The 526,938-nt window shown below is 49.3% G+C and overlaps 3 protein-coding genes across 10 annotated transcripts; 2 read left to right on the top strand and 1 right to left on the bottom strand.

Moving 5' to 3' along the window:
* Nucleotides 1–39,644: 39,644 nt before the first annotated feature.
* Nucleotides 39,645–68,740, top strand: SLC48A1 (solute carrier family 48 member 1). 2 transcript variants are annotated; one of them, XM_030546187.1, is made up of 3 exons: nucleotides 39,645–39,783; nucleotides 62,911–63,078; nucleotides 65,342–68,740. In XM_030546187.1, exons 1-3 carry the CDS (start codon nucleotides 39,645–39,647, stop codon nucleotides 65,476–65,478), a joined length of 444 nt encoding a protein of 147 aa, XP_030402047.1. In that variant the 3' UTR covers nucleotides 65,479–68,740. The 2 variants fall into 2 exon arrangements, with proteins under 2 accessions (XP_030402047.1, XP_030402048.1); XM_030546188.1 differs by lacking the exon at nucleotides 39,645–39,783 and adding an exon at nucleotides 42,741–42,873.
* Nucleotides 68,741–186,384: 117,644 nt separating this feature from the next.
* Nucleotides 186,385–186,873, top strand: LOC115642590 (twist-related protein 2-like). Its single transcript, XM_030546232.1, has one exon. The coding sequence runs from the start codon at nucleotides 186,388–186,390 to the stop codon at nucleotides 186,871–186,873; it is 486 nt and encodes a 161-aa protein (XP_030402092.1). The 5' UTR covers nucleotides 186,385–186,387.
* Nucleotides 186,874–234,042: 47,169 nt separating this feature from the next.
* On the bottom strand, nucleotides 234,043–489,777 carry HDAC7 (histone deacetylase 7). Of its 7 annotated transcripts, none has more exons than XM_030546206.1 (26): nucleotides 489,611–489,777; nucleotides 378,729–378,791; nucleotides 287,853–288,049; nucleotides 285,153–285,243; nucleotides 273,042–273,153; nucleotides 271,307–271,422; nucleotides 270,883–271,005; nucleotides 269,846–269,955; nucleotides 269,219–269,335; nucleotides 268,700–268,898; nucleotides 266,867–267,075; nucleotides 262,661–262,870; nucleotides 260,979–261,207; nucleotides 258,885–259,018; nucleotides 251,869–251,989; nucleotides 250,553–250,602; nucleotides 249,057–249,164; nucleotides 248,224–248,279; nucleotides 247,537–247,624; nucleotides 246,151–246,270; nucleotides 243,473–243,570; nucleotides 240,409–240,527; nucleotides 239,641–239,774; nucleotides 238,444–238,528; nucleotides 237,795–237,933; nucleotides 234,043–236,576 (listed from the first exon to the last, which is right to left on the bottom strand). In XM_030546206.1, exons 1-26 carry the CDS (start codon nucleotides 489,627–489,629, stop codon nucleotides 236,531–236,533), a joined length of 3,093 nt encoding a protein of 1,030 aa, XP_030402066.1. In that variant the 5' UTR covers nucleotides 489,630–489,777; the 3' UTR covers nucleotides 234,043–236,530. The 7 variants fall into 7 exon arrangements, with proteins under 7 accessions (XP_030402066.1, XP_030402067.1, XP_030402064.1 ...); XM_030546207.1 differs by lacking the exon at nucleotides 489,611–489,777 and adding an exon at nucleotides 432,162–432,339; XM_030546204.1 differs by lacking the exon at nucleotides 489,611–489,777 and adding an exon at nucleotides 404,670–404,735.
* Nucleotides 489,778–526,938: the final 37,161 nt, after the last annotated feature.

Genomic DNA, 526,938 nt, shown 5'->3' with positions numbered 1-526,938 from the left:
AAAGGAAAAGTGGCCGCTGGGCTAGTGCCTGAGCGCTCCCCGGGCTGACAGGGACAAGTCACTATTGTAGTCCAGCCATGGCTGTGAATTAAACACCTGGACTCACCAGAGTGCTCTCATCGCTGGCTGGCTGCCCTTTATCCGGGTGGGCCTGTACCAATGACAACAAATGGGAGTGCGGAGCTAACCATTCACATGATAAAATAGCCAAGCAACATTAAGACCCAGATTCTCAGCTGTGGGAGCAAAGGCTCTCGTCTGTGTCTCTAATCCTGGAGGGAGCCAGTTCTGTGAGATTCTTCCATCGTGTCCCCTTGCTCCTGGTAACAACCCCAGAGTGCCCTTTAAGCCCAAGGCTAGGAGCATAGCAGCCAGCAGCCCTGCCTCCTTGCCACGCAGGAACCCCATCTATGGTGTTGAGCCGGCCCCCATCACTGCAGTATCTAGAACCCTGTGCTAAGATGCTTTTCACTGGTTCTTGGTCTCTTAACAACCAGACACAGATGCTTGGTCTCCCTGACCGGAACAGACAGATGCTGGCTTTGGCCTCCTGCCAAGTGAGTGCAAGGCACATGCCAAGGACCTACTTCTGATCTCACTCACACCCGTTTTACATCAGAATCACTCAGTGACATCACTGCTGCCAGTCCCGCCGGACACCAGTGGGTGTGGGAGAAGGCTGGGCCCTGAGAGTGCAGCAGAACTAATCACTGAGCTGAGGGAAGGGCCAGCACGTGGGGCAATGGGCTGGCGCTGATGCCTCGTTAATCTCTGGCTGTGTGATGAGGCTGGACTTTTGGACTGTCTCTACTCCTCCCCTGGGCAGACACCAGCTCATACAGCCCCAAACACGCCGTCTGGGTGACAGCTGCCATAGTTCACTTCTTCCTGTTGTTCCTGCTGTGCCCTTCTGTTTCCCTGCCAGCTGATTTATGGTCATTTTGCATGTCTCTGGCACATTACTCTGCTTTGCTGCTTACAGCCCTTCCCTGCCCAGTTTACACGAGACGTTGGGCTCAGGAGAGTTGGGTTCAATTCCGAGTTCTGCCACAGACTCCCTGTGTGCCCTGGACCAGTCCCTGCATGGCTCTGACCTTCCTGCTTCCACCCTCGGTCTTGTCTAGTGAGAGTGTGAGTGTGCTCTTTGGGACAGCGACTGCCTCTCGCTGTCTGTGCTGCACCTGACACCAGGGAGTCCCCATCTTGCTTGCAGACTCTAAGTACTGCTACAATACAAAGTAACAACTACCACTATCAATGCTGTCAATTACGCCTCTGCATAACCTTGACCTGAGATGCTGCACCTTCTTACACCAGGCCTGGAGTCTGCCCTTGAGTGCTGTCAGTGTGTCTGGAACATCTGAGTCAAAAGTCCAAGGCTTCTGTGTAAGTTTCTTCACTGTGCATCCCTTTAAGGAGCAAATCCATACAGATTCCTGGCACCCTTCAGGTCCTGAAGGCTTCTTGGATCTCAGATCACTTCCTATCCAAGCATATCTATCACTCACCCACCACTCCCTTGCAGCAATATCTGGGCACAATTTGGCCGCTACTCTGGGTGGGTCATGACAGAGCCAAGGGGTGCAGTGGGGCTGGAATCTGAACACTGACTCGGGCGCCTGCTGGAGGCAGCTAACAATTTGTTTCATAGTTAAGTATGAACCTTGTTGGCATTTAGGCTCTGAGGTGAAAGCAGAGCAGCTCACACAGGTCACGATGCTGTTATTTCAGTGTCCCTGGCTGAAGTCCCAGGAGGGACACAGGGAATGTGGGTTAAACTGAAGCCCCTGCAGCAAAAGGTGGAGAGTGGAGGACAGTGTAGGAATTGGCACAGAAGTCCCAATTTCTCGGTGCTGCAGTTGTATCTTGGCTCGTGGACCCTTGGGATGCGCACACATGTGCACACACACACACACACACACATGCACTGGGTACCCCCCAGAGATCCAGCTGATCCCCCAGCAGTGTGTGTGGGTGGTGGCAGTCCCCCTCCCATCTGTGGACTGTAACTCCTGTTTTCCCCCAATGTTATATTTGGCATTAAACACCATTATTAACCACACAAAATGTTCCTCTTTCCCTGAACTCTCTGGCCCCTGAAACTTGCCAACTCTGAAAATCTCCCCACAACCTCTCTGCTCCCACCCCAGGCCAAGAGCAGCGTGAGCACTGGTTTAGCTCTGATCAGGAGGCGCAAGCGATAGTGAAGGTGGGAAATTCCCCCAGTATGGATTCTCATCTTAGCAACAGTGCTAAGGGCAGGATTTGGGGAGGGCCTTGGGCTGAGACAGGAATGGGGGAGGGGAGTCCAAGGTGGCACCAACTCTGCAAATCTGGATGATGGGAAGGATGTTCTGGTGGACAAGGTGCTGGGCTAGGCAAGTCAGTGCATCTCTCTGAGCCTCAGTGTCCAGCTGCGTCATGGGCATGATACTTCCCTGCTTCACAGGGTCTGGTAAGCACAAATCCCTTAGTGCCTGTGCAGCACGTGAATTCTGCAGCCATGTGGCCAGAGGGTCCCTGTGACAGGGAGTTGCTGCAGGGCTGCACTCAAAAAGCCTGATTCACTTTTGACCTACTCTGGTGTAAATCAGGAGTGATTTTGTTGACATCAAGGGTCCTAATTGTCCCAGAGTAAATTGAGAATAACTTCATTCATAATAGCCCACCCTAAATGATTAGTCTTGTTATAGTTGGTATGGCAACACCCATTTTTTCATGTTCTCTTCATACATATATCTTCCTACTGTATTTCCCACTCCATGCATCCGAAGAACTGGGTTTTAGCCCACGAAAGCTTATGCCCAAATACATTTGTTAATCTCTAAGGTGCTACAAATACTCCTTGTTGTTTTTAGTCAAACTACTGTTACCCCTGTAAAACTGGAAAGAAGAATCAGACCCGGCAACACTCATATTAAATAGAAAATGACACTATGGCAGTCCTGACAGCACAAAAAGCAAGGTTTACATAGGGCCTCCATAAAAACAGTGCTGTAACTGCTGCGTGTGCCCCTGCTGACTCAGAAGCTGCACCGAGGGTTATTCTCAGCACTGCATGCTCCAGCCGTCTCTGGAGGTTCACTGCTTTTGTGACACCTGTCACAAAGGCTGGGCACAAAAAGATGTTTTTCTCTCTCTTCCCTGGGCACAGAGAGGGAATTCTTTGTAGGGAGGGCAGGGTGTTTTGCAGGTTTTAAGAACATCATCGCTGGGGGCATCTGGTTTGTGGCTCTGCCAGTTGACTGCCCCCAGGAATCCAGCTCTGTGGGGAGGCAGGCAGGGAGAGGGGGCCTGTTTGCCAAGTGGGGAAACCAAACCGGCAAAGAAATGTCACTTCCAGCTTTCACAAGAGTCTGACAAAGAGGCAAAGGGGATAAAGTCACCCAAACCAGCTCCCAAGCGCAGCCCCAGGCTCAGCTGAGCCATTCCACCAGCAGGGGGGTTGGAAGAGGGTCCGGACTCCAGGTGAGCAGGACACAATGACACTCACACTAGAGAGATGCAGTATTCAGAGCCCAGCCCTACAGTCCTGCTGTGAACAGAGCCTACATCCCTGACCTAGCTGGGGTGAGGATAGGCCCTCCACCTGCAAGTGGACAGCTCAGCCATCACAAACTGCAGCACCACGGGGGCCTTGGAGAAGGACTGCTGCTGGGACTGAGCCCTGTGGGCAGGACTGCACTAGAGGGAGTCCTTCTACGGACTGAAGGGGAGGTGGCTGCGGCACCAGCAGGCCTGGGATGCAGCAGGACACCAGGCTTTTCCCCTGCAGGTCATCATCATCGGCAGGTGGCTCTGAAAAGATGTGCTTTCTGCCCCAGTGACTCAGCACAGTATGGGATGGCCCCTGGCATTGCCATCCTTGAGAGCCCTTCAGATGCCAGGTGCAGAAAGCAAGACTCTAAATCCAGCCTGTTTAATATGGGCTTCCCTGCCCCAACCCCAGCAATTTGGCAAACCTTTACCCTCTCTGCTTCGGCCCAATACCAGTAACAATGGGCCTGAGTCCCCCTACCTGGCACCTGCTGTGTTATTGACACCAGTGAAGTGCACGCCATAGGTGAATCCAGCATGCACATGGACAGGTGTGAGGGAAGAATTCTGATTGGGTTGTGTTTTGCACCCACTGTAAACTGGTGTAAATTACACATGAGGTGCAGGGCTGGGAAGGGCCAACATTGCCTCACAGCTCTTTTGTGCCACGAAGGTTGGTGACTCGGGTGCGTAGGCCAGGCCTCAGGGAATACCTCCAGCCCTCCAAGCTAGGCCCTCTATGCCACGCAAAGAACTGGCTCTGCCTACGTCCACAGCTTCCCCAGGTGCAGGGTATGTTCTGTGGGTGGGCATGGAGCAGGGGCGTGGCCAGGATTTTCTTGCAGGCTGGTAACTCTGTGCCCTGAAATGGTCCATAGGGCCTGCATAGGGTGACCAGATGTCCCAATTTTATAGCCCAGTCCCGATATTTGGGGCTTTGTCTTATATAGGTGCCTATTACCCTCCACTCCCATCCCAATTTTTCACACTTGCTGTCTGGTCATCCTAGGCCTGCACCAGGAGTCACGTTGGTTCCCTAGGAGCCCATGAGTAAGGGAAGCACAAACCTCCTTCCCTTCTCCCTGTGCTGGCATTAGCATCTTTCCTGGATGGATCCAACTGAGTGTAAATCACTGTCATGCCAGTGGTGCTGTGAGTGCTCCAGCAGGAGATCTCTCCACTAGGCATCAAGCAAACGCATGTCCTAGCAGAGTCTTGGTTTTCTTCACCACCCACCTTCTCTCTATTTAAATCTCTTCAGAATCCTTCCCCACCCCAGCACCGCCAGCATAACCCTGCAGCAGCTGGGAGGGATTCGTAATGCCTGACTCAGCCATTAGTACAGAAATACACTAAAGCATTCATTAACTGATTATTGTTTATTCAGTTCCTATTATCTGTGGTGTCAGGTGTGCGACAGCCCCAAACATTGCACTGAACTAGCTGCACCGTCCGGCCCCAGCCAGGCCCCCCTGCCCCTAATGCAGCCCTCATCCATTGTACAGGAAACCTTTAATGCTGTTCTTCTCCCGGCTCTGCTTCCGCCTCAAAGGCGCAGGCACGCTGAGGGAAGGTTCTGCAGCAACCAACAGCAGCCGTATTTGTTGCAACATGAAAGACATGGCGAGGGGGCCTCCTCCCGTGGTGTGTTTGCCATGTCAGAAAGCCCTGCCTCCAGCCTGCACCATGGCCGGACCTTAGAAAATAGCCGCGCAGCACTGTCTCCAGCAGAGCCCCTTCACTGAGTGAGCCCCCACAGGGGAACAGGGGGAACCCTGCCCACCTATGCTGATGCCTCGCTGTTCAGTAGGAGCTGTCACCTGCGCAACGTTAGTGACTCATGTTTGCAAGGCCTATCATTAGCCTGCCCTGAAGGAGGATGCTGCACAGATAGTGCTGGGGATGACCCCTCTGGAAAACTCCCCATCCCTGAAAGTAAATACCCTTGGCTGTATAATGCATGTGGATGTGCCAAGTTCACACATAAAGAGCTCTCCTACCTTAGCCAGGCACCTGGCTATTGTTGATATGTGCCTAAGATCACTGAAATGCACAGATCCACACCCATGCATCTGACAGTAATTTCAAACACATACTGAAAGAGGAAAAAGTAGAAAGAAGCTAACCTATTGTGAGGTAACTCAGAAAAACACTTGCCCTTGGGAGATCTAGCCTGAAGGCTGAGGTCAACTGCAACATGCTAAGGAAGCCCTGACACTGAGGCCTGGCTGCACTGGGGATTACAGGCATCCCATCCCCTTGGACAGCTCTCTCTCCCCAAGCTAGCAAACATGAGAGCAGGACTGGCCGCTGGCAGCTGGTGCTTTTACCTTGACATCATCTGGATCTGCTCTGAGCAGGGATACAAAATACCTGAATCCTCTGCCATTGCCTGCACCAGTGGGGAATCACCACTCCTGAATTCTCTGATGTCAACACAGCCAAAGAGAAGAACCTAATTTACCAAGCCCCACTCCGCCCTACCTCATGCATTCCTGGGCATTTCTCTGAGAACAGAGCAGGCCTGAGCCCTACTTAGCTTGTAAACATTTCCAAGGTCATGGCCTGGGCTGGTGCAGCTGTGCTGGTGAAGAGGGAGCCCGTGAAACACACATAAAACAGCATGGCCATGTCCTCTTGGCAGCTAGGCTATTCCAAATGTCTGGGCAGCCAGGACAGAATTCTCCTCAGACCCACAGTCAGCACCAGATTTGCCAGAGCTCAGAGTGCTGAGACCGAGTGCTGGGTGCTGGGCTGTTTGGAACACCTGCCCATAAACAGCCTAGCCGGAGCTGCTGGGGGCTGCATACTTCTGATCTCCATGGACCGAACTGGTTTGAAAATCCAGCCCTTGGCCTCCCTAGCAGTTAAGTGCCAGGTGTGAGGTGGCACAATACGCAGCATTACCACGATCATAACATCTGCAAGCCTACCTTAGGTGTTGGACGGGGCAGCCTGTGATGGTGTCAGGGCCCAGACACTGCACTGAGGCCACTGCAGCTCACCTTATGCTCAGGTTGTCGCTAATTCAGGTTTCATACACTCAGTTCTAAAAAGGCTAAGAGTATGAACAGCTGCACAAGCTGGTTACTTCTAGGCACCCCATTAAGCAGAGCTCCTGCTTTGCCTGCTTTATCTAAATCTTTATCTCCATATTTAACTTGCTCATTTTATCTGCACCTGACTAATAATTAATCTCCTGAAACAGCCGGGCCTGGCCCCAGACTAATCTGCCTTTTGTCTGAAGTACATATTGGAATTTATCTCCCTCTTCTGGGGCCTGCTGCTTGGGAACTCTCCATCCTGCAGGGCTGTGAACTGAGGGAAATGAGTTGTTGCTGCACCCCACTCCCCAAAAAATGAAAAGCTTTACTGCTCCGTGGAATAGTTCCAATGCCTCTGGATTGCCAAAGTGTGACGGTCTGGCAATGGTTCTGGGACAAAATGATTTTCATTGAAAAATGGCCACGTTTTTAAAAAAGAAACTTTTCCATGAGGGATTGTTGATATTTTACATGAAATATGTCACACTTCTGAGATTCCCCCCACAATATTATCCAAATTATTATCCAAATGCTTTCTGAACTCTACACAACTCAAAAAGTGCCTGAAAAATGTTGACTAAACAGAAAATAGTTCTGATTTGAACCTTTGGTAACAACTTCCAAATTTCCAATTTATTTTATTTTTTTTTTTTTTGTGAAAATAGGTTTGCATTTTCTGATCTGTTCTGGACTGAGCTATTTCTCTGTCCTTTCTTCACCCCCCATCAGCCCATGCCATCTCACCCCGCCCCCGCCCTCAGCCTTCCCTTGGCTCACAGTAATTTGTGCAGCACGCCAAGGGTTCCAGAGTCTGCCACGGCAGAGTCATTCACAGCACACTGAAGGGGCACAAATGAGTAGTTTCAGGGCTTCTCCAAATTGAGCCTGGCTGTGTCAGTCCCTAAGGGCTTTTCTGGCGACAGTGCCAGACAGCGCTGGCACTCCTGCCACACCCCTCTCCCTGACTAGACCCCCAACTCATCTGCAGTGCTAGGGGCTAGGAGCAGAGCTCTGCAGTACCAGGGCTTGTGCGGCCCGAGCAATGCAAAGGGCAGCCTCAGGGCTGAGGTAAGAAGAGTGTATTAGCACAAGGCATGAGAAGCCTTACACAGGGCTGTTTCCAGAGGCTATAACCCTGCTGGTTGCTGGTCTTTATTTCTTGCAAGCATTAGTGGGGAAACATTGCAGGCTGGATTCTCAGCTGGTGTGAATCCACACCACTGCATTCATTCAGCATAAATGAGAGAGAGAGCTGGAGGCAACTCACATTGGAGTGGGGAGCTCATCAGTTTGGTAACTCACTGCCCCCAGCGTCACATGAGCCCTGATTTCTTACCTTCAAGCTCATCTTTCCCTTGGGTGAGGCTGCTGAAGAGCATGTGGACGGGGCAGTACCTGTGGTCAGTCCTTACAGTGTGACCTGAGAGGGATGGAACTGGTGCCCACGCATTGGATGGCACCTAGAGGGGTGTTTGGAAAATGCAAATAACTAAGGCAGCAAAGCAGTCAATACTGAAACCAGCCAAGCTAGTGCAGGGGAGCCAGGCAGTGATTTCCCTACACCTCCCCCAGGGGGGTGTACACCTCCCCTGAATTTCCCCAACATCCCACCCCCAGTTTTGTGTGCTAGTTACACACCAATTTAGTGACTGTTTGGAAATCTGAATTTAAACTGAAACATTAATACACACTTTAAAAGCTTATACAGTGTATGATAAAATGTGTGTATCTGAAAAAGTATAATAGATTTGAAAAGTATGAACATAGACTAGCGTCCTTGCTTCCTTATACAGCTGTTGTTTTTTATGATGTCGGTGCATTCATTTCGGTGATGTTGACCAACCTAATAATTTCAAATGATGATCTGTAAGCAAAGTCTAAATGAGCTCTCCCTGACAGCTAGTGATGAGCTGGGGCTGCGGGGAAAGGCTTCAGGGCCAGATTATATTTACATTCACACCTAATCTACCTAGGTATCCAGCAAACAGAGCTGTGTTGTCCAAGTGATAGATTTTGGCTGGTGTTGGGTTACAAACCACTTGAATGTGGGGAGAAGGGGGGATGAACTGTTGTTCTTATTGTATGAGTAAAGGGCAGTAGCCCAGACTGCACGAGCAGTGAAGTTCCCACACTGAGAGCTCAGCTGAAATCACTGAGAGCTGGTGGAACCTCAAGAGATCAACTCGCAGAGGTCACAGTGGCAGGTGGCAGCAGAAGGTGACTGCACAGGGCCATTGGCAACAGAGTGGTGGAGTGAATGGTGGCCCAAAGAACAGCCGTGGCCAGAGCGAACAGTGAGCAGCTGGAGGAACAAGCAAGGTGCCTTCTTGTCCCCCACCTGGAAGGTGTACTCACGTGAAAGCATCTCTGAACTCTGAGTTTCCACTGACCAAGGACAACACCGGTGAGTGGAGTGCGGTGGAGGGAAAAGTGAGGGACACGTTTAACATTTGTTTGTTGGACTATATTTTAGTCACTTTGCTCCAGATTGCTAGATTTGTGACTGGGAATGGAAACTTTAATAAATATGTTTCCTATCAGGCCAAGATTTTTAAAATGCATTATTTGCCAAAGTTGTTATCTCACATTGTTGCTATCTTGGGAGGTCATTATGTTTCTGTACTAAACATTTTTATTATTATAATTAATTTTTACATAAGAATGGTCATACTGGATCAGACCAATGGTCCATATAGCCCAATACCCTGTCTTACAATAGTGGTCAATGCCAGATGCTTCAGAGTAAATGAACAGAACAGGTAATCAAGTGACCATCCCATTGCCCATTCCCAGCTTCTGGCAAACAGGCTAGGGACACTCAGAGCATGGTGTTGTATCCCTCCCCATCCTGGCTAATAGCCACTGATGGACCTATTCTCCAGGAATGTATCTAGTTCTTTTTATAATCCTGTTATAGTTTTGGTCTTCACAGCATCCCCTGGCAAAGAGTTCCCAGGGTTGACTTTATATTGTGTGAAGAAGTACTTCCTTTTGTTTTTTTAAAACCTGTTGCCTATTAATTTCATTGGGTGACTGATAGTTCTTCTGTTATGTGAAGGATTAAATAAAATTTCCTTATTCACTTTCTTCACACCAGTCAAGGTTTTGTAGACTTCTATCATATCCCCATTAGTCATCTCTTTTCTAAGCTGAAAATTCCCAGTCATATTAATCTCTCCTCCTGTTTCATACCCCTGATCATTTTAGTTGCCCATTTCTGTACCTTTTGCATTTCCAGTATGTCTTTTTTAGGATGGGTGACCAGATCTGCACACACTATTCAAGGTGTGGGCGTACCATGGATTTATATAGAGGCAATATGATATTTTCTGTCTTGTTACCTATCCCTTTCTTAATGATTCCCAACATTCTGTTTGCTTTTGTGACTGCTGCTGCACATTGAGTGGATGTTTTCAGAGAACTATCCACAATGACTCCAAGATCTCTTTCTTGAGTGGTGACAGCTAATTCAGATGCCATCATTTTGTATGTACAGTTGAGATTGCTTTCCAATGTGCATTACTTTGTATTTATAAACATTGAATTTCATTTGCCATTTTGTTGTCCAGTCACCCAGTTTTGTGAGATCCCTTTGTAGCTCTTCACAGTCTGCCTGGGACTTAACTATCTTGAACAGTTTTGTATCATCTGCAAATTTTCCCACCTCATTGTTTACCCATTTTTCCAGATGAATATGTTGAACAGTACTGGTCCCAGTACTGACCCCTCAAGGATACCACTATTTATCCCTCTCCATTCTGAAAACTGAAGATTTATTCCTACCCTTTGTTTCCCATCTTTTAACCAGTTACTGATCCATGAGAGGACTGCCCTCTTATTCCATGATGGCTTACTTTTCAAAAGTCAATTTAAATTAAATACTTTTTTTAAAATGTATATGTTTTTAGAAATCTAGACCTGTTATGTGATTTGGTGTAACTTGCATTATTCTTATGTTAAATTTGCATAATCCTAACAAAACATTTACTTTATTCATATCTCTTTTATTTATCTCATTGGTCCTGACACCCCCCCTGTAAATTCAAACACTCCCCCCTAATTTCAATTCCTGAGGAAACCACTGGAGCCAGGACTATCTGAGCACGCGGCGGATCATAGCTACCCCAGCTGCTAATCTCTGAAGAAGCCCTGGGATCAGCACCGAAGGGTAGGTAACCAAGCTAGGCCTGCATGGCTGAAAGTCGCACACTCTCATTGCTCATCGTGAGCAACAGGCACTCTGATCTGAGGCTCTCATCTAAACATACCTTGTGTTTCCTTTGGGGAGATTATGCTGCTGGGCAGGCACCTCCCCAGCCACTGCTGGCAGCGGTAGGGAGGTGGGATGGAACAGCAGTGGGCTGGGGGCTGGCTGGGCAGTAACAGAGAGACGGCCAAAACAGAAAGGGAATACATGGGTTCAAGGAAGCAGCTCCCAAGGTGAGGATGGGGAATGCGTGACTTGCTGTTCCTGGATGTGTGAGACACTAGCAGGACTAGCAGCTCCTCCCTCTGTTCCCAACCGTGTCTGGACTCTCCTGACCCCCTTGCATGACTGCCCATGAGGTCACACTCAATCCATTCACAGTAGGCGCCAGTTACAAAGCAGCAGTCAGCAATGAGCCGGCTCACGCCATGGGGAGCACCAGTTGTTACACTCCAGCATGAGGATTTCATGGGCACAGGTTCCTGGCCCCATCATGCTCAGCGCTGCACTGATGCACAGCTCAAAATCTAGGGTCATGGCAGCCGATGAACATCTCCAACCTGAGCAGGGAGCATCTGAGCCTCCTGCCGACCAGCCTCGTCACCTTATACATAGGCAGGGCACGCAAGGGATGGGTAGTGGGCATGACCAAGGAGATATGGTCCAGTGAACCTCCTCACCCTAAGGACAAGGCTGGAAGCTGCTAGCCTGGCTCCTGGGCCCAGGAAGCAGTACCCCAGACCCAGAGTCTGCTCAGGCCCTGCCTGCAAGGCAGTTTTATTCTTCAAATACAAACTCACCAAGTAACACAAAGTGCAGGCGCAGGGGCCTCTACCCTCATATCCCTCCCCCTGCTTCAGGGGTCAGTCATAGGTGAGGCAGGTCTAACATCCCTCAAAGGGCAGCTACCCAGTGACAAAGGCACTCAGCTAGGTGCTCTCTGGGGCTTCGCTAACCATTCACCAGTATCTCAGTAATAGAGGCTGTAGGTTCCCTGTGGGTTCCCTGCATCCAGCCGCCTTGTGCACAGCTCTGTGCTAAGCAGGATCCTCCTTCGGGGCTGATGACTGATCAGTTCACTCCTATTAACAGCACAGAGTGGGGATAAGGAAATGTTCTTCAGAGACGAGGTGCCTCCTCCTCCTTGTGGGATCCTGTTCCAGCGAGTGACTCACACCAGCCCACTCGGACTGTTGCATCTGGCTGATCATGGCTTTCACAGCCATAAACCAGCAAACGTCCTGACTGCATGGAAGCAGCACCTCCATCTCACTGGGGCACAGAAAAGTCTTCTGGGCCCTTCTGGGCCAGGGCAGCTGGATCCAGGCCTGTCTGGCTCTAACCAGCCCTCCCACAAGCTGTTGAGCAGCCCTTGGAAGAGGGAGAAATTCCTCCTCAGCTTTGAAAGGATCACGGGGCGATAGCCCCAGCACCCACTGACATGTCAAGGCAAACTCATCATCAGCACCAACCCCAGAGGCCTCTGGGAAGGGACTTTGATCCACAGGGGCAGCTGATCTCTAGGAGAGGAAACAATCACAGGGGAGCACGTGGGGTGGCTGGGTCAGTGAATAGGCAGAGATGCTGTATAAACGCCACCCCATCCCCCTCCCCACCAGCCAGCCCATAGCTGTAACCTGTGCTCTTCCCTGCCATCTCCTCATCCCAGCTGGGGATGTCTTCTGGGTCGCAGACTGCCCTTGTCTCGGAGCCTGACAGAGCATGGTGATGGTGCACTGACCGGCAGGTGGTAACACAGATTTGCAATGGGGAAGCAGGGACCCGTTCCTGTGGACCAGAGCTCCTGGAAAACTTAGGGGATTGTGGATATCAGCCTTGCTGGCTCAGAGCTGCTGACCTGAGTCCAGACACAGTTGCAGCCACTGCCCGAGTTGAGATTCGAAGATAAGGGATCAATTTTCTCCCAGAGAAAAGTTTGAAATTCTTGCCCCCAACCTAAGAATCTCGCACAGAATAGGGCTTCTCATGCGGCTCCAGTCCGGCCCTAAAGCTGCTGGTCTCTTCCTCCCACAGGAGCGGGAGAAGGAAGCCTGTGTCCAGCAGGGGCCTTTGTTGGACTGCATAACGAGCTCCCCAGATGGCCAGGTAGACACAATGCCCTGGCACTCGCCCCTGGAACACAGGCGTTGCCGTAGCAAATCAGAGCAACGTCCCTCTAGTCCAGCTCCTATCTTGGACACCAGCCAGGACTGACTGCTTCAGAGGAAGCTGAAGGAAACCCTCTAGCAGGCAATTCTGGAATAACCTGTCCATGGCTCCCTAACCCCCTTCATAGTGACTGGATCATGCCATGAGGATTTATAGCCCTTGTACCCTTTCTACCCTCGCCAATGTAACAGGGATACAAACATCTGTTCTTCTTTTAACCCTGTTGAGCTCGTATCCGCAATGACATCTGGTGATAGGGAGTCCCACAGGCTAATTGTGTGACATGAAAAGTACAGTATTTCCTTTGATCAGTTTTAAAGGTGTTCCCCTCTGATGTCACGGGATGATGCAAAGGCACATGTGTGTGTGGGGTGGTGGTGCAGGGCAGTTGGGGGAAAGCTGGTGTGAGGGTTTGATGATATTGAGGACACAGCCCTGAGCAGGGGGTGCTGCAGGGAAAGCCAGTACTGGGATAATCCCCAGCCTGCCAGCACTTCTCTGGGATTGTCCCAGGAACCCCGTGAAAGGGCCTGTCTCAGTCTGAGTCTTGTATGCCTCATTAATGAGATAGGCCAGGGGAAAGCTGCAGGGGTGCCCCAGGCTGCACCTTTTCCCCATCTGATTGCCACTCCTCTTCCATCACTGACATTGTTCCTAGGGCTGGCCCAGTCTGGGGCAGAGCCCTCCCATCTGCCACCAGAACAGTGCCACAGGGGGTGGGGTTTTCACACGGGTGACCTCCTTTGTCCCCGACAGGTGCTAAGGTGAGTGGGAGCCATCCTCGGGCTGAGCCCTGCCTGGATCACCCTCCTGGTGACAAACCAGCCTCAGCCTCCTCTGGCCCAGCCATGCCCAGAGCTTTCTGCACCAGAGGAGCGAGATGGGAGATAGCCGGGCTCTGACGCAGGGCAGGCCATTCAGCACCCACCGGGGGGTCCGATAAGGAGGCCATTCCTTCCCTGCAGAGGATGATATGCTCCCTGGTGACTGCACCTGTGGCCTGTGCCTGATCCCATCTGTCCTGGTCCAGCCCAGCGCCGTGGGCTGCCTGGTCCTCGGGAAGGGGAGCTGCTGGCTCCACAGGGGTGGGATGCTGAACACTGCCCATGAGTGACTTCAGCACAAGGGCACAAACCAACCTTGGAAAGTCTCTTGTCTGTGACTTGTGTCCATGTGGCCCAAAGCCTGGCCCTCATGGTCACCCCTGCAGTGCCCCTTGCCCAGCACATGCCCTCCCACACCGCCCCTCTCCCGGCAACTCTCACTACCCCAGCACATGTACCCCCCACTGCCCCTCTCCCAGGACAAGTACCCTCACTTCCCCTCCCCAGCACATGCCCCCCGCCTTTCCCCCACAACCCCCCCCGCTGCCTCTTGCCCAGCACATACACCCTCCATGCTGCCTGTCTCCCAGCACACATACCCCGCATTGTCCCTCCCCTAGCGCAGAAACCCCACACTCCTACTCCAGTGAATGCGCTGCCCCTCCCCCAGACTGCCATACAGACTGGGGAGGGGGGCATGAGCCCAGGGCACATTCTCAGGCCTGTGCAAGGCCATGTAAGTCTCAACAGCAGCCTGACGCAGCGAGGTCTGAACCACCAGGGCCCTGTCTTCCCCCGCCAGGTTCTCTTCCCTCCAAGCCAAAGTGATGCTGCCAATTCACCTCACTGCAGCTGCACCAGAATAGTGGGACCAGGAGTGGCCTTTCTTATAGGGTATGTGTACACTGGAATTAGAGCTAAGGGGCTGTTTAATTGCAGTGTAGATGTTCAGGCTCAGGCTGGTGCCCAGGGTCTAGGACCATGCAAGGTGGGAGGTTTCAGAGCTTGGGTTAAATATGTGTCATTATTAAGATATCTTAAGATAAAAGATATTACCTCGCCTACCTGGTCTCTCTAAGGGCATGTCTACACTACAAAGTTAAGTTGATTTAAGTTAATTGGATGTACAACCCGCGCAGTAATTAAAGTGCTGTATCACATCCACACTACACCCCCTCTCTGTGTTGCACGACATTACCAGGAGCTTCCACTGACTTAGCTCTGTGGGGCCTTGTGGGGCTCTGACAGCTGGAACTCTGCCACCGGGAGCTGACAGGCTGAACTGTGAGCCCTGTGTGAGGCTGACAGCTCGGGCTGTCAGCCCCAGAGCTGGGGGGGCTCCAGCTGTGAGCCCTGAGCAGGGGCGACAGTGAACAGGCGATGTAAGTAGCACAACGCCTACACGGACACTGTGTCAGCCTGAGCACTACGCCTCTCACGAAGGTGGAGTTATTAGGTCAGGGTAGTGGGTGACTTTCATCGGTAGGGGAGCTACATTTTAGGGTTGATGCTTACGGAGTTTGGTCGACGTACTAATGCTGTAGTGTAGACCAGACCTAATATCCTGGGACTGACCATGGCTGCTACACCACTGCATAATTGCAGTGTACATGTACCCATAGAGTTGCTTGCTACGGCTAGCAGAGATCATTGGGGTCCCCTGGTGGGAACATTGCAGAATTGCCTGCACCCAGGAGCATTTTCCAAAGCTGAGAGTCAGGTTTGTTTCCAAGTTTTTGGTCCAATAAATTGGCACCAGCACAAATGATCAGGTGAAAGTTCACCTGAGTGTTATCCATCTGCAACCCTTCTCCTACATAGCCCAGGTAAGGCCTCTGGGCTCCAGCTGCCATCAGTTCCCTTCTAACACCTCAGAATCTAGCCCCCAGAATGTCTGGTGCTGTCATGTGCACTCCTGGGTGGCATCCTGCTGCTCCCTGGCTCTAAGACCCCTGAAGTTTCATTGTCTCTGGAACAGCACATCCCCTCTGTCCCAGGAGCTTCCATGCACCCAAATAAGCCCTGCATAAGGACAGCAGGTGGCTCTTTCTGGGGGTGTGAGGAGTGATGGGGTGATCCTCTGGTTACTGGGAAGAACTGGGAAATGGGGGCAGCATAAGGGATTGAGGGGGGACTGTGGCTGCTCCAGAGCAGCGCATGCCTGCAGATCTCAAGCCCTTCAAGCACAGGCCCCCTGGGGGAAAACCAGTGGCTGGAAGTTGAAGCCAGACAAAGTCAGACTGGAAATAAGGCACAAGTTTTTAACCTTTGGACCAAGTTACCAAGGGGCGTTCTGGCTTCTCCATCACTGGCACCTTTTTAATCTAGTTCAGAGGCTTTTTACAATACAAGCTTTCGCTCAAGCAGGAATTAACTCAGGTAAGTCATATGGCCTGAGGACTACATGGCCCCCTCTGGCCTTGGGATCTATGAAGACGTGTCTCTGTCTCTTACTCTATTTGTATTTAGGAGGAAACGTGTACGTCCATGAGAGGAGTCTAACTCAGGACTCCACAATGCCATGTGGGGCCCGTTCTCAGCTCAGGCAGTGCCAGCTGAGTGCCCTCCCAAAAGAAGCAGACAATAATGCAGCATCCAGCTCTGTGGGGAGGCAGGCAGGGAGAGGGGGCCTGTTTGCCAAGTGGGGAAACCAAACCAGGGAAGAAATGTCACTTCCAGCTTTCACAAGAGTCTGACAAAGAGGCAAAGGGGATAAAGTCACCCAAACCAGCTCCCAAGCGCAGCTCCAGGCTCAGCTGAGCCATTCCACCAGCAGGGGGGTTGCAAGAGGGTCCGGACTCCAGGTGAGCAGGACACACTGACACTCACACGAGAGAGATGCAGTATTCAGAGCCCAGCCCTACAGTCCTGCTGTGAACAGAGCCTACATCCCTGACCTAGCTGGGGTGAGGATAGGCCCTCCACCTGCAAGCCAGGAATCCTCCCTGTTCTTCACACTAGAAACTCCAACACACAGAATGGCCGGCACTGAACGGTATGTATCACCTCGGTGTTCCTCTCCAGAGAAACAAGGAGCTCTGCAGGGATGGGACACCAGCAGCTTGCCACAGGATTGCAGTAGCTGACCAGAGGGGGGTTCCCAGGACAGCTAAGTACTTTTCAAGCTGCCACAGAGAGAAACACTGGGTATATCTGCACTGCAATTAGAAACCCGCAGCTGGTCCACGGCAGCTGATTTGGGCTAAGGGGTGGGGGTGACACTTGGGCTGCAGCAGGGATGTTTAATTGCAGTGTAGAGGTTTGGGCTCGGGCTGCAGCCCAAGCTCTGGGACCCTCTCACCTCACAGGATCCTACAGCTCTGGCTCCAACATCTAAGCTGGATGAATAACTGGCTGGAAAACCATTCCCAGAGAGTAGTTATCAGTGGTTCACGGTCAAGCTGGAAGAGCATATCAAATGGTGTCCTCCGGGGATCAATTCTGGGTCTGGTTCTCTTCAATGATTTAGATAAAGGCATAGAGAGGACACTCATAAAGTCTGCAGACAATATGAAGCTGGGAGGGTTTGCAAGTGCTTTGGAGGATAGGATTAAATTCAAAATGATCTGGACAAACTAGAGAAATGGTCTGAAGTAAATAGGATGAAATTCAATAAGGGCAAATACAAAGTGCTCCACTTAGGAAGGAACCATCAGTTGCACACATACAAACTGGGAAATGACTGCCTAGGAAGGAGAACTGCGGAAAGGGGTCTGGGTGTCATAGTGGATCACAAGCTATTAGCAGAATGTTGTAAGCAAGACATGAGAAGTCATTCTTCCACTCTACTAAGTGCTGATTAGGGCTCAGCTGGAGTATTGTGTCCAGTTCTGGGCACCGCATTTCAGGAAAGATGTGGACAAATTGGAGAAAGTCCAGAGAAGAGCAACATGGAACATGACCTATGAGGGAAGATTGAAAAAATTGGATTTCTTTAGTCTGGAAAAGAGAAGACTAAGAGGGGACATGATAACAGTTTTCAAGCACATAAAAAGGTCGTTACAAGGAAGAGGGAGGAAAAAAATTTCTTCTTAACCTCTGAGGATAGGACAAGAAGCAATAGGCTTAAATTACAGCAAGGGCAGTGTAGGTTGGACATTAGGAAAAATTTCCTAACTGTCAGGGTGGTTAAGCACTGGAATAAATTGCCTAGGGAGGTTGTAGAATCTCCATCATTGAAGATTTTTAAGAGCAGGTTAGACAAACACCTGTCAGGGATGGTCTAGATAATATAGTCCTGCCATGAGTGTAGGGGACTGGATTAGATGACTTCTCAAGGTCCCCTTGTGACGAAGTGGGGCTATTCTTAATGTTTCCTCTGAATACTGTGTGGGTGCCTTAGTTTCTGGCCAACAATCTGTCTCTGTGGCAACTAATGACCTGGGCCCTTCCCCCCTGCAAGGGGATGCTAAAGGTGTGGGAGAACAAAGAGCTCAGGTGACCTCCTGGCCTGGGGAAAGAGAGAAAGGCCAGAAAGGAGGGGCTGGAGGAGGTTTCAGTTTGGAGCTGGCTGGGGATGGGAAGTGAGGGCAGACAGGGTTGTCTGCCTCGCTGCGCCCCAGAATGGAGCCAGCTGAGGGGTCCAGTTTTCTGTACCTACAAGCTCTGTTTTAGACCATGTTCCTGTCATCTGTTTTACTGGCTGGCTAAGAGACACGTCTGACTGCAAAGCGAAGTGTATGCGGGGGGGAGTGGGGTGCAGGACCCTCTGGCTTCCCCAGGACCCGGCCTGGGCAGACTCGCTGTGGGAAGCGCACAGAGGGGCATATGCTGAATGCTCCAAGGAGGGACCCAGAAGGTGAAGCCGTGTGAGCTTCTTGCCCTGAAGACAGTCTGCTCCAAGGGAAAGGAGGCGTCCCAAAGTCCTGACTGGCTTTGTGGGGAGCAGTTCCAGAACATCGCCCGGGGACTCCATGACACCCCTCCAGTCCTATAATCTACATCACAATTAAACAGCCCCTTTAATTGCAGTGTAGACATACCCACTGAGCCTGAATCCCATCTCACTTGCACCAATCTTACACCAGGGTGACTCCACAGATAGCGGGGGAGTTACTTCTTGTTGATGCTGGGGTGGCAGAGAGAAGAACCTCTTGCCCTTTCTGAGATTCCAGATTCATTGCTGTCAGCAGGACTGTTCCGCCTAGCCAGTTCACATAGCAGTCCCAAACTCTCTTGCCTTTGCAGGGGAGTGCACATGACCTGAACCCTGACTTCACACAGGTTTTGGGTGCTGCCCTTTGCCAGCCCCTAAGACCTAAGCAAACTCTGGGTTTGTTTCATGCTGGGAGCACTGAAGAGGCAATTTGGCAGGAAGTGAGTGCTCTTCTGAGCCCACAAGAGAGAAGCCAGACCATCCTTTCTGGAGCGTTTGTCCAGCCCCTCCCCTGTGTTTCACCCTCTGAACGGCAAGATCTCTGAATCTAGTTTTAAAGCCCTCTAGCTTTCTCTTGGGCCCTTTCATAAATCAAGTCCAGGATAAAATAACCTCCCAGGAACACAGCAGGCTGGCCCCAGCTTTCTGTGGGAAACACAGCAAACAAGCATTGTCAGCACTGAATAAAGCCTGTGACATGTCAGAGTGAATTCTCTTTATAGCTCCGGACCTGGCCTTTCCCACAACCAGGAGCTGGTACTAGCCCTAGCTAGCAGCTCCCAGGGGACCCATTCCACTTGCAAATGGATTGATGCCATCAGGACTACGTCTTGTGCCATAATAGTGTTTCGTGTACTGTGGAGAGTGCTGTCCGTTGTGTGGCTGTCAAGGTTTGCCCTGACTAGCGGTAGGAAGGGTTAGTACCACACTCAAACTGCCCTGTTCTGAAGGTCTAGTAGAAACAAGACAGCAGAGACTTTAACATGGGTTACCTGAGTGAGCTGGAGCAAGATGTGGGAATCTAGCCTTCAGCTTGTCCAGCTAGCATGAGTCGAAAGTCTCTGTCTCGCCCTCCCTCGTTTAAGGAGGTGTTAGAAGGCAGTAGCTGCTACCTCATTCTGACATCCCCCTGCACATCCGAGGCCAGACAAATCTCTGACGTGTGGCCTACTCATTTTTTATGAATCCGTCCTTCTTTAGAGGGACAATTACAGAACTGGTGGAGGAGCTGTTAGTGGCAGGACAGAGTCCCACAGCAGAAAGAATGGGGCCATGCACAAACTGATCCAGCCATGCTGGCTGTGCTCACATGAGCCCTCATTTCAGTCTGGTCTGTTCAGGAAACTGCTAGTCCCCCCCCCCCCGCCCCCTCGAGCATTCAGACCAGGGCACTTTGGCTTCTGGGTCACACATGCCATATAACTAAAATGGAAACACCATGTGACAACAAGTGACCAATCATGAGCTCCCCAGTGACCATTAAAAACAATGAGCAAATGAAAAAAACCAGTCTGTGAAACAACCACTAGGCTGGAATTTTCATATAAAGTTTTCAGCAAAAAAATGGCAAAAAAACAAAAAATCTCGTAAATGCCACCAGAAGCAGTAACATGAGCCCATGCTGTACTGAGACACTGTGGGCCCCTCGAGCTGTCCATGTGGGTACTTCATGCTCCAACACTGCCAAGGCAGGTGAGGCCATCTTCCTTTTCTAGGCAAACCCAAGTTAGTGCTTTCACTGCAAAAGTAACTATGCTATCCAGATCTGAATAGATGATCTGATGGTCCCTTTTGGCCTTACACTGTGTAAGTCCCTCTCAGACATTGATGACTGGACCCTCACAACTTTCTTATGAGACTGGAAGGCATGATCCCCATTTTACAAATGGGGAAACTGAGGGACCTGGCGGCATCTAAGGCAGAACCAGAAATTTAACCTAGATTTCCAGAGTCTCATTCCAGAGTCCAAGATCATCCTCCTTGTCTTATTATCCCATCCTTGTCCTTTCTCTATCCATCACTCTTGCCTATTTATGGTCCTTGCTAGTTGTGTCAGGTCAGACAGATTAGTTCTTGTGATGAAGAGTTGCTAAGTCTTCAACTTGTTTTTGTGATGCACTTGGTACATTTTTAGATGTTTGAAAGATTATCAATAAGCCATCAATCTAAGGGACTTCTCAGGCCCCCATCACTACAGTGGCTGGGCACTTCTCAATATTTAATGCATTTGTCCTCCCACCTCCTGTAAGGCAGGACATCCCATTGCACAGATGGGGAGCAGAGGCCCAGGTCACGGAGGGAGTCTGTGCTGGAGCCAGGAACAGAACCCTGCTCTCCCAAGTCAGCCCATCCTTCCTCTCAAATCATCCATAATTGCTGAATAATGAAAAGCGTATCCACAAAGCCTGCTGAAAATCACCGAGGCTTTGTGACTCCTGGTTGAGTGCAGTGCCGGACAGGGAGCGTGTGCCCTGCTGGAGAGAGTAAGTGGGACCAGGCAGATCCTCCCCACATTGAGTTTGTTCAGGGAAATTCCACTGTTGATCTCAATAGCCTGCCTTGCTTTTCTCATCCCCTGTTTTTCACAGCAACTGCTCCAAAGGCAGGAATGCATTCCCCAGAGCTCTTTGACCAGGATGAGGGCAGCGAGATAGTCAGGATTCCCTGGCACAGCCCCCGCCACTAGCTGCAGAGTGTTCAGGGCAGAGGGATGGTTCCCAGGTGTCGTGTGTGTCCCTCTGCAGTGTGTGCGCCTAGTACTGAGGGGAGCCACTGGTGCATCAGCTCCTGTCTTGACCCCTGAGTCAAGCTTAGAACTCTGGCAGTTTCTATTCACAGTTTGCAACCCCCCAAGCGAACCCAACGTACCTGCTGGTTGTTCCCGAGAGCCATGGGGGCCCTGTGGGCCTGGCCAGGACCCCTGAAAATGCTGGCAGCCTCCCCTTCTCTTGCTCTGTCTCTCTCTCTTGCTGCAGGCTCTCTGAAGCAGGAAAACCTGCAACTCTTGCTTTGATGTGGCCCCTCTCGCAGGCAGAGCACTCACAGGCTGTCCCTGCTTTGAGGGTGAGAGAGAGACATGGGGGGAGGGGGCAGGAGAGGAGGAGAGCGGCTTTGTATTTCTTATCGCATCTCTGTTAGCTAAGAAAAGCAACAGCCTCCACTTTGACCAATGAATGGCTGCACACTGTTCAGGCTGGGTCCTTTCCTCTCGCTCCAGACAGCCCCTCTGCCTGGGCTGCCCTTGCGGACCAGAAGAAACAGGATTCTCCTGGGGTTCTTTATGGAGGCCTCTGGAAACCATCCAGAGCCTGGGTCCTCCCTGGCACTCACACACTCTTCCACAATGGACAGGGGCCTAGAAGCCACCTTGCTCGAGCGATGGAGGGGCGTGGGACCTAAAACCTTCTTTGGATTCTTCAGACATGGTCCTTCATGCCCCAAATGAAGAAACTAACCTGCCAGGAGTAGCTCCAGAAGGGCACCCAGGCCAACTGCTCAGCCACAGCCCTCATTTTAAGTGTTGTTGCTGCAGCGACTGAAAGGGCTCTGTGTCAGCAAACCCTGAAGTCTCTCTGGCCCTGTACTAATCAAAACCAATCTCTGAACCAGTTATTGGGGGGAAGCCACGTGCTGGTGGAATGGGGCCAACCCCAGCTTCTTTACAGCCTTTTCAAGGAGGGGACTTGGAGGTGGGTAAGTTACTCAGGGAGCAGTTGCTTCCCAGCATTTCACAGAGAACGATAGCCCTCAGTGGCTACTAGTCCCTCTTCACAGGAAAAGAGCAGTAATAATAAAAGCACTCTTGTACCCCTCATCACCATTTCTGTGCATCTCCCCTAGCACTGTTGTTTGCTAGCTGCGAGCCTGGGAAAGTCAATTGTCACAGTGGACATTCGCAGCAAGGTACTAGTCCTAAAGAAATCCAGGGAAGGGCAATGAAGAAGATGCAAGGGTAAGAGCTGCCTTTCCCAAACTTTTGGAAGCTGATCTCCCCTCAACAGGAAAATGAAACAATGAAGCCCCCATCTGGCCTGCTGTGAATTGTTAAAGGGTTGAATAAATGAGCGCTCCTTCAGAGCAGAGTGTGCAAATCTCACCCTCGCTCTTCTTTCTCACATGCTTTGAAGAGTCATGAAATAATTAACTATGTTAAAATTTAAATATCATCTTTAGCATCTTGAGTTAGTTCCCCATTGAAATGAATGTGACAAGTCCCACCTCAAAGTATTATTTCAGGCTTTCTGCAAACTCAGGCAGCCATCACTGCATCCTTTAAGACTTGGCTCATGTTCTCAAGGTTTCTCTGTGACCAGACCAGCTAGAGTGTGATTGTAAAAATGAGAATGGACCCTCTGGAGAGTAACTGAGGGGCCTGTCCAATGCCCAGTTAGTCCTTTGCACCCCCTAAGGGCAGCATTTGGGAAATCTCTGTGTACAGTATATGAATGCTGGTTGATATTATGAAGTTGTTACTATAACAGTTGCTGTATCAACTCTCTCTCTCTATGTGAATATGGAATCAACTCCAGGGCTTGTAAGCACATACCCACCAGACTAGGGACAATGCAGAGAATTAACTCTAACCACACAATGGGTGTGCTAAGGAGGTTGGCTGAAACCAGGAGAAATAATTTTACCCTACCGCTCAGCAGGGGCTGGCATTTGGGGAGTGGAAAATTACCAACAGCAGGACAGAGAAAGCAAGGTGTTGATGCTAGCCTTAAATACCACAGAAGCGGGATGGGTCAGATGAAGACTCAGAGCCACACAGGAAGTTTTAGGCAGGAGAGGAGAAGAGACAGAGGTGGATTAAGCTTTTGTGGGGCCCTGGGCCAGAGCAAGTGGGGGGCCACCTCCACCCCTCCCTGCACTCCTGCCAGGAAAATGGAGTTAGGGTCTGGGAGCTTGCTCTGCCCCCACCAGGCACTCCTACCAGGGAGCAGGGTCAGGGCACCGGGCAGGTGGAGAGGGGCAAGCCCCCGTGCCCCAACCCTACTCCACAGCAGGAACCTCGAGCAGGTGGAGTGGGTTGGGGAGTGGGAGCACCCATTTTTCCAGGCCCCCCAATTGATCGGGGGGTCTGGTCACAGGCCCCGTTGTCCCAGTGGCCAATCCACTGACAGACGTGTTTTTTTTTAACAGGAGGCCTAGTTTAGCTGCGAGACCAACCAAGGTCAAAGCCAGCAACCTGGAGAGAGAGGAGAGGCTCCATGATTGGGAAGATAAGCCATGAGCTGCAACAGAAGGGCCCTGGATGCCCCAGAGGACCCTGGCTCTAGCCCAAAGAATGCTCTGGAATGGTGAAGAAACTTAACCAGGGGAAACACATGCAGGGTTTGTTATTTTTGTCAAGGTCTGTATATTTCTTGTGTCATTAAGTAAAGAGCAATGTTGTTAGTTATGTGCAAAGTGTCTGTGCATTTTATGTGCTATGTCTATCACACATCCTTGAAGAGTTAGTTTGTGGATGCAAAACATCCTCATGTCTGGAGTTCTAGGAGAGCATGTGTTTAAGCTATGGGGAATCTGAAAGGTCAGCATTAGTCCCGAGTACTCGGAAGTTGGACCGTAGGGTCTAAGTTCTCAAGAGGGTGGTAGGTAGAGGGTCTACACCCCAAGAGTGTGCCTAAGGACCCCAAGTGCCTGGACCCCAAGTGCATGCACTCTTCAGATTCTGGATGCTTAAAGCACCTCTGGTGCCCACACAGAAGTCTGGTGGGTGCTCAAGAGAGAGCATTGGATTAGCTCTGTGAGCACTCCACGTCTTGGAAATGCTGGATTAGAGGTAGAGTGACCAGATAGCAAGCGTCAATAATCACGGCAGGGGATGGGGGGGTAATAGAAACCTATATAAGAAAAAGCCCCAAATATCAGGACTATCCCTATAAAATCAGAACATCTGGTCACCCTAATTAGAGGGTCAGGCATGTGGGCAGAGACAAAGAGAAAGCTCCAGAGGGTGAGAAAGTGAAGATAATACTTAGTCATGCCATGAGTGCAGGGGACCGGACTAGATGATCTCTCAAGGTCCCTTCCAATCCTACGATTCTAAGTCTATTAGAAAACTGAACAGCACTGGCTTTGCTCTAGAGGCAGCAAAACACTCAGGGCCTGGTCCCGCTCTCGCTTACACTGATGTGAGGCAGGATAAGTTCAGTGATGTGACAGGAGCTAGAGAGTGAGTGGGACCAGAATCAGAGAGAGGACTTGTCTATCTGTCGCACAACAGCAATCTATTGCTCGGAAAAACCCGTGGGTGGGACTGAGGGTGACAAGGGGCTAACTGTGAATTCCTGCTGACGGGCCCCATTTCCTAACACCTCTGGGCTTCTCTTTGAAGCCTCCACACTCTCCATGGCAAGACATCTCATCTCTTAGCAGAGTGTGGTGAGGACCTGCATGTACCTCTGCTGTGGCTGGGTGTGCACAGGAGGTGCTACTGCGAGCGCAGCTCAGAAGCCAATGTGGAGCATCTGAGTAACAGGCATCATGTGTAACCAAAAAGCCACAAGAGTGAGACTTGAACTAGTTCCCTTGCTCTGCTGAGGCCTCCTTCTGTAGTAACTTGTCCCCACAATCATGAACTCTGGAACAATGAGGTGTCATTTCAGCCTATGTGGGACCAGACTAGTTTTCCAGTTACAGCTGCTCGACATTTTTCAAATGGACATTTTTTTCCACTGAGAAATGGCCTTTTTCCAAATACATTTTCATAAAACTTTAATTTTTTAATTTTTTTGGCCCAAATCAGAAACCATGCAGCCTTTTTCTTGATTTTTGACTGTTCCTTTTTTTCTGTTTTCTTTTGGCTTTTTCCTCTCCAAAGTAGCTGACATCCTATTTTCCTTTCCTATCATTTCTGAAAATTGAAAACTTTTGAAAACTAGATAAACGTTTAAAATAGTTCACAGAAATTGATAAAGCCAAATATTGATTCATTTTCAGCATTGTGAAACAAAACTGAGGAAGTGGGGTTTTTGTTTGTTTGGTTCTTTTGTTTTTAACCATTTTTAGTTATAATATGGCTTTGCCAGATAGTTTGTATGGGGCAGAGTTAAAAAAGCATACACTAAGACACAGGCTACAGAGGCCATTGCCCAGCTAATGCTGTTATGTCATATTTTTTAGCTTTTGAACCATGAGTTGTTGGGCTGAATTCTCTGGCTTAGTTATGCAGGAGGCTGGACTGGATGGTCAGATTTTAAGGCCCTTCTGGCCTTAAAATCTATGAATATTGGATGTCAAGCATCATTATTGGATCCACAATGAAAATCCTGGGACAGAAATCAACAACCCCCAAATTCCTCCACCTTGCACTATGGAAAAGTCCATAGATCTTCATCCCTGGGGAAATAGGTCCTGAAAATCTGGAACATGGGGGCCAGAGAAAGACTTTAGGAACCTGATGAACATCCCCCACATTCAGACTGAGTCAAATTCCACATTTTTACTACGTCCTAATGGAACAAAAGTCCTCAAGTCCTCTTGAGCTTAATGAATCGGGTCTTCCTCAGCTGTGTCCTCTAGGTCCAACATCTCTCAGCCCACAGCCCATTCAGCAAGTCTGAAAGGTATTAAACATTCTCAACTCCCATGGACATAATGAGGAAGAGCCCTCGATGCTACTCAGAAAGTGCTCCACACCTTGCAGAAGTGGGCCCAAGGAGTGTAACTGGTAAAGGACTTGTGTCACACGTAGGAAGCCCACAGTTTTGGGAAATTAAACCTTCTTGGTTTCACCTATCACAAAAGTAGATGAGTACTGTCTGGTCCTGCTAACATACTGCTCTTTAATTTGTTTCAAAACCTCCTCTATTGACACCTCAGTCTGGGACAGTTCCTCAGATTTGTCACCTACAAATAATGGCTTGGGTGTGTGAATCTCCTTCATATCTTTTGCAGTTTCATTCTGAAACTAACTCCAGAAGCTGCCAAGGCCTGTGAGACAACATCTCATCATCATGGAATTGTGACACAGTAAAATGCAGACTAATGAGTAGCTGTGTCACCCCTGCCATCCAACCCAAAGGGCTCTTTATAATGCTTTGATGCTATAGCTCCAGCATGGACTACTCACAGCAAGCAAGTTACTCCCACCTATGTCTGTGTTTGTATGCTGCAGGCAGCCAGCCACACTTTGGCTCTTACCAGCCTGAATTATACTGCAGGGTGACCCCAACACACTCCTAGTCCCAGATTTCCTCCCTCACTTCACTCCCCCAGAAATGTATGCCTTGTATTGTCCAGCCCTCTCCTGGGCAATACAAACTTATCTAGATCCGTTATTTCATCAATGGAAATAATAAGCACACATTTTGTTATCCCACATGGAGTTTCTCAAACAAACACACTGGATTAGATAAAACAAGTTTATTAACTACAAAGAGAGAGTTTTTAAGAGAATAGAAGTAATGAGGCAGTCGTGGGGCAACTATGCCCCACTCCCTTTTGGGCAGGGCAAAGGCATTGCAAAGCTGCGGCTAAGTCCACCTGACCAACCTTAACCTCAGGGCAGTCTTGTCTAGTGGCCAGAGTCGATACAGATGTCCTTTCCCTTAGGGCTATGTTTCCCAATGGTCAGAGACAATATAGCTACCATCTCCCTCAAGGCAGCAGGCCTAATGGTCAAAGTCAGTATGGGTGCCCTCTTCTTCAGGGCCACGTTGCCTGATGGCTAGAGTCAGTATAGAGACCTTCCCTCACAGGGTTATATGGTCTAGCAGCCAGAGTCAATATAGATGTCCTCTTCTTCAGGGCTATGTGGCCTAATGGCCAGATTCACTATAGGTGTGGTTTAATGGTTGTAGAAGGGATGGACCACCACCCAGGGTGGGTGGGTGGAGGGGCAGAGGGACCCAGACCTTCTCTATCCCACTGGGTCCCAACCCAAGGCCCTGTCAGAGGCTAGTGTACTCATCACTGGGTCAGAAGGAATCCTACAACCGGTTCTAAAACCAGACCAATGTAAAGTCCCCTACTTCCTACCCTGTCTCCTGACATGGTGGTCTGGGTGTCTCCAGGTCCCTCAGCCTATGCAGCTCCACTCTCTCTTGGGTGTCCTCAGGTAGCCAAGTATCACCCTGGATCTCAACAGCTCGCAGACTGGAGCTGGCAAGGTGCATCCTCCTGCCTTGGCAGTCAGCCCCAACTGAGCTGACCTGCTCCCTTTTCTACTGGCGTTCCTGTTGGAGCATACCCAGCAGAGGTGAGGGGGCATGGCTTCCTCAGAGCACAGTGCAGGGTTAACCCTTCCCTGTCCAGTGTGGGGCGAATATACTCCATTGCACAGACAATGATTACAAGTGTAACCCTTCTTCCCCTCTGAGTTGGTAGCAACAAGGGCCAGGGTCAGTATCCAGGGGTTCCGTTTCAATAACGCAAATGCAAAACTGGCTCGAGCCCCCACCCAGTGACCTGGGACAATTACATACCACCCCCCGGGCGCCTCTAGGAGGCAATACTTCCCCTCTCACAAGCACAGAGTCTGAGTGTAGCAAAATCCTTTTAATAAAGGAGGGAAACAATGTGGCATCATATTGGGGAAACACCACAAACACGATTCATAACGTAAATCATGAGCAAAAGACCCACCAAGTAAGTTTTGGCAATGTCCTTTTCCCCTTAGGGTCTTAAGTCCTATCACCCCAAAGTCCAACAACCCAAAAATCTCTGTCTCTGGTCAGTGCCACCCCAGAGTTCAGAAGTTTATCTGCAGAGTTTTACCCCCCCAGCCTGGGTGGAAATGGGGGGGGCACACAAAGGGTGTTAAGGGGCACCTTACGTGGGCCAGGGCTGACTGCTCCGCCTCTCTGTGGAGTTCTGCTACAGCCTTCACCAGGACCAGCTCCACTCCAACAGCTGTGCCGCTTCTCCAGCCGACCCGTGAGCCGCTCCACTCACTGTTCCATGGGCTGCTCCAATGTGCCTCAAACTGCTCCGCTCTGCTCTGCCAGCCGCTTAGCGATAGATCTTCAGGCTCCCCCACTAGTTAACACAGCATTCAGTGATCTCAGCTCAGTAAGCTTAGCTCTTTTAGTGATTTCAGCTTGTAGTAGAGGAGCCCCAGTGCTGATGCACTATTAGCCCAAATTGAATTCAGCTCAGCAGCCTCTAGATGGACTCCTAATGGAATCAAAATTAGCTCTGCTCTTCAACAGTGGAGAGAGAGAGAGAGAAGGCTGTGCAATTGGCGTTCCAGGCCCTCAAAAGGGGCCCATACCATCAAGTACACACACCAGCCCCCAACCTCTCTCAATTTACTGGGTTTTGGCAACCATGTCCCTTGTCTAGCGAGTGCTACTTAAGTGAAGGTGAGACTTTCCGTCATAAAGCAGTCTCATAGTTCCTCATTCACACAATCAAGGTAACAACACTTTATTCCTCCTGTCCCAATAACAAAGAAATTGGGGATCCCAGAGCTTTCAAAATAACCATCCCAGGCTGCCATGGGCTATGCTATGTGGAGTGGGTGTGCCAACACAAATACCTGAAATTCCTTTCCACACTCCCAATAATTCACCACCAGATGTCAGGGTAGAGCTCATCCTGACTGCTTACACAAAAAAAGTAAAGATAAAATGCAATTAATGCCTAACTTAACAAACTGTTTTAAATTCAAAGTAGGGCTGTCCGTTAATCGCACTTGATTAACTCAAAATAAATTACAGTAACTCCTCACTTCAAGTCCTGGTTAACATTGTTTCGTTGTTAAGTTTCTGATCAATTAGGGAACATGCTCGTTTAAAGTTGCATAATGCTCCCTTATAACGTTGTTTGGCAGCCACCTGCTTTGTCCACTGCTTGAAGAAAGAGCAGCCCATTGGAGCTAGCTGGTGGGGACTTGGAACCAGGGCGGGCTGATAGCCCCCCATCAGCTCCCCTAAATTCCCTATGCCCAGCAGGCTATGCCCAGCAGGCTATCAATTGTTGAACAGTTCACGTGTCCCTCCCCCCACTGTCGTGTGCTGCTCCTGCCCTCTGCCTTGGAGCTGCTCCCAGGAGCCTCCTGCTTGCTGTGCAAGGGGGGTGGAAAGAGGGGTGCTTAATATCAGGGTGTCCCCTTCCCCTCTGCTCCTGCCCCCCTGCTTCTTTACCCCATCAGGCCATCTCCACAGAGTGGGGGCGGGGGAGACACGACAGGACTCAGGACAGAGGGAGCTTGCTGGCATCAGCTACTGTCTCAAGTTGCTGAGCTACTTAAAAAGGCAGTGTACTTAGAGTGGTGTCAGCGTACTGAAAAGGGGCAATACACGTCTCTCTCAGACACACACACACACACGGTGTGTGTCTATGTCTCTCTCTACCATGCTGTCTCCCCTCCCTCCATTCGTGCTGCCTTGTAGAGTGTGAGGCTACATTAACAACATTGTGTTAATCCTTGAGGGCTCAGTGGAGTGCTAGTTCATTATTTAGCAGTAAGGCATTCCCTGGGAAATATCCCACCCTCCTACTTCATCACCTCAACCAAGCTTCACAATCATCATTCCTGTGTACAGTATTAAATTGTTTAAAACTTATACTGTGCATATATATATAAATAATATATGGAGATATACCTATCTCATAGAGCTGGAAGGGACCCCAAAAGGTCATTGAGTCCAGCCCCCTGCCATCACTAGCAGGACCAAGTACTGATTTTGCCCCAGATCCCTAAGTGCTCCCCTTAAAGTTTGAGCTCACAACCCTGAGTTTGGCAGGTCCATACTCAAACCACTGAACTATCTCTCCCCCCCCAGATATATATCAAATATAGCCTTTTGTCTGGTGAAAAAAAATTCCCTGGAAGCTGACCTCCCAATTTACATTAATTCTTATGGGGAAATTGGATTCGCTTAACATCATTTCACTTAAAGTAGCATTTTTCAGGAACATAACTACAACATTAAGTGAGGAGTTACTGTAATTCAATGAAAAAAATAATCATGCTTAATTAGTTTTAATCACACTGTTAAACAATAATAGAATACCAATTGAAATTTATTATAAACATTTTTGGATGTTTTTCTACATATTCAAATATGTTTATTTTAGTAACAACATGGAATACAAAGTATTTTTTATTATAAATATTTGCACTGTAAAAAACTAAAAAAAGAAATAGTATTTTTCAATTCACCTCATACAAGTACTTTAGTGCAATCTCTTTATCCTGGAAATGCAACTTACAAATGTAGAATTTTTTTGCTATATAACTGCACTCAAAAACAAAACTATGTAAAATTTAGTACACCTAAAGTCCACTCAGTCCTACTTCTTGTTCAGCCAATCACTTAGACAAACAAATTTATTTACATTTACTGGAGATAATGCTGCCCACTTTTTATTTACAATGTCACCTCAAAGTAAGAACAGGTGTTTGCATGGCACTTTTATAGCTGGCGTTGCAAGGTATTTATGTGCCAGTTACACTAAACATTTGTATGCCCCTTCATGCTTCAGAGTTTTAGGGCATCTGCCCTTTCTTTTTATAGTCCTGTCCCCTCTCTGAGAAGCATTTCCAGCTGGGAGCATGGCAACAGGGAACTCCATGCTGTTTCTTTGCTAAGATATAGATTTTTCACCCATGCCCCTTTTTCTGCCAAAGAATGACCATTTAGCAGGTGATGGTCTATTGGCCTTGTTCACATCTGCCTGGGGGGTCAGCTTGCCCTTTGTCTCTGAGGAACTGGTTTGGTCACTCCTGAGGCTTGGAACATGTGTTAGTAACACCACACAGTGGAAACTTATAACTTTCCATACACAGTTATATTTTACCAGGACAATAATGACCAGAAATTATGAGTTTTCAAATGATACCTTACGAGGCATGCTTGTACAAAGATTATCACAACAGTGGACACGGGTATATTCTGTCATAGGGATGACCTGCCAATGCCATGTGTTAGTGCTACAGCATGACAGTGTGGCAGCAGGGAATGGCTCTCAGTGAGATATATAAGAACTGACAATGGTGGTGCAGAGGCAAAGAGAGTCTCCAATCACTGGGACACCTTAGCAGGGTTCAGACAAGGTTGGACATTTGGATGGATGACAGTCAATATTGAAATAAACAAGAGCTTTGCCAGAGGCAGCAACCTCCTGCTTCAGGGCATGAGTAGACTGCTAGCTAATGGGGACTGCGAAGGAACTGTCCCAGAACATAAGAACAGCCATACTGGGTCAGACCAATGGTCCATCAAGCCCAGCATCCTGTTTTCCAACAGTGTCCAGTGCCATATGCTTCAGAAGGGAATGAACAGAACAGGGCAATTATCGAGTGATCCATCCCGTTGCCTACTAGTTTCTGGCAGTCAGAGGTTTAGGGACACTTGAGCATGGGTGGCACGTATAAGAGGCTTGGGGAGGCTAAGCCTCCCCCAAAAAGGCTGGCCATGCAGGGGGCAAGAAATACTGGATGCAGGTGCAGGTCACCTCCGGCCTGCCACCCTTGGAACGCCGCCACTGGAAGATCCCTAGAAGCAGAGGGGCCATGACACCTGGACTGTTGCTCTGCCCGTGCTAACCCCCCCAAGACCCTGCCCTTGCTCTGCCTCTTTCCCTGAGTCCCTCCTCCATAGGTGCTGGAACTAGGGATGCTGGGAGTGCGGGAGCACCCGCTGGCCTGAAATGGTTTATATTATATACAGGGTTTAGAGTTTGGTTCAATGGCTCTCAGCACCCGCACTATACAAATTGTACCAGCACCCCTGCCCCCTTCTGCAGGGTGACCAGATGTCCCGATCAAATCAGGACTGTCCCGATATTTAACCCTTTGTCCCACATCCCAATCAATGTCTGATCGAGATGCCACTTGTCCCAATATTCAGGTAAGGAGGCGAGTGGGAGGGAGGTGCTGACTCTGTGGGTGCTCCAGTGTTGGAGCACCCATGGGGAAAAACTGCAGCCAAGCTCCTCCCTCCTCACCTCCTTCTTCTCCCCTGCTCCCAGTGTGCTGCGTCCCCACTCCCCCCCCCAGTGCTTCCCAATGCTAACAGCTGTTTGGCTGTGCTTAGCGCTTTCCAGGAGGGAGGGTAGAGGAGCAGGGATGTGGTGCACTCAGAGGAGGAGGTAGAGAAGAGGCAGGGCAGGGGTGGGGACCTGGGGGAACAGGGTGGAATTGGGGCAGAGTGAGGGAGGATGCTTGGGAGGGAAGAGGCAAAGGTGTGCGAGCACCCACCTGGCAGAGGGGCAGTCAGCGTCATAGGGGTGAGTGGCGGGCGAGGGTGTGAAGAGGTGAGCAGCAGGAGAGGACGGTGAAGAGGCCACCGGCGGGTGTGGGACTGAGGAGGGATGCAGCAAGCCAGCAAGGGGCTGGGGGGTAAGGAAGGGCACAGTGGAGGGGGGGCTGAGTGGGGAGGGGGCAGGACCTGGGGAGGAGTGGGGGCAGAGCCTGGGAGAAGTCAGGGTGGACTGTGGGTGAGGCTGACGGCACCCCAATATATTTTAGTGTTGTGATCTGGTCACCCTATCTGCCGGCCACTTGCTCCTCTCCGTCCCTCCCCCTGTCATTCTCCCTTAAGGCTGTAAAAAAGTGATGGGCCCACGGCCCCTTGGCTCCCCCTGTTCTGGCATCCCTTAGCTGAGTTGCTTTACCGTCAGCTGGCACAGCAGGAGGAGAAGTCCCACAGCTGGGCCAGCAGGGAGAGGCTGTGCGTGCTGTTGCTGGAGGAACTCAGCTAAGTGGTGCCAGGACTGGGGAGGCAGGTGTCCGGGAGCCATGGCCCCATCACTTTTTTCCTGCCTTAGGGGCGAGCGACGGGGGGGGGAGTAGAGATGAGTGAGCGGCGGGCAGGGGTGGCTGCAGTAGACAGGGTTGGAGCAGGAAGAGGTCGAATGAGGGCGGGGCTTCAGGGGAAGAAGCCAGCAGGGACGTAAAGAGGTGGAGCAAGGGCAGGGCCTTGGGGCAGAGTGGGGGGGCTGGGGCCAAGGACACCAGTAGGCCCCCCCTCAACACACACACCTTTTAGGGAGCTTCTGGCACTTGCATAAGCCTCCCCAAATGAAAGAGTCCTGCACCACCTATGACCTAGAGCATGGGACTGCATCCCTGACCATCTCGGCTAACAGGCATTGATGGACCTATCCTCCATGGACTTATCTAACTCTTTTTTTAACCCAATTACACTTTCAGCCCTCACAACATCCCCTGGTAATGAAGAAGTACTTCCTTATGTTTGTTTTAATTAATTTCACTGAGTGACCACTTCTTGTTTTATGTGAAGGGGCTAAGAACTGGAGTTGCCAGTTTTGTTTGGATGTATTCCTGGAAGTTTCATCTCATGATATAATCTTTAATTAAAGGCAATCCTGGAAGATTGGCAATCCTATTCATAATACTTCTCTATAACTGTCCCTAGGGGCTGCTGATCCCATACCTGTTGTTGCAGTGTTCTCTCACCTTCTCCTGAATCATCGAGCGCCGGCCACTGCCAGAGTCACGATACCGGACTAACTGGAACATTTCTCTGATCCAGTCTGGCAATTCTGGTCCTTTATTCCTGTGAATGAACCTTTCACATCAGCCAGGTTTCAAGCCCCTGATTTAGTAAAAATATCTTAGACTGTAAGCAGGGCAGGGACTCCTCTGTCTTCGTGTGTGTTTGGATAGTGCCTGGCACAAATCATCATTATTATTAATATTAATAATAACAATAAATAATAGCATAAAAGTCAGAAAGATGTTTCTGTTTGTATCCAGTATAGTAACCATAGGAGGATGCTGCCACCTAGAGCTGAAATTTGTTCATGGTTATAGACAGGGACACACAGATGCACCAAAAACCCTGTATCAACCATAGAATCATAGAATATCCGGGTTGGAAGGGACCTCAGGAGGTCATCTAGTCCAACCCCCTGCTCAAAGCAGGACCAATTCCCAGCTAAATCATCTCAGCCAGGGCTTTGTCAAGCCTGACCTTAAAAACCTCTAAGGAAGGAGATTCCACCATCTCCCTAGGTAACCCATTCCAGTGCTTCACCGCCCTCCTCGTGAAAAAGTTTTTCCTAAGATCCAACCTAAACCTCCCCCAATGCAACTTGAGACCATTACTCCTTGTTCTGTCATATGATACCACTGAGAACAGTCTAGATCCATCCTCTTTGGAACCCCCTTTCAGGTAGTTGAAGGCTGCTATCAATGCCTCCTCATTCTTCTCTTCTGCAAACTAAACCATCCCAGTTCCCTCAGTCTCTCCTCATAAGTCATGTGCTCCAGCCCCCTAATCATTTTTGTTGCCCTCTGCTGGACTCTTTCCAATTTTTCCACATCCTTCTTGTAGTGTGGGGCTCAATGTAGTGTAGATAGCAGGTATCAGTTTCTTGTGTCTGTAAACATCATTTTGGCAAATGAAGCAAAATTTGGAATTTAAGGAAAAAATCTGAATTTTTGAGAAAGGCAAAAATAACTAAGGCCTTGGCTACACTGGCGCTTTACAGCGCTGCAACTTTCTCGCTCAGGGGTGTGAAAAAAACACCCCCCTGAGCGCTGCAAGATACAGCACTGTAAAGCGCCAGTGTAAACAGTGCCGCAGCGCTGGCAGCGTGGCTCCCAGCGCTGCAAGCTAATCCCCATGAGGAGGTGGAGTACGTGCAGTTTTCTCCCAGCGCTGGCGCTGCGACCACACTCACACTTCAAACTGCTGCTGTGGTAGTGCTCCCGCGGCAGCGCTTTGAAGTTTCATGTGTAGCCAAGCCCTCTTTCTTGAGCTTCAGAGTGTTCACCCTATACTGCCCCTTAGGATCCCCATGGGCAGTAGGCAACCCTGGGAAAGTTGTTCCAATAGTTAATTACGCTAACATTGTTTGGGGTTACCTGAGGTGTCTGGAATGCACCACTATCACCTGCTTATCATCAAAGCTCTGTCTGTGTGCACCAGGGGAAACGCTCCCCAGCCACCGGCTACTGGCAACACAGTTGCAGGAGTAACACTAGATATAGATCCTATCCTCTGCTTTGTAAAGTGCTGAGACCAATGGCTGCAAGGTGCTAGATAACACCTATTTATGAATTATAATAATAATAACTATATTATTATTAATTTTCCTAATTGTTCTGTCTCAATTGTTTCTTTCTTTGGAAAATCCCAAATTACATTCCCAGCAGTTGGGAGGGGGTTAAATATGCAGTTTACCCTGGCAACTCTCTCAGCATAGAAATCTTGTGTAAATATAATCATTACTATCGCCAATTTATCTGGAAAAATCTGACTTTGTGGTACACGTATCACATGTGGCCATGTGTTGCATACATGTTGCAGACATGATCAAGTGTCGTATGTGTGATGGTGCCTCATGTACATTGTGCCCATGGCTATGCTGCATACATGTTGCAGACATGATTGTCACCTGGAATGTGTGTCATGTATGTTGCACCTGTGACTATGCGGCACACATGTTGAATGTGAGGCTGTGTTGTATGTATGTTGCATATATCCCTATGTCCAATGTATGTTGCATGTGAGATCGTGTGTCATATGCATGTTGCACGTGTCCATATGTTGCACATGTTGCATGACTGCCATGTGTGACTGTTGCATATACAACCCTGTGTCACACACACAACTAGGTGCAGCAGGCATGCTACACCTGTGACTGTGTGTTGCATGCTGCATACATGACCATGTGTAGGTGCAGGTTGCATGTGTGAATGTGCATTGAGTACGTGTGCATATAGTGTGTTGTGTGCATGTGTGACTGCATTAAATGTCTTTTGATTGTGTGTTATATGTCTAAGGCTTTTATGATGCCATGCTGCATGTATGCTACACGTTATGTATTGTTTGTAATGTTCCTGTAGCCATGTAGGTTCCAGAGTATGAAAGACAAAAGGTGGGTGAGGCAATATCTTTTATTGGACCAACTTCTGCTGAGGGAAGAGACAAACTTTCCAGCTTTGCAGAGCCCCAGCCCTAAAAAAGAGTTCTGTGAAGGTGGAAGTTTGTCCCTTCCACCCAGAGTAGGTGGTCCAATAGAAGACACAGCTCCCATGTGGCATCTGACACACGTCACCCATATGTTGCGCACAGATTGTTTGTATGACTGTGTCGTATATGTAGTAGGAAGAGGGCCTGAAACATAAGGCATTGTATCAGAGGCCTGATATGAGGCCTAAGTCCTGGGCTAAAATAATGGTCAAAGCTTTGCTGATATAAAGCAAAATCAGGCTGTGAGATAGAGACAGGCCCTGCTCACAGAATCTGGCAAGAACAGGGTTGATATTGCAAAAACACACATTCCTAAGAGGTAGGGTTACCAGATAGCAACCGTGAAAACATGGGACAGGGAGTGGGAGGTAATAGGTGCCTATATAAGAAGAAGTCCCAAAAAATGGGACTGTCCCTTTAAAAATGGGACATCTGGTCACCCTACTAAGGGGTGCTAAGCACAGAGCACTCACGCAAACACATTTCCAGAAGAGTGGTACCAGAACACCTTGATACCAACACATTCCCTAAAGAGAAAAGGAACATGCTGACCCATCCCAAAGATAAGGTCAGGATGACAGTGTGATGGATAGAGATGTACAAGGTGATGGGTGGTAACTGGCTACGTCAGAGAGTGTCAGCTAACTAACTAACTATGTCAGAGGGGCAATACCTAACTTCTTTGCATTTCTGTATAAAATGGAATATCAGTGTCTTTGGCCAGCCGAGGGGGAAATGGAAAATCCCGCCATTCACTGAGTTGCATCTATTGTCACAGGCATCCATGTCTTAGTATCCTCATAGAGTCTGCTAGGTGCTATTATCTTGCTTCGTCAACAATAAACCTGGCCGGGCACTTCTGCACATTAATGGATCTTGTGGTAATTGGGTGATTCACTTGAGGTCTGCTGTGCCAGCTCTCTGGGACAGCACATAGGGAGAACACACACATGCAGCCAAACATCTGATGACAGCACACATTTTTCATGTGTTGCATGAGTGTTCATTAATACGCTCTGCACCCATATCTGTATGCTGCATATGTTGCATGAGTATCCATGGGCACAGACTGTACCAGTGTCCATGCTTCACATGTGTTGCATGAGTGTCCAGTGCACAAACTGTACCCATGTCCATGCTGCAGGCATGTTACATGAGTGTCTGTGGGCACAGACCATACCCATGTCCATGCTGCACACGTGTTACATGAGTGTCTGTGGGCACAGACTGGACCCCATGTCCTCGCTACCCCTGCGTTACATGTGTCCATGGGCACAGATCACATTCGTGTCTGCGTTGCACGTGTGTTACATGAGTGTCTGTGGGCACAGACAGTACCAGTGTTGTTGCTGCACATGTGACATGAGTGTCTGTGGGCACAGACCATATCCGTGTCCGCGCTGCACGCATGTTACATGGGTGTCCGTTGGCACAGACGGTACCAGTGTCCGTGCTGCACGCGTGTTACATGGGTGTCCGTTGGCACAGACCGGATCCATGTCCGCGCTGCACGCGTGTTACATGAGTGTCCGTGGGCACAGACCGGATCCGTGTCCGCGCTGCACGCGTGTTACATGGGTGTCCGTTGGCACAGACTGGATCCATGTCCGCGCTGCACGCGTGTTACTTGAGTGTCCGTTGGCACAGACCAGATCCGTGTCTGCGCTGCACGCGTGTTACATGGGTGTCCATTGGCACAGACCGGATCCGTGTCCACGCTGCACGCGTGTTACATGGGTGTCTGTTGGCACAGACCGGATCCATGTCCGCGCTGCACGCGTGTTACATGGGTGTCCGTGGGCACAGGCCGGATCCGTGTCCGCGCTGCACGCGTGTTACATGGGTGTCCGTGGGCACAGACCGGATCCGTGTCCGCGCTGCACGCGTGTTACATGGGTGTCCATTGGCACAGACCGGATCCGTGTCTGCGCTGCACACGTGTTACATGGGTGTCCGTGGGCACAGACCGGATCCGTGTCCGTGCTGCACGCGTGTTACATGGGTGTCCATTGGCACAGACCGGATCCGTGTCTGCGCTGCACGCGTGTTACATGGGTGTCCATGGGCACAGACCGGATCCGTGTCCGCGCTGCACGCGTGTTACATGGGTGTCCGTTGGCACAGACCGGATCCATGTCCGCGCTGCACGCGTGTTACCTGAGTGTCCGTTGGCACAGACCGGATCCGTGTCTGCGCTGCACGCGTGTTACATGGGTGTCCGTGGGCACAGACCGGATCCGTGTCCGCGCTGCACGCGTGTTACATGGGTGTCCGTGGGCACAGGCCGAATCCGTGTCCGCGCTGCACACGTGTTACATGGGTGTCCGTGGGCACAGACCGGATCCGTGTCCGTGCTGCACGCGTGTTACATGGGTGTCCATTGGCACAGACCGGATCCGTGTCCGCGCTGCACGCGTGTTACATGGGTGTCCATTGGCACAGACCGGATCCGTGTCCGCGCTGCACGCGTGTTACATGGGTGTCCGTGGGCACAGACCAGATCCGTGTCCGCGCTGCACACGTGTTACATGGGTGTCCGTTGGCACAGACCGGATCCGTGTCTGCGCTGCACGCGTGTTACATGGGTGTCCGTGGGCACAGACCGGATCCGTGTCCGCGCTGCACGCGTGTTACCTGAGTGTCCGTTGGCACAGACCGGATCCGTGTCTGCGCTGCACGCGTGTTACATGGGTGTCCGTTGGCACAGACCGGATCCGTGTCTGCGCTGCACGCGTGTTACCTGAGTGTCCGTGGGCACAGACCGGATCCGTGTCCGCGCTGCACGCGTGTTACATGAGTGTCCGTGGGCACAGACCGGATCCGTGTCCGCGCTGCACGCGTGTTACATGGGTGTCCGTGGGCACAGACCGGACCCGTGTCCGCGCTGCACGCGTGTTACATGGGTGTCCGTGGGCACAGACCGGACCCGTGTCCGCGCTGCACGCGTGTTACCTGAGTGTCCGCGCCCCCGACCCCGGCTCGCTGCCCCCGGCCGCCAGGGGCGCTGCGGCCGCTCCGGGCGGGGCGGGGCCGGTCGCTGGGTGAGGCGGGGCGGCCGGGCGCGGCCCGCACAGGCCGGGCTCTCTCATGGCGGTGAGCCGGGCGCTCGGGCTCCGTCTGGCCTACGCGGCGGCAGGCGCCCTCATGGGCCTCTCGGCCTTCCTCACCTGGAGCCTGGCGCCGGCCTTCCGCCAGCCCGCCACGGCTGCCGCGGGGGGGCTCTCCGGTACGGGGGGCCGGGCGCGTGGGGGGGGGTCTCCGGTACGGGGGGGGGTTCCGCTGCGGGGAGCCGGTCTCCGGGGGGGGGGGTTCCGCTGCGGGGGGCCGGGCGCGTGGGAGGGAGCTCCGGTACGGGAGGATCCGCTGCGGGGGGGGGTCTCCGGTACGGGGCGGGGGGATTCCGCTGCGGGGGCCGGTCTCCGGGGGGGGGTTCCGCTGCGGGGGGCCGGGCGCGTGGGGGGGGTCTCCGGTACGGGGGGGGGGTTCCGCTGCGGGGAGCTGGGAGTGTGGGGGGGTCTCCGGTACGGGGGGGTTCCGCTGTGGGGGGGCCGGGCGCGTGCAGGGGGGTTCCGCTGCGGGGAGCTGGGAGTGTGGGGAGGTCTCCGGTACGGGGGGGGTTCCGCTGCGGGGGGGCCTGGCGCGAGCGGGGGGGTTCCGCTGCGGGGAGCTGGGAGTGTGGGGGGGGTCTCCGGTACGGGGGGGGTTCCGCTGCGGGGGGGCCGGGCGCGTGCAGGGGGGTTCCCCTGCGGGGAGCTGGGAGTGTGGGGGGGTCTCCGGTACGGGGGGAGGTTCCATGTGGGGGGGCCGGGCGCGTGCAGGGGGGTTCCGCTGCGGGGAGCTGGGAGTGTGTGGGGGGGTCTCCGGTACGGGGGGGGGTTCCGCTGTGGGGGGCCGGGCGCGTGCAGGGGGGTTCCGCTGCGGGGAGCTGGGAGTGTGGGGAGTCTCCGGTTCGGGAGGGGGTTCCGCTGTGGGGGGGCCGGGCGCGTGCAGGGGGGTTCCGCTGCGGGGAGCTGGGAGTGTGGGGAGTACGGGGACCTGTGGTGGTTGATGTGCGGTGGCCGGGTCTCTCTGTGCGGGGCATGCATGGGGAAGGGGGCTCTTTGGTACGAGGGGGTGGGCATGGGCCTGGGGGGTTGCTGTCTGATAGGGGAGACTAGCGGGTCTCCTCGGTACACGGGGCGGGGGTAGGATGAGCTTCTCTGGTACAGGGCAGGCCAGATTAGGGGAAGGGATGCTCAGTGGTTTGAGCATTGGCCTGCTAAACCCACGGTTGCGAGTTCAATCCTTGAGGGGGAAATTTAGGGAACTGGGGTTAAAATCTGGGGATTGCTCCTGCTTTGAGCAGGGGGTTGGACTAGATGACCTCCTGAGGTCCCTTCCAACCCTGATATTCTACGATTCTATGAGACTGAACGTGGGCACAGGGCTCTGGGTGCTGGCATGGAGTGTGGGGGCTCCCTGATACGGGGCTAGCATGTGGGGCACGAGGGGGCACTCTGGTCTATGGGGGCTGGGCACAGGTAATGAGGGGCTGTCCAGTATGGGAGGTTATGGTGGGTCCCTCTAGTATGGGCGGCTGGCACAGACATGGGTGGGCATCTCTGATATCTGGGAGGGGCAGGTGTAGGCATGAAGAACATTTTCCAATACCTAGGAAGCAGAGGCCTCCCTGGTATTAGTGGGGTCCTCATGCAGCTGGGGCTCCAGGCATACCGTGGTGTTTCCAATTGGGGTTGGGGGGCGAAAGGTTCCAATACTGGGGACACAGTACAGGCAGATGCTAGGGCTTTGTTCTCTGGGATGGGACTTGCAGAGTTTATGGGGGGTCTGGCCTGTAGCTACTGCTCAGGCCAACATATCTGTTGGGTTATGTGTGTGGGACGCAGCACCCTATGGTCAGGGGCCCTTGCATGTTGCACTGCTGGGACCCTGTGCTGAAAAATCTGTTAGCCCAACTGTGCCGGGGGGTTATACTGTAAGTACCCCCCACCTGGCTGGGGACTGGACTAGGTGCACCTCACTGCCTGGCAGGGGATTGGATGGATTCAGGCAGGTCCTCGAAGTGCTTTCATGAGCTAGTAACTCTTTCTCAGTGACCTGGAGCAGTTTCTGATCTTGTGTTTTGGGCTGGCTGCTCTTTGTTGTGGCTTATTTTATTCATCATCTGCGAGGCTTCCTCATGAAGTTTGGCATTTACTTAGGGCTTGTCTACATCAGAAAGTTGCAGCGCTGGTGAGGGAGTTACAGCGCTGCAACTTTGAAGGTGTACACATCTGCAGGGCACCACCAGCGCTGCAACTCCCTGTTTGCAGCGCTGGCCGTACTCCCGTTTTGTCTCGGGTGTAGAGGATCCAGCGCTGGTAATCCAATGTAGACACTTACCAGCGCTTTTCTTGACCTCCGTGGAAGGAGGAAGCCTCTGGTAATCAAGCTGGTCTCCTTTCCCGGTTTGCTCTCTCGTTCCCGGAACCCCGAGCAAGCAGGTCTCCTTCCCTGCGGTTTGCTGGGTGGCTCCGGGAACGCGAGAGCAAACCGCGGCGAAGCTGGTCTCCTTTCCCGGTTTGCTCTCTCGTTCCCGGAACCCCGAGCAAGCAGGTCTCCTTCCCTGCGGTTTGCTGGGTGGCTCCGGGAACGCGAGAGCAAACCGCGGCGAAGCTGGTCTCCTTTCCTGGTTTGTTCTCTCGTTCCCGGAACCCTGAGCAAGCAGGTCTCCTTCCCTGCGGTTTGCTGGGTGGCTCCGGGAACGCGAGAGCAAACCGCGGCGAAGATGGTCTCCTTTCCCGGTTTGCTCTCTCGTTCCCGGAACCCCGAGCAAGCAGGTCTCCTTCCCTGTGGTTTGCTGGGTGGCTCCGGGAACGCGAGAGCAAACCACGGCGAAGCTGGTCTCCTTTCCCGGTTTGCTCTCGCGTTCCCGGAACCCCCCTTGAAGCCGCCCAACAGCGCTGCAGTGTGGCCACATCTAACACCACTTGCAGCGCTGGTTGCTGTAAGTGTGGCCACTCTGCAGCGCTGGCCCTATACAGCTGTACTAATACAGCTGTAACAACCAGCGCTGCAAAATTTTAGATGTAGACATGGCCTTAGTTTGCAGCAGATGAGGCTAAGTATAGCCCACTGCCACTCCCCTCTCTACCCAGGGCTCAGCTTCCAGTATTTTCAAGACTGTTCCTGTCAAGATGGAGGGTTGTATGCTGGGATTTATGCTCCACCAAGTTTGCTATAAACATGGCTGTCCTCTGCTCCACTTCATTCAGCCCTCATACTACTGGGAAGATATTAACGCTGCCCCTTTGGAGGAGATTTGGAGTCCCTGCAGGTGTATACAGGCTATCAGAATAGCCCACTCTGATACTTGTGGGACTAGATTTATAGAAAGCTTTTTGGTTTTGCTCACTTAGGTAATATATTTGCAGCTGCCACTCTCAAGATTGTTAGGGTTTCATAATTATAAGGCAGTTTTAGTAAGCTGCTCATGTTATGGTAGATGGGAGTGGGATCTTAATTCTGCTTCTGTGTGTGTTGATTTGTCTGTGGGAGGATTCATAGATTTGAAGGCCAGAAAGGACCATTATTTTCTAGTCTGACCTCTAGCATAACACAGGCTGTGTAACTTCACTAGTAATTCCTCCTTCAATCCCATAACTTTTGGGTGACCTAAAGTAAATTTTATAAAAATGCCTGGTTGTGATTTAAAGACTTCAGGTAATGGTGAATCTACCAGGCCTCAAGGTATGCTGTTGCAGTGGTTAATTCCCCTCACTGCTAAAAAGGTATGCTTTTATTTCTAGTGTGAATTTTTCTAGCTTCAGTTCCTATTCTGGACCTTATTATAGTGGGTTTTTTTTTATTTTTTTGCTAGACTGGAGAGTCTAATCAATCAGATCAGAAATGTCTTCCTGTGTACCTATTTTTAGCCATTGGTCAAATCACCTCAAGATCAGCAAGTGGCACCATGTAAGAGGGAGACAGTAGGAATAAATGGAATTCTTAAACAGCAAACAGTCTACTTTATATGTAGTCAGGGTAACAGAGATACTTCTAAGGATTTTGTGGGAATGATAGAGGCTCTCTAGGTGTCTGAACCTTAATGTTGCCATTGTTGACTCTTTAAAAGCATGTCAGAGCATTATCTGTAGCTGGTAGTAATCAAAGGCAGTAGGTCAGTGATTTCTGCAAGACGTCTGAGAGAGTGGGGAAGCCCTTATGGCAGGGGTTCTCAAACTGGGGGTCGGGATCCCTCGGGGGTCATGAGGTCTTTAAATGGGGAGTCACGAGCTGTCAACCTCCACCCCAAACCCTGCTTGCCTCCAGCATTTATAATGCTGTTAAATGTATTAAAAAGTATGTTTAATTTATTAGGGGGTCACACTCAGAGGCTTGCTGTGTGAAAGAGGCCACCAGTAAAAAATTTGAGACCCACTGCCTTATGGTTTCAGTGTGCTAGTCAAGAATGGGAGAGGTATGGAAACTTCAAAACAGTCTACATTAAGGACTGTTAAAATTCACCAGTTATATCACACAGGTTGCCAGCTGAGCCAAAGTGGGCTGCACTTCTTGTTAAGTGAACAGCCAGGAAAGGTTATTGGGATCATGAGTGTCTCAACTGAGGCTGAGAAATGAATGTGGGGAGGGAGGGAGGAATAAGTTAGGCCTGTGAGGTAGAGTAGGGTAATGGAGAGGCTACATGGTGGTCTCATTGTATAGGTGATCAGAACTTTCAAAAACTGAAGAACTGCAGCAGATATATAGGGAGTCCCTCCCTGTATTTTTGCACATGGACCTTTAAAACTTTACCTGGTAAGAGTCTGAATTTTCTTTAGTGGTGTCCCTTGAAATCAGGATTTTTAAAGGACTGTAAGTGAGACTTATAACGCACTGTTAATGTCTGATCCAAGTTGGAATTTGCCATTTAAAGTGGTGGTTTCAGGTTTACGTTAACTTCTTACCAAATGTGAAAACTCAGTAAATGAGTAATTTAAGTAAAAAAATAACTTAATTCTTCTCACTTCCTGAACCTCACTGCCAACAGGTTCTGTTTTTTCTCTTGTGTAGCACATCAGTCCCTAGAATGTTGTTGCAGCAGCTCCTAGCTATCTCCTACCAGTGCTGCTGTTTTCTCTGTGAAAGACTGAGGATGAATTGCATATCTAGTTTATGTCTGTGGGGTTTTTTGTTTTTTTTTTTGGTAAATGAGGATTGAAGGCATTTTTTACCACTCAGACTCCAGACACGCTTTTTATGAATATAGTCTCAATTCAGTATCTGACTAGGCTAGCCCAGGTATAGGCAACCTATGGCACACGTGCCAAAGGCAGCACACAAGCTGATTTTCAGTGGCACTCACATTGCCCGGATCCTGACCACTGGTCCAGGGGGCTCTGCATTTTAATTTAATTTTAAATGAAGCTTCTTAAACATTTAAAAAACCTTATTTACACTATATACAACAATAGTTTAGTTATATATTATAGACTAGGGGTAGGCACCTATGGCATGGGTGCCGAAGGCGGCACGCGAACTGATTTTAGTGGCACTCACACTTCCTGGGTCCTGGCTACCGGTCTGGGGGGCTCTGCATTTTAATTTAATTTTAAATGAAGCTTCTTAAACGTTTTTAAAGCCTTATTTACTTTACAAACAACAGTAGTTTAGTTATATATTATAGACTTATAGAAAGAGACCTTCTAAAAATGTTAACATGTATTACCGGCACGCGAAACCTTAAATTAGAGTTAAATGAAGATTCGGCACACCACTTCTGAAAGGTTGCTAATCCCTGGGTTAGCCCAAAATATGGCATTTGGGGATGAGGTAGGGGGATGTAATAAAAGGCTGGATTTTAAACCTTTTATGGCTGCTGTAGTAAACCCAATATTCTGGCTAGTCCTTTCACTGAAAATCTATTCTGTTAGTTCTAGGTTGCGTGTAAGGTGCTGGTGAGTCCAGAATGGCTGCTGTCTGCCTGCACAATCACTGCGTTTTATGAACAACTTAAATCTTAAATTCTCATTTTGTAATGTTATCTATCACATTCACAAAACAAAACTGAATAATTGAAACATGGAATTTAAACTACAAAAAGTCTAGTCTTTCACATTTTCACAGTTTAAAAACAGTGTCCAGAACAATGTGTTCAGAGTATAGTTCTGCAGGATGAACAGTGTTCAACAAACCTGTCCTGATTTGAGAGCTCTGTGTTCTTGGCTGTTGGTTTGACAGCTATCAGCATTCAGGGACTACAAAACCTTTAATTGTGGACCATGGATTACTGTCTCAAAATGACAAGGAAGAATTGAAAGCATCCCTGAGTTTGTTAAAAGTTTTGGATTGGCAGCTTATGTTTTATCAGCTTTTCACTGGAAGCTTTCACAGTTTTAGTCACGACAGGAACTGAAGGGATCCCCATTTCCTGAGACTTCTTTGGTAATATCATCTGCTTTGAGAATTCCCATTGGGCTGTGTAATGCAGGGTGTAGCAAGTATATAAGGGAGGGCATAATTTGAAGATAATGCAGTTCCACAGATGTCTGTACACTTTGAAAATTTTAGGCCCAAATTCAGTGTGACAGATGATTTTGAGTGTTTTAGTTTTTGGAAAAGCAGCAAAGAATCCTGTGGCACCTTATAGACTAACCGACGTGTTGGAGCATGAGCTTTCGTGGGTGAATACCCACTTCTTCAGATGCATATGGTGGAAATATCCAGGGGCAGGTATATATATGCTAGCAAGCAAGCTAGAGATAACGAGGTCAGTTCAACCAGGGAGGATGAGGCCCTATTCTAGTAGTTGAGGTGTGAAAACCAAGAGAGGAGAAACTGGTTCTGTAGTTGGCAAGCCATTCACAGTCTTTGTTCAATCCTGAGCTGATGATGTCAAATTTGCAGATGAACTGAAGCTCAGCAGTTTCTCTTTGAAGTCTGGTCCTGAAGTTTTTTTGCTGCAGGATGGCCATCTTAAGGTCTGCTATAGTGTGGCCAGGGAGGTTGAAGTGCTCTCCTACAGGTTTTCGTATATTGCCATTCCTAATGTCTGATTTGTGTCCATTTATCCTTTTCCGTAGAGACTGTCCAGTTTGGCCGATGTACATAGCAGAGGGGCATTGCTGGCATATGATGGCGTATATTACACTGGTGGATGTGCAGGTGAATGAACCAGTGATGGTGTGGCTGATCTGGTTAGGTCCTGTGATGGTGTCGCTGGTGTAGATATGTGGGCTGAGTTGGCATCGAGGTTTGTTGCATGGATTAGTTCCTGAGCTAGAGTTATTATGGTGCAGCATGCAGTTACTGGCGAGAATATGTTTCAGGTTGGCAGGTTGTCTGTGGGCAAGGACTGGCCTGCCACCCAAGGCCTGTGAAAGTGTGGGATCATTGTCCAGGATGGGTTGTAGATCCTTGATGATGCGTTGGAGGGGTTTTAGCTGGGGGCTGTATGTGATGGCCAGTGGAGTCCTGTTGGTTTCTTTCTTGGGTTTGTCTTGCAGTAGGAGGCTTCTGGGTACACATCTGACTCTGTTGATCTGTTTCCTTATTTCCTCGTGCGGGTATTGTAGTTTTGAGAATGCTTGGTGGAGATTTTGTAGGTGTTGGTCTCTGTCTGAGGGGTTAGAGCAGATGCGGTTGTACCTCAGTGCTTGGCTGTAGACAATGGATCGTGTGATGTGTCCGGGATGGAAGCTGGAGGCATGAAGGTAGGCATAGCGGTCGGTAGGTTTTCGATATAGGGTGGTGTTAATGTGACCATCACTTATTTGCACCGTGGTGTCAAGAAAGTGGACCTCCCGTGTAGATTGGTCCAGGCTGAGGTTGATGGTGGGGTGGAAGCTGTTGAAATCATGGTGGAATTTTTCCAGAGTCTCCTTCCCATGGGTCCAGATGATGAAGATGTCATCAATGTAGCATAGGTAGAGAAGGGGCGTGAGTGGACGAGAGCTGAGGAAGCGTTGTTCCAGGTCTGCCATAAAGATATTGGCATATTGTGGGGCCATGCGGGTGCCCATAGCAGTGCCACTGATCTGGAGATGTATATTGTCATCAAAATATATAGTTTTTGGAGTGCTTTGCATGTAATTCTGTAAAGAGATCTCATTTTCAGAAAGTGTTAAACAGCTGCCTTGTGCAAATCAGACCCCTTTAAACTACTTGGTAATATTGGCTGTAATTAATAACTCTGTTGATATGTGACAAGAGAATTCATATCATTCTTGTCAGCTCTAGGAGTAAAAGCTATCAGCAGACACTTTATTTAGCTATGTCGGAATATTTATTAGTCTCTCTATACAGTTATTTTCAGAGTAGAACTGCATTTTTAAAAGTATATGGATCTCTCATGTATTCTGCTTGAACTCTGGAAAGTCAGCACTCCAGTGTGTTTCTGATGCCCTGTCCAGTGCAGCAGCAAGACGTGGAGCTTCTGAGACACACAGGATACAGATATTCCTATATGCCAATAGTTCATTCCTTCCCAACTGACTTTTCCTCTGTGTGCCCTGCTCATACTGCATACCGAGAGCTTTTGTTCTTTGCTGATTGGAGAATCAGACAGAGGTGCCACCTACCTGCCCTATTCTCCTGGTTCTATAGAACTGTTTGGCATACAATAAATACAAAAGAGGTTACAGAAAAACCTATTTTCTACAGCCTGCACACATAATCCTCCCACTTTGCAATGAGGTTTCCAGAGCCTGCTTCTTGACTGGGTATTAGTGTGAAAGGCAAAAACAATATCAAAGCCATTCCAAACTGTGGGTCTCAGGTTGTCTAGATTGGGATTTGCGGTTCTATTTTAACTCTACTTTGCATCACAGTGCAGACTGCATTCCAGGAATATTGTGAATCTTCAGTTAGTGAAGTTGTTCACTACTCCACTCTTAAGAGGATCCCACTATATTTAGGTAGTAGTGGCCCCTTAAGTCTGAAATAAACAGTGCTATAGTTTAATTTTTGTCTCTGGGATACTTCATTAAATAGATTAGTCTGTTTTTAACTTAACTCATTAATTAGTAATTGTTTCCATTAAGAAGAGATGGAAGGAGAGGAATTGGGCAAGCTTTTCTGAAATTTCTAAAGTTAGGGAACTTTTCAATAAGCTGGTGAGGAAAGTAGGTGCCTTTTTGTGATTTTTTCCGTATTTTTAACAGGATATTAAATACCAAATGACTGCAGGCTAACTAATGTTTGTGACACAGCCCACAAAGGCTGGGAGGCATAGTGTTTGTGCTGGTGCAACCCATGCCGCTGTGAAAATGCAGAACAGCCCGTGCTTCGGATCAGAATATGCTGGCTCTTGGCACAAAGTTTCTTTTAACTTAAATGTACCTGTTGCATTCACAAGCTTCAAAAACTCATCCAGGCACCTGAATGAGAGTTGTAGGTCTGGTATTGTGTATGTGGGAGAAGTTTGTTGAGTATCTTTGGCAGCCTGGCAAGCAGTTCCTCATTAACCTGCCTCTGATTAAGCCAAGAGTTTGCCTACCTGTTTGTTTTATCATTTTGTATTTGTTTGTACATATTTATCTAGCTTTAACATCTTTCCACCTTACCCTCACCTCTTGCATTCTTGTCTTCTTCCATCTCTTGAATGTCCAGATCTGAGAGAGTGCCAGTATCAGGGAAATTAATTGCTTCACTGACTCTAATTTCCTCCTTTCTTGTTTGTTTGTGACATCAACTCATTTTCAGGATCTGTTTAACCTAATGCTTTTTCCTTCTTTCCTTACTGGTTCACTTTTCTTTCTGTCTCTGATTTAAGAATTTGGTAGGCAGTGTCAAGTATTTCTCTCTCTTGTGGAGACTGTTCCTCTATGTTTGTAATCAATTTATTACAGTCTAGACACTGCCTATGTTTTTTGGTTACCTATGATATTTTATTCCCCACTGCTCTATGCCTTCTAATCTGCCTTCCCCTGCTGGTTTTCATTAACCTGCAGTCCTTTTCAGGTGTTCCTGTTCTACACATTTTTATTTTTGGCTGCATGCTATTTATTAAGGTTATATACCATTGCAAAGATGTGGAAATCCGGGTGCTTATAGATGGGGTCCAAAATCCATCTTTTGGTACCTAAAGAACAGCCAGTTTTTCAAAAGTGCCGAGCAGCTACATCTTCCACTGACTTCAGGAACTTCAATATGCACTTAGGCATCCGGACTTGAAAATTGTGATCTGTATCAGCAGTTCTCAAACTGTAGCAATCTGAGGACCCATTGTGATTTAAATTTTTTTGGGGACCCCCAAGTCATGCCACTTAGCCCCAGGCCCCACCTCCATTCCACCCCTTCCCTCAAGGCCCCACCCCACCTCTTCTCACCCCCACTCACTCCACTCCCCTCCTGTCGCTCACTTTCCCCCACCCTCCCTCACTTTCATCAGGCTGGGGCAGGGGGCTGGGGTGCCAGAGGAGGTGCAGGCTCTGAGAGGGAATTTTGGTGTGGGCTCCAGCCAGGCAGCTCTTACTTTGGGTAGCTCCCGAAAGCAACCAGCACATCGCTCTGGCAGCGGCTCCTTGGCGGGGAAGTGGGAGGGCATTTGTATAAATGGATAATTTTTCCATATTTTTAACAGGATATTAAATATTATACATAGAATTATTGACTCTCTGGAGATTTTGCCGACTAACCTAGGGCCTTAAGTATATTGTGCAACTCCATACAGGTGTCTTGATGCCTGCTCAGAATTAAACAGTAGAATAGTCCACAGTTCTCAAACTTGGTCAGGACCCCAAAGTGGGTTGTAACTCCATTAAAATGGGGTCACCAGGGCTGGCGTTAGACTTGCTGGGGCCTGGGGTTGAAGCCGAAGCCCAAAGGCTTCAGCCTTGGGTGGTGGGGCTCAGGTTACAAGCCCCCGCATCTGGGGCTGAAGGCTTTGGCTTTGCCCCCCGCCCCACCCAGGCAGTGTGGCTTGGGTGGACTCAGGCTTCAGTCCTCCCTTGTAGGGTCATGTAGTAATTTTTGTTGTCAGAAGGGGGTCATGGTGCAATGAAGTTTGAATAGATTGTAGAGAAAGGTTGTGTTTATGCATTAGCTAGTCTTTAAATGTTAATAACTCTGGTTTAAATACAAAAAATACCACATATTCACCATCTAGATTTGGGGTGATGGCAGTAGAATGTTATGCTTTAAAATGGAGAAGATAGGCATGAATGGAAAAAAATTGAAGAAAATAGGCAAAGAATGAAAAAATATACACATACACCAAAACAGGAAAATATGAATGGATATTTTTGTCTTGATGCCCCTTTCTCTCTCTTTTCGCTGATGTCTATTTAGACTACGTTTTTAGAGGCCAAGATCTGTTGTATTATGTGTCTATGAAATGCCATGCAAAAATAATAAACAATATTGTTGGTTTAGTTTGAAGTGCTATATTAGATGCATAAAGCATCTGAAATCTGAATCTCATTTCCTGCTACTAAAACTGACTCATCAAACAGACTTAAGAGTTGAACAAAGACTTCACATGCCAAGTGCCTTTCTTCTTGCACATGTGCAGTCCAGCCTACTTTGCTCTGAACCAAAAAGTCAATCCGCTTATGCTGCAAATGCCCAAAGTGCAATGTTGTGGGCTCAGAAGTTGGCCAAATGAAAACCAGTTTTCACTTGAACCCTCAAGAGATTCTTCTCAGAGGACTGTTTCCCTAACAAATTACAGTTTTCAATCACCAGCTGTTTTGGCATAAGAACTGTTCAAACAAAGTCTTAAGAAGATTTTTTTTTTAACTTGTTCCCACAAATGGCTGAAGCTGAACTATTTTGGCTCAGACTTTCAGAAGAAAATGTTTTACACTTTCATAGAAATCTACAGTTCTTCAGCCTGACTGGGCAAGGTCTTGGATAGTTATGACAAAACAGAGTCAGAATGGAAATACCTAGGGTCCCTTCATATAGGTGTCACTAATGCTTGAACTTGAATAACTGCACTTATAAAACAAGAGTCTTATGGATGTTTGATGGAAAATGGCATTCGGATAACGTGTTCTGAAGAAACTACTTTGGGTTAAATATATTGATATAATTCTACCCTGAAATGTTCCAGTGGTTCACAATGGCATTATCCATATTTATTTTAATTTTGCATAGTCATCACAGTTGTCATTGTCAGCAAATTTGGTTGTTTATTTTTTAAACTCCTGTTTAACTGTTTGGTCTTCTGGAACTCACTGTGGGAAGAAGAGCTGTTAGGGTTTTTTATGCTATCTTGTCCTTTGTCAAATTGCCCATGATACCCATTGCTGTGAGGTCACTAATTGTGAAGGGTATTTGTCCCACATCTGATTTGACGGCAGAGGCAGCTTTTATATTGTCTTGGTCAACAATGTAGCTCATTTATCAAGGCTCTGAAAAATTAGTCAAAATGATGAGGAACTGGTTTTTAAAAAAAGTACAACCTGGTGTTCATTTTAATTGTTGCATTTGGAGAAAATGAAACTTGTTTTATGTATCTTGAAGTATGGGAAGCTTTGAAATTGTGTTATTGAAATACTGAGGATAATTATCAGTATTTTTCTCCTTTAAGAATTGTCTACCAAACTTGGTGACATCTTGTTTTGAACTTATTTTTAGGAACTTGCTCATTTACATTTCATTTAAGCTTAGTACCAATGTAGATAAAAGAACGAATGGGTATAAACTGGACACTAGGAAGTTTAGACTTGAAATTAGATGAAGGTTTCTAACCATTAGAGGAGTGAAGTTCTGGAACAGCTTTCCAAGGGGAGTAGTGGGGGCAAAAGACATATCTGGCTTTAAGATTAAGCTTGATACGTTTATGGAAGGGATGGTATGATGGGAGAGCCTAATTTTGGCAATTGATCTTTGATTATCGCCAGATAAGTATGCCCAGTGGTCGGTGATGGGATGTTGGATGGGATGGGATCTGAGTTACTGCAGAGAATTCTTTTCTGAGTGCTGGCTGGTGAGTCTTGCCCACATGCTCAGGGTTTAGCTGATTGCCATATTTGGGGTCGGGAGGGAATTTTCCTCCAGGGCAGATTGGCAGAGGCGCTGGAGGTTTTTCGCCTTCCCCTACAGCGTGGGGCATGGGTCACTTGCTGGTGGATTCTCTGCAGCTTGAGGTCTTCAAACCACAATTTGAAGACTTCAGTAACTCAGGCATAGGTTAGGGGTTTGTTATAGAAGTGGATGGTTAGGGTTCTGTGGCCTGCTTTGTGCAGGGGGTCGGACTAGATGATCACATTGATCCCTTCTGACCCTAGAATCTATGAATCCACACACATTCCAAGTACTCTATAGGGTTTATATTATTAAATCTGGATTTAAGATTTGTCAAAATACCCAAGTTGACTTTTTCTTTAAAGAAATTGTGCTTCTATCCACTCTGTTTCAGATCTATTATGTGCTTTACTTACGTAATCTTTACTTTAGATGTGTCTGTTTTCCATAGCTCTAAGTAAGAAATCCCATAGATTCTGTTTTGCTGAATGGCTATTTTAGCCCAGGACAGTTCCGAGAGCAATTGTCTGAGAGTGGCGGCAACCAAATATTTCCAACTGTGAAGGTTGTAAGATTATATGGGCAGTGTTTGGGCCACTGAGGCAACTTCATCTGACCACCTTCCAAAACTGCTGCTGCGGGGTTACCTCCAGAGGCCCTGATACTGCTTCTGTATGTGACTGTGGTGTGGGGCTTGGATCGAACTATGTGGATGCAGTGTTGGGTAGCAGTAGTTAGATGGAGTATTTCTTGGGAGTAGGATTATGTGAAACAGAAAATTTAAACACTGAAAGTCAACTGAATCCTCTAGAGGTCTTTAAACCTCTCTTCCCCGCTTTAAATGACATCATTTTATTTTATTCCAGTAAAAATTGTTTCTAAAAACAATTTTTTGGAGCAGAACAACTGAATCAGTCAGTTATTGCTTTAGTGTTGGAGCCAGTCCAGTAGAGCTCTCAAAGCCGTATAGTGCTCTCACATTAGATGTGTGCCATATTTCTGCTGGAGGTGTTCTCCTATAGATGATGAGTGTAGTCCTTGTTGAGGGAGCAGAATGGTCTGAGTTCATTCTAACCACAACATGACCATGTAACCCTGTTAATGGGAGTGTACTATGAGACACAAGGATAGGCTATTTGAAATTGGGTCGTTCTGATGTGTCACAATATCATCTTGTCTTATGACCATTGTAAGAACATGCATCAAAATGAAGCCAGGCTCAGGCTTCATAAGATTCATATTAACCAGGAACAGTCATGTATTCTCGTTTAGTTTCCCAAATAGTTGTTATGGCTACTATCAAATTTTTCAAGACCCTTTTACTTTTAATCTGGCAAATTGACCTGGCCCCCTCACCACTTACCCCAGGGAGGTTATGGGATAGAGATGGTTTCCTTTCATAGCTCCACTAAGACAAGTTTGTTTATGTGGCTTTATTTGGTGAAGAGCTTTGCTTCTCTAATCTTCGGTGGTAAAGTCGAAGCCTTGGGGCTTGTCTACATGTGGAGTTATTGAGGAACAGCTATTCCTGAATACCTCCATGTGTGGACATTTTTTTCCTCAATAAAGTGGCCTTGTATCTGTTTAAGCTTAATTCAGTGGGCTAAACAGTGAGTTAAACTAAATATGGATAAGGCACTCTTACTGTGAAATGAAGGTGTCCACAAATGGAGCTGTCATGGGTTGCACAGGCTCCATGCTCTGGAACCACTCTGAATGAAATTCAGACAGAACACACTTGTGTGTGTCCCCTCAGGGCACACTCTCACTAGGGCAAGCCTCCTTGGCTTCAGCTCCTCCTGGGGTCTGCCCTTGGTATGTTCAGCACCCCTCTTCATGCCCTGAGCTCCCCGCAATGAGTCCACTTGGGGAAGCTGTACTTGCTCACCAAAGGGGCCAAGAACCCCCCCAACTTGACTCTCAGCCAGCAGTGTAAAACAGAATGGTTTGTTAATCTTCTACAACAGTGATGAGCTGCCAAAATATTAACAGGTTCCCTCCTCCTCACCCCACGAGGGGGTCGTGGCCGCCCCCTCATCCCCGCCCAGGACTCCTGCCCCATCCAACCCTGCACGTTCCTTGATGCCCCCTGGGACCTCTACCCGATCCACCCCCCTTCCCTGTCCCCTGACTACCCCATGCCGCCCCATCCAACCCCTCCTCTCATTCCTGATTGCCCCCCGGGAGCCCTGCCCCATCCAACAGCTTACCTGGCTGCTGCTTGTTTCACGCTTCCTGTGAACATCTGAGGAGAAGGGGGGCGGAGCATTCAGGAGTGGAGGGGGAAGTGAGCTGGGGCCGGGGTGGAGTGCAGGAGCTTTTGTTAAATAAAGCCCTTATACGACCGGTTGTCCCGGAACAACCGGTTCTAAAAGGCCTTCTAAATTTAACAACCCGTTCCTGCGAACCGGCTCCAGCTCACCACTGATCTAGAACACAATGTAGAACAGATCTTGTTGGCACAGAAAGCAGGAAGTTACAGCAAAGTCCATTTTGGAGGGATCCAGGACCCTGCACTCCCCCCTGAGTCCCAACCCAGGAGTAGCTTTTGTCCAGCAATCTCTTGCTATCTGCTCATGGTTTCAATAAGAATGTTTGCTGAACTATCCATGGAACCCCATTGCCTTCATTACTATATAAAGTGCCTTGGATTCCTGTGGTTTGGAAGGAAATCAAGACTTCAGTTTTCCCAGTGAATACTTACAGTAAATGAGCATGTGAGGGGAAATTACCTTTTGGGCAGAGACTGGTCATAATTCTCCAGGAAGCTAATGCTCTGAATTTCAGAGACACTGTATACGCTGTCCTGAACAGCTTCCCGAAAACTTAGCAATAAATGCTCCAGTTTATCACACACTTCCCTGTTGTTTTTGTTAATTGTGGAGGCTTTAATCTCAGTAATCATATTGTTTTGTGTTTAACAATGTATTGGTCTGGCTTGGAATGATGGGCTATAGCTGTAATGAGCAGCAGAAGGTATCTGCTGGCCTGTGGGGACAATGCTTCAGAATGTGCTGTTCATGAACCATGCAGCCCTTCTAGGTGTGTGTTAATTTTGCAGAGCAGCGAAGAAGGAATGCCTTGTTAGTGTGTGTGAAGTGCACGGGCTTGGGTTGAAAGTCATTTTTGTTTAATATTGCTGCTTCACTCTTAAAGCCCACTTACTTGGGCATTGGTCACTTGCAGTTGGGAGCAGCTGTTGACCAGCCAGTTCGCCTGTGCAGTTATTATGATCTACAGATGTTAAGACCAGAAGGGACCAGTCTAATAATCTGCCTAATGTGCGTAGCCCTGGCCAGAGAGCCTATGGGATATGCCTTCCATCACCCCATCTCAAACAAGGCATCTCGTGTGGCCCAGCAGGTGCACCAAAGATCAGAAATTGCCAAGTGGAGAGGGCGAGAGTCCTTTTGCGTTATGATAGAGCTTGTGTTTCAGGTACAGTAACTCCTCACTTAATGTTGTAGTTATGTTCCTGAAAAATGCGACTTTAAGCAAAACAATGTTAAGCAAATCGAATTTCCCCATAAGAATTAATGTAAATGAGGGGGGTTAGGTTCCAGGGAAATATTTTTCACCAGACAAAAGACTATATTATACACACACGCGCGCTCTCTCTCTCTCTCTCTCTCTCTCTCTAAGTTTTAAACAATTTAATACTGGTACACAGTGATGATGATGCTTGGTTGAGGTGGAGGAGTCAGAGGGTGGGATATTTCCCTTACTGCTAAATGATTAACTAGCAATTGGCGGATGCCTCAAGGGTTAACTCTCTCTTTGCACAAGGCAGCAGGAATGGCGGGAGATGTGCACATTTCCCTTAAGTACACTGCCTTGTTGATAAGATCAGCTTTCTGAGACAGCTGCTGCAAGCTCCCTCCATCCTGAGTCCTGGTCTGTCCCCCCTGCTCTGTGGAAGGTGGGGCAAACCGGGTGCAGGAGCAGGGGGGAGGGGGACACCCTGACAGTCCCCCTCTTCCTTCCCTTCCCCCCCCCCCCCCGCACAGCAAGCAGGAGTCTTGGGGAGCAGCTCCGAGGCAGAGGACAGGAGCAGCACATGGCAGTGTAGGGAGGGACACAGCTGACCTGCACACGGGACTTAGGGGGCTGCCGGTCCACCCTGGTTCCAAGCCTCCACCAGCTTGCTGCTCTTCCTGCAAGCACTAGACAAAGCAGGCGTCTGCCAAATGAGGTTAGAGGGGAGCATTACACAACTTTAAACGAGCATGTTCCCTAATTGATCAGCAATGTAACAATGAAACAACTTAAGCCGTTAACCAGGAAGACTTTAAGTGAGGTGGTATTGTACTGTCAGTAACAGTGGTCACTTAGTTCGGTAGTTTTCAAAACAAAACAGCTCTCTGAAATGAAAGCTGCTTCTCTCTCATATAAGCCCTCCCTATCCTCACTTCCTGTTATGAAACAAGAAGTTCTATGACTTTTGTAGGAGAGAGGGATGTATTCAGTCTCCAGACCCGTTCAGCCATGGACCTGTGGCCAGAACATTAGAATGGGAGTCAATTGGCATGACATGTGGTGACACCTATTCCCTGAGAACTCAGACCAGGAGCAGCTCTCACCACTGGCTTGGCCCCTTTTCAAATCTAGGTTTGGTTCCCTAGAAATGGAATTTTATATATCTCATTACCAGCTACCAGAGCCTCCCAGTTGCCCTGTTGATCAGTCTGGATTTCATTTTGATTGGAGACTATTCTAGGGATCCTGCAAAGATTAGTTAACATTGATGTGTGTTTTTCAGCTACTGTACATATTGAAAAGGAAGGAGCGCCATCGCCTTTTAGATGAACTTTTCTGTTGTGCTTACCTGGCAGTGGCTTTTAGTGCTATTGCTCATACCCAGTATGTGTCAGTTATGCCAAGTCTGAATTAATCTTCTCCAGGTTTGATCACAAATACACTTCTTAAAAATAAAACCAACTGGATGCAGTAGCATTGGAGCCAGTGGCAGGAAAGTGCTCCAAAAAGTTAACTGTACTGGGGAAGGCTTACTTCACCTCAGCACTGATACCCTGTGGATTAGTAATTTAGTAGCTTCTCTCGGATGTTTGAGTCTGTGCAGGTCTTTGGACCTCTTATCCCTTGACATTTGTTTTTTCTTTACCTTAAACTTGTGAGGACACTTCTCAGAGCAGATGTTTCTTTTGTTCAGCCACATAGGACAAGACAAGTGTGATTGGACCTCTGCTGGTTTCTGAAGTTCTGCATGCCTTCGTTGTGTATTTTTGTTGGTTTTGTTTTTTGATGGTTGAGTAAAGTTTCATTAGTGGCCTTGAGTTTGAATTGCATCTAGCTCAGGGGAGTCGTTAACTTGGTTTGGACTTTCATGCGCTACCACCATACAAGTAACTAGGAGCAAGCAATGTTCCTTCTAATTTTTTCCATCTATGTGTGATATGCACCGAGGTATATGTGCAGATGTGCGCCACCAGTAGAAACAAAAAACCTAGCTATGATTATGTATTTTTAAAAAGTTAAATAGGGTTAATTACTCCTGCCAGGACAGATTAGGCATTTTAGAACTCACTGCTCAAAGAATTAAATTTAAGTGTAAGAGAAATAACAATTATTAAATGCAGAGACCAGTCAAAACGCTAAAATAACACTCTCTGAAAGAATAAAATTACAGAGAATATATGTGCATTGCAGGAATTACCAAGAAGTAACAACTACAATAATGCAAGTATGTGTTGGGAGGTGAGCGTGACAGAGACTGTGCGTGTGTTTGACAGTATGTGTGACCCTGTGTGTGTGACACTGAGACTGTTTGTGACAGTGTGATATGACTGTGTGTGTGTGTGTGTGTGTGTGTGTGTGTGTGTGTGTGTGAGAGAGAGAGAGAGAGACAGACAGACAGACAGTGTGTGTGCTGGCTGCTGGGAAAGTTTCTGAGACACCCTGCGCTGTCTCTTCAAGAGACTCACTGAAAGCTCTCCTGCTCTGTCCTGATCCCTGTTGTCTCCCCTTCCCCGCTTGCAGAGATGGGGCCTGCGGGGGAGGGAGTATGTGTGTGAGAGACAGACAGAGACTGTGTGCACTGGCTGCTGGGGCAGTCTCAGAAACAGTGCACTGTCTCTTTAAAAAAGGCACTCAGCCACTCACCCTTCCCCGCAGCAGCTCTGAGCCAGGCTGTGTCCTCTGCCTCTCCCCTGCTCTGCCAAGATGGGATACAGGGGCAAGAGGGGAGGGGTACACCCTGACATCAACACCCAGGAGCAGCTGCAGTATGGAGCACCTGAACACATGCTGCCCTCCTAATCAGCTGGGTAGCAATTAAATCTCTCCTGTGCAGGGCACCTAGCTTACAGGGAACACAGAAGCAGCACTGTCATGGTTAAAAGCAGGCTGTGATTTGGTGCCTGGACTCTCAAACTACTTTTACAGCTTTTCAAGGCAATCAGCTCATCTGATTCTAAGTATGAAAATGTGAACAGCAAGTGGTGTAAGCCATTCCTGACTTATTTGATACTGCAGTAAAATCCTAATTCTCCTCAATGAGAATTCATTTCCCTGCAGTGTAGTTCTTGGATTCTAGACAGCTGTTCTCTAAGTTGGATTCCAACCCTGTGTATAGTCAAAGCATTAGAATGAATTTAAACTTGAATAAATCATAATAAGGTAGCTAGTTTTGTGTCTGTCGCGTCTCGTAATCTTCTAGGTTCTGAACGCAGTGAATGCATTCTTAATTCCCTAGGAATCCAGTTATAATGCATTTATGGAAAACTGTTTTCACTGTGAGCCCTTTACAGTGCTGCATCATTCAGGATTTTTAGTGATCTGACCATCAGTTGTAGAACAGTTCATGAGCTTTATAATAAAGTCCAAAATATAGTAATTTTATGCTGATTTAACAGATGTTGCAATTGCTAAAGACTGCTAGGTTTCTGCACTTGTGAAACTCTATTCCCAGGGATGATGCCTATATGCTGTTTGTGGTTTTGAGCTTCCCAATTCTGAGAGTTTGGAAACAGCATGAACAGAGGGAATTCCAGGCTAACACAAACCTTTTAGATCTTCCATTCAGCATAATGCTGAGGACTGTGCTTTTGCTGACTTGAACCTGTTTGCAAAGTTTGTGTAACAGAACACCATGACCTGTCAGTATCTAAAGGCAGAGGCCTTTCACTTTCAGGAGTAGCAGATGATTTTGGGGAAAGGACCGAGGTGTACTTTGTTCCTTTCAGACCAGGTGAGCTGATTGCTAGGAGTCAGAGCCCTAAACCCAATTTAGAATCATTAAAATTCTAACACTGTTTTTGTCTAAAACTAAACATTGTTTGGGTGCTCTTGGGACCATCCCTAGAGAAAGGGAGGCTGACCCATATCTTCTTTTGCATGTCTGTCACACTTGTCACCAATTTTTTTGCCCCATCATGTCAAATGATTATTCTAGGCTAGGGCTCACAGGTTTAACTGATGATAAATGTTGCTAAGTAATTTTTCATGCAGAAAGTGCTGTGTCAGGCCTTGTATAAGGAGGGAACCAGGTGATTCCCTGTGTGCAGAATCAGTTCCTGTCATGAGAAAACCACACCATCAGCTTCTCCTAAAAACAGCAGCTTCACTGCTGTAACACAAGCACCATGAATCAGCACTTTAACCAAGTAAAATGTGCTTAGTCATTGTGTGAAAGTGCCTCCTCTGCTGCAACAACCATGGGGAAATGTTTACATTCTGCAAACTGTGAACATGGTGCTTCCCATTTTCTGTGTGTTAAATGTGGTTTGAACTTTTAACTACTCACTAGAGAGAGCAAGCTTAGTTAATATGGTGTTCAAGGTTAGTAGCTTAACCTTCTAAGTGCTAGACTCTTCTAACAAGCCTCGCACCATGTTATTAAAAGCTTGCTCACACTGTTGTGATCTTCTGTACGTGTCCACAGAGCAAAAGAGTGCCCTTCTGCTGAACACACCCAGCTCAATTCTGATCTCTGGTATGTGTACACAGAATGCTGTATTAGGTAAAATCAGCTATTCAAAAGCATTAGCAGTAGCTGACATCACAAGATTTGTGGCATTAAGCTTTGGAGTTGCTTTAAGGAGTAGTGCCTCAGTGCTATCGGTCCAACCAGATTAACAGGAGAGAAACAAGAGGCAAGTCCTACCTATCTGTTTATACACTGAGAAAGGATGTAATCCCTGCCCCATTCCCCTCAGCATGAAGTCAGGCTGAGGGCTCTGTGACAGTGAGAATATTCTGTCATTTTTTTAGGAATCCTTTGTTTCAATTTCCCCATTATTTTGAATGCCCACCCAGTGGGAGAAAAAGGACTCAGTTTGCTCTCAGGGCAGGCTGAGACATGAGGGGTGCGTGGGGAGGGGGGGAGTTGCCTAGCTGTCTAAGCCTGAATGGGCCATTAAAAAGGACTGGCCTAGGCTGACACTATATCAGTGGAAAATCTGAGAAAACAATGGAAAATCCAGTCACCAGGAAATTGGCAAATAGCAGCCAAAGACCTAGAGGGAGGTAGATGGAAAGTTCGTTGCAAAAGTTGGAAGGTTTGTATTGAAAGAGGCAGGAGACTGCAGGAAGAGAAAGGACAGTCTCATGGTCAGGGCAGTAGAATGCCATCCAGGAGAACTTCATTCTATCCCTACCTCTGCCACAGAGGTCCTGTGTGATCTTGGCCAAGTCACTTAAACCAAACTCTTCACAGGTCGCTGCAAATTTTGTGTGCCTCATTTGCTGTGTGCCCTATTTCAGACATCTTGGGCCAGATATGCAGAAGTGCTGAGTCTTTATGACTGCAGGTGATACTCCTGGGGGAATTCTGTGCCACACACATATTTAATAGCTTCTGCTGAAAAGTTACTGCAGTTCCACCTTTTGCCTACTGGAGGGCGCTGTGGCACTAGAACAGAGCAGCTGCTCCTGGCAAGCCCCAGCCAGGATAAGGAAGAGAGAGAGCCTGCCTTCTTCACAGCTCCTGTTGGGGCAGGTCGGGAGACAGACAGCATGGGGCTGCTGAGGGGTTCACAGATGGGGGCTCATAATCACTAGTGGGGGAGGACAGTTTGGGGCAAGGGCTGAATGGGAGTGGAGGCGCAGGGCCATGGTGAGGTGGAGGTACAGGGCTACAAGGGGAAGGAGTATGAAAAGGGGTACAGACACATGGGGACAGGAGGTACAGGGGCACATGGAGATGAGTGGAGAGGGCTGGCTGAGGGGATGCAGGGACACGGGCAGAGGGATGCGGAATGCAAAGCTACAGGGGAAAAGGGGGATGGCAGAGTGGGGGCACACAGACACTTGGGGACAGCGGTAGATGTGCCTGACTGAATGGGAGAAGCTAGGGGTCTGCATGGGGGGAGCTCCCTAACAATCCCTCCATGCCCCGCAAAAAAAACCTGTTTCATACTTTTCCCACCCATACCTCAAAACCCTTCACGTTCATACCCAGGCTTCTTTCCAGCAATTATTTCCCTCTCCCTCTTCTCCATTACCCTTGACTCCCCCAAGCCTTTGAACAGCTTCTGAGGAGTGCAGGAAATATGGTTTTGTACTGTAGTTTGAATGAATTATTACTCAGAGTTCTGTATTAATGTGCCTAGTAAGGAATCTATTTGTCAAAACAAGTTTCCTGACTCTCTCTTGTTGTCTATATTGTTAGACATGCTTGCTGACAGGTATTTTGAAACAAATTATCAAAATAATTGAAACTGGTGTGATTATATTGTGTTATTTTGACAAATAAAATATGCAGAATTGTGCAGAAATCTTAAATTTTTGGCACAGAATTCCACTGGAACTGTGCTTTGAACAACTGAAGTGCTATAAAATGCTAAACACTCTGAAAAATCAGCCCTTAAGGTTTTGGCGCCCAAAGTTAGTGGTCATGTGACAATTTTGGCTTTAATCTCTGTGCTTCAATTCCCCAGATGTAAAAAGGGTTGTTAACACCATCTAATCTCTTGAGTGTAGTGACAATAATCATTAATATTTGATGCACTGAACTGCTTATTAAGTATCCGTACTGTGGTAAGAGAACCATAAAAATGCCCAGGAGGAAATTAATCAATGTATTCAGGCCAGGGTTTGAACTAGTGTGTTAAATAAGGCCTGGGGTCATACATTGAATGTGGAGGATAAAAAGTTACTGAATAACTACCTATTCTTGAATGAGGCTGAGTCCTGTGGAAAAAATAGTGTGAGATCCTGTAATTGACCTCTGTTTCATAATGCATACACACAAGGGGGCTGAATTAGGGTTGCATGGCCAACCTTAATTCTAGCATTTCCTAAACTTTGAGCGCTTGACTTCGAAGCCTTAATGTTCTTTTAATGTAGTTTTTGGATGTAATTAGCTGTATATTTGTTTATAGACACCTTTCTGTGTTGCTGTGTGATCCATTATACTGATTCCCCTTGCTGTCTAATTGAGCAGGTGTTCTGGCGCTCTGGGCCCTAATCACGCATGTGATGTATGTGCAGGATTACTGGAGGACCTGGTTAAAAGGGCTGAGGTTCTTCCTCTTCATCGGGATCCTCTTCTCTGCTCTCTCCGTGGTGGCATTTTGCACATTCCTTGTTCTGGCCATCACCAAGCACCAGTGTAAGTATATTGTACCAAGAGTGATTGTGGGGAGGTTATCAGGAAGGCTGGAATTAATGGGATTGTAGAGGGGAGAACAGGCACAAGTTAATGACTTCCCCAAGATATTGAAATTACTTCTAAGCACCTGTCTATTCAGTCTTCGTAAATCAGGTTAGATTGGAATTTTGCCACATAAACCTACAAGTCCCTAAACTCTTTGCATCAGAGTCTGAGGGTTCGTCTATACTCTTTGCCAGATCAGCGTGTGGTGTTCGATGTATCTGGGATCAGTTTATCACGTCTCATCTAGGCGTGATAAATAGATCTCCAAATCGACACCCTTACTCCACCTCGGCAGGAGGAGTAAACGGAGTCAACGGGGGAGCCGCGGTGGTCAACTCGCTGCCGTGAGGACGGCCAGGTAAGTCAAACTGAGATACTTCAACTTCAGCTACACGAATAGCGTAGCTGAAGTTGCGTATCTTAGTTTGAACCCCCCTGCTAGTGTAGCCCAGGCCTGTGCCTGTCAGATCTCCAGCACACCTTGTAAAATTACGGTGCTATAAAATATTTAACAATAAACCAAAGAGGAAGGGTCAGTATTGTTGGACTAACTTTGTCACCCTGGGGATTCATTAACACACATTGGCTGGATGGAACTCACTTTTAAAAAAAATTCACATTTGTGATATTTATGGATAGACAGCCACCCAAACAATCCCATGTGCCAAGGATTGGCAGTGTTCATTGGGAACAGAGCCCCTTAACTTCCCTTCGTTTAGATCCAAATGGAGTTCTGCAGAGATTTGAGGATCTCCTTTCATTGTGACAGTTTCTAACATTTCAGTAGAATGTTAATTGTGCTCAATTAGTCAATTCACACCACAGCAAGATGTGGGCTTGGGCAGGGGAGCAGTGAGGGTTACTGTGACAGTCGGTGTGGCTTTGGGGCTCCTAGGTGTTACTGCTCTAGAAACAACACTACTTAATTTGCATGCTTTTAGTCTGGACTGTACAGCACTTCCCTGTGGCAGAGATGGAGAGACCATTTGCCTATAATATAAGACAGCCGAGGATCTGAGTGTGTGAAAGCCTTATGCTGAACCACCTCTGAGAGGCATGGAGCACTGTATTCCTAGGCAATGGCACTTACCATCTCTAGTGCCCCATTTTATATTAGCTGTTTTCTGATGAATAACCAAAAATGCTTCTTTCCTTTACATCTCCATAAGCTCTGCACAATATGGGCAGTTGATACATGAGCATATACCAGTCGTGTAAGATCCTTCAAACCATGCAGGTTTTTCAGACTCAGTCATGATCATCCCAGTTTACTTTAAGTGACTTGGAATAAGCTTCCAAGCAAGAGTGTTGTAGGGCTCTGTGAGTGAGGCTGAGTCTCCTCTGGAAGACTGGGAGTATAGAGAAGTAACAGCATTCCTCTCGTTTCTCCAGTTAGCATGCCTCTCTCATGCTATCCTGCTCTGCAAATGCTTACAACACTTACGCTATCAGCTGTTCCACTGCATGCAGTCCTGTGCTCCCTTCAGTGTCCCTTCCTGCTGCTGACAGGGAAACATCCTTGCTGTGTGCTGGGATTCATCTCTTCTCCTCAGAACCCCCAAATTAACCGAGTTCCTAGAAAACAGTGGTCTTTTTAAATGGAAAATGGACAGTTGTGTGGAAGCATGATCTGTCATGTAACCACAGCTCTCTACTCTCGGGATCCACTTAGCCATAGTATTGAGCTGGCTGTTGGGTTGGTAGCTGTATGATTGGTGTATTCCTGCAATTGCTGCTTACACACCTGGAGGATCCCTAACGGGAGGCAGGGAATGGTTTCACAGAGTGAAGAAGGGTCACTGTCACTCTTGGTCAGAATAGCATCGTGCATGGAGTGCTGCATCCTTGGATATGGCACAGGTATCCTTTCCATTTGCTTGGAACTGGATTCAGTTTGAGCCTCCAGGTCCCACTGCTTTTAGAGCTACAGAATCCTAAGCAGAACTGGTAAAGTTCGGTGGCACCAGTGAACACAGCACAGCTCGCAAACCTCTGTTACTCCTGGAGGCAGGAGCACAAGTCTTCTGTTGAATGGGAGCTTGGAGAGAGGTTCTTCCTGGGACAATCTTTCATGGGGGCTTGTGTTGATGTTGGTCCTGCCTTGAGCAGGGAGTTGGATTAGATGACCTCCTGAGGTCTCTTCCAACCCTAGTCTTCTGATTCTGTGTGGAAATCTAAAGGGGGATTTTAAATATAACTGGCTCCTTTTCTTTCCTAGCCCTGACTGACCCCAGCAGCTACTACCTGTCGTGTGTCTGGAGTTTCATCTCCCTGAAATGGGCCTTCCTGCTCAGCTTATACTCACACCGGTACAGGAATGAGTTTGCAGACATCAGCATCCTCAGTGACTTCTGAAGCTTGGACTTAATTCTGTCGGAAGCTGCTAATGTTTGACTGGGCTTTTGGAGCCGTGCACTGGAAGGAGGCTGCGAAGAGGCAAAGAGTAGGAGCCAGCCCAGCTCTGCATGACTTGTCTGTCTGCAGTAGGGGTTTTCCCTAATTGCTTTTATTCAACCACTTAATTTGGCTAATTATGTCAATTTAGTGTTTTTGTTACCCTCCAGGAAGTCCGTGTGTCTGGCAATGAGTCAAGAAGTTCCATGCACTCACATGCAGCAGGCCTCAATTTGCTATCTGCATTGCTCTGCTGTTATCGTAGACCAGTGACTTTCAAACAGGAAAGTTGCAGATTAGCCTGTGGATGCAGCACCTGGTTAAGAACTGGGTATCTTTCTCTTAGCCAGTGATTCACCAGCCTGCTCGTGGGGGTGGCCGGGGTTGCTTAGCAGAGGACCATGCCCTGGGAAGGGATGTTTTTATTCTCACAGGGTGGTTTGAGCAGGGGGTGCATGTTCTTTCCCAGCACTAAGGAGGACAAACCCATCAGTACCTCCACGCCAGGCCTCCAAACCTTCAGCATTTCATTGTGCTGCTTCATGTAAACAGTAGGGCTAAGAATAAGCCATGGTGCTGGCTCCACCCTGCTGTTTAGAGCACATGCATCCCCTTGTGCAGGCCAGAAACAAGAAGTCAGCAATGCAGTGTCAGTTGTCTCAAACAGAGGTCACTGATAGGGGAATCCAGTGCTGGAGAGAATCAGTGCTAGCTGAGCATTGCACCCTGTTACATTGTGCTGCCTGTTAATCCAGGATCATTCTCAAAGGAAACCATTTTATTACAGCACTTAAGAGAGAGATGTAGCAAGTGACATCTGACCTGTGGGTAGTGGGTGCCCTGGGCAAGGGTCTGGGCTGTTTGAGTCTCAGAAGGGTTGTGAATGTGTGTGATTCATTGTTTTAAAGCAGTCTATCTCTTAATGGCCGTGAAGCGTTTGGAGGGCATTGTGTGTGCTTCTGTTCCTGTAATGATTTTTGTTCTGTTCCACTGTAAACCTAATTCTGACCTACCACTATGGATCATTAGTGCTGAGTGGCTCCAGCTAGCATGGGGGAGAGACGCAAGAGATCAGCACATCTGTGTGTCCTGCAAAGGCCAGACTAGCTGTAGATTGCTGGCTGCCACTCGGTGGAGGTGGCTTCTTCCTGCTGGAGCCTGATGTGTAGGTCATATAAGTCACTAGCAGTTTGCCTGGGTTACTAAAGTTCTACAAACGTATGCTCTTGAGCATAAGATGGGCCCCCACTCACCTACGGCTGGATGAAATTGCTGATGGCAAATGGGTTGCAGGAGCACAGCAGAGGAGACCAGGTGACGAAGCTACCCTGGCTCTCCTCCAAGTTTGAAAAATACATTGGAATGTACCCAGTAGGCAGCTTGAGCAGATCTCCATGGCAAGTGTCACCAGCGTAATGCACTGAATCGGTGCCCTATGGTAGGTCTGAACTTCACGGGACCTGCTATGGGAGAAGTCACACTGAGTGCTCCTCCCCCTCTGCTCGGGGAAGGCTCTAGCACTGAGATTTTGCAGTGTCAGCTCTTCTCTGACACTTGGACACTCTGAGTAGGTTTAATGCTCTTTCACCCTTGTGTTTGATCCTTGTTAATATTCACCCTGCGAAGCTTCACACTGCAGGCTGTTGCTTTCTTTCCTTCAGTTTCTTATGCATACACTTTCCGTTCAGGGCGGCTCTTGGCATGATTTGCTGGAAGTGTCTCATCAGCAAGGGGCAGTTGGCATTTCTGTTTTAATAAATTAAAAAAGCAGTTGTGTGTGATTTTTCTTTTGTGCAGGTGGATGGGGCAGAGGCAGTAGGAACTCCAGGCCCTGGCAGATTGAGAGGTGTCAGGGAACTGGGCTGGTGGGACTGGACTGCTCCATTACATGTACATGGTCACAGGTCCAGTTGTAAAGTCACTTCTGTATATATACTACTGAAAAAGTCTCCTGAAACATAGGGACAAAGATCTCCTAGGCAATCCATAGAATGTAAAGCACAGAGGAAACTGCATCAGGTGCAGTGACTAGGCAGTGAAGTAGGTGTGCTGGGGCCTAACTGTTTGTGTTGTCAGGCTTCTGTGTCTTAAAGCAGAGTGGAATCTTTGTGCTGACATCTGTGCAGTTGTCCACTGGGGAGTAGCATGCAGTGTTCAGTGTAGGCCTTGAACCTCCCCATCCACAGCCCATGCTGTCCTGTGCTTGGTTTGGAAGATCAGTAATTTGAACACATGGCTGGATTTAATTATTTTTGTTAAAGGGATTTTCAGTCTTTGAGATTCATTAAATATAAACTTCCTTCTGTTTATAGGACAGGGACCCTGACAATTAATATCAGCCCCAGAGCAGCTTCCAGGGAAAAGCAAGGAGTGAAGGCTCAGACTGCAGCCAACACCTCCCAGGGCAGCAAATGCTGGTGAGACAGGGCCACTAGAAATCCTCAGAGACCTGCAGGAATCTCCAGTGCTGAGCAGAAACTGCAGCTCTGATCCATTATAGAGATTAATAGTTAGGCTCAGAATTACTGAAATGCCCCCTAGAGGTGATGTTGGCAGAAGGCAGCGTGAGACCCCTGACTGGGTGAAATGGGTGTCCCTGCCCTCATGAGCAAATCTGTGACAAGGCGGGAAGGAGGCTGCCTGTGGATTTGAGTGTTTTAAACTGTGGTAGCTTTAATCCTTCACCTAAAAGCTCACGTTGTCCTGCTCCTGGGAGGGATCCTGAACAGTAAAAGCTACTGACTCAAACTCAGAGGTTCATCTTGGCCCTAATGTTACTCTAAAGGTGGAACTATGTCTCCATTCGCTTACTAAATTACCTGGGTAGATGGACTCCCCTCAGGTTTATACCCAAAAGGTCCACAGCAGCTCACCCTGGAGGATGTTGGGGGCTTTTTTTGAGTGACAGTAACTTTGCTTACAAACAACCCACTTACTCAACCCCAGTCTTCGCTCCACCACGTTTGCTGTAGAATTTGTAGTCATGTCACAGCTTTTTAAAAAAAAAAAGTGTATGTAAATATATAATATATTTTTACATTATATTCATGCTTTGTTTGCACGCTCAGTAAGAATTGGGTCATGTAGCAGGAGTGTAATTCATGGGGCAGGGTTTACTTCCATGTATCCCAGTGTGTGTCTGACATTGTATTAACCACACTGTAATTTGTGTGTGACACCATAGTAAGAACAGAAATACAGTATTCTTTCTCACCAAACCAGAGCGTCCGGAGTGATTGCCTGTCCTGTAGGAGCAAAGCTCTTCCCTGTTGTAACAGCATGTTTGCAGAAATCATTTTTAAACACGGTTTTAAAATGAATTTTGAACACAGTGGAAACTAGTGTGGATGGGCCTGGGACCAGAAACAGAGAACTCGTTAACTTGCATTCAGCTCCCATCACTCACCAGTCGCAGCAGCAATAACATCCAGACGTGCGTTGTGAACTGTCTTCTGTGAAAACACCAATTCTCCAGCGTGGGTTTGGGTGCACAGCCCAGGGCAGCAAGCCTCCCGGTCTTCCTCAGAATGCTTGCGCTGCTGCTCTAACAGCAGCCTTCTCCCTAGGTTTCAGAGCCTGAGCTCCAGCCAGCGGTTCTACTTCAAAGCGCTGGCTACACAGCTCCTGTTAGGGCCCCGGCACAAGCCCGGCTAAGCCATGTCTGCCAAGCTGGGCTGGCGGACTTGCTCCAAAATGCTATGTGGACATACCCCAGGGCTGTGTCAGATGTTTGAGGAAGGTGTGCGACAAATTGCATTTAGCATGAGTGAGGGTAAGCTGCCCCCTGTGTGATTCACACCCTTCAGCTGTGAGGCTGCATTGCCATGTCTGTTAGTTCAGGGCTGGGCCACTGCTTTTGGGTGTGCATGTTTGGCTGCTACTGTTTCCTCAGCACATAGCCCAGTTTCTAAAACCTCAGCAAACAGCACATCAGTTACGGCACTGTGCCCAACAGCCAGGGGTGGCTCCAGGCACCAGCACGCCAAGCCACTGGTGGGGGCACTCTGCCGGTCACCATGAGTGCAGCAGGCAGGTTGCCTTCAGCGGCATGACTGGGGAGGGTCTGCTGGTCCCACGGCTTCGTTGGACCTCCCTCAAGCGTGCCGCCGAATCAACGGGACCAGGGACCTCCCGCAGGCAAGCTGCCGAAGGCAGCCTGCCTGCTGTGCTTGGGGCGGCAAAATGCCTAGAGCCGCCCCTGCCAACAGCAGTAATGTTGCATGCCCCCTAGGCTTAACCTGCCCCTCCCCCAAGTGCCCACAGAGCAAAGGTGCAGCATGTCCTGACTCTGGTATACCAAGGGGAGGGTATCCCAGCATCAAGGATCTCTCATCTCAGACGTGTTGCCTGCAGCCCCCTTCCATTTAAACTAGCGGAGTTGTAGAGCTTTCATGTCGTTATAACTGCTGCTTTGCATGGGGAAGGGACAGTCGTGGTTAAGAAAGTAACAACAGCCTGGGCCAATTTGTTGCTTATGCTGGATTCCACGCTACTGTCACTGCTACCCCTCTATACAGTCTGGCAGTCAACCTATTGCCTGCAGAATCCAAAGCACAGCGAGCCATTCAGCTCTCTTCACTGAATGTTTAAATCTACCCCACGCTCCCAGAGCCTTTGAGAGGGTGACAAATCCACTGCCACTAAGTGTCCCTTTTTGGAAGGAGACCCACAGTAATGCCCCCTGGATGCTCATCTGGGAGCAGTGCAGCCGCTGTTGCTTTCTTAGACAAGGCCTCATGGCGGCAGTGCATGATCTCATGGGAGAGACTTCTGCACTATTGCACACGCTGCATCACTAGCCCCTGGAACTCTAGGCAGCAGAAAGGCCTCGCAGCAAAGAGGTCAGCAGGATTCCTAAAGGATGAGGCGCTTCTCTGGCGCATGAGACTGTCCAGTTATGTTAGACGGTGAAATGTGTAAGAGAAGCGGTGCTTCAGGCTGTTAGCGGAGTGAGTCTGCCATTGGCTTGGTGCTGTAAGATGATCTAGTGGGAGATTACAGCTTCCTGTGCAACACCAAATGCTGACCTCTTGGAGACAGCACTGGGCTAGATAGTCCCTGCTCTGATCCTCCCTGGCTTTCTGGGACCTGAAACTGCCTCAAGCCCCTTTTATCCCCTTCTAGGCCCTTTTCCCTCTCATCAGCTTGGCCAGAACCTGCTGCCAACCTTTTTTTAACCCATGTCTGTGGCTCCTGATAGCCTGGGCAGCTCTTGTTTCTAGTTTCCCTTGAGCATCATGACCCTTGCACTGAGAAGTGCCCAGGGGAAAACTGGCGCAGCTTGTGGGCAGCTCCCTGCATCTCTGTCCTCCCCAGTTCAATTCATGCACCTCTCAGGTGATCTTAGATCTCCTTGAAAGCCCGACTAACAGCCTTGGGCTTCCTATAGCGACAGCTCTGTTGATGCGTCTCAATCCTGGCCCACAGCTTCCTGCTATCCCAGCCCTGGGCTGCCCCAGTTCTGCTGGTATCCCTCAGTCCTGGCCCACAACCCCCCTGGCTCCCCATGCATGCAGAGCCCTCAGTCCCGGCTGGTTGTGTCGCCTCCATCCCAATGCTTTCAGTACTTTACAGCTTCACCAGTATTTGTGTTGAATTCCCTTTGCTTGTTCGTGACAGCCCCTTTGGAATTTCGGTTGGGTCAGGTTTTCACTTAAAATGGGAATTCACTATCTCTGTTTTATGAGAAGAATCTTCCCAAAATTTAGAGCAAATAATCTGTGGGTAAAGAGTGAATTTTCTAGGGATTTTCAACTAAATCTATTACTTAGCACAGGGATGGGCAACTTTAAGGTGGTAGAAGGGCACAAACTCCACTAAAACCCTTTGGCACACCATACGTGGGCAGGGGGTCAGAGTGGGAATGCAGGGGTGGGTGCTCTGCATGAGGAGCCAGGTGAGTCAGTGACAGCAGGTGGAGAGCTTGGGTGTCAGCGATAAGAGGGGAGTGGGGACAGTCGGTGTCAGAGATGGGGGGACAGAGGGGTGGGTGCTCAATATGGAGAGCAGAGAATAGTGGGGTGTCAGAGATGAGTTAGTATTAATGAGGTATTTTAAATTCCCTGATATCTGTTGGAAGACCGTTACAGCAAAGTGTAATATGTCCAGCAAGTTGTTAGCATGTTTAGGGGTCAACTTTCTGATTCAAAATGGATGACTCCCTAGTTGTTGCTGCTTCAACTTTCTGATCCATTTTGGATCTGGTGTTGACCACCAGAGATGAATTAGTTGAGAACCTGAAGGTGCTCAGAAGCTTGCTTGAGAGGAAGTGACCATGATCTGATAGAATTCAAGATCCTAAGGAAAGGAGGACATGAAAACAGCAAAACAAGGACACTTCTTCAGAAAGGCAGCTTTCAACTAACCCAGAGAAATAGTAGGCAAGGTCCCATCGAAAGATCAATTAAGAAAAGGAGTCAAAGGGGGCTGGCAGTTCCTATAACATGTAAAATATAGGCTCAGCATCAATCTATTCTGACACAGAGGAAAGAGGAGAAGAGCCACAGGAGGCCAATGTGGCTGCACGAGGATCTTACTAGCGGTCTAAAAACCAAAAGGAAATGAAAAGAGGGGCATGTCACCAAGGGCAGTATCCATGGGAATAGCACAAGGTGTAGGGACAAAATCAGAAAAGCCAAGGCAAAGAATGAGTTACAGCTGACAAGGAACGGTAGAGACAACAAGATGGGGTTCTACAAATGTGTCAGGCAAAAAAGAAAGATAACGGTTGTTGCTCACTGGAGAAGGTGAGCTGGGAACAGAAGATGACAAGAAGGCAGAGCTGCTCAATACCTATTTTGCTTTAGTCTTCTCGCAAAAAATAGCATGTGACCTGATGACTAGCAAAGTTCCCATAGAGGATAAAAGGGAAAGAATGCGGATCAGGATAAGTGAAGAACACATCAGAGATCTTCTGACTAATCTGAATGAATTCAAATCTGCGGGGCCAGATGCTATTCAGCCAAGAGTAGTGAAGGAATTAGCTGAAGAAATCTCAGACTACTGCCAATAATATTTGCAAACTCATGGAGGACAGGAGAGATCCCGGAAGACTGGAGAAAGGTTAATGTAGTGCCCATCTTTAAAAATGGGGAAAAGGAAGAGCCAGGGAACTTTAGACCAGTCAGCCTGACCTCGCTACCTGGGAAGCTACTAGAGCACTGTATAAAACATTCAGTTTGCGAATACCTGGAGAATGAAGGGGTGATCACTAGCAGCCAGCATGGATTTACCAAGAACAAATCATGCCAAACCAGATTGATTTCCTTCTTGACAAGGTAACTGGTTCGGTGGATAGGTGGAATGCGGTGGACATAATATATGTAGCATAGGCACCAACATTTTCTGGCCCCCCTGGCCCCACCTTAACTCCACCCTTTCCCCACTCCTGCCATGCCCCCATTCCACTCTCTTCCCCAAAGTCCCTGCCCCAATTCTACTCCTTCCCTGCCCCTGTTGGACCCTGTCCCCAAATTCCTGCCCTGGCCTCACCTCTTCCCCGAGGGCACCGTGTTCCCCCTCCTCCCCCATCCTTCCCAGCACTTGTCGCACAAAACAACTGTTTCACGGCGCAAGCACTGGGAGCTAGGGGGAAAAAGCGGGCATGCAGCGCGCTCAGGGGAGGAGGCGGAGCCCCAGAGCACCCATGGAGTCAGCACCTAATGGGTAGACTGTAGCAAGGCTTTTGACACAGTCTCACTTAACATTTTGATAAGTAAGCTGGAGAAATATGGGCTTGGTGGAACTACCACTAAGTGGATACAGAATTGGTTGAACAACTGCAAACAGAGAGAAGCTATTGATGGAATGATGTCAAATTGGAGAGAGGTCTCAAGTGGGGTTCCACTGAGGGCTATTCTGGGTCCAGTGTTATTTAACATCTTTATTAATGACCTGGGTGTAGGAATAGAGAGCATACTGATCAAATGTGCAGATGATACAAGGCTTGGGGGGAGGGAAGGTGTGCCAATACTTAGGAGGATAGAGTTAAAATTCAGAGGATCTTGATAAATTGGCGAACATGGCTATAGACAACAAAATGAAATGTATCAAAGACAAATGTAAGATGCTACACTTAGGGAAGAAAAACCCAATGAACAAATACAGACTGGGGGATAACTGGCTTGGCAGTAGCACTGCTGAGAAGGATCAGGGAGTAGTAGTGGATCATAACCTCAACGTGAATCAGCAATACGATGCTGTTTGAAAAAAACCCAAATGCAATTTTAGGTTTCATTAACAGAGGAATAGCATGCAAGTCATGGGAGGTGAGAGTACCGCTCTATTCAGCGCTGGTTAGCCTCAGCTGGAGTACTGTGTCCAGTTTTGCTCACCAATGTATAGAAAGGATGTAGTGAAATTGGAAAGGATCCAGAGGAAGGCTACAAAGATAATCAAAGGACTGGGATGCCAGCCATATGAGCAAAGGCTGAAAGAACTGGGCATGTTTAGTTTGGAAAAGAGGAATAAGACCGGGGTCTTAGTGGGGAGCCAGCTGTGGTCACTCAATTAGGGTGAACTGCAAAGAATGGGCAGACAATCTCCAAAAAGCTGATGGATAGTCCAATACTTAAATTCACCAAACCAGCACAAAACAGCTTTTTTGTTACCTCGGAGAATAACATGAAAGGGAAAGGAATCCAAGAGAACTGGCTGTATTTTAAAGAAGCTTTATTGAGGTTGCAGGAGCAAACCATCCCGATGTGTAGAAAGAACAGTAAATATGGCAGGCGACCAGCTTGGCTTAACAGTGAAATCCTTGCTGATCTTAAACACAAAAAAGAAGCTTACAAGAAGTGGAAGCTTGGACAAATGACGAGAGAGGAGTATAAAAATATTGCTCAGGCGTGCAGGAGTGAAATCAGGAAGGCCAAATCACACTTGGAGTTGCAGCTAGCAAGAGATGTTAAGAGTAACAAGAAGGGTTTCTTCAGATACATTAGCAACAAGAAGAAAGTCAAGGAAAGTGTGGGCACCTTACTGAATGAGGGAGGCAACCTAGTGACACAGGATGTGAAAAAAGCTAATGTACTCAATGCTTTTTTTGCTTCCGTCTTCACAAACAAGGTCAGCTCCCAGACTGCTGCACTGGGCAGCACAGTATGGGGAGAAGGTGACCAGCCCTCTGTGGAGAAAGAATTGGTTCAGGACTATTTAGAAAAACTGGATGAGTACAAGTCCATGGGGCTGGATGCACTGCATCCGAGGGTGCTAAAGGAGTTGGCGGTTGTGATTGCAGAACCATTGGCCATTATCTTTGAAAACTGATGGTGAATGGGGGAGGTCCCAGATGACTGGAAAAAGGCTACTGTAGTGCCCATCTTTTAAAAAGGGAAGGAGGAGGATCCACGGAACTACAGGCCAGTCAGCCTCACCTCAGTCCCTGGAAAAATCATGGAGCAGGTCCTCAAGGAATCAATTTTGAAGCGCTTAGAGGAGAGGAAAGTGATCAGGAACAGTCAGCATGGATTCACCAAGGGCAAGTCATGCCTGACTAACCTAATTGCCTTCTATGAGAAGATAACTGGCTCTGTGGATGAGGGGAAAGCAGTGGATGTGTTATTCCTTGACTTCAGCTAAGCTTTTGATATGGTCTCCCACAGTATTCTTGGCAGCAAGTTAAAGTAGTATGGGCTGGATGAATGGACTATAAGGTGGATAGAAAGCTGGCCAGATTGTCGGGCTCAATGGGTAGTGATCAACGGTTCCATGTCTAGTTGGCAACCGGTATCAAGTGTAGTGCCCCAAAGGTTGGTCCTGGGGCTGGTTTTGTTCAATATCTTCATTAATGATCTGGAGGATGGCATGGACAGCACCCTCAGCAAGTTTGCAGATGACACTAAACTGGGAGGAGTGGTAGATATGCTGGAGGGTAGGGATAGGATACAGAGGAACCTAGACAAATTAGGAGATTGGGCCAAAAGAAATCTGATGAGGTTCAGCAAGGACAAGTGCAGAGTCCTGCATTTAGTAAGGAAGAATCCCATGTACTGCTACAGACTAGGAACCGAGTGGCTAGGCAGCAGTTCTGCATAAAAGAACCGAGGGGTTACAGTGGAGGAGAAGCTGGATAGGAATCAACAGTATGCCCTTGTTGCCAAGAAGGCTAATGGCATTTTGGGCTGTATAAGTAGGGGGATTGCCAGCAGATCGAGGGACGTTGGTGAGGCCTCATCTGGAGTACTGTGTCCCATTTTGGGCCCCACCCTACAAGAAGGATGTGGAAAAATTGGAAAGAGCCCAGTGGAGGGAAACAAAAATAATTAGGGGGCTAGAGCACATGACTTATGAGGAGAGGCTGGGGGAACTGGGATTGTTTAATCTGCAGTTGATAGCTGCTTACACCTACCTAAAAGGGGGTTCCAAAGAAGATGGATCTAGACTGTTCTTAGTGGTACCAGATGACAGAACAAGGAGTAATGGTCTCAAATTGCAGTGGGGGAGGTTTAGGTTGGATACTAGGAAGAACTTTTTCACTAGGAGAGTGGTGAAGCACTGGAATGGGTTACCTAGGGAGGTGGCGGAAACCCCTTCCTTAGAGGTTTTTAAGGTCAGGCTTGACAAAGCCCTGGCTGGGATGATTCGTTGGGGACTGGTCCTGCTTTGAGCAGGGGGTTGGACTAGATGACCTCCTGAGGTCCCTTCCAACCCTGATCTTCTGTGATTCTATGATTAACTTACTGGTTACTCAGAAGTTCAAACAACACAGTTCCCTTAAAGTGATCCAGCCTCAGGCCTCCATCCAGGTACCCACATCAAATATGATGAAAATTTCTGTAGATCTTATTTCATCTTATAAAAGAAAAGGTGCTACCAATCCCAAGGGATCGAACACATTACCTCCCAGATTAATGAATGTTTCAGATTTTACCTAAATATACGCTACAACCAATTCTTATTAACTTAAACTAAAATTTATTAAAAAAGAAGAGAGAGAGAGTATGGTTAAAAGATCAATATACATACAGACAGGAGATCAATTCATTGAGGTTCAGATTCATAGCAGAGATGGCGAGCTTTGTAGATGCAAAACGTTCTTTCAAAAATAGTTCATAGGTCAGTGCTCTTCATTATTTTTGAAGTGGGAGCCACTTTGGCAAAAAACCTTCAATGTGAGAGCTACATGGGGTGGGGCTGAGGGGTTCAGAGTGTGGGAGATGGTCCAGGGTAGGGCAGAGGGTGGGCTGCAGTAGTGAGGGCTCTGGCTGGGGATTAGGGCTCTAGGGTGGAGCTGGGAATGAGGGGTTTGGGGTACAGGAGGGAGCTCAAGGCTGGGGCAGACGGCTGGGATGCAGGGGTGAGTGGTTCAGGGTGCAGGAGGGGGCTCAGAACTGATGCAGAGGGTTGGGGTGTGGGGGTGTGTGTGAGGGCTCTGTGTGGGGGTGCAGGCTTGGGGGTGGGGCCGGGGATGAGGAATTTGGGGTGCAGGCAGGCTGCCCCAGGGCTGAAGCCAGAGGACTCCCCCTAGCCCTCTCCCTGCTGCCAGGCAACACAGGAGCTTCAGGGGACGGGGCCCTCTCTTCTTCCTGCCGACAGCAGGGAGCTCTGGGGCCGGGGGAGAGGCCCACAGCAGCCCTGTAAGGCCCAACTTGCTCTCCTCCCCAGTTCCCGCCCATCCCCTACCTCTCTCCTCTCCAGGTCCCTGCTGCATGGCCCTTTAGAGCTGCTGCATGGCTATTTATAGCCTGCTGTGCGGCTGCGCAGCTTAGAGAGAACTTAGGGAGCCGCATTTAGGGTCGATGGGAGCAGCCACTGGCTCGCGGGCCTTGCAATGAAGAACATTGTCATAGGTTATAGTCCAATGTCCAAATCTCATATTCGGGGTGTACCCGCATAACTGGGACCTCAATCTTGTGACTCAAACTTTTCCTGATGAAGCCTAAGCAGATCTGGGATGACAGAATCAGGACCCAAGGATCTTTTATACAATTTCATGTTCTCTTTGACAAGCTGGGGTTTCCTCGGGGAACAAAAGGTAATTAGGATGACTTTGAAGGAGGTCCTTAGCTATACAAATTAACGTAAAGCCATTTTCTTTTTCCTCCACCATTCACAGTATGTTTCAAAGAGAGATGAATACCAAGATATCCCGTGCTTAAAATTCTTTTAAATGATATCAGAATACATCATAGACAGGGATTGTTGATTACATTGTGGACCCTACTCATACATATGTAAATACACAAAAACAGAAACATTATCTCCCCACATGTCTTTTGACGGGTATTTATTTTGCAGGCTGTTTAATCCTTTCTAGCCATGTGTCACAAGGAGATTAAGGGGGGATATGATAGCAGTCTTAAAAGACTGCCCTAAAAAAGATGGAGAAAAGTTGTTCTCTCTTGCCACAGAGAGCAAGACAAGAGGCAATGGGCTCAAACGATAGCACAGCAGATTTAGATTAGCTCCCAGGAAAAGCATCCCAACTTAGAAAATAGGCTAATGGAACAGACGCCTAGGGAGGTTGTGGAAGCTTCTTCACTGGAGGTTTTCAAAAGGAGGCTGGATAGACATCTGTCTGCGATGGTTTAGACACAACAAATCCTGCATCTTGGCAGGGGGTTAGACTAGATGTCTCTTGCTGTCCCTTTGATTCTATGATAATAGGGAAGTGGGGCGGATGCTCTGCATGCAGAGAGGGGGAGAGTTGGGGTGTCAGGGACTGGAGGAGGAGCTTTGAAATAGTTCTGGCTACACCTCAGCAGTGTGAGCTCATTCTCTGAGAGTGCAGCAACGTCAATAGCATTCCTCAGTGACATCTCAATACCAGACATTTGCAAGGCTGCTATATGGTCATGGATGCGGTGATGGTTCGTAAATGTTTGTACCGCATCTTCCAGGACGGATGCAAGTTTTGGTAGGGTAGGGCTGCAATTCTTGTTTAGGTAGCCCTACCTCCTGGGGGGTGGGGTACTGCTTGTGAGTCACCTCAGTGGAATATGTGGCTGTGAATTCTTCTTGAAGAAGAAACAGTTACTTACCGTTAAGTGGTCAGGCAGCATTTCTCAAATGTGGCCACCAGGGGCTTTTCTCATGGCCACAGCCTCCTGGGCTGTGATGGGGGGAGAAGGGGCAAAGTAGTGGACCTTCCCCCCTCCTTGGTGCTCCTGGATGAACTTGGTTTTGGTTGCTGTGACTACCAGCAGGGGTTGGGCCCTGCCCCCACTGCAGACACCTGAGGCGTGATGCTGGAGGAGCAGGCAGTCGGTGGGGCTCAGGCTTTGCACGTCAGCCCCATGCTCTGGCCACATGGCTTCTGGCTCCTTCCCTGGGCCGCATCCTCTGGTCGCAGGGCTTCGGGCTCTGGCCGTGGGGCTTTAGGCTCCAGCCCCCCGCTGCCTCCTCACCCACCCCCATCACCCCTGGCCCCTGCTGCCTCCCCCAACCCTCCATCCAGGGCTTAATTTGTTCCCAGTTTGCCAGGGCTGAATAAGTCTGCTGTGAAAAGTCATACTTGTATGTTTCTTAATGGCACATTTCACAATAGACTTGCTAGCTAGCAATAAATAAATTACAATGATCTAGTGTGTCTGTGTGCACATTTATTTGGTTTTCCTAAAGCTAATTAAGTATTTTAGGAAAAAGTTTGAGAGCGGCCACCAGCAAGAGTGGATAGCCACACTCTGAGGGCATAAAAAAAATTGTCCTAAAAACCTCTATGCCACAACCACCCTCTATCGCCTTGTACTGAAGTCTGCTCCCTGGGCATTCAGTGCCACCAGGGTAGCGTCACGCCATAGAGCCAGAGGAAGGCTCTGAGCACAAGGCCGAGTGCTACCACTATGGTTACTGCTTGGCACAATTCTCCAGTTCCGGGGACTGGGCGCACACGCACCTACATGGCATACACCCTGCAGCACATCTCAAAGAACCAAGTAACCATTTCTCCCCTGCTCTACCGCAGCTCCGTGCGCAGCCTTGGGAAGTCACTTAGGCGCCAGTGAGAGCCTCAGAATCCCAGGCAGCTGCTGTCTGAGGCTGAAGGTTCCCCAAATCCCTCTGCACCTACATGTTTGCTGTAAAAGCTCCCTAGGAGCCTAATTTTGTGTGCACAAAGCCTCACTCTGGGTATCTGGAGGCCTAGTTCACACCTGTGCCCCAACGTGCTCCTCAAGCCAGGGGAAGGTAAGTGCTGTCCTGCCTATCTTGCCAGCAGTGCCTGCTCAGATACACAGTCTCAAAGCACACCTAACAGCTAGCAGGAGGAGGCACAAGCCCCCCTTTGGGCCAGAAGTTAGGGCACTCCCCCAGGACTTGGGAGACCCCAGTTCTACTGCCACCTGCTGAGAAGGGTTTTGAGCAGGGCTTCCCCACCTCTCAGCTGAGTGCCCTAGCTACGGGGCTAGGGGGTGCTCTGAGGGGACTCTCAATCTGTCTTGTTGAAGCTGTTTCATTTTGTGTGAATAATTAAATATGCATCGGGCCAGAGAGAGCATGGGAATGACTATGGTGCAGGGGTCAATCGAGCCAAATGAGTGATGTAATCCCCAGCCTAAAGGGCAGAAAGAAGGCCGCCACCTCCTCCCCCTACCCCATTTTGTATGGTGTTAGGTGTGCAATGCCTAGGTGCCTAACTCCCTGAGCAGGCTGGGGCTGAACGCTGAGCTCCTGTCAGCATCTCCCCCCCGGCTGCCATGTGTGGGGCCCATTCTGAGGGGCTCGTGTTCGCCATGCCTCCTACAGGCAGGCTGTGGATTCCACAGGGCGGGAGGCAACGTCACAGCTGTTAGCTAAGCACCTTTGTGTAGCTGGCCTTAGGCTCACTGCCGTTGCTTTGTTTCCCAGCTGTGTGGGGGAAGAGCCCGGAAAGGGGGGAGAGGATAATGATTAAAGATTGTGAGGCTCACACACTACAATGAGGGGGCAGATCGGTGCCTCAGGTGGATAAAATATATATTGCCTGCAACAGGCTGGCCGCAGGTTACAGCCTCAGGCTATTTTCTCTCTGTGGGAATTAAAGAGGAGGTGTTTTTGAAAGAAAACTGGACAATTCGCACTGAGATCATGGACAGGACTAATGACCCGTCCCATGGGGACCAGCAAGTCATGACCTCCTGACTGCTAGGATGAGTCACAGCAGTACCTGTTACTCCAATATGGAGCAGCTCCCAAAAGGGTCAGAAACATTTATGCTTTCCCAATGGGTTACACAACTATTTGCAGTGTAATGCTGGGAATCAGGACTCCTGGGTTCTATTTCCAGCTCTGGGAGAAGACAGAGTGGGGTCTACTGGGATAGTGCAGGGGGTGGGGGCTGGGAATCAGGACTCCTGGGTTCTGTTTTGAGCTCTGGGAGCGGAGTAGGGTCAATGATTAGAGTTGGGCGGAGGCTGGGAATCAGGAATCCTTGGGTTTTCTCCTGGCTGTGTGAAGGCAATGATGGTCTAGTGGCTTAAGCAGAAACTACAGAAAATGCAGCCAAGCACCTAGAATGGACAGATTGTTGGGAGTGTGGATGCAACTTGGGCTCTGTGATAATACAGACCAAGGGTGCAATCCTGGTGCCTTTAAAGTCAAGAGCCTGAACAATTTTTTCTATTCCAAACCTTTTGCAAAAATTTAATTGAAAATATTTGTTTTAGAAATTTTTTTATTTTCATGTATTTAGTTTTGGTTTTTCAGGATTTTCAGGGTGTGGGTGTGTGGGGCAGGCATATGGAGCATGCACAGGGTGGTGTGCAGGTGTGGGTGTGCTGCGCTGTGTGCAGTGCATATCCTGATCTGGTGGAGGCACATGGAAGTTGTTCACTGGACAATGTAGATAGAGTCTGTCAGTTAGTGGAACATGCTGGCTGGGTGCCTGGGGAATTTCAGAGAAGGTCCCTGACTCCACAGTTCCCTGTGCTGGGGACATCTCCGTTACCCAGCTTGGAGCCCTTTATAACAAAGGTTTTGTTAATGGAATATAAAGAAAGCGAAAGCTGCGGGAGGCTGTAACTGCTGCTTTGTCTGAAGTGGTAAAAGAGGAACATCTGTGGGTGGGAGCCCAGGGCTGAGTTTACATTCACATTGTGCATGCACCTGCTCCTTTGATTGGCCCCTCTCTGAGGCTTTGTCTGCACTTAAAATGTTGCACGCACCTGCGCCACTGCCGTGCTTCAGAGAAGACACTACCTACACTACACCCACGGGAGAGCTTCTCCTGTGGGCCTAGCTACTCCACTTCCCCAAGAGGCAGTAGCAAAGTTGACAGGAGAATTCTGTTGACCCAGTGCTAGCTGCACCGGGGGTTAGGCCAGTTTAGCTGCATTGTTCAGGGGGGTAGATTTTTCACTCCTCTGAGTGACGTAGTTATACTGACCTAATTTCCTAGTGTAGACCAGGCCTCAGTGTTGTACATGATCCCCATGTTGTATTAGAGGAAACTGAGGCACAATGCCCCACAGGGACTTGCGCCAGATCTCACAGGAAGGTAGCACAGGGAATTTGAACCCAGGCCTGGCAGTTGCAGTCAGGAGAAGGACATGACTCTCCCAAATCCTCCAAGCACCTGAATAAAACAAATACCCAGGGCAGAAATGGCTCCAGGTTAGTGGCACATGTGGCAAGGCTCAGAAACCTGGGTGAGTGTGTCACCCCTGTGCCAAAGGCCAGCACAGCCTGCGCCCCACTTACAGCCAGGGCCGTTTTTAGGATTTATGGTGCCCTAGGCGGGATTATTAATCTGGTGCCCCTGTGCCTGTCTTGCTCTTAGCAACACAAACATAAGCTTACACTATTGGAAAACTTGCCATACGCATGTTATTAAAACCAGTTTAACATCGTTAAGAACACTGTAATGCTGATGGACTAGCACTAAAGAAGTAGCACTATAGAAAAAATTCTTATTTGATAGAATGATGCAAATAATATGATTTTTTTAATTTGTCAACATTTTATTGGAAATTTATATGAAGAGGTATTGAAACAAGGATTTGTTTTTAATTAAAAGCAATCTTTCTGGCTTTTTTGGCTGCAAAATCAGTAATAATGTCATCGTATGACAAAGACAAAGTGATGTCTTGTTCGATTGCAAGAATAGCAAGACGAGTCAAGTGTTCCTGACTCCTTGTAGAGCGGAGATAGTTTTTAATGAGTTTTAGTTTTGAGAAACTCCATTCTCCTGATGCTACTGTTACAGGAATTGTCAGTAGAATACGAGTGGCAATGTACACATTAGGATATATGTCAACACATTTGCTGGTATGAGTAAACTGTACAATGTCCATTATCGATTTTGCATGTGGCAACACGGATGACAGTATACTCAATTCTTCATACAGTTCAAGTCCATTTAAATCAAAATGATAGCCATACTTCAGGAGGCTTTCTAGGTCAGGGGTCCCCAACGCGGTGCCCGTGGGAACCATGGCGCCCGCAGGGGCCTCTCAGTGGCCGGCGGACAAGCATCTGCTGAAATGCCAGCGAAATTTGGCGGCATTTAGGCGGCGATGCCTCTGGATGACACCACTTGCTGCCGATAAGCAGTGTCATCCAGAGGCATCACCGCTGAAATGCTGCCGAATTTCGGCAGCATTTTGGTGGATGCTCGTCCACTGCCACGGTCCTTTGTCTGGTAGGCGCCAGACGAAAAAGGTTGGGGACCACTGCTCTAGGTTCTTGCACTTTGTTATTAGTTGCTCTTGTTTTCCTATTTCATTGAATTTAGTCCTGCTCAGCCCACTACCAGCTGAGTGAATGGAACTCCAGGCCGACAATGGGTTGAATGGCTCGGCCAGGGTCTCAGCCCCCGGCCTTCTCGGCCCGCTGCCAGCCTGGGGTTCCTTGGGGGTCCCCAGGCCAGCAGTGGGTGCTGATTGGGGCCAGCGGCCAGGACCCTGGGTGGCAATGGGGCAGCCGCCGGAACCCCAGAGCAGTGGTGGGCTCAGCTGCTCAGCCTGCCGCTGCGTGCCATCAAAAATCAGCTCGCGTGCCACCTTTGGCACGTGTGCCGTAGGTTGCCGAGCCCTTCTCTATACATTAGTAAGGAGATGAGCATATTTACAGTTGTTGGAGGGCTCTATTTAGCAGTAACAGGGCTATAGGAAAGTCAGTCAACATTTTTAGTTTCTCTGATGAAAACTGGCCCACTCCCTTCCCCATACCAAACTTGTCACAAATAATTGTCAACTTAATTTTCTGTTTTTGGCTAAGATATTGATTTAAAAAAATATTGAAATGAATTCAGGATTGTTAGCAAGCATTTTTGGGGACCAAATTTGTTAAATGACAATCTAAATGGAAACACAGTACTGCTTTCATGCTTGGCTCACTCCCCAGCCTGCTGGTCCAACAGCTGCAGTAGAGGAGGAGATAAGTGGAAAACTGCAGGACCCCAAAATCCACCTCTTGGGGTGCAGAGTGGCAACAGCAGCAGCAAACCCTCAGGTCTGATCACATGCCAATGGGCACCACCGCCAGCCCAACTGACCATGGTGAAATTAGCACAGCATCTGATCTCAGGGACAGAGCACCTATGAAGCCACAGCAGCTCATCCTGCCTTGTGCAGCTCCCCCCAGATGAGATGGATCAGATGCTAGCCCGGGGGAGAGACACGCTTTCCAGCTAGGGTGTCCAGATCCAGATGTCCTGATTTTATAGGGCCAGTGCTGATATTTGGGGCTTTGTCTTATATAGGTACCAATTACCACCACTTAGGGTGACCAGACAGCAAGTGTGAAAAACCGGGACGGGGATGGGAGGGAATAGGTGCCTATATAAGAAAAAAAACCCAAAATCGGGACTGTCCCTATACAATTGGGACATCTGGTCACCCTACAGGTGAGTTCCTTCCCTCACCCCTTCCCAGAGACCCCAGCAGCCAATCCCCTCCCTCAGACTGTGCTGCATTCATCTCTCTCTTGGACCCAGCAGCCCTGCTCTTACATGCTCCACTGCTTCCCATCCGTCCAGGCTCCCAGTAGAGCAGTGCCCCCAGACCTAGTGGTGCCCTAGGTGGCTGCCTGTTCTGCCTATGGGTAAGGATGGCTTTGCTTACAGCCTCCTAACCTGGGGAGATGAGGCCTCTCCCTAGCCCAGACTTGGCTCCAAATGATTGCACTGGGTTATGTGACCATTCCCCTCCCATCTCTACCAGCCAGGCCGTGCATCCACCCTGCAGCACAGGCCCATCCGGACCCTGCAGTCAGGCTCCCCGCCCGTGGGCTTTGCTTCCCAACACAGGGAGGCAGAGAAGGAGGGCAGGGTGATGTTTGGCGAAATCCCTGCTCAGGGCTGACTCCTGTGGGTTGGCGCGTTCCAGGAGGAGGGGAGGTCCCCTCATGTTTATGTCTCTTCATCTGTTTTTGGTATCAGAGCCAGAGTGTGAATGCTGGTGGGAGGCCGGGGTAATTAGAACATTTGGAATACATTGGAGGGGAACGCATTGGAACGGTGTCTGTGCTTTGATGCCGTTCCTGCAGCAGGAAAGAGTCCAAGGTTCTGTAATGCTGCGGTTAAAGGCACCAGCCCATATTTTTGCTGCATTGAGCTTCAATCTGGCTCCAATTACAAATGAAATGAGTTTGGTGGGCTCAGCCGAATCCACAGGGGTCACCACCTTGCATCAAAAACACTGCACAATGCAGCACAACTGGCAGCCTTCTCTGAAGAGGCCCAGGATTGAATTAGCAGGGGTCTTATGGGTCAGGATTAATGGGCATTAGTAGAACTCTGTGTGTAGGGAGCCCAAGGCTGGGAGAGCAGGGGGATGTGGGTCAGAACTGAGGGGCACTGGCAGAACTGTTAAGGAAGTAACAGAATGTCTAACAGGCTTTACTAGTCTCCAGTCCAGTGCAGTAAAACTATATTCATCCTTTATAAAAAGGGGAAGAGTTGATACCTGGGGCAAAGCTGCTGGGAGACGCTCCCCCCTCACTGGCTCCATCTCAGTGAGACCCACTGTTGCCTGGGGGCTGAAAGGGGAAGGCTGTAGAGCTGCAATCAGGGAACGCAGGCTGAGAACCCCCTGCACTCTGACTGTGCCTGTCACAGTACTGCTCAGACCCTCCCAGTGCATCTGGCACTCGAGCAGGGCTCTCTGGGCGCTCCCTTGGGCAGGTGGTCAGCACGCTAGGAGCTGGGCTTATTGGACAATCTGCCCGGGGAACTGTGGTAACCTGGCCCTGCAGGGTGTGAGCATCCTGTGTAGCTGCTAGAGGACAGCAGTGACTTTGAGCCCATAGAAGCACAGTTTGAAGGGCCCCGGGCTTGTGGTGAGGCCTGCAGGACAGATGGGCAGAGCAGATAGGATGGGAGTAGGTCCCAACCAAGGGGGTCTGGTTTGCATTCTAGGTTACTGTAGGCTCCAGTCACCCCAACCCTAATGGGTATCAAAGCAGCACCCTGCTGGGGGCAGCACCTACAAAACATGGGCATGTCCCCAGGACCGGCGCTAGGGGTTTGAGTGCCCTAGGCGGACTGCAATTTCACTGCCCCGCGTGCTGGTCCCACAGCTCCGCTGGAGCTGCCGCAGTGGTGCCTGCAGAGGGTCTGGTGCTCTGTGGCTCCGGTGGAGCTGCTGCAGTGATGCCTGCGGGCAGTCCATCGGAGCCGCGCGAGCAGCCAACTGTCCGCAGGCACAACTGCGGCAGCTCCACCGGAGCCGCGGAGCACCGGACCCTCCGCAGGCACCACTGCGGCAGCTCCACTGGAGCCGCCTGTCGCCCCCTCCGGCAAAACGGCACCCACCAATTATTCTGGCGCCCTAGGCGATTGCCTAGGCTGCCTAAATGGTAGTGCCAGCCCTGCATGTCCCCTTCCTGCACAGTCTGTGGTGAAATTCCTGTTATCCCTTTTGGGGTGCTCAGTGTCCCTCCCAGCCAGCTCCTGCCTTGCTCTGCCCTTGGAGGGCGACAAGGCGAGTTTTCACAACCTTTAGGGGTGTCTGGACCTGGGGTTGGGTTTGCCCCATTGTAGAGGCAGGGCAGCTGCAGAGTTTAGCTGCCAGGGTTCCCCCCAGTAGAGGCTGGGCTCAGGGCTGACTCCAGCACTGGTACAAGACACTCCTCCCCTGGGAGATTTTGCTGTCTGGGCTCAGAGCCCCTGCCTAGCTCAGCCCAGGACTGAAATAGCCAGAGGGTTCTGGTAGTGGCAGACCTTGGAGAAGGGTGGTCAGATGAGCCGGGGGGCAGGGTGGACTGAATAACAGAGGAGGCTGTAGGCAGGAGTACTAGCAGACCAAGTGGGGAGGAGATCTAAGGCCTTTACCTGGCCTCCATCACCACAGGATCTAGGTCATTAAGGTATTTACCCTCCTACTCTGCCCCTGTGAGGCAAGGCAGGGCTCTGATCCTTATTGCACAGATGAGGAACCAAGGCTCAGAGAGACTCTACGGAGGCTGTGACAGCACAGGGACTTAAACCTGGGTCTCCCTCCTGCTAGGTCAGTGCAGTAACCACTGGACTATCCTTCCCCTCTAATCCCTCGCCCTATGTCTCTCTGTTGTTCTAATGGCTCCTGCCCTTTCCCGAGCAGTGACTGTCACCCCTCAATGGAATCTTCTCATTATCTGCTGTGAAGTGAGATACAAAGGCAGCTCCGTGCGCACACAGCCGCTGGGCCAGACGCCAGCATTCAGAGATACTGGAGCTGCCTGCTTGAGGAGGGTCATTAGCCTGAGTGAATGTGTCAGCTCTCGGTGCTCCCAGCCCATTCACTCCTGGTATGGGAGTTAGGCTTTTGGCATAAGTCCTGCAGAATTCATGCCTGAGCTCCCAGGCGGTATTGCTCAGCCAAGGCTCATGGGACTGGGGCTGAGAGCACTGGAGCAGCACATAGACTCTTCCCAGCCTTCCTTGTCCTGCTTCCTCAGAGCTCTCCCAGGGCAGGGATGGGCTGCAACCTCTGCCACAGCTCAAGGCTTTGAGCTGAGCCTGTAGGCACTGGGACTCTCTAGCTTCAACCATGCTCCAAGCAGAGCATTAAAGGCCTCTGGTCTGGCCTACTCCATGCTGCAGGCTGCATTAGGATGGGAGCACCCAGAGGCCCTGGCTAGGATCAGGCCCCATTGTGAGGGGCAGTGCATACAGTGAGGGGCAGTTACTTCCCCAGAGAGCTCACAGGCCAAATGCACACACCAGACAAGGGGCAGGGGCGAGATTAGTGTCCCCATGTCACAGATGGGAGCAGGGGCTCAGAAGGACTGAACGCCTCACCCAGGGCAGAGCTGAGGGTCCCAGTCCAGGATCCTGGCCACAAGGGCGGCCTTCCTCTCGCTGCTGAAGCTGAAGGGAGGGACTCTAGCTCCCAGCTTTGCCAATGCAACTGCTGGCTGGGCAGGTGTGCTGGAGTTGGAGTGCTAATTGCTCTGGCATAGGCCAGGCCTCACCGCCACTGTGGCAGGGCCGGGTGCTGGGATCAGGCTCCGTGCAACCTCTGAAGACTAAACTCCCTGGATCTCAAAGCACTTTGCAAATGACAGGGAGGCAGGTGATGCCACTAGCCACAGTTATAGAAACAGATTCAATGGGACAGGCCCCAAGTCACCCAGCAGGTGTGTGGCACAGCTGGGAACAGGGCTCTAGTCTCCTGAATGCTGGCCCCACTGGCCCCAAGTGCCAGGCTGAGGAGCAGGGTTAATGCTGCGCATGGGCAGCCAGTGTCATGGGCCAGAGGAGGCTAAACCTCCCCTAACCCAAGCTATGGCCCAGCCCATGCTCCATCCCGAGGCCCCACCCTCACACCCCCCTCCCCTGAAGCCAGTGGGGACTCAGCTTTAGCCTGTGACCCAGGGTTTGGGCTGGCGGCCAGGGTGGCCAAGGGCAGCTTGGGCCAACCAGTGGCCCAGGGCTCCTCAGGCTTGCCCGGGGATTGGGCCAGTGGCCCAGGTTGGCTAGTGCTTGGGCCAGCTGGTGGCCTGGGGATTGGGCTGGTGCTTGGGCCAGGGGCTCGGGGCGGCTGGAACAGCTGCTGAAGGCTGGCTAGGGACGTGGGGCAGATGGGGTAGGCGGGGTTGCAGGGTCTGGGCCATTCTGTGATGGTGGCGGTGGGATTTTGCAGTTTTTGGTGACATACCTTTCCCCCGCAGCCTGTTGGTGCATTTCCCTTTGCAGTGATGCCATCTCTTATGAAGCTTGTGCAAGACTTGTGATGGGGGAAGCAGGGGGCAATGGCTCTTGAGGGGCTCCTCATGCTGCAGAAAGCTTGTCAACTGTTACCCTTATCCAAGACCTTGTGGGGCTTGATCTTCAGTCAGTTATTGATGCGAGTGTATGTGCACTCGGAAGCCAAATTTGAAGGTGCTTCCCCCCGAAATCCACACATGGTTGACCTCTGCCTCATGACTGGGCATTTAGGATGATGTTTTTACATAATGTGCGTGCAGTTGCATTCACATTCGTGGTGCACTCAGTTGCATAAAGATCTCAGGTGCAGTAGATCAGTGATTTCTGAGGCAGCAGGCGCTTGTCTGGTCCCAATGCCCGGGATATTGTGGAGCTAAAAAAGAGAACACAAACCATTTTTAAGCCATTTTAAAGCCTTGAACATATGCACCCTTCCCCCAAAATAGACCCATAACAATCCAGATAACAACAGTTTGAATTCCAACCAGTGAATTAGCAGCTAGCGCAGAGAGCAGCCATTGGCTGTCCCAGTCCATTCCAGCTTGGCTCAGGGAGGGGCCATAGGCTGCCCACAGGCCACACCAGGTTGGCTCAGAGAGTGGCCATTGGCTGCTCCAGTCCACACCAGGTGGGCTCAGAGTGGCCATTGGCTGCCCCAGTCCACACCAGGTAGGTTCTCCCCTCTCTCACCAGGTTGGCTGAGAGAAAGGAGATTGGCAGCTTGCAGACTACACCAGATCGGCTGCTCCTGGTTCACTCTCCTGGCATGAACATTTCCTGTAAATAGTCAAATCTGTGTTAACAAAAACATGAGAGATTTTTGCATTCAGCAATCTGCTTTCAAGATGTGTGGAAGCCAGAAGCAACTTTTCAAAGCTCTGGAGCAGCGTAGTCCTGACAGAGACAGATGCCTCTCCTGTCACGTCCTGCAGCAGCTGCAGTGGATCATTAGGGAAGTGAATACAGCCAGCATGAGACTGGAGGCAGACGGTTGCCTGGGGGGGAATCTGCTGACCCCAAACTCTCATTGATCTGTCTCCTCTGAGGAGACATGGCGAGTCTCTGTCCAGCTCCTCGTGGCTATGTTTATGGCCCCATGGTGACTGACTGGCAGGAGGTGCCCAGCAAACTTGACTGCAGGCCACCCTGAGCCTGTGCTGGAGAGGCAGCAAGGACTCCCACCCCCAGGGCCCCACCTCCCAACATACCCAAATCCACTCACCTAAGCGATACTAGTGATGCTGTGGGGTTGGTGGAGGCTGTTGGTCTTCAGGCCATGGCTGTGCCACATGAGGGGATGTGGCAGCCACAGTGCGAAGCAGAGCAGGCAGAAGCAGCTCCCCAGTCCCCCATCTGTACAGTGAGGAAAACAGCCTGGCCCTGCTTCCCAGCGTGAGGTGCCCAAACACTATGGTGATGGAAGGCAGATGAATACCACAGACTAATGGTAGGGGTCTGTATGAAGGCGCAGCATGTGAACCAGCCTCCTTGCACACTGCTCATGTGCATGCCCTACCCCCTAGCTCATACCTCTCCCACCATGGGGCAGGGCAGGCCAGGATGTCCAGTGCTGGGCTTGGGTGCCCAGACCTCTCCCTGCATGGGGGGCACAGGCCGGTCTGTCTGGTGCTGGGCTCGGGCATCTAGCTGTTCAAAGGTGAGCCAACATGCTCTGCACACGCTCTCCCATGTAGGCACATGTGCACGGGAAACATGGAGAAGCCCCGCCCGAGGGGGTGGGGGTGTCTCACAGAAGGGGCTGATGCCTGCTCCAAAGGCAGAGGCCCCTGCACCCCTCCATCAGTCCAAGCAAGCGGCTGTGGATAGTTCGGTTTCTGGCTTGGTTCAGCAAAGCCGGGGGAGCCCACAGGCCCAGTGCGTTCGTTTGTTTGTTGGAGGTGCTGCCCTAAGCTCTGCAGCACTGGGGCTGGCCCGCCGGGGAGCGCAGTGCAGAGTCAGCACATAGTTGCTGTTTACTGGCTGATGCTTGTAAAAATCCCCCAAATAGCATTTTAATAGTGTCAGGCAGGCCTTGCACGCCACGTCCCGTGCAAGGCGGAGGGGCTGCAGAGGAGTCAATGTGGCTGCTGGTGCTGGGAGCTCGTAGGGACTTGGGGGCACCAGGTGCACTGTGACTTGGGGACAGGGGCTGACATCACCCTGCCACCACACCCTCCAGGTATTAGTCCGGGGGTCCCACAGCTTGAACAAAGGGGTGGTAGGAGAGGGAAGGCTGTAATCCCCTCAGTCCCAATAAAATGCAGCAGCTTCTCGCTTGGCCCCTGGGGCATTCCACAGCAGGGTTGGAATTCTCTGCGCTAGAGCCCAGGTGCCCACTCCAGCCCCGCCCTGGCAGCCATCAATAGGCCCCTGACAGTTTCCTGGCCATGGACAGCCCATGATGTCCCCTCTGCATTGTCCCCTGGCTGTGGCTTTGTACCCTGCAGGGCTCCAGCCAGTGCGCTGCTGCAGCTGCCGTGGGGATCCAGCTCCGAGGCCCCCCAGCCCTGCTGTACAGAGGGCCCTTTGCAAGGCCATGCCTTCTCCTCTCATCTCCAGCCCCCAGCAGAAGTGTAACCTGGGAGTGCACCACTTGTCTGCACTGACCTGGGCTGGCTACTGGCTCTGTGCCCTTGGGAGCCTCTGCTCAGTCCTTGGCTGCAGGGCTCCTGCCCAGCCCTGTATCCAGCAATCATGTCTGCTCCCACACCCCATCACACCTCCCGGGTGGCTGCTGCCTTCCCAGAGGGAGCACTCAGAGAGGGGCTGGGGCTGCGTTACCATCTTGCAGGATGGCGGGGAGCAGAATCAGTTTCATTACAGCCAATGGCTCCTGAAGCCCAGGGGCACACATGGCGAAAGGCTTCTGGGGCACTCGGCTAGGACCAGCCCTCTGGCCTGGGGCAGGCTGAGGAAACCCCTGACTGAGTGAACTCCATGCCAGAGCCCCTTGGCAGGGCAGCAGAGGGCAAGACCTGCCAGGAATCAGGAGGCAGCAGTGCCCTGGTGGGCCAGGCAGGTAAACAGAGGCTTAACATCGCACCGTGGCAACTCAGGGTGGACTAGCCCAGCTACCCCAAAGAGCCTCTAGTCCGGTGGCAGAAGATGGGGCTGGGCCACAAACTCCCATCGGCTGTTTGGACAATCCCAGCTCCACTCTGACATGCCTTCCCCCCTGCTCCCTGGCTCCCACAAGCACTGCTCCAAATGGGCCATGGCCCCCAAAGCCATGTTGCCACTGTGAGGACGCAGCCCATCCCAGGAGGACAGTTCAAGCTAGCACCTAAAAATAGCAGTGTGGACAGTGTAGCCCATGAGCTCGGACTCCGGGCATTGGAGGGACTTGGCAGGGGCAGCTAGCCTGAGCCTCTGCCAGAGCTGCAATGTCCATGCTGCTAATTGTAGTGCCTCCCAGCTGCAGTGTAGATATACTCCAAGGGCGCACACCCCTCTGCCCCACTGCAGCAGGAGCACCTACCACTTCCCCCCGGGGCTGCCTCGGCCTCCTCCCCCCACCCCCCAACAGACCTGTCCCACAGTGCTCTTTGCTTCTCTGGACTCTTTCAGGATTGTGAAACAACAGGGCAGCTGCATTATCCCCTCTGTGGGGGTGTCACTGCCACAGGCCTCACCCCCAGGCACCTGGTGAATCACACGGGGCACTGCCTGGGTTTTCTCCAGTAACTCAGGGGCTGAGCGAGAGTCTCGGTCTCGCTAACACTCCCTCCAAGCGGCAGAGAGCAGTGCTCCGAACGATCGAGCACCCACCCTCCACTCCCAGAGCAATGCGTTAGCTCCTGTTCACACAGCGCAAACACCCCTCAATCTGCAAACGTGGCAAATGCCCAGGGAATAATGGAGGTTTCAGGGCTGCAGAACGAAGGTCCTGGGACATGATGTGAAAACCTGGTCCGCTCAATACCCTGCCTGTCAAGCCTAGCTGAAGCGAGAGCCTGGGCCTGGCTGGGACCCCCCAAGCCGAGGGTTTAGAGGCTGCAGGATTAGATATAACATGGCAATGGCAAACTGGGCTACTTCTGCCCAGCAGCTGGTGTTGGGAGAAAGCCTGACTAGCCAAAGCCCCGCCTAGGCTGGGGTACAGCCAGAGCTGATGTGGATCTTGTACTGAGCTGGTAACAGCTATTTTTAGGACAACTTTCAATTCTGGAAAAAGACCAAGTGAGTAAACAAAACAACAGGCCCCCTCCCCCCGCCAGCAGATATGGTTCCAATAGTTTCAAAGAAAGGCTGAACCTCCCAGCCTGTAAGCTGAAGGTCTATATTAGGAAAAGCATTTGCGATGGTATTTCTGGAGAGCTGTCAGGGCCCCGCTGGAGATTGCAGTGTACTTGGAAGGGAGGCTATGAGGAAGGGGAGCCATCACACAAAGCCCATCGCCTTTCCATATTGACCGGTTCTGCAGCTAGCTCTTGTCTATTGTGACACAAGGGTTTCCTCTGATGCAGCTGGCACCAGGGTCCGGCTGCTGGGTGCAGGGGCCATTGGGGCACTCCACGATGGTAATTTCCATGTGTTTCTGTCTTTCTCCTAAAACATGGAATGGCGGAGTGGGGTGGGAGAGAAATGAAAAAAGAAAAGGGCTAAAACAAGAACAAAGCTAATATAATCAGAGAAGGGTAAAAGACAACTGAAAACACAGAGATGAACAACTGGGCTTTCCAACCCCCACTCCTTAGAAGGTGAGCTCTGCAGGGCAGGGTTCTGTTTATTACATGTCTGAAAAGCACCTGACATGCTTTGGAGCACTATGCGTGAAATGCACCCCTTGCAGGGAGCCAGCCTGATGCCTGTGTACCACCAAAGCCCCATTTACGACCTTAACGTAAGAATGTCCATACTAGAGCAGACCAATGGGCCATCCAGCCCAGTATCTTGTCGTCTGGCAGTGGCCAATGCCAGGTGCTTCAGAGTGAATTAATAGAACCGGGAATGAACAGAACAATTTTGAGTGATCAGTCCTGTCATCCAACCCATCTTCTGGCAATTGGAGGTTTAGAGACACCCAGAGCATGGGGTTGTGCCCTTGACCATCTTGGCTAATAGCCATTGATGGACCTATTACCCATTAATTTAGGATTTACATGATTTGGAGGCCATATGCTGGACCTCTGCCCAGGGGGGAATTTCACTAGCTGTAAGTACTGACATCCAAAAACAAATAATAAAAAAAACATTATGAGAGTTGCTAAGTCAAGCACTCAAAACTTAGGAAATGCCACCATTAAGGCTGCCCGCACAGTCCTCTTATCCCCATTTTACAGATAGAGAACTGAAGCACAGAAAAATTAAGGCCAGAAATGTCCATTCATTTCGGGTGCCCAATCTGAGCTGCCTAGGACCTGATTTTTTCAGAGAATTTAGCAGACTTGTAGCACGTTATATGTTCACATCACTGCTCTCATTGACCCCAGTTAGCATTCCTGTAACTCATACCCCGTGTCTCAGACCTGGCACCCCAGAAGATGAGGAACATACAATTAATTAGTGGCCACCTGTGAACAGTTGAGTTTCGCTGACTTGCCCATCAAGGAATAGGAGCCAATTCTCCAGCGCCTTAACCATGAGACCATCCTTTCTTCTCCTGCAATCCCCTGCCTTGTTCACACTATGCCTTCCAACTCCTGCAAGAAATGAAAAAAGAGTCTTACCGACAACAGTGTCCTTCACTACACAACTTGATTCATCCCAGAGCAGGGTCCATCCTATATACTAAATGATGCAGGGGTACTGTGGAAAAAATAGTATGTGATAATATAATTGAAGACTGTGTCACATATCATGCACAGACAACCTTAATTCTGTCATTTCCTAACTTTTGCAATATTCATATTCTTTTAATATAGGTTTTTGCATGTAATTTCCTAGATTTTTAACAAGGCAAACTGAAACTCTCCCCAGCAAATTCTACCCTGTGGAATCATACTGACCCCCATTTAGGTCATTGACAGGGTTATGCCCTTGAGCTAACAGAGTAACTGGGAGCAGCAACAGGCTGTTATTCTCTATGCGGACCAGTCACCAGAGGAGGGATGAGCTATATACTTCACCAGTGGGTTCCACAGCTATTTGCAGACATTAGAGGACTACCCATAAGAAATGTTAATAAGCTCCCCCAGAATAATGGTTACGGACCTTTCTGCCGCTGAATCTTCCAGCCTACCCTTCTCCCAGTGTCCCCACCATTCCCTATGAGCTCCACATTGCTGTCCCTCTGCAGCTCCGTGTCCTCCACTCCCACCCTGCCCATGTTTTTGTCCCTGTCCCAGTCTCCCACACAGTCCCCTCTCTAGTTCCTCATCCCAGTCTCTCCCCTCCCCCAGTTCTTTATCCCAATCTGTCTTCCACACACACACACCTACACTCATCCCAGTTCCCCACTCTCCGCGGATCCTTGTTCCAGTCCCTCCTATCCCTCCTTCATCCCAGTCTCCCCCTTTGCCAATCCCTCTGGCCTGGCTCCTCACCCCTCTGCGTTCCAATCAGGCTTCTCCTACTCCTCCATGCTCCCTGGGTACTCTCAGTGGGGGCACTGAGAGCACAGGAGAGATGATCTCCCTGTTCTCAGTTGCAGTGCCCAGCAGCCCCCCACAGCCCTGGGATGGAGCATGGTCTTTCTGTGGGGATGGAGCATGCTCACTGCAGGCAGAATCTTCAGAGAACTCAGCAGCCAGCCCCTAATGAGTCTTTATTGAATACGTGCAAACTGAGATTCTCAGAGGTTCATGCCATGGCAAAATGGGGGTGGATATTCACGGGAATGGCAAAAGGCTCCTTTCCGACCCCAAGCCCACCTCTGTCAGTTTAAAAGTCCCTACTCCAAAGCACAGAGGTCCTAGATTGTCTCAGTGAAACAGTAGAAAGAATTTTTTAGCATGAACAACACAACATAGTTTTTCCCAACCTCGTTCTGAAAAGCAGCTCAACCATTTCTGCTGAGAGTTTTCCAAAAAAAATTCAGCCTGTGGCAGTGTCCCAGTGTCCCAGAGCTAGACCAGTGCTTGTCCCCTACAACATACGCCTTTAATTTCTCCCCGGACACAGGGCAGGGGGTTAATCTCTCTGCAAGCCTGAGCTTCTCTGGCCCAGCCTTCCCCTTCTACTGTGTCTTTCCTGTCTCTCTTTTAACTGTCCCTGCTGCTGAGCTGAATCACCTTGCTAGCTGTTTAATCATCCTGCCCTTAACCAATCAGCTCCTCAGTTTGGCCCATATGGGGAGGCTTGTAAAATGCACAGGAGTGATGAGTCAGCTCTATGCTACTCACCCACTGTCCCACACTGGCCCCCTTCCCCATTTGGGGCCTTTTCTCTCCTTCCCAGGGCTCTGTAGGTTGCCCTCCCCTTTCAGGAGCAAGGTCTCTTTAAACTGGCACTCTATAATGACCATAGGAACCTTCTCCAACCTAACCTAGCAAAAGTTGCTCCTTGACAGAAGAAGTAACCCTGACATCTCTTTTTCTGTCCCCCTGTCCTCAAACCAGGGGTCCCTTTTAGATCACTGGGCTTCTCCCCCATTTTAATATCTCCCCCAGGTTACCCTGTATTTCAATACATGGCTGTCCTGGCTCTGGATCATGCTGGCCCTTGACCTTTTCACATACAATTTTGCCTGCTTTCTCTACAAACTCTTGTTCTGTTTTTTCCCCCTTTTCGTTCCCTTCATTCTTGCCATCTTCGCCAAGGCTTTTGGGTTCTTGGCTTGTCTCCTGTCAAGTCTGTTCTGCTTCTTCCTTCTCTAGCCCCCACTTGGCTTCTTGACCTGTTCCTCAACATCTGCTCCTGCCCTCCTGGGCTTCCCCAACTCCCCCTGGGTGAACACATGACCTGAACAGCCTGAGGCTATGGGCCCTTCCAGTGGCTCCCTACCTCTCCAGAAAAGCTCAGGCTGCTTCCATGGTGCTGAGCGACAGGGAAGCAGCTGGTTAAGATTATGATACTGAGACAGATTGAAGCCCATTTCCTTTCAGGAAGGGGAGAGATGCCCAGAGAACAGAGGGCCGAAGCTCAGCACTGTCACTCACCTTTCTCCTGGGAGGTGGGTGAAGCAAGCCCCTCTTCCTTACGGTACCTGGGGCATTGGGCAGAGTTGTGGGTGGGAGGAGCTATCTGCTCCCAGGGCTTGCAGCGAGGAGCCTTGGCTCTTAAGAATATTCATGTTATTACTTTGGCTGCTGTTAATATTGTCCTGAGGAAACTGAGCACCAGAGGGAAATGGTGATTTTCAGGAATATATATATTTGCCAAAGTGAACAGAATTTCTTGGGACAAAGAAAGGCACTTCTCTAGCCCAAGGCTCCTCTCTGCCCGATTTCAAACAACAGATGGGTCAGTTTCTCAAAAACAGGAAGCATATCTCATTTATAAAGGAAAGGGTTCAACGCCCACTAGCATCACCCCTTATAATACTAACAAAGGGCCTGGCCAAGCCCTGTGGATCTGGGCATGGAAAGGACTCACATGGCAAGGAGGGGCAGTTTCCTCTGTGATGGCATGTTCCCCCGGCTCATTGCAAAGAGTGCTGGGCACATACAGAATTGGCAGGCTACACCCACCAGATCTGTTTGGGAGAACACTCCATGGTGAAACTCCCTGTAATTTCCTCCTCATTTCACCCTGAGTATAGGGCTTGTGGGCAGGACAATCATGCCCCATCATCCAGTGGCCTCAGGCATGAGGTCTGGGGGCTGCATTCTGTCCCACTCAGCAGTGCCACTGTGGAATGTGCAGGCAGGAACCACTATGCTTCTCTGTCACGGCCTTGTCCACACTGGGATTCAATCTATCCACTAAGCTGAACCAGTGCACACCCATAGGGCCAGTACAACTGGCACCAGTGCACACCCCTCAGTCAGTACAGCTGACACAAATCATGTACACACATGCATCCACCCACAGTCGTGCACACAGACAGACACACAATAGCTGTAAGGCCAACGCTGACACATGCATATACGTATACTCTCACATACAGACACAGAGATCCACAGGCACATGTGCCCTTGTTGCCAAGAAGGCTAACAGCATTTTGGGCTGTATAAATAGGGGCATTGCCAGCCAATCGAGGGATGTGATCATTCCCCTCTATTCGACATTGGTGAGGCCTCATCTGGAGTACTGTGTCCAGTTGTGGACCCCACATTACAAGAGGGATGTAGAAAAATTGGAAAGAGTCCTACAGAGGGCAACAAAAATGATTAGGGGGCTGGAGCACATGACTTATGAGGAGGCTGAGGGAACTGGGATTGTTTAGTCTGCAGAAGAGAAGAATGAGGGGGATTTGATAGCTGCTTTCAACTACCTGAAAGGGGGTTCCAAAGAGGATAGATCTAGACTGTTCTTGGTGGTGGCAGATGACAGAACAAGGAGTAATGGTCTCAAGTTGCAATGGGGGAGGTTTAGGTTGGATCTTAGGAAAAACTTTTTCACTAGGAGGGCGGTGAAGCACTGGAATGGGTTACCTAGGAGGTGGTGGAATCTCCTTCCTTAGAGGTTTTTAAGGTCAGGCTTGACAAAGTCCTGGCTGGGATGATTTAGTTGGGGTTGGTCCTGATTTGAGCAGGGAGTTGGACTAGATGACCTCCTGAGGTCACTTCCAACTCTGATATTCTATGATTCTATGTATGTTTACATACTTTCACACAGACACACATGCAAACACATTGTGTTTTCTACCAGAAGAACCAAACTTTTGCATTCCTGTTTCCTCAGTTCTGGTCCTGCAGGACACACTCCTCCCCGTATTTTTTTTAATGCCTGTTCAGGCCCCCACCTGAGCTGGTCACTTGCTGTCTTCTCTGGCCCATCTGGCATGTGTTCTGGCCCTGGCAACCCCTGGGTGGTTCATGGAGGATCATTAAAGTCAGAAGGGACCACTGTGACCATCCAGTTGGGGTTCCTACACCCCCCAATGACTCCTGACTGCAGCCCAGGACTGACAGAGCACAGCTATGTAGCAGGGTGCTGGCGCAAAGGCACCTAATTAGCCCCTGCTCAGCCAGCCCCAATCAGGGGAAATAGATTGGGGCTGGGGAGAAGTCTGGTGCCTGGTCTTTAGAATTGGCTGCAGCTGTGAGCCTGAGGCTTCAAGGGCTATAAAGGCTGGCTGGCAGCTAGGAGAAAGTTAGCCTCCAGGCTGAGGGCAGACTCCATGTAGGAGAGGAGATTGTCAGGCCTGCAAGCTCTGTAAATAGCACCACTGATGGTGGGAACTTGTGTAAATAAAGCCATGGGTGCTGCAGCAAGAGAAGCCTCTCTGTGCTTTATTGGGGAAGCAGAGGGCCCTATTACAAGCTATTACCCAAGACAGAAAACTGACCCCTCCTTTGCAAAGAGGTTTCTAAGGTTAATTCCCCTCCCCTTCATCTCATTTCCAGTCTGAATTTGTCTGGCTTCAGCTGCCACCATTGGATCATTAGACCTTTATCTGAGAGATTACAGAGACCTCCTGTAGGTTCTTATAGACCTTGGTCAAGTCACCTCTTCCCCTGCTTCTTGCTAAGCTAAAGAGAGAGAGCTCCTTCAGCCTCTCCCTGTCAAGCAGCTTTTCTAGACCTCAGATCATCCTTCTAGCTCTTCTAGGAACCTTTTTTAATTTGTCAACATCCTCTCCAAGATGTTGACACCAGAACTGGACACTGTATCCAGGGGTAACACCTGGCCCTACTGGATATTCTCCATTTACTCATTCAAGGATCATGTTAGCCTCTAAAGGTATGTCTACACTGCAGCTGGGAGGAGTGATTCCCAGGGCAAGTAGACAGACCAATGCTAGCTCAGCTCAAGATAGCGCACTAAAAATAGTAGTGTGGTTTTTGTGGTACGGGGAGCAGCGTGAGCTAGCCATCTGCGCTCAGACCTAGGGGGTTGGGTGGGCTTGGCTATAGGTGGCTAGTGTGAATCACTGCCAGTGCCACAGTGTCCAAACTGCTATTTTTAGCACACTAGTGGAACAGATATAGCATAAATCTGTCAACCTGGGCTGGGACTCACACCTCCCAGCTGTAGTGTATACATACCCTAAGCCACACCATGCCACTGGGAGCTTGTGTTCAGTTAGTGTCCACCATGACTCCTAAAACAGAGTCGTGCTTTCCAGGATATGCTCCCGTCCTGTGGATGTGACCTACATTCTTTATTCCAATCTGTGTGTGGCTGTATTAAAATACATGTTTTTTCCAAGAGTCCAGTTTACCAAGGGACTTGATTACCGTTACTCCTGGGGGAATTCTGCACCACTGCCTGTGCACAGAATTCGTGTCCCCCACAGATTTCTTTGCTTCCCTGCAGAAAAATGATTTTCTGACAGGGAAGCAAAGGAAAGCTGCAAGAGCAGTCATGCACCACTCCCTAGCAGCAGAGGTACTACATTTCAGGCACCCAGAGCACCTGGCAGAGACATAAATCACTGTGTGGCTGGGGACACTCCAGGCAGTGGCTCCTACCCTGAGCCAGGATCAGCTGCTAGTCCTGGCTGGGCTGGAGGCAGGAGAGGATGGGACTTCCTCTTCCCCTGCAAGGACTGGCTGGGGCTGTGTCAGACCCTCCCCCAGAACCCACCCTCCACAGCTGCAGGAAGCTCAGCATCCTCCTCTGCTTCCTGCCCCTATCATTCCTAAACTGTGGGGGGAAGGGTCACTGTATGGGGAGCTGCTCTCCCATCCACCCAACCTCTTTGCATCTGGACATCCCATACCCAGACACCCTGCCAAGCCTCACCCGGTACATCCAGAATCACCCTAGCCCTCCATACCTGAACCCCACCCCACTGAACCTCAACCCCTGCATCTGGAGCCTCCCTGCAGCAAGACCCCCTGCCCCTGGACTCCCACCCCTGCATCCAGACCATCCCCCACTGAACTCCCTGCACTCAAACCCCAATCTTGATGCCCCACCCTCTGCATGTCTCTGAGCCCCCACATCCAACCCCCCATGCCACTGACCACTAACTAGCTGCACCCAGGCCCCCACCCTATCAAGCCCCACTCCTCCAGCACCCAGACCCCCTCACCGCTGAGCCCCAACAACTTTCATCTAGAAGCCTCTGCAGAGTCACATTGCCCCTGCACCTGGAACTGCCCCCCAATGAGCCTCTGAGTATCCAGATCCCCCCACACTTAGACCCCCCCAGTGAGCTGCCTGCACCCAGATTGTCCCACACAAAATCCTCTTACCCCACACCTGGATCCCCCCACACTGACCCTTTCTACATTTGGATCCTGCCCGGTTGAGCCTGCCTGCCCCCAACCTGGTGCACCTGGTGCAGAGAAGTAGGGCCCCAGGGTGTTTGTGGGGCAGGCCCAGGCCTTGTGCTATCTTGGGGTTGGGTGCAGCCTCACCACTGAGTCTGTATCCTGGTGGGTGGGGGTGGGAGGGCTGCAGGGTGCTGTGCTCCCCACTGCCATGCTGGAGCCTCTGCATTTATTTATTGACAAATAAAACTTGCAGAATTTTAAAATATTGTGTGCAGAATTTTTAATTTTCTGGTGCAGAAGGCCCTTAGGAGTATACCGTGGATACCTGGTCTGTCTTTTATCTTATTTACCATTCCATCAATTTTGTGTCAGCTGCAAACTTTACCAGCAATGATTTTCTGTTTTCTTCCAGATCATTAATAAAGCTATTGAATAGTAATGGGCCAAAACCCTGCGGGTCTGCACTAGAAACACCCCCCTTGGATAACAATTCCCCATTTACAATGACAGATCTATGAGTTAGCTATTTTTGTTCCACTTAACATGGGATACACTGATTTTGTAAAGTGCTAATTTTTTCATCAGAATGTTGTGTGGGACTAAGTCAAATGCTATATAGAGTCTAAGTATATTCTGCCAATACCGTTACTTAGTCAACCAAACTTGTAATCTCATCAAGAACCAATAGCAAGTTTGTTTGACCACCCCTATTTTCCATAACACCATGTGGATTGGCATTAATTATGCTGCCATCCTTTTGATGCCTCACTGATTGTGTCCAGTTTTGGTTAACCTTCCTGAAGCTGAACTGCAGCCATTGCATTCTCTGCTAGATTGCCGAGTCCCTGGGGAGTGACATGCCCCTGTTGCTTTTTAAATCAAACCTCTTGCTTTTCTGTCTTCTAAGTTGCCATAAAGGGAAGATCCGTTCAGCTGGAGGATGGTTAAGCTCAGCAGACTCCTTGGAAGCAGACAGCAGTTTGCTTTGAATGTGCCCTCTCACCCAGAATTCAGCTGTACAAACGTAACTTCTTGGCTCCTGTTGCCATGGGCCACTGCAACCCCAACATGGCTAGTGAATCAAGGTTGTTTCCCATGGCCACCTGATGGGGAGGTGAAAGGCCAGAGGTCGGGGGTCTCAGGCTCCATGCCTTCCTGGGAGGATTTTTTACCAACCTCTTCTCTTCTCTGAGCTCTCCAGTAATACCTGCAGCACACAGAACACAATGGGGTCCGTTCTCCTCCCAGATGCAGTAACTATAGCATGGCCTTTCTCCTGACTCACATCTCAGTCAATAAGAGAACAAATGAGGCCCTGAATGCCCCATAGCTGAGGCCACAGATTCACAGCTAGGCAATTTACCAGGGCAATGTAGTTTGTGACACAGTTTTCCAATGAACTCTGAGAAAGACCCACATTATAGCCCTATCACCTCCCGTATGCTGTGCTTGCCAGCCCTTGGCTCCCTTCTGTCCTCATGCTGGCTGGCTGGCATGACAGTTTTGTATCCATCAAAGTCTCTAAACCCCCAGTCAACCAGAAATGACTGTTCTTTTTCAAGTGATTGAGATTGTGTATTCCACAATAGGTGTGCGTGATCGCCACATGCACCTGTGCCAGAAGTTTTTCCCCAGCAGTACCCGTAGGGGAGCACCCCTAGCAACTCCTCGAGTGGCGTCTCCATGGCATGGTATAAGGGGCACTGTGGGCTTCCCCCCCTCAGGTCCTTCTTGCCGCCAGTGAAGGTGCTTCAGAACTGCTCTGCTCCAGAACTCTTGTTCCTTCAGTGCTTCTCCAACCGATTGTGTGCTTTTATCCCAGAGTGGTAGTGGCTGACTTCAGACTGTTGGGTCCTCAACACCGTCTCCTGCGGCTACAACCTCCAGTTTACCTCTACCCCACCCAACCACCCTCCGCCCCCATCCCTACTGGGGGACCCTTCTCACGAGCCCTGCTCAAGCAAGAGGTGAGGCGGCTCCTTGGTTTAAGAGCAGTGGAAGTGGTGCCAGCGGAGTTCAAACGCAAGCGGTTCTACTCTCACTATTTCCTTATCCCGAAGGCCAAAGGGGGGCTCAGGCCCATCTTGGACCAGCGAGGCCTGAACCAGTACATGGTAAAGCTCAAGTTTTGCATGGTCTCTCTGGCCTCTGTCATCCACTCCCTGGATCCCAGGGACTGGTACGCCGCCCTCGATCTGCAGGACGCATATTTCCACATTCATATATTTGAGGGGCACAGGAGCTTCCTCCGTTTCATGGTTGGGCAGGAGTACTACCAATTTACAGTCCTCCCGTTTGTTCTGTCCACTGCTCGCAGGGTATTCGCAAAGTGCATGTCTGTGGTGGCAGCCTACCTTAGACGTCGTGGGGTCCAGATCTTCCCCTAGCTGGACGACTGGCTGGTCAAGGGCAGTTCCCGGTCGCAGGTGCAGGATAACGTGGTGCTCCTCCTGTGCATCACCCTGGGCCTGTTGTTAAATGGCACCAAGTCCACATTAGTCCTGGTACAGCGCATAGAGTTTATTGGGGCAGTCCTGGATGCAACATCAGCCAGAGCCTCCCTCCCACTGGACCGATTCGAGTCCCTGAAAGGACTCATTAACACCGTCACAAGGTTTCCCATGAAGACAGCCAGAGTGTGTCTCCAGCTCCTGGCTCATATGTCAGCATGCACATATGTGGTTCGCCACGCCAGACTCAGGATGAGGTCCCTCTAGCTCAGGTTGGCCTCGGTGTTCTCCCAGGCCAGGGACAGGATGGACAAGGTCCTCATGGTGCCCAAGCTGGTGCTCGCCTTCTTACAATGGTGGTCCTCCCCAGGGAACATGCTCCACAAGGTCCCATTCAGGGGCAAGGCCCTGTCAGTGGAGCTGGTGTCCGACACATTGGACCTGGGGTGGGTAGCGTATGTGGGGGACGTTCAGACCCAATGTCTGTGGTCCACACAGGACCTTGCCCTGCATATAAACATCAAGGAACTCAGGGCGGTTCGGATGGCTTGCATGGCCTTCTGCCGACTCCTGAAGGGCAGAGTGGTCAGGGTTCTCACAGACTACACAGCCTCAATGTTTTATATCAACAGGTAAGGCAGGGCCTGCTCTTCGGCCCTTTGCCAAGAATCCCTCAGGCTGTGGGACTTCTGTATAGCCTACAACATTTGCCTACAGGCCTACCACCTACCGGGTACCCAGAACTCTGGGGTGGATCGCCTGAGCCGAGACTTCTTTTCGCAGTATGAGTGGTTTCTACACCCAGAGGTGGTGCACAGGTTTTTCCAAGAGTGGGGAACTCCCCAGGTGGACCTGTTCACAACTTGGCAGAACCACTGGTGCCCTGGCTCTGCTCGGGGTGGAGGGTGGGGGTTGGGAGTGAGTGCTATCTCTTTTGCCTTCCCCCTATCCTGGTCAGGCCAGCTTTTCTATGCCTTCGCCCAGTTTCTGCTGATCATCAAGGAAAAGATAAAGACGGACAGGGTCAGGGTCCTCCTGATTACCCCGGCATGGCCCGGGCAACATTGATATGGGACCCTCACAAGCCTGGTGGTCACCCCACCGTGGCCGTTGCCATCCCACCCAGACCTGCTCTCCCAGGACCAGGGCCGCCTCCTCCACCCCAAACTAGTGGCACTCCACCTCATGACATGGCTGCTCATTGGTTAGGCCAGGAGGAGAGAAAGTACTCGTAAGGGGTTCAGCGCGTCCTCTTGGAAAGCAGGTGACCCTCCACATGTGAAGCCTACTTGGCAAAGTAGTCTCGGTTTTCCCAGTGGACGGCTGAGCGAGGTATTTCCCCCATGGCTGTCCTGATCCAGCTCGTTTTGAACTACCTCCTTCACCTTAGAGCCCAAGGCCTGGTGCCCTCATCCATCAAGGTGCACTAGGCGGCCATATCGGCCTTCCACCTGCCAGTGCAGGGGCACACGGTATTCTCCCATGCTTTGACTGGCCAATTCCTTAAAGGGTTGGAATGTCTCTTCCCGAACATTAGGTCCCCAGTCCCACAGTGGGACCTGAACTTGGTGCTGGCCCGGTTGACAGGTCCCCCCTTTGAGCTGCAAGCTACTTGCTCCTCATCGCACTTCTCATGGAAGGCAGCTTTCCTGGTGGGGATCACATCAGCTAGATGGGTCTTGGAACTCAGGGCCCTGACCTCCAAGCCCCCATACATGGTGTTCCATAAGGATAAGTTCCAGCTCCGCCCACATCCTTCGTTCCTCCCAAAGGTGGCCTCTGCCTACCACATGGGTCAGGACATTTTCCTGCCGAGCCTGTGTCCCAAGCCACATGCATCCAGGTAGGAGTGCCACCTCCACACGCTGGATATGAGGCAGGCTCTGGCCTTTTACTTGGACTGGACTAAGCCATTCTGGAAGTCTTCACAGCTGTTCATCGCCTTGGCCAAATGCATGAGGGGTAGGCTGATCTTCACTCAGCGGCTCTCCAACGGGATCACTTCGTGCATCCGTACCTATTCTGACCTGGTGGGAATCCCTCCATTGCCAATTGTGAGGGCACACTCGACTAGAGTGCAAGCCTTGTAGGCTGCCTTTTTAGTCCATGTCCCCATTCAGGACATTTGCAGGGCTGCCACATGGTCTTCAGTTCACACATTCGCCTCGCATTATGCAATTGTTTCCCAGACCAGGGAGGACGCCGGGTTTGGCAGGGCTGTGCTCCATCCTGAGAATTTGTGAACTCCTACCCACCTCCAACCAATCTAGCTTGGAATCACCTATTGTGGAACACACATGAGCAATTACTCAAAGAAGAAAAGACAATTACCTTTTCCATAACTGGTGTTCTTCGAGATGTGTTGCTCGTGTCCATTCCACATCCCGCCCTCCTTCCCCTCTGTTGGAGTTGTCTGGCGAGAAGGAACTGAGGGTGGGGGGGAGCCTGCAGCTCCCCATATACCGCCATGGAGGCACCACTCCAGGGGTCGCTACGGGCTCTCCCCTACGGGTACTTCTAGGGGAAAAACTTCCGGCACCGGTGCATTTGGCGAGCATTCACACCTATTGTGGAATAGACATGAGCACCACACCTGCAAGAACACCAATTACGGAAAAGGTAACTGTCCTATTCCTGGGTCCGAGGGAGGGTGGAATCTCATGCGAATGACTGACATGGGCAGTAGGAGATTTCAAAGAGGAACTGCATGTTGTAATGCTATGGAGTGTGGTGGTGGGTGATTAAAAGTATTTCCAGAGATAGAGAAAAGCTGGACGTTTCCAAGATGTTAGGTCCATTCTGAGAACATTAGAGGCACCATGGACCAACTGCCCTCCTAATAATACTATTGGTTCCTCCAAGTAACCCCTAGTAACTCCTCCAGTACTATCCCAGCAGCCTCAATGCATCTCCAAATTATATGGAGAGTTGAAAACCAAAAAAGACAAAGAAATTCAATTTTGCACTTAGGCAGTCTGGTGCTAAGGGCCACACAGTTAGATAGATGCACAACTCAGGGTTCCATAGTTAAGTTGCATTAAATTTTGCATTTCAAGCAGGGATTCAACTACTAGGCTATGTATAAAGAATTCAGCACATCTCTCCCAAAATCACAGCAATTACTCTGAGCACAGACTGAATCTGAGAAAATTCACAAAAAAATCAGTTAGTTTTAAAACAGGCGCTTTAAGACATTTAGCCTCAGATGTTGGACCAATTTTTTATCTTAGGAATGGAAAAACATGAGCCCTTCAAACTTTTCTTGTAGTTAAAACACTGAAATCTCAGGCTACATTTGAAGATTTTTTTTATGGTTAAGTTTTTATTTTGCCACTATTCTTCAAAACTAAGTTTTCTTTTTCTGCAGGGTGCTGACAAATAAACTTCTCACCAGAAGTATGGCCAGCCCCATATACTCAAAAATAATGAGTCGAGTCCCCAAAAACATGAGATTTAAAATGAGATTTCTAAAGATAAAAAATAGGTTCTTTTTAGTCACTTTCTGGTTTCTGAGTCTTTAGGCTAGACCTATTTCATGTTTTCAAGCATGTTTCTGTAACCACGAGGGCCAGAAATTTTCCTTAATTTTTTAAATGAAAGCTGATATTCTGTCCTGCAGTGAGGGCTTCAAGAGAAACACTAAGGCTACGTCCAGACTACCTGCCGTATCAGCGGGTTAAAATCGATTGCTCGGGGATCGATATATCGCGTCTAATCTAGACGCGATATATCGATCCCCGAGCGCACTTATATTGATTCCGGAACTCCATCAACCCCAATGGAGTTCCGGAATCGACAGGGAGAGCCGCGAACATCGATCCCGCGCGGTGTGGACGGGTGAGTAATCCGATCTTAGATATTCGACTTCAGCTACGTTATTCACGTAGCTGAAGTTGCGTATCTAAGATCGATTTCCCCCCCGTAGTGTGGACCAGCCCTAAAATAGGAGGATGCAAGGGTTGGCAACACAGAATTACAGAGAGTGCTGCCGCTTTTCAGCATTGCTGCCTTGTTCTATTGTTCTTAATGAGAATGAAGCCATGAGGGTGCCATTAGCAAAATGCCCTTTTTCAAAATGGTCAGAGGAAGTGAGGCCAAGCTGCCCTCAAATGAAAAAAATCTAATTGATCGATCTCTCTATGAGTCAAGGTAGATGAGGTAATATCTACCTATCTAGCTTCGTGTTTTAGCCTGTCACCCATCACCATAGTGTTAGGTAAATAAAGCAAGTCCTCACTCACCTCTCCAGCACCTGAGTTCGTGCGGAGTTGGTATGGGGCACACAATTCTGTCAGAGACCAGACACCAATGCGTTGATCAACGGGCTCACACTATCCTTAGCTCTAAAAGCTTTAGATTAAGTGTGGCGCCTTTATTAGGGGTGAGCATCAGTATTTATACACAGAAGTAAACAAAGTGATTAACAAAAGATAATGGTCATGCATAATCAATTAAGATTTTACAGGAAAAGCAAGTTAACAAGTAAATGCATAGAGATAAAGGCTAATGGCTACTTGAGAAAGGGGGTGTCATGAGTAGTTTGCAGGTCAGTGCTTTGTTCAAAAGGGTTCAGGAAGGATTATGCAGAGACAGCCAGTCTGGGTGTGTTTTGGCTCCCCAAAGTTCACCAAAAGTTTAGACCCAACATTCCTCCATTTGTAGCTTTGGGATAACTATTAATCATAAAGCTACACCCTATTTCAAGATCTCAAGGGCCGCTTGGCAATTTCAGCCTGGGCCAATTCGAAGAGGGTAAGGCTTTTAGCTGAAGTGGGAAAAGAATAAACTGACTTACATGAGTTTATGAGGGAGGGGACACACTGAATACAGTAACACAGTATTATAAGGACTACTATGGCCCCAACAACACCCACCAAGAGTTTTTTAACCCATCCAAATCCGGGCAGCCAATTCCATAAGGCTCCCCACCAATCATAAGGTGGCTGGCCAGAGGAGTAGTTTTTAGCCATTTCCCTTAGGTGTTTGGTACGTTGAAAAGTTTCAGAGTAGGTGTCATTTACAAAAACACAGCATTCTTCATTTATGAGGGCGCAAGTTCCTCCCTGGGCTGCTAACATTATGTCTAAAGCCATTCTGTTTTGCAAAGCTAACTGGCGCAGCTGGGACATTTCCCTGGCCTGATTTTCAAATAGGGTTGCAGTTTCATTGGTCAAAGATTCTAATAGTCCCTGTAGACGGATGATAGCACCCTTCAAGCTAGTGTGACCAGCCCACCGCTGCCAGGACAAACCATCATGGAGATTAATATCTCTGTCAGTTTCACGGATGTTACGAACGTGGGGAAAATGAGGGGGAGTGAGGGAGATGCGAGAAGGTGGTGCTAGCCATGCCAAATAACATGACCCTGCCCAATCAGGGGAGAGAAAATAATAAGCTTTGGGCCCGCACACCCAGTATGTTCCATATAATGCGTTTTGGGTATTCCATTTCTCAAAGTAGGAGGTAACCTACCACCCGTTGTACCACTGTTCCCCTGGTAACGCAGAGGGGTCGTTGTGTGAACTGCAGAGGCATAATTTGGTAGTGTTGTTCTCAAAAGGCAGTGTAGTACTGCTTGAGCAGTTGTAGAAGGCAATTGTGTATCCTTTAACAATTAGTTGGACACCCTTGAGCTCTGAGCAGGGCTTTTTAAAAACTGACTCTGAAAACCTGCCCCTCCATGAAAAAGTTGAAAAGGTTGGATCGGGGTGAGGGATCCACATATGGGATAAGTGGGATGCGCAAGGCTTGAAGCCAAGATTTTTACTAAAGGCGGTGCCATTAAAATATATGTTGCATTTACTTGTTCCCACAAAAGTTGACCCTTTTCCTTTAACAAAACACAGTGATCCTGTTTGATTGGTTACCCTGAGATATTTGTTAATTGGCACTCCTGTTTTGTCCCATGTAAGATTGGGTTGGACTGGATCTTTTATTCTAGTCGGTGGCATCCAAGTCATATTAGCAGTGGTTAGGGGAATGGGTGTGAAGGGGAGTCCCTGTGCTGCATTTACTGGAAATTGAGTACATACCCAGCAATTACTTCTATTTCCTAAAATACGAGTTTTAACCTTGTGGGAATATCTAATAAAAGCATTATCTTCATAAGCAGAAAATAAACTAAAAAAGCATAAAAAAAAACATACAGTTGTCAGAATAAAGGGTCCTCTCATTTTTTTCGAGTCAATTTAAGTCTAATGTCTGAGAGAGGTAAGCTGGTCCACTGGTCAAAGGCAGTGTCCTCAGTGGTGACAAGAGCTGCTGGTCCGTCACTGTGGTCCACTACGGCTGGCTTGACGTGGGAGTGGTGGATCCAAGATTTGCGTCCTTCCAGGAACACTGCAGTCTGGGTTGTCAAAAGAACCTGGTGGGGTCCAGTAAACCTTGGCTGGAGGGTGTCGTCACGAACGAATTTTTTGGCCCAGACGAAGTCCCCTGGTTGGAACGGGTGGATCTGTTCCTCCAGCGACACGGTCTGGGAAAACTGCGAGGCTTTCCAAAGGGTACGGAGGCAAGCCTGTAGGGAGAGAAACTGACACGCGGTCATATGATCCCCTCCCAATAGTGAAACATCAGCACGTGGTAGCGCCCTGCCTTTGAAAGGGGGGTGTCCCTAGAGCAGTTCAAAGGGGGATAATCCCAATGCGCGGGTTGGGCGAGTACGAAGGTGAAACAGGACCAAAGGAAGTACCTGAGGCCACTTTAATTCTGTTTCCTGACAGTATTTAGCCAATGTAAACTTAAGTTCCCTATTCATACGCTCAACTTTCCCGCTAGACTGGGGGTGGTAGGGTGTATGAAAGGAGTGTGAAATGCCCAGTCCTTGTTCTAAATGGCCAAGGACATGACCAGTAAAGTGAGGTCCGCGATCTGAGTCGAGCACAAGAGGGATGCCAAAACGGGGTACAATGTCTTTAAGGAGAATCTTCGCCACTGTGGCAGCAGTACAATTAGCAGTAGGAAAAGCTTCGACCCAGGAAGTCAGAGGGCAAACCAAAACAAGGAGGTGCTTTTTCCCAAAAGCCTTTGGCATATCTGCAAAGTCAATTTGAAGATGTTGAAATGGAGCAGCAGGCGGAGGTCTTCCACCCTTAATTTTGTTAAGAGGCGGAGCAGGTCCATTACGCTGACATGTGCTGCATGCTTTCACTATTGATAGGCAATAGGGTTGAATGCCTGGAGCATACCAAAAGCGAGCGATGGTGTCCATGAGGGCGTGCGTGCCGTAGTGACCCCCTTTATCATGGTGCCAGCGAACTGCCACGGGGTATGTGGAGCGAGGGAGGCAGGCTCGGCCATCTGGCATAAGCCAGGTCCCTTTGACCAGAGTGGCCCCGAGGCTCTCCCACGATTGTAGTTCAGCAGTGGGTACTGGTACGGGGTGCGGTGGAGTAAAGGAGGAGGCTGCAATAGCCAATGTGGGCATGGCTAAAGGTAAGGTGGCAGCCTTCTTGGCGGAGGCGTCAGCCAGGGCATTCCCACGGGTAACGGGGCTACTATCTTTAGTATGGGCCCGGCAGTGAACTACAGCCAGGACTGAGGGTTTTTGGAGGGCGTCCAAAAGCTTGTGGATGAGGGGGAGGTGCTGAATGGTTTTACCGGCAGCTGTCTGGAAACCTCGAAACTTCCAGAGGTGGATATGACAATGCACAACTCCAAAAGCATATTTGCTATCAGTAAAAATGGTAATGGTCTTACCAGCGGCCAACTGGCAAGCTCGGGCCAGGGCATAGAGTTCAGCGGCTTGGGCTCCCCAGTTGCCTGGCAGTGAGGCGGCCTCTTGAATGTCCCATTCAGAGGTGACAGCATAACCTGTGAAACGCTTGCCATCAACATAGAAGGAGCTTCCGTCCGAGAAGAGGATGCAATCGGGATTGTCCAGTGGCACGTCAAACAGGTTGTCTCTTATCTGTAAGATGCTGGAAACTACTTCCACACAGTCGTGTTGATCCTGGAGGACTGGCAGGTCAGGAAGCAAGGTAGCTGGATTAAGGGGTCCACACCTTTCAAAAATTAGGTTAGTGTCTTCTAAGAGTTCGGCCTCTAGCTGTTGCTGACGATGGGCCGAAAAAACTTGGGTTGTGCCCCTACGCAGAAGGGCTGACAAGGCATGAGAGGTCCAAACCGTGGTAAAATGACCCAGGGTTAGGCTCTTTGCCTTTGTGATCAGCAGGGCAGCTGCTGCCAGAGTCCGGGTGCAGGATGGGGTTCCCTGAGCGACAGGGTCGATTTGCTGAGAGTAAAAAGCAAGTGGGAAATGGTGGGGCCCGCTCAGCTGGGTAAGGACACCACTAGCAATTCCGCCCCTCTCGTGGACAAAAAGGTGAAAGGGTTTGCTGTAATTGGGGGGGCGGAGAGACATGGAGGAGGCCACACTGTCTTTGAGTAACTGAAAGGCTTGAATAGTGTCCGGGGACCACTGCAAAGGGTCAGGAGCAAGGTTAGCAGTGAGTCGGTGGAGCGGTTTGCTTAACTCCCCGCAGGACGGCAACCAGGGGCGACAGAAGCCAATTAATCCTAAGAAACCTCGAAGTTGTTTCTTGGTGTTCGGTAGAGGGCAGTTTTGAATAGTCTTTATGCGGGCTGGGTCCATCTGTCTTCCCTCTGGGGTTAACAGGAAGCCCAGATACTGGACCTTCTGTGAGACCCACTGAATCTTTTTAGGGTCTACCTTGTGGCCTCTGGTGTGTAGGTATAATAAAAGTGCCTTACCATCGATGCGGAGGGCAGCTTCTTCGCGATTACCTAATAGGATGTCATCTACGTATAGGACCAATGTGGATCCCTGCGGACTGGTGAAACCTTCCAAGTTGTGGCGGAGGCACTGGCTGAAAATCGTGGGGCTGTCTCTGTAGCCTTGAGGAAGTCGTTGCCAGACATAACTTTGTCCCTCCCAGGTGAAACCAAAGAGATACTGAGAGTCTGGGTGCACAGGAATGCTGAAAAAAGCTGATTTTAAGTCAATAACAGTGAACCACTCAGCATCCCAGGGGATTTGGCTGATGATAGTAGCTGGGTCAGGAACTACTGCATGGAGGGGGACCACATACTGATTAACAACTCGTAGATCCTGTACAAAGCGCCAACGAACAGGGTCTCCGTCCTTTTTAGGAGGCTTTTTGACAGGCAGTATAGGGGTGTTACAGGGAGTGCGCTGAGGGCGGACTAGCTTTTGTGCAATTAATCCCTCGATAATGGGGCGGATGCCCTCCCGGGCTTCCAGCGACAGGGGGTATTGAGGGACTGACGGGGGGGTTAAGGAAGGCTTCACCTGAATCCTTACGGGCTCTGCCGAAAGGAGCAGGCCAACATCAGTGTCAGAAATTCCCCAGAGGGTTGGAGGCAAGTCAGTGAGGTCAGGGGAGAGAGAGGGGGGTGTTTCCCAATTACCCTGAGTAGGGGCCGAATCTCCTAACACTGTCATCAATAATCCTACCCCTTCAGGAGTGCAGGTTAAAGTAGCCTCAAGCTTACAGAGTAAATCCCGGCCCATCAAAGGGATCGAACAAGCTGGGGAAAAAAGAAAACGGTGAGGAAAACATTTATCAGCATAAATAACATTCAAAGGCAAAGTGAGTCCCAGAGACTGTGGGTTGCCCTCCACCCCAGTCGCAGTTTTAATCTCAGAGGATAGCCAGGGAGAGGGGGCATGATTTAAAAGAGAGAAAGTAGCCCCAGTATCAATGAGGAAAGAGACAGGCAGTCCCTGGACTGAAAGGGTTAAACGAGGCTCTTTGCTGGGAGGGGAGAAAGTGAGAAAGGAGCCGGCTAAAGACATTAAGGAAATAAGACCATCACATTGTTTGCCTTCGCCCCCGGGGTACCGTCATTGAGGAGGCTGAGTTTGCTGCGGCTGCTGCTGTTTCCCGTAGTTGATCCAGGCCTGGGGAATGGGCTGAGCTGGTGGTGCAGGGGTGTATTCCTCACTTGTGTAAGCATCTGCGGATGCAACCAGACCCTCTGGGCGTCCCCAGGGGCATTCACGTTTAAAGTGACCGGGCTGTCCGCACTGAAAACAATTTCCTGATGGCTGGGGTCGCCAGGACCCTCTTCCCCGAGCACCCTGGAATCCCCTGCCACGGCCACGGCCTTTGCCTCGAACACCGCCGTGAAAAGCTAAAGCCATCAGCTTATATTCTTCCTTTTTCTCTTTCTTTTTACTACTTTCCCTTTCTTTCTCCCAGGCAAAATCAGCTACTTCCAACACTGAAGTGACTGACTCACCTCCCCAACCAGGGCGGAACTTTAAGAAGTAATCCCTTACAGGGGGCACCAACTGATTCACAAAAAACGAAATAAGAGTAGGGTGGTCTGCTTCTCTCTCAGGATCCATCTGAGTGAACATTCGGGCCCCCTCCAATAGCCTCGACCAGAACTTTCTGGGCGGCTCATCAGATTCCTGCCGAATCTGCATGAACTTAGCCTGATTAGGCGAGCGGCAAGCCATTTCCTTGAGTCTCTCTAACAATCGCTCTCGATCTGTTCGCAGCTGAGTCAGCCTTGGCTGAGTCCAGTCTAGGGGATTCCAGCCAGCGGCCAGATCCCGCCTATCCATCCAAGTAAGATTAACTGCATTGCTATCTCCCCATGTCCTTTCTGCCATCCACAGTCTACTACGTTCCTCTCCGGTCAAAACTCTACTTAACAACTGATCCACATCCGTATAAGTAGGATTATAACTTAAAAACAATCTTTCTAGAAGTTCTATGATCTTTTGGGGATTTTCCCCAAAAGACCCTGACAACCATCCCCACTCTTTCAAATCCCATTCTAGCCATCCTTTATATTCCACAATATTAGCATGTTGTAACCGTCCATCATTGCCCATATAAGGTTGATCGTGCACCTGTAAAGGCATCTCTCTAACTATACCTTTATTACTCGCAAGAGATTTGACGGGGACATCCTCTAGGCTATCCTCGGGGGGGGGGGCATGCGCCCTGCCGTACCTGCTTGGACATTAGCCTAGTAACTACTCCTCCCGAGGTTTGCCCCTCCATTTCCTCCTCATCCTTCTGCAGAAATTCCAATCTGGGATTCTGCAGATTCCCCTCTGCTACATGGAGAGAGTCCCCCGCGGAGGAATAGGGGCAGGTGCAGAGGGGACCAGCTGACGAGTCAAAACACGCCGTGGTCTACACCCTTCATCGAAATAACCTGGAGGGGGTTCACTCTCGGGAGAGTACCTGACTGCCATAATTTTTAAAGATTTCCACAGCTCTGCTGCTGTGTCCCAACAAAACCAGTAACATAACTGTCCCGGATGGTCTTTTTTGATCTGGCTCTTTACTCCTCTTAAGGCAGCCTGTTCGAAAGAGCCATACGAAGGCCACCTCATCTCCGGGTCGGCCAATACCGCAGTATACCCAGTCCAATTCCTTACACATAGTGTGTACAACTTTTTCCTAGACATTCCTGTCTGTACTGGGAGTTTCCCTTCGTTCCATAACTTATTTACAATCCCCAACGGACTCTCAAGAGGCACGCTAGTCCCTTGACCCATGGTGTCTGACAGGAGCCCTCCAACTGGCGTTTACCCTGCTGTCCAACACATGACCCCTCAATATTGAATTGGCTGGGAGAAATCTCCTGTGGCGCCTTGCCAATTCATATATGAGTGGTCTGATCACTGGACAGAGGTACCGCACCAGAAGGAATCCCGGACGAGCCCCCAAATTGTTAGGTAAATAAAGCAAGTCCTCACTCACCTCTCCAGCACCCGAGTTCGTGCGGAGTTGGTATGGGGCACACAATTCTGTCAGAGACCAGACACCAATGCGTTGATCAACGGGCTCACACTATCCTTAGCTCTAAAAGCTTTAGATTAAGTGTGGCGCCTTTATTAGGGGTGAGCATCAGTATTTATACACAGAAGTAAACAAAGTGATTAACAAAAGATAATGGTCATGCATAATCAATTAAGATTTTACAGGAAAAGCAAGTTAACAAGTAAATGCATAGAGATAAAGGCTAATGGCTACTTGAGAAAGGGGGTGTCATGAGTAGTTTGCAGGTCAGTGTTTTGTTCAAAAGGGTTCAGGAAGGATTATGCAGAGACAGCCAGTCTGGGTGTGTTTTGGCTCCCCAAAGTTCACCAAAAGTTTAGACCCAACAATAGCATCCGGGCACCTTCCCTGTAAAATCAATAGCAATAGCCATGCCCCCTCTAGTCAATCTGAGTGACTCTGGCTCCTCTCCCTGTAGGAGACTCTGCTTGGGATAGGGTGTTTTGGGAGTGGGGATTTGTGGTGTTTGGGAATAAAATGTTGTTTGAATTGTGTGTGTCCCACAGGAGCGAAGCTGTTGTAGTGGGCCATAGATCAAAGCTTGACCTATTAGCTGCTGTGCTGATTTGGACCAAAGCTTTAAACCAGCACAGGGAGCTGACGGAGCCAGTGGAGGGACCTGAGCACAGGCCTGATATGCTCCCAGGGGCCTGAGTCATGGAGAAAGCGGGCAGCCACATGTTGAACTAGCTGGAGCCTGCACCTCAATCAGCCTCAGATCCAGTGAGTTAGGATAACCCAGCCCGGAGGTCACAGTGGCCTCATCCCTTTGGCCAGAGCCAGAGGAGGGCAGAGTTTCCCAGCAAGCTGGAGGTGAAAGGCAAGATTATCCTGAGGGCAGCTGGGGGTCCATGCTCAGCGAGGAGTCACACAGCACCCTGAGGCTTCCTTGGTTACCGAGTCTGGCACAGTAGCATTTTGGAGGCTCTGTTCTCTGTCCAGGCAGATTTTTCAAATCACAGAAAATGTTTGGGATTATTGCAGAGCAGACAGTGCAGCTCAGAAAGAGCCCCGATTGGTCCACTTCCCAATCGACCCTTTCCCCTGCAGCCACAGCTGCTGGATCCTGCCCATTCAGGTCCCGGCTCCCAGCTCTGGGGACGGGGTCCCACAGGGAGGTGCTGACTGACGGCTTGCACCAGCCACCCTGCCACCATGACAAGGAGGCCCTGGCAATGGTTTCTCAGCACGCCTTCTGGGACGATGCCCCCCATGGTCACGCAGAGCCGGCTGGCAGGTGCCAGGCACCACTCCATGCACCATCCATTACTTGCTTGCCTACCCCATAAGCTGGAAGCAGCAGTAGGGGGGAGACAATGCCCCAGAGGGATCGGAACCATTTCCCTCACCCAGGAGCCGGGTACCTAGTGCTCTCTGCAAGCCTCACGGCCTGGGGAAGGTGTTGGTTCAAAGACTTGTGCGGCCTGAGGTTGTCCATAAATGCCCACGGAGGTGGGCGGGCAGGGAGGTTCAGGGACCACCGAGGAGGGAAGGACATCTGAGGTCACCCATACCCTGCTTGGTACCCCCACGCCACCCTCCTCACCCTCCTCCCCGGGCCACAGAAGCCCAGGATGGAGCAAGGCTACCCTGCAGCATCCCCAACTGTACCACCCACTCCAGCTACCACCTCGTCCTCCCCCTCTATCTCTCCACCCTTTGACAGTGTCCTCTTTTTGGAAATCTGAAATATGCTCTGACCGGTGAGGGCTGTAGCCTTCAATGGAAGGTGGAGACAATGTCTTGGCCAGTTCTTCAAAGCATTACCCCTTCCTGACCGGCACCACTTCAGTCTTGCCTGGGTTCAGCTGGAGTAGCTGCTGTTTGTCCAAGAACTGATCTCCTGCAGGCATTCTGACATTTCAGCAGTGGTGGTGGCTGCATAAGTTAAGGAGATATAGAGTACATGCTGTGGGAGCTAGGCACACTATGTCTCCCAGTGGACTCTTGTAGGTATTGAAGAGAAGCAGGGATGGTGTGGATCCTGGTGGTACCCTTCTCCTTTGGAGAAGAGGAGCAGTCACCCATCCCTGCTCTCTGAGTTCTGCTGGAAAGGAATGATTGGTGCCACTATCACGCTGGGCCATCTACTGCTGCTGCATCGTGTAGGTGGGACTGCAGTGCCTTGTGGGCCACTGTGCCAAAGGCTGCAGAGAGGCCCAGCAGTGTGAGGATCGAGATCTTGCCTTTGTCCATGACCAGGAGTGGGTCATCTGTTAGTGCTGTGAGACCTATCTCTGTGCTGCCCTGGTCTGAACACATTTGGATGCATCTTTAAAAATCAGTTAGGAGCCTGCAAACACTATTATGCATCAACCATAAGTCTGTGTTTAATGCGTGGTGTCCCTATAGGGCAGAGTTAAGGTCATCTGGAAACCTTAACTCTGCATTTCCATTCCTTAACATAGGAATTTTTTTTAGCTTTAACCTTATTCAGAATTTCTTGGGTTTGTAAAGTTTGTTCTTTGTACCACAACCTTTTAATATTTTCAACCTTGGGTTTCTGATATGAATTCAACCTCAGGTCCAGTTTAAGGTAGTTTTTATCTGGGATTAGATAGATAGATTTGTTATTTACTTATCATGCACAGTGGCTCAGATTCTGACCTCAATTACAGTAGTTTGACAAAGCCTCTCATGTTATCCAGTCTTTGGCTAATTCATATTTTTTAAACTGAGGGACAATAACTAATGTGATGTGACTGTGTGTAACACTATTGCCACAGCCTGAGTGTAGGTGTTGTGCTGCCTTCCTGCAGCCAAGACAAGAGACATCACCTTAAAATGGGACAGGTTTCTGAAGTCAATGGGAAGCTATCCACTGGTGATGGTTCATATTGACTCTAATGACACTACATCATTTGATATCTTACAGATAGTAGATGACTTCAGGAAGCTTGTTGAAGACAAAGAATATCCAAGCAATTGTCTCTGAGATCCTTCCTGTCCCCTGAGCAAAGGAAGACAGAGGGCAGAAGATTCTGGAAGTGAACTGCTGGCTAGGCAAGGGGGAGTAGGGATTTTTATGTGGAACGTTGGCCAACGTTCTATGCCGACAGGGGGCTGTATCGTTTGTACGGTCTTCGCCTCAGTAGAAAAGGGACCAATCTTCTCAGGGACAGTCAGGCTGGGTAGAATATCAGGAGGGCACTAAACTAACTCCAGATCAGGGAAGATATGAGTATTCAGCACAAAATCGAAATGTTGAGAACAAAATTAATCAAGGAAGTAAAGAACACGAATAAAAGAAATTCTTGAATTGCCTATACACCAGTGCTAGGAGCCTGGGCAACAAATGAGAAGAATTGGAATTACTCATTTATGAGCATACATATGATTTAGTTGGTATTACTGAAATCCGGTGGGAGGATTCCCATGACTGGAATGTTAAAACCAATTTAGGGAGGATAAAGTGGGCAAAAGGGCAGTGAGGAGGGCACTCTGTCAAAAATGGCATTACCTGTTTCCAAATCACTGATAACACAGAAGAAAATGATCTTGAATGCTTATTGATCTATGTCCTACCAAACAAAGCACAAGATGGGGTGATATTTGGTGACAGACACCAAATTACACTAGGGAATAGGATGACCACCTCCTGATACACTATCTATAATGTGTAGGGGAAAAGCTGCATCTTCATGGGGGACTTCAATTTGAGTGCCATATCCTGGAGGTCACATGCTGAAAGTACTAAAACATCCTTGAAATGAAGTCCAAACTAGTGATATATATGCTTGGTGTTTTAAAAGGGCCAGTTTCACAAGCTGAAAACAATTATGAGCCAAATCAGTTGGGATGAAGAATTTAATTAGAAAAATGTGAATAATAATTGGAATTGTTTAGGAACACTTCACTAGATACCCCAAAAGCCACAATCCCACAATAAAGAGAAAAGGCCAAATTGGTTAAAAAAACTAACCTGGTTTAGCAGAGAAGTGAAGGCAGTTATAATTAAATATGACTTAAGGACAATAAGAAGGAGGTTTTAAAAGTATATTAGGAACAAAAAGAATCCTGACAATGGCTAGATGGAAATGGTAGAATTATCAATAATGATGCAGAAAAGGCAGATGTGTTCAATAAATATTTCTTTTCTGTGCTAGGGAAAAAAACAGATGATGTACTCATATTATGTGATAATGCTTTTTCCGTTCCACTAATATCTGAGGAGGACGCTAAACAGCAGCTACTAAAGTTAGACATTTTTAAATAAGCAGGTCCAGATAACTTGCACCCAAGAGTTTTAAAAGAGTTGGCTGAGGAGCTCCCTGGAAGGTTAATTTTGATTTTCAATAACTCTTAGAACACTGTGAGAATTCCAAAAGAGAAAACTAATGTACCAATATTTTGAAAAGGTAAATGGAAAGACCCGGAAAATTATAGGCCTGCCAGCCTGACATTGATCCTGGACAAGATAACAGTGTGACTGATACAGGATTTGATTAATAAAGAATTAAAAGGAAGATAATATAATCAATGCCAATCAATATGAGCTTATGGAAAATAGATCCTGTCAAATTAACTTGATAGGTTTTTTATGAGATTCCAAGTCTGGTTGATAAAGTGCTGATGAACTATACTTAGTCTTCTATAAGGTATTTGACTTGGTACTGCATGACATGTTGATTAAAAAACATAACATGGCATCCATTAAATGGATAGGTCTCCAAACATAATTGTAAATAAGGAATCATCATAGAAGAGTTTGTAAAAGCAGCAAAGAGTCCTGTGGCACCTTATAGACTATCAGACGTTTTGGAGCATGAGCTTTCGTGGGTGAATACCCACTTCGTCAGATGCATAGAAGGGTTGTGTTTCTAGTGGGGTTCCTCAGGGATCAGTTCTTGGCACTACATTATTTAACATTTTTATTAATGACTTGGGAGAAAAGATAAAATCATCACTGATAAAGTTTGCAGATGACACAAAAATTGGAGGAGTGATAAATAATGAACTGGGCAGGTCACTGATCTGGATCACTTATTAAACTGGATATAAGCAAACACTATGTATTTTAATATAGCTGAATATAAATGTATACATCTAGGAACAAAGAAAGTCGGCCATACTTACATGATAGGGGACTCAATCCTGGGAAGCAGCGAGTCTGAAAAAGATTTGAGTATTGTAGTGGATAATTAGCTAAGCATGAGTTCCCAGTGTGATACTGTGGCCAAAAGCACTAATGCAATCCTTGAATACATACAAAAGAATATGGTGACTAGGAATACAGAGGTTATTGTGCCTCTGTATTTGGCACTGGTCGGACTGCTGCTTGAATACTGTGTCCAGTTCTAGTGCCCACAGTTCAAGAAGGATGCTAATAAATTGGAGAGGATTCAGAGAAGAACTAAGAGAATGATTAAGATTAGACAACATGGCTTATAGTGAGAGATCCAAGGAGCTTAATTTATTTAGTTTAACGAAGAGAAGGTTAAGAGGTAACTTGATTAAAGTCTGTAAGTACACGTCTACCTCGATATAACGCTGTCCTCAGGAGCCAAAAAATCTTACCATGTTATAGGTGAAACAGCGTTATATCGAGCTTGCTTTGATCCACCGGAGTGTGCAGCCCCGCCCATCCAGAGCACTGCTTTACTGTGTTATATCCAGGGCCGGTGCTTCCATTTAGGCAACCTAGGTGTTCGCCTAGGGCACCAGGATTTGGGAGGGCGGCAGACTGCTCCAGTGGACCTCCCGCAGGCGTGCCTGCGGACGGTCCACTGGTCCCACGGCTTCGGTGAGGCATCCGCAGGCATGCCTGCGGCAGGTCCACCGGAGCCGCGGGACCAGCGGACCATCAGCAGGAACGCCTGTGGGAGGTCCACCGGAGCCCCAGGACCGGCAAGCCGGCCCTGCACCTAGGGCACCAAAAACCCTGGTGCTGCTCCTGGTTATATCCGAATTCGTGTTATATCGGGTCGCATTATATCAAAGTAGTACCTACTTGGGGAACAAATATTTAATAATGGGCTCTTCAATCTGCCAGAGAAAGGTCTAACACAATCCAATGACTGGAAGTTGAAGCTAGACAAAATCAGACTGGGAATAAGGTGTAAATTTTTAACAGTGAGAGTAATTAACCACAGAGTTGTGGTGCATTCTCCATCACTGACAACTTTAAAAACAAGATTGGATGTTTTTCTAGATCTGCTGTAGGAATTATTTTGGGGCAGGTCTCTGGCCTGGGTTACACAGGAGGTCAGATGAGATGATCACAACGGTCCCTTCTGGCCTTGGTATCTATGAACGTCAGCTTGACTAGACCCTGTCCTTGACGTCTGATGAGTGTCAAATTGTCTCACTGGCTGCACCCTCAGTAGATAATGGAATGAGGTAGCCCTGAAACAGCAGGTAAATAGCAGGGCATAGCAGTCATGGTGTTTTGGGAGTAGTCCTGTCCTGCATCCACGTGCAAACTCTAGTCAGCTACTGCAGTTGTCTAGCAACCCAATGAGCTTGGCTGGGCCCAATAACCCCCACCAAGTGGCTGTGCTCTCTGACTGGACAGCAAGGCCAACAGCTCACCATTTAAGCCTTGTAGCAACAGCAACACCATGGCTGCTCAGTGCTTTCCATGACCCACCGCTGAACCAGCCCTGCTTCCTCCACCAGCCCATCTTCCAGCCTGTGCTTGTTCCGCTCTAACCCTTGTCCCTACCTTCCTCAGAACTCCTGGATCCCAGCTCCAAACACTGACTTGGCTCCAGTCCACAACTCTGGCCCTGCCCTTTGGTTCTCTTCTGGCTCCTGACTCTGACCATTAACTTATCCCTTGACCATTCCTCCAGTTCTGCCCTCTGAGTCTGCTCTGACCACTAGGCAAGACTGTTCTGAGCACTAGGTTGCATCACCCACACGCCAGTGTGTGACAACAGCCTCCCAAAGAAGAGGCTTATGGGAGATTTTAAAAAGTCTAAGAGGCTTATGGAAGAAGGAGCCAAGGTGGGGCTTTTCAAGGGACCCAAGGGATTTAGGTGCCCAAATCCCACTGACTCCATTAGGCTCTTTTATAAACATCAGCCTGAATTACCATAACTGCCTGGGAAACACAGAGCCAGCCTTGAATGTCGCTTAGCTCTAGTGTAAAGTTTGGCCTCTCTGGTCCCTTTTGTATCCCTTCCCCCTCTCTCAGGGAAATGCTCCCAGCTGCCCCCAGGATGAGTCTTTCTGAAGCCCCAGCTCCCTTTAGCCTGGAACCCACAGGGAGAGCTCTTCATCAGGGCTTTGGCAGTTCCCAGACAATTTCCTTTGGTCTGAGCCCAAATTTCAGTAGAGTGAAGCACATGCCAAGACTCTCATCTGGCAATGACTAGTGAGGGAAAGGGGGTGGGGGAGGGGAAAGGAAGCATTCGCACTGCAGCCTCAGTGCGTTCTCTCTGCTCTGCACATATCTGAGGTGTGATTTGCAACCTGAGTCACTGGCTTTCCCATGGGGCCTTGCAGCACAGATCCATGATGGACCAGAGGGAGCACCTTTCATCTCCAAGAATCCCCAAACCAGCCCTTATACCAAGGGAGCCCCTGTCCCTTGTATAGTAATGATCAGTGCAGACAGCACTTCCACCAATACCTGGTTCTGTATCTTTATCTACTGTTAAGTTGCTATCTTGTTTTGATGTTGCGTTGTTGTCTGGGTTCAGATGGCAGGGCTAGGAGGAGGTTAAGTCGTGCTTGTGTGTGCTTGAGTTGATACTTTGAAATGTCCCAATAAATCCTTTTATTCTATAAGCAAGTTTTGCAACTAGGGGCAGCAATTTTCAAATGGCAAAAGCACTTATATCTGAGAAAAAATGTACAGGTAATGTGGATGAGAGTGGAATCTGTGAGCACTTGACAGACTTTGAACTGTTGCTCTCGGTGAACGGTGATCTGATTAGAAAGCAGCGCAGTACCAAAGCATTTTACAGCACCTTCCCAATGTGGACTGTGGTTTTTACAGACAATTACACAAACACCTATATGACCACTACGACCGAGATTGGCCCTTCTGAAGTTCTGGAAGGAGTGACAACTAAGGGGTCAGCAGGAAGGGGAACCCCTGTATAGTTGTTTGTGTGCATTGCAGAGACTGTTTGGCAGGGCTTTCCCTGCACCACACTGGCTGGAGGATGCTACAGTGAGACAGAACCTGTTATACTAAATCTGCAGCTGGCAATGCATGGGAAGCCACAAGAGAATGCTGGGTGAAAAGTCAGTTTATGAATGGTTTAACAAGAGAACTTAATGGCTTGTTGGTGAAAGATAACATACTGGATAAACCAAGGGTGGGCAAACTATGGCTCGCAGGCTGAATCTGGCCCACCAGCTGTTTTAAGCTGCCCCTTGAACTCCTGCTAGGGTACAGGGTCTGGGGCTTGCCCCACTCTGGCACTCAAGCTAGGGTGCAGGGTCAGGGCCACTCCATGTGGCTCCTGGAAGCAATGGCATGGCCTCCCTCCGGCACTCCAGTGGGAGCTGCAGGGGCGGTGCCTGTGAACAAGGCAACATGCAGAGCCACCTGGCCGCACGTCTGCATAGGAGCCGGAAAAGGGACATACCTCAAGTGGTTCCCGGAAGCAGCGGCAAGCGTCGCCCACAGCCTGCGCCCCAAGCCTCTCGCCATGCCCCAAATGCCTACTCCAGCCTTGATCCCCCTCCTATCCTCCGAACCCCTCGATCCCAGCCTGGAGTACCCTGCTGCACCCCAAACCCCTCATCCCCAGCCCCATCCGAGAGTCCACGCCCCCAGCCAGAGCCTGCACCCCTTTCCGCACCTCAACCCTCTGCCCCAGCTCTGATCTCCCTCCCGCCCTCCGAACCCCTTGGTCCCAGCCCAGAGCACCATCCTACACCCCAAACTCCTCATCCCCAGCCCCACCCCAGAGCCCGCACCCCCTGCTGGAGCCCTCATCCCTCCCTTGCACTGCACCTCCCCCCCTAGCCTGGAGCCCCCTCCCACACCCTGACCTCCTCATTTCTGGCCCCAGCTTGAAGCCCACAGCCCTCACCCCTCCCACACCCCAACCTCAGTTTTGTGAGCATTCATGGCCCACCATACAATCTCTATTCCCAGATGTGGCCCTTGGGCCAAAAAGTTTGCCCACCTCTGGGATAAAGCTATGGACCAGAATATATACAGAGCTCCAATCGTAGAAGGAGAAATTGGGGTTTCCTTAAAGGGATATGCTCTTAATTCCCAACCTCAGAGTGACTCCTTTATAGCAGAAGAAGCACTTCAAGAAATGATTGCTAGGGAAGTGGCTAAAAAATTGGAGGAAGCCCAACTGCAGCTATTCACAGGCATCCTGTGAGTGAGATGAAGTCTCTCTCCTCCCAAGGGGGTCCCAGGCCAGATCTGCAGGCGATGCAGAGCAAAGGCCATTGGAGACAGAATTGCCCAAGCAAAGGGAAGCCATGCCAGGGAAATTAGAAGTTGCTGATGCAATAGTGCTTGCACAGCCCATAGTGCTAGCACAGCCCCTGTTACTATGTATGGGGACATCAATAGCTAGACAACCACAGTGCTGTTGGACTCAGGATCTGAAATGTCCCATCTATGGCAGGCACCCACTGCTTAAAGGGAAAAAAAATGTGCTGTAGGCATTTAATCATAAGCCGCTGCAGACAAGAGAAATCCAGCTTCCTCTGAACTTGGGGTCTCTGCATACTAAATGGATTGTTGTCGTGGTGACCAATATTTCTAGTTGCTGTCTTACTGGGAGTGGATTTCATCAGCGGTATCACAAGATTCACAGATTCCAAGGTCAGAAAGGACCACTGTGATCAGCTCATCTGACCTCCTGCATAGCATAGGCCAGACAACTCCCCAGCATAATTCCTAGAAAAGAACTTTTAGAAAAACATCCAGTCTTGATTTTAAAATCTCCAGTGATGGAGACTCCACCACAGCCCTTAAGGAAGAGTTCCAATGGCTAATTACCCTCGCTGTTGAAAACTTACCCCTTATTTCCACCTGAATTTGTCTAGCTTCAACGCCCTGCCATCAAATTGTGTTTTTCCTTTCTTTGCTAGGTTGAAGAGACCATTATCAAATATTTGTTCCCCAAACAGGTATTTATAAACTATAATCATGTCACCCCTTATCCTTAGATTAAATGAATAGATTGAGCTCCTTGAGTCTCTCACTATAAGGCAGGTTTTCTAATTTTGTAACCATTCTCCTGTGTCTTTTCTGAACTCTCTCCCATTTATCAACATCCTTCTTGAGTTGTGGGCACCAGAACTGGACACAGGAGTCCAGCAGTGGTCACACCAGTGCCAAATATAGAGATGCAACAACCTCACTACTCAACATTCCCCTTTCTATGTATCCAAGGATCCCATTAGTCCTTTTGGCCACAGCGTGGCACTGGGAGCTCAAGCTCAGTTAATTATCCACCCAGCTCTTATTCAGAGTCTCGGCTTCCCAGGATCAAATCGTACATATGTGTATTGGTAGATATTTACATTTAGCTGTACTAAAATGTATATTGTTTGCTTGAGCCCTGCTTACCAAGAACTCCAGATCCCTCTGTATCAGTCACCTGCCCTCTTCATTATTTACCTTTCCCCTATTTTTGTGTCATGTGCAAACTTTAACAGTGATGATTTTATCTTTTCTCTTAGGTCATTAATAAAATGTTAAATAGTGCAGAGTCAAGAACTGATCCCTGTGGGACCCCCGTGGAAACACACCCACTTGATGATTCTCTGTTTAGAATTACACATTAAGACCTGTCAGTCAGCCAGCTTTTAATCCTCTCAATGTGTGCTATATTCAGTCTATGTTGTTCTAGTGTTTTAATCAACATGTCATGAGGTACTAATTAAAATGCCTTACAGAAGTCTATTACCTTCACAACCAAACTTGTAATCTCATCAAAAAAGATATCAAGGTCATCTGACAGGATCTATTTTCCAAAAACCCATATTGATTGATATTAATTATATTACCCTCCTTTAATTCTTTTATTAGTCAAGTATCACCCACTCTAATATCTTGCCTGGGATCAGTGTCAGGCTGGCAGACCTATAATTACCCAGGTCATCCTATTTACATATACATCCTTTTTAAAATATTGGCACAACATTCAGTCTTCTGGAAATTCCAAGTTTGAAGACTTATTGCAAATAAACATTAATGGTCCAGGGAGCTCATCTTTTAAATCTCTTGGGTGCAAGTTATCTAGACCTGCTTATTTTAAAATGGCTGACTTTATTAGCTGTTGCTTAACATCCTCCTGGGATAATGGAATGCAAAGAATGTTATCATCGTCTGATATGATTACATATGGGTTTTTTTTCAAAATATAGAACAGAAATATTTATTAAACACTTTTGCTTTTTCTGCATTATTATTGATAATTCTACCATTTCCATCTGGTCATTGCTGAATATCAGTGTTAGGATTCTTTTTGTTTCTAACAAACTCTAAAAACTCCTTCTTATTGTCCTTTTTACTCTGCTGGCTACAGGTTTCTCTCTGTTTCCCTTATCAATATTTATACTTCTGATTTATATTCATTTGTTATATTATATATAATTTTGTATAGATGCCTTCACTTTCCCACTAAGCCAGGTTAGATTTTTACCAGTTCTGCCTTCTTCCTCAATTGTGGCTTTTGGGGCATCTACTGAAGTGTTCTTAAACATCCACATTTTTCTGATTAAGTTCTTCCTCCCAGGTGATTTGGCTCATAATTGTTTTCAGCTTTGAACTCCTGGGGTGTTAACAGAATACACTTGTCCCTGGACAATATTCAGATAGCCCTGCTGGATGTGAGTAGGAAGTGTGGTCAGGAACCAGGCTCTGCAGCAAAGCTAGTCTGGAAGCAGGTCCTGCAGTAGAGCCAGTCTCCAGGCTACCTATGTACCAAGTGCAGCAGGGGTGTAGTAGGCTGCCTGATTAGCTACATCCCTGATTGGTTGGAAGAGTCAGCAGACCAGCACTTATGCACAGCAGTTTAGTGGCTGTGCAAAGCATTTGCCCATGGCTGTGATAGTGCCTGTGTCTTCTTGCTCCTAGCTTTGCACCCAGCCTTACTCCTAACCTTACACCTGCCTTTCCTGACTTCAGGTAACCCAGTCCTGGCTGTGGCTCTGCTTCCTGATGCACTGGCATCTGATGTCTGACTCTGGTTCTGATTCCTGACTTCTAACTCCAGGTCTGACCCTTGGCTCCAATTCCTGACTAGTGACTCCTGCTCTAACCACTAGACATGACCACCCATGTCCCTGTAACTGACACTTTGGGACATCTCTTGGGGCTTTAGAGTGCCTACTTTAGAGTACTTTGCCTACACAGTGATGGAGATGAGCTGCTCCCTGGGGTGGCTCAGAATAATGCTGCAGTAATACCCCTAAAGGTAAATAACTGCTGTAGTGAACTTGTAGGAGTGTTTGACGCTACCAGTATCCTGTCAGGGCTGTGTTTTGCAGAACTCTGCTTCAAAGTGCACCAAAGGGTGAGTTCTGGGAAAGAGCAATTCACATGACTGACTAGGAGATGCAGCTAGTGAAAAATCAGACCCTGGGGGCAGCATCCAGTGCAGAGATGGAGAGCTGCAAGGCAGCCCAGTCAGTAACAGAACTAGGGGCTGACCCTACAGAAGCAGCCATAGAAGGAAGTGGTTAGAACAGCTGCTGTTAGGATATGCTTGTGTGTTCTCCAGGAATAATGAAGAGCCTAGGAGATTCCATTGGGTGCCACATTGGATAGTGCTTATGTAACCCACACACCTGCGGGATGTGGTGTTCTGTCCACCTAGAGAGACCACCTAGAGAGATTGAGATTAATGAGTCTGCTCTACAGTCTAGCTAAGAGCCATATAGCTTTTAGCTCATGCGGGAGAGTCTCATTCACTAAGTTTCAGAGGCCCCAGAGGTTCAATTCCCCTGTCTACGACTGGGTCTGTCACTGTTGCACTTAAGCTAGGGAGTGTTACTGTGAGGCAGCCCCTGTCGTGGATTCCCCTGGCGTATCCGGGAGGAGTGAAAGAGAAGCTAAATCATAGGCATGACGATAGCCTGTGTGAACAATCTGCATCACCTTGGACTTCCCCAGTTGTAATTGTGAAAAACCCAGACACTGGGGGATATGTGTTGACTGCAGGAGACTTAATACACGCAGTCCAAGATAGCTGCCCACTCCCCAACTGTGAGACAGTTTGGGGTGTAATCCAGACTAGGGAGGTGTTTTGTCACCACTAGCCCTGCAACCCTGGGTGCCTCACGATGCTTTGCTGCTGTGGCTCCCAAGCTGGGATGCTTACAGCCAGTATCCAGGTCACACCCTGAGTGTCCTTGGGCTGGGTAGTCCTGGTTGAGCAGCTCAGACCCCAGCACAGATTTTAGAGTTCTACTGAACTTCTCCACCAGCCCACTTGTCTTTGGGTGAAATGGGGCAGCTTTTAGCTGTTTCACCCCACACAACTTCCATAATTTACTGACTAGCTGAGGCATGAAATTCGACTCAACATCAGATAAAATCTCTTGAGGGAAACCCACTCGGCTAAAAGTAGTGAAAAGGGCTTTTGACACAGAATCAGCCTTTTTAGTTAGAACAACTGCTTTGGGTTGTCTAGGGGCACAATCCACTACCATCAGGATAGATTTCTTTCCCCTTTGGGGAGGACGTGGCATAGGACTCATAGCGTCCATTGCTACTCTAAATGCCTCTTGAATCACAGGCAAGGATGGAGAGGAAACTTTTGGGGTCCTACAGGTCTTTCTTTTATGACATAATTCACAAGATCTGCTGTGATAAATGAAAGGGGAGGCAGTAGCTCCCCTTTATGGACACCCAGCCAGCCAGTTAACTATAAAACTCCTCTTAGTAGCTGTTCTCAATTTGCTTTGCCTGAAAAGGGTTAACAAGCCCACAGGTAAAAGGAAAGGAGTGAGCACCTGACCAAAATAGCCAATGGGAGGACTAGAACTTTTTAAAATGGGGGAAAAAGTTTTCCCTCTGTGTCTGTTGTTCTCTGGGAAAGAGGGGAACAGGGAAGCAGTTACGCTGTGAGAAGTTTTAAAACCAGGTATGAAAAAGCATCAAATCATAGATTAGGGTTGGAAGAGACCTCAGGAGGTCATCCAGTCCAATCCCCTGGTCAAAGCAAGACCAACACCAACTAAATCATCCCAGCCAAGGCTTTGTCAAGCTGGGCCTTGAAAACCTCTAAGGATCAAGATTCCACCACTTCCCCAGATAACCCATTCCAGTACTTCACTACCCTCCTAGTGAAATAGTGTTTCCAAATATCCACCCTAGACTTCCCCCACTGCAACTTGAGACCTTTGCTTCTTGGTCTGTCATCTGTCATCACTGAGAACAGCCAAGCTCCATCCTCTTTGGAACCCTCCTTCAGGTAGCTGAAGGCTGGTATCAAATCCCCCTCACTCTTCTCTTCTGCAGACTAAACAATCCCAGTTCTCTCAGCCTCTTCTCATAAGTCATGTGTCCCAGCCCCCTAATCATTTTTGGTGCCCTCCACTGGACTCTCTCCAATTCATTCACGTCCCTTCTGTAGTGGAGGGACCAAAACTGGACACAATACTCCTGATGTGGCCTCACCAGTGCTGAATAGAGGGGAATAATCACTTCTCTCGAGCTGCTGGCAATGCTCCTACTAATACAGCCCAATATGCCGTTGGCCTTCTTGGCAACAAGGGCACACTGCTGACTCATATCCAGCTCCTCATCCACTGCAATCCCCAAGTCCTTTTCTGCAGACTTTCTGCCTAGCCTGTAGCAGTGCAAGGGATTCTTCCTTCCTAAGTGCAGGACTCTGCATTTGTCCTTGTCATACCTCAATCCTACTTATCTGAAACTCCAAATATGTAAGTTATCAGGGAATGTCTAGGAAGATGCAATTAGGGTTATTTGCTTGTGGACTCCTCTGTGCTAACCTCAGATGCTTTTGTTTTGCTTGTAACCTTTAAGCTGAACTTCAAGAGAGCTATCTTGATGCTTAATTTTTGTAATTGTTTCTTTTAAGATCTAACAAAAAGCCTACATTCCAAATGTATTTCTTTTCTTTTTGGGTTTAATAAAATATACCTTTTTTAAGAACAGGATTGGATTTTTGTGTCCCTACGAGGTTTGTGCTTATGTTGTTTAATTAGCTGGTGGCAACAGCTGATTTCCTTTGTTTTTTTCTCAGCTCTTCCTGGGAAGGGGGTGAACGGTCTTGAGGGTACCCCACAGGAAGAAATTCCCAAGTGTTCCTTCCTGGGTTCTCAAAAGGGGGGGGGGCAGGGGTTGCACTTGAGTGGTGGCAGCATCTACCCATGTAAGGTCAGAGAGAAACTGTGACCTTGGGAGTTTAATACAAGCCTGGAGTGGTCAGTATTAATTTTTAAAATCCTTGCAGGCCCCCACCTTCTACACTTGAAGTGCCAGAGTGGGGAATCAGCCTTGACACCTGCAATACCCTCCCTCATCATTCTGTATCCCTGGGTGGGGTCTCAAACCAGTTCTGTGTTCTCCTAGATATTGAACCTGGCCCTGGTTGCTGCTGACTCCACCTGGCAGATGGGCTACACCAGGCCAGGGTTGAACATTTCAGAACACATTTCTGGTGAAATTTGGGGCTGCTGGAATCACCTTACTAGCTGCTAACCAAGGCCAGTGGAGACCTGTGGAAGTCTGTGGTATTGGTGTCAGGCTCCAGGATCCACAGCATTGAACCAGGGCTGCCCAGTATATAGATGTGACGAACTGGGAAAGTTCTTAATGTTTTCTCTGAATACTGTATTGGTGCCTCAGTGTCCCTATGGCAGTTCTTAAGTATCTGGCAGAGCCAAGGGCCAGTGCACCTAAATGCCTGACACTCTGTCTCCTAGCAACTGATGGCCTGGGCCCCTCCCCTGCAAAGGTGCCAGCTGAAGGTGTTGGAGACAAAGGGATCAGGTGACCTCCTGGCCCGGGAAAGGGGCTGAGGAGAGAGGAGGGGCTGAGGGAGGGGTTGTTAGTCTGGAGCTGGCTGGGGTTGAGGGTGGAGGGCAGACCTGGGGGTCTGGCTCAGTGCCCCCCAGAATGGACCCAGCCGAGGGGTCCGGTTCGCTGTATCTACAAGCTCTGTTTTAGACCCTGTTCCTGTCATCGAATAAACCTCTGTTTTACTGGCTGGCTGAGAGTCACGTCTGACTGCAAAGTGGGGGGTGCAGAACACGGTGGCTTCCCCAGGACCCCGCTGGGGTGGACTCGCTGTGGGAAGCGCACGGAGGGGCAGAGGATGCTGAATGCTCCAAGGAGAGACCCAGGAGGTGAAGCTGTGTGAGCTTCTTGCCCTGAACAAGTCTGCTCCAAAGGAGAGGAGGCTCCCCAAAGTCCTGCCTGGCTTGGTGGGGAGCAGTTCCAGAGCATCGCCCAGTGACTCCGACAATAGACATAGAGTACATGATTGTTGCTGGGCATCCTAGGCAGAGAGCTACAGTAGCAAGGCATTGTAAGGCCTAGAGGTGACACAACCCCAGACAGTGACAACCACATGGCAGACGCTCTGAATAAAATATCAGGAGCAAAATAGTTTTGATTTGGTATCTGGAAACCAGCAGGTTAAAGTGGCACTCAAGCTTCAAGAAAAACTGCCTTTGGGATCCCCCCCTGGACTTTCTCAATTCCGCAGAATGGCTTTTTCATTCATGAATGTATCCAGGATGTTTTAGAGGATGGTAAATGATCTAACCTAAGTTCTGAGAATTGAAAGCACCCTCACATACTTAGAAGTCTTCATTTGTTTCCATAAAACATGGGAGAGCCATCTGGTGGGAGTGGAAAGGACTATAAAGCTTTTTAAGAAGCCAGGGAACTTGTAGGAAAGAGAGGTCAGTTTACAAGGTGTTGCATCATCATGTTATTCCTTGACTGTAGCAAAGTTTTTGAAACAGTCTCCCACAATATTCTTGCCAGCAAGTTAAAGTAATATGGATTGGATGAATGGACTATAAGGTGGATAGAAAGCTGGCTAGATTGTCGGGCTCAATGGGTAGTGATCAACAGTTCCATGTCTAGTTGGCAACCGGTATCAAGCAGAGTGCTCCAAGGGTCAGTCCTGGGGCTGGTTTTGTTCAATATCTTCATTAATGATTGGGAGGTTGGCATGGATTGCACCCTCAGCAAGTTTGCAGATGACACTAAACTGAGAGGAGTGGTAGATATGCTGGAGGGTAGGGATAGGATACAGAGGGACCTAGACAAATTAGAGGATTGGGACAAAATATATCTGATGAGGTTCAACAAGGACAAGTGCAGAGTCCTGCACTTAGGACGGAAGAATCCCATGTGCTGCTACAGATTAGGGACTGAATGGCTAAGCAGCAGTTCTGCAGAAAAGGACCTAGGGGTTACAGTGGATGAGAAGCTGGATATGAGTCAATAGTGTGCCCTTGTTGCCAAGAAGGCTAACGGCATTGTGGGCTATATAAATAGGGGCATTGCCAGCAGATCGAGGGACGTGATCATTCCCCTCTATTCGACATTGGTGAGGCCTCATCTGTGTATCTGAGTACTCATCTGGAGTACTGTGTCCAGTTTTGGGCCCCATACTACAAGAAAGATGTGGAAAAATTGGAAAGAGTCCAGCAGAGGGCACCAAAAATGATTGGGGGGGGGTGGAGCACATGATTTATGAGGAGAGGCTGAGGGAATTAGGATTTTTAGGAGGGTGGGGATAGCTCAGTGGTTTGAGCATTGGCCTACTAAACCCAGGGTTATGAGTTCAATCCTTGAGGGGGCCATTTAGAGAACTAAGGTTAAAAAAAAAATAATTCAGGAATTTGGCCTGGTTTGAGCAGGGGGTTGGACTAGATGATCTCCTGATGTCCTTTCCAATCCTGATATTCTATTTAGTCTGCAGTAGAAAAGAATGAGGGGGGATTTGATAGCTGCTTTCAACTACCTGAAAGGGGGTTCCAAAGAGGATGGATCTTGACTCTTCTCTGTGGTACCAGATGACAGAAAGGGAGTAATTGACTCAAGTTGCAGTGGGGGAGGTTCAGGTTGGATACTAGGAAAAACTTTTTCACTAGGAGGGTGATGAAGCACTGGGATGGGTTACCTCAGGAGGTGGTGGAATCTCCTTCCTTAGAGGTTTTTAAGGTCAGGCTTGACAAAGCCCTGGCTGGGATGATTTTGTTGAGGATTGGTCCTGCTTTGAGCAGGGGGTTGGACTAGATGACCTCCTGAGATCCCTTCCAACCCTATTATTCTATGATCTTCCTGGCACGCTGTCACGGAGTGTGGGGGAGTCCGGCCCTGCACCCCTCTTCCTGGGACCCACAGTGACTCTCAGCCAGCCAGTAAAACAGAAGGTTTATTGGACAACAGGAACACAGGTTACAGCAGAGCTTGCAGGCACAGTCAGGACCCCTCCACCGAGTCCTTCTGGGCTTTCAGGGTGCTTGGATCCTAGCTAGGATACCCTGAATTCCGCCCACACAGGCCCAAGCCCAAACTCAAACTGCTTCCCTCCTGCCACTCCCTTCCTTTGTCCCCTTCCCGGGCAAAGGTGTTGACCTTTCCCCTCCCTTACCTAGCTCAGGTTACAGGCTCTGGCATCGTCCATCCCCTAAAGTCCTCCCCTGCTCTCCCACCCCCCACACAGACAGTCCCTACTCCATCACATCTCTCCCCCCTTCGAGACTGAACTGAGCGGGGTCACTCTGCCCAGTGACCTGGGGAAGTTCAGGGTCCCCTCTCCGGGACAACGCATCCGCTGTCAGGTTGGCACTTCCCTTCACATGGACCACGTCCATGTCATAGTCCTGCAGGAGCAGGCTCCACCTCAGGAGCTTGGCGTTGGCTCCTTTCATCTGGTGCAGCCAGGTCAGGGGAGAGTGGTCGGTGTACACGGTGAAGTGTCGCCCAAAGAGATATGGCTCTAGCTTCTTAAGGGCCCACACCATGGCCAGGCATTCCTTCTCGATGGCAGCGTAGCTTTGTTCCCGGGGTAGCAGCTTCTTACTCAGGTACACGATGGGGTGTCTCTCCCCCTTTTCATCCTCCTGCATTAACACTGCCCCCAGTCCCGTGTCTGAGGCATCAGTGAACACCATAAAGGGTTTGTCAAAATCTGGGTTTGCCAGAACTGGGCCACTAACCAGAGCCTCCTTCAGTGCCCGGAAAGCCTTCTGGCACTGCTCAGTTCAAATCACCTTGTCTGGCTTCCCCTTTTTGCACAGTTTAGTGATGGGGCCGGCTATGGCACTAAAGTGGGGCACGAACCTTCGATAGTACCCCGCCATCCCAATAAAGGCCTGGACCTGCTTTTTGGTTTGGGGAGCAGGCCAGTCTCTGATCACCTCCACCTTGGCTGGTTCCGGCTTTAGGCAGCCGCTCCCCACCCGATGGCCCAGGTAAGATACTTCAGCCATCCCCACCTTGCACTTCTCCGCCTTTACTGTTAACCCAGCCTTTCGGAGTCGGTTTAGGACTTGTTTAACCTGGGATATGTGGTCCTCCCAGGTCTGGCTGAAGACGCAGATGTCGTCAATATACGCCACGGCAAAACTCTCCATCCCCCTCAGTAGCTGATCCACCAGGCGCTGGAAGGTGGCCGGCGCTCCCTTGAGGCCGAAGGGCAGGGTCAGAAACTCATAGAGCCCCAGAGGGGTGATAAAGGCCGATTTCAGCCTGGCATCTGCGTCCAGCGGCACTTGCCAGTAGCCTTTGGTAAGATCCATAGTGGTGAGGTACCGAGCACCTCCCAGCTTGTCTAGGAGCTCGTCAGGCCTGGGCATAGGGTAGGCATCAGATACGGTGATGGCATTGAGCTTTCGATAGTCCACACAGAACCGGATTGACCCGTCCTTTTTGGGGACTAGCACCACTGGCGAGGCCCAAGGGCTGGAAGACGGCTGGATCACCCCCAAAGCCAGCATGTCCCTGACCTCTCTTTCAAGATCCTGGGCAGTTTTCCCAGTGACCCGAAAAGGGGAGCATTTTATAGGGGGATGTGACCCGGTCTCCACCCGGTGGACAGTCAAATTAGTGCGTCCAGGCTGGTTGGAAAACAGCTGTCGGTACAGATGCAGCACCCCCTTGATCTCAGCGTGCTGGCCCGGGGTCAGTTGATCAGAGAGGGGAATTGCCTCCAGGGGGGAACCAGCCTTTGTCCCAGGGAATAGATCTACTAAGGGGTCATCTTCCTGCCCCTCCCAATGTCCACACACGGCCAACACCACATTCCCCCTGTCATAGTATGGTTTCATCATGTTCACATGGTACACCCGACGGTGATGTGCCCGGTTTGACAGCTCCACCACATAGTTTACCTTATTCAGTTGCTTGATAACCTTGAAGGGCCCTTCCCAGGCAGCCTGGAGTTTGTTTCTCCTCACGGGGATAAGAACCATCACCTGATCCCCGGTGGCGAAGGCACGGGCTCGTGCTGTGCGGTCATACCAGACCTTCTGCCTCCTCTGGGCTCGGGCCAGATTTTCCCTGGCCAGGCCCATGAGCTCGGCCAGTCTTTCCCGGAAGGTCAGGACATACTCCACCACTGACTCTCCCTCGGGAGCGGCCTTCCCCTCCCATTCGTCCCTCATCAGGTCTAGGGGCCCCCTCACCCGCCTTCCATACAACAGTTCGAAAGGTGAAAACCCGGTAGATTCCTGGGGCACCTCCCTGTACGCAAACAGCAGGTGAGGTAAGTACTTGTCCCAATCTTGCGGATGCTGGTTCATAAATGTTTTTAGCATCCTCTTCAGCGTCCCGTTGAACCTTTCTACCAGCCCGTTGGACTGAGGGTGATACGCTGAGGCCCAGTTGTGCTGGACCCCACATTTCTGCCATAAGGACCGGAGCAGGGCCGACATGAAGTTGGACCCCTGGTCCGTTAAGACCTCCTTGGGGAACCCCACCCGGCTGAAAATTGTCAGCAGCGCATCTGCCACTGTGTCTGCTTCGATAGAGGACAAGGCCACCGCCTCGGGGTAGCGAGTGGCAAAATCCACCACCACCAGGATGTATTTCTTCCCTGACCGGGTCGTCTTGCTGAGGGGTCCCACTATGTCCATGGCCACCTTCTGGAAAGGTTCTTCTATGATGGGTAAAGGCCTCAATGCCGCTTTCCCCTTGTCCCGGGCCTTCCCCACCCTCTGGCAGGGGTCACAGGATTGGCAGTACGGTCGGACATGGGTAAAGACCCCAGGCCAGTAAAAGTTCTGTAGCAGCCTCTGCCTGGTGCGCCGGATTTCCTGGTGCCCTGCGAGAGGGATGTCATGAGCAAGGTACAACAGCTTGCGACGGAACTTCTGGGGAACCACCAGCTGCCTCCTGATCCCCCATGACTCTACTTCCCCTGGGGGAGCCCATTCTCGGTACAGGAACCCCTTCTCCCACAGGAACCTCTCCTTGCAACCTCTCCTCATGGTCTGTACCGCACTAAGGTCAGCCCGGTCCCGGTGCTTCCGCAAGGAGGGATCTTTCTGTAACTCGGCCTGGAACTCAGCAGCTGGGACAGGGATGGGGACTGGCTCTCTCTTGCTGGCTGGGTCTGAGGCCGCAGCCTCTCTGCACCGTGCCCCTGGGCGTTCCCCGTTCCCTGAGTTAGGGACCTGCACCTCGGGTCGAGTACCTTCCCCGTTGTCGGGGAGCAGTGCCATTTGCCGACTTTGACTACGAGTCACAACCAGGGCACTCTGGGTGTTACTAGGCCAGTCCTCAAGGTCCCCTCCCATTAACACGTCAGTGGGCAAATATTGGTGTACCCCCACATCCTTGGGGCCCTCCTTGGCCCCCCATTTCAGGTGTACCCTTGCCACGGGTACCTTGAATGGGGTCCCGCCCACGCCCATCAGGGTCAGGTAGGTGTCGGGCACCATCCGATCTGAGGCCACCACCTCGGGCCGGGCCAGCGTCACCTCTGCGCCTGTGTCCCAGTACCCAGTGACCTTCCTCCCATCCACTTCCAGGGAAACAATGCACTCTTTCCGGAGGGGCAGCCCTGCGCCCACCCGGTAAACCAAAAACCCGGAGCCTGGAGCATCCACAGGTGGTATGTTGCCAACCCCCCTTTCCTGGGAATGTAGCCCCTCCTCCAATTGGGTTTTTACCCAGTCCACCCTCTGTGGGTTGGGTCTGCTTGGTCTGTCCCTGAGCTTGGGGCACTGGGCCCGTATGTGACCTCGTTGGCCACAGCGATAGCAGCCCATATCTCGTGGGTCCCCTTGAGTGGGTCGGAGGGACCTGCCGCTGGATGTTCCCCTTTTGGGGGGGTTCTCCATAGGCCCCCTTTGGGAGGTCCCAGGATGACTCTCTCTCTGCGTTGAGGCAGGCCTGCTCCTTCGAGACTCCTCCCTGCCATCCCCTGCCCGACTGTCCACAAATTGGTCAGCCAGCTGGCCTGCGTGCTGTGGGTTCTCCGGCTTTTGGTCCATCAACCACAGCCTCAGGTCGGACGGGCACTGCTCGTACAGGTGCTCCAGTATGAATAGGTCAAGCAGGTCCTCTTTAGTTTGGGCCCCAGCTGTCCACTTGCGGGCATACCCCCTCTGCTTGCATAGCTCCACCAGGTCACACTTGCGCCGCTTGGCATACATCTTCCTGCTGGCCACTCACAGGCCGGGGTGCTCGCCGCTCCCCACGGTTTCCAGGGGGACCCCTAGTGCACCAGCCCTTCGTGAGGTCACCCCCTCTCTGCCAGGGTCGAGCTGCAGACTCCTCTGCCCTGGGACCGCTCGCTGCAATCCCCCGGGGGACCCTGTTACTGCAAAGTCCTTCTCACTGGGCACACACTCCCAGGGGTTAATCACCCCTTCGTTTTACTGCTCCCCAGTCACTTACTGCAGGAAGCGCCGTCCACGGGGTGCAGTACGTCCCGCCGCTGCCACCAGTTGTCACGGAGTGTGGGGGAGTCCGGCCCTGCACCCCTCTTCCTGGGACCCACAGTGACTCTCAGCCAGCCAGTAAAACAGAAGGTTTATTGGACAACAGGAACACAGGTTACAGCAGAGGGCTTTCAGGGTGCTTGGATCCTAGCTAGGATACCCTGAATTCCGCCCACACAGGCCCAAGCCCAAACTCAAACTGCTTCCCTCCTGCCACTCCCTTCCTTTGTCCCCTTCCCGGGCAAAGGTGTTGACCTTTCCCCTCCCTTACCTAGCTCAGGTTACAGGCTCTGGCATCGTCCATCCCCTAAAGTCCTCCCCTGCTCTCCCACCCCCCACACAGACAGTCCCTACTCCATCACACACGCAAGATCAGTGAAGATGAGTTATAAAATTTTGTTTCTGGGACCAGGTTCCAAAGGAATGGAAGTGTTACCCGGGGTTCTTTCAACCCAAAGCTCTTGGTAACTTTACTCTGTGCGAGGATGTGTCGGGAAATAAATGAAGGGAGACGGGGCCATCCAACCAATAGATGGCTGGCACAAACAGGACAACACAAGAGTGCTTGCACTTAAAGTTAAACTTTACTTAGTCTCAAGCACTTACACACATCCACAATAAGTTAGTAAAACACCCCCAACCCTTGATAATTACCAAAGCTGAGTGTGGCTTTCGAGTGATACAGCGGCAGCCCGCCTGCCACTGGGGAACAGAAGATGCATCCAGAGTGAGAGGCTAGTCCCAAAACAACTCCCACTTGTCTCAAGCTTTTTCCCCTTATTTATACATTGGTAATTAAAGAAACCTTGTTAAGTAAGCAGTTTCGATCAAGAGGTTCCTTCTGATTATTGATTAACCAGGTGTGGGTTTTTCCAGAACTTGCAGCCTTAAGACCTCAACAGACATTCTTGGGGCATATCCTACTCTTTGAAAACGCATGTATCAACAATTTTAACTCAATTCTTATCAAGCTGCCCTTTTGGTGGTACCCTAAATCCCCCTCCCCTCTTGCCTTGGTCAAGCTGAGACTTGCTTTTAACAGCTTGCTGACTAGGCTGTCTTTAACAATAAGCCATAGTGGTTTCAGGCACTTTACTGGTTTGCCAAAGTCTCCCTGTAGAGAAGGTTCCTACAAACCTGGAGCAGGTGTAACCCACATACCTAATAGGGAGATATCTCCTTAGGACAGTGGTCCCCAAACTTTTTACCTTGCACCCCCAGCTTACCCCTATCCATGCTCTCCTGGCCACTGGTAGCGGAGGCCATGGACAGGGTAAGGAGCTGAGACTGGAGACAGGTGTGGGGCTGGCAGCCGGGGCTGAGGTCAAGAGTGGAACTGGGTGGTGTACCCTACTTGCCCCTGTGGAGGCTGGCCTGGGCCCCAGCCACGCTTCCCCCTCATGTAGGGCCGGTGCAAGGATGTTTCATGCCCTAGGCGAAACTTCCACCTTGGGCCCTCCCCCCCCACCCAACCTGAGGTGCCCCTTCCATCCCTGCGGCAGCTCCCTCCCTCCGCCCTGAGGTGCCCCTCAGCCCCCCATGGCAGCTCCGCTCTGAGGTTCCCCCCAGCTCACCCCTGCTTCGCGCACGAGCACCCCGAGCACGCCATCGCTGCTTCACTTCTCCTGCCTCCCAGGCTTGCAGCACCTAAGCTGATTGGCGCCACAAACCCAGGAGGTTGGAGAAGTGAAGCAGCTCACCCCTGCCCTGCCTCCTCCCCATCACGCCATTGCTGCTTCACTTCTCCCAACTCCCAGACTTGCGGCACCGATCAGCTTAGGTACCGCAAGCCTGGGAGACGGGAGAAGTGAAGCAGCCATAGCGTGCTTGGGGAGGAGGCAGGGCAGGGGTGAGTGCGGCAGGGAGTTCCCCTGCATGCCGCCCCCCTTACTTGCTGCAGGCAGCCCTCCCCACGCTCCCCTGCCCCAGCTCCCTCCCCCTAAATGTCGGCAGCTACCGGGGTGGCCGAAGATCCTGCCTCCGCGGTGGCTGCCGAAGAAAATGGGGCCCCCCAAATCCTAGCACCCTAGGCGATCCTCCAGGCATGCTCCACATTGTGGGGACCTCTATTTAAAAGATCTACTGAGGGGGTGAGTAGGAGTGAGTTGTATCTGGGTTATTGTTACTGGGCAGATGCACAATTAACACACCATAGCCAGAAGCTTCTGGAAGTGGGTGTGGTAGTTTTGGGCATGCTCAACAGGTTTCCTGTAGGTCAGAGGTTCCCACCCTGGGGGGTGTGCCCCCCAGCAAGGTGTGGAGGAACATTTGGGGAGGTACAACTGGGGCCTGGGCCAGCCCCCATGCGGGGCAAGGAGGGAGTGCAACCCATCTTTGTTCCTGGACCCATGCCCAGGGCCCTGACCACCTGCCTTATGCCCATTCCCACCCCCAGCTGTGGCCCCAGCCATAGGAGCCGACTTGTCTTCTGCCTGGTGGGTGCTCGACCCCTCCCCCCACCTCTTCCCACCCCTGCACCACCTCACCCTGCCCCCATTCCACCCCTTCCCCAAAGTCCCCGCCCCCTTTCATCCCCCCTTCTATTCCCTTCCCCCAAGTCCCCGCCCCGTCCTGCCTTTTCTCCGCCTCCTCCCCTGAGCAGGCCGCATCCCCGTTTATCCCCCTCCCTCCTGGAAAGTCCTAAGCGCTGCTAAACAGCTGATAGCTGGAGCGGGGCAGGAAACTCTAGGAGGGAGGGAGAGGAGCGGGGATGTGGCACGCTCAGGGAGGGAGAAGGAGGTGGGAGCTTGGCCGCAGGTGGGTATGGAGCACCCGCTCATTTTTCCCTGTGGATGCTCCAGCCCCAGAGCATCCACACAGTTAGTGCCTATGGCCCCAGCCTTTGCCCTCTTATTCCTGTCATGTCTTCCCCCCACTCCCTGAGCAGCAGCCCCACTTCCAGCTCTGGGTCCTGGGGTGGGGTTATGGACAGCAGTAAAGGGGTGCAAGGTAAAAAGTTTAGGGACCACTTGCGTAGGTAGACTCAGACTCCATGAGGGTGAGCAGTCAGGGCAGCTGCTTTACAAAGGGCCATGTGCTCTGTGTGGGCTGGGAGAAGCTGAGCCCAGGAATAGAATGCAGGCTGTTGTGCCTAACTCAGAAGCATTTTGCAGCAAGTTAGTGATATCGTTAACCCTCCAACAGGGAAGCCCTGGCAGCACTAATTATAGAAAGAGAAAATTGGGAGGAAAAATAATTCATTTTAATGGTACACTCTTAATGTTTGGTTCTAACCTAACTGTTTTACTTAAGTTGTCTCAGCTAATATGATTCACCAACTTTTCTTTAACTGTGATAATGGGGAAAGAGTAGTTTATTTTGCTATTCTCCATTTTGTATTTTTCTTGTAACAGGTTTTTTTTTTAAGCTATCAATACCAGTACTTAACTGAGTGATTGGTTAATTGGTTAGCTGACTGGCTAACAGTGATTTCAGCAGAGGAAGAGTCTGCATGGATTCCAGCTGAAGATTTCTACAAGCAAGTGGAGGGAAGATGTTTTTGATTCAGCAGATTGTATAGATTTGGTGATCATAGACTCTGAGATTCGACCTAAGGTTTTGGGAACGCTGAGGTTTCCTCACTATGTTTCTGTAGGGGCTGACCTGTTTAGATTTAATTTGTTTTCTTTATGTTTATGTGTATCTGTGAAGATAATGCATGTGGATTATAAAGTAGCTGTGTTATGTTGTAAACATTAAATTTATTATTTTATTTTTCTTAAGATTTTATAAAGTTGGTACTTAAGTTTATTCTTTTTGGGACTTGAATGTGGGGAGGCTGACCCTGTGCAGTCATTGCTGAAAATCCTCAGAAACTGAATTCTGGCTCCCCCGCTGCTTTTCTGTTACCAAAATATTGGGTCTGCCTAGCTGAGAGCCAATAACAGCCTGACAGGGATAAGGAAAAATGCTTTATTCTGCAGAAAAAAAGAGAGCCTTGTACCTTGGTACAAAAAACTCAACTCAATACAAAAATCAAGAATCTTTTATACACACTCACACACAGGCTTTGGTCGTGCTAGCATTTGATTGGTGATTAACAAACCCTGCACTTCTGCAATCTGCTCAGCAAAAACCAGCTAAGAACCAGCTTCAACTGCCTCAAAACTGATAAGGGGAGACAGTTCAAGAGTTCAGGGTACTGTGTCCGTGAGGCTTCTGCTTCTCCCTACTGGCTGCTTGTAAGCTGTTAAGGGGGGCTACCAGTGACTTTCACAGTCCCCCTTCGGGTCTGACAATCTGGGTTGTCAGATCGTCAGGGCCATTATGTAATTTGCGATCAAGCTGGAGGGATAGATAGTGGTCTTCTATATGGGCAGCAGAGGCCCTAGTCACAGCATTGCAGAGACATTTTGCACATTGCAGTATTACCCAAATAATACATAGGAAGAAAAGAGAGAAAATAATCCATTTGACAATTATACAGAAAAGGCCAGTAAACCATGACCCAAGGTCTGGGAAGAGGTCCTCAAAACTAAAGGTGTGATCAAGAGACACAGCATGGAAAACAACAGCAGCATTCTTAACAGCTTGTAAATCCTTTTCAATTAAACCAGAGTGATTAACATAAAAACAGCATTTTTCCCTGATGCGAGCACAAGCCTCCCCTAATTCAGCATTCATGGCATCTAGCACACATCTATTTTGCAAAGTCACTTCTGCTGCTTCATCAATCTCTCGCTGCAACTTTTGGAAAGCATCTATTGATGCATTAGCTGTTTTTTCAAGGTCTGCAGAAATATTTACAATTGCTCTCTTGAGCTTAGCCACCCCCAACCCAGGAATGAGTGCACGGACAAAAGAGTGGAATCTTGTTTGTCTGACAACTAAGGGATTGGGGCACTGACTATAAATCAGTTAGGTATACCAGGTGATCTAATTTCCCAAATGTCTCGGTGAATAATCCAGTCCCACATGCATCATCCCCATGGACCCATCAGGATTCAGGATGTGGGAGCCCACACCCCCCTAACCAGTCCAAATGCTTGGAAGGAGCACTGTGAATGTCCACACTTCCACCCAGAAAGTGTCCAAGTATGTCTCCATGACCACAGATCAGATGGTACTCCTGATGTGTCTGTAAGGGCAGTGGGCCAAGTCTGGCGCTCAAGATCACTCCGAATGGCCATCAGCTGGTCATTCAGGAAATCCTGTATTTCTAAACATACTAGATCCCACTGCAATGCCTTCCCAGCCTCAGTGATATTCAATACCATCTTTCCTTGGTGTAGTACTATATTACATCTGTTATTTAACTATCCTCGATATTTTCAAAAGGCATTAACATTATAGCCTAGGAGGGGGTGTATTACAGGGTAATGGGGGAGATGGCAGGGGCAACAAGGTGCCTTTGGTACCTGTCATTTAAAATCCAATTAGGGAGAGCAATACATGCTGAAGGATTTATCCAGAACACAGGGCGCAGCTTGTAGAACAAACCCCAAAATCCAATCAATACCACATTCCCAGGCATGGGTCCCACAAATTTCTTCCTGCCAGTGTATAATTCTTTGTTTCTTCACCAGGATCAGTTCTTAATATCCTTTCTAGTCAGGAATTCCTGGACTTTGGCAATGTCAGTGGAGTGAGTGTTCCTTCTTCTTCCCCGAAACAATCGTGGTTCAGCATCCTACGGGGGAGAGGTTACCAGCACATCACCCTGTAATGGTTTTGATTCTTCTAGAAAAATCCAAAGGCACAGTAGGTTTGTCAGGGGACAAGGGAGAGGTTACTAGCACTTCACCTTGTCCTTTTTCCCTGCTGTCCAGAAGGTACAGAAGGAGAAATAGGCTAATCATCCGTAGGAGAATCCTCCCAAGGTGGAGGTCTTTTTGCAGTGAGAATCATGGGTCCAAGCAGTCAGTCTTTGGCACCTCACAGCAGTGTTGGTAGTCAGCAGGACTTAATAAGCGCCTGTTCAGCATGGAGCCAAAGCAGTCTTTTGTTGGTGGACCTTTACATAGATCCAGTCTCCTGATTCCAAGGAGTGGCAGGGCTGCAAGGGTCTTTGGGTAGCACTTCTTTACCTGTGAGAAAAGAAACCTAACACATTTCATTAGTGCCTGGCAGTGTTTTGCAGATCTCATAGCTGTTTGGGCACATTCAAGCCCCCCCCTTTTTTTTGGTTGTCAGCCAAGTCTTAGCTGGGAGGAGTGTCCTTGAATGGGGCCAGTCTTATCTTTAGCCTAAGCATGCTAGCTATTTTTTCCAGTTAATTCATTCTGTTCTTTTTTCTTCTTCCCTTCTTGGCTTCTTTTAACCTACAAAGGAAATTTTCACTCTTCACTCATACACCTTTTCCCAACAATGAACACATAAAACATTGCCATTATACAGTATATTAGTCTTATTATTTAATATATGCCACATATACCCTTCCACTAAAATAACTTTTTACAAAGCTTTGAAGCAACAAGCCAGGACAAGCACACCCACTTTGAGGAGTTCATTCAATACAACCTCTAGTCCAATAGCTTCCCACCATCCCTAGCCCTCTGGCTAGAAATCTGAGGTAGCCAGAAGGATCCCAAGTACAATATGGGGAGTGAGTTAACTTTTCGTGTCCTTGCTTCCAAAGATGGTTGGTATGCAAATTTTAATAACAATTTTTTTAATTAACAATCTGACCAATGAAGTTTCTTTTTCTTACTTAAGCAAATGTGTTAGACGTTAGGATATCACATTGTCCTGGTTTATCCAAACACTCTGTATTCCAAGTTGAATAAAACAAGTATCTGCATTTAACCCTTCTGTTTGATTTTAAATTAGACTATCCTATGAAAATATTAAACACAACAATTTTGGCCACAAGACAAACACCACAGAACAGAACATAGAACACAAAACATAATTCCTATTGTGCCAGTAAATGCATGGTACATTAAACGCTGTTCAGCTGGCATCAGTTTTCTCTGATTATCTGAAAGACAAAAAAACAGAGGTCTACCCTCCTGGGCAGTCAATCATCTCTTAAAATATACAAATACCCTTGTTGATTTCAGGCAAAACAGAGGAATTACCCCATATTTTCTTGTATTTGTTTCATAGGCAGCCCAGGTTTCAGTGACTTCTACCTTATCAGTTAGATAATTAGCATTATTACAGATGCTTTCTGGCTTGCTTTTGGATCCAAAGCTATCCACAGCTTAAAGATTCTTACCTTAAAAGGGACATAATTAACTTTACTAGAATTTTGATTGCTTTTTACTTTTAACTCCTGCTTTCAAACACTGAAAGAAAACATCACTACTTATAGTGCCCCTTAGAGCCTAATAAAATTTCAATTACATAGCACTGTATATATTCTTAAGCTAATTCAACTAAATTGTTCATAGCCAAATGATTGCAATCTAATAATTTCTTTGCCTGATTTTATTTACAAACATTTCAAAGACACCAAGAACTTTCCTCTTCGGTATTTTTACAAAGTTCAACTGCTGTTTCCTCCAGCAACTACAGAGTTAACTTCTCACTTCTTCCTTAAATCACTTGCTTGTCTCCCAACAGCCACTTTTATCAACTCAATTCACCATTTCAAGTATGGTCCTGGGTATTTGAAATCCCCATGCTTACACTTACTTACTCCTTCCTTCCACTATGCCCTCAAAATTTTCCAACTTGTTTCCAATCTCTCTGTCTGTTGCGTGCCCGCCTGGGCCTGATCCTGCTTTTCTCGCTGAACCGTCCCTTCCATGGGCACCAACTTGTTCCACTACTAGTTTAGCTAGGAAAGTGGCCTTCTCAACTAGCCCCCACCCTTCCTGGTTTCTTCCCTTAAACATTCCTACTCACAAGACTACCCGAGTCCTCCCTCGTGAGGCTTGCCACCTGCACAAAAACACATGGCCCATTGACGTTTAACTATTCAATTTCCTCTTGACATTCCTTTCTGAACACCGGGTAAAGGCCATTTACTTAACATATAATCCAAAGGACTATCCTTAGAGGGTTTATCCAGAGACCCACCCATCTGTCTTCTGACACTCAGAAAGAGAATTATACAGAGAGCAGAGGGAATTACGGTCTAATCCAGGTTTTTCTACTTTTATACACTGACCGCTACAGGGGATGGGACAGAAGGATCTCAATTCGACCTCAGAGCTTCATCACACGCAATGGCTTCCACCTTGAGGAATTACAAACGAGAGGTTCAGTTCCGCCCACACACCTAATGCCCAAATGAACAGAGCAGAAAAACAACAGTAACCGGTTGAACAGAACAGAACCAGAACCAGATAGCAAACCAGAACCAGATAGTGTTTCCTTATGCTATTAGCAGCAAAGAATCCTGTGGCACCTTATGCTATTAGGGCTCACCTTATCGGAGCACGAACCCCAGGGGCTGCAGTGAAGTGAGGAAGCGGGGCTAAACACCCCAGTGGCACCACTCCTAGTTCGCTGCAGCCGTCCAGAGTCCGATGTCCGAGCTAGGAGAGTCCCATCTGGGGTCGCCAGAAAATGTTACCGAAACATCGGGTCTGCCTAGCTGAAAGCCAATAACAGCCTGACAGGGATAAGGAAAAATGCTTTATTCTGCAGAAAAAAGGAGAGCCTTGTACCTTGGTGCAAAAAACTCAACTCAATACAAAAATCAAGAATCTTTTATACACACTCACACACAGGTTTCGGTCGTGCTAGCATTTGATTGGTGGTTAACAAACCCTGCACTTCTGCAATCTGCTCAGCAAAAACCAGCTAAGAACCAGCTTCAGCTGTCTCAAAACTGATAAGGGGAGACAGTTCAAAAGTTCAGGGTACTGTGTCCGTGAGGCTTCTGCTTCTCCCTACTGGCTGCTTGTAAGCTGTTAAGGGGGGCTACCAGTGACTTTCACATTTCTATGGGAGTTTGATTTGGCAGGGGCACTGGAGAAGACCAATGAAGTGAAATCTAGCCCACTCAAAGGTTACACTTACATTACATGAGAGCCCAAGTCTCCTTTGACTTACAGCAGACCTCGGTGCTTCTGAAAATGCTACCCCGTCCCTAATGACACAGTCACCTCTCTCTGCCCTTAAACGCTTCCATATGAAATGCAGTGTCTTGCATATCCCAGCACGTCTCCTCACCCCCTGCACAAGCCTCATCCTCCGCAAACCACACCAGCGGGAGTGCCCGAGGGCACAGGGGCCCTCTGCACTGACACAGCCTCCCGGCTCCAGTAATTGGGCAGCCAAATGAAGGCAGTTGGTTCAATTATTTCCTTCCTGGCATCAGAGCAGAGCAGGCGGCCAGGCCAGCTCATTAGGGTAAAGGAGCCTCTTTTGCACACACTGTGTATTTTTTCCCTTGAAGACTTTAAAGCCTCATGGCGGGGGAGTCACGGCTCAGGAATCCCTGCTGGGAGTTTCTTCACTGCATGCAGGAGGCTGCAGCAGCGATCACCAAAGAGGCAGCAGCAAAGGAGAGTGACCAGTTGATGATGTGTGCAGGGACGCATCAGGCAGCAGTAAATATACCCCCACAAACACTTCCTCCCTCACCTATGCTGTGGCTCCACACCGCCCCCCCTGAGATGCTACCTCACCAGGTGCTGTATGGGAGCCTGCACTACCAGACATCTGTGCCTTGTGTCCTACCTGGCGGGCAGGAGTTGGACTGTTCTAGTGTCTCCTTCTCAGGTGAGAGGAGTGGAATGCTGAGGAATTAGGGGCTGTGACTGGCTGAAGGGGGGGCTGCCCCTTGGGGAGGGCTAGAAGGTAGCTGTGGTACCCAGCCAGCCACTGCTGTTCCCACCTATAAGTAGATGCCCAAGGTTCTGTCCAGGGGCCCTGGCATGCAAAAGGAAGTCATGCTGGGCCAACAGAGTGAGCGTTGGGTTTGAGGAGGAAACATAGTGACTCAGCAGTCATGCACAGCATCTCTTCCTCTGCCATTTACCTACTGTGTCTGTAGGCAAAAGAAAGGCTGCAGAAAAGGACCATGCCCCAGGTAAGGAGCCGCTACAGCATGCGAGACTTCCGCCCAAGCCAGCACCTCATATAAAATGCAAGACCATGTCAGCAAACAGCAGCCCCTTGCGGCTTGCTTGGGGCATGTAGCTGGAAAGGGCCCCTGACCTTTGCTTCCGCTTCACAAAATGATTTGTGTCAAAAGCAGAGTCTGCTGTGGCTATGCCAGGACAGCAAGCGACAGCGTGAGAGTCAGGGCTGGGTTGCCATTTAGTTCAGGAGGGATGTCACAAGTTGGTGGAGAAGCCAGGACTCCCTTACCCACTCTCCCAGGCTTATGGCTGCCTGACCTCGAGCCCCACATAGGATGCTTGTTGCTGAGACTTGTGGGGCTGCCCGTTGGGTAGATGCTCTGTGCCAGCCCTCCCAAGTACTGTCCAGGCTCTGACAGCCTCCATTCCCTGCCTGCAAAAATGGCTTTACTGGCATGTGTGATTCTGGGGGCTGCTAAGGTGTTTGGGGACAGCAGGGCCTTGTCTTAGGCTCTTTGGAGAGAGCTTGAACATTCCTTCAGCAGTGGCAGTTTGGAGTAGCAGTGGCTGAGCCTTGTCTAGCCTGTAAGGTCACCAACTTTCTAATTGCACAAAACTGAACACCCTAGCCCCACCCCTTCCCTAAGGCCCTACCCCTGCCCCGCCCCGCCTCTTCCTAAGACCCCGCCTCTTCCCTGACCCCCCCCCACTACATTCCCCCTTCATTGGTGGCTCGCTGTTCCCCACCCTCACTCACTTTCACTGGGCTGAGACAGGGGGCTGGAGTGTGGGAGGGGGTGAGGGCTCCAGGGTGGGGCCAGAAATGAGAGGTTTGGGGTGCAGGAGGGGGCTCCAGGCTGGGGGGTGGGCCCGAGGGATTTGGAGTACAGGAGGGGGCTCCATGTTGAGGGAAGGGGGCTGGGGTGCGGGCTCTGGGCTGGGGCCAAGGTGTTCAGAGTGTGTGAGGGGACTCTGGGCTGGGGCAGGGGGTTGGAGTGCAGGAGGTGTGAGGGCTCTGGCTTAGGATGCAGGCTCTGCGGTGGGGCCAGGGATGATAGGTTTGGGCTGCAGGAGGGGGTTGTGGGGGAATCAGGAATGGGATGGGAGTTGGGGTTTGGGATTGGGACATGGGCTTACCTCAGCCAGCTCCCAGTCAGCAGCACAGCGGGGCTAAAGCAGGCTCCCTGCCTGCCTTGGCACCGCACTGCACCCCAGAAGCGGCCAGCAGGTCTGACTCCTAGGCAGGGGGCCGGATGCACCACATGCTGCTCTCGCCCACAAGCACCATCCCCCAGCTCCCATTGGCCGTGGTTCTCGGGAGTCCGGAGCCGGTGCTTGGGGTGGGGGCAGCACGTGGAGCCCCATGGCCCTCCCGCCTAAGAGCTGGACCTGCTGGCTGCTGCCAGGGTGCAGCATGGTGCCAGGACAGGTATGGACTAGCCTGCCTTAGCCCTGCAGCACCGCTGACCGGACTTGTAATGTCCTACCAGCCTGCCCTGGTCCTGTTGGCCCCTGCTGCCAGCCTGGCTAATAAACTCTGATAACCTATGAGTCCTCATGGCCCAGCAGGAAGTGATGCGCTGAGTTCAGTGATGAGGGCCAGATGTGAGCTAACATTAGTCAAGTAATAGGGAGCTCTCCTTTGGAAGGGTTGTGGCTGGGTGTGACTGTGCATGTGAGACTCTGTGGGAACATATGGCTGTGCATGACTATGTATGTGTATGTGCATGCAAGTGAGAGGGAAAGACTCTTGCCTGAGATTATCAATTAAAGTGATCAATGAAACCTAAGGAGGTCTGAGTGACTAACTCCATTATACACTGAAAATCCCAACCCACGTGTGGACCTTGCATGTGTGGGTATGCCTGTGTGCATGTGTCCCTGTGTGGAGGTGCACGTGTGTGTGTCTATATCAGGCATGTGTGTGTGAGCAGATGTCCACGTCCCTCTGTGTGTGCATGCGGGTGTCCCTATGTGCATGGAGGTGTCATGCATACATGTATGTGACTGTGAGCAAATCTGCACACTAAGGTGCTCTGATTTAACTAATAGTGTGAATTTAACCCATCTTAGTTAGCCCAGTGCAATAGGCTGTGTGGATGCTCTGATACTGGTTAAACCACAGGCTGATTTTGGGTTAGCATAAGTCAATTAGGAATCAGTTTAGCTTAAACAGCAATAAGATGGTCTGAAACCCAACTCCATGAGGGGTTTGCACCACTTTGCTAAATTATCATCAAACTGGACCGAAGTGGAAGTAATGTTGCTTTTGGTGCAGGTGAGGCCTTCAGGCCCAGACTAAGCTGAGAGAAACAAGGTTGGAAGTGATATCCTGAGTGGCCGTACTAGAGCTGCTCCTGGTTCAGAACAGTCTGCGTGGGGCTGGTTACACACAGACTCACATCACTTTTGTTCGGCTGGTCCAGTTAAATGAGTGCAAATCTCTGTGGACATTCTTATATCAGCTTAAACCAGGTTATATTAGTTCAGCTGTGCACTATTTCTTTACAGATACCAGCTACACCAATTGAATCCTGTGGTAAAGCAATATGAGTGTGTGCACACAGCTGCTCTGGTTTAGCTAATTTGGTGAAGTTAAGTTTTAGTTAAACTGGGACAATTTTGACTGTAGACCTGCCCTGTGTTGGGGGAGCTTGTAGGTGTGTGTGTGTGCAGGCATGTGTGTGTGGTGGGAGGATGTGTATGCAGGAGTGTGTGTGTGGTGTTTGTGTTCAGGCCTGTTTGTCATTGATAGGTACATGTGCGTACAGGCAAGGTTGTGTGATGGGAGGATGTGTATGCAGGTGTGTTGGTGAGTGAGAACCTGCCCATGAGTGTCAGTGTAGAGTTTGTTTATGAGTGTGTATGGACACAACTATGATGGAAACAATGTGTTTATGTGTGGGTGTGTGAGCATATATAATGTATGTGTAGCTGTATGCGTGTGAAGACATGTAAGGGCATAAGACATCAGATCAGACCATCATCCAACAGTGGCCAGAACCAGCTGATTTAGAGAAAGGTGGTAGAGCCCCTGCAGCAGGGTATTATGGGAACATCTGCCCTGGGAAGTTCCCTCCCAACCCCTGATAGTCAGAGATCAGCTTATGCCCTGAAGCAGGAGGATTTCTCATCCTGCCATAGCTCCTAGATAGTCTCTTAATATTTCCCATTCTAATGCTGGATGGTCTTGATGTCCATGTAAATGTCAAATCCTGCTGAATCTTGCTGATCTCTTGGCCTCAAAAGACATCCTGTAGCAGTGTGTTCCACAAACAAAATGTGTTACGTGTGGAAAAAATGTTTCGTTTTGTCAGCTTTGAATCTGTGGCCTTTAAGTTTCATTGAATGTCCCTTGTTCCTGTGTATGAGTTGAGGAGAACAGAAGCTGTTGGATCACTCTTCTCTAGGCAGGTCATTCTTTCATATATTTTTATCTTATTAATAATCATATTTACTATGGTAGCACCGAAGAGCCTACCAAGAGTGAGGTCCCATTGTTCTAGGCACTGCACAAACACAGAGTAGTAGATGGTCCCTGTTTTCCTAAAGATCTTCTCTAATTGAATCAGGAATTATTTGGGGGAAGTTCTATGGCCTGTGTCAGATGAGATGATCATAGGGCCTTTCTGGCCTTGGAATCTCCGATTCAGAGAACTTACCATCTAAATAGACCAGCAAGACGCAGGACTGGAGAAAGGGAATGAGCAGTTACTCAGGATGAGCAATGTGATGGAACTTTTCTGTCCTGAGTGACCCTTGTCACCTGATGCTGACCCTTTCTGAGAAGCGGTGACCAGAACTGCACCCAGATCTGGGTGAGGGTATCCCATTGATTTATATTGAGGCACGATAACTTCCCTGTGTTATTCTTTGTCTCTTTCCCTTTGCATCCTAACACCTTGTTTGCTTTTCTGACGTTGGCTGCACGTTGAGCAGAGCTCTCCTTGGAGCTGTCCACAGAGATGGCCAAATCTTTATGCTGTTTACTACAGCTAGTTTTGAACCCAGTCACTTGCATGAATAGTCAGTTAGTCTCTCCAATGTGCATCACTTTGCAACTGAATTTTATCTTCAGTTGTTTTGCCCATGCCCTTGGCTTGCTGTGATCTCCTGAAGTTCTTCACAGTCTTCCCTGGACTTGTCTCACACTAATAATTTTGTATCACTACAAATTTTGCTCTTTCCCATCTCCGGGTCCTTAATAAATTCTGTAAACAACATGGGACATAGTGCAGAGACTTGATCCCCCCTGGTTCATCTTTTGCCATGATGAAAATTCACCATTTATTCCTACGTTGTTTTCTGTCTCTTAGCCAGTATCTGATCTATGATAATACTCTCACCCCATGATGATTTGGCTTCTTTAATAGCCTCTTGTGGGGGACCTTGACAAAGGCTTTTTGAAAGTCTAAATCAAGTGCACAGAGTTTCAGAGAGTTTAAGGGTAAAAGGATCCATTAGATCACCTAGCCTAACCTCCTGGGTAGCACAGGTCCTTACATTCCACCCAGTTAGCCCTGTATTAAGAACAAAGACTTTAGTTAGACTAAAGTATTTTAGTCCTTGGAAGACTAAACTGTTGTGAGTCACAAGCAGAGAACAGGTGAAACTGAGGTGCCACCAACCCCTGAAGCCCCTGCAGTGGCAGGGAATTGATTAGGTGGGATATGCCCAAATAATTCTAGCAGGCAAACAATCCCACAGGCAAAACAAACAAACAAATCTGAGGTCCCTGACAAATTTGCCTAGGGGGAAATTCCTGTCTCCGTATCAGTTGTAGACCTGGGATAACTCAGTGGTTTGCGCATTGTCCTGCTAAACCTAGGGTTGTGAGCTCAGTCTTTGAGTGGGGCATTTAGGGATCTGGGGCAAAAATCTGTCAGGGGATTGGTCTTGCTTTGAGCAGGGGGTTGGACTAGATGACCTTCTAACCCTGGTATTCTATGATGTGCATACACTCATCATCTGCATGCTAGGGGTGTGGGTTCATTTGTGAGTATGTGTAAGAGGAGCATGTAAAATGTACGTGCATATGAGTATGTGCTGAGAGATTTTCTGTATGTCCTTCCTGCTACGCATTCTCTCTTTAATAAGTCTGTTGCAGTCATCTCCAGATTTAGCAGCTCATGCCCCTGCCTTCCCCCCTTTAAATCTTATTTGGAAGCTTTTAGCTGATACATTAGCCCAATAAAGCCCAACAATTGGAGAGAAACCCAATACCTCTCCCCGCTCTGCCCCCTTCTTCTCTGAGATCAAACAGGCTTTAATCGGAATAGAATTTCCTCTGAGAAAATGAGTAAAATCTGTGGCTCACATCCGCCAGCCAGCAGCTCCCCACTGTGGGCTCCCCACTTGGAGTATGCTCAGAAGTTTCATTCTCCATATTTCTGGGTGGGGAAAAGGGGCTTTGGTTGTGACACACTTATCCAGGGGCTTTGCCCTTAGTCCCATTGTCCCTACCGCCCTTCCCAGCACAGACCTCAGGCTTGCAGCCAAGAGCCCAGTTCTCCTCTCACTGCACTGAACTCTGGAATGACTCCCCTGAGGTTGGCGGCATTGCACTGGCATGAGTGAAAGGAGCCTCAGCCACTCAGGATATGTCATCACTGCAATTAAAAACCCGTAGCCAGCTCGGGTTAAGGAGCTGTTTAATCGCAGTGTAATCGTACTTCACAAGATCTGCACTTAAATAATCCACACAGCCTGAGTCAGCTGGCCTGGGTCAACCAAGGGCTTTTAATTGCAATGATCTCCAGGCTTCCCCATCTCCGCAGGGTGCCATTGACTGGGCGGGTTTTATGACATGTCACGCGAAATGTCCAGGCCGGTGACACTGTCTCTGGAGTGGCATGGCTGAGTCAGGAACTTTGGCTTGCTACAGCCCAGTAATCCATGGCTAGTTAGCAAAGTTCCGCAGCACATGAAAGATTCTGCTATGGCGCTCAGGAAATGGGCCTCAAACCCGACTCCAAAGCACCAGCAACTCATTCCAGCCGTGGAGGGGATTGTTTCCTTTCATCCTCAGCCAGGAGTTTAACCGACCTTTCGTCTCTTCCCAGACAGGGCTTTGAAGGCTTGCCGGGCCCTCCTACATGTGTTGCTGGGGGTGGGGGCAGTGCCTGCTCTGGGACTGGTGGGGGGGGTGGGCATGGAAAGCAGCCCAGGAGAGAACAATCCCATCCCCAGAAGAGCAGGGACTTTGAAATGGGCAGCGCACAATGTGTGGGGAAGTGATTAGGGGGTTGCAGTGAAGTGTTCCTCTCAGCCTGTGCAGACTTGGTCCCCAAGCCAGGCTCCCTGCTCCATGGAGGGGTGGGTGCAGGCAGCCAGCCAGGGAGAACCCCAGGGTGCCTGGGCCTCATGCAAACTGCCACAAAAGTGACAGTGAGACAGGCAGTGGGTGGGTCGGAGAGGTGCAAAGTGTGTGTGTGGGTTCGATAAGCCAGCTGCCTCTGGGCTGCTGCCTCCAAGGGTAGGTGCATACTGCTGGAATTCACCCTGGGCCGGGCTAGGCACCACATCAATCCCACAGCCTGGGGCTGGGCCCCTACACAAGCCTGCACCGCAGGAGCACTTCACAGCAGGCTGGGGACAGGGCTGCTTCACAGAGCAGTGAGGGGCTTAGAGGGGCATTTATAAAACCAAAGAGCACAGGCTTGTGGCACTGGTGTGTATAGTGGGGGTGGGGTCCATGCTGCACCCATTGTGGGCTCTGGTTGTTTTACACTGCCTTAGTCTCTATGAAGATGGGTTGTTGAGAGTGCAGTGTCCCAGTGTCATTGCTGCATATTTGGGAGTCTAAACTGGTGTAAATAAGGCACCCTGTCAAGGGGCAGCATCACACCAGCGCCTGGCTGGGGGCGCAGAGGGGAGGGATCAGAGGGTTTCTGTAATGTAAACACTGCAGGTTAGTCACCCATAAATGTCTAATCCCTTTTGAATCTTGTCAAGTTTTTTATCTCAGTAACTTCCTGTGGCATGGAGTTCCACAGGCTAATCACAGATTGTGTGAAAAGTGCTTCCATTGATCAATTTTGAATTTGCCATCATTTAGTTTAATTGAATTTATTCATTCATTATTGTACATAATGGATACAGCACTGAGCTGGGACTCAGGAGAGCTGGGTTCTATTTCTGGCTCTGCCCCTGGCCTCCTGGGTGACCCTTCTCCTCTCCATGCCTTAGTTTCCTCATCTGTAAAATGGGAGTAGAGATAGAGACCTCCTTAGCAGAGTGCTTTGAGATCTGCTAATGCAAAGCACTAGGTAACATCTAGGTGTTTACTATTATCATGTTGTTATTATTATATACTTTTATCTTGCATTTCTTTGGCACCTTCTAGCCAAGCAAATCTCAAACCATTTTACAAATTTTACTATTTTTTCCTCATTATGCTGCCAGCTCCATTCATCCAGTATGTGACAGGTGTTGGCCACATTGCTTAAAGCACCTACTCAGAAATCATGACACGAACTCGAACACAGCAGAAATAAATTATACACGTTTCCCCTTCATTGGTGACTAGTTTCCTTTGTCCGCTAGTCAGCCAGCTCCACTGGTGATGCATCATCATCCCATAAGGAACATTCTTCTACACGCCTTAAATAAACAAAACTCCCATTTGAATATTGGGTTTGAGGGAGCAGGGCTCATCCACAAGAGTTTGAACCTTGTGTCAGTTTTGAATCCCTGGTAATGAAGCTGTTCATATAAAAACAACCTACCATTTCTCAGAAGGTACATATGTTATCTATACAGCTTTCATGGTCTCTGAGGCCCTTGGATTGTTTAGGGCGCAGCCAATGGAAAACAATTCTGAACTCTTGGCAATGGTGATCTGTTAACTCCCAAAGTCCCTGGTGTTATGGTGACCACCTTTACAAAATGCAAAAATGGGACACATGCAGGACCCCTGCCCTCACCCCTTGCTCCTCTTCTTCCCCCCAAGGCCCCACCTCCTGGCCAGGCCAGAAGTGGGAGCTGGTCTGTGGTAAGAGCCACCCAGGGAGCCGGGCTCTGTGGGGAGCCCTGGACCCTCCCAGGGCAGCTCTTACCATGGCTCAGCTTTGGACCTGGCTGGGGGCAGAGCCTTGAGGGAAAGAGGAAGAGCAGGGTGCAAGGACCTGTGGCAAGGAGGAGCTAAGGTCCACCTCAGCCCCCCACCCTTCCACCGGGAAGAGGCTGGCATTGCCCCAAGCCTCAGGCAGACCCAGAACGATGCTGCAGGGACTCCAGAACAAATACTGTCACCGAGTCATTCGGCCCAGGACCAGGACTTGAAATGTACATTTCGGGACTGTCCTGCCTATTTAGGGATGAGTGGTCACCCTACCTGGTGTGTGTCTGACTTAGCTTCTATTGTGCTCTCAGCGGAGGAGATACAGCTTCCCCTGCCACTCTCAACCCCTCACAGTTTCTGCTTGAAATGCACTTCCATTCCCATGGAACAGGTACAGGGACACCTGCCCTAAACAACGCAAGGCACCAAATATAGCTGGTTGCTTAGCAGAGATGGGTCTCTAGCTAAACTGTACTACAAAGCGTGGGGACATGGCTGCTTGTCGTGTGTTACACTACTCATTTATTATTTGCATAGCTCAGGGCCCGTTGTGCTGGGCACTGCAAATACACTCAGTCAGCCAGCCCTGGCTCCGAAGGACAGAAGCTGGCAGTAAGGCTGGATTGTCACCCCTGTTTGATAGCAGGGGTGCTTTGCGACAGACTGGTGAAGGAACAGATTTTCCAGAGCGCTCAGTATGCAGCAGCTCCTATTGCTTTCACTTGTGGGGGGGAGAATTCATCTTTCTCAGAGGGAGTTGCTGAGTGCTGAGCTCTTAGGCCAGAATTTCCAAAGTGACGTTTTTAAGGACTGTGCAGCAGAGCCAGGAACTGCGCCCAGGGCATTCCTCACCTCAGCCTCAAGCCCCTCTTCCTTTTTGGGTTTGGCTGTGCCATGTTTCCGACATGTCTGGTGCTCGTACTGTCCAGAGATGCATATTAGACACAGGAGGTTTGGAGGAGAAAGGGAGGGATTTGCGTGTAAAAGGAGTGTCTCTGGTCAATACCAGGTGCAGGTGAAAATTCTGGTGCTCAGCTCCTTCATGGGGAGATGTTTGCAGACCATGTCCTCCCTCCAGGCCAGCTGCACTCTCTGGCCTAGCAGAGCCACAGATACACTGTCAGAAGAGTTGCTTCCCTTTCAGAGAAAGAACATTCCCAGAATCTCTTCTTCACTGCTAACAAGTTTTTGAAGTTTGTGAGCATCCCTCTCCCCCGCATATTTGGACACATTTTCCTGGCATTGTTCACTTTGACTGCATGTTTCTCTGTGAAGGCTACTGTGGTTTGTGGGTGTGTATGCCCGCAGGCATTGCTTTGATACTGTGTGCTGGCAGCCAGGGAACCAGAGATGGCTAGAAGACACAGTATTCTTTTGGGGATGTGCAGAGAGGGATAACGGAGTGCTAAGAAATGCATGTTCTGCTCAAGCCAATTCCTTTAAGAGAGCAGGTCCGAGAGAACCTATTCTGTGCACAGAGGATGGTGCTGATGGAACGTCCCTTTTACAGTGACATCATAACACCGCCTCCCCAAGCAATGCAGAGCCCCAGTCAACCTACTTCCATCAACATAGCAAAAGTGTAGACACTGCATTGCCTGTTTTGACTCTAAGTATGCTCCAGCAGCTGTCCCACAATGCCCCGTCAACAACAGTGGTTGCTGTGGTTACAGTTTTGAACTGCACTGTGCAGGGGTCACAGCCACTGGCAGTATGCCCCTCCCTTTAACCCCTGGTGGGATTGCCTGCCATGGTGAGCATAACTACCAGCCCCACTTTGCAAGCATCCACCCATGCCATCTCCACCTGCCCTCAGAGTTACTAGGAGCAGGAAAGGAGTCTTGGATCCTTGGCCTGGGAAGAGAGGCTGTGCAAGCCCCGCTAAGGAGCAGTCAGAGAACTATAGACATCTATCTACAGAGTGCACAAGGGATGCTAAAACTAGGGCATGGCAAAGATGAGTAGCAGTGCCAGGGGAATGGAACATGGGCAGGCATTTCAGAAGGCAAGGGAGGGCAACAACAAATGTGGAGCCACCCTGCAAACCTGCTGCTTCTACAGCGAACTGCATGTCATACTTGGTGTGGACCCCACTCGCACACCGCATGTGACTGTGGGCACTTGACGAGAGTTTGGTAAGAGCATGCATGCATGTGCGTCTGGGGAGGAGCATGTGACCCTTCTTGTCCCTCCCAGGTGTCACCTTTCCGGTGTCTCAATGAAACACTCATGGAGATACTCTGCAATCTTCTCCCGAATATTTCTAGGGATGGCGACCTTGTTTCTGTCCTGGTGATAGGAGGCATTTCCACACCACTCTGCAGAGAGTTCCACTGGTGCTATTGCAATAAACAGGCTAGGAGCACATGGACCTGGGTAGCTTTGGGACACTGGCAGCACCTGTATTTTCTGAGCCTTTGTCACCCTCGGAAATGAGATGTCAGCCAGAATCACCATGGCCTGCAAAAATAGTGGCAATATTAGCTGAACTTTTCCTGTACTCATACCCAAGGAGCCCATCAGCAATAGCCCCCACCACCGAATAGTAGGTACTCATCATGGCTTGAGCTGCAGAGCGGAACTGTAATGAATTGCTCCAAAGGAAAAGTGACAATCTGCATTTCTTATTAAAGGGTTTTAGGGGAATAATGTAAAGGAGACTTGAGACATGTCTTCCTGTTTTCAATGACACTGTAAATCTAATGCTGTATCTGCCTGTTTTAACCAGCTGCCTCTGATGTGGTGGCCTTGAGAGGTGCCCCAACCCGCCTGCTGAACACTTGACCCAGATCAGGCGAAGAAAGAAACAGACCAGGGAGGATATATTCTGCGAGATTCTCTAATCCACTACAGCTGCTGACTATGAACACAGGGGCTGGAGGGGCCAAATGCCCGAGACCAGGGTGAAGGATCAGGAATGGAGAGATCAATTGGAGAAAGGTAGGCAAAGGAACAGAGAGGTGCACTGGGACATTACAGCTTTGCTCAGGCAACAAAAGTTATTGAGCTGCATACTCTGCTCCTGAGGGCATTCTGTGCCAAAAAATTAAAAATTCAGCTCACAGTAGTTAAACATTCTGCAAAATTCTGCAAGTTTTATTGTCAATAAATAAATGCAGAGGCTCCAGCATAGCAATGGGGAGCACAGGCCACTGGTTGTACAAAGGTGGGAGATCACTCTGCAGCCTCCTCACCCCTAAACCCCGGGACATAGACTCAGTGTTGAGACTGCACCTGACCCTGACACAGCACAAGACCTGAGCCTGCCCCAGAAAAACCTTGGGGCCCTGCCCCTCTGCTCCAGGCGCACCAGGCGTGGGGCAGGAAGGCTCAACGAGGCAAGATTCAAGTGTGGAGGGGCTCAGTGTGGGATGACAGGGTTCTATGTGAGACAATATGGGTGCAGGCAGCCCAATGAGGGGTCTAGGTATGGGGGGCTCTGCATGCACAGAGGCTCATTGGGGGGTTCCAGGTGCAGGGGCAATGGGACTCCGCAGGGGCTGCCAGCTGAAAGTGATGGGGGCTCAGCTGACTGGTCTGGGTATGGAGGTCTCAGCACAGGGGGTGGGGGAATGGGGCTTGGTGGAGTGGGGTCTGGGTGCAGCTAGTTGGGGGTCAGTGGCATGGGGGTCTGGATGTGGGGCCTCAGGGTGTTTCAGGGGGGTGAGGCTCATCAGGGTGGGGATTTGAGTGCAGGGAGCTCAGTGGGGGTCTGGGTGCATGGGTGGGGGTCTGGAGGCAGGGGGTCTGGGTGAAGGGGGGCTCCAGATGCAGGGGTTGAATTTCAGTGGGGTGGAGTTTGGGTATGGTGGGCTAGGGGGGTTCTGGATGTACCAGGTGAGGCTTGGCAGGGGTGTCTGGGTATGGGAGGTCCATATGCATGGGGATTGGGCGGATAGGGAAGCAGCTCCCCGTACAGTAGCCCTTCCTCCCACTTCTGAGGAATGATGGAGGCAGAGGAGGATGCTGACTTTCCTGCAGCTCTGGGGGGGTGGGTTCTGGGGTTGGGTCTGACACAGCCCCAGCCAGTCCTTGCAAGGGAAGAGAGAAGAATTCCCATCCTCTTCTTTCTCCAGCCCAGTCGGGACTAGCAGCTGATCCTGGCTAAGGATAGTAACCTCTGGCTGGGGTGTCCCCACCCTGTGGTGATTTACCTAACTGCATGTGTGTGGAATTCATGTCCCCCACAGATTACTTTGCTTCCCTGCAGAAAAATGACTTTCTGACAGGGAAGCAAAGGGAGGCTGCAAGAGCAGTCACACACCATTCCCTAGCTGCACAGGTACATTGTTTCAGGAACCCAGAGCAGCTGATGGAGAGGGGATTGGTCCTGCTTTGAGCAGGGGGTTGGACTAGAAGATCTCCTGAGGCCCCTTCCAACCCTGATAATCTGTGATTCTATGATTCTATTAATTCCCTCAGGAATAATGCTCAAAGATCCCAGACAGAGAAGCTTTTCCAATCCATGGCAAACTCCATGGTCACTGCTCCCTATACTCTGCAGTATAACAGGTGGCAGCCTGGCCATCCCTTACCTATGCCGCATCATGCCAGGGGAAAACACCTCACTGATCTATGATAACTGGCCACCAACCACAGTACACAACATATTTTGCAACATGAATGAAACATTGTAATATGTTTTGAATATATAAACATGTATGTTTTTATAAGTATAGGTCACCCTCTACAATGCTGATAATGTTTTAACTTGTGTATTTGCACTTTAACTTTTTTCCTGTTGACTTGCACTCAATAGAGTTCTATATTTCGAAGCTCAAGACTATATTTATTATTTTACACCGAGCAAATATGCCACATAGAAATCACAGAAATGTCGGACTGAAAGGGACGTCAATATGTCATCTAGTCCAGTCCCCTGCACTTAGGCAGGACTAAGTATTATCTACACCAGTGGTTCTCCATTTTAATGGGGTCACCAGGGCTGGAATTAGACTTGCTGGGGCCCAGGGCCAAAGCCCCCCTTGGGCTTCAGCTTCAGCCCTGGGCTGTGGGACTGAGGTTACAGGACCCCAGCCTGGGGCTGAATTCCTTGGGCTTCTGCTTTGGCCCCACACCTGGGGCGGTGAGGATCAGGCAGCCTCAGGCTTTGGTTCCCCACCTTGGGGTCATGTAGTAATTTTTGTTCTTAGAAAGGGGTCAGGTGCAATGAAGCTTGAGAACAGCTGAGCCACACCATCCCTGGCAGGTGTTTGTCTAACCTGCTCTTAAAAGCCTCCAGTGATGGAGATTCCACAACCTCATTAGGTAATTCGTTCCAAAGCTTAACTACCCTGAAGGTTAGTCATTAGGAAAAACTTCCTAACCTAAAACTCCCTTGCTGATATTTAAGCCTGTTGCTTCGTGTCCTGTCCTCAGTGGTTAAGGAAAACAATTTGTCACTCTCCTCTTAAAACAACCTTTTACATACTTGAATACTGTTATCCTGGCCCCCATCAGTCTTCTCTTCTCCAGACTAAACAAACCCAACTTTTTCAGTCTTCCCTCATAAGTCACGTTTTCTAGACCTTTAATCATTTTTGTTGCTCTTCTGGACTTTTTCCAATTTGTCCACATCTTTTCCAAAGTGTGGTGCTCAGAACTGGACACACCTGGCTGGTACCCTTTCCCCCTTTGCCTCACAGATCAGAGACAATGCATAACTGTTGATAGTCGGGCGGGGGGCCACAATTTAAAGCAGTGGCTCTCAACCTTTAGAGACTACAGTACCCCTTTCAGGAGTCTTTGTTGTCTTGCGTACCCCCAAGTTTTATCTCACTTAAAAGCCACTTGCTTACAAAATCAGACATAAAAATACAAAAGTGTCACAGCCACTAGTACTGAAAAATTGCTTATTTTCTCATTTTTACTGTATACAATAAATCAGCTGGAATATAAATATTGTACTTACATTTCAGTGTATAGGCTATAAAGCAGTATAAACAGCACTCCCCTGCCCACAGCCGCACCACAACTGCCCAGCACCCCCCACAGAACCCCCACTCCCTATTGCCCCAACACATACATCTTCTCCACCCCCTTGCAGCCCAGCACCCTCACCCCTAGACTCCCCAGAGACCCACTTCCCCACGCCCTACCTCCTGGCCACACTCACTGGCCCTGCTGGGAGGGGACTGTGTCTGCTAGGCTGAGCTGGCAGTCCAGCCAGGGCTGATCCCAGAGCCAGGAATTGCTCTGTCCCTTGAGACGCACTTGCCTGGAGGGGCCCAGCCAAGTCTCCCCCACCCTCCCCAGGCTGAGACTGGCCAGGCTTCTGCACCAGTCCCAGGCAGCTCAGCTCCGGGAATACAGGTGGGGCCCCACAAGCTTGGAGCCAGAGATGCTGCCAGGGAGCAGAGAGGAGCAGGGGGGTGGGGCCAGGGGGCAGAGAGGAGTCCTTGGCCAGCCGGCAGGCAGGCCCAGAGGCAGGGCCGGCTCTAGCAATTTCGCCGCCCCAATCACAGCGGCACTCCGGCGGGGAGTGCTCTGCCGCTCACCGGTCCCTCGGCTCCGGTAGACCTCCTGCAGGCTTCCCTGCGGGGGGGTCCAATGGTCCCGCGGCTCCGGTGGACCTCCCGCAGGTGTGCCTGCAGATGCTCCACCGGAGCCGCGGGACCAACGGACCCTCCCTAGGGATGCCTGCGGGAGGTCCATCGGAGCCGCTTGCCACCCTCCCGGCAACTGGCAGAGCACCCCCCGTGGCATGCAGCCCCAAGCACGCGCTTGGCGCGCTGGGGCCTGGAGCTGGCCCTGCCCAGAGGAGCAAGTGGTGGGCGGAGGGAGGAGCAGGGTCTCAGGTCACAGTGCAAGTGGAGTGGGCCGGGGCCCCTTCTGAGCATGGGCCCAGCTCATGGAGCCACTGGCACCATTGTAAACCTGGCACTGATCCTTTCCCCTGGTGCCGGCTGCCAGTACCTCTCTCTGCCAGAGCTGGGCAGTTCCTGAGTGCTTCTCCAGCTCCAGCACCAACTGCTCTTCCCACCCTCCCAGCGGCGGATTGGAAGCCAATTGCAATTGGTAACTGGACTTTGGTGTCCAGTCAGTGGTACTGACCAAATACTATCAGATCCCCTTTTCGACCAGATTTTCCTGTAAAAAACTGGACACCTGGCATCCCTACACCCAGCATCCAGCCCCTGCCCCCAGCCCCCAATCCTGGGCTGGCACATGTGCCCTCCCTGCAGAGATACTGTGTCCTGTCCAGGGGAGAACAGCTTCCCCAGGGACTGCCCCCTTCAGCATCCAGTTCCCCACTCAGGGACTGCCCCCCATGCACCCAGCCCCCCAGGTAGGGACTGCCCCCCAGCAACTACCCCCACATGCATCTCCCCCAAGGACTACCCCCCACACTCAGCCCACTCATCCAGGATTTGTGCCCTAGTATCTAGCCCCCCATCCAGGGACTGCTTCACCCACATTTCCCCACACCTAGAGTCTGTCCCCCAGGCACCAGCTGCACCCCCTCCCTGTGAGCCCCCTCCGCCCTAGCCCCCTGCTGGCCCCCCTACTTCGGTTGCAGGTACTTCAGCCGTGCAGCCCGCCTTGCCCACCAGCAGCTGTAGTCCTAGTCCCGGGAAGCTTGCTGAAGCCGGGGTCACTGGTCCCACAATCCTGTGGGGTTGGGGGTCACTGAGCACCGTGGCCTCCTGCCAATGCTGCTGGACCTGATCCTGCCGGAGGAAGAGGGCTGACGTCACTGGTCCCGATCTTGAGGGGGGAGACTGACGGTGGGTCTGATCCTGCACAGCCCAATTTTTGTACCTCTCCTGCCAGCTCTGTACCAGGGGCAGGTGCCCCTTCTGCCCCACCATAGTTACGGAACATAAGAACAGCCATATTGGGTCAGACCAAAGGGTCATACTGGGTCAGCACCCTGTCTTCCAACATTGGCCTATACCAGGTGCCCCAGAGGGAATGAACAGAACAGGTAATCATCAAGCGTCCATCCTCTGTTGCCCATTCCCAGCTTCTGGCAAACAGAGGCTAGGGACACCATCCTGCCCATCTTGGCTAATAACTATTGATGGACCTGTCCTCCATGAACTTATCTAGTTCTTTTCTGAACTCTGTTATAGTCTTGGCCTTCACAACATCGTCTGGCAAAGAGTTCCACAGATTGACTGTGTGTTGTGAAGAAATACTTCCTTTTGTTTGTTGTAAACCTGCTGCCTATTAATTTCTTGTGGTGACCCCCTAGTTCTTGTGTTATGAGAAGGAGTAAATAACACTTCCTTATTTACTTTCTCCACACCAGTCATGATTTTATAGATCTCTAACTAGGGTGACCAGATGTCCCATTTTTAAAGGGACAGTCCCATTTTTTTTGGACTTTGTCTTATATAGGCACCTATTATCCTCCACCCCGTCCCGTTTTTTCACAGTTGCTATATGGTAACCCTACCTCTATCATATCTCCCCTTAGTCGTCTCTTTTCCAAGCTGAAAAGTCCCAGTCTTATTAATATCTCCTCATATGGAAGCTGTTCCATACCCCTAATAATTTTTGTTGCCCTTTTCAGAACCTTTTCCAATTCCAGTATATCTTTTTTGAGATGGGGCAACCACATCTGCACACAGTATTCAAGATGTGGGCATATCACAGATTTATGTAGAGGCAATATAATATTTTCTGTCTCATTATCTATTCCTTTCTTAATGATTCCCAACGTTCTCTTCACTTTGTTGACTGCCTCTGCACATTGGGTGGATGTTTTCACAGAAGTATCCACAACGACTGCAAGGTCTCTTTCTTGAGTGGTAACAGCTAATTTAGTCCCCATCATTTTATATGTATACTTGGGATTATGGTTTCCAATGTGCATTACTTTGCCTTTATCAACATTGAATTTCATCTGCCATTTTGTTGCCCAGTCACCCAGTTTAGTGAGATCCCTTTGTAGCTCTTCACTGTCAGCCTTGTACTTAACTATCTCGAGCAGTTTTTTATCATCTGCAAATTTTGTCACTTCACCGTTTACAGCCCTGAGGATGTCACGTGGGTCACAGCTGTGTGCTGATTGGGCGAGCTGAGAACCACTGTGCTAGAGCAATGCCAGACACTGAAAAGTGGCACATGGGAATTTTAAAAACAGCATGAAAATTATGGGATGGAATAAGTACTATGGGATGGAGAAAGTGGCATTCTGAGAACATGACCCCAAGTTCCCAGAAAACTCTGGGCCAAGTGCTGGTATCCCACAAACACTGCAAAAATGTCCCTCACAGCATTGTGTTGAACATGGCACAAGGCACACCGGAGATAGCTACCGCATTTTCCACCACTCCATCCCTTCCACCAAAACCCCTCCCTGGTTCCGCCTCTTCCTGACCCTGCTCTGTTGCCTCCCCTGAGCGCTCCCTGCCCTCACTCTGTCTCTCCCTGCCCCGCCCCTCCCCGCAGTGCCTCTTGCCCACTGCTAAACAGCTGATTGGCAGGTGTCTGGTGGGTGCTGAGCAGCCTCTGTTTTTTTTTCCATTGGTACTCCAGCCCTGGAGCACCCACAGAGTTGGTGCCTATGCCAGAAACTGAACTCAGGCTTTGTGAATCACACTCTGTTCCTGGGATTTTCTAAGTGCCTAAAAGTTAGGCCCTGTGATGTTCAGCAGAGCTGGCAGGTGGCACCAGAAACCCCAAACTAAGATTCACATTAGAGAAGATAGGTAGGGGGTGGAGTCTCCTAGGAGCACCCTCTTACTCTGTTGTTCTCAGACACTACAGAAACGAGGGGCAGAGTTAGACAGATGCTTGTACAGCCCCAGGAGCTTCTCAAACAGTGGAGTCCCAAGTGATCTAACTGGGCTGCCCAAAAACTCTACTGAGAGACCGGGCCCAACAGAGACACAGGAAAATCTGTCCCAAATGACAGCTCTTAAGGAACAACACCAGGCTGCTTTCAGAGCCCACTCCCCACGTGGATGAACCCAGAGTGGAGAGGACAGAGCAAAGGGAGTCCCCTCAATAAAATTATGTAATCATAATAATCATAATAATAATAATTAATAATGAAAGGGTAAGATTATGTTGTGAAGTCACGGATTCCGTGATTCCCAAAGACCTCCATGACATTTCTCCTCATAGGGGAAGTGACACTCCCTGTAGTTGCACAACAACATGTACACATCTGGGTGACACTCACGTGGATCCCCATGCACAGAAAAGCCCGCTGCACCCTAAGCTCCCAGCCGAAAGAATGGGAGAGGTCAGTTGTGTTATGTCTCTCAGATGATGATGACTGGCTGACTCACTGCACACAGTGACAAAAGCACATTTCCCAATAACCCAGCAACAGCTGCCAGGAATTCTGCTACTCCCACCGGTAACTGACCTCTGACCTCTGGTGACTGATTCAAATGCAGGACTAACTGGAATGCTTGGGAAGTGTTCTGACATGATGGAGCTCTCCTGATGCCCCCCTACTCCCTGGTTTCTGCCAATACCTGGCGCCATCCCCCTCTCTCACATAGGATGTGCTCTCAAACCCGTGACACCTTTGTGCCCCCATTAAGCCATACAAAGGTGACAGGACCTCATTCTCCAAAGCACAAGTCTCTGTGGCTAGAGCTAGAGAAAGCCCAAGTGCCCATCAGCTGACACCTGAATTCTGTTGCTACTGAACCATGAGCAGCTGGTTCCAGCTATGTGGGGAGGAAGTCAGTGGCAGTAGCAGGGCAGAAGGGCAGGGATGTGTTTGCACAGAGCCAGGGGTGTATTTGCTCTGGGCTGGGTCAGCGGGAGTACACAGCCAACCCTGGTAAATGGTTTAACGGCTGAGTCCGCACGCTGGAGAAGCAGTGATGAGCAGACATGGGTGTGCTACTTCCTGGCACCCGGCTGCTGCTTCGCTTGGCTTTTAAACCCTGAGCAATAAAATTGGCAGGAGGGATAAGGGAGAGGACAGTAGGGGCTTTTCTTCCACAGTCATTTCAATGGTGATAATAATCTGCCTCATATTGCCTCTCAAAGGTGGTTTAGTATTGTTATAGAGACAGAGAAACTGAGGCGAGGAGCGGCAAGGCCAACATTTCAAACGTGGGTTCCTAAGGAGAGACTATAAATCCATGTCGGTTCAGGGGCCAAAGTATTGATTTAAAAGGCAAACTTTAAACATCCAAGTTTTGCTTGGGTGTTTAAAACAAACTTTTGCAGAAGTCTGTGCTGCAATGTCTGTGCTGCTGTTATTACCTACCCACACTGCAATCACCTCTTGATGTGCTGTGTAGACAGACCCTTAGAAAGACCTAATGAGACAAAGACTTTGACACCTCTGGTTACCGAGTGTTCGCACCTCTGAAAGCTATGTTTCCTCAGGGATGCCTTTGTGAGTGACATAGGAGAGCTTGTCTACACACGCTGAAATATGGACAGCCGCACTGGTCTACACATGGAAGTTGCAGGTTAAGTAAAGATGTGCTGTTGCCCTATTAAAAAATTTGATTTAGGTAACCCTGTTAAATAACAGGGACAAGCTAAACTGATATATGCCAGGTTTAAACCCCTATAGAGTGTCCATACACAAAGCTGCACTAGGCTAGCTAAATATGTGCTCCATTGCCCTTGTACCAGTGTAACCATCGGTTCTTCTTCGAGTGATTGCTCATATCCATTCCAGTTAGGTGTGCGCGCCGCGCGTGCACGTTCGTCGGAAACTTTTTACCCTAGCAACTCCAGTGGGCCTGCAGGTCGCCCCCTAGAGTGGCGCCGCCATGGCGCTCGATATATACCCCTGCCGGCCCACCCGCTCCTCAGTTCCTTCTTACCGCCGTGTCGGTCGTTGGAACTGTGGAGCGCGGCATTGCTGTCCTCCACGTCCCTAGCTCTCCTTGTTGTACTGTTTATAGTTGTAGTTAGTAGTTAAGTGTAGTTAGTTGAGTAGTAATATAGTAAATAGTGTAAATAATATTTGTAAATATTTGTTAGCCGGTTTGGGCCGTAGCCCTTCCCGGCACCCAGCACCGGGCCCATGCCTGGTTCGCTGGGCTTCAAGCAATGTGCGGCCTGTAAGAAGCCGATGCCTACCAGCGAACCCCACGACGCGTGCCTAAAGTGCCTGGGGGAATCGCACATCTCGGACAAGTGCTGCATTTGTAAGGCTTTTAAGCCTAGAACAAAGAAAGAGAGAGACCAGAGACTTAGGACTCTCCTCATGGAAGCGGAACTCGACCCGGCAGCTTCGCAGACCGTCACCTCGACACCGGCACCGGACCACGCCGGCACCGGGAAGACTCCCTGGCACCGACCTTCCCTGGCACCGGGTCCAGAAGCAAGGCCCTCAAAGTCTGCAACTCCATCCAGGCAGACTCAAGTGGAGCGCCTGGCACCTGCATCTGCCGTGGCGCTACCGACAGGGATCCCGTCGACTCCGGGCCCGGAGGGTCCGTCGAGTCCGGTCCCGCCGAGCTCCCCCATAAGATCTGGGGTTGAGCTATTGGTCCCATCGACGCCGGAGACCTTCACCTCAGCACGGGACCTAATTGCCCTGACGGAGCCAACTCAGCCTCCACCCCCGGTACCACCGGTGCGGGTTGTGTCCAGAGGCAAACCGATGATGAGAGCGCCGTCTCGGGACTCACGCTCGCTGTCAAGGTCCCGGCACCGTGGTCGCTCCAGATCCCGCCGCCGCTCGCACTCCCGGCACCGCTCCCCTCAGCTGTACCGGTCGCACTCGCGGCACCGATCGGCCTTCAGACAGTCCCGGTCTGGTTCCAGCCACCGATACCGGCACCGGGACTCTAGGAACCGTTCCCGCCGTCGATCAGCTCCCCGGTCGACCTCCCAGCACCGAGCTGGTGGCAGGTCCCGGTCCCGGTCCCGGTCGACCTCCTGGCACCGCGTCGGTCGCAGGTCCCGGTCCAGATCCCGGCACCAAGTCAGCGGCCGGTACCGGTCCTGATCCCGGCACCGAGTTCAAGACAGACCCCGGTCCCAATCCCGGCACCGGTATGACTCCCGGTACCGGTCCCCGGCACCGAGAACATCTTCGGCACCAGGACGCGGAGATTCTTACCAGCTACGGTCGGCCCCTCCATGGCCTTCCAGACAGCCGTCGGTGTCATCGCAGGCGGACAGTGTGTATGCGCTGGGCACAGACAGGCAGGCGGCCCTTTTCCAAGACCCTCCACAACAGGACCAGGGACCGCAGCAGTGGGGGTTCTGGACACCCTGGGCGTATCACCAAGCCCAGGGCCCCCAACAGCTTCCTCCTAGGCCTGCGACGACGGAGAACAGGGCGCCGGAGGCGTCGTTGTCTCACCCCCCCCTCCCCGGACGGGGAGGACGGGTCAAAACAACAAGACCCTGAGCTCCCTCCGGAGTCAGAGGCGAGGGCTCAGGCAGACCCCCCGCTGGACACTCTCTTGCCAGGGGTCTCCTCATCGTCTTCTCCCGATGAGGCGGTGGCAGGCACCTCTTCCAATAGCCCTGCTCCGCTAGATCTCAGGGCACATCAGGACCTCCTCAAGCGCGTAGTGCAGAACTTGAGCCTGCAAGCTGAGGAGGTCTCCGAGATCGAGGATCCCGTCGTCAGCATCCTCTCCTCTGATGCTCCCACTAGGGTCGCCCTGCCCTTTATTCGGACGATCCTGGCCAACGCCAATACGATCTGGCAATCGCCGGCCTCCATCCCCCCTACTGCACGCAGCGTCGAAAGGAAGTACATGGCCCCCTCCAAGGGCTATGAGTACCTCCATGTTCACCCGACACCGTGCTCCCTCATGGTGCAGTCAGTGAACGAGAGGGAGCGTCATGGACAAGAAGCCCCAGCTCCCAAATCCAAGGAGGCCAGGCATATGGATCTCCTCGGCCGCAAGGTCTATTCGGCGGAGGCCCTTCAGCTCAGGGTGTCCAACCAGCAAGCCCTTCTTAGCCGCTACGCCTTTAACTCTTGGGTGGCAGCGGATAAGTTTAAAGAGCTGTTGCCACAGGAGGCGCATCAAGAATTTGTGGAAATTCTTGATGAGGGCAAGAAGGTCGCAAGAACCTCGTTGCAGGCCTCCTTGGATGCTGCGGACTCGGCTGCCTGTACCCTCGCCTCGGGGGTGACGATGCGCCGCATCTCCTGGCTTCAGGTTTTTGGCCTTCCACCGGAGCTCCAATACACCATCCAGGACCTCCCGTTCGAAGGCCAGGGCCTGTTCTCGGAGAAGACAGACCCCAGACTAAAAAGTCTGAAGGACAATCGGGTCATTATGTGCTCCCTTGGGATGCACATGCCCGGGACGCAACGCAGACCCTTCCGGCCGCAACAACAGTAGCAGCGCTGGCCGTACCCCCAGTTCCACCAGCGGCAGGACCTCAATAGGCTCCGCGGCAGAAATGGCAGGCGCAGGCAGTCGGGGAATCAAGGGGGGCAGAACCGAAGCTCCTCTAAAGCCCCACCTGGACCCAAACCTTCGTTTTGAAGGTGCGCCCGAGGGCGTAATACCAGTGTCCCCCATGGATCCTTCCCCCCCGTTTTCCAACCGCCTTTCGTTTTTCCTCCAGGCGTGGACCCGAATAACATCCGAGCGCTGGGTCTTACGCACGGTTCAGACGGGATACCGTCTGCAGTTTATATCTTTTCCTCCCTCCCGCCCCCCACCCTCGTCCCTCTTCAGGGACCCCTCTCACGAGCAATTCCTCCGCCAGGAGGTGCAGACGCTCCTCGACAAAGGAACTATAGAGGCGGTTCCGGAGAACGAGAAGGGCAAGGGATTTTATTCCCGCTACTTTCTGATCCCCAAGGCCAAGGGAGGCCTCAGACCCATCCTCGACCTGCGAGAGCTCAACAAATATCTAGTGAAGTGGAAGTTCCGCATGGTATCCCTGGGGACCATTATCCCATCTCTGGATCCTGGAGACTGGTATGCTGCCCTCGACATGCAGGATGCTTATTTTCATATTGCCATATGGCCACACCACAGACGTTTCCTTCGGTTCGTGGTCAACCGCCATCACTACCAATTCGCGGTCCTCCCGTTTGGCCTCTCTACGGCCCCGAGGGTATTCACCAAATGCATGGCTGTCATTGTGGCACATCTTCGACGCAGTCGCATTCACATGTTCCCTTACCTCGACGATTGGCTAATTCGGGGCACGTCAGAGCTGCAGGTCCGCAGCCACGTCCGCAGGATCACTGGCCTGTTTGCTACCTTGGGCCTCATGATCAACGTGGACAAGTCCACTCTGCTCCCCTCGCAGAGGGTGGAGTTCATTGAGGCCGTCCTGGACTCCACCTTGGCCAGGGCCCTTCTACCGTTGCCCAGGTTCCAGTCGCTGTCGACGATCGTTCAGCGCTTGCTGGCAGCTCCCCTGACCTCGATAAGGACATGCCTAACCCTGTTAGGTCACATGGCGGCCTGCACTTTTGTGACAGGGTATGCACGGCTCCGCATGAGGCCCCTCCAATCTTGGCTCATCGCACAATACCGGCCGGCCAGACAGTCACTAGACACGCTTGTCACAATCCACCAGGGGGTGTTGGATTCCCTCGGTTGGTGACTAGACCAGTCCGTCGTGTGTGCGGGGCTCCCATTCCACCCACTCCAGCCCTCGGTGTCCCTAACAACGGACGCCTCAGATCTCGGCTGGGGGGCGCACCTGGGAACCATGAGAACACAGAACCTGTGGTCCCCGCAGGAGGTGGAGCTACACATCAACATGTGGGAGCTGAGAGCGGTCCGCCTTGCTTGTCAAACGTTCTGTCACCAGCTTCGAGGTCGTTGTGTCGCGGTATTTACCGACAACACGACGACCATGTACTATATCAACAAGCAGGGTGGCACCAGATCCTCTCCCCTATGTCACGAGGCGATGCGACTCTGGGACTTTTGTATAGCCCACTCCATTCACCTCACGGCTTCCTTCCTCCCCGGAGTACGGAACACGCTGGCGGACCGCCTGAGCAGATCCTTCCTCACGCACGAGTGGTCCCTCCGCCCGGACGTCGCCCTCTCGATCTTCCAGAGGTGGGGTTGTCCCCGCGTGGACCTCTTCGTGTCCAGGGGGAAAAGGAAATGCCAGGTGTTCTGCTCCTTTCAGGGCCGGGAACCTGGGTCTATAGCGGACCCCTTCCTTATTCCGTGGACGACCCACTTGTTCTACACGTTCCCCCCGTTCCCGCTGGTCCACAAGGTCCTTCTGAAGGTGCGCAGGGACAGGGCCCGCATGATCATGGTAGCCCCAGCGTGGCCCAGGCAACATTGGTACCCCATGTTGCTGGACCTGGCCATAGCCAACCCAGTTCCCCTGCCCCTTCACCCGGACCTGATCACCCAGGACCACAGTACTCTCTGTCACCCGGACCTCCAGTCGCTGCACCTAGCAGCGTGGCTCCTGCGTGGCTGACCAGATCCGAGTTACGCTGCTCCACCCCGGTACGTGAGGTACTCTTGGGCAGCAGGAAGCCTTCCACCAGAGCGACATACTCGGCCAAGTGGAAGCGTTTCTCCTGTTGGTGCACAGAGGGGGGTTTCCTCCCGATGGAAGTTTCGGTAGCCAATATTTTGGACTATATTTGGTCCCTCAAGCAACAGGGCCTGGCGATATCATCCCTTCGGGTCCACCTGGCAGCTGTCTCCACCTTTCACCTGGGTGGGGATGGCCGCTCCGTTTTCTCTCACCTGACGGTGACTAGATTCCTTAAGGGGCTGGAACGTCTATACCCTAACGTCCGACCCCCCGCCCCTACCTGGGATCTTAACCTGGTTTTGACTCGGCTCATGGGGCCCCCCTTTGAGCCGTTAGCGACTTGCTCCCTGCTCTATCTTTCTTGGAAGACTGCCTTTTTAGTAGCTATTACCTCAGCTAGACGGGTGTCGGAACTCCGGGCTCTCAGGGTAGATCCCCCGTATACGGTCTTCCATAAAAATAAGGTGCAGCTGAGACCGCACCCTGCTTTTCTCCCCAAGGTGGTCTCAGCCTTTCACGTCAACCAGGAGATCTTCCTCCCAGTTTTTTTCCCGAAACCTCATTCTTCACGCAGGGAGCAACAACTCCACTCGCTTGATGTCCGTCGGGCTCTCGCATTTTATGTGGAGAGGACCAAACCGTTCCGCAAATCCCCCAGCTTTTCGTGGCAGTAGCGGACCGCATTAAGGGGCTTCCCATTTCCTCGCAGAGGTTATCCTCGTGGGTAACGTCCTGTATCAGGACCTGCTATGACTTGGCTCACGTTCCTACGGGCCGTGTGACTGCGCACTCTACCAGGGCGCAGGCGTCGTCGCTGGCTTTCCTCGCCCGTGTGCCCATCCAGGAAATCTGTCGGGGAGCGACCTGGTCATTGGTCCACACCTTTGCTTCCCACTACGCCCTGGTCCAGAAGTCCAGAGAGGACGCGGCCTTCGGATCTGCAGTGCTCCATGCCGCTACTTCTCACTCCGACCCCACCACCTAAGTATGGCTTGGGATTCACCTAACTGGAATGGATATGAGCAATCACTCGAAGAAGAAAAGACGGTTACTCACCTTTGTAACTGTTGTTCTTCGAGATGTGTTGCTCACATCCATTCCACACCCCCCCTCCTTCCCCACTGTCGGAGTAGCCGGCAAGAAGGAACTGAGGAGCGGGTGGGCCAGCAGGGGTATATATCAGGCGCCATGCCGGCGCCACTCTAGGGGGCGACCTGCCGGCCCACTGGAGTTGCTAGGGTAAAAAGTTTCTGACGAACGTGCACGCGGCGCGCGCACACCTAACTGGAATGGATATGAGCAACACATCTCGAAGAACAACAGTTACAAAGGTGAATAACCGTCTTTTTTAATTCAGATCTTTCATTATTTTATGTATAGACCCATTTTGGTTTAAAAGTCCCTTATTTTGGATTAGTTTAAACCAGCTCCTTAATTAACTTAAGATGAACTGAAATTTGTGGACAAATTGGAGAGAGTCCAGCAGAGGGCCACAAAAAAGGTTAGAGGGCTGGGGAACATGCCTTATAAGGAGAGGCTGAGGGAGAGGCTGAGGGAATCCCCCTTCAGCCTATTACCAAATCCCCCCTCACTCTTCTCTTCTGCAGACTAAATAATCCCAGTTATTAATTAATTTTTTTTAAAATTTAATTAATAACTGGGATTATTTAGTCTGCAGAAGAGAAGAATGAGGGGGGATTTGGTAATAGCCTGAAGGGGGATTCCAAAGAGGATGGAGCTCGATTGTTCTCAGTGGTGGCAGATAACAGAACAAGAAGCAATGGTCTCAAGTTGCAGTGGGGGAGGTCTAGATTCGATATTAGGAAACACTATTTCACTAGGAGGATGGTGAAGCACTGGAATGGGTTACCTAGGGAGGTGGTGGAATCTCCATCCTTAGAAGTTTTTAAGGCCAGGCTTGACAAAGTCTTAGCTGGGATGGTGTAGTTGGTGTTGGTCCTGCTTTGAGCAGGGGGTTGGACTATATGACCTCCTGAAGTCTCTTCCAACCCTAATATTCTATGATTCTATGAAATAAGCCTGGTTTACCAAAATCAGAGGATCCGCACAGCCTTTAGCGATACAGGGTTGGTGAGGTAATAGCTTTTACTGGACAAACTTCTGTTGGTGAGAGAGACAAGCTTTCAAATTACACAGAGGTCTTCTTCAGATCACAACACTGTATACTCACAGCCTTTGGCATGGTTTCAACAAATTGGTTTAAAATCATACCTTTCGTTCAACCAACTTGCTCACCAACAAGGCCTTTAACTAAATCAAAATATACCAGCAAAGAACTTGGTCTAAGGGAGTGAAGGTTTTCTGGTGCTGGCTCATCTCCTTCCAGAACGCGGACATTCCAGCTGGAAACACTTTGCAGAATTTAGAAATACGCTCAGCAAAACAGAACTCTCATGTATGAAAGGTTAGTGACCAAAGACAGGCTGAAAATAAGGATTTCTGGCAATTTTGAAGCAAATGAAAAAAAAATGTTTTTATCAAAAATTTCCACAGAAAAATTCAACTTTTCATCAAAAAAAATCAAAACTTGAAAACTTTTAGCAAAAAAATGTTTTGGTTTTTCCTCCTTCAAAAACCCTTGCTGTTTGGAAATGCTGCCATGGCATCCCCAGCAAGTGTAGTTCAGATGCCTCACTCCCCTCTTCTGCTTTGCAGGCCGGGTGCCCTGCCTGGACTACACCTCCCAGGTAGACCCCTGTGAATTTAGTGTGGGAAGACAGAAAGTGAGCCTCCTTTCACAGAACTGCTCATTGAAGTGATTCAGCCACCATATTCCTCAGCTCCTTCCCATGGAGACTGATTTGACTTTAAATCTGGCTAAATATTGACATTTCCCCCACATTCAGCATAGACCCACAGGGGCATCAGGGACTGCAAGAGTCATCTAGTCTAACCCCCAGATCCTAAGAACAGAGTCAGCTGGAGCTGGGATCAACGGCTGGTGGGTACCACTGAAGCCTGTTAGGGCAAGGATGGGATGGTTGAAATGCTTTCCCTCCGCAGCACTCCCAATGGTGTCAGTCAGCCATTCGTATTGAGCAGGTAGAAAAATGGACTTCCAGGCATGACAGAGTATCAGGCTCTTTCAAACGAAGCCATCTGAGTTTCTGTGTAGACAGTAAGAGGGATCCTCGGGCAGCTTTCATAAGATCAGGGCTTTGGCTCAGTCTTCTCCTTTACTCTTGAGCTATAGATTCATAGATTTTTATCATCTAGTCTGAACTCCTGCAGAACCCAGGGCAGAAGATTTCACTGAGTGATTCTGTCACTGAGCCCATTATTGCTGGTCATGCTAGACTGGACCTTTCAGAGAGACGTGCCCAATTTTGAATTAGAGACTCCAAATGACAGAACCCAGCACAGCCCTAGATGAGTTGTTCCACTGGCTAATTACACATGCTGTAAAATCATGCCATCTGACAGTCTGAATTCATCTAACGTCAGCTTCCAGCCATTGGACGTGGTCAGCTGTTAAAGAGCCCTCTGCTATGAGAAACCTTCTCTCCATGTACTTACAGACTGTGACCAAGTCACCTCTTAGCTTGCTCTTTGTTAAATTATATAGATTGAGCTTCTTCAGTCTCTCTTTCAGGCAGGGTCTCCAACCCTCAGACCGCTCTGGTAGCTCTTCTCTGATCCTTTTCCAGTTTGTTAATGTCCTTTTAATGTGTACCCCCCGCATCCCCCCAGAAGTGGACACAGTATTGAGGAGCGGTCTCTCTAATGCCATGCACAGTGATAAGGACACTTTCATACTGCCACTGGATATTACACTCCGTATGCATTCAAGGCTGTGTTTGCTCCCTTAGCCACCACATAACCATGGAACTCATGTTCAGTAAGTTAGCTGCCATGATCTCTATGTCCCATGTACCAGTTTGGCTATTGTGCCCCACCCCAGAGACAGCTGCATTTCATTGTTGCTGTGCATATTTTGTAAAGCAGTTTGGGATCCCTCAGAGCACGAAGGTGATATGGGAATATAAAATATGACTGGGCTATATTAGCTACTATTTTATTGCCAGTAATGGGCCTGATTCTCCATTGCCTTTATCACTGCCAGATCAGAACAGGAATTTTTTACACCCACTGCACATCTGGTTTGCACGGATGGAAGTAACTGTACAAGGTGCAGAGCAGTGGGGAATGAAATGGGTCCAATGTAATTAAATGACATTCACCATGACTGTAAATTCCTGCCTCCAGCCAGGCTAATATGTACATTAAAAAAGGCAGAGTGAGTCCTCAATTCAGGGCAGCCTTCAGCCATCAAACCAAGGTTACACCGTTACTCTTATTAATAATATTAACTGATTAGTAAGTCTCATCATCTTGCATACCTGGGTCTGAGCCTCTGTCACATGTAGCAGCCTACACTGAGCACTGCTTAGGTTAGTGACAGGACTGGACCCCATAGCCCTGCAGAAGGAATGATTAGGCATGTGTGGAGGGTTGAGGAGCTCTCAGCCATAGACACCAGAACATGGTGCTTTCTGTTTTGTTGGGCAGATGGAAAAAACTTTCACACGCAGGACTTCAGGAAAGAAAATTAACTGGAAACAACATGGCAGCTAGTGCTTGTGTCTATGCCAATGGGTAATGCTTGGCATCTGCGCACTGGGTGCTGGGGCAGCACTAACATCTGTGCTGCATCTCCTTCAAAATGGCATGTTGTCCCCTTTCCATCAACCCTCCGTACCTCCATCAACCCTCTAGCTCATGGGGAAGAAGGTGGCATCCCTAAGGCAGTGGATGCAGAAGCGTTTCTCTGGCTACTTCTGATCTGGGTGTGGGGGACTGATGCTTCTCTCACTCTGCACGCTCTGCTCAGATGCCATGTAACTGATTGCATTTGGGCCTCCCCTGCCCCAGGCAGGAGGCAGGGTAACATGCCCGATCCCCGTGCCTCTCCTTTGGGGAATGGGGGGAGGGGAGTTCCATGGAACATCTTTTAGTTCTTAAAAAGTTCAGAAAGTTCCAAGAACATTATGTCATTTTGACAAGGAAATGAATTGCAAGGCCATCCATCAGAACTGCAGGCGCACAGATCAAAGGCCTCCTGAGCGCTTTACAGCCAGGGCTCTCCATGATCCCGCTCTTCCATATTCCCTGCGGTTGCCGGAGCAACAGCACGCTACAGTGGATGCTTAGCATTTTTATTCGCACCACACATGTTTCCACTCTAGCACTGAAATAACTAGAAAAACCTGTGAAACCAAAGCTGCTTCCCCCAGCCTTCAGGGGCAGCCGCTATTCCCGGCTCCCTTTCATGTTCCCCATTGATTAGTATTAGCCTCCTTTTTTCACACAGGATAAAACAGAGATGATTTTTGTCCCCTTCACAAAGAAAAGGAGCTGACAAATGGCCAGAACAAAGGCTCACCTCTGATCTGGTGTCCAGGATTATTTGCAGGTGCAATCGGGTCTTCAGCCTTTCAAGTCGCATTATTGCACACTGAGCACTTTGTACCTCCAGATCTCAAAGCACTTAGCAAAGGTGGGTCCCCCATTTCACTGTGTTGGACACTGGGCATGAAGCGAGAGGCAAGATTTCCCAAGGTGACATAACAGGACAGTAGCAGAGACAGAAGCAGCCCGGACTACAGCTCTCCTGACTCATCCTCGATCCCTGGATCATGCCGCCTCTCCTAAGGCCAACGGCAAGAGATTGCCTCCCTAATCTGTTTGCATAAAAAAACTGCCTCCATGCTGATATTACAGATGTGATGAGGCTCAAGGGGTCGAATAAGAAAATCCCAATTCTCCCTCCTACCCATCCCATAGCACTCCCCACAAACACACCCAGCACACAAAGGCTAGGCCTTAGCTCCCCAAGCAGCTCTCCTTTGGTTTGTAGTAAGCTCTTGATCCCACCTCTTGCCCTGTGGGCTCCTCTTCTGCTTTCCCCTACTGACCCATGTGTGTGAAAGCGGCCTCTGGAAGGCAGCTACCTCCTCCCATGACATGTGAGCCCCAACTCATTGGCCCCTCCCGGGGTGGATGACTCTGCATGCACACAACTTCCAGTTCAGAAGAGGTGAGGGACATGGCATTACAGAGCGAAATGTTTGTTCTGCCAGAGGTTGGAGTGGTTCTGTGGTTCCTCGGTCTTCCCAGAGGGTGTCCTGGACACAAGCACTTTCAGTGTCCTGGGTATTTATTATTCTCAACCATCCACAGTTTGGATTATTTTCTTGCTGCAAAAGCTTTGTGGGCAGCTGCCTCCTCTGCCTCCAAGGAAGTCATGGGACACTAGCTGGTATCTCCTGAAGCCAAGGGACTGAACATTTCAGTTATATCACTGGCCAATGCGTAGACCCTGTAAGACTGGCAGATCCTCTGATGCATCTGCTACAAGTGATTCTATCCAAGTGCAAATGTTGCAAAGGGAAGAACCTGAGGTCTAGCTCGGTCTCCGTGATGCCGCACATCTCTTCCCCAGCCACCCCTGCTCAGGCTCTGAGGCCAGCCAGAGATCAACACTGGTGACCTGGAAGTGCCATCCCAGCCTAGAGGCTGTGCAGAGAGCAGAGGCATCAACCACTGCCTGGATGGACCTGGCTCTAGCTCCCTTCAAACTCTGAGCATGACAAATGAGGAGGAACCCTAGCTTCAGGGAGGGAAGAAGGGACCCACTATCTTCACTCTGCTGCCAAGGGGGAACTTCCTGGGTGGTTAAGCCTGTATTTAGGAAGTCTATGATAAAAACATCAGCATCTCACCTACAGGAGAGAACAGCCCCCTCCAGGTTTGCTTCGGTGACATTGCTATTGTTCAGCATTACTGCTTCAATTTCTAGTGCAGGCCTTACCTTAGCCCAAAGTTCATTGGATGCTGTGCAGAGGGGCCAGCCCAAGACCTCTCTAGGCAGACATAACTGCATAGGTGTGCATTTCGCTGGGAGAGGGTAGAGCCAGAAGTTTGCGTGGGTCACTGCCTCTTTCACCCTCCCTGGCTCAGTCTGCAGGATTTCTCATTCCCATGAAGGTCTTTTCTTGCATTTGTAGTAATGGTGCCCCAGGCCCCTACCTCCTGAGTCTGCTCCATTTACTGTTATGAGCTCTTGCTTAATACCCAGCCTAAACTTTTCCTTCCTTTGCTTCAGGCTGGTGCTTCTTGTCCATCCATCTCTGGAGACGGTGAAGAATTCCCTTTCTTAATTCCCTATTGGCTCTTTGAAGTTACTTATAGGCCCTGATCCTGCCCCACTCCTGACCTACGTGCTGGAACTAGGGGTGCTGAGGGTGCTGCTGCGCCCCGTGGCTTGAAGCGGTTTCCATCCTATACAGGGTTTACAGTTTGATTCAATGGCTGTCAGCAACCCCACTATACAAATTGTTCCAGCACCCCTGCCTCCAGAGTCTGCTTATTTCTAGATCCTGTATGTTCAGTTCCCTCCATCTCCCCTCATGTGTTTGCCTTTGGGTCTTCTTTGCTTCCTTTCTTTCTATTTCTCCCCTTTCCAAAGCTGTGAGGACCAGAACTGCACACAATGGTCACCATTTGGATCCCAGTTATCTGGCTGGTACACTGGCATGTCCCTGTTGGCTCCAGCAAATTTACTTCTGGTTTACATCGTGTAATTTAGCTCAGAATCAGGCCCAGGCTTCCAGTTGTGGTCACTCCAGGGCTATGAAGAGTGACCCTGAGTCTTCCAGATGTATTGGAGCATGAGCTATCGTGGGTGAATGACATGCATCCGATGAAGTGGGTATTCACCCACGAAAGCTCATGCTCCAAAAAGTCTGTTAGTCTATAAGAAGCCACAGGACTCTGCTGCTTTTAAAGATCCAGACTAACACGGCTACCCCTCTGATACCTGAGTCTTCCCTAGTTTGACATCAGAACAGGAAAAAAACAAACCAAAAAAAAGCTGTGGTAATTTCAGTAAATTGAAATGTATCTTCCACACTGTGGTGTTTCAGTCAATCGAACAATCTGCTTTTTATTTTGTTTTCCAAATTTGTTGCAAAAATTCTTCAGATTGAAATTAAAAACAATTTGTTTTTAAAATCTGAAATTTTCACCAGACAACCAATCCAAATGAGCCCTGGGGGGAAAAAAAATCTATAAACTAGAAAATGAGAAACACAAACACTGACAGACAATTTGATGATAAATGGATGTGACATTTTTTTTCACTAAAAGTTTGCATTAACATTTTGCACACTTTTTAAAAAAATTGAAATGTTTTCACATGGGGGTGTATACATTTGATAGTGCACTGTAGCAGTGTAGGAGTGTATGTACATTCGATGGAGTGAGTGCACGGTAACATTAGTGTATGTGAGTGGATATGTGTTCGACAGAGAGTGCACTGTAGCAGTGTACATGTGTATGTACAGTTGATGGAGTGAGTGCATGGTAACATTAACATATGTGGGTGGGTATGTATTTGACAGAGAGTGCACTGTAGCCATATATGTACATTTGATGGAGTGAGTGCAGGGTAACATTTGTGTATGTAGGTGCATATACATTCAATACAAACACGTTACATTAGTGCTTCAAAGGGCTGCGAAGAAGTTTAGGAGGATTAGCTTGACGAAGCCTCTGTGTGGTGTATCTCAGGAGAGCTGGCTTCAGTTCCTGGTTCTGCCAGCATTCTCCAGAATTATTCAGGATAAGTCACTGAACCCGCTTGGCCTGCTACACCCCTGTCCAACCTGGGGATATTAGCCCTTCAGTTCTCCCACCATGCCTGTCTTGTCTCTTCAGCCAGTTGGTCAATGGACTGGTGACCCACTGAGGACAGTGCAGAAAGTTAGGCATATGTGAAAACCTTTGCAGGACCAGGGCCTCAGGGCGGGGCCTGTCTGTTTGCTGCATCTACAACAATGGGGCCCCAATCTCAGCCTGCCCTGGGCTGTGGGGACTGAGATTGCCCCTGACATGCTGGTGATCCCAGAGCCTTTGCCTGGCCCTGGAGAGAAGCTAGACCAGCTCTGGTTGCTGAAGGTAGCAGGTAGGAGTCTGTGATGCAAGGCTGTGAGACAGCGAAGGGACATCCCCAAGTCTACAGTCTGTGCATCCAAAGGTAGGGCTGAGACTATAGCAGGTGAACATACAACTGCTTCTTACCTCTATGGCATGAGCAACTTAGCCCTCCACCACCCTGACCAGGGCACAGCCTCCAGTTGTGGGGGTCGTTAGAAATTGTTCCTCTCTGCTTTTCCTTCTATTTTTGCAGTTAGGACCTGACTTCATGCATCATCTCCCAGACTGACTGAGCATGCTCCAGCCCAGGGCTGCAGAGGCTGAGCTAGACTTTCCACGAATGTGCTCCTCCTGGCTGCCATTGGATGCTGTGGCTCTGAGCACTAGAACTGAGAGCAGGGAGACTCTCCTGATCTCTGGATGGCCTCCCTGCTGGCATCCATATGGGAGGTGGGGTATAGGGACAGGCTGAGGGGGCAAGAACAGAGGGGACTGGGGAGGGGCAGGAGTACAGTGCTGGCGTAGGAATAGGAGCAGAGAGAGATAGGGCAGATGGGGAAGGAGCAGAGGGGATGGAGTACACTGGGGTTAGGAGCAGAGGGACATGCAGAGGGAGCAGTGAGAGATAGGGCAGATGGGGAAGGAGCAGAGGGGATGGAGTACACTGGGGTTAGGAGCAGAGGGATATGCAGAGGGAGCCGAGGGAGATAGGGCAGATGGGGAAGGAGCAGAGGGGAGGTTGCATGCTGGGGAGTAGGAGCACAGGGGCATGCTAGGCGCCCTGAGGAGAGGGAACATGGATGGAATGAGGGGGAGGAGGAAAGGGGGATGGGACAGGCTGGGGGGTGGAAGGAGTAGGGACATGAGCAGGCTGGGGTGAAGGAGCAGAGTGGGACAGGTGCAGGAGGAGGAAGAGAGTGGACCATAGAATACTTCCCTATGTGAAGGAATTAGCCTGGCCATTTTTCCAGGTTGGGTCCTGAACTGTCCAGAGAGCAGATTGGGGCCAGTCATTGCTTTATCCCATCAGCTCTTGGCTATGAGGCTGCACCCTGTCCTTCCAGTGTCCCCTCCCAGCCTTGTCTCTGCCATGTACCCAAATGTCCAAAGGCCTCGGCTGGCTTCAGGACCCCTTGCTAGGAGCTGCATAAACACAGTAACAGCCTACCCCAGCCCTCCCTGGACAATGATCTAAAGACAGCAATGGAGCATGGCAGGGATCAGATAGAGCACCCAGGCCAGTGAGGGGGGGCGGAGAGTGGGGGACTGACCCATGGACTGTAGCTGTATATTTGAGTGTGATAGAGGTGTGCATGGGGGAGGGCAAGAAGCGAGGGAAGAGCAGTCACAGTGGGTGCTCGGCAGGCTGGCTTTGTGGGCACCAGAGCTGAGGTGATCCTAGGCACCTGGAGGAAGAGAAGGCAACAGCTGTTTGGATTTTGTTGAGGAATTTTCCCTATACTCAGAGGGGCAGCATGAAGACAGCCCAGAGGGGTCTGAGACTGGGAATGGTGGGGAGTAAATGGGCTGAGGGTTACATTACGAAGGCGCCTTAACAGTAAAGACAAAATGCTTGTGTTTGATGTGAAGCTGCAGGGGTAGCCAAGGGCTCAGACAGTGGCCTGCTGTGGTCAGAGGTACGAGTGGAAAAGACAAGCTTAGCATCAGCCTTCTGAATAGAGCTGGGGCTGCAGGAGTGGAGGCCAGGGGAGGAGGTGGGAAGTGATGAGGCCTTGGGTAGGGTCTGGGCTGTGTGTGGGAGAGGAAAGGCCAGAATTTAGATCTGTTGTGGTAGGGCAAATGGCAAATCTTAGAAATGGCCTGTAAAGGAGGGTCTATTGTGAGGAAAGAGTGAAAGATGGCACCCAGGAAGGGGCCTGAAAGCCTAGGGGATGGTGGTGGTGTCCACAGTGGCTGCAGAAGTGGGAGAGGGGAGGGATGCACTGAAAAGAGGAGCTCAGTTTTGGCCATGTTGGGTTTAAGATGACATCGGTGAAGAGGTGGTGGGTGATTACTCCTCAGCAGAGAGGTAGGTGTGTGCATCATCAGGAGAAAGATGACACGAAGGCTATTCTTACAGCTAAGTGTACCTAGAGAGGGTAAAGCGGGGGAGGCCAAGGACAGAGCCTTGTGGGATCCCAACAGAAAAGATGAGGGCAGATGGGTGATTCACCTAACGAGACAGGCAAGAGGAGAGGACAGAATCGTGAAAGCCAGTGGCTCTGAAAGCCACTCAGAGGATGAGGAGGATGGAGAAGAGGCCCTGAGACTTGGCCAGGAAGTGAGTGCAGTTTCAGTGGCGTGTAGAGAGCAGAGCCAGATTGGACAGGGTCAGGAGGGACTCGTGGCCAGAGCAGCTATGGAGAGTGAGCGAGCCTGGGGATGAAGGGAGAAGCGAGACTGGGCAGTGGTCGAGGGAGAGCCTGGGCCAAGAGTGGATTTGTTTCAAGGGGAACCCTGTAGGTGGAGTGGAACCTGATGGGATGAGAGGTTGAAGAGCGTGAAAGGAGCTGAAGGGAGAGCAGGCGGGAGTCTCCGTCAGGGACAGAGGGGAGTAGGAGCAGGTGGGGTTTGCAGAGTGAACGGGTGTGGAGTGAGGAGGGAATGGTAGAGGTGGGGTTTGAGGACGGAAGGGGTGGGGCTGGGTTTGCAGAGGGAATGGGATGAGGCTTGAGGAGGGAATGGGAGGGGCAGGGTATGCAGAGGTAACGGGAGGGTGGGGCTTGAGGGCATCTGTGACCTCTACTGGCTCCTGGTTTAACGAGAAAGGGGCTGGGAGCAGGGAGCTTTCTGTGGAATCCAGTCTGGTTCTCTCAGTGTGCTGGAGCCTGAGTTCATTGACTGTGCAGCTTCAGGGTTATCAGCGACCCCAGGCTGAGGGAAGGAGTTTTACCAGTGGTTTGGGTTGAGTGTGCACTGTGTGTGTGTTCAGGTGTAGACTGGCTGATCCGCTGTACACTCCAGTGACCACGTTAGGCTTTCAAAGTGGCATCGCAAAGTCCCCACCAGAGGCTATAGAGGAAAACCCAGTACCTGCAGGGTCGGGGGCAAAGTCCTCCCCTGAATTATACATTGAAAAAAGAACAGCCAGAGAACCAGTTCCTCAGCTGGTGTAATTGATGCAGCTTCACTGAAGTCAGTGCAGCTCCACCTATTCACATCAGCTGAAAAATTGGCCCAAAGTCTCCATTAAATGCACTAGGGCCTTTACCGGGCCATCCTAATTAATCCAAGAGGTGCTCAGATACTACGGTGATGGACACTAGAACAAAAGATAGAGGGATGTGGCTAGGGATAGCTAGTGAAAAGTTCCTGGGAGCAGTCCCAGGACCTGACTTGTCCAATATATTTATTCCCTATGGAATATTAGCACCATGCACAATATTAACACCACTTTTCACTTATGACTCAGGAAATGTGGACGTTAACTCTGCCCTTTTGTGTGTTTGGAACGTCATGATACAGATTCTGTCTGTCTGTCTGTCTGTCTAGTTACTTATATGACCCTCACCACTGTAGTATATGAGCACTTACAATACAATCATATACTACTTCTGAAATAACAGACAGGTTCCTTTCTACGATGTTGCACATCTCTCTTTGTTTTCTTACACCAATTTTATTCTCAGAATAGGCCATTTTTTCTTTATTGACTTTAGGGGAAACATTTTAAAAGGACCCAAATATCCGAGGAGTCTATGTTCCATTTTTTGAAAATGACGTCAGCATGTAGGCCCTAAGTGTTATTGCAAGTCAATAGGACTAAAGCTCTTAAGTCACTTAGGTGTTTTGGAAAAATTTCCCCTAAACTTTTGAGATGAAAAGGTCTTTTCTCTCTATAGCACTCATGTAATACATATTTTCTTGTGCCAGCAGAAGTACAGTCATTAGTCTTCCTTAGGGTATAGTTCAAGGGATGAGGCCATTAACTATGAAGTTAACATATATTCAAAGTTCGGTGGTTGAATGTATACTAGCAAATGTCACTATTATTCTGTATTGTTATACTTCATCTATAATGAATGGAGTCACTAGTGTTGGACAAAGACATCTCCCTGGGTGGTTGCACTTAAGTAGGTGAAGAGTCCAATGAGTCTCTGTGCAGAAAAAGGGGTGCATGCTAGCTGATCCAGATGCAGGATTGAATCAAATATTCTAGACATTGTACAGATGAAGGAATGGGGCACAAGCAACATCCATAAGCCAGTGACTGAGTGGTAATGTGAGACACACCTCTGGTTAGTTTCATGATTTTAATGCTTTTGGATTTTTTTAATTTATTGGTTTTTGTCAACTGTTTTGTTAACACTGCTTTCAGGAGAGGGCTGGGGTTTATCTGCATCTGCTTGCATATTATGGTAGCTAGCTACCATAATAGATAGATAGATAGATAGATAGATAGATAGATAGATAGATAGATAGATAGATAGATAGATAGATAGATAGATAGATAGATAGATGCAACTCCAGCTTCATGCAGGTTGTTCAGAATCCCCCTGCTTCCTAAGAAGAGTATGGATGAGCTACTGCATCTTCTCTTGGATGCTGTGAATGTGCCGGCTTGCTCTGTCCAAAACATGCCATCTCACAGCATGTCTTTCCATATTTCCAGCTGACTCTGTCACAGATAAAAGGCTTTGATTAAAAATCAGGGATCAGGCATAGAAATAAATGTTTGTGACTGACTTTAACGGGCTGAGGGAAGGCTGTTAAAAAACTTTTTCACTGCAGTTCCTGTTGCTCAGGTTAGCAGAAGGAACTTCCTCTGACATCCGGGCAGCAGGCAGGAGCATCTGTGCCTAAGGGCTTGGGGTGTGTTGCGGGGGAAGGGAGGAGGGAAATCTGGAACCCATAAGCTTCACTGATGTTTGCATTACCTTGCACTGTTGTATTGGTCTGTGCTTGGCCCCTCCCCCAGCCCGCCCTGCCCTATCAGCAAAGGACATCCACAAAGTTATTCAAATGTCCCTCCTCTCCTTAGCCCTCCCCCCCAAAAAACAAAAAACCCAAAAAACCACCCAGCTCCTTGAAGGTTGGGGAGGCTCCGAGACTTGAGGAAGTTTGGGAAGTCTGGCCAGTGGACACGTCAGGGCTGCATTCCCTGAGCTGGCTTTGTCTGCTTTCCAGGCTGCCTCTCCAGATGCACTGTGGCCTTTGCAGGCCCTCCATCCTGTGAGGTCCAAGGCCCCAGTGCCTGCCAGGTGGGAGAGACTCCTGGGCTGAAAGGGATCAGTTCTGAGAAGATGAAAGAGGAGAGCATGTGCCCAGACTCCCCCGAAGGCAGCCTGGTCAGTAGTGAGGAGGAGGGCGAACGGCTTCACAAGAAATGCCTCCGCAAGCGTGGCCAGCTGGGCAAACCCATGGAGGATTGCGGCTCTCATTCTCCGCAGGGCAAGCGCAGCAAGCGCAGTCCCGTTCCCCAGTCCTTCGAGGATGTGCACACTCAGCGGGTGATCGCCAATGTACGGGAGAGGCAGCGCACCCAGTCACTCAACGATGCCTTTGCCGAGTTGCGGAAGATCATCCCCACGCTGCCCTCCGACAAGCTCAGCAAGATCCAGACCCTCAAGCTGGCCGCCCGCTACATAGACTTCTTGTACCAGGTGCTGCAGAGTGATGAGCTGGACCACAAGATCACCAGCTGCAACTACCTGGCCCACGAGAGGCTCAGCTATGCCTTCTCTGTCTGGAGGATGGAAGGGGCTTGGTCCATGTCAGCATCTCACTGAGCCTGCAGGATCCAGCCAACAGGTATGTCTAACAAACTTCCTGCTGCCCAGCTCCACTGAGAGCATTGTCTTTGCATCCTTCCCTCCTGCCTTCTCAGGGTACCTTCCCGGCTGTATTTGTAGCTTCTCCAGGGAAAATAACTGTCATCTCTCTCCCCCCACCCCACCATGTGCAGTGTCTTTGAACAAACCCCAGACGTGCGACAAGTCCTGTGCTCAGACGAGGTAGCTGACCCCAAAGCGAACAGGATAGCTTTCATTGCCAAGCCGCCACTCATGTTAATGGGACCTTGGAGGGATCTGAGCAGCAGAGCCCTAGAGCAACTGATTTAATTTACCAGAGACAATGGGGGGTTGTTTCTAAGGGCCAGTTAATGAAAGGTTTAAAACGAGAGTTTAAAATCAGATTTATCCTCCGATTGTAGCCTAAGAGTGTGGTTAAATCAGGAACAGCACTACTGAAATCAATACACCAGTGTAAGAGAGAGCTGAATCAGGCCCAGCTACTGCACTGATCACCCCAAATGCAGCATTCTTATAAGATGCAGTCCCTGATTCTGATCTCATTGCACTGGTGTAAATCAGGAGTGACTCCACTGAAGTCAGTGGAGTTGCACAGGGGCCAACGCCTGCAGAATCTGCCCTGTTACTCTCCTGGAGCACAGTTTAAAAGGGTAGAGAACAGTAACCTCCTCTGATCTGATGGGAGCTCAGCCCAGCTGTAATATGCCAGGAATAACGTACACCGGGGAGGATGTGAGAAACATGAAGTTTCATACACACATTGCAGCAAACATTGCACTGAGTCTGGATCTTATATGCATTCCAGCCTCACGCAAATGCCATCCAAACACTCTCTGGGCTTCAGGCTCTGCCACTGGCTCTGCTCCTCTCAGCCACCGGCAAAAGAGAGAAAAGACCTATCAGTGATTTACTTATTTCTGGCAGCCAGGAGCTGCGGTGGGGGCAGAGAGAGTCCCATGAAATGGACAAAGGGACATGGGGAGGCCAGGGCAAGGAAGGGTGACAGCACAGCATCCACAGACCCATCCCAACCCCTTGCCATCGCTGGATATCCAAGATAACTGAGAAATAGTAAGAGTAATTAAAGCCAACTCCTGGCCTTCCTCAGGCAAAGCGCCAACTGCAGTCATCTGGGAAGGGCAGCAGCAGTCATCTCCTAGGATATAAACCTCTCTAGAACACAGGGCCATGGGCATTGCCAGACTGGATTCAACCCAAAGTCCATCTAGCCCAGTGTCCTGACTCCGACGTGCCCAGCACCAGATGCTGCTGAGGAAGGTGTAAGAATCCTGCCGGAGCAGATGTGGTCTCTAATAATTAGCTATCGGCTGAAGCCCCAAAACTCTTCCCAGATGTTGGGTAGCATTAATGACAGGAGCTCTGGACATTCTAATTATCCAGAGAAATGACAGGTCCTTTTTTCCAATCCTCCAAATGGAGGCGCATCCAGCTCACTGAAGCCCACCCCCATGGATAGGTCCAGGTCCTCTTTCCTGGACTCCCACCCTCATTGCTGTGGGCCTCATGCTGGGATCAATATGTCTGGCTTTCCTTGGATACTGACAGACAGGAGAGTGGAACACCTAGTTAATCAGCAACTGGCCGCTCTGGCTTGTGTCAGTCCGGCTCCTATGGCACATGCTAGTCTAGGCTGAGGCTGAGATCATGAGGAACATGTCAGTGTTATTTCTGCTCCCCCTGGGAGATGCAACCAAACTTCCTCAACATGCAAAAGACCCTTCTCCTTTGATTTTTATTTCTAGATATTAATTCTCTTATTAGGACCCGATCCAGCATGTCTCCTTACTCAAATACATGTCTTGGGGGCGGATTCTGCTCTCAAGGCACCTCTTTCGACTAGGAGTAAATCCACTGAATTCAATGGAGTAGTTAGCTTAGAATCAGGACCATAAGGGTGAGTGTGGGCGGGATCAGGCCCTTCACTGGTTTCAATTTAAATATGAAGCTACAGTTCCTTTTTTTGTTAAACAAACATAAAAGTATCAGATCTGCCTAATGGAATCTGTGCCTGCTCCAGTGTGTATGAAACCCAAACACCACGGTCAAGCAATTATCCTTCCTCGGACTTTGTACCCAGAGTGATCTAAAATGTGAGGCAAAAGGGAAGAGCTCAATTCTGCAGGGACTAGCAGGGAGCTGGGAGTATGGCCTCTGGTTAATGGCCTGTGGCTTGCTCACCCTCTCAACTATGCCAGGAGATGGGGAAGCCTGACGCCCAAAACCTCTTTCTTTCTTGACCCACTGGAAGGTCGAGTCCCATGTCCCTCCCCTTTCCCTCCATTGTCAGTCTCATCAGATCCTGGACTGGGCTCCCCAAAGGCAGGAGTTGGAGCCAGAATTTTACTTTCTGAATTGAAACGAATCCCGGGTGATTCCTGGGAAGAGGTATCAGTAATCTGAGGCTTATGCAGCAGTGACCAGAACTCTCAGCCGTTCCGTAGAGCACCCCTCTGACCACTTACCTCTGCTCCTGCTGGGTTCTCAGTCATTGCTACAGGGACCACTCATTACTTAAGAGCTTTGGCTGTTAGGGCCAGAATTTCAAAGGTCTTTAGGTGCCCAAAGAAGCAGATTGGCACCTCGTGGGCTCTACAAAAACACCTAAGCACATTCGCTGCTGAACTCCCACTGAAAGCAATTTTGAGGCCCAACTTAAGACACAGCTCCTCACTGCCTCACCTGGAGGTGCCAGTCACTCTGCAAATCAGTGGGGCCTAGCAGCTCAGAAACAGCACCCGAAATGTGGCCTCTGGCACCCCATTTCAACTGCTCTTTCTGCAAACCTGGGCTGAGTTGTCTCATGATGGGCTCCAGTGAAAACTCGGCACCAAGAATCACAGGCAACTTCTGAACATTTATTATTAAATTGAGTATTTATTGGTCTGTTCCAGCGTGCAGGGCTGGCTCCAGGGTTTTTGCCACCCCAAGCAGTGGGGGGGGGGAAGGGGGTGCGGGAGGAAGCCGCGATTGTGATCGGCAGCACTTCGGCGGCGGGTCCTTCCTTCCGAGAGGGACTGAGGGATCCGCCGCCGAATTGTTGCCGAAGAGCAGAACGTGCCACCCCTTCCCATTGGCCGCCCCAGGCACCTGCTTGCTGTGCTGGTCCCTGGAGCTGACCCTGCCAATGTGGTGCCCAAAAGCTCACTGCTCCCTTTTGCTGTGGAAATCCCCTGAGCTCCATCCCTGACCTCAATCGCTGCCAGTCTCTGTGCTGTACTTGCCCAGTGTCTGGGTGCCCCTTGGCTCCATTTCTGTAGGACCCTCCTCTGTTTGCTCTGGATAGCAGTGCAGTTAGCGGGATTCCAGTGGGGATTTATCACCCCTCCCATGCACTGGGGTCTCGCAAATCACCACAGCGTTATATTTGCTCTCAGTCCTGTGCCAGTTCCTTCCACCGCAGCAGGGTCATGGCTTCACTGCACATTCAGGCAGCAGATGCAATCACTGTTGGGCCTTTAATCAGGATTCATGGACAGAGAAACCTCCTCGGGTCACACACTGTAAAGGCACCATTGTCATAAAATCTAAACAAGCCAAACGAGAAGTCAAAAGTATTTTCAGGTTTTATGTCTACCCTCAGCCCCTGCTTAGCCGCTCACCCACACGGGCATGTGCACACGCACACACACACCCTGGCACCTGCCCTTCACCTCAGACCAATTTTTGTTATTTTACAATGGTGTTTCCCTGTTGTTTAAAGATGTTTGTCTCTGTCATGTCGCTGTGATGCACTCAAACAACCGGGGAAGCATGGAAACAACCTGTCTCTGCACAGAATGCCGCTAAATGGACACGGCAGTACACTGAAAACTAGAGTTGTGAGGTGTGGGTGCCCACGCAACTACAGTGGGTGAAATACAGTCAGATGGCAGGATGCAGCTTTTAAGTTGACGGTGTTTCATTAAGTGTCCTTTATAGGGTCATTAACTATTAGGCCTAATTAGCACTGATTTACTGTGCAATCCCAGTGAAGTGAGTGCTGAAAGTGACTCTGCTAATGTAACACCAGGGTGAGGATGGTCCAGCAGCTAGTGTAGCTGCTGGAGGCAGCAGTTTAAACACTCAGCCAGAGAAGCCAGAAGGCGAGGTTTGCTCCTGTGAAGTTAATATGGACAGATCCGTTATTGCTCCAACTGGCCAGTGTAGCAGAACATTTATTAGTGGTGGGTTCGCAGAAAGCTAGCTCAGTCTCAGTCATCTACGGCTTGAGCGAAAGGCCATTTGAGTCAATGCAAAGACACTCTATGACTTCACTGGGCTTTGGATCAAGCCACTAATGCCCTGCTTGCTTTGGGTTGTCTCTAGAGATGCCCTGCTTGCTTTGGGTTGTCTCTAGAGATGGAGTGCTTTCCCATGCTGTGTGCCTCAGCAGGACATCTGAGAATGAAAGTCCCTGGCATTAATGGCCACTTTTTGCAAATGCTGAGCCACGTGTCAGCGTGAATGTGGGTGTCGGGCTTGCTAAGATGTGCAAGTCTGCGTCTGTTTCTGCGTGTGCATGTAGTTAAACTGGTCTGTGTTTGGCAGGGGTTTCGTTCCTATGATAAACGGATGAGTGAAAGCCCCTTCAGTGAAATAACTCTTGTAAATATCCCCCCAGTCCTGTAAGTACAGAGCTATTGGTGTTCTTAATAGTCCTGTTTCATATTCAGCCCAGATGGCTCCAAAATGCTTGCTAGAAACCCTGGTCTTTTTGTGATACATTGGCCCCAAAATGGATGATTGTTTGTACTGTGCATTCCTGCCACAATGATACCAACTGACAGCTCCAAGTTAGGCAGGGAAATAATGGACAGTGGAACTTCCAAGGTAGAGGGCAAAAGGAAGAAGCAGCAGCACTCAGGGAAATGCTCTTTAGTTACAAAGGCTGCATCTATCTCGCCAGGCAGTTAGTGAATGCAGTGTTTGCAGTGGGGCTGTCATTTCATGATGCAGAGCAGCTAATGCCTACTGAGTTTGCAGCATACTTGTCTCCACTGGAAGCTCGCCTGTTAAATATCAAAGGCCGCTGGAACAGTTGAGTGTGCATATGTGCTTGTGAAGCAGGAGACATCACTGGGGGCGAAGAGGGAGCCCCTTGGCAAGAAAAGTTAATGTTTGAAATCCACCGAGCTCGCAATTTTCAGAACAAAAAAATACAATCTTGAGCCCATTCAAACGGGTGCCTTGTTCCTCTTCCTGATCAATGGGGAGAAAATGAGGGTATCACTCAAAATCTCCAGGGAAAACATTTCTAGAGCTGTTAAGGGTGATATTCTTTGACTGACTTTAAATTGGCTCCCTGGATTCTGTGTATTTTTACAATGTCCTTACACAGTCATCCAGTCTGAAAAACCTCTGATGGAATTCAGCACTTGCCTTTTGAGGACTGGTGCCCTTAATCGGGGTCTGCTCCGTAAGATAGTTATTTCCTTTCCCCCTATTTTATAACTAGGTCCTACAACATAATGCTAAAGCATCAGGCAACAAAGGGGAAGATAAGCTCAGCCTAAGTGTTGCAGGAGGCTTCCTCCTCCAGATCCATGCCTGCTTGGGCAGCCGAATTGGGCTCAGGAAAAGGCAGTGAGATCCTGCCAGTGAAAATCATGCTATGCATCAGGGAAACAGAATCCTGTCCAATTGGTCCAGTTGGGTACATCAAAATTATAACAGAAAGAAAGAAAGAAAGAAAGAAAGAAAGAAAGAAAGAAAGAAAGAAAGAAAGAAAGAAAGAAAGAAAGAAGGTCTGTGGCAACAGTGTAATGCTATTCAGGGGTAAACCACTGGGGTTACACTGCTGGAAGTGAGAGCCCCTCATACACTTTGTTCTTAAGTATGAAAGTTAAATGCTCCACAGGCTCTTCCCTATGTGAGAGGGGGCATCTGGGATGGGGTTAATCGGGCAGCCACAGGGGAAGAGAAGTGGAAAGTCGAGCTCGGGCTCTAGTGTCAAGCCTGTGTTGTTTGCCGTTCTTCCCTAGGATTCGCTCTTCTATCATGTCCCCAGCTGTGCTGGGAGTTTATGTGACTCCCTAGGCCCAGACTGGCCTGGCTTGGCTCCTACAGAGGATTCTGCTAAGCCCCCACTGCTCCAGAGGATCCATGGGGGATTTTTCTTTGCATGGCTCTAACCTTCAGTAACAGTCAGACATTAATAAGGGCCTTTTTCTCTGGCTGGGCCAGAGCAGAACTCTCCAGGCAGGCAGGCAATGTCCTGTGGGTCCATAGCTGTCTGTCTACGTTGCTGTTTTTACAAGGCTGCCCATCACCACGGTGCTGCATTTCTCTGCACTTTTAACAAGCTCATTAGGCCACAGGAGGTAGCAGAGAGGGGTCTGTTGATAGCAAATTCCTTCTGTAGCGATGTTTCAGTCTTATTGCTACAGAAATATTAGAACAGAATTTCTTTGTGTTCTATTCTTCTACGTCTTTTGCTTTCTACAGTGCTGGCCCTGTAGGGTGCATGTTACATATCGAATCATAGGACTGGAAGGGACCTTGAGAGGGCATCTAGGCGTCTCATGGCAGGACTAAGTGTTATCTGAGTATATCAAGGTGTAGAGCCTTGACTGCTGTTAATTATCAGTGCTTTCTTGACTTCAGTGGAGCTATGACAATTTACACCAGCTGTTGTTTTCCTCAGTTGGCTGTGCTGGGTCCAGACCTGGGTCTGTACCTGTGCAGTGCTTTTCACTACCTAGCTCGGTTTTCCCTCTGCCCTTGGGTTTTGCAACTACATGTGTTATCTGGTTCATGTGCAACTTCAGCCTGAGCGTTGCCCAGGTGCATTGAGTGGCTGGCAGCGCTAGCCCAGGCAGCACTAGCCAACCCAAGGCTTGGGTGCGGGCATGGAATATTGCCTGTCTCAAAGCTGTCTCCTCTCATTGGGGCAGTAAGAAACTATCACTGGGCAAGTTTTCCTAACATTCAGGGCCCCAGCTGGGGTTTTCAGCAGAACCTCCTGCACTGGGCACCAGAGATACCTCAGCTGCTTTGTCCCCCATGGCAGATGGAAGGAGGGCTGGGGCAGGTGCTGTTTCATGCAGTCCCTGCTGCTAGGGGACTGCTCTGCTCCCTGTGCTTGCTGTGAGGAACAGTGCAGTGGGTTTAGTGGCAGGGAGGCTCTCTTAACCGGCGACGGCTTCCTCCCTTGACAAGCACGGTGGCCTCTTGCTTTCATGCAGGGCACTGATGCTTTCACCTTAGCCTGCTCAGTTCGGTGGGTGGTGGTGTGTGGCTACAGCTGCGTCTGCCTCTGCCCCGAAGGGGTCCTCGCAGGGTACATCTACCTTGGAAGAAAAGACCTATGGCATGGCCCCTGCTGTGTCTCTAGGTCTAGGGGGGCTGTGACCGCAGTAGCCCTGGCACCTAGGCCTAACCCAGCATTGGCACCAACACGACTGTTGGACCAGCAGCGGGGCCCCAGGAGGGAGACCAACATGTCAAGGATTTCCAGCACGGCTGCTGGGCTGCTGTCGACCATCTGACTGGACAAAAGGCTTGGGGGGATGCTCCCACAATGGGGGTTCAGTGACTGCTGAAGCAGCTCGGGGGGCTCCTGTGTCCTGATGGGTAGAGGAGAGCAGGGAAGAGCCCTGTAGCCTTGTGGGGCATTCCTGCGGTGTTCACACTTACTCTTTGTTCTCCTGGTGTCGCTTCCTGCCCCCTTCCTGAGGTACATAGGTACACCCCCCACCCCATCCCCATGCTGCATGGCCAGTGACCAGCCAAATACCCTGCAAAGCACCACGTGGGAATGGCTCTGTGTCCAGAATTGGGAAGCAGCCAAGTTCTTATGAGCCACTGGAGTCTCCACCACAGTCCCTCTGATCCTCAAGGCCCTTGGCAGAGGGAGCCGACCCCAGCTTCCCGCTAGGAAAACCCAGCAGAGTCACCTAACAGCTGGAGCCAACTTCTCTCCCCTAGGGAATGGATTTGATTTCAGCCGAGTGTGGGGGTGCCTGTGTCCCCTCATTCTGGCCCCTGCACTGCATTCCCATCCTCTTGATGGATAATGAATACACAGCCAACAGGGATCAAAGGGATCTGGGCCTGAGAGAAAGCGCTCTTCTGGGAGGCACCAGGGAGCTCTGAGTTGGGACAATTCATTTGGCATTGCATCATTCTTTCCAGCTGGGTAAGAGGTACTGGAGGGGCAGGGCACATCCCGAGTTGTGTGAGGGAGGGGAATAGGGAGCAATCACTGCACTGCATGTATGCGCGTGTGGATTCATAGGTTCTACAGCCAGAAGGGATCATTATGATCATCTGGTCTGACTTGCTGTTCACACAGGCCAGAGACCTGCTGCCAAATAATCCCTAGAGCAGCTTTTAGAAAAACTTCCAATTTGGATTTAAAATTTTTCGGTGATGGCGTATCCACCATGATCCTTGGGAAGTTGTTCGAATGGTTAATTACTCTCGCTGTTAAAAATGTACGCCTTATCTCCAATCTGAATTTGTCTGCCTTCAGCTTCCAGTCACTGGATCGCGTTAGACTTTTCCCTGCTAGACTGAAGAGCCATTAACAATTATCTGTTCTCCATATAGATACGTACTGTAGAACTAATCACATCACCCCTTAACCTTCTCTTTGTCATGCTAAACAGATTGAGCTCTTTGAGTCTATCATTATAAGGCAGGTTTTCTAATCCTTAATCATCGTATGGCTCTTCTCTGAACCCTCCAATTCATCAATATCCTTCCTGAATTTTGGGCACCAGAATTGGACACAATCTTCCTGAAGTGCCAGTGCCAAATACAGAGGTAAAATAACCTCTCTACTTTTATTCGAGTTTCCCTTGTTTATGCACCCAGGATCGCATTAGCTCTTTTGGCCACAGCGTTGCCCTGGGAGCTCATGTTCAGCTGATTATCCACCATCCAAATCTTTTTCAGAGTCACTGCGTCCCAAGATAGAGGCCTCCATCTTATAAATACGGCCTGCAGTCTTTGGTCTCAGACGCATACATTTACATTTAGCTGTATTGAACACACATTGTTTGCAAGTGCACTATTTAGATCAGTGACCTGCCCTCTTCATTAGTTACCACACCCTCAATTTTTGTGTCACCTGCAAACTTTATCAGTGATGATTTTATGTTTTCTTCCAGGTCATTGATAAAAATGTTAAGTAGCTTAGGGCCATAACCAATTCCTGCAGGACTTTGCTGGAACCATATCCGCTTGAAGATCCCCCATTTACAATTACATTTTGAGACTTATTTGTTAGTCAGTTTTAATCCATTTAATGTGGGCCTTGTTCATTTTATAACTTTCTAGTTTTTTAATCCAAATGTTGTGCGGCACCAAGTCAAATGCCTTATGGACGTCAAAGTATATTACAACAACACTAGTACACTTCTGAGGAGCAGGCTGATTAGTAACCAATCACTGCCGGTAATTAATAACAATTGTCATTTCTGCAGCCCCTTCCCCTCAAAGCATTTTGCAAACACTCGGGAATGAGGCCTCTGAATACATTGTCCAAAAAATGTGGCCCAGTCTCGCTGCGAGTTCCACGGTGCCTGTCCAAGCCTGGGGGAGTGGGGGAGTGGAGGGGTGTTCTTCCTTCTGCTCTCATGAGCCAAGTGCACTGAGGTCTCTCAGTGGAAGGGGCTGTAGAAACGCAAAGTGACCCTAGTGATGGAAAATTCCATTGCTCCAGTACCACAGTCCTGTTGTGAAGGCAGCTCTCGGGAAGCTGAGGCCAGTCCCAGGGAGGGCTGTGAATACGCTGTATTCAGTGGGGAGAGCAGTGCAGCCCTCCTTCCCCTCCCCCCCCCCCCGGGGCCTTTATTTGCACTTTGTAACAGCTGGAGCTTTTTCAGGGCATGTGCCTTCCTTCCTAGCTGTAATGAGTTGCAATCCTGAAGCCTCGAGCCATGGATGTGCAGATCACACATGTCTGTGGTCTGACAGGCTGGGCCACAACCTTCCAGCCAGCAGCAGAAGGAAGTGGATGGGTTTTGCTGCCATGGTTAGTTGGGCAGAGAGGAGTTCAGAAGGCCCCCCACGGCTGTGGAGTAGCTTAACAAACTGAGGGCTATTGTTGTCAACAACAGGGGCGCCTATAACTGTGGCCAGTTTCCAAAGCTCTTTTCTCTTCCTACCAGCGTCGCCTCATTCTTCGGCCAGCTACACTGCACCCCGCACTGATCTTGGCCAGGCACTGGGAAAACTGGGAGATGCCACTGCTTGTGATTCTCATCATGGAGCAGCATGGCCTCTCCAACCATGACTGCCAGTGTACTCTCCTCTGACCGTCCATGTTCCCAGCTCGAGGAGGATTTGGGGATTCGAGGGCATCAAAGGGTCTAGAGGCAGGTTTTTCAGGGCTTGGCTAATTTCGCTGAAAGAAATGGCCTTCCCTGTTCCCTCTATGGGAGTTTCAGCCCATAGTTTCAGTGACATCTTTTATCTTTTTACTAAAGTGCACAGCATTTAACTCTGAGCTGTCCCCACGGGGGGGGTCGGGGGGGGGCTGAGTGGCAGGGAGGGAAGTGCCAATACAGAGCAGGAAGGCAAGTACTTAACACTGGTCAGGATTAAAGTTAAAACACAGATAAAATTACACAGCCTTGCCCTAGTGATCAATAAAATATCCACTGGTTTATGATCCCTGCAAGGAATCTGGCTATTAGGATTTCAGCTGCATTCATTTAAACCCAAAGGAATGTCTTTGAAACTAGTCAGCTTTTCATATCTGAATTGCATGGAAAGGGCCCTGGGATCTGATAGAGAGTGACTGAGCTCCATTAATAAAGATTTTTGCATTTAATTTCCTTTAAAAAAGTAGGGGGGTGAGAAGCAAAAAATGCTGAATGAGCCATTAACATGGCTGAATAACTGTGGGGTGACTGTTAGCCAGTCCCTCTTATCTGCGGGAGGTGTTACCTTTAATAGCTCTCTAGTCACACCCAGCATCTAACACTGTTGCTTTGCATCCTGTTCGTTTTTGACTAGCATCATGAATGGGTGTTTACTGCTGGCACTGCAATAGCTCCTAGAGGGTCCACTGGGCTGGGCATTCTGTCACCACATCAGTGGGGTTATCCCATGCCTTGAAGATTTGCTGTCTAAATAGGTGAGTCAAACAAGGCAAGGATTTGGAGTACTTGTGGATTGCTATCCCTAGTCACAGACAGGGAGCTGAGGTCCAGAGATTCCAGGTAAAGTGATTGGCTCAAGGTCACCCACAGAGCCATGACAGAGCCAGGAACTGAACTCACATCTGAGTCCCAGGCCAATGCTCAGGGAGCCCTGCTGTCACCAGTCCAATAGCGCCCAGGAATCCTTTTTTCAATTTGGGTGCTTGCCGTGACTCCACATTGATTTTCAGAAGCCCTGGGTCTCCATAGCTCCCAGCTAGAATCAGTGGGAGGGGAAAGTGTTCTGCTCCCCCAGCATCTTGCAGAATCCTGGCCCTTCATGCATCCCACTCTAGTGAGCCTTGGTGCAACCTTGCATGAACCCGCACAGGAAACTAGGAGAAAGCACACACCCCCTCCCTTGGGAGCAGCTGGTATCATGTGCTGGGAATAGGCCTCCTCTGCCTCCAGACACGTGTGTTCTTGGAGACTGAATGCTGGGATTCTCCCCCGGAAGCTGGACAAGCCACAGTTGTGAAAGAAAGCTGCCCAAGTACAGCCCTCACCTTGGCATGGACACTGGTATTTGGCCTGGCAACCAGCACTGACTTCTCGCCGAAGGTCAGACTGCTTTTGGGGGGGGGGGGTATCCAAGACTGTTATTCTTCCTGAGTTGTGTAGGGTTAGTGCTTGCAGGCCCCAGGCAGGGGCTGGGCACCACACAAACGAAGGGTGAGGATATTGACCTCAGTATTTACACATGGTCACTTTTCCTAAGAGATGCAATTGCTCACTGCATGAAATAAAGATTAAAAATCACCTGCATGCTGAAGCCAACTTGGCATCTCCTTAGCTCCGGTTAGTACCTCACGGACTCCAGGGGATGGGCCTCTGCTCCAGAATCTTACAGCAGGCTGCCAGGGCTGAGAGCCCTGCAAAGCAGCACCAGGCAATTGTACGCTGCTGAAGGGTCCATGCTGAAGGGTCCATGTAGGGTTGGAGCCAGAGAGACAGCCTGTGTGGGTGCAATTCGCTGGCCAAGCCATGAGTGCCACTTCAGTCGCACGTGAGCTCTGAGGGCACCATGCCCATCCCATCAGACAGAGATATGGGCATCGTGCACATACAGCTACAGAGCAAGGGGCCCAAGTTTTATGCAGCACCATCAGTGACATTTCCTGCAAATTATGTAATGAGCTAGTTTGAATATTTGCAAAAAAGGTACATGTGACTATACGCTTTGGCTTATAAGAGAAGCTGTACATATTTAGTACTTGTGAAAAGCATTGGGCTTGACAGCCTGAGTAAATAATGGAGCCTTTTGTCTGTCTATTTCCTAGAGCAAGATGGTGGGGGTGGTAATATCTTTTATTGGACCAATATGTTGATGCAAGAGACAAGCTTTCGAGCAATATAGAGCTTTTCTTCCGGGCTGGGAAAAGTTCTCAAAGTGTCACAGGTGAAATAGATTGTTAAGTATCTATTTCCTACTCACCACTGCCCCACCAGTCTGACCAGTGGCTTCCTCTAGGACAGAGGTCCTCAAACTGTGGGGCACGGCCCTGTAGGGGGGCATGGAGGAATGATCAGAGGGGATGCAGTGGGGCCCCACAGAGGGTAGGGAGAGAGCACCACCCAGCCCTGCTCTGCTCCCAGCTCTGCTCCGGCCCCCCTGACCACGGCCTGGCCACAGCTCCGCATCAAGCCCAAGCCCCAGCCCTAGCCCTGCCATAGTCATAGCTCCAGTCTCAGCCTCCTTCCCTTGTCTGCCCCCACCCGGGGCTGTGGCCCCGCTCCTGGCTTGGGGAGGGGGCAGGGATGAGGTGCAGGTGGGATTAGGGGCGGCGTGATGCTGAAAAGTTTGGGAACCACTGTTCTAGGGACGCTGGTCGGGCCTCTGATGATTCTACCAGTTAGTGACAAGGCTGATGTTAGGCTTTTGACAAGTGAGCTGGAACTGAGACCCAGTTCAGTTCAGCTCATGCAAGGCCACTACATTTCCATTCAATGAGAGTAACTTTCCGCCCCTACTGAACTGGGATGGATTCATACTGCAAGTGAAAGCTCAGTAGCTGGTTAGCCGTGACCTGAGACATCTGCTCCCCGTATGTGCTAATGTTTCACCTTGTTTCTGGAAATATCCATTTGTTCCATCGAATTCTGACTTGGGTGCTGACTCAGGCAGGGGCTCCACACTCTGGACATAGGCAATATCCCACACCTTGTGCTCAGACTCAGGTATACACGGCAGGTAGGTGCCCTGTTTGTAAAGCAGCATCCCATCACCAAAAGTGGGAGCACGAACAATTCGTGCAACACCCAGCCTACTCCTCCACACACCAGTAGCAATACAAAACCATTGCAGCAGTCACACCTGGGTACTCTTGTTCGGTTCAGAAATGATTGTATATGTGTTCTGGATTTTTGTGTGTACATTCATTTAAATTTCTCTGAGGACCTTGCAGTCATCCGCATGGGTCATCAACAGGGTGTGATTCTCCATCTTTCTGATCCACAGCACAGGGCTCCTTCATCCTGCTGTTCGTGTGGCTGTGGAGCAGCCAGCAGTGGGTGTGCAAACACGCAGCTCTTTGAGAGCGAGCACTGGAGGCGGGTTGGGTCTGAGGGTTCCTAGCTATGAGAGCAGCACGGGAGCTGGAAGTAGAGACAGCAGAGGCAAGCGCTCAGTTCAGGCCATTTCTTCGGCAGGATGATGTGACAAGGTGGGTAAGGCCGGGATTCTGCTCCCAGCTCTGTTTGAAGTGATCTACCTAACCTCTGTTATCTGACTGTCAAATGAGAGTCACACCTGCGGATGGGTGGCCCAGTAGCATTTCATTAAGCTACAGGCAGCTCACTAGCTGTCGGGGGAGTAACTCTACCTTGTAGCTGAGCTGGGGGAATGTGGGACAGACCTGTCAGATGACTGAGTGACTGTGCCAGCCAAGCTGTGTCACATGGGGTAGGGCAGAAGGCGCCAACCGTTTACGTGCACATACTGGGTGCTTGGCAGGGAGATGGAAAGGTATGCACTGGCCGGAGGTCATTCAGCATCCAGGAAGCAAAGGAGGGTGCTGTCTCTTTGGCTGGGCAGCCCTGGCATCTGAAATCTTGTTTCCAGCTGTAGATTCAGAGGGAACCGCGGGCTCTGCTGCTGTGCGAGCTCGTGTATGCATAGAGCTCATTTGCGAGGCGACAGGTGCATTGATTGGATGGGGCTGCTGGACCTCACTCCAAGAGAAGGAGACTGTCAGACAGGCCTGGCACTGGCCTACGAAAGTTTTAAGCGTGCTGAATCTCTCTAGTGTTTTATTTCTTTCTCTCCTTATGCAGTGCGGTCTCATCACCTCTTGAGAATGTAAGATCTCACATTCTGCTATGAGAGACAGAAATTAAAATGGAGAGAGAAACAAAGAGACCCTAGGGCCTCCGCAGCTCTCATGGGGCTGCACAATTAAAATGCAACTGCAATAATAATGGGTAGCCCATAAACAACATGTATATCATGAATTACTGAAACCCCCGAGTGTTCTTTTGTTAAGTGATTAAGGATGTAACTCTGCATGGGTTGCCAACCCTCTCGGTTTGGCCAGGAGTCTCCTGGAATTGAGCTCGATCTCCTGGTTCCACGCCACTCCCAGAAACGCCTGGCATATCTGGCAGTGGCTCCTAGGAGGAGGCACGGCCAGGGGGGTCTCTGCGCACTGCCTCCGCCTGGAGTGCCAATTCCACAACTCCCATTGTCTGGGAACAGGGAACCGCAGCCAATGGGAGCTGCAGGGGCGATGCTCGCAGGCAGCGGTAGCATGCAGAGCCATGTGGCCACCTGTGAGCCTAGGAGCCGCTGTTGGACGTGCTGCCACTTCTGGAACCACCTGGCCAAAACCTGCATCCCGAACCCCCTCCTGCACCCCAACTCACTGCATCTAGCCCACTCTCTCACCCAAACTCCCTCCCAGAGCTCACATCCCAAACTCCTCCCGCAGCCCAACCCTCTGCCCCAGGCTCAGCCCAGAGCCCCCTCCCAAACTTTGAACCCCTTGGTTCCACCCCCCACAAGCCCAGAGCCTGCTTCCCCTCCCACACCCCAACCCCCTACCCCAGCCCGGTGAAAGTGAGTGAGGGTCAGGGAGAACGAGCGACAGAGAGAGGGGGGCTGGAAGGAGCCGGGGTGGGGGCCTCAGAAAAGAGGTGTGGCTGGGCATGGTGCTGGGAAAGGGCATGGCAGAGGACAGGTGTGACACGCTGTACCTTGGGGAACACCTAGACCCCCCCCCATGTTCAGCCTTATAACATGACTGTGTAGTATCCAATGTCGGGTGTCTTCGGAAGGCTCATGATGCACTGAACATTGTTGTTACAGGGATGTTATAGGTTATAATTTCATATCTGTAGTTATGAGGCTGAAAACGTGTCCTCATGGCTTAAAACAAGCCCAGGCAAAAACTCTCCAAGAGCAGAGAGGTGGTTCACACCTCATCAGGACAGATATGGGCCAAACCCAGCCCAGCCTCACAGGAACAAAGGGCGCTGGCCTAGGCAGCAACAAAAAAATCTGTTAGACTCTTGAGGGAGTCACCCCCTCTTCCTTTGATCAGTTTGGGACTGCAATGAGGTAATGCTCACCTGACTCTGAAGGGGGGGGGGACAAAGCCAAGAGGGAGGAAAGGACATGATAAAAGGGAGAGATGTTTGCCATGCTTTCTCTCTCTCTCTTCCACCTACATCTACAGACACCACACCAAGCGACTGAAGCACTGATCAAAGGGGAGAGCCTGGCTGAAGAGCAACCAACCAGCCTGTGGTGAGAAGCATCTAAATTTTTAAAGGCATTGAAAGTGTTAAGATCAGCTTAGAATGCGGTCTGCCTTTATTTCATTTGACCAAATCTGACTTCTTGTGCTTTGACTTATAATCACTTAAAATCTATCTTTCATAGTTAATAAATCTGTTTGTTTATTCTACCTGAAGCAGTGCGTTTGGTTTGAAGTGTGTCAGAGACTCTCCTTGGGATAACAAGCCTGGTACATATCAATTTCTTTGTTAAACTGAAAAACTCCCATAAGCTTGCAGTGCCCAACAGGCATTACTGGACACTGCAAGACGGAGGTTCCTAGGGTTGTGTCTGGGACCGGAGATATTGGCTAGTGTCATTTGGTTGCAAGCAGCTGGGAGCAGCTTACATGCCAGAGGCTGTGCGCGAACAGCCCAGGAGTGGGGGTTCTCACAGCAGAGCAGTGTAAGGCTGGCTCCCAGAGTCAAGGACTGGAGTGACCTAGCAGATCATCGGTCCAGATAACACCAGAGGGAATGTCACACCAGTGTTTGGGTTTGTGTGATGAGACTGTTGGCAACCCTATCTTCACCCCAGCGATCACCCTAAAAAAACTTGTCGCTGCTGAGCTCTTTGTTACCAATCATGCTGGCTATGAATTGTAGCCCCTTTCCTGGCTAGCAAATCACTCTGGCCTTGACCCTGACCCCTGCTCTATTCATTACATGTAAGCAGAGCTGGTTTAAAAAAATTGGAAGATATGTTTGTAAAAAATTCTTAGGTTTTGAATTTGATTCTATTGCATGGGGCTCTGACTGGAATGTGCTCATTTCATCCAAATTTTTAGTGAAATGTTTTTTGAAATATATCCAAATTTCCTAAATTTTTACTTTATTTGCATTTTCCTCTTTTCTCTTCTATTCCCTATGTCTCCTTCTTTGCCATGAGTGCAATAAAATTATGAATGTCCAGGTTAGGTTTGCTTTTTCCATATTGTAGCTTTTCCAAATTTCTCAAACTCTAGGCTAGTGACCAAGCTTTTAAGTCAGAGTTTCATTTCTTCTTTGCCCTCTCTAGGGCTTTGCCAAAGCTGGAGAAGTTTTGAAAACTTACAGAGACAAAAGGAAAAGATGTAAAAGAAACCCCAGCTGTTGTGCCTACTATGACCAAATAGAAAAGGAAAAAGGGAAAAAAATTCAAAACAATTTTTTTCACTTTTCAAAAATTGAAATGAAAATTTCAATTTGAAACAAAATTGAAACAATAAAAATATTTTGCCACAAAAAAATTATCTTCGATCAATCCTCCACCCATTTTTCAGCAGGAAAATTGCTGGGTAAAAAGTAGTGGTGTCGAATAATCGCAGTTAACTCATGTGATTAACTCATAAAAATTAATTGTGTTTTAAAAAATTAATCAAGATTGATCACAGTTTTAATTGTACTGTTAAACAATAGAACACGAACTGAAATGAATTAAATATTTTTGGGTATTTTTCTACATTTTCAAATATATTGCCTTCAGTTACAACACAGGATACAAAGTGTATTGTTTTTATTACAGATATTTGCATTGTAAAAATGATAAACAAAAGAAATAGTATTTTTCAATTCATCTCATACAAATACCATGATGGAATCGCTTTATCGTGAAAATGCAACTTATAAATGTAGATTTTTTTGTTACATAACTGCACTTAAAAACAAAACAATGAAAAACTTTAGAGCCTACAAGTCCACTCAGTCCTACTGTGTGTTCAGCCAATCGCTAAGACAAACAAGTTTGTTTACATTTGCAGAAGATAATGCTGCCCTCTTCTTTTTTACATTGTCACCTGAAAGTGAGAACAGGCGTTTGCATGGCACCTTTGTAGCCAGCATTGAAAGGTATTTACATGCCAGATATGCTAAACATTTGTATGGCCCTTCATGCTTCTGTCACCATTTTTGACTGAAGTCCTTGGGGGAGAATAATATGTCTCCTGCTCCATTTTATCCACATTCTGCCATATATTTTATGTTATAGCAGTCGCGGATGATGACCCAGCACATGATCATTTTAAGAACACTTTCACTGCAAATTTGACAAAATGAAAAAAGGTACCAATGTAAGATTTCTAAAGATAGCTACAGCACTCAATCCAAGGTTTAAGAATCTGAAGTGCCTTCCAAAATCTGAGAGGGACAGGGTGTGGAGCATGCTTTCAGAAGTCTTAAAAGATCAACACTCCAACATGGAAACTACAGAACTCAAACCACCAAAAAAGAAAATCAACCTTCTGCTGGTGGCATCTGACTCAGATGATGAAAGCGAACATGCGTTGGTCTGCACTGCTCTGGACCATTATCGAGCAGAACCCCTCATCATCATGGATGCATGTCCTCTGAAATGGTGGTTGAAGCATGAAGGGACATATGAATCTTTAGCACACCTGGCATGTACATATATTGCAATGTTGGCTACCACAATGTCATGTGAACGTCTGTTCTCACTTTCAGTTTGACATTGTAAACAAGAAGTGGGCAGCATTATCTCCTGCAAACATAAACAAACTGGTTTGAGCAATTGGCCGAACAAGAAGTAGGACTGGGTGGACTTGTAGGTTCTAAAATTTTACATTGTTTTATTTTTGAATGCAGTTATTTTTTGTAAATAATTCTACATTTGTAAGTTCAACTTTCATAATAAAGAGATTGCACTCCAGTACTTGTCTGAGGTGAATTGAAAAATACTATTTCTTTTGTTTTTTACAACACACATTTGTAATAAAAATCAATATAGACTGAGCACTGTACACTTTGTGTTCTGTATTGTAGTTTAAATCAATATATCTGAAAATGAAGAAAACATCCAAAATATTTAAATAAATGGTATTCTATTTTTAACAGAGCGATTAATCGTGCAATTAATCATGATTAATTTTTTAATTGCACGATCAGTCATGATACTTTTTTTTAATTGCTTGGCAGCCCTAGTGAAAAGCATCGCCCAGTTCCACTTCTCAGTGTCTGGAGGCTGCTCTTTACAGGCTATGTCTATTCTAGAAACGGTTCATAGAGCTATCCTAAGCTGTCTGCCCCAGCTTGTGGAGACACGACTTATACTAGCTGCTTGTAATGGTTGCCTGAGAGAAACAAGTGACCCTAGCAACAGCACGTGTATGCCAGTATCACTGAGTGTACAAGGGGGCTTTTGCCAACATAGAAACATTGTAAAAGATAACCCGCCCTGCCCCCCAGCTGACATTACTATAGCAGCCAACATGTCTAGTGTAGCGTGAAGGGTCTGTGTGTGTTTGTGTGGCTGGTCAGCTAAGACTTCACATGTCTTCTTTGTGCTCCCTGACTGGGAATAACATTGTAGGTCTGAATCAATGTTCAGGAGTTGCATTTTCATCCCCCTTTCCAAGGCCTGCTTCACCACAGCTAGGGTTACCATACGTCTGGGCTTTCCTGGACATTGCCTCCTTCCTGAGCCTTCTTTCTCTGTCCGGGGGATTTTCAAATAACAGGAAATGTCCAGGATTTTTGCAGCGCAGACAAGCCACAACTCAGAAAAAGCCCTGATTGGTCTGCTTCCCAATTGGTCCCGCCCCTGATCTGCATCTGATTGGTCCATTCCCCTGCAAGTCATAGCTGCTGGATCCCACCTGCCCAGGCCCAGGCTACTAGCCCTGGGGAAGGGGATCCCGCAGGGAGGTGCTGACTGACAGCTGTCGCTGTGTCCTGGGCATGAGCCAGCCACCCTGCCACCATTACAGGGAGCAACACTGCTCCCTACCTCCAGTAAATATCCCTGCCACAGGTACCCCCTGCAGAACCTCCAACTGTACCCACACTCCAGCTACCACTCCCTCCCAGCTCCTCCTCCCCCGCTCCGGCAGTGTCCTCTTTTTGGAAACCTGAAATATGGTAACCCAAACCACAGCGTCTGAGTGACTATCATGCTAATGGACTTTTCCTCACTCCATTATGCAGAAGGAGAAACTGAGGCAAAGAGCAGGGCTGTGACGTACCCAAGGTCACACATAGCATCAGCACAGGAGCTGGGAAGGGAACCCAGGATTTCTGAGACCTACCCCAGTATTTTAACCACTTGACCATTCTCCCTCTCTTCAGTTAGTTTGTGACTAGCCAGTAGTGGACCCTTGTGACTGCAATTTGGGCCCACTGCCAGCAGTGAGGAGGGCCATGCTCACAGCATTACAGGCAGCCACTGCTGGAAACATGGCAGGGCCATGGCTGCACAACCTTGGGCATTCGGAACCAGCACTAGGTGCCACGGCCCCCCAGCCAGCGGGATAGAAGACCTGGCTCACTGCTATATTGATTTCTCTGTCCCAGCCCAGAGGCTTCCTTGGCTTGGGTGTGGCAGAGTGGAGCAGGCCCTGAGAATGTGCCTGGCCTCTGGACAGAGCCCTGTCGCAGAGCCATCTGCATCCCATATCACAAGGGCTGCTCACCCTCCTTCCCTTCTGATGCAAGTGCTGAGCCCTCTGGTTCTGATTTGCAGCCTCCTCAGGGCCTGCCTCACTGAATTCCTTGTCTTCCTCACCCTGCCTGACTTCAAAGGGCAGCCTCCTTCCTTTCATATCCACACACGCTAGTCGTAAAGCCGGCAAACCCAGGGGAGCCTAGGCTACGGAGCCCAGCTATTCCAGGAATATGATCTAATGTGGCAGTTTATTAGCTCCAGGCTTCAAGGAAGGGGCATGTTGCAGACAGTATATGCAGCAATGGGAAGCAGGGCCTAGGAAACTGGGGCAGGATGGGAGTTTGGCTGAACTGTCCTTTTATCCCTGAGATGGGTGAAATGTCGGTGCAGCAAAGTGGTGGAGTGGAGAGGGGGGTGGAGTGGGATGGGGATTCAGTAGAGGAGGGTGAACAGTGGGGAAGGGGATTGAAGTGGGTCAGGGATACAGTGGGGGGGTTCAGAGAGGTTCAGTGGAGAGGTGCAGCTGGGGGGAGGTGCAGTAGGTAGGGGGTGCAGTGAGGAGGGGCTGCATTGGAAGGGCTACAGTGGGGAAAGCAATGAAGCGGGTTGGGGTGTAGCAGGGATGGGACACAGCAGCACATATTGTTTATTTATTTTAGCCACGCTGACTTTTTTCTCCAGTTAGGTCGAACCACCCTGGCAGTGCTGGGTTCTCCCTCTTGCTCTATCCACTCTCATGAGGTTCCCAAGGCACAGGGACTGGGCACTCAGCCACTCTCTGCACAGAACAACACTGCTCCCTGCCTGTGAGGGCGAGAGGGGCATGACCCCAGGGTGACTATTCTCTAAACCGTCAAACTTGGGCTGTGATCCTGCTGCCAGGGAGGCCACTGGCAGTTTTGCCGCTGACTTCAGTGGATCAGGATTGAGCCCTTAGATTGCAAGCTCTTTGGAGCAGAGGATGTGTCTGGATCCAGGGAGATTCCTGGTCCTGTCCTTTTTACCTTCTCATTGCCCAAATCTGCTGGGCACCCAGGAGTCTGGGATTGAACCATGGGCTCAAAGCTTGGCTCAGTCTGGTCTTGGTAACTTCATAATAAATAAGGAAGAAGCCAGGACCCTGCTTTTTTAAGCAAGTCACACCATCATCATCTTCTTCCTCACTCCTTCTTCCTCTCCCTGGGACAGATGTTTGCAGAGATGAAAGAGAAGCGGCCTCAGCCCAGGGCCGGCTGCGTTCAATCAGTCCCACATTATGCCGCACCCAGCTCCTCCCACCTTTGTGCATTTTACTGCCATATGTTTTAAAGTATAGCTGGCTGGGATCACACGGGATGTTCAGTCCTGCTCCCCCAGTGAGCAGCACGCAGGCAGCCTGTGGCTCAGAGTCAGGCCCTACTGCAGCATTCATCTCCCAATGGGGGTAAGCAAGCTGGTAACTGTGCTCCTGACCCCATGTACAACTCCGGTGGGAGGGAGCCACAGGAGGGAGATGTGTGCCCTGCACAGGCAAGACCATTAGTGAACAACAGACTACAAGTCTCACCTGCCAAGTGATACCTGGAAAAACAAAGATTAAGCTATTTCCCTGTCCACTTAGTGCCCCTCGATATCTGGACTTCATGGGCAGGGAACCCCTGCCAAACCAGTACCAATACAAGAGGGGATAGGGCACAGCACTTCCAAAGCTTTTGATTTTATCCTGGTTTTCCAGACATTCGGTGTTTTTCTTAAAGCCGCAGTCCTAGTGTAACGGAATGCTAAACTTATTCTACTGATCAGCCACAAGGTGGCGCTGTGTGTAGCAGAACATATTTAAGCTATGGCAGAGCATTAAAGGATCTTTTAGTGAACACATCTGGTCTGTATCTCTCTGAGAAGAAAGCTCTCTGCTTAGTCCATATCTCATACAGATGCCTGAGCTGCTAATAGCAGCTCTGCAACCTACCGTGTACAAGAAACACCTGACATGGTGTCAGGAGTAAACTAGTTCCAGAGGGGAACAGAAATAGAAGGAAAGCAGCAACAGAAGGAATCAGACAGAAGGAGTAAAGCAACGAGGTTGCAGGATCAATCTCATGCACATGCCACTCTTCAGTGCCCCAGAGAACTTCAGCTTTGACTAACCTTCAAAATAGACTCATTGGATTTTGCAAGATTTTGAATGGCTACAAAATTCCATAAGGAAACTGAAGATACACACGGATGCTCTTAAATTTATGCTGTGCAGAAGCAGGCAGAGCATATTTTTAAATCCTTTGCCTTTACTGAAGACAGTCGCAAAGATGACTATGAAAAGGTTCTGGCTATGTCTGATGCATACCTTATATATCAGAGAAATGTGGTTTATGAAAGAGCATGTTTTCACCAGAGAATTCAAGGACCAAGGGAAGATGTTGGATGTTTTATAAGGGCTCTGCATACATTGGCTGAAAACTGTGATTTTGAAACTGCAGAACATGAAAATATCAGAGACAAGCTGGTTATTGCGTTAACAGATAAAAATCTTCCACAACAGCTACAATTAAAAACAGATTTAACCTTACACACAGCTATTCAGATAGCAAAGCAATGTGGGCTGGTGAGACAGGAAAACAAAGAACAACTTGCCAAACTTGAAAAACAAGAAACTAGCTTAGAAGTGTTAAAATATGCAGCATGAGTGCTACAAGTCATTATCATTAGATATCATAGGCAAGGAGAGAGAACTCCCAGGCTAATTCCAGTCACACATCAAAGCCCAACAGCCTAAATTAGAATGCACAAGATGTGGAAGATTTTATATCCCAAGATGTGATGCATAGCCAGCCAAAGGCACAAGGTATAATAAATGCACAAAATATAGGCATTTTGCAGTTGTTTGCCACACCAAAGCAGTCAGGGAGCTGACTTATACTACAGACAATCAAGAGCCATTGTTTCTGGGATCTTTCACATGTGATGACACAAAACCTGCCTAGAGAGTGAAACTGAATATTCATGGCAAGACTATTGACTTTAAATTGACTCAGGAGCAGACGTCACAGTCATCTCAGAAGGGATTTACAATAACCGTCAGTCCCTCCCACAGCTGAAGTCACCTGACACAGTCCTGACTAACCCTGAAGGTATTCTGAACTGCATGAGCCAGTTCATCACAGAAACAACTTACAAAGACAAAAGCTTTGCATTCAGAGTGAATCTGATCAAATAATCAAAGACCAAGAACCTTCTCAGCCGCAGCATGGCAGCCATGATGGACCTAGTGAGAGAAGCGGAAGAACTTGATGGCGTATTTGACGATATTGGACTTTTGAAAGGACATTCAGTACAAATCAACGTAAGCGACAATGCTGAACCATACAGTGTACAAACACCTCTACCAGAGAGACCTTGGAAGAGACTAGCTGCAGATTTATACAAATTCAGAGGACATCATTTATACAAATTGTAGTGGACTATTTTTTTTCAAATATATAGAAAAAATATACTTGATAAAGATAACATCATCGAATTATCAAGAAACTGAAGTGCACTTTTGCTCACTTTGGTATTCCAGAACAACTAATGATTGGCAATGGACCAGAAGCAAATGTAACACTTAACTGCAGCAGAATTGAAGTCATTTTGAACGCACTATGATTTTGATCATATTACTAGCAGTCCATATTACCCACAAGCAAGTGGAGAGGCTGAGAGAGCTGTACAGTCAGTCAAAATTATCCGACAGCAGGAAAATCCATTCCTTGCGCTTCAGTGCTACAGATCAACACCAACACAAGTACTGGATATAGTCCAGCACAGCTCCTGATAGGAAGACAAATCAGAACTACTGTTCCAACTTTGGAAAATAATATATTTCCAAAGTGGCCAGACATGAAGAGAGTAGCCAAATTAGATAAAAAGGCAAAAAGAGTTTACGAACACTTTTACAACAGATGCCACTCAGATAGAGAACTGCCATGTCTGGAACATGGTGACCATGCTCATGTCAAATTGAATGGAGAAAAAGGATGGACACCTCCAACTGCCATAAAGAAAAAGAATTCAGCACCCAGATCATATGTAATGGAAACTGACAGTGGAGAGTTCAACAGGAACGGTTGCCATCTAATTTATTCCTCAGATGGTGGATTCAGAACAAGAAGACACGAGGATTCCAAACCAGCTACAGCCAGATGACCAAGCTGTTATGTATTCTGGTCATGTAATTAGAAAACCTGTATGAGTCAGAGATGTTTAACAGACTTCAAAACTTCAAAACCAGACTCCAACAAGAAACTACAGAATTGGAATTAATCTGCAGACTGGACACCATTAACTTAGGCTTGAGTAAAGACTGGGAGTGGATGGGTCATTCCACAAAGTAAAACCTATTTTCCCATGCTAATTTTTTTTCTCTTACTGTTACTCACACCTGCTTGTCAACTGCTGGAAATGGGCCATCCTGATTATCACTACAAAAGGTTTTTTTCCTCCTGCTGATAATTGCTCACCTTAATTCACCACTCTTGTTACAGTTGGTATGGCAACGCCCACTTTTTCATGTTCTCTGTGTATATATATCTTCCTACTGTATTTTCCACTGCATGCATCCGATGAAGTGCGTTCTAGCCCAAGAAAGCTTATGCTCAAATAAATTTGTTAGTCTCTAAGGTGCCACAAGGGCTCCTTGTTCTTTTTGCTGATACAGACTAACACGGCTACCATTCTGAAATCAGACTGGTCCGTACTGAACTTTAAAGATAGCATGATAGCGTAAACTTTGTAAATGGTAGGAATGTAGCACTTAAAGAGGGAGATGTAAATGAGTGCTAAACTGCATTATACTGTTCAGCCACTAGATGTGTAACATATTTATTTAAGCTAACCTCAGTCATACCTGGCAGAACAACGAAAGCATCTTAGAGAGAACACATTTGGTGTGTATCTCTCTGAGAAGGAAGCTCTGTAGTCAGGCTATATCTAGTAGCAGCCCTGTAACCAACCATGTATAAGAAATACCTGACACCTGGAGTCAGGTGTTTATGTGGGAATATCTGCATTCACTTACAAAAAATATTTGTTACTAGCAATCCTGGTCATGGGGAAAAGCCTGAGAATGTGAACTCACCAGGCTCACATTCTCAAAGCAAAGCTTTTGATACAGTCTCCCACAGTATTCTTGCCAGCAAGTTAAAGTAGCATAGGCTGGATGATTGGACTATAAGGTGGATAGAAAGCTGGCTAGATCATCAAGCTCCACAGGTAGTGATCAATGGCTCCATGTCTAGTTGGCAGCCGGTATCAAGCGGAGTGCCTCAAGGGTCGGTCCTGGGGCTGGTTTTGTTCAATAGCTTCATTAATGGTCTGGAGGATGGCGTGGATGGCACCTTCCGCAAGTTTGCAGATGACACTAAAGTGGGAGGCATGGTAGATATGCTGGAGGGTAGGGATAGGATACAGAGGGACCTAGACAAATCAGAGGATTGGGCCAAAAGAAATCTGATGACATTCAGCAAGGACAAGTGCAGAGTCCAGCACTTAGGATAGAAGAATTCCATGCATTGCTATAGACTAGTGACTAAGTGGCTAGGTAGCAGTTCTGCAGAAAAGGACCTAGGGGTTACAGTGGAGGAGAAGCTGGATATGAGTCAACAGTGTGCCCTTGTTGTCAAGAAGGCTAACAGCATTTTAGGCTGTATAAGTAGGAGCATTGCCAGTAGACCAAGGGATGTGATCATTCCCCTCTATTCAGCATTGGTGAGGCCTCATCTGGAGTACTATGTCCAGTTTTGGGCCCCACGCTACAAGAAGGAGGGGGGGAAATTGGAAAGAGTCCAGCATAGGGCAACAAAAATTATTAGGGGGCTGGAACACATGACTTATGAAGAGAGGCTGAGGGAACTGAGATTATTGAGTCTGCAGAAGAGAAGAATGAGGGGGGATTTGATAGCTGCTTTCAGCTACCTGAAAGGGGGTTCCAAAGTCTGTTCTCAGTGGTAGCAGATGACAGAACAAGGAGTAATGGTCTCAAGTAAGCAAATGGCTTACAGAAGTCTAAGTATATTACATCGACAATATTACCTTTACTTGTAATAAAGCTATACTTGTAGTCTCATCAGAAAATGACACAAAGTTTGCTTGACAGAATCTATTTTCCATAAAACCCATGTTGATTGGCATTAATTAAATAACCTTTCTTTAATTCTTTATTAATCAAGTCCCATATCAGCTGCTCCATTATCTTGCCCAGAATCAATATCAGGCTCCCAGGACTATAATTACCTGGATCATTTCTTTACTCTTTTAAAACGTTGACACAATGTTAGCTTTCTTTTGGAACTTCCTCAGTGCTCCAAGTCTTCTTGAAAATCAACATTAATGGTTCAGTAAGCTGCTTAGCCTTCTCTTTTCAAACTCTTGGTGCAAGTTACCTGGACCCGCTGACTTAAAAATGACTAACTTTGGTAGTTGCTGTTTAACATCCTCCCGAGATACAAGTGTAATGAAGAGTATTATCATCATCCTATGATAGAACTACATCATATTTTTCCAAATACAGAACAAAAGTATTTACAGACCTTTCTACCTTTTCTGCATCATTATTGATAACACTACCATATCCGTTTGGTAATGGAGGAATACCATTGTTTGGTTTATTTTTGTTCCTAATATACTTTAAAAAATGCTTTTCATTATCTTTAACTCTGCTGACCACAGATTTTTCCTTGTATCCCTTTGCTTCCCTTATACTTTTTTGACATTTCCAGCTTCTTTTATATTCATTACTATCAACTTCTCCTTTCTTTCGTTTCTTATAGGCTATATTTTATAGCTGCCTTCACTACCTCTCTAAACCAGGGCAGTTTTATTTTAACCAAGATGGCCTTCTTCCTCATTGTGGGATTGTGGCTTTTTAGGCATCCAGTAAAGTGTTCATAATTTCCAATTATCATTCACATTTTTATGATTAAATTCTTCCTCCCAGCTGATTTGGCTCATAATTGTTTTCAGCTTTGGAAAATTGGCCCTTTTAAAGCTACCTTTAATTTTTAATTCTGTGATCAGTTACTCTCTATCTTTTAAGACAAGGTCCACTATAGAATTCGTCTCTGTTGGATGCAACACTTTTTGATTTAGGAAATTATCTATAATGTTTAGAAATTCCAAGGGTGTTTTAGTACCGGCAGCATAAGACCTCCAGGATGTGTCACTCAAATTGAAGTCCCCCATGATCATGCAGCTTTCCCCCCCTACATATTATCTATAGGTGCATAAGAAGATGGTCATCCTATTCCCTACTGTGATTTGGTGGTCTGTAGCAGACACCAGCTAATAAACCATCTTGTGCTTTATCTGTTAAGACATTGATCCATAAGCATTCAAGATAATTTTCTTCCAAGTTATCATTGACAGCCAGGCCTAGACTATAGACTTATATTGGTAAATCTATGTCACTCAGGGGTGTGAAAAATTCACACCCCGACCTAACTCTGTCAGCAAGAGACCTTCTCCCCTTGATATAGCTATCTCCTCATGGGTAGGTGAATTAACTATGCCAATGAGAGGAGCTCTCTTGGCATAGGAATGTCTTCACTTAAGTGCTACAGTGTGTGATGTTCTGTACATCATGGGAACACCCTACACCCCCACGTTCATCCTTATAAAATGATTGTGTAGTATCCAATGCAAAATTTGTCATGGGTGTCTTTGGAAGGCTCATGATGCAGTGAGCATTGTTCTGGTAATTGTTGTTACAGTAATGTAGTAATGTTATAGGTTGTATTTTCATGTATATAGTTATGGGGCTGAAAATGTGTCCTCGTGGCTTAAAACAGGCCCAGGCAAAACTCTCCAAGAGCAGAGAGGTAGTTCACACCTCAACAGGGCATGTATGGGACAAACCCAGCCCAGCCTCACAGGAACAAAAGACACTGGCCTAGGTAGCAACAAAGAGTCTCTTGGACTCTCCAGTGAGTCACTCCACTTCCTTTGGTCAGTAGGGACTATAATGAGGTAAAGCCCACCTGACCCTGAAGGAAGGGGGCAGAGCCAAGATGGAAGAAGGAACATGATAAAAGGGAGAGACGTTTGCCATGCTCTTCCTCTCTCTTCCGCCTCCATCTACGGACATCACCGCCCAGCGACTGAAGCGCTGATCAAAGGGGAGATCCTGGCTGAAGAGCAACCAGCCAGCTTGTGGTGAGAACCATCTAAGTTTGTAAGGGCACTGAAGGTGTTAAGCTCAGCTTAGAAAGCATTTTGCCGTTATCTTATTTAACCAAATCTGACTTGTGCTTTGACTTAAAATCTGTCTTTGTAGTTAATAAATGTGTTCGTTCATTCTACTGGAAGCCATGTGTTTGGTTTGAAGTGTGTCAGAGACTCCCTTTGGGATAAGCAGCCTGGTACATATCAATTTCTTTGTTAAACTGACAGAGCTTGCAGCATCCAGCGGGCATAAATGGACACTTCAAGATGGAGGTTCCTAGGGTTGTGTCTGGGACCACAGATATTGGCTAGTGTCATTTAGTTGCACAATGCAAGTAGCTTACATGTCAGAGGCTGTGTGTGAACAGCCCAGGAGTGAGGGTTCTCACAGCAGAGCAGGGTGAGACTGGCTCCCAGAGTCGAGGACTGGAGTGACTTAGCAGATCACCGGTCCAGATAACACCAGGAGAATGTCGCACAGTGGCATCAGTGCTGCTGCGCCAATGCAGCATTTTAAGCCTAGCCCTGCCCTCAGGAAAGTACATGTTTGAGAGCAAGACTTGTGCCTTATTGTAGAACCCACAGATTGGAAGGGAGTGGGGAGTGCTGGGGCTGGTGCTAATGGGTGCTATACTTTCACTGTTATTTATTTGAATTTTTACTGCTCCACACTAAATAGAGTAGGTGTGAGTGTTCCTAGTGGCACAGCGTGAGGTGCAAGGAAAGCCTGGTATCATGGTAAAGAAGTGAGCCAGGGCCCACCATTGTGCCCTGGGGTCCCTTCCCAATTCCCATTCTGCCACTAAACACCAAGACCCAGAAGGCTTGGCTTGTGGATTTATGTGCCTCACAGGCAGGTGCTCAGCTGAAGCAGAGGGTGTATAGATAGAATCATAGAATATTAGGGTTGGAAGGGGCCTCAGGAGGTCATCTAGTCCAACCCCCTGCTCAAAGCAGGACCAATCCCCAATTAAATCAGATACAATTCTCCCTACTGCAGAAGGTGCTCTGTGGGTGTCCTGTGCCATTTTGCGGCAGGTGTTATACAGGTTGCTAACGTGCCATCTGTGGAAGACAGCGTGTGGGGGCATGCATCCTTTTGCAGCAGGTGCCAGCTGGGCTCTCTTGCACCTTCTGAAGTTGGTGGCATCAGGGTACCATGCACCTGACTATAGCAAGCAGACTTCGGGTGCCATGAGTCCCTTGGCAGGAGGTGGCATGCTTCGTGCCTTGTGCTCCCCTGCAATTGGCTTGGGGCTGCCAAAGGCCCATCTATGGTCAGTGATCTTGGGGCTGGCATTTCCTTTCTGCAGCAGAGAGTGATATCTGGTGCTAGGTAGGTTGTCATGGCTCATCTGCGATGAGTGACAATGGAGGAGGTGACATGCATAACTCAATGGCAGGTGATATTGGATCCTTTTTGGCAGGTGACTGTGTGGTGCAGGTTGCCACATAGTTGTTCAAGGCAGGAGACATGGAGGTGTCTCAATCCTCCCTGTATGAGGTGGAACAGGGACAGGGCCACATCAGTCAGTGGTATGTGGAGGGGAGGTACTATGTGTCACGAGGTTTAGAGAGGGCGTACTGCGTGCCATGGGGATGTAGTGGATGTGTTGGAGGTATAGCAGGTGCCATGGAGCTATTCTGGCAGTATAGTGGGGGCCAGGGAGGTATAGCGGGTGCCATGGAGCTATACTGGAGGTATAGTGGGGGCCAGGGAGGTATAGCGGGTGCCATGGAGCTATACTGGAGCTATAGTGGGTGCCAGGGAGGTATAGCGGGTGCCATGGAGCTATACTGGAGGTATAGCGGGTGCCATGGAGCTATACTGGAGGTATAGCGGGTACCAGGGAGGTATAGCGGGTACCAGGGAGCTATACTGGAGGTATAGTGGGTGCCAGGGAGGTATACCAGGTGCCATGGAGCTATACTGGCAGTATAGTGGGTGCCAGGGAGGTATAGCGGGTGCCATGGAGCTATACTGGAGGTATAGTGGGTGCCAGGGAGGTATAGCGGGTGCCATGGAGCTATACTGGCGGTATAGTGGGTGCCAGGGAGGTATAGCGGGTGCCATGGAGCTATACTGGAGGTATAGCGGGTGCCAGGGAGGTATAGCGGGTGCCATGGAGCTATACTGGAGGTATAGTGGGTGCCAGGGAGGTATAGCGGGTGCCATGCTGCTATACTGGAGGTATAGTGGGTGCCAGGGAGGTATAGCGGGTGCCATGGAGCTATACTGGAGGTATGGTGGGTGCCAGGGAGGTATAGCAGGTGCCATGGAGCTATACTGGAGGTATAGTGGGTGCCAGGGAGGTATAGCGGGTGCCATGGTGCTATACTGGAGGTATAGTGGGTGCCAGGGAGGTAAAGCACATGGAGCTGGCGCACATGGCTTACGAGGAGAGGCTGAGGGAACTGAGATTGTTTAGTCTGCAGAAGAGAATGAGGGGGGATTTGGTAGCTGCTTTCAACTACTTGAAAGGGGGTTCCAAAGAGGATGGATCTAGACTGTTCTCAGTGGTAGCAGATGACAGAACAAGGAGCAATGGTCTCAAGTTGAGGGAGGTTTAGGTTGGATATTAGGAAAAACTTTTTCACTAGGAGGGTGGTGAAGCACTGGAATGGGTTACCTAGGGAAGTGGTGGAATCTCCTTCCTTAGAGGTTTTTAAGGCCAGGCTGGGATGATTTAGTTGGGGTGGGTCCTGCTTTGAGCAGGGGGTTGGACTAGATGACCTCCTGAGGTCTCTTCCAACCCTGATATTCTATGATTCTATGATAGCGGGTGCCATGGAGATGTAGTGAATGCCATGGAGGTATAGGAGGTGCCATGGAGATATAGTGGGTGCACTGTTGGTACAGCAGGTGCCATTGAGCTATACTGGAGGTACAGTGGGTGCCATGTGTTGACCTGCAGTTGGAATGAGGACACTGCCTTCTCACTGTATTAGGGCAGGCTCTGTGTACTGGTCTGCGATGTAAGGAACAGCAGGTGCAGTACATGCTATGGGATGCCCATTGACTCTCTGCGATAGGTGGCAGGGGGTGCCCTTTCCATGCATTCATTGTGGCAGGCAGAGGACAGCAGGCCTCATTCAGGGCCTTCTTCTCTCTAATTTTTGAGGGTGAGGCCAAAGAACAGAAACTGGGAATGCAGCCAGGTTAACACAGGGGCCCAGGGAGCCCTTGGTGCAAACGCGTGTATATGAGAGGCACAGGAAGAGGCATGGCACCCCGTGCCTCTGTCTACCCTCCAGGTGTCATAACCCACCCATTGGCACTAGAATGTGCTGCAGTTGCAATGCTGCAGCACAGACTACTATCCGGGAGAGATATGGCCAATTCACGGGCAGCTCGAGCTGGAGAGGGGGCCTGGAATCCCCCTGAAGAGGCAGATGGAAAAAGCTGTTAGAGAAGGAGAAGGATTGAGATGCTGCGTTAGCTGGTGAACCGGAGCTGGGGAAGGAGGTGAAGTGATAAAACAAAAGGAAAACAGGAGAATAAAAGTGGGAGACTGGGAAGCAAGAAGGAGGAAAAAGATTTCAGGTCAGGAGAAGCAAAAAAAACTAACAAACAAACCAAAAAACCAACCAACCAACCAGGCCTGGGTATGTGAGCAGGCACTGTTAGAGAAGGGAAATATCGGGAGAAAAAAATCTACAGACTTACCAGAGCCTGAGTATCAAGGGAAAAAACCTGAAAGGAAATATAATTGGTGAACAAGGGAATTGATCAAAAAACTGAGTTAGGTGCAAACAGATCCTGGAAATGATAAACAGGAAGTCCACTCACAAAGAGTCTAACGTACATGACCAGAGAGAGGGACTGTCTGAACATCTATTGATGGAATACAGTGCAAAGATGCCTAATAACAGATGAGGGCCCACTAGGTGGATAAACTTGGTGAAAAGAGGGACAGTCACAGGAACTGTGAATCTAAGGAGCACTTCAAGGTGAAGAGAAGCAAAGAATGGGCCAGCAAGAGTGGAGCTGGACTTACAGCCAAGGCGAGGAAAAGTTTATTCTTCTCTGATGTGGTGCACACTATATGGGAGGAATCTCTTGTTCTGCTGGCATTAACTGCACAGCAGTTACACGCTCACAAGGTGAATGAGTTGGTCATCTGTTGTTTATTATTGTAAGCAGTGAGTCTTTGGTAATAGTCTATATCATTTGTGCTCCTGGTACAATTTGGGAGGTTTTGCCTTCTTAAGTTCTAAATAGTTAAAATTATCCCTTTTGTCTTGGTTTGCCCTGCCTCTCCTCAGTTAGCATCGCCTGGCCTAGTGGCTTGATTTGCCCCTGCCCTGCCTCTCCTCAGTTAGCATCGCCTGGCCTAGTGGCTTGATTTGCCCCTGCCCTGCCTCTCCTCAGTTAGCATCGCCTGGCCTAGTGAGGTCACCACACAAGCACTGTGAGTCCCAGCACTCTTGGCACAGTCCCTCACAAGGCTGAGGGAAACAGGACCTCCCCGAATGAGTGAGGAACCACTGTGGACAAACAGGCAGTGTGGACAGACATGGAGCACTGGTACCAGTGCAGCCAATTAGCAAAGGCTGACACCCAGTCACTGCAGTGCCACACTTCCTCTGGGGAGCCCATCTGACAGCAGCTCCCTGTTCCATGCTGTGGGGGGCTGACAGTCCCCGAGTTCACTGGCTCACTGGGGTTATGCTGCTGTGCTGAGCAGCTGGGGAGAGGGACTATTTGACAGCCCTACAGACCAGAGCCTCCAGTCCCAGAACAGGCACTGAATGGGCAGCACAGTCAGCAGGCTTCCAACACCACACTGTGGTTCCAGTGCTGCTCTGTAATGCTGCCATCTGCCCCATTCCCAGCCTCTGGGCAGACAGGGTGTGCTGGCATGGAGGGCTATCTGCCAATCTACCCTGGAGGAAAATTCCTTCCTGACCCCAAATATGGAGATCAGCTAAACCCTGAGCATATGGGCAAGACTCACCAGCCAGCACCCAGGAAAGAATTCTCTATAGTAACTCAGATCCCACCCCATCTAACATCCCATCACAGGCCATTGGGCATATTTACCCTTAAGAATCAAAGATCAATTAATTGCCAAAATTAGGCTATCCCATCATACCATCCCCTCCATAAACTTATCAAGCTTAGTCTTGAAGCCAGATATGTCTTTTGACCCCACTTCTCATTCAGTGGGGGAGGGGGATTCTCCATTGGGGGCATCGGGAGTTTTCTGTGGGGAGGATTGTCCATGGGAAGAAGGGGGATTTTCCTTGGGGGGAGGGGTTCTCCACTGGGGACAGTGGATGCTCTGTAGAGGGAGAGGGATTCTCCATTGCGGGTGCGGGGATTTTCCATGGGGAGAAGGGGATTATCCATTGGGGGCAGGGGGATACTCCATGGGGGAAAGGGAATTCTACATGGGAAGAGGGGGGATTCTCTGAGGGGGAGGGGATTCTCCATTGTCCTCAGTGGGAAGTGCTGAACATTGAGCACTTTTCAAACCCACTCACCAAGTCCCTGGTTGGGAGTGAAGTGATTGCTGCTGCAGGTGGTTGCCTGGCTGTGACTGACTCTGGATCTCTCTCCTTAGGTGCTCCTGGGATGAGGAATGAACAAGCATCATGCTTCTGCCTCAAACAAAACAAAACATCAACTAAGCCAGAAAAAGCACCCAAAGCCAACAATGCTATTCTCCTGAGCAGCCTCCCGGCGAGGGGAGGAGAGCAGGCACCCCCTTTGGTACAACGATGACTTCTCAGCACAGGAACCACTCTCAATTCCTCAGTCCTTTGACAAAGACCCTGGAGAAAACTGGGTCTCTAGAAGAGGTAGAAATCCAAGCCAGGCCCGGACCATTTGGCTTGTAACAAGCTTGCCGGATAATGTGTATAAAACTCTTTTGGAAGATAATTTATTTTGAATAGCAGAAAACAAATTCTCTGTTGATACTAGCTTTCTGCTTTGCAAGAGCACTGGGTACCCACCAGAAAGGATCCAAAGGATCCATTCACTCCCATTTGTGCCCAGTGCTTGGCCTGCTGATGGGATCAGCCCTGACATGTCTCATCCATACATCCTGCAGCAGGACTGGATAACACAAGAATAGAATCTCCTGGAAGTAATCTGCCCTTAGCTGAACTCTCCCAGCAGCCAGGATTCCCTTGGGAGTCTCTCCCATTTGCCATCAACAACTGCCCAGATAAGAGGGCTCAGTTTGTGCCACTCGGCAGCCCTCGTTTTTCTCACCTCCCATTTTGTCAGATACTTGAAGCCATAGAAAGAAGTCAAACTGATTTCCTGGTTTCGGTGAGCTGTGCTAGAATTGCCAATAAGGAGTTTATTATCCCAACTTCCAGTAGCTGAAGCCTGCTGGCTGCTTCCTCTAGACTAGAGGACTATGTGGCAGTGCAGGCATCCCCAGAAATGTACCCAGATGCTTATTAGAACCTTAAGCTGTTCCTTTGTCTATAGCATCAAGCACCTTCTTCCTGGACATATTTCCTCATCTAGTCTCCACCACTTGTAAGTTACCAGCACAGCTCTCCTGGGAGTCAGTGGGTGGAGCCAATGAAGGGCAGAGCCAGTGCTGGCGGGTAGACCACATGCTCCTCATTGGGACTGGCTTGTGCCAATTTTCTGGATGACGGCTCAGTCCAGGCACATTTGCAGATGGTTTTCTTCTTGCTTTAGTGCTGCTTAGAAAGGCAATTCATATAGTGGGTAAAATGAAAACTCCAGAGGGCAAAGAGGAGAGATGAGAACTTCCATGACTATCCAGTCCTCATTGCTTTAGAGTTCCTAGTTTTGGGAATGCAAAAACACAGCATCCATGGCTTTGTCTATAACTGAGGAGGAGCCTTGGCCTGTCTGTGTTTAACATCTGTTATGATGTCACTGTAAGGACTCTGCTCTCTGAACAAAACTGCATGAAAATAAAATCATGATTTGTGCCCCTGCCTGGCACGCAGAGTGCTACATAAGGTGCTTTGTTGTGGGTGGTGCTAGCCTGGCTGATGTCATACCACACGTTCCCCTCCCCCAGAGTGTAGTGCAAAGCCCTGGTGCTACGGGATGCTGGAGGTTTGTGGCAACTCCTACTACACTCCTCCCCACTAACCCCCCAACAGGGATTTAGAGATTCAAACCCTTAAGCATATAAGAACTTGTATCAGAAACTTCTCAGAGACCTGCCACTTCAATCCTGTTGGTTGGAGCCAGGAGATTCTGCTAGCTTGGCTGGTTGAAAATCAAGAGCAGAAAAATCTCACACATTCAAATTCCCGGGGTTTTCCCATCAGAATTAGAGAGTTTACTGATATTTTAAATTGAAATTTTTTCCCAGCTCTGATACTAGGCAAGACTAAGATCAGGTTAGGAGTGACCTCTCCAAGCTCCTTCAGCTCCCAGGTGAGGCTCAAAGACCATTCACAGCCACAGAAGATGGTGAAGGGATTCAACACCCAGCAAGTGAATTTGCAGCATCACAACCATGCTGGTCCCCAGGGTTTTGCTTTTAAAATTAACTGATAAGTCTCCTCTGCACTGGTCCTTTCCCAGTCTAGAAGGGACCAGCTGTGCAGCAAGGCCACAGCACCTAAATCCATATTTACACATCTAAATCTGGTGTGCTACTGAAGCAAAAGGTCTCAGCACTTCTGGAAATCAGCCCATTTCTTTAGGCACCCCCAAGTGTGAACGCTTTGGCTGAAGGATACATAGCAAAGGTGTGGGCATTTCCACATGGACACTTACTAAGCTAATGACAGATTGCTATGGAGGGTTCCAGCACTTAATTTCTCAGACTGATGAGCCTTTCTCTGAGCAATGTTCTGTGCACAATAGTTCTGCCCTCCAAGGCGAGAGCTGTGCAGATGTTGAAAACTGCTCCAAAGCTTCTGTCTACCCTCCAGGTGCCATAACCCACCCATTGGCACTAGAATGTGCTGCAGTTGCAATGCAGCAGCATAGACTACTATCCTGGGGAGCTAACTGGATCTTAGCTCTTTGAAGCCTGGGATATCTGGAACCAACCCCACCCAGATCTCCTGCTGCAGCACGACTCTGGTTATTTCTCCTGATTCTCCAGACACAACAGGCAGTTTCCTCACATTCAGGTGCAAACCCAGAGTACAAGCAATAATGAAAAAAGACAAATGCCTCCACATCTTCCCCACCATCAGCAAACCAAACTGGCTGCTGAAAAGGGGGGAAACTGTTGTTCTCCTTTCAGCAGCCGGGAGTCCAGGCAGCCTCTGGTTCCTGTTTGACTATAAATGATAAAAATGACAAAATCTGTATTCTTCAAACACACTCTTCCTCTCCCTCTCTTGCCACAGATCTTATCATAATTAATTGTGTGTGTATGCGCCCATACAATCTCCTGCCTCTATATGGAAACACAACTGTGCAATACTGTGTCACAAGCTCCATTCTGTTCCCAAGTGACAGGAGAGCAAACTGAGGTCAGCCACAGCAGTGCAAGTCACTTTTTATACCCCTTCAGCACCATAGCATTGCACCCTTGTAGCTGCACCAATGCAAAAACCACCCAAGATAGTCAAATCTTATTGTGACATCTGAGGTAACTCAACCAATCATTGCCCTAACTGGCCTCATTTGCATACTGCAATTCCATTGGTTGAACTGAGTAAGATGGCAGAAAAGTATCTATTAATACATTAATGGCTATTAATGCATTAATTACATTAATTCATTAATATTTATGCACATGACATTTTATTCACATGCATTGTCCTGTTGCAACATATGGAATTACTCACATAAGTGCATGTGTGTATTTCTTTGCAGGCTCCAGCCATTCAGTTTTAGCTGCCAGCCACCGGAAAGTCTGGGAAGAATTTTCCAGGTTAAATGTGTTTTTCCCTATGTAATCCTTACTTTTCACATATTACAACTGGTGGATGCTCTACCCTCGTGAGCTGATTGCAGTTTTCAAACTATCTAATTGTTTATTAAAATAAATAAAAATCGTATTAAAATATGATTGAGTTTGTCTTCATTTATTGCTAAGAGCCAAGGTGAATCTGAAATAAAGCCACAGCCATTTTTGTAAGTATAAATTGCCATAAAATCCTCCTTTAAATTAAACTTGTCAAGCATTAATCAAAGAATAGAAAAGATAAAAAATTAAAGAAAAATAGCTTAAAATCTGCTTTAAAAAAGTAATGTCCTATTGATATTAATTAAAAAAGCACAATACCATATTACTTAGAATATCTAGAAATATTAATCCAAAGGGAAAAAAAGTTTTCAAATTCTTATAACAGCAATAATTGTTGTTATTATTATTTTATTATTATTACAGACAGAAAAATAGTTAAAACTTTTAAAATGTAAGTATTAAGCAAATCTTCTATTTTGACAATATAGTTTTCCCTTTCTCTTTGACTGGCCAGAGCATTTTATAGGGGAAAATGCCTGTTTGACAATCTTTTAGATCAGGATATCAACTCAAAGCGACACCAGACCCTGTCAGAACAACAGAGGCAAAACTTGCACACATATCTCTACTACTAAGATGATCAACACCCCCGTGCTCTGCAACACACTTTGCAGAATCCATCAGTCCTACACATGCCTATCACAACATGTGGTGTACCTCACTTTTATGCACTAAATGCCCCAACAACAACTATGTGGGTGAAACGAGACAATCACAGTGCTCTCAAATGAATTCACACAGAAAAAATGATAAAAGACATAAACACATTATTACCCGTGGGTGAACACTTCTCACAAAGAGAATACTCCGCATCTGACTTCTCAGCCCTCATCCTCAAAAGAAACCTGCACAACATCTTCAAAAGACAAGCTTGGGAGCTTAAATTCATAACTTTGCTAGGCACAAAAAATCATGAACTGAATAGACACACTAAATTTATGGCTTATTACAAGAATCTATAACCTACCAACAACTCCCCCCCCCCACCAGTTCTTTTTTCCCTCCTTCCCCCATTACGACTGGAAGGGTGTTAAAGGGCCACCTCACCTTGAATGGTTGGTGAAATATGTGTTAACTACTTATGCTCACAATTCATTCTATCTTGTATTTAGCTAAAACACTCTGGCCTGGCCTACACTAGGGGAATGTCTACATGACACAATTAAGTCAACCTAACTTAGGTCCCCATACAGACACCACAGTAATTACATCGATTGTGCATGTCTACATTTTGCTGCTTGTGTCAGCAGTGTGCACCCTCAGCAGGAGCGCTTATAGACTCAGACTCATAGACCTTAGGGTCAGAAGGGACCAATATGATCATGTAGTCTGACCTCCTGCACAAAGCAGGCCACAAAACCCTACCCATCCACTTCTATAACAAACCCCTAACCTATGTCTGAGTTATTGAAGTCTTCAAATTGTGGTTTGAAGACCTCAAGCTGCAGAGAATCCACCAGCAAGTGACCCATGCTCCACGCTGCAGAGGAAGGCAAAAAACCTCCAGGGCCACTGCCAATCTGCCCCGGAGGAAAATTCCTTCCCGACCCCAAATATGGCGATCAGCTAAACCCTGAGCATGTGGGCAAGACTCACCAGCCAGCACTCAGGAAAGAATTCTCTGCAGTAACTCAGATCCCATCCCATCTAACATCCTATCACAGACCACTGGGCATACTTACCTGCTGATAATCAAAGATCAATTGCCAAAATTAAGCTATGCCATCATACCATCCCTTCCATAAACTTATCAAGCTTAGTCTTAAAGCCAGATATGTCTTTTGCCCCCACTACTCCCCTTGGAAGGCTGGTCCAGAATTTCACTCCTCTAATGGTTAGAAACCTTCGTCTAATTTCAAGTCTAAACTTCCTAGTGTCCAGTTTATACCCATTTGTTCTTGTGTCTACATTGGTACTAAGCTTAAATAATTCCTCTCCCTCCCTAATATTAATCCCTCTGATATATTTATAAAGAGCAAGCATATCCCCCCTCAACCTTCTTTTGGTTAGGCTAAACAAGCCAAGCTCTTTGAGTCTCCTTTCTTAAGATAGGTTTTCCATTCCTCGGATCATCCTAGTAGCCCGTCTCTGAACCTGTTCCAGTTTGAATTCATCCTTCTTAAACATGGGAGACCAGAACTGCACACAGTATTCCAGATGAGGTCTCACCAGTGCCGTATATAACGGTACTAACACCTTATCTTTGCTGGAAATACCTCGCCTGATGCATCCTAAAACTGCATTAGCTTTTTTAACGGCCATATCACATTGGCAGCTCATAGTCATCCTGCAATCAACCAATACTCCAAGGTCCTTCTCCTCCTCTGTTACTTCCAACTGATGTGTCCCCAATTTATAACTAAAATTCTTATTATTAATCCCTAAATGCATGACCTTGCACTTTTCACTATTAAATTTCATCCTATTACTATTACTCCAGTTTACAAGGTCATCCAGATCTTCCTGTATGATATCCCGGTCCTTCTCTGTGTTAGCAATACCTCCCAGCTTTGTGTCATCCGCAAACTTTATTATCACATTCCCGCTTTTTGTGCCAAGATCAGTAATAAAAAGGTTAAATAAGGTTGGTCCCAAAACCGATCCTTGAGGAACTCCATTAGTAACCTCCTTCCAGCCTGACAGTTCACCCTTCAGTACGACCCGTTGTAGTCTCCCCTTTAACCAATTCCTTATCCACCTTTCAGTTTTCATATTGATCCCCATCTTTTCCAATTTAACTAATAATTCCACATGTGGAACCGTGTCAAATGCCTTACTGAAATCGAGGTAAATTAGATTTACTGCATTTCCTTTGTCTAAATAATCTGTCACCTTCTCAAAGAAGGAGATCAGGTTGGTTTGGCACGATCTATCTTTTGTAAAACCATGTTGTAATTTGTCCCAATTACCACTGACCTCAATGTCCTTAACTACTTTCTCCTTCAAATTTTTTTCCAAGACCTTACATACTACAGATGTCAAACTAACAGGCCAATAGTTACTCGCATCACCTTTTTTCCCCTTTCTTAAAGATAGGAACTATGTTAGCAATTCTCCAGTCGTACGGTACAACCCCTGAGTTTACTGATTCATTAAAAATTCTTGCTAGTGGGCTTGCAATTTCATGCGCCAGTTCCTTTAATATTCTCAGATGAAGATTATCTGGGCCCTCCGATTTTGTCCCATTAAGCTGTTCAAATTTGGCTTCTACCTCAGATGTGGTAATATCCACCTCCATATCCTCATTCCCGTTTGTCATCCTTCCATTATCCCTAAGCTCCTCATTAGCCTTATTAAAGACTGAGGCAAAGTATTTATTTAGATATTGGGCCATGCCTAGATTATCCCTAACCTACACTCCATCCTCAGTGTTTAGCGGTCCCACTTCTTCTTTCTTTGTTTTCTTCTTATTTATATGGCTATAGAACCTTTTACTATTGGTTTTAATTCCCTTTGCAAGGTCCAACTCTACATGGCTTTTAGCCTTTCTCACTTTATCCCTACATGTTCTGACCTCACTAAGGTAGCTTTCCTTGCTAACCCCACCCTTCTTCCACTCCTTGTAAGCTTTCTGCTTTTTCTTAATCACCTCTCTGAGATGCTTGCTCATCCAGCTTTGTCTACAACTCCTGCCTATGGTTTTTTCCCCCTTTCTTGGGATGCAGGCTTCTGATAGTTTCTGCAGCTTCGACTTAAAGTAATTCCAGGCCTCCTCCGCATTTAGATCCACAAGTTCTTCAGTCCAATCCACTTTCCGAACTAATTTCCTTAATTCTTTAAAGTTAGCCCTTGAGAAGTCAAAAACCCAAGTCCCAGATCTATTTTTGTTTATCCTTCCATCTAGTTTGAACTGAATTAGCTCATGATCACTCAAAGCAAGGTTGTCCCCTACAACCATTTCTTCTATGAGGTCCTCACTACTCACCATTATGGGATGGCTTCTGAAAGCCAGTAACAGTTGATATAAGCAACACCTGTATTAATGCTACATTGACCTAACTACATCAACACTGAGGCCATATCTACACTACCACTTATGTCGGTAAAAGTTGTGTTGCTCAGGGGTGTGAAAAAAACTTGCCTGAGCAACATAAATTTCAGTGGCACAAGTGGCAGTGTGCACAGCATTATGTCAGCAGGAGAGCTTCTCTCTCTGGCATAGCTACCCCTGCTTGTTGGGAGATGTGTAATTATGTTGATAGGAGCACTCTCTCCTGTCGGCACAGAGCAGCTACTTATGAGATCTTACAGTGGCATAGCTCTATTGGTTCACCTGTGCCGCTGTAAGGTCTCTAGTGTAGACATAACTGGACTCTCGTGAAGATGTAGTTATTCAGTCAGTGTGGCGGGGCAATTACGCCAGCGGGAACAAAATGTTAGTGTAGACACTTACATAGTTAGAGCACCATAAGCTGCCTTGTGTCGACCTAACTCTGTAGTGTAGACCAGGCCTCGGAAAATAGGTCAGTATAACTACATTGCTCAGGAGAGTGAAAAATCCATTTCCCAAGCAATGCAGTTAAACGCATCTAACCCCAGGTGTAAATAGCGCTAGTTAGAGAAGCCCTCCCATAGGTGTAAATAGCATCTTCGCTGAGGTGCTCCAGGTGGCACAGCTGCAGTATTTAAAGTGTAGACAAGCCCTCTAAGTACCTTTCCCGGACCTGAAGAAGTGTGCTGTGTAGCTTGAAAGCTTGTCTAGCTCACCAAAAGCAGTTGGTTCAATGAAAGATATGACCTCCCCCATCTTGTCTCTCTAATGTCCTGGGACCAACACAGCTACTTCAACACTGCATGCAGTATTTTAGATTGCCTTAAAGATAGTATTAACTGTGCTTTGGCAGGGGGGAGAAAAGGTTAGTTTAGCATGGTCTGGAGCTGTTGCTGCTGCTGGTGGAATCTCATCCCATTTCTTTTAAAACAAAACAAGATAGTCACACATGAATAGGGAGAGAAAAGAACAGCAAAGATAGACCATGCAGCTTCTCTCCCTTGTGCTGACTCTCACTTGAGCTTCACTGCTGGAGAAACATACCCCAGGATAGTGTGGGATCAGGCACTGTGAGACCTGGCAAATTTGGACCGGCATTGAGCTATTCAAGGCATTGCTTGATGCTGCTTCTTGGCTCCAAAAGGGGGGCTTGTCTCGGTGGCTCAGCCAGACTTGTTACACAGAAGGTAAAAGGTGAGAAAGAGAAAAGAGGAGTCAAACTGAGAGGAAAGGAAATGACACGTGATGGAGAGGGGGTGACAGCAAGAAATCTAAGTCTCACGTCTCAGGATTTAGCCAAAGACACGTGAGGCAGCAATTAGAGCTGGGCAAAAAAATTCTAGCAAATAGTTTATTTGCCAAAAACTGCAAAATTCATGTAAAGGTTGCAAAATAGTTTTGACTGAACCCTCCCCCCCCCCGCCAAAAAATCATTTTGGTAATGTCAAAAGGGGATATTTTGTTTCACCCCAACTCAAAAATTTTTGTTTCAAAACCAGGCATTTTTGACTAAAGCAAAGGAAGGGAGACTAGATTCACAACACAGCTGGAGCAGATGGTACTGCTGCTGCACTTCTAAGCTTTACCCCATCGGTAAGGTACTCATGTTGGATGGGGGAAGAACAAGGTTCAGTTTCTGACATGGAGCAGGGATTTGAATGTGTCTCTCACAGTAGCAGAAACTGCCATATTCACTAGGTTATAGGCACTCTGACATGGCACTTTCTCAGGCTCACCTGTCGGAGCTGTTCCACTTTATATAAATAATTGCATAATCATTGGAGTCTCCCAAATCCTAGGCAAGCACCCTTACCACCAGGCTGCAGAGTCATTCTCATTGCCTTTCCCTGGCTCAATGACATCCATAGTGGCAATCCATAGTCATAGAAATGCAAGGGTGGAACAGAACCTCAAGAAGTCATCAAGGCCCCCTGTGCAGTGTAACCCACACACCTCCTGGGTGTGGTGCTCTGTCCCATCTAGCGGCACCCAGACCACTTAGAGATTAATGAGTCTGCTCTATAGCCTTAGCTAAGAGCCATGTGAAGCTCATACATTTATCTCTAGAGGGCTCAGGTTCAATCCTGACCACCGATGACCAAGGTCTGACAGGCGTTTGACCAGCCTTTTCTGAAAAAACCTCCAGTGAAAGGGATTCCACAACATCCATTGGAAGCATATTCCAGAGCTTAACTAGCCTTATAGTTGGAAAGCTTTTCCTCATATCTAACCTAAATCTCCCTCGCTGCAGATCATGGGCGGTACGGGAGCCCCCACTTTGGGACGGCTAGCCACTCGGTCCTGCCCCTTCTGCCCAAGGCCAAGCCCCTACTGCCCCCCGTCTGCTGGAGTCCCCAGTGGCCACCATCCCTCCATCCACCGGAGCCCTGAGCGCCCACCCTTGACCCCCCTCGGGCAGAGGAGCCCCAGCCAAACTATCTCAGGCCATCCCCAGCACTGAGCTGCTGGCCAGCTTCAGCATCAGCCCTAGCGCTGGGCTACTGGCTGACCTGAGCGCCAGGTCACTGGCTAGCCTCAGCACCTCCTCAAGTTGGCCACCCGCAGCGCTGGACCACCCCCAGCATTGGCCCACTGGCCTCTGGCCGGCAGGAACACTGAGCTTCCACCAGCTTCGGTGCTGGCTTGGGGGAGATCAAGTCCATTACTTCTTGTCTTACCTTCAGTGCATATGGAGAGCAATTGATTATAGTACTCTTTATAACAGCCTTAACATAGTTGAAGACTGAAATCAGATTCCCCCCCCAGTCTTCTTTTCTCAAGAGTAAATATTCCCTTTTTTAACCTTGCCTCAGAGATCAGGTTTTTTAAACCTGTGATCATTTTTGTTGCTTTCCTCTGGACCTTCTCCAGTTTACCCACCTTGTTCTTAAAGTGCAGCAGCCAGAAGGCCTCACGAGTGCCGCGCAAAGTGGGACAATTAGCTCCTGTGTCTGACACTCCTGCTAATAGCCCCTACAATGATATTAGCCTTTTTCTCAACCACATTACATTTTGATGCTTGTTCAATTTGTGCTCTGCTAGAACTCAAATCATTCGCTCTGGGTTTTGTTTGGCACTGAGTTTGGGATTTTTGACTTCAAATTTTTTTGAAAAAAGTGATTTTCAATTCAACCTGCAATGAACCTTTTTTTTTTTTTTTCTTTTTTGGAGCGGGGGGAGGAATTGCCAATGAGCCAAAAAAAATCAATTATCTGTCCAGCTTTTTTAATGAGGCCATCTCAGGTCCCTCTCTCTTGCAGGCCAGACCACCTTTGGGATCATGGTGACTCCTGGAGTCCCAGAGGCCAGCAGGAGTAGGAGCTATGCTGGTAAAGCTGGTGCCTTCCAGACCAACCATCTCCTTGCTTCCATTACTTGACACCTGCCATCCCCCCAATACTGTCCATGAAGGTCCGACTGCCTCAGCTCATTAACATTCACCAATTAAAGCACATTGTGGTGATTCCAATTGTAAACATTCCCTCCCACTTCTAGGTTTAGCTCATTGCCATGCCAACAGTGGCTTAAACAAGAGCCTTGCAGCCCCCTTTGCACAGTGCATTTCACTCCAACAATCCTGTCTGTGCCAGGTCAGTGGGCGCCTGCTTCTGCTGACTTTCAGGCTGAGTGGGCCTTTTGTTACCTTGGAAACTTCAACACTCAGGCCTCAGCACAACAGCAGCCTTTGCGATCCGAGGCCACAGCGACACTGCAGGGCAGCAACATGGCGGAGGGCCCTTCCTTTGCTAAGCCAAGGCAGTGGAGACCCTGGCAAGGGGCCTGCAAATCTGGCGGCCTCCAGCCCCTCAAAGAACGTCGTCCCCATTGAAAGGGCAGAGCCTAGCTGAGCCCTGCCCATGCTGCCTTTGGGACTGGAGAGCATTGCCTCCAGAGGTGCAGAGTGCAGCATCACCACCAGTGCAAAACCCTGCCCCAGTGCCAAGGGGAGCCAAGGCAGAGTGGGGACAGGGAGCGGCTGGCCAGCCTGAGATTGCCAGGAGGCCCCTGGGAGGGGGTTGTGATGGTGGAGAAAAGGAGCACCCTGGGAGTGAGCGGGCACTGCCTACTCATTGCAGGTGAGCAGAGGTGGGAGTTACGGCAGAGAGCTACTGGCAGTGGGAGAGAGCCTCTGTGCACATAGTTGATATTTTGGGGAGACTGAATAGGATGTGGAGGTGCCAGCAATAATTGTTCCAGAGGTGGGTGGGGGGAGGAGAAATCTCATTGTCTTGTTCCCATCGCCCTCTTTTGGGCAGCAGCAGCTGCTGAGGAGCCTAGATCCTGGCAGGACTAGAGCCAGGATTTGAACCCATGTCTCAGAAGTCCCATAACACACTGCTTGCTTAGGGTTGCCAACTTTCTAACCACACAAAACCAAAAACCTTAACCCCACCCATTCTCTCAGGCCCAACCCCTACTCACCACATTCCCCCCTCCCTCGGTGGCTCACTCTTCCCCACCCTCACTCACTGTCACTAGGCTGGGGCAGGGGGTTGGGAGGGGGTGCAGGCTCTGGGGTGGGGCCAGAACTGAGGGGTTCAGGGTGCGGGAGGGGGCTCCAGGCTGGGACAGGGAGTTGGGATGTGGGAGGGGTGAATGCTCTGGGCTGGGGGTGTGGACTCTGGGGTGGGGCTGAAGATGAGGGCTTTGTGGTGCAGGAGGGGGGATCTAGGTTTGGGGGGGGGCTCAGGGCTGGGGTGGGAGGTTGGGGCTCGGGCTTACCTCAGGTGGCTCCCGGTCAGTGGCACAGTGGACTAAGCGGCGGGGTGGGCTCCCTGCTTGTCCTGGCTTTGTGCTACACCTTAGAAGCAGCCAGCAGGTCCAGCTCCTGGAGGGGGGCAGGGGGGTGCAGTAGGCTCTGTGTGCTGCACTCGTCATCAGGCACCGCACCCCCTCCCCCAGCTCCCATTGGTCATTGTTCCCAGCCACTGGGAGTATGGAGTTGGTGCTCATGGCAAGGGCAGCGCATGGAACCCTGTGGTCCCCCACCTACGAGTTGGACTTGCTGGCTGCTTCCGGGGCCCAGTGTGGTGCCAGGAAAGGTAGGGACTAGCCTGCCTTAGACCTGCAGCACTGCTGACCAGACTTTTAATGGCCCGGTTGGCGGTGCTGACTGGAGCCGCCAGGGTCCCTTTTTGACCGGAGGTTCCAGTTGAAAATCGGAGACCTGGCAACTCTATGCATGCTGCCACGCCAGAGCGCATCACCAAAAGCCAGGCCCAAAGAGGGCAGCAAACTCTCTTCTCTGAGTTGTAGTTTCCTAGAGCTTCAGCCCAGCTCAGTTCTTCTGACATCCTGGCCAGCACAGGCCGGAGAACTTCACCCAGACCCACATGCACTGACCCTAATAACATGGCTGGCTATCATTTCTTCCAGAAGGCAACAAGTCTTGGGGGCGGGGGAGGGATGACACACCCATGCAGGGACAACAGACTCACAGGGGCATTGGCCTCTGGAGGTGACAATAGACCCACAGGGGCATTAGGCTCTAGGGGGAACGTATCTATGGAGCACTGGGGAGGGGACAACTGACCAACAGGGGCATTAGGCTCTGGGGAGGGGGACATATCCATGGGGCACTGGTGGGGGGGGACAACAGACCCACTGGGGCATTGGGCTCTGGGGGAGAATGTGTCCATGGGGCTCTGGGGGGGAAGCCACATCCAGGAGAGCACGTGGATGGCGCAGGCCGTGGTGCAGTCTGAGTTGTGCCCTGTGTGTCTGAGCCCCAGGTCGGCGATATAGCCATATCCCCGCACACAGCTTGTGCAGTTCTAAGGCAAAGAAATATTTATTCTTCCAAGGTCTTTTTTTCTCTTTGTTATATTTTTACAAACAGACTCATCCCTCTCCTTGCAGACAGCGCCTCGCCAGACACCCAGCCCTGCGTGCCTACCCCACATCTCCAGACCCTGGCCAGATATCCCAGGTCCTGTGATCTGCCCCACTGAAATGCATGTCTCCACACTTCCTGTCTGCTTCTGTTTTGGACATTGGAATGGACCTAAGGAGACACTCAATTCAGCCAAGGGGTGTGCCCCTCAGAACCCCAGGAAGTGCTTGTGGCCATCACACAGGCCCCAGGCAATGGCCCAACTGCTCCCATTGCTGCACGTCACAACAGCTTCTGGGCCAGGTCCTTCTCGAAGGAATGGTGATTGTCTTGGAGGACACAGCCATGGAGTGGAAAGGGGTCAGATCCCCGGTGCCCCTGGCAGAGGAGGACTTGCTCCCAACACACTAGGAGACTGGAAACGACGACCCTACCTGGACAGGAGCCAGGTGGAGTGAGATTAACCCAGGAGCGTTGGCCTGTAGTGCAGGCTGAGGCTGGTGCTTTGTGGGGACCTGTTGTTCTCCCAGGAAACTGCTGCCAGCCGGCCCAGCTCTGCTCTTCTGCAAAACCTGTTTAAGTGTTTAAGGGCGGGCGGGGGGGCAGGGGAGGGGAGAATATTTTTAGCTCTTCCATGTTGCCGTGAGATGATACGAAAAGTGAAGTCAGGGTCAGATGGGGGTTGTAAAAGCTGCCAATTCTGGAGGCCACAGGCTCTCCAATGCCATTTCTGGGGAGCAGAACTGCTGGTCTCTCCCAGCTGTGTGAGTGGAAGGAGCCAAGGCTACAGGGGCGTGTGTGTGAACCCATGTGGTCTACCCAGGGAGGGGGAAACACTTTGCAAGATCAGCCCAGATCCTAGTCCCACTGAAGTTGAGGAAAGGAGCTGTCAGTCACTGTGCTTGTGTAGTGCTGGCTTGACAGTGGCCCAGTCTCAGCTGGCATCTGTGCAGCACCTGGCTTGATAGGGCCTTGATCATGGTTGGGGTCTGTGCAGCAGCTAGCATGACTGGGCCCTGATCTTGGTTGGGGTCTGTGAAGCACCAGGCTTACAGGGCCTCAATGTCCAGCGGTGGAGGGGTGTCTGTGCAGCACCTTCCATGATGGGGTCCTGAGCTCGGGCAGAGTCTGCACAGCACCCATGACTTCTAGGGGAGCAGGAATTTGGCTGGGGTTTCTGTTCACTCCAGAGAGGCTCTGGCTGGATCTCGGGGGCTCTCGGGAGTGTTTCTAATGTGTCCATCCTGGGCTAGCTGAGCACTGAGCAGCAATCAGACTCATGTTAAGCTGAGCCCATGTTAGCCCTAAGATGCCCTGTTTCTCCTCGACAGCTTGGGTATTGGGCAGGGAACAGGACTGGGGGCTAAGGCAGGCTCCCTAGTGAGGCCTGTCTCGAGGACACTGGGAGAGCCCTTAGTAGCTACTCTGGAAGAAGCCCCCCTCCCCTGGAGCCAGACAAAGGGCCCCATTAGACATGGATCCTCAGGTCACAGGCCTGGCTGGTTGTTCCAGGACTCAGATCACCTCATGAACCTCCATCTGCAGAGGAGTTTGTTCCCCATTGTCCCATGGGTATGTCAGGTGCACATTAGCACGTGTAATCTGCAGATAGTGCAAATCAGAAGGGCTCCGTCCCCGAGGGCTCACGCTCTGGTTAGTGGTTAAGGAGACCGAGTCCCAGGCTTGCAGTTCTGGGCACAGGGGACACTGGAGTCCAGGGCTTCCCTGTGATTTGCAGGTCGTCAATCATCTTCTAACCTCTTCTCATTCACAACGGGCTCAAACCCCACGTCATCATCACCCCGAGCTCCCACCTTGTGCCTGGCAGGAGGCTCCGATCGCTCCTAGACAAAGGTACAAAGAAAGAATGTTCTGTCCCCCCTCCCAGGAGCATGAGGTGCAGGGGTCCCTGGTGGAACCTTTGGCTGTCTGGAGAAGAGGTACAATCCTGAGATTGGCTCTGAACTGCACGTCAGACACCACTGTCCATCTCAACACCTGTCCAGTTTCCCACTGCCACAGGATGAACCCTTGGAGAAAAGCAGCTCTCCACCAACCGGGCAGGGCCTAGGCTTTCTCACACCCCACTGGCCCTTTATGCCCCTGCAACGCCCTGAGGGGAGAGCAGGTGGAAGGCGCGGTGCCAAGCACTGCAGGGCAGATCCTTTGAGAGGGAGTTTCTGGTCCTCGGCTGATCCCAGGCAGGAGGGTGATTCCCAGACAGCAGTGGGTTCCTTTGCAGGTGACCTGCAGATGCCGCAGCTGGAGGGCCAGTCCGTTCCATGGTGTGACTTGGGGAGAGAGGACATCGTGGCAAACAGGCAGTTGAGAGCGAGTCACGGGCTAGGGAGAGTCCAGACTCCTTCCTGCCATTGGCGACTCAGAGACCATCACCGCACATCACTGATTCATGGGCTCCTCTTCCTCCATCGGCTCATCCTGTGGCCTATAGTAGAGGAAACCAGCCAGCATGGTCAGAGGGGGCCTGTTCCCCGTGCTAACCCCCAGGGGAACAGCTGGAATTCCCCACACACCATGGCCAGAGGGGCTGCTCCCCCCTGCCATCCCCCAGGATGCAGCTGGAATTCCCCACACACCATGGTCAGAGGGGGGCTGCTCCCCCTGCCATCCCCTACTCATGGGGGTGCATTTGCAAATGTGGTACTGCAGTTGCAAGCCCTGGGCACTAAATGCCTTTGGACCGATCTTGCCCTAGTGGGTGCCCTACAATCCCATGGGGCAGACCCTAAGAAGAGAAAGAGATCTAGGGGTCATAGTGGACCACAAGCTTAATATGAGTCAGTGTGATACTGTTGCAAAAAAAGCAAATGTGATTCTGGGATGCATTAACAGGTGTGTTGTAAACAAGACACGAGAAGTCATTCTTCCGCTTTACTCTGCGCTGGTTAGGCCTCAGCTGGAGTATTGTGTCCAGTTCTGGGCACCGCATTTCAAGAAAGATGTGGAGAAACTGGAGAGGGTCCAGAGAAGAGCAACGAGAATGATTAAAGGTCTTGAGAACATGACCTATGAAGGAAGGCTGAAGGAATTGGGTGTTTTTAGTTTGGAAAAGAGAAGACTGAGAGGGGACATGATAGCAGTTTTCAGGTATCTAAAAGGGTGTCATCAGGAGGAGGAAGAAAACTTGTTCACCTTAGCCTCCAATGATAGAACAAGAAGCAATGGAGATTTAGGTTGGACATTAGGAAAAAATTCCTAACTGTCAGGGTAGTTAAACACTGGAATAGATTGCCTAGGGAAGTTGTGGAATCTCCATCTCTGGAGATATTTAAGAGTAGGTTAGATAAATGTCTATTAGGGATGGTCTAGACAGTATTTGGTCCTGCCATGAGGGCAGGGGACTGGACTCGATGACCTCTCGAGGTCCCTTCCAGTCCTAGAGTCTACGAGTCTATAAGAGGGAATCCCCAGGCACTACCCTAGTGCCCCATGAGAGCCGTCTGTGCTGCACTCACAGAGCTGGTGCAGGCTGGGCTCAGGGGGTTGCTGGTTAGGGGGTTAGACCCAACAGGTGCGCACAGCTCGCCCATGTCCTGGTCCCTGGCTGATAGCACACTGGAGCCATGGTGCCAAAAGACTCAGGGCCAGAGAGCAGTGCTGGGGTTCCGGGCGACCCCAGGGCTACAGGGAATGGCACCATCACCTCTTCTCCACCATCACCGCCACCGACAAGGAAGCCAAGGCTGTCACCGTCTCCACCTCCTCTGGGTCATGGTGCTGCGCCTCCAGGAATGAGCAGCTCACCTTGGAGGCAAAGCGCTGCACGGCACCCCAGTATTTACCTGAAAGAGAGGCAGGGCTTAGGGGGCCCTTATCCCCATGAGGGCACATTGGGGCAGGGGGAGGGGTGGCCTCCCCATTCTCAAAGCAGGGGAGGAAGAGGGAGGGGTCTTCCCGCTCAGAGAAGAGGAGGAGGAGGGGCAGAGGGCTTGCTGCTCACAGAGAGGAAGAGGGAGTCTGGCCTAGCCTTGCCCCGCCTCTGGCTGTCTGGGTTTTCCTGCGCTAGGGGCTTTCCCAAGCTCTCCAGAATGAGTGGCATGGCTCAGCCTTCTCTGGGAAACGAGACCCTGACGTGCCCTCTGGTGCTGGGGCTGCACCCCCGCCTGTAGCGGCATGAAGCAGCCCCAGAGCTCCAGCTGCCCCACCACGCTCTCAAGACCCAGCTGAGGCGGGTGCTGAGTACCAGTGATGGAGCCTGCTCTGGTGTGACTGGGGTCTGGGCCTTGGAGGCTGATCCCTCCCATATCCCTTTTCTGGCCCCCCTGGAATCAGCTCCTCCCAGGCACACTCACTCTGGACCCGGATCACTGCTTCCAAGGAGCGCACGGCATTGGGGTTCGGCTTCTGCCTCATGCTCTCCTCTGGCAGGGGATCCAGCTGCAGGGACAAACGCCAGGCAGGCTGTTAGTGCTGCTTCCGACCGGGAGGGGAGCTCTGTGCAGAGAGCTGTGCAATCCCCCGCTCAGCCCCAGAGGGCAGTGCAGCCGGAAAACACAGCAACCTTTGGCTGGCCCTCTGATGGAACGCTGGGCTGTGGGGCAGCTGGGGTCGCAGCTGCGCCCTGCTGCCCTGCATGGAGGTTCTGGGATACTTGGGGACGGCCTGTCTGATAGGCACCAGGCTGGCTTTAGGGATGCTGAAGAGTGTGTCCTGCTTCAGGAAGGTGGAAGAGGAGCAGACTGGTGGGGACTACAGGGCCTGTCATAACAGATCAGCCTTGTCCTGCCCCCACATGGGCCCCCCAATGCTGCAGAAGACAGCAGGCCCCTGCAGAGGATGGCAGGCTGTGGGCAAAGGGGGTACCCTGCTGTGTGGACAGAAACTGGGCGAGTCACACCTAGGCGCCGATTTCCCCTCTGCCCAGTAGGTGCTCAACCCCCACTGCTCCTGGCCCCGCCCTTGCCCTGCCTCTTCCTGCCCTTGCCCCACTCCCATTCCACCCCTTCCCCAAAGTCCCCATCCCACCCCCGCTTTTCCAACCCCAGCCCCGCCCCCTTCCCACCCTCATTCCCCCAAGTCCCTGTCCCTGCCCTGCCTCTTTTCTTCTCCGCCTCCTCCCCTGAGCGCGCACGTCCCTGCTCCTCACCCTCCCTCCTGGAAAGTCCTAAGCGCTGCCGAACAGCTATTAGGCAGGGGGAGGTGGGGGGGAGGGCTGGAAGGGAGGGGGAGGAGTGCGGACACAGCACGGTCGGGGGGTGGAGAAGGAGGCGATGGGGGAGGAGCTGGGCTACCAGTGGGTGCAGAGCACCCGCTAATTTTTCCTTGTGGGTGCTCCAGCCCCGAAGCACCCACGGATTCGGCGCCTGTGGGTGAGTGCACCTCTCCTATCTTCCATGGGATCCAGCCCCAGGAGTTGCCTCACTTGCCTCTTGCCAGTTCCACAGGGCAGCAACCACTGGGGCAGGGCCAGGGAGCTCGGGCTGCCTCCCAGCTCCGCTGCCCTCACCACTGGGGCGGGGAGGAGCACATGCCAGAGCTCACTGCCTCACCTCATTGCCCAGCAGGGCGGACACGCAGGCCTCCGAGGCATCGCAGATGGCCGTGAGGTCATGGCCCCCTTCCAGGGCGAGGACGACGGCTCCTCCTGCCAGACTCATGAGCTGTCGGGTCATGTAGCCGAAGCCTAAGAAGGAAGAAGCCAAAGGGGCAGCCTGTCAGCCACCCTGCTGCACTGATCATGCCCAGGCACATGCCTGCTTTGCAGACTGCCCTGGCTACCAGGAGCGGGGCTGACAGGGGCAAGCAGCTGGCGTTAGACCCCAGCCTAGCCCATCAGCCTCGGGGACTCTGTATCCCCGAGACCAAGTGTGCCAATGACTGGAGCAAAAGGCTGACCTGCCAGGTGAGGCTGGTCAGCTCCCCCATGGCTTCCCCATCCTGCTGAGGAGCCTTAATGAGCACACAGCCAGCAGGGCTGAGCCACTCAGTTCAGGACGCTGGTTAATGCCAAAGTGCCAGAGAGCAAATGGGGGTGGCTGCTGCATCACAGAGCACAGGCCTGTGCTGCTATTACAATAACCCCCCCGGAGCAGCCCGCTCCTGCTCTGGCCTTTGCTACGTGGAGAGCCCCTCTGGGCCAGTGCCTGCCATGGGAGCAGCCCCTGGAGCAGCTCTCCTCCCAGAGCACTTCCACACTGGGAGCACATTCCTCCCATACGCGCCTCCCGTAGCCTCCTGAACAGTCCTGTTCCGGGCAGACCCAGTCCTGGCTTGCTTTCTAACCTGCCAGTGCACAAGCATCAACTGCAGCTCCTTACATTTGGCAGAGACTTTGTAGCCTCCTAGCGGTGGCGGGTGGCCGTCGGCTGCGTCGAACCCTGCAGATACCAGCACCACGTCTGGGGAGAACTCGTGGGCGATCGGCATCACGACAGTTCTGTCAGGGAAGAAAACACACATTCAGCAAGGGCTGAGCACATGGCAAGGGCTGGGCTGCCCAGCTTCCAGACCCAGCTCTGACACTGATGCAGCTACAGTGGCATCAGCAGAGAACTGCATGGGGAGCAGCATCCACAGAGCTGGGTGATGCAACGAATCTCTGCACAAAACTGCAGCCTACACCTCTGCCCCAGGAAAAGGCCCCTCTGGGACAGCACAGTGGTGACAGGTGCTGCACAAACTCTGTGATTAGAACTTTAAAGACAAACACACAAAAGGTACCCCAGAGCAGGCGTCAAATTCCAGGCCACAGGCCAGAACTGTCCTGCTCAATGGAGCCCCTGTGATATGCGCTGGTGTGACAGGATCTACGCTTTCCAGCCCTCAGGGCAGTAAAGTTGGCCTTCTCAACATAACCTGTGACATCTTCTGGAGCCTACAGACGGCCTGAAACAATGGCTCTGGGAGGAGTGAACTCCCTCCCATACAGAGACCGAGTGTTCACTCTGAAGAGTAATGATTACACTTGATATGTCACAGCTGACTAGTTGTTGCTAATCATTTTATCAGATGGGTTGTGAATGGAGTGGGCATTTGCCGCTGATGGTGGAGGGAGGAGGAGGAAATTGGGATCCGCGCCAGGAAAGGAAGCAAGGAAACATATGGCCAGGGTTGGAGGTGGGGAAGGAAGAGGTGTTTCAGGAAGAAAATGCTGAGGCCTACTGAGTGACACTGAAGAGAATGTCTGGGCTAGCTGGTGCATGAAGGTCGCACAGCTCCCTTGTCAATAATGGGGCTCTGCTAGGGCTGAGGGTCCTGCATGTACATCCCAGAGCACAAATCCACATGGATCCTGGCTCCCCACCAAAGGGCCTATGCCTCTCACAGAGAGACAGACAGACAGACATATACTATGAACAGCACAGCCAGACACTGCACATCCCACAGCGATAGAGCGCAAACCATGGGAACACTGGATCCCAGACACAATGTCTGTTCAAAGGAGCAGTTCCAGCATGGCCAGATTCCCTGGGTCTGTGCGCTGGCCCCTTTCCAGCAGATCCCAGCTAGGAGCCTAGGGCCATGCTCCCGGGGACAACAAGCGAAGCCAGGAGCCAGTTTCAGCTGCAGGCAGGTGGGGAACAGAAGGGGAGTGACCAGGCTGTTGGTTCAAAGGGCAGGATATTCCATGGGCTCCCTGGAAATGCAGCCTCTCAGAGGGGCTGCTGCTGCTCACAGGCACTCTGGGGCTGGATCAGACTCTCTTCCCCTTTCAGCCCTGCTGCCATAGGAGGCATGGCTGCCCTAGGGCTCTGGGAAGGAGGAGGTCCTGGACAAAGCAGGGCAGGACCTAGGCAGGTCTGTGGACAGCACATTGGCCAGAAGCGCTGAGTGGCCCGTGGGTGGGCTGACTCCAGCACTGGCGAGGCCAGGGGGCCTGGGAGTGAGTGGAGATCCCGTTGCTGTGTAAACAGAGAGCTATTTATAGAGCCTTTTGAGTAAAAGCAAAGCACGGGTGTGGGAGCAGAGGGGATGACTGCCATGAACCCATGGCCATTGTGCTGGGCTGGCTCACACAGTGCCTGCACTCCCAGCTGGTGCTCAGCTGAGCCAACATAGCTCCTTAACACCCTGGGCCGGGTCAGGGAGACCCAGGAGGGGGAGGGGCTGTTCTAGCAGGGGTGGTCCCCCGTTGTCTCCCCCTGACCCAGGGGATCTGTGCATCTTCCCAAATGGATGGGATTGCATCTTTCCAACCCCCCGCCCTACTTTGGGCTGCCCCTTCAGACCCACTCCTGCACTGGGCTGCCCCCTTTGCGGCCACCTGAACCTCCCTGATTTGGGCTGCCCCCAGGGGAGTCACTAACCACTGCCTGTGGGAGCAGCCAATGCTGCCCCTGCCAGCTGGCAGCTACTGGGTGCCATGCAGAGAATGCCAGCAGCAGCCTGTGCTGGCATGGGCTTGCCCCAGTCTGAAGAGGGACTGGCTCAGAGTCCTGGCTGTGTTCCTGGGCCAGGGGGATCCTGGCTGAACAGTAACCCAATACCCAACTGGGCTGTGCACTGGGTCGTTGAAGACCTTGGGCTGATGTGCTTCACACCAATGCCCCCCATGCCTCATTCCCCTGCAGTGCTCCTAGGAGGACTATGAGTAGTCCCAAGAAGCCATGTGACCAGCTACCTCTGGATGGAACTGTGTCCATGCAGGTCCAGGGCCACTGCTGCCCCAAAGCCCTGCCAAATCCCAACAGGACAGCAGGGGACCTGTGCCCGAGGCGTGCTGCCTGCCCGCCTAGCACTTCAAGGCTGGGGCCGCACTGCCTGCCTGTCTGGTGCTCCAGGGCTAGGGCTGGGGTGGCCTGGAGTGGGGGCCGGTAGCCACGGTGGGGGGACTCTGGGCTTCGGTGGGGGGGGAGGGGAGGAATGGATAGGGCTGGGGGCTACCCTTCCCCATGAGCACAGCTTGGGACAGATGGGGAGGGGGGCTTTGGGGTAGAGATGGGGAGGGGCGTAGCTGTGGACAGCCAGGGAGGGGCGTGGCTAGGGACAGAAGGGGAGGGAGTGTTGGGGTAGAGATGGGGAGGGGCGTGGCTGGGGACAGAAGGGGCGTGGCGTGGCTGGGGACAGAAGGGGAGGGGGGCGTTGGGGTAGAGATGGGGAGGGGTGCGGCTGGGGACAGAAGGGGAGGGGGCGCTGGGGTAGAGATGGGGAGGGGTGCAGCTGGGGACAGCCAGGGAGGGACACGGCTGGGGACAGAAGGGAGGGGGGATGGCTGAGAAGAGACAGGAGTGCAGCTGGGGACAGAAAGGGAGGAGGGTGGCTGGGAAGGGATGAGGAGGGGGACAGCCAAGGAGGGACACGGCTGGGGACAGTAGGGAGGGGGATGGCTGGGAAGAGATGGGGGGGCCTGGCTCGGAACAGAGCCACCCAAAGGAAGGCTACCTGAAAGCTGCCAAGTATTCCGGATCCCCCATGGGTGCGTCGAGCCCACCAGTCCAAGCCACATTGACATTAAATCCCTCGCCAGCGCCAGAGCCAACCTGGAAGACAGAAAGGAAGACGCTGCAGCAGAGGGCATGGTGTTCAATGGCAGGGCCCACCATGCCATGCCAGGGAAGCTCTTAGCTACACACTCCCCAGCCAGGATCGGCTCCAGTGCCAAGCTCCAGTGGTGCCAGACTGGAGACCCACGCAGTCCACAGCCTGTCCCTGGGCTCACGATCCAGCCCAGGGCAATGGCTCCACCTCACAGGAAGTGTCAAAGCAAAGCCCTTGATGCACAGTAAGGAGCTGTGGTGTTTCCCTATGGCATGTCACCCCCTGTGCTTTGCACACTCTCCACCGCAAACCAGGGTGCGTCATGACAGCTGCTTTACCTGGGCTTAGCAGCGCTTGAGGACTCTGGGACAGGACGTGGAGGGAAATCCTGCCGCCAGCCAAAGCTCATCTACGGGACATTTAGAATTAACTGCTGGAATTGATTCTCCAGGGGTGTGGGGGATTGGTCCGTCCCTTTCAGCCTGTCAACTGAAGCTGGCTCGACAGCAAGATCTGGGCTGGGGAACCTCTGGCCTGGGAGGTGCTGGAGCTCAGACTGGGAAGTCAGAATGGTGTATCAAGGCCTTGACATCCCTAAAATAATAATCCCAGTGGGATTCCTGCAGGGGAGGCCCCAGAGGCCCACGTCAGGGTTCCTCTGCACCTGTGCGATGGCTGCACAAGGTGAGGCTGGCAATGAGGGAGGGAGGGGCGGCTTAATGGACATGGTGGCGGTGGTGGATCTCAGTGCAGTCTGCTGCTGAAATGGTGTTCTCGGCCAGACGGGGAGCCCCCTAGGCCTTTTCCTGCACAGCTGGGTGTGTTCGGAGGGAGGAGCTGACACTCATTCCTGGGACAACCCCCATCAGCAGCTGCCAGGTGACACTGTGGGCCCGGCATAGGAAGGAAAGCGTGAAGGAGAAAACAGCTCATAACGTGCTTAGTAACCACAGCTACTAGCTAAGCATCATAAACCGTCCTCAGCAGCTCTGCCATCCCCCAGGACGAGGGCCGGGAGCTTGACCCGCCTCACCGCTCAGCACAAAGCCCCTTCAAAAGTACAGTGAAAAGGATGAGGGACTGGGTGGTATCCGTGTTCTGCCTTTCCCCCTCCTCAGCCATGCTCCCTGAGCCACGCTGGGCTCCAGGGTACTGCAGGAGAACACTGCTGGGGTATGGCCTGCTGCAGCACAGCCTTGGGGGAGCTGTGCAGAGCACCTGGCCTTGAGGTCAGGGGCAGCATGGCCTTGGGGGCTTTGCAGAGCACACACGTCTTGGGGTGCTGGACAGCCTTGGGGGAGCTGTGCAGAGCATAGAGCCCTGGGAGTTGGGGGCAGGATGGCCTTGGGCAAGCTGTGCAGAGCACCCAGCCCTGGGGGAGGGGGTGGCCTGTGGAATTCTTTACCATGGGAGCTAATCAGAGCTCAACCGAGGACTGCAGAGAGGTGCTGGGTTCTCTCGAGTGAGCAAAGCAGAACAGATCTGCTCAGCCTCCCTCATCCAGGCCAGCCTCCCCTGCTCAGATCTCACCCAGCCTCCCCAACCAACAGGAGCCATGTGGCCCTGCCCAAGCTTCCCCAATCAACCCAAGACTTTACCAAACTTCCTCTCTGCTCATCTCTTGTCCAAGCTTCCCCGATCCCTGCCCCCGTCTACACCCGACCTTCTCCTGGTGATCCCAGGGACCCCTCCAACCTTCCCCAGCTTCCTGCCCTACACAGGACCCACCCCAGATCCTTTGGCCCTGCCGTGGTCACCCTGTGCTCACCCGATTTCCTAGAGTTTAAGACCAGAAGGGATCATCACCACCATCTGGTCTGAGCCCCTGCATCACATGCCCAGCCCATGGGATCCACCGAGGGTGTTCTGCCTCTGGCCCAATACATCTGGTTGAGCCAGAACAGATCTTGTAGAAAGTGATAGCCAGACTCCGAGCAATGAAGAACTCTCCTCATCCCTAGAGGAGCTGTTCTGACAGCTAACTGCCCCCCCCCGATTAAACATTCGCACCCTATTTCCAGTCTGAATTTGCCTGGCTTCAGCTCCAGCAACTGGATTTAATTCAGCCTTTGTCTGCAAGATTAAAGAGCTCCCTGCTCTCAGAAGTCTCTTCCCCATGTGCGTGCTTCATGTGGGTCAACTCTTCCCTGCTCTCTGTTAAGCTAAGGATCTGCCATTCCTTCAGACCTCACACAGGGCTGCCAGGGCTGGGATGGTTCCTGGAGCTTTTCTATGAATGTCCCTTTTGCCACCATTCGTCTCCAGGTGTGGGCTCTTGGTTCTAGAGCGCAGACCTGCCCTAAACATGTCAGGCTCCACCTGGCCGGGAGCACGAGTGCACCACTGGCTCTCGGCAGTCGTCCACGTGAGCCATGCATGATGCACAAGCGCTCACGAGAAAGGAGTGCAAAAGGGGTCAGAGTGAATCCATTCAACAGGACATCTGGCTAGCTCTGCTCCTGCCACGCTCCAGCCTGGGCCTCCCTATGCTCTGCCCCGCGCTTGCTGCCCCCATCTCCATGTCTCCCAGAGGATGCGGAGCTTAGGTAACCTGGGAGGGGCTCAGAGGCTAATGCTCTCACCTCGTCGGCTGCCCCACTGCCGGGGAAGAAGTTGCCATCGTCATGGCGATGTAACGAAATGTAGAGAATGTCTGGGTCTTTGTAGAACACTTGCTGGGTGCCGTTGCCATGGTGAACATCCTGTGTGAGAGAGAGGCTGTGAGCAAGCTCCTCACCCTCTGTCCATGGGATGGCCCTAGTGTCAGGAACCCAGAAAACTCCAGGCAGCTCAGGGACTGCCCAGACCTCTGCCAGGTGTCTTCTAGGCAGATGCACTAAGGATATAAAATAGTGGACAGTGGCACCATGCTTTGGCCTTTCTCCTCCCCCATCTACACTGGAAGTATCAAGAACATTGAGAAGACAAAGACTTCAACTGAGGAGGTCCAGGCTTAAGGGAGAGGCCTGTGTGTTAAAAACTGTAACATCCAGTGGGGTGAGAAAATTGCTTGATCTAAATACTGCCTAGTGTAATAAGGTTTCAGATTTAGACTATGCGCTTATCTTTTGTTTTCTTTGGCAACCATCTCTGTCCTTTTATGCCTGTCACTGATAATCACTTAAAATCTAGCTTTCTGTAGTTAATAAAACTGTCTTATTCTTTACCTAAAACAGTGTATTTTGCTTGAAGTGCTTGGGAAATCCCAGCTCAGTTTGCAAAGGCTGGTGCATATCCTTTGCACATTGAGGCTTCTGACCAGGGCAGGATGGTACAGTTCTGGGGTGTAAGGCTGGGGATCTGGGGGGAACTGGCTGGTGCATTTCTCTGTGTAATTCATGAGTGGCTTTGAGAGCATTCGTGTAATCTAGCTAGGTGTGGGGCTCCACATGCTGTTATGCTGAGTGATAACAGCACCTAGAAGAGTTTGCTGCTTCTCCCTAGCAAAGCATTGTGTGAGACAGCTCAGGCTGGAGAGTTAAGGGGGCACAGCGGTACCCTATTTCCAGGTTGCACCCTGGGGATCTTGCCACACCTACTCACACAGCTCTGCCAGTGCCCCCTAATCCCAACCTGCAGCCCCCTGCTAACCCACCCCACCCACAGCTCTGCCGGTGACCCTCAATCCTGACCCACAGCCCACTCCTAACCCACCCACTCAGCTCTGTCAGTGCCTCTCAGTCCCGACCCACAGCTGCCTATTAACCACCCACTCAACTCTGCCTGTGCCCCTCAATCCCAGCCCACAACCCCTATTTGCAAAGCTATTGGCCTCGAAGGTGGGACAATGCTGTACTATCAATGTACATACAGATCACTGGGGACATGTGGCTTGTTGCATAACATACAGCTGACTGGGCTCTGCCCGGAGCTAGCTAGCTGGAAGGAACCATTGAGAATAGCTCCAGCCTGAGGAGAGGACAGAGTGGGGAGAAGGTCGGGGGCCAGTGGGGCTGGAGGAGACTCACCCAGTCCACAATGAGGATCTTACTGAGCTTCCCCTTCTGCTGCAGCTGCTTAGCAGCTATTGCCACTGAGTTGAAAAAGCAGAAACCCCTGCAAGGAGGGAAAAGCAGGAGCTGGTCAGTGCCTAGGCACCACCCTCCCCAAGCAGCCACTGCATCCTCCGAGACAGCCACTACCCTGCCCGTGCATGCGGGCTCTCCCGCCCCTCTAGACTAGTGGGTTCTCCACTCTCCCACCCTCTGGACGGGGTGGGTTCTCCCCACTCCACCCACTGCCCTATGGACATGGTGGGTTCTCCCCTCTCCACCCACTGCCCTATGGACATGGTGGGTTCTCCCCTCTCCACCCACTGCCCTATGGACATGGTGGGTTCTTCCCCCCCTCCAACCACTGCCCTCTCGGTGGGGTGGGTTTTCCCTTCCCCTAACTGCCTCCATGGGGTGGGTTCTCCCCCTCCCCCCTGCCCAGACACTGCTTGTCAGTCCCACTCTACACAATGGGGAGCCAAGGTTGGAGGCGGGTAGCTCAGCAGTGACTCCTGTAGCCCTGTATGATTAGCTACTACAACACATGGGATCTGTGTTCTTTCCAGCCTACTTCTGGTGGGAGGAGCCTGGCAGTGAGCTTGCCTGGCCCAGACTCCTCGGGTGGGAAGCAGACAGGGTCAGGAGGCAAGTGATGGCTCTTACATGGCTGTGGAAGGGTCCGCATGGTGTCCTGGGGGTCGCACCACAGCAAAACCGTTCTGGGGGCAAGACAAAACACGTGATTGTGGGGCCTTTATTGCCCACCTTTTCCCCCACCCTCGGGGCACAAGCCAAGCTTGCCCTGAGGGTACCAGGGGGTGCTTTGTCCAACTCCAATGCAGTCTGGAGAACCCTGAAGTGACCCTCTCACCCACATGCAGAAGTGTCTGGGCTTGCCTGGCCCCACAGCCCCAGGAGACTCTTCCTCAGCCCTGGGGCCCCTGCATGGAGCACACCAACATTAGAGCCCGGATGGCTCCAGTTGTGGCACTCAGGGGTGTGAAACCTGCCCCTGCACTCTCACGTCAGATCCTGCAGTCAGTGGCCCTCTCCTAGCCAGGCCCTTGGTGCTGGCGCTGGGCGGGGCAGGCTGCCATTCACTCCCATGCTGAATTAGCATCTCTCCCTTGGCTTGAGCCAGAGGGCAAGTCTGTCATTTCCAGGGGCCACCAAGCCTTGCTGCCTCTGCTTCTGAGCTGACTGCCAGCACGAACCCTCTAACCACTATGTCAAGGCCGCTGATCCCGCCAGTGCTTCCCATTGCCCCACTCAGATGAAGTCCAGGTACCTCTGGCTTCCAGAGGGAAGTGTCCTGGGGCCTGCTGTCCAGGATCCCAGACTCTGATGGGCACGTGCCAGGGCCCGTAGCCATCACCAAGATCCACACAGGAGGGTGAGAGAACCCCCAAGAGTCCCTATCAGCCAGGGGAATCGCCAGGGATCCCCAACCCAGACACTGGTACGATGCCAGCCCTCATTTCCTGGCTTCCTCCTACCTTGAGCTCCCTTGTGGCCACCTTGAAGGCCAGGTCAGTGACGCTACCAGCAGCCCAGCGGGCGGCGTTGGACGAGTGCAACTCGTTCCAGATAGTGTCGCTATCCACCTGGAAGCAAGTGGACAAAAAAGCAGTGAGTGGGGCAGGCCGCCCCTGCCGGAGCTGGGCATCGGGGAGTCTCTGCAGAGGGACCAAAGCATGAAATGTGGGCTGGCTCTGGCAGCAGCGCACTGCCTGGCTGCTTGGTGCCAACAGCTGAATCTCAGTCCTCAGAGGGCGGCTGAAAGTGACCAAACCCCCAAATTCCACTTCCCAAGCCAGACGGGCAGGTTTCTGCACGTCGAGTCCCCAGGCTGGGCCAGCTATCCAGGTCGCCAGCTGAGCAGGGCCAGAGGCGGGGGGAGTCCGTAGCGGGGTCTGCACAGCGCGGATCCCCTGTGCCTGGGGCTGGGGCAGGGATGGAGAAAACGCATTTTACCTTCTGTATTTTATTTTACTGTTTAAACAAACATCTTGGTTTGATCAGGATCACGTCATGGGCCGAGCCAGAGCGGAAACCTCAGTCTCTTCTGATCAAGTCCATGTGTGCGGCTCAAACGCCCCCTCTGCCCACAGACAGAGGGCAGCGTCCAGCCGAGGAGCCTTCGCTCTCCTGCTCTGCCTGGGGGGACGGGATGGGATGGGCGAGAGGGGAGGAGCAGAGGCAAGCAGGAGAGAGAGCAGATGGGAGGGAGGGAGCCAGTGGCCCAGCAGCAAGGGCAGGGGAGGAGGAGAGTCAGAGCAGGGAGTGGGAAGGCGAGGAGAGAGTGAGACACTTCCTGAAAGAGAGAGAGACAGAGAGAGAAGAGGAGAGGAGAGGAGAGTGCAGTGAATGGACAGAAACCAGGGCAGCAAGCTGCGAAAGGAGAGAGGCAGCAGGGGTGTCTGGAGCATTGGGCAAGGTGGATGGCTGGTTTGCTCTGCCCCAGTGATACTGCTCTGCCCCTCTGACCCTGCCCCACTCGGGACCCACCCTGCTGCCCTGACCTGCCTGGGCTGGGACCATCCCTGCACTGTCCCCACCCCTACACCAGGCCTCTGTGAGCCAAATGATTTTGGTGATTGGGGGCTGCAGGCTGCCAGGGCCTGGCTGAGCCCTCCCAGCCATGTCATGGGGCACTGAACAGCTGACCGGCGGGGGGTCACTCTGACCCTGGGATCCCATTGCCTGGAGCTGACCATGGTCCCTTGAGCTATTCCGTGCCCAGAGAGTCCATGGCTTCCTCAGACGCCACATAGTCCTGGGGTCAGCGTGGCTGGCTAGGCCCTGCTCCCACCCACAGGGCAAGGGCAGGGAAGCTGTGTTACTGAGCTTGTGTTCCTGAGCCGAGGCCTCTGTCTCCGCCTTGCGAAGGGGAGCTCCTGCTCTGTCCAGCCTCGGCAAGGGGCCTAGCACCTTGAGCCACTCATCGCAAGCCTTCCCCCTCGAGTCCCCCAAGACACAGCCTGACACTTACCCCCACTCCCCCACAGGGCAGCATGACGAACATCCTCTGCGACAGGATTCCTGCAAGAGAGAGAGGCTGTCAGGGACCAGGGTGGGAGGGCTTGGGGGCGCTGTAGGTTGCCAGGCAGGCAGCAGGAGCAGCTAGGGGTTGGGGGGCAAGAGGTACCTGGGGGCTGGGGATGGGGGGCAAGAGGCATCTGGGGGTTGGGGGGCAAGAGGGTAGGAGGTGCCTGAGGTGGGAGGGGGACAAGAGGCACCTGGGAGGAGAGGGATATGGGGGGCAGGAGGCACTTAGCCTGGCTGCTTGTTGAGAGTTTGGCTTTGCTTTTCAGCATCCTGTGGAGGTGCATGGCCAGGGCTGGATTAAGCCCGCAACAGCAGGCGCCTGGGAAGGTGCAGGGGTGTGTACTGGACAGGGAAGATGCAGGGTGCTGAGTGCGGTGCAGAGTCCAGGAGTGGGAGGGTGTGGAGAGCTGGGGCAGAGGAGGATGGTGGCAGGATTGGGGCCAGCTGTCACAGCTGCATGTATCTGGCAGCGTCATGGGGGCAGCACCTATGGGTATTGCTCCTAGCTCTCCCCAGAAGTCGGGGCACCCCAATCAGACTACTCCCTAACCCTCTCCTATGAAGGGTTCTGCAAGGGACCTCAGGAGCCTGTTCCATCTGAGCCACCAGGTGAGGGTAGTTGAGTTTAGAAGAATCATCTTGGCCCAGCTGCTACCCCACATCCTCTTGGCTTGGACTGAGCACCCCTAAGCTGCCTGCAATGAGGGCACGGTGATGAGCCAGCACCCCACCTCCCTGGGGCTAGTGCCATGGCACGCAAGGTAATGGAGGCTTCATCCAGAGCTTTGAGCTTAGCCTGGCCATGTCCACCCCACATTCTGCCTCCAGCTCTGCACCTGGGGTGGCATTTGCCCAGTGCAATGCCAAGGTGCAAGGCATTAGAGAACCAGCCCTGGTGTGCTCTGGGGCCTGCATTCTCTCTGCAGCCTAGGAAGCCAACCTGTTCAGGTAGCGCAGCTGCACTTGGGTCCAGATTTTCCAATGTGCCCAACTCCCAGCAGCTCCCGCTCTGACCTGTCCCTTAGCCCCTAAACAGTGAGCAGAGCACATTAGGGGGCCCTACGGATGGCTGCTTGTGGGAGAGGGTTGAGTTCCAATGCAGAGAAACGGAGAGGATGGGGCTAAAGTTGCCCAGTGCCCGGAGTGTCTGACCCAGGGTCAGCCCCCAGATGATTACCTGTCCAGGGCAGTGAGGCCACCACTGTCCCCAGGAGGCAGCTTGCTGGCCTCTATTGGGGGAGGGATGGTCCTGTCTCCTACCTGCCAGTTTCCCGTTGTCCAGTTTCAGGCGATTTAGGGGGTTGGTGCCATAGAGGAAGACGTGGCGCTCAGTGTGCACTGACTGCAGCTCCTCCAGGGTTGCCTTGCGCCCTCGCAGACACTGGCAACAAATGGGAGCAGGGCAAGTTAGTAGCATCGGGAGGGAAGAACGGGAGGCAGGGATGGGCATTACTCCCCTGTGTGCCCACATGCCACCGCCAGCAGATATCCCAGTCCCTGCCCTCAGCTGGAGAAACAACGGGCCTGAATGAGAGCTGCAGGCTGGGACCAACATCTAAGCACCAGGAAGGGGAGCCTGGGGGTGAATCTGTTGGGGTGCTGGGAGTCCCTGGTGGCTCAGCGTGCCAGCCTCACACCCTGGCCCCCTCCCAGCCCCGGGGGCTCAGTGTACCAGCCCTCCTCTCAGCCGCCCTCCCAGCCCCGGGGGCTCAGCGTGCCAGCCAGCCTCTCAGCCACCCTCCCAGCCCCAGGGGCTCAGCATGCCAGCCCTCCTCTCAGCCGCCCTCCCAGCCCCTGGGGGCTCAGCGCGCCAGCCCTCCTCTCAGCCGCCCTCCCAGCCCCTGGGGGCTCAGCGCGCCAGCCCTCCTCTCAGCCGCCCTCTCAGCCCCAGGGGCTCAGCGTGCCAGCCCTCCTCTCGGCCCCCCTCCCAGCCCCCAGGGGCTCAGCATGCCAGCCCTCCTCTCAGCCGCCCTCCCAGCCCCAGGGGCTCAGCGTGCCAGCCCCTCTCTCAGCTGCCCTCCCAGCCCCCGGGGGCTCAGCGTGCCAGCCCTCCTCTCAGCCGCCCTCCCAGCCCCAGGGGCTCAGCGTGCCAGCCCTCCTCTCAGCCGCCCTCCCAGCCCCTGGGGGCTCAGCGCGCCAGCCCTCCTCTCAGCCGCCCTCCCAGCCCCAGGGGCTCAGCGTGCCAGCCCTCCTCTCAGCCGCCCTCCCAGCCCCCAGGGGCTCAGCGCGCCAGCCCTCCTCTCAGCCGCCCTCCCAGCCTCGGGGGCTCAGCGCGCCAGCCCTCCTCTCAGCCGCCCTCCCAGCCCCCAGGGGCTCAGCGCGCCAGCCCTCCTCTCAGCCGCCCTCCCAGCCCCAGGGGCTCAGCGCGCCAGCCCTCCTCTCAGCCGCCCTCCCAGCCCCCGGGGGCTCAGCGCGCCAGCCCTCCTCTCAGCTGCCCTCCCAGCCCCGGGGGCTCAGCGCACCAGCCCTCCTCTCAGCCGCCCTCCCAGCCCCGGGGGCTCAGCGTGCCAGCCCTCCTCTCAGCCCCCCTCCCGGCCCCTGGGGGCTCAGCGTGCCAGCCCTCCTCTCAGCCGCCCTCCCAGCCCCGGGGGCTCAGCGTGCCAGCCCTCCTCTCAGCCGCCCTCTCAGCCCCCGGGGGCTCAGCGTGCCAGCCCTCCTCTCAGCCCCCCTCCCGGCCCCCGGGGGCTCAGCGTGCCAGCCCTCCTCTCAGCCGCCCTCCCAGCCCCGGGGGCTCAGCGTGCCAGCCTTCCTCTCAGCCGCCCTCCCAGCCCCAGGGGCTCAGCGTGCCAGCCCTCCTCTCAGCCCCCCTCCCAGCCCCTGGGGGCTCAGCGTGCCAGCCCCTCTCTCAGCCGCCCTCCCAGCCCCCGGGGGCTCAGCGCGCCAGCCCCTCTCTCAGCCGCCCTCCCAGCCCCCGGGGGCTCAGCGCGCCAGCCCTCCTCTCGGCCGCCCTCCCAGCCCCGGGGGCTCAGCGCGCCAGCCCTCCTCTCGGCCCCCCTCCCAGCCCCGGGGGCTCAGCGTGCCAGCCCTCCTCTCAGCCGCCCTCCCAGCCCCTGGGGTCTCAGCGTGCCAGCCCCTCTCTCAGCCGCCCTCCCAGCCCCCGGGGCTCAGCGTGCCAGCCCTCCTCTCAGCCCCCCTCCCAGCCCCTGGGGGCTCCGTGTACCAGCCCTCCTCTCAGCCCCCCTCCCAGCCCCTGGGGCTCAGCGTGCCAGCCCTCCTCTCAGCCGCCCTCCCAGCCCCGGGGGCTCAGCGCGCCAGCCCTCCTCTCAGCCGCCCTCCCAGCCCCGGGGGCTCAGCGCGCCAGCCCTCCTCTCAGCCGCCCTCCCAGCCCCGGGGGCTCAGCGCGCCAGCCCTCCTCTCAGCCGCCCTCCCAGCCCCCGGGGGCTCAGCGCGCCAGCCCTCCTCTCAGCCGCCCTCCCAGCCCCGGGGGCTCAGCGTGCCAGCCCTCCTCTCGGCCCCCCTCCCAGCCCCCAGGGGCTCAGCGCGCCAGCCCTCCTCTCGGCCCCCCTCCCAGCCCCGGGGGCTCAGCGCGCCAGCCCTCCTCTCGGCCCCCCTCCCAGCCCCAGGGGCTCAGCGTGCCAGCCCTCCTCTCGGCCCCCCTCCCAGCCCAGGGGCTCAGCGTGCCAGCCCTCCTCTCAGCCGCCCTCCCAGCCCCCGGGGGCTCAGCGCGCCAGCCCTCCTCTCAGCCCCCCTCCCAGCCCCCGGGAGCTCAGCGCGCCAGCCCTCCTCTCGGCCCCCCTCCCAGCCCCGGGGGCTCAGCGTGCCAGCCCTCCTCTCAGCCCCCCTCCCAGCCCCTGGGGGCTCAGCGCGCCAGCCCTCCTCTCAGCCCCCCACCCAGCCCCTGGGGGCTCAGCGCGCCAGCCCTCCTCTCAGCCCCCCTCCCAGCCCCGGGGGCTCAGCGTGCCAGCCCTCCTCTCAGCCGCCCTCCCAGCCCCGGGGGCTCAGCGCGCCAGCCCTCCTCTCGGCCCCCCTCCCAGCCCCAGGGACTCAGCGCGCCAGCCCTCCTCTCAGCCGCCCTCCCAGCCCCGGGGGCTCAGCGTGCCAGCCTTCCTCTCAGCCGCCCTCCCAGCCCCAGGGGCTCAGCGTGCCAGCCCTCCTCTCAGCCCCCCTCCCAGCCCCTGGGGGCTCAGCGTGCCAGCCCCTCTCTCAGCCGCCCTCCCAGCCCCCGGGGGCTCAGCGCGCCAGCCCCTCTCTCAGCCGCCCTCCCAGCCCCCGGGGGCTCAGCGCGCCAGCCCTCCTCTCAGCCGCCCTCCCAGCCCCGGGGGCTCAGCGCGCCAGCCCTCCTCTCGGCCCCCCTCCCAGCCCCGGGGGCTCAGCGTGCCAGCCCTCCTCTCAGCCGCCCTCCCAGCCCCTGGGGTCTCAGCGTGCCAGCCCCTCTCTCAGCCGCCCTCCCAGCCCCCGGGGGCTCAGCGTGCCAGCCCTCCTCTCAGCCCCCCTCCCAGCCCCTGGGGGCTCCGTGTACCAGCCCTCCTCTCAGCCCCCCTCCCAGCCCCTGGGGGCTCAGCGTGCCAGCCCTCCTCTCAGCCGCCCTCCCAGCCCCGGGGGCTCAGCGCGCCAGCCCTCCTCTCAGCCGCCCTCCCAGCCCCGGGGGCTCAGCGTGCCAGCCCTCCTCTCAGCCGCCCTCCCAGCCCCCGGGGGCTCAGCGCGCCAGCCCTCCTCTCAGCCGCCCTCCCAGCCCCGGGGGCTCAGCGTGCCAGCCCTCCTCTCGGCCCCCCTGCCAGCCCCCAGGGGCTCAGCGCGCCAGCCCTCCTCTCGGCCCCCCTCCCAGCCCCGGGGGCTCAGCGCGCCAGCCCTCCTCTCGGCCCCCCTCCCAGCCCCGGGGGCTCAGCGTGCCAGCCCTCCTCTCGGCCCCCCTCCCAGCCCCAGGGGCTCAGCGTGCCAGCCCTCCTCTCAGCCGCCCTCCCAGCCCCCGGGGGCTCAGCGCGCCAGCCCTCCTCTCAGCCCCCCTCCCAGCCCCCGGGAGCTCAGCGCGCCAGCCCTCCTCTCGGCCCCCCTCCCAGCCCCGGGGGCTCAGCGTGCCAGCCCTCCTCTCAGCCCCCCTCCCAGCCCCTGGGGGCTCAGCGCGCCAGCCCTCCTCTCAGCCCCCCTCCCAGCCCCTGGGGGCTCAGCGCGCCAGCCCTCCTCTCAGCCCCCCTCCCAGCCCCGGGGGCTCAGCGTGCCAGCCCTCCTCTCAGCCGCCCTCCCAGCCCCGGGGCCTCAGCGCGCCAGCCCTCCTCTCGGCCCCCCTCCCAGCCCCAGGGACTCAGCGCGCCAGCCCTCCTCTCAGCCGCCCTCCCAGCCCCGGGGGCTCAGCGTGCCAGCCCTCCTTTCAGCCGCCCTCCCAGCCCCTGGGGTCTCAGCGTGCCAGCTCTCCTCTTAGCCCCCTTCCCAGCCCCCAGGGGCTCAGCGCGCCAGCCCTCCTCTCAGCCCCCCTCCCAGCCCCCGGGGGCTCAGCGCGCCAGCCCTCCTCTCAGCCGCCCTCCCAGCCCCAGGGGCTCAGCGCGCCAGCCCTCCTCTCAGCCCCCCTCGCAGCCCCCGGGGGCTCAGCGCGCCAGCCCTCCTCTCAGCCCCCCTCGCAGCCCCCGGGGGCTCAGCGCGCCAGCCCTCCTCTCAGCCCCCCTCCCAGCCCCAGGGGCTCAGCGTGCCAGCCCTCCTCTCAGCCCCCCTCCCAGCCCCCAGCGGCTCAGCGCGCCAGCCCTCCTCTCAGCCGCCCTCCCAGCCCCGGGGGCTCAGCGTGCCAGCCCTCCTCTCAGCCGCCCTCCCAGCCCCCGGGGGCTCAGCGCGCCAGCCCTCCTCTCAGCCGCCCTCCCAGCCCCAGGGACTCAGCGCGCCAGCCCTCCTCTCAGCCGCCCTCCCAGCCCCGGGGGCTCAGCGCGCCAGCCCTCCTCTCGGCCCCCCTCCCAGCCCCAGGGTCTCAGCGCGCCAGCCCTCCTCTCAGCCGCCCTCCCAGCCCCAGGGACTCAGCGCGCCAGCTCTCCTCTCAGCCCCCCTCCCAGCCCCCAGGGGCTCAGCGCACCAGCCCTCCTCTCAGCCCCCCTCCCAGCCCCCGGGGGCTCAGCGCGCCAGCCCTCCTCTCAGCCGCCCTCCCAGCCCCAGGGGCTCAGCGCGCCAGCCCTCCTCTCAGCCCCCCTCGCAGCCCCCGGGGGCTCAGCGCGCCAGCCCTCTTCTCAGCCCCCCTCGCAGCCCCCGGGGGCTCAGCGCGCCAGCCCTCCTCTCAGCCCCCCTCCCAGCCCCCAGCGGCTCAGCGCGCCAGCCCTCCTCTCAGCCGCCCTCCCAGCCCCGGGGGCTCAGCGCGCCAGCCCTCCTCTCAGCCGCCCTCCCAGCCCCGGGGGCTCAGCGCGCCAGCCCTCCTCTCAGCCCCCCTCCCAGCCCCCGGGGGCTCAGCGCGCCAGCCCTCCTCTCAGCCCCCCTCCCAGCCCCCGGGGGCTCAGCGCGCCAGCCCTCCTCTCAGCCGCCCTCCCAGCCCCGGGGGCTCAGCGCGCCAGCCCTCCTCTCAGCCGCCCTCCCAGCCCCAGGGGCTCAGCGTGCCAGCCCTCCTCTCAGCCCCCCTCCCAGCCCCAGGGGCTCAGCGCGCCAGCCCTCCTCTCAGCTGCCCTCCCAGCCCCTGGGGGCTCAGCGTGCCAGCCCCTCTCTCAAGGACTTGCTTGGTCTTTAGGGTCTCAGCTTTCTTTCAAACCAATTGCAAGGCCCTGTCTGCACAGCAGTTACACCAGTTCAAAACTGATGTTAGTTAAATAGGTGAGGACCTGGCCTTGCCGCTTTGAGCTAAATCGGTCTGAGCAGGATTCAGGCCTTGTCTACATGCAAAGGCTGTAGCATTTAACTGTACTGGAGTGAGGAGAGTGAGGGAGCTGGTGCATTGGCAGGTCCACTGCTAACCTGGGTCCGGTGAGCCCAGACAGGGTGAGGAGAGGGCACCTTTATCCCAGTATAACTGTGTCTACACTGGGCTGTACCCCTAGAATTGCTGCAGTAACCCTGCCCCGCCCGTGGATCCATCAGGACACATGCAGTGTGCAGAGCAGGCCTTCACTTGGGCTAAGTGCCTCAATCCCAGCCGTTTGCCCCAGTGTAACTAGACCAAAGGCTCATTCCCGAGCAGTCCCAGCCAGATGAGAAAGTCCAGCAGTGTCATTCTCCAAGCAGAGGCGCTCTCCTTCCAAGATCAGAGAGGCCTTTGGCAGTTTAGTTTATGTGATTTTGGAAGCGTTTTAAAACCAAACTGAAAGCTGCCTGTGTAAACGGGAATCCAGCTGGGGCTGGCACTGGGAGAGCACGTGTGGTTTAGCTGTGCTAGGAAGCAGGGATGGACACTCCCTGGGATACCAGGTAACACTCTCCTGTGCAGGCAAACCCCAGTCTAGTGAGACTAAGGCCACATCTACACTACAGAATTATGTCACCTAGTTTACGTCAGCATACAGCCACCGCAGCTATTAAACGGCTTGGCTCCTTGGATCAGTGGTGCGTGTCCTCACCAGGAGCACTTGTATCTATTGTGCTGTCAGCGTGGGGCATTGTGGGTGAGCTCCTGGATCCAGTAACAGTCGACATAAGCAATGCAGTGTCTACATTGACCTTGCGTCGATCTAATAACATCGATTGTGACTGCGCTGCTTGGGGAGGGGGTGTTACTAAACTGGTGAAGAGGGGCACGCATGTTGGCGGGAGCCAAATTTACATGAAAACAAGTCCACAGCCAGGTCGAAACCAGGCAGCTTATGCTAACCTAACCACATAGTGCAGACCAGACCTGCTGCAAGCTTTCTAATATAGACAAGGCTGTATACGGACAAGGCCTGAGTTTGCAGGGTCTGAGACAGGGGAAACACCTCAGCAGGGGCTAACATTGATACCTGTGATGATACGTAATGTCCATGCTCTCCGCTAGGTATCAGCTGTGCAAGGCGTGGGGAAGGAGGAGGGTCAACAGGGCCAGAGGCATGAAACAGGACTAGGAGCCAGAGGAGAGAAGCAGAGCCAGGAGCTCTGTGGGCAGCGTGCGTGACTGGGAAGCATCCAGGTCTCTCCTGGATTTCAGTGGGCACTGACCCGTGCTTGGAGAATTTGATCCAAGTGTTTCATGCCTCTCATCAGAAAGGAGTGAAACTCCTTGCAGTTCCTCTTCCAAAGGCGGGCAGGACTCATGATTGTTGTGAGTCTTGGCTCCTCTGGGGTAGACCCAGAGCCCCCGCCTCTGCACAGAGACCACCTGGGCCTTCCTGATGTAAGCTGCCCATCCTGTCTGAGGAGCCCCTCTGCTTTGGCAGGACAAGCTCAGCCCACGCTCTCTCACTTACCTCGCACTGGCTGCGCAGACCCCGCTCCTGCAGGCGGGACCAGATGCTCTGAATTCTCCCAGCATGCTCGGGATGGTTGCTGTTGTCCCCACAGGAGCACTGGTGTTTGAGCATCACAGAGTCATACACGAGCCCTGAAACACAACAACAGGCAGGAGTATTAGGGGACACCCGCCCTGCTGCGATCTCTGTCACCCAGTGTCAGGGTTCGGTGCAGTGCCGGGCTCAGCTCCACAATGCTGCTGCACTCACAGCCCAGGCTGCTGGTCTCTCCTGGGCACCTGATCATCTGCACAGGCTCCCTCCTGTCCATGTCTGAGTGGGAGTCCATTACCGAGCGCGATGGCCCCCATGACTGTGTTGCTGCACGGGGCCCAATGTGGAGCTGCCTCCTAGCTGCAGGCTGTCGCCCTGGCTTCTCACACTGCCCTGTCTGCTGTCACATGTAGGGGGCAATCCCGGGGCAGCCCTGTGTGGCTGGGTCCCAGAGACATCTCTTCCCACACACTAGCCCAATCGGTGAGCCCAGCCCAGAGCCCTTCGGGGCGGGGGGCTGGCTCTAGACCCCACTGCCCCGTGAGGTCTGGGCGTGATGGACCAGCGAGGGGGTCAGTGTCGACATGAGCCAAGCGGCTGGGACTGGTGCCCTTATACCTCTGAAAATCAGTGAATACAGCACATGCCACTGTACACAATCACTCCTACCCTCCCCCCAATCCCACAGGGGCACTCATCCGCCCAAATCTCCCAGGTGCTCACCCTCCAACCCCATGGGGGCACCCCCCCCCCGTCCCACAGAAGCACTTACCCCCCAAACCCCACAGATGCTCACCCTCCAACCCCATGGAGGCATCCCCCTGCCCAGCTCCACAGGGGCACTCACCCCTCCAAACCCCACAGGGCACTCACCCTCCCAAACCCCACAGGTGCTCACCCTCCAACCCCACAGGGGCACTCACCCTCCAACCTCCCTGCCCAGCTCCACAGAGGCACTCAACCCCCCAAGCCCCATAAGTGCTCACCCTCCAACCCTATGGGGGCACTCACCCCCCAGCTCCACAGGGGCACTCACACCCCCAGCCCCAGGGAAGCACTCCCCCCCCAAACCCCACAGGTGCTCACCCTCTAACCCCATGGAGGCACTCACCTTCCAGCCCAACGGGAGCACTCAACCCCCCAAACCCCACAGGTACTCACCCTCCAACCCTATGGGGAAGCTCATCCCCCAAGGTCCACAGGGGCACTCACCCCCCCAGCCCCACGGGAGCACTCACCCTAGGGACAGAGTGTGATTGGGGCAGTGAGGCTGAGTGATGTGGTGCTTAGAGCAGGGGAATGGGAGTCATGACTCCTGGGTTTTAGTCCTGACTTTGACCTGCATGTGACCTTGGGCAAATCCGCTCCCTGCTTTCTGCCTCAGTTCACTTTGCATGTAATCTGCTGCTGTGGGGTTTAATTACTGTGTGAGGAAGTGGGAAGATGTGATACTTTTGAATCCTGCGTGCCTCAGTTTCCCCTATTTGCTGCATTGTTATCTAGTGGGGTGGCAAAAGACTGTTTTCTCTCAGTGCAGGCTAAGGGACAAAGATGTGGGTGTCCTCCAGCTGTCTGGGCCCTAGGCCTCATATCAATGGAGCAATCAAGAAGACAATGGCAAATCTTGTCACCAGGACATTTGTACCTGACAACCAACAACCACAGATTGCCCCATCTCGCTGCAGGAAGCTACCCTAAGGACTTTCTAGGCTGTGTTCCAGTTAATAAATAACCCTTCCCACTTTGACAATGCTGTCTGAGTGTCACTGCTAATGGTGTGAGATGCATTAGGCCCTAACGAGCACATTAGGGGTCTGTCTCAGTTGGACTCACTGAATAGAGCTCATGGAGTGTTGCAGGCCCAGAGGTTCATTCTAAGGAGGCAGTGAAGCTGTGTGGCTTGTGTTGGAGGACGAACAAGACCCCTAGGGACTCTGGCACTGAAGGGGTTCCTCCTAGAGACCATTCCAAAGCTAGGGCCATAGCACCGATCCTGTGGATCGGTGACATACCTGCAGCCCTCCTGGAGTGCCCCCTGCTGGAGGCAGCCCACATTACCTGTTGTGAAATGCGGTTTGGCTGGTGGCTCTTGCACTGGCAGGGAGAGTGCCTTGGCGGGTGCGTCCTGGGCAGGAAGGGCAATGGTAGCAGTGGCAGGAGATGACTGGGCCCTGGAGAGAGGCCGGTGCCCTCCGTGTGCGGTAGGGACCATCAGGGAGTTGGCTGGTGGCTGCCGCTTGAGGAGCGAGTGCTGCAGGCGCTGGTGATGCTCCCACAGGTAGGCCTGCTGGGGAGAGGGTGTGACAGATGAATGTGGCGCCCTGGGCCAGGGATGGTCTGGGGACTCTGCAGAGGGCCCAGGTGGCACATGCCACTCTCTGGGCTGGGGAAGACCACGTCTGTCAGTGAGCTGAGCGTAGAGGCTGTGCTAACACCCCCCAGGGCCAATCTGTGCCACAGCAAGCGGGGCCAGTGGCTCCCCACAGCATCTCAGCAGCTATTCAATGCCAGGCCTGACGGTGGGTGTGGGGGAGGGGATCTCTGCACTGAACATCAGGATCCGCTCACTATGCAATGGGCTTGTTCTATCTGGGCTGCTCCCAACCCAACCCAGGGCTTAGAAACCCTAGTCCAGAGCTTCCACAACAGACCAAGGCTCTGCTGCCTTGGGCCAAGTCACAGTGTCTGATGCCCTCTTGTGGCTCTGCATGACATCACCCTACCCACCCACTGAGCTTAGGGGAAAGGGCGTACAACACAGTGCCGGGGCTCCTGCACACGTTACTTTGGCAGTACAGTCGGGGACCCCTGAACTCTTGATGGCCTGTGGAGGAGCTTGCCTGGCCCAGTAAAAGTGCTGCAAATCCTGGGGTGGCAGGGGTGTAAAGGTACTTTATGGTGGCATAGGCGACCCTGTATGGGAAGGGGAATAAGCCATCCCAACACAGGCCCCTGTCATACAGAAATGACACACAAGGAGACTCTGCTAAACAAATGTTAGGGCTCCAAAGCTCAGAAACGCCAGAATTCAGGCTGCCCGTGTGACCCTCATCCAGCCCTGGCACAGGGGCCTTAGCCACAGTCATTAACGACATGATCGCAGAGCAGGTTTCCAGAGCCCCTGGCCCTGCAGTGCCTGCTGTGGGCAGTGCTCACTGAAGGAGCAGCCAGCCAGCACTTGGTTTTCTCCTCACTGCGTGGCCCCAGCCTCGTTACCTGCACACTACTCCGAGCCTTCTCTGGAGAAACAGGGGTTTGTGATGGGGGTGTCGGGCAGCCTTAGCTCCTGCTGTGTCCTTCTGGCCTTAACATCTAGGAATCCTCAGCAGAGCCCCTCCACCCCAGTGCTGTGGCACAGAGCAACAGGAGCAGGCCGGAGCTGCTGGCTGAGGGGCAGTGAAGTGGGCCCAGGAAGCCCTCGTGCAGGCCCACAGGTGCTCCCCAGTCATGCCCCCTTCAGTACCATCCTGTCCTCTCACGGGAGGGCGTTTGCCCAGCGGGGCTTTGTGCCCCCCAAAACAGAGGAGCTGGCAGCCAACCAGCAATGCAGGTGGGGGTAATGAGTCTTGATGGCTCCACACAGACCCCTCCCCACCCCATGCACAGGTTTGGAGAGGACACTGATGCCACTAGGTTGGCTGGGCAGCCACACTCCCCATGGCCAGTGAAGTGAGGGCTGCTGCAGGCTGGTGCTGTGCCCAGCACCCCTGGTGCCCAGACCCCTGCCAGCCCTTAGGTACCTGTTGCAAGACGAGCTCCTCCTGTGGCTGCATCAGCTTCAGACTCCGCTCAGGCTCCTTTGTGCTGACCCCTGGCCGAGTGAGCTCCACTCGGCCCCTAGGCTGGTCACTGCGTTCGCTCCCTCCCTCTGGGAGCCCACCCTTGGCCTCCATGTCCTCTGAGGAGGGGATCTGCTGCAGACGAGGCTTCTCACTGGACTTGGTCATTAGCTGCAGGAGGATGGGTCAAAATCACTTTGAGGAAGAAAGCTACCAGAGGCTCCCCTGAGACAGACCCCCAGCATCTGTTTTGGATATGGGCAGAGACTTCTTTAATCTATTTAATGAAATAAATACTAGTGGGAATTGTGTGATGATAGGAGACGTTAACTTCCCAGAGATAGGTTGGAGGACAAGTGCTACTAATAACAGCAGAGCCCAGACTTTCCTGGATGTGATAGCTGACAGATTTCTTCACCCAACAGTCGCTGAGCCTGCAAGAGATGATGCCATTTTAGATTTGCTATTGATGAGTAATGAGGGGAATAGAAGAGCTGGTTGCAGGAGACAACCGTGGTTTGAGTGATCATGAGCTAACTCACTTTAAACTAAATGGATGGATAAACAAAAAATAGGACTGAAATGAAGGGCCTTGATTTCAAAAGGGCAAACTTTACAAAATGAAGGGAATTAGTTAGGGAAGTGGGGTGGACTGAAGAACTCAAGGATCTGAATGTGGAGGAGGCCTGGAATTAATTTAAGTCAAAAGTTCAGAGGCTCTCTGAAGCCTGCATCACAAGGACAGGGGGAAAATTGTAGAGATGGGTTGAAGACCAAGCTGGATGTCCAAGTACTTGAAATAGGTGATTAAGAGAAAACAGAAAGCCTACAAGGAATGGAAGGTGGGAAGGTTCAGCAAGGCAAGTGACCTCTTGGAGGGCAGAAAGCCTATGAGGAAAGTGAGAACTGCTGAAAGTCAAGCAGAGCTGGGTCTTGGAAAGGAAATTAAAACCAACAGTGAAAGGTTCCATAGCCATATAAATAAAAAGAAAACAAGGAAAGAAGAAGTGGAGATGCGAAACACTGTGGATGGGGTGGAGATTAAAGATAAGCTAGGCACGGCCCAAGGTCTAAACAAATGCTTTGCCTCCGATTTTAATAAGGGTAATGAGGAGCTTAGGGGCAGTGACAAGGTGGCTAATGGGAACGACAATATGGAAACAGAAATTACTATATCCAAGGTGGAAGTCAAACTTAAACTTAATGGAACTAAATCGAGGGGCCTACATAAACTCCATCCAAGAATATTAAAGGAACTGGGACATGAAACTGCAAGCCCAATAGCAATGATTTTTAATGAATCTGAAAACTCAGCGTCACATCTTATGATTGGAGAATTGTTAATATCGTTCCTATTTTTAAGAAAGAGAAAAAAGTGATCCAGGAAACTACAGGCCTGTTAGTTTCACCTCAGGCCACGTCCAGACTAGGGTATTAAAATCGATTTTAGATACGCAACTTCAGCTACGTGAATAACGTAGCTGAAGTCGAATTTCTAAAATCGAGGTACTCACCCGTGCAGACGGCGCGGCATCGATGTCCACGGCTCTCCATGTCGATTCCGGAACTCCGTTCGGGTTGATGGAGTTCCGGAATCGATGTAAGCGCGCTCGGGGATCGATACATCGCGTCCAGACTAGACGCGATATATCGATCCCCGAGCAATCGATTTTAACCCGCTGATGTCGCGGGTTAGTCTGGACGTGGGCTCAGTAAGAATAAATTTTGAAAGAGGAAGTAGTTAAGGACATAGAGGTAAATGGCAATTGGGATAAAATACCACATGGTTTTACAAAACAGATTGTGCCAGACCAACCTGATCTCTTTCTTTGAGAAGAGAACCGATTTTTTAGACAAAGAAAATTCAATAGATCTAATCTACCTGGATTTCAGTGAGGTATTGATACAGTTCCACATGAGAAATTATTAGTTAAATTGGTGAAGATGGGATTAATATGAGAATTGAAAGGTGGATAAGGAATTGGGGAAAGGGGAGACTACAGTGGGTCATGCTGAAAAGTGAACTGTCAGGCTGGAGGGAGGTTACTAGTGAAATTCCTAAAGATGAGTCTTGGAACCAATCTTATAAAAAAATTTATTAATGACATTGGAACAAAAAGTGGGAGTGTGCTAATAAAATCTGCATATGACACAAAGCTGGGGGATACTGCCAATATGGAGGAAGACCAGAATATTATACAAGAAGATCTAGATGGCCTTGAAAACTGGAGTGAAATTTAATAGTGCAAAGTGCAAGGTCATGCATTAATGGACTAACAACAATAATTTTTCCTATAAACTGGGGAAATATCAGTTGGAAGCAACAGAGGAGGAGAAAGACCTGGGCATATTGGTTGATCACAGGAAGACTATGAGCCACCAATGTGATCTGGCCATGAAAAAAGCTAACGCGGTCTTGGGATGCATCATGTGAGGTATTTCCAGTAGAGATAAGGAGGTGTTAGCACTGTTATACAAGGCACTGGTGAGACCCTAAGTTCCCTGTAAGATGCGCGGTCGTGCAGCAGTCTATTTAGTGCTGCACAGGTGCTCAGAGAACCCACCCAGGGACCCGCTCTGCCCCTTCCCCGGCCCCCAACCTGGCGCCGCCAGGGTGCCCCTCCCACGGCCCCAATGCAACCTGCAGCCTGGACCTGCTGGGCAGTGCGGCCAGAGCAGCCCCAGGCACGGCCGGTGTGGCCCAGGAGTGGCTGGGGCGGCGTGGCCCAACCCTGGAGCGGCCTGGACCCAGGCGCAGCTGGGGCGGCGTGGCCCGGCCTGACCCAGACCTGCTGGGGCCTTGTGAGGGGTGCCTATCCTGCAGCCCCAGCCCTACTGACTGCGGTTAGGGTTGGGAAGGAAATTTCCCCCGGGTCAGATTGGCAGAGACCCTGGGGGCGGGTTTCGCCTTCCACTGCAGCATGGGGCACATGTCATGTGCAGGTTTCAGCTAGTGTAAATGGTGGATTCTCTGTAACTTGAAGGCTTTAAATTATGATTTGAGGATGTCAGTAACTCAGTCAGAGGTTAAGAGTCTATTCCAGGAGTGGGTGGGTGAGGTTCTGTGGCCTGCAATGTGCAGGTGGTCAGACTAGATGATCATGATGATCCCTTCTGGTCTTAAGTCTATGAGTGAGCAACGGAGCCGGATGGGGAATAGGACAAGAGAGGCCAGAGAACTCTGAGGGACTGGGTGGCAGAGCCCAGGTGGCAAGGAGCTCTGAGGGCTTGATGGGGGGAGCTGTGCGGGGGTGGGGAACCCCAGGTGGGGGGAGCTATGTGGGAGTGGGGGACCCCAGGTGGGGGGGAGCTCTGTGTGATGGGGTGATGTGGGAGCTGTGCGGGGGTGGAGAACGCCAGATATGTGTGTGTGGGAGCTCTGTATGACAGGGTGAGGGGGGAGCTGTGTGGGGATGGGAAACCCCAGGTGGGGGGAGATATGTGGGGGTGGGGGACCCCAAGTGGGGGGAGCTCTGTATGATGGGGTGATGGGGGAGCTGTGTGGGGGTGGAGAATCCCAGGTGTGTGTGTGTGTGAGCGCTGTATGGCAGGGTGAAGGGGGAGCTGTGTGGGAATGGGAAACCCCATGTGGGGGGCAGCTTTGTACGACAGGGTGAGGGGGGAGCTGTGTGTGGGATGGGAAACCCAGATGGGAGGAGCTCTGTGTGATGGGGTGAGGGGGGAGCTGTGCGGGGGTGCGGAACACCAGGTGGAGGCAGCTGTGTTCAGAGGTTGATGTGAGGAACTCTGTGGGGTTGGGTGAGATACCCCTCCCTGCATGCCATCTGGGGTAACAGGGGAAGCTCTGTGCAGGGCTGATGATGAGGGAGAGTGTTGTGTGGGTGGGCTGAGCTTACTCTGGGTGATGGGAGGATGCTCTGTGCAGGGGGTGCTGGGAGCATTGTGACATGTGGGTACCCCAGATGGAGGGGCTGCAAGACTGCTAAGCTGGCAGCTGTACTGGCAGCAGCAGACGCCAGGAAGCTTACTCGCTGTCCTGGACCAAGGGAGGTCAAAGCAGCTGCTTGTGTCTCTCTGGCCTAGCAGCTTGGGTGCCACATTCCACCATGCACCTGAAGTGCCCTCAGTCCCCAGATGCTGCTCAGCATGGCGCCCTCCTGCCCTGGCAGTGGTGTTGCCCAGCCTGCATGCCTGTTAGCCTCTTACCTTGCCCAAGTGTGTCTGCTGCTTGAGTCTCTCCAGGAACTGAGCATGGTGCTGTTGGTACGCCAGCTGCTGCTGGATGGCCTTGGAGTTGGGGGGCAGGGGCTCAGAGCGGGTCCGCCCCAGTGGTTTGTGGTGGCCTGCCAGCGACAGCCGGTCGGTGGGGATGAGTGAGTGGGCGAAGTGGAACGGGACCGTCCCCAGGCCTGGCACTGCAGAGAGAGAGACTGGTGAGGCAGGGCTGGAGCTGGGTGCAGCACCAGGCGCTCAGGAATGGCAGTGGGCTTAGGGTGTGACATTATCATCCCCCAACCTGGTCTGTGACCCCTGGCCTGCCCTGAGCTGCAGCTCAGGCCCACGCACTGCCCTTTGGGGCTCTGTGCAGCCCCACAGGCAGAAATCAATGTGTCTGCTGAGGTTCATCCCCTCCCATTTCACTTATTTATACAGCCCTTACAGACAATTTGGGAGGGTGGGGGGAGCTGGTACAGTTGTTGCCCTTTCTCCCATCTTGTCAGCTCTGGGGCTCCCTGCTGGGCCCACTACAGCCCTGAGAACCCATGCTCCAGGCAGTAGAGTAGCTAGTGGGGGAGAGGGGCAGCAGCCGCTCTCCCACTGAGAACAACTGGCACCTTTTCAATATTTTGGAGCCTTTTTAATTTTTACTCACCCAGCGGCGCTCCGGGTCTTCTGTGGCACATCAGCGGTGGGCCCTTCACTAGCTCTGGGTGTCTTCGGCAGCACTGAAGGACCTGCTGCCAAAATGCCACCGAAGACCTGTGGAGCAAGTGAAGGTCCCACTGCCGTGGTGCCGCCGAAGACCCAGAGTGCTGTCCCGTCAGTAAAAGCGCCGCCGGATGACCAAAGTGCCACAGTGGGTGGTGCCTTTTTTGGGGATTGCTCCCCCTGTTCCCTCCACCTGGCTACGTCACTGGCTCCAGGGGCACCACAGGCAAGCCCTTCCCAAGGACAGACTGGCTAATGCCCAGCACCTGCACGGTTCTCAGTGGGGGGCTGAGGGGGGAATCTCCATCGTGTTCCCTGAGGGAGGAGAATCTCCCTGGGACTCACTGGGGGAGGGGGCGGGAGGTGAGCTCCATGTTCGCGCAGAAGGGCAGGCCTTGACCTGTAGGCCAGCTGGAAATCCAGCCAGGTGCCAGCCGCAAGTGCAGGATGTGTCAGGCTGGGAAGTGAGCAGCAAAGGGCATTCGCATTACGGCTGGTCACAGCTCCCACCCTTCTCACCCCGACTGCCCTGCCACTGTGCAGCCTGCAGTGGCTGGGGGAGACCTCTGGCTGCCCCTCACCCGCTTTTCCCCCTCTGTTCCACACTTGGAGCAGAAGGGTTGGGCGAGCCATAAAGAGGGAAGTCCAGAGGGAGGAGATTGAGAGCCGGTAGAGGAAGACTCACCCCCATCCCTCACGACAAGTCAGCTCTGCCCTTGGCCACAGTTGGAAAGTTGAGTAAATCCCAGCAGGGTTTGGAGCTGAGCTACACAGGGGCGTCTGCCTGAGCGTGCAGGCTGCTTGAAGCAACCCTTGACAGCTAGCAGCTTCCCAAGGCATCTCAGTGAGTGTTAACTCTGAAACCTAACAATGTGGAATTCCATAGCAGCATTAGCTATCTTACTGCTCATGTGCCAGCTGGTTAGAGGGCAGATTGTTAAGCAAGCCCAGTTCTCAGTGATGCCGAGGGGTCTCATACAGCACTGTAGGATATCTGCTGAGATCCCAGAGCCCCTTTCAGGCACATGCCAGCAGGGCTCTGAGCTGCATTTGGCGCTGGGACTGCAGCCTCAGCCCCAGGACCCTTGGTCACGTGGGAGCAATACGTACTTGCCACAAGTGGCGCATGGGTGACCGAGGACTCAAGAATAATGACAGGCTGAAGCCGAGGGGACAGAGGCCCTCCGGGCTCATGCTGCTCCAAGCCAGCTGGTATGAACATGGATGAATGGGTGCCTGAGAGGACGGGCCCGTTCAGCACTGGCACCCGGTGTGCCAAGCCAGAGAGGGAGCGGCGGTCTGCATCGCCCTGCAAAGAGAGCATGGAGTCCATCAGCAGCGTACCAGAGCGCGGGTAGAAGAGCACACGATGATGCCTAGGAGGGGTCCTAAGGCCTGACAGGAGCACTGGCACAGTCTAGAGGAAAGGGACCCCCTGGCTCTGTGTCCCAAGGTGTGTGGAGGACCCTGTGGGCCTGAAAACCCATGAAGTGCTGCATCACATCCAGGACTGCTGCTCAATGACCCGCGCGTGCTGCGATCCTGGCCTTCAGAAGTGGGGTTGGGCTGACTCTGCCCTGCATGAGCCCTCAGCAGGATTCCAGAGTCCCTTGTGACCCAGCTACCTACCCTGGCACTGGCAGTAGCTGGCAGTCCCAGCGAGATGGCCGGAAGGGAGGCCGTGCTCTGCAGGGCAAACTGGGCCAGCGAGCTCTCCTGCATCATCAGGCGCTGGGCGAGTGGCGCCTGCACCAAATACAACACATTAGTCTCCAGACATGGTACAGCTGTGTGGGGCAGCAGGGGCTACAGCGCCAGTGCCAGCAAAGGGTGGCAGCGAGGACCCCGGCAGGGAAGACAGTACCACCAACCAGAAGGCAACAGAGGGACACAGTGCAAGACAGGGAGCAGCAGGGGGACCTGGAGGGCATCAAGGCAGCAGTGGAGTGGCTGGTGACTAGTCAGGGGGCAATAGGGTTGGGTGGGGTGCCACCAGCTGCTGGGGGAAGGGAGGGCTGCAGGGCCCAGAAAGCTGGGACGAATTCTTAGCTGGTAGTTTTCAAGGAAGTGGGAATTCTGGGAGGGGAAGTTTCCTGGTCCTGGCTCCAGGCCCCGGTGCCCATGAGAGATCTGGGGACAGAACTGCAGAATCCATTAGCCCATGCTCTCCCCAGGGACAGCATGCCCCAGTGACCCCACCCAAGGCAGCACGTCCTGGACTCCTGGCTCCCTTCGACAGGTCTGCAGGCTCCATACCTCGTGGGCCACGCTGGGCCCGGATGGGGGGACTCCATGTTCCGCTGGGAGGCTGTCGTTGGGAGAGCTGCAGCCAGACACAGGGGTGCTGCTACTGCTGGGGGATGAGTCTGCACAGGGAAGAGAAGTCAGACTGGAGAGTGGCAGGATGAACAGACCCAAGGGCACAAGGGGGCTGGGCACCTTCACCGCTGCATGCACATTGTTTTCTCTGTACCCTCCCTCTCATCAGGTAACCCAGCTTCCTTACGCAGGGACACAGCCTAGTCCCCTCACATGTGCTGCGTCCCCTCATGGCTACTTCACCCCTCCCAGCTACACCAGCCTTGGCTCCTGCACAGTGCCCTTGCCCTGCCCTCGCCAGCTGGGTGACACTCAATGCCATCCGGACTTAGCACTCTCCATGACCAGCTGTCTGAGCCCAGGTAGGCAGGCAAGGACAGTTCATGCCCTGAGAAGATATACTCATGGCAGTGCACCAGGCAGAGGCAGTTGGCATTGCTGCAGGGACTGTACCTGGTTCTGTACCCAGTCCTGAGACAGGGCAGGGTGCGCCATCATGGGGCAGTTTGCCACCATCTGCTCAGCTGTGCTAGTGGGAAGAGCGCCCGTCCTCAGGTCCAGCGCCACACATGGGTATGTCCTGCTGCTCCCAGCAGGGGCTGAGCAGCCATGGCCAGCGGACTGGGTTGGCATCTTTTGCTGGGACTGCTTTGGGCCCATTAACCCCTCAAGTCTCTGACAGGTCAGAGAAACAACCCAGCGCAGCTCCAGCATTGCCCTCCCGACTGGCTGGGCCTGGCCGGGCCTGGCCCTGCCTGGCTATTAGCACATCACACCTGGCACGAGGCTCCCTTAAAGAGCATTGCTGCCACGGGACAGCACCAACCCTGTGCACTGAGCACCCTTGCAGCTCCATTGGCATGTGTGACCCCCTGCACGGAGCCTCGCGAGCAGGGTTTATGCGGGGCCCTAGTGTGCAGCAGCTGCTCTCCCTGGAGCCCCAAGTTCCTGCTGTCACCCCAAGAGACTCTCACCAATGGCCTCTGCTGGCCTCCTCTTCAGGGAAGGGGGTGCACTCTCCTTGCGGGTCAGTGGGTTCTTACGCCGGTCCACTGACTTCTTTGGCTTGTACCGCACCTTCAGGTTGGGCTCAGATGCTGCGAGCAGACAAAGCTGTTCATTAGTGGTGTCCTTGCGCTATGGCATTGATACAGGTGCTGCTGCACTGGCCTCGTGGGCTCAGGCATGACCCTTGGGGCTGTCACAATGTCACCTTCAGACCCGCACACTTCTGCGCCAGCCCAACCCCCTCCCACTCCCTAGCCAGTACCAGTCTCACCTCCCTGCCAGGACACAGGCCCTAATCTGTGCGGAAGAGAAGGCCAGGAAGGTGGGCTGAGTCCACCCTGCTGTCACACCTGCACCCATGGGCACGAAGCCAGCATGGCATGGCCTTACCTGTTTTCCGCAGAGGAAAGTGCTCCGGAGGGTCTATGGAACTGCTGGGGACTTGTGGCAGGAAGGGGCTGAGCACAGGAGGGGCAGGGCCTTCAGTATCCAGGGGCTCCAGCGATCTGCAGGGAAGTAGCAGCACAGTAAGAGACCAGCCCTTGGCCCCAGGATTCTTCTCAGCCCTGCAGCACTGGCATTCCCCTGGAAAAGCCTCGTGCAGCCTGGCTCCACCATGCCACTGAGTTTGCCCTACCAGCTCAAGAAAGGGCATCCCCACCTCTGGTACTGGGACAGCCCCGAGACACCTTCATCCGAGAGCAGCCCATGTCCCTGATGCTGGGAGAGGGCTGACACCCCCTCGGTTCAGCGCAGCCTCCGCCCTTGGTGCTAGGACAGTCCCAGACACCGTCGGCCCAGCACAGAACCTGCCCCTGGTGCTGGGACAGCCCCAGACACCCTCATCCCAGTGCAGCCCGTCTCTGCTGCTGGGAGAGGGCTGACACCCCCTCGGTTCAGCACAGTCTCCGCCCCTTGTGCTGGGACAGCCCCAGACACCGTCGGCCCAGCGCAGAACCTGCCCCTGGTGCTGGGACAGCCCCCAGACACCCTCGGTCCAGCACACCTCCCGCCCCTGATGCTGGGACAGCCCCCAGACACCCTTGGTCCAGCCCAGCCCCTGCTCCGATGCTGGGACAGCCCCTAGACACCCTCATCCCAGTGCAGCCCCCGCCCCTGATGCTGGGACAGCCCCCAGACACCCTCCATCCAGCCCAGCCCCTGCCCTGATGCTGGGACAGCCCCAGACACCGTCGCCCAGCGCAGAACCTGCCCCTGGTGCTGGAACAGCCCCCAGACACCCTCAGTCCAGCACAGCCCCCGTCCCTGGTGCTGGGACAACCCCAGACACCTTCGGTCCAGCACAGCCCCCGTCCCTGATGCTGGGACACTCTCGGCCCAGATTCCCTTGGTCCAGCACAGCCCCCCTCCCGTAGTACCGAGTTTGCCCCAGCCTGGCCTATCCCCCCAGGAAAGGTGAACAAGTGCATCACTCTGTCCAAAGTTTTCCCCCACAGTCTGTATGGGAAGTGCCTCTACCCAGAGTGCGGATCTAAGGCATAGACACTCCAGAGAGGCTACAGTTAAAGCCCTGCACAGATACAACATTTGGATCCACATCCGAGCCATGATCCGCAAAAATGGCCCGGGGATCTAAAGCGGCTATCTGCAGATTTGCAGGGCTCTAGCTACAGTTCCAGAGATGGCCTGTCGTGGTGTGAGCAGTGGGTGCCTGCCAGGTTCCCATGGAGAGCAGATAAAACCAGGTCTGGACACTAGAGGGAGCTCCCTGGTTGCTGCAAACCACAGAAAAATCCAGCTCAGAGGGGCTGCCAGAGCTGCGGGGTCCTAAGGAACCTAGGTGAACAGAGCGTCCCCCACAGGATCACTGCACCCACTGCTGTGCTCCACAGACACAGACGCTGTGAGAGCCCCTGCCCCACAGACAGATGCAGGCCTTCCCATCAGGAGACGGGCTCTCTCCAGTGAAAGCCCAGTATCTCCATCTCACCTGTATGGCCTGGTGGTGTTTCTTGGGGATGCTCTGGTGTCTCTCTCTCATCCATATGGCGGGGGGGGGGGAGGGGGAAGAGGGCAGGAAGAGAAGCTCTGGTGTCTCGATCTCACCTGTACAGTTTTTTTTGGGAGGAGGGGGTCTGGGGATGCCCAGGTGTCTCTATCTCACCTGTAGGGCATGGGAGGGCCACTGGGGTTGCTGGTCCTTTCCAGAGCTGCCTGCTGTTTCTTCAGGATGACCTCAGCTAGCTTCTGTTTCACCACCGTGCTCGCCACAGCACCTGCAGGGAGAAGGGGAATGAGCATCCTGGGTTGGGAACTGACACGAGCCTCCTACAGGGCTCCCAGTATAACATGGGCAGCCTCCCCACTGACTTCCTGTCCTGGGGCACCTGCAGGCAGGTAGCACATACCCGAGTGGCCAATGTCCACAGCACAGTGACTTGGCTCCACAGGCCTAAGAGCTGGGCCCCTCTAGCACATCCCTGCCAAGCCTTGCTCAGATGCTATTAGATTCTCAGTCAATCCCCCACCTTCATCAGCCCCTATTGCTCTGTACTGCCCACTCGGGCAGCCAGCTGTGGACACTTGGCCCAGAATGGAAACCTTTGTGCCACCCCTGTGCTACATAATTCCCAGGTCTCACTGCATACTCTGAGAAAGGCCCTTGAGGCTTCATAATCTCCTTCCTGATTTCCATTATTACTGTATTAGTGCTTTGCTTAGAGGTCCCACTATGTCAGGAGCTGCCTTGCTACAGAGTGACTGAGATTGGGGCCTTTTTGTGCTAGGTGCTGTGCATGCATGCGACAATATCTGAGATTGGGGCCTCACAGGGCTGCGCATGAGCACGTGCACACACACACATACACAGAGTACCCAGAATGGGCTCTCATTCTGCCAAGCGAGGACACACACACACACCACACACACACACACACAGTCCCATAAAAAAATTCTTTCAAAGCCAAATCCCAGCTTGAGAGCAGAGTTTGACCAGGATCACTTCCTTGGACGCAGCCAGTCAGGAGGCGGGCTCTTGTCTCCACTGCAGGCTGGCACACAGAATCACAAGGCCTGATCCTGTGAGGCACCAAACTCTCAACTCTAACTTCACCTTTTCCGTGTTGTCCTGGACCCCAGCTCAGCCTGTAATCCACTGCCCTTCCCTTGGCACACTGTGCTGGCCACAGGGCCATGCTTTAAATGCACTCCTCTTGCTTTGACAGCCGCAACTCGCTTCGCAAGGCCACAGTGCTGCTGCATCGCTCCCTGCAGATCCTGCACCACTTTCTCCTCTCCACTGGCTGCCCCAGTCCATCTTTGGTCCAGTTCCTTTAGTGCAGGAACCCAGAGAATGTGTAACTTTGCAGAGCACTGGGTGTCCAGCCTGGCAAGCGGCAGTGTTGCGGCAGTGTCAGCTAAGCAGAGGGGTCTGTCCTTTAAGCCCTGCCCTAAGGAGAAGCCCAGCAAGCAGCTGTTGAGAATCTGCAGATCCAGCCAAGAAGTGGCTAATGACTGGCTCGGATTCCCAGCTGGGAGATATAAGGACTCGGGCCTGTAATGACCTGTGAGGTTCCCATGTACATGATGGAGCCCTCTAGTTAATCAAAAAGTCCTCCGCCTCTTCAGAGGGGAATAACTAGAAAAAACACAGGGATCAACTGATTCTAGGACACAACAAATGAAAAAAGAGGAACGGGAGTGAGGGTCACAGGTTTACAACTGGGGTCCCAGAGGGGGACACCAAGCAGAGAATACTGGACAGAACCCACTGCTCCTCCAAAGAGTCCAAGAATGTCACCCAGAGGCACTCTGCCCAGAGACATGAATGGACAAGTGCACAAAATTGAGCCCCACAGTCTCAGTTGCAGCCCCCGTCCAACCCCCTCCTCCTTGACTGATATATGGCCAATATGGCCAACGCCAGGAGGAGGTTGATGAAGTGGTCCTACAACCCTGTGGGGCCGCAAATAGAGCGTGCAAGGAAAAGTGCAGCCAGAACCTCAACAAGAGGTTCTGGAGAGGGCAGAAAAGGGGCTGTGACCTGGTGCACTGTAAATATGCACGTGCCAGGATCTCCCTCTTGCCACAAGCAGAACAAATGTCAGGGGTGTCCGAAAACCACATAACTCTCCTGTGCTCACAGCCCTGTGAGGCAGCCATTAACTTATATCCCCAGCAGACTGTGGCACGAAGGTGGAATACAGGCTGGCCCACCGGGGCTTCTTGCCCTCCAGAGATGGCAGCAGGTCCCGCCATTTTGTATCAGGGCAGGACACGAGGGTGAAGAAATGAACAATGTGAGGCACAAGCTGTTCCCATGATGCGGCTCAGAAACAGACTGGCTGGATCCTACTAAGTTAGCTCATTCAGGCAGTTTGGAGCAACCAGGGGGGCTCGCAGGGCCAGGGCCCGACCTCAAGCTCAAGAAGGCCAGGCAAATGGGCAGGCAAGGAACACCCTGCTGCAGGACTTGCTCAGGGAAAGCTATAGAGGCTGGAGGCAGGGCAGCCTTTACCTCCTGGAGCTCACAGCAGGGGACATGCAGGGTGGGTAAGCCCACTCACTGAGCAAGTGTACCAGGGTACACCGAATCCGACCAACCGTGGTCCAGAAGGTCTCTGTCTCTGGTGACACCAGCCAGGACCAACCTCCGGTGCACTGAAAGGACCTCCACCGTGTGTGTCATAAGACGTGGGTGTGGAACAGGGGTTCAACTAAGAGGTTCACACCTTCAGTGGCCGTAACAAACCAGGCTGTTGAGACCAACTTCCAGGTCCTGAGACCATTCTGGTAAAAGATTGGCAGCTCAGAAAGGTCACAAGGGAGACTTCTCGGATATAGATAAAAGAGCTGCCGGTCATTGTCAGAGCCCTCAGAGGAGGTGGAGGAAGGTGTGCCCTAGCTGGCCCCAGGCCAGACTACAAGCATTATAAAGGAGCCTCTGCAGGGCCTGGGATGGAAAGTGTATGCAAATACATATCAGGCCCTGTCCTCCCTCTTCCTCCTCAGCACTCCTGCAGAGACTCAGTGCTTTTGTGGCCAGAAGAACTCCAGGACCTTCATCTGGAGGTTGGCCAGGGTACACAAGGGCAGGCTCAGGCTATTAAACCATTGCCAGAGCATGGGCAGGACTAGTTTGTTAAAAACCAGTGACCTTCTCTGAAGGGAGAGGCACCAGAGAAGCCCCGTCCATGCCCACAACCCATCAGACACCCTGGCCCCCAAGTTAGTCCTATTTTCTAGTAGGGAGGGATCAGTGGCCAATAGAAGCCCAGATCGAGTAGCAGACCTGTGCCCCACTGGCTGGCATGAAGCGCAGGTGGGAGGGAGCTTACACGACACCCACCACGGACCAACAGGCCAGAGCTCTTGACCCAGCTGACCCAGGCAGAGGAGGCCACTGAGTAGATGGTTGGCAAGCCTCCACCCCAATCATGTCTTCTAGATCCTGGGCCAGAAGGTGCACATTGTTGGTATACGCTGACAGAACCACCCTCCAAGCTGGGTTGTGGAGCACCAGCCCCATCTATCGCTTTCAAGGGAAGGCCTTGACGACAATGGCATATAATTGGCCAGACAAAGGGCTGCCCTGACACACTCCCCGACCAAAGATGACTGGTTTGATCAATGACTGGTTTGATCAAGGCCCAGTTGAACTTGACTATACACTCTGCAGAGGCGTGCAGCACTTGGAGGAACCTCACAAATTGGGGACTGAAGCTGATTGCTCACATAGTTCCCATGAGATACTCGAGGTCCACCCTGTCAAATGCCTTCTCCTGGTTGAGAGATATGAAAGTGAGAGACAAAACATCTCTACATACCAGACAGAAAAGGTCCCAGACCAGATATAGATTATCAAATAAACTCCAGCCTGAGACAGCATAGGTTTGGTTGGAGAGGATCACATATGCCAGCATGGACTTCAGACACAGCAAGATGGCTTTTGCTATGACCATATAGTCTGCACTGAGTAGTGATCAGGGCTGGCCTTACCATAAGGCGAACTGAGGCGGCCGCCTCAGGTGCTAGACTGTGGGTGGGGGGGGTGCCACTAGGACCCAGAGTGTAGAAAATTGTGTCTGCTGCTGGTGCATATGTATTCTCTCTGCTCTAGATGCAGAGATGGTGGAGTGCTGTGCTGGAGGAAGGAGGGCACAAGAGACAAAACAGGTAGGCAGGAGAAAAGGTGAGAGGGAATAACAGAAAGCAGCAGGAGATGCAGGGAGAGAGAGAAGGAGGAGCCTCTTATGTACGTCTCTAGCACCCCCAGGAGCCTGGACTGATTAACACCAGCTTGTCAGGGAGCTTCCTATTTCCTGCTGCTTCCCTGAACCTGCTTGAGGAGAACAGGCAGTCAGCTGAAGTAGCAGGAACCAGTTAGGCCCTTAAGACACTGACAACTTCCCTCACTCAGGCCCTGCTACCAGCCTGCTTATTTGTCCCCTTCAATTGAGTGTTGAGAGCCACTATAGCAGGCACAGAACAGCAGTCATGAGAGAAAGAAGAAAACGCCCCTCTGGGGCAGCATTCCAAAAAAGAAAGCAAGCAAAGGAAGCTTTTCTATCTAAGCAGGAAGGAGCTCTCCTGAGATACACAGACACAAATGTCCACGGTGAGCCTTCCGGCCCCAGTGAGGATGTGAGTGGTGAGGAGATGCCAGATCTTCCAGTTAGTCAGAGTGCAGGTGACCTGGCAGCTACTGCAGCATCCATATCTCCATCTCAAATGGATGTAACCATGCACATTCCCAAATAAAAGTGTAGATCAGAGAAGAGTGGAGGTGCAAGAAACAGCTGCGGCTAAGTCTAGATGATCCAGGGCTGTGGACCCACTTGAGCAGTAGCCTGAGGGACTTCCTTGTACTGCATGGGCCATAGCAAGTGAAAAACTTCATGTTCCCCAAAGACAATGAAAATAGAAGTTTCCATCCAACACATTACTGGCGTGAAATCCCGAATGCTGACAAAGTGGAGAGGCCATGGCTTATGTACTCAAAACCCCAGAATGCTGCACACTGTTTTTGTTGCAAACTCTTCCAGTCTAATGTTCCAGCCACACTGGGTTCTACAGGAACAAAAGGCCTGGAAAAATCTGGCTAGAAATCTGGCATGCCATGAGAAGGCAGCAAATCACCAGAGCGCATTCCATAGGTGGAAAGAGCTTGAGATGATCAGCACAGATGATCAGCATCAAGAGAAGATTGCATCAGAGTCTCTGTGGCAAATTGCCGGCACTATTACGATGGGTCTCGCACTTTCTCTTCTTTGGGGTGGGTTCAGGGCGCCATTTCTTGCCCCTGAATTGGAATACTAATTGCCCCACTAGTGTCCTTGAGGAGGAGAGTGGAGAGGAAAGGACCTGGGCCTGCCCTCTACTCCAGGTCCCAGCCCAGGGGCCCTGAGGATAGTAGTGAACCACTTGAACTGGCAGTTCCTTTCCCTTGGCTACTTCCCTCTCCTGCCCTTCAGCTTGTGAGGGGCTTCCTGCCCTCCCTCTGCACAAGCCAGGTGCCCCCTACCTAGGGTCTTGGACTTCTTAGCCCACCGCAGCACTCCTCCAAACTTTCCTCTGCTTCTCTTCAAACTGTTCTCTGCTCCAACACCAATCTTCTCTGCTCCAACTCCTTCAAACTATTCTCTGTCCCTATAGCAATCCTTTCTGCTCCAACTCCCACACTGTCTGATTGAAGCAGGGGTTTTTATCATGTGACTGACTGCAGGTGCTCTAATTGGCTTCAGGTGCTCTAGTTAATCTATAGCAAACTTTCTTCCCCTTACAGGGAATAAGGCTCCCTTCTAACCCTCTTCTGCTGCCCTCTGGCCATGCTGTATCACAGTCTCTTTACTGGCAAAATGTTCTGAAAAGCCTCATTGCCATTGTGAGAGTGCTTGCTACCCAAAACCTAGCACTGTGTGGCACTTCAAATCAGCTGTATGTGCCAAACAATGGAAACTTCCTTAAAATTGTGGAGCTGATGGCTGAGTTTGATGCTGTACTCCAGGAGCATCTAAGAAGAGTCACCATCCAAGAAATGTACATACACCACTACCTTGGAAAAACAATTCAAAATGAGATCATACAGTTACTGACAACACAAGTCAAACTGAAGATTATGGCAGATCTGAAGTCAGCAAGATATTACTCTGTTCTTCTGGACTGCACACCTGACATCAGCCATACGGAACAAATGACTTTAATGGTGCGTTTTATAACAACAACAGAACCTAGTGAAAATGTTCCTGCAATGATGACTGTCAGAGAGCATTTTCTAGAATTTATTGACATTGATGATACTACAGGAGCTTGTATGACAAACGTGCTTCTTACAAAGCTGGAAGACATGGGAATTGCGATAGTGGACATGAGAGGTCAGGGCTATGATAATAGTGCCAACATGACAGGAAAGAACAGACGAGTGCAGATACGGATCCGAGAGTTGAACCCTGGAGCTTCTTTTGTCCCATGCAGTTCTCATTCATTCAGCTTCTAGTAATGCTGCTGAATTTTTTAATGTAATTCAAAGCATCTATGTATTTTTCTCTGCATCAACTCATCGATGGTAAATTTTGAAGCAACATCTGGGAACATCCTCTCTGACACTGCAACCACTGGGTGCCACATGATGGGAAAGTTGAGTGGAGGCGATAAAGCCTAACACACACCAAACTGGGAGATAGATGATGTCATAGTCACCATTATGGAGGATAATGCTATGACAGGAACTGATTGTGGGAGAACAGGGGAAGAGGGAAATGGAATCACCAGAAACATACATAACTTCAAATTTCTTAGTGTTGTGGCATGACATACTGTTTGAAATAAATGTTGTAAGCAAGAGACTCCAAGATGTTGACCTTGATATATCTGGAGCAATGGAACAACTGGAGAAAACGAAGTCATACCTACAGTCTTACCAGTCAGATAAGGGATTTCAAAACTTTCTGAAGAGTGCACAGAAGTTGGCAGAGGAACACTGAAGCTATTTTCCCACCCATTCAGGAATACAAGAGTTACTGAAGAAGAAGACGACATTTTGATTACGAGATATGGGATAATCCCGTAAGAGACCCCAAACACCAATTCAAAGTTGAATTATTTAACCAGGTGCTAGACTGTGCAATACAGTCAGTTGAAGAACGTTTCATGCACCTCAAGGAACATAGCAGTATATTTGGGATGTTGTATGATATTCCAAAACTCCTCACTATACCTGAAAAAGACCTACACCAGCAATGCAGGGCATTAGAGACAGTTTTGACACATGATGACATGCGCGATATTGATGCGAGTGATTCAGGTGATGAACTGAAAGCCCTTTCAAGACACATTTCAGTAGGATCAACTCCAAAGGCTGTTCTGGAATATATGTGCACAAATAAGATGACCACCCTCTTTCCAAATGCTTCTGTTGCTCTGTGCATACTTCTAACACTTCCTGTAACAGTTGCCAGTGGAGAATGCAGCTTCTTCAAGCTGAAGTTAATAAAAACACACATATATGCTCCATAATGACACAGGAGAAGTTGATCAGCCTTGCAACCATCTCAATAGAGCATGAGCTGGCCCAGACTGTGGACCTTCAGGAAGCAGGAGCAGTTAAAATCTTTGCAACCAAGAAGGCACGGAAAGCACCACTTTGATTATTCAAACAGATAAAAATGCCAGTGTTTACTATGCAGACAAGAAAAGTTACATTTGCTGTTCAAGTGTTTGAAAGTTAAGTGACAGATTTCAGAGTAGCAATCGTGTTAGTCTGTATTCGCAAAAAGAACAGGAGTACTTGTGGCACCTTAGAGATTAACATTCCCCCTCTATTCGACATTGGTGAGACCTCATCTGGAGTCCTGTGTCCAGTTTTGGGCCCCACACTACAAGAAGGACATGGAGAAATTGGAAAGATTCCAGCGGAGGGATACAAAAATGATTAGGGGGCTGGAGCACATGACTTATGACGAGAAGCTGAGGGAACTGGGATTGTTTAGTTTGCAGAAGAGAAGAAAAGAATGAGGGGGGGATTTGATAGCTGCTTTCAACTATCTGAAAGGGGGTTCCAAAGAGGATGGATCTAGACTGTTCTCAGTGGTAACAGATGACACAACAAGGAGTAATGGTCTCAAGTTGCAGTCGGGGGAGGTTTAGGTTGGATATTAGGAAAATCTTTTTCACTGGGAAGGTGGTGAAGCACTGGAATGTGTTATCTAGGGAGGTGGTAGAATCTCCTTCCTTAGAAGTTTTTAAGGTCAGGCTTGACAAAGCCCTGGCTGGGATGATTTGGTTGGGAACTGGTCCTGCTTTGAGCAGGGGGTTGAACTAGATGACCTCCTCAGGTCCCTTCCAACCCTGATATTCTATGATTCTATGATCCTAAAATGATGTTCACTTTTTTTTGCAACAGCGTTACACTGTTGACCACAGCTATCCCTAGGGGATGGCGAACTGGGGCAACCGCTCCAGGCCCCATGGGCCAGCACAACTAGCCAGAATGGCATGGGCAGCGGATGAACTGCTGGCTTGGGGAGGCTACTCCCAATCCAACCCCTTCCACCCAAGGGAGAGCATGTGCCCTGGAGCGCCGGGAGAGTGAGCGCACAGCGACAACACCGCAGCCTCCCCAGCCCCCTGGAGCCCAGCAGCACCGCTGAAGCGGGGGGAGGGGGGGGCACACCTGGCCTCTCCTACACATCCTTGGCGTGGTCATTCCCAGAAGTGACATTACTTCTGCCCTAGGCCCCGCACAAACCTAGGGACGGCCTTGCTTTTGATGCATATTTAGCTTGTGGTCCACTCCTCAGATCCCTTTCTGCATTACTCCTTCCTAGGCAGTCATTACCCAGTTTGTATGTGTGCAATTGATTGTCCCTTCCTAAGTGGAGCACTTTGCATTTGTCCTTATTGAATTTCATCCTGTTTTTTTCATATCATTTCTCCAGTTTGTCCAGATCATTTTGAATTTTACTCCTACCCTCCAAAGCACTTGCAACCCCTCCCAGTTTGGTATCGTCCACAAACTGTACTCTGTATGCCATTATCTAAATCATTGGTGAAGGTATTGAACAGAACTGGACCCAGAACTGATCCTTGCAAGACCCCGCTCATTATGCCCTTCTAGCATGACTGTAAATCACTGATAACTACTCTCTGGGAATGATTTTCCAACCAGTTATGCACCCACTTTACAGTAACTCCATCTAGGTTGCATTTCCCTCGTTTGTTTATGAGGTCATGTGAGACAGTATCAAAAGCATTACTAAAGTCAAGATATACCACATCTACCGCTTTCCCCCATCCACAAGGCTTGTTACCCTGTCAAAGAAAGCTATCAGGTTGGTTTGACATGATTTATTCTTGACAAATCCATACTGACTGTTACTTATCACCTTATTATCTTCTAGATGTTTGCAGATTGATTATCTAATTATATGCTCCATTATCTTTCCAAATACAGAAATTAAGCTGACTGGTCTGTAATTCCCCAAGTTGTCCTTATTTTCCTTTTTATAGATTGGCACTATATTTGCCCATTTCCAAACTTCCGGAATCTCTCCCATCTTCCCTGACTTTTCAAAAATAATCCCCAATGGTTCAGATATCTCCTCAGCTCCTTGAGTATTCTAGGACAAATTTCATCAGGCCCTGGTGACTTGAAAACATCTAACTTGTCTAAGTAATTTTTCACTTGTTCTTTCCCTATTTTAGCCTCTGATACTACCTGCTTTTCACTGCCATTCAATATGTTAGACGTCCAGTCACCACCTACTCTGAACAAAGAAGTCATGAAACACCTCTGACATTTCTACATTTTCTGTTACTGTCCCCCCCCCCAACCCCCGCATGGAGTAATGGGCCTACCCTGTCCTTGCTTCTAATGTATCTGTAGAATGTTTTCTTGTTACCCTTTAGTCTCTAGCCAGTTTGATCTCATTTTGTGCCTTGGCCTTTCTAATTTTGTCCCTACATAGAAGTGTAGCTATGGTGGCTCGAGTGGCAGGAGGGGCTAGCTACCCCAAGTCTGAGACCCAAGCGCATCCAGATTGTAGTTGCTTGACTAGCCTATACCACCTCCTGCGCTGTGGCTGCTACGCTGCTATCTTAATGTACGTCTATCTGAGCTGGGAATTACACCTTTCAACTCCAGTGCAGACATATGCCTGCTGGGGTCAGCACTGACCCATTAAGCAGACACCAAACCAGCTGAGACTTCATTCCTGGTCAGTGCCAGTCCTCCCCAAACTGCCCCAGAACTGTGCACACTGCCTGCTTCTACCTGCTGCGTAAGGAGAGCTCACTGCAAAGATCACAGGCTGGGAGCTCGCCAGCTCCTCCCAGCAGGAAGCTGGTGAATGAAAGTGCACAGAAGGCATTCTGTGGAGTGACAGCTCTGGAAGGCAGCCCAGCTGGCTAGAAGAGCCACAACTGATTTCCAAAGCTCCCGCGTGGCCAAGCATTCATCACACTGTTCTCAGCCACACCTGATCGTTTGCATGTTTCCACAGTGTCAGCAATTCCCATGCTCTGGGAAGGTGTTATGTCACTTCCATCTATCCCATCATGCTCAGCTCCTGAGCCTGCAAGCAGATGTCTTCACTGTAGAGTCAGCCCAGATGATCGGCACTCGGTTCTGAGACACTGCAAAGCCACACTCCAGTGTGTCTAGTAAACTTTGTCCTCACTGGCTCTGCATTTACTGGTGTGTGGCACAAGGACTTCTGGGGATATAGCCCATGATTCTTAGTGCAGCAGGGAGCTGAGCCACTCTATGTGGGAGAACTTGTTTGTCCTTTGGGCGCCTGGGGCGCTTGAGGGAAAGTAGTTTATCCTGTGATCCCACTGCAAAGTGGGCGGATTAACAGCCTCAGTGACAGCAGCACGTGGGCTCTAGCCCACAGCCCCAGCCAGCCTGAGGGCTGAGCATTGCCACACGCAGGCCAGAGAGTTTGTGTGGACGGGAGTTGAGCTAGGAGTTGCTCATGGGTGACCAGGGTGACGGCTATGGTGGGCTCCCAGACATCAGGCACAATGGCTGTTAATGAGCTTTCTGAGACTCCTAGAGAGTGGGCTCTCTGCAGCCTGTGTGGTGGGTACCTGAGTGGACCAGCAGGGGACCCTGACAAGGCTCATGGTAGGGCTGCAGTTTCGAGCTGTTTCTAGAGTACAGGAAGGTGTGATGCACTATGGGTAACTCAAGAAGTTCACTGTTTTGAGAGCTCTGTGCTGGGACAGGCACTAGATGGGGCACTGACTTCATGTATGAACAGCAAAGAGTCCTGTGGCACCTTATAGACTAACAGACGTTTTGGAGCATGAGCTTTCGTGGGTGAATACCCACTAACGTCTGTTAGTCTATAAGGACTCTTTGCTGCTTTTACAGACTAACACGGCTACCCCTCTGATACTTGACATTCATGTATGAAGGTGCTCACAGCAACATCGAGTCCAGAGGTGCCACCTCCCCACTGGTACTGGCTCTGTCCTGGGACCTTTGCCCACTGGCTGTTTCAATCCCAGGTCCTTCCTGCTGCTCTCAGTGGACAGAAGGGCTGGGATGGCGGAGAGCTGGAAGGAAGTTTGCACAAGCTCTGCCTGTGGCACCACTGCTCCTATCCTGAGTCACAGAGTCTTGGAGATGGATTCCTGCCTCTCCCAGTGGGCTGGTCCCCTGTAGAAATGGCTCCCAAAACACTGACCAGTTCATTCTGTGACGATCCCAGTGCCAAGGGCTCTGCACGAGGAGTGACCCTGGTGTGCGCTGCTGCCACCTGAAGAGCAAAGGAGGAGCAGGAGCGGGCTGGGGCCCACCCTGCTCTGGCAGCCCCCAGAATGGGGGCGGTGGGCGGGGCCAGGCACTCACCTAGGCTCAGCTAAGGGGATCCCTTTTGCTTTTCTGATTCGCCAGTTCCTGCCCTGTCAAGTAGCAGGGTCAATCTCTGCAGTTGCCCTTGGCAGGAGGGCAGGGTGTGGGCACCAGGCGGGACCTTCACAGCTCGCAAAGGCCCTTAGTGGAGAAGCAGAGCCAGAGCACATCCTTGCCAGGAGCATCCTGCGCAGGAACGTGGACGGTCTGAACAAGCAGCACAGTGCCACGATGCAGGCAGGGCTGTTTAGCAGGAACTCAGAGTCCCAGCACTGGTAGGGAGCACCCACGTGGGAACCATTCACTCCCTACCTAACGGGCAGGGGGCCTGAGCCCCCCCTTCACAGACTCCCAGGCAGAGCCATGGCACCCATTGCATTGCAGACAGACAGACAGATGGACACAGGGAGGGGCTCTTACTTCGTTTGCTCTTGTCCTTATTAAGGAGTAGCCGCAGTTCCTGCTCCTGCTGCCCAGCCTCTGCCTCATGCTGCGGGGAGTCCATGTTCACCTGCAGGGGGGAGCGAGAGCATCAGCATAGCAGCAAGAGAGCCCTGCCCCAGCCAGTGCCCTGTGGGGGAAGGGAGGGAGGAATCCTGCCCCAGACAGTGTCCTTCAGGAAGCGAAGGGGAGCCCCGCCTCTGCCAGAGCCCTGCAGTGGAGGAGGGTGCCCCACCCTGGCCTGGGCCCTGTGGGGAGGAGGGGGGGAGCCCTACCTCAGTCTGGCCCCTGTGGGGAGGGGTGGGGGGGGGAGTCCTGCCCCATATCCCTGTGGGGAGGAGAGGGGGGAGCCCTTCCCCAACCAGCATCCTGGGGGGACAGAAGGGGAGCCTCGCCCAGGCCCAGATGGGAGGAGAGGCAGGAGCTCCACCCCGGGCAAGACCCTGGGAAGGCAAGGGGAGAGCAGATCTTCTCCCAAAGGTCCACCAGGGGGCTCCCCAGGGGACCTTAGACCCAGGACACCCAGAGCAGGTTGGGTGCAGGCATCAGAGTGGCTCATTCTCCATGAGCCTGTCCATTTAGCAGGGCACCAGCACCAGGGGAGAGACTTTGGGAGGTGCAGCTGCAAAGCCCAAGCCCCTCAGCCCTGAGTCTGGAGACATGATGGAGTGACGGGGCTGCAGGGAGAGTGTTGCCCTGTGGACTCTATCAACAGTGACTCTCGGGAGTCACTTGATTGTAGGCCCTTCGGCGGGTGGAGCACCAGCAGTCTGGTACCTGTCCCCTGAAACAGGGAGGGCAAGAGACAAAGGGGCCCATCCTGGTGCTTCCGGATCCCATGACAATGGAGCCAATAGGTCCTTCCCCTGCAGGGGAGCTCCTGCCAGTCCTAGGGCTGCTCTTGGGCCGGGGTGATATGAAAGCCAAGACTGGTAGCCAGAGTGCAGTGGAGCTGTCGTTTGGGAAGGAGACAAAGGCGGGTCCCAGGGACTGGGCAGTGAAGGCAGATGAGCCTGGGCTGCAGTTACCCAGATGAGACTGTTGGGGTCCAGGTTAGGCCCTTCCCCAAGTGTGGGATTTACGGGCTGTGCTGGGCTCCAGACCAAGACAAGGGGAATCCGTATCCCTTGCTGAGCATGCCTTGAGCTTTCTGTCAGCATAGGCAGCCCTGGAACATCTGTCCCTTAGCTGCAGTGAGAGCTGCAGAACTGGCAACTGTCCCACCGGCCTGGAACGGAGACCTCTGAGAACAGGGCCACTGGCTTTGACTTCTTCTTGGCTTCAGATGGAGGGATCAGTGCTGGGGCTCCAGGGATGGACTAATCCTGCCCTGCCTTCAATACCACATTTACTGTAGGGTCTGGAAGGTTCTGACCTTTGTGGTCAAGGACGTGGCCAGGGCACAGAGCAGAGACTTGGTGATGCAACCTTTGCTGTCAAGGTTCTGCCATGGCCTGGGGAATTGATCTGGCTTGCCAGCTTGGCTCTGCTCTGGACAGAACTCTTGGCTCTGCACCATCTGATCCAGCCCCCAGCCCTTCCCTGGGCCCATTCCAGGTTTCCCTGCCCCTTGTTCTCAAGCAGCTGCGCTGTCACTGCTGGACCATCCCTATGTTCCCAGTAACCAGGAGAACTGTGTTCACATAGACATGGACTGTAGACTTCTCAGGCCTTGACAGAGAAAAGCACTGCTAACTGTGGCCTCCCGTGATCCCTACGAAAAGCCAGACCAGAAGGTGACTTCCTGCTTTTCACTGCCACTGGCCATGCTGCACGGACCCGGCACTGAACCATGTGAGCACACATGGAACACAAGAGGTGTTGGGGCCACTGTATTCAGGGCCGGACAAAAAACTAATGACAGGAGATGTCTCTGCACCTGCCAGGATAATGGACAGCCAAGGCTCTCAAGGGGTAAGAAGGGAGAAGGTCACACAGAGTAGAGGTATCAGAGGAGTAGCCGTGTTAGTCTGGATCTGTAAAAGCAGCAAAGAGTCCTGTGTCACCTTAGAGACTAACAGACGTTTTGGAGCATGAGCTTTCGTCTGTGAATACCCACTTTGCCGCATGCATCCGATGAAGTGGATATTCACCCATGAAAGTTCATGCTTCAAAACGTCTGTTAGTCTATAAGGTGCCACAGGATTCCTTGCTGCTTTTACAGGGTGGAGGGTGCTTGAGAGCAGAGGTTGCCAGGACTGGGCAGCACGGCTCAGACCCAGAGGCTGGCAGAAGTAGCCCAGCATTTGCCCTGTAACTCCCTCCATTTCATTTGGGATTCGCTCCTGTCTCAGAGAAGAGAAAAAATGCTGACGTCTGATGAGAGGCCGGGGAAACAGGGATCTGCCCAGACCACTGTCTGGAACACCATCCCATTGGTACTGCCTGGGAAGCCAGATATAACTGCTGTTCCTTGAGCTCCCTCAAGTTCTGGTCACTGACAACGGCTTGGTCCTTCTGGGATCTGGGTGCCTCCTGCTCCCCAGCACAGCTGTGCTCAGAGCCAGGGGGTGGCTGCCAGCTCCACTTCCCCTGTGCTGACGGACTGGAGCAGGCTCCCAGTGTGTCTGCAGCAGGCAAGTGCCTCCCCAACCACTCCAAGGGCTGCTGGTGTGATGTGTCCCCACAATTTGGAGCTTGGCCCTGTGGCCCCCCAGAGGCCTGGGAGGGTGTTCCTACCCGCATGTGCTGGTGGGTGAACTGCTCCACCTGCTGCTGGTGCAGGCTGGCCAAGAAGAGCTGGTGCTGCAGCTGCTGGGTCTGCTTGAGAGCCAGCAGGGCGGTGTCGGAGCCAGGCTTGACGAAGCGCTGTCCGATCCGCAGGTCCATGGGGACAGCCTGAGGCACCCGCAGGGAGACGCACAGGTTCACAGCAGCTGGCAAGAAAGAAACAGGGAGAGTTCAGTCACTGCCTGGTCTGGCACCTCAATGTGTCCCCACAGGCTGCTGGAGAGAGGAGAACCCCAGCACAGGCCCCAAAGGGCTGCCCACACCACCATCGTGGGGACCCTTGTCCTAACTCCAAGGGACAAGGAGGGCACCCCCCACCAGGGCAGTGGCATGGAGCCCCTTTGGAGGGAACTTCAGTACCTGTTTCTTTCCTGGGGCAATCACAGAATAATAGACTTTAAGGTCAGAAGGGACCATTATGATCATCTAGTCTGACCTCCTACACAATGCAGGCCACAGAATCTCACTCATCCACTCCTATATCAAACTTGTGTCTGAGCAACTGAAGTCCTCAAATTGTGTTTAAAGACTTCAAGGTGCAGAGAATCTTCCAGCAAGTGACTTTGTGCCCCATGCTACAAAGGGAGGTGAAAACCTCCTAGGGCCTCTGCCAATCTGCCCTGGAGGAAAATTTCTTCCCGACCCCAAATATGGCCATCAGCTAAACCCTGAGCATGTGGACAAGACTCACCAGCCAGCACCCAGGAAAGAATTCTCTGTAGTAACTCAGATCACACCTCATCTAACATCCCATCACAAGTCATTGGGCATATTTATCACTAATAGTCAAAGACCAATTAATTGCCAAAATTAGGTTCTCTCATTATTCCATCCCCTCCACAAACTTATCAAGCTTAGTCTTGAAGCCAGATATGTCTTCTGCCCCCACTATTCCCCTTGGAAGGCTGTTCCAGAACTTCACTCCTCTGATTGTCAGAAACCATCATCTAATTTCAAGTCTAAACCTCTGGATGGACAGTTTATATCCATTGTTCTTCTGTCCACACTGGTACTAAGCTTAAATACTTCCTCTCCCTCCCTGGTATTTATCCTTCTGATATATTTATAGAGAGCAATCAGATCTCCCCTCAGCCTTCTTTCAGTTAGGCTAAACAAGCCAAGCTCTTTGAGTCTCCTTTCATAAGACAGGTTTTCCATTCCTCAGATCATCCTAGTAGAAAGATTAAATAAGATTGGTCCCAAAACCGATCCCTGAGGAACTCCACTAGTAACCTCCCTCCAGCCTGACAGTTCACCTTTCAGTATGATCCATTGCAGTCTCCCCTTTAACCAGTTCCTTATCCACCTTTCAATTTTCATATTGATCCCCATCTTTTCCAATTCAGTTAATAATTCCACATGTGGAACTGTATCAAATGTCTTACTGAAATTGAGGTAAATTAGATCCACTGTGTTTCCTTTGTCTAAAAGATCTGTTACCTTCTCAAAGAAGGAGATCAGGTTGGTTTGGCACAATCTATCTTTTGTAAAACCGTGTTGTATTTTGTCCCAATTACCATTGACCTCAATGTCCTTAACTACTTTCTCCTTCAAAAATTTTTTCCAAGACCTTGCATACTACAGATGTCAAACTAACAGGACTGTAGTTGCCCGGATCACATTTTTTTCCCTTTCTTAAAGATAGGAACTATGTTAGCAATTCTCCAGTCGTACGGTACAACCCCTGAATTTACAGTGAGAAGGGCTGAAGTGGAACATAAAGAAATTGCTCACCCGGTACAGTTTTGTGCCTGTGAGGGCCACAGCCCGTAGGTTCTGATCTGGATGAAGATCAGTTAGGCGTGGTGGGATTGGATCCAGAGGTCCGGGCCCGGCCCATCGCCGGTGCATAATATTTAAAACAGAAAACCCTACACAAGAGCAACAGCATCTTCTGCAATCAATAGTTCTGGAGCCCTACCAGCTGGCCTCTGGTGGACTCCAATCCAGCGTGCTCGGTTCACTGCTAGCTAGGGCTGGCTCTCTGCCTGCTGGCCTGACAGAGTATGTCTACACTGCAATTAAAAACCCACGGCTGGCCCGTGCCAGCTGACTTGGGCTTGCGGTACAGATGTTCAGACTTGGGCTGGAGCCTGGGCTCTAGGACCTTTTGAGTTGGGAGGGTCCCAGAGCTCAGGCTGCAGTCCAAGCCCAAATGTTTACACCACAATTAAACAGCCACTTAGCCCAAGTCTCTTAGCCCGAGTCAGCCAGCACAGGCCAGTCACAGGTGTTTAACTGCGGTGTAGATACATGCGCAGAGTTCCCTGGGAACGTAGAATCCCTCTGGGCTCTTTCCTTATCCTCTCTGTCCCATAGATCCTGCTCCTGGAACTGAGCGATAATGCATGAGCCACACGCATGCATCCGGCCAGGCTGTCTTCTGCAGGGTTGAGAGAAGTCAAAAGTGCTAAAACCGTTGAAAGGCATCTCTGCCACATCATGTCATAGCCGCTGAGCTAAGGTGCTATTATAAGCAGATTTTGTTCTAGCAGCTCTGGAATCAACTTAAGTTGAACTGAAATGAATCTGTTTTATACCAAACTAAGATCCAGTTTAAGTGAAGACAGTGCAGCTCCTGTGTGTAGACAAGAGGTCAGGCCCTAAACTCAGCAGGTCTGACCCTGAGCCATGTGACAGGAACTGCTGGGCAAGACGGCGCCATAGACTCATAGGTCAGAAGGGACCAATATGATCATCTAGTCTGACCTCCTGCACAAGGCAGGCCACAGAACCCTACCCATTCACTTTTATACAACCCCTAATCCAGGACTGAGTTATTGAAATCCTCAAAACTGGTCTGAAGACCTCAAACTGCAGAGAATCCACCAGCAAGCGACCCATGCCCCACGCTGCAGAGGAAGGCGAAAAACCTCCAGGGCCCCTGCCAATCCACCCTGGAGGAAAATTCCTTCCCGACCCCAAATATGGCGATCAGCTAAACCCTGAGCATGTGGGCAAGACCCACCAGCCAGCACCCAAGAAGGAATTCTCTGCAGTAACTCAGTTCCCATCCCATCCAACATCTCCCCGCAGACCACTGAGCAGACCTATCTGGTGATAATCCAAGATCAACTGCCCAAATTAAACTATCCTATCATAACATCCCCTCCATATACTTATCCAGCTTAGTCTTGAAGCCAGAGAAGTCTTTTGCCCCCACTATTTCCCGCGGAAGGCTGTTCCAAAACTTCACTCCCCTAATGGTTAGAAATCTTCGTCTAATTTCAAGTCTAAACCTCCTAATATTCAGTTTGTACCCATTCGTCCTCGTGCCTACATTAGAACTAAACTTAAATAATTCCTCTCCCTCCCTAACGTTAACCCCCCTGATATATTTATATAGAGCAAGCATACCCCCCCGCAGCCTTCTTTTGGCCAGGCTAAACAAGCCAAGCTCTTTGAGTCTCCTTTCATAAGGCAGGTTTTCCATTCCTCGGATCATCCTAGTAGCCCGTCTCTGGACCTGTTCCAGTTTGAATTCATCCTTCTTGAACATGGGACACCAGAACTGCACACAATATTCCAGATGGGGTCTCACCAGCGCCTTATATAACGGTACTAACACCTCCTTATCCTTGCTGGAAATACCTCGCCTAATGCATCCTAAAATTGCATTTGCTTTTTTAACAGCTGTATCACATTGGCGGCTCATAGTCATACTGCTATAGACCAATACCCCAAGGTCCTTCTCCTCCTCCGTCACTTCCAACTGATGCGTCCCCAACGTATATCTAAAATTCTTATTATTAATCCCTAAGTGCATGACCTTGCACTTTTCACTATTGTATTTCATCCTATTACTCTTACTCCAATTTACAAGGTGGTCCAGATCTTCCTGAATAGTATCCCTGTCCTTCTCCGTGTTAGCAATACCCCCCAACTTTGTGTCATCCGCAAACTTTATTAGCACATTCCCGCTCTTTGTGCCAAGGTCAGTAATAAAAAGGTTAAATAAGATCGGTCCCAAAACCGATCCTTGAGGGACTCCACTAGTAACCTCCTTCCAGCCTGACAGTTCACCCTTCAATACGACCTGCTGGAGTCTCCCCTTTAACCAGTTCCTTATCCACCTTACAACTTTCATATTCATCCCCATCTTTTCCAATTTAACTAACAGTTCCCCATGCGGAACCGTGTCAAACGCCTTACTGAAATAAAGGTAAATCAGATCTACTGCATTTCCTTTATCTAAGTAATCCGTCACCTTCTCAAAGAAGGAGATCAGATTGGTTTGGCACGATCTACCTTTAGTAAATCCATGTTGCAATTCATCCCAATTATCATTGACCTCTATGTCCTTGACTACTTTCTCCCTTAAAATTTTTTCCAAGACCTTACATACTACAGACATCAAGCTAACAGGCCTATAATTACCCGGATCACTTTTATTCCCTTTCTTAAAAATAGGGACTACGTTAGCAATCCTCCAGTCGTACGGCACAACCCCCGAGTTTATCGACTGCTTAAAAATTCTCGCTAACAGGCTCGCAATTTCACGTGCCAGTTCCTTTAATATCCTTGGATGGAGATTGTCCGGGCCCTCCGATTTTGTCCCATCAAGCTGTTCAAGTTTGGCCTCTACCTCAGTTGCGGTAATATCCACCACCATATCCACATTCCCGTTTATCATCCCTCCATCATTGCTAAACTCCTCACTAGTCTTATTAAAAACTGAGGCAAAGTACTTATTTAGATATTGGGCCATGCCTAGGTTGTCCTTAACCTCCATTCCATCCTCAGAGTATAGCGGCCCCACTTCTTCTTTCTTTGTTTTCTTCTTATTTATGTGGCTGTAGAGCCTTTTACTATTGGTTTTGATTCCCTTTGCAAGGTCCAGTTCAATGCGGCTTTTAGCCTTCCTCACTTTATCCCTACATGTTCTGACCTCACCAAGGTAGCTTCCCTTGCTAATCCCGCCTTTCTTCCACTCCCTGCAAGCTTTCTGCTTTCTCCTAATCCCCTCTCCTAATCCCCCATTGTGAATCACTCTCCTGCAACTATAACCCCACTTAATAATGGAAACCTACTAAAAAAAAATCATTAGAGCCCCTTCCTTACCCAAGCCTGAACCATCCACTTGCCCACCACGCACATACTTCTGTTCCCATAACAGCCCAAACTCCTCTGCAGTCTAAATCCAGGGCCCAGATTGGAGATGTTCCAGCAGTCCTGTGTGTACCTGGAGAACACTTCCCTGAGATGTGTGTTGAAGGATAAATTCCTCCAGTGCATGCAGTGTTACCAGTTTTCATGCCTTTATTGCAGTTATCAAGACATTTGGTGTTCTTCTTAAAGCCCCAGCTCCTGGAGTCAGGTGATGACATGAGACAGAATCACAACTTTCATTTTTTGAAAACGGGTAAGTGTCCAGGTCTTGTGACTATAGAGAAAAACTTGAGAAAGTGACTCCTAAATATTCAGAAACTAGAAGGCAAATAAGCAGAACCCCAAAGTCAGTAAAATCTCCTGATTTTTAAGCCCATTTCATGATGAGGGGATAGGACAGAGGACTCCTAACTTGTTAAATGCTTGGGGTTGGCAGCATTGCCCAAGCAAGTGCAGAAGCATGTGTGTTACCAGCAATACCTGCAGAAGAGTTCTGCACTATCCCCTGAATCACAGCCGCTTTCCCAGTTGGCCCAAGAGATACTTGCTGGGGAGGGAGCCCAGGGTGCTGGCTCCTCCTTCTTCATTCCAGCTCTTAAGTTGCATGAAATCAGGAGTAGGCAACCTATGGCATGGGTGCCGAAGGCGGCATGCAAGCTGATTCTCAGTGGCACTCACATTGCCCAGGTCCTGGACACTAGTCTGGGGAGGGGAGGGGGGTCTGCATTTTAATTTAATTTTAAATGAAGCTTCTTAAACATTTTAAAAGCCTTATTTACTTGACATACAACAATAGTTTAGTTATATATTATAGACTTACAGAAAGAGACCTTCTACAAATGTTAAAATGTATGACCGGCACGCGAAACCTTAAATTAGAGTGAATAAATGAAGACTCGGCACACCAGTTCTGAAAGGTTGCCGACTCCTGCACTAAATCAAGGTAACAATGCATTCAGGGCTTTCCTAAGTTTGCAATTGCGGCAGTTCTGTGAAGGCACCCTGTGCCCCATTGTGCTGGGCACTGCACAGTCACAGCATGAGGGCCAGTCCCTGCCCCAAAGACCTTGAGGTTTGAACAGTCAAGGAGGATTATCAGCTGCATTTTAAGGTTGGAAGCTTAGGTCCAGAGAGGTCAGGAGAAAGTGAGGACTTTCTCAGACTCCTTTGAAAATCTCAGTCCACAGAGACTGTGTCAGAGCCACTAATCACATCTTCACCCTCCAGAGATTAAGAACAAGCCTGAAACCCACCCAGCAACCAGGGCTTTGCTTACTTTGCAGCCACTGATGAAATCCAGTGACTGGGACTAAACTGCTACAATACAAGGCAGAAATGTTGGATACAACCTAAGGAAACCCATGGAGCAATGACTCAAGTGTCAGATTAAAAAAAACAAAAAACAAAAAACAAAAAACTACAGCCAACCTTTTAGACCTTGTGGAACATGACAGATATAACCTGTGCCCTGCCCCTTCCAACATCTCACAGGGGGAGGTGGCAGTGACACTGACTCTATGGGGTGTCTCTTGCCGAACCCCATTAAGAGTCCTGGTCCAAAGTGCTCTAAAATCCACACGCATGAGCAGACTGAAAAATGTTATGCCTCACTGGGCCTCAGGTTAGAATTATGGGTACAAATTTGGGGAGTTCCCAAGAAACAGCCCCCTGCCTCAAAAATGAACTGCCTTTAAAATTTTCACATTCTATCACCTTTTTGGTGCAGAACTAAAGGTACAAATATGGCTCTGACCCTCCTAAAATGTACAGCCCTGACTGCCCTGAGCTCAGCAATTCAATGGCACTAAGGACCAGGGTAGAAATATTTTAAAATTATTCCACTACAGACACTTTAGCACCTTGGTGAACAGTTCACACCTCTGAGTTATTTCCTCAGAAACACACCTGGTGCTGTGCTCTCACATAGTGGCTTAGGGCAACAGCTTCTGCCTCTCCATCACAAACCCCTGAGTTTGCAGCCTCTCTGCAGGAGGTCTGCATGCTGCACACATTAACGCTCTCAATCTGCTACCTGCTTAGGGCTCCTTTCAGAAGTGTGAGCAATGTGTGCAATTCTGTGCGATGGGGCTGGGTTATGATGGCAGGGGCTGGGGTTATGGGAATATGTCCTGCTGGACAGGTGATAGCAAGGGTTGGAGGGAGGGGTACACTCCTCATTGTGTGATAGGGACAAGTGATGGCAGAGGGAGGGGTCTGAATTTGTCTTCCTTCAACTTCCAGCCATTGGATCATGTTAGACCTTTCTCTGCTAGACTGCAGAGCCCAGTATTAAATATCTGTCCCCCATCAAGGTATTTATGGCCTGTAAACAAGTCACCTCTGAAGCCTTTCAAGTAATTTGTACATCCACCATAGCAAAGAGACTCGCATGTTAGTGGTCTTTTTCAGATTTTGACACAGCTATTACTTTTGCTCTGTGCCAGATGTTAGGTATTTGGTTCTCCTGGATGACTCTAGGTAGAAAGGTGGCTAGCTGTTATTTACTAGGTTTTCCCTATTTTTTCTAGAATTCGCAGGGAGGGGGGTGTTATCAAGCTCACAGGCTTTACCTATTTTCAATGTTTTGATCACTCGTTCTACTTCATTTGCAGTGAAAGGCAGGAAGTCTCCTTCAATTTCAGGTATGCACTGTTAGTACTATCGTCATTTCTTCTTCACCTCTCCTTCAAACTAGGGTGGTAACCAATGCATACTCAGAATACAGGGCATCCCTGCCCCCGGTGGTGTGACCCCCACATGCAGAAACAATGGCTAATAAAACCTGTGCCAAACATTGCCGCATTTTAAATGCCAAGCTCATTGCTAAGTAGTATAGTAACAGACTAATTCTAATTTCTGGCAAGTTAAATAATGCAACAACCTACATTCAATTCCATGTAAGATTACACAAAATGGAAGAAAAATTACAACACAATGCAGAACTTTCTCAATAAAATACAATGTTTATTTGTGTGTAGCAAACAAAGTGACAATATCGACACAGTTAGACTTGCTAGCAAGAAGCAGAGTGTTTGATGTGCCTAATTCACAAAGTACCATAACCATTCATCTGTGTTTGTACTTTTGCTCACCTTGGGAAGTTTCAGAAGTTCTTTCTTCTTGAGGAACTCAGCGTACATATTTTTGCATTCCCCTGTTAAACTGATGCATACCTGGAGCTCTGCTTTCATGCTCTCTACATCCAGGCGATTCCCTTTATTTCTCCAAGCTGTGGTCATCAGAGAGAAAACCATCTCCATGTCAGCCCTGCTGCACAGTATTGAAAAGATGTAAGATCAGATCTTCTTGAAGTTCTTGAAGTTGCCCTGTGCTTTGGTGAAAATGTTCTGCTGCCTCTCCTCACTAGTTAGGCAATTCTTTAACGCAGAAGAGTTTAGCACTTCTACAATGCCAAGTTCTTCATAGAGCTCATCCATGTCCATTTCCTTCATGCTGCAAGTGTGAACAGCTTCCAAAGATTCTTCAAAACTGAGGCGTTTTTCAAGAGCTAAATTGTACACTTTGCCGAGAAGGCTGTATTCAGAGAAGTCATACCTGTCATGCAGATACTTCCTTTCTCTTTCATTAAAAGGCCATGAAGTCTTTTTTACACCTTCCAGCAATATCTTCAGTCATCTCCTCGAGCTTAGAATTCACTGCGTAGCCAAAGAACTTGTCCCTAATCCTTCTCTCCAGTTTCATATTCAATCCACTCCAGAGCTCAGTAACTGACAACACGAAAGCACATGGCTTCTAAAGCCTCATTACAGTCCTTGAATAGCTTCAGAGCATAGCTCAGAAAGAGAAAAAAATCTTCCAACTACCTCATTGGCAATGCCTTTTCCAATTTATTTTGGAACACTCTTACTCTCCTAAACTCTGGAAATAGCTCGTTAGCGGTTTCCAGCACTTCAGTAACCTATTCATTGCTGGCAAAAAAAAAAAAAAGACAGCCACCTGGTAACGACGTGTCTGAACAGATTGCACTCTTCCACCTCAACAAAGTCACAAATCTCCTTTAATTGCTCTGTTCCAGTGGCAGAAATGTTGAAGTGGGAATAAACCTTTAGAATTAAATGTTCTACGTCAATATCAAGTTTAACTGCTGCCTACTTTATGTTATGAAGAATGTGTGCTAAGTAGTGGGCTGCTATAATGTCCTCTTCGACATTTTTCAGTTTCTGGTAAATGCTGTTATATTTCCCGTAATTTACACTGGCATTATCAGCTGCATACGCTGACAGCTTCTCCAAACGGAGGTCAAAAGTCTTGAGTTTTCCAGTATCAGAGGGGTAGCCGTGTTAGTCTGGATCTGTAAAAGCAGCAAAGAGTCCTGTGGCACCTTAGAGACTAACAGACATTTTGGAGCATGAGCTTTCGTGGGTGAATACCCACTTCGTCGGTTTTCCAAATAGTTCTGTGGCAATGGCTAGAACAGTTTCCTGACTATCACTGTAAAACCCACAAGGAAGTATGTAATCCTTTCTTTCAAAACTGAAATACCTTGAGATTAATGGAAAATACTTTGTTGCTCCCTTATTTGAAGCATCAGTGATCAACGAGAAATACAGATCATTAGCCTTTTATATATATATAAAAATAATCTGAATATGGGACTAAAATGTTCTCGCTCAGTGCTTTAGCCACGGTATTTCCTCAAGTCAAGTCTTTAGCCACAGACAAGCCACGGTAAAACAGTTTTATCAGCTTTTATGCTACAGTCGATGCTTCAGGAAGAATGGTGATGCGTAACAGCATAGAACAATTTGCAAAGTTCGGCAGCAGTCGCATTATCGTCACAAAGCAACACACTAGCTTTGAAGGAATTGTCTATGTTAGTTGAAGTAGCTGTACTCCGGGAGTTCTGTTTGTGCTTTTCAGAAGAAATGCATTGATTCAAATCTTCATTGCCACAATTGCTGACATCTATATCACACCTACACAGGTTGCAGAATGCATGGTGCTCTCCTTTCCTGCTTTTAGCAATGAACTCAGATTCTTTTGGCCATTCAGGATTAAATGACGTTGTGTTTCAGCATGGTGACTATAAACGAATTCCAAGATAATGTTGCCTTTATCGACCACAGCAGAGAATTGATCGTGAATCATGTTTCACGGAACAAGCTACCTGTACAAGCAGTAGTGTATTCATCCTGATCATGGAGATTATTAATATTCCACCAGGGATCAAGATTTTATAAAGACTCAGAGAATTCCCAGGGTTCAGAAGACTGAAAGGTGTTCCCATATTGTGCTGGAGAGGTGGGGACAGCATAAGAACCTAAACAGAGCAATACCAAGAGCCACAGCAGGGCACAATGAAGAAGTTTCTTTTTGATGCTTGTATGCAAAATACTAGCTTCGCACTAACACCAGATCTGAACCGGACCCTCTGCTCTGAGTGAAATAGCAGGTGTTAGCAAACCTAGAACCCCTGAGTCCTTTGGATATGTTACTATTACTACTTTTCTGCAATTAAGAAGCTACATGTGGGGCCCACTGAGATGATCAAAACATGAGGCAGGATATTGGGGGGAGGGATAGCTCAGTGGTTTGAGCATTGTCCTGCTAAACCCAGGGTTGTGAGTACAATCCTCGAGGGGGCCATTTAGGGATTGGGGCAAAAGTCTGTCTGTGGATTGGTCCTGCTTTAAGCAGGGGGTTGGACTAGATGACCTCCTGAGGTCCCTTCCAACTCTGATATTCTATGAGCCAGACATTCCAGCTAGTTTGAATGGCCTCAGTAACATGCATTTAAGGTACATGGGTTATTCTGAAATACAGGCATGTTCCATAAGGTGCTGCTTCCACTATTGCTCTGCCTAGCTGCAGAGGTAGTGGTGCCACACAAGTGCTGACATGAGGTGGAGCAGTCAGCTACAAAGGGATTCTCCCACTGTTTTCAGACCAGCCCTCAGTGCACCATTACAGAGAGACTGTTTCATTGTTAGGTGCTTATCCAGACCAGAATTCAGCTGTAAGCCTTATATGTTTCTCCTCTGGATTTTTTCAGAGTATGCACTCTGGCTCTGGAGTCTGGGTGTAAGAGTCTTTAAGCGCACTGTCTATCACCATTTTGCTCACAACCTTTATTGGTGGATCACCAGGGACAGACAGACATGGGTTCCTGCTAGAGTCTGAGTTTACTTTCAGGATCAAGCCCTTGGCTTAGGAGAGCTTCAGTTCTAACAGCCTATTAGCCAGCCTCCCCTCAGCCACTAGAACCCTGGCCTTGATCCACAAAGTTACCTTTCTAATTCTGATTTGTCTCCATACACTCCACTCTGTATTTCAGCTTTGTCCCCTCACTCTCTTTGACAACCCCTCCTGTTGTCTTCCCTTCATCTTAAATTTAACAGGATAAAAAACAGAACTCCTTTCCTCTCCAGCATGTCCTGCATTTTCCTTCACTGTTGAAACACCATCATCTTTCCTGTCAGTCACTCAGACCATTAACTTGTGAGTTGTTTTTGACTCTTCCCTCTCCCATGCCTTCATGTCAGGCTGTATTTTCCTCTCTGGTGTTTCTAAAATCTGATCTTTTTCATTCTGTGCACCCTGCAAAAGCTCCCGTCCCTCCTCACCAGCTCATAGTTTGAGTATTGTCACCTCACAGGCTACAGGACAAGCCAGCCTGGGTCCCCTGCAGCAGTCTAACTAGCTGTTGGCCCTGTCAAAGTATTGCCTGGCTGCCTGGGTTGCAGTCTCAAGCAGCCAATGAGAGAGAAGGCCAGCTGCTGGGGGCTACCAGAATGATGCATGATGGTGCTGCCCTGCCCTCGCCTGCGTTGGCCCACCTGTGTCATGCCTGCCTTCCTCTGCACCAGCCCTGCCCCCGCTGGCATGACTTTGCATGCCAGCGAGGTCACACCATGGGGGTGGGGGTGGGGTGCACTCTGCATCCACCAACTCCACGGTCTCCTCCTCGATTTTCAAATTTCAGCCAGATAAAGCCATGTCCAGTTCTAAATTGCTCCTAGACATGGACAGGACTTTATAAAATCAGGACTGTCTGGCTGGAACCCAGAGGAATGGCCTCCCTACTTCAAATTTTTTATCCTTATCCTTTGAGCATGTATCAGATGGGTAGCACTCTTTGGAGAGTGTGGGTATGGTGCTGTGCTGGAGGCTTTTGAGCCACCCCAAGTCTTCTGATTAGTGCGCACGCTTTGCGGATGCATCTTGGCATGTTTAGCTCAGTGATCCCATTTTGCTCATCTAGAAGCAGTTAAGCTTTTAACACGTGTGGCAATGGCTGGATCGCCATGCTCTTCATATTGCTTGAGGAGTTCTGCACACTCCATATCTAGGCAAGGAATGTAGAGTCTCCTTGCAACCTCTTGGAACGGACTCGTGGCTACTTTGTAAATGGCTTTTGTGAACAGCATATCAGCTTCTTCAATAGAGACGTCATGAGGGATACAAGTGATGTACCAGGCAGTGAATTGCGTAAAGCTGGGCCAGTTTGCGTTCCAGTGAGGGTTGTTCGTGGTACTCACAATAGGTATGGTTACTCCAACATTGGTACAGATTGGATGATGTTGACTATCTGGGAAGGTTTTCAATACATTGCTTATAGGTTGAAGCCTGTGCTGATGGTCCAGATGAGGTCGCCTGGCAGAATGGAAAGTACCCCATCATTTTCGATCCTGGATGATGTGAAGGTCCTGGCGCAAGACCCAGTTCAAAACATCAACTCCACTTTGATCTGACTCTCTGCATCTCGAGTAGGGGCCATTAAAATCTCTAAAACAGATGGCAGAGTGTAGGAGCTTAGGAAGAATATTTGGGGAAGGCTGAGGGTCAGCTAGTGGCCTTGGAAACATTTACCACTCTGAAATGACAACTCTCCAGTATCACAGACGTCTGAATGAGATGGGAGTGGGTCTGGGTCAGCAACATCTGATCTAATATCGATGTAGCACAGCCACATCTGTGTTATGTTTGGAAGTTAGGGATTGGAGAATGGAGTGTTTTAGCAGCTGAGACCTTCAGTGTTTAGCTGAATGATTTTCAGGAATAATCCAATGCCCAAGCCAGATTGCTGAGTTGAAAGTCCATCTAGCTAGGATCTGAAAGTTTTGGTCTTCCAGTTGCAACTTTAGTTTGTCCTGCTGAAGTAGGGTATTATACAGGGGGAAGGACATATACCTTGTGAGGAGCAGGGAGATGGCAGGGGGCAGAATGGGCATATTGTCCACGGTGTGATGGGGATGCATGATGGCAGGGGTGAGGGAAGGAGGGACTTACACCCTGTGGTGTGATGGGAACAGGGATATGCCTTGTACTGTGATAGGGATGGGCAATGGAAAGGAGGATCTAGGGGAGGGGCAGGCTTATCTGCAGGATATTTATGAATCTTTTTTCATTAGCTTTAATCACATTAAAAACAAACTCTGAAACCAGCAGAAGAAAAGAGAGCATGTGTGTTGGGGAGGGGGAACGGGGGAGAGAGGAAACAGGCAAGTGGCCAGATGTGAGTGTCCAGACAAACAAGCTGCAATCCTTCCCTGCTTGCCCTGAGCCAGGAAAAAAGCCATCTCCAAGCAGCCAAGAGGCCCTGTTTACAGGGGAGCGAGCCACTGCTAAGAGGTTGCTGGGCTGGGCTGGGCCAGGCCTTAGACAGCAGGACTGTTCTCTTTGCAAAGTCTCTCCAGCCACTGGTCACTCTTGGTGTGTGTTAACCCTGCAGGAGCCTTTGCCAATCATCTCCCCTCCTGGAGATTACGCCGGCCACAGCCGCAAGGTTCCACTCCTGGGCCCCAGGAGAACCAGGCAGTGGAGAAGCTGGCTCCAAACTCTCAACTCAGTTAGTGCAAAGCTGGGCCCCAGCCCAAGGAGTCACAGGGAGCATAGCAGTAATTGGGACATAACAGGCCTCAGGCAACAGAGAATGGAGAAATGGACCTGCTCCCGCTCCACATATGTGTGACTCTGGGCAGCTAAAATGGGCATCTCTACACAGAGCTTGCAGGCTTAGCACAGCAACTCCCCTTCAATGAGCCCTTTGACACAAAGGCAGGTCTGAGACCATTAGTCAGTGCTGCATCTTGAGAGCTCCCCAGGGGCTAGGGACTCGGAGGACAAGGCTGCCTTGGCTGCTGACAGCACAGTGGACAGATGAGGAGATGCCCAAGACTGCAGCTTTCAAAGTAAAGAGAAATGGCCGACAGTGTGTCATAAACACCAGGGAGGCAGTGGCTGGAGGAAGCACTTTTCAGCCATGTCTGAAAGTATTTAATAAACAAGGGGTTGCTTTGCCCCACGTGTCACCCTCCACTCCGTGCTGGGGAGGGGCAGGACGGCCCAGAGCTCACTGGCCAGTCAGGGGGAGAGCTAGGAAGGAAACCAGGCCACCTACACCAGAGCCAATGTCTCAGTGATCTTCTGGACCCATGGCCCTGCATCAGTGCAGCAGAAATCCCCCTACCATTCCAGCCAGGGCTTGCCAAAGATGGGTTCGCACATGGGCCCTTCCAGCCCAGGAAGCTGTTTATTTCAGCTGTGATTCCTGCTGCAGTTTGAATTGATTTGGGATTTAAACCTGGGTCCTCTACCAAGACGTACAGTAAATAACTTCCCTTCCCCCACCCATCCCCTTGTGTACATGTGATTCCCTCCCTCCCCTGCCGCGCAAGGAGCACCTCCAAAATTAGCATCAAGGCTGCTCCTGTCCTGCTGGGGTCTGCAATGCTCCAAAGAGGCTGCACCAGGCAATCCCTCATCTCCCCAAACCCAGGCCTGGCCTGCTGATGCTGAGCTAAGGCATTCCTGCACCCTGGGTCTGCTGGCCCATGGCCATTAGGCTTTGCCGGGCTCTCAGCATAGGCTGCCGTATAACAGAAAGCAAGCCCAGAAGGATCTCACATCCATCTAGGCCTGACTGAGGCAGAAAACATGGAGGAAATCCATGACAAACAGAATAAAGTTGCAGCTGCTCTGAGGGTTGGACAGGCCCCACAGAATGGCACCGGCACAGCCTGGGCCATGAAGTCCATTCAACTCGCCCAGCTACATGGGGCAAGTAAAATGTTTGCTGTTTTTATGAAAGCAGAGTGCATCCAACTGTGAGAGCACTGGGGCCAGGAGGCTGCCAGGCAGGGAACTGCAACTCTCCTCTTTGTTTGCTTTCCGAATGAATTTTAGTTCACAAGAACATTCATGGGGCGTGGGGTTGGGGGGCACTCATGCCAGTCTGTGTTCACACAACTAGTCACACTGCAAATGCTTCAGCAGCCACCGCCCAAGCAGGGAGCAGAACATTATCACATGACTTGGGTGACTGCTCACTGTACGATGGATGGCGAAACTCAAAGCAAACTGCCTGTTAGCACCTTGGGGCCTGAGCTCCACTGACATTCACAGGGTATGGATGACCAAGGAGCACATCTAGCTCTGGGTGCAGATCATCATCAAATCTCAGAATAGGCCACATCCCCTGAATAAACTGTTCCTGGATTACTTGCTCTGCTCTAGCCATGAGCATCCCAGTGGAAAGCAGAGGCTTGGGCTGGTAGAGAATCAAATCATCCCCCTCATCTGCTCTCTGGGGGAGTCTAGCAGTGAGGGAGGTTGAGCTTTTGGTTATGGGACTAGACCAGGCCTCAGGAGACCTGGGGCCCAGACCTCTTTCTCCCCCAGACTTGCTGTATGCACCTGGAAAAACCATTTCACTCAGTGCCTCGGTTTCCCTGGTCTGTACAATGGAGATACGTTATACAATATTATTTACTAAGTTATCAGGACAGTGAGGGATCAGAGGAGGATCAGTTTATACCCCCAAACTACTCAGATGTGCTGCCCACACAGCTCTGCTTCAGGGAGAAGATGGATATTTCCCTAAGAAGCCGAACCAACTCCTTGTAACTCCCTGCACCTGGCAGCCAGAGAGCAAGCACTCCAGCCCTCTGCACTCAGCAGTTGCTCCTGCTCAAAGCCAGCTTTGGTGTGGAGGGAAGCTGGCCACACAGCGCCCACTGCCCAAGGAGCGTCAGTGCTGAGTCACTCCTGGCTTTCCCTGAGAAAGCCCTTTGGCAGCACTGACAAGAATGCAGACTCTGTGCTCAGTAAGGCAAGATGGCTTACAAACATTTTCCAGCTTGCTCACCCTCTGAGGGTGCCTGGCCTATCCCTCAGCCTGGCGCTGCCTGGAGAAAACAGCAGCAGACGTTCTGTTCTCTGCTTGCCCGGGGGGGAGGGGAGGAGAGGAGAGGGCCTGGGAAGTGGCTACAGAGGACTGGTGCCTTGACCACACTGAGGGCACTAGCAGTGCCCAGGGGGTAGGGTCTGAGTCAGGCCTCTCCAGCATTACTGGGCATGAATACAACTGACCCTGGGCAAAGCCTAGCCACAGCCAGAGAGCTCAATACAGGCAAAAGATGGCGTGGGGAGAAAGGAGCGAGACAGGGACGCTCAATGCAAAGTAAAGAAATCGTGCAGCAACAATCAAATCAAAGGCAGGAAAATTCAGGTTCATTCAGCATAGAAATGCAAGTGCCGCCTGCTAGCCTGCTCTGACCAGGCCTTCCAGCCCATGTCCTGTCCCCAGCACCAGCAGCCTCAGAAAAAGCGCTAGAGACCACATCCTGCATTTTGGGCCAATTTTTTCTCAACTCCCAGCACAGGCCCTCAATGAGAACTGGTGGCATAGCATTTTAGCCTAGTTATATTCTGTGATTCCATTAGCAGTTTTAAATTTGCCGTCTTTCACTTTCAATCTCTGTGAATCTACAGAATATTTTCTAATACTGTTTTTGTTGCTAAAGTGTAGTTTATCATAGGACTGTTCAGCTAACAGAATGGACACTACACCATTCCCAGGGAGGGTCAGATGCCCAAAGCACAAGCTACAGAAACCTTTGCTTTTGTATTTCCTGATTTATCTACAACACAGCACAGTAGCAGCTCAGTGCAAAAGCTCTATTGTTGTGATAGGAGAAAACACTAAGAAATCTTAATTTGCAGAATGTTAAAGAATGCAGCAAAAATTACAAAAAGACCCCAAAAATCACAGGAGCTGCAGTTCTCCTCACCGCCCCTTTTCTTCCCCTATTTCTGATATCTAGGCCAGGTCTACACTGCTACTTATGTTGGCAAAACTTATGTCGCTCAAGAGTGTGAAAAAGAGACTCCCCCCGAGCGACATAAATTTCACCAGCATAAGTGGCAATGTGCACAGGGCTATGTCAACGGGAGAGCTTCTCCCGCCAATATAGCTATCCCCACTCATGCAGGTGGTTTTATTATGTCAACGGGACAGCTCTCTCCCATCACCATAGAGCAGCTACAGCAGCACTCTTACAGTGGCACAGCTGCATCGGTACAGTGTAGACACAGCCTAAGCAGGGCCGGTGCAACCATTTAGGCGACCTAGGCAGTCGCCTAGGGTGCTGGGATTTGGGGGGCACCATTTTCTTCAGCAGTGACCGCGGCGGCCAGATCTTCGGCCGCCCTGGTTGCCGCCAGCATTTAGGTGGAGGGAGCTAGGGCAGGGGAGCATGGGGAGGGCTGCCTGCAGCAAGTAAGGGGGCAGGGGGTGGAACGCAGGGGAACTCCCCACCCCAGCCTACCCCTGCCCCGCCTCCTCCCCGAGCACGCCGTGGCCGCTTCACTTCTCCTGCCTCCCAGGCTTGCGGTGCCAATCAGCTTAGGTGCCACAAGCCTGGAAGGCGGGAGAAGTGAAGCAGCGATGGCATGCTCGGGGTGCTCATGCGCGGAGCAGGGGTGCCTCAGGGCGGAGGGTGGGGGATGAGGAGCTGCGGCAAGGGGGGGCGCCTCAGGGCGGAGGGGGGTAGCTGCTGCAGGGGGGCGGGGTGGCACCTCAGGGCGCAAGGTGGAAGTTTCGCCTAGGGAGCGAAACATCCTTGCACCGGCCCTGGGCCTAAGTCAGGTTGGGTTTTTTGCAGGGCTGCATTTTGCTGCAGATGTTTTAATGAGACATTATCTCTCACATGCGCATTATCCCAACAGCAACCCTGGACTCGACAGGCTCAGTGTGGAATCATGCCAGCAAACATGCTCTGAGGAGATTTGTCAAGTGCTTTCCCAACTTGTTCTTCAGTACATCTTGGTTACGTTCTGTGTGATTTTAAAAAAATGCCCCTTTTTCATTGTTTTGTTATAAAAGGCAAGTGTCTTCTTCAGAACCATGCAGCACTAACAAAACCTAACCAGAGGGATTTTGTTCATATTAAAAGTGTTTTTAAATAAAACATACAAAATAAGCTATGCTAAAGGAACAATAAGATTGCAAAGTCAAGCACTTAAAAATGAGAAATGCTAGAAGAGCCACAGCTCCCCCTACAACTTTACAGTGGCCACGTCGAGCTTCTGCATGTTGATAATGGTTTTAATTACCGTATATACTCGATCATAAGCCAGTTCGTTTATAAGCTGACTCTCCCTCTAGATGGGTAAGTAAAAATGGAAAATGTTTATAACCCGTTCATAAGCCAACCCTATAATTTGGGGGTCAGCAAACTTTGGCTCTCAGGCATCACGATAAGCCGCTGGTGGGCCAAGATGGTTTGTTTACCTCGAGCGTCCGCAGGCACAATGGTAAAACGAAGTAAACAAAGTGTCCAGGCGCACCAGCTGCTTACCCTGATGGGCTGGGACAGCAACTGATGGGGAAATTGTGTGTGTGTGTGGGGGGGAGAAGCTGGGAGTCAGCGGAGTAACCTCTGTGACTACCCCCCACATGACCCCACCCCTAGCCTGGGACCCCCACACTCTCCCCATCCCATCCCTTCCCACCTTATCTGGGGAGGGCCGGGGGGAATGTCTCTGGCCTGGCTGGAGCTGCTCCAGCAGACCGGGCAGCGCAGCCGCAGCACGTTCTAGCAGGCTGGGCCGGGCAGCACTGCTGCAGCGTGCTCTGGTGGGCCGGTCGGCACGGCTACAGCCTACTCAGGGGCGGGGGGGAAGAGGGCACAGCTGCAGCCTGCCAGCCCCAGAGCTGCAGCTGCTTCAGAGGCTGGCCAAAAGCGAAGAGACTCTGGCCCTACCTCTTCCCTTCTCGCTCTGCTGCCTCTCCTTGCTCCCTCTGTTGGGGAGAGGGGCTGTGTCCCACCTCTCCCTCTCTATACCCCTTCATAAGCTGACCCCTTTCTATAGTGCTTCCCTTTTTTACTAACAAAATTTGGTTTATGAACGAGTATATAGGGTACATGATCACAGATTATTGTTCCCCACTGAACTCCTGCCTCATTTCTTAAGGGTTTTTTTTTTTAAGTAAACTGAAAAATACCAGGAATTCCATCAAATGGAATCATATTCAGCCTCATTATTAGTCATCAGCAGGACTGGAGCCTTCAGCTCCACAGTATGGACCTCTGCCATTTGAGCTAACAGAGTAACTGATAGCAGTTGTAGGCTATCATCATCTATGTGGACCAGTCACTAGAGGAGGGATGAGACACCCTTTAAGTAAGTCAGGCAGCTTCTTCCTTCCCCTCCTCATTGCCGAGGTGCCAGCAGAGGGGCACAAGAGAGGCAGCCTCCCAGCTCTCAGTTCTTGTGCCTGTCATCACAGCAGCTGACAGCAGCCCAGAAGAACAATTCCAGGGAAAGTCCTGCACAGCTGCTGTAGTCCCAGGATGGAGCATGCTTAGTGGCTCTGTAGGGCTGGAGCATGCTCCCTGCAAAAAGAATGTTTGGAGAACTGAGCTGCCAAAAAAACATGGAAAAAAACATATTGCCCCCCAAACTGTATACATTGATTTTTTTCCAGTAGTTTATGATTCAGATTTTAAAAAAATAAATTTTCTACACACTCGTGATTCCTATATGAAGGGCAAAGCCAAATGGAACCCAACTGTTCCTCTGACTTCTGCACCTCACAGCAGGTATTGTCCTTGCAGAAGGTGATGCAACAATACGCAACTCAGAAGCGATGCATGATCCCCCCCAATTTCTGCCAGCGTTTATATCTGCTGGAGACACCTGACTCCTCCCCAGGGCAATGGCTGGGGACTGGCTGCTGTATGAGACTCACTGCCAACTTCTCCGCTCCTCACACAGGCCTGGGCTTGGCAAAACCCAGAGATTCCCCTGGACGGCAGGGCACTTTGCCACGGGGCGCCGGGTTCCCTCGCCATGCTGCAGGGTGGACAGTGCTCGCACCTGCTCTCAGTAGTGTCCACAGCGCCTCCCGCTCAATCACCTCCCCGGCACAGCTGGCTCCTGTCCCCTCCCCCAGCACACAGTTTGCTCCAGCCCTCAGTGACCAATATCGGTCCCCCATCCTTCCTGGCACAGCTGGCTCCTGCCCCCCGCCCCCCAGTACACAGCTGGCTCTAGGCACCAAGCTCATATCTCACTCCTACACACAGCTAGACTGTAGGCTCAGTACAGTTCCCTCCCTGCATCCTTAGACTTAGCTATTTCCAATTTGCTTACATGTGAGTGAACATTAAATATAAAATACTGAAGTTAAGCTTTTAAAGTTTTAACTTGAGTAAAATAATTGGATGGACCTATCTAAAACTGAGAAAAGCTAAAATGGATATTTGGAAGTCTTTTGTGAAATTAGAGGATTGGGCCAAAAGAAATCTGATAACAAGTGCAGAGTCCTGCACTTAGAATGGAAGAATCCCATGCACTGCTACAGACTACGGACCGAGTGGCTACGCAGAAGTTCTGCAGAACAGGACCTAGGGGTTACAGTGGACAAGAAGCTGGATATGAGTCAACAGTGTGCCCTTTATCAGAGGGGTAGCTATGTTAGTCTGGATCTGTAAAAGCAGCAAAGAGTCTTGTGGCGCCTTATAGACTAACAGACGTTTGGGAGCATGAGTTTTCATGGGTGAATACCCACTTCGTCGGATGCATGTAGTGTGCCCTTGTTGCCTTTGTGCTGTATAAGTAGGGGCATTGCCAGCAGATCAAGGGACGTGCTCATTCCCCTCTATTTGACATTGGTGAGACCTCATCTGAAGTACTGTGTCCAGTTTTGGGCCCCACACTACAAGAACGATGCGGAAAAACTGGAAAGAGTCCAGCAGAGGGCAACAAAAATGATTAGGGGGCTGGAGCACATGACTTATGAGGAGAGGCTGAGGGAACTGGGATTGTTTAGTCTGCAGAGAAGAAGAATGAGGGGGGGTTGATAGCTGCTTTCAAGTACCTGAAGGGGGGCTCCAAAGAGGATGGATCTAGACTGTTCTCAGTGATAGCAGATGACAGAACAAGGAGTAATGGTCTCAAGTTGCAGTGCAGGAGTGTAGTGGGGTAGTCACCCTGCTCTGGCCCTGAAGGGGTTAAACCATCCCGGGGAAGGGGCTGAGGCTGCAAGAGGGCTGCTGCTCGGATAAGCGGCAAGCTTGGGCTGAATGGCCCCAGCTGTGGCTGTTTTCCCTGATGCCAGTCAGGGCCCAGTTGGCCTTTATAAGAAAGCAGTGAGCAGGGGCTCCAACAGACACTATAGGTTATCGACAGTGGAGCAGGGTTGGGGAAGGGTCAGAGGAGCTAGGGAGCTCTGGCCTGGAAACCCCCCAGGCTGCAGGCCTTGTTAAAGGTCCAGAAAAGGTACTGGGGTTGCAACGGGGCAACCCAAGGGCAGACAGAGGCAGCAAGTCCAAACCCCCCTTGCCTATGATGAGTGGCTTTGACACTGAAGTCTGCCCCAGTGAGCGGGGGCTAGATGGTGATTGGCAGTAGCTCAAGACTGAGGTGAGGTGGGGATAGGGGGTTGGGGTTTCCCCTGGGAGGGGAGTCCCAGACAGCTGAAGAGGGACTGCCAGGGGGCAGCATCCAAGAGAAAGGGGTCTGGGAGGAACACGGGGCGAGACTCAGGCCTGCAGAGGGTGCTCCAAAGGCTGGGGACCTAGTTCTCTGGACAATCAGCAGGAGGTGCTGCAGGGTGAGTCACTGCAACATTACAGGGAGGTTTAGGTTGAATATTAGGAAAAACTTTTTCACTCAGAGAGTGGTGAAGCACTGGAATGGGTTACCTAGGAGGTGGTGGGATCTCCTTCCTTAGAGGTTTTTAAGGTCAGGCTTGACAAAGCCCTGGCTGGGAAGATTTAGTTTGGGTTGGTCCTGCTTTGAGCAGGTGGTTGGATGAGATGACCTCCTGAGGTCCCTTTCAACCCTGATATTCTATAATTTTATGATTTTAAAGCAACTGTTGAACTGTTAGTGGCTGACTCGCTGCAGGGATTTTACAACATTTCTAGGCCAGGCCCTGCCTCCACCTGCCTTGGCTCTGGACTCCTTCCCATCTTAAGTACAGCAAAAGGTTCTTGAATCTTAGGGTGCAGTGAATCTGGGTTCTCTAAGCACATATACAACTGAAGATGATGTGAGAAGTGTAACTGCTCCTATATATCTCAGGGGGATGGGAGGGAAGCAACAGGCCTAATCAACCGCATCTGCCTGATTTCCCAGGAATGTTCGGGAACCATAACTGTTCTTTTGCAGCTTTCCATCACAACAAAGTTCCTTGGGTTGAATATTTTGTTCAACAAGACACTGTGTTCTGCTTCCCCCGCTGTCACTTACACTCTGAAACAAGCTATGAGGACAAATCATTTATCAAAAACAGCATGCAGCATTGGAAGAAAATTTCTGAAAAATTGTCTAATCATGCTGTTTCCTATGTTCATGTGAAACGTACGGAAAAGTATCAATGCTTCCAGCATAGAGAAGAAACTGGATCAATAGTAATGAAGCTTTTGACAAGTCATAAAAGTACCGTTGAGAGAAAGCGGGACTACCTTACTAAGTGGTGTGCATAGGCGCCAACTTTTCCCAGCACTGGTGGGTGCTCGCCCCCTGCCCCGCCCCCATTGTGATTTCTTTTCAAAGTATGACAAAACTTTCAAGAAAACACAAGCAAATTATTTTAGTTACACAAGCCGTGACTTTCAAACCGAAGTGCTGCTGATTTGTGCAGATTTGATTTGCAATGAAATTGTACAAGCAAGGAAAAAGACTGGGTTGTTTGGGGTTTTTTTTTGTTTTTTTGCTGTAATTGCAGATGAGGCCAGGTCATTTAAGGCAGAGCCACTTTCAGTTTGTATCAGATATGCAGAAAACCTAAACATTAAAGAAAAGTTCCTGTGCCTCATCAATTGCTCGTCATAAGAACAGCCATACTGGGTCAGACCAAAGCTCCATCAAGCCCAGTATTCTGTCTTCCAACAGTGACCAATGCCAGGTGCTTCAGAGGGAAATGGCATTTATACTGCCATAAAGACAGGTTGGAGATGAGTGGATTGCAGAATGTGCCAATAGTTGCTCAATCTTATGATGATGTTTCTGTGAGGTCAGGACACGTAGCTGGGATTCAGCAGCAAATGAAAGAAAACGATCTATTTGCAACGTATGTACATTGCATGACACACAAACTCAACTTCGTCCTCATGGAGTGCTGTAAAATAAGCCATAGTGCTGTGGGCTTTCTAAATGTACTGGAGAAATTGTATCTAGTCTTTGGGGAGCCAACCAAGCATCAGTTTTCTCAACATGCAGACAGCTTTAGGTCTTAAGCATCAAGAGATCTTGCAGCCCAGTAATACGCATTGGGCATGTAAGTGGAGAAATGTGTTTGCAGTAAAAACACAATACACTGCCATCATGCAGTGTCTAAAAGATCTGAGTGAACAAGGTGAAAGGTGATCTGTGGGAGCAAACGGCCTTTATCATCACATGACTGGAGTTTCATTCAGTGTTTTCAACATATTATGAAAGTTGTTCATCTCACTCACAAAGGACTTCAAGGCATCGGCACCATGCTTGCAAAAGCTTCCTCTATCATAAAGAAAACGAAAGTGCACTTTGAGAAATGCAGAAGTGAAGAAGGCTAAAATGAAATGTGGAAAGAAGTGGCAGAATTCTGTCAAGACTGTAGCATTGCAGTGCCAGATGAAGACACACGTCACTTACCAAAATAAAAAGAATAGTAAAACCCTCAGCAGCTCTTACAGACTTCACTGTCCCAATAACTTTGAGTCAAAGAGAGTGCGTGAATGAGACAACAAATGCACATGGAACACCCAAGACAGTAAGTGCACCTGAAAAAACATGTATCAGCAATTGTACCCATCCTATTTTGGATGCCATAACTGCAGAGGCAGAGAGATGATTCTCAAAAGAATCAACGCTGAAGCATGTGACTCAGCGTTAAGGTGCAACAAAAATGGCACTCAGCCACTCTTGCAGAAATATGCCGCCCCACTCAACATAAAATCTTCATCTTGCAGCTGAAGAAATGGACATTTTCACCAGTACAGAATCTCCAGTTACCTTTCAAAGACTTCAAGAAGAAATGTCCCAGATTATGTAGCAAAACTATTACAAACTCAGGGTACATCTATACTACCTGCCAAGTCGGGGGGTAGTGTTTGATGTATCGGGGATCGATTTATCACATCTCATCTGGACGCGATAAATTGATCCGCTAATCAACGCCCGTACTCCACCTCAGCAGGAGCAGTAAGCGCAGTAGACGGGGCGCCGCGGCAGTCGACTCACCGCCGTGAGGATGGCCAGGTAAGTCGAACTAAGATACTTTGACTTGTATCTTAGTTTGAACCCCCCGGCTAGTGTAGACCAGGCCTAAGTCAGTTAGCTCTCACGCTGCCATAGCAGAACAAAGCTTTTCTGCAATAAAAGCTGGCTGCATTCAATCATGGGAGAAGTAAGATTTTCTTCACTGGTGTTTCTTCACATACAAGCTGATTTAATTGCGAAGCTGATTCCAGAGAACACTGTGGACATTTACACTAACTGAAGTGAAAGACGATTGCATCTACATTAAGGTAAATACAATATTGCTATATTAAGACAATTTTCATATATCTTTAAAACTAGGGAGACATGATTCATAGTTACCTGAAAGTCCTTGGTTCTGTTTATTTAAGAATTTGTTTTTATGCTAAATTTGATTTTTAAGTGGTAGCTGATAAACATGTCCAATAATTAAGTTAAAACAAAAAATTAAGGGGATTAAATAACGAATGTAACTCTGTTTGTGATTTCAAGTACACTGTAATTTAAGTACCACTAAATCGCTAAATCCAGAATTTATACCTATATCGATTATTAACAATATATAGCCCCCCGGCTCCCCAAACACAGAAGTCAGACTAACCTATGCTGCCAAATCCTAACATGTCTCTAGTGAGCAAGTGCAAAGTGAGATTTTCAGAGGCTTATAACTTTGGGCAAATTTGGGTGGATTTTCACAGGGCCAGCAAAAAAAAAAACCAATGCAGACCCCACCTTCCCAAATTTAAAATCAGCCTCTCTGTGCACCCCTGCCGAGAACAGAGCGTAAGGCTCACCTGACAACAGGGTGCATGGCTCACACCTGAAGCATACAAAAACTGTGCATTCCCTACACTGCCAAGCTCCAGGAATGAGGTGTCAGCAATTTTTAAAAGGGAAAAAAATACAGCTCCCCTGCCCCCCAAGACTCACTTTTAAAATTTCAAAGTGCTCTAAAATGCACATAAAGAGCCAGCTTGGCTTGAAAATTGGTATGCCAACCAACATCCTGGGGGAGATTTTGGAGCACAAATCTGCGATCATGTGGTCAAGAGATTCCTGAGCTCATTGTAAGTTCGCCCAGCTTAGTGTTCCGCTCTGGAGCTGTGGTTGGTAGGCATGGGCAGAGCTCTCCAAAGTTCCCAGGGCAGAGGTAAGGACGGGTTGAGTGTGATGTCAAACTTTCCTGGTTGTCTTGTGTTTGTTTTGTGGGTCTCAGAAGCTCCCATTTTTAGATGCCACCATCTACATCCTGGAAGGGCAGAGGCAGCACCATGCAGCCTTACCTCCCCCTCAACGGTCTCCGTTAGTGAACTGAGATGGTGACTGCTGCCCTCCAGAGCACTGGCCCAGAGCCTCTCCTTGCAGGCAGCAACTTCACACTGAACTGGAGCATCACAATGTCACAGAGGTTAAGGCCAGAAGGGACCGCTCCACCAGATCACTTAGTCTGACCTCTGCATGCAACAGGCCACCAGCACCCACACACTGACCTCAACAACCAAATGAGACCCTCAGGAGACTAGACTATTATGTGCTACAGGCTGAGAATAGGAGGGACTGAGGTGCACCAGTGCCCGAGGCCCCTGCAGTGGCAGGGGAATGATTAAGTGAGATATACCCAGGTAATACTTGCCAGTGACCTGCACCTACACAATGCAGAGGAAGGTGAAGAAAAACCCAAGGTCCCTGCCAAACTGACCAAGGGGGAAATTCCTCTCTGGCTTCACACATGGCGATCAGTTAGACCCTGGGCATGTGAGCAAGAACCAGCCAGCCAAGCACCTGAGAGAGTGCTCAGTGCTATCTCAGAGCCTTAGCCCTCCCTGCCCAGTATCCCATCTCCATCTGTGCACGTCCCGGGTGCTTTAGAAAAAGGACATAAAAAACAACTCTCCCAGAATACACTGGGGGGAAATAATCCCTTCCCGACCCCTGCTGGTAGTCGGTTGAAACATGAAGCATGAGCTTGAGGAACATAAGACATAAAGTGGAAGCGACTCTCAGGGCTGCTGAGCCTGCCCCCCACCATCACCCTGTCACACAAATGTGTTCAGATCCCTCTCAAGTTATTTGCCCACAACTATTATGAGGAGGCTGTTCCAAAACCTCAGCTCTCTGATATATTGATGATTAGAAAATTTCTAATTGAAGCCTGAATTTGTTCATGGCTAATTTATGTCCATTTGTTATTGTGACAACAGTGTCCTTTAGTTTAAATAGCTCTTCACCCTCCATGGTATTTACCCCCAAATGACTTTACAGAGAGCCATCAGATCTCCTCTCAGCCTCCTTTTTGTAAGGTTAAACAAGCCATGCTCTTCCAGTCTCCTCCCATAAGACAGCCCTTCCATTCCCCTGATCAGCCTAGTAGCTCTTCTGTTCATCTGTTCAATCTTTCTTGAACATGGGTGACCAGAATTGTACCCACTGTTCCAAATGAGCATTCACCAGTACCTTGTATAGAACACGAATTCGTCTCTATCACTACTGGAAATGTCTCGCCTGATACATCCTAAGATCGCATTTGCTTTTTTCACAGTTGTATCACACTGGTGGCATATGGTCATCCTGTGATTAACACATACACCCAGGTTTTTCTCCTCCTCTGGTGTTCCAACTGATGGGACCCAAGCTTGTAGCAGAAATTCTTATTATTAGACCCTAAGCTCATGACCTTGTACTTTGTATTACTGAATTTCATCCCCTTTCTATCACTCCAGTCTTCGAGATCATCCAGATCTTCCTGCATAATATTCCGATCCTCCTCTGTATTGATGATGCCTCCCAACTTTGCTAATGAAATTTGCTGATGTTGCACACTCTTACTTTTTGTGCCAAGGTCATCAATAGAAATATTGAATGAAATTGGTCCTAAGACTGATCCTTGAGGAAGTCACTAGTAACTTCTCTCCAGTCTGATCATTCACCTTTCAGCACAAACTGTTGCCTTCTCCCTGTTGGCTGATTACATATCTACCTTACAATGCTTGTACTGATTCTCTAATTTAACTAATAATTTCCCATACAATACCATGGTTTATTGAAGTCCAAACATATTAGCTCTACTGCACTTCCCTTAACTAAAAAATCAGTTACTTCTTCAAAATTAAAGTGTCTAGCGAAGGGTTATCAGTCTGGGGCTGTGCCATCACTGCTCCTAGTCCTCACTGATGCCTTCTAATGCCACGAGGGTCTAGCCAGCAGAGATGTAGAGGTAAAGCTCAGACATGATAGGTAGCACTACAGCTGCCTGACTGCCAAGCAGACAAGGATATAAAACTGCCCTGCGAGGGTCATTAGCTGAGCAAGCAATCCATGCCACACGCATGTTACAGCACAGGAGAAGCTTGCCATAAGACAGCAAGAGCATCCTGATTCAGGGGATCAAACTTCATCTGTATGAGTGACAATCACAAATGGGCCTTCCCAAATACATACAGTCCATGGCAGCAGCCACTGCAGAAGCGTCCTGCAGGGTGTGCCCTCTAGCTTGAAGAGTAAATAGACCTGTAACTGCTTCAGCAGCCAAGTGCTCCTGGGAAAGGAGACAGCACCTTCCCCATGCAGGATGCTATGTGTTCTGACACCAGATTGATTACATCGGTGCAGGAGGATGCAGCCCCAGTGCCAAGGGAAGCAGAACAAAGATCAAAGGAAAATAAGAGCCTCTCCTCAATTAACAACTCTTTGCATAAGCGGAAGAGAACATTCCAAACCGGTTTGGATGGAATGTTAATGGGCCAGTCAGCACATTCAAACTGTGCTGTGCTCTGGCCTGCAACTCCTCTGGGTGCCACTGCAGAGGGTTGTGCATGCATTGGAACACACTCTGCCCCCCACCATGCCCAAGTGTCATCATACAGAGTGCTGTGCACACACTCCACCCCACACTGTTCACACACTAGGTCACCACACAGAGCCCCATGCATGCGCTGCTACATACTCCAACTTGCATGCTAAAGCTTCTTGCTCCTATTTGCCCTGCCAGTCCCAAAACTGTCCAGACAGAGGGGGCTGGACTCTATTTCTTCTTGTGCATAAAAATCCAAAGGATAAATTTAAGTTACATCCATGACACCCACGCAGACCCACTTGCCACCACTGGCTGCACTGGTGTCACCAAGGTCATAATTCAGCCTGCATAGCTTTATTACCACGCACAACATAGCAAGAACCCAGCTTGACTCTCAGATCCCAGGGGGAAAGCGCAGGATTCAAAAGTGGCGCTGTAATTGATCTGGAGTTATTGAAAGACAATAGTCATTGAGTCCCATGATGCCACTTGCAGTGAGTGACTCCTTTTCAACAGCAGACTTTACGAATGTTGTGGGAAAGGAACCCCTTCCAGTGCATAAGGGTGCAAAGGCTGGGCCAGAAGGCAGAGATAGCAGAATGCTGACAGTAGCATGGAAAATGAGCTGAAATGGAGCTAGACAGGAAGGGACTGAACATCAGCGTAAGAGAGACCCTCCCAGGAAAAGACAGGCACAGTTTGAGTCTCCTTTGAAATTTACAGCATGTCTGGGTGAGCCGGCACTCAGATACCAGGATGATTGGCAACCTTACAGAAACACAGATTAGGGTTAGTTAGATAGGCAGACAGGTTGCAATAGGCAGGCCTGCAGGACTTCCCACACTATTTGTTACAAGAGCTGGAGTGCAGAGTGAAGCCATAGAGGGGCCTGGCTCAACTTCTTATTGGTTACTGTTATTACCAAAAACATCTTGCGTTCCACCTGTATCCTGGCTCGCCCAGCACCGCCACCACAGCCCCAGCCTCCCAACACTCCTGCTATTGCCCTGGCCAGCCAGCACTGTTGCTATTGTTTCATATTTGGACCACCTCTACCTAAAAGTCCCCACTATCTTACAAGTACCAGAGGGGTAGCCGTGTTAGTCAGTATCCACAAAAACAATGAGTCTGGTGGCACCTTAAAGACTAACAGATTTATTTGGACATAAGCTTTCATGGGGGGAAAAAACTGACTTCTTCAGATGCATGGAGTGAAAATTACAGATGCAGGCATAAACACAGATATACATAAATACAGGCCGGCATCTGTAATTTTCACTCCATGCATCTGAAGAAGTGGGGTTTTTTACCCACAAAAGCTTATGCCCAAATAAACCTGTTAGTCTTTAAAGTGCCACCGGACCCCTCACTATTTTACATTAACCAGACAAATTCCAACCCACCAGCAACGGGATTTCTCTGCTGCGTTAATGACCCCTCCTGATGTTGCAGTAGCAGGGGCCTTACTGACCCACTCCATTCAGATCAGTGCGGGCAGAGATGTCGCATACCCACACTGGTTCCAGCCTTTGCAAATTTGGGGAAAGACTTGCAGAAGAGTTTAGCTTACCTTCAGGTAATGAAATAAATGGCCAGATTTTCCAAAGAGCACTGGGTTTCAAGCACCTTAGGAAATCTGACCCCTATTGTGGGCTCTGAGCAGGTGAAAATCTGACCCCTAGACACTGTTTTGGGCGCACCCAGCTGTACAGAAACTTGGGCTAAACCAGGCAAACTTCAGCATCCCCAGCCTCAAGTCAATATTTTCGGAGCCTCCTAACTTTCCCTGGAAGTCAAACCCCAAGCCCTGTGCAGACTCTGCACCAGGCTGAAATCAATTATCCTTAGTTTAACAGCTTCACTATAGTACTCATGACCATAACTCCTCTGGGGCCAAATCTTTCTCCCAGTGAAGTGAATGGAAATTATGTGAACAGGAGCAGGATGACATCCTTGAGCCACTGTGTTATTTGGAGTCTCACTGTTGAGACACTGGGCCGTAACAACCACATAACTTCAAGCAGAGCCAGCCAATGCCCTCTGTACACCTCCCCTCTCTCCCTCTGAAACCCTTCAAATGCACAAGGCTTCCCATGCTGAGCTGACCAAACTTGGCCAAGCTGTCTGTCTCCCAGGAGAGCTAAGGCTGTGGGTGCTGTTCCCCCCCTAGCCCCCCGAAGGGGTTTTAGCATCTGACAGTTCCAGGCTTGAAGTGTGCTTCTATTTTCCATCCTCAAGGAGAGCCGCAGTGTTCGACTCACTGCCGTGAGGACAGCCAGGTAAGTCGAACTAAGATACTTCGATTTAGTTGCGTATCTTAGTTCGAACCCCCCCATTTGTGTAGCCCAGGCCTTACACTGGTGGCGCCTACCCCAGCTTAATACCCTAGACATGTGCCTCTTTGATATTCCCCATTTCAAGGGAATCCCTCATGTTAGTGCCAACGTTACAGATAGTCTGTCTGAGTTCAGTGTTGCCTCCGAGCTAATGTTGATTACTAACACCCAGCGCAGACTCAGGTGCTTGAGCGAGAGAGCTATTTATGCCAAAGGAAGGAAGCCCATAGCATTTTCCTGCATGAATAATTTTTTGGTGTCCCTCATTGTGGGTCTTTGTCACACAGCATCTCCTGTGTCTGGACCCTTGAGAGGCAGCTGGGGTAAAGCAGGGCTTTGCCTCATGGTCTGCACTTGCACATCTATGTTGGCTGCAGGCCACAGATTAATGAAATTGGGATCAATCCGCAGTATGGAGAAGATCTGAGCCCAGGCATGGAATTGCCAGTCCTCCAGTCTTTGGAAGCTGCCACCAACAAGGCAACCATGCAGCATTGCAGTAGATCCTTCATTAGGCATGGTTATGGGGTGTTTGGGGCTATTCTGAGCCTCTGACCCACATGCAGTGCCAGCTCTGTGCAAGGTGAAGAGCCCTTGAAAGCAAGTGGATACTGTGAAGGATTAAAGACTCATTCACCTTCAGAGAAAGGGGGCCCACTGAGAGGGCTCAGCTCACCAGCGGGCTGCACGGCACACACTGTCTGGGGCTGTTTTCAGCTTGTCAGAGGTCCTTCTAGCTCTCAACCAGTCAGGTTCTACCAGTGAAGCTGCCAGCTGCATGCCAAGAGCGGAAGGGCAGAGGTGCAGCAGGGCCGTCCACAGCCCAGCACTTCTAGGAGAAAGGAGAGTCAGCAGGCAGCTAGGGATCATTGAACACCAAAAGAACAGGCAGCAGCGGTGGGAAGACAGGAATCTTGGGTGCTATTCTCAGCTCTTCTGGAGGATCCAGTCAGAAGGCTAACCCCTGCAGTTTTCCTGCAGGAACCCATGCCACTGTTGCATCTCATTCTTCTGAATGCACTGGGAGGGGTATCTGATGAGCCACACACCCTATGCACAGCTGGATCCCGCTGGGGCTGGGCGAAGCCAGGAGGATGTATGTAATCTTCAGGGAGGGAGTTTTGGAGCCAGGCCCTGGCAGGAGTCACACACAGAGTGGAGTGCAGATAAGTAAAGCAGAACAGGTGTGACCAATAGCAAAACCAACCCCGGAGAAGGAACAGAGGGGGTGTGGCAGGGTGTGTGTGAGCGCAGAGATCAGCCATGCGGCAATACCCTAGAGCCCCAGGTAGTTCAGCCCAGCAAGCAGGGACAAAGAAGCCACAAAAAGGAGCTGCTCTAGAGCCACTGACAGCTCAAGCCCAGAAAGAAAAGAAACTTTTCCAAAGAGAAGTGCAACGGAGAGTTAGGCTCATAGGGCTTCACTGAAACTTGAGGACTCACAGCTTTTCACAGAATCGGACCCCCAGTGTCAATGCCGGAAAACCACAATTACCCTGAATTCTGCTCTCAGAAATAACAGGCCCTCAGAGCCACAGCCTGGGTTCCCTACTTGCTTACAAAATCAGGCATAAAAATACAAATGTGTCACAACACACTAGTACTGAAAAATGGCTGACTTTCTCATTTTACCATATAATTATAAAATCAATTGGAATATAAATATGGTACTTACATTTCAGTGTAGAGTATATAGAGCAATATAAACAAGTCATTGTCTGTGTGAAATTTTAGTTAGCACTGACTTCACTAGTGCTTTTTAAGTAGCCTGTTGTAAAACTGGGCAACTATCTAGATGACTTGATGTACTCCCTGGAAGACCTCTGTGTACCCCCACGGGTACACATATCCCTGGTTGAGAACCAGTGTTCTAGTCAAGTCACTGGGGTGCTGCTCTCCCATCTGTTGGCAGCAGGGTTCATCCACAGCTGGAATGGTTGCTGGGTCCCAACCACACTATGCTGTCTAGCCATGTCATAACAAGGTCAAGCGACTGATCATGGAATCCCAGCTGCCTTGCTTGGAGATTCATAGATTCATAGATTCTAGGACTGGAAGGGACCTTGAGAGGTCATCGAGTCCAGTCCCCTGCCCTCATGGCAGGACCAAATACTGTCTAGACCATCCCTGATAGACATTTATCTAACCTACTCTTAAATATCTCCAGAGATGGAGAGTCCACAACCTCCCTAGGCAATTTATTCCAGTGTTTAACCACCCTGACAGTTAGCAACTTTTTCCTAATGTCCAAGCTAAACCTCCCTTGCTGCAGTTTAAGCCCATTGCTGCTTGTTCTATCATTAGAGGCTAAGGTGAACAAGTTTTCTGCCTCCTCCTGATGACACCCTTTTAGATACCTGAAAACTGCTATCATGTCCCCTCTCAGTCTTCTCTCTTCCAAACTAAACAAACCCAATTCCTTCAGCCTTCCTTCATAGGTCATGTTCTCAAGACCTTTAATCATTCTTGTTGCTCTTCTCTGGACCCTCTCCAATTTCTCCACATCTTTCTTGAAATGCGGTGCCCAGAACTGGACACAATACTCCAGCTGAGGCCTAACCAGCGCAGAGTAGAGCGGAAGAATGATTTCTCGTGTCCTGCTCACAACACACCTGTTAATGCATCTCAGAATCACGTTTGCTTTTTTTGAAACAGCATCACACTGTTGACTCATATTTAGCTTGTGGTCCACTATAACCCCTAGATCCCTTTCTGCCGTACTCCTTCCTAGACAATCTCTTCCCATTTTGTATGTGTGAAACTGATTTTTCCTTCTTAAGTGGAGCACTTTGCATTTGTTTTTGTTAAACTTCACCTTGTTTACCTCAGACCATTTCTCTAATTTGTCCAGATCATTTTGAATTATGACCCTGTCCTCCAAAGCAGCTGCAATCCCTCCCAGTCTGGTATCATCTGCAAACTTAATACGCGTACTTTCTATGCCAACATCTAAGTCGTTGATGAAGATATTGAACAGAGCCGGTCCCATAACAGACCCCTGCGGAACCCCACTTGTTATACCTTTCCAGCAGGATTGGGAACCATTAATAACTACTCTCTGAGTACGGTTATCCAGCCAGTTATGCACCCACCTTATAGTAGCCCCATCTAAATTGTATTTGCCTAGTTTATCGATAAGAATATCATGCGAGACTGTACCAAATGCCTTATTAAAGTCTAGGTATACCACATCCACCGCTTCTCCCTTCTCCACAAGACTTGTTATCCTATCAAAGAAAGCTATTAGATTGGTTTGACATGATTTGTTCTTTACAAATCCATGCTGGCTATTCCTTATCACCTTACCATCCTCCAAGTCTTTGCAGATGATTTCTTTAATTACTTGCTCCATTATCTTCCCTGGCACAGAAGTTAAACTAACTGGTCTGTAATTTTCTGGGCTGTTTTTATTTCCCTTTTTATAGATGGGCACTATATTTGCCCTTTTCCAGTCTTCTGGAATCTCTCCCATCTCCCATGATTTTCCAAAGATAACAGCTAGAGGCTCAGATACCTCCTCTATTATCTCCTTGAGTATTCTAGGATGCACTGTTAGACAAAGCCACACCACCTAGGGGCCACCGAATCCTACTGAATACCTGCAAACACTCCCCAACACAGGGCAGCGATACTTCAAGGAGACTGGGACTATACCAGACACTCCTGTCCATCTCCATCATCTACCTGTGCCCATCAATGAGCCCAGCCATGTCCTTGCATCTGGTTCTGAATAGCATCATATCCACTCAAAAATAGAAACAGCCTTCCCAGCACCCCTGGTTTTATACAGTGGAGTCCATCTCAGTGCCTCTATCTGACGATTCTGCAGCCACTGTTATAGCACAAAGGTCTGAGCAGGGCGGGGGGGGAGGAGTCTCACATTGTGCCACAATGGTGAAGGGACACAGTCTCAGACAGCCAGGAACTGTATGACTGAGGGATGTCTATCGAGAATGCCCTGCCAACACTACAAAGTTTTGTTGGCAAAAGCTGCCTTTTGCCGACTAAACAGGGGAGGTGTATATGCTACAAAGCGACTTTTGGCGTCAAAACTCTGCTGTTTTGCCGACAAAATAAAACCACCTCAACAAGAGGCATAAAACTTTTTGCAGCAAAGTTAAAAGGACAAAGCATCAGTGTAGATGATACTGCTGCTTGTTTTGTCTACAGAATTGGCTTCCACCACTATCCCACAATGCCCCCCATGACTGCTCTGCTCACTGGTTTGATCTCTGCTGCTCTGCAGGCATAGGCCCCTCTCCTTTCAAAGCTCCAGGGAAGTATCTGACAGCTGATCCTGCAGCCTCATTTGGGGAACAAAGAGCAAATTCATGTGGAATGCTCCCGTTCTGCCCTGCACCAGGAACACAGGCAGACTGCTGCTGTCCTGCACCAGGAACACAAGCAGACTGCTGCTGCCGGGAGTGGGGCACTGCTGTGCTGCTTTGACACTCCTCAGCATGGAGAGCTCACAGAGCTGCTCAGGATGCCGCTCTGGGAGGGAATCATAGAACCATAGGCAGGCAGAGCGGGCGGCTTGTGCTTGGGGAGACACTGCTGTGCCGAGCAGAGCCAGGGGCTGATGTGGGGAGGGGGGTCCCTCTCCTCCGCCCCAGACACACCACTCTCCTCTCCCTCTAAAGCAGGGGTTCACAACCTGCGGCACGTGGGATGATTTTTAGTGGCACACTGCTTCCAGCCAGGGTCCTGGCTGCCGGCCCTGCTCAGCCCGCTGCCGGCCTCAGTTATGGAACCCCAGACCAGCAGCAGGATGAGCCGTTCAGCCCACTGCCAGTCTGGGTTTCCATCTGCCACCTGTGCTGCCGGTCTGGCATACAAAACCTTTCACCGGCAGTCGAAACCTTAAATTAATGAAGACTTGGCACAGCACTTCCCAAAGGTTTCTGACCCCTGCTCTAAAAGTATGTATCAACGACCACCTGGCAGCCCTGCTCCCTCCCTCCCACAGACACCAGTTGAAAAAGCAGCTGACAATCTACTAGGATGCGGCTGGAAGATGGGATTGAGAAAACTGCATCATGTGACACTGTACCTGCCCCATGAGGCACTGCAAACCCTTCCCAAAGCACCCTGCAGCCAGTTGCACAGTGGGATAGCTACCCACATTAGTGTGGATGCACTCTGCCAACACAAGGAGCTAGCGTGGACATGTATTAGCAGTTTTAACTAAAGCACTTTAATTAAAGTGGCATAACTTTTGCCAACAAAACTTTGTAGGATAGACAAGGCCTGAGTCCACACTGCACACAGCCCCCAGTAGGTCTGAAATGGATAGGCAGCCTGTCATAACTATAAAGGGAAAGGTAATGGCCCTGCTGTGTACAATACTATAAAATCCCTCCTGGCCAGAGACACCAAAATCCTTTTACCTGTAAAGAGTTAAGAAGCTCAGGTAACCTGGCTGACACTTGATTCAAAGGACCAATAAGGGGACAAGATACTTTCAAATCTTGGTGGGGGGAGGCTTTTGTTTGTGTGCTCTTTGTTTTGGGGATTGTTCGCTCTTGGGAATAAGAGGGATCGGACATCAATCCATGCTCTCCAAATCTTTCTGAACAAGTCTCTCATATTTCAAATTTATAAGTAACAGCCAGGCAAGGCGTGTTAGTTTTTATCTTTGTTTCCTCAACTTGTAAATGTTCCTTTTGCTAAGGGGTTTACCTTTACCTCTGTTTGCTGTAACTTTGAATCTAAGGCTAGAGGCGGTTCCTCTGGGCAATCTGAATCTGATTACCCTGTAAAGTTATCTTCTATCCTGATTTTACAGAGATGATTTTTACCTTTCTTTAATTAAAAGTCTTATTTTTAAGAACCTGATTGATTTTTCCTTGTTTTAAGATCCAAGGTGGTCTAGACTCACCAGGAATTGGTTGGGGGACGGGGGGGAAAGTAGGGGGAATGGTTAATTTCTCCTTGTTTTAAGATCCAAGGGTTTGGATCAGTGTTCACCAGGAAATTGGTGGAGGAATCTCTCAAGGCTGCCCAGGGAAGGGTTATAGCACTTGGGAGGAGATATTCTGGGGAGAAGATAGACAGAGTTTCCCAAATCATAAATAATTTAGGTGGTGGCAGCAAAACCAGATCTAAGCTGGTAATTAAGCTTAAAGGTTCTCATGCAGGTCCCCACATCTGTATCCTAGAGTTTAGAGTGGGGAAGGAAAATTGACACAGCCAGCGAGTAGTGACCTGTTAACCAGAGGACAGTGATCGGGTAGTGATCAATGGCTCGATGTCTAGTTGGCAGCCGGTATCAAGCGGAGTGCCCCAGGCGTTGGTTCTGGGGCCAGTTTTGTTCAACATCTTTATCAGTGATCCGGATGATGGGATTAATTGCACCCTCAGCAAGCTCGCAAATGACACTAAGCTGGCAGGAGAGGTAGATATGCTGGAGGGTAGGGATAGGGTCCAGAGTGACCTAGACAAATTGGAGGATTGGGCCAAAAGAAATCTGATGAGGTTCAACAAGGACAAGTGCAGAGTCCTGCACTTAGGAAGGAAGAATCCCATGCACTGCTACAGGCTGGGAACCAACTGGCTAAGCAGCAGTTCTGCAGAAAAGGACCTAGGGATTACAGTGGACAAGAAGCTGGATATGAATCAGCAGTGTGCCCTCGTTGCCAAGAAGGCCAATGGCATATTGGGCTGTATTAGTAGGAGCATTGCCAGCAGATCGAGGGAAGTCAGTATTCCCCTCTATTCGGCACTGGTGAGGCCACATCTGGAGTATTGCATCCAGTTTTGGTCCCCCCACTACAGAAGGGATGTGGACAAATTGGAAAGAGTCCAGCGGAGGGCAATGAAAATGATTAGGGGGCTGGGGCACTTGACTTATGAGGAGAAGCTGAGGGAACTGGGATTATTTAGTCTGCAGAAGAGAAGAATGAGGGGGGATTTGATAGCAGCCTTCAGCTACCACAGAGGAAGGAGCTTGGCTGTTCTCAGTTGTGGCAGACGACAGAACAAGGAGTAATGGTCTCAAGTTGCAGTAGGGGAGATCTAGGTTGGATATTAGGAAACACTATCTCACTGGGAGGGTGGTGAAGCACTGGAATGGGTTACTTAGGGAGGTGGTGGAATCTCCATCCTTAGAGGTTTTTAAGGTCAGGCTTGACAAAGCCTTGGCTGGGATGATTTAGTTGGTGTTGGTCCTGCTTTGAGCAGAAGGTTGGACTAGATGATCCCCGGAGGTCTCTTCCAACCCTAATATTCAATAATTCTATGACAGTCTTTCTGAGCAACTTATCCCCTTTATGCTGACCCTCTTCATAGTGCGTAGCTCCTTACATGGTCTGCAATGGCCCCAGCTGGACCCCTTCCATGTTAATTCAGGTCCCAGGTCAGTCACTCTGGGGAGAGGAGTTCTGAGTGTTGGTTACTGTATTTAAGACAATTCCTCCACCTTCCCTGACCCCTCCCCTCCAAAGAATGCTGTGGATTCTAATGCTCTTTAAAGTGGGAGAATGACAGCTCTGTAGAATAGAAACCATTGCTCTTCCATAATCCAGGGGCAGCAGCAGTAGGGCAAGGGTGGTGGTGAGCTTGCTGGCTTGACGGAAAATCGCTAGGGCTGAGAGAGGCGTGCCAATCTCCACTGGCTCATCTGCAATTGCTTCCTCTGTTGACAATACCCATGCCCACAAGTAGTGCTAGGTGCAATATGCAGACCTGTCCCACCAGGCACTGGACTGTGACCCTCCAAACTCATTTCATGCTGAACTCAAACATCCAGACAGCAACTTCTTTCCAGCACTGTTGCACTGAGGTAGATTGGAACTAGAACCCTAAAGGTAAAAGATTCAGGATTCCAGCCCCTGGCTCCCGTAAACGAGTCAGTTCCCCCACCGAGGGCCAGCTTAAAACCAAAGCCCTAGAGGTGAAAGGCTCAGGTTCCATTCCTTACATTGCATCTGCCAGTTCCCCTTTAAAATATATTATCCATTAAAACAACAGCAGAACAGAAAGAGTTTTGTCTGGGAGTAGTTCCCCATTGACTGTGCAAGGATCCTGTGCGCTCCTGTGCTGAGGAAGCTGGATTACCCCTCTAGCCAGACCCTGCAACAGAACCTGGCTGGTGGTAACCCCCAACCCATGAGAGAAAGCACTAGTGCCAGCGGATTTTCAGATCTTCTAATATTTGCAGGGCCAGGCATGGCAAGAGCTGCTGTTGTGTGCTCACCACACCCTTGCAGTTCTCACAGGCAATTACAGATTTTAGCAAAAACATTAGCCTCTATTGGCAAGGAGCCCACTCAGCCTCATTCAATGCAATTAAATTAAAGCAGGATTTTTGCCCTTTCTTCCTGGGATGTTGCTTTTAGACAAAACAAACAGTCTTTGCGTGGGCAGCATGCAGGTGGCTGGTACTCGAGCCAAGTGCACTAAGCAGGTAGGTACTCCAAGTTCCCATTCAGAAAAGCCAAAGGGTGCATGAACCAACAGTAGAGTCCAACAGTGGTTCCAGCTCCTGCAGCAGGGGAATCTACCACTTGTCCCACACACTTGCAGTTCAGACACAGATGTTGCCTCCCTACACCCATCTGCCAGCTCCTGGCCAAAAGAGAAGCTGGAGAAGCCAGTGGAAAAAATAACATAGGAAATCTACTGGAGCATCTTTGCCTCTGCTTTGCTAGCACAGCACGTTACTGCTTGCATTCATGTGCTGCATTAAGATGATGCTGTGGCTGGGTCTACACACCAAAGGGCACCAATTTAACTAAAGGGATGATGTTACACTGAGTTAGTCAAGCCAGTGCAGTGTTCTGTGCGGACAACCTAGAGCGGTTTAAACCTAGTTTGGCTGTAGCTAAACCAGTGAAACTTGCGTGTGCAGACAAGCCCTGCAACAGGGGAAGGGGTGAGACAATCAGCAGGAGGGGAAGAAAGGAGAAAAGCCTAGATTTCCCCTCACAGGGAGCTGCCTTGCAAGCCCCCCAAGAAGGGACATTTAGGGCTTGTCTACATCAGAAAGTTGCAGCGCTGGTGAGGGAGTTACAGCGCTGCAACTTTGAAGGTGTACACATCTGCAGGGCATCACCAGCGCTGCAACTCCCTGTTTGCAGCGCTGGCCGTACTCCCGTTTTGTCTCGGGTGTAGAGGATCCAGCGCTGGTGATCCAGCGCTGGTAATCCAATGTAGACACTTACCAGCGCTTTTCTTGACCTCCGTGGAAGGAGGAAGCCTCTGGTAATCAAACTGGTCTCCTTTCCCGGTTTGCTCTCTCGTTCCCGGAACCCCGAGCAAGCAGGTCTCCTTCCCTGCGGTTTGCAGGGTGGCTCCGGGAACGAGAGAGCAAACCGCGGCGAAGCTGGTCTCCTTTCCCGGTTTGCTCTCTCGTTCCCGGAACCCCGAGCAAGCAGGTCTCCTTCCCTGCGGTTTGCAGGGTGGCTCCGGGAACGCGAGAGCAAACCGCGGCGAAGCTGGTCTCCTTTCCCGGTTTGCTCTCGCGTTCCCGGAACCCCGAGCAAGCAGGTCTCCTTCCCTGCGGTTTGCAGGGTGGTTCGGGGAACGCGAGAGCAAACCGCGGCGAAGCTGGTCTCCTTTCCCGGTTTGCTCTCGCGTTCCCGGAACCCCCCTTGAAGCCGCCCAACAGCGCTGCAGTGTGCCCACATCTAACACCACTTGCAGCGCTGGTTGCTGTAAGTGTGGCCACTCTGCAGCGCTGGCCCTATACAGCTGTACTAATATAGCTGTAACAACCAGCGCTGCAAAATTTTAGATGTAGACATGGCCTCAGACAGCTATTCTCAAGGAGCGAGGAGGGTGGGCCAGCTAGGACATGGAGATGGGGTTATTCCCTGGGGGCACTGAGAACAATTTGTTCACAATTTCTGTTAATGCTCACAGCTGCCTCTCTCACAGTGTAAAGTAGAAGCTCCATTTCCACTGGCACACAGACAGCCCTTTTCACCAGGATTTGTGTCTGACAAAAGAGGAAAGACAGGAGGTCAGAAAGGATTTTTAACTATTTCTGTAAAAGCAGCAAAGAGTCCTGTGGCACCTTATAGACTATTCACCCACGAAAGCTCATGCTCCAAAATGTCTGTTAGTCTGTAAGGTGCCACAGGACTCTTTGCTGCTTTTACAGATCCAGACTAACACAGCTACCCCTCTGATACTGAACTATTTCTGCTTGTCCTCCCCCCCTTTAGAAATATCACAACTGTCAAGTTTCCATCATCATAGAATATCAGGGGTGGAAGGGACCTCAGGAGGTATCTAGTCCAACCCCCTGCTCAAAGCAGGACCAATCCCCAGACAGATTCCCCCCCCCCCAAATGGCCCCCTCAAGGATTGATCTCACAACTCTGGGTTTAGCAGGCCAATGCTCAAACCACTGAGCTAGCCCTCCCCACATAGTCTTCCTTTTCTACTGGAGGATGGCCTGGCTCCTACAAGATAAGGTGTGACTTTACACTGAACCAGGTCCACTGGTAGAGTCCCCGCATAGGCATTTTTATTCCACCATGGGAAGGGCCTTTAGCAATTTTCTGGGAAGAGATTCTAACTATCTGGGCAGAACTGCTAAACCTTCCCCATGTAGACCAGCCTTGGGATGTATGTAGTGGATGAGTTCTCAGCCCCTATTTGTATAAGCTTTAACAAAGAGAGCTTTGCTCCCAAGTGTTATCTTTTTATTGATGTTAAACCAGTCTGAATAAAAATCACTTCCCATCACGATTCATCCTATATTCACTCCCTTTGCTTTGTGAGCCTTGCCTTTTCTCCAGCTAAGCAGAGAAAGCCCGATCCAGCATTGCCTTGAGTTCTCCATCACAGAGAAGCCAAAATGAGAGCTCAAACCCATGAGCTTTCCCTTGTGCAGGGCTCCTTTAAGAATTCCAGAGAGGAATATCTGCAGATCTGAGCTACTGAGGCCAGAGCCTGCACCAAGGGAAATTCATCCTCCTCCAGCACACCCACAGTGCTGCCATCAGGCATCTCCACTGGAGACACCAGGGAGAGTTCTTCTAATCCAGCTTGCAGCTTTTCCAGCTGTCATGGAGTCCCCGGGCCATGCTATGGAACTGCTCCCCACAAAGCCAGTCAGGACGCTGGGGAGCCTCCTCTCCCTTGGAGCAGACTATCTTCAGGGCAAGAAGCTCACACAGCTTTACCTCCTGGGTCTCTCCTTGGAGCATTCAGCATATGCCCCTCCGTGAGCTTCCCACAGCAAATCCATCCAGGCGGGTCTTGGGGAAGCCAGAGGGCCTGAACCCCCACTTCACAGTCAGACGTGACTCTTAGCCAGCCAGTAAAACAGAGGTTTATTTAGATGACAGGAACACAGGTCAAAACAGGTCTTGCTGGTATAGACAACAGGACCCCCTTTAATTAGGTCCATCTGGGGCCCCCAGGGAGGCCACAGCCCTGTTGGGGAACCCAAGCACCGTCGGGGCACCCCTCTCCATTTCCCAGCCAGCTTCAAACTGAAACTCCCTCCAGCCTCTCACTCATCCTCCCCCAGCTCCTCCTTTGTCCAGTTTTCCCGGGGAAAGGTGTCACTTGGCCTCCAACCCCCCTCCTGGTTCTAAGGTTACATGCTCAGGTATGCTCCCTTCTCCAAGGCACCACGTCCCAGCTCAACTACCCTGCAACCTTCCCAGGTCAATACTCCCCACTGAGCATTCACATAACACAGCAAGAACAGTCCCACTTCATCACACCAGCTAATACTGTTATGGTCACACTTTGCCTTCCACAGTACCTTCCATCTGGGGGAGGTGCTCTCATCCTTTACCCAGGGGGGAAAGAGGCCACAGGGGGTCAGTGGCAGCAGCAGCAACACCCATTCTTGCCCTATGTTTAGCCACTTTGCCATGCTCCCTCTTATGGAGGAGCCTTCACTGATCAGGACATTGCTACGCCTGACAACACAGGCCAGTCGGTGACTGATGTTCTTACTCAAGAGTTTGAGATCATGGGCTCCCTGGGGGATATAACAACGAGCTGCACTATTGCTGCCAGAACTTGGCAGCTCTTCCCTCTATGTCTGTACTGAGTAAGGGAGGGGGAGGCCTCAGGGGGCTCCCAGCCCAACAAAGACAGGCCCAATGACCTGGGTGGAGCCAGCCAGTGCTTGCACAATTTGCCTCCCTTTGAGGCAGAAGGGAGAAAGCTGGAAACATCCTTCCTCTCCTACACACAATGAACTGGAAGCAGCAAGGGAGCGGGGGCCAGGCTGCCTTGATTCATGCAGAGAATAGCAGGGGCTGCTACTGACCCAGATCCAGCCCTTCCTGCCATTGCCCCTGCTCTGCAGTGAAGGTAGGTGGGACAGCCAGACTGCAAAGCCCAGGGCTCCATTCAAAGGCTGGCCCTGGACAAACCCCCTCAGTAGCCCCTGGTCACTGTGCTCCCCATGTGGCTTATGGCCAAAGCTGGTGTCTTCCCCAGAATTTACAGGCTGACTTAAGCTGAGAATCATGGCTCAGAATTGCCTCCTGCTCCCTGCTCAGTACAGAACACAATATAGCCAGTCGCAACCCTGCTGTCCCACCTAAGAGGTGGTGGGCCTAGTGGAATGCACTAACATCGCTGAAGTCCTTCCTGGAGAGGACACATGCAAAGAACAGTGATGGGATAATGCACTTCGAGCACTGGAACCCTCAGTGGTGGAGTCCCACGATGATAAGTTCTCTCTCCAGTTCTATTCAACATCTACACGCAGCCATAGTAGAACCTGTCAGATGACATGGACTCACATATCATCAATATACAGATGACTCAGCTCTATCTATCCTTCACCACATATAACCTCCTCTCCACCACTCGATGGGCCATTGCCTGGACAAGATCGGCTCATGCATGAAGAACAGCTGGCTGAAGCTGACCCAGACAGAGGAGATATTGCTGAGCAGAGGAAAGCACTTTGAGTTGTTTGCAGCCATGGTGCAGTCTCCTTTGTTCGAAGACCCACACCCACAATTCGTCAATTCAGTCTGTAGTTTAGGAGGCTCCCGGAATCCTTGCCAACACTGAGCTCTCATGCAGCAGCAACTATGAGGAATGCCTTCTACCATCTCCACTTGGCTAGGAGACTCTGTGCCATCCTGGCAGACAATGACCTGGCCTTATGGTTACACACTCCTTTGTCACCTCCTGTCTGGACTGCAGGAATGTGACAGACTTTGGCAGGAAGCCATCAGCCCTTAGGAAACTCCAACTAGTAGAGAATGCTGCAGTGCAGTGCCTCAGCAACAAAGGATACATCACACCAGTCCTCTGATCCCTATGTTAGCATCCCACACAATAGAGAGTCAAATTCAAGGCCTCAGTCCTGATCTCAAGGCTCTTCATGGCTGGGGGCAAGGGTATCTATTTGTAGAAAACTGATCAAGGAACACAAGGGGAAATCTTTCAGAGTAGCAGCTGTGTTAGTCTGTATCCGCAAAAAGAACAGGAGTACTTAGAATATTAGGGTTGGAAGAGACCTCAGGAGGTCATCTAGTCCAATCCCCTCTTTAAAGCAAGACCAGTCCCCAGATTTTTACCCCAATTCCCCAAATGGCCCCCTTGAGGATTGAGTTCACAACCCTGGATTTAGCAGGATGATGTACAAACCACTGAGCTATCCCCCCCAGTTATGGCACCTTAGAGACTAACAAATTTATTTGAGCATAAGCTTTCATGGGCTACAGCCCACTTCATTGGATGCATAGACTGGAACATATAGAAAACTATGGCCAGCAGAGTTAAGGACAATACGGCATTTTTAAAATATATTTGGAACAAAAAGAATTCTGACAATGGTATTGGTCCATTACCAGATGGAAATGGGAGAATTAATAATAATGCAGAAAAGGCAGAAATATTCAACAAATATTTATGTTCTGTATTTGGTGGGGGGAAAACAGATGATGCAGTCTCATCATATAGTCATGATAACACTCTTTTCATTCCAGACGTTATCTCTGGAGGATATTATACAGAAGCTTCTACAGTCAGACATTTTTAAATCAACAGATCCAGATAACTGCATTCAAGAGTTTTAGAAACAGCTGGCTGAGGCACTCACTGGACCGTTAATGTTGATTTTCAATCGTCTTGGAGCACAGGGGAAGTTCCAGAAAACAGGAAGAAAGTTAATGGTGTACCAGTTTTTAAAAAGGGTGAATGGGATGACCCAGGTAATTATAGCCCTATGTCAGCCTGATATTGATTCTGGGCAGGATAATGGAGCAGCTGATATAAGACTCGATTAATAAAGCATTACAGAAGGATGATGTAATTCAGGCAAACCAATATGGGCTTATGGCAAATAGATCCTGTAAAATGACATTCATTAAATGGATTAAAAACTGGCTGACTGGTAGATCTCAAAATGTAACTGTACACAGGGAATCATCAATAAGTGGGTGTGTTTCTAGTGAGGTTCTGCAGGGATCAGTTCTTGGCCGCAGGGCCGGCTTTAGGAAGTGAGGGGCCCAATTCGAACATTTTTGGCGGGGCCCTTTCATTTTTTCTATGTATTATTCTTTCCATGTATTATTTACTTTCCATAACTATATAAATAATAAAATTATATATTATGTACATTGCATCATATATGACATGTGTGGTCCCCGCCACGCCCTGGAGGTGTGCACATGTGTGGGTCCCAGCTGCTCCCTGCCCCCCTCATTGAAGGAGGTGTGCAAGGTTATTGCCCTGGGAACTGCAGGGCAGCAGTGGACATGGGGCTGGTTGGAGGCAAGGCAGGGGCTGACTGGAGGTAGGGTCTGGCTGCAGGCAGGGCAAGGGGTGCGGGGCTGGCTGGAGACAGGGGAGTGTGGGGCGGGCTGGCTTCAGACAGGGCCGCAGGGGAGTGCAGCAGGGGTTGGCTGGAGACAGGGCAGGGGGTGCAGGGCTGGTGCGAGCTTTGGGCAGGGCCGCGGGGGTGTGTGGCAGGGGTTGGCTGAAGACAGGACAGGGGGTTTGACAGAGGCTGGCTGTGGGCACGGGGTGCAGAGCTGGCTGCAGGCGGGGGGGTGGGGCTGGTGCGGGCAGGGCAGGGGGTGCAGCAGAGGCAGCTGGAGCCCCAGCCCTTTAAATAGCCCCCAAGCTCCCCGCTATCCCAGGATTCTGGGGCTATTTAAAGGGCCAGGGGCTCCCCTGCTTCTACCCCACCCCAGACCTTTTAAATAGCCGCGGGAGCCCTGGGGAATGCATGGGGGCGGCGGGGCTCCGGTGGCTATTTAAAGGACGGGGTGGCAGAGGCAGCTGGAGCCCTGGCCCTTTAAATAGCCCCCAGAGCCCCCTGCGACCCCAAGGCTCTGGGGGCTATTTAAAGGGCCCGGAGCTCCAGCTGGGGCCGGGGGGCTTGCCACGCTCCGACCAGAGCTCCAGCCGGGGGAGTGGGGCTATGGGGCAGCCACGCTCCCGCCAGCGCTTTGGTCAGGGGAGTGGGGCCATGGAAGACCCCGGAGGAGACCGCAGCCGAGGTAAGTAAAAAAAATTAAAAAGGCGCCTAAGGCGCGGGGCCCTCTTAGGTGCGGGGCCCGATTCCTGGGAATCGGGCGAATCGGCCTAAAGCCGGCCCTGCTTGGCCCCATGCTATTTACCATTTTAAATGACAAACAAACTGATCAAGTTTGCAGATGACATAAAAATTGAGGGAGTGCTAAATAATGAAGAGGACAGGTCACTGATACACACAGAGACATCTGGATCACCTGGAAAACTGGCCACAAGCAAAGAATATGCATTTTAATATGGTTAAATGAAACGTGTACATCTAGGAACAAAGAATGTCGGCTTTACTTACATGATGGGGGACTCTACCCTGAGAAGCAGGGATTCTGAAAAAGATGTGCGGGTCATGGTGGATAATCAGCTGAACATGAACTCCCAGTGTCACACTGTGGTCAAAAGGGCTAATGCGATCCTGTGATGCATAAACAGGGGGATCTCAAGTAGTAGCAAAGAGGTAATTTCAGCTCTGTATTTGGCATTGATGCAGGGCCAGTGCAACCATTTAGGCTACCTAGACGGTTGCCATGGGCACTAGGATTTGGGGGGCGCCATTTTCTCCGGCAGCAACCGTGGCGGCCGAATCTTCGGCCACCCTGGTAGCCGCCGACATTTAGGAAGAGGGAGCAAGGGCAGGGGGGCGCAGGGAGGGCTGCCTGCAGCAAGTAAGGGGGAGGTGGCATGCAGGGGAACTCCCCGTCCCAGCTCACCCCTGCCCCGCCTCCTCCCCGAGCACGCTGTGGTCGCTTCACTTCTCCCGCCTCCCAGACTTGCAGCACCTAAGCTGATTGGCACCGCACGCCTGGAAGGCGGGAGATGTGAAGCAGCGATGGCATGCTTGGGGTGGAGGTGGAGCAGGGGTGAGCTGGGGCAGGGGGGTGCCTCAGGGCGGAGGGTGGGAGTGGGGAGCTGCCACGGGGGGGCGCATCAGGGCGGAGGCTCGGGGATGGGAGAAGGTGCAAGGTGAGAATTTCACCTAGGGCGCGAAACATCCTTGCACCGGCCCTACATTGATGGAAATATTGTGTCCAGTTCTCATGTCCACAACTCAAGAAGGCTGTTAATAAATTAGAAAGGATTCAGAGAAGAGCCAAAAGAATGATTAAAGGAACAGAAAACCTGCATCATAGTGATAGACTCAAAGAGCTCATCTATTTATCTTAACAAAGTGAAGGTTCCGGTGATGATTACGGTGTATAAGTAGCTACGTGGGGAACAAATATTTGACAATGGGTGCGTCAATCTAGCAGAGAAAGCTTTGCATAAGACAATTCAATGACTGGAAGCTGAAACTAGACAAATTTAGACTAGAAATACAGCATGTATTTTTTAATGGTGCGAGTAATTAACCACTGGAACACTAAGGGTTGTGGTGGATTCTACATCGCTGACAATTGTTCAATCCAGTTTGGATGCTTTTCTAACAGCTCTGCTCTGGGAATTAATCTGGGGCAGGTCTCTGGCCTGTGTTAGACAGGAGGTACAACCAATGATCTCAATGGTTCCCGCTGGCCTTGGAATCTATTAACCTAAACGAACTGAAAGCTCAGGGACGAGGACCATGGCTGATTACTCCACTCCTACCGTTTAGTGGAACTTTCTACCAAAAGTAGAGCTGGCCCCCTGCCCTCTCTGGAAAGAATGGCTGTGGCAGCTACCTGCTTTAACAAGCTCAGCTGGAGGGCACATCAGCCGTGGAAGAAGGTGACAGACTCAGGGCTTGTCTACATCAGAAAGTTGCAGCGCTGGTGAGGGAGTTACAGCGCTGCAACTTTGAAGGTGTACACATCTGCAGGGCATCACCAGCGCTGCAACTCCCTGTTTGCAGCGCTGGCCGTACTCCCGTTTTGTCTCGGGTGTAGAGGATCCAGCGCTGGTAATACAATGTAGACACTTACCAGCGCTTTTCTTGACCTCCGTGGAAGGAGGAAGCGTCTGGTAATCAAGCTGGTCTCCTTCCCCGATTGGCTCTCTCGTTCCCGGAACCCCGAGCAAGCAGGTCTCCTTCCCTGCGGTTTGCTGGGTGGCTCCGGGAACGCGACCCGCTCCGCCGCGGTTTGCTCTCGCGTTCCCGGAGCCACCCAGCAAACCGCAGGGAAGGAGACCTGCTTGCTCGGGGTTCCGGGAACGAGAGAGCCAATCGGGGAAGGAGACCCGCTTCGCCGCGGTTTGCTCTCGCGTTCCCGGTTTGCTCTCTAGTTCCCGGAGCCCCGAGCAAGCAGGTCTCCTTCCCTGCGGTTTGCTGGGTGGCTCCGGGAACGCGAGAGCAAACCGCGGCGGAGCGGGTCTCCTTTCCCGGTTTGCTCTCTAGTTCCCGGAGCCCCGAGCAAGCAGGTCTCCTTACCTGCGGTTTGCTGGGTGGCTCCGGGAACGCGAGAGCAAACCGCGGCGAAGCGGGTCTCCTTCCCCGATTTGCGCTCTCGTTCCCGGAACCCCGAGCAAGCAGGTCTCCTTCCCTGCGGTTTGCTGGGTGGCTCCGGGAACGCGAGAGCAAACGGCGGCGAAGCGGGTCTCCTTTCCCGGTTTGCTCTCGCGTTCCCGGAACCCCCCTTGAAGCCGCCCAACAGCGCTGCAGTGTGGCCACATCTAACACCACTTGCAGCGCTGGTTGCTGTAAGTGTGGCCACTCTGCAGCGCTGGCCCTATACAGCTGTACTAATACAGCTGTAACAACCAGCGCTGCAAAATTTTAGATGTAGACATGGCCTCAGACACACAAGCAGGATCAGCAGAAGATGCGGAGCCTGCACCAGTCCAGGCCCGTGCAAACACCCATCCCCTACTCCTACAGCACCCAGTCACCTTTCCCACAATCAGTGACCGCTGGGAGCATCAGCTCCTGGAGCCATCCCAGCTCAGTACAAACACCAGAGACTGGGTCACATCCAAGCTGAAGTACCTGGCGCAGCACATAAACTGTCCTTGCTGGGGGCAGATGCCATGGGGCCCTGCTGTGCCCTGCATTACACTATCTATGATGCTGTTAAACTCATCCCTGATTGCACTGGTCAAAGCCGCAAATACACAGCACAGCATCAGGGCAGAGGACTCCCAAGGTTTGCCTTAGCAGGGGAGATCAGAACGTTTGAGCAGGTCAAACATGGACAGGCTCTCATGCAGGTCTCACTCAGGCAGGTCTCCAGGCAGGGTTCCACTGGACTCTCTCTGGACAGAGGGCACTGACCAGCATCCTTCTCTGGCACCCTTGTAATCACCTGTAACCTCAACTGGTGGCTCCTCCCCTTTCGAAGGAAAGCTCCTGCTGTGTCTAAAGTCACACAGCCTGGCCCCATCGAAGAAGGAGCAGAGCATGCTAGTGCAGTGGTCCTCAACCAGGGGTCCGGGGTCCCCTGGGGGGCCACGAGGTTTCAGGGAGGTCCGCCAAGCAGGGCCAGCATTAGACTTGCTGGGGCCCAGGGCAGAAAGCCGAAGCCCAACTGCATGGGACTGAAGCCCGGGGCCTTAAGCCCTGCCACCCAGGGCTGAAGCCAAAGCCTGAGCAATGTAGCTTCACAGGGACCTCTGTGGTGCAGGGCCCCAGGCAATTGCATGCTTGCTACCCCCTAATGCCAGCCCTGACTTTTATATGCAGAAGAAGGATCTAAGGAGGGAAGGATAGCTCAGTGGTTTGCGCATTAGCCTGCTTAAACCCAGGGTTGTGAGTTCAGCCCTCGGGGGGCACTTAGGGATCTGGGGCAAAAATCAGTACTTGGTCCTGCTAGTGAAGGCAGGGGGCTGGACTCAGTGACCTTTCAAAGTCCCTTCCAATTCTTGGAGATATACTTATTATTAAGAACAGTTGTGACACAAGTGGGCCCTGGAGTTTTTATAGCATGGGGGGGGTTCAGAAAATCAAAGGTTGAAAACCCCTGAGCTAGTGAGAGCATAGAAAATCAGCCTGCCTTGGCTACTGCAGAGAAAGCCCTCCACCTCCACATTAATTAACAACAAAATGTCTTACCCTGGCCGCTGCTCCTGTAGACAGCATTGTGTGCAAGATCTGAACAGGAGAGTGGATCATCTGCCCCACAGCACAGCTCAGGACACTGAGACCAAAGACAGGCAGGGCCTCAGCAAGTCGGTGGCAGAGCTTGGAACAGAATCCAGGCGTCCTGACTCCCAAGCAGTGCCCTAGCCACTACAGTTCACAGCCTTCAGTATTTACTGCAAGTGTCCAACAGGTAAAAGTGAATGATCCCACCAGATCTAGCTGCACCTTCCTTACAAACCCCCGAATGGAAAAAACACTGGTGACCTCTGCAGTCAGACATCAGCCTAGCCCAGCCTGAACTTCTAAACTCCCCCTTCCCCATCCAGTCTCTGACATCCTGCTGACTCAAGAGGGAGGGCGGGGGTCTGGCTGACCATGGTTCCTGGAAAGGGGACCTTTCTGCATGAGCTCTGTCTTTCCATGAAAGCATTTGCACTCACTAAAGCAGGAGACTGGCTCCCCACCCAGCTGGAATGTTCATCTAGATCCAATTTCACTTTGTTTTCTCAGAAAATAGCATGGGAAACAAAAGGAATGCAGCAGGTTGCTTTTCCAGCTCCAGGTCAGAACATGGCTTCCACAATTCCCAGCCCTAAGGGGGAAAACTGAACAGGAATGGAGCAGGGGAGTTCTTTACCTACCAATGCCCCCACTCAGAGAGACAGGGGACTGAGTGATCACTAACAAAGTCAGGTCCCCACCTCTTTGCCTCAGTACAGACTCATGCATGACACACAAGGCATTTGATCAAGTGACTGCTGACCAGCCAATGAAGAAGGGTGAAGACGTTCAGATTCTTGGGGTTCAGGTCTTTGAACAAAGCAAGTGTGCACCACAAGAAATGCCACTGACTCTCGTCCACTAGATTCACTTGGTCACCCTGCACAAGAAATTCTTTCTGCTGACTATTGGTAGGAAATGCATGTGTGAATATACATATGTACAGATACACCTGACAGACACACAGGCAGCACAGAGCTGAGCGAAGAACAGGGCCGGCGCTTCCATTTAGGCGACCTAGGCGGTTGCCTAGGGCACCAGGATTTAGAGGGGCCGCATTTTGCCGACCTCGGCGGCAATTCGGCGGCAGGGGGTCCTTCCGCGCTCTGGGTCGGCAGCGGCAATTCTGCGGCGGGTCCTTCACTCGCTCCGGGACCCACCGCCAAAGTGCCCCGAAGACCGGGAGCACGAAAGGACCCCCCCCCAGGCCGCCAAAAACCCTGGCGCCGCTCCTGGTGAAGAACCAGACCCACAAGAGAATGAGAAAAGGAAAAGAACTGCAATAATTCAGATGCATCTATGTAGCCACCTGAGTCCAAGGGGATCCTGGAAAAGCACCACAGAGGATGTGGCTGCAGCATTTTCAGGGTCTCCTATGCTCTGGTGACAGTCTCAGGCTTTATCATTTCCTGCGTGCCCCTTGGCACATTCAACCATGAGCACTGCCCGAGCTGCTGAGCCCCTTCCCCATGGGTGTTATGGCAATGGTGCATCCTACTAAACACTGCCAGCTTCTGAAAATCCAGCATGTTAAGGCCATTTTCTCTTCCATGGATTCTTCTCAGCCAGCCCTATGTGTGTCTCAGCTGGCATATCAGTGTGAATTCGATGCCAGATACCTCTGTGCTGAGCTAGTGCGCTTGAAAACATATGATGATTTCAGCAGATTAATTGGAAACACAGCCTGGGTGTTGCAATCACACGAATGACTCCAACTGCAGGAGCAAATGTTTTCATCTTAAACTGGAAGCAGTTACCCAAATGGAAGGGCACATTCTTCTTGCTCTAGCTCACCCCTCTCTCTGGTGAGAGAGCAGCCAGAGCAGAGATTCATCTCTCCCAGCAGCCCCGTAGGGATTTCACAGGCCAGACCCTGCGCACCGCAGCTGGGACTGATGCAGGACAGCTTGCATCAGCAGAGGAGGTGCTGCTGCTGCTGCAGGCATTCCTGACTTGCAGCCACGACTGGGTGGAAAAGTTGGAAAATGTTTTACAAGAGCCTTCCCATTTTCGTCAACATTTCATTTCAGCTGAGGTTATGCAGCCAGGGAATCTGAGGGCTGGAGCCCCTCCTGCAGTGCAACATTGTCCTAAGCCAGACACAAAACTGGTCTTGGGCTCAGAAGATCAGTATTCAGCTCTGCTGCAGGCTCTCTTTGGGACCCTAGGCCAGCACAGGGATTACCCTGCCCTTTAAAGCCTGTGTGCCTCTATCTCCCCATCCGGGAAAGGGAGGAATGCTGTATCCCTGCCTCAGGGGTTAGGAGGAGAGATCCCCTTTCAAGATTTTTTAGAATGCAGATCCCAAGTGACACAATCGTCAGAATCCAACAGGACATATGAGAACCGACTTGCACACCCTATAGTCAGCAAGGCCAGAGCTCAGAGGGTTTATCTTCTCCGACAACATCAGATGTCTAGGATGCCCTGCTGCTGTTCCCACCAGGGGTGGCATGATGCAGGCACAGTGCTCAGAGTGGGTCTAGAGAGTGTGCAGCTCAGACACTAGCACTGTCCTGCTCTGGGCCTCCCACTGCTGATAGCAGAGCAGAACCAGGCTTACAACAGTGGGAATTTTTAGGGAGATAAAAGCTTTATCATAACCTTATTCCCAGATCTGGACCTTAGCGTCCAAAATATGGGGGTTAGCATGAAAACCTCCAAGCTTAGTTACCAGCTTGGACCTGGTACCTGCTGCCACCACCCAAAAAATTAGAGTGTTTTGGGGCACTCTGGTCCCCCTGAAAAACCTTCCCTGGGGACCCCAAGACTCAAATCCCTTGAGTCTCACAACAAAGGGAAATAATCCTATTTCCCTTCCCCCCTCCAGGTGCTCCTGGAGAGATGCACAGACACAAGCTCTGTGAAACTACACAGAGTGATTCCCCCTCTCCGTTCCCCAGTCCTGGAACAAAAGCACTTTCCTCTTCACCCAGAGGAAATGCAAAATCAGGCTAGCAATCCAACACACAGCTCTCCCCTTGATTTCTTCCTCCCACCAATTCCCTGGTGAGTACAGACTCAATTTCCCTGAAGTAAAGAAAAACTCCAACAAGTCTTAAAAGAAAGCTTTATATAAAAAGAAAGAAAAATACAAATGTTCTCTCTGTATTAAGATGATACAACACAGGGTCAATTGCTTAAAAGAATATTGAATAAACAGCCTTATTCAAAAAGAATACAAATCAGAGCACTCCAGCACTTACATTCATGCAAATACCAAAGAAAAGAAACCATAGAACTTACTATCTGATCTCTTTGTCCTTACACTTAGAAACAGAAGACTAGAAAATCGAACTACTTCTCCAAAGCTCAGAGGAAGGAGGCAGACAGACAAAAGACTCAGAGACACACTTCCCTCCACCCAAAGTTGAAAAAATCCGGTTTCCTGATTGGTTCTCTGGTCAGGTGTTTCAGGTGAAAGAGACATTAACCCTTAGCTATCTGTTTATGACAAGCTTCCTCTAGCCAAGTGGCTATTGTGGAGTGCTCTCTGCACATGCTGCTCCAGGGTCTGCTCGGGACATTACCAGGCAGACGGACCCAGCCCATTGGTCAGACACACAGTGGGGGGAAGGGGAAATTGATGTTCACATGGAAGGGTTTGATCTGAACTCCAGAGGTTGGCTATGGGAACTCCCCATGAGATCAGCCAGCTGTCAGGAAACAGGGCCTACAGCAGAGCCAGTCTACGGGCAACCTAACCATGGCAGCTGGCCTGTAGGAGGCTGCCTGGTTGGCTACACCACCCGATTTGTGGGAAGACTCAGCAATGGCTCTTAAACACAGCAGCAAGCCAGCAGCTGCTCAAAACACTTGCCCATGGTTTTGATAGCTCCTGTTCTCAGCTTTGCTCCAGTCCTGCTACTGCCTTGGACCAAGCCCTGGTATGCTTCCTGGCTATGGACTCTTGCGCCAACCACTACAGCTGGCTGCTCACATCTTGGTCCCATGATGCTCCCCTTCTTCCACTGCTTTGTTCAGCTGAACTGTATATATCCCCATCACTGGGGCTCCCTTCTCCACAGAAGTAACGATTCCACAGCTGATACCGGTCAGTGAGATGGCTACTTCCCCTAAATCTTCCACATCACTCCAGTCCTTCCAGAAGAGTACATCCCCCTTAGCAGCCCCACCCCATGGACCAGCAGCAGAGCATTGAAGGCTGGATCTGTCTCTTGAGCTTTGAGTGACCAGGAAGGAGCTGAACAGGAGAACCTTGGGGCTGGACAACTGGCAGAAAATCCTGCCCCTTCTTCCTGTAACTGCCACAGCTGGGGCATGGGTGGTCAGGTCTAGTGGGTAGGAGCCAAGAGTCAGAGCCAGATTTGGCAGGTAGGAATCGCGGCTGAAAATCAGAGCCAGAATCAGAAGCCAAGAATGGAAACAAGGTGAACGAGCAGGGCCTGTTGTAGCTTCCAGCTGGGATCCACCTAGCTGCACAGACAACTTCCTGGTGCAAGTGCCTGGACCACACAGGGACCCTGGGAGCACTGCCAGTCAGGCCCTGTGGGTGGCACAACCTGTGATGCTTGGACCCCCAAACTCACAGTCCCATGATCGCTGCTCTGCTAGGGCTGCTGGGTGGCAGCATGGAGGCAGCAGTCACTCAGGGTTCACCAGACCCAGCTTCTAGCCCCATGGATCCTCACAGCTGCCAGTTCTACTGTGTGGACTGGGGAAGGGCGTGCACTGCTGCTCCAGGAGTACAGCAAGCAAGAGTCTAGGAGACAGACTCAGGACACAGCTTGGGCATGTGGCCCCTAGGTGCCTCCTGCCAGAGTCTAGAGAGAAGGCATGTGATCAGGGGTGGCTGGGCCTGCTGATGACAGATGAACGAGTAATTTCTGGGTCAATGCTGTACGAGGGGTCTCCCCCAAAGGGTGGGAACTTGGAATTATGAACCAAGGGCACACCACAAGCTAGGCAGAAAAAAAAAATCAATCCAATCAGGCCCCTGATCTTTTCTGTTACTCTCAACCCAGATCCTGGCCCTTTGGCCACTCTCACTCGGGAGTCTGGATCTCCATTATGGACACGCTGTGGAGGTTATATCACCACCCTGTTCTGGGAGGAGATACCTTGGCACATGCTGCCGTGAACTGCACTAGCCTGTTCTGCAACCATATCGCATTTCAAACGCAGTTCATCACTGCCGTGCACCTTGTACAAAACGCCCCCATCCTAGTGGGGGCACTTGGCACCAAGTTAGTTAGTACTAGTGTAAGGCAATGATGCACTGGGTCTCATACCGCTCTGCCACTCTCATCCCTCGCTTAGCACTGCTGCTTCCCAAGGTTTCTCTCTGCCTTTTAGAGTTTTCCCTAGATATACAAGCTGCATTTTTCCAAGCCAAATCTCATTAAGTTGAATTCTGCCTATTTTTCTAGTCTCCCCAGGATTATTTGTCTGTTTCTGAAGTTCCCAGCTTCTCTGCATTTAGGATTATCTGTCAGTTTCATCAAGGTATTACTTATCTCCCTCTTCCAGGTCATTTCGTATATTAAACAGCACCAATCTCTAACCATACTTTGTTGTTAATCATTACCCTCCAAGCCAGTTTTCACTCCACATGGCAGAGTTCCCATCTCAGCCAATCTGAAATAAAGTTTCAATTAAGATTCCTAGAGCCTTGCATCAAATGCTTTCCTAAAATCAAGATACACTAGGGTAGTCAGGTGCAGTGCAACTCCCTTACCTTCAACACCAGCTTATCTACAGTCCTCCTAATTTTCTGATTCTATCAAAACAAAGCAACCAGGTTTTATAATTAGATGTAATTAGGGTTTTGCTTCAGCCTGGAAGGAATATTTGGGTTACTGAGAGCTCCCTCTCTCTCCAACTGGGAGATTCATTGTGCTGATGCTAAGTGAGCAGGCAAGACTGACTGGCAGCACATCAGAGCTGAAAGCGGTTTGTTCTGTTTGGAACAGAACAGTCTAGCTCCACCTTATCAACCTGGATTCCAGATTCCCAGACAGATTCTTAGCAGAGGGAAAGGCCAGGATGTGTGCTGTCTGTTTGGTTTAGTTCATCTGGGTCACTGCCTAGATCAATCCTCTGTGACTCTGCAAGGTTTCTCTTTGCTCATGAGATGTTACAGGATCATACAAGTCCCAGTGTCCAGAATTCACAAATAACTCTGGAAGCAGACCACTCAGCTCATTACTGACCAGCTGTCATCTAGGCACATTCCTCCTGCTCACACGCACCCTCCTTTGAATTTACCTCGGCTCAGGAAGCTGTTCTGGAGAAAGCAATCACAGCACTTGCCTGCCTCTGGCTCCCTACTTCTGGAATCCCTCCATGTCTCGGTCCACCATCCACAGCCCTTCTGTGCCCCATCCCCAGGTATAATCTGCTGCACCTGGTAACCCCTGCTGCAGGCAGGCCTCACTCAGCCCCAGCTGCCAACTCTTGGCTTTGCTCAGTAGAGGAGCCCTTTGAAACTGTTTTGCTGCAGCTCAGGTTGGTGAGAGTGCTGCTGCTTTGGGGTCTAGTGGGGAACAGGAAGCCTGTGAGACAGCTCAGCTGTGTCCAAATTCCTTCTGGTTGTCCCAAGGGCCTTTCCGGACATCAGATATTAGCTGTGGAAACATCCTGTTATTGCAGTTCAGTTACGGGGCTGAGATATGAACACTGACATGGCATCCTGCCCACTGGTGCTGCTCGGAGCATGCAGGGCAATACACAGGGACTGTGTATAGGAATGGATTCTGGCCATTGGGCTCTGAGCTCAGATATACATAGGGCACCCTTCAGTGGAGTATTTGAGCAGTAAACAATGGAGTGCGATCCTAGCAAGTCTTTCCCACCTCAGATTCCTGGGATTGAGCGCTACCCAGCTGCCAAGACAAGTGGAAACTGTACAGTTTTGCAAGGAATTGGAGAGCCCCTCCACTGGAGTCCAGCAAAGAGGAGAGCCCTCCGTCACCCTAAGCCAACAGAGGGGAAGGAGCGAAAATCTGCAGTGACAGAGACCGCTCAAAGCTTAAACAAACCCAATCCACAAATCCTTTCTCCAAACTTCTCCTCACTCCCCATCTTCATCCCACCTCCACATGTGCCTGCATCCCATCCTATGCCCTGCAGCCCACCCAAGCTTCTCTCCTAACCTCTCCATCTCCTTTGCTCATGCCTCACTTTTCAGATCCTTTCACAGCAAGCCATATACCTGGAAGAGCCTCTCAGATCTCCTGCTCTCTCCCCTGCCACAGAACAGCTAAGCTCCAACTCTTTCAATAGACTCGAGTTTAAGGCTGGAAAGAACCAGTCTGAGCATTTAGTCTGAGTTCTTGCATAGCACAGGTCAGAGAGTTTCACCCAGCAAATTCTGCATTGATCCCAATAACAGGGGGTTGAGCTCAAGACATCCAATCTTGATTTTCTGAATCCAAGTAACTGATAACTCACCACAATATGCTTTATAGTGATAGACTCAAAGAGCTCAATCTATTAATCTTAAGGAGTGACTTGATCCTAGTCTGTAAGTGCCTATATGGGGAACAATTATTTGACGATGGGCTCTTCAATATAGCAGACTAAGGTCTAACAAGATCCAGAGGCTGGAAGATGCTAAAGAAATTCAGACTGGAAATAAGGCATAATTGTTAACAGTGAGGGTAATTAGCCATTTAAACAGCTTACTAAGGGTTGTGGTGGATTCCCCATCACTGGCAATTTTTAAATCCAGATGTGATTTCATTTTTTAGTATATGCTCTAATTCTAAAGGAATTATTTGGGGGCAGGTCTCTGGCCTGTGTTACACAGGAGCTCAGATTAGATGATCACAACGGTCCCTTCTGGCCTTGGAATTTATCAATCTATGAATCCCTAGGTAAGTGGCTCCAATTAGAGCAGGGAAATTGTGGATTCTTTTTGGTTCACTGGCAATTCTGAAACATGAAAAATAATTGTGTCAGACTGACTGAAGTGTTACGTTTAGATTTCAAGCACTTAATTTCTTTTCTTTTTTCATTAAAAGACATTTCAAAATGAAAAGGTTTTTCGAACAGAAATATTGAAATGTTTCAAAACTGTCCAAATGTAAAGATTTTTTGCTATTCTTCTAAATGAACAAGTCAGTGAACTCAACATGAATTCGTGAAGTGCTTCAGTGTCACTGAATCTTCCTGTTTTTCTGAAAAATGTTTGTTGAAAATCTTTGCCCAGCTTTAGTTCCAAAGGTTAATTACTTTCACTGCTAAAAATTTGCACCTCGAAAAACACCAAAAGAAACCAACCTGCAAAATCAACAGAACATTCCTACAATCAAAGCTTGTGTGTCCCAAATGGGGAGGAGAGCCAGAAACTAAGAAATCCACTAAGGACTTCACTGTTGCTAACTGATTTTACAGGGAGGGCATTCAGATACAGGGATGGGCAACAGTTAAAACCCTAAGACAGATAATTTCCAGTTTGTATTTGTCAAGTGTCAGTTTTCAGCCTTATTCCATTGTCTGCTAGACTGAAGAACCCTCTATTAGAAATCTTCCCATATAGGTACTTTATAGACCTTGATCAAGTCACCTCTTAGCCTTCTCTTTGCTAAGGTAAATAGATTAGAGAAGCTCAATCTCCTTCTGTCAGGCAGGTTTTCCAGACCTCAAATCATTCTTATAGCTCTTCTCTGAATCCTGTCCTTATTGAAGTGCGGACACCAGAACTGAATGCAGTATCTCAGTAATGGTCTCACTAATGCTGTAACACCATCTCCTTATTCTTACTTGATATCTCCCCATGTATAGATCAGAGGATTGCATTAGCCCTCTTAGTCGTCATGTTGAACTGGGAGTTCGCATTCAGTTAGTTGCCACTGTGACCCCAAAACCATTTTCAGAGTCCCTGTCTCCAGGATACATTCTCCATCCTGGAAGTGAATGACATTCTTTGTATCGTAGGCCAAGTCTACACTCTAATCTGCTGGCTCAGGTCTGTCGGTTGGGGGTGAAGTGGTGTGATTGCTGATCGACAGAGTCACAGGTGCCAACTTTTCAATGTGGTGGGAGGTGCTTAACCCCCAGCTCTGCTCCAGGCCCTGCCCCCACCCCACCCCTTCCCTCAATGCCATCCCCCCCCCACCTCTTCCCACCCCCGCTCCACTTCTTCCTGCCCGGCCTCCTGCATGCCACAAAACAGCCGATCGTGATGGGCAGGAGGCGCAGGAAGGGAGCGGGAGGCACTGACCTGCAGGACCCACTGGCGGGCGGCAGGCACTGGGGGGAAGGGGGCAGCTCAGCACCCACCATTTTTCCCCTGTGAGTGCTCCAGCCCCAGAGCACCCACGGAGTCGGTGTCTATGGACAGAGCTGTGCGGGCCATATCCCCTAGTGCAGAGCAGTTATACTGGTAGAAGTGATTTCCTGGTACAGCTACTTTCATTGGGAGGGGAGAGGGAAGGGTTAGGTGCATGGAATAAGCTATACTAGCAAAGGGGAACTTTGCCAGTGTAAGATGTATCCACACTGGAGTGCTTTGCCGTTGTATCAGTACATTAGACCAATACAGTTTACCACGACAGCCACACCGGCAAAGGACTCCTGGTGCAGACCTGGCCCAAATGTATTAATGCAAACAAAACCTTGTTTAACGACAGTTCAGAACATACTGTATCCACAGGGCTTTCACTTCCATCTCCACCAAAGCAATAGGTACCCCAGCCTTTTCCAACTCACACTCCAGGTCACAACCTTAACAGGGACCTCAGCAATGTTCAGGCTTCCCAAATGTGTGACAGTCAGCTACACTGATCCATTGGTATAAGAGCTTATGAAAGGTTACCATTAAGGTTTTGCATTAGAATGAGTTTGATTAACTTAAGGAAACACCTGTATTTCAGTGTCTTATGCCACAATTTTCAGATAATAGTGATTTAAATTTTAAAAAGCGCCACTTGGTTTTAAATGATGTTTTCTCACTTTATGATTAAACAATCTGTAAACAAACGAAAACCCCAGTTTAGTCACATGCAGTCAGGGCCGGTGCAAGGATATTTTGCGCCCTAGGTGAAACTTCCACCTTGCACCCTCTGCCCCCACCCCTCCCCCCAGAGCATTGCTTATTATAAACTTTCAAAAATGAATACTGCATAATGTGGCATTGTTCATTAGAATTAATACATATTCGGCTTGAAAATTTATTAATTTCATTATTTAGCCTACATATTTAATGAAAATAATTGAATAACCTGACAGAGTGTGGGGCTGGCTGGCTCTGGGCAGGGCAGGGGATGCGAAGCTGGTTGGAGATGGGGTGTGGGGTTTGCTGGAGGCAGGGGATGCGGGACTGGCTGCGTGCAGGGCAGGGGCTCCAGCAGGGACTGGATGGAGACAGGTGGTGTGGGGCTGGCTATGGACAGGGCAAGGAGTGCAGCAGGGGCTGGCTGCATGCAGGGCAGGGAGTGAGGGGCTTGCTGTGGGCAGGGCAGGGAGTGTGGGGTGGCAGGAGACAGGAGGTGTGGGGCTGGCTGTGGGCAGGGCAGGAGGTGTGAGGCTGGCTGCAGGCATGGCAGGGGGTGCAGCAGGGGCCGGCTGCGGGCAGGGCAGGGGGTGCAGGGCTGGTTGAGGCAGGGAAGGGGGTGCGGGGCTGGCTGCGTGCAGGGGGTGAGGGGCTGGCTGGAGGCAGGGGAAGGGGTGTGGGGCTGGGGCAGGAGATGAGGGCTTGACTGCAGTCAGGACAGGGGGTTCAGCTGCCATGGATGGAGCTGGAGCACAAAGAGCAGCTGCAGAAGGAAGAGCTGTTGGACAGAAGTTTCTGTGAGGAACCAGCTCTGTCCCATGGAGAAGTACCACTGCAGGATCTGCATTTTAAATAGCAGTGGGGACGCCCCTGCAGCCCCTTGCTCTCTCAGCCTCCTGGGCACTGGCTCTCTGCGGCTCACTCCCTAGGGGCTCAGCCCTGCTCCTCTTGCCCCCAGTCCCTCATTAGGCCTGGATGCCTGTAAAGCATGCAGCATATCTTTGTACTGTGTTAATGACTCCTGAACTGGTGGGGGCTATGTCTAATTGCTGCCACTATCTCTTTCTTTGCTGGGCAATTAGATGACAATTAACTTGGAATAGCCCAGAGGAGTTAGAGTAGAGAAGGAGGGAGGAGAGACCTTTAGGTTTCAGTTCTGTGCAAAGCCGGTTAACTTTTCTTTTCAGCTGCCTATAAACAAACCTAGTAGAGAAAAGAGTTTCTTCCCCACATCCCCTCCCCCAAAAAATCGGTTATGATTTTAATGGATCCAGAAGCAAAATAAGTCTAATCAAAAAGACAAGTTTCCTGCTTTCCCTTCCACAAAGATCTATTTCCAACCCAGGTAACTTATTATTTATTATCTGCAGTAACTATGTTCTCACGTTTGAATGATACACTGTAGCGGTGTCGGAGTTCTTTGGAAATCCCACAGCTCTTTTGCCGTGTTGGGAGTGAATGCTAGACCCTCGGTTAATTACTTTTACCTTACTTCACGTGCCCATCTTTTGGTCATTCATTTTTGAAGTTAAATTAGATTTTCAAAACCCAGCTTTAAAATGATGTTCATGCCGACAATTGCAATGTCATTGTCCAAATGGGGAAACTGATGCCTTGAAATTATGGAATCTAATTTTAAAATTGTATTAAAAATGTGGCATTATAAAGGGGAAATATTTTAAAAGGTTTTACCAGCATCCCCATTACTGTTACCCAGGATTCTGCTTCAAGCAGTAACACAGGAGGGAGAGGGCAATGGACAGATTAGTGTTCAGTGGTACTTCAAACAAAAAGACATTTACTCTTAAATTATCTCGTTGATGCCTAATTGACGATCTAATAGCATGCATCGAGTACATCAAAACTTCGCTGAATAAGCTTGTTAGCATTCTGAGGGGCTGCCGCAGAGGCGCCCTGACCAGGGGACCCCCTGGGCTGCCGGCTGCTGCCAGCAGCTCAGACTCCCTCTCTGTCCCAGCGGCAGCGGCTACTCAACCATTTGAAAAAAAATTTGAGGGCGCTTTTTGGCGCCCTCAAATCTCGGCACCCTAGGCAACCACCTAGTCTGCCTAAATGGTTGCACCGGCCCTGCATGCAGTCCTAACAACCGCCAAAGGTCATCCTGAACCAGCGTTAGAGACCCCTAGTTCTGAGTGGCAACACTTGAGCTACAGGAGTAATTGTGAGCCTCTCTGGACCAGTCCGTACACAGGATTTGACATTTACTTTTTGCAGTTGGCTGGGGGGGGGGGAAGGCAGGTGCTGTTGGTGGTGGCTCAGACTTAGCTGCCTTTTAGATTGGGGCTTTGGTTCGTAATATGGTGGTGAAGTCAATGGGAATATAAGTCAATCAACAGAGGTGAGATCTGAACTGAGGGTCCTGACTCATGGATGTCGCCCCTCTGCTCCAGGGTATTTGATGGGGCTATCTGTCTGATATCAGCTGCACATGGAGACACAGTGTCTTCCACGCAGACACTACATGTTCTGAACTATAACTAGTGTAGACAAACAACACGTCTGTTTCAACTTGGTTATTTAAAGACGTAACTTCTCAATTTGTGGACAAAAGTTAAACAGAAGAGGGTCACTAACTCATAAATTAGAAGATGCGGAGTGACTGACAGGCAAAATTCCAGTTCCTTGGAGCTCAAGACATTTTTTCCAAAAAGAGATTCAGAAAAGGTGAGGAACCGCAGTCCAAATTTTCAAAAAGTGGTCATTTCTTACTTCTTATTCTCATGCATCAACACAATGGGCACCAAACCAACATGAAGAGTTCAAATACTTGGTCCATTTTCATTCCTGTATTTTCTTTCCTGCCAAAATTCCACAATATTTCTGAAAAGTACAATTTTAACCCTTATATATGTTAGGGTAGATATTCAGGCCTGTCTGCAAAGGCCTATACTTTAAGACTTTAGGTGTATTTTTATCACTTAGCTAGTTATAGAGGTATAAAAGAAAGAATCAAAAATCACTATCTGTGTCGTGGCCTTCTCTTACTGTGACAGTCTGAGGCCTGGTTCTTTAGCAGCCATAAACTGGGAAATGTATAGTCAAGTTCTCACATTCCAAACTAGTCATATTAAAATAAGGCAATCTGGGACTGTTAGGAAGGTGATTCGATCTATCACCTCCAGAGAAAGGAAAGAGCCTAGAAGATGTAAAAGAAAACTTAGGCCAGGTCCACACTACAGCGTTAAATCGATTTAAACAGCGTTAAATCGATTTAACGCTGTAACCGTCCACACTACAAGGCACTTAAAATCGATTTTAAGGGGTCTTAAAATCGATTTCTGTACTCCAGCTAAACGAAAGGAGTAACCCTAAAATCGATATTACTAAATCGATTTAGGGTTAGTGTGGACGGATATCGAAGTTATTGGTCCTATTCTTTTACTGAGCTACCCAGAGTGCACCGCTCCGGAAATCGATGGTACCCTGGGACCATGGATGCACACCACCGAAGTAATGTGCCCTAGTGTGGACGCGTAAAATCGATTTTATAAAACCTGTTTTATAAAATCGATTTTACTAATATCGATTTAAAGCTGTAGTGTGGACGTAGGCTTAGTTTGATCGCATCCTGTCTGGCAAGAACTCACTTATCAATAGACACAGCTGAAGAACCCTGTCTCGTTCTGTGATTGTTTCTGTCTGCTGTATAATTAATTTTTCTAGGTGTAACTAATTAAGGTGGTGGGATATAATTGGTTAGCTAATCATTTTACAATACGTTAGGATTGGTTAGGTAAATTTTAGTAGAATGATTGGTTAAGGCATAGCTGAAAATATTACTATATAAATTAGGGGCAAACAGGAAGTAAGTTGGTATTCGAAAAATAAGGAAAAGGAACTTGAATTTAAGCTTGCTGGAAGTTCACCCCAATAAACATTGAATTGTTTGCACCTTCGGACTTCGGGTATTGTTGCTCTCTGTTCATGCGAGAAGGACCAGGGAAGGGTCAGAGTGAAGGAATAACAATACAAATTACTTTTTTTTTTTTTTTAATTCGGAACTTTTAAAACCAGCTCTATCAGAAATTTGAATGTCAAATTCAAGACGGATGTAGGACCCCTTTCATAAATTAAACCCTATATCTCCCACTGCTAAAAGGTCAGTCTTAACCCAGTTTTACCCTTGGGGGAAACTGAAGAACAGGGAGGGGAAGGAACCTGCTTCAAGGTCACTCAAAAAGCCAGGTATAGGTGATTGGAGTGCTCGCTAAAGATAGAACTCTAGACTCCCTCCCTACTCCCTGAGCAAAAGTTACATCACTCCTTAAGGGAAGGCTTGGTGTAGAAGAGGGGTTTGCCCCATCCTGTCATAGCAGCAACAGCCCAATAAGAGTGGGAGTGAAAGAAGTAGGGGCCCTACTGAGACACCACCCTTGGTGCAGAGTTGCATTTGGCATCCTGGCAAAATGCAGCCAATAAGACTCCATCTTTAAAGAGAAACATACTGGGTCAGTCCCCTCTCCCTGAGCAAACTCTGGATCTGCTCATGTCCAGGGGCATAGCACATGCCATCATCTGCTTTTAATATTTAGTTTGAGGCCGTGCCCAAGACCCTCTCAGACTCTGGCCATATCATCGGTCAGGATGGCTCATGTGCCTTTGAAGCAGTGCTGAAGAGATTGTGTTTCTGCTTGTGCACAGTGTGAGCTTGTAAGGGGGAAGGGGGGAATAGGAGTGCATATCTCGGGGCGGGTGTGAATGCATTTGCTTTTGTGACTGACTGTCTTCCTGCGTGTGTGTGTGTGTGTGTGTCTTTGGGTTGAGTCTGTGTGTACACTTAGAACACAGTGTGCATTTCTCTGGCTGTGTGTTTATCTTTAAGGGTGATTGCATGTCTCCCTGGTAATGTAGCTGCATGTGCGCATTCATCTTGAGGTCCGCTGGCATTTCCCTGGCTCTCTGTGCATTTAGCTTTGTGCGCCTGAAGAGCTATGCTGACTGTTTTTGCGTGTGCACTAGCTCTGCCCTCTCTGCACTCACAATACATAAACACACACGTTGTCACTTTGCTTATTAACACATTCTGGGGTTGGATTATGCTCCCAAGCTTCCTTTCTGGATCTCTCAGGGACAGTGCCTCCCTCACCCTCGTCCACAGACCAGTATCCCACTGGCTAGTCCCCACCCACACCCTCCCGCCATGTGCCCCTGCCTTCCCTTGGCCAGTGTCAGCTACCTCAGACCTGAAAAAAACATTATAGGTTCCAGTAACATGGAGATAAATAACCAACCCACTCACTGCCTGGCTCACTGGGATCCCATCCTGCTAGACCACCACCAGCATCTGCAGGGCTCTCCAGGCTGGATTTGGTGCTGCCCCAATCATGGCAGCAAGCAGGGATTTGAAGCAATCAAATTTTTGAATTGCTCCGCTCCAGCTCCGGGCAAAAACCTACTGGTCCATGCTCCAGCTCCGGGCTCCACTCCAAAGCCCTGGCAGCAAGGAGGGGACTGTGCCTCACTATGGCGGGTGGTCTGGTAGCTCTCCACTTCCAGCCACTTTCTGTCTACGTGCATGATTGATACAAGGGTGACTAAAGCAAGTGACCACAGGAAACCTGGTGGGGGAGGGCTTTTTGCATGACGCACGGCCATGTGGGGTGGGGCGCAGGCCAGGGGGACAAGGGGGAAGAGCGATAACGCTCATAAGGGAGAGAGTTGGGCCTGGGTGCAGTAAGGGTGGTAGGCTCTCTCTCTGGGTCTCTCAGAAACAGTTCTAGCTTTTGCCTCTCTCTCCCCTGCCCCCTTTCCCGCCGCCTCTAATGCCTGCAGCTGTCATGCCAGCCTTCTGGCCCACTTCCCTGAGGTATCTGGGACAAGTCTCCCTTTCCAGCATAGACAACAACCAGATTCCTGTCCTGCCCTGTCAGGATTGGTTTGGGGAGCCAGCCATTTACAAGTCACCCAGGCCTAATATTCAGGAAAAAGACCCAGATTCAAGGGAATTCCAAATGGCAGCACTAGAACCAACTGTCCTCCCTCTGTGCCAGGAACAGCAAACTGACAAGTATCCCCATCAGCCTGGGGTCACCCATACCAACAGTTTTGCTGCCACAGGCGACAGCCTCCGCTGCCTGTCTGATACAGCCAGCCATAGCTACAGCAGAACTCTGCCTCCGAGACTCATGCAAGTCCCAGGCTGACACTCTTCCCAGCTCTCAGCCCTTCTGAACCTCTCTAAACAGGGAATTGAAGAAAATATGTTCTTGGGAGTCTTGGAATGGTTCCCAATTTATGACCGTTTGGATGCTCATTGCCTCAGATCCACTCTGTCTCCTGCAGTTTGCCCAAGAACACTGATCCCTTGTGCACACGAATTCAGTTGTTATGGCTATGGGGAACCTCAGCTTGGGAAATGCAGCATTTAAAATTGATGACGCAACTCAAGGGAACATTAGCTGTTTTAAGGGGAAGTAGCATCTTAGCCAGCCCGGCTTACGAATTGATCCTTGGTGCAGACAGCCATGGCCAGCAGGCTGGATGGTGCAGTCTATGTGAACTGTAACCCAATATCCCTCTCCTGCAGCCCCAATCCCATTGCTCACAGGGCCTCAGCAGCTCCTAGTCCATGGTTTGCATGGCTTTCTGCCACCATCTGGGCTCCATTTAGGGAGAGCTGATGTTTTTTGCAGGACTTTAATCTAAACTTCAGTACTGAGTTTACATCTCACATACCAGCATCTCGCTGCCAACCCGAATACGTGGAGGGGGCAGCTCTCAAACTTGTCAGGCCCTAGCCTACAGCCAGAGGATCCAACATCCAGCCCATCAAAGGCTCAGGGCACTGGGTATCATTCTGCCCACACACACGCATCCGGGGAGAAGCTACAGCGCACCAGCCCATCATGGTACATTATCAAGCATCTCCCTCTGCCAATGAAATGCAGGGCTGGAAAAGCTGAGGGCTGCAGATCACAAAGCAGCTTTCATTGGCCAAGCTGTGACTGGGGAGTCCAGGGCTGGAAAAGTGAGGAGCAGGGTTTCAGGTCAGAACTGAGGTGCTGGATTTAGCATTAACAATTGGTTATGTTCATGAGCAGAAAATTCACTCCCAAGTCTCAGAGTTAAGGCAGAAGAAATGTTCATTCAAGCACCAGAGTCTTTTAAGGAAAACCTTTTGCTCCCTTAAGGAAGTATTTCTTACAACAGGCTCAAGATTGGAGATGGAGCCTGGGCTTTGAAGAAGGGTTTCTGTCCCATGGAGGCGGAGAAGCACAGGGCTGTCAGAAGCAGGTGCTTGGGAGTATGAAACCGATGCACCTTGGGATTATAGCTACACTGTTCATCTTCTCCTAAAGGCATTGTCTAATGTGGCTTGGAGCTAGGGTGACCAGTTAGCAAGTGTGAAAAATTGGGACAGGAGATGGGTAAGAGGAGCCTATATAAGAAAAAGCCCCAAATATCGGGAGTGTCCCTATAAAATCGGGACATCTGGTCACCCTACTTGGAGCTGAGTTTGCAGATCTCTTTCCATCTCCCACCCAAAGTGATTCTAACTGGCCTCTTTTGTGCTGTTCTGGAAGGCACGGGCAGCCCATTGACCTAATACAGCTTCCTTCAGTGCTTGGAGCATGAACCATTCAATCCAGGCTGATGGAGGGAGGCTGCCTGGGTGCAGAGGCCTCAGCAAAAAAGACAGCTTCCCCCAAGAGAGAGCCAAGCTGCCATTCAACAGGTCAAGAAAGAAAGGTCACTCTCTGCCTGCAGTTCTTCTCATACCCCCCTTCAGTGGCATAAAGACCTCCATTCTTTTGCAGGAAGATGGAAGCCTGAGCTCCTGGGTAAGCAGCCTGCCAATTCTGGTAGCTTCAAAGTCAGTGCTCTGGGTTCCCAGAAATTGGGAACAACTAGGCCATTCCAGCTGTCCTGCTGCTCTCTTTCTGAGAAAGAGGAGGTCATACAGGGGTCAAGTCCTAATATCGGGGTGTCTTTGAAACGCAAGGCCTTGTCTGCCTGGCCCTGCATTGCCAGCTCCCAAAGACCTGCTCCTTTAGGGGCTGGTTGCCTCCCAGAGCAGAGCATTCCCTCAACTCGTTCTCACACACTGATCTTCCTGCTCCTTAGCTGGCATGATTCATCTGACAGCCGGCACCCAGAAGTCAGGCTGGATCCCTTCGTTCATCCCTGCTGGCCCCAATCCCCAAGAGCCATTACATCACTGTTCCAAACCTGCATCAAATGGAGGCTGTTACATACTGGGTATGGAGTGGAAGCTAGAATAGAAATTTTATGGCAGCACCTCAGGCAAAACATAGGCCCCATTGTGTGGGCACAGGCACCCTAAAACCAGACCTACTCGGAGGGGCTCACAAACTGAAAGAACAAGTCAGAGAGGGTGGGAAGGGAAACCGAGGCACAGATGAGGAAACGAGCAGCTCAGAGTCCCACGGCAGGCAAAGGAGCAAAGCCTGGCCTTCCAATCCAGTGTCCTATCCACCAGCCCACAGACCTCCTGAGCTCAGTTCTGCTTCTGTCCCCACAACATCAGCACTTAAGTTCTCGCCAGTCCAGATAGACTGAGAGAAAACAGCACAATGTTCCATCATTTGTGCTGGCACCCTCTCCTCCCCCTTCAGGCACCCGCAGTCTGCTGCACCCCAAAGGGCAGCAGTGGGTGTCGGGAGGGAAGCCTGCTCTGCCATAGCCCAGGCTGTACCTGCCAATCCAGTGCCTTTCATCAGCACCAGATTCTCACTAAAAACACATTGTTCAGGTGCCACCCAACAGGGCCTTCTGCACCCTGCAATGTTCTAGAAAGCAGGTCTTCAAAAACCCCAACCTCAAGCGTTAGAGAACAGGGAAATGTTCAGTTAAGGTCTCCCCACATCTCCTGAAGAAATGCTAGTGCTACAAAAAAGCAAACCACAGGCTTACGAAAACCAGGAAATATAGTTAAGGTGCTGCAACCTAAACTAGCAACGCAGTTCTTCCATCATGCGGAACCATAATCTGCCCTCCCCACCCATGGCTATGTATCAGCTACAGGGAGCAAACAAGGGACTTCAGAGCCACAGCACAACCTGCTTTGCCAATGGGAGCCACAGCTATTTGCTAGACAAGATATGAGAATGTTGGGAATCGTCTTGTGTTCTATGCCTGGCTCTGGGAGGGAGTATTGCCTAGTGGTTACAGCAGGGGCTACAACCAGGATAGCCAAGCCCATATAGTCAGCATAACTGCTTTAAAGGTACTGTTGTGATGTGGAGGAGAACTGGGTCTCTGCCATATCAGACACAAGAGTTCTAGTCCTAGCTCTGGCAGAAGTAACTTATCTGATCTCTAAAATTGGCAGAAATGCCTGATTTCCCCATTCCTGGAGTAGGCATATAGGCGCTTGGTTAATAATGAAGGGTGAGATGAGTACAGAAGTGACAGTTATATTCATTATTATTAAAATAATTAAGTTATAAAACATCATTTGGGATGAGGGTGGGGGCTGCATCTCAGGAGCCCTTTGGGCAAATGAACTGAAACTTTCCACCACAAACTCTACTGTGGCCCTGCTGCTAACAACCCAGTTTTCAGAATCCTGCTTTCAGAGAGGATGCAAAATTCAGCTTTAAACAGCCACTGGACTGCAACTTAACTACAGAGCCGCTCTTACTGCCTCATAACCTCAGTTTTAAATTCCTGATAAGTTTGTTTGATCTTTTCCTTTTTACATGGCTGATGGGCTTTGTAGCACATTCATGCTCTAGTCCTCCCAGCCACTCACTTTCAGGTGCAGCTTCTTCCCTATACCCCGGTCCCAGAGCTCAGAATGAAACCTCATGACTCTTCCTGTGGTGTTTACAGAGAGGAAGCTGCACTCAAGTTTCCTTTGTCTGCTATTATTGACATGGTGATCTCCGCCTCCCTCCCTCTCCTCTCCCCTCCCCCACCTCTACTCCTCAAGTGGGAGCTTCCAGGACAATGACTCTTGGTCAGATAATAACACCAGACCTCTGATTGGTAAGACCAGAGGCCACACACGTCTTCACACCCAAATTACAAACTCACACCGATGCACAGTTCTGCAACAGCATGGAAGGAAAGCCACAGACTTGCAGTGAGAGACTCCGTGCTTATGAGTCTGTCCTGGGCAGCAGCTTTTTAGAGAAGTTTAAGCACAGAATTGAGAGGTGGACAAGGCCCAGTGTCCCATCCGTTCACTGCAGTGCAGAGAGCGCTGAATGTCTCTCCCATCTGGCCTGCTCCCATAAGTGCAATCAAGTTGCTGCAGTTCTAAGCACGCAAGGGGTCTATTGCTCTTTGAGGGGCCAGTAGATTTCCATAAGAAATACAAGAGACACACACATGTATCCATCCAGCTCAGAAAACACAGCCACGTTCTGGTGCCACCATTAAAGTTACCGAGAGAAGAGCACAACAAAAGGTAGTGTTTGCTCAATCTCTCCTTTTGCAGCAAGTAACATGCTTTGGCAGCTGCAAATGCCCTGAGAGCCCCTCAGGGTATGTCTACCCTGCAATAACAAATCTGTGGCTGGCCTGTGGCAGCTGACTGGGGCTCTCTCAGGGCTAGAAAACTTCAGCGTAGCCATTCATGCCGGGCTGGATCCCAGCCTCTGGGTCCAAGCCTGAATGGCAATACTTAAAGCCCCATCGCCCACTCAGCCTGCCCTTTGCTCACAGTGCATTCTAAAATCACGTCTTCACTGCAGCACAGTGGCGCTGAAACAATTTTTGGAGTGGGGGTGCTAAGCTGCACCCCTCTTATCCCTGTCCGTGCCCCTCACTGACCCCTAGAGCTGGGGCTGGGAGCAGGGTCATGGCTCCAGGAGGTGGGGACGCAGACAGGGGTAAGACAATGGAGGCTGGGGCCAAAGCTAGGGGCGGGTATGGAGCGCTGGGTGTAGGGCCAGCAGCCGGGACCCCAAGCCCAGCAGCTGGGACTAGGGCTGGCAGTGGAGCCTCCAGGCACATCCCGGACCCCGGGTGGCAGGGGTGCGGGGCCAAGACGCCAGATGCAAAACCTGGGGTGCTGCAGCACCCCCCATGCCCCTACTTCGTGCGCCTATGCTGCAGCAGTTATCTTGAGTCTCTCCACTTGAACAAGCTTGCCAGTATATATACATTGGAGATGGAGGTGTAATTTCCAGCTTGGGCAGACATACTCACACTAGCTCTAATCTAGCCAGAACACTACAAACAGAAGGGTAGTCATGGTGGCACAAGGAGCAGGATGGGCTAGCTAGTCTGGGTGTATGCCAAGTGTTTCCGAACGGCTCGTACTCAGGGTGGCTAACCCATCCCACTGCTTGTGCTATGGCAGTTACACTGTTATTTTTAGTATTTCTGCATCAGATTTTAGTATTTCTAGATTTGAGCTCGCACAGGTATTATCTATTTGAGCTGGAAATTACGCCATCAGCTCCAGTGTGGACATACTCTGAGGGCTAAATCAGCGCTGCTGCAACCGATGCAGAGGCATCAATTTAGTGGGTTTAAGACACACTCAATCAATGGGTGAGTGCTCTCCATCGATTTCTGTACTTCACCTCAACGAGAGGCAGAGGCAACGTCAGTGGGAGAGCGTCTTCCATCGACACAGCATAGAGTGGACCCCGCAGTAGGTAGATCTAAGCTATGTCAACTTGAGTTACGCTACTAACGTACCTCAAATTGCTCAGCTGAGATCGACCAGCAGCGCTAGCGTAAACCTGCCTGTGAGAGTAACCACACATGGAAACAGTACTGGAGTCACACAAGTGATCAGATTAGCTGCAGAGTGATAGGATTAGCAGCTGATGATTTGTTGTACTCTGTCTTGACCACGTATAACTGATCGCCATATTTGGGGTCAGGAAGGCATTTTCCATCTGGTCAGACTATCAGAGACGATAGGGGTTTTCACCTTCCTCTGAAGAATGGGGCACATGTCATTTGTTGGTTTAAATTAGCATAAATGGTGAATTCTCTGTAACAAAGTCTTTAAATCATTATTTGAAACTTCAGTAACTTAGCCAGAGCTTAGGGGTCTGTTACAGGAGTGGGTGGGTGAGATTCTGTGGCCTGAAACGTGCAGGAGGTCAGACTAGATGATCATGATGATCCCTTCTGACATTCAAGTCTATGAGTCGCTGCATCTTCATTGCATTCCTAGCTGGAGCATCTGCCGCACTTGACCTTCAACCCACCCTCCCCTAATTAGACAGTTGACTCAAGCTTAAAGCACCACTTTACTCCAGCTAGAGATTGTATGTGGACAGGAGTTTGGTTAGGGGCAAAACTCAAGTTATTTCTTGAGCTAACACTGCAACGAAGCCAAGTCCATAGTAGAAACACATGTGCCATTTCAGTTATTACTATTCACCCCCCGCTGGAGGGCCACAAAAGCCTGTGTACAGAATCATGGTAACAAAGTATCCTGCATGCAGCAGCAGCAGCCTCTGAACCTGACCCCATGCTATAACCTAATTCCTCTGGGGAAAGGTTTCTAAGCTTCCTGCCTGCCAAGCCTGTATCCAGGCACCAGCATGATCCTGCCAGTCAGAGAGCCACAATCAAATATGGGTGAAGGGCAGAAAGCCATTCCATCTCCAGAATCCATTCCTGTTCGTGTGCAACACAGGTCCCCTCAGTCTGTTCATTCCAACATGCTGCACTTGACTGAATGAGAGGTGGCATTTTCCCATGGGCTGGAAGCTGCACAAACTACATTTATTAGTGCATCTGATGGGACAGGAGGCTCCCCTGGCAAACCCCTTTCGGTCTCAGTAAATAGAGTGTGGTCTAATGGTTATGGTAAGGTAGAGGCAACCTGGACACCTGGCTTCTACTCTTGGCTCCAAGTAGTAATTTAAGGATACACATGTGTGAAGACTTAATTACCAAAATCTGTGCCACCATTATACAGGCTGAGATAAATTTGTGGATCTCTCTATGGCCCCCTGCATTGCAGTAGATGAGAGCTTTAATTGGCCATATAAGACCCTGCTGTTCCCACTGAAAGCTCTGGAGATGGTACCTGACAAGCCTTGTGTAGTTATTCTCTGAACAAACGAAAATTGCTATAGGTCATAATTAGTTTGCTTTCAAATTGCTCACGCACAAGCCAGCTTCTTGTTCCTGTCCACTGTGAAGCCCAAGTGCAGCCGTTCCTGCTTGCTCAGTTGGTGGTGAACATGTGGTAGAGAGTTGGCAGAAGGGCTCGAACTGGGCACCACACAGTGGCACAGTGTGCCTGTGCATCGCCCAGCCACTACACTCTTCTCCAGAAGCTTGGTTTTCATGCAGTCTCTGTGCTTATGGCTGTGAATAAAACATGAGCACAGTATAACCATTGCAGAGCTGTCTAATCTGCTGGGAGCCTGGACCAATAGATCTGAGGGGTGAACGGCGCCATTCATCTCAGTGAGGTATTAATTCAGACATCCAGTGATGATCATTTAAATGTCAAAATGCTTAGCTATTACTCTGCTCTCGTAAGAAAGGAGAAGGCCAGTGAGTGCATGCGGGCGGGGGGCAGGGGGATCTTATAGATCTATACAATTTACTGTGGTCTTCTCATTTTGTGTCACAAGTGGATGGTGTTTGGGAGATTCCCCCACTTGCCTGCAGAAGAGTGGATGCAGAAGGCTCAGTGAAAGGTAGGCTAAATTACCTGACTGCTCTTCTTTAAAAACTAGCCCCTCAGTTGTCTTAGCCTTGAAGCCTTCTATAAATATGAAATAATAATGAATGGATGGAATGTCTTAGGTGTACAAGGTACTTCATAAGAATGGACCAAATTCTGCTCTCATTTACACAGAAATCTGGAGTAACTATTCAAGTTAATGGAGTTATTCCAGATTTACACTGTGTGACTGAGATCAGAAGACAGCCCAGCATTTCTGCCCAGAGAAAGTCACTCAGATGATGCACAGCGCAGCAATGTAAAAGCAGGGTGGTACTGGGTCACTGTCAGGAAGAAGGGTTCTGCAACTGAGAGGCTTATGCGGCAATTGGTATAGCTGCACTGGTGCGGATCCCAAAGCAATGCATTGTGCCAGAGAGCGAGCGTCTGTATAGCCCTGTGGTCTGGACATTCACCAATAGCAGGGCATCTAAAAGTTAGGCTATGTCTACACTACAGACAGGATTGACACTCTGAGAGTGAAGACCCACCAAATCAACAGCAGATTGCTCTCCAGTTGATTCCTGTACTCTATCCCCGAAGGGAACAGTAAGGTAAGTCGATGGGAGAGTTTCTCCCGTTGACCCTTCGAGGCGCAGACCCCGCGGTAACTCAACCTAAGGTACATCAACTCCAGCCACATTATCCATGTAGCTGGAGTTGCGCAGCATAGGTCGGCTTACTACGGTAGTGTAGAAATAGCCTTAGACTCAGCGTTGCTTAAATCCCTAGAGTCATTAGAGGCTAAAATCCCAGCAATAGGCCTCACAAATGTGCAAGGCGGCTGCTGCTGGGGTTGCTCCAGATCCTCGAGGCTGCCAATAGGTGACCCTGCATAAACTCCAAGCAACAGAGGAGACACTGGGGAGCAGACAGAGGTCCACTGGAAGGGGAGCCCAGGCCACCCCCTTGGTCCCTGACCAGAGCTGGGTGGTCTAATGGCGGAGCCCCTGCCCTGCAGGAATGACAAAGGTGCAGCCACCCAAACACAAGTGGCATTGCAATCCTGTGCGCCTGCTTGGCATCCACACTTTTGCAGTCCCTCCAGCACCCACAGGCATTGGACACCCCCAGACCTCCATGGACAAGTCAGGGCACCAGGCATCCCGAGACTGCTGGTGCTTCCTGGGGAAGTAAAGATGTGGGAGGAGGGTGGGGTATGGGACTCCCAAAATTGCTGTGCCCTGGTGGGGATGGTGCTCTTCAGCCTGACTGCTTCTCTGGGTAAGAGAAAGGCAAGTGCGAGATGGGAAGAGTTCAGAACTGGATGCAGGGCAATGTGGAGGGTAGGGGGGAAAGAGCATGGGGCTAAGTGTGGGGTAAACTCAGAGCTGGTGGCGGGACTACGTGGAGGGAAGAGCTCAGGGTTGGGCGTGAAGCAGGAGGAACATGGGGTAGGGAGAGCACGGGGCAACGCTGGGGGAAGAACATGGGGCTGGGCAAACTGGAAGCTGAGCGGTGGGACAACATGGGGGAAGAGTGTGGGGCAGAGAAGGCGCAGGGCAATGTGTGGGAAGAGCTCAGAGCTGGGTGCAGGGCAGGGATAATTGGAAGCTGCTGTGAGGTGGCAGCATGAGAGTGCAGGACTGGGTGTGGGGGAATGGCAGCGGGAGCGGTCCCGGCAGGGTGCAGGGCAGGAGAGGGGAAGAGCTCTGGGCCCCCTTCTTAGGGAAATTCAGGCTGTGCTCCTGGGAAAAGGCCCAGAGCAAGGAATATTTTTTATTTCTGCACATAGTCCCCATCTGCATTCACATAGTGCAGGTGGGGGAGTTCTCTGCTGCTTGCATTTTTTGTGGATTTAAAAAAAAAAAAGGGAGGAGGAGCCACGCAGTGGTGGGTGTCAGGTAAGCAGGGGAGACTTCTGAGCACAGGCGTGGGGAGGGTTGGTTTTCTGACCTTGGGTGGCTGACAGCTGTGGGTGATTCTGAGCCTGGGTGTGTCAGGGAGACAAGGCAGCGCTGAGGGAGGTGGTTTTGAGCTGCAGAGAGATCAGGTAGGAAGAGGAAGGAGGAGAAGGATGTGGGGGAGGGGTGGTATTTCTCAGTAGCTGCAGGTTGGGTTGGAGAGAGCTCAGGAGACCTGATATGTTTGAACTGGGAGGATGGGTGAGGTTGGCAGGATTGAGTGCAGAGGGCAACGGGAGTTAATTGGTGAAGGGAGGAGAGGCAGGGGAGTTGGTGGGGAGTGGGGGAGAAATGGTGAGATAAGAGCTAGAGGGTAGAGGGAAGACTGGCACGAGGAGAGAGTAGTGACAGAGAGATAAACAGCCTCTTCTCCCCCTGATCTGATACAGTAGCATACCCCAATTTGCACTCTGGGTGCTGGGGATGCAAGAGAGCTGCCCACCCCAAGGAAAGGCTTCACCGCTGACTGAGTAATGAACGCCTAAGACTCAAAGCACAGCTAAGTAAGCACCACAGAACTCCACCAGGATTTGCTCTGAAACTAGCAAGCCCCAACACTGCATGCCAAAGCAGTCAAATGGCCTCAGAATCACACAGAACTGGGCCCCCGCTCACTGGAAAAGGCTAGTGAACCTCAGCAAGCCTTTCAATGCAACTAGTCTGCACTGGCGATGACACCTAAAATTTGGGAATTTGCCAAAAGGATTTTTCACGGCTCCCATTTTCACACACCCTGAAAAAAACCTGTGGAATAGAAACACTAAGCCTCTCACCAGGAAACAACTTCCCAGGAAGCCTGACTTGACTATAAAGTGACTGTTTCCTGCCATGTGTCTGTGCAGTGCCTAGCATAATCGGGCTCTAATCTCAGTTGTGACACTCTCGGTGCTACAGAAATACAAATAAGGTTAAAGAAAAACCTTTATCATATAAGGGTTTCACACAAGTGCTAGCTCCAAGAAAGAAAACAACTCGCCATCTGCTGAAAAGCCCCCCTGGTGTGGATTTCACCTGTAGAAAAAACAGCTTTCCGTCTACAAACAGAACAGGCCAGAGTGTGTGTACAGAAGTCCCCACTGTAATCCCAGGACTGTAACAGTCTGAAAGAGGGAGTGGAGTTTACTCCAGCCAGTTTGCACTTTTGTTACTCGAAGGAAATGTATTAAAAGAAGTTTGAACAATGGAGCCTCTTCCTACAGCCCCTTTAGAACTGCACTCTGCCTCTCTGCTCTGCTGCGCTGCACTGGAAAGAAAGCCCTTTTTATCCCTTCCCACTTGCCACAAGAGCAAATACAAGACTCCAGAAGAAGCAGTTCTGTATTGAGAAACAGAGCCCAAGGCATCTGGGAGGAAATAGGCAGGGAACGCCTTCAAAGATTACCTTTGACAGATGACCTTTGACACTGCTGTTTGGTGGCTTTGATCTCTGATGGCCTCCAAACTCTCAAGCATCCAGTGAAGAATTTCAACTGCAGTAAACTGTGCATTTGAATTCTGCCGTGAGGGCTGGACTCCCTTGATCTTATCAAATACTCAGAGATTCACTGTCCAGACCCTTCAGAAGCACAGTCTGTGGGATCAGTCTCACCAGCCACAAGGGAACACTTAGGCCTTGTCTACACTGCCACTTTACAGCTGCAACTTTCTCACTCGGGGTATGAAGAAACAACCCACTGAGCACTGCAAGTTTCAGTGCTGTAAAGTGGCAGTGTAGACACTGCGGCAGTGCTCTAACGTTGCTAGTGAAGACATACCCTTAGAAAGAGGTTTTGTACCTTTGAATTTATAGCAAAAATCTCATTTGTGGATCTACTTGATAAACCAGTTAGGGCCACATTTTCAGAAGAGCTCAGTTCCCATTTAGGCACCAAAATAAGTGGTTAGATTTTCAAGAGAGCTCATTCACAGTTGCTGAGCTCTTGAAAAATCTGGTCCATAGTAGAGCAACAGTGCCAGAGAGGTGCCAAAGAACAGATTTTACAACACATTTGTGTGAAACAGGTCAATCAACTGTTAGCAAAGCAGATTGGCTCCAATTTCTCCTGGCAAGCATCCTTCTCCAACATCCTCATCACTCGCCTCAGAGCCAGAGTCAGACTTCCAAGGAAAGATATGGATCACTCTGAACCAGCAGTGGTTCATCAATGGTCCTGCACTCAGTGACATCAGTTAGCACAATAGGAGGTCGATTTCAAACTTCCTGTGCCAGAAGTTATTATGGCTCACAAATAGGACTTCTATCCCTGCACGTTAATTTAGTCTCCTGTGCACAGAATGTCTCCTTGCATACATCACAGCCCAAAGGAGTACTTTCAAGCAGGTCAATTGTGACTAGCCCTGTGAGATACACAGCAATGCCAGAGAAGGGAAGTCACAAATGCCAGCCATCCAGGAATAAACTTCCAGTAAGTGACAAATATCACTAATGAGGCAAATATTCTGAGCCTTGCTGCAAAATCTTACACTGAATAACATGCACCTAATCCCACTCCTGGGAACCTGTCTTTCATCCCCTACATCCATTATGGCTCACATCATGCCATGTACACATCCAGTGATCACTCCAGCAGCACAACCACGTCTGATAGGAAAAGCTGGCTCAAAAATGACAGACCATTCAGCAAAGTGTCACATCCTCTTGGGTCATTTTATTTGAGTCTGGCTGAGGCTACATGCCAACCTCCAGGGCACTTATTTCACACTTGTGTGTTTGTGGCTCCCGAGCTGAAGGAGCACAATGTCTGCAAGCTTGAGATTGCTGGGTAGGGATATGCACATATTTCAATTTAGTGTTGCTATGAAATGTAAGCAAAAATTTTGTATGGGGCACAGACTATTGGGCAATGTGGCTTGCTCAACTAGCCAGTGAGCTAAGAATAGAAGCTATCTATGAAACAAAACCTGCCAGGATTGGCAGCTATTTTAGGCACATTTGGCTCGTGGGACATAATGACATAACAGGACATAAGGAGGAAGCAGTATGTGACACATCTGTAACCTCACTAAGAGCCATGGATAGGCTTAGGCACTTAGGTGGAGCTATTGCCACTATGTGTGCTCCTCAGACACAGAAGCATGGCAGGGACTGGGTCTGGGATGTGCTGTGACAACCTGTCACCGTAGGACCAGCCCTTCCTATAGGAGGGAACCATGGCCTGGATCTGAGACCATGTCTACGCTACAGGAACTAAATCAGCACAGCTACAGTGCTGCAGTTATGCCAACATAACCGCCCATCCTAGACACAACCTACAGCAATGGAAGGGGATTTTCCATCACTGCAGAAACGCCACCTTCCCAAGCGATGGTAGCTAGGTCAACAAAAGCATTCTTCCATCTACCTAGCTGTGTCTACACCTGGACATGCCAGGATTTTTCACACCCGAGTGCCGTAAGTATTTCAACCGAAATGTTAAGTGTAGACTAGGCCTGACCCTGGTTGATTTCAGGGAAAGATCCAGCACTGGATTCCAGGCACAGGAGAAATCAGTGAAGGACACCACCGAGAGACTCTCCATTACTGCATTAGACACACACAGCCCCCTTCTAGCAAACCCGTTTCTCCCACAGCACAATGAACAAAAGCAGCAGGAGGTGAGGGGGGAAATGGGTGGGGGCCGTGGAAGGGAAACTGTAGCTCTTCAATGCAGCACCACAACATGCACTCATGACAGGAAGAGGCTAGCCGTGCCCATAGCAGGATACCAAACACAGGGCCTTCAGGCTTGATCCAGCCCCAAGGCCCTTCCTTCCAACCCCCAACTCATCCCATGAGTTTCCAAGGGACCCAACCCACAGCCTTTATGACTCTGGGTGGAGGCCACTGAGCCACCATCCCCCCCCAGCTGTCAAGTAGCCATGTTTCAGTCACCCAGCTCTGCCCCAACACTCCCACCTCCCTGCCATCACTAAGCCTGCAGACTTGGGCTCCTGCTGTCCCCTGTGTAAGGAAATGAGGGATATTCCTCCAAAGAGGGAGGGAGGAAGAGAAGAGAAGAGACAACTCCCAAAGATGGGCGGGGAGCGTAGGGGGAGAAAAGAGAGGAACTGTTGAGGAAGAATATCACATGGGTGTGGGGAAAGGGGGCCTCTAACTAGGCAGAAGAAGAGAGGGATCTTACAAGCATTTACTCTAACAGCATCTGTAACCATGAGAACCTGGCTGCAGCAGGACAAACCCACACCGTTAGCCTCTTGCCAGCTCTTTGTTCCCCAGCTCAGAGAAAGGGCCAGACAGTCCTCCCCACAGAACGAGTTAGACACTTCAGGTCCGCAGCATGTTCAGTACAGCAGCCCCACAGTGCATTCTTGGGAGGGACAGCTAACGACATGCTGGACTGGCAGCCTCTAGCCCCTCAGAGGACTCTTTCCCACTGAAGGGGCAGAGCTAGCAGGGAGCTCCCCACTGCCTTTCCAGCCCTCTTTGGAGGGCACAGCTTTCCAGAACCAAAGTTGTGAGTGCAGCAGCAGCACCAGTGCCAATCCCATCCCAGTCCCAGGGGGAGCCAAGGCAGAGCACGGAGATGCATATGCTTAACTTTCAACATTGACTTCAGTGGGCCCTTTCACAGACTTGATCGGTGCTGTGAGGTGCACTGCTCAGACTCTGCAGCCAGCCCAAATAAACCCAACTATCTTGGGATTCACACTTGTGTCTAGATTTTAAGGGTCCTTTGCCTCAGGTAGCCTGAAATAATGAGGTCTCTGGTTTTCCTATGGCATTCCCAACACCTAAGAACTGGAAGTCCATAACAAGATTGGATCTCTCTTTATTTCATTTACTCCTTGAAGTATTAACAGAACTAGTGGATAACACCACAAGTACACAGACACTGCCACCTGCACACACCTTTGTCATGTATGCACTACGCACGAGTGGACACATCTGATTTAACTCCATAACCATGTGGAATTACACACATGCACATAATTCTAGACAGTTCTGCCAATAATAGGCTTTAGTGGCAGAAGAAAAATAGAACTGATTAAGTTATTTATTATCTGTATTACAGTAGCAGCTAGCAGCCCTTGTCATGGATAGGAACCCACTGTGCCAGATGCTGTATGAACACAGAAAAGAGTTACTGACCCAGAGAGCTTGGTCTGTCTGTCCCTTCCACTCCCTATATGAGCAGCTTCCATACTGATGGCAGGAATAGGGAATTTGATGGATCAGTCAGCAGAGAGCACTGCATGAGAATTATGGCAGCAGCACGTAGCTGAAATTCTCTTGCCAGTGGTTGTTGAAGGGATGAGTATCTCACCCTATACATAATATTCAACCAGAAAATTTGGAAAGGGGTTGGTTGGACTGGACATATCACCTAGAACTGGGCCCAGTAGTAAATCACCCACTATTACTCAGATGGGTCACTGAGCCAGTTCCTAAAGCCATTGGTAGCTCATTAACTTGAGAAGTGTCCCCTTCACCTAGACACGAAAGTACAGACCTGACCCGAGTGCACCCCAAAGGAGAGCACTTCTGGGCAAAAATTAGGTCCTGTTTGGTTTGGATGGACTTTGATGTCAGAGGCCGCAGTAGCTGGGGAACATGGCTTCTCAGGGGAAGGCTAGAGATGGTAGTTAGGTTAAAGGACAACGAGCTGCTCTCTAGCCCGCTTCACAGAAGAAGAGAGACGGATTGTTTTGTTTTAAACTGTAATTCAGATGGTTTTAGTAAACAATCCCTCAGGCAGAAGAAACCTGCATGGAGAGCTGGAGACCATAGCAGAGAGCTGGAACTAACAACCAGTTTTAAAAGCCAAGACTGGCCCTCTTACTGGCTCCACCCTAGCATGAAGAATGCAGGAACTGCACCATGCAACTGTGGTTCACCCAAAATGAACTCTGCTCAGCTCAGAACTTGCAAGACCTTCAGAAGGAGCCCATTAGGTCGTAGATGGCATCAACTCTGTCCAGCTTGTGGGGCAATGGACAGAGCTCCTGCCTTTACAGTTCCTGAGCGGAGATGTCAAAATAGACACAGGGCAATGCAATGTGGCCAAATAGACTCCAGGGCGGTACAGCATCCACAACCTGCCCTGCTGTACAACCCCTGGTGATACCTGCCCAAGAGGCCATCTTTACTGGACATCCTCCTGCCTCATGAGACCTCTCCAAACAATTGTGCATACTCCTGCTCTACATCCATTACAATAGCTCCCTCCATGAGGCAACTGATTTTCATTGGCCCTTTGAATGGCCACTTAAGACAATTAAAGCTAGAAGAAAGGTCCAATGGCAGAAACAGTCATTATGGCGGTACCACTTGGAAATAACCAATTTGTTGACAGGTCTGTAAATATCCCTCCTCGAAACACCACCAGATGACACACTCCACATCCGAGTTCCCTTCTAGTCAGAGAGGGAGATAGGTGACTAGCCCAGCAGAGCCAGCAAGAGGTTCCTCACAGCCGGAAGATTCAGCACCACAAACCATCCAGCACTGATTCTAACAACTCATTTCTATGTTAAACACTAGGATGAGGAAATTATTCTACTCTGATCTTGCAACCAAGATTCTGCCAGGATAGAGGCCACAGTTTGTACGCTCTTCAGGGCTAGGACCATGTTTGTGAAGTGCCAGTGCAAACACGTGGTGCTGAATAGCTACAACCAATAAGTGCTAGATGGCTTAAAGTTTGAAAACTAAAAGCCACATCACATCAGCTCCTCAAATAAAGCAGCTTTTGCTGGGAGCCCAGTGCTCCCAAAATACTGAGGTGTGTTAATCTTCACCTTCTCTGATGAAATAAATAAAATCTCTTGGAATTTTGAAACCAGTGCAAATGCCCAACTCCCCCTCTACAAGTATGTACAGCTCCCATGACTGCATCCAATAGGATTTACTCTCATGAGAGCCATCAGGCCCCTGGATATTTACTCTTTCTAAAACATTGTAAACACAGACTCCCAACTGCATTACATCCACTCAGTGTCCTCCCCAGCCCCACCCATTCATTCAATCTCTCTCTTTCTTCCCCAGCTCCCTCATCTCCTCCTAGAATTCATACTCTTCCCCTCAAAAGTCTCTGGGCCTGATTTGCTCTTATCCTGCACCATGTGCGATCATTTACACCAGTGCAAAGCAACTGCAGATTGGGTGCAAGACACCACCAAGTCAGAGCACCTCATCCCAAAGGTGACTGCACACTTTGTATTGTTCTTAGTGCTCATTAGGTATCTGAAAACATCTCAGTATAACTGTGCAATGCAATTGATTTGCAGGACAGTGCTAAGTTTTACTTTAAACATTATGTGGAGGAGCAGGGGGTAAGAGGACACTCTACATTTTAGCAAATTCTCATGTGCTCAAGTTTGACAAGTCTGTTGCTCCAGGTACAAATGTTCTCTATAGAGTCCATCTTTGTGGGAAGCTGCATCAAGTAAAGCCGAACCTATTTTGCAGTGTATGTCTGTGCAGCACCCAGCACACTGGGAGTCCCTAGACACTACTGGGGTACCCATAATAACAGCAATATACAGGAAAAGAAAAAGAGCCCCTTGGACAGCATTTTTATTAATATGAATGTGCATTACAGTAGCATCTAGAGGCTCCAGCCGAGATCGGTGTCCCACTGTGCCAGGTGATCCATAGGCAGCATGAGAGATACACAGTTAGTTGACAAGACAGGTAGAACAAAGGAGGGAGAGAGAGATAATTGTGCTTGTGGATAAATGATGGTGCCCAGCCTCCCTAACCCCCTTAACAAGCAAGGATTAAGGACAGATCAGAAACCAGCTGGAGAAGTTGTGAGGCTTCATCACTAATCATCCAATTGCATCAGTCCTGCCTCTCCCCCTTCTAACAACTAGCACTAGGCCAGGCCCTCCAGTGATAACGCTGCTTAGGAGCATCTGGTGTTGGATCCCAGCACCCATGGGGAGGAGAATTCGGGGAGAAAGAATCTGCAGGACTATGGCTTGGTGTCAGAGGGGCAGCACAAGTGCAACACATGGCACTGCACTTCCATCCTCTTAGTGACTTATTTACTGGTACTTCTGCCTCACCAGAGCAGAACAGAACAGCCAGAGCATATGCTGTCTCCAAACCCAATCTGCCAAGGGTTAACTTGCTCATGGTCAGCACCAACCCTCCTAGATGTGCTTAAGAATTTTCCAAGGCCAATTAACAGCTTTCCACCTGCATTCCAGCTACTATTTATAACATGAATAATGGAACAAGGAGCCACTCAAGCATACCAGCTCCATTTGTTATGGCTAAACTTCAACCTCAGAGGTTGTGTCCTGCTTAGTTGTGTCCTGCTTAGTAGACTCAAGTGCTCCCAATGCACCTTCACTGTGGGGCTAGCAACAGTTAGAGAAGGCACTGCTGGGAAGTCTGGGAGACCAGTCCCCAGAGGTGTGTAAGCTCTCAGTTAAGGCAGAAATAGTGACACAGCAGCCAGCCCCTACCTACCCCAGGGAACTCGGCTTTTCTCTCCTCCATGGACTCTCATTTCTGCCTCTGCATTCCCATGAAGGAACTGTTTTCTCACTCACCTGCTAGGTCCTGTCTTTTCCACCAGGTCTACACTAGGAAATTAGGTCGGTGTAACTACGTCGCTCAGGAGGGTGAAAAATCCACCCCCCGAGCAACTCATTAAACCGACCTAACCCCCAGTGTAGACAGCACTAAACTGACAGGAGAATTCTCCCATCAACATAGCTACCGCCTTACGGGAAAGTGGATTAACTATGCCAATGGAAAAAGCTCTCCCATCAGTGTAAAATAGATAGTGTTTTCACTGAAGCGCTACAGCGACCCCACTGCAGCATTTTAAGCGTAGACCTGCCCATGAGTTTAACCTCTTTTAGGAAGGGATTATTGTTTGCTATAGGTTTATACGGTGCGTAGCAAAATGGTCCTAAACTGGCTAGCCTCTAGGTGCTACCACTATATAACTATTAAATAGGCAGGATCCTAATCCCATTTCTCTGCACTTGGTTGAACAGAAAAGAAGTTTGTAGTTAAAAACAAAATGCAAAGCTAAAAACAAAATGCAAAGCTCTTTCCCCTAAGTATTAGAGCAGGGGTAGGCAATCCATGGCACGGGTGCCGAAGGTGGCATGCGAGCTGATTTTCAGTGGCACTCACACTGCCCAGGTCCTGGCCACCAGTTCAGAGGGCTCTGCATTTTAATTTAATTTTAAATGAAGCTTCTTAAACCTTTTAAAACCCTTATTTACTTTACATATAACAATAATTTAGTTATATATTATAGACTTACAGAAAGAGACCTTCTAAAAACGTTACAATGTATTACTGGGACATGAAACCTTACATTAGAGTGAATAAATGAAGACTTGGCACACCACTTCTGAAAGGTTGCCGATCCCTGTATTAGAATCACAGGCGACATTCACAGACACTGCCCCTAGCTAGTGTCCTTGACACTTCCTCTGAGGGCTGCATGTCCCCGGGGTGGTTTCCCTCCCCACTACCCCAAACAATACACATACAAACTATAGCCTTCCTAGAGTGACAGAGAACTGAAACACTCAGTAGACTCCCGGCCCAGCTGCCACTGGACCTCCTACCTATTAGCAGCAGATTCATCCAGCACTTTTTCATTGTCGTTGCTGATTTTCCACCCCATTCCAACAGCATTCAAGTCATAGAATATCCCTGCACCCACAGCTAATGTCACGGCAGCTCAAGAGCAGCACCAGGATGGAACCACCACTTTTACCTTGTGTCCTGTAGTTTTAGAGGGCTTTGGCACTCTAACGCTATGGCTGCCAATTGGATATGGCACATCCAACAGCTTAGCTTCTGACTCCTCTTTATTGTTTTGGATGGGACTATAAGTGAGACGGGCACTGAGCTGCCCTGTGCTCCTTCCGTACAGGAGGCCAGTCAAACCCATTGTGAGGAAAGCTGAAAACGCAGAACTGGATGTAATATGGTGGCTTTGAATCCCTTTGATTCTTCAGTCAAAGGCAGCCGTGCATTCTGAGGCAAGGCCACCCAGCTGTGATGAGGTTTTTCAGACTCAGCCAGGCCATGAAATTCTCATTCAGCTTTTGCTCACTTTCCCATGGTAACCGACTGCATGAGAAACACAGCAAAGATGAGGTTAATATGCACACAACAAACAAGGCCTGTGACAGGAAAAGAGGCATCTGGGTCAGGACTTCAGGGAATACAGCAAGATAATGAAACACAGACACTGCTCTGAACACAACTGCTCACAGGACTGACTCACCTACCCATTCTGCACTGGCTGGCTCCCCTTCTTATCCCCTGAGGCTGGAGCTGGACTGAACGCTACACAGTGATGGGGTGGCAGAGCTCAGAACAGAGACCAGCTGCATGGCCAGAGGCAGAGGAGCCCTGTCCAGGCTGGGGAAAGAAATGGGTAACAAATCAGATCAGAAAAACAAGTCTTGGGACAAGTGGAGTGGACAATTCCAGGCCCTGCATGCGGAGAGTCAGGGAGGTAAGGGAGCACAGAAAGGGATCGCAGGAGCTAGAAATGAGACAAGAGTCTTAAGTGGCCAAGACTGATCCCACTGCAAGGGCAGGCTCTTGCTCCCCGAGAGGGGAATAGCATCAGTACAGCATCTCACATCAGAGTTTGGGCAAAAATCCAGCTCTCACCAAGCTGAACATGTCTCACCTCATGGCCCAATCTGCACTGGATCAGAGGAGAGACGCATTCCCTGCCCTCTACACAGAGCAGAACAAGGGGACACAAATGGTAGTGTTTGCGTGAGTAAGTGAAAGCTGCTGGAATGCACATTCCACAGTGGTGGAAGGCTGAGGGTGTAGCAAGGAAGGCAACCAACAGGAGGTAACCAGACTGACAAGATGCATGGAGCTGCTTTATCTTGCACTCTGCAATGCTGCCAACTCATGATTTTATTCATAAGACTCATGGGTTATGGAGTTCCTCCTAAAGCCCTATGCCGGATTCATGGGGTTACATGGGAATCTCAACTTTCATTTAAAAAAAAAAAAAGTGTTTCTAGCCCTCCTGGCTACAGGAAAAAGCTTGGGAGCATGCACCCCAAAGGTTCCAGTATTTTTAAAAAAATCTCATGATTTTTGGAGCCTGACTAATGATGTGTGAATTCTTGGGATGGTGATCACATCCTCCTGTGAGACTCTCTTTGTGCTCCACTCTCAAGGGTGTAAATTACCCAGCTTTCACTCATGCCAACTAACCAATAAGCGATTACAGTGCCATTCACATCCCCACAGACATTACCACAAGCACTGGACTTGAGTCATCTAGCACGAAATGGTTTTGACTAGAACAACTTCAGTTCCTTGATGGAGACAAGACCAAGCCCCCCGTATCAGACACGAATACAGGGTTTTATTTTAAGCCACAGACTTTCTGAAATGTAAATATACAATTGAGAGCCAAAAATCCAAGCACTGAGGCCTGTGCTCTAGCAACAAATCTGATCTGAATTCCCAGTCTCCACAAAAAGCAAAATACAAATCCAGACCCACAAGCTCATGTGAGCAGAGAAGATTCATTATTAAGGGCTTAGCTACACTTACAGAACTGCAGCTGTAGTGCTTAGTGAAGATGCTACCTAAATACCAAGCGTAGGTACTCCACCTCCCCAAAAGGCATCAGCTATGTCACTGACAAAACACTGTCTACACTTGGGGTAAGTCAGTATAACTGTGTCGCTCAGGGGTGTTGAGTTCCAGACTCCTGAGTGACATAGTTATACTGACATAATTTGGTAGTGCAGACCAAGTCCAGGTCTGGATACTAGTTCAGATATTATTATGTAGTATCTGTATTCCAGAACCACTGAAAGGCTCCAGAGCAGATCAGGACTCCACTCTGCTGGGCACTGTGCAAGCACACAGTAAGAGACAGTCCCTGCCCTGGAGAGCTTCCAGTCTAAAGTCAGGCAAGATGCAACAAGCTGGTGTAAGAAACAAGCGGAAAGAGTGTGCACACGCATGCACATGCATGGCCCCCAACCCCACCCAACGATAAGAAAGCCAGGAACATGTGGCTGCATGGAACGGCTTTGTGCCCTTTTCATAGTTGAAGCTTGTAAGATATTAACCAACAGGAGATATTAACAAGGTCAGAAATCCCTGCTGATAAGATCTAAACTGCCCTGACCCATTTCCCCAGATTCAAACTGAAGCCCCAAACCTTTTCTGACATGCAAACTATCTGACTGCTGTTTTGTTTTCACTCTCTCTTGCTTCCTACTCACATCAGGCAGCTGAATAGGAAATACTGAAATCCCAGGAGTGGCTCAGCCCAAATCAGGAAGTACTGGAGATCTTCCAAGAAAGCCTGCGGTTTCCAGGCCGAAGAGCTCTGCACACATCTGGTCATAAGCATCACATTTTTATCTCCACAGAACTTGAGCCCCACCCTTCCCTGCCCAGGCCCAGAAATAAAGTACACAGCTGGGACTAGAGGGAAAGCACACCTGAAGGGCAGTCACTGCATGCTTTATACAGTAGGACAGTCAGGAAGAAATCTACCTACAGTGTGTTCAGTTGCCCAGTGCTGCCACATCCCCCAGATGCTTGGGACGGCAGGGTCTCTGGTTCTCCCAAACGCAGAGAAGGGCGCATATGCAGTGATGTTAATTTCAGATATTTCTAAATCCCCAGATTGGTGACTGGGTGGGAGGTCCGAAGAAATACTGCTCCCTCTTGGGATGATGCCCCTTCCATCCCAGGCAGCCAGTGCCTCTAACTTTAGCACATGGCATTGGGGTTTCAGCTCTCAGAGAAGATGCTGCATGTGCTAAGGTGTGAGCTCTTAACAGTAACACAGTACACTGATGCCCAGGGGGTGCCCAGTGCTAGCTCTAGTCCCTTCCTTCCTCTGCGCCAAGCACACTGGGCAGATTTAGATCTCTAAATAAAGTGGCCCCTATTTTTGCCCAGCACACACACCTGAGCCAAACCTCGCCCAGATGGCACAGCATCACCATTTCTGCCAAAGGCCCTGAATATAGCCTAGTTACAGGGCTGGGCAGAGTATCCATCCAAATCCCCCATTCTGCACATTAAAGCCATGCTAACGTGGGAAGTGCTGGAAGCTCCGTTTTTCTGGAGCATCAGCAGTGTCAGGCAGAGCAAGATCTGGATGTCCAGGGCACTACAGTGACATTTCTGTTCCCAAGACAGAGCTAAACACACCTCCTATGATAAGGGTATCACCAATACTGCCCACTAGTCAGCTCCAAACACCCATAAAGACCCAGCCTGGTACCTCAACAAGATTCAAACATGGCTACAAATGGCCATTTATGGAGGCTCTGAGGTACTGTATACTACTTATGTCCCTTTTTATACAAAATATCACAGTAGCATCTCAGCCAAAGCCTCCAAGGAAGGTAACATACGACTTTGCAGTGTTGCCCACTCTTGCAATTTTATCATGAGCTGCATGATAGCTCAGGTTTTTCCTTAAAGCTCTGGTAGCCAAACAATTAGGTGAGAATCTCAGCTTTCATTTAAAAAAAAAAAGGGCAAGTTTATAACCCTCATAGTTGTTGTAGAAACACTTGAAAATACGATTCTTGCAGGCTAAAAAATAAAAATAAAAAAGACGGCAAATAAAGAAACCCAAGTTTATTATTTTTTTAAATAATGATTTTTAAGGTACTCTTGATTTGGGTGGGCCCTTAGTCATGGTTTTTGAATATTTGGGTTGGCAATATTTGTGCAGTTAGTGAACTGCCTTAAGGCTTGGCTACATGGGGACACTCAGGAAAGTTAAAATGAATTAACTAAAGCTGTGAAGTTAAAGCACATTAACTCCTGTGTGGATGTTCTCATTCAGAAGTGGCGTTAGTTCACTGCAGCATTAGCCAGAGGTTTAATTCACTTTAACATCACAGCTTATAGGTTCATAGATTCTAAGGCCAGAAGGGCCCATTGTGATCTCTAGTCTCACCTCCTGGATAACACAGGCCATAGAACTTCCCCAAAATAATTCCTAGAGCAGATCTTTAATATCTATTCTTGATTCCACGCTTAATTTGTTTTAACTTTCCTGAGTGTCCTGTACAGACAAGCCTTGGAGTTATCCACTCTCTAGATCCAGAAAATCCAGGAGGGTGATAGAGATGAACTGGGCTCACTTGGATACTCCTTAACCTGGACATCCCCTTACATCTATGTCTAATGCAGCTTCCTGCCAGGACTACAAACATCACCCTCCTGTTAATGGCATAAGAATCTTGTTTGAACACCATGAGATGCCATCACAGACACAATCCCCAGCACATATCTAACACCAAGATAGCAATGCAACAGTCTACCACAGAACCAGAGAGTGGACATGACACTCACCACACACTGTGTATCTCAGAACAACAAGACCCCCAGACTTAAATTCACACTGGTATCATGCAGGATGGGACTGGATGATTTTGCAGTAGCCTACATAAGATACCGACCAACTTCACCTGAGGAAGACACAGGCCTTGCATGGTGTTAGTGCTCTGGAGGACATAAGCAGAGCTAACTAATCTCCACAAGGCCTACTCCTTCGTTTCCAGATGGGTTAAACATCCTGCTTGCCTTAGACTGGATTCCTCAAATTACACCCCAATGTTTTGCTTTGCAGAGACTTGATGCCTGCACCTCCCTCGACAGCCACCTGCGAAGGGACCTCCTGTTGCCATGGCTTGGAGAACTCCTGCTCTGCGCAGGCAAAGCAGAGGACTCATCCTCCCTAGGGGAACCATCACTTCTATCCATGTAAGGCACTGGGCTCGTCATTATACCAGCAGCCCTGAGAGTCATGGCAGGGTACACACCCCAACCAGACAGACTGCTCTTGGGAAGAGAAAGCTTGTCCCATTTCCATGAGCACCCAGCTGCTCCGTCTCTGAACATGGGACCCAGGGAATCCCACCTCTCAGCTGCTTAAGCCCTCCCTCTCAAGCCGAGGGGGGAAGAGGAGGCGTGAGGAGGAAATCCCTGCGGCTGGTTCACTAAGTCCATTGCATGTCGCAGGGCCTAGTCATGTGGGCAGATGCAAAAATAGCTCCATCTCCTTTCTCATTTCCCTTTTCTCTGCATCCCAAGCCAGGGCGCTGCCCTCCCCGCTCTGCTGGCGCAGCGAGGTGCCACAAGGCTTCTCTGCACCCGGCCCTGCCCGAGGGACAGGCGGGGATCACTTACTCTGGCTGGAGGCGCCGCTCCCTTGGGCCAAGCTCACACTCGCTTCTCCTCCTTTAATTCCATCTGGGGAGAAAACAGAATCCGACTCGTAAATGGTGTTGAGCATCTGGTGTAGCCCTGGCATGGAGCCTGCTGCCGGAGCCCAGGCCGGGGGTCAGAGGGGCAGCTCAGCCATCTCCAGCCAAGGCAGCGGGCGTCAGAGCCGGGCTCGGCCGCTCTCGCATCCAGGCAGCTGCTTCCTGCCGGCTGCTCCTTCAGCTGGAGGAGGGGCAGGGCGCAGGGGCTTCCCTCGGTGCCATAATCTCAGCCCCGCCGCTCGGGCGGCCCGCGGCAGCTCTCAGGAGCCAGCGAGAAGCTGAGCGCCGCCCATCCCCGTGCGCTCCGAGCCCCGCGCCCCGGCTGCAGCCTGTCCGCTCCGCTCCAGGCCGATACACCTGCGGCGGCCTCCCCAGCCCAGGCCAGGCGCACAAATAGCTCGGGGAGGGGCTCGCCCCGAAATAGCCCGAGCGCAGGAGCCGGGCTCCGAGCGGGGCACGGAAAAAGTTGCATTGTTTGCGAAGGGCGCTCCTGATTGGCCGGGCCGCAGCCAATGGCAAGCGAGCCAGGAAAGTTTGCAATTGAAGTCGGGCGAGCTCCATCAGCAGAGAGCGCTCGGGCCGGGCCGGGGTGGGTCTGGCTGCTGAGCTCGCTCCCACCTGCCCGGCCGGGGCTCAGGCGGGCTCGCTCCGCAGCTGCCCCTTCGCCGCGGCTCGCACTGGCTGTTTGGAGGGGGCTGCAGCGAGATGGCCCCCGCCCGCCTGGCAGGGCTCCTACTCCGCATCCACATTGTGCAAGACAGGCGCGGCTCTGATGCAACATCCCCCGAGGATCAGCGGGGTGCGCAGGGCGCTCACACAGCGGGGCCGGGGTACATCCGGAATAATTCTGGTGCCCCGGCCAAAGGCACCAGAGATGAGCTCCGACGCTGGCCCTTGTCCAGTGGCAGCCACCTTTAAGTGTCATTTGGGGGTGAACAGTGTTACACTCAGAGGGGAACAGCAGGTCAGGATCTAGCTCTGAGCAGGCAACTGTGCTTTCCAGGCCTGGCAAGTCTCACAATGGTATGACAAGTCTCAGGTTAGCTGGTGTTTTCTGAAAACCTCAGCTCCTGGAGTTAGGTAATTACCTGGCCTCTCCACCCTGCTGCTTGGTGTGCGTGTGTGTCTGTAAAGTAACTTTCTGTTGGTCATACTTGCACAGCAAAGCTTAAAAACAGGAGCTCCTAAAGCAGGGGTCAGCAACCTTTCAGAAGTGCTGTGCCAAGTCTTCATTTATTCACTGTAATTTAAGGTTTCGCATGCCGGTAATACATTTTAACGTTTTTAGAAGGTCTCTTTCTATAAGTCTATAATATATAACTAAACTATTGTTGTATGTAAAATAAATAAGGTTTTTAAAGTGTTTTAAGAAGCTTAATTTAAAATTAAATTAAAATGCAGAGCTCCCCAGACCAGTGGGCAGGACCTGGGCAGTGTGAGTGCTGCTGAAAATCAGCTTGTTTGCCACCTTCGGCACATATGCCATAGGTTGCCTACCTCTGTCCTAAAGGTTCAACCTCTAGAAGGCAAATAAAATAATCCAATGTGTTTTTGAATTTTTGGAGGCCCAACTCATCATAACTTTTGAGCTCTAGAAACTTGCAGTATTGAATCACTACAGCCAAAGAGCAACCTGGAAGATTAGTAACCTTTCTCCCAGGTACTACAGAAAATGAGCCACTCAGGCACTAGTTGCAGGAACTGGGGAAATCTGGGCAGAACTATTAGAAGGTACTACTATGTGTTTCCAAAGTCACTCCTTCCCCATGAGTGAGAAGATCTTCTCTCAACTATTATCATTTACTGAGCACCAACTGGTGGTCTGGGCAACAGAAACCTAATGAGACAGGCTTTGTGCTGTAAAGAATATCTCAGACACAGCCATTACAGCACATGCACACACATACACACCATGCTCACTGAGGTGCATGAATTTTGTAGTGATCATGCTTAAAAGGCTTTGCAGGAGGGATCTGAAGGAGAGGGAGAAGCATGGACAAAGTGAGGGAGTATAAGAGCCAGCATGGAGATGAAAGAAGGGGAGGGAGACAAAGGGGCAACTCCAGGGGAAGTTTTGGAGAGCGGGTGTTTCAATGCAGGCAAGCAGAGGTGGAGGAATGGCCGAGGTAGGGTTGGCAGACTGTATCAAGGGATGGGCCAACTAGGTTGGAAAAAATAAGAAAACATCTCAAGCATCATATCAAATGAACTGAAATGAACTAAAAATAATTTCTGGTGACAAATATTTCTGATATATTCCACAATCTTGCTACCTCTATGCACATCCTGGTTTCTTCCAGAAGTAAAAGCTGAAATAAACTATTTTAGGATTTTTTCTAACACCTATCACCATAATGTTGAACCTGCAGAAGGCCAAACATATTATGAGAAGTCTTCTTTGGTCTCTATCACTTCAACCTACCATGGCTGTTTCCTGTGCACTCTACACCTTTACACTTGGGAACTCTGTTAGTAGCCAGTTTGTTCACAATCTGTAGCAAATGCACACACTGTTCTTTCCTGTTGTTGTTTTCCTTAATCTAAAATAAGTCACGTGACTGAAAGGACATTTGGCTCATTGTATGTGAAGAATCAGACACTTATGGAACTAAATCTCCACGTTTGGAGGTTCCCCCATTGTCAGTTGAAATGATATATTTTAAACTCATTGAATTAATAAACATATGTGACCACTGAAGAGACTCTGACTGATCATTGGAAATATGACTCCCCCAAGTCAGGAATGTGACCTATAGTCTGCATCATCTCAGGCTTCTTTCTTATACTTACCCAGAGGGGAGTTAAGAAAATCAGCCACATGACACTTTTTGCACATAGCAATTCTTTCTTAGTGGAAATAATTAAACAGCCAGTGTCTGGTGTTCCATGCCATGTGTGACACTAAGTTCCTGGGACTCAGGATGGGATGGGATCTGAGTTACTGCAGAGAATTCTTTCCTGAGTGCTGGCTGGTGAGTCTTGCCCATATGCTCAGGGTTTAGCTGATCGCCATATTTGGGATCGGGAGGGAATTTTCCTCCAGGGCAGATTGGCAGAGGCCCTGGAGGTTTTTCACCTTCCCCTGCAGTGTGGGGCATGGGTCACTTGCTGGTGGATTCTCTGCAGCTTGAGGTCTTCAGACCACAATTTGAAGACTTCAGTATCTCAGGCATAGGTTAGGGGTTTGTTATAGAAGTGGATGGGTAGGGTTCTGTGGCCTGCTTTGTGCAGGGGGTCGGACTAGATGATCACATTGGTCCCTTCTGACCCTAGAATCTATGAATCTAGGTCTCAGTGGAGCAGAGTTCACAGAATAAAAGAACACCATTATGGTTGGCACTAATTGGCTCCTGTTGGTAGCCTGAATAGAGGAACCAAGATCTGAGGCAGAGCATGAAGATAGGACCACTCTCTCGCCCACAGAGATGTCTCGCACAATCAGGGCTGAGCCACATTGGCTGGGCGTATTGCATAGGGGAAGTTTCTGCTGTCACTGCCCATACTGTACTTGCTGCATGAATACAGAAGACAGAAATGCCATGGGAGGGACAGGACAGAAAACAGCTTTGTTCACCAGGGGCTTCATCCATAGATTCTAAAGTCAGAAGGAACCATTGTGATTATCTAATCTGATCTTGTATAGGCCATAGAACTTCTCCAAAATAATTCCTAGAGCAGATCTTTAAAAAAAAAATCCAATCTTGATCCTGTTTCTGCTCCCAGAGAAGTCAGTGGAGAATTTGCTATTGGTCTTCATGGGAGAAGAACTGAGTCCTAAAACGTTCACTACCACAAGCAGTTGTCCATCCTGCTGATGTTTGACAAATTTCCAGTGTGTGCATGGCTGCAGCATTCTTTTAGACCGGTAATGTGAACTTTTTAACCAGAGTGTACATGTCCTTGCATGTGTGAGGTTATTACAGCTTGTCATTGATCCCAGAGCCAAGGAGGTGAAGAAAATTTCAGAGTAAAGTTGGTTAGATGTAAAAACTTAAGAAAACGGCCTGTTTCAGCAATGCTTTGCAGCTTTGTACCTTCTTTCCCAACCCCGCCTCCCCGCGCTGCCCTGCTCACAATAAAACAGTGCAATGATATGTTTTCACATGCATCTGAGGAAGTGGGTATTCACCCACGAAAGCTCATGCTCCAAAACGTCTGTTAGTCTATAAGGTGCCACAGGATTCCTTGCTGCTTTTACAGATCCAGACTAACACGGCTACCTCTCTGATACTTTCCAGAGAGAGTTCATCACTGGGGACCTGAGTCACAGGTTGAGTTTAAAGACAAGAACTGTGAATTGCAGTTTTGCTGCTGTTTTTTAAAGCTGGTGGCATTTCAGAGATGCTCATCCATTGCCCATTCCTCTATTCACCACAGTCCACCTGCCAGCTCAGATGTCAGGAGCGATATGATACATAGAAAAATGTTGAGACCTCATTCAAAGCCCTATGAAACTGAGGTGAGGACCAATGGTTCATTTCCAGGAGCCTTTGTGCTTAGGGCCTTCAGTCAGCAGAGACACTTAGTCATCAAGGCTCCACCTTCTCTGTTAAGGCCATTCACTTCAGTTCTGCACCCCTGAATTCCCACTGACTTCAGTGGTGCAGGATTAGGCCCTTTGATGGGGAGAGAGACACACACACTGAAAGAATGAGGTTGCCATTGGCAGATTGCTGCCATTTCCTGCATACAGCCCTGGGGACTCAGTTACCAGTGACACTTCCTTTCAAAGGGTCACATAATTGGTATTTGAAACACTCTGCTTGGAAACCAAGGGAAGCTACTGACTGAGACACAAAGCAGGATGGAGCCGTACAATTAGCACAGCCAACCTCATCTATTACTACGTATATTAAGCTCCCAAGTGTATTATGTTCATAAATATAATAATGTTAATAAAGGATATTCATGGGATCACAGACTGCCGTGAACATCTGTCTTTAAGGATCGTGGGCAGAGTTACCACACCAGCTCTCTCAGAGAGGAGAAGGGAAAGAGGAGACACAGCATGAAAAGTAGCAGCTACATAAAATAGTGACCTGGAACCAGAGAAGGCTATTTGAATACTATTCTTTACCATATCTAATTATACCAGAGTAAAAGAAACACAATGGAATTAAAATCCAACAAAACTGGAGCAAACAGTTTTTTATACAAAATAGAATTAACAAGTGGAACTCACACATGATATTATTGAGTCAAAATAGCTTAGCATAAATGCATAAAAGGTTTAGTTTCAGAGGGGTAGCCGTGTTAGTCTGGATCTGTAAAGAGCGACAAAGAGTCCTGTGGCACCTTATCGACCAGGGGTCAGCAACCTTTCACAAGTGGTGTGCCAAGTCTTCACTTATTCACTCTAATTTAAGGTTTCGCGTGCCAGTAACACATTTTAACATTTTTAGAAGGTCTCTTTCTATAAGTCTATAATATATAACTAAATTACTGTTGTATGTAAAGTAAATAAGGTTTTGAAAATGTTTAAGAAGCTTCATTTAAAATTAAATTAAAATGCAGAGCCCACCTGGACCGGTGGCCAGGACCCGGGCAGTGTGAGTGCCACTGAAACTCAGCTTTCGGCACCTGTGCCATAGTCTATAACAGGGGTAGGCAACCTAACAGATGTATTGGAGCATAAGCTTTCGTGGGTGAATACCCAGTTCGTCAGACGTCTGTTAGTCTGTAAGGTGCCACAGGACTCTGTCACTTTATAAAAGTTTTAAACACTTATAATACAAGAGTGCTAGTGTCTTCAAAGTAAAGGTTTGACCCAAGCTCTCATGTTAAGAGCCAGTATTTCAAAGTGCTTTAAAATCCACATGTATATTCCATTTGTCTTGAAAACTGGCATGCCTTATTGGGGCTCGATTTTGAGTTATTGGTGCCAAATTTGGGGTCATTTGGGTAAGGGGTTCCAGAGATACCCTGGAAAAAAGAACCTGTCACTCTATTCTCACAGTCTTCTATGCTTCATTGCACACATCTTTAGCTGAAACTATGGCACTGACCTGTCCCACAGTGTCCTTACCCATCAGATTTGACCTTAGTGACCATCAGGCACCCAGTTCCAGGTATGGGAAGCAATACTTAAAAAATGATTAGAGGGTCTGTCTCACTTCTCAGGGATGTGCACCAATAAAAGTTATTTGCACATGTGCCACAAGATCGGTGTGCCTGGGAGCAGTGCTGTGTCGTGACGACCTGAGGAGGAGTTAAATTCATGTCGCAGCTGGGGACCATGCAGTAATCTTTGAATTCAAGCAGGACCCAAAGACTGTGATTTCCACTCCTGCACAACGTGGATTTTCTTAGAGTGTGTGGCATGTACATTATTGCTTCTGCCTGGCATCAGGGAAGATTTGCCCAAAGTGCAGGCAAAGTGGAGACACACCAGAGCCAATGTTTGAAAGTGCTTTAAAAATCCACCTGCATAGGGAAATTGTCTTTAATAGTGATGTGTACCACATCAGGAGCTGGGGTATACTGTGGTGCAAACTTAGGGTCATTTAGTCAAGACAGTCATGAAATACAGCTCCGCCTCAAAAATTAGCTGCTTTGAAAATGGTCATAGATACATAGATTTATGAATTTCAAGGCCAGAAGGGACCACTGTGATTATCTATTATCCTATACTTCCAGCACAGCATGAGTCAGAGGACTTCCCTGAATTAACTCCTGTTTGAACTAGAGCAGATCTTTTAGAAAAACAACCAAGCCTGATTTCAAATTTGCCAAAGAAGGACAATGTACCATAACACCTTGGTAAATTGTTCCAGTGGTTAATTACCCTCACAGTTAAAAACTTCTACTGTACCTTATTTCCAATCTGAATTTGTTTAGCTTCAACTTCTAGCCTTTGGATCGTGTTATATCCTACTCTACTAGACTGAAAAGGGCATTATCAAATATTTGTTCCCCATTTAGAATCATAGAATTATAGAGTTAGACGGGACCACAAGAGTAATATAGTCTAAACCTTTGCCAATATGCAGGATTTGTTGTATCTAAACCAGGGGTGGGCAAACTATGGCCCGCAGCTGGATCTGGCCTGCCAACCATTTTAAGCCAGCTCTCAAGCTCCCACTGGGGAGTGGGGTCTGGGGCTTGCCCCGCTCCGGCACTCCAGCCAGGGCACATTGTCGGAGACGACACCACGCGGATCCCAGAAACCACGGCATGGCCCCTCTCCGACTCCTAATGCGCTCCAATGGCCTCGTTCTAATGGCCCCCTCCAGTGCTCCAATGGGAGCTGCAGGGGTGGTGCCTGTGGACAGAGCAGCAGGCAGACCTGCCTGTTCGCGTGCCCACACATAGGAGCTGGAGGAGGGACATGCCGCTGCTTCTGAGAGCCACTTGAGGTAAGTGCCGCCCGGAGCCTGGACCCCTGAGCCTCTCCCGATGCCCCAACCTCCTGCCCCAGCCCTGATCCCCCTTCTGCCCTCCAAACCCCTTGATCCCAGCCCGAAGCACCCTCCTGCACCCCAAATCCCTCATCTCCAGCCCCACCCCAGAGCCTGCACCCCCAGTCAGAGCCCTCACCTCCCCCCCTGCACCCCAGCTCCAATGTTGTGAGCATTCATGGCCTACCATACAATTTCTATTCCCAGATGTGGCCCTCAGGCCAAAAAGTTTGCCACCCGTGGTCTAAACCATCCAAAAACAATGGCTATCCAGCCTCTATTGGAAAACCTCCAGTGAAGTTTGAGCCCATTGCCTCCTGTCCTGCCCTTTGTGGCAAGAGAAAACAACTTTTCTCCATCTTTTTTATGTCAGCCTTTCAAGTATTTGAAGACCACTATCATGTCCCCCCTTATCTCCTCTTTTCCAAATGAAATATACCCAGTTCTTTCAGCCTTTGCTCATATGACTTGTTTTCCATCCCTTTCATCATCTTCGTCGCTCACCTCTGCAGCCTTTCCAGTTTCTCTCCATCCTTTCAATATATTAGTGACTAAAACTGGACACAGTACTCCAGCTGAGGCCTAACCAGCGCCAAGTAGACCAGTACTATCACCTCCCGTGACTTGCATGCTATGCCTCTGTTAATGCAACCCAAAATTGCATTTGTTTTTTTGCAACAGCATCTCATTGTTGACTCATTTTGAGTTTGTGATCCACCACAACTCCCAGATCCTTCTCAGCAGTGTGGCTGCCAAGCCAGTTATCACTCATTCTGTATTTATGCATTTGGTTTTTCTTCCCTAACTGTAGCACCTTATATTTGTCTTTGTTGAATTTCACTTTTGTTGTCTATAGCCTAGTTCTCCAATTTATCAAGAACCCTCTGAATTTTAGATTATCCGCCAAAGTGTTAGTAATCCCCCCCTCCCCAGCTTTGTGTCATCTGCACATTTGATCAGTATGCTCTCTATTCTTACATCCAAGCCATTAATAAGGATGTTAAACGACACCAGGCACAGAACAGATAACTGTGGAACCCCACTTGAGACCTCCCTCCAATCTGACATCATGTAGATACTAACAGATTGTGATCAAGTCACCTCTTAACCTTCTCTTTGTAAAGCTAAATAGATTGAGCTCCTTGAAGCCTGGTCTGCACTAAAAGTTAGGTTGACCCAGCTACGTTGCTCAGAGGCATAAAAAATCCACACCCCTCACCAGTGTAATTAAGCCAACCTAACCCCCAGTGTAGACAGCACTAAGCTGATGGAAGAATTCTTCTATCAACCTAGCTGATACCTTTCAAGGAGATGGACTGCTTATAGGAGGACCACTCCCATTGGTGTAGGTAGTGTCTACACTGAAGTGCTAGAGTGGCACAGCTACAGCGTTGCAGCTGAGGAGCATTTCAAGTGTAGACAAACCCTAAGTCTATCACTATAAGGCACAATTTCTAATCCTTTAATCATTGTTGTAGCTCTTCTCTGATCTCTCTCCAATTTATCAACATCCTTCTTGAACTGTGGACACCAGAACTCTCACAGGATTCCAGCGGTGAGAACCTCCCTAATCCTATTCAAGAGTCCCCTGCTTATGCATCCAAAGACCACATTAGTCCTTTTTGGCACAGTGTTACTCTGGGAGCTCATGTTCAGCTCATTACCCAGCATGACTCCCAAGTCTTTTTCAGAGTCATTGCTTCCTAAGATAGAATCCCTCGCCTTGTAAGTATGGCCTACATTCTTTGTTGCTAAATGTTTGCAGAGAGCATCTCCCACTGACGTAGCGCAGTGCACCCAAGTGTTTTTTTCACACCCCTGAGTGACATAAGTGGTACTGTAGACCTGGCCTAAAGTACTGCAGCGACACAGCTGTGTATGTCCTCAGTGCTCAGATCAGGGATGAGGGGTGGGGGAGAACGGCCATGCTCAGAGCATGCCAAATATCCACAGTGCTGAAACTGGGAGAGAGGAGAAGAGAAGAACCAGAGACAAATGGGGCAGTTGTTTCAGACTGCATTCTCCATGGGGTTCTTATTTCACTGAGAACATGTCACTGAGGTGAACAATCCTTTTCACACCCCTACAAACCTGCATGCTGCAGACAGGTGTGCAGAGCCCTTCTCCCTGTGCTAGCCCCTGATGTGCAATAGGCACTCTGGGGTCAAGTCTACACTACAAACGTCTGTCAGCCAGGGGTGTGATTAGATGTGATCCCTGCCCAACAGAGCTGTGCTAGCAAAAGTCCCTGTGTAGATGCAGTTATACTGCTAGGAGGAGGTGGGACAGGCATGGAATAAGCTATACCGGCGAAAGCTCAGTTTTGCCAGTATAAGCTGCATCCACTCTAGGAGTGCTTTGCCAGCATACCATAAAGGTGTAGTTACTGGCAAAAGGCCCCTAGTGTAGACCTGGCTTGGGGCTCTCTGCCCTTCCCCGTTCCTTCATCCAGCTGGTAGATGCACTCCCAGAGCCCATCGCCAACACATCTTCTCCCCATGGCCCCTCTAGCCAATCCCAACCATTCACAAATCAGGAGTCTGGCCCCCAAAATCATGAGATTAAAACCTCATAAATGTTAGTTGGTTTTATTTGCCTCCTGGTTTCTGAGCATTTACAGTTCACTCAGGCTACAGTTCAAGTTTTCCTCTGCAACTACAAGGGCTAGAAATTACACTGTGTGATACAGTATAGCCAGAGGGCAGCAGGAGAGTGTTAGAAGGGAGCCTTATTCCCGGTAGAGGGAAGAAAGTTTGCTATAGATTAATTAAAGCACCCGAAGCCAATTAGAGCACCTGAAGCCAGTTACCTGATAAAAAAGCCCTGCTTCAATCAAACAAGGGAAAGGAGTTGAAGCAGAGTGGATTGGTGTTGGAGCAGAGAGCAGTTTGGAGGGAAGCAGAGAAAAGTTTGCAGAAGCACTGTGGTGGGCTAAGAAGACCAAGACCTTAGGTAAAGGGACACCTGGCTTGTGCAGAGGAAGGGCAGAAAGCCCCACAAGCTGAAGTGCAGGAAAGGGAAGTAGCCCAGGGGAAGGAACCACTAGTTCAAGTGGTTTACTGGTATCCCTAGGGCCCCTGGGCTGGGACTTGGAGTAGAGGGTGGGCCTGGGTCCCTCTCTCTCCACTCTTCTCCTCTAGGACACTAGGGGGGTAGTTAATATCCCAGTTCTGGGGCAAGCAACAGTGCCCTGAAACCCACCACCCCAATAAGAGAGAGTGCAAGACCCATCATAGTAGTGCCGGCAATTTGCCACAACTGTTTAAAGAGGAAAGTTGAAATTCTCATGTGCCTCCAAGTGGCTGTAAGAAAAAAACAAATATTGCAAGACCCACCATAAAATCTGAGAGCTTTCAACACTATTCAAGAGAGCGTTAGAACTGGGTGAAGCAGACATCTGTTCCCCTAGTGGAATGGCAGTGTCTGGAGGGACAGTTGCAGCCATTCAAACATTTTACAACATGTTCATACATTCTTAAATTTCAGAGCAAAGAGGGCCCAGTGGGATCCTCTACAACATGGACTTCCTGCCTAACACAGCACAGAAAGCAGGTATCCTCTAGCTACAGCTGAACCTCTTCTCAGATGGCAGCTCGCTGGAATGAATGCCTGGTTCCATACAGCTACACCTAACATAGTGAGGTGAATCATAGAATATTAGGGTTGGAAGAGACCTCAGGAGGTCATCTAGTCCAATCCATGCTTAAAGCAGGACCAACTCCAACTAAATCATCCCAGCCAGGGCTTTGTCAAGGTGGGCCTCAAAAACCTCTAAGGATGGAGATTCCACCACCTCCCTAGGTAACCTATTCCAGTGCTTCACCACCCTCACAGTGAAACAGTTTTTCCTAATACGGTAACTCACTTAACATTGTATATTCCTGAAAAATGCGACTTTATGTGAAACAATGTTAAGTGAATCCAATTTACCCATAAGAATGAATGTAAATGGGAGGGTTAGGTTCCAGGGAAATGTCTTTCGCCAGACAAAAGACATTATATACTATTTTAAACAAACAGTTTAATATTGTACACAGCAATGAATGATTATGAAGCTTGGTTGAGGTAGTGGAGTAAGAGGGTGCACTATTTCCCAGGGAATGCCTTACTGCTAAATGATGAACTAGCACTCGGCTGATCCCTCAAGGGTTAATATGCTGTTAATGTAGCTACAAGGCAGTATGGATTGAGGCAGGAGGGAGGAAACCAGGGCCGGTGCAACCATTTAGGCGACCTAGGTGGTCGCCTAGGCTGCTGGCATTTGCGGGGCACCATTTTCTTCAGCAGCGACCGCAGCGACTGGATCTTCAGCCGCCCCAATCGCCACCGGCATTTAGGCGGAGGGAGCTGGGGATTACAGTCCCTTATTTCTGAAATATAATGTTGGCAAGTCTACGCTCATGCTTCAAGGCATAACCTGATCGCAAACTAGAGTAAGGACATGGGATGATATTACTTAGGGTTTGGCTACCCTTGAAACACTACAGTGGCACAACTCCAGTGTAGACTCTACCTATGCCAATGAGAGAGGTTCTCCTGTTGACATAGGTAATCCACCTCCTGAGAGGTAGTAGCTAAGTCAACGGAAGAATTCTTGGGTTGACTGGCACTGTCTACACTGGGGATTAGGTTGGTAGAGCTACATCTTTCAGGGATGTGGATTTTTCACACCCCTGAGAGATGTAGCTATGCTTATATAAATTCCTACTGTAAACTAGTCAATTGCATTATTGGTAACATAAGCATTGTCCTTTGAAGCATCTCTCATTGTTTTCTGTTAGACAGGGTATTAGATCAGTGGTTAGGGTACTGGTCCAGCACTCAGGAGATGTGGGTTCCATTTCCTACTGTACCACAAATGTCTTGTGTGACTTTGAATGAGTTACTGAGACCTGGTCTCCATCTAAACACAGGCTGGCCTGGCTACATTGCTTAGGGATGGGAAAAAATTGCACACCCTGTGCAAAGTAGTTAGGTTGACCTAATCCCTGCTATAGATGCAGTTAGGTCAACAGAAGAATTCCTGCATCAACCCATGTACTGCCTCTCACAGAAATGGATTACCTACCTTAAAAGAAAAATCTCTTTTGTCAATGTAGGAAACATCTATGCTACAGCCTCCACAGCTGCAATGCCATAGCTGTGCTGCTGTAATGTAGACATCCCTTTAGTCTCTCAGGCCTGGTCTACACTAGGGGGCGGGCTCGATGAGAGATACTTCCACTTCAGCTACGCTATTCCCATAGATGAAGTTGTGTATCTTATTTTGATTTACCTCCTGTCCTCACGGTGCGGGATCAACGGCCGTGGCTCCCCCTGTTGACTCTGCTACAGCCGCTTGCCCTAGTGGAGTTCCGGAGTCGACAGGCGCACATTCGGGGATCAATATATCGCATCTAGATGAGATGCGATATATCAATCCCTGATAAACCGATCGCTACCTGCCGATCCGGCGGGTAGTGTAGACATACCCTCAGTTCCTCATCTGTAAAATGGGGATATTAACACTTCCTTGCCTCACAGTGGTGTTGTGAGGATAAAAGTGTAATTGATTGAGAGATGCTCAGATCCATGGTAATGAAGCGCCTTAGATAGATTGGTCTTGTTTATGCTATTAATGGGTTATATGTCCACAATGATGTGGGTATTGCACATGGAAAATCCATCTGTTTGGGGTTTCTGTACAAAGAACCCAAGTCACAAGGGGCCACCTGGGAAACTTCCATAGCATAGCATAGCATCCCACGCCTAGCTCAAGCACGGATCAAGATAGAGAGGGCAGAGATACAAACCTAGCCAGGGGAGTGAAATTAACAGAGACTTGGTATGGCAAGTGCTGTTCCAGCCCCAGCTTGGAACCCCAGAGAAGAACAATCTAGCTGGTTTTTGGTGCCTCCAGTTTGTTGTTAACCCTTGGGGGAAGCCGCCACGAGGGTGCTGGAACAATTTTTATAGTGGGGGTGCTGAACCAAACTGTAAATCCTGTATATAATGGAAGCCACTTCAAGCCAGAGGGTGCAGCAGCACCCTCAGAGACCCTAGTTCCAGCACCTATGGCCACCACTCCCAATTTATGTGTGATCACATCCGGTTTCTTCAGATCCCACACAGAAATGCAGGTCTCTCCATGGGTTGCCTCCTAATCCCTGATAGAGGAATTGCCATTTTATCCCTTTCCATCCTCATCTCAAACACTCTTCTGTCTCCCTGAAGCCACTCCCCTCAGCCTTCTGCCCTTGTTCCAGTCTAACTTGTCCATCTCCTGCCCCCTCTCCCTCTCTATCCCACAACATTCCCTACATTCCCCCATTCCCTTCAGTGTCCTGTCCCATTCCTTTCCCTTCCAGCCCCTCATATGAAGACAGGAATTGCAGACTGATGATCCATCTGACTTGATAGCATGTCTCCCTGCAGCAGCTGGCACCACCAACTTTGGAGGAAAGTGTAAGAAGCCCTGCTCACTCACAAAGAAAAATCTTCCATTGGTTGGAGGTTGGCTTATGCTCTGACTCAGGAGGATTAATCTCCCTTCCCAAACCCTTACTTTTCTTTTTAATCCTTTACCGGTGTTGACAATCCCAAGTGCAATCAAGAGTGAGGCCCCAAAAAATCATAAGGTTGGTTTTAAATTCATGAGATTAAAAAAAAATACATTTGGGGTTCTTTTAATTTACTGATTGTTTTTGTGTCTCTAGGGTTCCTATTTTCCAACTTCTCTCTGCAATCATGAGGGCCAAAAATTTACTTTAAAAAACCCTAAAACTGGGATTCTCATGTAAACTCATGACTCTGGAAGCTGGGGCTTTACAAAAAACACCCCAAATATCATGAGGTGTGATGAAATTGTGAGTTGGTAACACTGCATTACTACAGCATTATAATCTGGATGTTCTTCTTGTATCAATGGCCAATCCTTTTTAAGATCCTGCCAACCTCTTGGCCTCAGTGATACCTTATGTCAGTGAGTACCATAGACAAACTGGGCACAGTAGAAGTATTTCCTTAGATTCTTTTTATATTTACTCACTTTTAATTCCCTTGAATTTCCCCTTGTACTTGTGTTATGTGATCAGAACTGCACAGCATCAAGATGTGGGCATCCCATTGATTTATACAGAGACACTATAATATTCCCAGAATTATTCTCTGTCCCATGACTTATGCATCCTAAAATCTTGTTTGATTTTCAGATCATAGCTGCCCATTGAGCAGCGCTCTCCAGGGACTGTCTACAGTGATGGCCAGGTCTTTGTGCTGATTGCTACAGCTAGTTTAGAATCCAGTTGGATGTATAAATAGTTCAAGTTATTCTCTCCCAGGATCAGTATACATTACTTTGCATTTGTCAACATTGACTTCCATCTCTCTGCCGATCATCACATTTCTCTACACCCACAATCTCCCAGCCTGCCCTCACAATTTTCCCCTAACTCTGAGTTTCATTCACTGTACCTCTTTATTCATCCATCCCTCACTTTCTCCTACTAGGGCCACAGACGATAAATACAGAGTGGCCATCATAGCTGAGGGCACTCTGGCTTCAAGCCCATTGAAAATGATGCCATTTTTGGTAAGGGCAAAAATCACAAGCACCTCAGCTTTTCTTGAAGTCAATTGGAGTCTTAATGGATGCAGGGGTCCATGATAGCAGCTCCCAATACAAGACTGGGACCTTGAGATGTAAAATAAATAAATACACTGATATAGGGTGTGGCCAGACAACAAAAGGATAAAAATCTCCCCGTCAATGTGTCTAAAACTCCCTGCTAGATCTCTCTAGTGAGTGTACACTGAACAATCCTGATTGACATTTACTTAGAGTGGCTCCTCTTTACATTCAAACAGCTGCATTTCCAGGAAACCCAAGCCAGGGGGTTTCTGTAGCGACTCAGTCACACTTCTCCTTTCCTAAGAAAAAAACATTTTAAGACACAGAACAAAGCTCTGCGCCAGAGCGCGCTTGGCCAATACTGCCTTTCACCCTTTGCTGCAATATCCTCCATTCCTGTTTGCAGCAAGGCTGGCAACAAGTCTAACTGCTTCGACTTTACTGATGATTATTCTGTGAGCTCCTTCCTACAGTAAGAGCAGAATATGGGAAGCTACGTGTGCATGCACGGACCCACACACACGGTAGGCTGAGAATGCAATGGAGGTGTGACTGCAGCACATGTAGACATACCCTCTCTAGCTTTGATTCAACCAGCACACTAAAAATAGCAGTGTTGCCCTGGCAGTACGGGCAGTGACATGAGTTAGCTGCCTAAGTACAATCCTCTCTGGGACCCTGAGTATGTACTGCAGATGCTGGACCAAGCCGCTGCCTGTGACACTGTAGCTTCTTTGCTATTTTTAGTGAACTGGCTCTATCAAAGCTAGTGGAATATGTCTACATGTGCTGCAATCACTTGACCTAATTGCAGTGTAGACATCCCCACATACATATACCCACACAAACATATGCACACATGGATACATCTTCAAACCCCATTTACCAGACAACTACTTTCAGCAACCTGCAGAAGAATGGCTTGGCATTGTTTATACTCATCTACCAGCACTGGCTAAAACTGCAGACATTAATTCAATCCTTATGCAGTCTCCCTCTCGTATGCCCCATCCTTCTCCTGGGTCAATCAGATCCTTCTGTCCACTCTATTTTTTTTCAGACTCCCAAGAATTTCCTTTACCCACAATTCCTTTTTCCACATCCCTGGCAGAAAGTCTTATGGAAGGGGATTGGTAGAGGGGACCTTTTCACTGTGGTGCTGGTTAGAGATCCAGATCAGCACAGGTTAGCAATACAGTCTGAGGTTTTGGCTGAACTTGAAAACAAGTTTTCTTTGCTAATTTACAGTTATGAAGCATGTACTAAAATGCTTTGCTGATTTGGGATCTAATACACAACTAGAACTCCTACTCATTTACAGTGGTTGCAAGTGAATCCTGTCCCATTGCCTGATAAGAGTTACAGTAACGCCCTCAAATGCGATTGCTACAGTGGGACCAGGCTAGTGTGCGAGAGAAGGGTCAGAGAGGCCTCTGAGTCATTTCTGGGGGAGGGCAATGGGAAAATAAAACAACATTCCAAAATCATTCTGAAAGCAGGATGACCTGCCCTGACCTGGTTGGTTAATGCATGAGCCCATTCTCACAGTAACCTGAATGGGATATGCACAAAGAGTTGTAAGGCAGGGTACTGGGAATTACCTGGGCTACAGTTAGCACAGTTGCTTGGTTTGTATTTTCAGTCAGACCTTTCCTCAGCCATGGGAACTAGCAGTTGCCTTGAGGAGCTGAGTCTGTCTGGAGCAATTAGTTCTCCTGAACTACTTTTTCACTGATGGTAATGTTAACTCACTCCCTGAGCCCCACACAACAGAAAAATCAGCCTGGTAACATTTTTATGACCAACAGCTCCTTCTAAGATCAGTGAATAACTACACAATGTAAGTCCCAGCGGATCCCTTTCCGAGCAGAACTTGCATATTACTAAAATGGAGCAGATCAAAGGCAGGCCATGGGAGCTAACAGATGAGGTATCTGAGCCTCTAGCTATTATCTTTGGAAAATCATGGGAGACGGCAGAGATTCCAGAAGACTGGAAAAGGGCAAATATAGTGCCCATCTATAAAAAGGGAAACAAAAACAACCCAGGAAACTATAGACCAGTTAGTTTAATTTCTGTGCCAGGGAAGATAATGGAGCAAGTAATTAAGGAAATCATCTGCAAACACTTGGAAGGTGGTAAGGTGATAGGGAATAGCCAGCTTGGATTTGTAAAGAACAAATTGTGTTAAACCAATCTGATAGCTTTCTTTGATAGGATAACAAGTCTTGTGGAGAAAGGAGAAGCAGTGGATGTGGTATACCTAGACTTTAGGTAGGCATTTGATACGGTCTTGCATGATATTCTTATCGATAAACTAGGCAAATACAATTTAGATATGGCTACTATAAGGTGGGTGCATAACTGGCTGGATAACCGTACTCAGAGAGTAGTTATTAATGGTTCCCAATCCTGCTGGAAAGGTATAACAAGTGGGGTTTCGCAGGGGTCTGTTCTGGGACCGGCTCTGTTCAATATCTTCATCAACGACTTAGATGTTGGCGTAGAAAGTATGCTTATTAAGTTTGCAGATGATACCAAACTGGGAGGGATTGCAACTGCTTTGGAGGACAGGGTCAAAATTCAAAATGATCTGGACAAATTGGAGAAATGGTCTGAGGTAAACCAGATGAAATTTAATAAAGACAAATGCAAAGTGCTCCACTTAGGAAGGAACAATCAGTTTCACACATACAGAATGGGAAGAAACTGTCTAGGAAGGAGTATGGCAGAAAGGGATCTAGGGGTTATAGAGGACCACAGCTAAATATGAGTCAACAGTGTGATGCTATTGCAAAAAAAGCAAACATGATTCTGGGATGCATTAACAGGTGTGTTGTGAGCAAGACACGAGAAGTCATTCTTCCGCTCTACTCTGCGCTGCTTAGGCCTCAGCTGGAGTATTGTGTCCAGTTCTGGGCACCGCATTTCAAGAAAGATGTGGAGAAATTGGAGAGGGTCCAGAGAAGAGCAACAAGAATGATTAAAGGACTTAAGAACATGACCTACGAAGGAAGGCTGAAAGAATTGGGTTTGTTTAGTTTGGAAGAGAGAAGACTGAGAGGGGACATGATAGCAGTTTTCAGGTATCTAAAAGGGTGTCATCAGGAGGAGGGAGAAAACTTGTTCACCTTAGCCTCTAATGATAGAACAAGAAGCAATGGGCTTAAAGTGCAGCAAGGGAGATTTAGGTTGGACATTAGGAAAAAGTTCCTAACTGTCAGGGTGGTTAAACACTGGAATAAATTGCCTAGGGAGATTGTGGACTCTCCATCTCTGGAGATATTTAAGAGTAGGTTAGATAAATGTCTGTCAGCGATGGTCTAAACAGTATTTGGTCTTGCCATGAGGGCACGGGACTGGACTCGATGACCTCTCGAGGTCCCTTCCAGTCCTAGGGTTTATGAATCTATGGATCTATGTCTCCGTTGGGATGTTTTTGTGTATGTGGTTGGGGATGGGGGAGGGGAATGCCTTAATTTTTTCACCCCGCTTAAGTTCCCTCAATCTATCCTTCTGTTCTCCTCCAACCTGCCCACCCCCATCTTTCAGACAGCTGCAGGCCTCATAGTCTTATGATACATTTCAGAAGGCACCTTGGGGGGCCCTCAGATGCCAATCAAAGCTACTGTAAATTCCTCCAGTTTCTCAGCAAGGCTACTTCCTTCTAAGCAGTCATTCCCTGAAAAATGTCATGAAAGGATCCAGTTTGGTGGTGGATCCAGAATGGGGAGCTCCACCCAAATCTGAAGCATCATTCCCAGCTCCCAAAAAGTGTGCCTCCACCAAACTCCTCATGCTTGTGGAAGTGACACAGGATCCAATCCCTCAGTGTGTGGAACATTTTTGGAGTTGGCACAAGAAGCATACATAGGGGAACTCATATTCTCCTAGAAGTAGAACATAGTCTAACTTCAGGTTGTATCTCAGAGGAAGCCAGTGTCAGTCTTGCAGCCTGGTGGCTTGATAGACAGTGATGGAATTGGAGCCGGTTGGAAAATTTGAGAATTTGGTGAAGGATTTTGAAATTTATAGTGATTTTTTTTGACATTATGAAAATCCAAAATATTCCAGCCAGCTCTGGTCAGAATCTTGGAGTTCTCAGAACACGTGGCATGTCTGCTTTCCTGCCAGATACCCAAGGGCTTGTCAGGTAAGCCCCAAACACATCCCGGCAGCAGGGCAATAAAAACCAGACTTAATTCCCTCTCTGCACAGCATTCATGGCTGAGACATTCCAAGAGCAAAATACTTGTGCATTTAAAGATAAAATGAGGGGCCAGAGTGGGAAGGGCAAGTCCAGATCCAAGTGGCAAATTCAACCCTGATGGCATTCTGTCCATTTCAGTGGGGGATGAATGTGGGGCTCAGAAACATGTTTCCTGAAAAGCGAATCACCTTGCAGCCTAGGGGCAAAGCTGGGCAGCCAGCATTGCACTGGCATATGCGCAAGGATAATGGTTCCTCACCAGCATACCTCTCCCTCCATTCTCTCTCTGACACCTATCTTTCTATCTAATCTATCTATGCCTTGCTCATCACAGCAGTATCTGAGCACCTCCTTCTCTGCCAGTAATCCTGATCTGCTGATAGCCACACAGATAAGATCTGGCATCTAAAGACTCATGGAGGAGGTGGGAAGGTTCCACTCAGATCCACCCTCCATTAGATGAGCCAAGCCATTCAAATGCTTCTGGAAGCCAACCAGTTGAGTCCAGCATTGATTTCAGAATGCACCAGTTCCACAAGCCAAGATAAAAGGATTCTCTGCATTTATGGTCATTGCTAGGCCCCATGAACTATTTATTGCAGGCTTGGGCACTGTGTGTAGAATACTCATGGCTCAGTTGTGAAAGAAATGTTCTATTTTGATCTGGGGAGATGAACCTGATTCACCCCCGCATGTTGTGCAATCACCAGGCTGCAAACACAGGAAGAAAGAAAAGCCAGAGCTGGCTTGGCTGGTCCAAACTCCCCACGATTAACCCAGCAAGGGTGCTCCCTGCAGCATTTCTACAGCCAGCCCAAAAGTTCAGGGGACATTGGAACTGAAGCTGAAGGAGGGCAAGGGGATTAAAGTCTTGTTTGGTAGTTAATCTGAGGAGACACCAGCCTACAGGGCTGGGATTCCCCACCCAAGTCTTGACTGAGCAGCAGGATGTTCAGGCAGCAGAGGGCTCACCCAGAGCCCACTCATATGGTTTTCCAAAGGCAGCACAGTGAGCAAGAGGCATCCAGGAAAGGTGGGAAGAAGGCTAAGGGCACTCACTGTCATTCCAATGCAGAGGGCTGTAGTTTAGCCCTCTGCACTACAGGTAGGGTCAGGGGCGGCTCTAGGTATTTTGCCGCCCCAAGCACAGCAGGCAGGCTGCCTTCGGCAGCTTGCCTCGGGAGATCCCTGGTCCCGCAGATTTGGCGGCACGCCTGCGGGAGGTCCACCGAAGCCGCAGGACCAGCGGACCCTCTGCAGGCATGCTGCCGAAGGCAACCTGCCTGCCGCCCTCGAGGCGACTGGCAGAGCACCCCCTGGCTTGCCACCCCAGGCATGCACTTGGCATGCTGGTGCCTGGAGCCGTCCCTGGGTAGGGTTGACAACCGTCCAGGATTGGCCTGGAGTGTCCCAGAATCAGCATCAATCTCCCAGTAACTATTGAAAGCCATTTGGGAGATTTTAATAGGATATTTTAAGAAAATGACATTGTCATGTCGGGGGAAAAAATCTCCTGGAATAGCTTCAGTCAGAGTTGGCAACCCTAACCATAGGGTGCTCTCAGGCCCCCCTGATTGGCAGGATCCCATTGCCCACTTCTGAAATGCAGCTGCTTTGGAGATGGAACTTGCACTTTCTGCAGTATCCTGCAGCAGAACACAGCAGTTGCCTGAAGGAGCACACTGGGCAATTACATGAGCTTGAGGAGTGAGCCCAGGGCACAGTGATGGTGAAGAGACCCTGAGCTGCCCCTGAAATACAGATAATGGATCCAGGCCAGCACTGCAGGGTTTGCTGTGACTAGGGACCCCATTCTCTCAGCACCGCATCCTGGTAGTGCCATATATCCTCTGTGCCCCTCAGCTTGGAGCATTCACAGAGACCAGCAGCCTGGTTCCCACACACCCTTCTTCATTCTTCGCCCTCCAGCTGCCAAACCCTCCACTCTGCCAACAGCACATGTGGGTCTGATTCAGGGCCCTGCTCAGATCAGGGCCTGCTCTGACTCACACTCATGCTGCAGCTCCCAGGAGCCTCCTCACTCACTTGCCAGTGTGAGAGGCAGGAAAGGCAAAGCCCAGAATGGGAGGTGACTGTGCTGCAAGGATGAGAGGTGTTTCCCCTGCTCCCCAGGGGCAGATTCAGTCAGAGGAGAGCTGTTCCCCAGGGGACAGCATCTCATGACACCTAAGCCCACCCTGTTTTATAGAGCTGCACTTGGCAGGGGCCTCTGCCGCTGGGGCTCTGCCAGCCTTCCCACGACACAGGCCTTTCCTAATCTGTACTCACTGGCAATGCCTTGGGAAGGAAAATATCCCCAGCATCTTTCATGGCACTGTGCCTAGAAGGTCTGAGCAGCCCCAGTGCTGCGCTGGGCATGGGGTGCCCTGGGGCACACAACTGAGTGCTGTGTTCTAATGGTGCACCAGGGAGCCAGGCAACCTGGGCCGCATCACAGTGTCTGGTCTCATACCTGGGACTCTGTGACCCACATAGCTAGAACTGGGTGCACTGACATTGGGAGCATCAGGCAAGGGGCACCCACCATGGCAATGTCCTGGCACACAGCATCTATAATAGATGGTGCTTAGGCACTGCAGGAGTGTGCAACACAGAGAGAGAGAGAGAGCCAGTGAGCAGGAGCGCACACTACAGTGGGCAGAGCATATGCAGCAGTAGCAGGGACCTTGTACAGTGATGATTCTGTACTGACTCCTGTTCACGCTGATCATGCTCTCCCTTGTGCTGACTGGCTGTTCACTCCAGCCCCCGTCATTCTTCATTGCAACCTCACTCCACTGCCCTACTCCTCCCTGTTCCCTCTCCCCTTTGCTTCCTCCCTTAAGTGTCACTGCTCCCTCCTGCCTGGTTTGCAATCCCCTTCCATAAACCTCACAAACACACAACAAAGACATTCTGAGAAACATGGTGACATGAAGACAATGTTCACTCATTCTGGGTGGGGGTTTTATCCCTCCCTCCCAGCCTCAGTCTGGGTGGTTTTAGGGGATGTCTGCACTGCACTCAGAGATAGGATTGCAGCTCTGATAGAGCTATCCACGGTAGCTTTAATCTAGCTAGTGTGGCTAAAAATCGCAATGAAGATGTCATGGCATGGACATCAGCATGGGCTGTACAAGCTGCTTGGAACTCTAGATCCGTACCAGCCAGGGTCCATGCTGCTCCTTTACTCCAATTTTAGACACCTCAGGGGCTTGTCTGCACTTACAATGCTGCAATGGCACTGCTGTAGCACTCCAATGAAGACAGTACCTACGCTGGGGGGAAGGGTTCTTTCTCCGATCGGTCTAGGTACTCCACCTCCCTGAGAGGCAGTGGCTGGGTTGAGAGGAGTATTCTCCCATCAACTTAGCACTGTCAACATCGAGGATTAGGTTGGTTTAATTGTGTTGCTCAGAGGTGTGGATTTTTCAAACCCCTAAGCGACATATACACCAGCCTAATTTCCGAGGGTAGGCCAGGCCCAGGTAGATTACAGCTGCAATCCCACCTCCAGCTGCAGTGTAGACGGCCTCTTAGACTGTAAATTCTTTCAGACTGGGAGTATCTCTCTCAGGCCTGGTCTACATTAGAAAATTAAGTTGGCTTAACTACATTGCTCAGTGGTGTGAAAAATACACACTCCTGAGCAGCATAGTTAAGTTGACCTAACCCCCAGTGTAGAAGAATTCTTCCATCAATGTAGCTACTGCATCATGAGGAGGTGGGTTACTTATGCCAACTAGCGAACCCCTCCCATTGGCATAGGTTGGATCTGCACTGAAGCGCTTCAGAGGTGCAGCTGTAGCATTTCAAGTGCAGACAAACCCTAACTCTGTGGTCATGTCTTCATTACAGCTGAGAGATGTAGTTACCAGCTCGGGCAGATAAACACGTCTAGTTCTGCTTCAGCAGGCAGGCTGAACATAACACTATGGCCGCAGCAGCACTGACTACAGCTTGGGCTAGATGCCCTTAGTACTACCCCAGCTGAGAGCCTAGGTATGTAGTGGGGGCGGCTAGCCCAAGCTACCACCCATGCCGTACTACACTGCTATTTTTAGCACACTAGCTGGAGCAGAGCTGGCGCATGTATCTACCTGAGCTGGGAATTCACCTCCCAACTGCAGAGTAGCCGTACCCTGTGTGAGGATCTGTGTGGTGCTCAGCATAACAGGGTCCTAATCTCAACTGGGATCTCTAGGTGCTACTGTAACACAAACAATAAATAATACAAATATTAAAGTTGCCTCGTTTCTTATTCTAAAAAATGGCCTGGCAGTTTTTGAGGAGCTCTAGCCCCTCCACGGTTTGCAGCAGGAACTTTAAATCTGCCAGTGGGATAGTTCTGAGGTCAGAGGGATGTCTTTTATTGTCCTCATGGAAATCTGTTCAGATTTGGCTGTATTACCAACTGCTGAAAATCACTTTTTGCTTCTGCTCAGCATAGCTTGCTAGAGGCTTTTGACTAAAGCTGAACATTCCCTCTGGACTGAGCATGCCCCCATTATCACCCTGCATCATGCACACACAACTTAACATCTGGACAAGACTTGGCTGCAAGGGAGAAGAATGCTGCTCCTCACAGCAGCTGTTAGACTGCAATATAAAATCACAACACAGTGGAACCAGACACCAGTGAAAATAAGCAAGATGGCAGGTCTCTCTTTTGATGGACATTTGAGGCACTGCAGTCAAAAGGGGATCCTGATTCATGTCCTCTGCTCCTGTCAAAATGATCTGCTCTTGTTCAGTATCTGTGGCTTTTGTCTGCCCCAAACTCTAGCATCATATCTGTGGGAGTCACTGAACTCAGCAAGATGTGATAGAGATACCTGGGGGCCCACTCAATGTTTGCTGCTGGCCACTCAGTCAGTTATTTGTAAGAGAAGGAAAATCGTGTGCAAGCCCATGTTTGATCCCTGCCAGGTCTGAGAGGCCTGGAGCCTTGGAAGACCACAAGCCAGCGCAACTGGGCTCAGAGGAGACATGCACGATCTCCTCCTCAGCACTTGCTTTTGTGAATTATTTTCACAATACAGGCTGTAATTTGGACTGTTCGGGAACCAAGTCTGTTCCCATCCCCTGACAAGGAGGCATGCACAGCACCCTACCCCTTGTGGCAGACAGGGCCATTACACACACACTGAGATACAGCACAGTTGTCACCCAGGGTGGCAGCAGGGAGCACAGTCAGGAATTGGAGAAGTTACCTCAGTTCATATAATTCCCTCAGGGGTCATCTCCCTCTTTCTCTTGGGGGCCAGAAAGTTCATCCTTTTCCTCAGGGAAAGAGGGCCCGCTTTCTCTTGGGGGTCAGAGAGTTCCCTCTTTTCCCCAGGGAAAGAGGGACCCCCTTTTCTCTTAAGGGTCAGAGAACCCCCCCCCATTGCAAGGGGAAGAGGGCCCCCTTTTGTCTGCAGATAGGACTGGATGTTTTGGATGGTGCAGCCCACATTCGGGTCAGGTTTCTGGGGTGGCCTACGATCCATTCCCAAGACATAGTTACTCTTCCCAGGCAGCAGCCGGGCTGGCTCATCTACCAGACAGGTGGGCGGCAGGGTGAGTTGCTGACATGGGCACAGAAGCGTTTGATGCATTTTATTGCTGATGTGTGATATGGGAAAATCCGGAGCAGCGAATCACACCCTGCATTGGGCAATGCTCAGCCAACTGGGCTGGGAAAGTTGCTCTCTTGCCTCAGAGCAGGGATTCAGGGCAGCACTCTTTGTGACAGCAGCATTCGGATAATGGAGACAACTACCCCTGGCACACAGAGTTAATGGGCATTAGGGGACCATGGGAACAGGCAGCTCTAGAGGCTACAGAAACCCAGTCCAGGCTTTCAGGTTTTTAATTCATTCCGCAGATTATAGCAGCTCTCCTAGCATTGTGCTGGAGTACTGGGATCAGACACTGACTGTGAGAAGACCGTGCTCTCCACTGAGCCCCAGCCCCCTACCTTCAGTGCAGCTCCTCTAGCATCACATTGGGGCATGAGCAGGGCCGGCTCCAGGGTTTTTGCTGCCCCAAGCAGCCAAAAAAAAAAAAGAAGGCCACAATTGCGATCAGCGGCTGCTCCACCCTGCCACTTTCTTCTTCAGCAGCAATTCGACGGTAGGCCCTTCCCTCCGAGAGGGGCCAAGGGACCCGCCACCGAATTGCTGCTGAAGAGCCCGCCGTGCTGCCCCTTCCCCTTGGCCGCCCCAAGCACCTGCTTGCTGAGCTGGTGCCAGCCCTGGGCATTAGGGCTAGCACTGAGTCTGACGGGAAAGCGCTCTCTGCAGCAGTGGTTCTCAATCTTTTTTCATTTGCGGACCCCTAAACACTTTCAAATGGAGGTGCAGAACCTTTGGAAATCGACTGCGTATATATAGTGGAATCCGGTTCACTCAGCTTTCAGTCTAGTCTTTTTCAGACCGCTTAGACCAATGGCTCTGAACCTTTCCAGACTATTGTACCCCTTTTAGGAGTCTGATTTGTCTTGTGTACCCCAAGTTTCACCTCACTTAAAAACTACTTACTTACAAAGTCAGACATAAAAATACCAAAGTGTCACAGCACACTAGTACTGAAAAATTGCTTGCTTTCTCATTTTTACCATATAATTATAAAATAAATAAATTGGAATATAAATATTGTACTTACATTTTGGTATATAGATCAGCATAAACTTTTCATTTGTCCTGGCTTCACTAGTGTTTTTCATTTAGACTATTGTAAAACAAGACAAATATCTAGATGAGTTGATGTACCCCTTGGAAGACCTCTGTGAACCCCCAGAGGTACATGTGTCCCTGATTGAGAACCACTGCCTTAGACATAGTGGGTCTAGGGACCACAGGTTGAGCTTTACAGAAGATTCCCACCAGTTCCTGCAGCACAGTGCCCCCTACAGACATGTTGGAGCACTAGGGCCAGCACCGACTTAGAAGAGAATCCACCCCCTCCTGAGATCCTCAGGCTAATTCCTGCAGCACTCAGAGTTCTTCTTAGCAGGTTAACCAGTCTGACTCTCCATAATCTGGGAGAGCTACTGTCAGCTCAGCAGATGGTGCCATCTTAGGGTGACCAGACAGCAGGTGTGAAAAATCGGGACGGCGGTGGGGGGTAATAGGAGCCTATTTAAGAAAAAGACTCAAAAATTGGGACCGTCCCTATAAAATCGGGACATCTGGTCACCCTATGCCATCCAGCCACAGCAATAGCTAAATTCAGCTGGAATAAGTAGAGGCTTTCATTCTACTTATCACTATGTGGCTGGCGTCCAAGTTAAATGGGAGCAAGGTCCATTGTGACTTTTCTTTTAATAAACTCACCAGGCTCAGATAGTGCAGCCATTGGGACCCATGTAACTATTGAGATAGGAAACAAGGTAGATGCTAGATGATCCTGTTTGGTGGAGTAGCAGCCAGAGGCTGGTTTTTACTGAACAGCAAACATCAGAGCAACAGATGCATCATTGTGGACCAAAATATTGCCAAATTTATTTTTTAGTTATAAAGCATAAAAAGGTATCAAAATAGGAACCAGTCGCTTCGATTTATTAGAACAAAAAAAATAATGATGGTGAACTGTGATGTGTTAGTGGTAGAGTTAAGGGTATGGCCCTAGAGCTGAGAAAGCACCTCCAGCCAACTGTTGTGTATTAAAATACACACACACATACACACACGTGAAATTAAACACTTAAGTAAAAGCCATTCAGAATTCAGACTGAGACCCTTGGAACTACACTAGGCAACAGAATATGAGGACCAATTTTGCACAGATGAGCCAGATGGATTCTCTCATAACAGAACTTTCTAGCTCGTCTTCCCAGGGCCCTGATCCTGCATTGTGTATGGGCACAATCCTCTGTGTGGATTCAGCTGCAACACCGGAGCTTAAGATTCATAGCTCCAAAATGTCAGCAACATTAACTAGGATCAGCCAGAGTATTTTACCAAGAGCCCAAATTACTTGTGGTTGTGTTTTTTTTAAATTAAATGCCTCTCACGAGCACAGAATATTTTATTAAATAACCAGTATTTTAATAGGACCTACAAAAATACCTGTCAGTCCCTTTGCTCACCCTGCAGCTGCAGTTACATTAAAGAGGAACCATCAAGTTAAAAACAAAAATCACACTTCTGTCTGAAATATTTTAACCTAATATTCTTAGAAGCAAGCCCTCAGACTGCACAACTCCAAAACCAATTAGAGGAAAAGAATATTTTTGTCAGTCTGTTTACTGCATGCTTGGCAGCCCCTGGGAAGAGTCAGTCTCACTCTTTCCCTTCTAGAGTCAGCTTCCCGTCTAGCTTGTGTGGGTCTTTCACACAGCCACAAGGGAGAGAAAAACATTTGTTTTAAAAACAGGAAAATGTGATTGTAAAACCACAACAATGGGCTGGGGAAAGACATGGAGCTGCTCTGAGGCTGAGCTCAGCTTTTGAAACTGACTTGGCTGCAAGTTGAAAATTGGCTGCTTGCCTCTTTAATAGGCCATCTCTAGATGCCTAAGCTGAGCTCCCCCTGCTGACTGCAGAAGCCGCTGTAGAAACCCCCATCTCCAATGCTTAGCTGGGTTCTGCATCCTGAACCTACAGCCCCAGTTGCACTAGCAAACCCTCTTGACTGCCTGAAGCCACAAGTAACAGCGAAATTTGTGATTTCAGTGACTACAGAGTGAGCTCCTTAACAATATGATTTTCTCATCAGGCCATAAATCATTTTTAATGGGGCATTTCTGTGGATTCTTGAGCATTTTTATCATCAAAAAGCCATTTAATAACGAACACTGTACACTCAGAATAGCAGCTCTGACATGGGGAATCTTCGCTGAAAGCCTTCAATGACACGCATGCCTATTGTCCTCCACAAACCTGCTGCTTGCTACTCTAATCACAGAAACTCAGATGGAATGACTTCCTGGAAAGACTCTGTGCAGGACCACAGGATATTTTGCAAATGTCACCACCTGAGTGACTGGAAAATGTTTATTTCCCTTGAAAATACCAACAGGGTTTGCGTCCGGATAAAGAAATAATTGCCGGCAATTTTTTTCATAAACAAAAACAAACCTGAGAGGAACAAAAGCTTCTGGCAGCCGCTGGAGATTGTGTGCTCCTACCACTGCGAGCTGCCAGGCAGCGTGGCGTCTGCAGTGCAATAAATCCTCCCCTCACAGGCTAATTCCTCTGGCCTGCAACATTCCAATGTCTACAACTGGGTCCTGAGCCCAAGCTGCAGTGGAATCATCCCAGAGGAGCTGTCATTCTCTGCAGCAAATAAAACAGCTCTCGTTCATGTCGCACTCCCCGTCAGTACTGGCCCAAGCCAGGAAAGCTAATGATCCAACCAGCAGACCAAATTCGGTGATGAATCCTGGTCATGTGCCATTTGAGGCACATTGTCAATACGCTAAGGCCTGGTCTACACTAAGCGTTTATACCGAATTTAGCGGCGTTAAACTGATTTAACCCTGCACTCATCCACACAACGAAGCCCTTTATATTGATATAAAGAGCTCTTAAAACCGATTTCTGTACTCCTCTCCAACGAGGGGAGTAGCGCTCAAATCGGTATTGCCATGTTGGATTAGGGTTAGCATGGCTGCAATTTGATGGTATTGGCCTCCGGGCGGTATCCCACAGTGCATCATTGTGACCGCTCTGGACAGCAATCTGAACTTGGATGCACTGGCCAGGTAGACAGGAAAAGCCCTGCAAACTTTTGAATTTCATTTCCTGTTTGGCCAGCGTGGAGAGCTGATCAGCACAGGTGACCACGCAGAGCTCATCAGCACAGGTAACAATGCAGTCTCCAGAGAATCGAAAAAGAGCTCCAGCGTGGACTGCATGGGAGGCACTGGATCTGATCGCTGTATGGGGAGAGGATTCCTTGCTAACAGAACTCCATTCCAAAAGACGAAATGAAAAAATTTCCAAGGCCATGATGCAGAGGCCACACCAGGGACCCAGCACAGTGCCGTGTGAAAGTTAAGGAGCTCAGACAAGCCACCAGAAAACCAAAGAAGCAAACGGAAGGTCCGGGGCAGGGCCGAAAACATGCCACTTCTATGCTGAGCTGCATGCAAAATTCTAGGGGAGTCCGCCACCACTACCCCACCCCTGTCCGTGGATTCCGAGGTGGGGGTGATAATCTCAGCCATGGCTGAGGATTCTGCGGACGGGGAAGATGAGGAGGAGGAAGAGGAGGACGAGCTTGCAGAGAGCACACAGCACTCCGTTCTCCCCAACAGCCAGGAGCTTTTTCTCACTCTGACGGAATTACCCTCCCAGCCCTCCCAAGCCACTATCCCATACAATGAAGCCATGGAAGGGACCTCTGGTGAGTGTACCTTTGTAAATATAAAACATGGTTTAAAAGCAAGCATTTTTTAATGATTAATTTGCCCTGAGGACTTGGGATGCATTCGCGGCCAGTACAATTACTGGAAAAGTCTGTTAACATGTCTGGGGATGGAGCGGAAGTCCTCCAGGGACATCTCCATGAAGCTCTCCTGGAGGTACTCCAAAAGCCTTTGCAGAAGGTTTCTGGGCAGCGCAGCCTTATTCCATCTTCCATAGTAGGACACTTGACCACGCCATGCATGTAGCAAGTAATCTGGTATCATTGCATGACAAAGCCTAGCTGCGTATGGTCCTGGTGTTTGCTGGCATTCAAGCAACATCCATTCTTTATCTCGCTGTGTTATTCTCAGGAGAGTGATATCGTTCACGGTAAACTGGTTGAAATTCGGGAACTTAATTAAGGGGACAGAGATGGCCATTCCTACTGGACTGTTTGCCTGTGGCTTAAAAGAAATCCTTCCCTGCAGGTAGCCAAGCAGGGGGAAGAAGGGGGGTGATTGGCGCTGAGCTTTTTCGCATTTGGCTAGCAGGAATCTTCCCTGCTACCAGCCACGCAGTGAGGGGGGGAGGGAGGTGTTTAGCAGTGATCTTCCATGATACCAGCCACGTGGTAGGGGGAGGGGTAAAGGGATCATCCCAGAGAATTGGATGTGGGGGTAGTTTCTGCTGCTGCATGTTAACAGAAAAGAAGCAGCACTCAACGGGCTTTGCTTGCTATTTGGGAAAGGGTTATACTGAAATGGGTAACACAGTACAACTTTATAGTGCAGACAAGTCCTTAACCATAGTCCTATTGCAGAACTGGGAATAGAACCCAGGAGTCCTGACACCCACACTCTGCTGCTGGCAAAGTATGTATCATGTCTCATTCCAGTGGGTTGGGCACACAGAGGCTAACAGCCTACTTATGTCTTTGTCTCATGTGGTCGAGGTTTGTACTATGGATCTGGGTTCAGATCCTGATGATGATCCTTGCAGGAGTAAAATAATCTGTGATCATGTAATTAAAAGCTACCTCACAATGCATCCACAGAAGGTGGCTGCAGTAAAGTATCATGGTAGATAACATATGCTCCTAGTGCAATGATGTGCCTAGGAGAGCACATGCAATACTTGGATGTATAAACAGGAATATCAAGCATAGCCTGGGTATTACATCTGCATATAGTACTAGCGAGACCATGCATTTGTGATGCTGGCAGACACGGTACCAGCTCATGCCGAGGCCCAGACCTCACTGAACACTGACAAATGCATAGCTGGAAACCAGGCTGGCTTACATGTGTGTTAGCATTATTAGAATAGACGTTAAGTTGATACATTTGTTTAGTATTTAGATTGATGAAATACTTGTAGGACACTGAATGTACTGATTGTATAAAGTTATATTGAGTGTTTGCAGTGTAAACCTGTGCGACAAATCAAACAGGAGCGACGCCTTCTCTAATACAAATACTGGCTTCCTACAGAAGGTGTTAGGTCCTGCCCAACGAGAAGGCCTTTGAAACCAAATAAGTCATTGAGACACATCAAAGAATAAAGACTTTGTTAATTGCATTCCTCTTCCTGCCCAGGAAGAGGAGACCTGTGCATGAACTTGTCCCATCAGCTTGGACTCAAGAATCACTAAGCATAATCAAAAGACACCCCGTCACCCCCTGCTGTTTTGCCTAGGTTACCCCTAAAGAACATATGGAATTTTGCTTACTATAGAAGTTTCTATCGTGTTTTGAAACCTAAGGCTGCATCCCATTTGTGTGTGTATGTTTACCTGGTTTAACCTTGTAAACACAGTAGAACCTCAGAGTTACAAACACCTCGGGAACGGAGGTTGTTCATAACTCTGAAATGTTCGTAACTCTGAACAAAACGCTGTGGCTGTTCTTTAAAAAGTTTACAACTGAACATTGACTTAAGACAGCTTTGAAACTTTACTACGCAGAAGAAAAATGCCGCTTTCCCTTTTTTTAAAAATAGTTTATGTTTATCACAGTACTGTACTGTATTTGCTTTTTTCTCTCTCTCGCTGCTGCTGCCTGATTGAATACTTCCAGTTCCAAACGAGGTGTGTAGTTGACTGGTCAGTTCGTAACTCTGGTATTTATAACTCTGTTCTTCTACTGTAACGCACTTCTTTTTCCTAGTTAATAAATCTTTAGATAGTTTATTATAGGATGGCTACAAACATTGTCTTTGGTTTGAGATCTGAAGTAGTTGACCTGGGGTAAGTGACTGGTCCTTTGGGACTGAGAGTAAACAAAATATTGTTGAGATTTTTGGTGTAAGGGACCATCTATCATAAAGACAACCTTGCTTAGGTGGCAAGATAGATTGGAGTGCCCAAGGGCACTGTCTGTGATACCATGTTAAGGCTGTTACAGTATTTTAGGAGTTCATACTTGTTACTTGGTTGGTAAAATCTAATTATAGAATCAATTTGGAGTTTGTCCCCTGTTCCTAGACAGTCTGCCTTGAGGTTAGCACTCACGATCGTGAGCCAGCTTGACAGCCGGTATACTGCATCCAGGTCTGGTGTGTTGACAAACTAGAAAGAGATCAGAGAAGGGCTACAAGAACAAGTCAAAGTCTAGAAAACCTGCCTCCCAGAGTGAGATTAAGATAGCTCAATCAATGTAGTTTATCCAAGAGCAGGATAGATTTGATCATGGTTTATAAATACCTACACGGGGAGAAGATTTCTGACTGCAGAGGGCTCAACGTCTGGCTTCAACTTCCAGACAAATTCAGGCGAGAAATAGGACACCTGTTTTTAACAATATGGGTAACTGACCATTGGAACAACTTATCTAGGAGTGTGGTGGATTCTCCCTCTCTTGGTGTCTTTGAATCAAGAGTGGATGTCTTTTTAAAAGCTATGCCCTAGCTCAATCAGATGTCATGGTTTTGATGCAGAAATTAGTGGGTGAGGTTCTCTAGCCTGGATTGTGCAAGAGGTCAGACAAGAAGTTCATAATGGTCCCTTGTGGCCTTAAATCTGTAAATCTTTGATTAATCCTGGCATTTCCTAATTTTGGAATGCTTGATTTTGCAAACAATGGTCTTTTCACACATCTCTAGATAGACAGATAGATAGAAAACGAACAAACCAAAAGGAACGTAAAGGGGGACGCAGAGCCTGGAATAGACAGACAAAGATTGGGACAGAGGGACAGGGAGTACTGAGGAGATGGCTGGACACAATGTACTGAGTATAGATTACAACATGTGGACAAAGCTGTAGGCTACCATGGGAAGAACACAAAGCACTATACATAAGTTCTGGCAGGCACAAGCACAGTCATGCACACACGCATGTACACAGGCAGATGCATATATGCTTCGCTTTGGGTATGTCTACACTGTGAGAGAAGGTGTGATTGTAGCGGGGTTAGACATATCCACGCTAACTTTAATCTAGCTAGCACTGGTAGCAAGAGTAGTGAAGATGTGGTGGCATGAACTTCAGCACAGGCCAGATGCCCCAGTGGCTACACAGGGTCCCTGGTGAATTTGTACTGAGGTGGTGCCTGCACTGAAGCCCACACTGCCACGTTTTCACCACTTTTTACCCATGCAAGCTAGATTAAAGTTAGTACAGCTATCCTCATTACAATCACACCTGCACATGCAGGGCAGACATATCCTGTGTCCACACAAAACTTTGGATTCCAAAACAACGTCAATGTACAGCTGTCATGCCCCAACCCTGCTCCAGTTGTGGGGTTTGAACCTATGGACAAACATACAATGACACAGATGTCCCCTCCTCAGGAACACAGATGCACACACTCAGAGACACCCCACACTGACACACATGCATCCACATGGACCAACATGTTAACCACACACATGGACAGGTATGTGTGGATGCATGCACACAGAAGCAGAAATACACAGAGCAGTGTACACCTGCTCAGAGAGGTCCATGCACACAAAAAGGACCCAACACACACACACACACACACAAAAATACACCCACAAGATGTGTTCCCAAGAGATAATTTTCCAGCTCTAGAGGCTCTCTCTGTGCTGGGAAAACCCATGCACTGGTTCTCACCATCATAGTATATACACTCAGCTCAGCAAAGCAAAGTACTCCGTGTGCTGAGTGGGTGCACCTGTGTAGGGTCCCAGCCTGCCTGTCTGGGTCCAGGAGCACCATCCCCCAGAAGAGCCAGGCTGCCCTGACAAAAGCTGGATTCTTTCCCTTCTCTTTAAAAGAGACACAGAAAACACATCAGAAATTAATGCATTGGTAAATCTTTCCACCAAGACAGCTCGGATATCAGTCCCCACCTTATTCCAGCAGACAGGCTAGGGCTGAAGCCTGCGTGTTAACACTCAGCTCCCATGATAATCACCAACGAAGGCTGGTGGTGCACAAGGAATTACATTATGTCAAGAACTCACTGAGACAGACTTGGAAAATGAACACCTCAGTTAGTCCCAGACGCTTCATTTTCAGTTACTGCTGCTCTTCGGAGAGGAACCAAAGTAAGCCTGGAAGCCTGGAGGGGCTTAATGCCTTTCTCCGGCTCTCTGCTGTTCTCAGCCTAGCAGACTCCAGAAAACTGCCGCCACCATTGTAGTGATGCTGCTGCTCGGGGTGAAGCTGCCCCCTCTTGGGGCCTTGCCCTCTGGGAGAGGCATTTTGAGACATCCCTCAGCCATGCTGTAGGGAACCTGCCGGCTCACTGATACCGTCAGCAATCTCTCGGAGTTTGAGGATGATTGTCCTCTATAAAACACTGACAATGATTATCACTGCTACCATCTGCTTCAGCATCTCGCCGGTACAGGGCTCCATAATGCCTCCAGCACAGGAAAGGGAAGTACTTACTGAGGCCAGAGGCCTCTCAGTGGCAGGAGCTGCAGGCCAGAGGCCACAGCCTGGATCTCCAGCTGGAGAGCCTGAGAGAAAGTCAGAATGTTGCCCTGCTACTGGCGGGGGCTAGCAGTAGCTGCAGCAAGAGGGCACAGAAGTGTAGCATCCCCGAAGGATAATAGGGCTATATTGGGTCTCCGGTACCTTCACAGCCTGGGGCTGGGCTGGGAACTGCAGGTTGTCTCTTATTTGGCTGTAGCAGTTACAGCACATGTGCCTATCTGTGTGATGGCTGACAGCATGGACTGAACCAGGAATCTCCAGAGTTAAAAACATGAGCTGCTAGAACATGAACTAAAGAACCAGGCTCGCAAGCTGGGGCTATAACAGACTCATAATCTATATGTCAGGACAGTGGGGGTCCGATAAAATACACTCAACAGTCCCTCACGCTTTTATGGTGAGACCCAGTGAAGGAATCCTCAGGTTTACACAGTGTGTGACTGTCTGGGGGCTAGAGCCTGCAGAGACCAGCACTGGAAGCAGTTCCTGTGAGCTTGTGGCACAACCAGCATGCTGCCAGATATCAGTTGCTGCTACCATAGCAGTACATAGTATTACTTTCACCTGGGGATCGCACAGTACTATACAATTTATAGAGTTCAGGGACAAAAAGGACAATTGTGATAATCTAGTTGGACCTCCTATATAATACAAGCCAGAAAACTTCCCCAAAATAATCCCTAGAGCAGATCTTTTAGGGAAAGTCCAAACTGAATTTTAAAATGGTCAGTGATGGAGAATCCACCAGAACCCTTGGTAAATTGTTCCAGTAGTTAATTACTCTCACGGTTAAAAACTTTTTACCTTATTTCCAGTCTGAATTTTTCCAGCTTCGACTTCCAGCCCTTGGATAGTTAGAACTTTCTCTGTTAAACTGAAGAGCCCATTATTAAATATTTGTTCCTGTGATAGAATGCACCCAGTATTCATACCCTAAAAAATTATTAGTTTGTTCAAAGTATGCCTTGTGAGGTATCATTTGAAAACTCATAATTTGCTGGTTGCCACTGCCCTAATAAAATGTGTGTGGCCACATTGTATGTGAAGTTATAAGATACCTCTGTATGTTATTGACACATGTCCCAAATCCCACAGCCCTACCCAAAGAAAAGTTGGCAAACAGGTCTGTCTCAAACAAAGTAATGTTTGCTCCACTTAATTTGCATATAGCAATAAACAGAATCATCAAGCAGGAAAGGAATCAAAGAAAGTTTAAACAGGTGCGGAAGAAGCATCAGGGAACATCCTTCCACATAGACATTTTGTCTCCTGGTACCCAGCTGCAAATGTTTTTCAAGAGGGGAACTAAAACTATAAAAAGGAGATGCAAACACACCACAGCAACCCCTACTCTCCTGGCCTGTCACATTCATGGTACCTGAAGAGATAAAGGAAGCATTAATGGGATTCTGGGAGAAGGGGTCCTGACCTAAGAAGTTTGGTCAATAAGGCTGCTGAAAGCACATGGTGAAAAAACTTTGCTTTGAATTTAACTGTGTGTTCGGTTAGGAACCAGTTGCATTTTATCTTTATTTTTCTTGTAATCATTTCTGACTTTTATGCGTCATTACTTGTATTTGCTTAAAATCTCTCTCTTTCTAGTTAATAAGCTTGTTTTAATGTTTTATCTAATTCAGTGTGTTTAAATTGAAGTGTCTACGAAACTTCATTTTGGGTGACAAGTTGTGTTCATAGTGTTCCTTTTAAAGAAATAACAGACTTAATATATTGTTGTATTGTCCAAGAGAGGGCTGGGCAGTACAGGACCTACATTTCTGGAGAATAATGTAAAACTGGGGTGTGAGTTGGGTCATCCTGCAATATAACCAACTCTAGTGAAAACCAGAATGTAACCCAAGAGTGGCTGGATGGCTGCAGTTACACATAGACACTCCGGGTGTGACCTGCATGCTGGTAGGCTGTTTATGAGCAGACCAGGTAGGAGCTACTTCGGGAAGGCATTGTAAGGCACCCAGGGTTTCAGGTCAGGGGTGATACAGCTGCGCATTAGTTTAGATTGTATCCTGGTATGTCACAGTTCCCCATGTAGATACTTATACAGTGTAATTAATTCATCCCCGAACCGTCTCTTTGTTAAGCTAAATATATAAACTCAAAGAGCTCAGTCACTATAAGACATGTTTTCCAATACTTTAATCATTCTTATGGCTCTTCTCTGAGTCCTCTCCAATTTATCAACATCATGCTTGAATTGTGGGAACCAGAACTGGATACAGTATTTCAGCAACAGATTCTAGTGCTAAATATAGCGATAAAATTGCCTTTCTACTCCTACTTGAGAATTATGCATCCCAGAATTGCATTTGCTTTTTTGGCCATAGCATCTCACTGGGAGCTTTTGTTTGGCTGATTATCCACCATGACCCTCAAATCTTTTTCAGTCACTGCTTCCCAGGATAGAGACCTCCATTCAGTAAGTGTGCCTGCATTCTTTGTTCTTAACCGTACACATTTACATTTAGCCATATTAAAATGCATATTGTTTGCTTGAACCCAGCCAGGGCCGGCTCTGGCTTTTTTGCTGCCCCAAGCTAAAAAAAAAAAAAAAGAAGGGGGAGGCAGGTCCACCGGAGCAGAAAAGTGGGGAGTGGGCACGGCGTGGCTGGAGTGGCAAAGGGGGGGGAACAACACAAAAACCACAAGGTTGGAGCAGCAAAGTGGGAGGGGGGGCCGGAAACAACAGCGCAGCCGGCAAAGCAGGGGAAAAACAAAACAAAAAACCCCTACAGGGCAGCTGGAGAAGTGAAAAAAAAGCAAAAAAAAAAAAAGCGGCTGTTCCGCCCTAGGTTTGGGCGCAATGCCGCCCCGTAGACTCTGCCGCCCCAAGCAGGAGCTTGCTCAGCTGGTGCCTGGAGCCGGTCCGGAGCCCAGCTTACCAAACGATCCAGATCATTCTGAATTAGTGACCTGTCCTCTTCATTATTTACCACTTTCCCAATTTCTGTGTTATCTGCAAACTTTATCAGTGATGATTTTATGTCTTCTTCCAGATCTGTGATAAAAATGCAAAATAGTGTAGAGGCAAGAACCATCCCTGTGAATCCCACTAGAAACACACCCGCTTGATGATGATTCCCCATTTACAATTACTTTTTGAGATCTAACAGTTAGCTAGTTCTTAATCCATTAATGTGTGCCATGTTAAATATATATCTTTTTATAGTTTTTTAAATCAATATGTTGTTCGATACTGAGTCAAATGCCTTACAGAAGTCTAAGTCTATTATGTCAACACTATTATGCTATCAACCAAATTTATGTCATAAAAATAAAGATGAGATCTATTTTCTATAAATCCATGTTGATTTGCATTAATTACATTACATCCTTTAATTCTTATCAACAGAGTCCCGTATCACCAGCTCCATTGTCTTGTCCTGGGTGGATGGCAGGACAGCATGCCTCTAGTTATCTGGGTCATCCCATTTACCCTTTTACAAGGAATATTAGCTTTCTTCCAGTCTTCTGGAGCTTCCTTAATGCTCCAAGACTTAGGGCATGTCTATACTTACCAGTAGATCAACAGTGCTGCAATCGATGCAGCGAGTGTCGATTTAGCAGGTCTGGTGAAGACATGCTAAATCAATGGGAGATTTGTGTACTCCACCTCTGCGCGAAGTGTAAGGGAAGTCGATAGGAGACATTCTCCCATTGACAGAGCGCAGTGTAGCCACTGTGGCAAGTGGATTTAACTACATCAACTTCAGTTATGTTATTCACAGTTGCAGAAGTTAGATCTATTTACTGCGGTAGTGTAGATTAGTCCTACATTAATGGTCCAGTGAGCCCCTCAGCCAGCTTTTTAAAAACTCTTGTATGCAAGTTATCTGGATCTGCTGATTTAAAAATGTCTAACTGTAGTAGATTCCGTTCAGTATCCTCCTGAGATACTAGTGGAATGGAAAGAGTTTTGTGATTCCCACATGATGAGACTGCATCATCTGTTTTTCCCCCAAGTACAGAACAGAAATTTTTATTGAACATTTCTGCCTTTTCTGCATTATTATTGATAATTCTACCATTTTCATCTAATATATTAATACCATTAAAACTTCTTCTTATTGTCCTTAGCTCTGCTGATCATAGATGTTGCCTTGTGTCCTTTTGATTCCTTTATCAATTTACTACAATTCCTAACTTCTGATTTATATTCATTATTACCATGCTCCCCATTCTTCCATTTGTTATATATTTGTGACAGGGTGGACTAGCCCCTGAGGCCCCCTGCTGGAGGCCTTCTGGTCCTGCCACACCCTGCCCCAGAAAAGGGCAGTAGAGAGGTCCCCAAGCTGCCCAGAGTGGCAGTGTGGGAAGCAGCTAATCAGGACCCAATACGTCAGTATAAGAAGAGCTGCAGGGCCAGAGTGAGCTCAGTTGCTTGCTAGAGCTGAAGGAGAGTGGCTGGTGCTCCAGACTGGCTGCTGGGACTCCACAAGGACAAGGCCGTGAGGTAAAAGTGAAGAATTTGCGGGAGCCATGGGCAAGTGGCCAGGCAATTATAGCAGCAACACAGTTTATTTAAAGGGACATTGTGGATGGCTGCTATCTATAAGGTCCCTGGGCTGGGACCCGGAGTAGAGGGTGGGCCCAAGTTCCCCCCACCAGCCACTGGGAAAATGGCCTGGACTTTAAGGCACCTCAGAAGGGGAACTAAACTATAGTGGCCCACTGAAAAGCTGGGGCCAGAAAGGCCCTGAGAGAGGCACTGCTCTATTCTGGAGCAGGGACAAACCAAGAGAGGCCCGTGTTGGACTTGTACCCCAAAAGGGGTTTATGTTGCGTTTATCATAGATTATTAGGGTTGAAAGGGACCTCAGGAGATCATCTAGTCTAACTCCCTGCTCAAAGCAGGACCAATCTCCAAGGACTGAACTTACAACCCTGGGTTTAACAGGCCAATGCTCAAACCACTGAGCTATCCCTCCTCCAAATCAGACAGATTGTGTATGACTTGACCGGAGGGCAGAGTCACTGAAGACCCACCCAAACTGAAAGAGAGTGCAGGCACACACACTGGGCCAGGGGGAGCTCGCAAGAGATGAGTGTGACCCAGTTACAATATTACATAGAATGGGTCAGGATCATCACCCTAACAAGAGCACACATGCACAACAGACACAAACTCAGAGAAATACAATGCAATGTAGACACCCGCTCCCCAGAGTTGCATACGTGGACACACATTCAGACAACTATCACCCAAAAGTGGGTGTGTCACCAAGTGGGAAACGACTTGTCCTGGATCACCATCACTCAGTTCCCAGATCTTTCACACCATGTGCTTTCCCACACCCACAACAAAGGATGGTTTACTCTCCCACACCCCAGTAAATTCTTCCCATCCTAGTCCAGGACAAAGTAGTCTGGAGTAGGATCTACCTGCTAATATGCTCCTAATGCTAATGTTAGCAGTTGCTGCCTCTAACACAACTCTTTGGCTGACAGCAAGAGAAACCTGCCATAAATCCAGATCCATTTCCTCCAGGATGCTTCTTACTAAGCTTTTCTCAAGCTTACTGTGCTGCACGCAATTGCTTGTAGATCTGCATTTACCAATATTATAGCTTCCAATCTGCCTAGACTTGCCTTAAAAACCAGTCATCAGAGACCTATGTTGTCATAAACAGATAGTTAAGGGTTGATGTCTCTTTTACCTGTAAAGGGTTACAAGCAGTGAACCTGGACCACCTGACCAGAGGACCAATCAGAAGACAAGATACTTTCAAATCTCAGTGGAGGGAAGTCTTTGTTTTGTGTAGTTTCTTTGTCTGTTGTTCTCTCTGGGTTCTGAGAGTAACCAGATGTACCTACAGGCTCTCTAACTTTCTGTTCAAATAGTAAGTATAAGTACAAAGGCGGTTTAGTCTTTTTGATTGTTTTCTTTATTTGCAAATGTGTATTTTGCTGGAATGATTTTAATTTGTATTTGTGCTGGGGGGAAGGCTTCTCTCTAGTGTCTATAAGCTAAAAGACTCTGTAATGCGTACCATCTTAATTACAGTGACAACTTTTACTTTTTTCTTTCTTTTATTAAAAGCTTTTCTTTTTTCAGACCTGATTGATTTTTTTCCCCTTGTTGAGGCTCAAGGGAATTGAGTCTGTACTCACCAGGGAATTGGTGGGAGACAGGGAGAGAAAGAGGAGGGAGGAAGGTGCATTTCCCTTTGTTTTAAGATTCAAGGAGTTTGAATCACAGTGATCTTCCAGGGTAACCCAGGGAGGGAAAGCCTGGGAGAGGCAACGGTGGGGGAAAGGATTTACTTTCGTTGTGTTAAGATCCAGGGGGTCTGGGTCTTAGGGTCCCCAGGGAAGGTTTTGGGGGAACCAGAGTGTATCAGGCACTCCAAGTCCTGGTTGGTGGCAGCACTACAGGATCTAAGCTGGTAATTAAGCTTAGAGGAATTCATGCTGGTACTCCATCTTTTGGACTCTAAGGTTCAGAGTGGGGATTTATACCATGACATATGTAACTGGCAACATGTTGGAAATCTGTATCTGGAGACCTGAAAGAAAACATGTGGCTAAGCAGAACAGCCTTGGCCACAGCAGCAGTTAGCAGAAACACCCCATGCAACTTGATGAAAGCATCAGGAAGTCTCAGATGCCAGCTTCTGCCCACAGGCACTAAACAAATACCAGAGAAGGTGTCCATGGCCTGTATGTACAGATCAGCCCACAGCGTTTACTTTAAAATGAGCATGGGAGAGAGAAACAACAGAGGGTCCTGATCTGCCAGTCCTGGTGCAGCTAGCCCCTGCAAAGTTGTCAGTAGTCTGAACTCACTGAGACCTTCAGCACAAGCAGCAGGTGTTGCTATTGCTTGAGTTAAAGGAGTTGTCCCATTAACTGGGGCAGTAGCAGACTCATTGTCTCATTGTCCAGCTGCTAAAGAGAGACATATAACCTGCTGACCAGATAGGTTACTCTCGCATGCCTAATCCTCCAAATGAGGTCAGTTTGGGCACCAACTCCTCCTCTCACAAATAACCCAAGCTCAGAGTGACATCACAGCACTGGACTGTCGATTGGCTGAGCTTGTCTCACATGACTCTCAGAAACCCTACATTTCAGAAGCCGAACTGGGGTGAAATTGCAGTGGCAGACAAGACCCAAGGTGCTGTCATAGATGGAGGGACACTGGCAGTGTCCACGGCTACAGAGAGAAAGATACCCAAGGTCACCGGTGTCTCCATCTCTTCCTCAGAGTTGCTCAGGGGGAAGGACTGTGGAATTCCTGGCTCACTCGTAACATCCATGGCTATCTTTGAAACATTCCATTTCTTTTATATGCACTTCTACTGGAATCCATCCCAAAGGTATCCCTAGGGACGTCAGGATGCATCTTACTATAAACCCAAATACAGAACACTAGGGGCTCCAATGCCAACAAGTAGCTGCTGACTTTGGGGCTTCATTTTCATTTTTAGGTCCAGTGCTGAACAGCCATAACTCCAACTGAAGTTAGTGGGAGCTAGGGGAATTCAGCATCTCTGGAAAACAGGCCCACGGTATCCCAGCTTGGGCTTCCAAAGACTGTGACACCCATTATTAGTGGACACTTGGAAAAGTTGGGCCTAAGGAAAAGAGCCAACCAGTCAAATCCAAAGGACAGCAGGAGAGATGATCACACAACCTGCCCAAGGACAAGCCCAAGTGCCATTGGACAGACACACCCCACCCATAAAGAAACAGTCTTCAGCAAGCAGGCCAGCTCCAGAGGCCCTTTGTTTTATCTGCTCAGATCTCCCCATGACAAAGCTTGCAATGGCCCTTTTCCAAGCTTCCCCAACAAACTCAGGGATAAGCTAAGAATCAGTTTGTTTTTGCAAGCTTGTCCCTATCCCATAAGACAGCTATGGGGAGAAGATATGCACACCTGGAACTCCTGAGTTCAAATCTCAGTTCTGCTGCTTGGGAAAAATCACTCTGTGTCTCACTTTCCATATCTGGAAAAATGGCTGATATATTATCCCAATGCCCACACACGTTAAAGGGCTGCAAAGTGCTATAGACCTACTGGGTGTGATTTTGAATAAGGAAAGCAGCTTTCTGCATGAACTAGCCTCCTCAGCATTAATTTAGTCTCTGGCAAAACACGTATCTTCTTAGCCTAGTAAAAATGCCAGCTCCATCACAGCCCATCATATAACATGGTCCCCTGCACGTAAATGGTGTGAACAAATACCCGCATTGGTCAAACACTCTTGCTGCACCTTTGAGTACAAAGCAATGGCCTATTTGGGTTACCTAGGGAGGTGGTGGAATCTTCTTCCTTAGAGGTTTTTAAGGTCAGGCTTGACAAAGCCCTGGCTGGGATGATTTAGTTGGGGATTGGTCCTGCTTTGAGCAGGAGGTTGGACTAGATGACCTCCTGAGGTCCCTTCCAACCCTCATATTCTATGATTCTATGATTTCCATGATCAGCCTCCAACACAGAGAAGTAAAAGCAGCAGCTACCCTGTAGCAGGGAGGGCTTGTGGCCAGTGCTCAAAGAGGAGGGGGGATTTGCTCTTTGTCAGATTGATCTAGTTTTTCCATTTCACACTTGAAAGCTCTGATGGCTTCAGTTTCTAGCCCCCAGAGCAAGAGAAGGAAACTTTGGAAGTGACATACCACCCTGTGCCAGGCCTGACTTCACTCCTACAAGAGTACAGTATAAGCAGATTGGAAACAAGAGATCCTGCTCCAGGGCTAATGTCACTGCTGCTCAGAATGGGAATGAAATCCTCACTTCCTCTTCTGGATCTCAGCCCCCAAGATTCAGCACTGACCCTGTTTGCCCCACTTCCCTCCTGAAATTGGTCCTCCTCAGTGCAACCACTGGGCAGAATGTGGGGTCATGCCCCCCAAATGTTACTCTCCTGTCATGGTGCCACTCAAAGTGGTTCACAGAGAGCAGAGCTTCAGGTGCAAGGGTTAGAGCTGGAGGAGCAGCTACAGTTTGAGGTAACAATTTTGAGCTGGGACATAAGCTCTGGGGTCTCTAGGATGATGTCGACATTGCAGGTTGGCGCGAACTTCCCAGCACAGGTAGACAGACTTGCACTAGCAGGTTTCAAAGTAGCATACTAACAGTAGCAATGTGAACCTTGTGGGTGACGCTGGAGTTCTGGCTCTGAAGTAGGGTGACCAGACGAGAGGAAGGAAATATTGGGACTCATGGGGGGGAGGGAGGTCGCCAGTGGAGAAAAAAAAAGTGCCAATTGCTGCCAGCGGAGCAAAAAAAAAAAAAAAAAAAAGAGTACCATGAAATATCGAGACAAAATGCCTAAATATTGAGATGGGGGATGGTCCTGATTTTATCAGGACGTCTGGTCACCCTACTCTGAAGCCGAGTGGGTAGCTTGGTGATCTCTGTCTAATGGAATGCTGAACTGTACTATACTGTTCAGCCACTAGGAGGTACTGTGTGTAAAATACGTAATGTAAATTAACCTCAGCCATAGCTGGCAGAGCATTAAAGGATCATATGATGAATACATCTGCTGAGTGTAAGCAAATTCTATAACCAGTCCATATCTGGTACAAAGGAGCATGACATGGTGTCAGGAGTAAACTAAGAGAAACAGAATAAACAGCAAAAAGTTGCAAACAGAAAGAACAAAACTATAAAGGTTGTAGGATCTCATCTACATGCCATTCAGTGACCAGAAAACTTTAGCTTTGACAAACTTTCAAAATGGACAGAGAATATTTTGCAATATTTTGCATTGCAAACAAACTTCATTAAGAAACTAGAGATATACAGGTATCTTCTTTAATTTATACTATGCAGTAGCAGGCAGAGCATATCTTTAAATTCTTTGATTTTACTGAGGACAGTCACAAAGATGACTATAAAAGGGTTCTGGCTATGCTGATGCATACTTTACACCTCAGAGAAATGCGGTTTATGAAAGAGCATATTTTCACCAGAGAATTCAAGAACCAGGGGAAAATATTAAGTGTTATATAAGAGCTCTGAATACATTGGCTGAAAACTGATTTGGGAAATGCAAAACGTTAAAATATCAGAGACAGGCTGGTTACTGATAAAAACTTGTCACTGGCTACTATTTAAGCTATTTACAGCTAAACAGATAGCAAAGCAGTTAGACTTAGTCAAACAGCAGGCAGGAGCAACTTGAGAAACCTGAAACAAGCGTAGAAGCTATAAACAAACATTGATTGTTAAAAGTCATTATAAAACCTCCTAGGCAAGGAAAGAGAACTCCCAGACTAAGAGGGACAAAGTCCAGCCTAGACACACAAAGTGTGGAAAAGAGTCATATCTCAAGAGATGATGTTTGTCCAGCTAGAGGTGCATAGTATAATAATTGTATGAAATATGGATATTTTGTATAGGTTTGCTGCACCAAAGCACTCAGGGAGTAGACTCATATTACAAACAATCAAGAGCCATTGTTTCTGGGATTGATCACTTGTGATGACGTAGAACCTGCCTGGAGAGTGAAACTGAATATTCATGGCAAGACCATGGCCTTGAAACTTGACTCTGGAGATGACATCACAGTCATCTCATAGATTCATAGATTCTAGGACTGGAAGGGACCTCGAGAGGTCATCGAGTCCAGTCCCCTGCCCTCATGGCAGGACCAAATACTGTCTAGACCATCCCTGATAGACATTTATCTAACCTACTCTTAAATATCTCCAGAGATGGAGATTCCACAACCTCCCTAGGCAATTTATTCCAGTGTTTAACAACCCTGACAGTTAGGAACTTTTTCCTAATCTCCAACCTAAATCACCCTTGCTGCACTTTAAGCCCATTGCTTCTTGTTCTATCATTAGAGGCTAAGGTGAACAAGTTTTCTCCCTCCTCCTGATCACACCCTTTTAGATACCTGAAAACAGCTATCATGTCCCCTCTCAGTCTTCTCTTTTCCAAACTAAATAAACCCAATTCTTTCAGCCTTCCTTCGTAGGTCATGTCCTCAAGACCTTTAATCATTCTTGTTGCTCTTCTCTGGACCCTCTCCAATTTCTCCACATCCTTCTTGAAATGTGGTGCCCAGAACTGGACACAATACTCCAGTTGAGGCCTAACCAGCGCAGAGTAGAGCGGAAGAATGACTTCTGTTAATGCATCCCAGAATCATGTTTGCTTTTTTTGCAACAGTATCACACTGTTGACTCATATTTAGCTTGTGGTCCACTATAACCCCTAGATCTCTTTCTGCCATACTCCTTCCTAGACAGTCTCTTCCCATTCTGTATGTGTGAAACTGATTGTTCCTTCCTAAGTGGAGCACTTTGCATTTGTCTTTATTGAACTTCATCCAGTTTACCTCAGACCATTTCTCCAATTTGTCCAGATCATTTTGAATTTTGACCCTGTCCTCCAAAGCAGTTGCAATCCCTCCCAGTTTGGTATTATCTGCAAACTTAATAAGCATACTTTCTATGCCAACATCTAAGTCGTTGATGAAGATATTGAACAGAGCCGGTCCCCAAACAGACCCCTGCGGAATCCCACTTGTTATACCTTTCCAGCAGGATTGGGAGCCATTAATAACTACTCTCTGAGTACGGTTATCCAGCCAGTTATGCACCACCTTATAGTAGCCCCATCTAAATTGTATTTGCCTAGTTTATTGATAAGGATATCATGTGAGACCGTATCAAATGCCTTACTAAAGTCTAGGTATACCACATCCACCGCTTCTCCCTTATCCACAGACTCGTTATCCTATCAAAGAAAGCTATCAGATTGGTTTGACACAATTTGTTCTTTACAAATCCATGCTGGCTATTCCCTATCACCTTACTGCCTTCCAAGTGTTTGCAGATGATTTCTTTAATTACTTGCTCCATTATCTTCCCTGGCACAGAAGTTAAACTAACTGGTCTGTAGTTTCCTGGGTTGTTTTTATTTCCATTTTTATAGATGGGCACTATATTTGCCCTTTTCCAATCTTCTGGAATCTCTCCTGTCTCCCATGACTTTCCAAAGATAATAGCTAGAGGCTCAGATACCTCCTCTATTAACTCCTTGAGTATTCTAGGATGCATTTCATCAGGCCCTGGTGACTTGCAGGCATCTAACTTTTCTAAGTGATTTTTAACTTGCTCTTTTTTTATTTTATCTTCTAAACCTACCCCCTTCCCATAAGCATTCATTATGTTAGACATTCTCAGAAGGGACTTAAAGTAACTTTCAACCCCTCCTGGAGCTGAAGTTACGTGACCCAGCTCTGACTAGACCTGGAGGTATACTGAGCTGCATGGGCCTGTTCACCGGAGAAACAAATTACAAAAACTACATCTTTGCATTCAGAGTGCATGTGATCAAAGACAAAGACCCTTTTCAGCTGCAATGTGGCAGCCTAAGGAGAAAAGTGGAAGAGCTCAATGAAAAGTTTGATGATATTGGACTTTTGAAAAGAGATCCAGTAGAAATCAACGTAAGCGACAATACTGAACCATAGAGTGTAAAAACACCCCTACCAGATAGAACTTGGAAGAGACTAGGTGCAGATTTATGCAAATTCAGAGAACATCACTACCTAATCATTATGGACTATTTTCCCAGGTATATAGAAATAATGAATTTGAAAGACATAACATGTTGCAGTGTTATCAAGAAACTGAAGTGCATTTCACTTATTTTGGTATTCTAGAACAACTAGTGACGGACAGTAGACCATAATTCATGATAGCAGAATTTAAGTCATTCCAAACAAAATATGATTTTGATCATATTATTAGCAACCCACATGACCCACAAATGAATGGAGAGGCTGAGAGAGCTGTACAGACAGCCAAGGAAGTCCTACTGCAAGAAGATCCATTCCTTGCTCTTCTGAGTTACAGATCAACACCAATAGCAGGTATTGGATATGTCCCAGCACAACTCCATATGAGAAGAAAACTCAGAACTATTATCTCCAAATTATCTCCAAAGTGGCCAGACATGAAGAGAGAAGCCAAATCTGAAAAAAAAAGGCTAAAAGAGCTTATGCACACTTTTACAACAGCTGTCATGTAGAGAACTGCCAAGTCTAGAACCTGGTGACCATGTTCATGTCAAATTGGATGGAGAAAAAGGATGGACAACTCCAGCTGTTGTAAGGAAAAGGAATTCAGCACCCAGATCATATGTGGTTGAGACCGATGGTGGAGAGTTCAACAGAAACCACTGACATCTACAGTTTGTTCCTCAGAAAAAACAATTAACAGATTAAATGCTATAGATGGCAGATGCAGAACAAGAAGTAGACTCAAGGATTCCAAACTAACCACAGTCAGTCATTGCAACTAATGGACGGCCAGATGAGCAAGTTGTTATGTGTTTGGGTTGTGTAAGTAGAAAACCAGTACAATCCAGAGACACTTAACAGAGTGATACATACTGAACTTTACACAACTGTGATAGTGTAAATATTGTAAAAGGCAGGAATGTAGGACATAAAGGGGGAGATGTAATAGAATGCTAAATTTTATTATATTACTCAGCCATTAGATGGCACTGTGTGTAAAATACCGTATATAAATAGACTTCAGCCATACCTGGCAGACCACTGAAGGATACTGTGATCAACACATCTGGGGTGTATAAGCAAGCTTTGTCACCAGTCCACATCTAGTACAGAGAAGCATGACATTCTGGTTACATAAAGTGCTCTTGAGCCAGTGATCACAATTCTCAGCTTTTGAAAACCTATTAGCCATTTTACAGTGTGCCAGGGAGTTTCTGACCCAGTGACATGGTTTGTGGCAGATCCCTGACGACACGTCCAGCTCTTTAGTAGCCCCTTAGGTCATCGATTCCAAGCTGGGTTCAGCCTCTCTCCCCTAATTGACAAGACTGCCTGGCTCCTGATGGGGAGTGGGCAGGGAGGGGTCCCATTCAGGTTTCTCGACCTGACTTCCAGCCGGGAGCAGGGTCTAGCCACCCAGCTCTCCAGGGAGCAGCAGGCAGCTGGAATCTAGCTGCCTGGTTTTCTTGTCAATTTCTCAGCTCCTGACATGAAATTGACAAGACAGGTGATGTAAGGTCACATTGTCTACACAGACATTGCATCGCCCTAGATATACTGACATAAGTCTTACACCTCTCATGGAGGTGGCATTATTATGTTGGCATAGAAGGGCACTTACATCAGTGGGAAGCACTTACATTGGTGGGAGGAAGGCAGTGTAGAAACTGACATAATTAGGTCGACATAAGCTGCCTTATGTTGACTTAACAATATAGTGTAGACCAGTGGCTCTCGACCTTTCCAGACTACTGTACTCCTTTCAGGAATCTGATTTGTCTTGTGTACCCCCAAGTTTCACTTCACTTCGAATCTACTTGCTTACAAAATCAGACATAAAAATACAAAAATGTCACAGCACACTAGTACTGAAAAATTGCTTACTTTCTCATTTTTGCCATATAATTATAAAATAAATAAATTGGAACATAAATATTGTACTTGTGTATAAACAAGTCATTGTCTGTATGAAATTTAGTATGTACTGACTTCGCTAGCACTTTTTATGTAGCCCATTGTAAAACTAGACAAATATTTAGATGAGTTGATATACTCCCTGGGGATACACACACCCCTGGTTGAGAACCGCTGGCAGAGACCAGCCCTTAGACTCTAGTCTGGTTTTAAAACAGGCTTTTCATGAAACAAAGGAAACCATATAAAACAACAAGGAAAAGAGAACTGGGACCGGGCCAAGAGGTGAATCAGACAAGGGAACAATATGAGATGTGAGCATGCTGTGGTTGGGGGCAGTGGATGGGCCAGGGCCTAGAGGGGGGTGGAGATTGTGCTATCACTGCAGCTGAGTGAATTTTTTTTGACAAATAGTTTATTTGGCAAAAATGCAGTTTTGGGTCAATTGAAAATATTTGTGAAATTGGGTAGAAGACAGCGAATAGTTCCAGCCAAACTAACTGAAAAAAATTCAACTTTTTGTTTTGAAACGTTTCATTTCAAAATTTGGCTAGATTTATTTAAACACTTAAAGGGTATAAACCACGGGAAAACACAACAGAAAATGTTTTGCGTCAAATGAAACATTTTGTTCAACACTGGATGATTTTGCGGGACAGGGAGGTGGGGGATAGTTTAGTTCAGTCATCAGACTGAAAAATCAATTATTCACTCAGCTCCATTTACCACACAGCTGGCAGAATTCCCTAGGCTTCCCTCCTCTCTGAACTTGGTTTGCTGGCTTCACATTTCTGGGAGAGTTTAGCACTTTGGTGGCTCAGCTGCAGCTGTGTACTTCACAGCCCCTCCTATGTGGGATGCTGTTTGTCCAGTCCCACTGGATCCCTAGGCTGCAGAGAGCATCTCTCACAGGTGAGATAGTCATTTGCTTGGTCTGAAGCCAGGTGTAGAAATCCAGTGGTCCTGAGCTCCTGCATGGCAGCACTTGCATCTACCAGTCTGGGCTGAGCTCCTTCCCAGCTTCACCCTGATCTCCACTCATAGAATCATAGAAGATCAGGGTTGGAAGAGACCTCAGCAGGTCATCTAGTCCAACTCCCTGCTCAGAGAGCTGTGTCTGTTCTAGGGCACCCTCTGCTTTGTTGGCAGTCCCAGCTACTGAGTCACTCATCTCCTGCTAGGGTCTGTGTTCTTTTTGTATAAATCAATCCTCAGTGAAACATACTTTCTTACTGAGCTAAGGGAATGGACTGCAGAGCCCTCCAGGCCCGGCAATGAGCAGTGACTGACTGAGTGGATGCAAAAGGCACATGCTAGAGGGAAAGGACTTGGGGCTCAAACCCTAAGGACAGCCCCTGCACAGAGGAGCACCCCTCCCCCCAGAATAGAAATGCTCAGGACGTATGATCACCCACTGTATTGACAACACCAAGCACCCAAAACACTTATGCCTCCAAAACTAGCTTAAAAATCATGAGACTCCAAATATGTTGGGCTCTTTCCATTTGCCTTCTGGTTCCTGAATACTGAGAGGGTACTTGGGTCATGTTTTCAAGAAGTCCAAAGAACTAGAAGTTAATTTTTTCACAAAAGTTGAAATTCTCACAAAATCCCATGACTCCAAGAGCTGAAGCTTTAAGAAAAGCCAAGAAAAAAATCAAATTGACAACACTGCACAAACAGAGCTTGTTAGTTAATTGTTAATAAGGCAGAATAGGTATGGCTAATCACTCATCCACACAGCCTTTGAGCTCTGACACACAAACGTGTGCACACAGAATCCCGCATGCATGCAAATCCAAGCAGGTAGACTTCTCATGTATGTCCATGTCTATGCAGATACACACATACGAACAGATACCTACACATTCACTGCACTAATACATACACTAGTAACCAAAGATTGCTGATGTGTAATCCTGATTCATGCAGGGAATCCCATCAAAAGCAAGACAACTGCTTTGTAAGGTGGGTCTAAGCCTGTGAGTAAAGGATTGCCAGCTTAGGCCATAACAGTGCAGTTTCCCAGATTTCTAGAGGTATTTATGTGTTGCAGTGCTGAACACCCAATGCCCAAGTGCTCCTAAGCACCTAAATCCCTTTAAAAATAAGATTTAGTCTCCTAAATTAGTTAGGCTTTGCAACACCAAGTGGTGCAACGCCTAAATACCTTTAAAAATCTAGACCTTACCGCTCCTGGTTCTAATGTGCAGATGGAGTTACTTTGGGTTTTAGGCTTTGCTTGCACTCCATAGTTAAGGATACAGGAGCTGCTACAACCATGTTTTCAATCCTTAGGTAGGATCAGCCCACAGGTGAGGTTTTTTGGGAAGTTTGGAAGAAACTGGTAGTGTCTTTGGAGTTAGCTTGTGAAAACAGCTGCTTTTCTTTCTCACACTGCATGTTACATTGAGATAGCTGCTCTCCTGTGTTCCTTACTCAGAAGTCATGGATGCCACATAGAGTGAGAACATGGATCTTAGGCTATGTCTACACTGCATACCTTACAGCGGCATAGCTGTACTACAGCAGTGTTGTTGTAAGGTATGCCATGTAGCCGTTCTTTATTGGCAGGAGAGCTCTTCTGCTGACAAAATAAAACCACCCCTAACACGGGGTAATAGTTTTGTCGGTGGGAGAGCATCTCCCACTAACAAAGTGCTGTCCACACTGGCGCTTTTCTTCAGTAAACCTTTTGTTGGTCAGAGTGTGTTTTTTCACACCCCGACCAATAAAAGTTTTACTGATGAAACTGCAGTGTAGACACAGACTTGGATGGGTTCTTCTTGTAGAAAATGTACTGCAGTATCCTACAGTGAAAATCTAACAAATACTCTAATGATACTGCTGAGGTTTGAAGAACAGTGAAGTATTTTTTATAAGGGTTGCAAGATGGTTTTGCCTGTTGTGGGTTTTTCTGCATCTTCATCTGAAGCAGATGGTACTGGCCACGGTCTGAAACTGAATATTGGGCTAGATTATTCATGGCTTCTAGTCTAGCAAGTCCTATATTCCTATGAATATTAATGGTGATAGAACTGTACTGGTACAGCTGACAATCTTAGCTGGCCTACAATCCCACGTATACAAGACATGGAGGTTCCTCAGGCTCCCTTTGCTCACTCATTGCCTGGGTGGTCCCAGGAGGGAGGTAGTCTCAGGGTGAAGGAGTCCAGAGCACAGCCTGGAGCCTGGGCTGTGGGAGGAAATCAGCATGCTACCCAGTGAAGAAATCATGGGGAAGGAGTGGGAGAGGGAATTGGAAGAGGGGGCTTTGAGGGTAAGGGGATCTTAGGAAGAAACTGGAGGAGTGAGACAGTACTAGGGGATGTGAAGAAAGTGGGGAAGAGAGCAGGCACATCTGAAATGGAATGATAGACTCACTGGAGGAGTAGTGGGGAAATGGTCTTAATTTCCTGGCCAAACCACCTGATATGGGCCAGGGTTGGAAAGGTTAATACTCACTGTTCTAGGAACCCTTGTAACCTGATATTGTGCTCCAGTCAACACAGGTCCTGGTTTTTGTCCTGGAGTTAATCTGTGTTTGTCCAGATATTATTTGCCCAACAGTGCTATGGGCTCTGGTGGCACTGAAATGCCAGCAAACAAGGGGGCAGAGTAAAAGTTGTCAGAGCCACCATGCCTCTCAGTTTCCTGATTCTGGGGGTGAAAAGCCCAACCTTGCCCTGAATATGTGATGCAAAGTAATATGAACCCTGGTGTGCTGCCAAATCTATCACTGTTCTTTATAACCACTGGGGAGGAGGGACAGGGGAGGACACCAGGATAAAAATGGTACTTAGTCCTTTTCCTCTCCAAGGAGGATCATTATCTCTATTTTATAGATGGGAAAACTGAGGCTTAGAGAATTCAGGTCACCTGAGGCAGCTAATCAAGTACCCCAGCTACCGGCTCAGTGCTGTGAGCTCTGAGTTTAATGCTGTCAGGAGGAGGGAGCAGCTCATCTGTCAGCATAGGCCCTTAAGTCTCTTTGGCTCAAGGACAGACCCATAACTCACAGTAGTCAATAACCATTGACTGAGGCTGTTAATGCACTTCTAAGATGACAGAGGTATAAGCAGACTATGCAATATGTGCTGAACCTAGCTTCATCCCAGAGCCCTACCCACTCCAGGACACTGTACACCATAGCTTTTTTGTAGAGTTTATGAGCAGCCTCTCACACATCAGGGTCTGGATCAATAATAAGAAAGAAGGATGCAAATTAAATGTTTTAAACCCAAAGAAACAGCATGAAGACCACCATCCATACCACATCACAGCCAGTTCGCCTGCTGCTTCCTAACAACTTGCATCAGGTTATTGCTAAAGGCCTCCATGCTTAGATACCACAGTGACAGTCACTATAGAAACACATCTAAGAGAGAGACAGTCGGGGAAGTGTTGGAGGAGGGAAGCACTCACCTTGGTACAATTATACACAGAAGGTGAGTTGAGAAGGGTATTTTGCCATTACCTTTGTTGCCCGTGCTCATCTGTCCTGCTACAGCGGAGGACTGTGCTGGCTTGTCCTCCTTCGACTTTCTGTCTCTCTCTCCCCTGTGTGCATCTCACACTGCTCAGTTACGGCAGCCCTTTAGTGTGGTCTGCACGCTGAGCTACGAGGAGCCTGAGCCCTGCTCTCTACCTTTTTTCTTCTCGTGTAATTTCCATGATCGGTTTCAGAATGACGGCACCTGACCCTGTGCCGCCTCAGTCACTGGCTCGCTCTCTAGCACGAGTGGGTTTATCTTGCATCCTTTTATTTTATGCTCTCACCCGGCTGGAGACCAACAGGTTTCAAAATAAAACAAAACTGCCAGAGAATGCTGGGTCTGCACTGTCTTTCTGCAGATATTCTCAGAGTCACTGAGAATGGCCTAGTTCCATAACGTTCCTGCCAGCACTTTTGGTCACTAGAATATTCAAGGAGTGTGAATTCAAGGTGACCAGACACAGCCAAAGCAGATTTAGCTTTTTTAGCCAAGTGACGGTTTTTATCGGGGGGAATGAAGGTGCTTTTATAATATGTATTATAGCCACACTTGCAGTGTATTGTGCTGGCTGCTTCATGTACACACAGTGAAAAAGAGCCTCTCCTCTAACAAGCTAACCCTGAGATTTCTAAAGCATCTACACAAGTCAATGGCACCCAATTCCTTGGGGTCTCAGTTACCAAGACTGAGGAAAGAAACATTATTATTCACATTTCACAAACAGGAGCTGAGGCTCAGATGCATTCAGTGACTTGCTCACACTCATACAGGAATGCTGCAGCAGAGCCAGGAATTGAACCCAGCTCACCTGAGTCTGAGCTCAGCACCTTTGACTGCAAGCCCACCCTTCCTTTCAGTCAGTAGCCTTCTGCATTTGTGCAATATTCTCTAATATATGCTTCAAATTGACTTTCCATGAACATTCCTGCCAGTACATTTCTCCACCAGTATGTTAGTCAATAGAAAGCAGCCCCATAAGAAGGCTGAACCCTCACAGAGCAAATGCACCTCTTTACTTAAGTGGCTGCTGAAAGAGAAAATTGTTGAGGTATTCTTCCAGCCATGGCATTGAAACAGCCTGTCAGGGCTCTGTGAGTTGGGCAAGAAACAAGAAAATTCACATACACTTCATTTGAAATATCTAAATGTGGGGAATTTGGACCAGCTCTTACTGCTCAAAGAGGCAGCACTGTTCAAACAATTCAAAGAAAAGTCTTTTGCCCAATGTGCTTGCAAAAAATAATTGGCTCCTTATAATTGACTCACTGTACACAAAGAGCTACTGTGTGCTTTCAGTCGGAGGAAATTTTATTTTAGGTTAAGGGAAAACAACAAAACAAGAAAGAACCAGTAAAGTTTCCATGAGAGAGCACTGTGTGCATTCTCTCTGTAACAGTCTGTGTCAACTCTGCCTCACAAAATGGCAGCTGCCCCTGTAGCTAGGTACTTATAGTGCTATAGCAGCACAGGTACTCCACCTTCTCAAGCGGCTATAGCTGCTATGTCCATGGGAGACGGTCTCCTGCTGACATAGTGCTGTCTACACCGGGGGTAGTTCACTATAACTACGTCTCGCAGCAGTGTGAATTTACCATGCCTCTGAACAAATAGTTATACTGACATAGGTGTGTAGTGTAGACCAGGGCATAGATTCCTTTGAAATTTAAGATTGCAGGGCATAACAGTTGTGTAGCAGTACCCCATTTTTCCTACTATCCCAGTCCTCATTCAGCACTTCCTCTCTTCTGCATTATACAATTACATAGCACTCCATTGCAAACGCAGTATGTGCCAGGCAAACTCCAGCTGAAGTTAACATTAAGAGACTGCCCAGCCCATTGTATAAAGTGCAGGGGACTTAAAGCCAACTGCCTCTGAACTTTGGGAAACTGGATCTGGATGTGAATTCTGACACTGGCTCTCATCTCTAGCTTAAACTGCTCAAACACATGAGTTCACAAGTTGCTACAGCCTGAGACGGATGAGTAATGGAGCCCTCATCTATCATAGACACCAGATAACATTACAGCATGCAACGCTGCTGGTACCAGAGAGTGCATCCATTAGTGACCGCACTGCTTTTAAATAAAAGGGGAATCACGAGCCTTTGTCCGTTGGGATCTGTCCATCCAGCTGCTGGTCACTGGCTCTCTCTCCCTGCTCAGGGTATTCCTGAGCATCACTGAGGCTGACAAAGAACTTGATATTAGGTTCCATTTTATGGCACCATAAATTGTTTATATTAGTCACATTCAGCCAGCTCCTCTGCTAATGAAGCTAATGGGGTTGGGGAGGTTCCTGCATCTCAGGGTTATATATTACTTTCTTGTACATGCTGGAACAAGGCCCATTTATACTCAGTGCAGCTAAGTGATCAGGATAAGGCTTTTCCACATCACATGCTGGGTGGGCACAGTGTCCACTCTCCTCACCTGTTGTTCACCTCTGGCTTTCACTTCATTGTGTGGCCACTTTTGGACCTATAAGGAGTGGCAAACACTAGCTGCAGCTGGCTCCTTCACCTCAAGGGCCAAATAGGCCCTGGTGAAGGAGCAGTTTTGAGAGCAAGCAACATCTGTGATCAGAAAGCCCTTGGGGCTGAGAGATCATAGAATATCATTGTTAGAAGGGACCTCATCTAGTCCAACCCCCTGCTCAAAGCAGAACCAATCCCCCAACAGATTTTTTTTACTCCAGTCCCTAAATGGCCCTCTTAAGGACTAAACTCACAACCTGGGGTTTAGCAAGCCAGTGCTCAAACCACTGAGCTATCCCTCCCCCCATAGATGGTAGTTATGGGCAGACGGCTGATAGAACAGTCCTCACCTCTCAATGGGGTCCAGTCACTTACCCAGCCTCCCATTCTAGACATCTCCTGCTGCGTGTTTCATTAACTGGATTGGCTTGTGGCTCTTGGTTTTCGCTGATTTTATGTTTTATTTGCTTTGATTCTAAAAAAGTAGGGGAAGGTGAAACAGGGACCACTGGCCTCTGCCATGTGCCAGGCTATAACTCTGAACCACATCCAATGGCTGGGGCAGAGACATAAAGAGCAGTCACTTGTGGGCCTCTTGTTTGTCACCCTGTGCGCACCAGGAGTTCTGTGAGCTGTAAGCAGCAGGCTGGCAGCTTCCTCTTGCTGTTTGTTTGGTGACTGTTCTGCTACAGTTATTTTTAGCCAGTGACACCCAGGGTATTTCGCTTCAGGATGTCCGGTCTGAGCCTCTTTCTGGGAATCCCATGCGCTCTAATTGTAAACAGCCCCATTCAGTTGCTGTGAGAGTGCAAGGCCTGTTTTATTCAGCAGGGTTATCAGGTGTGAGTCAAACAGGAAGCCACTTGCGGCAGCAGAGACAGGCTTCCTCAAGCTGGTATTAGAGGAAAAAAGGGTCTCGCTTAATTCAGTAAAACAAATCCAGCAGCTCTCACCACTAAGCAAAGCTGAGTTAAAGCAAACAATGCTCACAAATGATTTGTTACAGGGCATTCATGGCGGTTGATTTCAACGAAAGGTAGGCATCTAACCTGCTTAGGCACTTTTGAAAATCCCACTAGGTGCTTATCTGCATCTTTAGGCACCTAAATACCTTTCTAAATCTGGCCCTTAAGAGCCTAAATCTCATTCAAAGTCACTCACTTTGGAATGGGACTTAGGTGCTTTTGAAAATTCTGTTCTCTGTCAGCTATGTTAAAGAGCCCTGTAATATCAGAAATCTTTTCCCTGTGTAGGTACTTACAGACCAGGATCAAGTCACCCCATAAGCTTTTCTGCTATAAAGCCTTGTGTACATAGTGAAATGGACCCACATAGTTATTGTGGAACAGCTAGTGCGGAACAGCTCTCTGTGTGAACACTATTCAGGATAGAAGTCACTTTTGCACCAGATTAATTACTTTGCTTTGTGAGTGGAGTAATTATTCTGGAAGAAAAAACAATGAGGAGTCCTTGTGGCACTTTACATTTGTTAGTCTCTAAGGTGTCAAAAGGACTCCTTGTTATTTTTGCTGATACAGACTAACACGGCTCCCACTCTGAAACCTATTCTGGAAGAAAGTCACTTTGGCCTGGATTCACAAGGGGACTTGGGTGTTTTGATGCTGAATGTTACAATGTCTAAATTTTGGGTGCCTAGAAAAATCCCCACAGGACCACATTGTGATTCACAAATCTTGAGGCAGATGCACATACGGAGCCTGGGTATGTTAGAACTGTATGACTGGAAAAAGGCTAAGGTAGTGCCCATCTTTAAAAGAGGGAAGAAGGAGGATCTGGGGAAGTACAGGCCTGTCAGCCTCACCTCAGTCCCTGGAAAAATCATGGAGCAGGTCCTCAAGGAATCAATTTTGAAGCACTTTGAGGAGAGGAAAGTGATCAGGAACAGTCAGCAGGGATTCTCCAAGGGCAAGTCATGCCTGACTAACCTAATTGCTTTCTATGAGGAGATAACTGGCTCTGTGGATGAGGGGAAAGCAGTGGATGTTACTCCTTGACTTTAGCAATGTTCTTGATACAGTCTCCCACACTAGTCTTGCCAGCAAGTTAAAGTTGTATGGGCTGGATGAATGGACTCTAAGGTGGATAGAAAGATGGCTAGATCTTCAGATTCAATGGGTAGTGATCAATGGTTCCATGTCTACTTGGCAGCCGGTTTCAAGCGGAGTGCCCCAAAGGTAGGTCCTGGGGCCGTTTTTTCCCCCAACATCTTCATTAATGATCTGGAGGATGGCATGGACTGCACCCTCAGCAAGTTTGCAGATGACACTAAAATGGGAGGAGTGGTAGATACCCTAGAGGGTAGGGATAGGATACAGAGGGACCTAGACAAATTAGAGGATTGGGCCAAAAGAAATCTGATGAGGTTCAACAAGGACAAGTGCAGAGTCCTGCACTTAGGACGGAAGAATCCCATGTGCTGCTACAGACTAGGGACTGAATGGCTAAGCAGCAGTTCTGCAGAAAAGGACCTAGGGGTTACAGTGGACCAGAAGCTGGATATGAGTTGACAGTGGGCCCTTGTTGCCAAAAAGGCTAATGGCATTTTGGGCTGTATAAGTAGGGGCCTTGCCAGCAGATCAAGGGACGTGATCATTCCCCTCTATTCGACATTGATCAGGCCTCATCTGGAGTACTATGTCCAGCTTTGGGCCCCACACTACAAGAAGGATGTGGAAAAATTGGAAAGAGACCAGCAGAGGGCAACAAAAATGATTGGGGGCTGGAGCACATGACTTATGAGGAGAGGCTGAGGGAACTGGGATTGTTTAGTCTGCAGAACAGAAGAATGAGAGGGGATTTGATAGCTGCTTTCAACTACCTGAAAGGGGGTTCCAAAGAGGATGGATCTAGACTGTTCTCAGTGGAAGCAGATAACAGAACAAGGAGTAATGGTCTCAAGTTGCAGTGGGGGAGGTTTAGGTTGGATATTAGGAAAAACTATTTCACTAGGAGGATGGTGAAGCACTGGAATGGGTTATCTAGGGAAGTGGTGGAATCTCCTTCCTTAAAGGTTTTTAAGGTCAGGCTTGACAAAGCCCTGGCTGGGATGATTTAGTTGGGGATTGGTCTGCTTTGAGCAGGGGGTTGGACTAGATGACCTCCTTAGGCCCCTTCCAACCCTGATATTCTATGCTGGAGGATGGACAAACCTGGGTAGATTATCAGACCTGAAGAAAAGCCCTCTGTAAGCATGAAAGCTTGTCTCTCTCACTGACAGAACTTGGTCCAATAAAAGCTATTACCTCACCCACCTTGCCTCTCTAAACCTGGGTAGAGTCCCATCCATCTGGCTGGACATGGCTTCTTCTCAGGGTTAGTTTTCAGGGCAGTGTGCATGAACAGTTCAATGCTCACTGACTAGAGGTGTTCTCATAAGACTCTGTGCTCCAAGCAGGGACTGCAGCCCCTGGCTTCTTCACTAAGTCCTGTTGTGCTCTCCTAACACCCTCCACACCTCCAAGCTGACATGCCGACCTTCCACAAAGCCCGCCACTGAGCCTGCCTTTCCCTAGAGGAGATTCTGTTGCCTCTGCTTCTCCCTCCTGCCTGGGCTCTCCTCAGATTTCAATACTTTTCATCAATCTCTATCGGAGGCCGTGCTAACCCACTGGGGGCCCTTAACAGGAATAATTTTGCCCCCCCCCCAATACTAAATCAGGCAAGTTCTCATAATAAAAAATGAATGGTGGGCCCCCTTGAGATGCTCAGGGCCCTAAGCAATTGCTTAGTCTGCTTATGCCTAGCGCCGGCTCTGATCTCTATTATTAGTTAGCTATTTCTTTGCATTTTAAAACTCATCAAGTGCCAACCAATATCTGCGCATCAGTCCCATCAACTACAGATCACACAGTAAAATCAGACAAAGGACTGACCACCAACGTCTCCCTCCAGCAACATGCTCCTCAACAGTCTTGCCCAAGAGCAAGAAAGACAGACTTTTTGATGTGCCTGGAAAGTAATAATCCTGGCCTCAGGGACGCTGGGCAGCCCCAGAGAGTGTCCTGCCTGCAGCTCCCTCTCATTCATATTGAGAGAGCTCCAGAGAGGAGGCCTGTCTGATCTCAGCTGTGTCACAGGGAGGGCGCAGTGTCTCAAGGTAACCAGGAGGAGGTGCTGCTGCTGCCCACCTTTTAACTTTTAGCCCAAGGGTTAGTGCACTTACTTGGGATGTAGGAGAGCCAGGTTCAATTCCCTCCTCTGCATGATGGAGAGAAAGAATTTGACAAGGCTTTCCCATTGCTCAGGCAAGTGCTCTATCCATGGAGCTAAGGGTAAGGCTAAGCTTTTGGCACAGATATTTTTAGTAAAACTCATGGACAGGTCACACGCAGTAAACAAAAATTCACAGAAGCCCGTGACCGGTCCTGGATTTTCACTAAAAATATCCCTGAGAAAATGGGGAGGCGAGTTTAGCACCCACTCTTGTTGGGGCTCCCAGGTTCCCCACTGCTGTGCGGAGTGGGAGCTCCACAGTCCTCCTGTTCACAGGGGCTAGGCTGCTGCATGGTCCCCCTACTCCTTGGGGAGGCTGGGAACTCAGGAGGGTCCCCCAGCGTGGCTGGGAGCTGCAGGGTCCCCAAGCCACCTGCTGCAGCTGCAGGGGATCCCCCCATTGTGGCTGGGCAGCAGCTTCAGAGTCTGCCAGCCAGTCGCTGCAGCTGGGCAACTGCAGGGGTTCCCCTGCTGCACAGCTGCAGGGAGCTCCACTAAGGTAGGGCTGAGAGCTAGAGGGCGGACTGGCTGGGAGCTCCCAGGCAGAAAATGTCACAGAGGTCAAAGGAAGTCACGGATTCCATGACTTCCATAATATAATCGTAGCCTTAGCTATGGGATATTTTGATGTGGGACTCACCCTCCTGGTGAAGCTGCTTCACTTTGGATAAATAAACAAACAATCACTGTAGCAGGGTGACTGGACCCTGCGGACACCATATGCCCTAACCACCAGGCTGTAGAGTCATTCTTACACTCACTGTCTCTCTGGCTGAATGACTCCACAAGTATTTATACATAGTGGAACAGATCCAACAAGAAACTAGTTAGGCATTTAAGCTACCTGATTCCAGGAGAGGGGTTCCCAGTTGTGTATCACTAACAGTAACAGGTGACTCCCTGTAGCCCAGACTTAAGCACCTACCTCCGTGAAAGGTAGCTGGCTTAGAACACACTCCTCTTGTAGTCATCTTCTATTAGCTAGTTTAGTCAGGGAGCCACCTAGGCTACGTCTTCACTACCCGCCTTATCGGTGGGTAGCAATCGATTGCTCGGGGATCGATATATCGCATCTCATCTAGACGCGATATATCGATCCCTGAACGCGCTTATATCGATTCCGGAACTCCACCAACCCAAACGGAGTTGCGGAATCGACATGGGAAGCCTCGGACATCGATCCCGCGCCGTGAGGACGGTGAGTAATTCGAGCTTAGATACTTCGCACGTAGCTGAAGTTGCGTATCTGAGATCGATTTTCCCCCGTAGTGTAGACCAGCCCTTAGACTGCTGGCTTTGCTGGACTGCATTCTTAGGTGCCTCTCTTTCCTCATGCATAATATACAGAGCTAGGGCCAGATTTTTAAAGGTATGTAGGTGCCTAGTGAGATTTTCAGAAGCACCTGGGTGCCCACAACTCACTGATTTCACTGGATGTTGGGCACATATGAGCTTTTGAAAATCCCACAAGGCACATAACTACTTTTATAAATCTTACTCAGGCTTTGTGCACACACAAGTGTTCCAGATGTTTTTTAGGCTCGGGAGTCCCTTTGTAGATGTGGGCCTTTGTGTTCCCTGAAGAACTCAGCAGAAAGAGGCAAATGGTGACAATCAAATCCTTCAGCAATTGTTTTTCACTATTTGTCTTCAAACTCTGAAGCGCCCTAAGCATTTTCCACCTCTGGAATAAATAGATGTCAATCTTTATACTCGCACCTCACTCCATTGGATTATTAAAGTTCTTGTCACTAAAGATAACACTACTGTCCCTGCTGCATACACAGGTTTTGGGACTTTCTGGTTACATAACAACTAGTGCAACTAGTATAAAACAGTATCGCTCCTCCAATTAAATGAGCTGAGAACCTGCTCCAATACTTTTAGGAAAACACTGAAAGTCAATAAGACTTTGGCTCCTAAGTCACCTAGACATCTTCAAATGTTACCCAAAATGACTCATGCTGGGAGCAGCGTTGCAGTTGCTAGTGAACTAGGGCGTGTGCACATTGTGCGGGTCTCTTATCTGACTCATTTCTGTGTCTCAGGGGAAACACTAGGGATGATAAACAGTTCTCTCCTCCCTGCCTCCGCATTTACTAACTGAAATCTGGAGTCTATTTTTAACCCTTCAACACCCACTCCAAGAGACACAGCACAGTGGGCTGTCTATCTTGCTGTTATCTTGAGTGTGTGTCATTGCAAAGGCCAGTTTTGAGTCTGAGCCGGCTAAACTGCTAGTTACCAGGGTAATTTGACGATGGGATTGGCAACCTCTCAAGCAAAGTGAGACCAAAACAAGACTGTTGATATCTGCACGCATGCACTTTGCATGCTCTGACTTTGCATTGTGCCACCAGATGGTGTATGAGGCTCCTGCATTTCAATGTTCCTGAACGTCCCTGAACTAGGTGCCCCTCTCTTACATCCACTACACCCTTTGCACCAAAAGAGGATTGAGTAGCTAGTGCTCAGAGAGGCTTCCTTCTTGGAAGGAAAGATTGGGATCCAAAGGAAGAAATCTCCAATCTACAGATTGGCCCAATATATAGAGCAAACCAGATCCAAAGCCTTCCCCAGGGCTGCAAGTTTGCTCCAGAGCCTAGTCATTTACATCCACCATGACTCAGGACTCTAGATGAATTGTCTGGTGAAGGTATCTGCTGTCCTACTAACAAGTATTCACATGCACAGACAGACACCCAAACATACACATGCAGACAGATACTCCAAAATACACTTGCACATATGCATGTGCCTGACCCTCTCAATGCATTCTCTGAGCTCAGACACTGGCATCACTAAGATACTTGTGCGCTGTACCAGCATGAAATGGTGAAACATCAGACCAAGCATCTCTAGACCAGCTGGCTCTGGGAATCTCAAACTGTCTCTCATGAGACTTTCAGTCCTTCTGGGTTGGAAATACCAAGAGAAGCAGCATTTCCATTTCCTGGCCTGACTAAAAGCAGAAAGAGCAGGTGTGTGGGAGCACTTTCAAACACAAAGATGCTTCAGGTTCAAACTGAGGTCTTTGGGAAAGCTTTGGGGTTCAGATTTGGGCTGGGTTTGGGGGGAAGTTCAGCAGTTGGCTCAGGCTAGGTTTAGTGAACAACCCCTTGTGGGGGGCTAGTTACATGACAACCTCTTTTGGGGGGACTAATTACATTGGCAGAGTCAGCTACAGAGCAAGCCTACTGGGAAAGTGGCAGGCCTTTCTCCAAACCAGCTGGCCCCATCTGTCAGACCTACTCCCCTCCTGAGGTACAGGGAGTGGATTACAACATACCCCTGCTCCAGTTAGCAGAGTCTCTGTCACATTTGCTTTAAATGGCTAGTTTTACTGACTGGTCACTAAGGAACAAGTTCTAATCCTCAATCTGCCTTTCCCCAGGCTCCACAGTCTAAGGTTCTCCAAAGGCCAAAAAAACTGCAGGCTCAGCAGCCCAGAAATAGCTCAGGAGACATAAATCAGTCCCTAGCCACCCCCTTCTCCCCACTTCCCCTGTCAGAGAGGCCACATGCCAGGAGGCCTTGAGAAGGCCAAAGATGGAGGGCGAGTTGTTTGTGTGTCCCTGGGCTCCATTTCCTGCTCCGGCTCCATTCCAAAGACCTCCTATAAAATCTTCATTTCCTGACACTCATGGGATGAGGCCACGGGTTCATGTTTTTGACAACCTGGCTTCTCCATAGCAACCAGCGGTGATGTCACCAAAGTGAAAGGATCGGAAGGGGCCTGGGAAACAGAAAGATGTTCAGGAACAAGGCAGGGAAAGAAGGCTGTGCAACAGCATTGGCCGTGTTTTTCTAAGGCCAGTGCGCGTGTGAAAACAGCACAGGGAATGTTTTCCTTGGACAGCCTGGATGTGAACCTCAGCTGAGCCATACAGGGGAGATAAAATCCTACTTAGTGCTGGCTCTGTCGGGAACCCACTACTGGGGGCTCTGGAAATATGTTCTACAGGATGCATAACCCCAGGAGGCAGATCCTCAGCTGGTAACTTCAGTGCCCAGCTTCTGAGAATGTGACTCAAACTCTCTCCTCCCAGAGAGGAAGGTCCAGCTTGCAGAGACTCCCAGGACATTCAGAACCAACTGGTCTCCCCTGCTGGCTGCTCCAGGAGAGGGTCAGGGACTGAATGGGCTGCTTTCTTGCCCTTCGAGGTGAGGTCCCATCAGGTCAGTGGTGTGGCATATTAGCAGTGTGGGAGTCTGTGCTGATGCTACCTGAGCTGCACCTATTCACCTACCTTCCACCTCTCCCTCTATTCATGCCACTTGCTTAGTCCTTCCTACTTTACCCACCACTGTGATACCCTGCAAAGCCTCAATCCAGCACCATTCACCACCATGACACGGAGTCAAAGTATGTTGTAACCCCCCTCTCCACACACACACAATTTTCCTTTCCTTCACCCACTCACCCCCTGAACTCAGAACTGTAGCCTCTCTCCCTTCCCTCATCTTGCTATTTAGCAAATCCTCTCCCAGCAGAGCCCCGCCCCAAACACAACCAAAAACCCATACTGGCACTAAAATGCTGTTCTCTCTGGGTGTGTGTCCTATCCCTCTCCCAGGATGTCCTGCCTGTTAGACTGTGAGATCTTTAGGACAGGTGCTGTGTTTGTACACTACTGTGTTTGTACAGCACCTAGAACAATGTGGCCCTGGTCTGAGTTGGCCCCTAGGCTCTACTGAACTAAACAAGTAAATACAAAGAAATAAACCTAGCTGTGTTTGGAGATGTCAAATCTCCTACAAATTATTTGTACTTTGTATGATGCAGGCAGCTTTCTGCTTCCAAGAACAAACATTACACTCAGTGCTGGATCATCAGAACAAAACCAGATTCTGACTGCTTTTTAATGCTTCACACAAAACAGGATTGGACAGAGTTTTGTGTCAAGGAGGGAACACAGGAGCAGGAAGAGCATGGGGGAGACCAGAGATGACTAGCTTGTGTTCTACAGTATGATACCCTGTGACATATGTGTTTAGTCAGAACAACTTAGATTCTAAATATCCAATCTTTACACCATGGATTATTTAGTGATTCATCAACTCATCTTGGATAATGAACCAGTCAGAGGAACTTGTGATCCACCTGCTGGCAAATCAAAAGCAGAAACACAGGTGACGGCTGCCAAATAAAGTGATCTATTATATATTATTTAGTCAGCTCTGACTCAAAGCTGCCAGACTGTGTTATGCAAACTGGCTAGGAAACAACACAATCACTTTCCCCTGAGCTGGCTGAATACTGCTAGCAATTAGCCCTCAGATAATAACCACTAGCAACAGAAGCTGACAAATGTATCCAAGCAGTGCTAAAATTCGCTTGCTATAAAAACACTGAGTTCATGATATACCATCAGAAAAGCATAGGACAATGAGAACTGCCAGCCTAGATCAGACCAGGGTCCATCTAGGCTAGTATTCTGTCTCTGGCAAAAACAACGAGGAGTCCTTGTGGCACCTTAGAAACTAACAAATTTATTTGGGCATAAGCTTTCATGGGCTATAACCCACTTCATCAGAAGAGTGAAAAATTCAGTAGGCAGGTATAAATAGGCAGCACATGAAAAGATGGGAGTTGCCTTACCAAGCTTGGGGGTCAGTGCTAACGAGACTAATTCAATTAGGGTGGATGTGGCCCAATCCCAACAGTTGACAAAATTCATTAGCTAGAGGTCAGCTCATGCCACAAAATAGAGGTTATCTATCCTTTGTAATGCTCTATTTATTTTAATATTTCCTATTCTAATGCTGGATAGCCTCATTGTCCATGTAAATGATGAATTCTATTGAACCTTGCTAAGCTCTTTTCCTCAATGTCACCTTGTAGCAGTGAGTTCTACAGGCTAATTGCCAATGTGTGGAAAAAGTGATTAGCTATGCATTTTGCCACCTTTTAGTTCAATTTTTTGTCCATTGTTCTTGTATTAATAGGACAGTGAAATAATGTTAAGGTTGCAAAGTCAAACACTCATAAGTGGGGGATGCAAAATTTAAGGTTGCACAGACCACATTAATTCAGTCCTCTTGTGTGCATGTGCATTATGATGGTCTTTAATTACAGGTGGCCACTTATCAAGCACCCATTGTGGTCAGTCTGAGGTGCCCTGCTACCAGTTTATCCCATCTCTAAAGCCCCATAACTCACGGTCGACAGGAATTAGACCATTCCCCTCCTGGGCTCCCACTTATTGAGTCCTACAGATAGGCCCTCCAGGGCTCAACCACAGTTCAGTCATTTCCCTCCCCTCCCACCATTAGGTAGGGAGTTCCAAGCCCTTCTTCCCAGAGCTAGGTCCTAGTTCAAAGTTTCAGGCTTTATCTGGCTGGAGCTCAGGCTTTCAGTCCTCTGGCTTCCAGGTCCTTCTCCCAGTCAGGTCTTTAGCAGGGGCTGGGCTCAGCCTGCCTCAGCCCTCTCATTCTGGCTTCTAGGCCCAAGCTCTTCTCTCAGTCAGGGTCTCCAGCAGGAGCCTCCTGCTCACTGCAGCTCCTCTTTGGCACATCTCTGGGGCTAGGTCTACCCTGGGGGGCGGGGGTTGACCTAATATATGCAACTTCAGCTACGCAAAGACAGTTGCTGAAATCGGCGTATCTTAGGTCAATTTACCTGGCTGTGAGGACGGCGGTGAGTCGACCGCTGCCGCTCCCCCGTCAACGCCACTTCTGCCTCTTGCTGTGGTGGAGTTCCAGAGTCGACGGCAGAACGATCGGGGATCAATTTTATTGCGTCTACACTAGAAACAATAAATCGATCCCCGATAGATTAATTCACTACACGCCAATCCGGCGGGTAGTGTAGACAAACCATAAGTCTTCCCTGAAGGGACCTTTCACTCACACTCTCAGCCCAGCAGGGCAGACCAGACTCATCTTGCCCCTACCCTGGAACCCTGTATAGGACTTCTTTAAAATCCAACTCCCACTGTTATGGCAGTAAGATCCACCCCCTTCATTGCAGCCTTTATAAGGGGATCACCCGGATCTCTCCCAGGTATGGCTCATTCTGTAATCAGGGTTGGCTACCTCCAGCCCTTAAAGGGATGACCTGTTACAACCCCTTCCTCATCTGGTGCACAGAATGGCTGGAGCACAGGAAATGGGGTAGCTGTTCAATAATTCTTTCTGTCCTCATCAGTCATTGTATGGCCTGTTGTTTTGTTTAGGCACCATGCAAACCCTGCACTGAATACAGGGTTATTAATTGCCTTATGGGATTTGCTATGGCACACGCCATTAATATTTGACTGTCTTTCAAATATTAACGAATTTATTCTCACAAATTCCTTGTGAAATAGGAAAGTATCATTATCCACATTTCACAATGAGGAACTAAAACACAGAGAAGTTAAGACCAACATTTGCAAAATGTCCCCTAATTTTGGGATCCTTCACTCCCGGGAACCCAATTTGAGAGACCTAGGATCTCCTGTTTTCAGAGTACTTAGCTGTTTGCAGCACTTTATAAGTTCAAAGCATTGTATAGATGTTAACTAATTTGTTCTCACAACACCCCTGTGAGATAAATAGATTCATATTATCATTCTCATTTTGCGATGGGAAACACTCTGAGAAAGTGACTTGACCAAGGTTACAACTGAGTCAGTGGCAGAGCCAAGATGAGGACACAGGGACTTTAGATACCCAAACCTGTGCTTACTCCACCAGACCACACTGTCAGAAGCTCCCATTGACTTTGTTTGTAGCTGTGACTGCTCAGCAATCCTGAAACTCAGGCCCCAGATATCTAATGCTGGGCAACCAGAAAAAGAGAAACACACAGTTAGGGTCCCTGTTGAAAGATCTGATTTAAGTGACATGCCCAGAATCACACAGGAAATCAGCATGAGAACCGGAGACGAAACCAAGTTCTCCCAAAAAGCATTCAATTGCTTTTACTATCCTCTTACTTCTCACAGTCCCTTACATCATTCTGTACATACCTTCCAACTGGTAGGCCCTACAGCAAAGCGGCTGGTGTCCTGCAGGCAACAACCTCACTCACTACACAACTCTAATTCATTCCATGAGCACAGGGAATTCACGCTGTGCACCAGCCGAGGCAGGATTCTTGAGAGGGAGTGGAATATTATATGATCATGGAATACTGTGGTCCAGACTTAGAAAGGTATTTAGGTGCCTAAAATCCAGCTAGGTGCTTTTGAAAATCCCATTAGGCACCTAGCTGGATCTTTAGGCACCTAAATACCAGGAGCGGCTCCTGGCATTTTGCCACCCCAAGCACAGCAAGCAGGCTGCCTTCGGCGGCTTGCCTGCGGAGGGTCCGCTGGTCCCGCAGTCCTCTGATGCCTGCAGGAGGTCCTCTGAAGCCACGGGACCAGCGGACCCTCGCAGCAACTGGCAGAGTGTCCCCCGTGGCTTGCCGCCCCAAGCACACGCTTAGCGTGCTGGGGCCTGGAGCCGCCCCTGCTAAATACCTTTGTATAATATGTCTGGCCCTGAGGAGCACAAGTCTAACTAAAAGCCAAAGAGACTTAGGAACTGAGGAGTCTATGTCACATTTGTAAATGGGACTTGGTCTCCTACATCACTTAGGAGCTTTTGAAAATTGTACACAATAATAATCTACATACATAAGGGGGTTGCCAGGGATCTGGTTTTCGATCGGACTGCCTGGTCAAAAAAGGACCCTGATGGCTCCGGTCTGCACTGCTGACCAGGCCATTAAAATTCTGATTGGCTGCCCACAGCAGGGCAGGAAGGCTGCCTGCCCAGCTCCGCATCTCTCCCGGAAGTGGCAGGCATGTCTCTCTGGCTCCTAGGTGCAGGGGCAGCCATGGGGGCTCAGTGTGCTGCCCATGCGCTGAGCGCCAGCTCTACAGCTTCCATTGGCTGGGAAGTAAATGCCATCCGAGCCCACACCCCCACCTCCTCCCATACCCCAACCTCCTGCCGGAGCCCTGATCCCTCCCTCACCCAAACTCCTTCCCAGAACCTGCACCAGCCCTAAGCCCCCTCCTGCACTCCAAACCCCCAGCCTAGATCCTCCTCCTATACCCCAGCCCTCTGCCCCAGCCCAGAGTCCCCCCACACACCCAGAGCCTGCACCAGCCCTGAGACCTCTCCCATACTCCAAACCCCTTGGCCCCAGCCCGGAGCTCCTGCACCCAAAACCTCTCATCCCTGGCTCCCCTGCAAAATCTGCACTACCAGTCTGAGTCCTCACTCCATTTTATTCCACACCCCAATCCCGTGCCCCAGCACAGAGCCCCCTCTTGCACCCTGAACCCCTCATTTGCCTCATTTTGGAGCCTACACCCCCAGCTGGAGCCCTCAACCCCTCCCACACCCCAAAACCCTGCCCCAGCCTGAAGCCCCTTCCTACCCCCTGAACACCTTGGCCCCACCCCCAGCCTGGAGCCCTCTCCTCCACCCCAAACCCCTCATCCCTGGCCACACCCCAAAGCCCAAACCCCCAGCCAGAGATCTCACTCTCACCTCATCCTGCACCCCAACCCACTTCCCCAGCCCGGTGAAAATGCACAAGTGAGTGAGAGTGGGGGATGGAGTGAGTGGGCGCTGGGACTTGGAGAAGAGGCAGGGCAAAGGTGGGACCTCAGGGCAGGGGAACAAATGTGTTTGATTTTCTGCAGTCAGAAAGTTGGCAGTCCTATTTAAGTTTGCATGCTTAATTCCGACATTTCCTAATTCTTGAATGCTAAACTTTGCAACCTTAATGACAGATTTTAGATTCTTTTAACAGAGAGAAATTCTCATTTAACTGTGAATGCCACACTTACTGGGTAGAGTTTGGAAGTCATGGGAATGGCAGCACATTTCCTAATGTTGATTCAGTGCGGTCACTAAATATCCCATGGGGATCCCAACAATACAAACCCCATTAGCAGGGGACAAAAGAGAAAACAAAACACTACCAGAAAAATCTTTCCAAAAATGTTTCATGAAAAGTGAACACTCAGCAGAGCTGAGCTTCCTGCATAGTGAGAGTTGGCCTGCGAGTTAACAGGAAATCACTGTTTCCTGCCTGCAGAGGAAGTGCCCTATCTAGAGCCTCTGATAAAAAACAAACAGCACTTCAATTAAACAAACAGAGGGCCCAAATCTTTCACAGCACTAAGGCTTGGGTCAGCTCCAGTGTTAGGGAAATGAGTCCAAAAATAAAAAGCTTGTAACCTTGTAAAAGGCCCTTATCCTGTTCCCTTCACACTGCAATTCCTTCCACTGCAAATGCCCAAAACCAAGAGGAGTCAGGGCAGCCTTGTTTTTCCCGTTCATGAGGTCAGTGCTCTGTCTCCAGGACAACACTGAAGCTAAATACACCAATTCACACTGGCTGGAGCACGGACCCACAGTGTTATTCCCGATTTAAACAATAGAAGACTCACGGAGGTTGGGGAAAACCCCACTGCTTGCAATCAGAGCTGGATTTAGGTATCAGTCCTATAGGGCAGAGCTAGTCAATTATTTTTTGGTCAGGGTCCAGAGAAAAATACTACTAATAAAAACACACTAACGGTAACAATAAATAAATACAAAGATTTCGGGGGTCTGTTCAAAAGCATCTGGCAGTCCGGATTTGGCCCATGGTCCGCCTATTGGCTACCCATGGGCCACAGCTTCTGGAGTCACCTGATGAGGCCAGAATCTCAGCTTTCATTTTTAAAAAAAGTCAGTTTCTATCCTACACCTCGTGGCTCTGGCTGTGAAGAAAGCTTGAAAACATGATGAGCATAACTAAAGCAGGGAGGTCTGCCAGACTGAGTGCAAACAGCCTAGAGGTGAAGTAGCTCTATGAGGTGGGATCTGCCCTCTGAATCTCAATGGGATATTAATTCCAAGACTCACTGCTCTGCGCCCAGCCCCCGCCACACCAGCCCAGCAGAGGTCTCTGCGTGTGTCAGGAGGAGAAGGCTGCAGCTGGCCTGTCTGCTGCCACCTCCAACCCCCTGAAGCTGGCAGGGCCGGCTTTAGGCCAATTCAACCAATTCCCCTGAATCGGGCCCCGCCCCTAAGAGGGCCCTGCGCCCAAGTCCTAGTACGGCGTACCGCCAAGACCAGTGCGCTGTACCAGGGTGGTCTGGCTTCCCCAGGGGGCAATTTAAAGGGCCTGGGGCTCCCAGCAGGGACTGGAGACCCAGGCCCTTTAAATTGCCACCAAAGCCCCACTGCTGGAGCCCTGGGGTAGGGCTGTGGAGCTTTGGGGGCTATTTAAAAAGTCCAGAGCTCCTGTTGCTTCTACCGCCCCAGCCCTTTAAATAGCAACTGGAGCCCTGCCGCTTCCCCAGGATTCCTGGATATTTAAAGGGCTGGGGCAGTAGAAGCAGGAGCATCCCGAGACCTTTAAATAGCCCCCAGAGCCCTGGGGTAGCGGGGGGCTCCGGGGGCTATTTAAAGGGCCAGGGCTCCAGCTGCCTCTGCCACCCTGGTTCTTTAAATAGCCACCAGAGCCCTACCGCTTCCCCAGGGCTCCCTTGGCTTTTTACAGGGTCGGGGCGGTGGAAGCAGGGGAGCCTCAGGCCCTTTAAATAGCCCCCGGGCTGCTGCTGCTACCCCGGTGGGGGAGGGAGGAGGAGGCACTCACTGTACAGGCTGGGCTGTACCCCCTATACCCACACCCCGTGCCTGCAGCCAGCCCCTGCTGTACCCCCTGCTCGCACCAGCCCCGCACCCCCTGCCCTGTCTCCAGCCAACCCCTGCTGCACCCCACTGCCTGAAGCCAGCCAGTCCTGCACTCCTCTGTCGCCAGCCCTGTCTCCTGCTGCATCCCCTTGCTGCCCTGCCTGAAGCCAGCCAGCCCACACCACACACCCCTGTCTCCAGCCAGCCCCATGTCCACTGGTGCCCTCCAGTTCCCAGGGCAGTAACCCTGCACACCTGCTTCAATGAGAGGGGAAAGGAGCAGCTGGGACCCACACATGTGCACACCCTAGGGTGACCAGACAGCAAGTGTGAAAAATCTGGATGGGGGTAATAGGATCCTATATAAGAAAAAGGCCCAAAAATCGGGATTGTCCCTATAAAATTGGGACATCTGGTCACCTTAGCACACCCCCAGGGAGTGGCGGGGACCCACATGTGAAACAGAACTCATTTCTAGTTCAGGCCCATCTTTTTTTAAAAAAACTTTAGGTCGGGTTAACATACATCCGTATTTTCATGGACATGTCAGGCTTTTTGGTTCTTAAATCGCCTTCAGGGAGGAATTTTTAAAATTGGGAAATTTTCCTGGGAAAATACAGACATATGATAACCCTATTGGTACAAAAAATACATGCTAAGAAATGAAAGGCTTTTTTAAACTTTTTTTTTTAAGTCATCCCTGCCGGGGTCCTGCCGAAAATGTTCACATTGGGCCCCGCACTTTCTAAAGCTGGCCATGTAAAGCTGGTATACCTCAGCCACTGGGATAAGTACTGGGAAATCCCTTACTGCCACCCCTACCTCCAGGAGAGCAAAGGGACTTTCTGCTGCTCCCAATGCAACTGCCCCTTCAACTCTGTAGCACTGGATAACTTGCACCCAGGAGTTAATCAAGAAGCAATCAGAGCCATTGATATTTAACAAATCTTGGAACACTGGAGAAAAATGAATGTCTTGCCAATATTTTAAAAAAAGAGTAAATGTGGTGACCTGGGTAACTATGGGCTGGTTAGCCTGACATTGATCCCAGGCAAAATCATCGAAAGGCAGTTTCAGGATGCAATCAGAAAAGAGTTAATGGATGGAAGCATAATTAATGCCAATCATGATTTTATAGGACAAAAGGTCTTGTCAAATAACCTCAATGTATTTTGATGAGATGACATGGATGGTTGATTGAGGTAACTGTGCTGGCAGAATACACTTCTGACAGTCCTGCATGACATTTAGATAAAAACAAGGTATCAGTACACAAAAATCAATGCAGAACATATTAAGTGGATAAAAACTTGTTAACTGAAGTACTTGTAAATGGGGAATCATAATCCAATGGGATCCCACAGGGATCTGTTTTTGGCCCATTGCTGTTCAACATCTTTACCAATGATCTGGAATAAAACAGAAATTCACGGCTGGTAAAGTCTGCAGGTGACACAAAAACTGATGAAGTAGTAAATAATGATAAGGAGAAGTTAATTCTACAGAGAGATCAGGATTACCTTGTAAACGGGATTTAGTTGAACAGCTTCCAAATGCAAGGTCATAGAGCTGGGAACAAAGAATGCAACTCATAATTATAGGATTGGGAACTATATCCTGGAAACAGTGGCTCTGAAGAGGGATTAGGGGTCATAGTGAAAATAGGGCTTTGGAGCTGCCCTCCAGCTACGCTCCAGCTCCAGGCAAAAACCTGCAGCTCCACTGCTCCAGAGCTGCTCTGCGCTCCAGCTCCGGGCTCTGCTCCAAAGCCCTGGATGAAAACCAACTGAACATGTGCTCCCACTGCCATGCTGTGGTGGCTAAGAGGGCAGCATGAGCCTTGAATATACAAACAGGGTAATACCAAGCAGCAGTAAGGAAGTGTTATTACTGGTCTATACAGCATTAGTGAGACTATTACTGGATCCTATGGCCAGTTCTGATGTTCAGACTTTAAGAAGGATGTTGACTAACTGTTAAAGGGTCCGTGAAGAGCTACAAGAATGATTCTTGGTCTAGAAAACCTGCCTGACTGGCAGAGACTAAAGAAGCTCAGGTATATTGTTGTATATAAGTTTAAGAGGTGATTTGGAAAGGGGCTGTAAGTATCTACATGCTGAGAAGGTTTCTGATACTAGAATACCCTTTAATCTTGCGACAAAGGTAGAACATAAAGTGAATGTATTGGAACCAGCATCTGCTCTTGCCAATAAGCCATCTTCACCTCTCTAGCCTGTTTGGCCTCACCATCTCCACTTATAAGTTACTGACTTTCACCTTTTGCAACTCACTTCCCTGAGTGATTCATAGACTCTAGGACTGGAAGGGACCTCGAGAGGTCATCGAGTCCAGTCCCCTGCCCTCATGGCAGGACCAAATACTGTCTAGACCATCCCTGATAGACATTTATCTAACCTACTCTTAAATATCTCCAGAGATGGAGATTCCACAACCTCCCTAGGCAATTTATTCCAGTGTTTAACCACCCTGACAGTTAGGAACTTTTTCCTAATGTCCAGCCTAAACCTCCCTTGCTGCAGTTTAAGTCCATTGCTTCTTATTCTATCCTTAGAGGCTAAGGTAAACAAGTTTTCTCCCACTTCCTTATAACACCCTTTTAGATACCTGAAAACAGCTTTCATGTCCCCTCTCAGTCTTCTCTTTTCCAAACTAAACTCCAATTCTTTCAGCCTTCCTTCATAGGTCATGTTGTCTAGACCTTTAATCATTCTCCAGGGATAGGTCTAGAATGCAACAGGGTGGGGAGGGGGAATGATTCTCCGCATGGATAGACTTGCACTCGCTCAGCTTGAGCTAGCAAGGTAAAAATAGCTGTGTGGCTATTGTGGCACTGGTGGCAGCATGAGCTAGCCATTCACATCCACATTCAACCCTGCCTGACCCCCGGGTCCAAGCTCGGCTGGCTGGTCTGAGCTGCTGCCTGTACTGAAAAGCCCACAATGCTATTTCTAACATGTCCCTTGAGCTGGGCTAGAACAAGTCTATCTACCTGCACTGGGGAATTACACCTTGCGGCTGCAGTGTAGACATACCATGGGTTCCAGAAATTCTTTAACCTGTAGGCCCTGCTCAACAAAGTTGCCTTGCCACTTTTCTCCCCAATAATAGAGCAATGTGAAAGTTCCACGCACACAGCAGCTCTTACGATAAAATAAATGTTATTAAACAGTGGTGAGAAAAGGATTTAAACTGAAATAAATGGTTGTAAATACCCAGATTTATATTTGGTAAAAGCTAAAGTAGACAAGGCCTCTCAGTCTCAGATACAGAAAAGTGGTTACATTTTCTTGAAAGCAAATTTTGCCCCAACTCTCAGCAACCATGCTGTCTAGAGTGCCTCCCCACCCCCTCCAAGTTTTGCTCTGGGATTCAGGATCGTATTCTGGGTTATCTGTCCCCTATCTGTCTGCAAGTAGCTTATTTCTAAAACAGATTGACCTGTCTCAGTTATAAAGTAGATTTTAGGAAACACAAACAGGGATCATATCTTGAACAAAGGGAGTCTGCCTTCTGGGAAACCGGGCCAGAGTTTCTGCCTCTAAATTAAGGAGGAGCTCTCAGACAGAACTGTTAGCACCTGTAGGGAGTGCATCTTTACTGAGAGTCTCCTAATCTGAGTTTGATCTTGAGCCTTTCAGAGTTTGTGGGTCTCACCTCCACTGAATTTTCATAAAATGCTGGGAGCTGTAATATTCCTCACAATGTTTCTCCAGGAGAACTGGAGACAATCCTTTCTCTAGTAAAACAGAAGAAAGCAAATTCATAGAATCATAAATTGCAAGGGACCTCAGGAGGTCATCTAGTCAAACCCTCTGCTCAAAGCAGACCAATCCCCAACTAAACCATCCCAGACCAGGGCTTTGTGAAGCCTGACCTTAAAATTGATTTTAATTACCAAGCAATCAGCAGGACTTGAGAGGCAGGTACCCCAGGTGCACATAAAAGGTTTTCCTTTACTGGGTGTATCGTCAAAGCCCAAGTCAGTAATTGGAGCTAGAAAACAACTGAACAAGGAGGCAGCCTGCTGCAGCATTTATAGAGTGTGTTAACAGGCCCTGGGACCTGCTGAATGGAATGAACATGTCTGGAATTCATTCTCTTTAACCGGAATTAAAGCATCAGTGCAGAGAGATGGAGAAAGCTAGCTCATTTCAAACAAAGGCCCAGGAATGCTCTAGCCTTTTCATTTCCTTTTTATTGTAGTTGGTTTCATACTGGGGAAGGGCACTGCCCCGCTGCCCAGCCCCGGAGACTGAATGTCTTTAGCCACAGAATATATACAGCAGGGGTCAGCAACCTTTCAGAAGTGGTGTGCCAAGTCTTCATTTATTCACTTTAATTTAAGGTCCCGCATAAGGTTTTGTCAGTTTTGTTGTCACTGTACCCAGGGCTTCACAATACATTTTAATGTTTTTTAGAAGGTCTCTCTCTATAAGTCTATATATTGTACAACTAAACTATTGTTGTATTGTAAAATAAACAAGGTTTTCAAAATGTTTAGGATGCATCATTTAAAATTAAATTAAAATGCTGATCTTACGCCGCCGGCCTGCTCAGCCCGCTGCTGGTCTGCGGTTCTGTTCAACTCAACCGCCAGCGGGCTGAGCGGGGCCTGTGGCTGGGACTCTGGCAGGCAGCGTGTGCCATTAAAAATCAGCTTGAGTGCTGTCTTTGGCACGCATGCCATAGGTTGTGGATCCCTGCCCTAGGGGTTGCCGCATCAGCCCAGGATCACCAGAGCGCCGTACACTTTGGCCGCGATGGGGGCCAAAGATCTCGCTCAAAGTTTGTCTCCTTTTCCTGTTCCTAGAATAGAGATCTCTGGAAAGGAAATGGAATTGGTCGGTGCACTTAGACTCCTTTTATTCATTTATTGCAGGCAGGCCATTTGTCTAGTGGTAAGCCAGACAGTCCTGTTTTTGGAATGGTTTGGCCCTGTCCAGTATCGGACCTGGTTTTATCTGGTATCATTGCCTCTGCCTGTGTGCATGCAAAGTCATACTGGTGGAGGTGGGGCAGCACGCTCTGCAAAATGGTGTCCTCCATGTGGCTTGAATTCACATCCACCATGTGAGTGAGTTCACACTTCTGGAGCCAGGATCATGCAGGTAGGGACAGGGCCCATGCTGTTTCAGAAGTACCGGAATGTCAGGTATTCTGGGTATGCATCAGTGGCTACCCTATTGCTTTGTGGAAAATAGCCAGGCACTTGATAAATGTCATGTGTTAGTATTAATATTTCTCATGCCTGGAGAGAAGCAGATGGGTGGTTTTTTATGTTGCTGGTTTATGACATGTTGCATTAATAAAAAATAAATCTTTTTAAAATGACCCAAAAAGGAAAATCCAGATCATCGCTCCTCCTGTGACCAAGTTGGGGAAAGGTTAACAACAAACAACAACAATAATAATAATAATAATAATTAATAATAACAACCATTGTATTGTAGTAGCACCTAGTACCCCAGTCATGGACCAGCACTGTAATGTGCTGTATAAACACAAAACTCAGAGATGGTCCTGGACCCAAATACCTTACAATATAATAATGACTTTGGCAGCATCTTTGTTTGAGAGGGTCACAGATGTTAAGAACATTAATTTATTAATTGAAGGCCTCACAGTCACCTTTTGAGAAGTTATCATTGCCCCATACTACAGAAGAGGAAATGGAGGCACAGAAGTCACATGATTTGCCTGAGGTCTAGTTTTGCAAGATGCTTACGTATGTGCATAACTGAAGTTTTGCAAGTAGATTAATAGATTCCAAGGTCAGAAAAGATCATTGTGATCATCCAGGAGTAGTCAATAGGCAGACTGTGGGCCAAATCCAGACCGCCAGATGCTTTTGAATGGACCCCCAAAATCTTTTTTTTTACTTATTATTACCATTACTGTTATTTTTGTATAATTTTCTCTGGACCTTGACTGTATCTTGACCAAGAAATTTTGATCTTGACAAAAAAATAATTGACCCCTTTCTGACCTCCTGCATAACACAAGCCACAGAACTGTCCTGAAGGTTTGTTTGAACTAAAGCAGCTCTTTTAGGAAAACGTCCAATCTTGATTTTAAAAGTAGTGGTGATGGAGAATGTACCACAGCTCTTGCTAAATTGTTCCAGTGGTTAATTACCCTCACTGAAGTCAATGGGGTTACTCATGTGTTAGAAAGTATGCACATGCTTAAGTATGTCTGAGTCAGAACCTGAGTCAACAGCAGAGCTAGGAGTCCTGTGCTCTAACCATTAAAAATGCTGTTTTCCGCAATGAAAACCAAACTGAAAATGCAAAGAGAGCTGACTGAAGGACAAGAAGTAGCTAGCTTGTCAGTTTTGTTGTCAATGTACCCAGGGCTTCACAATACCATGCATCAAACCACAGCCACCCAAAATAGTCCCTACAGAGGAAAATGACTGGGCCCAGAACATCCCCCATGGGGCAAGGGCAGGAGAAACATAAGTGCAAAAGAAGCTTCTTTGCTGATGCTTTCACTGTTTGTAAAGTTTTGCAGGTACCGTCTACTGCCACTCAGGGGCTGTGATGGATTTATAGGAGGTGATATATGGTGAATGGCAAGATTCAGTGATTAAGGCTGCGTCTACACTTGGAACTGGGAGTGTGATTCCCATCTCACATATAAACAGTTGTGCTAGCTTTCATTGAGTCAGTGCACTAAAAATAGTCGTGTAACTGTGGTAGCATGGGCAGCAGTGAGCAGTGGCATGGGCTAGCCACCTCAAATATGTACCCACGGGGTCCAGGCAGGTTTGTTCTTGGGGCAGCTAGCCCATGCCACCATGTGCCACTGACCATGCTACCACTGCTACACTACTGAATGAGAGCTAGGGTGAGTATGTCTACATGAGCTGGGAGTCACACCCACACCTAGGTCCAAGTGTAACTGGAGTCCAAGAGAAATGGTTACAGGAATGCTCTCTCTGCATATATGTAAATAATTAGTGAATAGATAAAGTGTCATAGATGGCACACAAAATATGTAGCATATTGCTGGGTTTTGCAGGACCAATAAAACTTGTGCATGGCAAATAGCTTCCTCAGTCTGCCCTTTGCACAGATCTTAACCAAAATACTGAAGATGTGTTTCTGCTATTGAGCTGTAAGCTTCCTTGCATTTCTGACATGCAGGCTGTGCTGTAGGTTTATTCCAGTGCTATGTAGTTCCAAATGGGTTTTACACATGCTCACACATATCTGCCCGATATGGCACACAGGAGAATAGAATGGCTTCTTCTCTAGTTCATTTTGCATTTGGAAGATGCCAAAGCCCTTCAAGCAGCAGTGATTTAGAGACCAGTGCAGGCAAATGGACCAACAATCCCTAACAGGAATGGGAAAGAATCCATCGATTGTCCTTCATGTGGGAACGAATAATAAGGTTAGATTCTCGCCGGAAGACTATGCCAGACTGGGGAAGACACTTAAGGAAATCGAGGCTCAGGTGATCTTCAGTGGGATTCTGCCTGTTCCTAGAGAAGGGCAACAAAGGTGTGACAAGATTATGGTGATCAACAGATGGCTCTGGCAGTGGTGCTATAAGGAGGGCTTTGGGATGTATGGCCACTGGGAAGCATTCATGGACAGAGGACTGTTCTCTCGGGATGGACTTCACCTGAGTAAGGAGGGAAATAGACTTCCAGGATGGAGGCTGGCACAACTGATTAAGAGAGCTTTAAACTAGGAATTTGGGGGAGATGGTTGAGAGATGTCCAGGTAATCTCCATGCTGGAATTTAATATTGAGAAAGAAGAAAACAAAGTAAGAAAGGATACAGCTGTGGGTAAGAGAATGGACATAAGGAGGAAGGGTAGTGTAGATACCGGTCTAATAGATGATACTGGTGGTAGAATGTCTGTGCCTAATTGGGTAAAGAATGTCAGTGAAGCCAAACGGCAAAAATTAAGATGTTTGTACACTAATGCGAGGAGCCTAGGGAACAAAATGGAGGAACTAGAGCTATGGGTGCAGGAAGTGAAACCAGATATTATAGGGATAACAGAAACATGGTGGAATAGCAGTCATGACTGGAGTACAGGTATTGAAGGCTATGTGCTGTTTAGGAAAGACAGAAATAAAGGCAAAGGTGGTGGAGTAGCATTGTATATCAATGATGAAGTAGACTGTAAAGAAATAAGAAGTGATGGAATGGATAAGACAGAATGTGTCTGGGCAAACATTACATTGGGAAAGAAAGCTACAAGAGCCAAGAGATAGTGCTTGGGGTGTGCTACAGACCACCGGGATCTGATTTGGATATGGATAGAGACCTCTTTAATGTTTTTAATGAGGCAAACACTAATGGGAATTGTGTGATCATGGGAGACTTTTACTTCCCAGATATAGACTGGAGAACAAGTGCTGGTAATAATAATAGGGCTCAGATTTTTCTGGATGCGATAGCTGATGGATTCCTTCACCAAGTAGTTGAAGAACCAACAAGAGGGGATGCCATTTTAGATTTGGTTTTGGTGAGTAGTGAGGATCACATAGAAGAAATGGTTGTAGGGAACAACCTTGGTTCGAGCGATCATGAGCTAATTCAGTTCAAACTAGATGGAAGGATAAACAAAAATAGATCTGGGACTAGGGTTTTTGATTTCAAAAGGGCTAACTTTAAAGAATTAAGGAAATTAGTTAGGGAAGTGGATTGGACTGAAGAACTTGTGGATCTAAAGGCAGAGGAGGCCTGGAATTACTTCAAGTCAAAGTTGCAGAAACTATCAGAAGCCTGCATCCCAAGAAAGGGGAAAAAATTCACAGGCGGGAATTGTAGACCAAGCTGGATGAACAAGCATCTCAGAAAGGTGATTAAGAAAAAGCAGAAAACCTACAAGGAGTGGAAGATGGGAGGGATTAGAAAGGAAAGCTACCTTATTGAGGTCAGAACATGTAGGGCTAAAGTGAGAAAGGCCAAAAGCCATGTAGAGTTGGACCTTGCAAAGGGAATTAAAACCAATAGTAAAAGGTTCTATAGTCATATAAATAAGAAGAAAACAAAGAAAGAAGAAGTGGGACCGCTAAACACTGAGGATGGAGTGGAGGTTAAGGATAATCTAGGCATGGCCCAATATCTAAACAAATACTTTGCCTCAGTCTTTAATGAGGCTAATGAGGAGCTTAGGGATAATGGTAGGATGACAAATGGGAATGAGGATATGGAGGTAGATACTACCACATCTGAGGTAGAAGCCAGACTCCAACAGCTTAATGGGACGAAATCGGGTGGCCCAGATAATCTTCATCCAAGAATATTAAACGAACTGGCACATGAAATTGCAAGCCTGTTAGCAAGAATTTTTAATGAATCAATAAACTCAGGGGTTGTACCGTACGACTGGAGAATTGCTAACATAGTTCCTATTTTTAAGAAAGGGGAAAAAAGTGATCCGAGTAACTATAGGCCTGTTAGTTTGAAATCTGTAGTATGCAAAATCTTGGAAACGTTTTTGAAGGAGAAAGTAGTTAAGGACATTGAGGTCAATGGTAACTGGGACAAAATACAACGTGGTTTTACAAAAGACAGATCGTGCCAAACCAGCCTGATCTCCTTCTTTGAGAAGGTAATAGATCTTTTAGACAGAGGAAACGCAGTGGATCTAATTTACCTCCATTTCAGTAAGGCATTTGATACGGTTCCACATGCGGAATTATTAGCTAAATTGGAAAAGATGAGGATCAATATGAAAATTGAAAGGTGGATAAGGAACTGGTTAAAGGGGAGACTACAAAGGGTCGGACTGAAAGGTGAACTGTCAGGCTGGAAGGAGGTTACTAGTAGAGTTCCTCAGGGATCAGTTTTGGGACCAATGTTATTTAATCTTTTTATTACTGACCTTGGCACAAAAAGCAGGAAAGTGCTAATAAAGTTTGTGGATGACACAAAGCTGAGAGGTATTGCTAACACAGAGAAGGACCAGGATATCATACAGGAAGATCTGGATGACCTTGTAAACTGGAGTAACAATAATAGGATGAAATTTAATAGTGAAAAGTGTAAGGTCATGCATTTAGGGATTAATAACAAGAATTTTAGTTATAAATTGAGGACACATCAGTTGGAAGTAAAAGAGGAGGAGAAGGACCTCGGAGTATTGGTTGATCACAGGATGACTATGAGTCGCCAATGTGATATGGCAGTTAAAAAAGCTAATGCGGTTTTAGGATGCATCAGGTGAGGTATTTCCAGTAAAGATAAGGAAGTGTTAGCACCGTTATACAAGGCACTGGTGAGACCTCATCTGGAATACTGTGTGCAGTTCTGGTCTCCCATGTTTAAGGAGGATGAATTCAAACTGGAACAGGTACAGAGAAGGGCTACTAGGATGATCCGAGGAATGAAAAACCTGTCTTATGAAAGGAGACTGAAAGAGCTTGGCTTGTTAAGCCTAACCAAAAGAAGGTAAGGGCAGATATGATTGGTCTCTATAAATATATCACAGGAATAAATACCAAGGAGGGAGAGGAATTATTTAAGTTCAGTACCAATGTGGACACAAGAACAAATGGATATAAACTGGACACTAGGAAATTTAGACTTGAAATTAGACAAAGGTTTCTAACCATTCGAGGAGTGAAGTTCTGGAACAGACTTCCAAGGGGATTAGTGGGGGCAAAAGACATATCTGGCTTCAAGACTAAGCTTGATAAGTTTATGGAGGGGATGGTATGATGGTATAGCCTAATTTTGGCAATTAATTGATTTTTGATTATTAGCAGGTAAATATGCCCAATGGTCTGTGATGGGATGTTAGATGGGGTGAGATCTGAGTTACTACAGAGAATTCTTTCCTGGGTGCTGGCTGGTGAGTCTTGCCCACATGCTCAGGGTTCAAGTGATCGCCATATTTGGGATCGGGAAGGAATTTTCCTCTAGGGAAGATTGGCAGAGGCCCTGGAGATTTTTCACCTTCCTCTGCAGCCTGGGGCATGGGTCACTTGCTGGAGGATTCTCTGCACCTTGAGGTCTTTAAACCATTATTTGAGGACTTCAATAACTCAGACATAGGCTAGGGGTTTGTTACAGGAGTGGGTGGGTGAGATTCTGTGGCCTGCATTGTGCAGGAGGTCAGACTAGATGACCATAATGGTCCCTTCTGAGCTTAAGTCTATGAGTCTATGAGACACAAAGCAATAGCTTACACACAACCTAGGATATTAGACCTGTTCTACTGAAAGAGAAAATACAGAACTGGACCCTGGAGTTAGAAGATGGTTCTTTTTTAAAAAGCACCAACACTGAAAATTGTGTAAAGCATCAATCCTCTAACCCATAGTCATAGTGCTACACAAACATACCCCAATAAATCTATATAATCAAAAGACAAGATTGTCCCCTACCCGTGTGCAACTTTTTACACACATGGCTTGGGGGAACATGTACAACAGCTCCATTGCACATGGAAACAGAAGCCTTCATTTTTGGCTGTTTTACAAACACGATTTACTAATTACACCAGTGTGACAGTACAGGCTTTTGGCTACTAATACAAATTTCAAGCACATCACCATAAAACTACAAAACACACACCTGGGAATCTTAACCATGAAAAAAGGGGGGCTGTGAGGTTCCAAACCTGGGGTGACACGGTGAGAGCCAGGTGACCACTGTGCAAAAATTCAGACTTTTTCTCATTTCTGAATTGCATTTTGATTCACACCAAACTTGACTATCCAAAAGACAAAGCAAGTCAGCCCATGGGATTATGGGATACTTTTGGTGGACTCCCAGAGCATGAGTCCGGTGGGGATGCATCTACACTACAAAGCAATAGGGCTTTAACCTGGGTCCTGGCTTGACTCAGACTCGGACCCACTGGCCCATGGGGTCCTGGGACCCTGTGTCTGAGCCTTAGCATGATCTGTGTGTAGACAGAATGATGGTTAGGCATGAGCCTGACTTCAAGCCCTGGACTTTCGTTGCAGTATAGACATGGGAGCTTTTTCAGAACACAGCAGCACAACTATTCACTGATTCAAGCAAGCACAACAATAACTCTCTTCTCCCCTCTATCCTAGAGGCGGATAAATAAACTTGATTTTAAAAAGGCCTTATTGATGTGTAGGATCCTAGTGATGTGGCCTCTAGCTAAAAGCATAAGTGAGGAACTAGGGCTGTTGGGGGTGCTGCCACACTCCCCACCTTCAAGTGGTTTCCATCATATACAGGGTTTACATTTTGATTCAATGTCTCTCAGCACCCACACTATAAAAATTGTTCCAGGGCCACTGGATATAAGGACCTTCTTTGTCAGCCTCATCCAGCCTAGGGTGACCAGATGTCCCAATTTTATAGGGACAGTCCCAATTTTGGGGGCTGTCTCTTATATAGGCACCTATTACCTCTCATCCCCTGCCCTGATTTTTAACACATGCTATCTGGTCACCCTACATCCAGTCTCATCTGTGCTCTGACACAGGCCAACTAATAATTTTCACACATCTCATCTTAGGTCAGTGGGAGAATACTTTGTGACTCTGGTTTTATATCAAACTGTTTGTAGCATGTGTTTATTCAATGACTGGATCACGGTAAATTCTCTGCCCAAACTATGGAATGATCACCCATGTCACATGGTATTGTTTCTGTTTTCTGATTGAATGTCTCAACCTTTTCTAAACTAATTCAACCCAAAACAATTTTGATTTGTTCACAAAGCAAATTTTGATTCTTGATTAAACAAATCATGTCCATGGGCCTGAACACTGGTTTGTTCAAACATTCGTGCAAACAAAACTGTAGAATGAGAACATAAAGAGCCACACCACAAAAACTTCACCTGCACAAATGTTCAGGAAAGTAAACAAACTAATCCTGCTGCAAGTCATATCCAAGAAAGAAAACAACAGGACTCCACTGGCCATCACATACAGTCCCCAGCTAAAACCTCTCCAACACATCATCAGGGATCTACAGCCCATCCTGGACAACGATCCCACACTTTCACAGGCCTTGGGTGGCAGGCCAGTCCTCGCCCACAGACAACCTGCCAACCTGAAACATATTCTCACCAGTAACTGCACACTGCACCATAGTAGCTAGCTCAGGAACCAATCCATGCAACAAACCGTGATGCCAACTCTGCTCACATATCTACACCAGAGCCACCATCACAGGACCTAACCAGATCAGCCACACCATCACCAGTTCATACACCTGCACGTCCACCAACGTAATATACGCCATCATATGCCAGCAATGCCTCTCTGCTATGTACATCGGCCAAACTGGACAGTCTCTACGGAAAAGGATAAATGGACACAAATCAGATATTAGGAATGGCAATATACAAAAACCTGTAGGAGAACACTTCATCCTCCCTGGCCACACAATAGCAGACCTTAAGGTGGCCATCCTGCAGCAAAAAAACTTCAGGACCAGACTTCAAAGAGAAACTGCTGAGCTTCAGTTCATCTGCAAATTTGACACCATCAGCTCAGGATTAAACAAAGACTGTGAATGTCTTGCCAACTACAAAACCAGTTTCTCCTCCCTTGGTTTTCACACCTCAACTGCTAGAACAGGGCACCATCCTCCCTGATTGAACTGACCTCGTTATCTCTAGCTTGCTTGCATATATATACCTGCCCCTGGAAATTTCCACTACATGCATCCGACGAAATGGGTATTCACCCACGAAAGCTCATGCTCCAAAACGTCTGTTAATCTATAAGATGCCACAGGACTCTTTGCTGCTTTTACAGATGCAGACTAACATGGCTACCCCTCTGATAGATGGAGGGGGTGAAGGGAGGCAGAATGCACTGAAATAGCTGAGCAGGGGTTTCCTCTGCTAAAAAGGGAAATAAACAGAATCAGTTTCCCCTGCAAGGAAAAATTGAAGGCCCTCCAGTGAAAAATTAGCTGAACCTTCTTTTGTTTTTCATAGAGTCCCTGTAGTGCGCCCCCCTCTACCAGCTGCTATTTCTAGTCACATAGTCCCAAATTTCCCTTCTCCCACAAGTAGTGAGTGGGGTCCCAACACAGGGAAACGTCTGTCTTTAGAGTGAAGGGGGGTATGTATGTTCAGGATGCTAGAGGTATAAACCCCTACCTGAGTGCCACAGAGCACAGGTTAACAGAGGGCAGAGATAGTGGTGGAGTCAGCTATTTGGAGGGTGAGGAGGAAGTTGCTATGATCATTCTGAACTTCCCACCACAAAAAGATGGTGAGAGGTTTGGAGGCTACTTCACGTTGGACTAGGATCCACATAGCAGACTCTGTGCCTTTCCACCACCTGGTGGCGAGGATTCCTCTCCCCTAGCCAATGCTCGAGGCAAATGCTGGGGGATACCGGTGATGCTCCCTTTCTGAAGTAATGGTTCACCCTGGCCATTATAGCTTTGAGAGCTCCCAGTCTAATCATGGACTGACCACTTGTCCTTCCCAAAATAGAATCACAGCCAGAGTCGGTGCAACTATTTAGGCAACCTAGGCAATCGCCTAGGGCGCTAGGATTTGGGGGGCACCATTTTCTTTGGCAATGACCGCGGCGGCCAGATCTTCGGCTGCCCTGGTCACCGCTGGCATTTAGGCAGAGGGAGCTGGGCAGGGAAGCGCAGGGAGGGCCGCCTGCAACAAGTAAGGGGGGGGGCGGCATGCAGGGGAACTCTCTGCCCCAGTTCACCCCTGCCCCACCTCCTCCCTGAGCATGCCCTGGCTGCTTTACTTCTCCTGCCTCCCAGGCTTGGGGCGCCAATCAGCTTAGGCACTGCAAACCTGGGAGGCGGGAGAAGTGAAGCAGCAACAGCGTGCTCGGGGTGCTCATGCTCGTGCGCAGAGCAGGGGTGAGCTGGGGCAGAGGGAGTGCCTCAGGGCAGAGGCTGGGGGATGGGGAGCTGACGCAGGGGGGACGCCTCAGGGCAGGGGATGGGGAGCTGACGCAGGGGGGACGCCTCAGGGCGGAGGGTGGGGAGCTGCCGTGGGGGGGGGAGCGCCTCAGGGCGGGGACGCAGGGGGGAGGGAGGGCGCAAGGTGGATGTTTCGCCTAGGGCGCGAAACATCCTTGCACCGGCCCTGATCACAGTACTAGCCAGAAAGATAGACAGTGCCTGCTGCTGCTGTGCCATTCTCCAGGAGGATGCATGCAATGTCCCTGAAAAAAATCTATCCATTGAAAACCTGGCCAATGTCCACAATGGATAAATGCCAAGAGAAGGCATGGGCTTCTAGAATGCAGGGGGCTAATAGAAAGGGAAAACAGGGCTTTTTCACACACGTGGATCCACAAAGATTCTGGAGGAAGATTTTCCAAGGCACAAATGGAAAGTTAAGTGCCAAATTCCCATTGAAAATCAATGGGATCTAGAGGCCTGCCTGTGCCTTTGGAAATCTTCCCCCTAGGTCTGAAGATTTTCTCTGCATTTGTTGAACTGCCCTCCCCACCACCACCACCACCCCAGCTACTGCCCCAGAAAAGTCTGACAAGGACAGCAGGACAATGGATGGCTCCATTGGATTGTCCACTCAAATTACAGAGTCATTTATGTAATAACATGTCACGGATGCACATTTTTCTAAGCCCTTTTGTCTAGTTAATGTGATTGTGAGATTGTTAATGTGAGAATGTACCGGCTCCTCTTATTTTATTAGAAACCCTGTGGTATGAAGCAGCCACAGCTCGTATTGACCTCTACCTGGTCTAGTGTCCATTGCTAATGTCCATAAGCCTGCATGTACATTTTCAGCTAAGCCAGAGTCAGTTTGTCGCTGCTGGATTCAGAAGCAGCCTCATGTGTAGGACTGCTAGCGATGGGTGAAATGTACAAATTCAGAAGCACTGGGATGGAGGAAGGTTTGGTGCTCTTTGCTTTGAATTGGGCTGGAAATCTAGGAAGATTAGCTTCCTCATAGGATTTCAAATCAGAGCTGACCAAAATTTTTCAAAAATTTGAAATGTTGATTTTTTTACCCACCCCCCCGGCACCTTTTCCATACCTGCTGTGGTCCCAGCCAAACCCACAGGAAAGCAAAATGAATTAAAAATGAGCTGCAGGGGAAACTTTATTGGGATTTATGCCTCTCCCCTTTCCTCCTCCCACCCCTTCCATTATGATTTATACAGAAGGTCTGAAAGTGTTTAGTTAAGGGCCAGACTGTTATCCCCTTGTAGATGCTGAATAAGATGCTGATTCCTGCATCATATGTTCAGTGGGACTTTTTATGCAGTAAGACTCAGAGACTCCATGTGAGAAAGAATACCCCTATGTGGCCTTTAATATTTTTCTTGTTCCTGCTTATATTTTACCTTAGAAATTTAGCTCTGTCTTGTCTAACTTGATTTTCCTGGAAGACTATGGGTGACTGGAGGACTACTGGGATTATGACACCACTGGAATCACAGAAGTGAAACCTGAATACTTGAGAAGAGTGATTTTTAGTCAGTCTGTTTAAAAACCTTTGTTGTTATAAATAACAAACTGAAGCACCTGACAAAGAGATGGAGCGCGCTTTCCTTGTTAAAAAAACAACACACCCATCCCGTCAGTTAAGGGCTGACAATAAACTCACAATTCCGTTGTCAAATCTTCCAAAGTGACTGACCAAAAAAAGCAGAGAAGACAAGACTTCATATTCCTGATTTTTCTAAGGGTATGTCTACACTGACAGACTTTTTGCACTGTAAATTTCACCAGTGATAGGGAACTGGTGAAAGTAAAGCACTGGTTTGTGTACTCACTCAATTCCTCAGGTATCAGAGGAGTAGCCGTGTTAGTCTGGATCTGTAAAAGCAGCAAAGAATCCTGTGGCACCTTATAGACTAACAGACGTTTTGGAGCATGAGCTTTCGTGGGTGAATACCCACTTCCTCAGATGCATGTGAGGAATGCAATTCCTCAGGCGTCAGAAAGTGTTTACACTACCAGCCTTCCATCGCCATCACTGATGAGAGCAGTGCTGTAGAGCAGCTATCCCATGGTACCGCTCTTTTGATAGGTCTTGTGGAAACGGGGAGGCGAGCGGAAGGCATTCTGGGTCCCTGCTCAGTGCCCTGTGCTGCCCGGCTTCATGTCCCAGCAGCCCCATTACTTCCTTGTTTCTTTTGTGGTATTTTTTTAACCCCCCACCCCCACCCCCACCCCACCCCCCGCTGTCTGGCTGCTTTCCCTGCCATATCTACAAGCAAAGGGAAAGTGAGTTTCAAACTTTACGGGGCTTACAGAGGGAGGGGTGGACATCCATTTATTTGGCATCAGAGCAGTGGAGATGCTGGCCAGAGTGTTCACTTTTGGGATATCCTTTGGAGGCCAAAAGGTGTTTACGCTGGTAGAACATGTCTTCACTTTCACAACAGTGCCAAAAGAACAGCGGTAAGATCTATATGCCTCTCATGAAGGTGGTTTTCTTTTTGCGGTGAAACTTCTGAGTTTCACTGCAAAAAGTCATTAACAAGTGTAGATGCTCCCACGGTTTTAGCGCAAAAAAGGGACTTTTTGCGCTTTAAATGGTAATGTAGACATAGCCAAAGGAATAGACTGGTCTACACTGGCAACTTATGTCAGTGTGACTACATCTCTCAGGGGTGTGAAAAATGCAGTTATGCTGATCTCACCCACAGTGTAGGCAGCGCTATGTCAATGGAAGGGCTTCTCCTATCAACATTACTACTGCTTCTCAGGGACATGGAGTACCTATGCCAATGGGAGAAGCTCCCCTTTGGCCAAGGATTGCAGAGTCTCTCCATGAAAATGTCATTGAGATCTTTATGGAGGATTCACAAGACATCCTGTTGCATGTAAACAAACTGCTCCACATAGCCCCCACTGCCTAATTCTAGAGGGAAATGAAAAGCAAATAGCAACTCTCTTTTGGTTGTTCCACTAGCTTTTCTAGCACACGTAAAAATGAGTAAATCAAAAGATGGATCCTGCTACTCTGGAGGTGCCATCCCTGTAATATCTAAGTAAATTGCACACTTACCTGAGGTTCCAACCCCTGCACGGGGCTCACCCATGCTTGACTGGTGGGATTGGGTGGATTGCAGTGGAGTCAAAAATAGGTCCTGGCTTGCTGCACAACAGAATGCCCCGATCTCCTGCCCCCATACTCCTCCTCCTCCCTGTTCATGACAGGGACCTGTCACTTGGGCTCCTTGGAAGCATCCATGGGGCTCTTGAGGGGTGGAGGTGAGGTCTCCACTGACTGAGGATGGCATGCAGCTCTTGGCAGATCTATGGCTTGGCACTGGACTGATTGTTGGCCTCTCTGGCCTTCTGGTACACCTGCTGCAGCTTCTTGGCTTTCACATGGCACTGCTGTTGGTCTCTGTCATAGCTGTTCTCCTGCATCCCCCATGCAATCTGCTTGTAGATGTCAATGTTTCTACAGCTGGATTGGAGCTGTGCCTGCACAGCCTCTTCTTCCCAAAAGCACACAAGATCTAATATCTCCTGTCTATTCCAGGCAGGAGCGCATCTGGACCATGTAGCCAGTATGATCAGCAGTGCAGTTACACTCAACAATGGAAAGCTGCTAGGTGTGCTCACCAAACCAGGCAGCCAGAAAAGGAATTTCAAAAATTCCTAAGGCTTTCAAGGAGACGGGGGGGGGGGGTTCCTTTCTATCTGATCCCTAGGCAGCAGAGTTCACCGCAGTGACCAGAGTGGGGCATTATGGGACAGATGATGGAGGCAGAAACGGTTGGCTGAAGTAATGCAGTGCCTGAACTCTCACTGCATTAATCTAACTACATTGATTACCTACTAGCCCATCTAATTGTAAGCAGAGTCTGAATCATAGAATATCAGGGTTGGAAGAGACCTCAGGAGGTCATCTAGTCCACCACTCTGCTCAAAGCAGGACCAATCCCCAGACAGATTTTTACCCCAGTTCCCTAAATGGCTCCCTCAACGATTGAACTCACAACCCTGGGGTTAGCAGGCCAATGCTCCCTCCCCCACTCTCCATTGACATACAGTGATGATCTATGGAAGAGGACTTCAGGCGCTGACCTCATTTGCATGGGCACACCAACCCTGCCTAGGTGCTCAGTATAATGGGATTGCTTGCTCAAATGATCACTTTTGTCTGGTGCTGGATCCCAGTCTCCTTGTTATTGGGCAGGAGTAATTAAGGGTTGTTATCCTTGTTGTGGTAATCAAAGGCAGCAGAACTGTGCTTGGCATACCCCGATTGAGGGACTTACCCTCAACCAAACGACACTCGCTAGGCAGGGGACAGGGGTTGGGATGGTAGGGGGGAATCCTAGATACTATTTGACCCTTCCTCTCCCCTCTGTGTAATAACAGCTGGTTAAGACTCAGTTGAGAGTCTTGTTACACACCACAGATATCTAGGTCTAAGTGTTAAACATTGCTTGGGACAGTGTCTCTGATGCAAGAGACTGCCCAGGGTTTACCAGCATTGATGCTCCCCTCACTAACAGCTGAAATCATTGAGAGCTTTGTTAGGTGTTGAGACCTGAACACATCCCAGTGATCGGCTGGCAGAGTGGCCAGTAAAGAGGCATGGTGATTGGTTGGTAAGGGGAGGAGGGGAGTCCTGCAGAGAAGTGTGGTGATTGGTCAGCAGGGCAGCCAGCAAAGAGGAATGGTGAGTGAGTGCCAGGGCAGTGAAGTGAATAAGGTGCCTCTTACCCTCCACACAGGGTGGGAGGTGAACTCTGAAGATGGACCTCTGAACTCTGGGTCTGCCCTGACCAAGGACAACAACTGTTAGTGGGGTGCAGAGAAGGGACGGACACATTAAAGGGACTTTTGATTGCAGGACATAAGAACCTGAGGGAAAAGGACACTGCCCAACTTACTTGGAGGTGGGTCTTTTGCTCATGGTTTGTTTATGAACCCTGTTTGCAGTGTTTTCCCAATTTAATGCTGGCTTACTTCCCTCCTTTTATTAAACTTTTTTTGCTACATTCAGACTCTGTGCTTGCGAGAGAAGAAGTATTGCCTCTTACAGGCACCCAGGGGGTGGTGTGCAATTGTCCCAGGTCACTGGGTGGAGGCTCGAGATGGTTTTGTGTTGTATTGTTGAAGCGAAAGCCCTATATACTGAACCTGTATCGAAGCACTGTACAAAGGAAGATCAGTTGGGAATATTGCCCAAGTTTCCCAACTCTGAGTTAGTGCTCTGGCTGAAAACTGTGCTGCTTCTAGTCCACAGTCCTGCTTTCTATGGCGCCCCATTCCACATGCCAGTGTCAGTGCTCTGAGGGGGTAGGTCCGATTCCCACATCCCCAGAGCCCTGAGAGATTAGGAGGCAGGCAGGCAGAAGAAACTGTCCTCTCTGCCCCAAGTGTCCACAGAGCTGGCATAACAACCTGCTCAAAAGGGAAGCTGAACTCTGCTCAGAGGGGGGCAAGTGACTCCTTCATGAACAGGTGATTGGCTTGCTGGAAGGTGAGTGCAGAGCTGGGCTGCAAGGAAGTGCCACTGCAGGCTTTGACTCAAGTCTGGGTGGAGGGACCTGTCCAGGGAGCAGTCAAAGGGCACAGCTACAGCCAGTCTGGCAGAGATCCAACCTCAGGGGAGGACACTGACAAGGATAGATGGACGCATAGAGACTAAAAGAGTGAAGTTGAAGGGGCAATTGAAGCAGTCTATGCTACAAACTTAGGTCAACAGACCAGGTCCCTTCCGCTGATGTAAGTTGCCTGTTATGTTGAGTTAATTACTCTACCTCCATGAGAGGTGCAGTGTTTAATTCAATGTTGCTGGGTCGACAGAGAGGCAATGTAGATGCAACATTGTGTAAACTGACACAACTGGCTTCCAGAAAGTGTCCCACTGTGACTGCTCTGGAGATTGTTTTCAACTCCACTGCACAGCAGCCAGGTACACAGGAAACATCCCCTCCCTTTTTACAGCCCCAGGAACTTCTGAATTCCCATTTACCGTTTGATCAGCATGGAGAGCTCAGCAGCCCAGTTGATCATGGTGACTCAATGCCCCAAATGCACTCCAGGCTACAGTAATTAGGGTGGGGAGAAGAGTTTGTGCAGGCACAGCTCCTATCCAGACATAGAAACGCTAACATCTACGAAAAGATCACACAGGGTTTCGGGGCCATCCCTAGCTATTCTGGGGCTCTACGCAGCCCCCCAGATGAGGGGGCAGGCCCCAGGCCTCCATGGGAGGGGCAGTGCTGGCTTGGAGGGCCAGGGGGGAAACCACCTTCCAGCACTCACCGGCAGCGTGGCAGGGGCCAGGTCTCTGCACTTCCCATCGCCGGTGAGTGCAGACCCGGCCCTGCTACAGAGCTCAGGGGAGTGGGGGCGTGGCTGGGGAAGGAGTGGGAAGGGCAAGGTGGAGCAGGGATGGGGGCCCTGGGAAAGAGGCGGAGCAGGGGCTGGAGCAGCATGCAGCTGTGCAGGGCACCCTACGCAGCTGCATGCTTTGCATATGGGTAAGGACAGCCTTGCAGGGTTTGGAGGAGAAGGGCTACACCAGGGACATGCAGCAGTGCCACGTCAAAATCAAAGAACTTCAGCAGGCATACCAGAAGACAAGGGAGACGAACCATCATTCTGGTTCTGCACCGCAAACATGCTGCTTCTACAATGAGCTCCATTTGATTCTCAGCAGTGACCCCACCACGACCCCAAATGCAGCATGGCTACCTCACAGGAGTCTGAGTCCTTGTCTACCTCAGGCAACATCGAGGAGGATACTCTGGAGGAGGAGGAAAATGGGAGACAGGCGAGTAGGGGATCCATTCTCCCTGAGAGCCAGGAGCTATTTTTAGCTCCAGAACAGTCCAGCCAGATGCAGGACAGCATCATGTCTGAGTGTGATGCTGGGGAAAGCACCTCTGGTGAGTATAGAATTGCAAGCACACTGTAGGGGTTACATGCTCTTATAATTTATGTTTAATATGAGAAAACAATGAGGTGCAGTGAGTATCTGCTTGCCAGTGGCCACTCCAGCTACGCAGAGGGTGTCCCCTAGAAAAGACTGTTTATGTGCACAGTGATGGCTCAGGATTCCTCCATGGAGAGCTCCAGGAAACTTTCATGAAGATACTCTGCAATCCTTTGCAGAAGGTTTCTAGGGAGGACTACCTTATTTCTTCCACCATGGTAGAACATTTTCCCATCCCACTCCAGCATTAACTCTGCTAGTACCATTGTGGTAAGCAGCATAAGGACGAGGTCCGTATGCAGACGCTTGCAGTATCAGCTCCCTTGCTGCCTCTGTTACCCTCAACAGACTCATATCACACAGGGTTGCCTAGAGGAGACGGTGGAAGTTTTCATTACAAGTATTGTACCGCAAACAATAGAGCATATGATCCCCCACCCATGGTGATTTCCGGGTCTCTCAGCCAAGGTGTCCCTAACATGCCAGAGGTTTGGGTGCAGGAATTAGCATTGAACTCAGAATCTGCAAGCCCAGGGCGACTGCTATCAGCAGAGTTAAGGGACGGGGGTGACGGCAGGGAGCTGGGTTTCCTGTGGTGTCTCATGGCTGCAACACACACCCCTCCCCAGAGCCACCTTAGACAAAGACCAGACTTAAGGAGGCTTAATGCTGGTCCCTGGTCTCCAAATATAGTCCATGTTGCTGGGGTGGGGCATTGTCCACCCGCCCACCTGTGCTCCCAAAGTGGGTTGCCCACAAGTTGCTCATGCAGCTGGGCCACACTCACCATGGCAGGAACAGCAAACCAGTTCATTGACTAGCTAGGGATACCGATTATGTTCTGGCTTGCACTTCAGTGTAATAAGGGGAATGATTTTTAAATAGCAACTTTGTCCTAGAGCCAGGGTATGCATTGACAGTGGTTGCCTTGTGCTTTGCATGCCTTACAGTGGAAAGTTTGGCCTTCAGCACAGCCTCCACACACAGCCTCCTGTCCCATGCCCCAACCCCCTGGCCCCTCCCACATCCAAATTCTGCTGCTGCTGAGGGGGAGGCGCAGAGCCAGGTAGGGAGCCTGACAGCCCTGCCAATCCCCTTCCCCCCAGCACCAGTGAGGGTGCCAGGCCATGCACTGCTGCCCACCACCCCTCCAGCACCAGCGGAGGTCCCAGGCTGCATGCCCCCACCCCAGCACCCGGGCCAAACACCCCCAGGACCCGCAGTGCCCCTGGGCAGAGCCCCCCCCCCAAGATTTAGTGAGGGGTATATAGTAAAAGTCATGGACCGGTCACGGGCCCTGATTTTTTGTTTACTGCCCGTGACCGGTCCATGACTTTTACTAAAAATACCCATGAATAAAATGTAGCCTTACTCATAATGCTTTGCCTCTGTAGCTTTCTGCTTCGAATGCTTAGAGTCAGCAACAAGGATGCACATCATACCCTGAGTGTCTGTCTGCTAGACAGGGCTGGCTCCAGGCACCAGCATTCCAAGCAGGTGCTTGGGGCAGCAATCTGCAAGGGGTGGCAGTCTGTGTGTTTTTGCCCCCAAGCAGAGTGCCAAATTGCCCCGGTGGATGGTGGTGGCAGTCCGTGTGCCGGTAGGGCAGCACGTGCGTTTCCACGGCGGCAGCAATTCGGTGGCAGCTTCTATGTTCAGCTGTCCACGGTGGCGCAGCTTCTGTCTTCCGGCTGAAGACAGAAGCTGCCACCGAATTGCTGCCGCTGCAGAAATGTGCATGCTGCCCTACAGCACACGGACTGCCCCTGCTGTCCGCGGCGGCAATTCGGCGTGCTGCTTGGGGCAGCAAAAACAGTAGAGCCAGCACTGCTGCTAGACAGATTTAGTTCAGCAACTCTGACCCCAGCAGCCTGTCTATGGCCCCACACCCTCTCTCTGGCTTCCACCAGCCTTGGTTACAAACAGAAGGGTGACTCGAACACACTCCAAGAATTTCCCCAAAACTGTGTGCTCTGCAATGTCCAGCCCCCTCCTGGACAGTTCAAAGAAACAATAAGGTTCATTTGTTCCTCTAAAGACACAAAAACCCACCAGTTTGCCACATTAACTGGAGTTTAATTCAAACACAGCACTGAGGTTTAGATTAATAGTAAAGCAATTTTATTGATAATAGGACATAGGTTAAGTGATGCCAAGTAAAAGGAATAAAGTTTGAAAGGACATAAAAGTGAAAACACCTGTAAAAGTCTAAAACTTAATCTAGGAAGAGTATTCAAGCTTGGTTCAAGATGGGTTCCCACCTATATTCAAAAAAAGAACAGGAGAACTTGTGGCACCTTAGAGACTAACAAATTTATTTCAACATGAGCTTTCGTGAGCTGCAGCTCACTTCTTTGGATGCATAGAATGGAACATATATCACCTATATTTAGTTTCCTCAGACTTCAAGCTCCCCCCTCACTCCTTTGGTCGAATGACATCTTTCTCAGCTTGCAAAAGCTCTGGCCTCTTGTGTCTGTTTAGTGATGGATACCAAAGTTGACTTCTGTCTTTGCTTATATGTCCCAAAGTTCAAAGACATTGTTTCAGTGGGCAGAATGACCTCATGCTGCTCTTCCCTTCCTAAGGGCTTCTCATTCCCCTGCTGATTTCTATATAAATGAAGCTTCCATTGTTTCTGGTCACACCTTGCTTAATTTCACTGGAGACAGGAGATATCTGCCTTCTCTCCTGTCTGGAGGGGAACCTGTCTGTCCCTTTGTTTGGACACAGGCTGTAAAGCATAATATTATTAAGTATCCATAATTCCTTATACAATGTTAATACATATATTTTACAGTGATATGAATCACTACTGTCTCATAGGCTTTCATAAAAGACCTCTCTATATACTTTTATGATACAGTAATATTGTATACAATCAGTTGATTCAATTGTTTCTCACTTGAGGTTCAGTCCCTCTTTATAGACCCATAAACCTTTGAAATGGATTCTTCTGAGGGTTACCTCTCAAAGGAAAGTTTATTCATGCTGGGAAGAAGGTGGCATGGAGTTAGATGGTGAAGGAAACTCCCTGCTCTCTTTCCCCACTTGTGTACTGAAAAGCAAATTGGTCTGTTTCCTGCCATCCCTGCTGCTTTGATGGTCCTATTTACAATGTATATGTAAATTGAGGTAAACACACATTCCTTTGTTTAGAATAGACCTATTAAATAACTCCCTTTGACGTACCTGGGTTACACACCCTTTAGTCATAATTCCAGCACATATTCACGACTCTTAATACACATTGTATGCATACACCACACAAGAATATTAATCATCAGTGATGATCATTAATGATCAATTAGTGTTGATGACTATTAAGGAATATGCATGATCATTAGTTTTCAAATGATACCTCACAAGCATATTTTGTACAAAAATTGTTCCAATAGTGTGTAGGGTATCAATATATCCCCTGTGTAAACTTATCAAGCTCAGTTTTAAAACAAGTTTGTTTTTTTGCCCCACTGCTCCCTTGGGAGGCTGTTCCAGAACTTCACTCCTCTAATGGTTAGAAACCTTCACCTAATTTCAAGCCTCAACTTGTTGATAGCCAGTTTAGATCCATTTGTTCTTGTGCCAGCATTGGCCTTTAACTTAAATAACTCCTCTCCCTCCCTGGTGTTTATTCCTCTGGTGTATTTATAGAGCGCAATCGCATCTCCCCTCAGTCTTCCTTTTGTTAGGCTAAATGACCCAAACTCATGAAGTCTCCTCTCATAAGGTCGGTTCTTCATTCCTCAGATGATCCTATTTGCTCTTCTCTGCAGCTGTTCCACTCTGACTTCATCTTTGTTAAACATGGGAGACCAGAATTGGTCACAGTATTCCAGGTGAGGTCTCACAAGTACCTTGTAATAACACTTCCCTATCTCTACTGGAAATACCTTGCCTGATGTATCCTAGGACTGCATGAGCCTTTTTCACAGCCTCATCACACTGGCAGCTCATAGTCATCCTGAGATAGACTTATACACCAAGGCCTCTCTCTTCATCTGTTGGTCCCAGCTGATATGTCCCCAGTTTATAGCAAAAAAAATTGTTGTTAGTCCTTGCACTTTGCACTATTAGATTTCCTTCCATTTCAATTACTCCCGTTTTCAAGGTCATCCAAATCTTCTTGTGTGCTGTCCTGGTCGTTCTCTCTCTATTGGCAGTACCTCCCAAATTTGTGTCATCTTCAAATTTTATTAGTGCACACCCATGTTTTGTGCCAAGGTCTTTAATTAAAATGTTAAATAGAATTTGTCCCAAGACTGATCCTTTAGGAACTTCACTAGTAACCTTCCTCCAGCCTGATAGTTCACTATTCAGCATGAACTGTTGTAGTTTCCCCTTTAACTAGTTCCTTACTCACCTTTCAATTCTCATAGACTCATAGAATCCTAGAACCACAGGGTTAGATGGGACCACAAGTGTCATCTAGTCTACCCCCCTGTCAAGATGCAGGATTTGTTGTGTCTAAACCATCCCAGACACATGTCTATCCAGCCTCCTTTTGAAAACCTCCGGTGAAGGAGCTTCTGTGACTTCCCTAGGCAGTTTGTTCCATTGTCCTTCTATTCTTACAGTTAGGAAGTTTTTCCTGAGATTTACTCTAAATCTGCTATGCTGTAGTTTGAACTATTGCCTCTTGTCCTGCCCTCTGTGGCAAGACAGAACAATTTTCTCCATCTTTTTAGGGCAGTCTTTCAAGTATCTGACAACTGCTATCATGTCCCCCCTTAATCTTCTCTTTTCCAAACTAAATATACCCAGTTCCTTCAGCCTTTTGCTCATATGGCTTGCATTTGATCATCTTTGTCGCTCTCCTCTGGATCCTTTCCAGTTTCTCTACATCCTTTCTATACAGCGGGGGTCAAAATTGAACACAGCACTCCAGCTGAGGACTAGCCAGGGCTAAACAGAGCAGTACTATCAACTCCCCTGACTTGTGTGCTATGCCTCTGATAAGCTAAACCAAAATTGCATTTACTTTTTTTTGCAACAGCATTGCAGTATTGACTCATATTAACCCCCATTTTCTCCAATTTAACTAATAATTTCCCATGTAGAAAATAACAGAACGTCACTAGCCGTCACCTTCAGCCCCCAACTAAAACCTCTCCAATGCATCAAAGATCTACAACCTATCCTGAAAGGGCAGCAAAGAATCCTGTGGCACCTTATAGACTAACAGACGTTTTGGAGCATGAGCTTTCGTGGGTGAATACCCACTTCCTCAGATGCATGTAATGGATATATCCAGGGGCAGGTATATGTGTGCTAGCAAGCAAGCTAGAGATAACGAGGTCAGTTCAATCAGGGAGGATGAGGCCCTGTTCTAGCAGTTGAGGTGTGAAAACCAAGAGAGGAGAAACTGGTTCTGTAATTGGCAAGCCATTCACAGTCTTTGTTCAATCCTGAGCTGATGGTGTCAAATTTGCAGATGAACTGAAGCTCAGCAGTTTCTCTTTGAAGTCTGGTCCTGAAGTTTTTTTGCTGCAGGATGGCCACCTTAAGGTCTGCTACAGTGTGGCCAGGGAGGTTGAAGTGCTCTCCTACAGGTTTTTGTATATTGCCATTCCTAATGTCTGATTTGTGTCCATTTATCCTTTTCCGTAGAGACTGTCCAGTTTGGCCGATGTACATAGCAGAGGGGCATTGCTGGCATATGATGGCGTATATTACATTGGTGGATGTGCAGGTAAATGAACCAGTGATGGTGTGGCTGATCTGGTTAGGTCCTGTGATGGTGTCGCTGGTGTAGATATGTGGGCAGAGTTGGCATCGAGGTTTGTTGCATGGATTGGTTCCTGAGCTAGAGTTATTATGGTGTGGTGTGCAGTTACTGGTGAGAATATGTTTCAGGTTGGCAGGTTGTCCTGAAAGATGATCCCTCACTCACAGATCTTGGGAGACAGGCCAGTCCTCGCTTACAGACAGCCCTCAACCTGAAGCAAATACTCACCAGCAACCTCACACCATACAACATAAACACTAACCCAGGAACCTATCCTTGCAACAAACCCCATTGCCAACTCTGTCCACATATCTATTCAAGTGACACCATCACAGGACCTAATCACATCAGCCACGTCATCAGGGGCTCTTTCACCTGCACATCTACCAACGTGATATATGCTATCATGTGCCAGCAATGCCCCTCTGCCATATACATTGGCCAAACAGGACAATCTCTACGCAAAAGAATAAATGGACACAAATCTGACATCAGGAATCATGTAAAAGCAGCAAAGAGTCCTGTGGCACCTTATAGACTAACAGATGTTTTGGAGCATAAGTTTTCGTGGGTGAATACCCACTTCATCAGATGCATGTTGACATGCATCTGACGAAGTAGGTATTCACCCACGAAAGCTCATGCTCCAAAATGTCTGTTAGTCTATAAGGTGCCGCAGGACTCTTTGCTGCTTTTACAGATCCAGACTAACACGGCTACCGCTCTGATATCAGGAATCATAACATTCAAAAACCAGTGGGAGAACACTTCAACCTCTCTAACCACTCAGTGACAGACTTGACAGTGGCAATTTTGCAACAAAAAAACTTCAAAAACAGACTCCAAAGAGAAACTGCTGAACTTGAATTAATATGCAAATTAGATACAATTGATTTATGTTTAAACAGAGACTGGGAATGGTTGGGTCATTGAATCTATTTCCCCATGTTAAGTATCCTCACACCTTCTATGGGTCATCTCGATTATCACTTCAAAGGTTTTTTTTCTCCTGCTGATGGTAGCTCATCTCAGTTGATTGGCCTCTTACAGTTGGCATGGCTACTTCCACCTTTTCATATTCTCTGAATGTATAAATATCTAGCTTCTTGCTGTATGTTCCAGTCTATTCATCCGAAGAAGTGGGCTGTAGCCCATGAAGCTTATGCTCAAATAAATTTGTTAGTCTCTAAGGTGCCACAAGGACTCCTGTTCTTTTTCCATGTAGAAATGTATCAAATGCTTTACTGCAGTGGTCACCAACCTATCAATCTGCAGTGGTCACCAACCTATCAATCATGATCAATTGGTCCATCCTGGTGTTTCTGCCAGTTGATTTTGATCTCTGGGCCGCAAAAAGTCTGGCACCGCAGCTTGCTGTGTCCCCATGCTGCTCTTGGAAGCAGCTGGCTGCTAGCACGTCTCTGTGGCCCCGGGGTGGGAGGGAGGAAGTCGGCTCCATGTGCTGCCTCCCACTCCCAGCACCATCCTCAGTGGGAGCTGCGGGGGCAACACACAGAGACCCACTGCCCGCCTCCCTCGTAAGGGGTGCAGAGACATGCCAGCAGCCAGCTGCTTCCGGGAGCGGCGTTGGGCCACAGCAGGCAAACAGCCTGCCTGAGCCCTGCTGTGTCACTGACCGGGAGCCACCTGTGGTAAGTACCTCCCAGCTGGAGCCTGCACCTCACACTCCCTCCTGCACCCCAACCCACTGTCCCAGCCCGGAGCCACCTCCTGCACCCAAACTCCCTCCCAGAACCTGCACCCCTTACCCTCTACTGCACCCAACACTCTGTCCAGCCCGGAGCCTCCTCCTGCACCCAAACTCCCTCCCAGAGCCCACATCCGTCATTCCTGCACACCTGTGATGAATTGGGGATTTTCCCTTGTTATGTTGTATGTGAGCCTATGTGAGTCTTAGGGCTTGTCTACATCAGAAAGTTGCAGCGCTGGTGAGGGAGCTACAGCGCTGCAACTTAGGAGGTGTACACATCTGCAGGGCACCACCAGCGCTGCAACTCCCTGTTTGCAGCGCTGGCCGTACTCCCGTTTTGTCTCGGGTGTAGAGGATCCAGCGCTGGTAATCAAGTATAGACACTTACCAGCGCTTTTCTTGACCTCCGTGGACTAAGCAGGTATCCCAGCATACCTGAGGAAGCCTCTGGTAATCAAACTGGTCTCCTTCCCCAGCTTGCTCTCGCGTTCCCCGAACCCCGAGCAAGCAGGTCTCCTTCCCTGAGGTTTGCTGGGTGGTTCCGGGAACGCGAGAGCAAACCGCGGCGAAGCTGGTCTCCTTTCCCGGTTTGCTCTCGCGTTCCCCGAACAAGCAGGTCTCCTTCCCTACGGTTTGCAGGGTGGTTCGGGGAACGCGAGAGCAAACCGCGGCGAAGCTGGTCTCCTTTCCCGGTTTGCTCTCGCGTTGCCCGAACAAGCAGGTCTCCTTCCCTACGGTTTGCAGGGTGGTTCGGGGAACGCGAGAGCAAACCGCGGCGAAGCTGGTCTCCTTTCCCGGTTTGCTCTCTCGTTCCCCGAACCCCCGAGCAAGCAGGTCTCCTTCCCTGTGGTTTGCAGGGTGGTTCGGGGAACGCGAGAGCAAACCGCGGCGAAGCTGGTCTCCTTTCCCGGTTTGCTCTCGCGTTCCCCGAACAAGCAGGTCTCCTTCCCTACGGTTTGCAGGGTGGTTCGGGGAACGCGAGAGCAAACCGCGGCGAAGCTGGTCTCCTTTCCCGGTTTGCTCTCGCGTTGCCCGAACAAGCAGGTCTCCTTCCCTACGGTTTGCAGGGTGGTTCGGGGAACGCGAGAGCAAACCGCGGCGAAGCTGGTCTCCTTTCCCGGTTTGCTCTCTCGTTCCCCGAACCCCCGAGCAAGCAGGTCTCCTTCCCTGCGGTTTGCAGGGTGGTTCGGGGAACGCGAGAGCAAACCGCGGCGAAGCTGGTCTCCTTTCCCGGTTTGCTCTCGCGTTCCCCGAACCCCCCTTGAAGCCGCCCAACAGCGCTGCAGTGTGGCCACATCTAACAACACTTGCAGCGCTGGTTGCTGTAAGTGTGGCCACTCTGCAGCGCTGGCCCTATACAGCTGTACTAATACAGCTGTAACAACCAGCGCTGCAAAATTTTAGATGTAGACATGGCCTTACTGTTTTGCATGAATGCTGTGCGTGCCTCAGTTTCCCTGTGTATTGCACCAATACCTAAGTGGTGGGACTAAGCATGTGTGACTTCTGTGGGGGTTGCTCCAGCTGCCAGCACCAATACTATGGTCATCCCTTCGTAACCTGAGACCGAGGAGTGGGATGCAACCAGGTGACTCTTGGCCTGGGAAGCGAGACAAAGGCTGGAGGAGCAATGGGCAGGGCAGGGGCCAGGCAGCTGGAAGCAAGTCAGTCTCAGTTAGCTTGGGGCCCAGGGGGAGGACCAAAGCCCTGGTTCCCCTCTCCCTAAGATGGGCTTGGCTAAAAATCACTGATTTCTGTGCTAATAAGTTCTGTGCTCCTGTTGACTAATAAACCTTCTGTTTTATCAGCTGGCTGAGAGTCACATCTGACTGCAGAGTTGGGGCACAGGGCCCTCTGGCTTCCCCTGGGCGGACTCGCTGCAGGAAACGCTTGGTGTGGAAGGGGATGCTGAATGCTCTGAGGTCAGACCCAGGAAGGTCGAAGCTGTGTAAGTTTCTTGCCCTGGAGACTGTATGCTCAGAGAGAGGAGGTTCCTCCAGAGTCCTGACAGGCTTCGTAGGGAGTAGTTCCAAAGCATCATCCCGGTGATTCGTGACAACACCTCACAGTTAAGAATGTTATGCTGATTAGTGACAATCCCTGAAGGATTTTGGATCTATAAACCACAAATGACATTAATATAAAGTAAAACTCATGAAATGTCCAAGCAGCAAAGAGTCCTGTCGTACCTTATAGACTAGCAGACATACTGGAGCATGAGCTTTCATGGGTGAATACCCACTTCGTCAGATGCAAATGTCCAGTGGATTCTATGAGATTAGGTGCAGTGTGACAATAAGACTCCGGCACCCAAACTCCATCCCGGAGCTTGCACCCCTCACTCCTGCTCCCCAGCTCCCTGCCCTAGCCCGGTGAAAGTGAGTGAGGGTGAGCGACAGAGGGAGGGGGGGAATTGAGTGAGTGAGGCGAGGCCTCAGGGAAGGGATGGAGCCTCAGGGAAGGGCTTGGGTAGATCCTGGGTTGATATTAAATTCAAGAAGTGATCTTTTGCATAAAAAGATTGGTGACCACTGCTTTACTGAATTCCACATTGATTAGATCTACTGCATTTCTTTTGTCTAGAAGATCAGTTCTCTTCTCAAAGAAAGAGATCAGGTTAGTCTGACACACTCTACCTTTTGTAAAACTGTGTTATATTTTATCCCAATTACCATTTACCGCTATGTGCTTAACTATTCTCTTTCAAAATTTATTCTAAAACCTTGCATACAAGTGAGGTCAAACTAACGGGCCTGTAATTATCCAGATCACTTTTTCCCCCTTTCTTAAATATAGGGAACTATATTAGCAATTCTCCACTCACAAGGTACAACCCCCAAGTTTACAGATTCATTAAAAATCCTAGCTATTAGGTTTGCAATTTCATGTGCCAGTTTCTTTAATATTCTTGGATGGAGATTATCTGGGCCCCTCAGTTTGACTTTGGCTTCCACATTGGGTATGGTAATTTCTATTTCCATATCATCGTTTCCATTAGCCTCCCTGATGCTGCTCCCAAGCTCTTCATTACCCTTATTAATAGCAAAGGCAAAATATTCATTTAGGTGTTGAGCCATAGCCAGGCCTAGATTATTTTTAATGTCCACCACCATCCTTATTGGTTAGCAGTCCCCCTTCTTCTTTCCTTGTTTTATTTTTATTTATATAGCTGCAGAACCATTTACTAATTGATTTTAGTGTACTTTGTAAGGTCCAACTGTGCTTGGCTTTTGTCAGTTCTCACTTTTTCTTTACACATTTTGACCTCCAAGGAGGTAGATTTTCTTTCTAATCTACCCGTTTTCCATTCCTCGCAGGCTCTCTCTCTCCTTTTTCGTAATCACCCGTTTGAGATGTTTGTTCATCCAGTTTGGTCTGCAACCCTTCCCAATGAATTTTTGTTTCTTTGCTTGGGATGCAGGCTTTAGACTGTTTCTGCAACTTTAACTTAAGGTAATTCCAAGCCTTTTCCACATTCAGATCCTTGAGTTCAGTCCACTTCCCTGACTACTTCCCTTAATTTTTTAAGGTTTGCCCTTTTGAAATCAAGGACCCTAGTTGCAGACTGGTTTTGTTTATTTTTTTATTTAGTTTAAATTAAAGAAACTCATGATCACTCACAAGTTGTCCTCCATAACCAGTTCTTCTCTGAGGTCCAATACTAAATCTAAAGTGGCATCATCTCTTGTCAGTTTGGTGATTACGTGGTGAAGAAATCTATCAGCTATTAGTAGCATATTTATCCAGGAAATTTAAGTATCCTATAATCACACAATTCCCAGTAGTATTCATGTCATTAAAAACATTAACGAGGTCTCTATCCATATCCAAATTGAATTGGGGGGGGGTCTGTTACAGTCACCAAGTACTATCCTACTGGAACCTCTATTACCTTTCTTCTCCAAAGTGATTCTGACCCCAACAGATTCCATTTTATCCATTCCATCACTTCTAATTTCTTTACAATCTACCTCATCATTAATATACAGTGCTATTCCACCACCTTTATCTTTAATACTACATACTCTTCAATACCTGTATTTCTGTCCTGGCTACTATTCGCCCATGTTTCTGTTATCCTTATAATATCTGGTTTCACTTCCTGCACCACTAGTTCTAATTCCTCTATTTTGTTACCCAGGCTCCTTGCATTGGTGTTCAGACATGAGGCGCCCCCCCTCCCCATGGCAGCTCCCCACCCTCCACCCTGAGGCACTCCTCCCGTCCCAGTTCACCCCTGCTCCGCACACGAGCACGAGCACCCCGAGCACGCCGTGGCTGCTTCACTTCTCCTGCCTCCCAGGTTTGCAGCGCCAATCAGCTTAGGTGCCAAAAGCCTGGGAGGCGGGAGAAGTGAAGCAGCTACGGCGTGTTCGGGGAGGAGGCGGGGCAGGGATGAGCTAGGGTGGGGAGTTCCCCTGCATGCTGCCCCCCATCTTACTTGCTGCAGGCGGCCCTCCCCATGCTCCCCTGCCCCAGCTCCCTCTGCCTAAATGCCGGCGGCGACCGCGGCGGACGAAGATTCGTCCGCCAAGGTCGCTGCTGAAGAAAATGGCGCCCCCCAAATCCCAGTGCCTCACCTAAATGGTTGCACTGGCCCTGCCTGCACTGCCCTCAGGCCCAGCTCGGTTCCTCTGCCAAAGAGCAGCACATGTGACACAAGCAGAGGCATTCCCATAGGAGGCATCACCACAGAGCTGTGGGCTCATCTGCACGGCCTGCTTCACCCTGGGTGGAAGGGCCTGCTCCTGTCCCCAGTGTGAGTGCCTGATTCAGCCCAATGGTGCAGTTTGTTCACATCAGAGAAGCATCATGAATGATCAACCTGAGTGTGGATTTTCTATAGCAGGTTGGGTTCCTGAGTCAGTGCAGGGACTGAGAGGGGAGGCTTTGCACCTCCCTGATGTGATGCTGGGGCAGGCAGGAGACAGAGAGGCCACAGTAGCAGGTCAGAGCAGCCTGCGGACAACCCTAGCTTGCCCTCCCTACCTCCCACTGCCATAGTCCCTATAGGCATCACTGTACCAGGGGATCCCTAGGGTGCAGGCCTGTCTCTTCCTAACCTCGATCTGCCCTGAAACATCCCCTGTGCCAGAAGAATCTATGGGGTTGGCACTGAGCCCCTGGTGCAATTCACCCAAGGGAGCCATGCAGCCCCTTGGTGCCAGCTCAGCTTCACCCTACTCTGCACACACAGCAGGTGCAAAGCGACTGCACAGGGCAGGAGAAGAAGCCTCCTTGCTTGAGTCCTCTTGAGCCTGCCTCTCTCTATTTTCAAGAAAACCAGGAAATTCAAACACAAAAGACACTGTAAAAACAGTTCAGGTGGCTGAGAGACAGTGACGCAAAACCCAAATGCACAACGCTAAGAAACACAGCACAAAACCATTCACCTACATCCCTCCTCTTCTCTCTCTCACTCACACACTGCCCATTCCCCCAGCCAACCAGTCCTACTCAGCTATTGGCACCACAGTCAGACCCTTAACTCTGCCTTCCGTGGAATGCCACGAAACAATGCTTACATCTCCTGAACAAAAAGCTACATAAAGAAATATGCATAGCAGAGATCAGCACATGCACCCTGCTCAGGACACATGACCAAAGGAGCCCCAGTGACATCTAAAACTATTCATTACACCCCAAAAAATTCTACATAACAGCTGAAGCTTACAAGTCCTCTCATAAGCTACCTGTCATCATTTACAAACAAAGTCACAGCACACAAACACTGCAATCTGTGCAATTATGACTTACCAAATTGCAGAACTCATCAAAAAGATTGAGATGTAATATTGCTCCACATAAACAAATATGCTACCCTACAAAATCAAAATAACTTGGTTGGTAGCCTACAAGTGTGAGATGAAGGTTCAATGTCTTCATATAGCAATGCCAACTCCAAAATACTGCCACATTTACACCTACTTCTACAAATACTCTTATCATTGCGCAGATTTCCCATCTTAAATTCATACTGAATACATTCAAAATAAATGTTTATTTAAAAAATTCTTTAGGTGACACCTCTATTGGGAAAAATACTGGTAACATATTGTAGTTCACAATATTAAGATTACAAACAAAAAGGACATATTAGTTGTGATTCTTGACAAGTCCTAAACAGAAATAATCCAGATTCAAGCTAACCATGAGAAACACAGATTAATCCCATAGGAACACTGGCATTAAACAGGCCCTGTCTACAGGTGTGTTTTGATTTTGTAAACACTTCCCTGCTGGGCTAGCCTGGGGCTTACAGATGGCAGAGTTAAGGGTATCTGGGTGGCCTGTGAGTGTGGATAAGTAGAGCAGCTTTTCTCTGGGAATGGATGGTATCTGGGAACAGGGATGTGTGGGGCTGATGTACCGAGATACATGGTGTTCACTGTGTTGTGTGTTCCAGTTTTCCATTGTTGTCCCCTAGCAACTTGTTCTCCTTGATGTTACCTTAACACTGCACACAACCCCTTAGCAACTTGTTTTTTACCACTGTAACCTGTGTCCCTGGGGACACCCCTGGGTGAGTCACCGCAGCAGGGACTGACCCTGAAATCTCTGCTTCCCTATGCATGAGCTGCTGCCCCCTGAGCTAAAAACCCCACTGCTTGGCCAGGCTACAGCTCCTCAGCCTCCACCTCCGGCTCAGCCAGGCTGAGGAGAGAGAGCCTCGAGGGTGGGGATGGGTCACAGATTTCTGAACTAAGGTGGGAACCAGAGAGGTTCCCTACTGGTGCCGGGCCCGCCCAGGGACCTGGGACACTAGCATGGCCAGGCTGGGCACTTCGCTAGCTCCCTGGGCTGCTAGAGACTGGGAGCCAGGCCAGAAGGGGGGCAGCTGCAGGGGTAGGTCCCTGCCAGCCACCAGGACTCAGAACCGCAGAGGGGAAGGGGCTGCTCCTGGGCTCCCATCCAGCCGCCCCCGTACTGGGGCTCCCCACACGCGGCTCCCTTACCTCCTCCACCAGGGCGGCAAAGTGCTCCAGGGAGGAGGCAGGCAGGTCCCCGTAGAGCAGCTCCTCGGGGCCAGGCAGGGCGCTCAGCGGCCCGGGCCCCCTGCGCAGGAAGAACAGCGCCTTGCCGTGGCCGGGGCTGGCAGGGAGCTCGGTGCGGAGCACCACCTGCCCCACCAGGCTTAACGTCACCAGCTGTGGCAGCGGCTGCCCCACGGCGCCCTCCAGGAAGCCCCGCAGCAGGGGCTGCGCCTCAGGGCTGCCTGCACAGCGCTCCCAGCGCTCCAGCTTCAGCCGCAGGATCTGCACCATGTGCTCCCCGAGCAGCCGGACGCAGGTATCCGAGGTGGGGGCGTCCCAGGAGCAGCGCCAGGGTTTTTGGCGCCCTAGGCAGGGGTCCTTCCTCACTCTCAGTCTTCGGGGCACTTTGGCGGCAGGTCCCGGAGCGAGTGAAGGACCTGCCGCAGAATTGCCACCGAAGACCCAGAGCGCAAAGGACTCCCCGCCGCCAAATTGCCGCCCCCCCAAATCCTGGTGCCCTAGGCAACCGCCTAGATCGCCTAAATGGAAGCGCCGGCCCTGGGCCACATTGAAATGCATGTTTGTGCCCAGTTTACCAAGCAATCTAGATTGCTCTATATCAGTGTCCTGTCCTCTACCTTATGTACTGCTCATTCAAACTTTGTGTCATCTGCAAACTTTATCAATGATGATTTTATGTTTTTTCCCTAGTGATTGATAAAAATGTTAAACACTGTAAAGCTAAAAACTGATCCCTGCAGGACCCCCCTTGATACACACCCTCTCAATGATGTTTCTCTGTTTATAATTACATTTTGAGACTTATCAGCTAGCCAGTTTTTAATCCATGACCATTTTATGGTTTTGTGCTCTCACGGTAGGTTTGCTGTGGGGACTTAATCTCACATGCAAGTCACTGACTATTCCTTTCAATGACACTAAGAGTCTATCCATACCACAAGGAGGCCAATAAAAATGTTAGATCTCTGCATGCTGTAGTGACTCCTGCCTCCCTAAATGATAGAAGGGTTCACCACCCCAAAGCAAGGGAACAGGAATCTGGGACAATAGATGGGTAGTGTACAGGATTTCGGTAGTATCCCATTAAATAGTTTGTGAGCCCTCTAGTGGTGCTCACTGTGTTCTCTGTGTTAGAAATCACCAGAAATCAGTCAGAGCAGCAGTATGTGTATATAGCTAGGGCAGCATGTTGTGTGTGTATTTAGTAAACACAATCATTTGGGACCCAACTCTGCCTGTGTGGCTTCTTCTGTAAAGAACAAAAGACATGCCATTATGTCTAAGAGGGGAACCTCCCAGCACACACTTTTCTGTCTGTGTTCACCATCCTTCAGACATTGCAGGCAGGATAAGGATTAGCCTCCAGGAGCAATGATGGGAATTTTGGACAACTGAAGGAACTGGTGTCTGACTCATAACTTCCTGTATCCCATCCCATTCTTCCCTTCCCTAGATATGGGCCTGGTTTAGGTGGTAGAAAGTCAGAGACATAAAGGAAGTTTCCAGAGAAAATGGTGGGATCTTTACAAGTCATCACATTGCGCAAAATCATATTTTGTAAACTTTCCAACTCCTCCCTTCCCCTATCTTGCTGGTTCAACAAGCTCCACTCCGGTAGGATGATGAACTCTGCAGTCCCTTACTCCAAACAAGAGATGTGGCAAAACCAACAACAGGCATCTTGAAGGCAGCAATGGCAGTCTGCAGCTAAAATACACCTGGGGGAGCGGGGCTGACCTATATTATCTATAATGGCCCCTAATGTCTATGAACCCCCCTTGAATTTGCCCTCCATAGCCCCCAGCTGACCTAGCTGTCTCCAAAATCTGCTCTGTTTGGTGGATTATGAGCCACATGAGGGAGTATTTTAGCACCATGAGATGCCACAGATGTTGAGCCCTAGCGTTTCCTGTGGCAATGGGTGAAGCTGATCATTCCCCAAACATTGACAGCGAACTATGTTTTCTTTCCATACTAACACAGCTAAGCTTCAGGTCACTGAAAACCTCCCCTGTGTCTCAGTTTGCCTCCCTTATAGGTCCCTTTCATTCTATCTCACACACAAAATCAGTCATAATAGGTTACATACAAAATAGGTCAAATGTACATGAGGCCAGACTGGAAAAGAGTCTGTTAAAGGCAGATAACAGACATGATATGCGTGTCAGCCACACAGAAGGCTCCTGTGCCCAGACAATTCATCTTCCCCTTGAACTCCTAGTCTCTTAAACTCAGAATATTAAGATCCACAGATTACCAGGTCTTTCTGTCAGACATGATCCTGGGGTTTCCATCGCAGGTGTATCTCTTTTTGAGGTTCTTTAAAACACTGCATCTGGGATTACACCATGTCAGTACTAATGAGAAAGATTTCCTCCCAGAGCCCAGCTCAGGATCACACTCCCAACTGTATTGCATAATATTTGTTTTTCTTTTCTGAGACTTTGAGGAAGTAAGAATCCCTCCTGCCCTGCTGAAAATCCAGAGTCTGCTCAGTTGCACAGGTGGGCCTGTTCAGCAAGCCAATGGAGAGACTCCGAATTTACAGAGGTGTAACTGAGAGCAGAATCTTGCCCACTGTATCTGGCAGGGACATTTTACTCTTTCACATACATCCAAAGTTCAGCACAATCGCAAGCAGTGCTCAGTGTTTTTCACATGCTTAGAAACTTTAGCTTTTGCCCTTCCTCCGCACAAGAGAAATAGGAGAGGAGCCCAGGACCTACCATGTTCACAGTTACTTCACTGCAGGCAGAAACATAGTCATAATTGCAGAAGATCCAGCAACCAACAGGACAATAGGCAGACTACTCACCCTGATTTAGTCCTTGCATCCAAAGGAATTAAAGCCCTTGAAGATGAGGTCTCATTGTTTAAGCTGTTTCTTAAGGGAGGCAGTTGCTTTCTTTATATCACAAGATTCACTGAGGTTCAGTAAGAGAGAGAGAGAGAGAGAGAGGAAGGCAGAAGGGGAGGGACTGAGAGAAGGGCCCAGGGGCCGTATAGAATGACAATGGAAGGAAATGCTTTATCAAACCTAGAAAGCCTGGCCAACCGGGCCTGGGAACGCAGCAAAAAAAAGGCTTGGAGAAGAAAAGTTAGCTAAGCTGTTCTGGGTGCCTCTCTTGGCTATACATAGCCCCGCTCCCCACCAACCCCTCATAACACAGGCACAATGCAAGATGATGGAAACTGTCAGAGGCAAAGCATTTTTTGATTAAGAAAAGAGAAGTTTTGGCATTTAAAAAACAAAAAGGAATTGGAATCCAAAGTGCTCCCCTCCTCCCCCGACTCCAGCCTTCCAAGTTTCTATGAGTCAAATGTTAGCAATGTGTTACCGAAATGTTACTAATCTGGTATGCAGCATCTGAGAGGGTTTAGCTAATAAAATTTGTGTTTGTGGGCTGGGGGAAAGTTGTCATCAGAGCGCATTTTCTCCCTTTCTTGAAGTGGGGGAGGGAAGAGTCCAATATCTTCTTTGGGTAGGGTTAACTAACATGTAAAGCTGACATTATACTGATTTGGAGTTAACCCACCATTCTCTGCATGAAACACAAGGGGAGGTCACATAATTTTTTATTATTATTAAGACAGAGAGGAAGGGTTATTATCCTTATATTACAGATGGGGGAAACTGAGGCCCAGAGAGCTCAAGTGACTTGCCCAAGATGATACAGGAAATCCAGAGCTCAGCCAGGTTTAAACCCAGAGATCCAAGCCTTCATAGTGATCGAGAAGCTAGATATGAGTCAGCAGTGTGCCCTTGTTGCCAAGAAGGCTAACCGTATATTGGGCTGCATTAGTAGGAGCATTGCCAGCAGATCAAGGGAAGTAATTATTCCCTTCTATTCAGCACTGGTGAGGCCACATCTGAAGTATTGCATCCACTACAGAAAGGATGTGGACAAATTGGAAAGAGTCCGGTGGAGGGTAATGAAAATGATCAGGGGGCTGCGGCACATGACTTATGAGGAGAGGCTGAAGGAACTGGGGTTATTTAGTCTGCAGAAGAGAAGAGTGAAGGGAGATTTGATAGCAGCCTTCAACTACCTGAAGGAGGATTCCAAAGAGGACGGGGCTAGGCTGTTCTCAGTGGTGGCAGATGACAGAACAAGGATTTATGGTCTCAAGTTGCAGTGTGGGAGGTCTAGGTTGGATATCAGGAAAATCTATTGCGACGGGTTGGGTCACAGAAATCCCCTTGGGACTGCCACCTGATGTGCTGAGACTACCTCTAAGCCTATTTTCCCTGGCAGCTTGGGACTTCAGTACCTGGTCTGGTTGTGCCAGACACACTAGCCTGCTACAAACACAGACCCAGATCTGAACCACATCCCACAAAAGCTGCAGGCTACTTGAAAACAGCTTAAATGCTCCTGTCTCCAGCCCCCCGTTCTCAATGGGATCCAAACCCCAAATAAATCCATTTTACTCTGTATAAAGCTTATACAGGGTAAACTCATAAGTTGTTCGCCCTCTGTAACACTGATAGAGAGATATGCACAGCTGTTTGCGCCCCCAGGTATTAATACTTGCTCTGGGTTAATTAATGAGTAAAACGTGATTTTATTAAATATAAAAAGTAGGATTTAAGTGGTTCCAAGTAATAACAGGCAGAAAAAAGTGAATTACTAAGCAACATAAAACAAAAACCCGCATGTCTAAGCCTAATACAGCAGAAAACTAAATGCAGGTAAATCTCACCCTCAGAGATGTTCCAATAAGCTTCTTTCACAGACTAGACTCCTTCCTAGTCTGGGTCCAGCAATCACTCACACCCCCGTAGTTACTGTCCTTTGTTCCAGTTTCTTTTAGGCATCTCTTTAGGCATCTCTTAAGCCAACTGAAGACAAAATGGAGGGGTTTCCCAGGGCCTTATATAGTCTTTCTCCTGTGCAGAATCATAGCTACAAGATGGAGTTTTGGAGTCACATGGGCAAGTCACATGTCCATGCATGACTCAGTTCTTTACAGGCTGATGCCATTGTTACATGTTAGTTTGAACTTTCCCAGAAAGCTCAGAGGTGGATTGGCATCTTTCAATGTTCATTGTTAGTTAAGTACTCCCAATTACTTGAATAATCCCTTCACGCTATGTTGACCAAATCTGTCTTATGTGCTTCCTACAGCAAACACTTTAAATATAAGCATAGAGCCAACACTCATAACTTCAGATATAAAACTGATACATGCATACAAATAGGATGAATACATTCAGTGGAACATAACCTTTGCAAAGATATGTTACATGGCATATGTAGCATAAAACATATGTAGCATAAAACATATTCCAGTTATGGCATATGTATATTCATAAGCATATTTCTATAAAGCATTATGGGGTGCAACATCACAACTATTTCACTAGGAGGATAGTGAAGCACTGGAATGTGTTCCCTAGGGAGGTGGTGGAATCTCCATCCTCATGCATCTGAGGAAGTGGGTATTCACCCACGAAAGCTCATGCTCCAAAACGTCTGTTAGTCTATAAGGTGCCACAGGATTCTTTGCTGCATCCTCAGATGTTTTTAAGGCCCAGCTTGACAAAGCCCTGGCTGGGATGATTTAGTTGGGGTTGGACTAGGTGACCTTCTGAGGTCCCTTCCACCCCTGATATTCTATGATTCTATGATTCACAAGATTCAAAGACTGTAGAGCCAGAAAGGGTGATTGTGATAATCTAGTCTGACTTCCTGTATAACACAAGCCAGACAATCTTGCCCATTTACCCCTGTATTGAGGCTGATACATTGTGTTTGCTAAATGCTATAATGCCATCAGGGGACAAAGTATCCACAGCTTTCATTAGCAGGTAGTTCCAATGGTTAATCACTCCTATTGTTAAAAAAATTGTGCCTTATTTCTAATTTGAATTTGTCTGGGTTTAACTTCCAGACATTGAATCTTGTTCTGCCTTTCTCTGGTAAAAAGCTTTATAATACCCAGTATTTTCTTCTCATGAAGGTACTTGCACATTATCTTCAAGTTGCCCTTTGATCTTTTTAATAAACTAAACAGATTGAGCTCCTTAAGTCTCTCTCTGCAAGGCATTATTTCCAGCCCTCAAATTATTTTTGTGACACTTCTCTGCACACCTTCCAATTTTTCAACAGCCTTTAAAAATGTGGACACCAGAACTGGATGCAGTATTCCAGTACTGATCTCACCAATGCCCTACACAGAAGTAAACTCCCAACACCACCCCTCCTCTCAACTCCTGTCTGTCTTCAGGGGTAGAATAATAGATAATAATATACCACACTCTGGTGTTGGGTCTAAACTTTTGGTGAACTTTGGAGCCAAAAAACACCCAGACTGGCCGTCTCTGCATAATCCTTTCTGAACCTTTTTTGAACAAAGCACTGACCTGCAAACTACTCATGACACCCCCTTCCTCAAGTAGCCATTAGCCTTTTATCTCTATGCATTTACTTCTTAAACTTGCTCTTCCTGTAAAATCTTGATTGATTATGCATGACCATTATCTTTTGTTAATCACTTTGTTTACTTCTGTGTATAAATATTGATGCCCACCCCTAATAAAGGGGCCACACTTATTCTAAAGCTTTTGGGGTAGTGTGTGCCCGTTGATCAACGCATTTGTGTCTGGTCTCTGACAGAATTGTGGGCCCATATTCCAACTCCGCACAACCTCGGGTGTTGGAGAGGTGAGTGAGGACTTGCTTTATTACCTAACAATTTGGGGGCTCGTCCGGGATTCCTTCTGGTGCGGTACCTCTGTCCAGTGGTCAGACCACTCATATATGAATTGGCAAGGCGCCACAGAAGATTTCTCCTAGCCAATTCAATATTGAGGGGTCGTGTATTGGACAGCAGGGTAAACGCCAGTTGGAGGGCTCCTGTCAGACACCATGGGTCAAGGGACTAGCGTGCCTCTTGAGAGTCCGTTGGGGATTGTAAATAAGTTATGGAATGAAGGGAAACTCCCAGTACAGACAGGAATGTCTAGGAAGAAGTTGTACACACTATGTGTAAGGAATTGGACTGGGTATACCGCGGTATTGGCCGACTCGGAGATGAGGTGGCCTTCGTATGGCTCTTTCGAGCAGGCTGCCTTAAGAGGAGTAAAGAGCCAGATCGAAAAAGACCATCCGGGACAGTTATGTTACTGGTTTTGTTGGGACACAGCAGCAGAGCTGTGGAAATCTTTAAAAATTATGGCAGTCAGGTACTCTCCCGAGAGTGAACCCCCTCCAGGTTATTTCGATGAAGGGTGTAGACCACGGCGTGTTTTGACTCGTCAGCTGGTCCCCTCTGCACCTGCCCCTATTCCTCCGCAGGGGAACTCTCTCCTTGTAGCAGAGGGGAATCTGCAGGATCCCAGATTGGAATTTGTGCAGAAGGATGAGGAGGAATTGGAGGGGCCAACCTTGGGAGGAGTAGTTACTAGGCTTAGGTCCAAGCAGGTACAGCAGGGTGCATGCCCCCCCCCTGAGGATAGCCTAGAGGATGTCTCTGTCAAATCTCTTGCGAATAATAAAAGTATGGTTATAGAGATGCCTTTACAGGTGCACGATCAACCTTATATGAGCAATGATGGACGATTACAACATGCTAGTATTGTGGAATATAAAGGATGGCTAGAATGGGATTTGAAAGAGTGGGGACAGTTGTCAGGGTCTTTTGGGGAAAATCCCCGAAAGATCATAGAACTTCTAGAAAGATTGTTTTTAAGTTATAATCCTACTTATACGGATGTGGATCAGTTGTTAAGTAGAGTTTTGACTGGAGAAGAACGTAGTAGATTGTGGATGGCAGAAAGGACATGGGGAGATAGCAATGCAGCTAATGTTACTTGAATGGATAGGCGGGATCTGGCCGCTGGCTGGAATCCCCTAGACTGGACTCAGCTAAGGCTGACTCAGCTGCGAACAGATAGAGAGCGATTGTTAGAGAGACTCAAGGAAATGGCTCGCCGCTCGCCTAATCAGGCTAAGTTCATGCAGATTCGGCAGGAATCTGATGAGCCGCCCAGAAAGTTCTGGTCGAGGCTATTGGAGGGGGCCCGAATGTTCACTCAGATGGATCCTGAGAGAGAAGCAGACCACCCTACTCTTATTTCATTTTTTGTGAATCAGTCGGTGCCCCCTGTAAGGGATTACTTCTTAAAGTTTCGCCCTGGTTGGGGAGGTGAGTCAGTCACTTCAGTGTTGGAAGTAGCTGATTTTGCCTGGGAGAAAGAAAGGGAAAGTAGTAAAAAGAAAGAGAAAAAGGAAGAATATAAGCTGATGGCTTTAGCTTTTCACGGTGGTGTTCGAGGCAAAGGCCGTGGCCGTGGCAGGGGATTCCAGGGTGCCCGGGGAAGAGGGTCCTGGCGACCCCAGCCATCAGGAAATTGTTTTCAGTGCGGACAGCCTGGTCACTTTAAACGTGAATGCCCCTGGGGACGCCCAGAAGGTCTGGCTGCATCCGCAGATGCTTACACAAGTGAGGAATACACCCCTGCACCACCAGCTCAGCCCATCCCCCAGGCCTGGATCAACTATGGAAAACAGCAGCAGCCGCAGCAAACTCAGCCTCCTCAATGACGGTACCCCGGGGGCGAAGGCAAACAATGTGATGGTCTTATTTCCTTAATGTCTTTAGCCGGCTCCTTTCTCACTTTCTCTCCTCCCAGCGAAGAGCCTCGTTTAACCCTTTCAGTCCAGGGACTGCCTGTCTCTTTCCTCATTGATACTGGGGCTACTTTCTCTCTTTTAAATCATGCCCCCTCTCCCTGGCTATCCTCTGAGGTTAAAACTGCGACTGGGGTGGAGGGCAACCCACAGTCTCTGGGACTCACTTTGCCTTTGAATGTTATTTATGCTGATAAATGTTTTTCTCACCGTTTTCTTTTTTCCCCAGCTTGTCCGATCCCTTGATGGGCCGGAATTTACTCTGTAAGCTTGAGGCTACTTTAACCTGCACTCCTGAAGGGGTAGGATTATTGATGACAGTGTTAGGAGATTCGGCCCCTACTCAGGGTAATTGGGAAACACCCCCCTCTCTCTCCCCTGACCTCACTGACTTGCCTTCAACCCTCTGGGGAATTTCTGACACTGATGTTGGCCTGCTCCTTTCGGCAGAGCCTGTAAGGATTCAGGTAAAGCCTTCCTTAACCCCCCCGTCAGTCCCTCAATACCCCCTGTCGCTGGAAGCCCGGGAGGGCATCCGCCCCATTATTGAGGGATTCATTGCACAAAAGCTAGTCCGCCCTCAGCGCACTCCCTGTAACACCCCTATACTGCCTGTCAAAAAGCCTCCTAAAAAGGACGGAGACCCTGTTCGTTGGCGCTTTGTACAGGATCTACGAGTTGTTAATCAGTATGTGGTCCCTCTTCATGCAGTAGTTCCTGACCCAGCTACTATCATCAGCCAAATCCCCTGGGATGCTGAATGGTTCACTGTTATTGACTTAAAATCAGCTTTTTTCAGCATTCCTGTGCACCCAGACTCTCAGTATCTCTTTGGTTTCACCTGGGAGGGACAAAGTTATGTCTGGCAACGACTTCCTCAAGGCTACAGAGACAGCCCCACGATTTTCAGCCAGTGCCTCCGCCACGACTTGGAAGGTTTCACCAGTCCGCAGGGATCCACATTGGTCCTATACGTAGATGACATCCTATTAGGTAATCGCGAAGAAGCTGCCCTCCGCATCGATGGTAAGGCACTTTTATTATACCTACACACCAGAGGCCACAAGGTAGACCCTAAAAAGATTCAGTGGGTCTCACAGAAGGTCCGATATCTGGGCTTCCTGTTAACCCCAGAAGGAAGACAAATGAACCCAGCCCGCATAAAGACTATTCAAAACTGCCCTCTACCGAACACCAAGAAACAACTTCGAGGTTTCTTAGGATTAATTGGCTTCTGTCGCCCCTGGTTGCCGTCCTGCGGGGAGTTAAGCAAACCGCTCCACCGACTCACTGCTAACCTTGCTCCTGACCCTTTGCAGTGGTCCCCGGACACTATTCAAGCCTTTCAGTTACTCAAGGACAGTGTGGCCTCCTCCATGTCTCTCCGCCCCCCCAATTACAGCAAACCCTTTCACCTTTTTGTCCACGAGAGGGGCGGAATTGCTAGTGGTGTCCTTACCCAGCTGAGCGGGCCCCACCATTTCCCGCTTGCTTTTTACTCTCAGCAAATCGACCCTGTCGCTCAGGGAACCCCATCCTGCACCCGGACTCTGGCAGCAGCTGCCCTGCTGATCACAAAGGCAAAAAGCCTAACCCTGGGTCATTTTACCACGGTTTGGACCTCTCATGCCTTGTCAGCCCTTCTGCGTAGGGGCACAACCCAAGTCTTTTCGGCCCATCGTCAGCAACAGCTAGAGGCCGAACTCTTAGAAGACACTAACCTAATTTTTGAAAGGTGTGGACCCCTTAATCCAGCTACCTTGCTTCCTGACCTGCCAGTCCCCCAGGACCAGCACGACTGTGTGGAAGTAGTTTCCAGCATCTTACAGATAAGAGACAACCTGTTTGACGTGCCACTGGACAACCCCGATTGCATCCTCTTCTCGGACGGAAGCTCCTTCTATGTTGATGGCAAGCGTTTCACTGGTTATGCTGTCACCTCTGAATGGGACATTCAAGAGGCCGCCTCACTGCCAGGCAACTGGGGAGCCCAAGCCGCTGAACTCTATGCCCTGGCCCGAGCTTGCCAGTTGGCCGCTGGTAAGACCGTTACCATTTTTACTGATAGCAAATATGCTTTTGGAGTTGTGCATTGTCATATCCACCTCTGGAAGTTTCGAGGTTTCCAGACAGCTGCCGGTAAACCCATTCAGCACCTCCCCCTCATCCACAAGCTTTTGGACGCCCTCCAAAAACCCTCCGTCCTGGCTGTAGTTCACTGCCGGGCCCATACTAAAGATAGCAGCCCCGTTACCCGTGGGAATGCCCTGGCTGACGCCTCCGCCAAGAAGGCTGCCACCTTACCTTTAGCCATGCCCACATTGGCTATTGCAACCTCCTCCTTTACTCCACCGCACCCCGTACCAGTACCCGCTGCTGAACTAAAATCATGAAAAAGCCTCGGGGCCACTCTGGTCAAAGGGACCTGGCTTATGCCAGATGGCCGAGCCTGCCTCCCTCGCTCCACATACCCTGTGGCAGTTCGCTGGCACCATGATAAAGGGGGTCACTACGGCACGCACGCCCTCGTGGACACTATCGCTCGCTTTTGGTATGCTCCAGGCATTCAACCCTATTGCCTATCAATAGTGAAAGCATGCAGCACATGTCAGCGTAATGGACCTGCTCCACCTCTTAACAAAATTAAGGGTGGAAGACCTCCGCCTGCTGCTCCATTTCAACATCTTCAAATTGATTTTGCAGATATGCCAAAGGCTTTTGGAAAAAAGCACCTCCTTGTTTTGGTTTGCCCTCTGACTTCCTGGGTCGAAGCTTTTCCTACTGCTAATTGTACTGCTGCCACAGTGGCGAAGATTCTCCTTAGAGATATTGTACCCCGTTTTGGCATCCCTCTTGTGCTCGACTCAGATCGCGGACCTCACTTTACTGGTCATGTCCTTGGCCATTTAGAACAAGGACTGGGCATTTCACACTCCTTTCATACACCCTACCACCCCCAGTCTAGCGGGAAAGTTGAGCGTATGAATAGGGAACTTAAGTTTACATTGGCTAAATACTGTCAGGAAACAGGATTAAAGTGGCCTCAGGTACTTCCCTTGGTCCTGTTTCACCTTCGTACTCGCCCAACCCGCGCATTGGAATTATCCCCCTTTGAACTGCTCTATGGACACCCCCCTTTCAAAGGCGGGGCGCTACCACGTGCTGATGTTTCACTATTGGGAGGGGATCATATGACTGCGTGTCAGTTTCTCTCCCTACAGGCTCGCCTCCGTACCCTTTGGAAAGCCTCGCAGTTTTCCCAGACCGTGCCGCTGGAGGAACAAATCCACCCGTTCCAACCAGGGGACTTCGTCTGGGCCAAAAAGTTCGTTCGTGACGACACCCTCCAGCCAAGGTTTACTGGACCCCACCAGGTTCTTTTGACAACCCAGACTGCAGTGTTCCTGGAAGGACGCAAATCTTGGATCCACCACTCCCACGTCAAGCCAGCCGTAGTGGACCACAGTGACGGACCAGCAGCTCTTGTCACCACTGAGGACACTGCCTTCGACCAGTGGACCAGCTTACCTCTCTCAGACATTAGACTTAAATTAACTCGAAAAAAATGAGAGGACCCTTTATTCTAACAACTGTATGTTTTTTATGCTTTTTCAGTTTATTTTCTGCTTATGAAGATAATGCTTTTATTAGATATTCCCATGAGGTTAAAACTCGTATTTTAGGAAATAGAAGTGATTGCTGGGTATGTACTCAATTTCCAGTAAATGCAGCACAGGGACTCCCCTTCACACCCATTCCCCTAACCACTGCTAATATGACTTGGATGCCACCGACTAGAATAAAAGATCCAGTCCAACCCAATCTTACATGGGACAAAACAAAAGTGCCAATTAACAAATATCTCAGGGTAACCAATCAAACAGGATCACTGTGTTTTGTTAAAGAAAAAGGGTCAACTTTTGTGGGAACAAGTAAATGCAACATATATTTTAATGGCACCGCCTTTAGTAAAAATCTTGGCTTCAAGCCTTGCGCATCCCACTTATCCCATATGTGGATCCCTCACCCCGATCCAACCTTTTCAACTTTTTCATGGAGGGGCAGGTTTTCAGAGTCAGTTTTTAAAAAGCCCTGCTCAGAGCTCGAGGGTGTCCAACTAATTGTTAAAGAATACACAATTGCCTTCTACAACTGCTCAAGCAGTACTACACTGCCCTTTAAGGACAACACTACCAAATTGTGCCTCTGCAGTTCACACAACGACCCCTCTGCGTTACCAGGGGAACAGTGGTACAACGGGCGGTGGGTTACCTCCTACTTTGAGAAATGGAATACCCAAAACGCATTATATGGAACATACTGGGTGTGCGGGCCCAAGGCTTATTATTTCCTCTCCCCTGATTGGGCAGGGTCATGTTATTTGGCATGGCTAGCACCGCCTTCTCGGATCTCCCTCACCCCCCCTCATTTTCCCCACGTTCGTAACATCCGTAAAACTGACAGAGATATTAATCTCCGTGATGGTTTGTCCTGGCAGCGGTGGGCTGGTCACACTAGCTTAAAGGGTGCTATCATCCGTCTACAGGGACTATTAGAATCTTTGACCAATGAAACTGCAACCCTATTTGAGAACCAGGCCGGGGAAATGTCCCAGCTGCGCCAGTTGGCTTTGCAAAACAGAATGGCTTTAGATATGATGTTAGCAGCCCAGGGAGGAACTTGCGCCCTCATAAATGAAGAATGCTGTGTTTTTGTAAATGACACCTACTCTGACACTTTTCAACGTACCAAACACCTAAGGGAAATGGCTAAAAACTACTCCTCTGGCCAGCCACCTTATGATTGGTGGGGAGCCTTATGGAATTGGCTGCCCGGATTTGGGTGGGTTAAAAACCTCTTGGTGGGTGTTGTTGGGGCCATGGTAGTCCTTATAATACTGTGTTGCTGTATTCAGTGTGTCCCCTCCCTCATAAACTCATGTAAGTCAGTTTATTCTTTTCCCACTTCAGCTAAAAGCCTTACTCTCTTCGAATTGGCCCAGGCTGAAATTGCCAAGCGGCCCTTGAGATCTTGAAATAGGGTGTAGCTTTTTGATTAATAGTTATCTCAAAGCTACAAATGGAGGAATGTTGGGTCTAAACTTTTGGTGAACTTTGGAGCCAAAAAACACCCAGACTGGCCGTCTCTGCATAATCCTTTCTGAACCTTTTTTGAACAAAGCACTGACCTGCAAACTACTCATGACACCCCCTTCCTCAAGTAGCCATTAGCCTTTTATCTCTATGCATTTACTTCTTAAACTTGCTCTTCCTGTAAAATCTTGATTGATTATGCATGACCATTATCTTTTGTTAATCACTTTGTTTACTTCTGTGTATAAATATTGATGCCCACCCCTAATAAAGGGGCCACACTTATTCTAAAGCTTTTGGGGTAGTGTGTGCCCGTTGATCAACGCATTTGTGTCTGGTCTCTGACAGAATTGTGGGCCCATATTCCAACTCCGCACAACCTCGGGTGTTGGAGAGGTGAGTGAGGACTTGCTTTATTACCTAACACTGGCACATCTGCAGCATCACTATTTCCAAACTCTGTGGCACTGAGAGTCCTGTGGCCTCATGTCAGAAACCTAAACATTTATGCATAGAGCTGCTGTCTGAACAACAGAATATCAATCCCCTGGGAAAGTCTGAGAGTTTGAAATTTGAGTTTGCCCCAAAGCAAGACAAATAAGTTGAAATCTTGGAATTTTTCACAAAAGAAAGTATTCTGAAACATGTCATTTCAACCATATTGAAATATTTTGTTTCAGCTTTATTGTTTTGCGTAATATAAGATTTTGACTTATTATATTATAAACAATAAAGTCAAAACTAAATATTTTTATCTTAATGAAATATTTTAATAATTTCTCTATGAACATTTTGATGAAATTGATATGTTCCTGTGAAACATTTCAAGTTAGTCAAATTAGCATTTTCTAATGGAAATTGTTACATCAGAACATTTTAACCGGTTAATTTACATCTATTCATGCATCAAAACTATATGCTTACATGCAAACAGCCTTCCCAGAGACATGTAGTGAACTTGCTTGTTGGTGACGTTTGGCAGCAATGAAAATAAGTAGCCCGGAAGCCTTCCCAGAGCTTCTAGTAACAAATAGACATTGATTTAAATGTGAATTAGACACTTAAGTGCTTTTAAGAATCCCATTAAGGAACTAACTGCCTCTTTAGGCACCTAAATACCTTTAAAAATCTGGCCCCAAGTGCCTAAATCAATGTTGACAATAGGCTTTAGGCTCCTAAATTAGTTAGGAGCTTTTGAAATGTTACAAATTCTCTTGAGTCTCATTCAATTTGCCACACTGCCTTTCAGAAGGGATGTGTTAAATTATATATTAGAGAGACAAGGTGGGTGAGACACTATCTTTTCTTGGAGCCACTTCTGTTGGTGAGAAAGACAAGCTTTTGAGCTTACACAGAGCTCTACCTTGTCTCTGTCACCAACCAAAGTTGTTCCAATAAAAGATATTACCTCACCCTCTTTGTCTCTCCGGTACTCTGGGACCGACAGCGCCACAATGACACTGCATATATATTATATATCAGACAGAGCTGGAAGAGAGAACAGTTTTCCCATCCCATAAAACAATTTGGGATTTCAGACAAAATTGTCCAAACTGGGATTAAAAAAGAAACCAAAACACTGAACATTTTCAAGAACTAACCCCTCCACTTTTTTTTTTTTTGGTTTAGGTCAATTGATGTTAAACTTTTTGAAAATTCTTTTATGTTTTTTGAACTATAATTACTTTATTCCTATCATTAGCTTATTGTTATATCAACAATCAGACAATTTCATTTAATAAAATGAAACATTTCAACAATCTCAAAACATTTTTTCAAAAATGTTCAAGTTGCAATATATATTGACTCTGAAACTTTCCTGAACAAAGTTTTAGTTCCGATGAAGTCATTTTCCAGCGAAAAAAACATTCTATCAAAAAATTCCCAACTAGCTCAGAATTAACCTATGCCATGTCTAGTTATTAGTCCTTACTGTGCTCCCAAACTGTTGGGTGTTTGACTTTCTGTCTTTAGTAGTCTTTTAATATAGCTTCTTAAAATAATTTTTCCTTGTTATCTTGTTCTCCCTCCATCTATCTGTTGCCTCTCTTCCTTTACGTAGATTAGTAGCTTTACAGGGCAAGAGCTGTCTCATTGTTCTGTGTTTGTAGTGCGCCCTGTACAATGGGGCCCTAAAGATGGGCTAATACACCTACATTCTACTGGAATACAAACATAAATAAATAAATTAATAAATAACAATAATAATACCAGTAATATATCTCTAGGACTTCCTCTAAGGGAAGACCCTGAGATAACTGTAATTGTTAAAATGAGTTTATATTGAAAAATGTCTCATTTAGAAGTGAATTTGGGTGTTATATTTTTATTATTTGAAATTTGATAATGAAAATTGCTCTTTTAACTTAATTGCAGAGTGTATCTGAAAGAATCTGACCTCAATGTGTGGGAGATATTGCCTGTGTGTTCAGAGGATGGGAGACCCTGCCTGTGTCAGCACTTAAAAGGTCAGAAATTGATATAACAAGTTGATCTTTCCAGACAGTTGGGTGGAACGTTAGCACATATGGGAAGCACATGCCACAGATCTCTGTTAATGAACCTTTCCACTGCAGGTCACTAGTTTGAATCCATCCCAGCTCAGAGGGGACTGAAAGTTACTCCCATCAAATGTAAGTTTAGTGGCACTTGTATGAGCTGAGTTTGGTGGGTCTCGGTTCCAGCTCACTTATAACAAACCCAACAACAGCCTTTGTGCTAAATAGCATGGCCCCTGGAAGAAGTCCCCTGTCACAGATCAGGCTGGCAGGGCAGTGCGTGTGTGTGAAACTTGCTCTGCTGTTGCCCTGTATATAAACAGATGGCTTCATTTTCCAGGATTTTCAAGCTGATGCCTTTTGTCCCCAGAGAGGCTGTCTGTGGCTATGGGGCTGCTCTCCTTAGCCTCCTCAATTCAGGCAGAGTTCACTGGGTGGTGTACATTGGGTGCATGCTGTCTGGAGTTTTCTGCTTAGTGTTTCCTTCTGGTGCCCTTTCACTAAATCTTTGAACTTGCTCCCATCCTGCCCTTCTTAAGCAGTTTCCCCAAAGTTAGATTATCCTCGTTCCTACCCCCGCCCCTCGCCCTTCTCTGGGGTTGGGCCACAATCACCTGTTGGAGGTTTCTTCAGCAGTGTTCTTCTGATGGACAAAGATGCGTGTATCATGGTCAGTGGAAATCGAGTCTGAAGGCCCATGTTCCCTTGAGGGGCTGTTTTTTAGGGGACACCAGGTGAACAGGGAACAGGTGGAGTCAGGCTGGAAGAGACTCAGCCACATGGGCAGAGCAGGGCACAGTTTTAATAAAGTTCCACTTGTTCAAATTAACCTGCATTCAGCTTCACTCATTGTCATAAACATACAGCTACGGGTAGCGTAAAATCCCTCCTTACCTGTAAAGGGTTAAGAAGCTCAAATAACCTAGTTGGTACCTGACCAGAAGGACCGATGGGGAAAGAAGATACTTTCAGATAGAAAGGGATAGACCCCTATGTTATTGCCTTACACACGCTGACTGTTACATGCAATTTTTGACAGATTTGTTAAGACTCCCTGATTAGGGACAGGATAGTCTGTGTTATCAGGAATGACCACCTGTGGGAGCGGCTGCTCCGGGAAGGTGATGTGGCACTTGTAGGAACAGATGGTTAGACATCGGTGTGCAGCAAAAGCCTTAAGAGAACGGACAAAAGCCTTAAGAGGCTTAGCACCCTGAGAAGTACATGCAGTGAGACAACAACAAAGGAGAATAGGTGGCCAGGTTCCATACCAACAGTGAATTGCATTTACTGTAGAAGACAGCACGGTAAGGTAAAGGGCGGGAGTAGTGTCCCACAATAAGACAGCATTGCAAGGAATCTGACAAGTTAAACCATTTGAACAGTGTATGCAAGACCAGAGAAAGGTCTCAGAAAGATTCATTTAGACTTACAAGAGGGGGATGACACATCACACTTCATAATTCTCTCCTAGAGTATGAGAATATATCAGGTTCCGGCTGTTGGGACAGGAACGCAACAAGAAACAATACTTTTTAAAGACATCTTTATAGAGGCTCAACTTAAATGTATACCCCACATTAAAAAACATAGTAAGAGAACCAGAAAAGAGCCAGCGTGGCTAAATAACAAAGTAAAGGAAGCAGTGAGCAGCAAAAAGGCATACTTTAAAAAGTGGAAGTTAAATCCTAGTGAGGAAAATAGAGAGGAGCATAAACACTGGCAAATGAAGTGTAAAAATACAATTAGGAAGGCCAAAAAAGAATTTGAGGAACAATTAGCCAAGACCCAAAAGTAATAGCGAATGTTTTTTTAAGTCATCAGAAGCAGGAAGCCTACTAAACGACCAGTGGGGCCACTGGACAATCAAGGTGCTAAAGGAGCACTCAGGAACAATAAGGAACACTTCACGGCTGAGGATGTGAGGGAGATTCCCAAACCTGAGCCATTCTTTTTAGGTGACAAATCTGAGGAACTGTCCCAGACTGAGGTATCATTAGAGGAAGTTTTGGAACAAATTGATAAATTAAACAGCAATAAGTCACCAGGCCCAGATAGTATTCACCCAAGAGTTCTGAAGGAAATCAAATGACGCCAATTTTTAAAAAGGGCTCCAGAGGTGATCCCTGCAATTACGGACCTGTAAGCCTGACTTCAGTACTGGGCAGACTGGCTGAAACTATAATAAACAACAGTATTGTCAGACATATAGATGAACATAATTTGCTGAGGAAGAGTCAACATGGCTTTTGTAAAGAGAAATCATGCCTCACCAATCTACTAGAATTCTTTGAGGGGGTCAACAAGCATGCGGACCAAGGGGATCCAGTGGATATAGTGTACTTAGATTTTCAGAAAGCCTTTGACAAGATCCCTCACCAAAGGCTCTTGTGCAAGGTAAGCTGCCATGGCATAAGGGGGAAGGTGCTATCGTGGATTGGTAACTGGTTAAAAGATAGGAAACAACGGGTAGATATAAATGGTCAGTTTTCAGAATGGAGAGAGGTAAATAGTGGTGCACCCCAGGGGTCTGTTCTGGGACCAGTCCTATTCAACATATTCATAAATGATCTGGAAAAAGGGGTAAACAGTGAGGTGGCAAAATTTGCAGATGATACAAAATTACTAAAGATAGTAACAGGCAGACAGTGAAGAACTACAAAAGGATCTCTCAAAACGGGGTGACTGGTCAGCAAAATGTCAGATGAAATTTAATGTTGATAAATGCAAAGTAATGCACATTGGAAAGCATAATCCTAGCTATATATACAAAATGATGGAGTCTAAATTAGCTATTACCACTCAAAAAAGAGATCTTGGAGTCATTGTGGATTAGTTCTCTGGGAACATCCACTTAATGTGCAGTGGCAGTTAAAAAAGCAAACAGAATGCTGGGAATCATTAAGAAAGGGATAGATAATAGGACAGAAAATATCATGGTACTCCCACATCTTGAATACTGTGCGCAGATGTGGTCGCCCCATCTCAAAAAAGGTATATTGGAATGGGAAAAGGGCAACAAAAATGATTAGGGGTATGGAACGGCTTCTGTATGAGGAGAGATTAATAAAACTGGGACTTTTCATCTTGGAAAAGTGACAGCTAAGGGGAGATATGATTGAGGTCTATAAAATCAAGATTGGTGTAGACAAAATAGATACGGAAGTGTTGTTTACTATTTCTCATAACACAAGAACTAGTGATCACCAAATGAAATTAATAGGTAGCAGGTTTAAAACAAATAAAAGGAAGTATTTGTTCACATAACACACAGTCAACCTGTGGAACTCCTTGCCAGGGGATGTTGTGAAAGCCAGACCATAACAGGGTTCAAAAAAGAACTAGATAAATTCATGGAGGACAGGTCCATCAATGGCTATTAGCCAGGATGGGCAGGAATGGTGTCCATAGCCTCTGTTTGCCAGAAGCTGGGACGGAGCGACAGGGGATGGATCACTTGATGATTACCTGTTCTGTTCATTCTTTCTGGGGCATGTGGCACTGGCCACTGTTGGAAGATAGAATACTGGGCTAGATGGACCTTTGGTCTGACTCAGTAGGGCCATTCTATGGTCTTATGTTCTTAACCTCTGGGCATGCAACAAGGTTAATAGGGACATGCCCTGTGTAATTTCTGATGGATAGCTGGGCCTACTGCGATGCGATACCTTGGGGTGAATTATATTCGAACACACCCATTACAAAAAGCAGGCACGATCTAATAATGTACAATGAGAGGACAATACAATGTTAGGAAAATGTGAGCTCTTATTAACTAGCTCAAAAAACAACAGACAGTATCAACTGAAGATTGTCATGGTGGATGGTAAACACAATAGATCCCTCTTGGGGAATACAGCCATACAAACCATGGAACTGATCACTGGGCAGAACCAGGATTTTGTAGTGCAGTGCAAGAAGCACAAGGAGGAGTGCTATGGACAGTAGAGACAATTTTAAAAGCATATGGGGATGTTTTCCAAGGTGATGAGTGCCTTGAAAGAAAGCTGCAACTGGAAGTAGACCCCCACAGTAGAACCTGTGTATTTACCAGGAAGAAAAATTCCAGTGGCACTACATAATCCAGCATACAAGGAGCTCAAAGTTTTCAGAACAGGGGTATTCATAGCACCTGCAGAGGCCACTACAAGTTAGGTAAGCAACTTGGTGGTAAAAAGGAAGCAATCAGGAAAATTACATATCTACATAGACCCAAAGCCATTAAACCTGGCATTAAAAAGATGCTACCATCCAATGTTTACAAGAACCAGATTGTTATAGCTGGCAAACTCCAAAAGTCTCAATCCTCTCTCATTGTTTACTGCATTACAGAAAGGGCCACAATAGTCTCGCCAATCTGCCTGTGCATCAGTACCCACTTTAGCATTCCAATCTCTTGTACAATCTGGATATCTTTCTCGTGTACCTTATTAATGATGTCTTGGAGCTGACTGTAAAAGTCTCAATTTGCTCATCATCATAGTCTGTTGTAGGGGTGTAGACTTGTACCACTGTGATATTAAATGGTATTGCCTTTAGACGTATGGAAATAAGCCTGCAGGACATTGGGTGGCATTCTAATAATGAATTCTTGATATCTTTACGCACAAGAAATCCTATGCCATTGACATGTTTGTACTCGCCACTGTAATAGAGCACATGCCCTTCTTCTGTTCGTACCTCTCCAAAGTTCTTCCATCTGACCTCAGAGATTCCTAGGAGGTGCCAGATGTATTATTCCATTTTGTACGTGAATTCTTTCAACCTCCCTATCAGTCTCAATGTCCTTACAGTCCATGTGGCTATGCAGCAGCGTAGCTAGGGAGGGTGCAGGGGAAACAGCTGCTTCCCTTCAGCACATTTTCCAAAAGTGGCGCCTTTCTACGCAGCCAGCTCTGGGCTCTGGACTTGAAGTCCAGAGCCAGGTTCTGCATGCGGCCGCCAGCTTGCTCTCGGCTCCGCACCACCCCCCTCAGCCCTGCTTGCTCTCTGGCTCAGGGGCTGAGATGAGGAGCATGTGGCTGCAGTTTCTAACCGGCTCCCACGGCAGGTAAAAGTGGTCCATTTCCAGGGCAGAGCAGGCTTTTACTTCTCCCTGAGCAAGAAGTTGATACAGCTGTCCCGGAGGAGCTGGATCAGCAGCTCCTTTCTCCCCTGGGTTCTGGGCTGTGGGCAATGTAAATTCCCCATTGTGTGAGCTGCAGCTACTCCGAGGCTGGAAGCAGGAGAGCTGTCTGGATGCTTTGTCTGCCCCACCCTATTTGCACTTTTTAATGAGTTTCTCAAATGCTCCCTCAGGTTGAGCAGCTGAAAGCCTGGGCGAGTTAGAAAACCATCACCCCTCCCCTCCCCCACAGCCAGCAGCAGCACTGGCAGCCCCTGGGCCAGAGGTGCACTCAAAGCACTTCATGTGGGTAAATAGTTCCCCCAGCTGATAGGATGAGACCCAGGAGACAGCAGTGTCTGGCTAGCCTTGGCCAAGAGAAGGGGGACTTGGTGAGTGCTGATCTCAAAGTCTCTCCCACAAAGCTGATCGGTTTTATTTTCAGTGTCACAGTGCTTCCCTGAGACATTTCAGTTGCTCTTGATGGAAATTAGAGGAAGTATTATTGTATGTACCTCTGCTTCTCAATCTTTTTTCTTGAAATAGTCAATGGATCCTGGGGACTTTTGTTAATAATAATAATAGTAATAATAATAATAATAAACCCCTCCCAGAGTGCTCTTAATTTTATCTGGTTGTTACAGCCTTTGAACAGGTCTCTTTAGTAATTTCTTTAACATTTGATTATCCCTTGATTATCCCTTATCTAGAGGGCACATTTTCTTAATATTTAAGACATATAGTGTCATATTGTATTTTCATTTAGACACAGTTAAGAATCATCCAGTTCACTCACTGTAGATACATACCCAGGATTTCATATTACATTGTAAAACTGAACTGTTTCCAGAGCTAAAACAGGCTTTTAGATCAGTTATTTGTAAATGCAAGTTCAATTTTTAAATTTGTTTTTATGTTTTGAATCTTTATACCTTTTAATATCTTGAACTGGAGTGTGTTTTCATTTTTGCTGGAGAAATATCAAATGCATTGTATAAATTACAATGTTTTAAAGACTTTATTTCTAATTGCTGAGTAACTTAATAGGAAAAGAAAGCACACTGCCATGGGAAAAAGATGATAACATTTGTATCTACTGGAAATACACCCTCAGGCATCTCAAAGCTGATAGGAAACAAACAAAAGGAAGTATTTCTTCTCACAATACATAGTCAATCCGTGGAACTCATTGCCAGCGGATGCTGTGAATGTCAAAACCTTGATACCTCCTTGCCCCATCATCACACAAGCATGAATGGATTTAGCCTAGGAGGCAGGGAATCATTAGCCCCATTTGGAAGGGAGGAATCTAGGGCACTGACAGATGAAGTGACTTTCCTGAGACTAAGCAAGGGGTCTGTGGCAGAGCAGAGAATCACACTCAGAACACCTGAACCCCAGGCCTGTGCTTTAATCAGTAGGCAACCTTTCCTACCCTGAGGTCTGTGTCACTTTGAGTGAGTGGGTGGAGTCAGGTGCTAGACTGAGCCACCAGGAGAGGAAGCAGAGAGAGGCAGAGCGGGGACAGGGCCTTGGGCAGAGTGGGGCGGGCCCTCAGGGAAGGGGCAGGGCCAGGTGGGGCACCCACCAGCAAAACCAAAAGTCAGCAACTATGACCATCTCCTCCACCCCTGAGTGTACTGCCGCCCCCACCTCCCTCCCAGGCTTGCTGTGTGAAAGCCTGGGAGGGATGGGGGGTGAAGGGGAAATGTGGCACGCCCAGGGAGGAGGTGAAGCCAGGAATTTGGGGAAGGGGTTGCAATGGCACCCTTTTTTATGTGTTCGCTCCCCCTGATGTTAGAACCTGGCTACGCCATTGTGGCTATGATGATGTTATCTCTTCCACGGATCCTCTTTGTTGGTGTTACACTAGTAATATGCTTGTTGTGTCTGCCATGGTGGGAGATGGATGGAGCGGTCATCATTAACCCGGGTTGTGATCAATCCAGTATGGACATTGTTGACTTGCTCATCATATGGTGTGTCTTGGGCAAATTTCTAACCTGGCAGAGCCCATCTCTCTCCAGGCAGCCCCTTTTAATCACCTCCTATGACATGCAGGAAGAGCAGTGGTCCTATTCTGTCCCCAGACCCACAATGAGTTCTTGCAACACATTAGGAGTACATAAAGCATCCAGACAATCAACATGGCACATACCTAATTGTCTACATCACAGTCAGATCAACTACATCATGGTGCAAAACCGAGTTCGTTCTGGGATTAACAGAGCTAAAACAAGGAGCTTCCCCAGTGCTGATACTGGAAATGATCACAACCTTGTGATGCTAAATTTTTGGCTGCAGCTAAGAAAAATCATCAGGCCAAAGTTCATCAGAACCAAGTTTGACTTCGAAAGACTCAGAGACTGAAACAGTGCAGAGTCATTTCAAGCAATGATCGGCTGAAAATTTGTCCCGCTGCTTGCTCTAGAGGAAGACTTAGAAACAATGACCAACAATTTCAATGTTGTAATGAGTGAGGCAGCAATGGACATCCTTGGGAAGCATCATAAGAAGACAAAACCATGGGTCACAAATGAAATACTACAAATGTGTGACATTAGAAGAGAACTTAAGAGAGACAAGAACAGCACTGAGGGAGCTGATAAATAGAGAGCGATTGGCAGAAAGATCAAGAAAGGAATGAAGGTGGCCAAGGAAATGTAGACTGGAAAACAAAGCTCTAAAATTGAAGAATGTATCAATAATAAAAATAGAAAACGAGCCTTCCAGGTTGTAAAAGATCTGACGAAGGAAAGATAGACCAAAGTGAATGTAATTCAAGACAAGAAGGGAACAGTCTTACAGAAGAAAGGGACATCATCAATAGGTGTACAAACTACTGCTCATATCTGTACAACCACCAGACAAATGGAGATCCTAGTGTCTTAGACAGCCCAGATTCAACAGAGGAGGATGACTTTCCAATACTACGTGAAGAAGTAGAGACAGCTGTGAAATCACTCAAGAACAGAAAGACTACAGGTATTGACAATATCCCAGCCAAACTGATGAAATTCAGAGGAGAAATAGTAATAGATGTACTCACTAAGATATGCAACAAGATCTGGCAGACCAGTGAGTGGCCTTCCATGTGGACACAGTCACTAATCATCACTCTGCCAAACAAAGGCAACCTGCTTAATTAACCATCCCAGCAAAGTGAAGTTGAAAGTCATATTGAACAGATTGAAGCCACAAGCCACATTTTTTTGTGTGCATGCGAGATATGGACACTTATGGCATTACTTGAATGGAAAATACAGGTAGTAGAGATAAGATGCTTCCATAAAATCCTGGTTATCTCCTACTTTGACTACGTCACTAATGCAGAGGTCCGCAACATTATCACCTAATGCACTGGGTCATATGAAGATCTCCTGATGACCATGAAGAAGTGCAAGCTGAAGTGGTACGACCATGTAACAAGATCATCTGGCCTATCCAAGATCATCCTCCAATGGACAGTACAGCAGAAGAGAAGAAGAGGTAGACAGAAGAAGAGATGGATTGACAACATAAAACAGTGGACAGGAATGGACTTCGCGGAGACTCAAGCACTGACACACAATCATCAGGGGTGGAGACAATTGGTTGATTGCTCATCAATGATGGTGCCCCAACGGCCAATGCGGTTATGGGAGTGATGATGAGGAGGACCATCCAGTGTCCACGGTTGATGACATCTTGCAAGAAATTTCCAAAGCCAGAATCTTAATAGTTTGTGATGTGAGGAATGGGTTTCGGCACATAAGCCGGCATAAAGAGACCAGCCTGCTGAAAACTTTGCAACACCATTTCATCATTACATATGTTTGCTCATACTGATAGGCATAAGCCCAGCACCAGACATATTCCAGAGAGGATTCTCCCAAATTCTTGAAGGAAATAATTGCAGATGATATCCTCATGATAGATTAAGGGAGCAATAATACAGAAGGCGAATGAGCCCATGACAGAAAAAAAATGGTTACTTACCTTTTCGTAACTGTTGTTCTTCGAGATGTGTTGTTCACATCCATTACACATTAGGTGTGTGCACACCGCGTGCATGGATGTCAGAAACTTTTTCCCTTAGCGGCTCCCGTTGGGCCGGCAGGGGGGCCCCGCCAGAGCGGTGCCCTGCTCTGGTGCATATATACCCCTGCCAGCCCGACTGTCCCTCAGTTCCTTCTTGCTGGAGACTCTGACAGAGGGGAAGGAGGGTGGGAAGTGTAATGGACATGAACAACACATCTCGAAGAACAACATTTACGAAAAGGTAGGTAACTGTTTTTTCTTCTTCGAGTGATTGTTCACATCCATTACACATTAGGTGACTCACAAGCTTACCATAGGAGGAGGGTAGCAGTCAAGGAACAATTGATTGAAGCACAGCCCTGCCGACTGCCGCATCCTCTCTGGCCTGGTGATGGACTGTGTAGTGGGCTGTGGAAGTGTGTACCGATGACCAGGTGGCTGCTTTACCAGATCTGCTGGAGTGGAACCTGTGCCAGGAAAGCCGTCGAGGACGCTTGAGTCCTAGTCGAGTGAGCCATGATCGTCCGGGCTGGCACTTTGGCGAGCTCATACCATGCGTAGATGCAATCCACGATCCACAATGATATCCGTTATGCCAAGATAGGGAGGCCCTTCATTCTCTCCATAATGGCAACGAACAACTGCGCTGACCTGCAGAAAGGCCCGGTTCATTCCGGGTAGAACGCCAAGGCCCTATGGACATCTAAGGTATGCAAGCTGCGGTGACTCGGGTCCATGTGTGGTTTGGGAAAGAATACTGGTAGACAAATGACCTGACCCATGTGAAACTGAGAGACCACTTTAGGGAAGAATTTAGGGTGTGGCCTCAGCTGCACCTTGTCCTTATAAAAGAAACTGTATATGAGGGTTCCAAAGTGAGGGCCCTCAGCTCAGACACCCTCCTAGTTGACATAATGGCCACCAAAAATGTCACCTTCCATGAGAGGTGCATGAGAAAGCAAGAGGCTAGGGGTTCAAAAGGTGGTCCCATGATCTTAGTTAAGACCATGTTAAGGTTCCATGGGAGAACCGGTGGGCACGAGTAGGGAAACACCCTCTCCAGCCCCTTGAGAAATCAGACTACTGTAGGGTTGGAAAACATGGAATGCCCAGACTCCCCAGGATGGAACACTGATATGGCGGCCAGATGTACTCTGACTGAGGAGGAAGCAAGACCCTGATGTTTGAGGTGCAGAAGGTATTCTTGTATAGGTGGGACGGAGGCCTGAAGAGGCTGTATGAGCTTAGGTTCACACCAGTAGGAGGACCTCTTCCATTTGGCGAGGTATGCCGCCCTTGTGGAAGGTTTTCTGCTACTAAGGAGAATTTGTTGGACCTGGCTGGAGCACCTACTCTCCACAGCATTTAGCCACAGAGATTCCACACCATGAGATGTAGAGACTGCAGGTTCGGGTGGAGCAGGCGACCCCTGTCCTGCGTGATGAGATCTTGGTGCAGGGGCAGGGTAATTGGGAAGTCACTGACAGTTCCAGCAGGGTCGTAAACCAATGCTGGCGTGGCCAGGCCGCTGTGATGAGAATCATCACCGCTTTGTCCCTGCGGACCTTGAGCAAGACCCTGTGGATGAGTGGGAGTGGCGGGAAAGCATACTTCAGACTCCTGCCCCAAGGCATCTGCCACCAAGCCTGGGCTGAGGTTCAGGAAGGAACAAAACCGAGGGCATTGGCTGTTGTCCTTGGTGGCAAAGAGATCTATTTGGGGAAATCCCCACCTCCAGAAGGTATCAGAGGGGTAGCAGTGTTAGTCTGGATCTGTGAAAGCAGCAAAGAATCCTGTGGCACCTTATAGACTAACAAACCTCCGGAAGATTGATCTCAGGATGTCCGCTCTTAACGTCCATTTGTGCACTTGATACGATCTGCTGAGGCTGTCCACCAGCTTGTTTTGCACCCCCGGAAGGTATGATGCCACTAATTGGACTGAGTGGGCTATACAAAAGTGTCTCGTGGCAGAGGGAAGAGGAACAGGCACTACTTTGCTTGTTTATGTAGAACATGGCGGTAGTGTTGTCCGTCAGAACTGTCACGCTGAGGCCTTCTATGGTAGCATGAAAGGTCTGGCAGGCGAAGCGAACCACCCTTAGCTCCTTCACATTGATGTGGAGCGACATTTCCTCCCTGGACCACAACCCCTGCATTTGCAGTTCCCCCAGGTGTGCTTTCCAGCCTAAGTCTGATGTGTCTGTTACCAGCGTCAAGGGGGGTTGCGGTGTAGCGAAGGGAACCCCTTCACAAACTACCTGCTGATCAAGCCACCAGCAGAAGGGTTGTTCTGGGAGCTCCTCGAGCCCTTCCTCCTCACTCGAGGCGCTTATCCCGGGGCTCAATGGACCTTTCTATGCCAGAGCCATCGGTACCAGGGTCTGTCCTGGGGCAGCACTACCTTTTTGCACACTCGAGTCCTTCATGGGCGCTGCTATCTTATGTGGGTAGTGCCCTCAGGCCTTGGGTAGGCCCTTCGACCCTGCCGGTGAGGTCGACCGGTGCCAGGGCCAGTCGTGTTGTCTCGGTGCCGTGGGCTTATGGTGTTCCACCGGGGCCAAGTCACAAACCAATGCCGGGGCACTCCGCACCGAGGCTGCCGGAGCCGGGGGACGGTCCGAAGTTAAGGGCTGTAACGCAGCCTCCATGAGCAGCTGCTTCAGTCGAAAGTCTCTTTCCTTTTTAGTTCTTGGCTTGAAGGCCTTACAGATTTTGCAGCGCTCTGTCTGATGCAATTCCTCCAGGCAATGGAGACGCGAGTCGTGGGGATCGCTAATTGGCATAGGCTTGCGGCACGCAGGAGCGGCGCCAGGGGTTTTGGCACCCTAGGTGCAGGGCTGGCTCGCCGGTCCCGCAGCTCCGGTGGACCTGCCGCAGGCGTGCCTGCGGATGCTCCACCGGAGCCACGGGACCAGCGGACCGTCCACAGGGACTCCTGCGGGAGGTCCACCGGAGCAGTCTGCTGCTCTTCCAAATCCTGGCTCCCTAGGCGACCGCCTACATCACCTAAATGGAAGCGCCAACCCTGGAAGCACGTGGCACAAGCCTTGAAGCCTTGGGTGTGCGGCATGCCCCGCCGCCCAGGGCCAGTACCGGAATTTATCCACACCCAGAACAAAGGAAGCTTAACTATCTACTAAGAAACTGTTAACTACTAACAACCAACACTGATAACTGCTAACAATGCTAAGGGACACTCTCAGTTGAGAGATAGGAGTTGTTCCAACGCTGCCACGGATGTTAAGAAGGAACTGAGGGAGGGTCGGGCCGACAGGGGTATATATGCACCAGAGCGGGGCGCCGCTCTGGCGAGGCCCCCCTGCCAGCCCGATGGGAGCTGCTAATGGGAAAAGTTTCCAACATCTGTGCACGCGGCACGCGCACACCTAATGTGTAATGGGCGTGAACAATCACTCAAAGATCTACAAGATTTCTACAGCAATGCAAGGACAAGAACATAAAACTCAACCCAGAAAAAATGTGATGCAAACAGCATGAGGTGATATACATTGGATATCTGTTCACAGCAGAGGGCCTGAATGCAGGTCCCAGTGAGATCAGAGTAGTCAGAGACATGCCAGCTCCAGTGGATGTGAGAGGGATAAAGGAATGATAAATTGTCTGTCCAAATTTTGTCCACACTTGGCTGCAGTAGCAGAACCACACATCAGCTCACAAGGAAGGATGTTTAGTGGAACCGGGCAAGTTACCAACAGGAAGTATTTGACATGCTGAAAAAAATAGTACTGAGTACCCCTGTCCTGAAGTACTACCGGCCAGGAGAGACACTGACACACCAGTGTGATGTAATGAAGGAAGGATTGGGGTGGCTCTTTTGCAGGAGCAACTGATTACTTATGATTGCAGAGCCCTGTCAGAGACTGAACAGGAGTATGCACAAACAGAAAGAGTTTCTGTCTGCGGTATTTGGAGTGAAGTGATTCCATCAGTACATCTATGGCTACGCAGTAATACTGCAATCAGATCACAAATTCATAGAGAAAATCATAGCAAAGGCCCTTTTTAGTGCTCCAAAAAGATTGCAGTCTATGTTGATACAACTCAAGCACTTCCAGGTGGAGGTCAGATATTGTCCGGGATGATTACTGGTGTTAGCCGACACCCTGGGCACTGGGAATAATAGGCCTGGGGAGGCTCTGCCTCCCCTGGTGCTGCTGCGGCTGCCGGAACCCCAGTTGTGGGGTTTGGTGGCGAAGTTTTTGCTTTTATTATGCCCCGTGCTGGTTCCAGGGTGGCTGAGGAGGCACAAACCACCTCCTCAGCTGCCCTGGAACCTGCATTGGGCATATCAAAAGTGTCTTCTAACAGAAGCTTTTCCCCTGGGCAGTGGGCTGGTTGGGTCTGGGGAGGGGAAGCACGGTGCAGCTGTGGCCAGCCCTGGGCTCCTCGAGGCCGGGGGGAGGCTCAGCTCAGGGCTTCGGTCAGCCTGGCCAGGGCTCCTCTGGGCAGGGCAGGGGGAGGCTCGAGGCTTTGGCCAGCCCAGGGCTCCTCTGGGCAGCAGGGGGGACTTGTGGCTCTGACCGTGGGAGGGCACAGGGGGTCTCAGGGTTATGGCTGTGCGGAGGGCATGGGCGGAAAGGGCGGAGCTGGGAGTTAGCATCCCCAGAGTGAGGCTTCACCCACTGCCCATGGCTGACATCCTGAGCAAGGCATATATACCTAGCATCAGCAATTTGTGGGAAGGGGATCAGGACATAGTGCAGCATGTTAATGGATTCAATCTTCCAGTTTCAACAGCGAAGCTGATAGAAATCAAAGAGGTTACACAAAAAGACATCCAACTACAGGAATTCAAGAAAGCAATTCTAGCACTATGGCCAGAAGACAAAAGCCGGTAGGAGCAGAACCATATTTTAAATTAAAGATGATCTGAAAATGCAGGATGGATTTATATTTCTAGGAAAAAGAGCTCTTGTCCCCATTTCATTACATAAGAATATAATGCAAAAAATACATGCCTCACATCTGGGCATTGGCATCTGTCTTAGATGAGTTCGAGAGTGTGCTTATTGGCCAGGAATGAATGGGCAACTCTTCTCCTTGATAAACGGGTGTGACACATGCCAGTCATGTATTAACATCCAGTAAAAAGAGATTTTGTTACCACATGAGCTGCTCACCCAATCATGGGAAATGGTGGGAGTGGACTTATTTACTTTCAAAGAAAAGCACTACTTGATTATAGCGGACTACTATTTAAACTTCTGCGAGGTCAATGTCCTGCCTGATACAAAGAGCAACTCAGTGATTGGAAAACTGAAAGTCAACTTTGTAAGATATGACATTCCAAACACTGTATTCACTAGTAATGGACCCCAGTTTGCCGTGGAAGAATTCAAGGAATTTGCATGCACGTGGGAGTTTGACCACCAGCTCACCCACGGAATAATGGTAAGGTGGAATGAGCTGTTAAAACAGCTAAGAGACTTACACAAGGCTGTTTCTTCTAGTTCAAACCCTGAGTTAGCATTTTTGGCACACAGGAATACCCCATCACAGCAGTGCCAAAACAGTTCAATGTAAACACTGATGAGATGAAGGACCAAAACCCTGCTAGCAATTAGGGGAGACCTTTTGCAGCTCAATGGAGATACTGCTGAGAGAAGATGGCCAACAATCTTTTCTATTTTTTTAATTACCTCATATTTTCTTGTTGTCACAAACATGATTACTCTACAGTTTCTTATACATGTCAGCAAAGCACTTTGCAGTACAGCACTTCTGCAGAAAAGGACCGAGGGGTTACAGTGGACGAGACCTTGGATATGAGTCAACAACGTGCCCTTGTTGCCAAGAAGGCTAACGGCATTTTGGGCTGGATAAGTAGGGGCATTGCCAGCAGATCGAGGGACTTTGGTGAGGCCTCATCTGGAGTACTGTGTCCCGTTTTGGGCCCCACACTACAAGAACGATGTGGAAAAATTGGAAAGAGTCCAGCGGAGGGCAGCAAAAATGATTAGGGGGCTGGAGCACATGACTTATGAGGAGAGGCTGAGGGAACTGAGATTGTTTAGTCTGCAGAAGAGAAGAATGAGGGAGTATTTGATAGCTGCTTTCAACTACCTAAAAGGGGGTTCCAAAGAGGATTGATACCTGATGACAGAACAAGGAATAATGGTCTCAAGTTGCAGTGCGGAAGGTTTAGGTTGGATATTAGGAAAAGCTTTTTCACTCAGAGAGTGTTGAAGTACTGGAATGGGTTACCTAGGGAGGTGGTGGAATCTCCTTCCTTAGAGGTTTTTAAGGTCAGGCTTGACAAAGCCCTGGCTGGGATGATTTAGTTGGGAATTGGTCCTGCTTTGAGCAAGGGGTTGGACTAGATGACCTCCTGAGGTCCCTCCGAACCCTGATATTCTATGAATCCTGCAACAACTATCCAGGCATCTCCTTGTCTCACCAGAATTCTGCTGAATTGCCTTATGTAAAATACTGAACAAGGCCTCCTGCCTGACAGTCAGTGTTGCTTCAGGAAAGCATGCAGGACCATAGACATGGTGTTTGCAGCTTGTCAACTTCAGGAGAAATGCCAGGAACAGAACTCCAACCTGTATATGACTTTCATTGATCTGACAAAAGCATTTGATACAGTCATTTGGGAGGGCCTTTGGAAGATCATGGCAAAATTCAGTTGCCCAGAGAAATTCATAGCAATGGTTCAGCAATTCCATGATGGCATGTTCATTTGTGTTAGGGATGACAGTGAGTCATCTGAACCATTCCCAGTCACCAATGGAGTCAAGTAGGCCTGTGTGTTGGCCCCAAGCCTCTTCAGTATGATGCCATGCTTACAGATGCCTTTCATGACTGTGATACCGGGATTGGCATCAGATACTGAACTGATGGCACGTTTTTCAATCTGAGGAGACTATAGGCAAGGACGAAGGTCCAGAAAGTGCCTGTTCATGATCTTCTGTTTGCTGATGACTGTTCCCTGAATGCCAGATTTGAGTCTCACATGCAATGGAGTATGGACTATTTCTCTTCAGCTTGTGACAATTTTGGTCTCAAAATCAACATCAAGAAGGCAAAGTGATGTACTAGTCTGCACCTGGAAAGCCTTACATTGACCCTAGTGTCACAGTGAATGGCCACACCGTCCAGGCAGTGGAGAAGTTTACCTACCTCAGCAGTACACTGTCACATGCCATTCATATTGATGATGAAACCAGCGCTAGAATTGCTAAAGCAAGTGTGGCCTTTGCAGACTATGTGCAAATGTGTGGGAACAAAGCGGCATTAGTCAACAAACAAAACTGAATCTCTACAAAACCATTGTGTTACCAACTTTGATGTATGCATGCGAAACCTGGATGGAGTATAGATGCCATGTTATGAAGCTAAATCACTTTCATATGGGCTGTCTGAGGAAACTGATGGGTATAAGATGGCAAGACAAGGTTTCAGATACTGAGGTTCTCATATGGGCACAGAGGGTGCAACCAACGCTCCACCTCAGGCCCTGCCCCCACTCCATCCCTTCCCCCAAGGCTTCACCCCATCTCTTCCCACCCCCAGTCCATTCCCACCCTGCCTCTTCCTGCCCCATTTAGCCCCCTCCCCTGAGAACACCCTGCCCTCACTCTGCCCCCTCACCCCAGCACCTCCTGCCCACCGCTGAACAGCTGATCCCAGTAGGAGGGAGGTGCTGTGAGGAAGGGGGAGGAGTTGATTGGCAGGGCCACTGGTGGGTGTGGAGAACCCACTATTTTTTACCATGAGTGAGCCAGCCCTGGAGCACCCGCGGAGACAGCACTTATGGAACGTATTCCAAGCATCCATATTTTGTTGATGAAATCACAGATGAGATGGCCAGGCCATGTCACCAGAATGTCAGATGAGTGACTGACAAAGATCTTTTATGGTGAGCTAAAGGAGGGAAAGCGCTCTCAGGAAGACCAGAAGAAATGTTTCAGGGACTCCCTCAAGTTATCCTTGAGGCATTTCAACACTGACAAAGAGTTTTTGGAAGATCTCTTTTATGATTCTTCTGCCTGAGGAAGTCTTATCCATACCAGAGCTACAGTCTATGAATAGAGGAGAACTACTGAGGCAGAGCAGAAATGCCAGCAGCGTAAATCTCGCAACAGCAACATGTCTGCTGTTAATCAAGTATCTCATATCGGCATTTCTTGTTCAGTGTGCCACGGACAGTTCAAAGCTCAAATTGGCCTGATCAGTCACTTACTTGTTCACAGAAACTAAACCAATCAGTGATGTCGTGGTCATCTTTGAACCCAAAGGACGAACAACAACAACCAGAACACTGTTGGTGGTGCCCCAAGATGGTCTTAAATCACATGGGATTCTTTAAGGACGTCTTAGGCAAGAATGAGGAGACAGTTCAAAAGGATGCAAGCAAGGATCTTCCCAGCAATGGAGAGGAGGTTTATACCTCGGTAATTCCCGCACATTGACTTGTCCCGTTTCTTAAAAATGGTCGCAATACTGGCATTTTTTAGGTCTGGTGGAATTTCCTCATTAACCCAAATTCTAACAAGAAGCTGATGAAGTTTTTGCACAAGGGCTATTCCACCAGCTTTGAAGACCTCAATGGGATGCCATTTGGGCCTGGTGCTTGTTGTTTCTAGTGTGAGTAATGGCATGCCAAATTTCTCAGAAGAGGAGGGATCATCAAGAGGTTCTATTACTGGATACTGAGGAATGGACTCGATGGTGGCAGCTGAGACTTCAGATTTGCAGTTCAATAGAGTCTTGAAATTCTCCTTCCAATGTTGCTTGAGGGTTACATTGTCCGTAAGAAGGGCGGAACTGTCCTGGAAACACAGAGGGCTTGTGCTGTTTGAACTTGGCCCGTAGATGACTTTTGTTGCTTGAAAAAAGCTTCTCATGTCATGTTGATTAGCAAAGCTCTGGATCTCCATGGCCTTTGCTTGCCACCACTGATTCTTGATGTCATGCAATGTCCCCTGAACTACAGCTTTAAGCCAGTAATAAGTATCTTGGTTTTGCTGGTTAGAGGGTTCATTCTGCCAAGTGCAAAATGTGCTTCTCTTCTGATGAATAAGTGCTAGGTTTTCCTTGTTGTTCTCATCAAACCAATCCTCATGGTGGTGAGTGGAACATCCAATCGATTTAACACATGCCTTGTGAATAATGGTCTTGAACTCCTCCCAGTGTATTTGGATGTCATTGATGTTATCAAGTAGGTCAGAGAGCCTCTCAATGAAGCGTTGCTGAAGAATCTCATGACTGTAGTGATTTTGAAGTGCATTCCTTTCAGTTGTTTAAGGTGTTGTGTTGCAAGCCGCATGCTCATGACTGATTTGACTAAATGATGGTCTGTCCAGCAGTCATCCATACCTCTCATGGCTCATGTAATATGGCCATCAGTATGATCACAGGCTCTGACGATGACAGGGAGATGCCAGAGTTTGGAACATGGGTGTTTCCAAGTGGTCTTATATTTGTCCCTCTGTCTCAGTATGGTATTTGTAATAAGAAAAGCATCCTCCACACATTTGCTGAGGAGAAAAATGCTGTTAGAGTTAACTTTCCCCACCCCTTCTTTCCCAATGGTGCCTCTCCAGAGTTTGGGATGTCGCCCAACCCTGGCACTGAAGTCACCCACAAGGATAAGCTTGTCTTCCTTGGCTGTGGCAAAGAGAACTGCATCAGAAGCACAGTAGAACTGCTTCTTATTGTCTTTGTCATTGTCAAGTACGGGAGCCTACGCACTAATGACCGTGGCACACTGGTCATTACTAATCTTAAAACAAAGAATCATGAGACATTTGTTAATGCTCTTAGGGAGTTCTAAAAGCTGGCTAGCAATCTTGTTCTTGATGGCAAACCAAGCCCATGAATAAACCTCTCTTCTGATGGCTTTCCTTTTCAAAAGAAGGTATAGTCACCTCCATTTTTGTTGTATGACAGATCCAAGAGAAGTGTAGAGAACAACACCAGCCATTGTTATGGCTATGGCTATGATTTAGTCACAGGTATTTTTAGTTAAAGTCATGGACAGGGCATAGGCAATAAATAAAAAGTCACGACCCGTGACCTGTCTGTGACTTTTACTAAAAATCCCCTAACTAAATCTTAGGTGTTTAGCGGTCTGCTCTGGGGGATGCTACTGCTGGGGGGTGGGAGGCTGCTCTGAGGAACATTGCTGCTCCTGGGGGGTAGCACTCCAGAACCCCGCCAATGCTGCTGCTCGGGGTGGGGTGACCCGAGGCCCCACCAATTCTGCTGCTGTGGGGTGGGGGGAGGCCCAGGGCCCTGCTGATGCTGCTGCTCCAAGTGCATGGTGACCCGGGACCTCACCACTGCTGCTGCTGGAGGGAGGGAAGCCCAGGGCCCCACCGCTACTGCTTCTCCAGGTTGGGGGAGACCCAAGGCCCCACTGCTGCTGCTGGGGAGGGGTGCCTGAGACCAGCTGCCTGGGGCTGCCCGAGCAGCAGCCAGTGCAGCTGGCCCTGGGGTCAGCCACACTGGCCACTGCAGAAGTCATAGAGATCCCAGAAGGTCACAGAATCCGTGATTTCTGTGACCTCCATGAAAGACTTGCAGCTTTATTTATGGCATTTATTGACCTAACTAAGGCCTTTGATTCTATTGGATGTGAAGCATTATGGAAGATGCTGTCTAGGTTTGGCAGTTCATTGAAGTTCATTTGTGTTTTCGGGCTACTTAAAGATGGGATGACCACCACCATCCTCTGTTATGCGTTGGAGATGGACCTGTTCCACTGTCTGTACTGGTGTTAAGCAGGGCTGTATTGTCCCAATCATTTTTTCCAACTATCTTGCTGTAATCTTCATTCTTATTTGTGACCACCTTTCTTCTGTAATATGGACTGAGTATCACATGAATGGCCAGCTCTTCAAAATGTGGTATCTTCACTCTAAAACTAAACACCAGAACTGTTATTACCAACGAGAAGCTGGATATGAGTCAGTAGTGTGCTCTTGTTGCCAAGAAGGCCAATGGCATATTGGGTTGCATTAGTAGCAGCATTGCCAGCAGATCGAGGGAAGTGATTATTTCCCTCTATTTGGCACTGGTGAGGCCACACCTGGAGTATTGTGTCCAGTTTTGGTCCCCCCACTACAGAAGGGATGTGAACAGATTGGAGAGAGTCCAGTGGAGAGCAATGTAAATGATTATGGGGCTGGGGCACATGGAAAGGAGAGGCTGAGGGAACTGGGCTTATTTAGTCTGCAGAAGAGAAGAGTGAGGGGGGCTTTGATAGCAGCCTTCAACTACCTGAAGGGGGATTCTGAAGAGGATGGAGCTGGGCTGTTATCAGTGGTGGCAGATGACAGAGCAAGGAGCAATGGTTTCAAGTTGCAGTGGGGGAGGTCTAGGTTGGATATTGGGAAACACTGTTTCACTAGGAAGGTGGTGAAGCGCTGGAATGGGTTACCAAGGGAGATGGTGGAATCGCCACCCTTAGAGGTTTTTATTGCCCAGCTTGACAAAGTCCTGGCTGGGATGATTTAGCTGGTCCTGCTTTGAGCAGGGGATTGGACTAGATGACCTCCTGAGGTGTCTTCCAACCCTAATGTTCTATGATTCTATGTCCTTCAGTATGATGACAACTGTGCTATCTTTGGGCACACTGAGGCTGACTGGCAACCCTAGATCATTTCTCAGATGCCTATCATAACCTGGGACTTTTCCTCAGAACTGGGAAGACTAAGCACCTCCACCAGCCTGCCCCAGGACAAGTTGCCACCACTTTTCCCACAAATTGTCATCAACATTGAGCGCTGAGCATTTCCCTGGACAACGTTGAGCATTTCCCTACATTGGTAATCATCTCTTCCAAACAGCCAATCTTGATGTGGAGATTGAACATAGGATCTGTTGTGCCAGCGTATTCTTCAGAAAGTTGTTCCATTGTGTCTTTATTGTCAGAGGTATGTGGATGGAAACTAAGATCTTGGTCTATAATGCAGTAGTCATCCACACTCTTTTTTATGGAAGTGAGACATGAGTGACATATTGAAGCCATCTTAAGCATCTGGAGTGGTAACAAGAGCACTGCCTTAGGAAGAATTGCCATATCAGATGGGAAGACCGTCACACCAATACCAGTATTCTCTCTGCAGCTAATATCACCAGCGTTGAGGCGAAGATTATAAAAGATCAAATTTTCTGGGCTGGTCATTGTCTGTGGATGGCTAATACTTCTCTTTCAAAAAGAAGTCCTCTTTTCTGAACTTAGTCATGGGAAGGGGACCAGTGTGGGACAGAGGAAATTCTACAAGGACACCCTGAAAGTTTATCTTAAGTGTAAGCAGAATCAGGATGAGCTCTACCCTGACATCTGGTGGTGAATTATGGGAAGTGTGGAAAGAATTTCAGAAAGTGTGAATTCTCAGATATTTGCATGGGCATGCCCAGCATAGCCCAATGCAGCCTGGGATGGTTATTTTGACAGCTATGGGATCCCCAATTTCTTTGTTATTGGGGCAGGATAAATAAAGTGTTGCCACCTGATTATGTGAATGAGGAACTACGAGACTGCTTTATGACAGAGATGTCTCAATATAACTTAAGTGACACTTGCTAAACAAGGGACATGGGTTCCAATACCCAGTGAATTGAGAGAGGTTGGGGACTGATGTGTGTATCTGATGGCATGGACCCCCCTTTGAAGGTCTGGAACACCAATTGCACATCCTCCTCTCTCCACTGTAAAAGAGTAGAGCTAATTTTAATTCTATTAGGAGTCCATCTAGAGACTGCTGAGCTGAGTTCATGTTGGGCCAATAGTGCACCAGGGCTCCCCTACTAAGAGCTGAAATCTCTGAGTGCTGTGTTAACTAGTGGGGGAGCCTGAAGATCTATCGTTAAGCGGCTGGTAGAGCAGAGCAGTTTGCAGCATGTTGGAGCAGCCCATGGAACAGTGAACGGAGTGAAGCAGTTTGCAGGGATGGCTGGAGGAGCGGCACAGCTGGTGTAGTGGAGCTGGTTGTGGTGAAGGCTGCAGCAGAACTCCACGGAGAGATGGAGCAGTTGGCCCTGGCCCATGTAAGGTGCCCCTTAACACCTTGTGTGGACTTCCCCCCACCCATTTCCACCCAGGCCAGGGAGGGGGGTATAAAACTCTGTAGATAAACTTTTGAATTCTGGGGTGGCACTGACCAGAGACTTTTGGGTTGTTGAACTTTGGGGTGATTGGGCTTAAGACCCTAAGGGGGAAAGGACATTGCCAAACGTACTTGGAGGTGGTTTTTTGCTTATGGTTTGTGTTATAATCCTGTTTGTGGTGTTTCTCCAATGGGATGCCGCATTGTTTCCTTCCTTTATTAAAAGGACTTTGCTACACTCAGACTCCATGCTTGCGAGAGGGGAAGTATTGCCTCCTAGAGGCGCCCAGGGGGGTGTGGTATGTAAGTGTCCCAGGTCAGTGGGTGGGGGCTCGAGCTGGTTATGCATTGTGTTATTGAAATGGAACCCCTGGATACTGAACCCGGCCCTTGTTGCTGCCAACTCAGAGGGGCAGAAGGGTTACATAAGTATGGAGGCATTGACCCCACAAATTGGGAAGACCTGGATGGCAATAGACTGCAATGGAGTCGCATCGTACATCAAGCCTCAGCCTGTTTTGAAGAAAATTGCCTTGCTCAAGAGACTGATTTGAGCAAAGTGTTGGACTAGATGACCTCCTGAGGTCTCTTCCAACCCTAATCTTCTATGATTCTGTGATTCTATGACTGAGAAATGGCAGAGGACGAAGGAAAGGTACAGCATCCCGATCAGCAGTTGTGCTCTCTCCAAATAGCCACCTGTCACATATGTGGAAAAACCTGTAGAGCATGAATTGGACTCCTCAGCCATCTAAAGTCTCATCAATGACTTTCCCCCGTGGCAGGACATCATCCTCATATCAAGGGATAGCCAACAACAATGATCAGAACACTGAAGACTTTCCTGCATGATTACCTGGGAGCCATAGGGCTAGGGTGGCATTCTCCTCCTTGTGCACTGTCACCATCTTGTTCCTCTGTTATCTCCTGAATTCCACGGACCCCAGCACAATGCGTTTTATGTCTCCCTGGTGATCAACACCTAAAAAAAAACAACAGTCATTCTTACTTCCCTCTTTTTTACATCAGTAGATTTCCCTCTGTCCTGTTCTCTATATGGTTTCAGTTGCATAGCATGCACCATCGATTCACTTTTTCATTTTTTAGCTGAACCAGATATTAGCCTTGTCCATTACATAGTAAGGATTTTCTCCACTGACTTTTGGAAAGGGCTTTTTATCTGAAACATACTGCACAAGTACGTGATCTTTCACTTCATACGCCTTGCCAGAAACTTGGCTATCAAACCATATTTATATATATTTATAATACACATTTATGCCCGTATATGTAATTTTCACTCCATGCATGTGAAGAAGTGGGGTGTTTTACCCATGAAAACTTATGCCCAAATAAATCTGTTAATCTTTAAGGTGCCACCGGACTCCGCATTGTGTTTTCGGCTATCAAAATATTTTTTCCATTGCACATCCCCTAAATTAAGCAGTTCACATTTCTAAACTGCCATTTTTTTTGGTATATATTTCAGCTTTGAACATGTTTTTCATAGGTGAGTACATTTTTTTCTGATTTGGGCTCTGTTAACCTCTGTATTTTAGCAATATTCTATTTTACTGTTGCTTTGATTTCTTTATACTTTTCTGAGTCTCAGCCAAATTAGATATTAGTACCTCTGCTGTTACACTTAAACTGTTCTTCTGACAGGCAGTGTTAGCTATAGTACTATTCAATTTTTTCTTCTTCAGCTTCC

This window comes from Gopherus evgoodei, unplaced genomic scaffold, assembly GCF_007399415.2.
Source record: "Gopherus evgoodei ecotype Sinaloan lineage unplaced genomic scaffold, rGopEvg1_v1.p scaffold_42_arrow_ctg1, whole genome shotgun sequence".
NCBI classification, from domain to species: domain Eukaryota; kingdom Metazoa; phylum Chordata; order Testudines; family Testudinidae; genus Gopherus; species Gopherus evgoodei.
This window is presented reverse-complemented; position numbering and strand designations above follow the sequence as displayed.

Coding starts and splice junctions, on each gene's coding strand:
- SLC48A1 (XM_030546187.1), top strand. CDS start 39,645: ATGGCGGTGAGCCGGGCGCTCGGGCTCCGTCTGGCCTACGCGGCGGCA. Junction 39,784..62,910: donor TGCCGCGGGGGGGCTCTCCG/GTACGGGGGGCC, acceptor CTAATTGAGCAG/GTGTTCTGGCGCTCTGGGCC. Junction 63,079..65,341: donor GGCCATCACCAAGCACCAGT/GTAAGTATATTG, acceptor TTTCTTTCCTAG/CCCTGACTGACCCCAGCAGC.
- LOC115642590 (XM_030546232.1), top strand. CDS start 186,388: ATGAAAGAGGAGAGCATGTGCCCAGACTCCCCCGAAGGCAGCCTGGTC.
- HDAC7 (XM_030546204.1), bottom strand. CDS start 404,730: ATGAAAAACACTAGTGAAGCCAGGACAAATGAAAAGTTTATGCTGATC. Junction 269,956..270,882: donor GAGGCCAGCAGAGGCCATTG/GTGAGAGTCTCT, acceptor TTCCCTGTGCAG/ACTCATCCCCCAGCAGTAGC. Junction 259,019..260,978: donor CAAACCGCATTTCACAACAG/GTAATGTGGGCT, acceptor GTTGTGTTTCAG/GGCTCGTGTATGACTCTGTG.